Source organism: Leuresthes tenuis, unplaced genomic scaffold (genome assembly GCF_036924035.1).
Source record: "Leuresthes tenuis unplaced genomic scaffold, fLeuTen1.0.hap1 SCAF_5, whole genome shotgun sequence".
NCBI classification, from domain to species: domain Eukaryota; kingdom Metazoa; phylum Chordata; class Actinopteri; order Atheriniformes; family Atherinopsidae; genus Leuresthes; species Leuresthes tenuis.
The window spans coordinates 5,978,236-6,487,059 of NW_027325359.1; the positions used below are offsets into that span (position 1 = coordinate 5,978,236).

Here is a 508,824-nt window from a genome sequence, read left to right on the forward strand (position 1 = left end):
AATTCCTTATATTTCTAATCTGGCGCCCTCATCAGATCAAAATTTCCCTCCAGTAGTTTGGCTCACGACTGAAAAACTAATGTCAGAGAGAATATATCTCAGTTCGTCAGGTACTGTGTTCTCAAAGCTTCCATTTTCAGTATTTATGCATCCTGGTCCTCTTAGACCAGTTTGTTTTTGTCTTGTTTTGTTTTCTGGGATAAGTTATCTGGAGGCCTGGAAACATACAACCTCAGACCAAAAGACTTTTCAGGGTCTTTGGAACATAGGATCCAAAGAACCCAGGAGCTTGAGAACATGTGTCTCTGTGGGCATAAAACAGACTGCTCAGACAATTTAGCATTGTAACATTAGACCTGCTGGATATCAGCATGTTCGCCACCGTTTTTATGATATGACATTTGTCTAAGCATTCAGCAAGTGCAGCCCCATCAGAAATGACAGCAAATCTGCTGAACTTTAGCTTTTCTATAACAGAACAATTTGCAAATTGTGTCTACATCTTGATTAACTGCAGAACACAAGACCTGTCACTCAGTATTCAAGAGTCTTGAAGCTGTTTATGTGTTTTAAGTCTCTAAACAATCCCCACACTGTACAGAAATGTAGTTTATTGCATGTCTGGTCCGTTCACGTGCAAATCAAACAAATATTCTCTGAAACAACAAGATAATAATTTACTGTACAAAAATGTGCCTCTCTTCTGTAGCAGTAATAAGCAGTGAGTGTATATATATATATATATATATATCCCTGGTTCTTGAATGAATTATTTTAGGAAACCAAGAAGATGTTCATACATCAAATACCAAGAAAATGCAAAGAAGCCAAACACGTGATGAATGAGAGTTTCACTAAATGTATTAACATTGAGCTCACCATCCATTCAACCCCAGAGCTCTACATATGAAAGGCTGATATAGAAATGCGTCAGATAATGAGCAAAGACCGGTTCAGAAAAGGACAGCAAGCAAAATGATGACAGAGTGCAATCTTTCAGCAACAGCAAACACATACAGTATGGGCAACAAAACCAAGAGACTTACGACGCTAACACTGCGGTCTGCTGGAAGACCTGTGATTACATTCCAGTAGTTTGTCTCTTTTCACGTTGCAAAGCTGACACAAAACATTTCATAAACTGTTCACGTGGATTTAATAAAGACACAATCAGCACAGGTTGCAGGAAAAGAAAGCTGATAAGTGTTTATCATGTTTCTTTAACATGGTGCTGGTTGATCCACAAATGATGATCTGTGGCGTCCACTGCACTAAGCTTGCTGTGTATGTCAGCATTGGTTCATTTCATTCTTCACTTTCCTATCATTGTGTTTTTGCCGATGATTCATTCTTTCGGTTTAGTGGGATTCAGTAAAAATCATGTTTAGTTTTAGCAGTTGGACTTTTTCAGAACTTGAATTCTATTTTTGTGGACAATAAAGTACATCACAGTTAAAAAGCTGTATCGGTCAAAGCTGAAAAAAGGCCGTCTTGAGTTACTTATAATGACGCAGCTCCTGCGACTTCTCTTTCTCTTTTCCACAGGAGTGAAATCAGACCCTGTGCTTTGACCGTGTTTCAGTGTTTTGGAAGTCCTATGCCCCGCATGCCGTCTCACTGGTACCGGTCCTGGTAGTCCCCGTTCCCATAATGTTCCTCTTCCTCTTGCATGGTCACCCCCCTTTTCGTTTTCCAGCCCTGTTTTCGACCGGATGAATTGTCTGTTGTTCCGTAACTCATTTTGGGAGCCAGTGCATTCTCAGTGTTGAGCTCAGACTCTTCAGCCAGCTCGTCCTCATCAATAATGCCACATTTATCCTCACTTAAGCTCTCAGGGTTAGCCCAGTCCTGCTGCTCTCCCGAAGCAAAGATAGCGTAGAAGATGACCCCAGTGTAATGCACCATGGACGCAATAACAAACACATTCTGCCACTCAAGACGAGTCTGTGGAGAGATGAATACAGTCAAAGGATTTCCTGTCAGAGACAGACATACTGATATTTCACTGATGTGTCCACAGCCTTGTTCATGGCGGTGACAAAAACTACAGCTACTACGAGCATGATAAATTTTACAATGTGATAAATTATAAACAGCAGCCTTTGAATACTGCGAGGCAACATACAGCAATCAAAGGCTCCACAAAAACATATCAGTAATTATTTATACATACTATGTACAAAAACTTCAGAGGACGCTGTCAGAATTTCCTGTGATGTTTTCTGTATATATTTCAGAGCAGGACCTAGCAAAGAATATTCAGTTAAAGCCTAATTAATGATCTAAGATGAATTGCTTGTGAATTCTGATCTTGTTTCTAAAACAAGTCAGTGTATGAAGCTTGACACTGACCCATTAATTATTCAAGTAGAAAAAAGGCACCCGACAAAAAGGATAAAAGCGGGTTGTGTCTAAGCATGACAAAACCAGCGATGAACTCATTTCAAATTGTATATTCAGGCATTTTGTTAGCGGCAGCCTGTTGCAAAGACACTAATTTATTCTCATTTCTTTGCTTGCATTTAGTTGCACAGTATGACAGACATAAACTTTTCATTTTTGCTCTGACAAGATGATTCCCAAAGAGCACATCTCAACGTGGTTTGTGGGGTGTTCTTAAAAAATTGCAGGAAAAGAAGAAGAAGAATTGGCAGGTTTTAAAAACTATCTATAGCAGATGAGCAGTGTCTGAAAGTGATGTCATCAAGTATCTGAACCTTCAGTTGATCCATCTACAGTTGGCCCAAGCCTCATTAGAAATGGTCTCCATGGAAGGGTGGCTGCCAAGAAGCCGTTCTTAAGGAAGGGATACAGGGAGAAAAGGCTGAGCTATGCCAAATGACTCATGAAGTGGACAGAAAATCAGTGGCAACAGGTCTTATGGAGGGATGAATCCTCCCCAGAGCCCGGACCTCAACATTACTGAAGCAATGTGGGATCATCTTGACAGAGAATGGAACAAAAGGCAGCCAACATCCAAAGAAGAGCTTTGAAATGTCCTTCAAGAAGCCTGGAAAACTATTCCTGAAGATTACTTCAGGAAATTACAAAAAAGACTGTGTTGAAGAATAAACCAAATGTTAATTCTGAAGCTCATCACAACTGTACAAATTCTGTTTTTGCCTCAAAGACTGAATTTACATTTATGATTGCATGTCTCTCAATAGATTGTTCTTCCTATTCCCTGTCTCCCTGTTAAAAAAAGAAGAAGAAGAAGAAATGTGGGGTGTTACAAGACTTATTTTGCTGTACTGAATGTATACATTTTTTTATTCCTCAGATCACAGGATTTTCAGTTTTCCACTTTAACTTTGTCCATCTTAAATTAGTTCAAGTCCATAGAAAGCAGGCAAGGCAGGGCTCAAGGATCGGGATGTATCCTAGCGACAGGATGTCAACAAATGATGTTGAAAGGAAGCTCAAAGAAGGTCTTTACAGCACAAAGACAAAGCAAGGCAAGTCTGACATTTGGAGAAGTTTCTCAATCGTCCATGAATCTCTTTATTAAAAGCCTATAAAATGACGTGTTTTCTCCTGCGGGACGGGAGAAGACACAAAATCAATACATTTCTATTATTGTGCGTGCATAAATTCTCAAAGTTTTTCGGGTGCGGGCGGGAGTGAACATACACGTTGCGGGAGCGGGCGGTAATGGTCAGAAATTCAGCGGGAGCGGGATGAAGGGCTCTGCTGTGTATTTTAAAAGAACTTAACAAAGCGCCTCAAGTGTCATATGAGTATGTTCATTCAATTCTGTATAAATAATGTAGAGCTATGCAAATTTCTTTGACATTAAAATTGTGTTTTGTTACAGTCAAAGTTATACTGCAGTGATGCTTGAAACATTATTTTATGTATTATAAGTATGTATTCCCAGTGGCGGTGGCGTGGAGGGCCTTGAGAAAGCGGTTAGCCCCGGGGCCCATGATGCTTTAATGCGGGCCTGATCTCAGGGTCTTGTTTCTTTTAAAATCCAGAGACAATGTTTCTCTGTGTTTTCTCTTTGTATTTTTCTATTTTTCAGAGGCGACCATGAAGCAAAGCAATGATTTCTGCTACAGAATCCTGTTTGTTTTTAATGCAGTGCAAGGTGTGAAGACATCAAGCCATTAAGAGCTGGAGACTTGTCCTTTGTGTTTCTCTTGAATTTTCTTCATGCTTTAGGGATGTTAACTGATGAAAAGTAATTTCATACCCGGTCTTTTCTTTATCACCAATACAAAATACTAAACACAGGTTTATTGTGCTGTTTTTGCTCTCTGTTAAACACAGGGTCATTATAAACAGTGACCCATTCTTTCTGGAAACAGGGTTTTAAAATAAAACCTGTATATATGTGTGTATGTATATATATATATATATATATATATATACTGTATACATTTGATATATGGTGTACCTTGTGTTTAGTCAAAGCTCCAACAATCAAGGGACACACCATTCCAGACAGCGTTCCCACTCCATTAGAGATGCCCATCAGGATGCTGGCATAGCGAGGAGCAATATCCAGATGATTGACATTAAAACCTAATGACACAGTACACACAGGAACATATTATGAGTGTAACATAAACCTGACACCATGGACCACTGTATTTGAATAATTTTACATGAAAATGGTTTAGATTCACGTGGACACTTTGATATTTTGTTTGCTTCACACCAGTCGGTGAAATACTCAGCGAAAGCACCTCTGTGAAAACCACGTGCATGTATACTCCATCACACATAGAGGGAAACACAATAAACTACATCAAAAAGTCTTATATAATCCAAAACAAACACAATAGAAAAGACACTAATGAAAAAAAAGCCCAGTCTTTATGTAGTTGTCAAAGGATTGTCGTCTAGCTGTGCCTACACCGCGCTCAAGACAATCCAGACTTTTTTCACCCCTGTCACCTCTGACAGAGTCTGACTAGTGGTTTCCTTCTATGTAGCTTATTATGAGCTTTGATGTTGGCTGTAATGTTATATCCTAATTTGTAAGTCGCTTTGGATAAAAGCATCTGATAAATGCATAAACATAACATAAACATATTAAATCTCCACACTTTATGCAGTCAAGTTCAAAATCTTGAATCTGACAAATAAACAAATGTTTCTGTGGGAATACCTGATATGGCAAATCCACTGAAGCCTACAGCCAGCACAAGGAAGGAAATGGCGACCCCTCGAGTGTGAGAAAATCCAACCACCAGCAGTAGAGTAGCCTCCATACCAAACCCTAATGCAAAATATCACAATAAGTAATCAGTAATTATCCAGTTAAAATGTGCTTCAAGTGATGATGAAAAATTTACCTCCAAAACTAGAGACTAAGCAGACAAATTTAAATATTTTTAGGTGTGAATGTTAGACATGTTCTACAAAATGACATCTAAAAACACATTCAGAATGAGGCAGTATCTGTATAAACTGTTATAAAATTAGGTTAGTTAAGGTTAACAACGAGCATACCTCCACAGTTCATGACTTTCCTCACATTTGTGGTAGACATGATTTTGTTACTGCGTAGGAAGTCGGCCAGCTGTCCTCCAATAGGAACAACGATCGTCATCACCATGTGGGGGACGGCAGACAGGATCCCCACCTGTAAGGAGTTCACTCATCAAGTACAATGTCTAAAAAAAGTAAGGTCGCTTAATCCAATAAAATCAGATGCAGAGATTTTTTACATCATGTACATTTGACTAGAAACAGTACAAGAACAATCTATAAAAAGCTGAAACTAATTTGGCAATATTTCTTTAAAAAAAAGGTTAATACGTCAGTCACAGGGTGAGTATAAATGGAGCTTCCCGCAGACACTGGCTGTGTTTGAAATAACTAACTCCCTATGTAGTGGCCCACATAAATTTGTTATTTGTGCTGTCCAAATGTATTTTATATACCAAACATAGTGTAGTCAAAGCATGTGACAATGCATCATCAAACGTACAGTAGAATCAGTGGTCACTAACTGAGCAATTATAAACCATAATATATACCATAATGCAATGCGATTCGTGAGACAGTGAGAGTGTGATTTCAGACACAGCCGACCAAGTCTTTGAAAAGTAAAGATCGTGAAGGAATTACCAATGAGGATGTTAAGTAGATGATATCACAGAAGAGAGAGAAAATCAGGAGAAATGTATGCACATAAGGGCCCTGAGGAAACACTGTACAAAATCCTTGCATTGGGTCAGAACCCCTTTGGAAAACTTTAGGTGGTCACAAACACTGCATCTACCAACAAAAAGTCATTTACGAATGAGATCCAGAAACCATCCAGAAACCACCTCGTCTTAAAGTGAACTGACGTTCAGTGTAAAACTCTCCTGTTGTCATGACCACCGCATACTCAAGGCCAAAGCAACCCGAAATGATAACACAATACAAAACAGGCTGCCTACATTGGTCCAGAGTGCAAAATGTTGCAGCCTCACATTAAAGGCTAAAAAAGATTGCTGGTCTGAGTCCTACACGCATGCTTTACTGTTCATGGTTTGTGACAACAATCTACATGATTACAGCTTACTCAGTTTACATTTCATCTCATCATGTCATGTGAATGCTGCCTGATAAAAAACAACAGCCTGGAAATTAGTTGACCCAATTCCTAACCACGAAATGAGATTAGTCCTGCTACATACTGGACAAGTGGACAAACGTATGTATTACACGTTTTCTGGTTAGATTGGGCAGGCTAAAGAGAACACAGTTGCTCTAAGCGCACAGCTTAAAAGCAAACATCTGTGTTTGTGTCATACGTTAGTGCACATAGAACGGGTAACTGCCACATCTGTGCAGGCCCCAGTAATCCTGAACTAAACTGTATATACAGGTTCTGAGGTTATGTGTGCTGTCATCCTGATTACAGATTTTACACATAAGGCCTTGCTTGTTCCAGCAAGATAATGCCAAACAGGATTCTGTAAAGAAAGAGTTCAGGTACTAAAGTAACTGTCTGAAACCATTTATGAAACAAAAAAAATACAACAAAGCAAAACAAAATTGCCCTTTCAAAAACTGCAGCAGCTGGTCCCTGAAATGCTTACAGAGTCTGGTTTAGAGGAAGGAAAAGAAGAGGTACAACACAAATGCAGTGGTAAACATGCCCCTGTTCCACCTTTCTAGCCATGCGATTTTGACCTAAAATGCTTTGATTCAAATATTTTTAACATTTAATGTTTTAGTGTTGTTGCTGACCTTGCTGATGGGAAAACCAAACACTTCCTCAAAATACGCCGGCTGGCTGATGAGAAGCAGGTAGAAGGTCCAGCTGCGGCAGAAGTTTGCCACAATGATGGCATAGACGGGCATGGAGGTAAAGAAACGACGCCACGGAGTCTTGAATTTCTGTGATTGAGGGAGAGATTGTGTCAGATTTTCACTGGAACCATAACAAACTTCAGAGGTGTACTCTTAAAAACCCACAGGTTGTTGCACATGCACACCTCCGTTACACTTAGCTGGTTGACTGTTTCACCAATGCTGGACTCGATGTACATCCTCTCCTCGTCTGTGATCGTGGGATGTTCAGCAGGACTTCCGTAAGCCAGCAGGAGCCACAGGATGTACCACAAGATCCCAAAAACTCCTTTTATTAAAAAAAGAACAGAAAAACTCATTTGTAGATGAGCGCCTCAATATCTTTGTAGTGAAGGGTTTGTAAAGTATAGAGGAGTAAATTGAGTGCTGGACGGATTAATTAAACCAAGCAGAGACCTTCTCTGGACCACAAGAATTTTCATTATTAAAAAATGTAACCAGCATGAGTCACAGAGGCGAGACAGGAAAATACTAATTCACATCAATAAATCATGAGATCCTATCACAGCAAAAGCAGAGAAGGGTTTTATTAAAACATGTTGCCAAGGTATGAATTTTATGTGACTGATAATAATTTTAATCAAATGAAACAGCAATTCAGATAACACTTATAGTACAAAAGCGTACAAAGTATAACTACCAGAGAGCAACGTGTCGGTCAAATATTATGAAAGCCACTTTTCATGGCACCAAACTGTATTCTTAATAACTCTACAGCTGATAAAAATCATACACAGTTCCCTCAACAAACAAATATTTGATTTATCATTCCAACTAATAGGTTTGTTAACCGTTTGCTGATGCTTACTTTTTGTATTTGCCAGTAATGTTATTATAAATGTTGGCAAATGATAAAGAAGAAGTTATCCTAACATTGAAGTATTTCTCTACCAAACAATCAGGTCTGTAGTTGAGTAATTATTAATGAACAGATATTAGTGCAGACTCCCTGCAGATAGTTAAGTGGTCCATTTGAGGGTCTCCCTGAATATTCAATCAGTATAAAAGACGAGTAAATCTTCAACTATGTTTTCACCACCTGGAAGCTCGTAAAGTGTTTCATTAATGTAGGATCTTTATTAAAAAAGGTTAATTAACACTTTGAAAAAAACAACAGCTGTTAAGGGAGCTGAGACCTTACCAAAATAATTAGTTAAAGTTGTTTGATTGTTAGGTCTATTTCTTTTTATTGACGCAACAAGACAAAAAAGGTAAAGTGATACTCTACCATATTTTCTCATTGTGAAAATGAAGGGTTTAATTGGGTTTTAGGTCTGAGGTGTTCATTCATACATCAGCCTTACCATAGATATAGAAGACTGATGACCAGCCAACGTACTGAACGAGCACTCCTGCTAAAGGCATGGCGATCACTGCTCCTGCGTAGGATCCTGGGATGAACAGAACTCTTTGTCAGTGCATTTCTCCATCAGTAACAATGGATCTCAGTGACATTTAATCATCATGAAATATGTTTTCTCTCATCAATGCATTTACAGTGCCTTGCAAAAGCATTTACCCCCCTTTGGCATTTTTCATGTTTTGCTGCCTCACAACCTGGAATTAAAATGGATTGTTTGAGAGTTTGCAACATTTCATTTACAGAACATGCCTAAAACTGTGAAGATGTTTTTTATTATTATTATTGTGAAGCAAACAACAAATAGGACAAAATAACAGGAAACTTAAGCATGCATAACTGTTCACCCCCCCTCCCTAAAGTCAGTACTTTGTAGAGCCACCTTTTGTGGCAAATACAGCTGTAAGTCTCTTTGGATATATCTCCATGAGCTTGCCACATCTTGCCCCTGGGACCAATTTTGCCCATTCCTCAAGGCAAAGCTGCTCCATCTCCTTCATGTTGGATGGTTTTTGCTTGTGAACAGCAATCTTCAAGAATTGCTCAAGAATATCCCTGTAATTGGCACCAGCCATCTTTTCCTCGACTCAGACCAGTTTTCCAGTCCCTGCTGCTGAAAAAATCCCCACAGCATGATGCTGCCACCACCATGTTTCACTGTGGGGATGGTGTTTTTGGGGTGATGGGATGTGCTGGGTTTGCGGCAGACATAGCGTTTTCCTTGATGGCCCAAAAGTTCCATTTTAGTCTCATCTGACCAGAACACCTTCCTGGCCCACATGCCTCTTGGCAAACTCAAAACATGCCTTCTTATTTTTAACACTAAGTAATGGCTTTTTCTTGGCCACTCTTCCATAAAACCCAGCTCTATGGAGTGTAAGGCTTATTGTGGTCCCATGGACAGATACTCCAGTCTCTGCTGTGGAACTCCTTCAGGGTTACCTTTGGTCTCTGTGCTGCCTCTCTGATTAATGTCCGGTCTGTGAGATTTGGTGGGTGGCCCTGTCTTGGTAGTTTTGTTGTGGTACAATGTTCTTTCCATTTGAAGATGATGGATTTTATGGTGCTCTGAGGGATCATCAAAGATGTGGATGTTTTTGGGTTTTTTTATAACCCAACCCTGACTTTGTCCCTGACTTGTTTGGAGAGCTCCTTGGTCTTCATGGTGGGGCCTTTTAGAAAAGGTGTGTTTATACCGACAGATCACTTAGATTGCACACAGGTGGACTTCATTTCACTAATTATGTGACTTTTGAAGGTAATTGGTTGCACCAGAACTTTTTTAGGGGCTTCATAGGAAAGGGGGTAGATACATGTGCACATGGCAATTTTCAGTTTTTTAATTATATTTTTATATATATTTTTCTCATTTCACTTCACCAACTTAGACTATTTTGTGCAGATCCATCACATAAAATAAAACCTTTAAATTACAGGTTGGAATGTAACAAAATACGTAAAAAGCCAAGGGGGGTGAATACTTTTGCAAGGCACTGTACCTTTCAGTATGGTGAAAATGTGTCTTAACAAATACAAAGAATCAAAGAAATGCATTATGTACACTGGGTTATGGTTAGACACTGTCAAAATGAGGCATTAGCACTGCCATTACAGAGGGGGTGTTTCAGTGTGTTTTCTACTATCTGACAGTGTCACGAGCACTGTTGTTTTCAATAGAGAAGAGAGCATACAAGTGCTTTTGGACAGTAAGCAATGTGAGACTTCATTTAGGTGAATGGAGGGAGAAGCTCTTTCAGATCACGCAGGTGAGCTGCGCTCATTTACAGACAATGTCAAGAGGGTTTTCATGCAGGGGTTGCCATGGTACCAATTAAAGTGCAACACCGTCATTTTAATTTCAGCAGAGACAGCAGAGGTCAGGATCTGCAAAGCAAAATAAGCTCTTTCAAATCCATTTATTGACCAGCCCCATTCTGACTTGTGAGGTTGTGTAAAATATGCTCGTATCTGTTGTCTCTGGATTGTGTTTTGCTCCTTGATTGTGTTTTCAGTTACTGATTGCCACACACCTGCATTGTGTTAATCAACGCCATCGGTTTTCCTCAGGTCCACAATGTTGTAGTATTTGTCAGTGTGTGCTTACATTTCTCCCTTCACAGGTCTCCTCCAGATTTAGTTTTGATAGTTAAATGACAGTTTGTTAGATAAAAGAAAGCATAGGTGCAGCTCACCACAGAATGATGTGGTGGCCAGTCGACTCCGTTCGAGAGGTGGTGCCCATTTGGACCACATCCCGTGACAGGCTGGGTAAGTGACACCCTAACAGGGTAAATGGAAGAAGGTCAAAGACTGACTTGTGGGGAAACCAGGGATTCAACTGGCAGAGCATTGACTTGATGTTGACTGGTTAGCTTAGCTCCCAACTTGTCACATATTCAAGATCCCTTTGCATCCCATTTCAATGCAGTGGGTATCCCCTCAGACATGTAATCTTAGAACATGCCATCTACCAACAGTTATTTTGGGTGTCACTCATTGATCCAAGTTGCTGCCCAATGTGAGTGGAGCATGCTCAGAATATGAGTTGTGCAGGCATAATAGTAAACTAATCCTCCCTGCAAATTGTTGTGCTGAATGATACTAATAAAAAACTTGGTCTCTAATATTGAAATATAACGTCTTACTGCATAGATATGAAATTCAGAGAATTGTAGCATCATTTGTAAGTTATTAAAAAAAGATGAATGTCTTACCCTGACCTCAATGTGCTTATGTATGCACCACTAACATTGGGCAGTGATTCATATGGGGAAATAGCATCGGGTCTGCTTCCTTGCAGTCTGCCATGTTGTACTAACAGGTTTCAGCAGTACAAACAAACTAATGGCTCTTGCATTTTTGTGTAGACACTATAGCTCCCCTGTGTTTTCAGAAGGGCAGAGTGAGGAGGAAAATGCTGAGATGGCTGCAATCTTTAACTTTGCCACAAGACATCTAAAGTCCCACAAATATCTTCTTTAACCCGAAGCATGCTTTCCTAAACCTAATCAAGTAGTTTTGGTACCTAAACCTGGCCGCACAGCTGTTGTAGATCTAATTTGCATTATTGTTTTGTTTTTTTTTGTTTAGCAGAAAAGGGCTAGAGCCTATCCAAGCGTATCATCACCAAACAACAATATGTAGATTACAACCCTGCATATTCAGGACAATGCTAGTACCTCAGAGCATTAAAATGTGACCCAAAGGCCCCGGCCCATGTATGACGAGCTGGGAAATACAGTGTGTCACTTCAACGTTTCAACTTTTTTATTTTTTTGGCAGTTGTTTAGCTTCTGATGTGCTGATAGATGGTAAACTGTTTTATCATTTATCTGGCTTACAGAGAAAAAACAAACATACGCAGTTTCCAAGATGTCAAACTGTCAAATAAAAATCTCCGTACCTCCACTAAGCCCTGCAGGATGCGGACAAACATGACGCAGCCGTAGTGCACCCTCGCCGCAGATGGGATGAACATATTCAGCACTGATGTTAGGAAAATGGCAGCCCCAAAAACTCTGTAGAAAAACTGAAATGTCATCATTTTGTACAAAAGTGGGGCCATCTGAATTACTTATGTTATTAAACATTTATGCATTTTTGGCAAAAACACTTCTCAATAGCCACTAAGCCTCTGGCTAAGCTTAGCTTAAGGACATGAAACAAGGGAGAGAAAAGTTAATGCATTTAGTACAGGAAAAAAAAATATTAATAAAATTTTAGTATTGATAGGTGAATTATTTTATCTGCTAATGGAGTCAGCTAGCTGTTCCCTCCACTTCCAAATCTTTATGCAAAGCTAATGGGCGTCTTCTTCCAGCTGTCATTTTCATACAGACCATCAATCAATCAATCAATAGAATGGAAATTAGCCAACATTTGTCTCCTAAAACATTAACTAATCATTTAAAAAAACATTTTAGGGATCATGTAAAACACTATTTGATAAATCTAAAATAATATAAAACATTTGCTAGCTAAATTCACTCATATTTTATCAGTTTGTCTGAATATGTAGAAATTCAAACTTTTTCTGTATCACACGTTTATATTTCAGGAAAGCTAATTATATACCAGTGAAATAATGCTTTTAATAACTTGCATCTTGTGATACTGTCCAAGTCTGTCTACACACGTAAAAGCCCAACAAACAGGTACTACTCAGTGTCTGAAAGCTACTATAGATGTCTAATATTGGGAGCCAGGCGCTATCTGTAAATATCTGACAGTCAAAATATCTCAGTCATTCCTATAATGAGACAGATCTCGCTCCTCTGCCATTCACTGACTGAGATAAAGACATTCCCTTCCATTCACAAGTTTCTGCTTCATCACCACAACGCCGCTGGGCTCCCCTCTCTTCTCTCCTACACTTCAAACCCCCTTCGTTCTCTTTTTCCAAAACAGTGTGTAAGTGACACTTGTAATATTCCAGTGGCTGATGTTTCAGAAAGCAATCAGAGGCAGGATCTTTCATTATTAACTCTGTCAGTGGCGTGTCCTCTTTTCCTGTGAAGCTTTTATTACAGGACTGCTATCTGCTCCATCAGTACTGCTCACCACACCAAACAGCTTTAACCCTTTAACCACATGGACTGAAGAAGCGCCACCCCCAAACCTTCTATCTGCAGGTTAGTCTTTCTGCTGATCCTAACCCTAACATACACAGTCAGGGCTGAAACAAGTTCATCCTCAACTCATGACAGAAAGATCGCAAAGCTTGAGATCCATCATGTGGGAGCTCATATCAAGCATACTGTAATGTAAGCGTCTCTGTCTTTACTGCAGCAACCAGCAATCATTTTCAGACCCGATCAGCATTTTAACCTACAAACTTCCTTGCTCGTTTTTTACCAAACTGCCCAGAACTGAGCTGGTGATGATTATAAAGACGACATTTTCAGAGTTGCAAGAAAATTCAAACACAATGTCATGAAGTGCATGTAACCTGTTGGCAAATAGCTTGTTGGAGATAAATCCGCCAGGGATTTGAGTGACGATGTAGCCCCAGAAGAAGGAGCCATGGATCAAGCCCACTGTTTCTGGGTCCCAGTTGAACTGAGCTTTCTGGAGAAGGAGAAAAGGCAACATGTGGATTACAAAAATTAAATGTGTTACATTTATTGAAGGAAATGACATTTTCATTCTCCAAAGAAGCAATACTGAAGCGATGAGCAAAAAAAATACACTATTGTTCACTTCAATATACATAATATTTTTGCTATTACAATTTAACTTGGTCAGGCAGAGGCGGAAAATACGTTATGCACTGGAGGAACACCTCTCATGCTGTTGTAAACGAAATGGTTGAATTTCAAATATTATCCATCAAAACAATTTGTGCTATTAATAGATGCCAAACAAGTCTTCACAAGTTTTTAGAAAGGAGCCTTCCTGCATGTATGCATCACAATGGTTGGTGCTCTGTCTGCTGCTTCTCCCAACAGCCCATAGTTCAGAAGTGTCCAGCCTGGTTTCACAGAAAAATGAAAAAGTAATCTAACACAAAATTCTTTGTATTCATGCTGATGTAGATTAAATCTATATATGTATATTTTTTGTGCCATCCAGCACAACTTTCCAAGTATAATATTTCAATTGGACGAAATGCATCTAATGGCTTGTGTGTCCAGCACACTTAGCGTGTTTTTTAAAATCAAAAAACGTAGATATGCGTCTAATCTCCTGGAAAAAAAAGGATATCTTGATGCCAGATATTGTTACAAGGTCAGTTTAACCTTAGCCACCTCATTTTACATACCTAACAGAAACATCACATCTTTAATACCCATTTATAACCAAGTATTTTGTTATTTGTAAAACACCAACAGAACAACAACTGAAAGTGTAAGGATACACCGACTGAATACAAAAACATCTGTTTGAAATACAGTTACATGAAGTCGCCAGTGGTAAGGAAAGGACTTGATCTAGTCTCTTCCAATTGCAGCCGAGCATGACCCCTCAGACCAAAAAATATTAACTTTTCCACCTTTAATTCACAAGTCAAGACGTGACTATTTCACTAATGCTGTGACAGTGTTTCTCTGTGGAGTATTTTCTGTGTTGTAACACGAAAACACAGCAAAAACCATCTATGTTAGTAGATTAACTTTACGTGATGGGGTCACTTTTAGTTTATTAGAGGTTGCTGCACTCCAAGAAATAGTTCCTTAGTGAATGTGATAAACCCAAAAACCAAAGCGTGTCTCCCACAGTTGGTCTATGAAAGCAGGATATGTTTCCACAATTAAAATCATTCTAATTCGTAATTCATGTGTGTGGTGATGTCAAGTTTCTGTGGTTGTGGAAGCACCATTACTGATTCCTCAACGTTATAGCAGTCACCCATCCCCAACGTGCCCGTGCCAAAAAGGGTAAAATCAGTAACTCAGGGTTCTTGGTTGATAGCTCCATCTACCTGAAGCACTGGAGTCCCATTTATATAGACAGTGTTGTTGTTCACCATCTCCACAATCGCGACACCAAGATTGCATCGAATCCCGAAGGAGATGCAGAACCCCAGGCCGCTGAGGATGGCGATGATGTAGCGCTTAGGCAGGCCGCCACAGCTGCAGTCCAGCAAGGGGGCAGGACGCGGTGTTGGAGCCACTGGTCGACCATCCTCCGTCAGTTCAATGTTATCCTCGTCCTCAACATTACTACCGTCTATTTTCCTAAGGTGCAAAAAGGAAGTTATCTGCTCAGCTTTATCTGAATTCACATGTCTCCTTGACTCTAAGTGTCCCGTGTAAAAGCACATACTGACTGTGAATTTATGTGTTCACATTATGATGATCAACCGCTTTTGTGTTTGACTGCATCAAATTCTGTCGACAAAAACATATCATACTTCATGGGAAAAAGGAGGAAAATGGTCACTTGAACTGCTCTTATAAGGTTTATGTCAGGTGCACCAATATCTACACCTGATCTAGAATCCACCTTTCGTGTTTGTATGTTCATTCGCATGTTGTAGTCTGACAAGAAAATCATGTGATCATATTTTTGCACAGAAGGGAAAATAGTTCTGTGTCACATTTATACTTGTCTGTCAGAAAAGAAGAATTCCCATTTCCCTCTTGTTCGTAATGTAAGTACACTTTGCATGACACAAAATTAATTTTCCAGGAAATTACATACTTTGTACTTTATCTCCAAAAATGATACTCCTCTCTATGTATGGAGGCTTCCCCACCATAAACACACACTCCTCTTTGAATTGTGTATCAGATATGAAATATGTATTAATAAAATCTGATTGCCTCACTGGCGTTGCGTGGTGAGCACAAGAATCAAATATTTATTTATCATCAGGATCTTGGAGAACATGGCGATCTTTCTGTGCTCTCTCTCAGGGTCTCCTCTTCCCTCTGGCAGCAGTTTGAGCCCTCTTACTTTAGTATGCCTACAAGTTGCTATGAAAATGGATATTGATAACGAGACTACTTACAGTCCAGAAAAATCAGACAGTCTTCATGCCATCTTTCAACAACTGTCCATACAAATAAAAGCTCTCACCTTTGTAGTTTTCCCAGAGAGTCCCCCATGGTATTCTTTACCTCCTCCTTCCCAGGTTTGAGCACCTGCTCTTTCAGTCCTGCTAAACTAAAGGGCATTTTTCTTTGTTTGCTTACCCTCTTTATCCCAAAACAATCTTAATAATTCACAAGTGCACCTTGTTCTCAGAAAAGGAACAAAAATCCACTAGAAGCTGTTCCTCATCCTCTCAGAGTTTGTGGCACTGGGGCTTGGCTCCACCTTTCAGCGGTACCAGGGATCCCTCAGAGGTGACAAGGACCACCTTTTGGATCAGTGAAGAAGTGGAGTGGAGGATAATGTTCAAAAGTATCACTCAATGGCCAAAAAACCAGCTAGTCAGAACTTGTGTCATCTCTGAAAGGTCCATCCAAGACTGACGGAAAACAGAAAAAAAAAAAGCAGATGCAGAATCTGGTTTTCAGTCTCGAGGCATTGGGATCTACTTCTTGTCTGCAGCTGGACTGAATGAGCTGCTCAGATCTCCATCTCATAACTCATCCACTCCTGTTGAGGAGGGGCAGGTGTTGTTGGTTCAACAAAACCCTGCCCCTCGCTTTTACACATCATCATCCTCATCAGCTGCCCAGCTCCACCCCTTTCATTTAGTTGGTTTCATTCGATAGCAGCGTAGAAGACGAAATGTGTTGAAAAATGCATGAACGTGACATGTTGCACTGAGGAGAGACAGGAGTAACTGGACGGCTGGAGAGTAAAATGGGAGTAGGTGAAACCTAAGATAGAGCCATCAAGTTCCAGGTTTACAACCTGTGCTCTGTCAGTTTTTCCTTGTGAACTCTTTATGTTTTTAATTAAGAAAAAGTAATATAAATTATAGCTGCTCCCCTCCCATAAAGGTGTGTGTTCTAAAGACCTGCAAATAAAGATCTGATCTTATTTCACTCTGGGCATTTCCCTGAAATACTTATTTTGTCGGTGGATTAAGAACTTGCCTCCTCACAGATCACTGAATATGCAGCATTTTTCAAACATTGAAACTAATATTTCAAAAATTTAATCACCGGCTCGGCTGGAGACCCCAGAGTTCCAAATGAGCTCTCAATCACTGCAAGATATATGACAGCTCCATTTCTCGAGGCACGCATTAACTGGTTTCGTGTATGTTCTTGAGCAATATATACTGATTTACTTTCTATTTTAACATGGTTTTATATGATGGCATTCGGTTAATGGGGCATACTTTACGCACACGTTCCAAATCTCTCTGATGATTATCTAAATTATAAAAACATGAAAATTGTGTGAAAACTCACTTTTGTAACTTTGATCTCTTTTGAAAATCCAAAAGACAAATTCTTGACACAAAACTACATTTTCAAATGTAACTCTCATCTGAGCTGCATATGCAGTGGAAAAACTGATGTCTTCATGTAAAAGATGCTTCTGTATAAGCCACGCCTGCCATCTAGTGTTTGGAATGAGGAACTTCATGCAGCTCTTTGGAGAAACAACCAACAAACTGTACAGTTGATGACATCTACTTCCTACAGTTGTTTATGTGAAACTAAAACTTAGCAGAAATAAAAGAAAGGATTTTTATGAAAATGCTGCGGATCTTTGCATGTGCGTTTTATAACATGAACAAATATTCAGTTCATGAACACACAAGAGAAGGGTGGTGAATTAAATGGTTGCTTAACTGATGTTTTTGTAGATGCCTTCTATGAAAACCTTAGACAAAGAGTTCATGCACATGACATTAAATGATGTTACATGAGAATAATATAATTTAATGTCATCAGTTGGACAGACAACACAAATCAGTCTGCATAAAATGAAGTAATATTACATTAAACTTGAGTCACTCAACAACCTAATGTATCATATGCCTGCATAGAGAAAATTATCAAGTTGGTTAATTAGTTCATCTAATGAGAGCAATGTACTTAAAATATCCATTTAGTCTACACCAACATTACAGAGAAGTTTGTAAATCTGGGCAGACAATGTGTTTTTTGTACAGGTATTTTTACTTTATGTTGCAACTTCTCACTGTGGCCAGAATCTGCTGCCTTTATTTCCCTGCTGGTAAAAATGAACTCAAACTACCCCCCTCATCTGTCTCGTTTTAGTCAGTCCAATATAAAAATCAACATTGGCTGACTGTTTCACATCTGCCACATCTGGATGAAAGGTTGCTTCCCTCCCCACGTCTTATCTTACAGGCCTAATGAGCCACCTGAGGGCCTTGATTGGGTTCTTGATTCGTATGGATTGCTTGCCTTCTGCATCCTCACTAATCTTGCAGTGGCAGTGAAAGAGTCGTTGGGTGGTGTATGGGCTTCATTATTCTAATAGGCTTCTCCTGCCTGCACCTGTGAAGGTGTTAATAAAACATGACAGTACTTTCTGTTGATTTAAAAGCGGAGACTGAGGGAGGGAGTCAGCAAGTGCTGAGCTCAAATGTTTTCCGCTATGTTACGTTATATTATTAATAAGTATCCATTTGTTGCTTTTACAGCTGCTCAGAAACACAGAATGAGTCACTCAAGCAACCACAGTTTGCGTTTACCACTCCCCATGCACTTCACAGATTGTGTACAAGGAAAAGCCATCAACAACTTAGCTTCAGGTGACACTCGAGGAGTTTGTAAGCAACATTATCTTTTCCAGTTCTTGAAGCAGATGTTTTCAGCCTCTGATGGCACTTCCCACATCTGCACCTATTAACACAGGAATATACAAAGTTTTCTCCAATTTAAGAGTTTCGGGAGCATCCTGACTGGCTACTGGAATAGTGTGCCTTCACAAGTCAACATCATCCTCTCCCCCATCCCCTTGGCAAGCCTGCAAGAACTTGACTAATCAGGAGACACTTAAGTCAAATCCACTTGTTCTCAGGAGGACATTTCAGCCAGGAGAAAACTCTCCTTTGTTCTGAGATAATTGCAAAAACAGGTTAAACCAGGTTAAACAACCCAGAGTTGTGTTTTAAAGATCAGTTGGTGAGAAATTGAATATATAAAAGAGGACTCCTGATCACTGTTATTCATTTTTATTTGTTCAGTTAAAGAAAAAGACAACACTGGCTGACAGTTATGCATTTATCATGCGCATGATTTTTAATTTTTGGCCCTATTACTGCTACAGTAGAGCAGTGTTGATTTTTCTCTGTATAGGCACTGTGCTATTTGTTATTTTAATGCCCATATATGTGTGAGAAACCCTTTAGATAACATCACATTGCTGTTGAAGTGTTTTATTTTTCTTGCATCACAATGATTGACAGGGATCAATTAAACATTGCATAGCAGTTAAGTCATTAAATGAATCCATGTTATGACCAATGTAAGTTACAGCCAAGTACAAGAGTAAAAATATTGATTTAAACGTTCAGGAAAATGTTTTGCCGTGACAGACAGTGATTAAAGAATCAGAGTGTGAATGAGGTTCAGTGTAATGTAATGCAATGTAAGTAAATACTCTAACAATCATAACATCGGTGATGTGGAAACTAGACAAGGTTTTTGCGTGATTTGATCAAATTTCAAAATATCACTGAGACACGCTTGTGATTTGTATTTTCTGTGAATTTTTATTTATTCGTCAGCAAAAACAATCTTAAGAACTTTACAGATTTACACAAATCGCCTAATCGAAAAAAACAAAAACATTTGGAACATTAACTGATTTTGAAAAATGCCAGATGCAGCATTGCATTTTTATTCAATTCGAATTATGAAATGAAATTTACATGATGACATCAAACCAACATAAATTAGTTTTTCTTTTTATTCAGCAAATTAAACAACTGCCATAGATGACTGAGTTTAGATAAGAGAACATGTTATATACATATATATATATATATACATGTTTCCAATTTAAATAAATGTACTTATTCGTTAAGCCTGCATAGATGGACTGGCGACCTGTCCAGGGTGTACCCTGCCCCAATGATAGCTGGTGATAGCTGGCATAGGCTCCAGTGCCTTCGCAACCCTAAGTTGGAATAAGTGGGTATAGAAAATGGATGGATGGATTAAGCTTGCATATCTCTGGGCTGTATTTAGAAGGGGACGGGTCCTTTGTGTTGGAAGTCGGTGTAGGATTCCAGCAGGTGGTATGCGACATCCCATACGGTGTAGTCCATACTGCAGTTTACAACCATTGACGATTTCAAGATAACTGTGGAAATTATACTACAAATAGTGGCCATGCCTATATGCAGAGTAAACCGTACTAGTTTTTTTGCAAAGGAATTCAATATTCTTCTTGTCTGACCCTCTGTTTCTAAATTCTCAGTGGTAGAGGTCTCCTGCTGTTGGCGGTCCATGGCAGGAGTCTCTGGTTCAGGTTGGTCCTCTAAAAGATCCAGAGGATTATTTCTTTGGCCTTCAGGTGCAATGAGGTTCTCGGGTTGAGTATCCGGAGTGTCAGGTTTTACTTCCTGCTGCTCAACCGCATCAAAAAATTCCTCTTCTTCCTCTGAATCTGTAGCTGTTTGCTCCTCGTGCACATTCAGGCCCTCAGATGTTATATCAAAGAATAAGTCGTGGGTTTGCTCGGGTTGTTCATCTTCACCATTAAAAGTGTCTTCCTTCTCTGACTCTGGAGCAGCACATTCCCTCAGTGGACTCGCTGTCTCCTGCTCAGATACACTCAGGTCCTCCGTGTCCAACTTGTAATGTCTCTGCTCATTTGGCTCGGCCTCAGTGCCAAAGTTCTCCTCTTTCTCAGATTCTTTAATCACAATTTCCACTCCGGCAGTCGGGTCTTCAAATTCTATATCCAAGAATGTGTCATGTCTTTGCTCGTATTGTTCAGCCTCTCTACCAAAGGTCCCTTCTTGCATATAAACTGTAGCCATCATTTCCAAGTTGGACGTAGTTTTATCTTGATCTGGTACGGTCAGGTCAGTCGGGTCAAATGATGCGTCTGGGCTTTGCTCATGTTGCTCAACCTCATCTGCAAAGTTATCTTCTTCCTTCAATTCTGGAGCCACAATTTCCAAGGGAGACCCTGATCTGTGCTCCTCAGATGCAACAAAGTAGTCAAATCTATTATCCAGGAGCATGCATTGTCTTTGCTCGTGCATCTCACCATCAGCAGCTGAAGTCTCTTCCTGCTTATGTTCTACTGTCTCAGTTCCCAAGGAGGTGGTAGCTCTCTGCTGCACTGGCACAGTTCGGTCTTCAGCTTTAATATCCCAGAATGTGCCTGGTGTTTCCTCGTGTTGCTCAGACTCATCAAAAAAATTATCTTCTTGTTCTGATTCTGAAGCCACAATTTCTGAGGGAGACTCAGATTTCTGTTGCTCAGACTCAGCAGCATCCTGAGTTTTGGTATCTGAGAGCATGTCGGGTTGCTGCTCGTGTTGCTCCACCTCAGTACCAAAGATCCCCACCTGCACAGAATCTGTAGCCATGATATCTAAGGTGGCAGTAGTTTTATCTTGATCCGGTACAGTCAGCTCTTCAAATTTTTCTTCAGATTTAACATCTAAACCTGTATCATGCAGCTGCTCATGTTGTTCAGCATCACCAGCGACAGTGTCTTCTTCCTCTGACTCTGGAGCAGCACATTCCCTCAGTGGACTCGCTGTCTCCTGCTCAGATACACTCAGGTCCTCAGATTCATTGTCCATGACCATGTGATGTCTCTGCTCATTTGGCTCGGCCTCAGTGCCAAAGTTCTCCTCTTTCTCAGATTCTTTAACCACAATTTCCACTCCGGCAGTCGGGTCTTCAAATTTCATATCCAAGAATGTGTCATGTCTTTGCTCGTATTGTTCAGCCTCTCTATCAAAGATCCCTTCTTGCATATAAACTGGAGCCATCATTTCCAAGTTGGACGTAGTTTTATCTTGATCTGGTACGGTCAGGTCAGTCGGGTCAAATGATGCATCTGGGCTTTGCTCATGTTGCTCAACCTCATCTGCAAAGTTATCTTCTTCCTTCAATTCTGGAGCCACAATTTCCAAGGGAGACCCTGATCTGTGCTCCTCAGATGCAACAAAGTAATCAAATCTATTATCCAGGAGCATGCATTGTCTTTGCTCGTGCATCTCACCATCAGCAGCTGAAGTCTCTTCCTGCTTATGTTCTACTGTCTCAGTTCCCAAGGAGGTGGTAGCTCTCTGCTGCACTGGCACAGTTCGGTCTTCAGCTTTAATATCCCAGAATGTGCCTGGTGTTTCCTCGTGTTGCTCAGACTCATCAAAAAAATTATCTTCTTGTTCCGATTCTGAAGCCACAATTTCTGAGGAAGACTCAGATTTCTGTTGCTCAGACTCAGCACCATCCTGAGTTTTGGTATCTGAGAGCATGTCGGGTTGCTGCTCGTGTTGCTCCACCTCAGTATCAAAGATCCCCACCTGCACAGAATCTGTAGCCTTGATTTCTAAGGTGGCAGTAGTTTTATCTTGATCCGGTACAGTCAGCTCTTCAAATTTTTCTTCAGATTTAACATCTAAACCTGTATCATGCGGCTGCTCATGTTGTTCAGCATCACCAGTGACAGTATCTTCTTCCTCTGACTCTGGAGCAGCACATTCCCTCAGTGGACTCGCTGTCTCCTGCTCAGATACACTCAGGTCCTCAGATCTGGTATATGTGAACATTTCTGGTCTATGAGGATGTGGCTCAGCCTCAGCAGCAAAGATCTCTTGTTGCTTTGAGTCTGTATCCATAATTTCCAAAGAGGCATTAAACTTATCTTTATCTGGCACAGTCAGGTCTTCAGTTTTAAAATCTAAAGCTGTATCATGTTGTTGCTCATGTTGTTCATTTTCTCTAGGAAAAGTGTCTTCTTCCTCTGACTCTGGAGCAGCACATTCCCTCAGTGGACTCGCTGTCTCCTGCTCAGATACACTCAGGTCCTCAGATTCATTGTCCATGACCATGTGATCTCTCTGCTCATTTGGCTCGGCCTCAGTTCCAAAGTTCTCCTCTTTCTCAGATTCTTTAACCACAATTTCCACTCCGGCAGTCGGGTCTTCAAATTTCATATCCAAGAATGTGTCATGTCTTTCCTCGTATTGTTCAGCCTCTCTACCAAAGATCCCTTCTTGCATATAAACTGGAGCCATCATTTCCAAGTTGGACGTAGTTTTATCTTGATCTGGTACGGTCAGGTCAGTCGGGTCAAATGATGCGTCTGGGCTTTGCTCATGTTGCTCAACCTCATCTGCAAAGTTATCTTCTTCCTTCAATTCTGGAGCCACAATTTCCAAGGGAGACCCTGATCTGTGCTCCTCAGATGCAACAAAGTAGTCAAATCTATTATCCAGGAGCATGCATTGTCTTTGCTCGTGCATCTCACCATCAGCAGCTGAAGTCTCTTCCTGCTTATGTTCTACTGTCTCAGTTCCCAAGGAGGTGGTAGCTCTCTGCTGCACTGGCACAGTTCGGTCTTCAGCTTTAATATCCCAGAATGTGCCTGGTGTTTCCTCGTGTTGCTCAGACTCATCAAAAATATTATCTTCTTGTTCCGATTCTGAAGCCACAATTTCTGAGGAAGACTCAGATTTCTGTTGCTCAGACTCAGCACCATCCTGAGTTTTGGTATCTGAGAGCATGTCGGGTTGCTGCTCGTGTTGCTCCACCTCAGTATCAAAGATCCCCACCTGCACAGAATCTGTAGCCTTGATATCTAAGGTGGCAGTAGTTTTATCTTGATCCGGTACAGTCAGCTCTTCAAATTTTTCTTCAGATTTAACATCTAAACCTGTATCATGCGGCTGCTCATATTGTTCAGCATCACCAGTGACAGTGTCTTCTTCCTCTGACTCTGGAGCAGCACATTCCCTCAGTGGACTCGCTGTCTCCTGCTCAGATACACTCAGGTCCTCAGATCTGGTATATGTGAACATTTCTGGTCTATGAGGATGTGGCTCAGCTTCAGCAGCACAGATCTCCTGTTGCTTTGAGTCTGTAGTCATAATTTCCAAAGAGGCATTAAACTTATCTTTATCTGGCACAGTCAGGTCTTCAGTTTTAAAATCTAAAGCTGTATCATGTTGTTGCTCGTGTTGTTCATTTTCTCTAGGAAAAGTGTCTTCTTCCTCTGACTCTGGAGCAGAACATTCCCTCAGTGGACTCGCTGTCTCCTGCTCAGATACACTCAGGTCCTCAGATTCATTGTCCATGACCATGTGATGTCTCTGCTCATTTGGCTCGGCCTCAGTGCCAAAGTTCTCCTCTTTCTCAGATTCTTTAACCACAATTTCCACTCCGGCAGTCGGGTCTTCAAATTCTATATCCAAGAATGTGTCATGTCTTTCCTCGTATTGTTCAGCCTCTCTACCAAAGGTCCCTTCTTGCATATAAACTGTAGCCATCATTTCCAAGTTGGACGTAGTTTTATCTTGATCTGGTACGGTCAGGTCAGTCGGGTCAAATGATGCGTCTGGGCTTTGCTCATGTTGCTCAACCTCATTTGCAAAGTTATCATCTTCCTTCAATTCTGGGGCCACAATTTCCAAGGGAGACCCTGATCTGTGCTCCTCAGATGCAACAAAGTAATCAAATCTATTATCCAGGAGCATGCATTGTCTTTGCTCGTGCATCTCACCATCAGCAGCTGAAGTCTCTTCCTGCTTATGTTCTACTGTCTCAGTTCCCAAGGAGGTGGTAGCTCTCTGCTGCACTGGCACAGTTCGGTCTTCAGCTTTGATATCCCAGAATGTGCCTGGTGTTTCCTCGTGTTGCTCAGACTCATCAAAAATATTATCTTCTTGTTCTGATTCTGAAGCCACAATTTCTGAGGAAGACTCAGATTTCTGTTGCTCAGACTCAGCACCATCCTGAGTTTTGGTATCTGAGAGCATGTCGGGTTGCTGCTCGTGTTGCTCCACCTCAGTATCCAAGATCCCACCCTGCACAGAATCTGTAGCCTTGATTTCTAAGGTGGCAGTAGTTTTATCTTGATCCGGTACAGTCAGCTCTTCAAATTTTTCTTCAGATTTAACATCTAAACCTGTATCACGCGGCTGCTCATGTTGTTCAGCATCACCAGCGACAGTGTCTTCTTCCTCTGACTCTGGAGCAGCACATTCCCTCAGTGGACTCGCTGTCTCCTGCTCAGATACACTCAGGTCCTCAGATTCATTGTCCATGACCATGTGATCTCTCTGCTCATTTGGCTCGGCCTCAGTGCCAAAGTTCTCCTCTTTCTCAGATTCTTTAACCACAATTTCCACTCCGGCAGTCGGGTCTTCAAATTTCATATCCAAGAATGTGTCATGTCTTTCCTCGTATTGTTCAGCCTCTCTACCAAAGGTCCCTTCTTGCATATAAACTGTAGCCATCATTTCCAAATTGGACGTAGTTTTATCTTGATCTGGTACGGTCAGGTCAGTCGGGTCAAATGATGCATCTGGGCTTTGCTCATGTTGCTCAACCTCATCTGCAAAGTTATCTTCTTCCTTCAATTCTGGAGCCACAATTTCCAAGGGAGACCCTGATCTGTGCTCCTCAGATGCAACAAAGTAGTCAAATCTATTATCCAGGAGTGCGCATTGTCTTTGCTCGTGCATCTCACCATCAGCAGCTGAAGTCTCTTCCTGCTTATGTTCTACTGTCTCAGTTCCCAAGGAGGTGGTAGCTCTCTGCTGCACTGGCACAGTTCGGTCTTCAGCTTTAATATCCCAGAATGTGCCTGGTGTTTCCTCGTGTTGCTCAGACTCATCAAAAATATTATCTTCTTGTTCTGATTCTGAAGCCACAATTTCTGAGGGAGACTCAGATTTCTGTTGCTCAGACTCAGCACCATCCTGAGTTTTGGTATCTGAGAGCATGTCGGGTTGCTGCTCGTGTTGCTCCACCTCAGTACCAAAGATCCCCACCTGCACAGAATCTGTAGCCATGATATCTAAGGTGGCAGTAGTTTTATCTTGATCCGGTACAGTCAGCTCTTCAAATTTTTCTTCAGATTTAACATCTAAACCTGTATCATGCGGCTGCTCATGTTGTTCAGCATCACCAGTGACAGTGTCTTCTTCCTCTGACTCTGGAGCAGCACATTCCCTCAGTGGACTCGCTGTCTCCTGCTCAGATACACTCAGGTCCTCAGATCTGGTATATGTGAACATTTCTGGTCTATGAGGATGTGGCTCAGCCTCAGCAGCAAAGATCTCTTGTTGCTTTGAATCTGTATCCATAATTTCCAAAGAGGCATTAAACTTATCTTTATCTGGCACAGTCAGGTCTTCAGTTTTAAAATCTAAAACTGTATCATGTTGTTGCTCGTGTTGTGGAGCAACACTTTCTCTGAGTGGACTCGCTGTCTCCTTCTCAGATACATTCAGGTCCTCAGATTCATTGTCCAAGAACTTGTGATGTCTGTGCTCATGTTTCTCATCCTCAGAAGAAAAAGTCTCTTTTGTACTAGCTTCATGGTTTCCAGATGTTGTCCTCACCAAGCTGCTGGTTTGATGAACTTCTTCTATTTTTACTAGAACATCATTCAGAGTTGGCGTCAAACTTGTTATCTCTTCTCTGATATCTGTGTAGTTTTCATCACTGTCTAAAGTCTCATTTACCCATCCCTGTATGTTTGTTGTTTCTGGCACAGAATCTAAGTGTTTCGTCTTTGAGAGCCGTTTATGGGGCCTATCCTTTGCATCTGTCGTTTTTTTGTAATGGACATCATTGCCTTCTTCGATAGTGATGCGATTGTGAAGATTACAAATTCTTTGAGGTTGGGCTATCTCCAGTGTTGGTGCCTCTGGCAAATACAACCTACAACATTCCCCCTGTATTTCCAAAGGGTTACCAGACCTTTGTTGCTCAGACAAAACACAGTCCTCAGATGTTATGTCCAAGAACATGTAATGTCTGTGTTCATGTTGCTCAACCTGAGAAGTCGATATCACCTCTTGTCCAGTCTCTGTAGCTGCAATGTCCAGGCGGGTGCTGAACATCTGCTGCTCAGACATAACATGGTCCTCAGATTTGGTTTCAACGAACATGTAGCATCTGTGCTCAGTTTGCTTAACTCCAGCAGCAAAGGACTCTTTGAAAATAGCTTTGTGTGTTTTACAGTAACAATTCAGCATGATGCTGGTTTGTGTGGTTTCTTCCACTTGAGCAAGAAAATAATTTGATATGTCTGTATCTATAAAATTACTAAATGAATTCTCATTTTTCAGGCTCCTTTTGTTCAGCGTGGGGGTTAAATTCTTCTTCTTTGAAGACATTTTACGAGGCTCATTTTGTGTGTTCATTGATAGTTTTTTGGATTGGGGCTTTTGGGCTTTTTTATAAACTAACTCATCAATTTGACGAATTCTCTGAGAAGGTTGGGCTGGCTCAGGCACGTCTTCTTCTGGCAAACACAGTCTCCGGGATTCATCTCGTATCTCTTCGTAGTCCCGCGTCGCCTTTAAGTTATCTTCAGCCATAGTCACTGTGTCTTGTATTAATGGTGTCACAGCGAAGGAAAAGTGCATCTAAGTCACTGAGTGAAATGTGATTATTTCAGCTCGGTTTTCCTTAAGTATTCTTGTCTCAAAAACTCCTCCGAAAAACAGCTGTCTGAGATAATACGCCAAGAAAGAGTAAGTAGCCTAAAACACACCGCGGAGTCATCCGCGACACAGTGACGTCACCGGCCGTTAGGATCAGGGTTCTCTGATAATTGTGACGTCATTGCGTTCCAATTCTACACATCCGCGTGCATAGTGCATGTTGCCTATCAACGCATTCATCAGGAATAGTGTGGGACAGCAGTCACGGTATGGATTAGTGAAATGCTCCTTTGCAGCTTCAAATCTCCTAATTTGCGAGCAGATCACTTAAATTTCGAACCATTTTGAATGCTAAGTTGTTCCATTTGAATATCATTAACCGTTCATAGTTTATTGACATTATCTAAGATAACATCGGACCACATTACATTGTTTTAGGCGAAGGGAGAAGTATATATACTTGGTTGACAACGCATACATACATGCTTCAGTCGTGGATCTTAACACATCCTCACCAACTTAACCCCCCACATCAGAACACACTGAGACCTTCTTTGCCTTCCTCTCCAGCCTGTCTGTCTCCAGCAGTCAGGTGAAGATGCAGCTGGAAACAAGGTCCAGATGGTGTCTGCCTCTTGGTCCTGAAAAGGACCTGTACAGAACAGCTATGTGATTCTACAGCCCCTCATCAACTTTAGCTTGAGTCGAGAGAAAGTTCCAGTGCTGTGGAAGACATCTTGTCTTTTTCCAGTTGCTAAAAATCTCTTCTGCCCTCAGTGACTACAGACCAGTTGCTCTAACATCTCACATCATGAAATTCCTGCAGTGACTATAATTGTCTCATCAGTGAGACCACTCTCATCTGGACACAGCAGGCAGCATGATGAGGTTCGTGTTCTTTGATTTCTCCTGTGCTTTTATTACACAGCAGTCTGCAATGTAATATGATAAAGCTATCTGAGCAAACTGATAAAGAAGGCTGGCTCTGTGCTGGGGACTGATCTTGGGCCCCTGCAGCTGATTGTGCAAAGATTGCAGTTGATGAACACCAAGAACGACCACTGCCCACCCTCTACTCAACACAGTGCTAAAACAGTAGGTGTGTTCAGTAAGAAGTTTCTTCAACTTCACTGTAAGAACAAAACGTACAGGAGGTCATTTCTACCTACAGCAGCAGCCATACGCAACTACTGCTTATGTGAAATATTTCTGAATTACTCAGTTACAAGTAAAAAAGAATGGTAACATTAGAATTTCCCTTCAAGTTTAGTGGACTTTGAAAAAAAAGTAATATTGTGTGAAAATGGCTGGTTTATCCAGATGTTCTGTTATTTTAGTCAAATGTTGAGACGTGACCTACAATTGATTGGTTTATATGCATAATAATTTGCGTAATAAGCTCATGTGATGCTTTTTTTCCCTCTCCCCTGCCCAGAGACAGATGTGCAACCAGTAGAGGCGCAGACCTGAGTGGACGGTAGGGAATCACAGACCAGGGTCTCCAAAGTGTGAATATAACTGCTTTGTTCATTCATTCACATCAGCCGAGGCTGCTGTTTTCAGTCAACACTATTTCCGTCCCTTGCACTGGTGGAAATGAATGAGGTAAACTAACTCAAGAGTTGTATTGTACAACGCCATTTGTTCCCTTTTGATCGAGCTGTAGTTGAAGCTGCAGCTGCCTCCTAACCTACGCAGTAGACAGCACAGAGATGACGGTGAGAACAGTGTTCCTGAGATGAAGTGAGTGATCATCCCAAGCTGACAGCAGCTACAATAATTTTGTGAAATACAGATTGTTGAAACACACAACAAATATAGCTTTAAAATCTTCACATAATAGCTTATTTCATCTGACACTATGTATGTTTTATACAACCGCAGGGTGCCAGACTTAGCATAAAAGAAAAACCTAATACCTTGATTTGCTGTTCAATCTCCCAAAGAATATTACTTGCACTGTACCTCTCTCTGTCACTGTTACCTGTTGTCTGATTGAAGGAGTGAGGAACATAAGTGGGATGTTTCTATTCGTGTACCTGGGAAACTTGATTCAAACGCTGAACTCATATGTCAGAAGGTGAATCAGCATCTGTTCTTTTAAAGGAAGCTGCATAGATTTAATGTGGACAGGACAATTTTTTATTGAGTCATACTTCTTTTCATGGGATTTGTTAGTTTGGAAATCTCAGTCTAATTATGGGGTGAAGGTATATGCAGCACCAACACTTACAGACTGACCTTTGTTCCATCATCTGTTGTTGCTCTCAACAAACACATGTCTTTACCGTTTTTATGACCAACAGCAACTGATACCTGATAACTGTAAAGCATGTGGTGTGTATTTTTGTATCTGAACACTGTCTGTATACTAAATTTCTCTCCAGGGACATTAAGATGTCACCACTTCACCAAATAGTGCTAATTTTGATGATGATTCCAGAAGTTAGCGTATCAGAGCTTTATCTGGTGTCCCTGTGTGCAACGCGGTATATAAAATCCCTCCATGAGGTAATTTGTAACTAAGTTTACTGTTTATACTTGTGTACACTAGTAGTATTTTAATGCAAAACATCTACATGTAATCTAGTATTTTACACAGCTGTTTAATTGCAGTAAAGGATCTGAACACTTCTTCCACCTGTGGTTAATTTGCTGTGGGTGAAAAAACACTATGTTGGACTCTCATGTGTGATATTGAATTACGTTTGGGAGAAAAAAAAGTCCATAAACTAGGATAAATGCTGCTAGGAAAATATATCATGATGATTTTTATCATGATTAATACTATTGAGTCATTGAGATCAAAGGTCTCTTTGCAAGAGTTTCCTGGCTAAGACAGCAGCAACAGCACAGTCACATTACACTACTCATACAGTCGTACACTATGCATTTTGACTACTTTAGTGATGTTTTGAGCTCAAACGCTCATCATCCAGACGTCTCCTTGGAAACTGCATGGCTCATTTAGGTCACATGACAATCCAGTGGTATACAGACCATATGAAATAAACATTTAACTATAATTCATGCTATTATCTTAAATAGTGCTAAGATATATACAATGTGGACAAAAATAACATGCAAAATTGCATGTCCTATGAAAATGTATGAAAGCCTCTATCTGTAGATATAAAGCCACAAACTGGCATTAGCAGCTTAACTATCATGTCATAACTGGAAGGAAAACCTGTACAGCTGATCCAGTGTGGGGACGATTTGCACTCAATATATGGATATGAGGTTGTAGTTCATTAAATATTCTGGGAGCATTTACCCTAGTGCGAGGACTTGTTTTCTTATGCCTTGTGGCATTTTATTTATTCAGCACCTGGAGCTCATATAGTGTAGGTGCATGATTATGTATTTTGTTTTTAATAGCAAAGTGTGACCCGTGTTTTCCCGTCTGATTGCAACACCAGATTCTGACGACAGTGGTAGCTGGCTTCTTAAAGGCTTTTAAAGATTGATGTGTTGCTGTATGTACTCTGTGATCTGGAAATGACTTTTTGTCTCACTCTGAAATACTACATGCATGATTGTGTGGCATTCATGATTTCTAAAAGGAAAATAAGGTTTTTATTAGTTTGACCACAGAGCAGTTGTCTACTTTATCCATTTTAAACGAGCTTTGGCCCAGAGAAAATGGCCGTGTTTGTGGATCATGTTCACATATGGTTTGTTCTCTGCATGACAGAGCTTTAACCTGCATGTGCGCGGCACAGCAAACTGTGCTTAGAGACAGGGATTTCTGGAAGTGTTCCTGAGCCCATGCAGAGATCTCCATGTTAGAAACATGTCTGCTTTTAATGCAGTGCCACTAGAGGGCCTCCAGTAGTGAGTATCGGTGCATCCCTTGTACACGGAGATGTCTCCAGATTCCTAAATCTTTTGATGGTAGTTTGTATTTAAGATGATGGAATATTCTTTCAGTCTTTCAGGTCCATGTTGAGGAACATTATTCTGAACCATCCCCAGAAATTACAGGCAGTTTTTTTTTGTTGCAGATTGTTGAGCTTCTGCCCATCTTTTTACTTTTGAGAGAGACATCCTCTCTGAGGTGTTCTTTTTATACCCATGTCGTGTTATTGGCCTGTTCTATTTTAACCCAGTTAGCTGCAACATGCTCCTTCATTTTTGCAGCTTTGTGTTGCCCTGTCCCAACTTTTTTGAGCATGTGATATGTTTTCTATGTTCAGTTTTAGTTCGAGCATTGCTCCGGGAGATTTGGAAATTAGTGCGGGTTTTGAATATTCATCTTAATCAATGTGTTTTAAATGTTAATATTTCCATGGTGCACTGTTAAAATGTTCTACTTAATATCACAGTATACTGCTAAGCCTGCCATTTGATCACAGGCATGTGCTAACATCGATCTGATGATTCATTTACATATTTTTTCAATTATGTCTTATTATAATTTATTCACCCGATTTTAAAGGTTATGGTAGATTAAATGCATTTCCCCAAATCTCTATATTCATGCCAAGTGTGTAGTAGATGGGATGAAAGGTATATTACACTTTCAGTCTGCTTATACAAAATAGTGTGGTATGTTCCTTGTTGAAAATAACTTTCCCGAAATAACCTTTTTAGTTTTCGAACATTGTGCAAGTTTTGACTGAATTTGACAGTTTTGACATTTTTCACTTTAATGAGGCGAATCCTTCCATTTTATGATGGAAAGGAAGTCTTCAAAATGAGATACACAAAGAGTCAGAAATAACCAGTCGTTTTTAAAGTTTCTCTCATCCGCACCGACACCCTTTCAACGCATTTATTTCTCTCTGATGCCACCTTATTCTTGACTGACTTGTAGTTTTGTAATGACAGCAACGCTCTTGGCAGCTTCAAAATACCAAACGTGTGCAGTGCCCACAATGTCGGGCATTTAAACAGCAGCTTTTCCGACTGACATCAGGGGAGCGGGAGCACCGAGAGACAGCAGCGGTGACTCCGGTGGGCCGGTAGGAGGAGACTGTCCTCTGTCTTCCGCGTCCCCCCCCCCCCCACCACCAACCACTTCTCCACACTGTCCTCACTGCACCGCACGCCGGTATCTCGGCACGTTTCTTTGCTCTCCCCTTCATTTTTGGCCTGCAGATTTACAGATAAACGGTTTCACAACATTTAAAGGCTCCCTCACAGCCTGTCACATATCTGGTAGAAGTCCACTCCCTCATCCATGTATTGGAGTCCTGGGCCCCAACGCACCGGCTCCGGCTCCAGCCATGTCGGCGAAGAATACAGCGGCTGGCGGCGGTGACAGAGTGGGAAGCGAACCGGCAGGTAATCAACACTACAGTTGTTTTAACAACCTTAAATGTTCGCATATTGAGACAGTGGGCCTATTAAGCGTAGACATTTATGGACAAAGAGGGAAGTGCAGCGGTGTTTATCGGCTGTTTCTTGCCCGGTTCACTGTAACTTTGCGCTATTCCAAAACTAGGTCAGTAGATCAGTAGAGCAAGCTCGCCCTCTAACGCTACGACATTTATGTAACATTGCACGACGTTGTTTGTCCACCGCCAACGTTTTGCAACGTAAACTTCTGTGTTGGATATTGCTTGTCATTCAGAATCACATTTTTTGAAATAGTTTAACTATATATTTAAAGCTGTTAATGTTAATCCATACGACTAAACCATATGAACGCTAGCTTAGCGGTGACAGTAAGGCCTGTTTGTCGGGGAAATACGTCCCCCGAAAATGAGTCTATTTGCTGTTGTGCTGAAGCCCAGGACAGTTTGTTACCCGTGATATTCATGGCGCTTTGTTTTGATATATCAGTGGTGTTAAACTGGGGTTAATGGTCGCTGCTGTTCGGGCTTTAATATGTTCGCGTGCACCAACGGTTGAATAAGCTCAGCCGTTTACTCTTCAAACGTTAGCTGTAAGTTAGCCACAGTGAATCTATCTGTACATCAAACTCAGCCGTCCTTTGAATGGACGCAGAACCAATTTAAAGATCCATTTAATTCCAAGTAAAAACGGGAGTCACACGGCAAAAGAAAAAGCGCCCTTTTGTTATTTCGAAACCTAATGGCTCAAATCCAAAGTGTCTGTTCAAGTCTAGAGAATGAGGACCTTAGTCAAGAAATGACTTTTTATGAAGGCGACATATAAGTGTAAAAAAAACATGTTTTTCCTGCAAGTACTGGTACATTTGAGAAGAAAAATTTCAAGATATGCACATCCTAGTTGTCCATGCATTTAATAAATTACACAGTTATGATGATCATTGCATATTTAATCAAATATTGTATCATTTGTATATTTAAACACGATGTTTTAGAAAGCCTGTAACAAAGAACTTCCCACATATATAGGCATATAGTAGTTTAACAATCTGTGTATTGCATGTTAAGGCCATATTCTTTTTCTCTAAGTCAGAAATCTCCAGTTTGGTAACGCATATATAAACCTAGCTTTTAGTCTTATCCCCGTCTCTGCAGATCATGAAGAACAAATTACCTTTTGCAATGGTAGCTTGACAAAACACAAATCCCTGAGAGGAAATAGATAAGAGGCTAAAAATAGACATGAAAGGTTGAAAGAACAGTCGAACACATGTTCAAAAATCTTTCTTAACAACCGCCTCTTATTTACGGTGAACAAGTACAGCACGATGGCAGCTTATACATTACAGGTAGTACATAAACAGTCTGACGCAACAATAAAAGTTGGGTATGCGCACGGATTAAACATGCAGGTAGAACTAAAACGTTGCAGTAAAAATGGAAGAGTGAAAATAAAGCGGAAGTCAGTGGGAACCTCCATAACAAAGCCACTGAAGGCTTTTTGTTAAACCACACTTCTACCAACGTTTAGATTTCTGTGCCCTAAGATGCTGAAAAACGTCATTGACTGTTAAATAAAAGCATTCTGTGTATTCAGTGAGATATTCTTGGTACGAAGGTTTGTACATGTAAAGGTTATGTCTCTTAAATCATCACCCGTCTGAGGCTTGCAACATGGGGCTGTATTACCTTCTAGTATTGCATTACACCACAGTCTCCCTGGGCTGTTGGTGCTTAAGTTGAATTATGGGTATTGACAAAGAGGAAGAATGTGTGGAATAAAAACAAGTGATAGCTCTGGCTCTACGGAGCTGAGTCCTCACTTTGATTTCAGCTATGGTGCATGTTAAACTTATGTGATAAAGTGTGCAGTTTTTTAATGACAACGAATATAATCCCCAAATCAATAGTGTGTCTGGTAAACAGAATACTTTAAAAGCATTTCAGGCCTTTATTTCTGTGAATAATACAGTATGACCTGACAATCGTGATGCATGCTGCTCTGTCACATAATCGCATAAATGTTTGAGGGCGAGTTGAGCGTTGTCGAAGTGAATAGATGGTAACAATTGAAGAATGTGGATTTACTGGGCAGATCCTAGGTGTATGTTAATGATTATTTTATGAATGCAGAGTAGCTCGTGACCTAGTTTGGTCATACAGTTTGCCAACTCTTCTTTTGTCGTGGACGTCTGTGTTTGTCGCAATTCCGCAAAAGGTGGGATGCTGTGTAAAGTGTAAAAAGGGTTAGAGTTGCATTTACAAAAACAATTATTTGCCAGTCACATAGAATATAGAAGAGGTATCAAATGTTGAAAGTGACACATTTCATTATCGCATGAAAAATATTTATATCTTGAATTTTATGGCAGCAACACATCTAAAAAAAAAAAAAAACGTTGGAATAGGTCCATGTTTACCACTGAGTTTCACCCCCCCTTCCTTTAACAAGAGTCTGTAAACACCTGAAAACTGAGGAGACCAGTTGCTGGACCTTTGGGAGAGTAAAGCTGTCCAACTATTGTCTAATAAAGAGTTCCAACAGCTCAAAAGTTCTTGGTCTCCTCATTTTGTAATTTGCCTTTCATGATGCACCAAAAGTTTTCAACTGATGTGAAATCTGGACTTTAGGTGAGCCAGTCCATCCACCAGGCTCTTCTTCTTGGAAGCCATGCTGTTGTAACAAATCCAGTGTGATGTTTAGCATTGTCTTGCTGAAATATGCAAAAAGAAGTAGTCTGAATGGGGGCATGTTGCTCTAAAACCTCTGAGCATTGATGGCACCTTTCCAGATGTGCAAGTTGTCATCTCCATAGGCACAAATGCACCACGATATCATCAGATTCAGCCTTTTGAACTGCTGATATGATATGGCAAACCAAAAAGTCCCTCTTCTCTTTGATCTGGAAGATCCAGTGGTAAAGATCAGATTTTTCTGACTGTAAACAGGTCTTTGTTGAATGAGCTGTGGCTCAGAAAAGATGGCCGTGGTTGGGGATCATGCTCACAAATGGCGTCTTTGCACAACAGAGCTCTAACCTGCATTTGTGGATGGCAGGGCGGACCTGTTTCCAGGCAATGATTTGTGGTTGAGTGTTGAGAAGTGGTCCTGAGCCCATGCAGTGATTTCAGTGACAGAATCTTTCCTTTTTTTTTTCTTTTTAATGCAGTGCTGCTTTTTGGGCCTGAATATCACAGACAACTGAGGCTGAATGTTGACGTCTCCCTTTCAGATTCTCTGAATTTATTTATGTTTGTAAGTACTATAGATGATGGAATATTTAAAGTCTTTCAATTTGATGTTGTGAAACATTATTCTGAAATTTCCCCACAATTTGTGGACATATTTTTGCAGATTATTGTTCCAGCTGTACATCTGAGAGAATCTGTCTCTCTAAGGTGTTTTTTTTTTTTTTTAAATACCAAATCATGATAATTTTGCTTTTTTTTTTTTTTTTAGCCCCATATGAGAAATTGGTTTATTGGTTTTGCATTGCATTCTATTTTTGTTAACATTTATTTAGCTTTACATAGTTTACAATATAACTTGCACTTTTATCAACTGGGGATTTCACATGATGCTATTACTGGCCAGTAGCGTGAGTCGGATATGTATGGTCAGAGGTTATTCAAATCCAGCAGCAGATGCTCATTCAGGCTTGGAGTGAATGAGCTTGGAAGTGAACACGTGAGCCTGAGTGACAGATTGTAGGAGTTTTTAGAAGGATGTACATATGGCCCGATGTCTCGTCAACCACTTGCCTTCTGTAGTTTAGCAGAACCTGGCAGGGAGAGCAGGATTTAAAGCCAGGTCACAGCTGATCTGTTAATGGCTATTTGGGTCACATGGTCAATAGAAGTCAGATAAAAATAGATGTCATAGATCTTAGGCATTCTCTTGAGTTTTTCTTCCTGTTGGGATATGTGTTTCTTTCTGACACGCTCGAACGTGCCTCGACCATGACTAATCAGTCACGGTCCTTACAGCTGATGTCATTCCAGAATAGATAACAGGCTGTTGAAATGGAGAGAGCAGGGCAGCACTATCTTATAGAGTCTCTAAATGGCTCCATCTGCAATTTGAGGTTTCTGTGATCTCTAATAATCCATTCAGTCCAAAGACTTGGTTTGAAAATGTCTTCACTGTCAACTAAAACCTTATATTTCTCAGCTATAGAATAAACTAGAAACACAAAAGTAAATTCAGCAATTAAACCTTAACTTTTGTTTTAAACAGCTCATTGGATTTGCACACGTTTCTCCATATCTTTTTTTTTTTTTTCTTCCAATTGATCGCTTGTCTGGAAATTGTTGGTGCAACGCTCGTGTTGCGTCAGGCTTTAGAGGTAAAAACATGCACATATTCCACACTGGCATTCGGGTTGTGCCATACATTCACTGAGGGTTGTTTGTAGCCTGTGACCTTTCAGGTGGTTTGGGGGGGTTCGGCCCACCCATTGTCTACACCTGCGTCATTGTGTTCAGGGTCACGAAGGTTGTGTGCTCATCATGGAAACCCCGCCCTAAAAATCCTGAACAGAAAAGCTGTTTCACAGCCTAACTCTGCATGTCCGTACAACATAGTTCTCAGGCTTTTGTTTAAAGAGGATATTTTCCATCACGTGTCATGCATTTCCATGCAAACCTCCTAAATTAGTTTTACTCTGGTTTTAATGTTGGCCTGCAGTATGCAACCAGCTTTGAGGGTCATTAGCCGGCTGGAACACACAATTCTGTCCAAATTCATCTGTATCACATGTTTTAAGGCTACTCTGAGGAAGTCCTCCTATTTCATTAATTCATTTACTATGTCTAATGTACTGTGGGTAAAAAAACAAAACAAATATTTGCTGAATGCCAAATGTGGGTAGATTTGAAGTTTGTGCCAGTATCAGTACATCGATATCATATGACCTATGTCACATGTCCTTTTTTCAAAGCTAAATGCCACATTATATCCCCCAAAACTCTCCTGTTTGTAGCTGCCATCCTGGTTTACACTGACTGGAGCATAGGCCATACCTCATAGTCGTCATGATTTGCATTCTGGGCTGTGGTCTGCCTTAAACAATTGTGTTTGACTTAAAGAAATACAAATAGGCCAGGGCTTGTTCCTGGACCAGAAATACTAATCAGAGCAGTTAGACCGTTCATCACAGCTAACAGGTGTGGTTTAATAAGTCTACTGAGGAGACATTCCTGACGGGTGGGAATCTATCTGCATCTTTCTTGGGTCTGAGTTGAGCTCCTTGGACTTCCCCTTATTTACTTTTTGTTGTTCAATCCAATCAGAGCTGTTAACCAGACCTTTTGTTACATCCTTGGTGTGGATTAGGCTGAAAAGATTACTTTATCCAGGGTTCTGGCCGTTTTCCTTCCAGCTGAGTTGACAGCAGGTGATTAACGCTCATTGAGTAAAATCACCTGCTCTGGTCTTATGGCCAGGACTCTGGTCTGCTTTAAACAAAAATAAGACCATTTTCGACAGAATCCCAGTTGAATTATAAACACGTTGGCAACAAAAGCTTGGTTAACTGGGAGGCTCTGATTTCAACACAAAGAGGGAGAGTGACTTTACTTCCAATAAGGCCACTTTCATGCTGCTATATTTATCTTCATATCATAGAGACTTATTTACTGTTTCAATAATGCTGAAAAATAGTGTCGATCTAACCTTTTCAAGAAAATGTACAGAGGTGGAAGTTTCCACAAGTCAAGTCAGGGCAGCTACGTTTTAGCCATCGCTAAGCTTCTCATGTGGCTGACTTGGTAATGTTATGCAAATTCAGTCCTTTGTGTTTTGAAGAAGGAAAGATGGCAATATAATCACTCAGGGATTAGAGCTATCGCTCTAAACATCTCTGGCTACAACATAAGTCAGATTCTCTGCTACAGCTGTACATTTCAAGGTTTAGTCATTATTTATTGTATGAAATGCACCAAGGTTTAAGTGATTTAAAAGATTACTTAGACGTGAAAGTGTGTTTGGCTCACTTTTTGAAGAACTCGCTTCATGTTTCTCAGACCTAAGCCGTTGACCTTCTAATCACATGCCAGCAAATTGACCTTTTGAAGAAGGACCTCACTCCAAATATTAATGGTGTTAAGTGAATTTAGTGGACATACAGCTACTAATAACAGCTGTACACACTGACAACAGAACGGATGTTCGTGTCGCATCTTTGGCCTTCAGGGTCCGTACAAAGATTTTAACCAAGGCAACATGATGGTGTAAAATGCTGACATTTCAATGTTTTTAATGTACTTGTTTCCATTAAAGTGGTGGGAACTGAACGTGTCTGTGTCATGTGTTAATTACGAACACACACCCACATTAGTTTAACATATGGTCAGCTGTTCAGAGAAGATGAAGAAGAGAGAAGTGTTCGAACTGCAGTTAAGGCTTCTGCTCTCCGTCCACCTCCGTTTTGTTGAACACCGCGCTCCGTGTCCGCTGGCTTGACCTGAATTCTTAATGAAAAACAAAAAGTAATTTAACTAATTTGTGGTGAAACAAACACCAAATTTTCCTTCTGTTGAATACAACTACACCGACTGCTCAGTTACATCTAGAAAAGTGATATTTCCAGCTGCTTCCATCCTCTGTCGTCATGTTTCACACTGCAGATAAATCGTCATGACAACATGACACGGTGCCATAAAACTGTGACTCTGTCAGGACTATTATACCGCACTTTGAGCACTCACAAATGCCAAATATTGCACGTAGACTGTTTCTTTCCGTCCCTTTCATAGGCACGTCTCAATCAAACCCTTTTAAAGGAAATATTAATGGAAAGTGACTCATGTCTGAATGGCGTCGCTTTAACAAAGTGATGAAGCCATTAATGTTCTGTTTGTCACGTGTGGAAAGGGCTGTGCAGATTTAAAAGGAAAAGAAAAAAAGACTTAATTGATCATATTTGGAAAGAATGGATCATTCTAGACTGATGGGGATGTTATTATTTTTTTTTTTTATGGAAGTCTTTCAGCTGGAAAAAAAACTCTTATTTATGACTTCAGTTTTACATTTAGCTTAAACACAAACATAGCAGAGGAAGCTCCTCCTTTCCCCGAATGGAGCAACCAACACGATTATTCCCTTGTTCAGGGGCAAGGCTATTTCAGGGCTCATCTCGGAACCTTCCTAAATGTCCTGTTTAATCGGAGGGGAAGAAAGCTGAAGTGATGCACCCGGTGTGGATAAGAAAAGGTGAAGGGAAATGGTAAAATGGGCAGACCCCAGTTAGGAGAATTACTTCTTCTACTGAATTACAACCACTACTAACATAGCCTATATCGCTTCCCTCTGGTGACACACAATAGTTTATATGCTTCGATCCAGTTGACGGAAACTTGTCGGGTTCACATTTGTTTTGGGAGTGAGTAAAACTCTGATAACCATCCAGGAAGTTCAGATGAACAAGTTAGCTTGCTTTCCATCAACCAGTGAAATGAATTTGTGGTAAAATTTTCCAACTATCTTGTAAATGCAGGTCAGGGTCGTTTCCATTCTCTGCTTCACAGTGAAGTAAGCGAGCTTTGTGGTGTCTTCAGTAATCGGCTGTGTAGACCATGTGAGAAGTGGCCGCAACGAACTGGGAAAAGACCCAAACGGAACAGGTCTTGGCCATAGATGAAATTGATGAAGAGAAGTCTTCGGGGATTTTCTTTTCTCAGCTGGAAATGTTTATATATTCTTTCAAGTCTGCAGTTTTTGCTGATCAGAACCTTCTGACCCCATCACAGTCCGCTGATCTGATGAATGCAGACCCATCCAATCACAGCAGTGGATCGCTGCTGGCTGTAGCGTGACAAGGATCAGACGTTTTCAACCCCACATACAGCAGAACAGGTGCCCGCCTTCTCTCCAGTGCTGAACTCAGACACTGAGATTTCCCCCACTCTCAAACAGAAACGGATGATAGCTCTGTGACCCGCTGTAACATTTCCCCTCTGACAGAACCCAATCACCTTTTTCCTTTAAACAGGCTGAAACTACCTCAAGCAAGAATATAAACTCTTTGCAAACCAGAGAAATGTTTGTTTTGTTTTTTCCTTTTTGATTTTTATTTTTTTTAATAATTTCAGTCCACTTTTTCCTTTGTGCCACATTAAAATGTACATCTGAAAACCACTGATGGAGAGCTAAGTCTGGTCTACATTTGCATTTCTTTTTTTTAAATCCTGAATCTGGCAAATCATATTCTGTGTTTGACAGATAAAGTTTAAAACCTTTTCTTTGGATTTGTCGTGTCAGTAACAACTGAATGAGTTCATCATGCTGCAAAATCAATGTAGAACGAGTTAATTCCCCTTTGCAAGTCCTGCACTGTGACTGTTGCAGACGTTCGCCTCAGAATCGCAACGTTGAAAAGCTTTTTCGTGCAGCTCTTCATTACGTTGCATGATCAGATCAAATCCTCTGCTGCCACCTTCTCAACACATTTCTTGGCATTGGTTAGGCTGGGTGTGAAGAGGTTTTTGGGAAGTGTTAACAGACCCAATCTAGAAACTAGTGCTCAGGGGTTACCTTACAAGAAAATTGCGTTCCCTTCCAGCAGCATTTATCAGTTATATGATAGTTATCTGATTTACAGTTTGAAAATGCCGTGTCTGGCATGTAATCATAATTGCAAATTAGAACAAGTCCCAGTGTTTATGACCAGCTGTGGTTTATAGTAAATTTCATCCATTTCAGATGATGTGCTGGTTGAAGAAGAACAAAGCAGCTCTCTGCCCAGCCTGATGACCGTCTCCTCAGCAGCTTCTATGTCCTTGAACATGGAGATGCCCAGGAAGCGTAAGGGCAGCACAGACAACCAGTGAGTATAACTCTTATTTGCGTTAATTTGCCCTGGTGAAAACCCAATCCGGAGACGCAAATTAATACTAGTTTATATTGATTTAATTTTCTTCTTAGGGATTCAAAATCAGCTTCGATCAATGATGCAGATATGGAAGATGACCAAGACAGGTGCTGTGTGCTTGTCAGATTTAAAGTTTTCACATTTTCTTCTCAAAAACTAGTTCTGTGAAACGGCCAAACCACAAAACGGCTCATTTTGTTACATCAGTAGTTTGGAGCATCAATTTATCTTCATGGTACAGAGGTAAAACTAAACCAGCCTCTGCACATCTGAATCATGAATTTACTTTTTCCTCTCCACAGGTCAGATGGAGAGGACCAACATGTTAAAATTAAATGCTTCAGGTAGATCCCATTTTTCCAGCACTTAAATTTATAAAACATAAATTATGCCACCCCCCCGTACCATAATCATTCATCTTGAAATCCTAGTGTTAAAGCTCCGTGTTTTTAAACATGCCACATTTCACAAAAGAGCTGCATAGATTCCTTGCAGGCTTTAATTCTTTATTCTTGTCTCCTCAGGGAACCGCATAGCCAAATAGAAAAGAGACGACGGGACAAAATGAACAATCTCATTGACAAGCTCTCAGCCATGATCCCTACATGTAACCCCGTGTCTCGTAAGCTGGACAAACTCACTGTACTCAGAATGGCGGTGCAGCACCTCAAATCTCTCAAAGGTACCAAGCCCATGACGTTATGACTTTATTACTCTTGGCAGGGAAGATTATGTAGGCTTTGATGTTATTAATTCTATTCTTAAGTCAACGGTTTAATCTGATTTTTCATTATAATTGTTTCAGCCGTCAGCTTAATGACTTGTTATTACCAATATAATCAACGAGTGAAGCTTTGAGAAGAAGATGGATTTTGAACTCTATGCACACTAATCGTTTTTAGAGCCACAGATATCTGTCTAAACTACCGCCGTCTGCATATTCAGGTTCAGCAAGCTCCTTTTCTGAAGCAAGCTACAAACCATCTTTCCTTCCTGATGACGAGCTTAAACACCTTGTCCTCAAGGTAAACGTTTGAGTGACAAAGTTATCAGCTGAATCCTCTTGTTATAAAGTCTATGCTTATGTCAGAGAGACTGTCATGCTTACTGTGTATAATATTCATTTTTTCAGTAAGGTCATATCACAGAGATCAGCAGTTCTGAGGAAAACTTTTCATTCTTATGTTTTTATACATTTTTGTGTTTTTACCTTTTTTTTTTTTTTTTTTTTTAATAAAAAAAAATTAAAGATTAAAGCAAGCTTTAAGAATCCCTTTTAGTCATAGCATTAGCTGATATATCACAGAGTAAGCCATTGAGTCATAGTAGTTGTATAATTATGCACTTGATTCAGTAAGATATATATATTATATGTATGTTCACACACATACAGTCGCTTTTGTCGTAAACCTGTCATCACATTGGCTTTCCTTATGTTTCTTTGTTGTGCAGGCTGCGGATGGGTTCCTGTTTGTAGTGGGCTGTGATCGTGGGAAAATAGTTTTTGTCTCAGAGTCCGTCACGAAGATATTAAATTATAGTCGGGTAACATTTTTCACATTTGTCACTGAATCGGGTGCGTGTTTGTTCATGTGAAAACCCTGGACACACCAGATGGGTTGTGTTACTTTGGCACGAATGTCATCAATAGGCTGGAAACCACAAGGCGTTATGTGGCTCTACAGGGATGTGTTCAGCATTGTGAGCACGTTTTTGTTTTCCTTTATGAACATTTATGATTCACAATTGATGTATTTTGCATTGTAGATATACTTGCTGTAGACACATATGACTGCTTTAATGTACGGGTACATGTTTATTGGCAGTTTGAGCACAGGGAAATGTAAATGTACCATATTTTATTAATTTTTTTATCACTGTAGGAAAAACACATCAATAAACCGTTCCTATAGTCTGAACGCTACTCAGTTTTTCTCCACAGAGCGTCTGGTGTGCTCCAGGGCAGCAGTCCCAAATGTATATATTTCTTTAGATTTGTTGTTAGCAAGACTTGCCTAGATGGTTTGAACACGTATTTTTATCCGCTGAGGAGCGCTGTGTATGTCGGCTTGATGAGCTGTTTGTTTTTCTCTAGGCGGAGCTGATTGGACAGAGCCTGTTTGATTACATTCACCCCAAGGATATGGGAAAAGTAAAGGAGCAGCTGTCGGCTTCTGAATTACACCCTCGTGAACGGCTAATCGATGCTAAAAGTAAAGCATTTATTTTTGTCTTTGCGAATGTGTCAGTGTGTGTGTGAGTCCATTTAACTCTTTGTGTTTTCAGCTGGTCTGCAGGTCCAGGCTGACCTTCCAGTCGGTGCAACTCGGTTGTGTTCAGGTGCGCGCCGCTCCTTCTTCTGCCGCATGAAGTACAACAAAATATCTGTCAAAGTGGAACAGAAGGAATCCCAGGCCAACGCCTCCAAAAAGAAAGGTAGGATTGACACAGCTACACTACGAACTACACAGTGAGTTGCTTTTTGTGCGTTTTCTAAATGAAAACTACTTAAATGAGCAAATCATTTTCATTTCGGTTGTGCACACATGCGATATGAAACGCATGTGATTGGTGTCTGCTTTTGATTAGAGTCCCAGAAGTACTGCACAGTGCATTGTACAGGCTACATGCGCAGCTGGCCTACCAGTCAGATGGGAGCTGAGGGGGAGGGCGAGGTGGACAAGCAGGATAGCTCCCACTTCAGCTGCCTGGTGGCGGTGGGACGCGTCCACTCCCACTTATCTCCCCAGGTCAACGGAGAAGTCCGAGTTAAACCCCCAGAGTTCATCACACGCTACGCCATGGATGGCAAATTCACCTTTGTTGATCAAAGGTAGCTTTGAGCTTCAGTTACAGGGTGGCAGAGGGTTGATGTTTGTCATTCGAAGTGTGGTAGTTGGTTTAGCTTTGAAAGTCATCATGAGTTTAATTTTGCCAAGAGTTCAGTTTACAGCCTGCTAACATTATGTTCTTAGATACATTTAAGGCTTTATAAAACTTCCCTTTTTAGAATAAAGGCAGGAAAGCTGTTTTCCTTATGGTCTTGATTTATATAATTGTGGATTTAATTAGCATTTTGGACTCTGATAAAGAGAAAAATACGCCATAAGAATATTCCACGTTAAACCTAATTTGTTTTGGGTTTTTTTTCTCCGCAGAGCGACGACCATTCTTGGTTATCTTCCCCAAGAGTTGCTTGGGACTTCATGCTATGAGTACTTCCATCAAGATGATTTGCCACATTTAGCAGAGAGCCATCGAAAAGGTAAAAACATGTTTTTATGAATTTTCAATTAGATTTTCTCTAATTATCTGTGATTCATTCAAAGCATTTTACAGCCTCAACCACGAGGATGCCTTTATGTTTTTAATAATGCGTGGTAATTATCCGTTGTTGAAGTGCAGATAAAACGCCTATAACGGATGTTATGTAGTGCTCTTTTTGTTTAATTTGCTCAAATAGCTTAGAATATTGCTCTACTGTAATGGCTTCCCGTGCACTTCTCCTTAAGTGTTTTATTTTTCTGTGCTTCCTCTAACCTCTTTTTTCCCTCTCACAGTCCTGCGGAGTAAAGACAAAATCGAGACGAACTGCTACAAGTTCAAAACAAAATACGGTTCTTTTGTCACTCTGCAAAGTCAGTGGTTTAGTTTTGTAAATCCCTGGACCAAAGACGTAGAATACATAGTGTCAACTAACACAGTCATATCGTGAGTATATGCTTAAATCTCTTTGTTTCTTAACTAAATATATGTATGTTTGTGCAGATCATAATCACAAATAAAGGATATACATTAATCAGAGCTTTAAATGTGTTCTCCTCCCATGAAAAGGTTCGATCACAGTCGATCAGGACGGTCAGGAAATAAGTCTGAACAGTCAAGTAATTCCAAGACTTCTGAAGGTGAGCAGATAGGAAGGAAATGTTTTAAGTAACTGAAGACGACACGAGTGCTTTTCAGACATCAGTTTGACTGCAGCTGAGGCCGTTTGTGTTATGTCTGAATGAGCAACTCTTCTCTTTTATCACCACAGCCGTCTGGCCTCCAGTCAGTCGCACTAACAGAAAGATGTGCAATGAATGGATACACTGTATAAGTAACAGCGCTGCCCATAACTTTGCAGTTCCTGGTTTTGCCTTTCATCATTTCCTGCAGTGCGTCATAGGTTTATCACATCACTACAGACAGCACAAGGATGATACTATTGGTGTCAAAATAACTTGAGCTTATGACTAAAGATGCAGCTTGTGAGATAATGGTATGCTTTTCCATAAAATATGTGACTTTTATTTTTCTTTCAGAAGATTGCAAGAAGTCACCTCCAATTATACCAGGCATCTCCACCACACCTGGAGCTATGATATTTGCTGGAAGCATAGGGACCCAGATTGCCAATGAGCTGCTGGATCTCAACAGGTCAGGAAGCAGAACAGCACAGCTTATAACAAACATGGCTGTCATGAATATGACATCTTCTTCTTTTTAGTCCGTCTACATGATTACATGCTGTGTTTTTCCAGCTGTATTTAACGTGTTTTGTTCATCACTCGTAGATGCAGCTCGATGCAGTGTAAAGTTTGATTATGTTGATTTCTTTAGGGTGAACTCTTCACCTTCCAGCGGTAACGTCAGCCCCTTCAGTCTCCCACAGGAGAAGTCCCCACTAACTCTCAGTCAAATCAGCAACAACGTAAGTCCTTCTATATGTGCCAGTTTACACTCCACAAAAATGGATTTAGGTGCCCAGTCCACATTAATAACATGGACAATATGCTCTCACTTGTATGTAGTTTTCCTTGACAGTGACCCTTTTATTTACTTGTATTTACTACGTACTGTTAGTGGCCTGTTTTTGGTTTTGAAGCCGATACATTGTTCATAGCATTTTGCATCAAGATGCACATGAGACTCTTATCAGATTTTGTTCATGAGTAACATTTCCTGTGTCTTTATATTGGAGAACACCCACTAATTAAGTCATGCTGCAGATCACCACGTGTAAAACTCAACATGTGCATTTCTCAGCTTTTTTCTGTTTATGATATAAGCCCGGTTCTAACTGCTGGCATGTAGATGCGTTCATGCTGGGATTTATAACGAGCATGAAGGCAGAGGGACAAACTGGTCAACAGACATTTTAGTTACTTCTTCCCGTTTCATGGTGGAGATCACTGGAATTTGCTTCTCTGTCATGGCAACTGTGATGAAAGTGTGAAGTATTTTCTTATCAGTGGACCAGATGCTTGTGTCTAAATTAGCATATCTAAGCAAAGCTGAATGTGATTTTTACAAAATGCACTTTTGTTTGTTGAGTGTGCCGAAGATTAAAGCTCTGTTCATACCATGCATCAAGATGAGAACACATTTGCATTCACGGTGCTTAACAAATGATCCGGAACTCTTCCAAATCTTGTCTGAATGGGATTCGAGGCTAGTTTAATAACTTGGCAAATATAGGAGCAGAAAACTGCTTTTCAGTTTCTTAAAGCGTGTCTGGAAAAAACATTTTTTAGCAGTCAAATAATGGACGTTTTTAATCTACACCCTCCTCATTAGTAAATTATTGCCGTGTTGCTTCACTCTACTTTGCTCCTATTTTGGACTGAAGGTGCCAAACGGAGAAACATCTGACATGGAGATTCCAGGAAAGTCCAGCTCAGAGAGTGAGCCCCAGGGAGCTTCATACTCAGGAGGAGAAACACTTATGGGTACCAGCATTTAAAAAAAAAAAAAACTAAAAAAAAACATCAACGTATATGTAACTAATTCATATTTTTACGTCTTCCCCATTCGAATGCATCATCCTGTGTTTTCTCTTGGTTTTTCTCTTTCGTGTTTCATCTCAGGGGAAAATTCCCAGCTGGATTTGGACAGTGTCGTTGGACCAGGCCTCGGTAGTCTTAGCAATGATGAAGCAGCCATGGCCGTAATCATGAGCCTCCTGGAGACCGACACAAACTTGGGAGAAGCCGTTGACTTTGAAGAGATGCATTGGTCCTTATAGAATCTGCATTACAATGTATGACGGCCGCTGGGAAACACTTTTTCCACCACTTTGATGGTGGCAGGAACTGCTAAATGCTAAGTCCATGAAGCAGCATTCATTTTTCTTTAAAGACTTTCTTTATTTATTAGATAAGACAACATAAGCTGTGTAGTGGATGGCTGCTCGAACAGGATCAGGACTGATGACATTAAGGGACACCTGCTTCTCCTCCCCAGAAGGAGGATGTGCCTTTAAAGCCTTTCAGCAGTCTGTCTGCCCTGAAACGCTGTTCCTCACTGCTTTTCCTCAGATCCGACAGCCTCACCAGATCCAAGAACCCACAAATCCAAATGATCATGATGGGGGATTCCTGCCTGTACTTTTCTCCTTAAACTACATTTGAATAAAGGTTGGGAGTGACGTTGCAAAAAAACCCAAAAAAAACTGCACTGAGTTGATAAAAGGTTTTAATTTCACTCTGTACAGTATGATTAATTAAAATGTGAGGAAGACAGCCCGGCCCATCTCTGTAACCCCTCAGGATCCAAGCCGTGGGCATCCACGGCAAGACCACACTTCCATAACCTCTAACTTTGAGAGTCAACTTTGGCGTGGCGCTCGGAGAGTTTCTCTTGTCAGTATCTGAACATTTTTCGTGGAACCAGTCTTGTAACCTCTTCTCGTACACTGACATAAACATACTGTATACGTGTTGAGTTGGTATGACTGCAAACACCATGTATTCAGGCCATATGTGTCTTAAAGGGATGGTTTGCATATGAAGCCCAGGATTTTCTTAACACTAGCTTCAAATGTAAGTCGCTTTTTTTTGCCCTTATAGATTTAGGGTTAAGCTATTCGTTAACTCCTCAGATTTGTGAGCAACACATTACAACTTCACACAAAAGCGAAATGGCACTTTAGAGGTGCTGAAAGTGAGCTTTGGTAGCAACGCGGAGCGGCAAACCACATCTGTGACATCAGTACACGTTTAACGCTGACTTGAATCTGATGGATAACTCGGGAAGTTATCCAGTTTAATGTTTTACATACTTCCCCACATACCGTACATTGGTATGTGTTTGTTCACCTGTGCATCTGTGTTCTCACTCACTGTCAGCTTTGCAGGTAAGCCATAGCTTTAGCTGGCTTTTCTTTTTTTTGTTCTTTTTGATATACTGTTTTGCACTGATGGTCTTTCAAAAGACACGGTCATGTTTTACAGCTTGTTGGGGACACAGCGTCGTCATTAAGGGACTGTGCTATGCAGAACTATCATTCCATAAATTCAGAATTTAAAGGTATGTTACTTTCCTTTTCTCTACGTGTAATGGTCATGTGCATGACTCCTGAATTTATAAGAACCTTTACTGACTTATGATCCAATGTTTGATAAGATGTTGAGTTCCTGAACTTTATGGATCCTGTTGCCATTTACCTCATGTAGAGTTTTGACTTGTCCTAATTTAGAATTGCACTTTTTAGCTTTTCCTATTAAAAACTAAAAGTATTGATAGCCATTCTAATGATGATCCGTTTGTTAGCGGCCTGTTAAAGTGCCACTCGGCCTCTGATTTATTTTTATTTTTTTATGGAGTCACTCAAGCATGTCAAAGTGTTGTCATGTAGTGGATCTTACAGAAAATTGATGCCAGATATTATAGAAATTGTGTTTTTACACACAGGTTCAGTTTGAAAAATGAAAAAAAAGAAGCTATTTGCTTTTGGATAAGTTTTAAGCACTTTGTACATTTCCCCCGTTTCAAATTATAAATGTAACTATTCTAATTTATTAATGCAGAGCTATAGATTGATCCAGCAAAATGATCATTTGGCACATTGATTTTAGTCGTACTTTATATCCCAGTGACTGTTGTGTGTGGGACATTTACCAGTGTATTTTTAGGTGTTGTACACTGTGGTAGGGAGTGTAATGGAAAGCAAAATCTGTGTTGTTATTTTTTTTTGGTTTGTTTTGTTTTAAACCCCCAGTTTTTGTCATAAAGGCTGTGTCTGTATTTTACATCGGTGATGAGTAACCACTCACCCTTTTAACATTTTATGGAACAGTCTAAGAGTTTGTCTGGGTATCGTGGGACACAGTTTAGTGATTTCTCAAGGACTGTTAAGGGTTTTTTCAAGAAGAACTCGTCTTTCAAGGACAGAAAAGGCTGTTGTGAATCATGAAGAATACTGTCTTCTCTCTGTAATGCTTGAATTGTGAGGAGCCAGTTGATGGAGCAGCTGAACTCACAAGGACCCTCCTGCCTGTGTCCGAAGTGCCTTTGGACATTTCTGCTCGGACACACAATGAACCTGTGTTTCCCCAGGAGGCCGCCTCCCACGAATGGAGGGCTGAAATGCATCATTGGATTAACTTGACGCACCGTGGCACACCATGCTCCTCGTGAATGAAGTGGATGCTTGTTCAGAGATGAAATGGGCGATACACGTTGGCTTTGGTTCTCTCTACCTAACCAAACATGCAGAGCTACGGATCCGTGCCATAGACACAGGCTGGTCCTTTTTAAAGGCAAAATGTCTATTTTGTATGTGCTTGTTGTTTCTGCTCTTCCTCCATTGTTGCACCTTTGTGGCTGTTATTTCCTCCAAAAGCTAAAATACTGCTCCCACATCAGCTTGTTTGTTGGTGCCAGAGTGATGGACCTTTTCAAGAGGTCACAGATTTTATGCTTTTGTCTCCATTTGAAATAAAACTGTAGTCTTTTTATTTTATTTTATTTTTTAAAGCCAAGGGGACTTTGTGTTGATTACACATCAGACTCTGTGTCTAGTTACATTTAACTTTAGTTGAATCAGTAGACTCTGGAAGCCTGTCCTGCATCAGAGGATGGATTTTCTTTAACTTTTGAGATTATATTGCCTCTGTTGTACCTCTTTCTTTTTAATAGGTTCATTTTTTTCCAGTATTACAGGTTATTGGAAGAAACACTTGATTTCTGTGTTTCATCATTTCTGATATGATCGGCATCACTGGACTGTCCTCCCAGGCTGTCGTGTTAATAAATATGAGTTTACCAAAACCTCAACAGGATTACATTTGCCTTGTAGTGCACGTAGTTATTCCCTTTTACCCGCCACTCTCTGAGAAGATTATTTCAGAGTAATTTGTAAAATGTGACCAGGTCCAATTAGGAGAGATGGCGTAAGCTGGGATTTGGTAAGTATAAAAAGTCAGCTGTGAGCGTGGAGCTGTTGCTCCTTCATTACAGAATGGGCCAAGCTGCTAACCTGCCACGTAGGAGAGGAGAGTCCTACATCACAGAGCTCTACGAATGGTACAGGTAAGATTTTAATTATTTAGCAGTTAAATATCCGCTGACAAGTGCTTCAATTCTAGCCTACTTGTTTATTCAGGTACAAGATCCCGGCCAGTAAAGTGGAGACGAGTGTACTATCAGCACAGATTTCATGGTTTGTAGAACTGGATATAAAACCTCTCAATAATCAGCAGCCACAGGTGTTTCAACATAGCCCCTTTTCAGCGGAAGCAGTTGAGAAGGCTATAAGAAGGTGGCAAAAAGTTTTCAGATGAGCATTTCCTCGGTTCATTACCTATGACGTGACATACAACAGGAGCTTTGTTGAGGTCTGAAGACAGAGAAAAAGCTCCTCATTGCATAAGTCGGTCTAATGAAATGGCCTTTTAGAAGATGTGGCAGATTGGTGCCACGTTCTGCTGTGCAGTAACACGACTACGGAGCAATGCTTCTCCAACTTTTAAACATTGGGGTGGAGGCGCTGCAGCAAATGGAGTGTGAGCTGTTTCACTTTTGGTGTTCACTTCAAGTGTCTTCCAAAACTGAGGTTGATAAGAAGTTCAATAATTGGAGGTGTCCACAGTCGGCCACCTCAAGGCCTTCACAGTCCATCAGGATCAGTAAATAGACTTTTTAAAGTGCTGCGCATGCAAGATAGTCCGGGAATCTCCGAGTTTAGAAGCAATTTGCTATAAGAAGGAATGAGAACTGAAAACTTATTCGGGAGGGAATTTCCTGGTTTTTTTTTAAGTAAATGGCCTTCAGAATGCTTTTTTTGTTATTAATCTGCTCTATATACATATATTTTATCAATCAAGAACTCAACTAATTTTATCTGCAACCAGAAAGTGTTGCCTTTCCAAGGAGTAAAATCTTCTTTAAAGAAGGTTCCCAAACTTTTGCTTCAGACCTTTTTGTTTTTGGTAAATTGAAACTTTTAATACTTTAGGATTTTAAAAGACTAATGAAGCCAAAAATATCGAAGTGTGTCATCTTTAACTTGATGCCTTTTGGAAATGAGGTGGCTCTCACTCAGCTGTGTGGTGCTGTTTGTACTTAGCTGTGGCAGCATTTGTATAGACAGTTCTCCATAATCCCCCTTTATTTCCATGACAACACATGGTTCATTAGCTTCACTCTGCAATGATGCTGTAAATTGGTCCAAAATCATTTGGCCTAATTACCTGAGCACTCCACTCGTAGGGTGTAAACAAGCTCTCCAACATGTGTAATCTCCACAGGTCGGGGATGGACTGACCTTAATTCTCTTAATTCTCATTTTAAAAGTCATGTCCTCAGAGCTGAATCTTCAGCTGAACTGCTTCAACGCTTTTTTATGTACTTCAACTGAAAATCTCCTTCCTGTTGTTTGTAGAAAGTTTATAAATGAGTGTCCAAGCGGCCTGATCACTCTTCATGAGTTTCAAAGGCATTTCTGTAATGGAACCGTGGGTGATGAATCAGCTGAGTATGCTGAACAGATTTTCCGCACATTGGACAATAATGGGGTAAGCAAGTACATGTGATCCTCTGAGGGCTGGAGTTCTTCTATTCATAGGCGTTAATAGATGGTTTCTATCATGATTTATGATGAATTGTCTCGGTTTCTCTGTCCAATCACGTCATCACTCCGGGTGGTTGCCAGTACAACGGGGAGGAACCTTGGAGTAATTTTTCATCACTACTTGTAGTTTAATTCCCATATCAAACAGGCCTTCTTTCATCTGTGGATTATTACCAAAATTAGAGGCATCCTATCCCAAAGCCTAGTTCATGCATTCGTTACATCTATGCTGGACTATTTATATACAATTTTACCAGAAGGCCTAAACAACTCAGAGTGCTGACTGGCACCATCTGGAGCTGTAACATTTCTCCTGTTTTAGCCTCCCTTCACTGAATTTTGGATAGAGTTTAAAAAGCTATAAAGCATTTAATGGCCAGGCACCATCTTATTTGGAAGATCTTATTAACATGATTAACCCCCCAAGAAATCTTTGTTCCTGGGGTCCTGGCATGAGTCTGATTCTCAGGATCTGTAAGACTGAAACTGGAGGTTGAGCTTTTAACTTTCAGGCTCCTCTCCTGTTGAGCTGGCTCCCAGCTTTGCTGTGAAATGCTAAAGCCCTCTCTGTTTTTAGGACAGTTTTTGAAATATAATATGCTAAATATCTTAACTTACTGGTTTGTTTGTGTCCTAGCTGTTTGAACGTGCCCCTTTTGTCTGTTTTTCTGTTTTTGTTACTGTTATGATTATTTTTTTCTTCTTTGCTCTTTTAAATGTTTGCTTTTATTGCTAATTTAACTGAATTATTGTTTTATGTATATTGGTTTTATGAGTGTTTTCAAATATTTCATAAAGCACATTGTATTACACTTGTGTTTCAAAGGTTGAGTTAAGTTAAAGTTGCAACAACAGCTTGTTAAACGGGGCACTTCTCTCTAGGATGGTGTGGTTGACTTCAGAGAGTATGTCATGGCCATCAGCATGCTTATTGAAGGCTCAGCTGTGGAGAAACTCAGCTGGTCATTCAAAGTCTATGACAAAGACAGAGACGGAGCCATTACAAAGGAGGAAATGCTGGAGATCATGCAGGTGCGTGTGCTTGTGCTCTGGTATCCCACACAAACGCTGTACAAAGCAAAACCAGAGCTTTTGTTCTGACGATTGTTGAGCGAGATGTCGTATCTTTGAGTTTGACTGGTGGGTGTTTCCTTGTGTTCGCAGGCCGTTTATAAAATGAACATCGCTGCTGCTCTAACCAAACCCAACACGCTCACAGCTGAAGAATGCACCAACAGGATATTTGTGAGATTAGATAAAGACAACAATAGTGAGGAGATGATTTTCCCTTTCTGCTTGAAATCACAGTGGGCACTTATTTCAACTTGGAATTGAACAGAGATTTAACACTTTCTGTCAGATGAATAAAGCAATTAGTGTAATAAGGGAACTGTAGAAAGTAAATATCCCAATCATATTGTCCCCCACTGTAACTATGCTTTGTTTTCTAATGTTCCCAGTGGACGTATGAGACCGCTATTAAAGAAAGAAGAGCTTAAAATCTGATTGTAGCGCATGAATCTCAACCCACTGAGTCCCGATGCAACATGTATGCCTGTGCTGATGTTTACAGGTCATGTCAGGTCTTAATAGGACTTTTGATCTCAAGTTAATTAAATCTGAAAATCCTCTAAAGAAGTTTGACAGTGATTGAAGTCTAATGAAACACATTTCTTCAACCACTTGAAATAAGATCATTATTCGATGAGAATATCTCAGAAGTGTACTTGCAGCTCAGTTGAAGTATTTAATGTGAGTGTGATGCTGAAGCTCAAGACATTATACATTTACATGTATATTATACATTTTGTCATAAGAGTATAAAAATGGTTTTCTTATCCCTGTATTCTGATTCATAAGAAGAAACATTTACATTTTGTCAAAGTCACTGAGTAACGGGGTAACCAGATCAAATGATGTTGATGGAGTCTATCCTCTGCTGTTTGTCTGAAATTGCTGCCTGTCCTTGTTCTGTCTGTAGCCATCATCAGTCTGGAGGAGTTCATAGAGGGAGCTCTGGATGACGATTGGATCAGAGAGATGCTGGAATGTGACCCCAGCACAGTGAAGGTGGAGAGGCCTCTGAGGAGGGACACAGCTTTGGGGACCCATGGATGACCTGACTTGTGGTGATGTGGAATTCTCCCGGGAGAGAGCAAGTTTAGCCTGAAATTTGTAGAGACAGAATGATATCATAGTCCGTTACATAACTTTAAAGTAGGTGCTTGAGAGTAGAAAATGCATGTCATTTTATGAAGTGTCCTCAACATAAATTGAAATGTTTATTCTATTGAAATGTTCTTTGTTGTATCAGTTGATGTAATTCTCATCATTTCTGTTTCTTTTTATCATCTTTAAACAAATGAAGGCTGTCATTGGTCAATATACCTACTTATCAGTGCATAGCGTCACTAGATATCCATGCAGCAGTTTTGGCCTGATGAATTACGATGAGGTGACACACCCTAAACCAATTTTTGAAAAAAAAAATCAAAATGGCATTTACAGCAATTATATTGTTGTCCTTTAATACTCAGCGTTGCACCTTTTAACTTAACAGTATATTTGTTTACTACTCTGCCACGGTTTTACTGTCGTTAGTCTCTTACTGTGCTTAACAAGTACACTACCAGCTTTGAGGTACTTTACTTGTACATCTCCGTTTATGTGACTTGATTTCAGATGGAAATGTACTTTTTTTTTTTTTTTAATCTGACATCTACATTTGAAAAATGACTTTTCAGGTTAATATGTTACCTTAAACCGTGCCATCACTTAAAATGACTGGTACAATCATCTGGAAGAAGAAGAATTAAAAAAAAAAATTGTATGAAGTTGGTATGATAAGCAGCTTCAACATTCCCATGCAGCGTAGATGTCAGTATCCGAATAATCCGCTGATAAATAAAAGGTGTAAAGGGCCTTTCTGCATGCTCACTTTTTAATTTAGCTGTTAATGTTTTCTGCATTGTTTCTTTAAATAAAACTTACAATTTTTAAGAAACGGAATAAGCGATTATTTTCTATTTTCTATTATCCTATTTAAAACTGATTATTGGCTGTTACTCATCACTAGATGTCGCTTGTGCTTGTTTAACTTTGATCCACCATGGATATGTAATGATCCACTAGACTTTTAGGAAAATGCTGCCTTCGTTTACAGAAAAAACATCGAAAAACAATAAGTAATATAAATGTGGAAATTATGAAAGTATAAATTGGGAAGCTCTATAATTCAACGGCGTTTATCAAAATAAACGCGTTTGACTAAGATGAATAATTATTTCAAGGAATGCTTTGTTCTTGTGAGCTGTTACTGTTTGACTGTAATTCTTAAAAAAACTCACATATCCCACCCCACCGTATTACAGTGAAAGCAACAGGACTCCTATGTTAGAAAGTGTTCCTGCTCCGGGGCCAATCCCGGTAGGAGCAGGGCGGGATTTTCCAGCCATGACGTCCCAACTTTTCCAACTGACTTGTCACATCTACATCATGGCGTAGCGATGTGGACGGACGCGGGGGTTGTACTGGTGGGCACTGAGAAGTTAAGAAACTACACTCTGTGGCGTCTTATGTACATGGTAGAGGAAACAAACCAACGGAAAATCTAATTTCTTCTTCGAGCTGACTCGCGGTAAGAAAGTCTGTGGATTTTTTTATTTTATTTTTCCGGGTCGTGATTTATTTTAACATTAACTTAGTTTGGACGAACTGCTTTGGCACGCGCCCGCGTTTGTTTAACGTTTTAACTTCCAACGGCCGATTTTTAACTTTGACCTGTTTTAACAATGTCCGACCAGTCCGAGGGGCTTCAGGGGATGGTTTTTATTAACCGGCTTCCTACTTTCAAGTCAACTGGTAGCTACTTAACGAGAAGTCTCACTTTTAATTAATGTGTTTTGGTATTAAAACTGTAAATATACATTAAAAAACAACAATTGCACCTTATGTATACGGAGTCCTAATTTGCTGCCCGTATGTAACGGTAATATTTTGTTTCGACAAATGGCCTATGTGGAACAAATATAGGTTTATGGCTGCCACATCTCCGGATTTGTGGTTAGCCTCTCCCACGCAGCTTTGAGGGCACCTATTTTGGAAAAGCTAAACTACATCAAGCGTGTCGTTTGCCTCAAGGTGGTGCTTAGATTCAGCCTGGATACCCGGTGGTGTTGAGCTGAAGTTGCCCAGACTGTAAAGTTTACTGTCTGGAGTCTTTTCCAGGGCGGTGAAACCTGATCAGTTTGTTTTATTGCCCTCACGTCGACCTCGAAAGCCTGTTTGGTCTTCGTTTTTCAAAAGCTTTCCAAAACAAGTAAATTGTCTGTAAAGCAAACGCAACATGTTCTCAACATAACCCAGCCACATAGAGCTTGGTTTTGGGCATCTATTGCTTTTTAACAGCAGCCTTAAGTATAGAATTAAAAAAGGAAAAAAAAAAGGAAATGAAAGAAATTCAACTCTTTATCAAAAGCTCACTTAATTTTTGGGAAACTCCCAAGGCTCTCATTGTAATTTCTTCCTTCCTACAGTGCAAGTGGGGGAAAAATGCAAGGAATTTATGGAGTAACATTAAAAAAATGTTTCACTATAAAGCCCAGCACTGCTTGATAATCAACAGCTGTATGGAAAACTGTGCCACATGTGCAGATAAAGTGTTGCATTTCACTGCTTTTGGCCGTAATGACAGAGATTTGTAACTTTTTAGTCAAATTAAGGAACAAGTTGTGAGTACAATGAAAGGAATGTGAGCTGCTGTCCAACTTTGGGGATCTCTACTGTAATCTCGTGCACACAGGCACAAGAGTTCTTGAAGTGGTGTCGCATTTAACCTCATTATTTCCACCTTTTCAAAGATATTTAACAAAAGAAAAGGCCTTTCCCCACTTTGCGCTCTCTTTTTACACGGGCCTTGTTGTTTGGTGGTATAAAATTAGAGATGATGTATTCTGCGGGCTCACCCACTTTGGAAATAGCTGCAGGTTATTCTGGAGCAACGTCCTGCAGGCGTCCTGTGAATCATTAGATGGAGCTTTCTACTATACCGCTTACATTTCATGCACCTTTACCAGGAGATCACTGGTACAGTTCAACAGAAAATAGGAAGTTTATTATTTAGACGTGCAGAATAGAGTGTGACTTCTCCCAGTTTGAGGTAAAACGGGCTGCGGTATTTTTTTTTCTCATGAAATTGATGTGCGAAGGTGAAAAATGAACCAAGGCCTGTGTGAGTCAAAGCATAGAAAGTGTGATTATGTGGAAAGGCATGGGTCTACTCCGTCCTGTCCGTGCTCAATCGTTCCGTTACCTGGATAAATATAGAAGAGGTTGTATGATTTATGCCTGGTTTGTAAATTCCTCTCTTACCAAGACTTTACCACCATGGCAACTGGATCTCAACACACGCTGGTAAAAGTCAGCTGCGCTGCGGTTGTAAACTCTTGTGTTCCCACAGACAGGAGACCCTGAGGCTTCTGTTTTGTTTTCTATTTCCTGTGCAGAAACTGAATTTACAAGGTTTTTTCTTTCCATACCAGGAATACTTGAGCTCTCCTTAGGTTGTCCAGTGAGAGTGAGTTATAATGGTTCTCTCTGCCTAAAGGGACCAGAGCTGAAGGATTTGAAAGCAATTATTATGGTCCAATCTCCCTCTTGTGTTCATTATCCTCTGGATGTCTCCATGAATTACATGGCTGTTTCACCAAAGGGCAAGACTGCCTTTTGAACACATTCTTTGTCCTTTTTGGTTTAGTTTTGGGGGTCTTTGCGTTTGAAAAGGCTATGAAGGCAGGTGTTGCTGTAAGCAGCATGCGTGCTGTAGCAATGCATGCCTCTCAGTCAAAATACCCTGCTATGATGAACAAAAGCCTTCTCTGTGTGTTTGCATGGTTGGTGAGAGTACTGCCTATAGAAAAGAAAGACAGTGAGACATTGTTTTTGTGAGCAGTACTTGGTTGATGAGATTTTGAGATGTCTCTTGTCGATGACAAACGTGCACAGACTGAACATACACTTTGACAGCAAAATGGGGTAAAATGTTCCTCCTCAATTTGCTTTAAGCACGAAATACAAAACTGAACCAAATGTGTTGTAAAAGTTGCATAATTCAGAAGAGAATTATAAAGGCACTGTTATGTCCTCATCTGCTTGTGAGACAACTCTCTTGTGTTTACATATGACTAACAAGCAAGCTTCCTGGGACGTGAGGACAGAGCACACTTCTCTGTAATTAGGCATTCATAGCCTTCAGCTCTACGTCCACCTCGAATACTGTATGGAAACGCTCAGGCAGGTACTTCACATGTGTTTCGCCCTGACTGACACATGGACAGCAGGTCTGAAAGCAACATGCCTGGACCTGGTCTGGTGTGTTTGAAGTTTGTTTGCTGAAAGTCATGTGTTAACTTTGCCCATATTTGCTCTTCAGCTGTGAGCGAAAACTTGACTCTGGTTCTTGTAGCAGATGCCCTCCAGGCCCTCAGTTTGAGTCATCACACAACAAACTAAGTAAACTCAGCTGCTGTTGAATACTGGATTCATGATATTGTTTTGCTGAAGCATCATGCGTGGCTGAAATCAGAGACTAACAAGCTGAGAGGAGGTGTATATCACCGCCTGGTGTAGCGTCATGGACAAAAAAAAACTACCAGAACATTGTGTTTTGCCCAGATTTAAACATCATGTTTACGTCCCACACGCACCCACCGAAGGTAACCTGAGAGAAGCATTTTAACTTGTATTGAGACTTTTGCTATTTGTCCACCGTGGGCACGCCGGCTCCTCTCATCCCCTCTCACCCTGCCGTGTGTTGTGTTTTTATGTTTTAGTGCGTGCTTATTTTACACATAATGAGCAAAGAAATGCTGAAATGACGGTGCTGGGTCTGTGGGTGGTTTCCATAAAGTTTGAAAACGGTGCTACGTCGCAGTGTTGGGCACTCCCAGGATCTTTCGTCTGAGCAGATTGAGAGCCTCTGAATGCATGTTTAAGCGTGCATCAAAATACAGCAGAGCCGTTTGATTAAACAGTCAGAGATGAAGGGGCTGCTGTGTTGTGTGGGCAAATGTCCAATACTGTGACACTAAATTTATCCCCACCCCACTCCAAATAAAGTGTCCAGTGTCCTATTGGCAGGACATTCTGTGTACCAATATTTTTTAGGTAAATGGCCTGATTGATATTCTAAAATGCATTATTCATCAGTCTTACTCGAACAAAATCTGCATACAGCCTCTCCAGTATCAAGCATGGAAAAGTAGCACAACTCAGCAGAGCAGGCATCATTTAATCTTTCAGTTGGGTTTGTCACAGTCATTTTAAACCCACCACAGTTCCCGGATTGTCGTATATCCGTTTTTAACATTCACAAGCATGGGATTTTACCGGCCAGAGTATTTTATTTTAGAGCTGAGAGCAGTGTAATTCCTGGGTGGGAACATTTCTGTGCCGATAAGTTCGATGCCAAGAATTACCGCTGTGGATTGCCGAGACGGCTGAGCAGCCATGTGACTGCTTTGCATGAATTTGTCCACTTCATACTCAAATATCAAGCACACTGAACTGCAGGAATTTTGTCAGATGGATAAACTAAGATGATCAAATTCATCATGCCGATTTGGTTTGGGAATTCTTTCACGGTGCATGTCAAATTCCTCAAGTCTTAGAGGCTTTTTTTTCTGTTTATCACAGAGGTATTTGATGACGTTACTATATTTATTTTTTTATTCCAAGGGATGCTTTTCACCGTGAGATAAAGGTGTCATTGCTCTTAAAGGTTCATCATCAGTGACCGAAGATGATGTCTGATGCCAGCGACATGTTGGCTGCCGCCCTGGAGCAGATGGATGGTATAATAGCAGGTAAAGTTCTTAAGCATCATCAAAACTTTTGTCTCAATGTTTACTAAATAAATCACTCGATGCAGTTATGTCGCTGATTCTATTTTCGGCTTAGTGAAAGCATAAAGCAAATAATTCCTTGAAGTCCCTCTTCCATGTTGAGTAAACATCGATAAGACTTTCTCTGACGTCTCGTCATGGTTTGTTGCACAGCTTGACATATCAGATGTCTGGAGCTCAGATGCTCGGAAGAGGTTTTAGCTTTTATTCTGTGCTTACATGGGCTGTTTTGGCATGTTCACGAATCTTACTTTTCGTACTTTATAGTTTATAAATAAACTATGTAACTTGTATAATTTTCCATATTCAACAGAGAATTTAAAGTCAAACCACTGCTTTTAATGTTCGACTCCAACTAACTTTATTGGTGGTATTCATTTTTTTTCACTTTGTGAAGCAGTCTAAAATTAAGTAAATGGAAGTCCACTTCTTACTATTTAAATGTCACAGTAAATTGTGACTCTATAAGCGTTCATCTCTGTGCGTGCTTTGGCTGCAGCTTGTTTCATTGCCCTCTCTGTACCATAAGGTTCAACATCTCTCTCCTGCTGCTTTTCCTTGCCTCAGGTTCAAAGGCCCTGGACTACTCTAATGGTTTGTTTGACTGTCAGTCGCCTACTTCCCCTTTCATGGGTAGTTTGCGGGCGCTTCACCTCTTGGAGGACCTCAGGAGTGTCCTGGAGTTGATGGACACAGAGGAAAGGGAAAGTCTCCGCTGCCAGATCCCTGACTCAACGGCTGACAGTCTGGTCGAGTGGCTTCATGGTCACCTGGTGAGAGCCCAACATCTACAAAGACACATTAGACTCTGAAATCTTTAATGTGACAGTGTTACATTGATTACATCTACTCCTAAAACCGACCCTAGTGTGAGAGGTTTGTCCACAGAAGATCACAGATTTGACACGCTAACTTCTCTCTACTGCTTATCAGAATAGTGTAGCCTCCAGGTATATCACTTTCACTTGTAATGTCACATAACTGGTTTATCTTGATGCTCACACAAAAGGTTTGAAATATAGAGGTTGCTGTTGCTTTTCTTTTATTTCTCCCTAAAGGCCTCGGCTTCCTTTGAGATTTATAATTTAAAGTTGTATAATCGTGGAGGAAGTTTGTCTGAGATGGACAGAAAGTACTTTGATACTGATTAATATTGTTGTGTGTGCTACACTGAAACTCTCTGAATGCTCCACCACATCGGCAAACAGTCCTGTGAGCGAGTACACAACTGATTTGTTTGCTAAGAGGAAACATGATTGTCTTGCTCTGCTGAGTTCCCCGGGAATGTGACATGAATTGCTGATGTTGTCAGTGTCTCTGCCAGAGAGCAGAAAGAAACACGCAGACTTCTTGGGAATCGGAGTGGTGTTTGTGCGAGTGATGGGCTGCAGGCCAGAGATAGTTTTTGTGTAGTGCTGTAACTTGCTCTCTGTGGAGCAGACTGACTCTGATCCTTCTTTTCAGCCATGTAATGCTTTGTTTTTGAAGGATAGAGCAGTGTAGACGGACTCACTTTTATGTGAAAAAAACTTGATTTAAGGTCATCGTTAGACAATTTAAACCCTTGAGGCATTTAAGACGAGCATTGCTGATTAACTGACCTGTGCCACTCTGCTTTTCAAAAGGTCTGATACACTTCCTTGAGCAGCTTTGTGTCTTATCCATCTTTCTCCTCTCCCTGCAGTCCAATGGGCACATCTCTCTGGGTGGAGGCGACCATTACCAGGAGAGGCTTTCCCGATTCGAGAGCGATAAGGAGTCCTTGGTTCTTCAGGTATCCACCTAACAGTACTTTTATAGCTTTAACATAAAGACTCACTTTTCACACTTGTAGTTCTGCTAAATGGACATAAAAACGTGCTCTTTCCCGTGCAGGTGAGTGTGCTGACCGACCAGGTGGAGGCTCAGGGAGAGAAGATTCGAGATTTGGACCTGTGTTTGGAAGAGCACAGGGAGAAACTTAACGCCACCGAGGAGATGTTGCAGCAGGTGTGTATATTTCATACATGATAAGGCCAGTTTTTGAGCTTCTGGTGACCATTTTATGTATTTATATACCGGCAGTCACTATAACGATGTGCATGCTGTTGTTCCTGTTTACTCTGCCGTTACGGTCTACCTGACAGCCACAAAACAATATTTTTTTGTTTTACAGATAAGATATTTTTTTATTATTATTATCTGCTTTTGCAGGAGCTTCTGTGCAGAACTTCTCTGGAGACTCAGAAGCTTGAACTGATGTCTGAAGTGTCCAACCTCAAGCTGAAGCTGAACTCTATGGACAAGGAAAGATTGAACTTCGATGACAGATTTAGGGACAGCGAGGTACACAAGCTACTTCTTTGGATTGGAATGCTCTCCCTTTTCAGTCTCACCCAACACATAAATGCACACCTCAAACAAACTCTCGATCATGTTCTCTGAGATATTATTTTGATATTTCAGTTGTTTTTTTTAGCTTCACAAAAAAATTCCCTCAAGGTAGCGTCAACATTTGCTGAATTAGTCATGGGAGATATGCCTGCAGTCTGTGTTGTGATAATGAATTAAGAACATCGTGGTGCAGACTGATTTATTTACTTTTTTTTAGGATTTGCTGCCTTCTGGTCAAATGATTTTTAAAGATTAAGACGTTGTTTATGAGAGATGGGAGGATATCTGATCCCAGATGAACCATGCAGAATACTGGGAATGCTTTCAAACACGTCGTGTTATTGTTATAGTAGTGCTGTCGTCTCTTCCACCCCACTGGAACAAAAAGCTGATTTTCCACGTTCCGCCTCACAGCTCCTAAATCAGAGCTTCCCCTCATTTTATCTCCGCTGCTGCTTTGGAGCTTTTACTCTCTAAGGAATCCCCCTTTAAACTTATCTCGTCTTATATTTAGTCTGTGCTGCATTACACCAGTTTTGGATATTTAATCTTCCTGATTTGCATGACAGGAATAGAATGAAAGTTTCTGCTACTTTTAGATATTTGCTATTTTACAAGCATCTTAAAATCACATTACTCTCTCTTCTGCAGGATTTGATTCTGGAAATTAATGAACTGCGGTACAGATTGACTGATCTGGAGGGTGAAAAACTACAGTACGAAAAGAAACTTAAATCCACAAAGGTGAGTTCTCACAGTGCACTTTGCTCCTTTTTCACATGTAATCTGTTTCAGTAAAACAATCAGTGCTTTTATGATATGACATCGCAGTCACAAAAAGAAAAATTCCCCACTTAAGCAGTTTATTGGAGCCATCTTTCTTACCCTCCAAAATCAAATCTGTGCTCTCCTTTTATGATCCGATGAAAGTCCTTGGTCTGGACTTTGCACATGTGCTTCACAGCAGGAGACTTTCTGTTGAAAGTTTGCTCTCACAGCTGGAAATGAGAGGAAATGTGATGCAGAAATAAGGCTTTGGAAACTGTTTTCCTTACAACATGTTGAAAATAGCAGATTTAGCCACGTGTTGTGTTGACATTGATACCGCATGTTTCTGAATAAATCCACGGTCACGATGTGGAAGGCTGAAAGGGGAATGATGCAGCAACTCTTGTCCACTGTGTCCACTCAGTCGTAAATGTTCTGGAGGAGTAGCTTCTCCTTTCGTACTTTGTCTTTAGGAGATTTCTCTCCTGACCTGGGTGACAAATCTCTTGGAGAAGTCGTGTGCTGCGAACATCTGCCCCAACATCTGCCCCAACATCACGCCTACTGTACTTTAGTGTCATTCAGGTCAAAGAAAACATGCAAACTCTTTGTCTTTTCACAACTCAAACTGATGCTTATTCATTTTAAATAGCAGATATTGTGAACTTGGGATTCTGGTGGTTTCAAGGCTCCAAGCTACTGCACTTTATCTCAACCCTTGTTCTTGGAGCATAACGGTACTGAATGTTAATTCTTATCTAGATTAAGACTTGAAGTGGAATTGCATTCCTTAAGTTTCTACCCATAAAGTTCAAAATGGTGACCACTTCTAATGTCCCCCTGCTTCACTTCGACTGTCTTCACATGTGCTTCCATTTCTATTTTCTTTTTTCCCCTTTGGTCTGTCTTTCTGCTGCTAGTCGCTAATGGCCAAGCTTTCTAGCCTGAAAATCAAAATGGGCCAGATGCAGTTTGAGAAACAGAGGAAAGAGCATAAACTCCAGGCTGTGAAGGTTGGCTTTCCTCAAGATGATTGTTGTGCTTGCAGTATGATTATGGTTTTTGACCTCTCCCTTTGGTTCCTTTTTGGTGTTTTTTTTTTTTTTTTTTAGTTTTATTTTTTGAGGAAAAAATAGATAAATCTGCAGGGTTCTTTTCTTCTTCTTCTTTTTTTTTTAAAGATAATTTTTATGTAATTTAATTAATTTAAGAGTGTGATGCAATAAAACGTATAAAGTGCAATTAGAAATGTTACTTCCTTTAAATCTACAAAGCACTAGTTTCAGCATTTTTCAGACCACAGGTATGCTTTAATTGTGGGCCTTTATCACGAGTTGGCAAATTTCTGTGCGCCCTCCCCCCATTTTACACTTTTTTTGGTCTTCTATCTACAGTTAACTGTTTCTGTCTGTTTGTTTGATTTCTGTTCTGGCCACTAAAACAGGTTTTTTTTTTTTGTTTGTTTTGTTTTTTCCCTCATAACGGAGTGCATAATTCTTCCTGCCTCGGTCCTCCAAGACATCCATGCATGCCACCCACCTCAAACACATTGTTACCCTTCCAGCAGGTGTGGCTTGTGTGCCTCTGTGCCACGTCAGCGTCTGTGAACCTTTGTGTTGTGGTGTGTTTGTAGTGCTGGGCTGGGGTGGGGGAGGTGATGCCGGTGTGGAGAAGATGTTCTCACTGTTGTCCTCTGTTGGACAGGAGGAGTTAGCCATACTGAGGAGGCAGCTGGAGGGCAAAGATGGAGAGATGAGGACCCTACAGGATGAGACAGGCTTCACAGCCATCGGCATGAGTGGTGCAGATTCCTCAGAGAGAGGTGGGACAGCCAGCCAATCGCATGCCCTGCTGAAAATGAGCATGCCTCAAGTTCTAATCTCTGATTTATTTAATATGAACGTGTGATGTCTTTGGGTAAATTACCATAGCTGAAGTTCTCTATAGTTTTTGTCATAATGTTTTTTGTCCTGTTTAGTCTCTCATCCAGATGAAACTCTTAGAAAGAGGCTGAAAGAAAAACGTAAGGGGGGTTTTTATGCTTGTATTTATTTCTCCACTTCATCATTGCACCCACTCCAACCCTCGTTTGCATGAACGAGCATGAGCCATCTGAACTCTGCTTGTCCATTGTAACCCACTGAAGTGCTCGTAGCGGAGTTCCACATCCCAGTTCAACTAGTCAACTTTGATTTACTTGGGTTTTTTTTCATTTTTGAATGGAATGAGGTCCTCCATGTCCAGCGTCTGTGTTTTTAATGTCCAACCTAAAACGACAACAAGAACCGTTTGCTTTATGTTTTCAGCAGGAATGAGGAATGAACTGTTGTTATAACCATTCAGGCTGCTCACTCATCCCTCTGACTCATGTCCTCCTACAATAATCACATCTTGTACCCCTCGATGTCTCTCCTCAAAGTCCCCTAAACCTTCCCCTGCTCACACCAGCAACCTGTGTGTGCCCTGCTAACCCGAACTGTCGTCCTGTTCATTGTTGTCTGACAGTATTTGTTGTGAGAGCTGTCTTCTTTTTTTATGCTTGTTCCCATCACCTGTGCTTAGAAGAGTCTATTAATTGTACAGAACAATTTCATTTTTCATTCTCTTCACACATTCCCTCAGCACATAGGAGCCCAGTTGAATAGAATTGCATTTCGAGTCCCTACTTTAATGTTTATATCATATTTTCAAAATGTCTGATTTTGGAAAAAAAATGTTAAGGAGCACATTGAAGCTCGTAACACAGCAATTTCTGTGTCTTTATTAAACAAATCCTTCCAACATTCGCTGTCTGATGTGCCTTTAGAGTCGTATTATCTGCACATCTAGAGGAGCCACGGCATTAAATCAACTCAATTCAAAGTCCCATTATGGACAGTTCGAGGTCTAAACCACCTGAAACTTTATGAAAATCATCAACCTTTAGCAGAGTGTTTTCGAAGATCACTTTTTTTATCAGGTATAATTCTGTTTGTGGTAAAAACCTCAAAGTGATTGTTAAGCAGCTCCGAGGTTTCTTAAGTCCTGACTGAATTGGCTTTTTGGCTGTTTTTAACACAGTGTTTTGCATTATCTGCTCAGCCCTGACGGTGACTGATGGTGTTTTCAATATAGACGAGAACCAGACAACGTGTGTGTCGCTTGTAAAACGGCCTTTATTTTAAGTCCGATTTACACAGAAATGCTGAGAATTCCAACTCTGTTGTTTTGGTCAACAGGGCGCAAGTTTAACAGCATTGAACTGTCGGGGTTAGTTTCTTATGAAAGAGCGCACTGAGGTGCCTTTTTGTTTTGGTTTACTTCCAGATGATGAAACTGAGGGAAAAGTTTACATAGTGAGAGGATTGCTGAGCTGAAAGGTTGACTGCCTCTTTAAGCAGCCTTTGTGGTGGAATGTGTGTCCTGAAAAGTGAAAATGTTCTTCTGTAATTAAGTGAATCGCTTCCTCACATTGTTTGTCAGCTGTGATAACTGTTATGTTGCAGCCTGTATGGACTGAATGTCATCTCCCTGCTGCCCTGTGTGTTCAGACTTTATATACGTCCCAGCATTTTTAACTCCAGAAAGTTTCACAATGTTACAGTTCAGTGTCTGAAATTATTTTCTGACCTCGTTAGATGTGGAAGTGCAAAGGATGAAAAGGGCAGTTGAGTCGTTGATGGCAGCAAATGAAGAAAAGGTACACATTGCATTTACTTTGCATCGCATCGGGCGATTCAACTCTCTTCCTTTCAACTTGGTCTGACTTTGTGTTTTGTCTTTTTTTTCCTCTGTAGGATCGTAAGATTGAGGAACTAAAGCAGTCGCTTCTGCGGTACAAGAAAGTTCAAGACATGGTGATGTCGGTACAAGGGAAGAAAGGTTAGACTTCGCTTCTACAGATTAGATTAACCTAATTAATGTTAACAGATACAAACGTACTAATGTGAGTCAATCTTGAAGGTATCTTTCAACACAAATGATGTAGTGTGGATGGTTGTAGGCTTATTATTTTCCACAGGGTACCTTCCAACTCATTCAACTCAACGGTTATATATTCATTGGTTACTTGTTATTGTCGTTGTTGTGAGCAGCATCGTTTTCATTGTCCACTTCAGAGAAAACAAAAGATGCTGAGCATGTTGAGAGTCCTGGTGATGGATCCAGCGCAGTCCTGTCTGACAACTTTGTGTTTGTGGAATCTGAAAAGCAAGAAGTTACAGATGCTGAACAACCCAAAAGGAATAGCCCAGATGAGGTTTGTACAGTAAAATATAATCTGATGTCCCAAATGCCTGCAATCATGGGTTTGCTCAAAGAATAAATTACTGCTAATGAGGGTTTCAAAGCACATTCTTTTTTTTTTTGTTGTTGCCTGAAGCAACTTCATATTTCATTAAACTCTGAAACTCTTAGTAAAGCGCCCACACTCACAAATACCTCACATTAATTTCACAATTTTGAAATGAGTGTTGAAGGCCTTGACATCCAATTAAGTGAATAAGCTTGTCCATCGGTTTTAGAAGCATGTTTTTCAGACTGCTCTCACGGCTTTAAAAGAATACGGGTCGCTGCTTTAATGCGGTGCATGCTCTATCTTTTGAAAACTCCGTCTTCTTTACTCATTCTCATCCTCGCTTAGATGGAGAGTCTGAATGGACAAAGTGAGGAGAACTCACCTTCTCCCAGCCCCTCTGATCCAGAGCGAGTATCAGAGTCCACACCTGCCGATGTAGAAAGGTAAAATACATCAAAGACTGCCTCTTAATTTTTTAAGCTTTACACCAAACACCTCAAATTTCTGCTTAGAGCTCCTTTTATTTCAGACCTGTTTTGTTCTGCTACTCATTTACATCAATTAATGAGCCAATTACAATACTTGATTTGGAAAATCTTAAGGGGTTTTCACTCGAACTGATGACACCGGCTGGCACATATTCATAGTGTGCAAACCATTGGTACATGTGGTGATGAGCCTCATGTTTGACTTACACATGTCATTGTCTTTTGTTAAATAGTTTCCTGTCACAGTCTAATTTATCATGAGCACAATGGCATCTTTTCATGAATATAAGGCATCGTATTGTGCGCCCAAGTGATGGGAAATTAGATCACTTGTGGCAGAGTATGGCTCATCGCTTATGCAGGACTGCACAGTCGCTGGAAAGAGGAAAAACAAATCTGCTCACCACTGCCATTATAGTTTAAATAAGTGAGACACAATCAGATTTTTCATCGTCAGACACGATAGCTGTTCTTAAAAACTGGAAGACTTTGTGAAATGGAACAAACAGAATGCACACTTATTAGACAACAATGAAGAAATCAGGACTACATTGCTCTAAGTGAAGCGTGGACTGTTGTGATTTGTCATTTTAGCAACCAAGAGACCACCAGAACTGAGGGCCAGGACCGTCTGGATGGGAGCAACAATGAGAAGGTAAATGTCAGTTGTTGTTTTTTTAAGGTATTTCTACCTCCAGAACAATATTTCTAAATATAAATTCTATGTATGAGTAATGTTGTTTTTTTCTCTCTCAGTGTACAAATGAAGAGGCCAGTAAGATGAGTGAAAAACCGCCCAAAGGTCCCTCAGCCACTCTAACCGCCACCACAGAAGACGACAGCTTTGGGTCAAGAAAGGCTCGCTCATCTTTTGGAAAGGGCTTCTTCAAGATCCGCGGAGGCAAAAAGACGACCAGCAATCCAAACCTCGGTAAGAGCAAACCACAAGATTTGACGTGATGTAGGTCGTGTTTGACGTGAAACAAGCAACAGAACCCGACACAGTCGGATTTTCTCAGAGGTTCGTCTTGCACCGTAGACCAATTTTTAGTTTTCAAAGCCACACCCATGGATTATACGACATGGACCAAGACCATAATTTGCAGCCCACACAAACTGTGGTCCCCATTTAATTATGGAAGTCTGTTTCTATGGTGCTGTATGCCCTTCGTTCTGTCTTTTTTTTTTTTTTTGTTGATGTCTCTGTTCCGCCTCTCCGATCCCGTTATTATTTCAATCATGATTTTTGTCCTCTTGTCTTGTATTTTATTTTTTTTCTGTGGGACCGTGTCGTGTGCTCTTTGTAACACATGAAGACCGCAGCAGGAGTGCAAGTGCGCCTATGTTAGGTACAGTATAGCCCACATGTTACTGTAGGGTTGTAGTGGTTTTCCAAAAAGCAAAGGAAACCACTTACAATGTCCTTGTACGTCTATTACTTTTCTAATCTCATTCATGGAGCTGACTCCTTTCTTAGTTTATATGCAACAATAGTTACATGTCTGAGTGCTTTACCGTTCACAGCCTCATCACTGCCCTTCTTTTCTGCTCAACATACAGTCCGTGTACACTATATGTTGATGTGCCTGCATGTATACGCGTGCACTTTTCAGAAATCTTCTTGTAGATCTAAACTATCACAGAAAGGCCCACTTAAGATCTAAAACAAAACTACTAATAAATGAAACCTTCTTTTCGCAGTATCAGTCAGACACCAGCGTCTGATGCATGCCTGACAGAAAGCCTTTTGCTTTTACTGCCCCCCTCTCATGACCTCTGTCTGCCCGTGTCTTGGAAGTCATCTATTGTCTTATTGCAATGTTTTCCGGGGCGCAGCACAGCCGCTGCTCCACCAATCTTCTCTCCCACGCTGATGCTCACGATGATGTTGTGTGGGCATTTGTTTTTGTAGCTGAAACAGAGCGACAGGGCACTGACCATCTGGATTTGGCTGGATTGCCACAGAGGTCCTCTAACGGTGACAGCACGCACACACTTCCTACTACGCCAGAGAGCAGGAAGAAATCCAAAGGAATAAAAAAACTATTTGGGAAGTGAGTAGAAACTAACATCAGAATTCTTTTATAACTCAGAGTAAAGGGATTACTGTAGGAAAGTTTCGATATGTAGGCTTGAATGTTTTCTGGGTTTTTTTGTTTTTTTTAAGGCTTAAAAGGAGCCAGTCTACCACGTTCAACCTGGATGAAAACCTGTCAGAGGGTGAGTTCAAACGAGGTGGAGTGCGCGCCACAGCAGGACCCCGACTGGGTTGGTCCCGTGACTTCCAACGAGTCAACAAGTGAGTGTTCGAACAATAAAAGCCAGAATGCCATGTCCTTGTTTTTCTTGGTTCTGAAAAACTTTAGATAAACAAAATAGATATGAAATGCTCTTGCTGCATATCACAGTCTTATGATCTCATGTCCTTTCATTGCCATCAGACCTGTGACGGGTTTTTTTTCGCTCCTTTTCTTCTCAGTGATGTGGATGCTCCCTTTGCACGCTGGTCGAAGGATCAGGTTTGTGACTGGCTGCAGGACCAGGGTCTCGGGCTTTATGTGAACATGGCCCGTGTTTGGGTCTCCTCCGGACAGACTCTGCTACAGGCCTCACAGCAAGACCTCGAGAGGGTGAGTCGAAGCGGAACAATTTAATAAGTTTGTGCAAAAGCTGGCAGACAGGCTAAATATTCTCCTGCTGATCTTGCTTTGTGGTGTCTGGGAGATGGTAGGTGTCACTTGACTCGTGTTTTTGTGGATGTTTAGGAGTTGGGCATCAAACATCCACTGCACAGGAAGAAGCTGCAGCTGGCTCTGCAGTCCCTCGGCTCAGAGGAGGAGGATAATAAGGGAAAGTTGGACTATAACTGGGTGACACGTGAGTACCAGCTGCCGGTCCAAGACATGAGCCAAGTTATCAATGCTCTGCGCTTCCAAGGACCGTTTTTATGTTTATTTAATTACTTTCAGCTTTACTTGGATTTATATTTCATTGTTGATTGTCATTTTGCTTTCCGTTTCCTCTCAGGATGGCTGGATGACATCGGCCTGCCTCAGTATAAGACCCAGTTTGATGAGGGCAGAGTGGATGGGCGCATGTTGCACTACATGACGGTGGTGAGTGTTTGCAGGAGGCAAATGTCTCTGTACAGATCCTGTAGACAAGTAGGTTTGATGACCGTCTCACTTTAGGACTGCTGCATTTATTAGTTCGAGTTAGTTAGCCTGGTCTGTGATGAACACTGATTTGTTTCATGTAATTTTATAATTCGAGCCTGAAAGCTTGTTACAGCTTTGTGTTAACGGTTTTGTCCCACAGGATGACCTGCTTTCTCTGAAGGTGGGAAGTGTCCTTCATCACCTCAGTATCAAGAGAGCTATTCAAGTTCTGCGACTCAACAGCTACGAGCCCAACTGTTTGCGTCGCAGACCTTCAGACGAGGTACGTTTGTTCTAACCTTCAGCATAGATGTTACTGTACAGGGTTTTCATTTTTTTATTCTAAAAAGCACGTGCTCTGAATTAAAAAAAAAAAAGTTTGAGCTTGAAAATGAAAGTTTACTGAATGTCCTGCTCTTATCTAATTAACGTGTATTAGGAGACATGAACCTGTTTAAGTTAATAGAAATACAAACTATGTTTTTACTGATTTCAGCTTCACACTGTTAAGCCTTCATATGCTAAACCCTGACTGCATAAGAACAATTTGAACACTTCAATAAAAAGAAATGATCTGATTATGAGTGGAGTTTTTGGAGGGCTCAGACATTGAGGTAGTGAAGCTGACGAAACTTTTTTCTCAGCTTGTAAAGAAACTAGAATTTCAGTCTGAATGTCTTCTTATGTTGATGTTTTCATCAGTAAATGAAAAGTGGTTCGTCCTGCCATTTGTCCCATCGGGTCTGAATGAGTTTATTTGCTGCTGCTCCACTTTGGTCCTCCACACTGACCGGAGGGAGCGGCTTAACGCCCCATCAGTGAATGCTTTTAAAAAGAAAGCTGGCAGTGCAGAATCAGCTGAGGGTCGTTGGTTAGAGCAGCCATGTTGGCTCTGCTGTGCATGTCGTGTTCACTGCTGACTCAGAGGCCGTTTAAGCCCCGTGTTTTTCAACACATCGAAGCTTGTTGAACTCATGCTTGGACAAAGTACTCGTATTGATATCTTACCCGTAAAGATTTATTGCAGCTATACTGACGGCCGCAGTTCGTGTTTGTGTTACCTTAATCTCACATCCCGTCCTTGTAGAGTTTTCACAGCTCTGACATGTAAATGGGATCATGAGTGGAATATGTCATATGCAGCTCATGTAAACACCGTCATCAAAATGTCGTCACTATTCAGAATGTTCCTGTCCGCAAACATGGTGTCAAACAGCAGCAGACTGCTAATGGTGTGCGATTTAAGAATGTAGAGCTTGGTTTAAACTCTCGTTGGATTGACTAACTTCTGATTTATTTCTCTTCTCTCTTTACGTTGTCTGTAGAACAATATCTCGCCTGCAGAGATTTCCCAGTGGACCAACCACAGGGTGATGGAGTGGCTACGATCTGTCGACCTCGCTGAATATGCTCCCAACCTCAGAGGCAGCGGCGTCCATGGAGGCCTAATGGTGAGAATGTGGGATTTTAAATTTCCCAGTGAGGCATTGAGCTCCTCAGACAGATCCACTCCTGACACACACACCTGCTTCCTGTTCAGGTTCTGGAGCCGCGGTTCAATGTGGAGACCATGGCCCTGCTGCTTAACATCCCCCCCAACAAGACTCTACTGCGGCGCCACCTCGCCACACACTTCAGCCTGCTCATTGGCTCAGAGGCCCAGCAGCTCAAACAGGAGTGTCTGGAGAACCCAGACTACATTTTGCTGACTGCCACAACTAAAGTGAAGGTAATGTGTTCACTGAGAGCAGACTGTCAGTTCTCAATTGGTGTTTGTTTAAAAAGATTATTAAGACAATGATTTACCAGGGTAAAGTAGATCTTTTAAAATCTTTATTAAATAAAGAGGCTAACCTAGGCCTATTTAAACGATCCTGTACTTGTGAAGTCGCTAAACAAAGTAGTTTTTAGTATATGAACCTTAGAACTTTTTGTAAAATGTGTGTGGATTTGAAAATATATTCTCTCCCGTGTGAGCAGATGTAATATTTCTTTCTTCTCTTCCTGTTTCCCTGCAGCCAAAGAAGATGTCATTTGGAAACTTTGGCAGTCTGAGGAAGAAAAAGCAGGAAGAGAGCGAGGAGTACGTCTGCCCGATGGATGTGGAGATGCCAAAGGGTCGAAGCTTCCAGAAAGGCTTCGAGCTCCAAATCTACGAAGACGACCTGGACAGGCTTGAACAGGTGAGCTTGTCCTAAAAACAATGTTTTGGCTTAGAACTGCCCTGTATCTGATAACTGTTTTTAAAAGCAGCGTCTATTGGATGGTGACTCAAACATATTGATTGGGTAAATGTGGTCAGCCTGTTTTGGGGGTTTTCTGGGTCTGGTTTTATTAAGTCGAGCCTGTTCCTCCACAGATGGAGGACTCTGAGGGAACAGTGAGACAGATTGGAGCTTTCTCTGAAGGAATTCAAAACCTCACAGTAAGAATATCAAGATTCAAGAACTCGTCAGTTGTTCAGAGATCAATTTCACGTGGCGTCAATCTTTCTCTTTTTGCATCTTCCACCAGAGCATGCTGAAAGACGATGAATTCTTTAAAGAGATTTCAAACTCGCCGAACCCCAGCGTGACCGACGAAGACTCCAATGCATGAGACAGTCAGCATATCAAACCTGGTCCTGCTGTGAATCCAACTCTGTGCCAACCAGACGTGGACGAGTCTCAGCAAACCCCAACAATGTTCCCACGTTTCCTCTTTAGTGTTACATCCAAAGAGCCAAAAGTATTACAGTGTCTTCTTCTCAGCTTGTGTTGTAAAAGCCTTCACAGCCGCCATTACCGTCATCTGATGTCAGAGGGAGCATTGAGGACAACACCACTGTTTGCCTGCCAGCTGGTTTCTGGAAATATTCTTATCCAACGGAAGTGTCAACCAGCAGGGAAAATGACATCAGAGAAATTACCAATATAGATTTTAATATATGTCTTTTAAATCGCCTTCTGGCAGCAGAGATGTCCGAAGTAAGACGTGGACTTCATAGAAGCAGAAAACTTGTGGGGGTTTTTTGGGGGGGGTGTTCTTTTTCCTTTTTTTAATGTAAAGTAATAACTCCAAAACAGCTGCTATGTTTTTCTACAGAAACTGAACCTTGCTAATTAAATGGTAATGGTCTTATATTTCACCCTTTTTCTGAAGATTTCCACTCGTACTCATGTATTTGCACATGTACACACGCCTAATGAATATCATTGCATGGTATTGAAACCCAGCGCAGTCTTTTTTCATCATAAAAGGATTTTGATACTTGTTGGCTCGTACGGAGTTATTTTTGGGGACTCTGATGAATGACGCGAGCTCATGGGAGTTGTTTTGTTTTTTTCTCAGAGTAAGAATGCTGTAATTACTACTCGACTGTGTCTCACGGTATACGTTTGCTTTTCAGACTCTTTCATTGTTAAAATCAATAAAACGCCAGTGGAAGCAGATTTTCTTCACAAACCACTCGTGTCATAAATCTGTGGCAGGTGGAGTTGTTGGAGTGTGTTGCTTTGACTCCTGCAGCACAGTGACGGGAAGGTGAAGCACCAAATGTTCTGTGTCTGTGTTGGCGTTCAGCTGCGATCGTGTGGCTGTTTGAACGCTGCACTGAGCGACCAGCAGCTGAAGGACGGCGTGTTGGGAGACAGAGGAAGACGGTGAGTCCACAGGAAACAGCACGGTGCTGAATGTATAGTTTTAATGCACAGTGGAGCAGAGAGCTGGGTATGCATACCGGTAAGAATATCTAATGTGAAGAGAAGACGCTGGTGAGGAGTCTGGCATCGGTTTACACCGTGTGACCTTTCAGTAAAAATGCAGACCAACAGAATTCCTTCCACAATCATTTATTTCTGTTCACGTGAAAATGGTTGCACAGGAAATCATTTTGATTTCCAACATCAGCTGCAGGTGAAAGCCTGAAAGTATAAGAGGCCAAACTGAGACTTGTTTTTACTTCCTGTTCATTAAATTAACTTTAGTCATTAGTTCATTATGTAACATGTTTAGACACATTTAAAAATCATTTGGTTATTTTCCTCCCCTTCTGTTTTCTATGAACATTTCCTGCTTTCACTTCTCATCTGTGAGGTTTTCTTCTCTTCTTGGCTCCTCTCGCCTTTGCTTTTGCGTCCCGTCTCCTCTGCCTTCATCGGTTTATTTCTCTTCGAGTTTGACCGCACATTCGTTCATTTTCCATAGCTCTTCTTGGGTTTCCCAGTCTGGCTGAAGGTTTGATAAAGTTTGCTGATACCATCCATTGTTTTTTGGAATCCTCTAAGAACCGAAATATTTAACCCTTCATGCTGGAATTAGCAAAGCAGTATATTTTCTCTTGTGACATTTGATTGAATGATTATATTAGGACGGTTTATCTTTCAGTGCAATATAACCAAATAAATCTTTAAATCTCTAAATTATTTTTAGGAGATCCATCCTCAGAATTAGTAAATGACAGATATGTGTCTCTGCTCATGAGTCAGCCAGCACAAATGAATTGGATGTAAAGGTGTGAGTGCTGACTTTATTCAATATACAGCAGCTGAATGGCACATGAACACACTGGTTGATGGATTTTGCCACCTAAAAGGGTTAAAAAGTGAGATGAATTCAAACTATTTCCCACAGATCCATACACCCGCCCCTCTTCAGGCCATAAACAAATGTCTGCAGATTTACATCACCTCACATTTGCACAGCCTCGTCTAAGAGTTTAGCTCTTTGCTATGAGTTGGCACAGCAGAAACTTTTCAGTGAGACATGATTGATATTGTTGTGGTGTTTCAGTGTGAGAAGAAGATTTATTCAGAGCACATGGAAACATTTTGCTTTCAGTGTATTCGGGGCTGTGGTTACAGTCTCTTTGTGGAAGTGGATGCAAATTCTTGCAGGAAAAACTGCATCCTGAAGCAAAGCGCCCTCTGGTGGCTAAATACAAACTCCAACTAAGTCCATGCCCACGTTATCAAGATGTTTAAGTTCTGGGTGGAGACTGAACTTAGAGCCAAACTCTGGAGTGAGAGCTTAGCTGTAGACTGAGCTGAAGGAGTGGAGACTCTCTGCTATCATGGCTGTAAGGTGTGTATGTTTGTTTCTGGCAAGTCGCTGGTTTCCTCCCTTTAAAGACCAGTTTGAGGCCATTGGTTTAGTTTAAAGGCATTTCTATGACTTATTTAGATTTAACTAAAGAAACTTACAGGCAATTTGTCAAACGTGTGACATGCAGGCTCTGTGGATTCCTCGTCCTCGCGGTGTTTCTCAGTGGACTGAATGCATCCAGGTACAGTCATCCATTTATAAAAATACTTCTGTATCTGTTTCAGTATTTGTCAAGTGTTTTTGTGCTTGTTCTGTCTGACTCTGTCAATAACAGACCAGCCATTAACCAGGAGCTGTCCAACATTTTCAATGAGCTGTGGAGGCTGGATGTGAATCGCATGAAGCCCGGGATAGACTACACCCTCTCTGTTCAGGTGAGGAACCTTTTCTCACTTGGGCAGCACTTCTCCTTTGCCTTTACAGAAGATACTGTGAATTCTGTGTTTCACCTGTCCAGGGAAGAGCAGGCTATGTGAGTCAGGGCAGCCATGTTGTGCACGACCACGCCTCACAGCCTCTGTTCTCCAACGTGGATGAGAACAAACTGAGGAACATTACCACCGTCTCCCGTGAGTGGATTGTCACGGTCTTTGCCTGAACATTCACTGTGATGAACGAGCTGTCTGTTCTGTGTAGGCCTCATGACGCTTCTGGACAACTACGAGCGGTCTACAGGCGTGACGGAGAGAGTCACACCGGAGGAGCTGGCAGAAATGAATCTCTTCCTGGATGCTGTTTTAGAAACACAAGTGATGAAGGTGCGGCCGAAATGTTGAAACTAACACAGTCAGACACCTGAACAACAGCTAAGACTCTCAGACCTCTTCAGTTACTAGCTTCTTCTGCCAACACCTTTTTGTTTTCAGCTCATCCCAAACTTCTCACAGAAAGAACAAAAAGCTCCAGCTGTTTTCCTGCGTTCTGGGCTTTTGAGTCTGCAGCTGAGGCTCCAGAGGGAGTTTAGTCTCTTCCTGCCTCCCTGAGGAAGCTGAAAACATTCATTCATGGTGTAGGAGAATTTAAAAAAAACACACAGCTGAAACATCTGTGTGCAGCTGTGGAATGTGGTGCTGGCTTCAGCGGCCTCCCTAAAGAGGGAAAAATGTGAACATTCAGTTCTGGTTTTGCACTGTAGCTGATATCAGGACAGAAGATACACATTTGTTTACCTAAGAAATAAGCTTGTTCCTCTTCTTTCACCACGTATTTAGCTACACTCTGTACTGTAGTTATGGAACGATTAGTTCTGATGAAATTCAAGGATTGAGCGTTGTTTATAAGGCACCATAAATATGTACATAATGAAAATAAAGTGAATGCTCACAGAGAGCATCAACTTCACTTATATTGCACCTTTCCTTTAGGCATGTAGATCAGATAAGTTTTTTGGGGCTCTAGTGGCCTTTATTCAAAGATGCTTAACAGGAAGTAGGGGGCCAGAGAGGGGATGACATGAGGCGAGGTGCCATTGCTTTGATGAATGTCATGAAATGCTTTCCCCGCAGCGAGCTCATCAGTATCTGGTGAGCAAAGGACAGTCCAGCTCTGCCGTGAGGCAGTTTAAGAATCAACTCAACCTGATCTGGTTCCACCTCTACCACCGGCAGAGAAACACAGGGTGAGCCTGCTGGACATCAGTTTGAAGTGTCTTTTCTTGAATTCGCCATTAAATACTGTTTGTGTTTAACAGTCAAGTTTTGTTTTGCGTGACAGCCTGGACTCCTCTGGATTTGAACACGTCTTTGTGGGAGAGATGAGGTCTGGGTCAGAAATAATTGGTTTCCACAACTGGATCCAGTTCTACCTGCAAGAAAAAAACAGGCAGTTGGACTATAAAGGTTACAAGGCCAGGGACCACGACATAGTAGGTTCATCAGACAAAAGATGGAAACCGTCTCTCTGCGACGTCATGTTCCGTAATGTTTTGCACTCTCACTTCTCCGCCTGCAGCCTGATCACGACGACCACGTTCTGAACCTCCAGTTCAGCTGGCACGGTGTGGTGAAGCCCGTCGGCAGCACCTTCATCGGGACCAGCCCTGAGTTTGAGATGGCCCTCTTCACCATCGTCTTCCTCATGAACACAGAGAGGAGCACCACGGTGCTGGTCAACATCGATCAGTGTCAGATGGAGCTGGTGGTCATCAGACACGGACGCTCCCTCGGGACGGCGTACCCCAAACTGCTCAGCAGCAACAGCAGACATGTCAGGCAGCACTCCAGCTGAGTCACAGAGGGAAGCACGTCTTTATGTCCAAGCAGCTGGTGTTTTTAAGACATCTTTGTTGTTTTTAACGCTTTTTAATGCCATTTAAGACACACTCACCGTAGAATCACTTAGTAGTGATGCACTGTGTTAGATTGTGAGAATGTAGAAGAAATCGTAGTTAAGTGTAAAATACGTAACGGTACTCCATAATACTGTTGTTGTGTATGAAAATAAAAGTTTTAATTTTATAAATTCATCTCTTTTAGAGTGAAACATCATTGATGCTGTTTCAGTAGAACAGTTCTTTGGCTGACATTTTTCACAGCAGAAACAAGTGGTTTCTGTGGATTGTTCAAAGCAGAGCTGTCACATCTGGACCAGCGTCTGTCAGCGTTCGCTGCGAACCAAACATTTTACTTTTACCCACTTAACATCTTTCTATCGAGGTAGATCAGGCGAATCAAATTTACTGTGTTGCTCTAAAATCAATGTTTTAAGAGAGTCGAGGTCTATGTGACGTCTTTTTCAGAAGTCGAGTGATGTAGTAATCACATTCAGTTTTTGCTTTTGAAGTGTGACTCGGGTTTAAAGTCTCAAATGTATAAATGTGTTACTTGAGACAAATGCCTGTCTTTGGAGAAGGTGGAAACCTGAGGAAATGGATTAACACTGGAGGTGAAAGAGCCTGTTCCTCTATCTAGAGACACAGTAAAAGACCGCATTCTCCACCTGGAACCAATATCAACGTTTCAAAATCACAGTTATCGATTAGATTACATTTCAGCTTCACAAATTTACTGCAAGTTGAAGGTGGAGGAGACGGCACAGAGCTGAGCCAGGTCATAGCTGGGTAGATTTTACTGAGGGGTTTTTAAAAAATTCCAGAGGAAGGATGAACTGTGGGTTGGAATTAAGGGTAAAGAAATGGCAGATAAAGTCAGTTTTAGCAGGGAGAAAGACTGGAGGCAGTCTGGATGAAAAAATGTCAAACGCTGCTGATTGATGGGGAGCTTCAAAAACTAAGCAATAGACTTCCTTAAACCCTCAGGGATATACTCCAGGAGTCACATTGTCTGTTTTTCTTTGGAACCTTCCAAGCTGAGTGAAATGACTCCAAAATGCCAAGGAAAGGAGCCCTGATGCTTCCTTAATGATCTCCTTTAGCAAAGGATACGCTGAAGGAGATGATTCTGACTCTTTCATAGCAGCTCTAGATTATTTTGATCTGGTGGTATTAACTTTGAATGTGAGTAGCCCGTTACAACACTAGATCGTTGATAATAAAGTAGTATTTCTATATTATCACGAATGTGATATACATACCTAGAATGACCTTTGTGGAACAATGTGATATGGTTGCATTAGAAAAAGTGTCTAAAGCGATTTTTAAGGAATATTTATTGAACATCTGCAGGTTCAGTGCCTCAGACACATATCACAGATTAGCGTAGGTGGGGTTTAATTCGCATTGACTGTCTTTTCCTAAGTCCTTGATAATATTTTCTACCACCTAAGGTCGGAGAAAAGCGCTTAGGAAATGACGATAAGATTTCCCTGGAGCAGCAGTGGCGTCTCTATAACTGTGGGGGGCAGCAATGTGCCACACCACGCCCAGGATGGAAAGAAAAGAAGAAGAACTAACTCATTGTGTGCGGAACGCTTTGTTTAGTTCCGCCCACCCACACGGAAGTGTTACAACGGAACACAGAAGTGGGACACATGCTGCAGAGACTTTTTTTTATCAACACTGACATTGTTGGTAGTTTTATGTGCTCACAGCTGAACAGCGGTGGAAACCATGGAGATGCTGGGAGGAGAGTTTGGAGACATGACGCCTCAGGAGCTGGCGGCTCCTGTCAACACGGTGGCGGTGAGTTTGGGGGAAAACGGACAGAAAGTTGCTCAGCACGAGTGCAGAGATGTCAGCATGGAGGCTCTGAGCTCAGTAACACAGCTCAGAGGTTCAGATGCAGCGTGAAGGAGAGGTCGAGACGAGTTTAAACAAGCTGTTAGCTGGTTGTTGTGGTTTAACTGATGCTTTCGATCATATTAGACTGAAGCTTTGAATAATTTTATACTTATTTTTGCGGCTATGATTTAACTGCTTTCTTTGTCTTTCTCTTTTTGTGACAGGAAAAATGGAAATTGTTACCAGCCTTTCTAAAGGTAACACAACAGCTGTGTATTACAAATCCCGTTTTCTTGCTTTTCCAAATGAACAACAGCCACATGCATAAAATAACCAAACTGGGAAGAGTTTTGTTGTTATTTCCACCATCCTGGCCACAGGAGACCACTGTTTGAGGCCTCCTTTGTCGCCAGATGTTGTTGATGCATGAAGGTGCAGACAGGACAGTTTAACGCCCTTTCTATTTTTAAGTCGGACTCCAAATCTTTAGAGTTCTGCATGAAAGAGGCCTTCGGACATGCGGGAGTTACGTTAATATACCCCCATAGCTGGCTGTTTTCTTGCTTCCAGTATGATTTGAAGCATGTTGTTTGCATCAAATTCAATAAAATAAAACCTCAGTCTCGACATGTGCTTGTAATGTTAAATATTGTGAATATATAACTGCAAATCAAAGCATTTTACTTTAGTATGTTACAGATTTTTACATTACCATTAGTTTATCTTATCAGTTTAATTGTTTCCTACATTTTGACCGTCATTAATCAGTTTGTCAGTTGTTTCCAAAATCTATTTTCTTTTTTTACATCAATTAATTTGTTGACTATAGATTCTTCTCTTTAGCACCCAGCCAAACATCGCATTGAATTGATTCGTGGACATCTCCTTCACTTGTCTTTGAGTTTTTGAGCTGTTGTTTGTTCTGCAGGTGAAAGGTTTGGTGAAGCAGCACATCGACTCGTTCAACTATTTCATCAATGTGGAGGTGAGGCTCGAACCCAACATCGGTGTGTATCCCAGCCGGTTAAGTTGCACTTTGAGTTCAGTGTGAACGTCGTTGTTTTTCAGATAAGGAAGATCATGAAAGCAAATGAGAAAATTACAAGCGATGCTGATCCGATGTGGTACCTGAAGTAAGTCTAAACTCTCTCCTGACGCAGAACGCAGCGACTTCTCGATTCAGATATGCGTTGATTAAAATAAACATTTTTCTGTGCAGATACCTCAATATCTACGTTGGCATTCCTGATGTGGAAGAAAGCTTCAATGTAACCAGACCGGTCTCTCCTCACGAGGTGAGCTCAATGTGGGGTAGGCCAGACGAGTTATCATCAGGTCTCTGGTGTTGGATATGAAGCATTTAATTTCATGTATTTCAACATAAGTGATATTAGATTGTTATTAAAAGGAACTAAATATTTAAACATACAGTCAGCTAACACAAGACTTCCCCACATGTGACTCAGTGTCGTCTCAGAGACATGACCTACTCTGCACCCATCACAGTGGACATAGAGTACACCCGTGGCAGTCAGAGGATCATTCGCAATGCACTTCCTATTGGAAGGTAACTTTTTTTTTTCCTGCAAAAGTGACTCGATGTGTAATTCTTATATTCATAATCTCAAATCTAAAACCCATTAGGCCATATTTGCCTTTTTTCTCTTGTTTTTGTACATCTTGGCACTCTCCTGATGCTGCAGCAGTCAATGAACTGACTTCCTGTCTTTCTTTTACAACGATAATTTAATTCATAGCAATAATCTTACTTTACAGAAGCTGAACCCACACGTTCTTGTGGTTTATATGTATAACTCTGCTTTTGCCAGGATGCCAATCATGCTGCGAAGTTCCAACTGTGTTCTCACAGGAAAGACGCCCATGGAGTTCTCCAAACTGAACGAGTGTCCTCTGGACCCAGGTACACCGTCATGATGCAGTCATTTAAAAATTCCATCTGTCCAACAGCGATTCTTAATCATTCTTCACTTTGATGGTACCGTGTCCCGTTCATCCACAGGTGGTTATTTCATTGTAAAAGGTCAAGAGAAAGTCATCCTCATCCAGGAACAGCTGTCCAAGAATCGAATCATTGTGGATCAGGACAGGAAGGGTACAGTCGGAGCCTCAGTTACCAGGTAAGATAATATCTTTCCAAAACAGTTGTTGAGTTCTGTGTCCAGAGATGAAGCTGCTCAGTTTTCAGGCCAGAAACAAAGGAAAAACCAGAGTTGTTAGACATCTGCTATGAAGGGCTTTCTCCTCTAGAGTCTCCTGAAGCAGACATTATTGCAAGATCCTCAGATGTTTCAGTTCAGTCGTGCCCTCTCGCTTCACCGGTGCATAAAGGTTGAGCTCACAAGAATGAGGCAAAAGCAGGGTTGATCCCAGAGTGCAAGCAAAATGTAACGAAGGATAACGAATGATAGTGTAAACGAATGTAAATGATACGTCCCGATCAGGAAATGGCTGATTCAGGAGAGTTCAATATTAAACGCAGGATAGTGTACTACTTAAACTAAATCCGTCACAGACTGTGTGTAACCACGATCTCTGTTTGTTGTAATAAACAAAACTTTTTTAAATTTGGTTATAGAATCCGATCATTCCTCCATCAGTTTTTTCCTCTGTTGTAACCTTCCAAGACTTTTATTGACAGGAATCAGTTTGCATTTAAATATTTACTGAAGAGTTGTATCAAGGGAGAGTAACTCTTAATATCTGAGATACTCTCCCGCTTCAATGTAAGGAATCACAAATTTGTCTCCTGCTCTTTTTGATTCCAGCTCCACTCACGAGAAGAAAAGCAGAACTAATATGATTGTGAAGCAAGGCCGGTTTTACCTGCGACACAACACACTGTCAGAAGACGCTCCCATCGCCATCATATTCAAGGTAGAGTTGTTTTGATGAGGTGACACCGTATGTCCAGCAGGTGGTGCTACAACATTATTGCATGATATCTGTGCGCTGCAGGGTGCAGCTAAAGCCGGAAAAACTCATTTGTTCAATGTTTAAACCTGTTTTGCTCCGTTTTTAATCCAGCTCGAAGACTTTGCTTGAATATCAGGAGGGTTTGATACTTGTTGGGTGGTTTTTAGTCAGTAGTTTAGCTGATTGAGTTTCACTCATCGCCCTTTGCTCACAATGAAAATGTCACTTGGACAGCTGGTATCATGAACTTCTGTCCCCTCTGAGGAAAAGCTCTTCAAACATGTTTCCTTATCAGAGTGAAGTGTCAGTATCCACAGTTTGCACGCTCGCTCTGTTTGCTGAGCACTTCTTCCCCGCCTCTCCCCCCGTTTGGCAGCGGCTGCAGAGACGACCTCGTATCCGCTGTGGGGCAGACGGTTCAGTTCCCACAGCTCCACATTTCCATAAGCAAATGTCAGACAACCTTATGACTGCCAGCTCACCTCTCCCTGCCTGTCTCTTCCTTGTATCTCATTGTCTCAACTCTTCTTCCAGTCACTAATTTTCAAAATGTCCGCCGTGTGTGGAGCCTTTTACATCGTTTCACAAATTGTTATGGTTCACGCATTCCAGCGTCATACTTTGTTATCTTTGTATCTGACTGCACGTCATGTGTGTGTGTGTGTGTGTGTGAACCACACAGGGTATGGGTGTGGAGAGTGACCAGGAGATTGTTCAGATGATCGGTACAGAGGAGCATGTCATGGCCAGCTTCGCCCCGAGCCTGGAGGAGTGCCAGAAAGCCCAGATCTTCACACAGACTCAGGTACCTCCAGCGATCAGTCTGGCGCTCAGTTTCAGGAGGGAGTTTCAACAATCAAGAAAAGTTCTAACAAAAAGAATTGAATGAGGAGGAACTCTGACGTCATCAAGGTTTTTTTTACAGGCAACAGAGATTTCCACTGTAGTGTTTTAATAATCTGTGCTCTCAAATAGCAGCAAGCCAGCATTTCGTTATCTACAGCAACATGTTCCTCTCCATCGCACACGCACACCCACGTCTCTTTACGGCTCCTCTGATCTGACTCGTACATTACAAACACACAGTTCCCCTTTATGTTTTCTTTTGTCTTTTTGTGTGTAGATCCAGAGTGTTTTGGAATTTGACCCATATAGATACACTGCTTTTTTTTAATTGAAGTTCTAGGTCGAAAGCTTTCTCAAACTACAGCTTTCTTTCACAGAATACAATAAGTACACAGATCTGTACCGCAACAATGAAGCTGCAGTCAGCTGCTGGTTTGCTGTGCATAGGACAAATGACTGAAAACAGGGAAACTGTTAGATTGTCTCCTTTGAGCTGTATGTCTGCTTGCTCCACCAAAGCTCACTAATTGGAGTCTCAGCTGGTTGCCGGACCACCTCATGGTGGCAGCAAGAATCAGGAAGTTAGAAAACCCCACGTGAAACTACAGCTTGTCACCTTTACATGTGTAACATGTGAAGCACTGAGCTTTAGAAATGTTTTCAGACATGACGGAGGCCTCGTTGCCATCGAACTCTCTTAATGTTACCATTAACGGTTAGTTAAAAACATTCAGTAATTCGCCCGTTCAGATAAACTCCCGCTGAACTTAATGATAACACGATGTGACCTCATCAGAGATTCAGCTGGCAGTTCATATCCAAACATGTTGAATGATCAGGCAGCTCTAACGGTGCCCATTAGCTTCGTCTGAAGATCAGGATGATGTTGTTTGAGGCACAAACGAGCGGCTGCCGTCTGTTGACAGAAGGTATTTTCTTTGTCTGTTTCTGATCAGATGAGGAAGGTTTTGTCTTTCCAGCTTGTTAAGTAATGTTTTGGTGGTCATTCAGAGGGCCCACGTGTTTTTCTTTGACATCTACCGATGAATGCAATCGACCAATTTGTTTTTCATAAAGATTACGTTGCTGGAGGATCCACTGATGAGGCCATTTTTGCGTCCTAGCAACCCATCACTGTTCTTCTGTCTGCCAGCCGCCGTGATGCCTTTTCGTGGTATTCATTGGGTCATTGTATTGTGCACAATGAGACCTAAATCTGTATAATTAAAGGCAGATAAGGCTAAAGACGCGCTGTTATCAGATTATGATAAGTAATCGGCCTAAACCAAATTTGACTGCCATCTTTTTTTTCTTTTTTTCTTTTTAGATTTCAGAATCTGAGGACGGTGATTTTATCAAGTCATTTTTATGACTCTGTATTTGGCAGATTATTTTACTGAGCTGCCTTTAAGCCGTTTTTGTGTTTGCATGTTGTGGAGGTCAGAGTGGGTGGTCTGGCAGAAAGTGGTCAAGCCTCTCTGACCTCTGACCTTCCTGTAGTTCAGTGGACGGCTGCAGCTGAACACACTCAGGTGCAAATTTGTGTGTGGCTGTATAAAGTCAGGTCTTAGTTCAGTTTTTCTGTGTCCAGCATAGTATTAGCTCAGTTGTGTGGGTTTAAAAACCTGCATTTTAGTTGCAAGTCATCTGGATTGTTTTGTACAGTTGTGTTGTAGAACACCTTCCCTGCACGGACCGTCCTTCGGTGATATCTCTTGCTTTCTAACCTGACACGTTCCTGGTGAAGACTAAAACAATCTAGGTGGTCTGACAGCTGATGGTTCAGTACACATAAAAAGACGAGAGAGACAGATTCTGCCGACAGCCAGTTTTAGTTGGTGTAAAATGACCTTAAGACCAACGTTCAGTTTTTAGGGTTGACATCTCTGCTGCGTGTTTCAGGCTCTGAGGTATCTTGGGAATAAAGTGCGACGACAACGTATGTGGGGAGGCCCCAAGAAGACCAAGATGGAGGAGGCCAGAGAGCTGCTGGCTTCCCTCATCCTCACTCACGTGCCCGTATGTTAACAGAATGTCAGACTCTGCTCATGATAATAAGGGATTTATCTCCAGTTTATTCCACATAAGAAAAAATCTTTTTACTTTTTGTCCTCAGGTCAAAGAGTTTAACTTTCGGGCGAAGTGTATTTACCTGGCTGTGATGGTTCGGAGGGTGATTCTGGCTCAAGGGGAGAACAAAGTGGACGACAGAGATTACTATGGCAACAAACGTCTTGAGTTGGCCGGACAGGTAAACTTTCATGCACTTGTTTGAAATCCAATGAGCTCCATAATGTTGTCTGTGTTTGTTCTGACATTAAAAGTACCCTGTTGAGGTGGCCAGTTACTCATTCATTCAGTTTTCTTCACTGAAAGGTGTTTGCTGCATAAAGCCACTAAAAACAAAACATGCTTATTAATAATGTGTCCACACATGCGGTCTCCCATGCTTCAGTGCGAATGGATCACAGCACTGCAGCAGAGTACGCCGGCTCTGATCTCTCACCTGCACCTTTGTTCCTGCCTCCTTCTTTTAATAAGACTCTCATTATTTTCCCCACAGCTTTGTTTTTCCCTGTTTTGTTTTGGTTCCCCCTCCCCCTGTATTACAGCCTGGCTTTGTCAGAAGGGAGATATGCGGTGGCACCAAAATCCCGAGGCCGTGGATGCATGGGGATTTTTCAGCGCCATGACAATAGAAATGCTGCCTTGACTGGAGCGATTGAGCTAATCCGCAGGCTCGGCTCTGATAATGTAATTACTGCTGTCTTAAGGCCTTTAATTTCCCCCCCAACCTGCTCTGTATAAGGAGCAGAAGATGGGAGGAGGAGAGTGGTGGGGGGGGGGCAACAGAGCCCTCTTTCAAAAAGGGGCTTACGCACTAACAACGCCAGCAATCTCCTCACTCTTCAATTATGGTTCCCTGACATTCAACTAATTGGCCTGGCTGCGCAATGGAAGCTTAATTTCTTTATTAATTTCAAGCAGTGCTGCCTGTTTGTTCTGATGTATGCTAATGCTCAGGGTGTGGTGGGTGTGTGGAGGACGGGGACCCGGGATGGTGGCCAGGTCAGGTTTACGTGTAAGCCGGCACACCTGGTTATTGAATCTGACAGTAAATGCACCTCCATGTTAATTTGAAACGCGCGCAGACACATTTTACCAGGAGAGCACTGAGATGACCCGGTTTTTTGGTGACTTGATAAGTGAACGATATCTAATCAGACGATGTTTTCTCCTCTTCTTCTTTTTTTTTTTTTTTTTTCTAGCTCCTGTCTCTGCTGTTTGAGGATCTTTTTAAGAAGTTTAACTCTGAACTGAAGAAGATTGCTGACCAGATCATCCCCAAGCAGAGAGCAGCTCAGTTTGATGTGGTCAAACACATGCGGCAGGACCAGATCACCAACGGCATGGTCAATGCCATATCTACAGTGAGTGTGTGCAAGTCACAGAGATGTAGAGCGATGAGGCCGTTATGCTTGTTTGAAGCCTAATTAGAATAATCATTTTTACATTTTGGATGTCGGTTTTTACTTTAAAGTCTCAAAAATGTATTCAAAGAAGATAATTGGTTCCTACAAGTTATGAACTCGGGTCTTGTTTTTGTCAACAGGGCAACTGGTCTCTGAAGAGGTTCAAGATGGACCGTCAGGGTGTCACGCAGGTTCTGTCTCGTCTCTCCTACATTTCAGGTCTTGGCATGATGACCAGGATCTCCTCCCAGTTTGAGAAGACCAGGAAGGTTAGCGGGCCGCGCTCCCTGCAGCCGTCGCAGTGGGGGATGCTGTGTCCATCCGACACTCCTGAAGGAGAGGTGAGCACGCTGCAGCAGCCACAGCTGGCCTGTCAGCTGTCCGTGGTTAATATCCGGGTCTAACCACACCAGCACACCTTACAGACCGCCTCTTTTTAAAAAAATGTTTACAGTAAAAGGATTTTTATGCAGAATTTAACCTATAAAAACATAAGAGGAAAAAGAATTAACTTTAGTAGCAAATATATTCCTCTGGTATGAATAAGTAAGTGATTGACTTTCAATTAAATCATTTGGAGGTTCACATTCGAATGATTTGATGCTCTGCTGCCACAATCGGGTAAACTGGGGAAATTCTAGAGAGGTAGGGTCGTACAGCTGAGCAACGCCACACGTCAAAAGACTGATGCTTGGGAATGTCATTTGACAGCCATTAGAGTGGTAGACTGTGTTTTTCACATCTAACATGTGGATTTGTAGGCCTGTGGTCTGGTGAAGAACTTGGCTCTGATGACGCACATCACCACCGACATGGAGGACGGACCTATCATCAAACTGGCCTTTAACCTCGGCGTGGAGGACGTCAACCTGCTGTGTGGAGAGGAGCTCTCCTACCCGAGCGTCTTCCTCGTCTTCCTCAACGGTAAAACTCCGAAAAGACAAACAAATAAAGACAAACGGAATTAAAAACTGCCTGCTGTTGCTTCAGATCTCTTGAAAAGAAAGTGAAAAGAAAGAAAGTAATCCTGCTATTTTTCTTTTTCTTTTCTTTTTTTTTAAATGCATTGCTTACAAACATGAAGGGAAAAATATTCTGTTTAGTTTGCATGAGGTCATTTTGTATGTTGCAGGGAAGCTGATAAGTCGTTAATTTCACAGCAGCTGTAGGTATTATTCTTGAGTCAAAACTTGGGCCTTTAATTACTGTATATGTTTGTCTCAGCACTGATAACTGTCAAATTATATTAGCTGCCATACTTTTTAATTAGTTGGTAGCAGCAGGTGTCAAAGCCCGTCGGTGTGTTCACTGCGACTCGGTGCCCTCACACAGAGGCAGAGCACAGAGTCTCCTCTGTTCTCCACTCATTTGTCTGTCAGACTTGATATGAACAAACCCCTGCAGGCACTTTAAGCTCTGCTTTGTCCAAGCATTGAGACTTTTTTTCTTTCTAGTTAATGTTTTGGAGTTGGAATTTATGCCAAAAAGTTGGTTTCCTGGTTTAAAAAAAAAAAAAAAAAGACATTAAAACGTGCTGCTGCTCCTCATACTGCCTTTTCACTCCCGATATACTGAATTGAGTTCCTAAATATCTGAGCTTTCCTTCCATCCATCCACCAACCCACCCACCCGCCTGTTTGCGTCCACAGGTAACATTCTGGGTGTGATCAGAGACCACAGCAAGCTGGTCAGCACCTTCAGACTCATGCGCAGGGCAGGTTTCATAAATGAGTTTGTTTCCATCTCCACCAACCTGACTGACCGCTGCGTCTACATTTCTTCTGACGGAGGACGACTCTGCAGGTGGGAAATCACGGAGAGGACAAAATAGATGTAAAAAAATGAATGATTATTTATTAAATACAATGCATTGAACACAATACAGTCTGATACACTAAGGTATTAGCCCTGCATGTTACTCAGTTCAGTTCAGAACTTTAAAGGAAACAAAGGTTAAATCAGGTTCTGGGTTTGTTTGTTTTTCCCATCCTGCAGGCCGTACATCATCGTGAAGAAGGGACAACCGATGGTGAAAAACAAACACATTGAGGATCTGTCTCAGGGCTACAGGTGAGTGAGAGTCTGGAGAGACATAAAGCTGTTTTTACACATGCACAGCAGTCTGGACGTGATCTGGAGATGTTCTGGTGAGATGGCGAAAGAGAACAGAAATGTCTGCAGGATTAGACTAGCTGCAAATGTTCCGAAGATTATTGGGTGAATGTAGGAGCTTATGTCCAGAGCATTTACAGTTAATAAGCGACTGAGTTCCTGCTTCGTGCTGTTTTCTGCTCATTCGTTGAGATGTAGCGGGTTTGTTTGGATTCTCAGCATGAGAACAACCTGCATCTAGCAGCCTCGCGCACCAATCTTGGTGTGTTGTAAACAAAACATGTTGTTTCGACTATTTCCACACATTTCTGCGTGACGTCCTGCCACCCGAGCGCTCTGACAGACCCCCCCTCATGCTTTCTGCTTTAAGAGTCCAGCAGAAAATCTCTCACCGTGGAGCTCGTGTGAACAGCAGCTGCAGAAAAAGTCTGGACCAAATTGTCGGCATGCTCTCCAGAACATCTGCGTTAATGTGTAAAAAAAACAAAACATTTCCAAACATTTTTTCTATATTCAGCATTACAGGGATGAGAGTAACTTTTTCATTTATTCTATGTTTTAGTCTGTGTCCGATGCTGACGAATAAAGGTTTAAATGTGTCTTTAGGGAATTTTATCAAACTGTTTGTTATGCTTGAAATTTGGGTTTCGTTTGATTGTAAAAATGTGTCTCATCCCCCAACCAAACTCATAATGGACAGCTGTAGAAAGGCTCTCCTTCACTTACAGGAAACCACTCCAGATTTGGATGAGAGTGTTGACTCGGTGCTAATATGACACACTCTAACCAGCTGCATGAAACAAGTTGTTTTATTCATTCTCAGCCTCAAACCTGGGGGAGTCGTTCAGTCCGGTTGAACATGTCTTTTAGCTGTGACGGACCTGACACAAGGAATGCAGAGCAGCAGATTTGATTATTTCTGAAACTTTTCTCAACTTCAGATCCTTTGAGGATTTCTTGCACGAAGGCCTGGTGGAATACCTGGATGTGAACGAGGAGAATGACTGTCAGATCGCCCTTTACGAACATATGATCAACAAGTGGGTGGCACGCGATGTTCAGCTGACGTTAAGAAAGACCCTCCTGCTTCATGTCAGTCATCACACTTTGTTTTTATTCCTTTTTCCAGAGACACGACGCACTTGGAGATCGAGCCCTTCACGCTGCTTGGGGTGTGTGCCGGCCTCATTCCCTACCCCCACCACAACCAGTCACCCAGGAACACATACCAGTGCGCTATGGGCAAGCAGGCCATGGGTAAGACTTGTCTGAGCAGGTAGCTTCACCTCCTTCACACAGCTGCACTGCTCCTATGCACAAACACTCTTGCAGTATTTTAATCTTACATGAACATTATTCTTAAACCTCACTAATCAGCAGAGTTTAGAGTTTTATTTACACACTTTAAAATCATCCAAAAAGTCATTATAATAACAAATGGTATGAATACAAGAAGCCTGCTGGGCCGTCTCCCCCAAAACTCTGCTCCTGTGCTACTTTTTGTCAGAACACATTTGTATGTTTGATTGAGTGCTTGTCTTATGTGTGTGTCAGTCGGTGTGTATACGCGCATGGACATCAAACATGGGGCGCTTGCGTAGGTTCTCTATTGTGCTGTGTGTGCGGAGGCCCTTTCCCTGCCAGTCACCCAGAGTGTCATTAGCAATTCATTGTGTCTGCTCTGGCTGTGCTCAGGGGGTCAGTGTGCTCAGCTGCAAAAGACCACAGAGTGTGCACCCGTAGCTCCTTGGTAACCAAAACTTCCCCAAACGGACCTGCTCACATTCGTAAGAGCTGCGGTCACCCCCCCTCCCCTCACCTCCGTTCGTCCCTTCCTCCCCTCCCCCCATCTTTACAAAAACACTGACTGGAACTATATTTGGCCCAATATCCTCTGTCTTGTCTGTTTTGTATGGACAGCCCTATACATGTGCAAATCTGGTTGTGTGGCCTGAGCCTATTATCACAGACTCTGTGCTTGTAGCCTGATTGTGAAGTAATAGCATCTGACAAATGTCAAGGCTTCCAGGGAGGCCAGGCTTTTCACCATAACTTGCCCCGTGCTCTCACTGAGCTGCTTTGGGTCGGTGCTAACGCCGACCAGCCAAACTGGATGACTTCACACCTGTAATCCACAAACAAATGACTCAGGAATTATCATATTAAAGGCAGTTTTATTGATCCGCACTTCATGTTCAATCTTTCCAGGAACTATCGGCTACAACCAGAGAAACCGCATCGACACGCTGATGTACCTGCTGGCGTATCCTCAGAGGCCGATGGTCAAAACAAAAACTATTGAGCTGATCGACTTTGAGAAGCTGCCAGCTGGTCAGAACGCCACCGTGGCTGTGATGAGCTACAGTGGCTACGACATAGAGGACGCTCTGGTCCTCAACAAAGCCTCACTTGACAGAGGTGAGAGTTGCTGCTCTCAAACTACTGTTGGTGTCGCTGCCTTGATTGATTTCTGCATGTGTGCATTTTAAATGCTTTTCAATAGATTTCACATGTTTAGTTAGTTTTTGTTTCAGTTAGTTTTTAAATGGGAGGTATTATGAAGAAAAATCTAACTTTTTTTCTGTGCATATATTTGGACATGTGAAGTCACTAACAACTCAAAGTGAAGAAACACAACCCTGGTGCTTTTTAGGGCTCAGATTTTGCAGGGGGAACGTCTCAACTCTTCTGTCAGTATGGAAGTGTGAGCTCACTCAGGCTAGGTTACATCTGTGTTCTCAAACTGTAACGATGTGCATCAAGTTATTGAGTGCAGTTTGTTGGGCCGTAGGGCAGATCTCAGTTTCGACACACCTGACTGCAGAGAGGGGTGGAGTCGAGTGGCTCATGTCACGCCCTAAAAGGAGATGCAAAGGAAAGCTGTAAAATCATCATTTTTAAAAGCAGTAACGCTGTCTCTTTGGTATAGTTTGACCAAATAATGTTCGACATTTTATCAAAACCGTGGGAAAGTGTGTTGACATAATAAAATATAATAATGCCTTTTTTTAAAACTTTGCTAGCAGCTGATTGACAGTTTGATCTCTGACATCAAATGTGCTATCCTGCAGGATTTGGTCGATGTCTTGTCTACAAAAATGCCAAATGCACGCTGCGACGTTACACCAACCAGACCTTTGATAAAGTAATGGGGCCCATGTTGGACGCCGCCACACGCAAACCCATCTGGAGACACAACATCCTGGATGCTGATGGAATCTGCTCCCCGGGTGAGTTCCAGCAGGGCTGGAGGACGCCCGGGTTGTTATGTGGTCCATCAATTTAAATAGATTCCTCAAACTTAATTTAAAAAAGAAATCAAAGGACTCACAAAAATGTCAGTATTCACATGAATTAAATAATGATAGTTTCACTGCTTTCAAAGGTTCTGAAACAGAATATATTTAATTAGTTTCTGGAGATGTGCTGTATTGGTTTTGGTCTGGACTGAACTGAACCAAGCAGAACCACATGTTCATAGACCAAAGAGTTGACCACTATTGAAAGAAAGTCCAGGAACAATGATGGCAGGACTTTTATACATAGGCTACAGTCAGATATGAGTGCATTCTGGACAGAGGAAACCAAAGTACAGCCCTTTGGGAGTGCTGCACATCTGTTTATTGATGATAAGATGAAGCCTTTAAGGAAACGCAGCTCTACCTACAGTAAAACATGGCAGAGGTGCTATCATGCTGCAAGCTTTAAATCTATCAGCAAAAAAATGTGGACCAAGTGTCAAAAACTAAGTTTGAGCAGAAGATCCCGGTGTTTTCCACAGGACGTGGTCCCAAAGCACCCACTCAACAGCAATATAACACAGAGTCCTGTCCTAATTCCCTCTGAACATCCGTAGAAAGAGCTGATGGCTGTGATTACTGAAAGGACTGCAAACGAAAGCAGTGGAAGAGAGGAAATGACCAGCAAGAAGCTACTAGATGCCTACAAACATTTAGAGGCTGTTGTTGCCAAAGATTATGCAACTAAGTATTTCTGGAGGATGCTAGTAATGATGTTGGTGGAACTTTTTGTGTTCGTATTGTATAACTAATACACACTTTTTTATTCTGCAGCCACAAAAGACTCTGAAATACTTGTTTTAAATTCAAGGTGTCAGAAAAATGTAGGAGATCGAATCTAAAGAATTATCACAATGCGCCAACATCTGGGTTTTTCCAGCTGTCTTTATCACAACTTAATTTTGTGTTGGCGCACATCTTGATTAGATCAGGGCTCTGCCATGATGCAGGAAGTCGCATTCATTAGACTTATTAGCATCCTGCTCTGAGGGCTTCAAACATCTCCTGTAGTTGGAGTATAATACTACTCATGGGCAAGTTTTGCAAAGCGGTTTCCATATCCAGCCCCGATGTGGAAAATTCTCGATTTCATAGAGACGGTGTTTTTGGCTGTGCATTTATTTAAAAAAAAAAAAAAGAAGCAGTTTAAAGACTTGGACTCAACTTTATTAAACAGCACGTGGAAAAGATTAGTGAGTAGCCTCTAAGTGTTTGAATAGGAAGGCCAGTCTGACACTGTTTGGTGTATGTTTTGTGACTTAGGTGAGAAGGTGGAGAACAAACAGGTGCTGGTGAACAAATCTATGCCAACTGTCACCCAGACGCCACTGGAGGGCAGTGCCCAGCCAGGCCAGCCCCAGTTCAGAGACGTGCCCATCAGGTGGGTGCATTTCACCACACCCACACACTGCCTCTCCTCAATGTGGAACATTTTCTGCAGCTTCTAAATGACTATTCCTGCTCCGAGAAAGAAAATAAAAACACTGTGATACACTCTGTTCCCAGCTATAAGGGCTCGACAGACTCGTACATCGAGAAGGTCATGATCTCGTCCAACGCCGAAGATGCGTCCCTGATCAAGATCCTCCTGAGGCAGACCAGGAGACCCGAGATAGGAGACAAATTCAGCAGTCGACACGGACAAAAAGGTGCTAACTTAATGGCAGTAGCACAGCTCTGAGTGGAGAGCTGCATATTGACCCCAAACCTGCCAGGAGAATACAAAGACTTGCATTAATATTCACCACTTTCAGGCCAAATTTGTTTGTAAAAGAGTGACTGGGCAAAACAAAAAAAGATCTCTGCACCGGAGCTCCTTTCAATTAATTGGCTCTTTGTCCTGTGCCAGACTATGCAAATTTATTACACCCCAGCAGTGTTCTGCTGCTACTGGGATGGGGAAAAAAAAGTGTTTACAACCTCCATTGTTTTGCAGCACCTCCCCTATAGAGGGCTTGTATGATGTTTTAATCAAAAAGCTAACTGGCGCCTTGCATAATTTACTCTCTTCATTAACGCAGTGGGCACTGGGCGGTCAACTCACGGTGGGACAATGTCTTCTGTCTCAGATAGGGACGAAGAGAGAGGGGTCGCAGTGGGGTTAGCTGGAGGAGAGCTGGATGGAAACACCCAGATGTGCAACAGGGGGACATCTGGATTTTAATCAGGGCTCTTTGCAGTTATGTTTCAGCTGCTTTGGAGAACAACAACAACAAAAAAAAAAACTTTTTAAGAAAAAAGCACATTTTTATACTTGACTTGATTTAATAGAATCTTTGAGTGACTTTTAAATTAACATAGATAATCATTAAATTTGGCTGCAGTGATGGATCTCCCAGCTTCTCTTTCCTACTCTCATAGGTCCCGGTCAGCAGAGCAGAATAAGTTAATTATTTACCGGTCACACACACACAGCTGTGGAGGTGGGGGAGGAGGTGTTGTCAGTATTAGGGGCCCATTGTGCGAGCCGTCAGTGTGGAGCTGTATGAGCTGTGATGGAGGGCTGTGGACCCTTGCTGTTGTCTTGCCTTTCTCTGCTGATTTCATGCCTCTTTTATCATTCACTTTCACACAAAACAAACAACACCAAGGATGTCTGCTGTTGGAACCTGTGTCTCTCTCTGGCTTTTTTTGTTCAACTCAACCATTTTCCACATCTTTCCTTCTTCCATCGTTCTTTTTTTCCACACTGCTTTTACTCTGATATTCAGCCTTTTTCTTGCTGCCTTTTCTTTCTTTTGGTGTTTCTTCTGGCCCTGCCTTACTAGCCTTTTTCTCTTTTCTTTCACCTTCTTCCTGCTGTTGGATGGCTTTCCACTAAATCGCTGCACTTGTTCCCAGTTAACATCCTGTTGCAACATCCTGTAAAGCATCAGCAGTCGGCTGTGGCGTTGACCGCTCGGCTAATTGCAAATTTTTCCACGTGCAACGATTCAGTTTCTCCTCTCCAGTTGATCCCCTCCACTTCCTCCGAGTTGAACTAAAAGTCATGGGTGTGTAATCCTGGTCTCCCTGTCCAGCTAAGCACCTTTCTCCACTTCCTGCTCTCCCTCTCTTCACTCCTCTTTTGCTTTTTTTCATTTGCAAATGGGTCTACAATCTGTTTACCCTGGCCAAGGAAGAGTGCTTCGGCCCCTCAGCAAACATTTGCACTCACACTTAAACTCCTGGGTACCAAGGAGCTCGTCCCCCCATCATGGGAGTCAAAAGAGGGCCCTGTCTGTCCACATGAGTATGGAAATGTCATGATCTGCAAGGTCCACAAACTGCCTCCCACCACAAACACGAACTACAAAACAGGCTGCGAAAAATACTTTTTTTTTTTTTTTTGCCGTTTAATTAACTTTAACCCTAAACACTTAGTGTGTGTAATGTAAGAAAAATGCACATCGCCTGTCCTGCATACAGTGGCCTGGAGGTGCAAAACAGCAAATTAAATTAAACAACATTTCAGAGGATGCAGCAGATCCCAATGAACAATGACAAAACTAAACACCTCTCTGAAAACCAAACCAGAAGCTCATTTCAACATCACAAATGATTGAAAAGCCAAGTTCTTTGAGCTTTTTGGGTTTCCTATTTTGTTGTCTTCTTCTCTGAAATGTCATTTTTGGGGTTTTCTCATCGTGTTTTGCACCTCAGAACACCACAGAGTTCTTCATGTTGGTCCGAACCGTCCAAAACTCCCCCAGGAGTTTCAGTTTTTCAGTTTCAGTTCACCGGGACAGGAGTCTGAGACCACCACCAGAGAAACACGTTCTCAAAGTGCTTTTCATGTGTTGCTTTTGTAGAAACGCACTTCTCTTGTATGCTGATTATTTTTGCTCTTGGGTTTGTTCCCAGATTTGAACAGTTTTCGTGTGTCTGTGCGTGTGCTAGGTGTTTGCGGGCTCATCGTGCCACAGGAGGACATGCCGTTTTGTGACACAGGCATCTGTCCAGATATCATCATGAACCCTCACGGATACCCCTCCAGAATGACGGTACGCCTCCTCACAGCTGCAACCTGCACAGCTTGTTGTTTTCTCAATAAAATGAAAAGCCAGACAAGAATTTCAAGGCTTGATATGCTGCACTGAATGAATCATTATGTCTCTGAATACAGTAGATGGTTTGATTGTTAATACCAAAGATGGATTTAAACATGAATTAAATCCAAACCTGTGCAGTTTTTGTCATTAAATAACGATTCAAAGGTTATCAGAGAGGTTGCAGATTGATTGTAAGTGACTGATAAATTGACTAATCCTGTTCAGCTCTCTGTGAAAAATGTAAAATTTTCTCTTGTTCGGATTAAAAAGCTGGTTATTTCACAGCTGATCCAGGACCTTCAGTCCGTTGTTACATGTGATTTTTGGCTCCGAGTTAATCCTGGATCACCTCAGTGGCTGTGTTGACTGTTGCTCTTCTTAAGTTTGTGTCGGCTCTTCTGAGACAAAACCCTCATTATCCGCGCTCCTCTTCTCTCTGGGTTATCGTTGGCTTCCAGAGCACACGTCCATTGACGCCGTTAAGCGGCAATCTTACTGTTCACAAACAGATATTTGTTGCTGCGGAGACGGCTGCCAACGAAGCCGCCGCCTGTAGCAGCGTGTGGAAGTTTTATCAAACGTGCCCAGAACATCTGAAATGTAGGGAGGAGCTGAATGTGGACGACATGAGATTTGGCCCCGTTTCTGGCTGCTTTTTGTCCCTCGCACTGTAAAAACCTGATGGATCTTCACTGCTGAAGTTGTCAGTGTGTTTGCTTGCTGTGGTTGCCATGGAAAAGACTCTGAAATGTTTGGCTCGGGAGGATGTCTCTGTGGCCGGAGAGTGATATGAGAGTAGGTGTTTCCTTTTATGTGACGGGGTCAGGGGTCCTCTGGGTGCAGCCTCGGCTGAATTGTTGAAATCAGTCATCCTTGGAGTTCTGTCCCCACACTGAGGGGGGATACACGTGTAATCTAATCTCATCCACAATATCAACATTTAGTGCCAAGAGAGGCTCTAAATCCCAAAAAGATTTCTGTTATAATCAGAGTTGCTGTTTTTCTGGATTTGATCAGGTGGGAAAGTTGATAGAGCTGCTGGCGGGGAAGGCGGGAGTCCTGGACGGACGCTTCCACTACGGTACGGCCTTCGGAGGCAGCAAGGTGAAGGATGTGTGTGAGGATCTGATCCGTTATGGATACAACTACCAGGGCAAGGACTACGTCACTTCAGGAATCACCGGGTAATAGTGAAAAATGAATAAGCAACTTTCATCCCAGTAACCAGAACTCACAAACTTGTCATATTTCCAAAAGATTTGTGTTTTAGTTGGATGTCAGCAATTTTTCTGCAACAGCAATTGTGTTGTTGGGGTGGGGAAACGCACACACTTAAAAGATCTGGCTGCAAGATCATCAAACGAGCAGTTTGATGCAAGGACTAAACTAACTCAGAGCTTCTAAGAAAAATAAAAAACAAAAACATGCTGCAGAAACACTTGGATGAACCTTCATTTAGAGCAGCTCTTACCTGCATTCCCACAAGACAAAAGACCTTTTTCACAGCAGACATTTTGACGTAAAACAGTTGGACAAACTCAGGAGTTTTTAATGTTGTTTGCATTCCACTTAGAGAAAGTTTTGCTATTGTGAATTTTCTACAACTGACACACATGCACAGGGGCAGAAGTGAATAAACCCGAGTTCGTCCGACTATTTCAAGCCAAAATGTCTGCCGTGAGCACAAAAAAAGATCCATAATTCACCGTTGATCAATAGAAGGGCCTCAGTGACTCAGACAGTCAAAATACTCACAAACGTTTGCGATGATCCCAGTTTATCACCCCCCTCACCCTTTTTGTTCAAATTTATGTCATAAATGAAAACATTCTGCATTGTGGGGTTGACTCTCTTAGTATTTTCTGTATTTTCCTCAGAGAACCTCTTGAGGCGTACATCTACTTTGGGCCGGTCTATTATCAGAAACTGAAGCATATGGTTCTTGATAAGATGCACGCCAGAGCTCGGGGGCCCAGAGCCGTTCTCACCAGGTAAAACCAACGGTTTCTAATCTCTGCTGATCTCTCCCTTCTGATCGGTGCGTTTTTGGGATTATTGATTGGAATGGGTTGATCAGCGATTAGATTTACGTCACCGAAGGAAGTCAGAGTGACGGTAACTTTTTCCGGGTTTGTTTTTCTGCATTTCCTGACGCCCCACGTCCTGCTAACAGGCAGCCCACAGAGGGGCGCTCCAGAGACGGAGGACTGCGTCTGGGCGAGATGGAGCGCGACTGTCTGATCGGCTATGGAGCGAGCATGTTACTGCTGGAGCGCCTCATGATCTCCAGTGACGCCTTCGAGGTGGACGTGTGTGGACAGTGCGGCCTGTTGGGATACTCTGGGTGGTAAGTTTAAAAATGCAAAAAAAAGGTATCTGAGGAGGCTCCTTTTTCCCTGAAACCAACACAAAGGTTAGCAAAAGTTACACCTCTGAAATAAGTCTGTGTTCGTGTCTGGTCTGTGTCTCCCAGGTGTCATTACTGTAAGTCGTCCTGCCACGTCTCCTCCCTGCGGATCCCCTACGCCTGCAAGCTACTTTTCCAGGAGCTGCAGTCCATGAACATCATCCCTCGACTCAAACTGTCGCGCTACAACGAGTGAGCAGGACAGGGACAGAAACGCAGCCTGTGTGAGGGAAAGGTCTGAGGTCAGAGAGATACATTTAAGGTTTAAGTTTAAAAGTTAGAGGAGAGATTAGGGCTACAGGCGGATTGTTTTTGAGTTTTCAAAAGCTACAACTATGTTAAGTTTAGATCTTATTTCTGTTTGTCTTTTTTGTAGATATTTCTCACCTTTACTCTCTTTGTGTACATAATAAATACAAAAGGATGATTTCACATTCAGCTGTGTGTTATTATTTTCTTTTCTTTTCTTACTTGGGTAAGAAATGTTAAAATGACTCTCAGGATGCCGAGCAGCTCTGAACAGGCTTTCTGTGTTCCATGCTGAAAGTCTTCATGTCGTCCTTTTTCTCTGCCAAATCGAACTAAAGGCCTGTAGTGTTTGAAACACCTTCATAAAAGAGTGAATCTAACTAGAACATATGTTAACATGTGGAAAACACGGTGCTGAACATTTATTAAAAGTGTTTTGGGTAGTTAAATGTGTTTGTTATCTTCAGGCAGCCAGTGGCTCTAATCCGAGACATTAAACTTAATTTCATTATCTGACCTTTAATGTTTCAAATGCATTCTCCTTTATATAATTAGAGCTATGCACATTTATGAGCTCCCTGACCCCCACCCCTTACACCTTCCCAAAATTCCTCACTTCTTCTCTAATATCTAAGAGAGCTAAAATGCCAAAAAGGTCATTATTTAAAGTAACTGCCCAGTTGTAATATAGCTGATCAAAAGGGTTCATTGCAACAGACTGTGGGGCGTATCTATGGTGCATTTAGGTGCTGGTTCAAAACCTCTGACATCCTAGATTTATCAAGCAGTTTTGTTGTTAGAAATCTAACACTGCACAAAAAACATGGATATCGTGGAAATGATTGTGTTGATATGTCAGATTTTTCACCTAAAAGCTGTTCTGTTAACTTTTGACTGTCGGTGCCGCAACAGCCTCACGGATATTTGATCTCCACGTCAATATAAATCAGAATAATTTAGCTCTTATCAAATTTAGTACCATATAATGTGAATTTGATCTAACTTGTAAATTGAAGATAAAAGTGAAACGTGAGTCGTGGTTGGAGTAAAATCATCACTTTATATTTGGATTTATTAAGTGTTTACATAATCAAATAGGAAGTAAGCTGAGTTCTACTTTTATGCTTATCATAAATGACATTTTCCTTCTTGACAGATTGATTCAAAATAAAACAAAAAGAATCCATTGAATGTTTACAAAGCTTTTAGATGCTTTTTAAAGTCATAGATGCTTCCTTAGTAAGATGCATCCTCCCTGAACGTATCCTCCTTAGTGTAGAAAGCACAGATCAGTCCTAATGAGAATGTTTATGGTCCCACCCTCAGTTACAACAGTTAAACACCAATTTTACTGGCAATTTATAATTTGCTGTCCCGTGATGTAGCACATTATGATGCCACACAGTGAAAACAAATGTACTTGCTTATTGAATTGATATTGTGCTGAAATTTCACAGAAACAAGTAAAAATGTTCGGAAGAAGATTTGATGGTTTTAAATCTGAGACACAACCGTCAAGGCTCCTTCCGCGACTCCGAGAAGCATCTCGTGTCTCAGCTCAGCTTTGACTAAATCCCAAAAGTATTCAGTCCAAGTTTTCAGCGAAATGAAAAACCATAAATCTTCACATTTCAGGAGCTGGAACCTGAAAAAGGTTTAGTTTTAATCGCAGACACCAAACCAAAAAAATTAGTTGAGATGACAAAATTATCCCTTAATTGACTCTAGGATCATACCTGAGGTGGAAAACATTTTCAGAAAACAGGACAATATTTAAGAAAAATACCAGAAGGTGAGTCCAAAAAGGTGAGAACCCCACCAAAGAATGATGATAATAAATGAGCACTTTTACGGGAGAAGATACCACGAAAGGGTAAAACTGGTTTTAAAGAAAGAACTATTACATTGAACAAAATGGGAAACGGGCAATGTGTTTTTATTTAGTAAAAACGTGTTTTTATTTAGTAATTTTTTTAAAGTTTTATTTAGTTTTCCTTCTGCGCTCCTAATTCTAAAAAATAGTTTTTCTACTTCTGTGTTTCTGTGTTTTGTTTAGCTGTGTTTTGCACCTCACTTGACATGAAGTGAGCCTGCAGTAACATTCATCTCTCAGGGTTTGTGTTGCCGTGACTGCATCTGTCATAAACTATGTGTTCGCTCTTAAAGCCATCACAAGGAGGTTTTTTTTGTTTGTTTTTTTAAAAATATATCTTTCTTTTAAATGTATCAACAAGCTGAGGAGATTTAAGTGTCTCAGCTGATTGAGGAGGATGTCTCTCGTTTGGTGGCCTGAATGCTCCGTGACACTGAGCTGCGTCTTGTTGAAGTCAATGGGAAGAGAAAGCCGCTTTGAGCCGTATGGTTTCCTCTTTAAACTGCAGCCTTGGTGCCACCAACAACGTCGTATGTAGCGTAATCATACCCCCCACTCGCATACACACACAGCTCATCTGGGGCCTTTTCACTGGACAAAAGCAGAACACATGCATTTGTGTTGTGGTGTGTGTGATAAAGGGAACGATGGAGGAGGCTCTTTTGGTGGCTGCACCTGTTCTGTTTTATGAGGCTCTAATAAGCAGATAACAGTGGCAGGACAGGAAAAAGAGGTGTCCCCTGAGGGATGTGTAGACTCTTAACACCATCTTCTTATTAGACAGAAATGAATGAGATCATCCTTTGAGGTCGTGACTCTGCATAAACCAACATCCAGACTGATAAATAATGAGTCATTAAGGTTGTTACTTTAGTGTTTTGTTCTGTATGTCTCGCAGTCTTGCAACCCGTCTCTCATTCCAGCAGCTTCTCTCTTGGCATCTGAGTGTAACCCTGTGTCTCCAGATGAAGCTGCCACCTGTTCGCTCAGGTGTTTGTGTCGGTGAGTATCAGCAGTGGTGCCCACGCCTGCGCACTAAAAGAGAAAGTCCTCCTTTGCTGTCCATGGTGTGGTGAGTAATTCAGCCATAATCCGGCTTTCTCCTCTCCCCTCTTCTTTCCCCTCTCCTCTCCCCCTCTCCTGCGGTTCCATTCATATTCTAATCACAGCTTTCCCTTCTCCAGCTCTCAGGCACTCCATCAGAGCCCTCCCAGCCTCGAGCTTTGCACTTTTACTTCCCCCCCTTTGTGACCGTTCCCTCTTCTCAGAGGCACACCAAAAATAAGGCAGCCACAGCGAAAGAGCGAGTAAAAAGAGGCGAGAGCTTCACTCAAAAATTCACAAGTGTGCAGTTTTAACCCGTTTGGTATGAGCACAACTGAGAAAGTTATCACCATAGATGGTTTAATGGCGGAGCAGCGCAAATGTGGCAACAAGTGGCTGTCAAATGTGAAAATGGAATTAAAAGTAAAGGGAAAGGAAGGAGCAGCAGTTGTGTATGGATGTATGTTTACTTGGAGCTCAGGGGTGTATAAAAACGTATTAAATGCCATAATGGAGGACGGGGAGGCCACAGTGTTAGGACTGCGTAGATCTAAGCCTCTTTTTCTTTTTTTTTTTTTTCTTTTTTTTGGTTGGGAGGGAGCTTTTCTTATTCAAAGCAGCCCCACAAAAGACTTCCAGTGAGCCTTGCCACATCCCCATCTGACTTGGGGCCATTCATCAGCCTTCCAAGCCTATCAATGACATGTCCCCATCAGGGCTCCTATAAAATCAGCCCCTTTCCCATGAAACATCAGCAAACATTTTGACGGGTCTGGCTTTCCCCCCGCTGGATTTCTGGAGTCTCTACTCCCTCTCCCCCCCACCCCTCACTTCTTTCCACCCTTATTCCCACCTCCCCCTCTCTCCTCCGCCAACACCACCCCTCTCTAGGCGAACCTCAGATCCTCAACATCTCCTGTGACGGGCAGTGGTCACAGAAACGCAGAGCGAGAAAAGAGGAGAGCTGCTGAGGAGGGGGAAACGTGCACCAAGCCATTTTCTTGGAGGAGCCAGTGTCGTTGATGGGAAGAGGATGCATTGCGGGCTGCTGGAGGAGCCTGATATGGATTCCACAGGTCAGTCCTGTTAAACTCTGCATGTGCTGAGAAACTCAGCTTCTGTTCAGAAACGTTGCTGCTGCACTTCTCAAACTTCCCCGTGGAGTCGTTCAGAGGGACTGTCTGGATGCTCCTCTGATGAGTTTAACCTTTTAAATTTCTGATCTTGTTCACAAAGGACTTCTTCTTCTTCTTCTTCTTCCTCTGTTTTTTCTTTTTTTTCGTTTGGGTCACACTCTTTCATGGTAAGTGCCGTTAGAGGACACAATTGATGAGCAGTTTCAGATTTCCAACACTGGCTCGTACAGGTGGCTTTTCAGTTTAGCTATTTATTTTAGAGAACCCAGAGACGGAAACAAGTGCACATATTGCTGCACCTGCTGCTCTCCAGAAGAGTAAGACCTTTATTTAACTTTTCTCAGAACTTAGAAATTAGGGTCAGAATCAAGCTGATTAAAAGATTGAAATGTACCAACGTTTGCAGTCATTTGACCTAATCAAGAGAAGTGTTTTTTAAATTTTTTGTTCTCTTATTTTTAGAAGGATGTTTGGATACTTAATTGGCATTCTCAAGATTTTTGTAGGCAATTGTAGTTTAGTCCTGAATCCGTGTTGGTGATGAGCGAACAGCCGTCTCACTTGTTGATCAAATTTAATCCAATTATTTAGATCCCCAACTTATCTCTTCTCGTGGCAAATGAAGCTTGTGATCTGAGCCTCTGAGGAGAATTAGCTCCACTTCACTGGATTCACTTTTTCATTTAAACCATTTTTCTTTCCTTTTTTTTTTACGTAAAAAAAAAGAAGGTAAAAGAAATGGTAAAGAATTGTGCGAGTCAGCAGCATTTATCCTGTTTAATTTAATGTTAAGATCCAAATGCACCTGCTGTACTTGAGAAAAAATTTAGAAAAAAATATGTAAATTCTGAGGAATATTGTTTTTGTGGGTATTATTATTGTAGAGTAATGATACTCAAGTTGACAAGACTGTTGAATATTGAATTATTTTTAAAAAAACAACCCTTCCTGTAGAGTTCAGACACCTTCTTGGTAGCACTTTGCAGTCTGACCTTTTCTGTCAGCACGTGCAGAGCAACGGCATTTCCCTCAATTTCAAACTTCACTTTCTCCTGAAAAAAGTTACTAAATCAATTGTATTATGTGGAGAGCTTCTCTTTGGTTGCGCTGGTTTTAAATAATAGGTCTTGTCAGCTTGTGACAGAGGGTTTTTTCCAGCTTTTCCTTCTTTTTATTTTTTATTTTTTCATTTAATGTTTGAAGTCCAGCACCAAAAAAAATCTGTTTAAAAAGGAACTTGTGGCTCATTAACTTAGAAAATGAAATGGAAAAGGTGGACTTGAATAAGTAAAACCAATATTAACACAGAAGGATTTTAATTTAACAGAAATTACTAAAAGGATACTACTGAATCCTCGTCTTGAAACAAGCAGAGGAATTTTGAATGAATTTCCTCTATCAGGCTGCTGTGTCTACATGAAAGCCTGGGTGTTTTGCTGCTGGTTGCACAGAGAAAGCACACCAGTCGAGCTATTTCTAAGTAGAAATTAAAACAGGACAATGGCCTCTATTCCAGCAGACTGCTTCAGTAATGCGCACAGGCTCTTTTAAGCTCGTGTGTGCGCTCGTAGTCTCGGGGGAACAATGCTGGATTCCTGCCGTCTTGCTGAAAACACCTCAAATAGAGCCGTGGCTGCACTGCTGACCATACAGTGGATTGTTGTCAGCACGCCATGTCACAGTAGTGACATTTTAAACGTTCTCTATGGTCACTGTTTGTGTAAATACAGCTTTGGCTCTGTTCTTCTGTGGGATGATGTTAGGTAATTGCTTCTAAAAGAAATAAACTGATGTTTCAGTCAAAAAAAACATTTAATCAGCTCAACTGTTTTAAAGTAACATTTTGAGAGGCTTCATCTCCTTTGTCCTGACAACAGAATACAGCATCTTTTATGAGATTAAGTTTGCTCCTGCGTGTCTTTTTCTAGAGAGCTGGATTGAAAGATGCCTCAATGAAAGTGAGAGCAAACGGTACTCCAGCCACACGTCTCTGGGAAACATGTCCAACGACGAACGTAAGCAGGAACGAACGCTCTTCACATCACTCAGGGAAACTGTGGATGAGCTGTTTAAAACACCTACTAGTTCATGTGTAGCACAGAAAATGTCGTTTAATCATGTTTCCACTGAAGTAAGACCATAGCAAAGATTTTTTCACACTCCTCCCATTTTGCACTACTAACTTCTTTTAGCCTGATGTGTGTTGCATGTTGCAGATGAAGAAAAAGAAAATAACAGAGCCTCTAAACCACATTCGACACCAGCTACTCTGGAATGGTAAGTTTTTTGGGTTTTTTTAAACGAATCCTGATGTTTTTCTGTCATTTTGATAGAAGTGGAAATACCACACACAAGTGAAAGGATGTAAATCAAATGTGTTATTAAATGTTGTACAAATAAGTGCTTAAATGATGTAACCAGCCACCTGAAACAGCCATGCGGAGCACCTGAATGTTGCATGTGAAGTCACTTTTACTTTACTTGCATCCCAGCACATTTTCAATGTCATAACCCTGCTCTGAAGTGCCAGCAAACGTGTCAGATATCAAATTTGCATGAACTTGAATGGCTCTACACGACGTACACAGACTGTACCGGCTTCTCTTCTGCAGCTCCTGCTTTTTTGCCACATTTTTGAATGCATCTTAAAACAAATCTCATTCGTCTGTTCTTCAGATGGTAATCCTGCATCTGATCCAAAAAGTCTGAGCAAATCTAGAATTACCTTTATTCTCCCAGATTTGGATATTAGTTCTAATCTTGACTCAACACAGACTTTAAGCACTTCAATCATTTTAAAAAAGAGCAGCTTTCATGCAACGTGTCTCTCAAATCCTCTGCATGCTTTAAATACAACTGTGCCTCGGTTTTATGTCCAATGACATTTAGTTACAGTGATTTCAAGTGCAGTGCGAAAAGCTAAACATGAACCGTGTCAATCTGTAATTACATGCCTTCTAAAGACTCAAATGTGGCTCAAATTAATGTTTATAGTGATTGTAATAATCTTTTCACTGTCTTCTTTTAAAAGAAACAGCTTAAACTATGAAAGCAGTGATGATAACAAACAAACAGACCAACAGAGAAACAAGATAATTTACTTGCATTTGATTGTATGTTGACAACCTTGACTGAGACACATGAGTAGTATCTAATTAATGCATTTACTATAAAACCACAGCTTTAGATTTCCAGCCAGAAAACACACATGGAAGAACTGAGCAGTTTGATATTAAGATGTACGTCAGGTAATAAAAGCCAAGACTCACAGAACTACTGGACTAAACCCTTATTCACTTAAGAATAAGATAAGATTTATTAGGCACTGATCAATATGATCGCTCAACATTTTTATGCAATATAAGTTTCAATATGTAAGTCATAATGCAGTCTGTGCAGATTTAAACTCTAAACTGACCTCATTGATCTGTTTTCCGTTTAAATGTCAGTTTCGTGTTTTGACCCTCAGAGAAATGATCTTGTCCAGACTGATTTTAACAAATTAAACGTTGTTGTTCCAAACGTTTGAAAAAAAAAAACTTCAGTTTGATATACGGTCGTAATTCCTAAAATGGAAGTCGTTTGACCCTTTTTGTATCCGGTTGTTACAAATTATTGTTGTATTTAACTCTTCTCTCCACTGACTGAGTGTCAACAGCCTCAAACATTTTTCTAATTAGTTAACAAAATTTTCCACCGGTTGGTTTGATTTCTGAGAAAACGTAATCTGCCTTCAGCTGTTAATTTGTTAATCTGTACAAACTTTAATCATAAAGTAACTAATAACTACAGCTGTCTGATGAATGCAGGTGCGATATTTCTCTTTCACGTCGGTGAATACTTTATTCTAAAAATAAAATACATACGTAGGCCCATATAAACTCCAGGCAGAGTAAAAAGATGAAGTGCACCGACACTCCAAATATCACTGTCAGGCAGTGATTTCATCAGTAATTTCATCAGTATTCACGGCATCATTTTCACTAATGTGCAAACTATATGTTTTTTATAATTTGTTGAATATGATTCAATCCACCACTGAAAGCTTTGCTAAGAGGTTTGTGTTAAGATAATTTATCAGATAATTAGAATCAAAATAAAACATTTTCTCGGTGTACCTCAAGTCTCAGTTTTGGGTCCATTCTTATTTAGCGCGTTCCTCTACGAAGAGGCTCAAAATCTGCATCGAGTCATTTCTTTGTCGAACCTTTAGGGGGCAGAAATACTCCAATACGCACATAAGGAAACTCTGAGGTGTTAACGCTCTATAAAGTGTCTGTGTTGTCAGCGGCTCTTCGACACATTGAATATATAATTCAGGAGGATGACACTAAAACTGCTGGAACTCTTAAAACAGACAAAAAGATGCATCGAGAGTTTGGAAAATCTGACAAATACGTGTCGATTTTCTGCTTTTTGGAAAGATTTTGCAAATGTTTTCCATATTCTCTACGACTGTTCCCAGGAAACTGTTGATGTTTGTGTTATTTAGAGATGTGCTGGATATTTACTGTCACTGACCAGTCGATGCTGGCCGTTTGTCTGGTGATGCGAGCGGTTTTCTACCAACTCTTTAAAGTCTGTGCCGATTCATTCTCAACGATCGGAGACGATTTGCTCTGCGTGTTGTTTTAATGTTGGTGTGTTTAACTGTTTTAATTAGTTTCCATCATTTTTGCTTTTTTTCTGAACACATTCAAGAACTACAAATGAAATATGACCTTAAAGGCTGAATGTGGCGCAGGTGTTTTTATTTTTTAGCTTCGATTCTTGCACATTTATTTACAGGGAGCTACTGCACGTATTGACCAGATTATGAAAGACGGGCTGTGATCCTCTCGCATGTGTTGTGTCGCAGGTTAGAAGAAAACTATGAGATAGCCGAAGGTGTGTGTATCCCCAGAAGTGCCCTCTACATGCATTACCTAGACTTCAGTGAGAAGCATGACACGCAGCCTGTGAACGCAGCCAGCTTTGGAAAAGTGAGTTTCGTACTTCACGAGTGATGAAGAATAAATAATCTCATCTTTCCCACCTACATAAAGTGTAAAAAGAATAATTTAAAAAGCTTTCTATATTATTCTGTTCTTTTTTTCTTTTGATGTTCTGTTTAATGAAATCTCAACAAAGTGACTCATCAGGTTTGATTAGAAAAAAAAACCCTGATATATGAGCTTGAGTCTCATCCACTCAACCAACCACAAGGCAGTCTGATGATTTTTGGCCTGGGTTGCTTTAGTGTTGCAGCTCTGGCTGCTGTGTTGACGCTACATCATCTCAGTGTGACACACATAATCTAAAGCCAAAGGAGATGTGCTTTCGTCTGTTCCCACAACCCCAAGAAGATCCTCAGCCTTCCTACCCCCAGCCATCCCCTGTACCCTGGACTCCGGCCCCAACCCCCAACCCCAGGCCCACCCCCGCCCCTCCACAGCTCCTGTCGGAAGATATTGAAAAAGAGAAGGGGCCTGGATTAATGTGTAATTAAAGGAAATTTGGAAGGGTGAGATGTTGCGGAATGTTAGATCAGTGGCTGAAGCAGTGTGGGGTGTCCTTTAGGAAGGCTTCATTGATTCGGGACAAAAAAACGAGAGAGGGCCCGGACTGCCTCCCTGTCTGCTCATTTATCAAGCGGGGCCTGACAGAAACTTCACAGCTTGGCCTCTTTTTTCATCCCCCACAATGGAGAGCTACACTGTTTGCTAAAGTTTCTGCACCAGGAGCCGGACTGAGGAGCCAATCTTTCCGGATAAAAAGAGGAGATGATTGGACGAAGGCGGGCTGCTGATGAAGAAAAACGTAATACCACTGGATGTCATAAATGGAAAGCTTTTTTAAATTTTTCTTTTTTAAAGGTTACAGACCTCACTGCGAATACAGCTGAGGCAAACTGTACAACTACAGGATTTTCTTTTATCTGACATGTACTGTATATATGATTATATGTTTAGTAAAAACAAATATCACCTTTTTCCTGCTATACGGAATTTTTCCCTTTAATCCTCATCACCTTCCTTTACCTCCTTTTCTTTTTTAAGGAATAAAATCAGCCCGTCTTACTTTACTTGCTGCATACTTACAGCCTTTATCTCCTACTATGAACAGATTATAAGGCAGCAGTTTCCAGCACTAACTACCAGAAGACTGGGGACAAGAGGGCAGTCCAAGTAAGTGCAGGCTTTATTCTTTCATAATCGGTTTACAATTGTTCTTTAAGAAGAAGCCTACCCTTAAACTATGTAGTAAAGAGCTATCAAACCATGCTTTGACAAGATGATTTAGCAAATTTTGTAGCAAAATCTGAGAGAAGCTTGTTTTGTATTAAACTAGCATGTCTGACTTGTAAAATACGTATAAATTGTTAATATTTTTGAACAAAGACTGTAGTAACCCTGACAGGTATTCATCTGTTTGTCGTCTCTGCCCCTCAGGTATCACTACTACGGCATTGCGGTGAAGGAGACCTCCCAGTACTATGATGTGATGTACTCCAAAAAGGGGGCGGCGTGGGTGAACGAGACGGGGAAGAAAGAGGTCACGAAGCAGACAGTGGCGTATTCACCGCGCTCCAAACTGGGGACGCTCCTGCCAGAGTTTCCAAATGTCAAAGACCTAAATTTGCCTGCCAGCCTGCCAGAAGAGAGGGTAAACAGGAGTTTTAAAAGTCCATCCTCGCAGCCCCCACCTCACCTTACCTCTCCCTGCCGTCTCACCATCTCTGCGCCCCCCTCTGGCTCTTTTATCTGGGTTTGCGTTTAGAGAAGGACCTTGAGGATTTATGTGCTGGCTCCTCACTAACTCTTAATCTTTTGGGGGAGATAATAAGATCGAGCAGTGGACAAAGGACAGGCACTAGCTGTCCGGCTTTTAAAGGGGGGCCATGATTTTAAATGGTTTGTGTTTTGCTGATCTCTAAAGCTCGTTTTATATCACTCCGCTCCAGCCTAGACCTGTAACATGTATTTATAGGTTCACATGCTTTGTCCAAGATTTATTTTCTTGTTTTTGCCACTCTTGTTTTTTTTTTTTTTTTAAGTTTCCCCCAGGAGAGAAGAAAGCTCTGAAGTTGTACTTCAATTAGATTAATTCTAAGTCTGTGCCCATAGGTGTCAACCTTCATTATGATGTACAGGACGCACTGTCAGCGGATACTGGACACTGTTATTCGCGCCAACTTTGACGAGGCAAGGCTTCCCCTGTTTTAAACTATGCATTGACTCATATTCTGCTGCAGCAGACTCACTTTCTCTCAGTGTCTTCCTGTAATAATGAGCCTCACTTCTACTGTGTCGTCTGCAGGTCCAAAGCTTCCTGCTGCACTTCTGGCAGGGCATGCCGCCCCACATGCTCCCTGTCCTCGGCTCCCCCACAGTGGTGAATATCGTCGGAGTTTGTGACTCCATCCTCTATAAGGCCATCTCTGGGGTGCTGATGCCCACTGTCCTGCAAGCACTGCCTGACAGGTACCAAAAAACACCTTTTCTACCACTTTTCAGTCTGCCAGCACTAAAACTCCATAAAGTTCACGACAAAACTGCAATTAAAGAGAACAAAGCTGTAGACACTGCACTTAAGAATCTTTCATCATCGGTTAAATCAATGTTTTGCTGTTGATCTGAATCTATTTGGGTGCGACCAACTCTGAAAGATCCCAAACGCTCATCTCTTTTGGCCGGTTTTGATCAGAGAGACAGCTTACTGACAATTTAACACCATTAAATATTGAATTGATATTGAATTGGCTTAATTTTTAAATGATTTTCTATGCATGAGGGGAAAAAAAACCTTTTATTTGGAAGAAGAACCACATGGATGGCATGAGAGAAAAGAACATGCGCGAATGAAATCAGTTTCATATTTTACCTCAACATTTTCTTTCCATGCATTTGCAACACCTCCATTTTTGTTTGTTTTATTTTTTGTTTCTACACCCCCTTGTAGTTGCTGAGTTGTCACTGTCACTCCAATTGAAACTGGTCAGAGACGAGGCTTTCACCACAAAACTCAGTTCTTTCAGATCCACAAACAAAACGTTTGGGTTAATGTCTTAATCCCAATGTATATTTTCCCTTCATGGGCTTATTTAGCTGTTTTTTGCTCTTGAAGCATCCAATCAGAAACATGCTGTTTTGATGGGATGATATAGATGCATGGTTGTGTATAAATGGAGGTTACTCTTCAGATTCCAGTGACTTAGAATCTGAATAAGTCACTAGAATTGAGTAAGTCAAAAAAAAAAAGGGGAAAAGATGAGTAGCATCTTGTATCAACTGAATACTGACACATAATGATCTAAAGGAGAGTTGGAAGAATGCTAAACCTACAAAACATGAGAATTAAAAGTCTGGTCTGGATTTCTGGTCTGGAATGTTGTTTGTTGCAAGGTGTACTTGCAAGAAGCCTTCAGATGAAACTATGATGAAAAGACCCTTAATCAGTCTACTCTGTTGTCCCTCTCCTGCACAGTTTGACTCAGGTTATCCGAAAATTTGCCAAACAGCTTGATGAGTGGCTAAAGATAGCACTTCACGACCTTCCTGAAAACCTGAGGAATATCAAATTTGAGCGTAAGTACGCGATCCCTCCACATGGTGGTCTCCCTCTTAAGAAAATATGGATTCTATGTCATAAAAGAAACTCTCAGGGTTAACGACAGCTTTTCTGTTGTCTTATTTCCAGTGTCGAGGAGATTCTCTCAGATTCTAAAACGACAAACATCATTAAACCATCTCTGTCAGGTGTGTGTCGGGTCGGAGTGTTTTTAATAAAATCCATATTAAAAATTAAGCCGATAAGGGATACACGTGTGCGTGGCTGAGTCATATTGTTGATTTATCTGTCCACAGGCATCAAGGACTGTGATAAACAGTGCCGACATCACCTTTCAAATGCTGGAAGACTGGAGGAATGTGGACCTGAACAGCATAACTAAGCAGACACTTTACACCATGGAGGACTCGCAGGAGGAGCACAGACAGCTTATTATCAACTGTAAGTCCATGCAGTTAAACTGATTTCCACACGGGAGGAGAGGTACTCTTTACTCCCACATAAACAACACACTGGGGTACAATCATTCCCACGACCAGCAGAGTCAAAGCATTGACGATGGAGACCAAAAGGTTAAACAAGTTCAGTCTCCTTTCAAACACCCTGCAGAGCTTCTTCAATTCACTCACTCCTGACGGGAGCAGAGGTCGCTGATATGTTGACGCTCCTGCATTAAGATGCTGTTTGCGTTCAGACCCTTGTTTTTTAACGTGACATGATGTAAAAGTGTGACCTGAAGTTCTTTCTCGCGTCACAGTGTATCAGGAGTTTGACCGTTTGTTGGAGGAACAGTCTCCGATCGAGGCGTACATCGAGTGGCTCGACTCCATGGTGGACCGCTGCGTCGTCAAGGTGAGACGGCACGAACATTTTTATTTTTTCACTTTTTCAGAAAAACTTTTTTTTAAATTCACCTCAACATATTTCTGTCTCACTCATCGATACTTTGCAAGTATTTTTATTGCGATGAAGATGCACCACTAATGACGACAGAGGAGTTATTTTTGTGAAGCAGAGTTCTGATAATCTTCCTTGCAAAGACACCTGTGGCTGAAAGCTGCTGGCCTCGGCATGGCTCTCTCACATAGAGGCACTTGCACCGCAGTCCTCCCAGTTAATGATGTCTTCAAGCTTCCCATTTGCGTCCATTATGTGCCAGATATGGGCTTGTAAAATTTGGTCACCCTGGCAACGTCTTGCACCGCCCAGACAATAGTTCAATAGGAAGGCGTGTCCCTGGGGGCAAATTAAATAGTTGACTTGTTGACATGTTTTTCGTTCCTGAGGTTTAAGCCCTAATACGAACCCAGGGGTTAATTCTACCCCGGCATCCCCACCCTTCCCCCTCTTTTCTCATGGAAATGTTCTCTCTAGGTGGCAGGGAAGAGGCCCGGGTGCCTGAAGAAGGTGGCCCAACAGTTCCTGCTGATGTGGTCATGTTTTGGTACCAGAGTCATCCGGGATATGACCCTCCACAGCGCGCCCAGCTTTGGTAAGCCACTAATGCTTCGTCATCACACTGTCACGCAGCAGAGGAAACCCACAAAGTTCACAGGGTGTTTTGTGCAATAAGAGTAGTTGTATATTGTAACATGCACATGTTGCTAACACAAGAGGACTAACATTAAAACTGAAATATCTGATTTTTTTTTATGTTTTGCTCATAAAAGCTTTCCTCAGTTAAAATATCACCCAGCCTGCATGAGACTCGGGTCTAAAATGAGGAGAAAGGAGGAGAAAGTAAAATGGCTGCTGCTTTAACAGCTTTATTGTGCACAGCCAAAGTTTGCAGTGAGTGAGGAGCAATAAAAACGGAAGGAAAGAAAATGGCTTCTCTCGCCTCCACTTGTGTCCTTTGGCTGCGTCTGTGAATATCAAAGACACAGCTGGTAGCAGTGTTTTGATAAAGCAGGTCTCTGTGCACAAACAGCTAATTAACAAAAGCCGCCCCTCCCCTCTCCCGATGTGTTTGCCTGTCTTTTCCATTTTATGACCTGCCAGTATTGCACCCCGCTCCCCTGAATAGCCGCAAGTGTTTATTATGCGCATGGCGGCAGCAGCGACCGGCACAATGACACAATTGTGATGACACTCCTTCACAGTTTCATCGTTCGCGTGACCCCGGGGTCAGCTGACATATTTCTGGCACTGAGTCGGTACACGGAAACAAGCGCATTCATTCCCATTTAATGACAGCGGCCCTCCTGTCACTCCACAGGACATGATGTCATCACACGGTTTTAGACGCTCTTTAAGGTCGTCATCATTTATGTCATAGATGGGTTTTGTGGCGTCCACCGCATTGGACCATGTCATTCAAACGCTGATTAAATCCTTCCTTTTGTAGTTTTTGATAGAAATAACAGCTGTGTGTGGTTTCTGTGTGTCTGCAGGGTCCTTCCACCTGATCCATCTCATGTTTGATGATTATGTTCTTTATCTGCTGGAGTCGCTGCACTGCCAGGAGAGGGCCAACGACCTCATGAGGGCCATGAAAGGCGAAGGCAGCACAGGTGAGGCCGCAACTGCGCGGATGTTTTATAAGCATCGGCCTGGATTTTTGTTTCTTTATTTTTTCTTACATTTTTCTACTCATAAAGTCCAAAATTTAAATAGATGCATTTTTAAATTAAAAGGAAAGTTAAGTTTCCTGACTCCTGGTGAGATGATTACATATATTTTTTATATTTTATTGGCCATTTAAGCCATTTTTCTTCAGTAAAATATATTCTCATCCCAGTACATCAGGGATGAGGATTTTTGATGAGGAGCTTTTCTTTGTTTTCCGTGACGATACACTGATGAGTTCGGGTTTAGGTTTGTTTTTGGATGCAGGGACTCGGTACATTTGGTTTACACTTACCAAATGGAAATGGGCTCATTGTGAAAAGAATCAGCAGACTGATTAATAATGAAATTATTATTACTTAGTTAGAATGCAGCAGTCGTAGTAATGACTGTAACATAAGCCTGTCTTAGTTTCTGTCTGTTACAAATGGTTAATTCCTTAGATACACAGTAAAGTGGTTGATTTTTGTCAATTTGCCATAAATTTGTAGCGACTTAAAAGATGTGAAGCTTTAGAACAGTTCAGAATCAGCCTGACTTTGTCATCAGTCGTGGTCAGCATCATACTTTAGTTTCTTACACACTGACAGATTTTTCCTTGGTATTTTTTTTTACATTCAGACATGATTAAGGGAGTTTGTAATAGTTGACACCAAACCTGGTATCTGGCTTGTCTTTAACGGTCTAAAAAAAAAAAACCTCCAGCAGAGCGAGAGGAGGAATTCACAATGACAGAAACCACTCCCACCTCCCCGTCTCCTGGATCTTACTCTCCTACCCGGTCAGTTCACTCTGTGGGCGTCTCCTCAGCCAGCTCCCCCACAGCCGCTGTGTCCCCAGAGTACCCCGGAGTCCCTGCCACCACAGGTGAGACAGCACTCACACATGAGAGACCTAAAGATGAGCAGAGTTTGATAGGTTTCACCGCACAAAGCGGCTCTGCGCCAAAACATTTGTTTCTGTGTCCACATATTTGTCTACCAGGCGCTGTTCAGTCATATACCTGGTCCCTTACGTACACAGTGACAACAGCCGGTGGCTCCTCCCCCGAGGCCGGACAGCAGCTGTCCTGTATGAGGAGCAGCGCCCCGGTCCCTTCTCCATCCTCCACCCACAGGATGCCGGTCTACACCCACAGAGAGGAGCACGGGTAACTATGACTGCACGATTAAGGCATTTTTTAAAGGTAGTCTTGAAGCTGTTTGAATTTGACTGATTTTTAACGGTGCTGTCGTAGGTATACCGGTAGCTACAACTACAGCGGTTACGCCAACCAGCATCCCCACTCCATCCAGAGCCAGTACCCGAATCTGGCCCATGAGCCGGCGATCCCAGCCCCCCTCCACTACTCCGCCTACCACCGCTCATCTGCACAGGTCAGTCACACTCAATCATGGATGGCATTCACAAGCATCTGTATTTAACATAAACCACCTCATCACTTCTGTCTGTAGGTGGGAAACACCTGAAAAGCCTGCTTTAATGTAATTCAAGGTACAGATGTCATGATAAATGTTAACTAAAACACTCCCAAGAATCTTATATAAAGCACAAATAAAACACTTTGCAAGACATTTGTTAGAATCCAAAGATAGCAAAAGAAGAAATGTTTTTAGATTTCCTGAACCTGTAGTTTTAAGTGTATTTTAATCTTTGACAGAAGAAAAGTCCTTTAAGTTTAATCTGCAGCGTCTGCCGTCAGCAAAAAGTGCAACATTTCTTTATGAATTATTGTGCAACACATTTAAAAAGCTGCTTAAAACTGAGGGTTAAAGTACCATAAAGAGTCATTTACGATAAACTGCTACTTATAGAGGGATGAAACTCAGAATCAGCTAACGTCATCACAGGTTTATCATGTTGTTTAGAAATGTCTCTAAACCAAAATGTCTAAACTGTATACAGAAAGTTAGCAGAAACGTGTGCATCGGCTCGAGTTTAGACATTTTTACGCTAAGATGTGCAGTTGTTCCAGAAATATGGAAACATGTCAGATACAGACCATAAAAAAACACGTTGAGCGTGCTAGGAGCTCTGCTTTGGCCAGTGTATACAACAGCAGCTTTGACACAATTGATTGAGAACATGAAAGTGGCCTCTCAATGTCTGGACTGTCCTTTTAAAATGAAAAAACAGGAGCTGAAGCTTTAAATGTGAGAGGGGGGGGGGCTTTTAGGATGCAGTTCAGTCCCTGATGTTATAGCTCATGTAGCGAATCGTGTGAATTCACTCTTTTGGTGCTAATTTGCTGTCGAGGGTCCTCCAGCCTGTGCTGCCTTTAAAGTGGGAGGAGATCAGCTGGGCCTCAGAGCTCGCAGTGTTTCTAAAAGTCCCTGAATCAGCCTCTCCACACAGCGGAAGCAGACAGTAAAAGGTGGCTCGGACGGGGCCAAGAGGGGCCCTACTCTGTTACTCCTCTTTCCAGCTTTCAATAGTCTCTTCATCTGTTTGAGCCAGTAGCCACGGAGCAGGGCAAAGGGGCGTTTATTAAAATATTGTTATTCAATGGTCTCTTTTCTGCTTGTGAACAAGAGGCAGCTGAGAAGTCTGTTCTGCACTGACTGTCTTTTTCCGAGCTGTGATCTCTCATAATGGAATCGACTGTTGTGTTTATATTTAGCGGGATAAAGAGGAAAGGGTCTTACTTCCACTTTTTTTTTTTAGATGCGTCTGAGCTTAAATGGGGCACAATGCCTGCACTTTGTCAGTGTGAGAGGTTGGACACGGAGCTGAAAACTCTGCCGGATTCCCAGCTGTACGAATTATTTTTGTCAGCCGGCAGATTGAGTCAGTGCTGTTTGTGAATGGTCACTACAGGCAACAAAATGAACACAGGAAGAGCACTTTTTTCATGAAAACCTTAATTTTCCTAAATGACTTCACTTTCAATTTTGACCACTGTGGCACAAGTTGTGAGGCAATATCCCCTGACAGGAAATTACCATCAGCAGGGTCAACTCTCACTTAAATGCAGCATGCTCCAAATATGAGACCAGCAGGGTCAGAGCTACCTTTGAGGACACTGATGTTATGTTCTCTGTGAGAGGGAATGTGTGTGTTTGCCTCAACTGAACTGTTTGGCAGCATTTAAGGCTTTTTAAAGAAATTATTTGAAAATTCAAAGTAATGATCACTTATCTGCGTCGGGCAGAGAAGTTAAAAGAGTACTTTTCTGGAACAAAAAGAAGGTAAAAAAAAAAAAAACTAATAAAACTTTATTGGTCGTTCAAAAATGAGTTAAGTTCTGGTAAAAACTAAATCTGGGGGTGAAAAAGGACCATTTTAACAGCAGGTTTGTTGTTAATATTATTATCATAGTCTTTTTGTTTTCTTCGCCACAGTACCAGCAGATGTCTCGAATGGAGCCTTGTTTAATGGGCAGCACTCCTCGGTTGCACCCCACACCTGTCGCCCCCCGGTGGCCAGATGTGTCCCCTGCTAACAGCTGTTACACCAGCCCACCTATGCATTCCTCCCGATATGCCACCTCTGGGGACATGTACTCTCCCCTTGGCCCTCGCAGGAACTCGGAGTACGAACACTCACAGCATTTTCCCGGCTTCGCCTACATCAACGGAGAGGCCACCACAGGCTGGGCCAAATAGTCCTGTTCAGATGTCTGTGTACAAGCTCCAGGCCTGACAAACCGGCGGGGACAAAAGTCTCCAGACACTTTGAGGAGCAGAGAGTAAGAAGAACCAGCATAAGGTCGCACTGACAATTTCAAGAGACTCGCCACATCAATCACTCTGATGATTGTGGCTGAACTTTGAGCAGAGGTTTATGAAACTTTCTTCAGCTGTTGATGGAAGGAAAAATATGAAATCCTAAAGATTGTCAAAACTTGCAGCAAAATCATTTTAAGAGTGCAATGCTGCTGCCAAGCTGTGCCTTTGTTTTAAGGAATGTACGCCTCTGCCGGAGTTTCCCTCGTCAGTCTCGCGCACACGTCGGTCACACCAACATTCAGCAGCGTGTGCGCCGCCATGACACCAGTACAATCCCAGTGACAGCGCCGTCTCCTCTGGTTGCTCAGCCCTGTGCAGCAGTGATGAGCTGCACTGCCTTAACCCTCTCCCAGGACACCTTTTACGTGTTTTAGGTGACCTCCACCGACGTGTTAAGGTGTTTTCATTTTGGTTAGTTTCTTTTTTTTTTATGATTAAATGCTGTGACTTAAAAACAAAAAAGTACTCTGTTGCAAGCTTTTCTGCTGTTTTTCCTGTGACTGTATATCTATATATATATCTTTATATAGATATATAGATATATATATATATATAATATGTATTTTCTGTAACTTTGTAACATGGTGTATCGTTTATTTTCTATGTTACAAATGGTACTTTGTCTCTGTTTTGTATGGTTAGTAAAGGACGCATTAACTTAGGGTTGTGTGTTTTATAATGCACTCAAAGCTACTGAGGACCTATTACCCTATGGGTATTTATAAAAAGGGAAAATATCAAAGTGTACAGTAACATGAAGTCTAGTCACTTTTCTGTAAATAAAAGCACTGGAAAGCATCTGTGGTGACTGTTAAACTATCACAGTTGAAACTGATGTCTGTGGGAAAATATGCTGCCACATAAATAATTCCACATTTTAAAACAGTCGCTCTTGTCACATGTCTTCTTTTTCTTCCCTTTCATTGTTTTGTCTGTGGAGAAATCCACAAAACCATGCACTAAATGTCCAAATATTAACAAAGTTAATAAATACATTATGGTATGAGGACCATAATGCCAGCACTGGAGCAAAGTCTTGAGTTACAGCCCTGCTCTTTCTGCACTTGATTTTTTTTTTTATGATAATGCCGTTCTAAACAGTTATTTATAATTAAAGTCAGTCATTTTCCTTTCATGTTCACGGTCTGACTTACGTGTTAAACTTTCCCCTCATACATTTAATTCACAAGTTGCTGATAAATGAGGAGAAATGCCTTCTGCCATCGTGTGAGCGGTTTTCTGCTCCCCTCTTCCTAAACCCAAGTGATGACACGGTGGAGGGGCTGGTCCAGAGGCAGAAGAGCCACATTGTAAAAAAAGAATTACATTTCTATGGGGAGAATGTCCTGCTGTGCTGGGGTCATTGCACCTCAATCTTCTAACCTTTAACCTCTGACCCCTGCCAGGGTTTTTATTTATTAGAGAGCGGATCCTGTGTTACATCTCCTGAAATCCTGCAGGACTCACAACTGAGACATTGAATGCAGAAGACTTTGTTTAAAGAATAAAAAATAAGAAAATGTCTGCCCTTCATTGTGATTTAATCACCTGACCTGAGTGTCAACATTAATATCCGCTGAAGATCTCGGGAAGATCAGTGATCCGGTCAGCTGTGAGAAACGTGCTGCCACCAGTTGGGTTCATCTTTGATGTCACCAAAACACCACAAACACACAGCGGTTACAGCTCAGCGCAACCCTTTTTATTTTCAGGACATATGTTTGCTTCCCGAAACTACTCTTTGATTTTCTTTAAAGAAACCAAAAGGAAAAAAGATGGTGCGTTTGATTTTAATAACAGAGATACCTTCTTAGAGTTTCAAACTTGTTTGCTGCTTGAAACATTAAAATCTACAGTTAGTGAAACAAATGAAGCGCATTACTTTACAAAGTCTTCTCAAACATGACTCTGGAGAGTGTTGACGTTAGTCAGAAGTTTCTCAAACCTTCACGCTGCTGTATTTGTCTGATATTGATCATATCTGACTTTGACTGGACATCTGTGAAAGTTTCAGTGACTTTCTTAAATGTGTTGGACGCTTTTGAAAATAGGAACAAAAACAATGTCGTGATTTGGAAGTCCTTCACGCTCTAACTGTTGGTGAAAACAATACAAATGTCTCAAATGATGGAACTGATCAATTCATTGTTTCTTTTTTGTATATATGCTTTGGATTTAATGGAAATAAACAGTTTTAGTCCAAGTGTCAGTCTTTCAGGAGTAAAAATATGGAACGTTTCTTCACTAATTTCAGCAAGACAATGCCAAACAACAATCTGCACAGACTACAAAAGCATAGCTCTCTGACCATTAACCACAGGATGCTTATGACACATTGTTAAACTAAAAGAAATGATAGATTCTTAATCTATTTTAAATGAGCTTCATGCCTTTTAATTTTCCTACATTTTAATCTAAAATGAACGAAAATGGACATTTGGAGGGAGTGTTGTGCAGTTTTCTAGTTTTCATTCTCTTTATGTTTAATAAAACGGATTTTTATTTTTTCATATTATATTTGATATAACTAATTCATTCTTAATTATTTTGATGTCGTATTCTACGGTCATCAGATTGTTTTTGTTTTTATTGTATTAAGGGGTTGTGTTCCTGTGTTGCACAGGGAAGTGCCTCAGAGGAGGAAACACACCTGCTGATGGAGACAAACAGGGGAGTTTCCTTCTTGACAGCAGCAAACTGTCACTAAGTTAGCCTACCAGCTAGTTAGCTAGCTGCACATCACTCACCGGTAACGTCCAAGCTAAGCTAACTAGCCGCGGTGTGAAAATATCCATCATGGATTTGAACAACATATTGTCACAGCTTGAAACGGCAAACGAAGTGGACATAGAGAAGCTTTTGCAGCAGTACAGTCAAGAGGTGAGTCGCGGCTTTGCTCGTATTTCCTCAACCAAAACAAACGGAGCTGCTAACGTTAGCTAGCTAACTGAACAGCTAGCTTTGATTTAGGTAAGCATCTTAGCAACTGAGCCGAGATTTTGGCTCTGTCGAATGATTTATTACAGTTTGTTGCCTTACATCGACTCAGTGGATGAATCCAATGGATACGACCGTCATTTGTTGTTCACAGCACCAACGCAGAGTTAATAATGCTAACACTGCCTGCTCCCACTCCACCACATAAGCTTAGCAACTTTATGTCTCAGGTCTTTTTGAAACCATGTATTCGTTTTAGAGATGATAGGGTTTGGATTTGAACGTGCGTCTTTTTGCTTTGTGTTTCTTTTACAGCTGAACTGTTTGTCTAATGAATATATTTCTTGTTTCAGAACACCCAGACCTTCACTTTTGATCAAAAGGAGGAAACCCTGCGGAGTGTATGTGGCAGTTAACTGAGCAGGTTGTTATTAGATGATGAAGGGGGTGCCTGGGCTGCCATAATGACAGTCTTCCTCACTGTGTGTCATTTCAGAAGCTGTGTCAGAGTGTGTTGACAGTCCTTGGGAAGCAGGCGCAGCCCAGCTGTCAGAAGACATGTCTGGAGACACTTCGCATCCTGTCCAGAGATAAGCGTGTTCTGGCACCTGTGGCCACCAGAGAGGGCATGTTGATCCTGGCACGGATGGCGAAGCTGCGTGTCGGACAGGAGGAGGCTGACCAGGAAAACGACCAGGAATGCACACTGTCAGAGGAGGAGGAGAGGGTGGTGGTAGAGGCCTTGAAGTGCCTATGCAATGTGGTGTACAACAGTCCTGCAGCTCAGCAGGTTAGTGTGGATGTTCAGCTGGCTCATGGTCTGTGTGCCAGCCTGCGAACCGCACACACATGGCAGCACGAGGTGGGCCTGTTCACCCTGCGCCTTCTCTTCCTGCTGTCTGCCCTCCGACCTGACGTGAGAGTTGTTTTGAGGAGAGAGGGCCACGCTGTGAGACAGCTGACAGAGGTCCTGGAGCACACCCTGGATGTTCACTGGGTCGGTCCCTATGAAGCTGCCCGTCCAGAGCCGCAGGCTCTGCCCATGCCTGCGGAGGATAACGAGCGAGCGATGGAAGCACTCAAAGCCTTGTTCAACCTCACACTTTCTGAACCTCGTGACGAGGTGAGCGTGTTGTGGTTATGGGATGTGATGTTCTGATGGGTTTGTATTGCATACTAGTCATTTGTGACTCATTGTTTTGAGTGCAGTGCCAAGCGAACGTTTGGGCCTCATAGAGTGAAGTGAAGTGCATGAAAAATGATGTCACTTTCAGGTTACTAAGCTAAAGAGGATACATTTCTTTATTTAAAAAAAAATCAGTGCCAGTTTTTAAGTATCTAAGCAAAAAATGAGCCTGAAGGAAAACTTTGGTCCTCAGAAACACACCTTTTCGCAAATTTTTAATTTTTTTTTACTCCCATTAGCCAGGAAGGACAAACACATTCCCTGTGTTATAGTTTTACACATCCCCTAGTTTTTCCTTCTAAGGAAATGTACCACACTGACTCCACCAGCTCTGGCACCTCATTGTGCCGCACCACTCCAGAGTCTCCTGAAGGTTTTTTTGCAGTAAAACTGGATTTAGAAAAGCACCAACAATCCAATTAGGGATTCTTATTCTTCCAGATCCCAACCGTCCCTTTTAACTGCCATTGAGCAAATGAATGCTCAAGAAGGCGTTGCTATCTTCTTACAGTCTTCTCCTGCTTTATGAGGGCTTTGCAGCTGGCTCGAGGAGATCATGGTTACTGATAGTTGAGAAAAGGTTTGGGAATCATTTATAAAGGTTTGAAATTTGCATTACCTGGCCTTTCCTTATGATCACTGAGAACAAGTCATAGCCTAACAAGCTAATTAAGGTCTGAGACCAGAGTTTAAGTTTTTTAGAGAGCAGGGTGCCCAAACTTTGGTATCATGCTACTTTTAATTTTAATTGTTTTAATAAAGGCCTTTTAAGCTGAGGCAGATAAATCAAAGTCGGTCGTCTCAGATTTAACTTTAATATTTCCTACTATAACTGTATAAATGAAAAAGGCCACTGCAAGCAGGACATCAATGCAGCATTTAGCCGCTTTCAGCTTACAAACAAAGGTTTGTACACCTGCCAAACATGATGTGTTGTCTTGACAAAGAATTACATCTGCTATACATGCCTTTGGATGAGACATCGAGCATATTTTGTGAAGCCTGTTATTTAAATAACTTTTTTTGTACTACAGTTGAGGTTAAAAATTGCTATCAAACTTAGCTGTCTTGTCTGAGAATATATTTCAAACATCCTTGTGGTGCTCCTTGCAATTTGGACTGAGGGGCCAGAGAACTGCAAAGGAAACCTCTAACACAAAGTAAGTCCAAACAACATCAAATTTAGCTCTTAGGATCACATTTGTCCCTCCTCCTCTTCTAGAAATCCAGACCTCCTCCTCAGTTTTCATCCGTCTCAGCTCATAGATAGATAGATAGATACTTTATTAATCCCCAGGGAAATTCAAAGTATTCAGCAGCTGCATAGATGCCCGAAGGCAGGTTAGTATCAACAGCAACAAAAACTCGGTTAGTGGCTATGTGGCTCTCATAGATTACTTGAATGCCTCGTTCACTTTCAGTGCTCCCGCACCCCATCCTTATAGTTGTCTTCTGTTCACCTTCTTGGTGTGAAACAAAAGTTCCTTTTAGAGTCAGTGTGTTTTTTTCTACGTGCTTGGACCGACAGGAGGATGACCACCAGTTCCGACTCATAGCTGCCATCCTGCGTCACCTGTTGATGCTGAAGACGGAGACAGAGGAGAAAACGGAGGAAGCACACAGGTGGGAATCTGTTTCCTCGCTGCTCCTCATACATCAGTGTGTTTTGGTGGACTCAGCGCTGACTTTGTGCACATTACACCTTAGGAAAAGCGTGACATGGCTTAGTCTCTAGCTGCTTCTCTGTTCTGTAGCTTAGGGAGTGTAAATACGTGTCTTCTCCTCAAATGTAAAGTGGAACTGATTTGCATAGAAAAACACACAGGCTAGAAACGCACCTGCAGTGGAATGAATGTCGGATGCTTTATAATCTCAAAGCTGTCATAGTGCAGCAGCAGCATCTTCTTTTCTATGGAAATTTTATGCAGGAATTCCAAGAATTTGTGTTCGTGGCCTGAAATTTAAAGTGTGTCGTGTAAAAGTGACTGATGATCCTCTTTCACTGCCGGGCTGAGGTGGTCACGGGCGTTTGACCCATCGGGTTGTAGCTTCTGGTTAGAGCACTGGATAAAACTGGATAAAGGTGCCTCAGACTGTTTTTATCTGGAAGAAAGCAAAGTTAGTTTAACCTGTTTGGCTAAATGAACTGAGAGTTAGTCTGATTCATCAGTAATATTTCCAAATGTGGTGCATTTTAAGGAGTTTGCAGACAGTAACACCTTCCCAGCTTAAACTGCAGACATAGACCACATCATAATACCAAAAAATGTTGATTATAATTGTTTTATCTCTCATAGGCTGCTACAGGCCTAATATATAAATGTGTTGACTTCATAAAACTGCAGGCAGAATTTAAAACACACACACACAGTATTACAGACCAACTGATCAACACCAGTGACATCTGAATCAGTCGCTTACAATCTTTACAGCAAATTCAGAACAAACTCTCTCAAAGCCTTTGTGATTGTTTAAAACCTGCTGTTGCATCTCCAGCCATTCGGTCAACTTGCTGAACAACCTGCCCGTGTCCTGCCTGGATGTGCTGATTGACGTGCCCGTTCAGGGAGGACTCCAGCAATACGGCGGGAAAAACATGGAAGTGGTGCAAGTGTTACTCGACTTCATGGAGAAGAGAATCGACAAGGTAAAGTTGATCCTCCACAGAAAATACAGACCTGATCTGGTTCGTGTGATATTGAGAGAATCTAAAGAATCTGGCCTTGGCTCCCCATAACGCTGTGGGATGTTACACCGCTGTTGTGAAAAGAAGTGCTTTAGATACTTGGTCTAATGCAATCTTATCAGGTTTTTACATGGAAATTATGTCTCTTATCATATTAGATTAAAGGTCATTATTTTTATCCACATGAATCTCAGTTTGTGCGACTGGATGAAAATAATCAAGCCTTGTAATATAAGTTGTGGATAAAAGTGGGATGGAAACTTCTCCTTTCTCTCATTAAGGATATCCTCTGCTAAAGGAGAAAACTAAGGAAGCATCATTTTCTTTTAGACATTTTATCTTGGCTGCTACTCTGACTTAGTAGAGTTGGGAAGGTTCCTGAGCAAAATAGGACGCTTTTATCTCTTTTCCTCACTTCCTTCTATTGTCTTGTGTTCTTTTCTTTTTCCCCGACTTTAATATTGTGAAGCCAGTCAGGGATCATGTTTGCTCTGGTATTTATTTGACTTTTGACAGAAGGAAGCCATGGGAGGTGTGGAGATAATTAGATGGCAGACGCAAACTCAGTTACATTATCATACGACATGTCTTAGAGAGCTTGCACACCTGTATGCTGCTCATGGCTTTAGTTACTTTGTTAGAGCTCATTTTGAGTGAAGACTTGTGGTTCTGGACCTGTTGGTGCTGCTTACCTCATCGTCCTGTCATCCTGACTGACGTATATTCAGCACTCCATCTTGTGCAGACTGTGAAATGTCTGTGGTTTTTTTTACTCCAAGCAGGGCTCCAACTACAAGGAGGGTTTGACTCCAGTGCTCAGCCTTCTGACTGAAGGATCCAGGTGCCACAGAGAGATCCGCCGGTATATCAAAGCTCAGGTAATACAGCCACTGCATGAATTCAGGTGAAGATCAAGCGTAAGGATTTTTATGACCTGGATAGAACATGCTGTGATTTGTGGATAAACCCCTGCTTTTTGTTCCAGGTGCTTCCCCCGCTGACAGATGTGAAGATCAGGCCAGAGGTTGGCACCGCCATCAGAAACAAGCTGGTTCGACTAATGACACATGTCGACATGGGTGTGAAGCAGACGGCTGCAGAGTTTCTCTTTGTCCTCTGCAAAGAAAGCGGTGAGCTGGAGATGGGTGTTGTGGTGGAGAAGTGTGAGATCAAGAGTGCGGTTAGGGATGTTTGTAAAAATGGTAAAAGCTTTTGCATTTGTGGTGTCATCTTTTAGTGGACAACCTGTTGAAGTACACTGGATATGGAAATGCAGCAGGACTCCTTGTGGCTCGAGGGCTTCTCGCAGGAGGGAGAGGAGAGACTCAGTACTCTGAAGATGAAGACTCGGACACAGAGGAATACAAATCTGCCAAACCTTTGTGAGTGACAAATGATTTCAACTTGTTTAATACCTTTTAGTGTGTAAAGCCAGTCAGTTTTCAGCTGTTCTTTAAGCTTTTTAATTAACATTTTTTCAGCATCAACCCTATCACTGGTCATGTGGAGGAGCCGATGCCGAATCCCATTGAAGAGATGACCGAGGAGCAGAAGGAGTATGAGGCCGAGAAGCTGGCCAATATGTTTGACAAGTTGTCGAGGTAAGACACTGAAGGGGAAGGAGGCAAGTAGCTCGTCAGGGTTTGTTGTACCTGCTGAAAACGCTGAGAAATGTACAATATGGAATAAAATGCAACACGTGTGACAGGACTCAGCTCTTCTCCTCTCTTTTAAAGATCAATCATTAATGTCCAGTTAGTTTATCTCTCATCTACTCTTTGCCCCCCCCACACACCAATAAAGGAACACTTCTCATACCTTTAAACCTTCTCAGATGGCCGCAGCAGGACAAGATTTGATCACACTTCCTTTTTTGTGGGTTTGTAAGTAGATAAGAAGGAAAACAAGGCCCTCATCAACATAATTTCGGCCATCCTGTCAACATGTCTGAGGTAGCCACGTCCAGGTCTTTGGGATAACAGAAAAGTTCAAAAGAAAGGAAAAACTGCAGATACGATTCAACTCGAATGATCAATTTGTTCTGTTTTGAACAACTGTGGCAAAACCTCCTCATATTCATAAACTTTTTCACCGGCAGAAGCTCCTGCTGCATCTGTGTTGACCTTTCCTTGCTGAGCAGAAGCTAGTGTTACCTGAACAAAGGTGACAGTGAGCTTTGCTCCCTGCCAACCACTTCATCTTGAGAAGAATCTGCCAGTAAGACGCGGCTTCAATTAGGCCTCGACTCCCAGCACGCCGCAGCATTCAGCTGGAGCAAATGGGAGCTCGCATTACCACCTCCACATTAATTATCACCTAATTGGCACGCGCTGTTGACTTGTCGGGCTCTGGTTCCTTTATGTGCCGCATTCAAGTTTTTAATAACACTCGTACCGACTTTATTCCTCTCGTGTTCGAGGAAGCAATCAGCGGCCAGACGAGGAGTGGACAGAGACGGAGGCACAACTAGACAAAACAATTTTGGTGGAACGTGGATGAAGAGGAAGAGACACGGGTGAATAAATGCACAGACATAAGAAAGCAGACATGGTCATTGTTGGGCCAAAGAGGGCGTTGAGCTGTAATGAGACACGTGCGCCCAGAATAAGAAGATTCCTCTCCAAGACTGCGCTCCCTTTCTTCTGCTCCCCAGTTAAGATGCAGTGATGACAGGGAGGCGCCTCCACCAGCACAGGTGCTAAGGAGATCACTCAGCACCCTGCAAGAATGTGCTCCCCGAACTGCGTAACTGGTCCTCCAATTAGCACATATTCTGCCCCCACCCCCCTCTACACCTGCCACACATCCTCCGTAGTTCCTGAGGAGCAGATTTTTCTTTTTGCCTTTTTTGGCTCTAATTGGGAGATTTGATGTGACACATTGTTTGTTTTGATATGCTGCTCCTCATTTTACCTGAGGCTGCCGGCGCCTCGCTGCAGCCGCCGTCTCCACACCCCACAGCCCTCCCACGCGCTTCGAGAACTTAACGTGTAGTTTTCCTCGACTAAGTCACGTTTAATTCCAGGAATCAGAGGGAATTACACGGCCATTTGTATTTGAATCTGTCAAATAATGTAAATGGATCCTTTTAGAATCTTTGATGGGTCATTTTCAGATAAATCATCTTGGAGGTAGCTGTGACACACAGGGCAGGTATAATTGGATTAGGATGAAGGCGCAGTGGTGGCTTTGAGGAGATTAGTCTGAGCACTGATCCTGTAATTAAACTGCCACAGGAAAGGCGAGCCGGGAGGGAGGTAGGATGGCTAGACAGTGCCGATTGTCCATGAAAGGGGGAGGGGGGTTGTGAGGGTCCTTGAGTTGTGTTTGAAAGAGAGAGAAAACCCATACAAGTGAAAGCCCCCATTAACATTGTCCATAGATACAAAGAAGCCTGAGCAGGGTTTTTTTTCCACCTTTTTTTTTAAAAATAACTTTGAAAAATAGACGAGGACAGTCGTGCATTTAAGTTTCCTTTACACCCCCCATGTACCAGGAGTGCATCTGACGGTTTTGGTTTTTGTCTCCACAGGCAGAACGTGATTCGACCGATGGGCGTCAGGCCGGATGGGACGTTGGCGCCTCTGGAAGAAACCCTCTGTGATCCACCTGAGGAAAACTCAGGATCAGACTCTGACTAGAGCACTTTGCATCTAGGCCACACTTTCCAAACTAAGCCCACTGGGGCCCCCCCCACACACACAACACGTCTAGATCTGTGTCCCATTTCAAGGGCTGGATCCTTCTGGGGGCTCTGAATCTGTGCCTCCATCCTAAATGAGACGAGTCATCTCAGTCAAACAAAGGTGACACGCTGCACTCAAAATACTTTATATTTAACATAGCCGGTTGTCAGAAGGTCGAACAAATGTTGGACAGGGACAAACTGAATGAAAGCCACATACTGTTGTTTGTTTTCAACACATTTATCGACCAATTTGGAAATGGTGCAGAAGGTCAATGGTATAAGTTCTGTTTATCAGGCCTCTGTTGTCTACACTTTGGGTAATGGACCGTACTTTGTGTTGCTGAATACGGATAGAGAGAAGGACAAAATATAGACGTAAAGAAAAAAAAATCATACTTTGTATGAGTTTACAAGGATGAAAAGTGTCCAATCAAGCGAGTGTGGGCTGGTAAGAACGTGCTAAATGGTTCTGAAAGAAAGTAGTGAAACAAAATCAACATTCAGAGCGTCTTTTGGAATTGGACAGGCCTTTTCTTTTTTTAGTTCAGATGAAATTAGACCTCTGATGATCCAGTCACGAAGTGGGACACAGCTGAGCATTTCACAGGAGTTTCTAGAAGCTCTGTGGTGGCTGAAAACCGTTCTCCACAGTGGGAGTGGACTGATGTGTGGCAGGAAAACTCTACCAAGACCGAGGGGGCCGTAATGCTTTGGAGGCCTTTACGGTTACTGTTGCGTCACTCGTTTATCAGCTTCTTAAGTTGCAAAAATAGAAGTAATATCATTTTTGCTGGATTATTTGTTTTTCACTGCGAACACTGTTGCCGTGGTTTGTTTGTCCTCTATAATGAATCATTCCTTCACCCGTGCTTTTTTCTTTTTCTTTTTTAAGTTTACGTGTTTATTGCTAGATGAAGTGCACATCACACATTTAAATATAGAATTACAGTAAACGTGAAAGGTGGAATTTTCTTTGTTCTTATTAAATCATGCAGCCTGTCCTGAGCAGGGAACAGGACTGATGTGTGATGAGAGAATCCGGCAGCGTCCGCAGGGATAAATGAAACGTGCAGCTCAGTGTGGGAGGACGTGTGATCAGGACTGTTGCTCACCGATGCGTCACCAAGGAAACTTTCAATTCAGGGCTTTATGGCGCTTTGAACAAAACCAAGTAACTTAAAATGTAGATATTTCCTGTGATGGATCACCGTTAACGCTTGTTGACAATGAAATGTGGAAACTGCAGTTGTTGTTTTCTAATTCATTATTTTTTGCCAAATCTATGATATAGTTTGAAGGGAGAGAAAAAAAAAAGTTTTGTTTTTTTTTTCTCTCTTTTTCTCCCATCAGATGGAAAATGTTGCTGATTTTATGTAGATTTAAGTCTCTGATGTTTATATAAACTGAAAGTGCTGTCGTTGGTTGTTTTTCTCCTCTTTTCCCGCGTCTTTAACAGCTGCCGGTTCTGAAGTCGGCTGCATGAACGCTCGTGATTTTACTACAGAATTGTCCTGCTTCGGGTGAACAAACGTGTCGTTTTCCTCTTCTTCAAAGTCAATTTGACGCCGGATACAATCCAAAAACTACGCATCGCTTTAACCAGAGAACACGTGTCATCGTTATAGAAAGAGGGGAAAGGTTTGTTCAGCAGCCAGTAATCATGAGCCTGTGAATCACCACGACTGCCTGCTCTCACAGTACAAGAACTTTTTACAAGGCTGTTAAACATGGAGTCTTTGACCCAAATTTCCGGTTCATAATCAAATGTTTTTGGGTTTTTCTTAATATTCATCATGTTTCTTTCCCTTTAGGTTCTCTGCGATTGTAACAACTTAACTGATTACAGACTTTTCGTTCCTGTAAATACTTCCATGTTCCTCCACAATCATCTTGTGACACTTTAAACTTGCATGCATCAGGGGAGTGTTTAATACCTTTGTTCTTCATACTGTAAGTAGCATCGTTTATTTTAAGTTTTATCCTTCCACTGAAAAGTGAATAAAGTGGAGAATTGAACGATCGCCTTCTTTGGACAACAAACCTCAGACAACACAAAAGGTGCCAAAAACACAATGTCTTTATTAAATAATGCTTAAAATACAGTGTTTTACTGATATAAAACATAACTTTACTGGGCTCCGACATATAAAAACACGAAACATTTACTAGTGTTCTGGATTGGAGCTCCTCTGATGCTTTCTGATCTTCATCAGCTGTTCAGTATGTACATAAGCGCTTTACACTTTTACTCTCAGAAAGGTGCAGTTTACAGAAAAAGTCAGTGTGAAGCAATGAGACGAGAGCTGCCCCCGAACCTTTGGAGTGTTAAGAAGCTGCTATTTAGTTGCTTGGGTTGGATGATGCAGAGCTTTTGCAGTCCGTGTCTGAGTCCGTCTCCTCGCCGCCGCTGCTGGCTGCTGTTTGAGCTCTTGGTCTGGACCTGGACGTCTGCACCGTGCCTTCAGGCGCTGATGCTGCTCTGCCCTGACATGACGTCTGACTGCTCTGTGACTGAAGGCTGCATGAGAACGCAGCGATGTCCTGTGGAAAGGAACGTGTGAAAATCTGAGCTTTTCTGCCGTTTCTTCTTTCACTTTATATCTAAAAACGGACGTGAATAATTGGAAAGATTTTTCAGAAGGCCTTAAAGGAGAACTCACCAATGTTTCCTGGCTCCTCATCAGCTCTTCAATCTCACTGCTCCAGCCGAGCATTTGGGCAAACCTCTGCACAGTATCAACCAGATCGCCCAGCTCCATGTGGTCTCCCCTCCGCAGTGGAACCCTCTCAAAGGGGCCCACAGCGTGTCGGTTCAGGAGAAGACGTGGCACCGTGGACCGCACCGTATTCACCAGGCTAGCAAATGGCTCAATCTAAAACCACAATCCCTTGTTCAGATCCAAATTCAAGAGAAAGCATGTTTCAGGTCGTATTCAAAAGGTCGATATCTACCTGTAGAGATGTGCCCATGATGATGAGCAGGTCTGCTTTTGGGAAGTCTTTCGTGTGGAGGAAATATTTCTGGGGCAGGTCCTCTCCAAAAAACACGACGTCTGGTTTTACGGTTGCGGCGCAGAATGAGCATGTGGGGATGTTTCCGTTTATTATAGCATCCTGTGGAAGAAACAAATGCAGGAAATCAGTGCGTTGTGTTCGAGTGCTTCAGGACCACAGAGCTGGACGTACTTTAGCCTCCTCAGCAGGATATGGAGTGTAGCACAGGTGACAGGAAGCTGTGGCAAAACTACCGTGGGCCTCCACAAGCTTGTCATCTGGGATGCCGCACACTGAAAATAAAAGAATGTTTTGACTTGACAAGAAAATCAAGCAATCAGTTCTGTACCTTCAGATTAAATATTTATAAGATAAGATGGATGAGGATCACATATTTATATCATAATAATTACTTTGTCTTTTCCAAATAAGAAAAGAATTTAAAAAGAAATCAAGTACATGTATTCATCGATTGTTGGGATGCATTTCCGTTCATTTGAAGCCGCATGTTGTTTCCTTTAGGTTCTCACTCACATTTCTCCAGTCCGTCTATGTTCTGCGTGTACATCCGGAGCAGCAGGCCTTTGTGATGAAGCATGCGGATGAAGTAGTGAATGTAATTGGGTCGGTGGCCGCCAGGATACAGAGCCTTGGCCAAGGAGAAGAAAGGCTGCGGGTCATTGGAGAAGAAGTCGATGTTGAAAATGGCTTCTGGGTAAGGGATGTTGTACTTCTCCAAGTTGGCGTAGAGACCCGTTCCTGGGGTCCTGAAAAAGTGGAAGTTTTGGAAATGTAAGATTCTGAAGAATAAAACTCGTAAACGTCTCGCAGCAGCGCCGCACAGACTGCTCTGAAAACATGTAGATTTGTACGTTAGAGGTGAAGCTTGAGGGAGCAGAAACCCACGGACGCCAACCTGAAGTCTGGGATGCCACTGGACGTGCTGATTCCTGCTCCGGCCACCACCACCACATTCTTACAGCGGCCCAGCTTCACGAGCCGAGCCACGGAGGCGAGACCGCCCCGCGAGGAGGACTTCGGACCGGATGAAGACGAACTGCCCCGATGAGATGTGGACTGAGAGGACTGCTCAGCATCGCTGCTTGCTTTGGAAAACTTTCCTTTACTACAGTAAAAAAAAGACACAAACACATCACTCTTTACTACTTTCCGTGTTCTCAACAGCCTGATGTTAAACAAATGGATAAATAAGGTGCTTTAACTAAGATGACAATGTTTTGTTTTGTTCATCTGTTATATTTTCTATAATATTTGCCGTACTTCCTCATGTTTGTGCTTATATTCTGCATTAATCATGTGTAACTAAGTGTGTATTTAAATGGAAAACGCTCCTGCCGTATTCAGGGACAGCACGAGGAGTCCTGAAACAGATAAATTAGCTCTGATCTGAGCTGACAGAAGCAGAATGGAGAAGAAAAACCAAACAAAGACCGTTTTAAAGTCACGAGAACTCTGGCAACTTCCCCAGGACGCTTTGAACGACCGTCAAGTACCTTAAAAGAAAAGTGAGCTTTTAAAGTAAACTCTGCTCTGAGTAAATGTTTTCTTCTCTGTTAAAGACTAGTTTTGATATATTTGAAAGCACACGACGGCTGCTTGTAGAGACACTTTTTCCATTGCTGTACCTTTCTGGTCCCGTTAGTCATTGATCTGCACAGGACAATGTTTTTCACATCACACGTTTAACAGCAGAGGCACGTAATCCTCCTGAGCCTTTCCAACGTCTGTCGGCGCCGCTGTGTCCTCTCACCTTGTGGGTAAAACGTTCTGTGCGCTCACACTCATCTGGCTGAGGTTTCTGGCCAGCGCTGAATGGGTCTGCTTCCTTCGTTGTTTTCCATACGGACCTGGCCTTGAATCCTGGGGCTCAGCGGGGCTGCTGTGCCTGGCCTGAGAGCTGGAGCTGCGGGTGATCCTGCTGACCGGAGGCTGCAGGACTCTTTTATCCCAGCTGACCCCGGACCTGTTCATCCCGACACCTGTTCTAAGCAATAACAGAAATCATTTTTAAAAAAGGAGAAAACAACAACACATCATTCAACCTTCAGGCTTCTTTTTTTCTTTATTTGTGCAGCCAATTTAAAGCAAGAGGTGGTTCTCTTAATGCACGGATTAGACAAGGACTATTTTCCAGGATTTCCTTTCCTGTTGCTCCTCCTCCTTCTTCTGTGTCCCATATTTAAAAAGTTGTTACACTGAAATCATCCCGGCACTCTTTTCTCCTCAGTCTCTTTGCACAGAGGGAAGCTGAAATGTTTTAAAACTGTCAACAGATGAACAAAAGGTAATGGCTACAATATATTTGCCCCCCCCGCCTGCCCTTCAGCAGCTATGCTAATACAGTCCACAGCTGTGGCAGCTTTACTGTTCAGGCAAAGCAGAGTGTCGAGCCGAGAGGTGGGGGAGTTAAAGAAGAGGTGAAAGAGAGCCGTAGATTGACTGTGAGTCAACAAACCCAGCTGGGAGAGAAAAGAGGATGCCCCCTAATGGCCCCCACAGACCTGGGAGGGGGTGAGGAGATAAATGATATGTAGGCGGGATTCAATAAAGACGGAGCAGAAGAAGAGGAGAGTGAGAGGGAGGGCTTCTCTTCCAAAGCTAATCTAAAGCCTTCAAACAACCTCCATGAGGAATGAGTGTGAGTGATCAGGCAAAGGCAGCAAACAAGGAAACAAAAGAGCTACAACCTATAAAACACGACCGTTTCAGGGGGCTGTATGGAGAGAAGCTTTCCTCCAGAAGCACCTCAGAGGAGGAGCGGCATCCCTGAGAGCTTACCGAGCAACAACACAGCCATTTTTCTTACAGAGGACCTGGGAAGGACAAAGATCACGCTTGAAAAGCTTTTTCTTTGCAACATGAACAGTTAGAGAAAAACAGCCAGTTACTACCACACATCTCATTTGATTTGAATTTGGGCTTTTCTGACACTGAACTTGTGGACAATCATCTACATTCTCTGCCTTCGTGTTAGCCACTCAATCTTATTTCACTTTGCCTCCTTAAAAGACTGAATCCCCCCCACATTACTACAGTTTTTTTCTTTCACATCCTACAGAACTATTAAAAACAGCGGGAGGACGGGGGTCTCTGCTTTTGTCTGGTCTCCTCTCAAAAAGACACTGCTGAGTACAGGCGATAAATCACAGGCCAACTTATTAAGGATTCTCACACAACTCCTCAACGTGATTGTAAACCCTGCAGAAGAGCAGTCGCAGCTGCATGAGCTGAACCTATCCAACTACATTAAAATGCGTCTTTTTTAAAACTCTGTTGCACAAAATCATTTCTATTAGATTAAACTGCCTTTCAGTGTTTTCAATGCCATCCTTTTGTCAGATAAAGCCCTAGATGTGCCACAGATGTTGTTATTATTCTTTAATGACAAATAAATCCCTGTATAAATGACAAAAGGCTTTAAAAGGATTTAAGACCCCCCCCCCCTCTCTGCTTGGCTTTTCACACTTCTTGCTCTTGCAGTTCTGCCTGATCGAAAATCTGTGTCCCATAACCGGACCACCAGGAGTGTGGCAGCTCATATGAGGGTTACAGTTATCTAATTACAGATGTCCAACAACACAAGGGACACCTCGGTGATCACCTTTAAATCCCCTGCACCCCACTCCCAGCCCCAAAAGTCAGGCTGATTGATAATCTTTTCAATATGCTTGAGGCTGAAGCCAAGAGCCGAACGTAAGACACGGACAAAAACTTTGTATAAAAGGGACAAAGACTCGGTTGAGTAAGTGTAAGCAGCATCACTTCAACACTTAAAGCCCAGGGGGGAAACAGAAGTTTGTGTGGGGATACTGCAAAGTCAGAGAGCAGTTTCCCTTCATTCAGATTTTATGTCTGCCAGACGTTCAAAATGGCTGCAGAAGGCCGTCATGCCCAGAGTCTGAAAATGTTACCTCTGCTCAGGCATGCTGCGTTTATTTCTTCACATTTTAGCATCCAGTGCGTGTAACTTGGTGTGTGCATTACGTTTGGCTCCTTAGACTCTACCTCATGCTAGACGTTACTGCAGTTCAGCTTCTCTCCGAAGAGCTGCGTGGTTAAAACATCGAGCTGGCGTCTCAGCTGTGTCTTAAAGGAGATTTGGTTAAGTTTAATGAGGGGCTTTTCCTCTGCAACCCCGGCATTTAACCCTCCACTCACAGCAAAGTTGAGGACAGCCGACTTTGATCTCTGCTGCCCCCCTGACGCTGGGATGGCAACTGGCAGCCTGGTCGCCATGGAAACCTCTTCATTACTTAGCTGGTGAGGCAACAGCTCTATGTTCTCCCTCCCCACCTGCTCGCTAATGACATATCACTCTGTGTCGCATCTTTGTTGGCCTCTCAATTGACACAAAGCAGCGAGTCCTAATTTGTGTTAGTATGTTGTTTGCTCACACAGAGAGAAAGGTGGGTGGTGGGGAGATACATTTGCCCAGCGGGTCGATGGCTAAGTAATGACTCTTGTCTTGCTGCTACTCTGAAGACGCACTAACACTAAATTAAAAATAAATCAACAATCAATATAACTCCTGTAACACACAATCAGAACATAAATAATTTAAACAAAGTACACACGGCTATTGCAATAAAGACGTCAAATATAAAGCAATCACTTACAGACTGGGCGGAATAACATTGAACAAGAGCAAAAGTACATTTAAGAGATCAGTAACATGGCAGAACACAGAAAAAAATACCCATCGGGTATCAACAAAGACGCCTTCATGGTTCCCATTTTGTCTCATCATCAGCCCAGAACTTAAGTCTGTCTACTACAAAGGCCTGAGAAAGAATCCTCACATTTCAGAGGCTACATGTGGCTGCTGATAAAGGACGTAAATTAACAAGGAAACGTATCTTTAGCTCAGGTTAGGAGTAGAAGAGTGTGCAGCTTTTTCTACTCACATTAAGCCTGAAAGAATAAAGGAGTTAAAAATAGAAGAAAAAAACCAAATCAACCGGAAGTGTTCCTTGTATCAGCGTTTGGCTTTACAGAGAAGCTCTGAGTGAGGCTGCGCTGCCACCTGCTGGAACTTGTGGCTCATTGCACATGAAAGCCGTCAACCCATTCAAGAAAACTGGTAAATTATGGAAGGATGTTCTTTCAGCTGTTTTATTCACTAAAAGCTTGGATAAACACAAAGGTTTGTCAAAACATGGCCCCAACATGAAACTCCTTTAAGAAGAAAGAAAATGTGATGGTTGTTCCCCGTCAGCCGTGTCTAAAAGTGTTTTTGACCCAACTGGAAGGAGGAAATGGGATCGACATCAAGAAAAGACTAATTTAAACCGTCACTCACACCTAAACAGAAGAAAGAAAGAGAAACCGTCATGAATGAACGGATGTAAGTGATACTCGGTGATGAATAACTACTGGAACAAAAAAACAAGCAAATTCACACAATCCTGGCTGTTATGGGGTTTGTGTGCGGCAAAGGACCAAAGAAGATGGCAGCCATTACCTCTACAGTAAATGTGCAGGTGAAGATTAAAAACATTTTTCTTATTTCATCATTCGAAAGAAGGTTCAGTGACGTTAAGGTATTGTTTCAGGATGATAACGTGTCACTAATCAGACAGCATTAGAACTTCTCTTCAGGTAAGGCTCAATGACGTGGCCAGCAGACAGTCTGGGTCTCAGTGCTGGTGGAAGGAAACCAGTGGTTCATGGGAAGGTTCCTTCCTGCTCAGCTCATCTGTCAGCTGGTAAGAGAGCAAGATGGAACCTGACTGATGAAGGATATCATCTTTCATTAGAGATGTCCATGCCTCAAAGGATTCAAGCTGTCATAGAGGCCAGAACAGACACAACAAAGCACTAAAGGGAGGGGAAAAAAGAGTAATAATTATGGATTAACTCAAATAATCTGAAGATGTTTTTTTTACAAAGCCAGAATGTTCAGCTATCAAACATTTCTGTTTTTCTCTTTACAAAATAAAATGTTGGACAGAGATCCTCCAAGTGTGGCGACTCCATGATTTTTGCTTTGCACAGGGAGTATCTGTTAGCTGTTGAAAGCATGTTACAAACTATTAGCAATGTTCAGTCAGAAAATCCTGCCATCGGTCTGTCGACAGGCGGGGATGAGGACAGATAGGGCCATGGTTCCAGTTACATGCCGTACGAGCGTCGTTCATCCTGCCACAAAGTTTTCTTTGCTGTGCGTCACTGAGAAGCAGTGCGGTGGATCATTTTTAACACATCTCAATAGGAAAAAAACACAATGAGTTTAAAAAGATCACACATTACAGTACAGATAGCAGTCACATGTTAGGTTTTCTGTCTCCAGTAAAGCAGAATCTACTATTCTGATGTTTTTACAGGTTTAGCAGCTCATAAACGTGTCTGAGCGATATATAGATCGTGTTGTCGCATATAATACAGTAAAGGTTTCTACATTACTGTATAGGTTTCAGACTTTTTCCAGAAGGACTTTCACAGAATCGTCCTCATGGCACTCCTGGGTTTCCTTGGCGACACGCTTTAAAGTCACTGCCTTTTTGCTACTGACTCAGATCCTGAGAACCTGAGTACTTTCTTTTTTCAGGGTTCGTGTTTCCTTTTCAATGGGGACTGGCTTCTGTCTGGTCACTCTACCACAAAGGCCAGACTGGTGAAGTTGTGCACCTATGGCTGTCCTGTCAGGTTCACTCATTTCCACAAAGCAACCCCAGGCCCTTTATTCCTGGTCTTTTTATTCCCCGTTAGACGCACTGTACAGGTTTCAAAGTGTGATTTAAGGAGCAGAAGAAAAGTCCTTTAGTGTCAAACTCTGTCCAGACATTTTGGAGGAGTGTAAAATAGCATGGTGTCCTTTAACAGAGCAGTATCATATGAATGAAACTGATTAAGTTGCATTTAAAAAAAAGAAAAAGGATATTAAATAGAGATAAAGTTAAAAGATGATAAAAATAGGAAACCGATTCAATCAGCTACATTATACGACAGATTCGAGCCACTATTAAGCCAACATGGAAACCCACTAGTAATACTTATAATTAAGCCATTTATGATGGGATTTTATTTCAGCTGTACAGTCAGGACCTACCTGTCTCTTTCCAGGCTGCGGAGCTTCTGAATGATGAACACACGACGACAGACGGCAGACTTTGCAGGGCCAGGTGGGATGTCTTATATCAATTCAGCGTCTTCAGGGGTAAAATCCAAGTTTATAGCACGTCGGGGTCAACAGCACTGAGTCCACTTGGGTTAAGTGTCTCCTTCCTCGGAAACAGGCACAGAATCAGCATGCAGCCCGAAGTCCGAGGTTTGACAAGCAAGAGGTATCACTCCGCTACTGTTTCCGGGTACTAAATAAGTCATTGCGCATACGGGCGGGAAACGGACGGAGTCACGTGACGCTGCGTTTCCGCTTTTCAAAAAGCGTTTTGGTGCCAACTGAGTAAACAGTCATGAAGATTCAAATGAGCAGTAGCCTGTCTGTGGAATACGTGTCTGATCAGTATTGCTGCAAAGTGCAGCGCAGCATATAGAGAGACTTAAAAAATGAAGCAGAATCGTGTCAGAGGAGAATAAACAACTTTAAGAATTAAACATAAAGCAAAACAAAACTGTGGTCCCTTTCTGATCATGTTGTGGTATATCTACAGTTTTACAGACAGAGAAACTTACTTACTAGATAACGTTGATGCATAAAAATCTACAACTGTCCCGTGTAGTTCATGAACAACAGCGTGCAGCTCATGAAACGAATATGGAAACAGACCAAAAGTAACGTAACATTTGGATTACTACACATACTACGTAAGTTGTGACAGTAAATATCTTGCAAACTGGTACACAAATGGCCTAATTGTATTACAAATCAGATTACACAAATGTATACACCTCTCAAACATTTTGTGGAATTTGGTCCCAGCGACACATGACAAACACGTGTAAGAAACTTTTACTAAAGCCTGGAAAGGAATGTTTAAAATACAGCCCCCATAAAAGGTATACCATTGAAGGTGAGCTGTTCAGATGGATTTACTCTGCCTCATGCCCTGCCGGTCGCTGGGATAGACTCTGGCCATGTAAGAGCCACTTCATAACTCGATAAACGTAACAAGTGTGTCTCTACATGAAGGCGCAGCGTCTTAACGACTCGAAGCAGAACTTAGTAACTTGACTAACTATTGACTGTATTTGCTGATACAGTCACTGCACATGCCTTGAAGGTTGATGCATGAGACAATATCTGAAATAAACTTCCTAGTTCTCCTAATGAAATCTACAGGAATCCATTGTGCCACAGTGACAACAAACAGACAGGAGAAGTCTCTGAAGCTGTTTTCAAAGGTGAAATCTGGGGACATTCAGGAGAATGAGCAAACTATTTGGTTCAGACTTTATTCAACAGTAGCTGTTCACACGTGTACTTCACAACGGGAGTTTGTGCTCTCATGATGCTACACATGAGGAAGGTGTGCAGGCTCCCGTTGGCAGGGCATTATGTAAAACAACTGGAGTGGAAATCTGTAAAGTACACTGGATGAGGCTGCTTGAGGACTGCTTTTGTGTTCCTATGAATACCACCATGCAGGTCAGCAGAAAAGACTATGAAATAACAACTCTTGCTAGCATGCTGCCACATTCATGCATCGCCTCGCCGGGTGATCTTGTGGAAAATTGATTTAGGAAGGAAGCTGGGTGGAAAATATTCTCAAGAGGTCTGGAGTGGGTGCAGGGAGTGGGCTGTGGTCTAACATGCCAGCCATCCAGAACATCTCTACAACATTTCAGTAACGAGTTCTTGTCTGAAAACAGCTTAAATGGGGTCAATTGTTGGACTTTTATAGCCTTGTTCTAATTATTCTGGCTGGCAAGGATGAGAAAGAGCTGAAGCACAGCAGAAGGAGGGGGGGCATAGACCTGCAACTTCTTGTCAATGTTAAGGCTTCTCCAAGTTGTACTTCAGTATTTAAAACGATTGAATGTGGTATTTAGCGATCGCATCCATTCAGTTTGTTTTAGCTGAGGTCGCAGGCCTTCAGGTTTATTCATTCACAAGTTAACCAGTTAAGGGGTCTTTCAGCCTTCCCGTGGCTGTACTTCAGTTAAACTAAACACAAATTAGAATTTTTTTTATATGAGCTATGTGTATTTTAACTCGGGTCTCATTTTAAAAACAAATAGAGTTGAAAGTTATTAATGAGGACTTTTCCTTACAATGTCTGCTGATGTGTGCTTTTGGGATGCATAGATCTAACAGACTTATATAATTCCATGTAATTAAAGATCTATTGCCACGACCCCTGAGACTATGGTTGATAATCAAGGCTGGACTCATTTTTGTTAGTTCTGCCAGCGCAAATTCATTCTAGTTTCTTTAGAATGAGTCGCGTCGACTTGTTTTTTTTTTAAAGCAGGTTGTAATACATCTGTTCAAGAAAGACGATCTTTGAGTTAGAAAAAACAAACCTCTACGTCACTTCCTCCTGGAGGTGTTTGGACCAGTTTGTACCCTCCCGCCAAAGATAATTGACAACTACGGGCTCTATATACCTTCATTTATTCTTTTTATGCCCTCTGAACACTGTATATAAACAACTAGAGCTATGCGCACTTAATTATGATCTAAATAAAATTTGATACACAGCCTATTTTATTGAATCTTAAAACAAATAAGTCTGCCGTCATGATCTCACAAAGCCTTTAAGGTAATTTTGATATAAAGTGAGACAACTTGTTTTGCGTTTTAAGGCCTCGTTTCATGGTTGCTTTTATCATTTAAATGCCAAAGAGTAAACTATAATATTGAACAGCTATACTTTAAATACAGGCGGTGCTCACATGCACGCGTGTGCTTTTTGGAGGCCCAGTCTGCGGACAGTGTGTACCTCCGTGTGCTTTATGGGTGGAGACTTAGTACCTCCTCCAAAAACAGTCAACACAAGCCAGTTTTAGCATCAGCAGCTTCGTTAACACAGGAATTGGGACCTGGAAATTGTCATAGTCGATTACTTTAAGTCCTTTGCACGTCCTGTGGTACATTGGATCGGTGTGTAAGCGAACAATAAAGCAAGGTACGTGTTAAATTAGCTCCTAAAGGTTTTGTTTGTATTACAAGAGTTAGCCATGAAAACTTCTTCAGAACCACGAGCGTCACTTTTGACAAAACTGAGCCATATTACCTTAAATTGACAGCTTAAAAGCAGATTTGTTCGTTGTTGTTTTTGTCGACAGAATACTCGGTGCGGGGGGAAATGCTGACGCTGGCGTTGGAAACCGTTAAAAGTGGCGTTTGTCGAGTGACGTGACGCTCGAGCTAGAAGATTCTATAAATTAACGTTAAAGCGCGTTCTGCTTCAACCGACGCTGAAACAGCCACACACAGACAGCCAAGCAGCAATGAATGCTTAAAGTCGTACAATTTTTGTTCATTTGCGTACGAGCTCTTCAAATGAAAATATGTACGACTGACTGGTCTGTATAATTTTTGCATAAATAGAAGTTAACGTCCTCCGAACAATGCTCTAGGTAGGCTACCTAGCATAAATTATTTTAGCTACGTTGTACTTTAAGCCACAATCTGACATTGTTTTAATTGAGTTACTTTCTACCACAGCTTCCATATTACACTTTTCTTTATATTACACTACACTAAAACGTTAAAGCAGAACAAGGCTTTAGTCTCGTCCTTTATTTGTTTATATTTTGCTTTTGAGTTGCCTGACTTTCCTATAAAAGTTGTAATTATAGTCTTGAGCAAAAGTTGTCCATGTTATCAGAGGGTTTTTTAATGTTTTTCTCGCGAGCTTTTTTCCCCTCATTTTTCAGTCCTTGTACCTGACCATTTTCAGATTAGTGCTTTTCTAAAAAAAAAAAGTATGCCATTTCACACCGATCTATGAATAATTCAAGCGTAAATAAGCCACCAAATCCAGTGGAGAGATGACAAATAGATTTTATGCAACATTATTATAGTGTCTGCTGAAGCCTCATCAGATATGGAGGAAAAAAATAGTTGAATGACACAAAAAGTGGACTGAAAATCAGTGGCAACAGGTCTTATGGAGGGATGAATCCTCCCCAGAGCCTGGATCTCAACATTACTGAAGCAGTGTGGGATCATCTTGACAGAGACAAGAAAAAAAGGCAGCCGACATCCAGAGAAGAGCTTTGAAATGTCCTTAAAGAAGCCTGGAGAAATATTCCTGAAGACTCCTTAAAGAACATTCAATAAATCACTGGAGCTTTTTCCAGTTTTCTGCGAAATGTATAAAGAAAGAAGGGGTTTCTCAAGAAGTACAATACATGATGCTGTATACAATGAGGATTTGAACTGACAAAGCACAAATGCCTACATTTGAAATAAACCCCTTAATTTCATATCAGCTGTTAAAAAATACTACATCTTTCCCTTTATCATACAGTGTTTGTCAGAAGTTACTAATTTTAGATGAATGGGTATGTGTGTCAATTACGTCAATTAATGATTAATTCAGGACCAAAAGCCACCTAGAATCAATCAGACATTTATTTCCAAGATACACACTTTTAGGATTAAGAACATGAATGATATCTTCAACTAGTGCTTTAAGGCCCTGTGAGGTTCTGTGATCTTAATAGAAGTTTGCACTATTTTCTTACCAAAGCAAATCCACAACATCAAAGAAATGGCACACCATGGGAGTGTTAGGGTTAGCTGGTATGGAATGGGTCCTATTCTTTTCTTTATTTTTTTTAACCTGTTGTGCTGCTTAGTTCAAGACCGTGAACAGGTCTGCCTTGTTTTTGTATCAGCAGCACACCCAAAGCAATCGCCCTCATTTTCCTCTCACACTGGGTCCCCACAGCAGCCTAATTTCTAACCCTGATGTTCAGCTAAAGTTATCTGTATAGGTTGTCCCGCATCAACTATTTTGTCCAATTCGATAGAAAGACTTTTGCTAACATATGCAGCACATAGCCTGTCACTGTCATAGTGTTGAGGTGAAATTTGTCTGTTCAGGTACTTTTGCTCAGTACATGACAACACTCAAGACTGAGTGTTTAAAAGGTATTCGGCACACAAAGGTTGCTAGTAAGAAAACCATAAACAACTGGACAGCAACACAAATGTTGATCTCTTTTCATGCAGTGTGTCAGCTTGGTAATTCTCTGATTTATTCTCTCAGATGAGTCAGGCGGAGCAGGTGCCTGAAGACATGCCTGCATACCATGAAGATGAGCCAGTAGCTTCAGGTAAGCTTAGTCACAAATAACCTCTGACGGTTTAAAGGACTCTGGGAGAGGTTTTCAGATAATGTACTTAACAATATTAACCTGATAAAGTAGATGAGTTTAATTGTTTTTTAAAGAAAGTTTTGTTTTTTATAACCCCAAAGGGAAATTATTCTCCTAAATGTTCTCCACTCCCTTTTTAAAACTGCTCCAGGGCCTCCAGAGCAGTCCCCAGCACAGAGCCAGCCTTCTTTATCAGATTGTTCAGTTTCTTTGAGTCTCTGGCTCTGATGCTGCTGCTCCAACAGATTGCTGCTAAGCAGACTGGACTCTCCACCACAGACTTACACAACATTTTGGTGCAGACACTGAAGGACCTCATTTTCTTCATGTAGTACAGTCTGTTCTGTCCCTTCTTATAAACGGCCTCAAAGTTTGCAGTTCCAGTCCAGTCTGCTGTTCGGTGAACCCCCGCGTATCTGTACTCCTCATCCATCTCTTCAACTAAGATGGAGACGGTGTTTGACCTACTCCTGAACCTCCTAATACCCACAATCATCTCATGTCTGATTTACATTTAAGATGAAGTGGTTGTTCTCACATAATGCCACAAAGTGTTCAACCAGGTCCCTGTGCTCGGCCTCTTCTCCATCACTGATGCGGCCAACAACTGCAGAGTCATGAGAGTATTCCTGGACTGGTTATACTGGAAGTCTGCGGTGTAGAGAGTGAAGAGAAGTGGTGAGAGCACAGTCCCCTGCGGTGCTCCTGTGCTGCCGACCACCTTCTCAGTGTAACACTTCGGTCTCTCAAAAAGGCGTCTGTTAGCCAATGATCTCCAAATCTCTAGAAATCACCATGAAATGCGTTGGGATGTTGTGTTTGCAGCCTGGCAACAACTGAGCTGATGATGTCACAAACTGTGTGGGTAATATATCAACCGTTACCAGAATAAAATGGGTGTTATCTCTTTGTAGACAGCATGGATGTACAGATCTTCTCCTTCAGTGACATTTCCAGGTTTGCACCATCTGTTGTTAACGAGCACTGCGATACCTTCGCTTTTGCCTTCTTCTTCTAATGTCTCAAATGTCAGGATTTTTGCAGTTGATCGCTGACGTATTTGAAGCCTTTGATTTATATTATTTATGGATTTTACATATGGATTTAGCAACATCCTATGATAAGTAATACATTAGTAGGTGCGAAGGGATCATAATTTCACAGCAGCTGATTTCTGATTGGGCAACACATGCATCATGTCTCTCTCTTAATCACAGCAGCATCTTCTTGGTTATTTATAACAACTTAAAGCTGTAAATATACAATGAGTTTATACCAGAAACACAGTGGATGGATAGATATCCAGAATGCTTTCGAGCTCGGAGGATGACGGTGTGTTCACTAATTGATTTGTTGTAAACAGGCTGCGTTTTAGTGGAACTTGGAGTGATAAACTGTATTGCTGAGGGTGCAGATTGACCTAAAACATGTCTCAGTTGATGGTTGAAATAAGCATGAAGCAGGAGAACGAAAGAAGAGTTGCCGCCCACTTTGAGTCTGGGTGATGAGGTGGAAAATATCATGCAAGTGTTCGAAGGGATATATTTCCATTTCTTCGTGCCTTAATGTCAATGTAAACGGGCCCGTCGCAGCATAGTTGTTTCCCGCCACCTTTGCCTAAGTACCCATAAGTACACTATTAAGATAACTGAGGTGTTAAAACATCCGTACAAAAAAAGGAATGATTTATTTTTATCACAGTTAATCGTGAGCTAAACTGTCATGACAGTGTCAGCTTTGGCTGTTGTGCTGCTGAGGCACTATATTATTGAACAATCAAAGTCTTTGGAGATATTACTGAACATCTTTCACTGCCATTGATTATTCAGCTCCTGAAGAAAAGGATCAAATTGTAGTATGTGTGCCTAAAATGCATGTGGAGATGTAGTATGTTTAGTGTAGAGCATAAACGGTAAGATTCATGATTTTGTTGCTCATAAATCTATTTAATTATATAAAATATGGCGACAGAAGCTGTAGGTCGTTATTTTTTGGTCTTTATGAATCAAACACTCAACTGTAGAACAAGCCAAAGCCTTTCAAACTTTTTTATTCCCACTGGTATTAATACTCTGAATCTGAAAACGTTGTGTTTTTGTTTTTAAATCAGACACCAACAAGGACCACCCGCAGGCACAGCCGGGAATGTTCGGAAGGCTGGCGGGGGGCTTGTACGGAGCCACTAAAGGAGCTTTAGGAGCGACGGTGGGCGGCGTGACCTGGATAGGAGGAAAAAGCCTGGACCTCACTAAGACTGCTGTCAGCTCTGTGGTCGCTGTGCCTGCAATGGGAGTGGGGCTGGTCAAAGGGGGGGTGTGTGCTGTCGCCGGGGGAGTGACTGCTGTCGGCTCTGCAGTGGTCAGCAAAGTTCCCATAGGAGGGGGCAAAAAAAAGGACAAGTCTGACTGAGGGGGGGGGCAGAGGAGAGAGAACACGCACACAGCTGAGCTCACACTGTGTGTAATTGTTTATGCATTCATGAGCTGGAAAAGAGCAACAGAGGACTCAGAGTTCAGGTGTTGGTTCTGTGCCCCCCCCCCAGTTTATCTTTTTATGTTAATGACTAGAAGTCCTTTTTCATACAGTTTTCTGTTAAAGATTAAGAAAGCAGCAATGTAGAAAAAGACTCTCATTAAAGCAAAAACACACCAGATCATTGCAAGACAATCAGTGGTGAACTATAACTCACAAACAAGTTAAGTTCAACTGGAAATACTTTAATTCTGATTTCTGTTCATTCTTACGCTTATTGCAGTTGTTCACAAATGAGCAGATATGTCACATCGAAGTAGTGGCATCGAAAGCAAAAGTCCAGCGTAACTTTCACATTACACATTGGTTTTTGTTTGTCTTTCTTTATTTCTCCAGTGTTCATTTTCTATTTGTTTTCTGATTTTTGTATCGTGGTTATGTTCTCAGCTAAGTGGAAGGCAACTCCTTGATAGTGTTTTTATTACAGCAAATAATGTGTCATATAACCTTATTTCCAGCTGAGGCTTCAACGCTTTTGGCAGTGTATAGAAAGAATGTTTTTGATCAATTTGGAAACGCGTCATTGTTGTATTCAGAACTTGTTTAAATAAAATACCTGAAATAATGTCAAAAAACAATCTGCATCTTTGTAGATCTGGAAATCAGTACTTTATGGAATTAAATTTAAATTCAATTCAATTCCCATACTTGCTTCATCCTATTCAGGGCAGCAGAGGGAGCTGTAGCCTGTCCCACCTGCCACTGGGTGAGAGGCAGGGTGCCCCCAGCACAAAGAGACAGTCAAGACAAACACACTCACGGTCACGCCTCGGGTCAATTTCAGATCTGACCTCCCTGTTTTTGGACTTGCTGGAGTACCAGGAAAGAACCCATGTCTGCATGGGGAGTTGATTTCTGGGAAAGCCTTTGAACACCGTTCACTTTGACAAAGACTGAAGATTAAATGTTGACAGGTGGAGACCTCCTGTGTGACTCCTGCTATTGACACCAGTTACTAAGTGAAATGCGTTTTAATCCAGTAATTGTGCTAAATCTTGTGTTTATGATGCATGCAAAAATAACTCTGATTTGATGTGAAAAACAAGATTTTATCCTTGGTTATTCAGATTGTGTTTATCTGTCTGATCATAAATCATTTATACTTGAAGGTCGCATCATAACATTATAAAATAGTGTAATTTACACTTTATATTTACAGGAAATGTAGAGAAGTCCATGTTTGGTTTGTTACTTTAAAGCAAATCATTTCAGCCATAGAAACGATTTGCAGAAAAATGTAATATTTACAGCGCATCCGCACGATACTTTAAAATAGGTCTGATGAAATGCTGATTAATAATCCTCCTGCAGCACACTTTAAGGCTCTATAAGTGTAATTTCATAGGCCTGTCATCTCTGTTTACTGCCAGGGGTGATCATGACCGCTTCTCCAGAGGGAGCCACAGCCTTTAATTCAACCTTCCTCAGGTCCGCAGCTCTGCATACAAGCTGGGTCACATTTTAGGACTTGTTGCTTCTGTATTTTACACGTTATAAATGCGTCTCTCACAACAATATTTTGGTGCAGCAGTTTCTGTGGAGTTGATTTGTTGTTTGAACCTCTTCCAGCAGTTCTGTTAAATTTGGGTCCACAGATGTAAACATTTTGAATGAATATGAAACATCTGTAGTGACCTTTGCACTGTAGACCAGAGAAGGGACCCTCAGGAACAGGTGAGGACAAGTAATGATCATCTGTGTGTGGACGTCTGCATGCAGAGCAGGTCAAACTGAGATAAAGTGATTCGGTCGTACATGACCTCCACATCCACAGGGTCCCTGAGTATTTTGGTCAAACGATAGTCTGTATCCACATAGAAAGAGGTGTAGACTGCATCCTCTGAGAGAGGAGACATTGGAAATGATCAACAAACACAGGCTGACACACACTGACCTTCATCACAACCCTTTGAGCTGCACTGGCCATTGGCCAGCCTCATGTGGACTCTGATGGGTGCAAGAGCAGCGATTGGTAGAGGAGAACTTTCTAATGGAAACACCTCAACAAGCAACGTTTCAACAGAGGTGTCAATGTATCTACACTGGAAGAGCAACCTGAAAAACAGGGTTTAAGTTATGTTGCTTACTCAGAATACTGTAACACTCACCCAGTTGTAGCTGCTGTCCCTGCTATTGGCTCACCTGTAAACATCCTAAAGATACAGAACTTTGTAAAAAGAGTGTTATCAGGCCTGTAGATTTTCTGTGCTTCATTGCAGTTTTGAGCACACACTTTATATAAGTGAGACAACCAAAATGCATTTTCTTTAAAGAAACAGGGCTGCTTTTTCCAAATCCTACCTGCATTTCCAAATGAGCACTGCAACAGCAGTGTTGGGCTTCACATCAAGCAGCAGAGATACCAGGAGCTCTGGAAGGGACTCTGATCTGTCTGTACTGCTCTTAGCAAAGCTTTGGCTTATGGAGAAACTGATCATAGGGACTTACCATACCTTGACAGAGTGACACGGTACTTGGGGACCTGACGGTCCTGAGGCCTCAGCTTTTGAGGCATTTTAAGAAATGGAGAATTCATCCATGGTGGTAAAATATGTGAAGACCGATCCACTGATCCACGAACTTCTACTTCTGACGCTACGTAGCATAGAAGAGCTAACCGCCAAATTCACTATTTCTGCCTGCTGCTGCACGTATTTTTCTCCATGAAAAATGTTTTAAAAACAACACATCTGAAGCAAAATACCTGCCAATTGAGGCCACTTAAAAGCTTCAGGGTTTTTTTTTGCATTTTCACTTCATTCTGGTGGATCATTTGGTTCTTAGGCACAAGTGGATGTGTCTTTTTGTTAGTGTGTTGGATGGCAGATGGCAGTTTGACAGTGAATCCTTTATTGACAAGTCCAACATTCAGGTCACAAAAACCTTTTAAAGAACTTTGTGACCCCAAGTTTTATTTGCCACCAAATTCTTATTTTGCTATTACACAACAAACAGCAAAATAAACATTTGCTCTGGCTGCATTAGCCACAAATACCCCACATTGGGTATGAACTCATCTTTAGATATGCAGTTTCTGGCTATCTGTGACCGTGCAGCTGCTTGGTCCTGATCAGCAGATGACGGCCACCTCGACCCTGCGTAGCATTGATTGTCCTCAGCTGCCCACTTCCTTTAAACTGACAACTATCACTATCAGCAATGAATGCTGGATTGTAACATTGTGCACTCTATTTCTAGTTCTATTATTACTGCTTTACTAAATTGATAATTTTTTTTTTCAATTTTAAAGGTCCACTGCTAAGGCAGGGCCTGTTCTGTCACATCTCATTTTTCTACATGTTCACTTTCATAATATGTGGAATCAACAACTATTATAGTTTAGAGGTAAAAGATGAAATGGGCGAATCCCTCTTATTGTTTTGTTTCGGATTGCTAAACCATTAACGATGAGTAAATGAATTAATGAAATTGAAACCAAGCTTTACAGTAGACCTTTTTTGTTGGTATCATGTCAGGGCTGATGGTCACATCCAAACTCTTATAATATCTAGCTTATAATCCAGCATTTTATCATTTGTTTTAATTTTTTAGAGCACCAACAATGTGTTTTTTTCCAAGCCTATGAATTTTTGTTTGTGTGTTTGTAAGACAAAAGACTCGACATGCATGAGACAAATAGGGAAAGTATCACAATGAATTCAGAGGATCAGTCGGAGCCCAGACAGGACACAAAAGTTTGAAGTTACATGAGCCGAATAACAGAGCTGACTCTCCCCCTCCACTGCCAAGTGATATGGAAACATGGATATACTCGATAACTCCTCTAAGCTGACTGCATCTGGAATGATTTTACCACAAAAATTCTTAAGAGTACCAACCCCTCAGGCTGGAGTTACTACACCAATATCCTGTGGCTTTGATCATCTAATAGATCTATCATTTAGATGAGTTGTTTCTGTAATTAGCTTGTCTTACAACAATGGCATTAAAAGTTGTTTTTTTGGGAATCTGACAGTGATATAATTTCACAGAATATAAGATAACCTTTGTTTTTCATGGGGATCACTTTCACATTTCAAATGCAACAGTTTTCCTTGTAATTTACTTGTTTCATATTGCATCACAGTTGCTCAAAAGTTCATTTTCTCAGCTTATTTCTCACTAGATCATGGGTTCTACCGCTGCTGGGGCCTTTAAGGAGACCCTTGCTCATATATCCCATGGGGAGTGCATCATTTCTGAACTTTAGCTTTGGTAACTACTTCCAATCTTGGATAAGTGCATGAAGTGTCTTCCTCCAATGCAGCTTCATCTGTCAGCCAGCCAACATGACACCTTGTGGTTTTGGTCTTCCCTTGGTGTATGTGCTGACGAATATTGTACGTTCAATCACATGAAAGAGGAGGTACACTCTCTTTCAGTTCTAAGGTTTGTGGCCCTATAAGAGCGCATCATGAACGCATGCCTGCAAGTCACAATAAACCAAAGCAACGCTGTAAAGAAGGATGGACAGAAATTAATTTCCAATGATGTGAGAGAATGTTAATATCAAAGAAAATAATTTAAGTAATTGAAGCTGCAGGTGGTTTGACAGCCAACTGGATCATGGAGTGTACTTAGTTTTTCCACATGAAGGATTAGTTTTTATCATGTGTTGATCATCTGAAGTTGCATTTACCTTTATCTTTTAGTTATGTACTGATAAGTAAAATTATTTTTACAGAAAACATCCAGATTTAGAGATTAAACACTCATAAGACATCACAATAGCTGAGAGGAAAAGAGATTCTTTATTCACATCTTTTGCTTCTTCATATCGGAAACATCCTTACAGACAAAGTTCAGAGAAAATACCAATATTCTAAATGATTTCACAAGTCAATGATTTCACATCATTAGCATCAATTATCTTCGGTTACAGTGACTGAGCTTATTTCTTTTGTGGATATGAAGCAAATGTACTTGTAACTTGAAATAACTTTAACTCCCAGATTAAGTTCTCCAGGACAGTCTAATCCATTCTTGTTGAGTATACTTTATTAGACATTCATAAACATTTTAAAGTCACATTTTTGTGTGACTATCACAAAATGACAGGATTGGTCTTAAATAATTAATCATTTTTTATGCTGTAGTTGTAGTTTTGTGCTGATATTTGAAACACTCTATTTTGCATTCTGTTTGATTTTTAATCTCCACTAAATATAGCCTCAATCATGCAGTTAAGTCAGCTCATTCATAACATAGTAGCATAGTAGAAATGATCATCTTGATATTGTATTACATCAGATACATCAGAAAGTGTACTTGAAGGATGTAGGCTCAGCATGTTCCATGAAATGAGCTTTTGAAGCTCATCAATCTTCTTGAGCACAAACATAACCACTATACTTTAGGAATCTTCCTGAACTTTTGGAAAACATTTCAATTAGGTACATTGTATATTTAATTTTACAACACTAATTGTCAAACCATGTTAATGTTTCACATTCTTGAGCTTGTATCGCTTTACTACTCAGGGGCGGTCATGATCACTTCTCTGGAAGAAACCACAATCTTTGGTTCAACCATCCTCTGGTCCGCAGACTCTGTATCTCTCTTAGCTTTCCTGAAGCATTGAGGTTCACAGCTGACAACCTGTCCTGCAACGCACACAGCTGTGCTACAATGGATGAACACCTGCACAGGAAAAATACTGTCAGATAGGAAATACAACCGTATTTTCTTGCAGCAGTTTGCATCAGGTTAATGTTATCATCACCTGCTCCCTGAGGGGTTCCATTGAATTTGGGTCCACAAAGGTAAACATCTTGAAGATGAAACGTCTGTAATGACTTGGAAACGCTAGACCAGACGAGGAATCGATTTGCACCAGTGAAGACAAGTAACGATCATCTGTGTATGGACAACTGCAAGGAGAACAGTTCAAAATGAGATAATGGCACTTAAAGGGAATTTGGAACCCAACCATACATAAACACGACAGACAGCATCATGCAGTATTAGCTGATCAAGAACATTCTTTCACATTTGTCAACTGTGGTTGTTTTAAATTTGCTTTCTGAATAGATTTGATTTAATTTTGTTTCAGCAAATGTTTGTGAATGGTTAACAAGCAACTGAGATAATTTATGTTACCAATACATTGTATATCCACCACAAAGAGGATTATTCATCAATTTAAAAATGTTCAGTTCACTATTTATCTGGGACTTTATATATCTTGAAGTCTTTATAATGTAAAGAATAGGAATATATTTCAAGAGCTTTTTACCCATCTATCAGAATATCCCACTGGGGCAGGCTGAAAGCGTTGGGACTTGTGGTGACCCAACAGCGATCGAGAGTCAGAACAAGAGACGGGTCTGTCTTTTCAAGGAGTTGAACCTCCACATACACGGGGTCCCTGAGTACTTTGGTCACAGGATAGTCTGCATCCATGTAGTAAGAGGTGTAGACTACATCCTCTGAGAGAGGAGACAAAGACGTTATTATGAAAGACAACATCCGGAAATGATCAACAAACAAAGCAGCTCTACGAGTCTGACACACTGACCTTCGTTACAACCCTTTGATCTGCACTCGCCATTGGCCAGCCTCATGTGGACTCTGATGGGTCCAAGAGCAGCGACCGGTAGAGGAGGATTGTCCAATGGTAACACCTCTACAACCAACGTTTCAACAGAGGTGCCAATGTATCTACACTGGAAGAGCAACCTGAAAAACAGAATTTAAGATATGCTGCTTACTCAGAATCTAAATTCCTATACTGTAACACTCCACAAATCACCTACTCAAAGCTGCTATCCCTGGTAATGGCTCCACGATGCCCGACGCCTACTTCGTAAGAGGAGGTCATCCTGTTCTCATAGATTATGACACCAGGCTCCTCCTATAAATTATTTAAAAGTAGCAAGTGGCAATATTGTTGAAAATAATGATTGATAATGAAATGAAAATTTACATTACTGGTTGAAAAAGAAAAGAAACAAGATTTCACCATAACAACAGAGCCGCAGGCAGTCACAGGAAAGAAGTAGATGGCAAAAGCGGAATTGTAGTCAATTTGTGAACAGCCTTCTCCCAGTAGTGAGATTGTGTCAAGATCAATGGTGGGTAAAGTGACATCTCTGGCCACTACAACAATGAAGTGTCCATCCTTGGTGCACTGGACCGTCACTGGTAAAACAAAAAGAGGTGGTGATGGGTTAAAAGAATACATACTCTTGATCAGTTGTAAAAGCATAAATAGATAGAATGCCATTCGTGTGCCTCACTGTGGTTTTGAGTGCACATTTGAATTAGTTAGTATATTATGTTAAGAAAAAAATGTGTCTTTAAAGACACTAGCAGCCGTTTCAAACACTTACCTGTTCTTCCAAAGAAGCATTGTTGGCCATCGTGGCAGCAATCTATAGCTTCACATGCAGTAGCAGAGATATCAGGAACTCCACATGGGACTCTCACATTTCTGTCCACTTCACAGATGTTTACAGGAATGATTATAGGGGTCTGCTGATACCGTTTCTGGGGAGAAATCTTTGGTGTCTGGTGAGAGTGAGAGTGATCATGATTCTGAGGGTTCTGAGGGTTCTGAGGATACTGAGGCTTCTGAGGGTTCTGAGGGTTCTGAGGATACTGAGGCTTCTGAGGGTTCTGAGGGTTTTGAGGCTTCTGAGGTTTCTGTGGGTTCTGAGGGTTTTGAGGGTTCTGAGGGTTCTGAGGATACTGAGGGTTCTGAGGGTTTTGAGGGTTCTGAGGGTTCTGAGGATACTGAGGGTTCTGAGGGTTTTGAGGGTTCTTCTTAGACTGATCATAATTCAACTGAGGGTTCTGAGGGTTCTGAGGATACTGAGGGTTCTGAGGGTTCTGAGGGTTCTTCTTAGACTGATCATAATTCAGCTGAGGGTTCTGAGGGTTCTGAGGGTTTTGAGGGTTCTTCTTAGACTGATCATAATTCAACTGAGGGTTCTGAGGGTTCTGAGGGTACTGAGGATTCTGAGGGTTCTGAGGATACTGAGGGTTCTGAGGGTACTGAGGATTCTGAGGGTTCTGAGGATACTGAGGGTTCTGGGGGTTCTGAGGATACTGAGGGTTCTGAGGATACTGAGGGTTCTGAGGATACTGAGGGTTCTTCTTAGACTGATCATAATTCAACTGAGGGTTCTGAGGGTTCTGAGGGTTCTGAGGATACTGAGGGTTCTGAGGATTCTTCTTAGAATGATCATAACTCAACTGAGGGTTCTGAGGGTTCTGGGGATACTGAGGGTTCTGAGGGTTCTGAGGATACTGAGGGTTCTGAGGATTCTTCTTAGACTGATCATAACTCAACTGAGGGTTCTGAGGGTTCTGAGGATACTGAGGGTTCTGAGGATACTGAGGGTTCTGGGGATACTGAGGGTTCTGAGGGTTCTGAGGATACTGAGGGTTCTGAGGATTCTTCTTAGACTGATCATAACTCAACTGAGGGTTCTGAGGGTTCTGGGGATACTGAGGGTTCTGAGGGTTCTGAGGATACTGAGGGTTCTGAGGGTTCTGAGGATACTGAGGGTTCTGAGGCTTCTGAGGCTTCTGAGGCTTTGGCGGTGAAACGTATGCAGGGTTCTGAGGCTTTGGCGGTGAAACGTATGCAGGGTTCTGAGGCTTGTACTGAGCCTCTACGTCTCTCCCAGCTAAGCAGCATATCAGCGCTATTGCTGCAAACGAGGTGGCACTCCATTGCTTCGCCATGGTCTCGCAGCTGTCTGACCCGGTCAGTCCCCAAGTGTACAATTTTGGTGTGCTGCTACATTTATGTGTTCGCAGGCTTGGTGGCTTACAAACCCCACCTCTGAAACTATCTAACCACCAATCAAAGCCACTTCATGTTTTTTAAAAAAACATCCTCAGGATGTGTTATGTAATGTAACTTCTACATCAGTTAGGGGGAGGATCTGGGCCTTTTGGCAGCTCCACAAGTTGAGGTGGAGTTGCCAAAAGTTGCTGCTGCTCGAGCGGTGAAATCTGTCTTATCAGATGAGGTCAGTGCACGGGATGACTGTGTGACATTAAGATAAGGGTCACAAAAACCTTTGTGGGGTGCTTGTAGCCTCAAATTTCTGTGTCACTAAATGTTTATTTTTCTAGCACACAGTGACAAACACGTTTATTTTTTATCTCAATTTGCAGCACTTTTTATAGTGGTATGCAACTCAGCCAAATCCAGAGCCCTCTATTCTGTTCCCTGGAGCTTTTACACAAAAACACGTTTAATTTCATAAGCCGATAGCTTGAAATAAAGTAATAGACGAGGATGATAAAGTCTTTCTTCAGAGAAAATACACCTGCAAGGCTTTTTCTAAGCAAGACTTTGACTCTATAGGACTGTAAACAGTATCGTATAACTGCTGCACACGAAGATGACTAAACTAAATTTGTTTTAGTATGTGGTGCAGACACAGCACTACAGTGTGACTAAGACAATAGCATGATATTTGGAAACACTTCTAATTCCCTGAATAGTTCTAAAAGCAAACTATTTTGATGAGACCAAGTAAATGCTTTTGCTGTTTTGTGTTTTTTAGTCAGTTAAACACGTCACAATACAGGGAGAATGTCAACAGTAAAGACAAGCCGATACACAGAGTAGTTTTATTTGTAATGTGTTGTGTCATAGATGTGTTTGGGTTTATGTTTGTGCTGGTCTATATGTGCATTCATGCATGCATATTCCTCCCAGTGTATCATCATGCCATCTTAAGAAGGAGGTTACAGACTCTCCTAATTCAGTTCAACTCTTCTTTATAAATCCTCAAAGGGAAATGATATTGCTGCAGTACAATTCACTATTACTGATATGTTATAAGATATAAGGTGAGAAAGGATGCATCTCTGGCAAAATAAAACAGCTGCTCTTATTATCATAACCATTATAACATTTGATAAGATGATTGTGTTTTGAAAGATGAGATGATTTACAGTGGTAAAGGAAAACTGGAGAACCTGTAAAGGTTTTCTTCATTTAATTTTAAACGTGACTAAAATGGAATCAGATTTTTATGCAGTTCTTAGAAGAAGAGAACCCAGGTGAACAAGGGAGCCCAAAACTATTCCTACTGTTTCTTTATTCTGGACAGTGTCAACAAGGGTTAGCTGTGGTTGCCGTGGTGTGGCTCGGAGGTGGAGGTAGGACCCAGATGCAGATATAACGTAAGAACTTGATTTAGTTGAATACAGACAAAAAAGCAAAAAAAGCAACACAACGCGCGACTGAGCTGGATTACAAAAACTTAACTATGAGTATGAAGAAAAAAACTTGACTGTGACAAAACTATTCAAGACCACAAACTTGACATGACCAATCTCAATGCAAGAATGACGGTGAGGATCTGGCAGAGTGCAAGGGGGAACCTGGAAACTAAATACTGAAGGGAGGTGATTAGTGATGGAGCGCAGCTGAGGGGGAAAGAACAGTTTAAGTGAGTGAAGCTGATGACCAAGAGTGACCGAGGGAAACATGGCAAAAACTAATGACTAAACACATAACCTAAAACATGAAAACAAAAACTATAATCATGACAGACAGAAACACAGTGTTACATATCAATGAGTGGCTAAAGAATTTCAGCCTCTGTTATAGCAAGGACACTAAGGCTGCCATAAGTAGCGTTGTCAGGGGGCATATAGGAGGCTCTCTGCAGATAACAGTGATCCAGAGATTTTTGCGACTGTGCAGACTTGATCCATACAGGGGCGTAAAGCCTGAGTGAAGGTGGCCTGAATGCATCAGTCTGCTTTAATAAAATACATTGACAATTGCTAACCTAGACAGTGTTCGTTATATTTAACAGTTACACTCCACCACTAAAGCATTTCTTTCCCAAGTAGAGTTATCTACGAGGGTATCCACAACTGAGTAAAGTCAGTACTCTGTAAAATCCATTAGGCTAACAGTACTAGTTCACCAAAAAAGCATGCAAACTGATTACCTTAGAAAAGAAAAACAAAACGCTACGGTTCACTGTATTTAATCTCTACTGATCATGCTTGGAATAACTCTTTCTGTAGGTGCCAGTCCAGGTCCGCTAACAGTCACTATAATAATAAAAAAATTGGATTATTGATCTGTGGCGCCCACTATGGTTCGGTTTAAAAACTAATGAAAAACTATCTGGTTGGATTCAATTCTTAGGTTTAATCATAGAGAACTGTTGGTGAAGTATGCTGAGAGTGGGGTTAGTAGGGTTTTTGGTGGTGATAGATATTTGAGGGACCTTAAGGTTTGTAGGTTCTCAGAGTCATTGAAAAGATTATGGGTGCTGAGGGCTTTGAGGGATCAGTAGGTTTGCGATGCATGTTGAAAGAATAGTTGATGATTTTTTTAAAGATTTTTAAGGTTACAGAGGGTCCTGAGGTTTCTGAAATTTCTTATTGTTCGTTGGTAAACGATGTTGAGGATACTCAGGGATCTAAAAATATTTGGTACTTAACCCTTTAATGACAAGGTTTCTAATTGGACTTTTTTCAGGTTCTTGGGGCAATAAGGACATTTTATTCAGTTATCAAAATTGGACAATGTAATGGCATAAAGCACACTCCCTTTTTGCAAGAAGTCTACATACTTAAACAGGTAGAGGTGCAGATGCCATTTTTTTGTCTACAAATTAGTAATAAGATATAGTTAATAGAAAGTACTCTAACAGACAAACAAGACAGCGAAAGGTTACAGAAGTTGAGGGTTTTGAATGTGTTGCAGCGAAGGACGTTTTAGGTTACCGAGGACAGTAGACAGACATATGAGACCAGGTTAACACGTTAACAGTTTGACATGAAAGTTATTTATTTACAAGTCAAACTGTAGGTCATAAAAAAAACATTTAAAAAGTCTCTGTGACCTCAAAATTAATTTGAAACCAAATGTTTATTTTCCTCGTTTCCCAATACTCCTTGAATTTTCAGATGCGTTTATGTCACTGACATGGAAGATGAGTCCACTAAACGGACATGTGGATCCCCAAGTCAGACTATGAACCCAACCAATCTCTTTCCCAAACTTGATTTTACTTCTTTCTTTAACAGATTTGCAATTCAACAATTCTGTTTTTTAGTTTTGTACTCTCAACGGTGAAACTTCATTTTTCCGAGTGCATATATATATATATATATAAGATATAATACCCATGACAGCATTTATATTTTAGCTGTATTTATTTCAGATCAATGTGATTGATTTGATCAAACTGTTGCTGTAAACTTACCCAAACTGAGAGAACAGAAGAGAGTCTATTAGAGGAGAATAATCTCATATAAATTCCTCAGCTGTGAAAATTATGGGATTGTTCCACCAGAGGGATAATCTAAATGCAGAAATCATTTGGTTAAACAAACAGTGCATACAAATAAGAAAAGTACAAAAGAGATATTGCGCAGTGACTACGGACTACTCCAAAAACAGCAACAAAAGTGTTTTGCAAGGGTTGCAAAAAAGAAACACTTGTTGCATAGACAACAAGAATTACACGGTGAAATAACAGATACTGTGCAGTTGGAATTCTTTTTGGTGTTTAGGTGGTCTGTCATGAGTAGTGCATTTATGACACCTTGTCTCCAAACTGCAGTTGGTCAGAGCACCCCCGGCCATGCTGGCCTTCATAATTAGTTAATCAGGTCTCTTCCTCTCCACAATCAAGAAGATGCTACCCCAACAGACCACACAATAAACATTGCTTATGATGTGCTGCTCTGGTCCCACTCGGGATGTTTTCCACAAAAACCATGGCCATGTTACTAAGCTGACATGTCTTTCTTGAAGGCACAACTTTTGATGTGATGGAGCTGAGATTTTAGCAGGAAAAAAAGCAAAAATATAGCCAACAAAAGACTGGTTGAAATAAAAGAAGAAGTATTGCTTTACAACTGGTTCGTAATTAGTCCTGACTAAATCTAAGTGAAAATCTGGGGAGAAAGCTCAGGTCTGCATTGTCTAACAGACTAAGACAAAGTGAACTTAAAAGACCTGTCTAATACCTGTCTGCACAGATGCAAGATGTTCTTGGATGGTTACAGGAAACACAGAAGTTGTCAATGTTGCCTTGAGGTTTTGCAAAAAAAAAATACGTGAGATTTTTACTAGTTTGATGTTGTTCTTTTGATTCATTTTAATTTCAAATCAGATTCCATGTCATACTATTATTTTGTGTCAATGGCGAAAAGACACCATCATTGCATCAACTGGAAGACAGACATTTCACATAGATTTATGCAACTGGCACTGGAAGCAAAATACAAAGAAATGAGGGTTGACTCAAGACTTTTGGACGTCAGGGGACTGTACAAATAACCTGAAACATAAGTGTATTATTCCATACAATTCTACAATAACTACTTTTACTTTAGTTTTGTAGTCTGTGAAGTACTGTGTTAATATATCTATAATAAATATCTACAATTCCATTTTTAATAAATGAGCGTTTGCATTCAATGAGCGTATTGAGACATTTCCCTTTTAAGAGCCCGTCCACGGTAGCCTACATTTCCCATAAGTCCGAGCGTAAACTCACTTCAGCAGCTGAGCGACAGAGACGTCCGATCCCGAGGACATGAACGTGTCGGACTGAACTGAGTTAACGGTGAAGGTGTTTTTACCGGCTGAGATGTCTCTGTCGTTCAAGCAGAGCCAAGAGACGACCAGCCGGAGGAGAAAGCTGCCTGAACTCGTGCAGGGTGAGCGGTTCGAGCTTATTTAGCTTGTTTTAATGAATACACTTTATTTGTAACTGCTGAATGTGCCCTTAATAGACCCGTTAGAAGCCTACATTCTCCATTTTAATTCTGTCTGCGTATTATGTAGTTGCGATTTACTGTCAAGAATAGAAACGGCCGCTCACGAATGGCAGCTGTGCAAATATGAGACGGTCACAATGTATTGATTAAGGGGTAGTCCCCTAAGTGTGGTGGCGTCTGTGCGTGCCCGCGTGACGTGAGGAGTTAAATCCGTTTACTCGCTTACAATAAGGGGTCTTGTCTTCCTTGTGACACCAAAAACGAGGTTCTTATAGTGTAAATGATTAAATCTTGAAATCAAATCATGTTTTAAGATTAGCATTAGGGTTAGACAACTAGTTACAATTTAGGTTAGAGTGTAGAAAATTAATGGAAGTCAATCCTATTCCCTCTGAAGTCGCGTAAACATGACTTTATATGTATGTGCCAGTGCTGTTCTGCCTAAATTAACATAAGCAATAGCTGTGCAGTTGAGTACTTCAGCTATTGCATATTTCTATAGTCAGGTGATGTATTTCTGGGAACAAAATAACTCATTGGCTGTGTTTCATGTAACCTATATGGGACAGTCAGGCTTGTTTTACGGACAGTTGTCTGCAAAACAGAATGCAGAGTCTTTGACACCCTTCTGATTTCTTTGTGTGTGCTTCAGGAAGCCAAGACAAAAATAGAAAAGAGGAATCAAAACAAGACGGTTTCTGTTCTGATCTTCTTTAAGGGGAAGTCTTTTTTGTACGTATGTTTGTTTCATGATGCAAGTTGTTTCTTCAGTTTTATTCAATATCTTGACTGTCTTCTCTCTTGAGATGAATGTGTGAATGAATGAATGAATGGGCTAAGGCGTGCTTTACCCTTTCCTTAATTGCAGTCATGCCTCTGGTTCCCATGCAGAACAAAGATGGCACCATAGATGGCACCATATTTATATATATATAAAAATATATACAGGTACATTGATTCAGAGTTTGGTGCAGAAGTTTTCATTTTTGCATTTTTTTTTTTAGATCAGCACAAGGTCAAAAATATAAATGTCTCTACTTAGATTATTAAGTCAGTAACTTACAAAAGTCTGTTAACTTGCTATTAGTAGTTCTAATCGATTGCAGCAGGTAGCTTATTCATGGATTTCTCTTGGACCCATTTTTGAATGAATGCTGATTCCAAGATCATCATTTCAAATGACTGAATGAACAAGTTATTGGTAAATGGACTTGTACTTGTATAGCGCTTTTCTAGTCTAGCTGACCACTCAAAGCGCTTCACTACATGCATTCTCCCCACTCACACACATTCATACAGCACGTCTTAAGATTCATAACTACGTGCTTTTTTAATCATTCATACACACATTCATACCCCCAATGATACACTGGGGGGGCAACGTGGGGTTCAGTGTCTTGCCCAAGGACGCTTCGACATGTAGCCCGGAAGCCAGAGTCGAACCACCGACCTTCCGATTGGTGGGCGACTGCTCTACCAGATTGATGGCCAAGAACAACCCAGGAAGCAACCAATCACCAAGGTGCAGATATTCCATGAACAGAGAGCTACCGGAACCCAAGTGTTAAGAGGGTTTTATATTGCCAAAGACCAAGAGGCTGCTTTTCAAGAAAGAAACCTGTGCTCTGTTGAGGAACTTGTTCAGATCATTCACTTATTTTTAGTTCCTTGTGGTCTGAGATGGTCCCCAGGCGTTTCCAGACTCCTCTGGCATTACTTCTGATGATTGTTTAGTGTTTTTTCCCCCCTGGTAATTATATGAACCCCCTGATCTTCCTCCTCAGCTTCATCTGCACAGCCTTCAGCTCTTCTGTGTTTCCTGACTTAAAATACTCTCCTTTTTATCCTTGAATAGAGCATTTATGTAAGTGTTAATCAGTGGCTTGTTGTTGGGGAAACACGGTACAGTTCTGGTTTCTGCAGCATTCTTCTCAAAGAAGTTTAAGTAATCCACTAGGCAATTTCCTCTTGCTGAGTGTCACATCATTTCTCCCATGATGCTGTGTCCAAACAGAGGCTCTTCAAACCTGGTACTTAAATGCGTCCTGGGTGATCTGATCATGAGTGGTCGGCGCTTAATGTAAGTGTGAATACATTCGGGATGCATTGATGATGCTTTTATATTCAATCTGTCTGGTCACATTTGAAGGTGATCACTTTTTTCCACATTTCTACAACAGTCTAAACCCTAATCGGTTCTCCGCAAACTTGAAGGACCATTTACTGACCCGACATGACTCCAAATGCTCCATTTGAATTGCCAAATTTGATCATAATACTGAGTCGAGTAACTCTTTTGATTTATATGATTTGCAGGAGGAACACAAGTGTGTAGCAATTACAGCCACTTTACGGCGTTTTGCTGTAGTGATCATACACCTCTTCATTCAAGCACCCTGAGTCTGGAACCTGTTTTCTGCTGCAGTTTTGTCTTGTGAGCAGATGGCGTTTTTCAGTCTTTAGTTCAGAGACTAGTTCCTAATGAAAACTGCAGAAATGAGTTAGTTTGTCTGCCTTCATCAGTGGTACTGCTCTGATAATTTGTCACTGACACTTGTGAACACACATTCACACTTGTCATTTGATCAGCCAGGACGCATGTTTGCACCAACATGCACCTAATGTAGGACCATGTCTTCACGCTGGGGATCACAGCTGGTTGTTTGTGTACCACAGCTGGTTGTTTGTGTACAAGGGGCTTGTCTTCAGGCTGGAGGTAAACCGGGATGTGATCTGATCCTCCCAGGGGAGGGAGAAGTGATGGCATATGATGATCAATCAAAAAAACATGCTTTGCAGTTAACTGCACCACATTTATGGACTCTAGCCCGAAACAGCTGGTTGTTTCAGTGTTGTATGGTGTTGTTTATAAATGTTCTTTCTGTGAAAATGTTATCCCAATCTTTTGATTTGTTTCGCTCTTGGTTTTTCAGATGCTTCTTGCGACCATGATCTTCAGGGAAGTTCCAGTCATGAAGAGGCCCATGATCGACTGTGTGGCGCAGAAGAACTTAATGCAAAGCACACATGCACTCCATCTTCACATCAGTCCTTATGTCCTGCAGCAAAATGCATAGCTGCACATGCGCGTGAGTACTATGGAACAGTTTAGATTTGAGATTTTTGAACAGCGGAGCTGACATGTTTTCACACATTTACTGGTCATGTTGCAGCTACAGGTGCGAACCATCATGCTTGTGAGGATAGCTGGGAGGAGATCCAAAGCAAGAGAACTATCAGAGCAGAGAATGAAGTGGAGGCCAATAAACTGGTCAACAACTACAGGGTAAGACATCTGAGGGTTTTCCATTGCCAATGAGACTTCAGAACATTGATTGAGTCCATTTTTGGTGTCAGTTTGGTTTCAGAAAATGGAAGAGCCACGTGACAGAGCGGCCCTTTGAAGACCGGTCAGATGTTGTGAAAGAGCTTTACTCTGAGCTAAACGTCATTAAACCACACTCAGGTACAGATGCAGTTTATTGGGCTTGTATTGTTTGTAAAGTTGGTCTCGGTTGGTCACTTCCTGGCGTCAGAGATATCTGAAGAACACCACAAAATAGACACCGAGGTGAGAAAAACAGTGTTGAGATGATCGTGTAAGATGGGAAGATGTCAACAGTTCAACCACAAAATTGAGCCAACATGTCAGTTCTTAAACTGAGACAAATGTTTGCAGCATTTTGGATATGTATTTTACTGTGCGTATTAGTTTCCAATGCCAGATAATTTGCACTTATTTGATCATTTCTTTATTATTATTTGACTTGTTTTAAACATCTCAGGCAATGATCTTGGCATTTATCTTGAGTGTAATGTTGTAACAGATAGAAACACTTTATCCAAGGTCTTGATTAATAAAGCAGTTTTACTGTGTCTGCTAAAGAACATGCCAGCCTCTCATTAATGGAGTTTGCCGTCTGACCTTCTGTTTTCAGGTCAGTTCATCACATGTGGAAATGTGGCGTATGTGCTCTTCTTTGGTTGGTGGGTGTCTCTGGCATATTTCCTGGTCGGCACTCTCATGTTCATCACTATTATCGGGGTACCCTATGGTAGGTGAGCCAGTCACTAGTGGACAATGGTAATTATTAACTGTCAACCTTTCCTCTTATTTCCTCTTTCTTTTTCTTTGTCTTCAGGTAAACTTTGCTGGAAGTTGTGCTGCTACTTCTTTTGGCCATTTGGGAACACAGTCCACGAGGTACACTGCTGAGTTCAGTTTGAGATGTTCCTATTCTTGTTTCTTTAATTTTCTGTTAAATATATAAAGCAATATTAATTTACAGTAAATTGTCTTGTTTTCTCATAGTCTGTAACTGAATTGTGGTCACGAAAGCAGAAGTCTGCAACTCTAGGACTTGCAGCAAGTCTTTAAGCAATATTGAAGACACTGCTTGAAGTTTGAACACATTTGCGTCCGATTCCTGTACATAGCGAAGAATTAACTTAAGAATTAACTACAAAATTGTGTTCTCGTGACCGGTGGTTTTGTGTATGCAGGTATATGTAGTTTACTCAGTTTTTTTTCTGTCAGCATTTTGAATATTCTCATTTGAATACACTCTGATTTGAATTGCTTTCAGCAGTGTTCTGGAGATACTGTAGGATGAAGACGTAGGTTTTGTGACTTGTATCACCGCACATGAGTGTATGAGATCAAGTATAAGTACAAATCAAATCTATGCATTCGCAAGTACGGATAAAATTTACATCTACATATCAAATACAAACACAAAGCTTTGTTTCTGCCTTTCATATGACTAACTGACTGATTAAATAAAGAATACAGATGCTCAGATTTATCTAATCACTAGCAAACTAGCAAGAGAGGAGCCCTCTGTGCCTGTGGCTATATACAGCCATGGATCAGACTGTGACTGGTTAGTGATTAGATATTTTATTGGTGAGTCAAACTGGGGGTCTACATCAGTTATTCAGTTTGTCCTGTAAAAAGTGGGACAAAAGCTTTGAATTAACAGAATTCACATATATTATTAGACCTAAAGAATTAATTTAACTGATTTACACAGGCAGATTTGACTTGTTCTTGTATATTTGGTCCAAACTTGTAGACATTTAGATCTGATTTGTACTTTCCACACATTCAGATATGGCGATACAAGTTACGAAACTCATGTCTCTACCATAGCTCCATACAGATGAGCATAGCTTTTTAACTTAACCCACTCTTCTCTGCCTTTGACGGGCTTAGAAATCGTTGCCTTCATTGGATAGGTTGGTTAGGTGGTGATGGGTAAGATTGAGGGTTAATCAGTCACAGGCAGGTCATGCTTTACTAAGGCCACTTCTCCTTGTAGTTTCACACTGATCATAACAAAATAAGATATCGTTTTTGGAATATTCATGACTGAAATGAAAAGAAAAGATTAAGTGAACTACCCAAACAAAAATATGTCTTCTTAAATTTTGCAAAGAAACTACTAGTTTATAATATTTCTTTCATGTCTGGATGGGCTATGAAATAAAGACTATTTGATTCAAAAGGCCTAATTATGTTCCTTGCTCAGCGTGTGACTTGTGGGTATACACTGTGAATTTCATAACAATCCTTTCTTTAGTTTAGTAACAATGTGCAAATACTACTGACCCATTTTCTGGGTTAGCTAAATATGACACAGTAGTGTTAAATATCACCGTTTATAATAATAGCAGTTATTAAGAGCATATTCACCTGCTCAGCCACTACTGCAACACAGTAAATGACCATGTAAAACTGAGCCATTTTGACCTACTTGCTGCTATTGAGATGCTCAGCGACAGAGCATGCAGATGACTGCTGTTGAGAACTACTTCTCTTTTTAGCCAGAAGAGCGTATTGTGCAATAGTATCAGTCGAGAAATATTTTACAGCAGAGCTTCTTTTGTTTTAGCTGTTTTTGTAATAAAATCGTGTATACATGATGCCAGACTCATAGTTTTTTAGGAAATTGTTTGTTACCTCCATAAACTTTGACTTTAACTACAAATCATTCAATGTTTAGATCTGAAATTTAAATTCATACCCTGTCCAAGTCATCTAAACTTTAAAAGGACAGTCATTACTTTGTTGTGCACTGATATTCCTTTGAAGTCACTTTTCTAACCACCATAATGTGTGTGTGATTTTGATTTTTGATTTAGTTTGGCGCCCTTTTAATATTATAAATAGCTGTAAAAAGAGAATTTGGCTATTATGATTATGTCTGAAAAGTAACATTTCCCCGTGGCTGTGTTTCTCCAGATAGGAAATACTTTGAGGAGGTGTTGTGAGCATGCACCAGACTGTGAGTGCTGCATAGAGACGGAGGACGATAACTCACCAGTTCTGCTGCCTTCACCCACTGAGGTGCCAGTTTCAGATGTGCCTGGACGACCTCTGCGCACCCCCTACTGGGTAAATGTCCACATTTAAGTCTTTTTAAACAGCATGTGTACACCAGGGACGCTTTTAAACAACATTCGGTCCCAGATCAAATGACCAAACAACACCTGGGTGCAATTTTTAGTTAAGATGCTACAGAAATATACATTTACCAACTGTTACGTCTCAATTGGAGGGTCTGAAACGGACAGCAACCACTTGTGGAGAAATAGAGATGAGGGTGCTTGATATTCCCATCTGCAGGACAGCTGGAAGCTAATTCTTAGTCCTGAGGCCCAGTAGAAATAGTTAATTAATCTGATTATCTCACAGAGTTGGGCTGCATGAAGGTTAGCATTGTTGCCTCACAGCAAGAGGGTTCCTGGTTCAAATCCGGGCAAACTTTGAATGTTCTCCTCGTGCATGCCTGGGTTTACTCCGGCTTCCTCCCACTGTCCAAAAACATGCATGTTAGGCTAATTGGTGATTGTAGATTGGCTTGCATGGTTGTTTGTCTTGTTTGTCTCTGTGTGGCCCTGAGATGGACTGGCAACCATCCAGCTCTTCCACGTCCCAGAATTGGATTAAGTGGGTATAGAAAATGGATGGTTGGACACTGTAATACATTTGCATCATGTTGCTGTAGTTGTAGTTCGTACTTTTGGAAACAGTGATAGTTAATGGGCCTGTTCTGAATACAAGAAAACCCCAGAACAGCCAGAGTCAACACGCTGCTACTGCCAGTGGGAAACGTTTTCAACTGCCTATCTTATTTGACTTACTTGTATTTAAAAACTGTTTAAACACTGCAGCTGGTGTAAAAATGGTATTACAGAAGTAGAGAATATACAAGCAACTTTTGAGTGTTTGTCATAGATCTGAGGACAGATGGTGTTGTATGCTGTGGTGATCACAAAGCCTTGTTAGTAATTTTTTTTCATATTGAGCAACATAAATGACTTTAACTTTACATTACAATAATGATTGACTCATTTCTCCTCAATGGAACAATTGTATGTTATATTTCCCCTAAAAGCTACTTTTTGCTTTGCAGCGTCGATTCTCCACCTATGTATGGCTGCTACTGGGATATCCTCTCCTTGTAATCATTCACTCCCTGGCCTGCTTCATCTCCTGGATCCTGGTCTTCACCATCCCAGTCTCGAAGATGAACGCACAGACTCTGGGGGTTATACTCCTTCTGGCTCCTGAGGATGTCTCCATCTCCACCAGCTCACAAAGGAAGGTAAAATCGGTATTTTAGTCTTTATCAGTCACAGCATAAAATCCTGGAGCAATACTAACTCAGAAGTGTATTTTCTACACTCAGCATCAAGGCTATGAGACCAGAGCACTGCTGTGCTGCTACCATGCTGCAAACTGGTACTACTACAAGTACACTGTTGATGGGATCAACGTGTTTGCTGTCAGTATCCTTTATTCATTGCTTCGTGTGTATGTGTGTGTCAGTGTTATATTAGGACCTGTTATGATCTTTGACCTCCACTTCAGACCTCCTTCCTCTAGTAATAGTTGCCCTGGTAATGGGATATGTCGACAGAGAGAACCAGTATGCCAGCTCTGATGTCAAGTTTGCCATCGCAATCGGCTCCATCATACCCCTCTCATATTACATCGGTATGGGCGTTGCCAGGTGAGCAGTTTTTATTACGCCGGCAGTACCAAAAAAGTTGAGCCCATTTTCTTTTAAAATGACTCTGAGGTTGATCTTTTTTGTGTCTGCAGTATCTCCGCTCAGAGTAACTTTGCTGTGGGCGCAGTGGTCAATGCCACCTTTGGTTCCATCACAGAGCTGACATTTTACATCACAGCCCTGCTCAGGGGCCACCGGGTAGCCAACCCGTGTCTGCAGGAGGTTGTTAAGGCGGCGCTGACTGGCACGCTGCTTGGATGCATCCTTTTCATCCCTGTGAGCCAGCCTGCATTTGCACAATTTTTACAGTTTAAAACTTAAATCAAAGACTTCTGAGGGAAAACTGCTAAAAGTCGACTTTTGGAAGTTGTTGACGTGGAATCCAGCCTATATTAAGCTAAAGTGGTTTAGCCACAAAAATAAAGCATTTAAAGGAAATTTATTGATTCTGTAAAACGCTTTACACTTCTTAAAGTTTGAACACCAAACTGTTTTTTACACTCTTTTTTTGCTTTTTTATCTGATCAATGTATGTGATTTTCTTTTGTCTTATTTTGGAAAATATGATAAATGTTGTATTTCTATCCTGAAGTTCTATAGATTGGCCATTTTCTATCAGATTAAACTAGACTGTAACTGCACAGATAACCAAAATGTGTTTAGCAAAGGAAGACAACAAATATTGGACTAAAACCCTCACATTTTTGGGTTTTGACTCATTTAAAGTTCCCTGTATATGACGATTATATAATGTATCACTGTAGTCCAGGTTCACAAGCCACCATAAGCACAATGATGGTACACCAGTATTAAAAAAGTAGCCTTTTTTAATACTGCTCATTCAATACTGCTCTTGCTCATTTAATTTAAATCTGACCTCTGGAAAGGTTGAATATCTGTGATTTCAATGGCAAAATGATAAATTTTTCGGTAAATGATTGAATGTGAATGTTGATATGTTTTGCTAAGAACCTGCGTTTGAACTGACATAGAAATGACCCAAAAAGTCTTTATTTTTAACATATTTTTCTTATTAGTGGACTACGAGTCTCATTTCCTCATGTAAATTCACCAGTGTATATGAATGAGACCTCAAATTTTGTCTTTTTCAGGGCATCTGCATGATAATTGGAGGCCTGAGACACAGCGAGCAAAGATTCAACAGTCGATCTACAGGCGTGAGCTCTGCGTTACTTTTCATCTCTGTAGGAGGCACGTATTTTTGAAGATCAATGCCTGCTGTACAACTGTATTCCAACAAAATGAATACCTGTATGGAACATTTTACATCACAGAAAATATATTCGAACTACCGTACATTTTTAGGGGCAAAACACGTCCTAAAACTGGCTGCTATCTTACACAACTTCATTCATTCACATTAGAGAAGGAACTCCTTGCGACTCCTTGCAAAATGAAGTCAGATTGAATAGAAGTCTGAGAAAATGACTCAACCTCTCAGTCAACTTTCTCCTAAACAGTTTATGGTTTATTTCAAAAGCCTTCAACAGTATGCTCAAAATTGGATGGAAATAGACAATGAAGCAGGGTATGCGTCGGCCTTCACTATCTTATTATTGACACAATCAAATGGTTATACATGATTATTGCCTATTCTCATTCATTTGTCATGTCTGAGGTTAACCCCCTTAGACCTGAATGTTGATTTGCTTGAGTTTATATGTATTTCTCCTGGTTATGTGGGATGAGTATAAAAGTATAAAACCTAAGTATTGTTTTTGAACCGGAAGTAGTTTCTGAGAAAAATGTATCCTCAAAATAGGAAAAATGTGTCTTTGGATGTTAGCCTGGTGCAGTATATGGATATATTGCTCCCCATGATTATAGAGTGCCTCGGCTCTCTAGGCAGTAGCTTTAAAACTAAGACGGTAAAGGACAAAATGCTAAACCTATGGCTTTTAAAACATTAGTTTGGTGGGTGATGTTATGTTGGATATATCCATCTTTACCCACTAATCTTCAGTAAATAACCAAACAAAAGTACAGCTCATCTTCTGACTATAGAATGCTAATGTAACTCTCTTGGTTAGCACTTTATACATAAATCAGGCCTGACGTGACACAGCTAAACTCACACAGTCCAAATTTTCAGCTCCAAATGTAGGATAACAGCACTTCCTGATAGTCAGCTGATGATGACAGCAGCAGACCTAAATGTACAAGTCGTGTGTTACACTTTGCTATATTTCTTCTCTCTGTCACTGGCAGGTGTGTTTGCCCCCACGCTGTTCTCCAAGGCTTACGGGAACCTGGTGTGTGACGCCTGCACAAACTCCACTGGAGGAAATGGCAGCGGACAGTTTGTGTGCCACAACTGCCACTACGATCTGGTCATTAACCTCGAAGAGCTCACAGACCTCTTAGAAATGCTCAGATTTACAAACACTGCTTTTGTACAATGATAATTTTTGTTTTCATCAACAGAACAATGGTACTCTGTTCCACAACCACGTTCAGTAAGTTTTGTTTGATTCTTTTACAGACTCAGAGTGAGGAATTAGAGTCATCCAGTTTGTTTTTTTGTTGTGAAACAAGTAAAACTACCACCATCACTGCTGTTTTAGGTTGAATGTTTGGTTGTGGAGTACAATATGAAAATAAAACTCTTCTTGTTGATGTATCTAAGGCATGGACCACCCCCTGTAATCTTCATGTTTTATGTCCAGAGAAAGATTTAAAAGAATATGGTCTTGAAAATGGAATCAAACTGGAACAAGTTTATGTTGCAGCAAGTGTAAAAGCAGTTAAGTCACTATGTGTTTGTTTGAGTATCGAATGGAATTAATGAGGTGTGTATTCTTGTTGTTAGGCCTCTGGTGTACACCGTGTCTGCCCTCCTGCCAGCTGCCTACATCATTGGCCTGATATTTACACTCAAGACACACTCCCACATTTACGACATCCACGTCGGAGAACAGGGTATGATTCACACATGAATCACCCTCAAGAACAGACTCAAAATTGCTTGTGGTATAGTAATGTAAACCCTGAGGACACTGTTGTCATTTTTACACCATAAACTCTGAACGTGTCTGTGCAGAGTCAGGCCACCAGGGAACAGTGGTCCACTGGTCACGGTGGCGGTCTCTTGTCATCCTCATTGTGGCCACGGCGCTCACGTCCGCATGCGCTGATCTCGCCACCGAGCACATTCAGCCCATTCTCAGCCAGCCTAACATCTCTCAGGTCAGTACGTGTATGTGAGCGCGCTCAGGCAGTGGTCACTCTCCCCCAGCTGTGTTAATACCTTTTTCTTCCTCCAGTATTTCATAGGGGTCACAGTTCTGGCTATGGTTCCAGAAATTCCAGAGATAGTCAACGGGATCCAATTTGCACTCCAGAACAACATCAGCCTTAGGTAATTTCCATCGCTTTAAAACAGTTTAAAAAGTGATGTCTGTATATAAAATATGCTTTTTCCTCAGCTTGGAGGTTGGAAGCTGCATTGCTGTGCAGGTGTGCATGATACAGATTCCAATACTGGTCCTTTTCAATGCCTTCTGTGTAAGTTTCCATCATTTATTACTTGTAAATCCAAATATTTTTTAAAAATGAATAAAATGTAATAGTTTTTGTAATCATCTCTGCTTTGTCCAGGATGTGGGGTTCGTGCTGTTGTTCAGTGATCAGCATATGTGGGCCAGCATCTTCAGTGTGATTCTAGTCAACTACATCTTCATGGATGGCAAGTCTGACTACTTTCAGGGTAAGTTTTTAGCATTTTGTGCTGTGCAACATGCATAATACAAATATCCCAACATTTCGACTTGAAATAACTGGATAAACACAGGTATTAATTGCAGTACATTTAGAGAGACGTCTGTTTTTGTGCATGTTCAACAATTTAAATTACCTGCACAGGTGAAGAAGTAGAATGCAGCCCTCTGTAACACACCCAAGCTTAACACCTGACATATTTGTTCATATATCCCAAGTCTTATCGTCATCCCAGTGTTCAACAATGACATTGCATGTTTTGTTAATATCGTATATCTCCAGAAAAGAGTAACACTTGCGACACACGAAGCATGAATGCTAGTTGAAATGTAAAAATAGGCTATTTACTGTGAGACTAACCTGATATCTTTAAACATGATGCTCAGTAGGTGCATTTTGCTTCTGACACTGTCAAATAATGACCGATAGTGGGAAGTCTTTTTAGTTTTTGGCCAAAGTGAAATTAAGTCTATAGATCCTCTGTGAGAATTTAATCAACTGTGATGTAACTGCATGGCTTTATTTGGTGGTGGAACATATGGTTTAACAGGTTTACATTCTGTATTCCCTCAGCTGAGGATCTCAATAACTCTACAAGATGTTATTTCAACCTGATTCTTGCTTAAAAACACAATACGTTATTCTATTATTTAGAGCAGTGTTCTCCGCCCTGCATGTCTGGTCTTTAAGCTCTGCAGAAGGCTGAGTTTGACCCATTCATTTGAATCAGGTGTGCTGAGGCAGGGAAACATGGAAAACATGCAGGGTGGTGTGCCTTGAGGACCAGGGTTGGGGAACACTGATTTAGAGGATTTAAAACCCATCACCGCTGTCTCCGACTGCTACTCACTGACTTATTTTAGATGATGGTTATGTTATAGTTGGAACATCTATTCCAAAATCAGTCATAACAAGCACATCAACAATATTAGATTAGATAATTTTGTCTGAGAGCATTTTCATTTTAATCTTAAATTTTTCTATGTGGGCTTGCCAACTCATTAATCTTGTGTCATAGTATCCCGTGAGGATTTTGTTTTATTAGTCGTCTCCTTTTCCTCAGGTACAGCCCTAGTGGTCGTCTACCTTATCCTACTGGCTCTGTATTACTTTGCTCCATCTCCAGCTGGCTGTTGAGAGCAGCGCCAACTTAAAACTCATTAAAAGTATTCATTTACAGGCCTGGAAGACATCAAACGAATACCACTCCTGGCTATCTTGGTAGAATTTATGATGGTGGATGTGGAAATCACAAGGGGAGCCTTTTAAGTGTATTTTTTTGTTTTCTAAACTGAAATGTTTAATCTCAGGTAGAAGCTTTTTAGTGTTATTACTCCTGACTACTGTTGTAAGATGTACAATACACATGCAAGCATACTTAATGTAACCTTAAACTAATAACTTATTTGTAAACTGTGAAGCAGAGAATAAGCAATATTTTTACAATTCAGATGGATATTTTGCATCTGCACTGATATTTTCAGGTATCATTGTGATAGTTTGTATGCTAAAGCCACAAAAAAAAAAAAAAAAAAAGTTCACATCTGTGATAAGAGACACATGTCTCTTATCACAGATGTGAACTGCAGTGTTGAAAAGAAACATCTCAATACAAGATTTTTGAAAAACCAGCTGCCTGTTTTTATTGTTTGAACAGACAAAAATTACAAAACAATGCAGCCTTCAAAACAGACATTCAGCTCTTCTCCCAAGAGCGTACATAAAGTGTCGACCATGCTGACATGATTGTTTAGCTTTCATTACCATCCAAAGTGATGCAAATACATGTTCATTTTAAGACTTTGTCAGAACAAAGATACAAATGAGGCCATGACATGTCGGATGAGAGATTGAGGAGGACGAAAAAGGAGACCGAGTGCGATAAGAACATGCACAGTTAGGTGAAACAAAACGCTTAAAGTAAGGCTGATGTAACAGGTGTCAAAGGCAAAAGTGTGGCATTTAATGCAACAATCCACAGTATCTGGAAGCGTGCCCAAAGTTGGCCTAAATTTGGTATACTGACATTTTGTCAGTGATGGGCGTCTGCGTGCTCTTCACACATCAGTCATTTACAGAGTTAGCACAGCGAGTACTCATTTTAGAAAGTTCCCATCAAGTACCAAAGCATGACGGCTCATTCTAGGAAAAAAAAAAAAAGAAAAAGAAAAAAAAAGTGGAAAATCATCATTGTACGTTGCAGAGTAAAAAGGTTAAAATGCAATAAAAAGACATATCATGACAATGAAATCACACTGAGAAAGTACAGCTACATGTTCAGGTACATTTCAAAAAGTTCATCATAAAATAAGCAGCAGTGTTTTAAATAAATAAAGAAAAAGGTCTGTGGGTTTGAGTAGATGTGACGTCTGTAGGAGTACCTTCTGAGAAGTTATGAGCGGAAAAGATCAGCATCTAAAGGCTCATATAGAGAGCACCAGATAAAACATGACCAAAGGCACCCGACGAAGGATCGAAAAGAGCTTGTGAATCACTGGAGCTTAAAGTTGGGAAATTCATAATCGCAGTAGATAAACAATCGCAGAGGGACAAGAAGTTTCACAGTGATGTCGAGTCACGAGTCTGAATGAGGATTCGGGGTTTTCATCCAATCCAAAGTTGTTGTTTTTTTCTTTCACCCCAAAAAAACCACCTAAACTATAGTAACACCTAAATCGAAACATCGTTAAAGCTGAAATGTGATTTAATATCTGATCTAATAAGTTTCATAGCAACGTGCTCAAGCGTCATGAGCATCAGAAGTTTTCTTTGAGCCTTTCTGCTTTCTAAACCATCAAAATTTACTTAGACTGACCCAGCCTGTCAGAGTGGATGCAGAAAAGGTGCAAATGTGTCGTTACTTTAGCAACAGTGAAACAAGCTAGAATTACACTTCCTGAGCACGTTTGGTTTGGCCCTTCAACAGGCGATCTTTGACTATTGTCCCCATGCTCCCCAGGTTTCTGTGACAAAGAAAACTGCCATTCACAATTTAAATAACAAATTAGAAAAAGTATCTAAGTGCACTGAGGCTGAAGTCTTTTGTCAACACAGGTGTCTTTTAAGGAAATCTGGTATACGGAAAAACTAAAAAACAACAAAGGTACATGAGAAGGCATTCAAAGTATTTTCCTATCTAACATCATCAATCTGTCTTTGACCCACTTACGACTTCTGCGTCCTTGCTGCTCCTTCACATACCACTTCAGTCTTTGTGTTCACTTCATTTTAGCCTCTGAATTAAAGTGTGCGTTAGTCCCAGGCTGAGCAGCTGAAGGGTGGACAGCTGCGATAAATGTGGGAATGCTTTCAGCAGTTTCTCCCAGGTCAGTTCCAGCAAACTGGGAACTACCAGCCACACTTTATACAAAGAGGCAGTCCTTCGGTTCCCAGACATGTTAACAACGCCGCCATGGACATACATGCAGCCAGCCTGAGGGAGAGGAGAGGAGCAGAAAAGTGAAGACATGACAGGCGTCTTTAGATTGGATGTGGATTCACGAATACAAGTACAGAAAATCTGCTTTACAAGTGAGATTTGGCTGTGGTCAAAACTTTTGTTTATTTGAACTTCATATCAGCCACAAATACATACTCGATACTCACAGATATACATTAGATCGTTTTCCCTTAATAAATAAATATGGAAAATATCTTGTCTTGTTTGTTGAATGCAGGTCTTTGTTCAGTATTTGAGGAGAAAGCACAGTGTTGGCTGTAATACTGTATAGACAAAGAGGTGCTGTACGAGTGTGTGAATGGGGGCTTGCAGTGCAAAAGCGCTCTACTCGACTCAAAAAGTGGAATTTTAAACACATTTTACCGTCATTAGGGTTATGTTTTAGGTGACCTTTATGCATAAATATAGAAAATAATTCTTAAATGTTTTACTGACCGGAGTGACAGCAGCACAGTGAAAGTAGGCTGGTTCTGGCATGACAGCAGGGAGCTTTGTCCACTGAAAAGTCTGCAGGTTAATCTTCCACAGGTCAGACAGGATCAGCTCACCGTTGTAGCCCCCACATATAAACACCTCTGGATGGAAAAACAGAGCGAGCCATGAGGGGTAAAATCCAACATTCCAGAAAGCAAATGCTGCGTGAAATACGTCTTACCATCTTTGACCTGCACACAACTGTGACATCGGCGAGCAGCAGGATATCCTGCGGTGATAAGAAAACAAGCCAAATTCAGCATGACATTTAGACAATTCTACGTAGCAAAATATGTCAGCATGAATTACATACCTATTTTCTTATGGGGTTTAGTAACCATTTGTTCCCAGTAATTGGTCTCCAAGTTATATGCGTGAATCTGATGAGCAGAAACAATATTAGATTTGGTAAAATGCAGCATTACCACTTGTTTTTGTGTCAAATCAAGTCTTTTTTTTTCTTTGGAGCTCCTCTCACTTTGTCCAGAGGATACGATGTCCAGGAAGTCCCTCCTCCTAAAATGTAAATTCTCTGTCCGTCGTGAGCTAGCTCATGCCTGTACCTGAAAAGTCATGAATTCATTTTCAATCTGTAGTAACGTGCGGAGCCTTTGTTTAAGCACGCGGTGGCAGATACTTGGATCTAAAATCGTCTCTTCAGACTGACCTCTCTTCAGGCAGATCCGACGGTGTGTTGTTGGGTTTGAGGTGTGCCCACTCTCTGGTGGTCAGGTCCAACCTGTGCAGGTCGGTGCTGTAAAAGTAGCCAGTTGTGCCTCCAAACACATAGAGGTAGCCATTTATGATGACCATCGCCTGGAAATGGAGAACGCTGATTAATGTTTGCAAGTGGAAAATGGAGTGAGACGGAACAACACTTCAGGTCTTCGGAGACAAATGTTACCTGCCCGTAGATCTTGTTGGGTTTCTTTCCTCGACAGTTGAGCAGGTTCCAACGTCTGTACTGGACATTGCAGACGTGCACGTCATTGCCGTTGTTTTCACCAAAAGGAATCCCAGTACCACCAAACACAAGTAGGTTGCGTCCATGTAAGACCGCTGAAAAACAGACACGACATCATTATAAAACTCGAGTGCAGTCTGACATCTTGCTTTATGCGCGGGTCCCAGCATAAAGTTTGCCCAAACTGTTACCCCGGGTCATGTTCTGAAGCTCTGGCTGCTTTTTCCAAAGTACATGAGATGAATGAAGTAGATATTTAGATTACATTTAGATCACTGCTGGCAGTATTTGATGAGCAGGTATTAATAGTGAACAATCAGCCCATGGAGGAGATAAAAAGGCCGGCAAGTGACTTCATTCTTTTAAATCAACTCTTAGAAGTACTATTAGAGATGATCAGATCTTTTTTTTTTTTTGGGGCGGGGGGTTCTCCTTAAAAATAAATAAATAAATAAAAGGTCTTGCCTGTGGAAGAGCTCGGGTTTATTTAAGGGGGAGCACAGCCCATCACTCGAGTCCTGAGTATCAGTCCTCACCTGACATGGATGCCAGCTCGGTGGGCATGTAGCCTTCAGTGCGGACCTGCTGCCAGGTGGCTGTGGCAAAGTGAAACCTCCAAAGCTCCCTGAAAAGAGGGTAGTCCTCATTCTCTGACCCGCCTGCCTCCTGAAAGTCTGGATTGTAACCTCCAAACACATACAGGTTGGTGCCGTCCGCGACACAGCGGTGACCACTGCGGGCAGGTGGGATACAGTGTCCTGCAGGAAGACCAAGTTACAGACAGACTGAAAATCCACCTTTGAATTTATGGTGAAATTAGTGAATCCGACACTGGTCCCCTTTGGGGTTTCAGCACCTTCTCTCAGAAACCTGTTGGGGATCCGCAGGTTGGGGCAGGTGGGGGAGAAGATGCGTCGAGCCTGAAGCCACCGTGCTCGCTTCTTGGCGCCTAAGAATACAAAGACACGCAGAGAAGACTTTCATTTTTACAGGTTACTCATTGTATGCATCTTGTTGATGTAAATTAAGTAATGACAACCCTGATCTGTAGGATTTCAATTTCTGAAAAAAATTAAATAATTAAAAAACAAACAATGATCTATATATTATCCACGAGAATCAGCGGTAAGGACCAGAAAGGTAAAATGAGCCAGATCTATTGACGCAAAAGGTTAAACACGTGTTTTGATAATCTGTGTTGACAGGATAGTTCTCCTAACAATGAGCACTGGAGAGTACACATGCAAAAATCAAGTTTTAAAAACGTCCCATGATATAAAGGCGCTCTGTTGTTTGCAGCTACGAGCCGACATGTTCCCTGTTTCCCATTACACGCCAACATGTTCATTTCTATTTAGAGACTATAAACAACAATAGCACTGATAAAACCTCCAGTGTGGCTTCCGTAGCACCGTTAGCTAACTGTGGCCTGTGTGTCCAGCTAAGCTCCCTGAAGCTCACAGCTAGCATTGCTAGTATCACACAAAACTCAAAACAAAAATTCATCACCCTTTGCACACACACACAAATCAACGCTACCAACAACAGTGGCTGTCAGCTTACTTTGCCGTTTGTAAGAACTTGCATACTCTTGCTGGCAGCTGCTTTTGTTTACAAACCTGAGTCGCGGATGGAGGGCCTCCATGAAAGTTTCTCAAACTTATTGAGCTGACTGAAGGTTCCGTCCCGTTCAGGCGATGACATCTTCACAAGGGACACACAGACGGAGGGTTCACACCCGGACCTGGACAAGAGCCCGCTTCAGTCTGACCAAACGTCGTGGCATGAGACCCCAAGCGAGCTACAGAGCCTTAGCAAAAAGAAAATAAATAGCTTCTGCTGCCTGCAACGTCTGAACCAGCTGGTCTGAAATAGCGAATCAGAGGAGGAGGGACTCGTGTGACGTTCAAGAGCAACATGTTAATGTTTTAGTCATAAACGCGTTTAAGGGGAACCAGTGTCAAGTATTTAGTTGAAAATCGGGTAAAATGATTACAGGAGAAATACCGTGTTATTTATTCGGTACAGATTATACACATATAAAAGTGTCAGTCTGCTCTGTTAATTTTAAGAAAGATCTCCCTGAATCCACAACAGTATCAAAATTAAAACACACACAAGAGTCTCGGGCATCTTTTTCGCTCTTTTAAATCTAATGTAATCACAGTTTTCACCAATATCACATTTGTTAAATACAGTAAATAAATATTGTTAAGAGTTTGATGGAGGGTGTTTTTTTATTATCTTATTTTATTGGAACCATTTCTATGCTAATTAACATTGATATGTTAATATTTTAAAATATATGCTAATTTTTTATTGAATATATCTGGAAATATCACATAGGTTCTTCGTTTTATAAGGCTTCTTGCGTGTTTGCCAAACTTTACTAATTACTTATTTGCAGAGTAGCTGATATAAAAAACTGTGAGATACTGAACGTGACTGCACCAAACAAGCAGGCATGAATTAAACTATGCTACAGTTAAATGTAAAGATCAAAGCTCTGTGGCAGCTCTAATGTTGTTGCAGGAGAAACCATGTTGTTAAGTTTAGTAATTCTCTGAACGTAAGTCTTCAACAATAGGCAGTAACTCAACACATACTGTATAATGTGCAAGAACCTTACAAAAAAGAGTCAGGATTTGCCAATTTCTTCCAACATATGTACAGTGTGAAGCATACATTTTGAACAAAGGGCTGAGGAGCCAGTCAAGTGGATTGGGCGACTCCTTTTAATGAAGGCTACCAAGACTCAACCTTTCCCCTAGATCTTCAGGCACTGCATAGCTGACATGTTGTAATCTGGATTTGAAGCTCACTGGGAGGAGCTGAAGGAGCCAAACAGAACAAACAGGTCAATTCCATGAAAAGCTGCTCTGTTTTTGACTGCAAAGACTGTGAAATGGTATGGTTAGCCACTGTGGTTCTCTGGCTCTCTGACTCACTGGCACAAAGCAGGTCAGCCAGATGAAATGTGACTAGTTTTTGTTGACACTGATGTTTCAACCCTTAAATCAGTTGCAAGAAATACTTCACAGCAGGATGCTTCTATCTATCTATATTCAAATCCACCTGTTCATTCAAAGATGTCTCACTGTAATGCTGCTCCATCATACCAGGTAGCTAAGGTTTCACAGGTCTGTCAGCAGAAAGAAACTCAGTCACTGCTGGTCTGCTTTAATGTAACACAACCTCTCCAAAAATAAAACAAATCCCCTGTAGACTGACACCAGGTTGAAAATTAAGCCAGACCTTGATATGTCACTGACAGCAAGAAACTCGTTAACCAGGAACTTTGAATATTTAATGTGATTAAACTGGAGAACAGTTAAATTTTTGTTCCATCCGGTGATCCACCCATAACCAAATGGATTGCAGAGCAATTGGCATGGCTGGTGGATGCACTACAATCATGTCCTCTATTTGTCCATGCATGCATGCGTTATAAGAGGGAAAACTGACAAAAATGTCTTTAAAAATGTTCTGGTCTTCCAAGTAATGGCTAAACAAAGTGCTGCTTTATCGTTTTAAACTAATCCACACAGAAAAAGGCTGATATTGGTGTTGCCTATGTGAACATACTCATTGTGTAATACATATGAAATTGTTATAAAATGAGGCTGTAGCCCATCTCAGTTTTATGGAGATGAATACATGTATGACAGCATCAGGCATCTGGTTATGGCAGGATGAGACTATATGGAGATCATCAAAGATTAAACCACTGAGATGATGAGATCAATTACTTTTATTTGAATGATTTATTATTCATTTATTTATATTTATTTGAATTTTCCAGTGGCTCCAGACAGATTAATCTTACTCGTGTCATCTCATTTACAGCTTTTTTAAAACTCTATCTTTCACAGAGGAAGGATTTTGTCTGTCTCAGCTGGCATACTGAGCTTCACAAAAAGCACACTGTACATTTGTCTATAAATGATCTCTAAGATCATATATTCAACCAATAGCACACAAAATAAATTCCTAATTACATCTCTGTATTGTGTTTTACACAAAACCTAAGTTGCGGCTTTGTTGTGTGCAGCTTCAAGATTTACGTTTGTGATACACTGACATGAGTTAAACTGAGACAGGAAACAAACAGTGCAGCATTAATGCAAGAGGCTCTCAGTGTCTTTAAATGTACATGAATGACTGAATATACTGTCGTGTTTAAGCAAGTCTGATAAAACAGAGAAGTTGCCGGTATCATGCATCACATGCATCACATCATCGAGTGACCTCTGGTAGGAGACGCCTCAGTTACATCTACCCAATGTACATATTGTGTTCATCTTTGAAAGTTATAGTCACATAAATAAATAAGTACAATGGGTCCATGGAAAAGAATTTGGTTTCATGATATATTTGTACAACCAAACATTTGATTATCTGTAAAGAAAATGCTTATCAACAAAGGTGACATATAAACTGGAGTGGTCTCTGTCATCTCTAACGAATTCTTTTCCCTGCTTTATTTTTTCATTTTGAGTATGTTTTGTGATGAAAGTTGAATTTAACAAAGGAATGTCAAACGTTGGAGCCATGATACATTCATGAGGAGCTTTGTCAGGTACAGGTACCGACAATGTAGGGTCAAAGCACCGTTCAAATGTAATGAAAAAGTAATGTTTTGGAGTCACTGACAATCAACTTTTCGAAAATCATCCAACACATGAAGCTAATATTTGTTCTCTTACTTTATAACCAACTTTATCTGTGCAAATTCAAGGCCAAATGTGCCTCAATCCTGCAGAAATAGGCCTGTGTTTCCATTGGGAACAAACAATTTGATGAAGTATCCAAAATGGAATCACAGGGTCTGCAAGTAACTTGTGACTGTTGGCATCTTAGGACGAATGTCAACAATCAGAGAGAGACTGAATAAATTTTACCTGCATGGGAGAAGACTGTTACTTCAATAAACAGTGTGCCAACAGGCAAAGATCAGAGGTTGGAATAACATCACTGCACACATATTAAAGCAGGATTTACTGGTTTCTGCTGCCAAGGGTGCATTTACACAAAGGAATATCACCTCTGTTGCATTTTGTAAGATTAAATTATACAAAAAGCTAATTTTCCACATGGTGTCATTTGTGCACATCCAGTGGTTTCCCGAGACATTGACTAAATGTTCGCTTGTCTAAATATATCAAACAAGCCAGTGATATCCATGGGATTCAGTGCAAATACGTGGTTTGACATTTAGTTGAAGTCACATCTTACCTCGGTGTCAGAGCTTTATGACATGATAACAAGAACATTAACATGTTGACTAATTATATGTCTCACGACATGAGGATCATCACAAGTCATGTGAGTTTAGCACTGACCCAAGGAAGACTCAGTGCATGGGCACATTTACATCCAGTGATGCAGACATGAAAACAGAGACTGAGCTTTGATTTTTCCTTTGACCTCACATGATTCCCACACAAGTTCCACAGATAAGTCCTTTGTTGGAAGCCTTCAATGCGGCTCATAAAACTGACCTCCACAAGTGGCAGAAGAGAAAGACGACTCATATAAGATGTTTTCACATCAAGCAGACGTCATTATTTAGTCTTCTGTTTGAGAAGCCACATAATCCAAGGAGGCAGGGTGAGTGGAGCAGCTGCTGTAAGTAAGTGTTTTCAGACGTGGGCCTTTACACGAGATTGAGACTGAAATACTTTTGTTCCCTCCTAATTGGGATTAGACATTAACATTACTTGGTACTTAACAATCATGGTTAGGGCTTTTAACAATGCAATCGCACTGCAGTGGATGCCATTTTTACCATTAACGGGCAGATGCTGTCACGACCACAAAAGATTGTGTATTCTTTAAACATAGTGCTGTGTCAGCCTGCATGAAAATAACCCAACATGGGCACGTTTTGAGGAGGAGAACAGTCTCTAGAGATCACGCGGACTAAATTAATTATTACAGAGACCAAACACGAGAATGCAGATTTGTTTTGTGGAAGTTTGAAAAATGTGAACGCATCCTTTAAAATTTCACCCGTGTCTATTTAAGATTTCCAATTACATTTAGTGGCACGGTATTATTGCAATCTAGAGTCAGAAATTTTCCAGAAATGGCATTAAAAAGAATGGTGCTGGCTGCGTTTAAACTCTCAGATTGATTGAAATAAGTCAGGTGAGTGGATGAACCTCAGAGCACTACAACCTGAGACACCTGCTGCTCTTTAAGAGGAGTTGTGTAATAACTAAAATTTGGATTTGCATTATTTAATTTTGATCACTTTCACATTATCTTATCACGGTCATGTTACTAATTTGATGTTCAGTCTTTCTGTGTGATGAAAACAATCAGCATACTTGTATATGCTTGTTCTCAGTGTTAGATAATAAGATGTTTTTCACATAAGCTCAGATTACATTTGGAAAAAATTTACAAAGTTGATTATGTTTACATGATTATAGCAAAACCAGATATGAGTCAACAGTCTGTTTTGACACTCGCTCACTGTCCTGCTACATTACAACACTGGAAATGGTTATGAAGGTGATAGTAAAAACGATGATCCTTTTCTCCAGACCATATATGAAGATCCAGTGTTCAGACTAGCACACAGACCCTTAATGCCAGGTATAGTTTTCTTTATTTGAGTGTTTTAGCTTTTCAATTATTCATAAGGTGGATGCAATATTTATCTTCCTATTATATCTTGCTATATTTGGTTTGATTTAATCAAATATTTCTTGATTACTTTTTTTCATCACATCTGCAAAATATTGGACCAACAACTCGAGCAAAAGAAAAGATACAGTACCCCTGTAGATGATTTTACTAGCATGTCTCTGTCATGTCTTTGGATCATTTCAAAGTAGGCTGGCTCAGTATGTTAATTTCTATGGAAGCCAAGAGTGGCCTTGTCTGCAATTATCATTTTGATGCGGTTATATTCAGATCGTGAGTTGACTACTATGTTATCTCAACATAACAAAGTCCACTTTCATGTGATAACAAGTCAAGGTAGTTTGTCTTGTTTTCTCAAGAAATTTAGAAACACATAGTCAACACCTAATTTCTCGTTCATGATCATGATAGTTCAGCAGGATCTGTAACAGTAGGTCAGGACATGACATCTGTGGGCAGATATAAAAGTTTACCAACTCCACTTTTCTTCAGCTTGTAGCTGCCCTTCAGACAATCTCACTGTATGCGATAAAGGGGAAGACTGACTTCTGTAGGATATACTCACTCCTACGGTCAACTTAGAATAACCAGTCAACCACACATGTATGTTTTTGGACTGTGGGACAAAGCCAGAGTACCTGGAGAGGACCACATATGCATGGGGTGCACATGCCAACTCCACCCAGAAAGGCTGCAGGTGGTATTCAGAGCAGGGACCCTCGTGCTGTGAGGGGGACAGTACTAACCACCACACTGCCCTACAAATGAAAAGAGCAGCAATGAAGACGTACACAAAACAAACAGCATCCCACATGTACAATCCTCACAGTTCAATCTGTACACACAAACAGCCAATTAATTTTATGTAAAGATAACTTAACCACGGTTAATGCTGAATATGAAACATTTTTTGTTTTATAGCTTTTTCCATATTTCAGTGTAGTTTCCATATTTTTTTTCTATTTTAATCTAATGGTGAGGAATGCACAAAATAACAATATAAACTTTTGGAAGTTAATAAGCTCTTCCCTGAATCTGCTAGTTTTCTTGCAGGACTACTTGTACTGGACAACAACACTAGGTGTTCCTCAACAAATGATCAAGCTGATCTTTCAGCTGTCTTAAAGTCTGAAGTGAACAAGATACATTACAAATTAGACAATAATCAAAACTAATGTTTGTGATGGGCACGGGAACTTATTCAGGAACTATTCTTGTTTTGATTCATGTCATTCACGTGACTTCACTTGTACCTGATGTGCTTATTGCGGGCTCTCAATAAGTCAATCTTAACATAGATATATGTCTGATAGATCAGCACACATTTGCTTTTTTTTAATCTCTAAGCATTTTAGACCAGCCTTTCAAAAACAAGGTAGACGTGTCTTCATATAGATGTACAGAACGACAATTATATATATATATATAATTGTCGCCTTGCTTCTTTGCAGAATGACTGCAGCTGTTTCAGTGGGGTTCATAGACTGCATGCTGATAAGCGTGGCTGCTTTCTTGGAGTGTATTTCTATGGCCGAGCCCCTCCTCTGATCGGTCTGGTCGCTGGAGGTTGATGTCACTGGCAGAGAGTCTTCAGGACAGGACACAACTAGGTAGAGCTGGTCAGGGAGACACTTCGCAGGGAGAGTAGGCGATGTTCCAGCGAGGATCTTGTTTATGGACATTGTGGGAAGGCTGCTGATACGGTCCAGTGGGCTTGGAGGTGTTTTCAAGCTGAAAGGTTGAAGTAGCCTCATAGCCGCAGTATTTTTAGATCACTTCTTAGAGGGATAGAAAAATGTCGTCTCCAAGTCCGGGCAAGAGGCGAATGGATACCGACGTCGTGAAACTGTATCCTTTCCAGCACATAAACAAGCCGAAACAATCAGATGAAGTCACCACGTCTTTTGATGGCAACATTTTATGTTATAATTTACTTCCAGTGTCTGTTGTATATTATGTGTAACTGTGTAATACTGGATACTTTGATGTAAATGGCCAGTCTAACGTCTAACGTTAGTCTGCGGGCTGGGGGACGTTAGCCAGTTAGCACAACGGCGAACAAGCTCTAAATGTATCGTTATTCGTCTGAAATAACTTAGCATTAGCTTGCTAATATGCTAGCAGTGGTTTATCTGTTTGTATCAACAGCAAATTAGCAACGGAAGCGGTCGAAATGCAACGCTGGCTGTTAACTCTGTTAGCTTTGTACATTGTTAGCCTTAGCCTGAAAACGAAGTCAACCTGTTAGCCAACAATATCAGATTCCACCGGACTGACAACACATTGTGAAGTATAAGTGGATATTTTTTTACATTTTGGACGCACTTTTTCAGGAAAAATACGCATATTAATCAGTAATTTGGCAACGTTAACACTAAGGGAGCTAGCTGTGTAGCATGCTATCATCAAGAGAGAACAATTAAGGTCGATGACGAGACGATCTTTGATAGAAACGACAGGTAAATGCAGTGCTTTCTTTGACGTTTAGGAACAGATCATCGATAACTTCACCATTTCTCTTTTATGAAGAAAACAAAACATAAACATCCTGGCAAATTGAAAATAAACAATTCTGAAATTTTGATGATTAAGTCACGGTTGTCGTGTGTACCTCGAATAATGTAATTTTAAAAAGCCTAATGCAACAATACTATTTTTTGCTCGGTTTAAAGACACGGCGAATGAGCATCACATTGTCCTTTTCATTATTACTTTTTTTTAATAACACAATTATTCTCTCATTATATCGTAATCTCTTGACAGCTGACCAGAGCGACTCTTTCTTACATTATGTGAAGTTATTAGCAGTTAATGTTGCTAACGACTGAAGTTTTTGCATGAAAGGTTTTCTGACAGCGTGAGCTGAATTGTTTTGTTTTTGTCCTGCAGCTACATGCTGCTTTCTGATTGGTCAGCTTGTTACCATCCGGAACATGGTAGAGGGCGGGCCTTCACACACAGCTGATCGAGGAACAACAAGCGTGCTGTAGGGGCACATGCAGGGATGGGGGCTGGGAGCATCCGTCCATGGCAGGGACAGGACTGGGTGCTGACGCTGAGTGGGTGAACAGCTTGTTTTCACCCAGGCAGACTAGTGTGAAACTATTGTTGCCTAAACACTCGACTAAAAATCTATTGGTTACTGATTTTTAAGTACTGATTCAAAAGAAAAGATGTAAAACAACACCAGAGAAGTTTGTATACCGTTAAACTACGTCCTTCGAGTGTCCTGACTTTTGTTATGCACATTTCCAGGCCTGAAACTGTCCTAAGGCCTCTGGGGGTGGGGCCTAGATCCCACATTTCACAGCTTTGGTTTGGTTTCCAGCCCAGCTCCACACTTTTGTAGGCTTTTGATTGTGTCTTTGTGGTCTCGCATAACAAAAAGTTGATGTGTAGGAGATATGTTTTATGGCAGCTGTGTTTCATCCTGTGATTGTAGTGGGAGCCAAAGAGCAAATAAGTATAACTTTAAGTTGTTTGAGTTAGATCTTTAGTTAAATCTTTTTTGACTTTGAATTCAAAACATTAATATTTTTTGGGTCTGCTGACATGTTTGTGGTGATTATTCCTTTATAAACTTGTATAATATTCCTGTTTATTCCCTGAATTTCAGAGAGTTGATGTCCAAGTTGCAACCAGATATTGAAATAGATTTCAAATGGCCCTGGCAAGTCTGTACTGGTCTGCAGTCTAGCGAGTGTATAAAGGCGGGGGCAACATTAGGGTTAGTCATGTGGGCGGGTTCAGTACCATTGTTACCATTGTTGCATGTATGAATCAACAAAAACAGGGAAATATTTCTACATGTAAAGAACTCCATGTGAAAGAAAACAATCCATTTACAGACCTTATAAGAGTGGGCCTATGATTTACATATTTGGACTGACACCCAAAAGTGCAGTATGGGTGGTTAACTGGTTCAGTTTAATCACAGAACAGATTGAAGAAGTGTTCACATCACTAAAAGGAAACGAGGGAATTTATTTTCTGATAGCAGAGTAAACTCTGGATAAGAAATCTTCAGATTATGAGGTATGAGTCACTGAGAGAAAACCTTTTTGCATCCATTCATTGGTTGTTGTAGGTCTTGTTTCACCAGTTCTCAACCAAAGCTTGAGGATGCCATTCATATTTTCTTTGTTCATGTTTTTGCTTAAATCAAATATCCGAGATTAAACATCCTCACGTCACAGTTGGTGCACGCAGCTGTGTTTCCTGCTCACAGATATTTTAGCTTGCACAGTCACTGTCCAGTACTTTTAATCTTTGACCCTCTCCTATGGTCTAATTGTTAAAAAGGGCAAAAATGTTTGGAGTCGTTTCAGTATTGGAGGTGAACAATATAACCAGCACCTGTAAAACTGCTGAATTAGGCAAGATATCCCACAGAAAAGCATGTGTCTAACGTTAATTAGAAGTTAATTAGAAGCGTTGCTCCTGGAGAGGTGGTCCGGTAATGAAAATGTGAGTGAGAGAAGAGAATTGTTCAAGAAGGCCGACCTGTTCGGTCCTTTGGTTAAGAGCTACAAAGAATATGTGTAGAACTTTTGCAGGAATGATCTTTCATGTTTGTCTAGGACGTCCATCAAAGCACGCTACATCCTGATGATTATGGTTCGTTTATAGAAATCCAACAACGTCCAACTTCATCCCTGAATGTCAAGGTTCTGCTTCCATACCCTCAGAGACGGGTCTGGCATTGTGAAACTGAGCTTATGGTCATGTTTAATGAGAGAGGGGCTTATTTTAAAGTTGAAGTGTACAAAAATGGAGATGGAATGAATCAGCAACAAACTCAACTATTTCAGTGCTGATAGTTAAAAGTGTTCTGTATCTTTTGTCTCTCCTGTGTGGTTACATTAGTCTGAGAGCTTTTCTAGCATTTCTATGGATAACCCTTGGGGGAAGAGCTCAAGTGAACACGTATAACAGGTTTTATTTATAGGGCCCTAAGCCTGACATCACATTCAGAGTCTTCTTGGTCAGTGGTTTGCAGCCATCTTCTGTTGAATGACTGAGCTTTATAGACCTTCTTCTCTGGTGGATGTTTTCTGTTTTCTGGCCTCTTGACAGTTCTGTAATAAAGCCACCCTGTGTCATGTGTGTTTTAACAGACTTGATCATCATCTGAATTTTACCTCGATGAGATTGTTGGAAAAGAGATGACGGAAGGATTAATGACCGGATGATGAAACAGGGTGCAACACTCACTCTTTTCTCTTTTTTTTTTTTTACCTTGTCCATCTGTTACATGTCAAACTCGCACAGAGTTTAAATTCCACCTCTCTGCTCTGCTGTCGACAGCTGATTGAACGTCTCGTGTCTCTCGCTGTCACCACATCCTGTGACTTTTTTACCCACCACAGCCCTGTCCTGATGTCTTGATGTTAAACGGGTCATGGTTGTGTCTCTTGTACGCTCTGATATACCGTGTTGAAGGAAACTTTGTTTTTCAGTCTGTCCAGTCACGCTGTGTGGACGTCTTGTGGTTGAGGAGACTTGTTTGTGTGTTTTTTGAGTTTTCTGACGACGTCACCTCGTTATTGATCTCATTTCCACGACTGATGTTATTGATCCCACGTTCGACCTCTGTCCCAGAAGTTCACTGAGAGAAAAAGAGGCCGTTTGTTCAAAGTAGATCTGATTCAGGTATTTCACCCTTTTCGAACACACCTTTTCCTTAATCAGGGGTCAGCATCGAGAGCAAGCACGAGGTCACCATCCTCAGTGGACTCAATGAGTTTGTGGTCAAGTTCCACGGACCGCCTGGAAGTAAGAGCTTTTAAGATTTAACGTTCATCATCTCCAGTGTTTTTTAAATTTTGTTTTCGACGCTGCGTCAATGATGGATTTTTTTATTTAAGATTCATTGAACATACTGGACGGCGTTCCCTTGATATGTGTTAGTCTAAAAGTGTGCTTGGTTTGAGTTTGACCTCTGTCAAAATACATGTTTATTCAAATGAATCCTTGATGATAACACGTTTTATCGTTTTAGCACCGTATGAAGGAGGCGTGTGGAAGGTTCGGGTGGACCTACCAGATAAATATCCCTTCAAATCACCATCAATAGGTATGAATAATTGGACATTTTTCAACATCCAACAGCACATTTGTGTAAATGTTGTCCTGTCGAATATGAGTTTTTGGAACAATTGCTTTCTCTTTTTTTTCAGGATTCATGAATAAAATCTTTCATCCCAACATTGATGAAGCGTAAGTAGGACAGCTTTAGACACCAGACTAACATGATAAAAGTCAGCTGAAGTTTTGTCTGGTTTTTACTTAAAACTGGAGCTTTACACCTTTGTCATTCCCTGTGTTGTCTCTCTTTTTTTGTTTTTCAGGTCAGGAACTGTCTGTTTAGATGTCATCAACCAGACATGGACGGCTCTGTACGGTGGGTTGCTATCACAGCTGTAATCGGGCTGCTCTTATAGACTCTCACCGGTCAGCTGCTTGAATTGATTGACAGTAATAGCCAATGAAACACGGACAAAGCGAGCGGCTTACACTGCGCCTCTACAGTGCAGCTTCACGCAGAGCTTGGTTTAATCAGCTTACACTGTGGTGATAAATGCTGCTTGTATTGAGGTCATGGACGAAACGCTGATAGATGAGGAAAACTCCTGGAACTGAGAGGTCATTTAAACAGTATGTGGCAAACAGATGAGACGGATTGTCTCATTTTGCTTTATCAAGTGTTTCAGTAATTGCAGTAAAAGCAGATATCAATTAAATAAATGTCTTATCTTGGACAAAGAACTAAGACGACAACCTTTTTTTTTTTTTTAGACACGTATGTGAGGACGACCTGATAAATATTTGTGTTTTAGATGTGTTGCGTGACACTGAAGTCATGAAACCTCCACGCAAATCACGTTAAACTGTGACACATGCCTAAATGAAAATTTGAACAAACTGGAGAATACAGACAGTAACCCGGCCTTGTGATTGTAAGCTCATAAACGTTTCAGTCAGCTGAAACTACAGCGTTAACGTTGAAGCATTTCACCGTTTAATTTAGTGGACTCTGATCCCAAAGAAAAAAACACTGATAGTTTAACGTTGTGTCTGGATGTTGTTTTGGTCTCTGAGACCAGAAGAGGGAACATTGTGGAAATGCATTCAATCTAAAACAGTGGCTCAGTCTTCTGAGTGCATTTTTAAAACTCACCGACTGTAAACAAACGTGTTAAAACTCCTCTGGGAGCTTCTCAATTATGACAAAATTACAGTTTACAGCCTGGTGGTTTTCACAAAATATACAAAAAGCTTTCATACAAATAAATTCGAGTTGTAAGTGATATGTCTTTGGTTTTTACATAACCCCATTTCCACATGTTCGGGATGCTCAGCTATGTAAATAACAACAGAATACATCGATTTGGAGGTTATTTAAACACTATATTGAGCTGAAAATGGTACAAACACAACGTATCAAATGTTTAAAGTGTTCAGGGCCTCCTTTGCTGTGTTTTATGTTTTCATAATGTCCCAAATGTTTTCATTGGCTGACAGATCTGGCCTGCCGGCAGGTCAGTTTAGCACCTGGTCGCTCCACTTCCATGCCGGTCGTTTTGTTGAAATAAGAAAGGCCTTCCCTGACAGATGTTGTCTGGATGGCAGCAGGTGTAGCTCTGAATACATTCATCCTTCAGCTCCACTCATGTGCCTGTTAGCCATGAACGTTCCCTCTATACCTGTACTCTGACAACAAATCAGGTGATCCCTCTGCTTTTTAGCTTGAGGATTCCAACAAGACTTACACATTTCTGGGGTAGAATTTCTAACTTTATCTTTGCAGTTGCAGCGATGAACTGTGTTCACTCACTAAGGGTTTCAAAATAGTTCCAGAGTTCACCACAGATCTGTATTTGTTTTACATGCAGCAATGCCAGACGGCCCGAAAATAACAGCCATTCAGTATTGATTTGTGCCTCGTTCCTGACAAACGGATTAAGAGAAGACTTTTCTAACACCATTATATAAGCGGGGGATCTGATCTGATCATTATCGGCTCCCCATCTGAAGGGAAGATTGTCATTTTTTATTTTTAAATGGAGAGGAGAGCGGCACTATCTCAAACAAAGCCTGTTACAAGGCTCAGAAACTGAGTTGCACCAAGTAAGTTATTTATTTTGAGCTTCTGGGGCTTCATATCCAGATCAAATCTCACGCACGCAAGTAGATGATATGAAGAAAAAACACTGCACTCACCTGATCAGGTCGACATCACAAGCAGCCGGTGCAGATCATTGATGTGCACATAAAGAAAACACCAGCAGCGTGTTCAGTGTCATTACAGAACAATTACAGCTTGTAATGATGTGCTTCTTTCAAGGCTTTATTTATTTATTTGTTTGTGTGCTGGACCACTTGTGCTGGTAACTAATGGTTACCATGTGGTCTGCGCTGGGAGATCCTTCCCCACACAACGAAAAAACTAAACAGGACGAAAGAGGAGCTTTGATTTAGTGCCTCAATATAATTAGTCAACTTGGTGTGCTGTTATCATTTCACTCCTATTCTAATTTATATTAGATCCAGCTGTTATAGCTGTTGTGTAGCTTGACGTGAACATACATCAACAACAGCACGTTTCATTACAAGAGAGACCTCTGGTGGGCGATGTTGCAGCTGCAGATGTTCAGAGTCCTCTGCCTCTTTGCTTTTCTGTTCTGACTACTCTTTGTCCCCTCGTCCGCCAGACCTCACCAACATCTTTGAGTCGTTCCTCCCGCAGCTGCTCGCCTACCCCAACCCTATCGATCCTCTTAATGGGGACGCTGCAGCCATGTACCTGCACCGGCCGGAGGACTACAAACACAAGATCAAAGGTAGCGCGTCAGCGTCTTGCACTGAAATGTGTCTGTGAATATACAAGCAGCTGCTGTAGGCCTTTTCATGAAGCCCTGTGTGTCTCTGAATAGATTCATTGTCTCTCTGTTTATCACAAGAAGAGTTGTGACTTTCATCATCTTTTAGCAGACGGATTTGTAGCACACAGACGTCATCGCCATCACATCACTGGAGTTATAGAACAGTACTTTACCAGTGTCTGATGGCGGTGTGGACACCTGGACTCAGTAATCCAACCTTCTCCTTCCTTGTGTGTCTCTTTCAGAGTACATCCAGAAGTACGCCACAGAGGAGGCTCTAAAGGAGCAGGAGGAGGGCGGGGGCGACTCCTCCTCCGAGAGCTCCATGTCAGACTTTTCGGAGGACGAGGCTCAGGACATGGAGTTGTAGTGAAGGCGAAGCTGCTTTCACCTCACAACAGACTGTCATTTCCTAAGAGCAAAAACTCAGTACTATATTCATATTTAAACGAGACAGTTTTTTACAGCAACACAAGGATTTTTATTGCTACATGGGGATTTGCATATGAAAAATAAACCCATGTTTAGGAATTCATCATCACATGCCCTCTCCGCCTCACCTTCTTCCCAAGAGCCTGTCTAGATCAGAGAGGAGTGCTTCGTTGTTTTCGGTGATCTTTCGTGGCCTCAGTCGAGGTTTTCACGCTGCTTGGCAGAGGCTGGACTGAACCAGGAGCCGGGACTCGACGCAGGAGGACAGTCATCGGCTCGTTTTACCACAGGCTCGGGTGTTTCCTTTAATCAGTGTTTTTACTGCATCATCAGGCGTCTTTCCCCTCGCTGTTAGGGATGACAATCCCCATTTCTGAACAGTGTCACGTTCGAAAGAGGGATTTTTTTGGGGGGGGGGTGTTTCCACGCTGTCACCATGACGAGCTGCCATCGCAATCATCTCTTTGAAGAACTGAAGACCACGGTGCGCCCGTGTGTTCGGTTCTGACTGCAGACGGCCTCTTCAGCGGGAATGTGCTCGACGCAAACACATGTCGCACATTATCAAACCCCATCAGCCACACAGATGCCACAGCGTGTGTGTGTGTGTGTGTGTGTGTGTGTGTGTGTGTGTGTGTGTGTGTGTGTGTGTGTGTGTGTGTGTGTGTGTGTGTGTGTGTGTGTGTGTGTGTGTGTGTGTGTGTGTGTGTGTGTGTGTGTGTGTGTGTGTGTGTGTGTGTGTGTGTGTGTGTGTGTGTGTGTGTGTGTGTGTGTGTGTGTGTGTGTGTGTGTGTGAATGTCGTCCATTGGTAAAAACCTGTGTTGTGCTCGCCCCTGATGCTCAGCAGAAATCAGGAGAGAGGTACATAATCCCTGTTCCTCTGCTCTTCAGCGCCCACCTCCTCCTCCTCCTCCTCCTCCTCTCCGTTTTAGGAAAGTTTTGCCATTCTCTGAGTATCTTTGTGTATTGTGGCATGACACAGAAGTAAAGTTTGTGCAGGCCTTTGTGGAGCTGTGTCGCTGTTGGCATGATGAGGACGCCTCTGTGTGTCAGGCTGGGTTTGGTGGGGATTGTTGTTGAACTTCTTAACTTTGCCTATTGCTTGTGTTGAACTATAATAGGTGTCTGACTTGTGTAGGGTTAGATAGTTTGTTTGCGGGTGGTGAATCCTATCATAATGTATGGTTTAATACTTATATAATACACAAGTTTGAAAAAAAGATGAGGGGAGTTACTCATCTTTGTCTGTGGGACAAAGTGACTCTTTCATCAAATCCTCCAAAGACATGTTGCACCCCTGCTCCTCTGCACCTCCTTAAGTGAACGTATCCATCAGAAACGACTACCTTCGTCCGAACGAAGCGCTCTTTCTTTCAGCCATTCAGCAGGGTCGCGTTTACTTTTTCATGCTTTTGATTGTTTGTTTTCCAAAATGGTGGGACCAAAATGGGACCGATATGTTGGTGTCATGTATCCCAGGCAGAGAGAACTTTCCTCACACTCTCCTTGATTTGTGGGCAGAGTTTACATCGAGGTTAAGGAGGTAAATCAATAATGTTTCCTAAAAGGGTCAAACTCCGAGGAGGCTGTTGCAGCGACGGTTCAGGCGCAGGTTTCTTGTTCTTCACAGGATGTCCTGGTTTGCGCCTGACAAGGTTTACGTGTCTGTAGGCGACATAGCGGTCGAGGTGGGGGCAGACCTGTGACAGTTTACTGTTAAATCTCACGAGGGGACACTGGTCTGCGTTTTAGTGCAGGCAGGAAGCCAGAAATATGTTTGCAACGTGGACCCGTTGCAGATCATTGTGTTTATTTCTATAAGAAACAACAAAAATAAAACTAGAACCTTCTCACCATCGAAAGGTCCATTTCTTCTTTCTCGTTTAAAGAGGAACCCAAAAACTGAATGAATCATCCCTTCATCGAAAGCGTCGGGCTGTATTTCACGGTGATCTGCAAGAACGCCTTCACTCTCATGCAGACTTTGTGACGATTGATAAAACCAGCATGTCATATTTTTTTGGCATGTTATGAAAACATGTACGTGAACAGCCTCAGCAAAACGGCCCTAATTAGCCTTTGTACCAAATACACTCTGCTGGTGTCAGTCTGAGGACAACATGATGTCACAGTGAGTTTTCACACGCTTAAAAAAAAAACAAAGCTTGTTTGTCACCATCTGGATTCATCTTTGTGTATTTTTATTAACGCGACACATATATTTGATGCCTGTTATTTGTTTGAATGTTTTTATTTTTATGTTTTAAGCCCTTTGTGCAGGATACAGATCAAGATGACCCTGATATTTTTTTTTGTTTGTTTTTTTTAAAGGCAAAAAAATCAATAAATGTGCTTCCCTTGTAACTTGAAGAAAGAAATAAACAACAACAAAAAACTTTCGTGAGTATTCTGTTTTTGGTTATGACACCGCGGTAAGAAGCAGGTTTTCACATTTAAGCTCAAGAAAATGATTAGTTTAATGGTAAATGGACCTTTGAGTCTTTATAACAACTTTGAAAATGTTCGCTTCAGTCTCTGTTGCTGAGAGAAATCTGGTGGGAGAGATGATAACTTCTGTCCACCAGATGGCAGTACATAGAGCTCTGTCTTCATAGGCCCATTATACATGCACCTTGAAGGTTAATTGTACTACTGTTTGATTTAAAAAAAAAAAAACGACTATTGATTGCATCCCTAAAAGGTTTCTCATCATCTACAAATAATAATTCACGTGGCTTTCTTGTCTTTTTGCTGTTTAAGCAGCCAAAGTGTCCTTTCAATAGAAAAACCGTGGCCTACCTTGCTGAGAGTAAGGGTTAATTAAAGCCTGAAAATCTTAGGGGTTACTAATCAAATGAATGATGGCTGGATTTATAAGCTGCTTCAGTTTCATAGATCTGATAATCACAAACACAGCTGACAGAGTGAGGTCAGATCTGACAATAAGACGGAGCCATTGTTATTAGTTAGCCCTTCTCCTATGAAAATATCTGTCACGCAGAAAAAAATAGAACTAACTAAAAGTGTGAGCAAATGGGGGAGCGCATTTAAAAACAAAATATGTTTCAATCTGAATGAAAGTGTTCATTCATTGCTCGAATGGTCTAAACTCAGTTTCAAAGAAAACTGGAAGATCATTTCCTTTTTATCAAGGCCAGTCTTGGCTCACAGGTGATGATTTTGATTAGAAAATTACAGGATTAATGTATGCTGCCATGACGCTCTGACAGACTCGGACCAAGACTATAATGATCTAATAAAATATTCATCGCTGTGTGGCCACGCTGCCTCTCACTGCGCATATTCTGGTGTCCACTTGCAGCATCGGTTTAATTTGTCTGGATGGCTTCTCTCAGCAACGCTTATTTAGTTTTTTTAGCCATAGTAATAATTTGCTTCAATCATTCTCTATTGACTAGATAAATACTTTAAAACAACAGTTGATAAACCTTTTTTCAAGCTCAGTTCTATTAGTTTCAGATCTGCTTCCAATCAAACCTAAATAAGAGAAAATTGATTTACAATAATTGTTTTAACTCTGATCATCTCTGTCATTTGGAGGTTATGAGAGGTTTAGTGTGTGATCGAACATTATATTATGAGAAAAGATCAAATACAAGTGAAGTTATTCCAGAGTAACTCGAGCAGCAGCAGGAGAAGCGGATGGGTATGAGACTCTGCTGGCCGGCTGCGCCTCCTTCATAATGTATAGGGAGGACAAAGGGAGCACGGGTGGATTTCAGCCTTGACTCCGAAAGAGTCGTAACCCTAACCTGTCCTATCTGACTCCGATGGATTCACATCAGCTGAAAGGATGATGCATCTTTTTCCACCTGCAATCTGTCTAATAATCACCGACAGCAGGTAAATGAGCTCCGCGGAGACCTTTGGATGTTGGTATAAAACGAAGAGCACAGGAGGCCTGCGCGCGGAGAAACTTTTAGACCTGCACAGGGATGAGAGTGGAGCTTCAGGACTGCGGGGTGCCGCAGCCGGTGGATGGTGCTGGTAAGTCTAATATGGTATGTAACCAGAAGCGTGAGGAATTTGAATGGGAATTGCTTTGGAAAATAAAGCTTTCACTGAGAATTTACTTGTTTCTCCAAGCTAAATTAAGTAACTTTAGTCAGTTTATGTATGTGAGTTAATCAGTTGTCTTTGTATATCCATAACGCCGAATTTGTTTGGGATAGCATTAAATGACCAATCCGGTGATCCTTGTCGTCTCCACTGTAGTGTGAGTTCTGTGCGCAAAAGGCGCACCGGAAATGTGGAGCAGGCCTGCGTATGGAGGCGGCAGAAGGAGAGGAAGGAGGGCGGCGTGGATTACTATACTGCCAGTGGGTTAAGATGCTTACCAACTAATTACCTATCCACTAGAAAATCCCCTGCTAAACAGACCAAACAAGCAGGGAGCCGCGAGAGATAGATAACTGGAGGTATGGAGAGGAAACCGCTTCACTGTGGATTGAAGAAAAACTCAGGCAGGTTCCTCAGCTTTTATCTGATTTAAAGAATCTGAATATATATTCTACAGCTGGAGGCTTTTGAATGTTTTGCTCTGTCAAGGAGGTTCATTTTATCTTTCTCTGTAAAGACTTGATGTGCGTGTGAAGATAATGGATTATCTTTCAAAGGTAGGAAACTCCCACCTATGAAATACATTTGAAATATCCTGCTTAACTTAAATAAACACAAAGAGAACGAACAGATTAATCAAGAAACATACAGTTATGTTCTTTAGTTGTGCTGCTTGTCATCACACAGAAAACCTCTTTGAAACGTATTAGTTAAGCATTTAAATTTATTTTTTAATTGAATAAATACAAGTCTACAAAAATGACATGATTGCTAAAGTGCTCACAGGCACAGTGGATTTAAGCTTTACTGCTGATGGATCAGAATATACTTTTGTTCTCTTAATCACAGGTTCCAGCCTACATCAGATATATTTGAAATGTGTGGCCCAGTAATGATCATATAAATTTCCATTATCAGTAATAAGAGCAGCCGAGATATTAGGAGAGACTACAAAACATCCAGCATCAACAGAGAACCTTCAGGAGTTTTTGATTGATGCTCTCCAACTCACACACACACAAGCTTTTTACTCTATTGATCCCTCCCGGAAACGGAAAGATGAGCCCTGCTTTGGGATCCATTTGGAGCATCTAAAAAATCACTTAGCGCATCATTCCCTACAGCCAGAATCAATCTGAGCTGCAAACCTGCTCCTTCACGGCATTCATGGTAGCTTTCAGAATATTCTAAATTCCCAATAACAGCTCAGCAGTGACGTTTGGAGTTGTGTCGAGAAGCCAATTCCTGGTGAAGATTTACTTAAAGAAAATGCGTGAACTGGGATAAGACGCAGAGCTACAGGCCTTTCCAGCCCCTCAGCAGATGGCAAAGGTGGATTTACTCCCCATCCTGTGAGGTAGAGATGAGGGAAGGACACCATCACTTCCTCTCAGGATAAAACTGCAAAGACTTCTGGCATTAAGACAAAAGAATTCCCAAATTTAAAAGAGGTCAACGGAGATTTGCCGTCTTCTCTAGTTCAGTTAGAATTCAAATGCTGGGAAAACAATGTTCAGGTTTTGCTCTGTTGCTGTAATGTTGGACTGCGCTTACATCTCCTTCTGTTCTGTGTATGGCACTGGTAGAATTCACTGTCACAGCACACTATCAGTGAATTACCAAAGGGCCATAAACAGAGTAGAGACAGAACCACACTGTCTGTGTGATCTGAGGCGTAAAACCAGCTGACGGATCCACTTTCAACTGTTTCTAAAACAAATCTGATCCTCTTTGCACATTTTGGCACTAGCACATTTTTGCTTTGTTCATCATTGTTTGAGCAATCATGTGTAGTGCCAATATGGGACAAGAGTGATACTCAGCCGTGTGTCAAGGAACCGAGACGTGAGCGTTTGCCCACTGCTGTCAACTATAGGAAACAAACAGAACAGAGAGTTGGACGGGGAGGATGAACTATGGACCCCATTGAATGTGCCACTGCTATCAGATGTCAGCAGTTGCCGTGGAGGCACGTGCTCCATCTCTCTGTGTAACCTGAACTTCTCTTGGCACACTGATCTAGTGACATTGACCGATGCACTCTCCCACAGTGTTTGGCAATGGTAGAACTCACTCTGGTGGGCTGGAAGGATCCGGTGGTTCTAGACTTGCCAACAACTGACTGAGAGCTTTTTCCCATCACCTCTAGCACAGGACCCGTCACCAGGAGAGGATCACTTTGTGCTCAGAAATGTGCGTTTGACATGTCCCAATCTTCCTTCTCTTCCTCAGGAGTGGTCAGGGTGTTACAGAAAGTTGTGACTGGGAGGTTTGGAAGGGTGTTGGCACAGGTCTGGGGTTTGTGTGAGTGATTGCAGGCGGAGCAGTGAGGGGTTAAAATTGACCTATTCCCCCCTGAGCGTTCTGCTGTCTCAAAACACGTAAGCGGTCTGGTTTACTATTTCTTCAAGGAATAACCATAGAAGAAGCCAAATGCACAAGTATATCACCAGTCCAGTGGGTGTGCTGCTCAGAAAAAGAGTCCTCCTGATGTATGAGTAGATGTATTTGTTTGCTGATCATGACTTTGTGTAATCTTGGAGCTCAAACACTGTCAAATGAGACTTTGATTTTTGGTCCACAACACATAAATCCATGTACAGACCATTAAGCACTAAGTTGATCTTCTCCGATCAATATATCAATGGTGCTTATATGTTATGTTGAAAGAGGAACAGCCAAAGGCCAATGTCAGTGTTAGCAGCAGCAGCTAGAAGGGCTCAGCTTAGAGTGCAACCTGATCTTGTTTAGCCAAGAATGGTGGGGATGGAAGAGAAATGATATCAGAGCTGTGCGCAACCTTTAAATCTCACAGACACTTCGGTAAATGGATCTCCTGTTTTTTTTTTCTTAAGGTTCATTAAACCTACAGGGTCATGCAACTATTCAGATCACTGAAGTAAAGTCCTCACTGCTTTCAGTAGGATTTAAGGTGGGGGTAACAGTGTTTAATACAGACTTTGATCATAGTTTATTGTTTTATTCCCATTTACCAAGTGAAAATAGACAAGGATTATATTCCTGACATTATGGAGAGGACTTTTAAGAACGACTTATTACAATATAGTCTAATAGTAAAATTAACATTGAAAAAAATCCAGAGGGGCGTTTTACTTATTTTCACTGACAACAGTGAGGCTGCACTTGCAGATTTTGGGCTCTTGACATTAAAGTGAGCATGTAAACATTTCAGATTTCTGAATGATTCATGGCACAGTTATGATAAATATGTCAAATTTGTCCTTGTATGCTGAATTTCACAATTCCCCTTATTAATTGTGACACTGAGATCACTTGAATATAATGTATATGTAGTTAAAGCATTGTGGTGTATGTAATGGATTTACCAAGTTTTGGTGAACTTTAAGGAGTCGTTATCAGGAGCAGAATCACAGGAAGGACACAGTTTAGAATAAGGTGGAGAAAAAAGGAAGATCATAATATAAAGAGCCTACTATGCTAATTTACAGGTTAATATTTTCATTTTGGGAACTACTTAGAATAGGTCTAGATGCTTTAATCTTAGAACTCAGCATCGAAAGCTGTCAGAACAATCAGCAGCTGATGCATGTTCATCGTGTTTCAGTGCAGACGTAAGAGTCCATTATGGCCGCCTGCAGATGATGTGAGGTTAAGTGGTGCCAGCAGAGAGAAGGAGGAGGGAGGCCGACAAGATGACAGCTGGTACGAGTGATTAGACCCTGTAGTGATGCAGGGAAGGCATCAAAGCTCTTTAGGGAGAATCCCTAACTGGGAGGAGGCACAGACAGGTACACGCACACACAAACCAAATCCTGATACTTCCTGGTTGCTAAAACTGCCCACAAACTAAGCTTACAGGTCCTGAAACATATAGGCTGCACAGACCATCTGTCTTCCTCAGATGCATCACCAACCAATGGATTATCAGCAGCTCTGCACTGTCTCTCTCTCTCATACACACATTTGTTTTTCTGTCTTTGTGGTGATGTACCATTGGCACAATGCATTCCCTAACTCCTTACTCTAACCATACACCTTAGCAGCTGAAAACTTAACCCCAACCCTACCATAATTTACTTCTAACCCTAACAATAAACCAAAGTTTTGATTGGTAAAATTGTTGTTATTTTGTTCCCCACAAAATACGCTGGACCCGACAAGTATAATGGGCTTCTAGATTTTGGATCTTATGAATATAGAAAAACAAGTACACACACGCACACCCTCTCTGGCTATGAGATACTGTTAACACAAGAGAATGAGCGGTGTCATTAGATTAGATTGGGTGTGGAAGTTAATGCATCTCCTCAACAATTTGAAACCCAAATGATGGTTTAATTGCTGTTGTCTGAGCTGTTCCTTTGTACTGTAAATGATTGTGTCTGTTACATTAAAGGTAAATTACTATAATCTGAACACGATTGTGTCTCTCAGTTCTTTTAGGAAATAAATGTTTGCAGAAAATTGAGGAAAAAAACAGTGTTTAGAGCTGAATTGGTCCATTTATTGTCACCGTATGGAACGATAAGAGTTGGCGAATGAGATGTTCGAGGTAGATTAGTAAAATAATTCACTGTCATAATCAGAAAAGAGAAAGAGAAGTATTCCTTCCACTGTCCAAAGACATGAATGTTAGAATAACTGGTAGATCCGCATTGACCGTTGGAGTGAGTATGCATAGCTGTTAGACTCTTTTGTCTCTGTGTGGCCCTGTGATGGACTGGCGACCTGTCCAGACAGCACCCAACCTCTCGCCCAATGGAAGCTGTGATAGGCTCCAGCCCTACCGCAAGCCTGAATTGGATTAAGTGGGTATAGGAAATGGATGGATGCATAGAAAGATGAAGAGGAGAAGCTGTTTTCATTGACGTGAACTCACTTGTTTTTCTCTGCTGCAGCATTAGTGACTCACCTTTAGTCTGCTATGGCTGAGAAACGCAATGCACATTGAATAAGAATCTGCAGTCGGGCCATGCCCTGGTGAACACACACACACACTCACTGAGTCTCTGGATTACAGTAATCCAGAGGGGTATTTTTAGGACTTCATGACCACGGATAGACAATCGTATTCTTGGAGCAGAGTTAATTATGTATTGTCTAACAGGAAACCAAAATAATGCTTCAGTAATTCGGAACATAGGACAGTGTAAGCAAAGTATCAAAGGGATTATATCTATAAAATGTGAAAAAGAACTGTGTTGTTAGCCTACATATCACATAAGATTTGTTGATTTATTCATTTATCTCATGTGGATTTATAAATCCATCTAACTCTCCTGTAGGTTGATTTCTTAATTTGATATTTTATTCATTCCTTTCAGTGAATCTGTGACAGGAAGTCACCGAAGACTCAAATGACACAAAAAAATGTGTCAAACTATTTTTTTTAGAAGTCAAGGACAGTGACATATTAGTCCAAGGTGGAGGAAGCCATGCATTTATAAAAGAACCTCCCTCCCCACACACAAACCATAAAAGGAGAAAAAACAAAAAACAGATTTAGTAAAATGTGTTGCAGATTATGTTGGCATCAGTGACAGTTGCAGAGACAATTATCCTGCTTCAGTCATTTTACTTAAATAATGAAGCTGAAGATGGAGAGAAGGGGTGAAAACCAAACTGACAGATAATCTGATTGTAGGTCCAGAGGAGAACAGGAACATCTTCAATCCTGACGGGATTAATTCTTCCTGCTCTGCCTTGCTTAGTCCAAGCATTCACCAAACAATTTATCTTGTTCTTCTAAAGCTAAATAGGATGTAACCTTTTGTGGTGCATCGTTCCTGTTCAAAGTTGGTAGATCTGCAGCCGAGGATTTTTTCAGCAAAGAATAAACAACATCAGTATCATCCACCCATTGTTATGAAATCACTATTTTTCCTCTAATTTACCATTTTGTGTAGGTGGAAGTCATTTTTCCATGTCTCCCACTGGGCTAGTGATAAAAAGAAGGAGACTTCCTGTATTTTAGAAACTTTCCTAGTGCTTCTGATGCATACAAGGTTGTTCACTTTAGCCTTATTGTTGTAGAGATATCATCTAATTCATCTGAGGATGTTTTGTAAACCAACAAACAAATAAAAAACAGGGCTCACATAAAACATCCTTAAATAAAGGCAACATATTAAGGATATTCAAACAGTTTAAATGGTTCATTGTTGAATGCATCCATAACCAAGCTCTTACAGCATATTTTAACCGTCTCAAGGACACAAAATAAAAACTGATCTCGAAACAGAGATTGTGTCGACATAAAGAGCCGGTATTTATTTTTTATTTTTTTAAAGAATGGCTTTATTCTGTCAATAACTCATTTTCATATTCTAAGAAACACTTATTTAGTCAGATTTCTCTGAGTTTGACGTAGGGAACAGCCACTGTACAATAAAACTATGTAATCTTTATTCAAGAAACATCTAAAAAAGGTGTTTGTTCTTTATTTTCAATTTTCAGTTGTTTTGCTGGGTGTTTGTTACCTTGATGTACTTGACTTCTTCCATTTTTGTTAAATAGATATTTGCCATGTTATACTGACACAAAGAAGACATATTTATAAGCTTTTCTTGGCTTCTTGCCTCTCCCATACAATGGTTTTAACTTTTTATGCTGTCTTATATTTGTAATTTGTTTGCTAATGATGATGATAATAATAATATCTGAACTCTTTACAAACCATTAAAGTAACATTCCTTACAAAGCTGTGAATCAATGTTATCATACATGAAGCATACAGTATCACATGCAATTTAGTCCCTGCATCCATGCTGCAAAATCTTGTATCAGCTAGCAATAGAAGCAATTTGACCTGCGCGCTAAACATTAATCAATCTATCATATCAGAGGGTATTATTTCTACTTATACTAACCATCTGGACAAATAATTCAACAGTAACTGGTAAAAGTATCATTACAACACTTAAAAATGTTATCACATAATGGGGACACAATGGTGTCCTCAAAGTATGACTTTGTGGTAACTATTAGAAATGCACACATACACATTCAATGATTCAAAATATTTTGTAGTCAGATGTTTACAGTCCAACTGAAGCACCAAGGCTTTTTTATCCATGAAGATTTAGTGGGCTCTAGTGGCCTTTATTCACATTAGCGAGGACAGTAAGTGGGCAGAGAGAAGATGGTGATATGCAGCAAATGGCCACAGACTGTGAGTTGAACCTGGGTCTCCTGCATCAAAGACTTTCTGACTCCATACATTTGACACTCAATAAAACAGCTGAGCAACTCAGGTCCCTAATGAGGCCTTAATCAGTGAGAAAGAAATCTGTTAGAACCGTTGTTTATATCTCCCAGAAACAATAGTAAACTGACGCCCCCTAGTGGGTGAAAGTTGGTCACAACATGATCGAGTCTTTATAGATTGTTCTGACTGAGCCGCTCCTTGTGCTTCGTTTCCTTTATTTTCAGATTAAATTCAGACTCGAGTTGAGATCACATTCTGTTTACTGCGGATATTCATAACCTATATAAACGTTAACACATGAAACAGACGCTACAGCACAAACAAAACAAACCAGAGACCAAAGAAAAACTGACATCTCTATTTTAGGGCATCCGAGCTCTGGCTGCAGGACTAATGGGCTTTCAGTTTGCTCATCCAATGAGCTTAGTACCTGTTTAAGATAAAACATATTTCTGTTAGATATATTTAAATCTGCATGTGATTGTTTTTCATATGTGTCTCATCTCACCTGTAATAATTGGCTTTGAAGGGTCCATATTTGCTGATGCCCAGGTACTTGGCCTGATCGTCAGTCATCTCCGTGAGGTGAGCCCCAAACGTTGGCAGATGAAGACTGGCAACATATTCATCTGAAAGTGCAAACACATATGTTTAATTTGCTTGTTGATGGTATTGAAAAGTTGTTCAATATATAGGATATTCAGGGTAATTAAGCAGAGAACTTGCCCATCTTCTTTGGCAGCAGGTAGACGTCCTTTTTATATCGTCCCTGTGGAGCGTTGTACAGCTCTATAAGAGCCAAGGCCTGAAATTCATCAGTGAAAATTAAACACTAACAGAGTCACTAACAATAAGTTAAAAATGAGTTTTCAAACCTGAGTAGTGGCTGTAATGGAGAGGACAAATGAAGGCACGGTGGAGCAGCTCAGATTCAGCAAACGACCCTGTAAGAAAAGTTAGGAAAATCAACGCTGTAAGACAATAACCTCAAAATACAACTGAAAGAATGTGCATTCTGCTCATTAATTATGTACAATGAAGTTGAGTGTTTGCAAGCTTCTTCCCGGATGCACACCGACTGGAATAATACTCAAAAATGTATTATCTGTTCCTGTAGTTCAACTTACTGACGGTAAGTCTCTGCAGCAGTGACAGCTGTTGTTTGTCGGTCTGATCTCTTTTCAAACAATCTCTCATAAACAACTTTAGCGAGTTTCTTCTAAACTTGGCACATTTTGACATCACAAAACATGTTTTAAGCCATAAATCAAGAATCACATTTACTAAATGTGACAAAATTTGACATAAATGTTTGACAGAATGATGAAATGATGTTTTATATCCAAAGAGTCAATCATCAACTTCGCTGTGACATTATGATAATCTGCAAAAATACTTTTCTGGACTGTATTCACAATGCCGTAGGACAGAGTTTCTGTTCACTGATGGTCACTCTGGCAACATGACTGACCACCCGATTTGTCCTAAACCGGTGACTCTAATCTTGGTGCCAACCTTGAAGCTGTTCTCTTTGAACAACTGTGCTGAAATTTAAGGTGTGTTTGAAATTTCCCCTTTTTCAGAATTTGTAGCTTCTTTGCAGCAACAATCATATATGAAATATTGTCTAACTGAGACTGGGACAGCTTTAAAAAAAAAAAAAAGATTTAACCGAATCAGCTTGATTAGCTAAACACTTAATATCTTCTTACTCTATATTTTAGTCTGGGTTGACATTCACTTGCAAACTGGCTACACGGCAGTCAAATACAACCCCACGCTGTTAATTCTTGTTACTTTTTGATCATTGGTAGAAATAGAGGACTGTACCAGAAACCTCTGAAAACAGTTTAAAAAACAGCTCTGTTCTGAAAGATAATAATTTTCAGCTTCACAGACATATGAGCAGGAGACCTGTAAGTATAACAGTGCTGCTGCTGTTTCAAAGAGGCCAGCATGTGTAATGATTTATCCTTTAAACACTGCTGCTTGATCCATTTTGGGTTGAAGATAAACATATATTGTCTTTGCACATGGCAGCATGGAGACCTCTGAATGATTCATGAGGAAGAGAAAAATTCAGACACAGAAAAACATTAAGGTGCATGTTTAAAGCATTAACTAAGGCACGGTTCAGTTAAATGTCCCAGTGAGTCTTTCAAGTTTTTAATTCCATCTGTGCTCTTCTGTTTTGACAACAGAAAGGTCCATTAAGTTCACCCATTTTACCTTCCCATGAAACCATGTGAATAGATGTCTCTGTAGCTGTGGTTTGTAAGCAGCTGTGTTAGAATGATGTGAAAGGAAAACCATTTGTGTGTGATCAAGCCCACATTGAGTACAATGATGTTCTCTCTATTGTTGTTAACGATGCTTAAGATCCATACCAGGTCATTATTATGTAATTTTACATCTATTATGTAATAAATCTGGTTTCTTTTCCTGCATCTCTCGCTGGTTACTTTCCCACTGTATGATCTGCATGGTCAGAACCAGTTACATTTAGCATTAGCATTCTGAGTTCACTTCTTTCCTCCTGTCGTTTCTGTGTTTTAGACTTTCATATTATTCTAAGAAAGCCTTGTCTTGCTGAGAAATCTGCTTCAATGTTCTGGTTGAAACCAGAGTTTCAAGTGCTAACAAGAACCTTGCAAACTCCCAAGGAGCCAGAGTCCAGTTACACGAACAGCAGCTCTGTTTACCATCTCACTATGGCAAAATCTGATCAAATTAGATCTAATCTGCCTGAGGAATGGTTACCTGTATATTCAAGGAAGCTCTAGGGATGTCTGTCAAATACAGAAACATGGTAGATTCATCGTGACACACAACTACCTACATGTTTCATCTTCAATTAACACTTAATTATCATCTGAATGACAGCGTAATCCATGTATGTGATAAAAAAGTATCATCACCTCAGCCAGTAGGACGACTCTCTTGCCATCAGGCCAGATGACCTGGTCCACGTGAGGCCTCACATGCTGCCACTCCAGCTCTGCAGTCCGCAGACTCGCCTGATAAGTAGGAGTCTGTGGCTGAATCATTTAAGTATACTCAAACAGAAAAGCGTGCATGAACATACACACACAGTCTTTACCAAATCCATCTCAGTGTTGGAGTGTCCCATGTTGCACACTATGCAGCCACTTTTCATTCTGTCAAAATGTTCCCTCCCCACCACGTTCTTATTGCCTGCAGAGAATCAGAGATCAGATAAAACAGATCCAAATAATCATTCGTATTTGTAATTCAATACATATCATTAGTAATAATGTCTTAGTCAGAGAACAGCAATTGTCGTACCTGTGCAGGTGATGACAATGTCTACCTGTCTGGCAACTTCACTCAGTGTAAGCACTCTGAAGCCATCCATGCTGAGAGGAGGAGGAGGAGGAGGAGGAGGAGGAGGAGGAGGAGGAGGAGGAGGAGGAGGAGGAGGAGGAGGAGGAGGAGGAGGAGGAGGAGAGAACAGTAATTCAGCATGTTTTGTTACAGTGCGGCTTTGAGAAGGGGTGAACACTTTAGATCTTTGCCGATAAAAGCTTCCTGTTTTCATACCAGGCCTGGAGGGCACAAATAGGATCCACTTCTGTGACGTACACGACAGCACCCAGTGCTTTCAGAGCAGCGCAGCAGCCTTTACCAACCTGCAAGGACAATGTAAAGAGGTTGGCCAAGTGGCTTGAATATGAGTTATTCTTAAGACGGACATGTTAGGCTTTTGTTACACTGACCTCTCCATATCCGCACACCACCACCTGTTTTCCTCCAAACATGACGTCAGTAGTTCGCTTTAGACTGGAAGAGGAGTTTAACACAGTCAGGTCACTGCTGTACAGGTTGTAATACATGTTTATGGTCACAACATGATTCACTACCCATCCAGTATGGACTCCTTGCAGCAGTAAAGGCTGTCAAATTTCTGCTTGGTCACAGAGTCGTTAACATTCATGGCAGGAACACACAGCTTTCCCATTTTGATCATCTGGTACAATCTGAAATAAGGGGGCACGTACACGTGAGGTGGAGAATGACTTCAAGTGACCTGATTCAAGCATTGGTACAAACTAACCGATAGACGCCTGTCACACTTTCCTCCACAATGCCTTTGATCGTCGGGAAAAGGCTCGGATACTTCTTATAGATCCAGTGGGTCAGGTCGCCACCGTCATCCAAAATCTGACAAGAGCAACGATAAGAAACTCAAGTTTTCATAAGTGCAGCTGAGTCTGAGATAAGAATGTTTAACAAGGTAAAGTCCTCTGTTGTAAGTTTGACAAATCAGTGCGTTAAATGTTAATCTAATGTCCTCAAAAGCCATCTGAATGAAACACAAGTCATGGAAAAGCAATGTGATATCCTCTGAAGTTAGCTAAATATGACTCTGTGTTGTTGTGTGTTCATATCAGGGCAGTTTGAAAATAGCTGCTGAATAACTGAATAAAATTGTGGTGTTTTAAAGTAATACTGTTTAACTGAAAATGTGCATGGTCAGGTTTTCATTTCTGCATTGTTTCCTTTGTTTTTGATGCCTTTCTTTAACATGGACTCATGTTTTCAATTTGCATTTTGCACTACTTAAATACAGACACTACACTTTTTTTTCAGAAACCCAAATGCTGCATTATGCTCTAAAAAAATTATTTTCTGTGAAAACTGTTTCAGTTCTTCAGGATGTCTTCAGTAGTTATTCTGGAAATAATAATAATAATGTGTTGCAGACGAAACAAAAATGTGTTGAGGTTGCCATGCTGATGCTGACAAGAGCATTATTTTGTGAATTAGGCTGATAAAAAAGTGAAACTCTTAAACAAAGTTTATAGAATTGCCTTGAGCACTCCAAGACTTTATTCAGTTTGTCTCAGAATAGTGGAAAAACTCTCCTGCTTCTGCTCGACTTGCATATCAAGTTCTTTAATCGCCTGCCTCTGGTGAATCTGCATCTGGGTCCTCTTCTCCGCTGCACACTAAACTACGACCAGTCTGGCTACTTTGCCTGCCTGAATTTGCCTGCTCTACCCTCTATCTTTGACCTCAGTGGAAATAAAAAACAAAAGACCAAAATTATTTTTCAGCTTCATAAAAGAAACACCAGGCTGTTTAAGTTCTGGGTGCTCTTGGTCAAAATACACCATTAGTGTGCAACTATGCCCTGTCCACCTAAATTTAAATTCTCATATCACATGAACTTATAAAATATTGTTCTTTCTGTGGTACACAAGAACAGCAGACCATGTTCACAAAACAAATCCTTACTTTTGGCACTTGTGGCTTGGTTTGACATTGGCAAATATTATGTAGGCCAAATTCTAAAGCTAACCAAACCTTGGATTACAGTAAGTATTGTAAGGGCCAAAAGATATTGTAAATGGAAGATTTAGATCATTTTGGCTGGGATCATTCCAGGCTAGATGTTGTTCAAAAGAAAACTGCACATAAGCCAATATACTTTGACACCTGAGATAACAATAACCTTCAGAAAGGAGATATAAAAGATCTAACAAACATTTTCAAATGTCAAATTTGCTTGAGCTGCAAAGCAACACCATCAAAGGCGTCACAGACATAGCTTAAATCCTATTTTGAGTGAACAGTTTCTGATTGATCTCCATGTCCAGAGAAGCTCTGTGACACATCGTTGTGCAGGAGATTTGATCAACATACCAAGTTTGGCTGCCAGGTGTCAGCTGCAACACATCGGTCAATGCACCACCAGAAGTCGTCCTCTGATTCTCCTTTCCATGCAAACACTGGGGTTCCTTAAAGAGAAAAGCATACAATATAAAGAGGGTGTGATGATCAAATGATAAAGAAAGGAAGAACACATCCTGACGGGTCAGGTGGAGGTACTGGTATAGAGCTGTACCTGCTTCAGCCAGAGCAGCAGCCACAGCGTTCTGCGTGGAGAAGATGTTACAGGAGGCCCAGCGACACTGTGCCCCCAAAGCAGCCAAAGTCTCAATCAACACCTGCAAGAGATCAGAAACACACAGACCCACATCTAATAAATTTATAGTTTTTCTGGTCTAAATCAGGGCTGCACCAGTTTATTGAAAAAATACCTTAAAATCATAAAATCAACAGGTGCAATATAAAAAACAAAGGTGTTTTCATGTGGGCTGCATTCCACTCAGATGAAGTTCTGCTTTTGTGCATGGTCTACAACTAATTAGCATGCACAGGGGTGGCACTCAGCCCCCTAATCAATGCACCCAAGCATAACACCATATATTAACTTTTTGGTTTATATATCACAAATATACAAACAATTCTTTTCACCCTCATTATTCTGTTTTATATTTTCCTCTAATTTCACTTCACCTGCTGTTGAAGGCACCTAACATGTTTATTAATGTTTAGGTATTGAAGGAGCACCAATTTGCAGCTCTTAAAAGTGTGTGTGTTGAACTGACCGCTGTCTGTGCAGTGATGTGTGTGCATCCCACCACATTGGCTCCAGCCAGAGGTTTTTCCTCACCCACTCTTTTCCTCAGAATCATCAGTGCTGGCATTTCTAGATATGGCAGATGTGGATGAAGACACATGAACAGGACATGTTACATATCTGTTGCATCTCATTCTATATTTTGCTTGTCTGTGTGTGTGTGTGTGTGTGTGTGCTACTTTCCCTCCACAAAGCTTTGATTTTTGATTGGTTGCTATTCTAATAATATTCTGTCATTAGTTTATTTCCTAAAGGACTAAACTCTGATTTGAATACCTTGCTGTGCGATCTGTATTTCCCTGCGTCCAAAATCAGCTTGTTTGATGTTTTTGATGCAGAAGTCAGAAAGGCCTTTGGAGTTCTTCTGCAGCTTGTCTCGGGGAGACGACTCACCACCCTCAGAGGTGTCGCTGTTCACTGCAGGAATAAGACAAAGTGTAAAAGAACAATCACCTGGCTTAAGTTTAATGTAGCAATAAAGACACAGATCATTTGTTTGGAAACTTTAGGTAATGATTTGACTACGGTTTACAGCCTTCATCGTAGATTACGAATGTGACCTCAGTGATGTGAAGACTTTGAAGTCCGTATGAGCTCTTGCAGTGATTAACATGTTTGAGAAAGGCGATTAGCACCAAATTAAATAGGCAGAATTCTTCAGAAGACTTTTCCTTTTAATAAGGTTTATCCAAAGAACAAAGCATAGGGGCTAATCCTCAGGGCCAGAATGTATATCAAAGATGTGTAATCAGATTAAACATCATGTGTTTTCTTTAGGCTTCAATACCTGAACTCAAGCTGTCTGTAGATGACTGTGACATGGATCGGGACAAAGAGCAAGGAACAGCCTTGGTGGGACGTTTGTTGAATTCTTGTTTCTGGTCATTCAGCTGTATTTGCTGAGAAAAAAAGAGAGAAGACACAAGCAGACAAAGCTAACTGAGTCACACAGAGTAAAGTGCCAAATATATCTGTTGCAACCTGTTTGCAAGCCATAAATAAAAACTTTCTTTGACTGTAAGAATCAACAAAATTGCACAAAAACAGCGTAATTCACGTAAGATTTTCTTTGACCGCTCTGCTTACAGCCTGTCAGTGTCTCATATTTCCCTCTTCTCTCTCATGTGTTGCTGGCTCACCATCCAGTGTGGCTGCTTGAAGGACGTGCTGCTGCCAGAGGAGTCCCACTTGGCCATGTTCGTCTTTGGCTGCTCAATCTGAATCTCAGGCTCTCTGAGGGCTGATTACTTTTGACTACTATTTCTCTCCTTTTAAACATTTTTCTTACCCACATGGGCAGACTTAAATCCACACCCCAACACGAACACACCCACGTTCTGACATCACCTCCAAAAACTAAAACCAGGGTTGAATGTTTGAGGATTATCGCAGAGCTGAGTTGGCAGCTCTGTAGTCAGAAAGGATAAAAATAGATTAGGGTTGTAAAAAAATATGAAGTCGGGCTTGCATAACAGAGAATATGATAACAGGGGGGTGTTGATCAAATATTAGAAGGCTGTGAATTAAATATCACCTGGAGTGTGAAATCATTTTGCTAGAGTAGCAGGTGACTGAGGCACAGATACTCTGATCAAACTCAAGAAAACACAACAACCTGACAGCCAGAACACTGATTTTTTTCCCCGTTGTATTTTGAATTATGTTGTACATCTTGTCTTTGTTTTCCTTCTAAACCTGTGTCCTGCTCACCAGCTCCCCACTCATCTTAAAAATGTACCTCCATTTTCCTCCAATGTACCTCCAATATACCTTATAAACGTACCTCCAAATGTACCAACCATTTTCTATACTCACTTAATCCAATTCTGGATTCATATTTAAACTCCTTTGTATTATTTGTTTCTTGTCAGGCTGTCTTTGTAGAATCTGTTCCATGTTTTCAAGAATTCTTTGTTATTTGTCTGTTTCTGGACTATGTTTTTAAACTTTACCATGTGCTTTCTCCCGGCTCGCTCGACTGGTTGCCTCCCAGTACTTGATTTTTGCCAGCTCAACTAATTGTAAACTATCTTGTTTTCAACAGATTTTCCACCAGTATAAAGGGGTCAAGCACGGTTCACTTTGAATGCTTTGAAAACTGAATCAAACATCTTTGCTGACCCGTGGGAATCTGTAAAACAGAATATTTGACAAGTCTATAAAACTGAAATATCAAATATCTGGAGCTTGAATCAAGCTGTATTGGTCCTTGTTCAAAGACACAATGCCGAGTTCTCATGAAAGATCACTTGAATGCAATCTTTTGAAAACAGTGGGCACGTACTCATGCAGCTGCTTAATCTTTTGCAAAGAAAGACATTAGAGCAGTGTGAGAGTTAACTTAATGATCTCCAACAGAACAAAGGGTCGAATCCACACCAGCTATTGTGAATACAGTGCAACGAAAGTTCATAGTTATTTGTGTGGCTGTCTGGTGTAAAACAAAGTCCTCTTTGAAAACTTTTTGTGCCCTGATTTGCCAGAAAAGTACTCATGCCCTTTTTACTCTTCTTCCACAAGTTTGCTGATTCAAAAATACACATTCAAACATCTTATTTCTCAATTCTAACTATAACACGTGAGGCTCTGACTTGCTGTCCTCTGTTAAACCAATACCTTGATGCAGATGGACTGCACCATCTTCTGGTCCTCGGATTTAGTTATATTCACCAGACTGTAGGCTTTCTTCATGCTGGCAGAGAGCTCCCACCGTGACACTGAACAATCCCGCAGAGCTGCAAGCTGATGCTGTTAAACCGCTCACAGAGTGATACTTTACGCCACGCCCTCACCCAACAGTCTTTGTGGGGCTTACAGCTGAGAATTTCCAACGTTATAGAAAGGAGACATGTGGAAAGGGTTAAACTCAGGCAAGGTTACACAAGGCCACAGATGGATAAGGGGCAAAAGCCTCTCTGCTCTCAGAATATAGATGAAAGACGCAGAAGAGTGATGTGCACGCATGAACGTACATTCATGACAGGACGTATTAGTGAGAAAGAAAGAGGAGCAACAGAAGAACCAGCCAAGTGAGAAAACACAAACCTACACTATCATTCAGGGACTCAGAGGGCAGTTTCTACCAGTGGATCTTTCACCATGAATTTATTGTTTTCTTTTCACCAAATGACTAACGCAGCTCTGCAGTTGTGTAATGTCATACATGGCTCTGAAGAGGCAATCGGGTTCATAGACATCTTTTTATACCAAGCAGGCAGGGTCACATAAATCATGTTGTGTTATGGAAACTGTAGGATTTGGGGATTTGGGGCTTATTGTGCACGGTTCTGAACTCCTCCACCCTCCTACCAGCAAAGTTTAAAGCAGTGCATCAGTAAAATATCCTCTTGAAAGCCTACTTCATTACTTTAGCATCACAGTCCTGCAACACTGTCCCCTCATGATGGTTAGATCCAGAGCAGAGAATCCTCTTCGTCAAAACCTTCGTCTACATCACTCACAATGCAACAAGGCCAGTCTTTTTGACACTTTTCACGATAATTGGGTAAACTAGAAAGTCTAAGAAAACATAATAAGCCAGCTTTCTTACTAAGTAATGTGTTTTTGGTTTCTTGACCCCAACTTCTAAACTTTATATAATTTCTTAGAAGGACCACTTTTGCAGTAAACACATACTCATAATTTTTTTAAAAAGTCAGACAAACTAGCCTTCTTGTTTTTGGATCACCTGTTTTGTTTGTATATGACTGCCAATGAACACGTATTGTTAATAGAAAAGGACAGGTATAATATGTCCTTTCCTTTCAAAGAAACAAGTGCAGCATAGGGTCAAACATTTATCGAGGCCTGCAGCTTGCAACTCAAATCATTAACAGCCTGAGTAGATGCACATTCACGCCTCCTGTGCATTACAGAAGGGTGTGCCATCTATAATCCTGTATACTAAACCATGTCTTTGCTTACCATGTTAGTCTTCAGAGCCTCAGTAATCAGCTCTTTGGTCCCAGCCTCAGATCCGTCTGCCTTGTCTCGACCTGGAGTCGACCGCCTTCTCTCTGCAGCCTTCAGCATCTGCAGCAAGTTTGGGCTGCATTTCACTGCCTTTTCTTTGGAGCTTTCCTCTCCTGCCCTCTCATTCAGCTCAGCTCCATCTTGCACATATGGTTCTGGTATCGTCAGGTCCTCCCAGGAGCCTCCTACCTGCCTATTTTCCTCTGCCATTACTCCTCTGATAGCCTGTCAATGAAGTGAATAAGATTCCTGCTTGGGTGTGTCTGCCCTCTGTCCTCTACCCACATGCATCCTCCTGTGACTCGTGTGTTAACTCCAAACAGCAGCAGTTCTGGGGTTACTTTGACTAAATGTAAAGCAGATAATTAGCTCTGGATGCTTTGTGTACAGGGTAAACACTGGTGGAAGAGCTGCTTTTTGTCAAAGAGAGAAGTGCAACTTATAAATGTATCATTGTTTTTTACCTCGAGTGAAGCAAAAAAAGAAGAACCAACATTCATGTTCTCTGGGCTTGAAAAGCTACTTTTAATTTTTGTGTTGCTGTTAATAACACCGACTCAAATCCCAATAAGAACACAGACACAAGAGCAACACAAATTGAGGGTTACATTGTAAACAAACAGGTGTGATGACTTGTTCACAATAAACCCCGCCAGCATCAATAGTGGCTCCATTGTGACCAACTGCTAAAACTAAAGCCAGGCTGAAAGATGACAAGGCTAGGATTTGCCAGACATTGATCTTAATACTAATAAATCAATACAACGCCATATATATGATGAGATTTCTCAGACAGATTCATCTAATTACCAAAAATCTGTGATGTTAAAGTTTGAAGTGTGATATACTTTCATAAGAAAAGTGAGCTGTCGGGTTTTGCTGTAAATTGTTTTCCTTTTGAGCTGCAATACAGGAATACTGACAGAAAAAGGAAGTTTTATATTAAAGTACCATTTGAGCAGTTATCAATCCCCTAAATATTTAGAAATTTTTGCCACGAGAAAAACTTTCATGGCCTGAAAATGGCTTTGTTATGGGTCTACACTAGGAGTCTTTAAAATCTATAATCTAAACTGAAGATTAGATTTAGAAAAAAATTCACCAAACTCACTCTGCCTTTTTGGTTTGTGATCATGATTATATTGTTTAATCCCATACACAATTAGCAAGCTAGGTAAGATAAACACATATTGCTGTTTGACTTATCTAGGCAACCAAATTAATAAATGGACTGTCAAATTGGATTTTATCAAAAACAAATTCATCTTTAATCTGGAGACTTTCCCTTTTGCCAGACTGACATTAAAAGGTTTTTAATGACGTGATTGGTTATATAAAGTTTTTTTTTTTAAAGTCCTTTAATCAAAATAAGTAGTTTATTCATACTCTTAAACATGATTCATAATTCATAATTTTCAAACAATTTAATTAATTAACACAACTCACATGAGCAGTTTCTACATCTTTCTACATTCTCATGTGTTTCCTTTAATGAGCTACAAAGTCCTCATAAGAAAGCGTGAAAAGGGGGAATGACGCAGTACTGTGCTGTGCTTTCAATCATTCACTCACTGTGAACACAGGACAAAAGTTTTCTTTACTTCTGAGCTTTCCTGGTTGGACTTTGGCAATAACCGCACCTGGTTAGAGTTAGAAATCATAACTACTTTATTAGGGTCAGAAGAAAGTCATGGTTAAGGTTACACTACCATTTTCCCCCTTTTTTAATTTACAACTTATGAGGCACCCATTTATAATTGTATACTTCATATGCAGATGCTCTCATGAACACGAGAGGTTGCATATTCCTTAAATGTCATTGTGGGAAGTTTTGGCATGCATAAGCAAATGATCCATGGGACAGTTCTCAGTAGGACAGTCTGCTCCATTGACTGAGACTCTCCTGAAACAGTTTGGATGCCTCCCGGAGAGGCCCATCTTATGCTTTAAGAACATTAAATTGACAACTTTTTCATAAAGTGAATCCTATATCAGTAGGGATCTATGAATATACTAATCTGGCCCCGCTCACATCTCTCACAGCCATTTGGGGCTTGTGGCTAACAGCAGCTCGCTCAGTCCAGACCAAGTCCCAGTTGGTGGTAGCTAGTGCAGGCAAGCTTGGCCAGAGCTGAGAGACATGTCCTAGCTGCCAACAGCTAGCAAATAGGCACATTGGGACTTGGCCAGAGTGAGTGAGAGGCCACTATTCTTCGGTGAAACTGTCCTTGTAGCTTGCACTAGCTTATCATATCATTGGTTCCTCACAGCACATGCAATTTAGCTGCAAAGCCCTTGCCTCTCAGGGACAATCCACAGATTATCAAGGTTAGAAATTATTAGACTCTTTCTTATGAAAATTGCCATTTACCTGCATCAAACATAGAAGTCATGCTGTATCTAACTGAGCTCACTGGTCATAATTAAGGCACACCGATCTCAAAGTCAATGAAGAGGTTAACAGAACCGTCCGTAATTTCGTCGTAAATATAAATCAGAGACAAAGAGTCTTTTGTCTCACAGGTAAGATGGTCATATAATCCAGTTCCTTTGTGGAGAACCTTACAGAGGGACAACCATCAGCTCCATACTCCTCCAATCAGGCCTTCATGGTTGGAATCAGACAGAAGAAATGTCTTAAGAGCACTTACAAAAAAATGCAGCACTATAACTCTTAAAGTATGAAAGGTCAAATCTGGTGATCTATGACACAAAAATCTAATCTGTTTGGCTAAATTCCTAACAGCATATCTGGAGGATGCATCATTCAGAGGAGATGTCTTCTGGAACAGGAGTCGGGGACTAGTCAGGATAGAGAGAAAGAGGAATGTAGGTTTACTTTCCAACGTGACATTAATGCCTCTGCATTAGACCAAGAAAACACAGGAGGGGATTTTGAAAAACTATTTGAAAACTCTTGGAGTGACCCAACTAGAAACCAATCAGAACCCAGATAAATACCCCTGCAGAGACTTCCCACCCAACCTGGAGGAGTTTACCCTTTTTTGACAGAAGAATGGGGGTTGTCTGGTGAAACAACGAAGTTGATTTAGACCTCTCTCACATAAATAACTTAAATGTTTTAGTTGTTTAGCTCTAGTAGCCTTTATCTGAAAGTAGCTTGACAGGAAAGAGGTCAGACAGAGAGGGGAAAGACATCTGGCATCCAACCACTTAAATGTTTAACAAATCCATGTTGCAACAGAGCAAAGTGTACAGCTAAAGTTTTCAGGTTTCCACAGCCAGCTTCCAGATTCAAGAGTATTGACATTGTGCTTTTTAAACCAACAGAGGGCGCAATGGTTGTGCAGCCAGAGAGCCATTTCCTTCCAGAGTGTCAGGGATGTTTGAGGCACCCAGTTAAAAAGGAAGGCAGGAAAACACGCTAATAATGCCAGTCATTAGTTTGACACCTACCTTTTATCATAATTCTAATTTAAAGAAATTTTCCACTAGAAGTCCACTGTAAGTGCTTTATTCGCCAGAAATATGTCATTAGCTCTGTTCCCCCCTCTAAGTAGCTCTTGCTCTCTATCCTAGACAACTTTGTTCTTACATGAGCAGTCTAATTTAGTAAAACCATTAACACAGTGACTCTCTATTATTAATTTTCACTTTGACCAAATAGGGATCTTTACCAGTACATTTTAAATAGAAATCAGGGAAACACATGACATGAAGGTTATATAAAGATTACTGAGGAATGACACAGTTGACATAACAATAATTATTCTCTTTCTTATTTACAAAAATATGTAGAAACAGGAGATGATATGGACAAATATCACATTTAGATTAATTTCACAAAATCACAGAATACTCATGACATCAAAGTCAGATGTCAGCTTAATACGACTGAGTAAATCCAGCTAGAGAAGAAACATGCACACACACAGACATTCCCTTAACACACATCAGTATACAGCTTCTAATTCAATTTTCTGTTAATTCATTTTAAAGACCAGGTCTCATTCAGACCGATATGGTGAATCCATCCTATTTTACAGCTTAGTGTTGACTCTAATGCTTCAGTTAATACAGCATTATCAACAGTATCCTTTCCTCTAGTATTAAAGTTACAGTTCTACACCACATTCACAACAATCTTTAACACAAGACTGCACAAATGCATGTTATGTATCAGGAGCAAAGAGGAAAAACACTTAATCAAAGCAAAATTTTGAACAAATCAATATACTTTTTCACAACAGTCAGTAAAGCTCAATGTATGAATTATTATACAGTGCAAGGTCTTTATTGAAATAATTAAAAGTTAAGATTGTGTTACAAATGCAAAACGCATGCTCTCTCAGTGGAAGTGAGAAAAAGTTCCTCCACTGTAAAAGAAAAATAATAGTGCGCAACAAGAACACATCTAACCTATTTTTCACATATGTTCAATATTTGCTTGTCTTTTTTTACAAGATCAATCACATTGTCTTTGATTCCATCACAAAATGAAGTGTGTATTTGCGCCCTCATCGTGCACGAATGTTCTTGTACTGGCACAGAAGCAGGTGCTTGAAGGTGTTTTTGAAGGTGGTGTTGCAGAGGGCGTAGCAGGCAGGGTTGACGGTGCTGTTGATGTAGCACAGCCAGTAGCCGATGGTCCAGAGGGTGTTGGGGATACAGGGGGAGCAGAAGGTGTTGATCAAGACCATCACGTTGTACGGCGTCCATGTGGCAACAAAAGCAACCAGGATTGCCATGATGGTGCGCGTCACTTTTCTCTCCCTGGACGAATTGCCTTTCCTTCTCCACTTCGCCACGACATTCTCACTGACAGCACGCTTTGTTACCTGGAAAATGAGAGAAGAGGGAGAGGAAGAATTAAGCTCTGTTAGTGTGTGATAAACTGCCTTGACTTTGTGGCAGTGGAACAGGCTGTCAAAAAACACATGTATGTAACATTCAGGCCCATATATCAGCAAAAATGCACTAATAATGCTGCTAATATGCTCTCATTACGACAAAAGAATGTGAATATAGCAACAGTTGTGTTTTCATCACCTTAGAATGAACAGTTACTATCCAATAACAGTCTGCATGTCCTGATGTTTGCCACTCTGCTATGTTGCACCTCCTTACTAAATGGATCCCTCTCATCTTTTGAAGAATCTGACACCTAACTGACTGAAAAATTCCTCATTCATTTTACAAATAAAGTGGAAAATATCAGGACTCAAATCTTATTCTTATTTCAATTTCTCTGGTTAATTCTGCCTCTTTTCAACAAATGCCTTCCTCAGAATTCAATTGTCTCCCGTATGACCTCCTCAGCCTATATTATAGATATTTTCTCATTACACTTCTTGAGGAAGTATCCCCCACTTATATAATTTTCATATGTCTCTGGCCTCTGCCTTATTTCCAGATGCTTATAAACATGCCATTGTTCATCTACTGCCAAAGAGTTTTGACCCCTTTTCTTTAAGCAGCAATGCATCGATCTCCAATTCAAGTTCTGGAGAAAGTCATCTCTTCAAAGTTGTTTTCATTTCTGAATGATGACAGTGTTTTAACTGTTTCTAGTTTGGTTTTAGAGCACTTCACGATACAGAGACAGCAAATGTTAAGGTGACAAATGACCAGCTGATGAGTGCGGACAGAGGACACTGCTCACTTTCAATCATTTTAGAATTAAGTGCTGCCTTTGATACTGTTGACTACAGCATCCCTCTGCATCACCATATCTCTCTTATCTCCCTTTTTGGTCACTCTTAATAACTTTACCTCCTTAACAGCACAGCTGATCTGTGGTGTACCACAGGGCTTAACACTTGCCCCCTTCTGTTTACTACTGATGTGATACCTCTTCACCATCTCATTCAAGACCATAATGTGCATTACTGTTTTAATGCCCACGACACTCAGCTGTATATGCCTGAAAAACCCAAAGATTCCAGAAACCTGGTTCATCTCTCAGCTTGTCTTTCTGACATAAAATCCTGGGTGAGCCAAACTTTCCTTCACTTAAATGATAATGAATCAAATGACATTCTGTTTGGTCCTTCAAAAACTTTCAGTCCTGTTCATTTTAATCTTGGCAGTCATTCAACCACCTAAGAGTAATAGCTTTGATGCTCAACTTAAAATATGTCATTCAGTCTAACCTTTCCAGCTTAAAACAATATCAAAGATCAGGACATTCCTTTCAACTACTGATTTACAAAAGGTTCTGCACACTTTTGTCTATTCTCGCCTTGACTACAGTTTTTCTCTATACTCAGACATCAGGTTTCTTCTGTCGTCTCCAGTTGATTCAAAATGCTGCAGCTGGACTCATTATTGGAACAAAAAGGCATGAATACGTCACCCTTGTGCTTGCCTCCCTGCCTGCTGAATTTATCACTTTTTTAAAATTCATCACACATTTTAGGCAAATAAAATGTAATCAAATCAACTGGGAAAACATGTATGGACCATGCAATGATCAAGCGCAAGAATAATTACTGAGGAAAGCTAAACAAGGAAGAAATGATCAGGCTAGATCTGTGCAGTCACTGATAGTGACAAGCTAAGTGCAACAACTTCACCCTGCACTCTTTGGATTAGTGAACAATTAGTTTGGGTTACTGTTATGAATTACTATTGACAAATAAAGGGAATCAGTTCATTTTGTTTGTTTATAACTACTTAGTTCAGAATATTCAAAGTCACGTCTGCAAGAGAGACTAAGAGAAGATGTAACACAGTTCTACATCCTTTGTTTAAGGAAATATTACATGATTATGGAACCATGCATATTTTACTTTATTATGTCTGTCCCCAGATGCTGGGAAACTAACTCAATCTCAGTTCTGGTGATCTAAACCCACTATGTCTCTTTTAAGCTGACGTCACAACCTTTATTGCAAAATATGTAACTAAAATATGTTGTGAAGTAGCATGATATCCTAAATCATGTTGGCCCACGTAACTTTGCAAAGTTCCAGTGGGCTTTAGGTGCAAATTGTGTAAAAAGGTATTCTGGTGAAAAAGCAGACAGATTACCATGGTTACCATGGTTGTAAGACGGTGGAAAAAAAATCAGAGGATGGCCACAGTTATCAAAGGGATATTTAATTTTTAAGTGGGGTTGGATGAGGTATGTATGGAGTAGTATCTTACCCTCAGTAGACATTCATGAGAACTCTCCCAGTTTAAAGAATCAGGAACTCTGACAGAGGAAGTCAACTTTAACAGATTCTCAAAACAGGGAAAGGAAAACCAAAGTAGCTTGAGTGGTTTGTTTATGTATTATATTGTGAATTTTTACACTGGTTAACTTCAGATGGTTGGACATAATTGCTAATGGTTATTTTCTTTGGCACTATTTTTTTCCACAACCAAAGAGCGATTGCTTGTAGAATGTCTGTGCACAAATATTTCTTTAACAGCAGATAGTTTCTTGATAATCCATGCAACACATGTTGAGACAGGTTGCTCATAAATACAGATGTTGATCTCATAGTGTTGACAAGGCAGGGCAGATCATCCAAATAATTGTGATTTGGTCTCAGACACCATAGATAATTGTACAAACCTTGGGACAGCTCTTCCCACAGTGAGTTACTTTTGGTTGGATTGAAGGTGTTGGCTGTGTAATGACATCCTTTCATCACTATGGCTTAGACTACTGTTAGCTACAAAACTAAGCTCTTATTTAGGAGACTTATTATTTTTAGTCATGTGACATAAACTACTGAAATTTATGATAATCAGACTTACCATCAGCAGAGTCCTCGCGACCATACTTTGTCTGTCAACTGCAGAGTTCTGCGGGGAAGGTGGCTGCGTTTGATTTTTCCCACCATTTGAGCTCTTCCGGGATGAAACGGGGCCTGCAGTCTCTTTAGATGTCGACGCATGGACAATGTCTGTTGTAGAATCTGCCTGCTCTACCTGTTCTTCTTTTTGTGGACCACATCCGTTTTGCTGCTGCAACATTTCCTTCTGCCTCCCGTCTCCAACCCCTTCCCGAGCTTGTTTTGTTGTGACGCAGTTGTTCTCACAGCCTTCCTCCTGGCTGTTAGAGTGAGCTTCTGCCAGACTGGTACCTGAGGTCTTCCTGCTGTCCTTCCTCACCCGGCTGCGGCTGGCCTTGGAGATGCGCCAGTAAAGGTGGATCATGATGGCCACTGGTAGGTAAAAAGCTGTGATAGCTGTGCCAAAGGTCACCGCTGGGTTGGAGAAGAACTGGATGTAGCACTCATCTGGAGGCACGGTTCTCCCACCCACAATGAACTGCCAAAACAGAATGGCGGGGGCCCACAGGATGAAGGATAAGACCCAGGCTGCTGCGATCATCAGGCCAGCCATCTTGGTGCTGCGGCGTGCTGGGTAGCTGAGCGGCTTGGTGACACAAAAGTAACGGTCGAAACTAATGATGAGCAGGTTCATGACTGAGGCGTTGCTGACAACATAATCAACAGCCAACCATAGATCACACACCACTGCTCCCAAGGGCCAGTAGCCAATCACAATATAGACAGTATAGAGGTTCATGGAGCAAATGCCAATAATGAGGTCAGCACAGGCGAGGCTGAACAGGAAGTAGTTGTTGACGGTCTGCAGGTTCCTGTTTACCTTTAGAGGAACAACACAGTAGAGCAGACTGTCAGATCCTAATCTTTTTTGTGCGATGTGATGTGTGTTCCCTCATTTCTATTAGATTACCTCTCTGCACAGACATGCACCTGTTTTTTATCTCTAAGTCTGGGTGTGCTTTTCAAGGTGTCCAGAGATGGATGCTTGAACTCATTAATCATGAATGATAAAAAGAAAAAAAAAAAAAAGAAAACCCAAACCTTTATTGAGAGCATGACCAGGATGTTTCCAACGACAGTGATCAGACTCAGCGATCCAGCCACCAGGATGATGAGCACTATCTCCACGGTAGTGTAGGGGCTTCCAGAGAAGAGGCTGATGTTACTGCCTCTGCTGATGTTGGTGCTGTGGGATGAATTCTGAGTATCCATGCTGTATGATGTCCCTCTCACACAGACTTCAGACTTGAGTCATGTCTGCGCAATCCCTGACAACAACAAAGATTTAGAAAGAATCAGGGTCTTTGTTTTTATTTCTTTCTCTGTGTTTGTGATCACAGATGCCAAATCATGTGTAGCTTTTAGCTCGTAAACCACTGGCAGGTGTTTGGGTGTTTCGTGCCAACAGCAAGGCCCCGATGAGCAGAACAGACCGGTGTGAGAAAAATAAAGGCTGCAGCTGGTGTGTTAACAGGAGCTTCTTACACACTCATGTCAAGAATAGCAAAACTGGTTCATCTTTATGCAGTGAAATCATCCTATCAAGTATGAGTGACTTATAGACACGATTAAACTGAGTCAGATGTCTCACAGATGTCTTTTGGTACTTCTTTCAACTTAAACGAAATGCTGTCTTTGCCAACTTGTTCGCTTCTTTATTGAGCAATATTTTAGGTGGTCATGAAAGGCGTATCTTGTAAAGTCTGACCTCACAGCATTGATAAAACCTTGTAATGAGGGCACCTGCACTTCAAGGATCCATTAAAATCTTCAGCCAGACTTTGAAAGTCACTAAATGTTCTTTCAAAGCATCCAATCTGTGCATGGATGCTGGTTAAAAAAAGGGGGAACTGTTGAATATGATGCCTTTGTGTTTGCTTTTGTGTTTTTTTTTTCAAATAAACCTTGATTGAATTGTGGTTTTGATGTCAGGTCAGGACACATTCTCTGAGGCTAAAGAAGAGTAATAATGTCTGTGACAAGAAAAAAGAAAGAGAGTATTTATTTTTTCTCTGACATTGGAATTGCATGTTCTGTGAGTTATGAAAGACTGCTTCACAGAGCGCACAAACAGATTTCCACAGGGGCCACCCACACTCAAAATCCAGGCACTCACAGTGCTGTTAGGTGCAATGGATAAAAGCATCTACTAAACAATATATGCTGCCCATATGGAGATACCTGCTCTTTTGAATTTCTAATGGGTTATCTATTTTAAAATTAACCCTGGCAGTCAGTCAACAGCAATCAGCTTTATTTACACTGTTAAGCATGATTACAGCCTCTGTTTTGTTGAAAACATCAGGATTGGAGTTGCAGCAAAACAACATGATTATCTGATGCATTTTGATCAGAAAATCAATATCAGTTGAGATTATGCGGGTTGGTGCTTACTGCTAAAACCCTGTAAGTGACTCCATTAGGCCACATGATAAGATCATACTGTACCTGAGAGACAGTTCCTTCCTGCTCTTACAGTCACATGAAACTTCATTACAGCATCTCTAACTCCATCACTTACTCATCTAAGATTAATTCTGGGCCTTCTCTGTCACAGATAAAAAAAGAGCTATGTCTCTGTGTGTTTGTGTGTGTAACACTTTAGTTTCGCTCTACATCTCAGGACACAGCCTGTAAAATCAGGTGAGATTATTGGTAAGACTGGTACAGGTGTAGTAATTTAAGGTTTACTTAAGGTTGGTGTAAGAGTGCATTTGCACTTGCACTTATTGGGTTTTAAGACAAAAGTCTGGTCACACAGAAACATTAATGGATCTCATTTTGGGGTATTGAATTAATTCGCACTAGATAGGCAAATACAATTTAGGTGAAGCCTTTATCTTTAGTTCAGGATCAGAGTCACAGTTAGGTATAAATCAGTGATAGTTATTCAAAGCTAATGCTCTAAGGGATTCATTTAAGTGTAAGTTAACTCCCACTCCCACTCATAAGTGAAAGAACAAAGTTGTACCTATGCCATGAAGTAGAAATACTTCTTTACAATAAAAAAAACATCACGAGAATGCACTTAAAAGATAAGGGGTGGTACTCACTCTGCAGTTTGGGCCTTTCCAGAGTGTATTAAGTTCAGCGTCGATGTAGATAGTAAAGGAAGATGTTTCGCTTTACTTTAAGTAAGTGAAGCATGTTAACAGTAAGTCTTCACATTTCATGGAATGCTGATTTGTAAAACTTAAAAAAAAAAACATGTCTGCAGACTTGAAGCATATGCGTAAAAAGTTTAGATCTACAGAGTTAGAGTTGGCTTGCATGAGATGAGTCAGCATGACTTCGGTCATGGTCGAATGGTCTTTTTCACTTTGGATGATTCCTAATGGGATGAAATGACCCAGATGTTCTGCATGTAAGTGGCAGCCATAATAAGAGATAATGAAATTCTCCAAATGCTTAGGAACAATGCTCCGATGCTTCCTTTCTTATCTCCTTCAGTCTAGGATCCTCCAGACTGTTCTTCAGGAAAGGAAGGGAGGTAATGCCTGCTTAAATTTTATTTTGGCGGCAACATTCGAAGCAGCTTATCTTAGTTTTGTAATAAGATTAGAATCAGCATGCTAGCAGTCTCTGTTTCTACATTATTGAAACATGAATACATCATATACAGCTGCATATGTAGAAAATGTAATATTTAGACTATCAAACTTTGGATAATTAGGATTTCTCACTATAAATGGTAGTGGGCAGGAATGTTGTCCAGCCTGATGTAACGATAATAAAAACACATGGGGTAAAATGTTAAAAGAGCACTTTTTATAGTTCAAATGTATAACATGGTAGTTTTAATACAGCAACCCATGTCTAGTTAAAAGTTCATTTGGCGTCTTTTCACACTGTTACTTTCTGTTTTTAAGTCTTCATGAATTTCCCCTTATGTCTTTTCCAACCTAATGGTGTTTGTTTTTGATGATGAGTGGAGTTAAATCCCATGTATCATTGTTTTACTATTGAACTGTCGTCTCTAAGTAAAAGAACCATGAGATATCCAATTTATGATTTACTGTACAACACACCCCTGTCCTGTAATTCCAACCTGACCCTACACTCACCCAGCTTGACCTGGGACAAATCTTATAATACTTTGAACTGTCAACTTTTAAGTTGCATTGAGGGTGATGCATGGCAGTAATGTGACTCTTATTTGTGAAATGAGAGAGCAAAAATATTCAATATCCACACCAACTCATTAATTTCAATAACTGCTGCCTTGGTGCTTTGCTGTTATCACTAAATCTATTCAGCTGCATCTTTTGACTTTACTTCATGTTCGTCAACAGCTAGTTCATAGAATCTGACAGGATGGTGATACTAATTCTGAAAGTCTGCTAATTTGAACCCTATACAGTATAATAAGAAGCTGTCAGACAGGCTTGTGTGACGTTTCCACGTGATGTAGCATATAGGCTGGAAACAGAGCAGGAGATTGATGCCTGCTCACAAGCTTCTCCTCACTTTTTCTCTCCATTCACACTAATAAGACCTACATTACTGGACCTCCCTAATTGGTATGCAGGGCTACTGGAGAGAGTCACACAGGCAAGCAGTATTTCTTTGACAGGCACAGAAACATAGTAATTAGATCCAGCAGATGCAGTCTGCAACAGCTGTACCGGTAATATGCCTCAAGGATATAGGGGCACACGCCTGGCTGGGTGAGCTCGCCTTTAAAAAGTCTGTATGACTTTAATATCATGAACAACACAACAGTCTGTGGTAACAGGCAGATGGGAAGATGGAGACAAGAGCAGGTGCGGACACACAACTGGGACTGCAGACTTTACACAAAGCACACAGTTGCATCAAAATGAGGATTTAACAACAACGTGGATCAAAGTGTTCAAGGGTCCAATTCAAAGATCTTTATCTCATAAAAGTATTTTATTATATATCCTCTCAGGACAAATATTCTGTGTTCAGATGTTTGAACAGATGTGTGTAAATACTCTTTAAACTGTTTAAATCTATTAAAAACAGCATTTGTCTGTTGGGAAATTATTAGGCACCTGGTGTTACTGCACAAGTTATTGGAAGCAGGTTTAATTTGATTTCCGTGATGTGTGTCCTGAATGTGAAGAGTGGGAAATTTCACAACAGCCTGAACTCTGGCCTCGCACAGGGGTGTAACAACCAGAGAAAAGAAAAAAGAAAAAAACTGAATGTGTTTGCAATGGAGCCACACAGAAAAAAGCTGAAGGAGTTAATAACAGCATTACCATAATGTAAGGAATGATAAGATACAGCGCCAAAGGACACGCGAACAAGCAGGAAGAATTTTTCAGTTGTAGAATCTTTCAGGATGGAGCTGAATGTTTGAAATTTCCCTCTTAGACACAAACTGTGTTAAGCATAATGAGGGGGATTCCTCAGGACCTGGGAAACTGGGGAATCCAGAGGCAGGATCTGGTGCTAATGGCTCACTGAAGCCATTCAGCTCAGAGCAGAAATGAAGATTTACATTTGTAGTCTCATGGGAACCTCATAATTAATCTAAACCTCTTCAGGAAGTTCAGCGAGTATGCGAAGGGTAAAGTTTCAGTCAGTGTATTGATGTTTCTCATTATGTTTCTTGATCTACTGTATGTCCCATAGATTATTTTTAATTTCATATTGTATCATATATCATTTTGACTCGTAAAGATTTTCTCGGTTGTTTTTTTTCTTCCAAGCAGGTTATAACAAATAACACCAATGTTATTCTCATGAGAAGTAAAATAAAGGGCAAAAAGTAAATATTCTTTTTGTGAATTGACATTTGATAGACAGACATTAAAATCTGTCAATACAGTTGTTCCATAAGTTAGGAAAAAGATCTTAAAAGTGCTCTTACCTGCTTTAGTTTGGCAAAAATCCAAAGAGAATTGGTATTTTACCTTGTCCTCAGGGAATGACTCAGACGTGCTGTTTTTGTTTTGTCCATGCTACTCTCACCTCTGCCGACACACTGGTGCGGAGAGAGAAGCAGAAAGTAACCAGACGTTGATGCTGCTCCTCCTCTGACAAGGACCAGTGTGTGTGTGTTTGTGTGTTACAGAGATTGACAGGCAGAGCAGGGAGGGGTTGTGGGGGCTGTTAGTGACTGTTGTGCCGAATCCCTAAAGCTAGGGTTGCAGGTTTGAATAAACAAGAGACAGGGAGACATGTTTGTCTCAGGACCCTGGAGAGCACTGGCTTCTGCAGCACAAACATGCCATATTCTCCTGCATTATCAAGCTGCGGGCAATCAAGTGTAAGGACGATGAATGGCTGTTGCATGAAAAAAGGATAAAGCTCTATTAAAATGAGGACAAAAGAAAACGGTCGCCCTGTTTCCATGTTGCTGCAGGACGTTAACCTTTAAGACTGTTTTGACCTTTTAACCAAACTGGTGACGCAGTCTGCCCCAGTTGGTAGATGACCTTACTTTGATGGAGTTACCTCTGAGGATATTGGTACCTCTCCATAAAACAATAATGCGAATGATGCCAAGAGCGTGCCAGCAAACAAGCCTGAAATGGGAATGTAGCAAGCATAATTGCAATGAGAAGTTCTTAAATGATCTTTTGACATGTCTTGGTGCAGATTGAAGCATACTAACTTAATCAACTCTGTTGTGTTAATTGGCTTAATTTTAAATTCAGTACAGGCACTGTGATATAACATCACATAAGTCTTACTTTTTTATCGGTCACTTATTTTGATGCAAAGTTCTTAGAAAACTACATATTTGCATCCATAGCCATGAGCTTCATGTCCGGTGTTTCATCATTTGTCATACACACAAATCAATACCATATTGATCTGTATATATCTGACGCTGTATCCCTGGGGGACAAAAAGGACTCAACATTGCCCAGATCATTGTCGAGTCTTTGTCAAGTCTAATCTATCAACATTACAGTTAATTGAATCAAATCCATGAAACACTGCAATGTACCGAGTAAGTATGAGAAAATGGAGACTTTATTGTGCAATAATACTGACAATAGAACTGAGGTTGGCTCCAAGAGCCGACTGAAAATAAAGTACATTCATATGTGGTCTCACAACTCCTCCCAATTGGAGTTTCCTCTTGTCATATTTCCTGTAGTCAGCATTTACAAGAATGAAAGCCATTGTTTCTCAATTCAAAGTAAAGATCAGTAACCCCTTTACCCTGTTTCCTCAATATATCATTATTTTTTTGTCTTTAGGCCAAGTTAAAAAGATCAAATTGATTGCACAGTTATCCACCTTTGTTTAATTCCTTAACTTTACTTTAATTCATTGAGTAAATTGTGGTTATAACATATTTCCATAATGTTCTATATTGTCAGGAGCAATTCTAGGTCTTTCAAAAACAAGCACACACTGCCTGGCCCAAAAGTCACCACCTGGTTTTAACAAGGAAAAGGGTACGAACCTCCCACTGAAACATACTGCAGAGACAAATGTTTCAGTCAACAAGTTCTTTAATCCGAACTGATGCAACTGTTGCAGTGAGTAGCTTCTCATTCCTAAACAGCCTTGTTGGAAGACCTGTGCTTTCAAACAGTCATATTATTGGTGAAAGCTGAAACTAAAATTGGGTTAACAACAGTCCAACACATTATTAAAACCTGGGTGAGTAGTGTTGAACCACCATTTCTGAGGAAGAATTGTGGTCCGAATAAAATCCTGAAAGATCATTTGGAAATTATTTAAAATATTTGGTTAAATCACATTGAAGAAAATCAACGGTAGAACTCACAGCCATGTTTAATAGTTAAAGTAAGAGCATTTTTTTACACACACATGCAGCGGTATGATCTAGGGTTATTAGAGATGGTCAGGTCCAGGTTCAGCAACATTCTGTGTGCAAAATATTAATCAAAACCAGCCCCACTGAGAATCTTTGGGATGTTAATGCTGGTGAATTATGGTAAAATAGTTCAAAGCATAATTTTTTTTGGACAGTGATCAGAACATTTTTGGAAAACATATCAAGTTGAATGTAAGATCAGAGGAGAGACTAATTCCACCTGTCAACAGTAAATATGGAGCTGCTATCCAGCTTTGTGACACATTAAGTGGTAAATCATAGTATGATGCTTTTTGTTTTATTTGCACATTTTAACATGATTGTTTCAGTTTCAAATTATCAAAACATGTCCTGCAATTGGAAAAAACCCTACTGGTTGAAAATCATCCATTTTGACTGACAAATGCCCACAATTTCAGCAGAAACCACCACTTATTGATCTCTGAGAGTTGTACAGAGCTCTACCTTGGTCTTTTTTTTCCATAGACTTTGTCTAAAAGTTGGGTATGGTGAAAATGTTTAAAGAAATGGTGAAAGATTTTTTGAAGGGAAACCGCTCTTTGTTCCAGAAAGTTTTAAGCTGTATAAACAAACAAGCTAGACTAAGAACCTATAGTTTGTGAGTCACATATATAGTATATATATAGTCACACACATTGACGTTGTATTTAGCCAACCTTCGTACTGAAATTATGTGTAAGATACAGAATTCATTCCTTGTGTTTCATACATCTCTCACAAAGCCGACTACACACCAGACAACTTGCTTGCCTCCCACCTTGTACTATTACTGCAAGCCACAGCAGAAAAAAGTCTAGCCCAGTTTTTACTTGTCAGGAGCTCTTTTATGTTTCATAGGACAAAATAATTAGTGAACTCTATTGATGTTGCTTGGAGTCTTTTATTACCGAGGACCAGCACTAAGTTAACGCCCTCTGTTTCTAGTGTTTGTACTAAACTAAGTTAAGTTCCGAAGGCTGTAGCCTCTACAAGCACTCATGTTATAAACAACAGAGCAGACAACTGTTGTTATGATACTTCCTCTGGCCAGTAGCTTGTGTAGTCTCAACTGCTCTCAGTGAATGCATAATTTATTAGGGTTGTGTCTGATCCAAGCCTTCCACTGGCGATTACTTTGCATAATAACATCATGCAAAGGATTCTGCCCACAAATGGTGCATATATATATATATATATAAACATTTGCTGGGTAAAGATCTTTATCATCTTCATTCTTTTGGTTTTGACGTGCCACATGGGAAATGTTACATATGGTATTCAAAAGCCCACAAGGCTGCCATACATTCATGAAAGTGTTCAGAGTTGAAAGGGGGACAGAAAGAATCCACAGTGGATGAACCGCTTTAGGGCGTATTGCGCAACACCATGTATGATAAAAGCTGTCGCATATACAAACATTCACTGCTCCCACATCTTTACTTTTTATCCATGAAAATGATCTTCCTGATCTCACCAGCCTCACCTTATCACTTCAGATATTTGTTGACATCTTAATTCTTCACATTAAGAGATAACTGTATTCAAGAGTTGCTCTCTGCCAGTTGTACAAGGAATGAAAAAACAGCAAACAATGAAGCTTTTACCTCTTCTCTATATGAGGAAAAGGCCCAATGGCTAGAAGAAAAATGGGTCATTTAGTTTGAGCCCCAGCAGCGGTTTGAGTAAAGAGGGTCATACTCACAAAGCCAACACTTCAGACAAGACAGCCATGCATTTTTTAAAAATTTATTTACTGATGCGTTCAGTTTATGACAAGGATGTCATTGTAAAACGAAGAGTAGGAGGATGAGAGAAGAAAACATTCAGGCTCTTCTTTTATTTGCTCTCTGTATAATTTTATATCACATCGTGTGCTAATGGTGTAATGTTGATTTTCCATAGACATTTACTGTAAGTCTCTCCCAAGCCTGAAGAAAATCTTGACTTTCTAATCTCCTCTGATGACAAAGACTGGTAATGATTCATTCTCGTATCCAGGTGCAGTTGGATTTTAGGGCCACTTGGACTGTGGTCAAGTTGTTGTACCTACAACGATTCTTCCCAGCTTATGTGTCTCGTGCACAAGTCACGACAATATGAACCCAAGATATTTAGTTTTCTCTAATCATCTTTAATGCTTTTGTAAATATACATCCATTTTTTCTTTTCAGCTCTTCAGCACATTTCCTAAACAAGTTGTGACCGTGAAGCTTTTACCCCTTTTTATAGTTTCTTAAAGATAGCAAGTGATGAAGTGTTTGAGGTGTTACATTATCCCACACTTACAGTAAACAGGCGCTGATGTGTGCAACAACACAACAGCTCTAAATTCTCCACACATTCTTTATTGGGTACTCGTATGTTTTTCACACACTTTCCCCTTTTGACTTCTCTTTTATCAAATAGATGATGACATATTATAACATGTCATGCGTTGCTGTTCACCTGAGTTTGTGTTTATTTAATTTTAAGACATGGTAAGAACCAGATTTTTTTTTTCTATTTCAAACGCTTGTATACTTGATTTATAGAACTGATCAACGGCTACCAGAAGACATTAAATAGCATGGGTCACAGCAAATGTTGACAGCAAGAAATAAATTTAATAGATAGATAGATAGATAGATAGATAGATAGATAGATAGATAGATAGATAGATAGATAGATAGATAGATAGATAGATAGATAGATAGATAGATAGATAGATAGATAGATAGATAGATAGATAGATAGATAGATAGATAGATAGATAGATAGAACCTTATTAAATCTGTCTTTATTGTCCTCTCCCTCAGTCAACATTTGCCTGCTCTCATATCTTCTTGTGACTGTTCGTTTCATGACTCTGCCGCCACCTGTAGGACAGATGTCTGTCTCGTCATCAGCTCATCATACTGTTTCTGCCTCACAGGCTCACAGATCACTATCATATACCAGCCAGAGTGTTTACCATTCACTGAGTTAGGAGCATCTGAGTGAGTTTTGTGTGTGGGAAATTTAAAGTCCATTGAAAACCAAACTAAATCATGAAAGGGGAAGTGATTCAAACAGCCTGCAGGTTTATGCCAAACAAATGATAAAGTATATGATATGTTCAAAGCAATCATATATCTATATCCTGTTATGTCTTTGTTTGTGTGATGATTAATTCCCTCTAACTCTTTTCTATTGTTTTAATCTGGGATTTATCTTTTGAATGTTGATCAGTGAAACTCAGGGATCACTTCTACACCTTTGTAATCAATGGAGCTGCGAAGTTGCTATGGAGATGATCCTGTTGTCATCATGTGATATGGGTAAGAGGCCTGATTAATGTAGTTGATGAGATTAGCGTAATGAATGCTTTTCTCCTGAGGGATTGTTCTTGGTTGTTAAGGAACTACTTGTGAATACTCTCCTTGATCTGTTTCTGATCAAGAGTTTGATGCCCTTTCAGCCCATACTGTGATGGCTTTGTGGCTTTCAGAGCTAACTGCTGCTGAGGTAATCATCTAAGTAATGGCAGCTAACTATTTAGTATTTAGAACACACGCATTTGTCCCTCTTACCAGGAGTAATAATCATAACCTTACTCAGATATCCATAAATGGGTTAGTGCTCCAGAAGAGGAGCACAATTTCATCACTGAGTTTTTCTTTACCTCCAGAATATTTTGATCATGAACCCAGAGGCCAACAGACTCTCACTTTTCTGAATCAGTTTCATGATCTTCCCCCCGGCACACAGGTAGGTTGAGAACCATGAATCCTCTGGCTGATCCAGTCTCACTCAGCAAGTAACCCTCCTGAGACCGATTGTCCTCATATTAGGACATCATTTTTTTTCTCAAAAACTATCTCCTCTTTAAAGGCAGTATTAAGGTTTTATTCTTATCAGGTCCTAATAGCTAGCAGAATTTTTTTTTAAAACTTAAAACTTGAAAATTTAAGCTCAGGTCTGGGTAATGTGATTCCAGGTCACATTTGGGCCTTTGTTGCCCACTGATCTTAATCCTTTAATACCTGCACAAAGAAAAGGAAAGAATTCTCAGATTAAACTGTCCACACCTAATGTTCAAATTAGACCTACATCTGGGAAACCTCTCAGGTCAGTGTCTTAGAATTGTTCTCACCTGATTATTTATTCATGGATCTTTATACATACTTTGATATTTGCTGTAATATTTATACTCGATCAAATAACAATAGAAAGTAACTGTTTTGCAGCTCGTTATGCAGCAAAGAGGTTTGCATGGCACATACACACTAACAAGTCCCCTGATCTCCGTGGAGCAAAGGGATAACCAGAGTGCTGACGAGCTGCTATGTCGCCTCACCGTTCATCTCGCACTCGTGAGGCTCCATCACTTAAAAGGGTCAAAACATATCCTGCTGCCGGGGGGTGCACTCAAGTGGTGGTGCCATAGCAACAATGATACACATCCCTCTTCTGTCAGAAAAAAGCTCGCCCTCCTTTGAACTCCTGACTTGTGTTTTTCTGATGATTATGAAAAAGGATTTTGTGCTGTTTACATTTGTGCCGAACATGCAAAGAAGCAAAGAGAAATCTTTCCATGTTCACTTAGTGTGGAAAAATGATGGCACTAGTTTGCATGATGCTTGGGCCATCTGCAAAGGAAATTGTATGTAAAGTGAGGAGATTAATTCCGACCACATGTCCACCCTTTCCCATCCCATGTACACATAAATATGAGAATATGATGGTTCACTTGAGGTCAAACTGATTCTGATTATGTGGAAAGAACCTTAAGATTTACTCTTATTTTCTCTGTATTTGAACAAAATCCAGGCATAATCACAAGTATTTAAATAACTGGCCCATAAAATAAACGTGCGCATGTTCATTCACATCATTTAAAAACAAAATTTTCATACCCTGTTTATTTTAGATGTGTGGATTTCAGGTGCTTTGGCCCCAGAGCTCATTTGAATTCATGGATGTGGTCACCGGCAAAGCTCAACCACAGGGTGTAACCCTCATTTGGGAGCCTCGACTTATCCTTCCACCACCCAACAGCAGCACAGCAGGCCTTTGCCATCAGAGCAATCACTCTTTGGATTTAGTGTTGTTCATAATTTTTCTAAATAATTCATTAATAATTACATGCCTTAATTCGGAGCTGTTTCATTTGTACTGCTGCTTGTCGTGGTCTTTTTAATGTGCAATGTTTGCTGTTGTAGGAGGCTCTCGCTTTGTAACCTTATAACCTTATAACAAGTGATTCACCTTTATGGGAAATAGTTCAACAATTTGGAAATATTTAGAGGGAAGTTGGGATTTTATGAAAGATTAACTTCTCTGATAGAGATATAAAAGATTCAAGGACGAGGCAGAAAACTAATATCAGTTGGGTGATCTTTGCATTCTTAGACAGTGCTGCAGTAAAAACGTTTGTGGAAATCACTGCATGGGTTCAAGAACACCTCTGAAACCCAGCGTAAGTGAACAAAGTTTATTGGTATATCCACAATGCAAGTTAAAACTCTACCATTACATAAAAAAGCATTTAAAACAGCCCTGCTGCTTTCTCTGGGCCTACGATCGATGTTTACTGTCTTTTGATTATTTGGAAATAATAGCTGCAGCTAGTTGTCAGCATAATTCAAAAGCCAGTATTTGGGTAACTTATATATCTGTGAGAGTACCTTTAATGCTAAAAATTGGAGCAAAATGTGATTACATATTTTGCAGTGAAAGTCTCATTTCTATCAGCAAGACATTATCAAACCACATTCTACATCTATTACAACAGCAAGCCTCTGTAGTAAAATAATCCTGGACCAAAACTGACCTGGATGTGGTTCAGACCTCGTCCCCATGATAAACATTTGGTGCATTATGAAACAAATAATATGATAATGGAGACCTGCTGTACAGCAGCAAAAATCTGATATCAAGTACGAATGGCAAAACATTTTACTTACAAAACCACAGCGGATGCTCTTTCATGTTCTCAAATACTTACACAGTGTTGTTAAAGGAGGAGGTGATGCCAATTTTTTTGCTCTTAACGGCAAAATGAGCATACATTTTTCAAGAAATATCTGATTGTCAACATTGTTTTTGTATTTTTCAATATTTTTTTTTATAAATGTTGCATATCTTTGTATCATTGCATTTTCATTTTTCATCCTTAAATCAGACGTTAGATAGATAATCATATACAGACGTAACTCAAGTTATTACATCAGATATTTGGTTTCCTATATTAAAATGATGAGATGTGACTATTTTTTTTCATTTGCAACTGTCTAATTTACAAAAAAGTAAGTAAACAATCTTGGTAGTGGCTTAATTTATTATTGAAAAATGTCAACTCAATTCAAAATTGTTATATATTATTGTATTATTTATATGTTTACTTTATATGGCATATAGTTAATATGCTCTTATTTTTTTAAGATAGCAAAATGGTTAAGTTGACTAAATCCATATTTTCTCATCCAAAAAATCTACAGTATGAGATTAATAGTTGAGGCTTATCGCCTCTGATCATTTTCTTCTCTTTAGCTATTATTTGCAATTGTTGCTCTGTCGCGCATGCGCAGCTCACAGGTATGTGAGAAGAACAGGAAGCGAACATTTTAAGACCCCGTCACAGATGTTAAAATTTCTGCTCCACCCGATTCTCAGTGTGTGACACCAGCCGCTCGACTTGTTGGAAGGTTATTACGCAGATAGAACAGATAGATATTGTTAAACCCGCGGTTTGTGGTTCACTAGTAATTGAGAGGTCCTCGCTTTCTAATCGACGGATTGAGTACGAGTTTAGGGCGTGTTTGAATCTCAAGTGCCGGAGACACAGACTGCCCCCTCCTCCTCCTCACTGGATGCTAGCTCGGTAGCCTTTGCATGTCGTTGCACTCTTAGTTAAAGTTGACTTGTAGTCTGCGGTTATTTTATTTATTCGGAGGTCAGGAGAGAAGAAGATGGGATGTACTCTGAGCACGGACGACAAGGCGGCGCAGGAGCGGAGCAAAATGATCGACAGGAACCTGCGGGACGACGGAGAAAAAGCTGCTCGGGAGGTCAAGCTGCTCCTGCTCGGTAAGAGAAAGATGGATGCACGGGGGGAGTGGGTCTCTCTGTGTTTGCTGGAGGGAGACTTTACAACTTCCTACTGTATGTTTTAGATGAACATAGGCCGTTGCATGTTAAACATGTGTCTTTAAATGCTGAAATTAAAGTTGTATGTAGCTGCGTGACGCTGATCAGAGAACCAGGCGGCAGAGTTGCAGACATTTCGGGCTTTATTTGAATGACAAGGTGGTGGTGCAGTTAGCCAAAAAGTTTGGGCTGCTGTTGTCCCAATCGTTTCCCCATCCGTAACAAATTAAAACAGGCACAGTCTATAAAAAAGCGTGAGTTATCGGTAATTATTATTACTCCTGCTCAGATCGCCTTTACCCTCCAGTAAGTCCGTAAGCTAATTTAAGGCAATTAGCTGCTTAGCTAGTTCAGCCTCTCGGTGCTAGCTTGGATTAGTTAGCTAGCATAAAGCTTAAAATGTCCGAGCTGTTCTCTCGGCAGGTCTGCCTGCGCTGTACGTCCGTGTTGTGGTCGTTAATGTGCCAGATTGCGTCCATTTATGTAACGGAAATGATAATCTCTAACTGGCGGCCCTCCTGCATCACAGAAATGAAACACAAAACTAACGCGCTTCAGGCCTCTTTCATTCAGCACGCCGACCTGCAGGGCAGATAACATCAACAAACATTTGATGCATGTTTTAACTGAATGCCTTCAACACGACGTAAAAAAAAAAGACATCTGACGGAAGATGTGTGAATTCAAAGGATGTCAGATATGCTGCTCAACAAGTCTGAAAGGCTTTACCACCTGGGGAGAGCTTCTATATGATGTACTTCTAGTCATCCAACAAGAATCTACTCGTTTTATCTCATGTATGATACATGATAACTGCATGCCCAAACTCCCTCTAAATTTGGTAATCTGATAAAAGCACGACGATAGTCATTTGGATTTGCTGACTAGTATGCAAATTTGTTCAGAAAATTCAGTTTTTCCCACAATCAATCATACCTTACACTTATGTGGGATTGTTTCAGAGAAAGGTGCCACACCTTCTCCTGTAGCTGGTGTGTATTGGCAGCTGTCTCATGGTTGCATGGTGGTAGAGGTTGCGTATCAACCTGGCTGCTGTGTTATGCTTCTGTGTCAACTTTACTCAAACATAAGATATCAAGTTGAAACCTGCTTGCTGTCTGTAAGTCTCCAATAATGCAGCAGTGTTGTGTATCTTTCCGCTGATCTCTGCTGGTGCACCACTTCTTCACACATGCAGCTTCACAAACACTGTCTTATGCTGATCAGATGTGGTCTGTTTGTACATATTTGCATCATTTGAGATGATGATTTGAACTTTTATGGCACATTTGTCTTTCCTGTCATGATACACAGTATCTGATACAACATTAGTTATCATCTGTGATATATATTGTATTTAGCATCCAGATTTATGGTTTTGGATGTCCATTACACATTATGCATTTCTTAGGCAGGCAGATACATGCTTTGTCACTTTTTTTAAGGCCTGCTGCCCTGGAGGTTTGGGGTAATACAGTAATCTGCAAATGGCATGCTCTTGCAAAGACTGTTTTGAGCTGTAAGGCGCAGACACAGCAGATGAAGACTAGTATTTGGTTTTCTGTAGCTGCATCTTTGCACAAATTGAAGCAGCATCAGAGGAGATGCATGCTTTGCTGCAGATGTGTCTGCGTTTCATATGGAGTACTGTGTCCATCCAGTGTAACGCTGTCAAACATCTTCGTTCACAGACAAACGTGAAACATTGATTTGCTTCTGTTCGGCCTTTCAAGTTTAGCTGCGGGTTTGTGATTGCAAATTGAATCTAAAGGATGTTGTCGGTAATATTGCCTCTGTTGTATGCCGCTGTTTATAGTATGGGACAATGAATTGATGAACATTGCTCCTCACCTGGGAGCTGAGAGTCCCTGTGGAAGCAATATAATTAAAATGTTCTGTGCTCAGCTCAACACACTCCTGGATCTCAGAGGGAGCTGCAGAGCTTGGTGCGAGACAGTTTACAAAACACAAATTCAAGTGGATGTCAGGGCTACGCAAGTGCATACCTCTCGTATGTTGATGCTTCCCATCCATGAGGCCGGGGTTGTGGCATCAGATTGTATTTTGGTACCGTGTAAATCAAAAGACTCCTATGGGATGCAGCTGAGTCCAATCAGCCCAATAAAACCTGAGGTTGTAACCTGGGGAAATGTAAGCTGTGTATAATCTCATTGACTAGAGGATCAAGTTGATTAATCCAATTGCTCTGAGTCTCCACTAAACCCGGCCTCAGACGCCTCTGCACAGCTCTCTGTGACATATTGGCTGTTAATAGATCTAAACTTTAAGAGAAATATGTGGAAAAGGGATATTTGGCAGAAATGGGTCATTTCTTTGAATGTTGGGGATTAAACTCCTTTTCAGCTATTGACTTAAATTTGTGTCTTGGCCAGTTTTGCGGGGGGGCAGCACACTTCCCTCTCAGTTATGGCACCTGTCATTCAGTGGGAAACAGGGCGATGAAGCAGAACCATTCACAAAGGCCTGATGAAACTTTATGTGTATATTTTTTCACTTAAGCTTGTTGGCAAATGACAGAAGCGATGCGGGTTACAGACACAAACCTGAATAATCTTTACACTGAAACTGACTAATGGAGCTTCTTTGTCACAGCAAACATTGTGAGAAATAATCTCTGCAAACATTCGTTTGGAGGGTAGATGTTCAGGTTGAAATTGTTAATTTAGGAATTTGTTGTTTGAAATGAGTAGTTTGAGTTTATACATCTGACTCTTCATCTCACTTTGGTCACTTTTACTTGCTTTGTACTTGTATTGTTTATTTTGCCTCCTTTGCCTCTAAAAATAATGCTCTCTCACATGGTCCGCTATAATTTGATCATCTCCTCCGTCTGTTTTCCAGGTGCTGGAGAGTCTGGGAAAAGCACAATTGTGAAACAGATGAAGTAAGTCTGAATTATCTGTGAAGCATTTGACAATGTATAAAGCACCACTCACTTCTTGTATTTTCTTGTTAAAGGGAATTAGCACACAACACGTTTTTTTTTTCCCATCCATTTGAACTTCCTCAAACTGCATAAAGGCAGTCTTTATGTGCAGCAGGTCACTTTAGAGATGTTACATCAGAGATTCAGCAGTTCACTGACAGCAGCAGTAACATGATGTCTCATACTTTGTCATCTTGTTTCGTCACAAGAGCTGTAATTTTCTGTCTTCTTTTAAAGGCGATAAGTTTATTGTTGCATTTGAATGTGCTCATTATGGGCGACTTGTGGAAACGTGTAAATGGAGTATTTAGGTGTTTATGGGGATTTTTGTCTGGATTTAGACACCTTTTATCTAAAAAAAAAAAAAAAAGTTTGACTCCAAAGTTATAATTCAACAGGGGGCAGCGCAGGTGCCATTTTGGGTTTTGGTGGATAAATTAAGATGGGTCATTATCCAGGTGGCTGTTAAATGATTTTAGACTGCATTGCTGTGTTATTAATATGCATGAACTGAGACCAGCGTTGACCTTAACTTCCACACACTTACTGTGACATCAGAGCACCTTTGGCAGCTTCTGCTCAACGGTGTCAAACAAGAGAACCACTGCAAGTCTGTGATTAATTTTAAATGTTCAGAATTAAGTAATAAATATGTTAACTTTTCAAAGTCACACTAGCAGCTACAAGTTGTTACTTTTAATGCTGTTTTGTAATTGGTTAAATATAGGTTTTGGTAAATTTCTGGTAAGTTTTCTCACTAATTGACAGATATCTTAATTTTGGATGTTTATCTTTATTGGCTTGCAAGTTCGTATGAAAATAATAGGCAACAAAACACGACAATGTTTTCTTCACAATTTGCTTTTGCTGCCCTCAGGTTGTCTGTAAAGTTTAAACTAAATACATTTACTGTAGTCATGAATAAAAACTCTTGATCTTCATTAATTTTATAGAATTCTCTCTTAAGAGTTCTGCTATCATCTCCCTTAATGGTCTGAGCTCACTTACAGTGCGCCTCAACTCAGTAACTGTACAGTTTGTATTTAATCAGAATGCATACAGAGAAGAGCAGAGAGTAGAACTACTTGGAGATAACTGATGATACCCCCACCCTTGTTTGCCAGAATCATCCATGAAGCCGGCTACTCAGAGGAGGAGTGTAAGCAGTACAAGGCCGTGGTCTACAGCAACACCATCCAGTCCATCATTGCCATCATCAGAGCTATGGGACGCCTCAAGATTGACTTTGCTGATCAAGCCAGAGCGGTGAGAGCAGGAAAACCAACTTGACCTTTGCACTTTACTTGGAACATGTGGTATACATTTTATGTGTGTAGCTCAGTACTCAAAGGTAATTGCTACATATACCATTTTACACCAAGAGGAGGGTTTTTAAATGGGTTTTTGAAGGCAGATGCACCCGTTAAAACAAACCCATTGAAGCCTTTCCCTTTGAGTGTAGTAGCAGGATAATTGTCACTGTCCCGTGGGCTCAGACTTATGGGTTCAGCGTGTGTCTCTACTATAGGCTGTGTTTCAGAAAGCCGTTACTCTGGGATGGTTAGGCTCGTTTGCTCGTTTTGATTGATAGGCTTCCAGCTGTCCTGGTGGCAGGTTTTTTTAAAAAAAAAAAAAGGATCTCATTGCTGTCAGTTTCAGAACCTCCATGTTAGACGTTGAAGTTGGTAGATGTGTATTTCCATAAAGAAAATGTGAGCCATGTCCCTTTTTGGGGCCATAACCACAGCATTCTCATTGAAAATGAGTTTGTACTTCCTTGTCTTGTGTTCCCATTAATCCTGAGCAAGACTAATAATAATAATAATCACGCCTCCACTGAGTCATCTGACGCTGATTAAATATTTTCGTAATGCACATAAATGGCAGATGATGTTTTTTGGTTGTTTTTTTTATTCTTGAATGGGGCTTTAGTATTTTGTTCCACACTTTTCGATGCGCTCCCTCCTTAAATTGTATCAGGTAACTGGTTTGGTTTGGTTTAATGTCGCATCCAAAACCTAAATTAAATCTGTTCAAACTAAACTGCGATAGCTGTTCACGCATCCTTCAGTTAATTGTACAGACAGAAGTTCAGTCCGTGACTCATGATGACTTTTGCAGTAATAGGCAGCAACACTCTTTTTTTGGATTTTGGAGACCTTGTGCTTTTATTCAGCATTCAATTCCAACTGGACTCCTGTTTCATTTTGTTCTGTTATATTTTTGGCGTCACAAAAGACTTATTCATTGCCACCGCATGACTACCTTGGCTCTGTCACTGTGACTGGAATCAGTGCGTCATTCATTTCTCTGTGTTTATCTCTTTATTTATCCAAGTCAGGAGGTTTGTAGGTGCAAGAAATCTTATTTTTACTTTATTAACGGTGACTCTACTTAAAATGGGTACAACTCATCAGGGTCTACACAGTCACACTGAAATCCAGTGGGATCTTGCAGCTGTAAATGAGATCAACAGATTTTTCTCACATTGTTCATATTGTTAATAAACTGTTAACTACTTTCACCTTTCTTGTAAAATTTGTATGAATTGAAGTGAAAAGGTGAGGTTTTTCTTACATGGATGTCTCTGTAGGATGATGCTCGGCAGCTGTTTGTTCTTGCCGGTTCGGCAGAGGAGGGCTTCATGACCGGCGAGCTTGCCGGAGTGATCCAGCGGCTGTGGAAGGACGGCGGCGTTCAAGCCTGCTTCAGCCGCTCCCGGGAGTACCAGCTCAACGACTCTGCTGCATAGTGAGAAAAACAAACGGGGGACAGTTAACTTGGCAGTTACGCTCATTCTGAACTCAACTGTTTTTAACCCGCTCTCAATCTTTTTGTCTCTTGTTTGACTTTTTCCTCGTAAAGTTACCTAAATGACCTGGACAGGATATCCCACGCTTCTTATGTTCCCACCCAGCAGGATGTGTTGAGGACCAGAGTCAAAACTACTGGTATTGTGGAAACACACTTCACTTTCAAAGACCTGCACTTCAAGTGAGTACAACTCCCACAAATGTCTTTACTTTTTTTTGTACATGATGCCCAGTGCTGGCATGTTGCATTCAGAATTTATCTCCGACATGTTCGGTGGTTGTTTGGCCAGTGAAATGAAGGGTTTTGTGACTGAATATGAGTTTCTGTTATCTTGTGGTCTTGTCTTGTGTCTCAGCACGTATTCGTGCGTCTGTGATAAGAGTTCAGCCCAGGCTGACACCGTTGCTTTAAATCCTCGTTGCTTTTGGCAGCAGCTGAAAATCACCATACCTGCACAGATGAACGTTTGCTGCGGTGCAGTTACTCAACAGCGAGTGTGTTTCTGTGCTCTCAGAATGTTTGATGTAGGTGGACAGAGGTCAGAGAGGAAGAAGTGGATCCATTGTTTTGAGGGGGTCACCGCCATCATCTTCTGTGTGGCTCTGAGCGACTACGACCTGGTGCTGGCCGAGGATGAGGAGATGGTAAGACCTTTCCTACTTCGCCACACTTCCTCCACCTCTGAGTCTGTGGTCGGTTACCATTGTGCATCTCTTCTCTCATTCAGAATCGAATGCATGAGAGCATGAAGCTGTTTGACTCCATCTGCAACAACAAGTGGTTCACAGACACTTCCATCATCCTCTTCCTCAACAAGAAAGACCTGTTCGAGGAGAAGATCAAAAAAAGCCCTCTTACAATCTGCTACCCTGAATTTGCCGGTGAGTCACAGACACTTAGATGCAGAGCAGATGCTGTATGTTGTGTTTGGCTGCTGCAGATAAACCTCTGACCAAGTTCATGCGGTGTTTGGAAGTGGGAGCACAGGGCTGGTTTGTATAATTGTTTGTCATTACTTTTGTTCAAATTAGAAAACAGAAATATCCAAACAAAACATAAAACCATTCTGCCTTACATTTAGTCCTTCAGTTAGTAAAATTCAGTCCGTCTTCCTTTTGTGGTCTCTGAGGTGTGACGGAGTAAACGGGACACAGAGACATTCTTTAATCCTCCTCTCTGCTATTGACCTGTGTGAGCTGCCTCATGTTTAACAATACATCTTTGTCAGGCCTACCAATGATTACTGAAACTCTAGGCTAGCTTTCGAGTTCCTAAAATGCACAGAGGATAGAGAAGCGAGCAGAGAGGGAGCTAACTGGAGGAGCTATAACTGAGGATGCTCTCGTTTATCCCTGACAGAGGTCTTGTCGACACTCATGGGATCTAAAGATGCAGCTGTGTCTCATACGTTAACGGTCCACACTAACATGGATCTAAAAACAGTTTAAATGACACCAGTTTAGAGTAACGATTCTAAAACAGGGATTTTTATTTTTTATTTTTATTTTTTGCCCTCACCTCCACGTGGAAGGGACTAAAGCAAAGTTTGTTTGATGGTTGTTTGGTCTACATTTCATGTCGTGCTTCTCGTGATTGGGAGTTCTGATGGGCTCACCCCCACATGGCTTATCTGCCACACGGGGTCACAAACTACAAGCACTGTCAGCTGTTTCTGTTGCCATTAATGTAACACGATGATACAAGCAGCTTCTGGTGATTACATGTGTTTTGCTTACCTGCTTGTTGGAGTTTCTCCTCACGCCTTCTCCGCTGAGTCTGTCACAATACTGCACACTGGAAACATCATGATGACGTGGCTGTTCTTGGCAACCTTGAACCAGATTCTGTTCAGTTTCCTGAGCGCTGTTTCTTCCCCATTTTCTCTGTGATGTTTGTATGTTTATTTTCCTCGTCCAAGCTTTGCTGCACTGTGACTCCGCTCCTTCTGCCCTCATTGGCTGTGATTTGCTGACTTCTCCAGGATAATTAAGCATTCTTGATTTTCTGTCATGGACTGTTACATCGTCACGAGTCTCTCACATCGCAAACTTTCCTTAAACTGTAAACGGAGGAGTAGAGAATAATCAAAAAGGCGCTTAAAGAAGTGGTAGAGTTGAAATTGATGCACCAAAAATTCCAGATTGAATAAATATTTAGCTGCTCAAGCTAGCTCCCACAGATTCAAAGTTCCTGTTTGTTCACCTGCAGCCAGTTCACCTTCATACAGGCAGTTAAAGAGTTTATTTAACAAGGAAAAGTTTATTTTAGCTTTACTGATTGTTGGGGCTACTTGGAAGGATAGTCTCTTAACTTAAAGTGCTGTACTGCTTGCTGATAACCCTGCAATTCAAAACGTTTTTATGGCATGTGCTGTTTACTGAATACACATATTATCAGAAAATGACTGACTAATGAGATGCTCAGATCATTTATGGTGTCATAATGGTATCGAGTGTGCAGCTAGACAGTAAAGAGATTACATTCTGGCTTCTTTTTGTTTTTTAAGGCTCTAACACCTATGAGGAGGCTGCAGCGTACATTCAGTGCCAGTTTGAGGACCTGAACAAGAGAAAGGACACCAAGGAGATCTACACCCATTTCACATGTGCCACCGACACCAAGAACGTGCAGTTTGTGTTCGATGCCGTCACAGACGTCATCATCAAGAACAACCTGAAGGACTGCGGCCTTTTCTAAAGGTACAGTCTGCTCCTGCACAGACGAGCTGAACCACTCGAGTGTCACGTCTCTATCTGACCGCGTCCTCTTCTTTTTGTTCAGGCAGCCAGGCGGTCGACTTACCGAGTGACTTTATTCAAGTGGAGTCCGAATGGAGGAAACTTCACGGAGCCTGCTGAGACCGTCACTTTTAACTTTTATTAACTTATGTTCATATCTGAAAGTTTTAAAAACGGTGTGTAGAGAAAACATTTTGTGTAAAATATTTGTACAACAGTTTATGGCCAGGGATTTTTTTCACAGTTTTTAAAATGTGCTTGTTTTACCTTCTTATTTAGATTTTTTTTCTTAATATAAAGGGGGCTTTTTCTTTTTTTGTCCATAAATGAACACTTTGTTTGTAGTTGCTCGTGCCTTGCATGCCTTAGTTCCAGTGTTTGCTTTTTTTCTTTTCTGTTTTGTGGATTAGGCCTCCGTAGTTGCCGCCATCCAGTTTTTCAAAAACCCAAAATCCATATGTTTATCTTTTTTTCTCGCTTCTTAATTGTCGCAGCATTTTTGCCTCCTTGTACAAAAAAAAACAAGCAAGACCAAGTCACTCTGCAGACCAGTTCACTCTGACGCTGACATACTGTGAGAGCTGTGTGGAAACTTGTCCGATGTGTGGTTTGCATGTGTGTCATGAGCGAGAGCTTTGTTTTGATTGAAGCCAAATGCCCGTGTGAGTGTTGGTATGTGTGTGTGTGTGTGTGTGTGGATGTTTGCACAATATAAAACAAAGGGACTTTTATTCCTCTACTTGTCATCCTCTTTCAAAGTTTTATTTTTCTAAGTGACCAAATAGAAGCTACTCGGACACAAATGAGCGCACGTTGTTGTGTGCTGCTTCAAACATTCCTGAGTGAAACATTAAGGAAAGAGAAGCTTTGAGAAGAGGATGGCAATGGTGGCCTTGTAGCAGACGGTAGGACCATACGTAGATCTGTTCAGTGCGTAGACAGACAGCGAACGGGTTACAGGCGCACTCTTATCGATTAGGATCTGTAATGGTTTCAAGTTGCATATCGCGCCCCCCCCCCCCCTCTCTCTCAACCCTCTGATTCCATTGGATGGGGACATTAGTGGACTAATCTCCATGATTTTGCTAATAAAAGAGTTGTTTTGGTGAAACCACGGCAACTTGTGCAACAGACGTGTTTTTGTCTTCTTTTTGTGGCTCTTTTTTTTCGCCTTTTACAAAGAGAAACACTGAACATCCAGAAATGGAGCCAAACCCATCAAGTTAATGCATTTTTATAAGATTACTTAGATTGTTTTTTTTTTTTTTTATAATCACCTTAACTCATTTATCAAGATAACTTTAAAACGTTACCCTTTGCTTATATATTTGTTTAAAAAAAAAGTTGCATCCATACAACACAAATCTGAGGCTTGTATGATTTATGCTTGTATATAAAGCTCATAAAAAGTTTTTTTTTTTTTAGTTCATCATCCACTGAAGCAGGTGGGAAGATGTCATCAAAAGCTTGAATTCATGTCAGTGGACTTCAGGTGGTCAGTCAGAAATGTTCAAGCTGAATATTAAATGCATTCAAAATGAGAAGGTGATAATAACCACTGATGCCGTTTTAACCTCTGATTAACTGAGCTGTTACGTTGTTTGTCAGCTCTGTCTTGTTGTAAATGTCTCCGCCTAGTGGATTAAATGAGGGGGGACAACTGAAGAGAATCTAATCAGAGGTTTTAATATAATTAACAGAGATTGCTTCATACAAAGATATAGGCCCTTTCATATGAAATCTTTTGGAAAAGGATCAAGATTAGAACTACTTAATATTGATTTAGAACGAGATAGTGAATCTCTACCAAGCTGTGTTGATTTAAAACGAGTCCTTTTCAGCATTCGCAAGCTGATCAAAGGAATTATCTAAGAGATAGTGATAGGATTATTATAACAACTGTCATACCCAGCCTTTATTAGTTTTTAAAAAAATTTATATAGATTTAAGACGCAGAGCTGATTGCAACTAACGGCCCACAAATGGGTCGCTGCAGTGCCAAAGATGACTTCTGTCTCAGACTTGGCTAAGCCATCACTGCTCAAGCACAATGATTAGGTTTGAGCTGAGAGGACACTATTTTTAGGAGGCATTGTGTGATTTTAAAAGCTAATTGCAGAGTGATTTAGTTAATCCGTAAAGCCCCTCCAGCGAGATCAAAAGTCTTAAAAGTCAAGGTGTGAGTTTCAGGAGAGAGAGAAAAAGGAGGAGAATGATGACATTTCTGATGACGATCACGCAGCACATCACTGCAGGCTGCAGCAGAGATTCAGTGCAAAAAGGAGACGAGAAAAGTTTATTTGTCTGGTAAGGAATCTTGCAATGTAATATAAATATTGAAGAAACACATTCATATTATCCGAACAGAGCAGAAATGAGTCATGACTGGTCCTCGATGACTGAATTCGACTCATGAACTGTGCACAACTCTGTGCCGTTATTAAGAAGCAAATAGTATTCCTCAATGTTAATTTCAATGTTCAAACAATATGTGTTCTCAGTAAATCAAAAATGTCACTGACAAATGTTACAAATCTTTAACAAGGGAAACGCACATTTAGTCTTTCTTGTGATGATCGTGTACGATCATTATTCAACGATTAGTGTGCAGGATAATTAAAATGTTTTTCCTGAACGTACACTTTTAAGTGTATGTGTAAGAAATGAGTAACGCTACATAAAATTAAATATCTGGCCTTTCAGAAATATTCTGTGACCAATGCAGCCATCCCACTTTTCAGTTTCCACGAGCCCTTTGTCCATAGTCTTATTTTGATGTGGTCATGAGTTGGCCAACGCTTTGCTAAATGAATAATGAAGTGATGTAACATGTTGTGTTGCTCATATGCAGTTTTATTTTATCTAATTTAAAGGCTTAGTAAGATTTAGTTATCCTGACACAAAATATTAGAAATAAAGAGTGCTTTCTTTTTCACATGAATGAATGAAAAATGGCAGAATAAGGGCTACTGGACTTCTTCTTGGATCTTGAAGATGTTTCACCTCTCATCTGAAAGGCTTCTTCAGCCTGAACTGAAATTGCCCTTTTAAAGCTCTTATGATTGCTATGACCTGGGTGACTGAGAAACTTCATCAATAGCATGAAAAGGCAAGTTTAAACTGAACTATAATGCTTTCTTAAAGCTTACCAAGTGCTCTAACTTAATCAAACAGTTACTGTAGACAAAAATGTCAACATTGTCAGTCATTCATCTGCACCAAAGAAGATTTTGATGAGGATCACCACATATGACTAAAGGGATACGCTGTGTGTTATGTAATGCCTACAGATCCCATCCTGCTCTACTGTCACTCACAGTGAAGAAGCTGCAGATTGAAGTTGTAATTCTCTGTGGGATCATCTTCATGAGCACATTGTCACATTGTTCTTACAGAAATATTCATTATTGCTGCTTCAGTATGAAAACGATGATTCATGCATCTTTAAATAGTTGTTAGGGGTGCTGCATTTTTGCACTGCAATGAATCATTCTGCACAATCTCACTCCTGAAAGTGTAATAGCTATTTTTGTGAGATGACTATGTTTTATATTTCCTGTTGCTTTGTTCACTTGACCTGATGGCAAGCCCCAACAATATATTAACAATTATTAAACCTACTCAACCACAAGTGACAGCAAAGCAGAAAAGTTTCCTCTCCCCTTATCTTTGGGGTTTTGTGGTTTTATTTAGTGACAATTTCCCATAATTCAGTATTTTGATATGGCTTTTAAAGGCAAATGTTGTTTTGGAGCCTTGAAATATTCTAATTTAGCAATATCTAAGCCTTTATTGTGAGAGAACTTTGTTTTTCTGATGTGGATCAACACAGTTTTCACATATTTTGGAGTGAGACTGCAATGAATTATCACTTAGCAGCTGACGACGATTCCACAACAGAACTGTGAAAGGTTATATCAGCTGAGCCGAGCTGGTTTTACTTCTTTTGTGTCCAACTGGTTTGGTTTGGAGTAAGTCTGGATCATGTACAGGTGTGCACGGCCATCCCGAGTTCCACTTTGTAATTAAATCTCATTGTGAGCTTTGAGAAAAAGCCAATGTGATTTACGTTTCAATTCCCTAAAGCCATTCAGTCTAATTAACTTATTCTCTGTGCGTGAGTGAAGCTGATTTTTAACTGCTGCACGCTCCTCGGTTTTTCACAGATGCCTCTCTGTTGTCTGTTCTTAAATATAAAATGACTTCCAAACATGGCTGCTGTCTCAGTAGAATTTAGACAGTAGCTTGATCTGTTTTTCCTTCTTCAGCTCTCACACATCTGTGGATGAAATAAAGGAGAAATATATAGGAGGAAGAGTGCGTTCCCCCGGTTGAGAGTATGTAAGTGTCTGAGTGAAGGTGACCCCCACTCCTCCTTCTCTTTGCTGGGCAAGAAAAACAACTCACTGAGCATTTCTTCCCTAACAACAAAACTAAGCAGAGAGTCAATGAAGAAGCTAAATCCATATAAGCTCTATTGAAATTCCCCCTCTGAGTGCACAGACTGTCTGGTGTTATTGTATTTTTGCCTTCTGTTGTTTGGCAATGTGCTTTAGGATGCTCATTACTTTCTGACTATAATGATGATATAAAGTAATAATATTATGTTTCCCCTTCCTGCCCCCGCCGGTGTGCACAAACACAGCCAGAAAAAGCATTTAGAGGCTCTCTCAGGAAGCCTCTGTGGATACTTTTGGTGTAAAAAAAAAAAAAAAAACTGTCAAAGTCTATTCTGATTTATGACATTTTGGCAGAAAGTGAAAGATTTAATGTTGCAGCTGATCAAAATACATTATTTTTCCAGAGATTTTTTTTACATCGTTAACAGGACAGTGAAGTCAAATGAGTTGATTTCACTGCTGTTTGGTGCTCCTCCACCTCACACTGAAGTGTTTGTGCACAGCCATCCACACACACACACGAAACTGTTCTCATCCTGTCAAGAGAAAATCTTAAAGAGGCAATGAGCTGCTTTAAGCGACTCTAAATTTAGACTTTCCAACTCAAAGCTCCGACAGCTGTTGGCGTTTCTCTTTGTTTTTTCTTATCACGCTTCCAAGAAAGGTCCAAAATAGTGAAACACTCTGATCCAAAAATAGATACATGAGTACAGGACAAAGCAACTTAGCATATGATTTGTCCTGTTTGCTCAAAAAAAAAACCCACAGCTGACGTAACAAAGAGCAAGAACTGTGTGCCAGATTGGTATTCTCTTTGAAAGTAGCTTGGGCTGCTGTAATAATTTATCAGAGCAGTAACTTTAAATGTTTGGGTATCAGAGTGAAAACCAGCCGTTTCCTAGGACGGCACGATGCCTGAACCCTGAGATACAGCATGCTCCAGTTCAGGCAACAAGACTCTAATGCTGCAGTTCTGACATTCACCAGCAGAGTAATAAATAAAGCAGGGATTCATTTCCCCTCAGGCTGTATAATCTCATAATCCAGCCAGTTTTCTGGATTATACAAAGCTTTTTCTGATTATTGTAGCTAAACTTTAATATTAATCTAGTCTACATAACAATCTTCTTAGAATAAGTGACACATGCATTTGCTGTGGCCCAAACATACACTATGACCTACATGCCAAGACACTTAAGTAAGTAAAGTGAATCCACAGTTTCTCATGGATTATTCACTTTCTGCAGATACTCAGGGGGCTGTGTACTATTAATACTAATATTGTTTTATAAAGAGGACACCAGCAAAACTAAAGCACACACATGCTCTTAAAACATTTACAAAAAAACAAACAAACCCAGAGGCTGAGAGTGGCAGTTAGACAGACTGACATCCCCAGTAGATCTGCATGAGCTGCTCTTGCCTTTTGCATAAAATATTGAATGAAACTTTACTTCAGAAAGCCACACAGTCATGAAAAAGTAACATCAACAGAAGGATTTCTCATTTTCCAATGGACTTCATAGTAATTATGTAACTGTAAGCAACTTAAACTGGGAGGATTTTAAAAGCCGGATCTGCAAATGTTGGGTGTGTCTTTCCATTTCAACAATAAATGAGTGATAAATTCATCTGACTTTCTCTCTTAACCTATACTTGAGTTATCTAATATATATATTCTACAAACATGTTTCTAAAAAGGTAGAAAGCCGTCCAATTCCTATTTCTATGAACATAATATTGTGATTTACAAATCACTCAAACCCTTTATTTAAAGAAATTTTAGAAACCCAGTGTTGAAGCCAGTATATTCTTAATCAGTTTTTCAAAAATATGTGATAACTTGATTTTCAAGTCAACAACAAATTATTTAAAAATCGAGGAACACCACCTAGTTTGAGATCTAACAACTATTTGTGATATTTGGCAACAGATCAGGAAGATGATTTGTATTTAAAGGAGCATCACAGACAGACTCTCAGAAGTGAATATGGCCTTTAGCATAAAAAATTTACTGTTTTAAGTTAGGGTTTAAATTATTTTCAGGTCACTCTGTTTTTAACTAGAAACACTGCTTAATGTTTTAGGAAACAGATAGTTTGATCAAATGTTGGCACTGCATGTAAACATGGGGTTTGTGGAGAGGGTTGTGTGTGTTCAGAGACTAAAACAACAAATATCTTTTAAACAGGTTCTTCTCACAAAACGGGGCTTCAGTATTACGATGTTGGTGTTGCCTTTAGGCTTATTCTATAAACAATTCAGTTGTATGCAGTATTACCAGAATATATTTAATTCACTGTAATTGCCTCACCCTGGTGAACCTGCAGTCTTCAGGGCCCCTGGGGATCCGGGCCCCAGGGCAGTTCGTTATTCAGCTATGGATAAAATATTTAGAGCATAGAGCTTTTTTTAAAGGGAATATTCTAACAAAGGCTGAATTGTTTCTTACACTACTCGTTTAATGTGGTTGAAAGTATGTTCTGCACACTCAGTCGCCAACATAAATCTGTTTAAAAAATCTTCTGAATCTCAGTGCTCCAAATAAACACAGGGTAAAGTTTCACGTCATGCACCGTCAACTGTTGCTCGTCCTTCATGTCATCTCCTGTGTGTGATCAGAGAAAGCCCGAGGAAGCGCCCCTGGCAGTGTAGTAAAAAAGAAGCGCCTCCCGTGTTATTTCCCCTCCTCTCCATCGCTTTACGCCGAACCAGAACCATTCATCTCTCCCCTCCTTCAGGCTTCACATCCGGGTCATCCGCCGGGATCTGTCTCTTGCGTCTCTGTGTGTGACAGAGTAATAATTATTTTATCCGCCGCCGTGCTGTACTGCAGCTCTCTACCCGACTGCGGTGCTCGCCGAGCGGACACTGCGCTTTAGCGTGCACCGGTGATGATGGAGCCACGAGCGCTGTGAAGCTGCAGCCGGTCGCACAAAGGCTGGGATGAGACGGTAGGAGGCTTCTTGTATGGGCTAGCCCGCGGTGATTAACTCGCCTTAACGATGTCGAAAAGCCTCAAGAAGAAAAACCACTGGACCAACAAAGTCCACGAAGCAGTGATAACGCGGGGGAAAGAAGGGGAGCTGGGGTTCGAGCTGAAGGGGGGTGCGGAAAACGGCCAGTTCCCCTACTTCGGTGAGGTGAAGCAGGGGAAGGGACTGATCCAGAGCGGAAAACTGGCCCAAGATGAGCTGCTGCTGGAGGTCAACGACATGCCAGTGGCCGGGCTCACCACCCGGGACGTACTGGCCGTGATTAAACACTGCAAAGACCCGGTCCGCTTCAAATGTGTTAAGCAAGGTGAGGTATTCTGAGCATGAGAGGGGGGCACGAGCGCACCGCCGCGCGGAGCGTGTGAACTGCGTTTGTGTGTTCGCTGGTTTGATTAAGATGTAAGCTAATTTGTGCACTCATCTGGCAGTCTGCACCAACTGGGGAAAGCGTGGACAAACACGGACCTCTGCTTAGGCCTGTTGGCTGGTAAGATGTTACAACGAGCTGCGATTACGGGTTCAATTCACCAGGATCAGCAACTGTAATGTTTTTTATCGCAGCCATTTGTTTACCACTGTGTCGCTGGTTCGATGCCACAGCCTGGAGGGGGTGTGTCCGCCAGGCTTGGTGCCACAGCCTGCGGGTTTCTCCTTATATAGGTGGAGGACTGGGCTCATCTCAGCAAACAGGCCTGCGCTGTGGATCAGATGTTTCCTATTTGCTGCTGTACTGTCTGATCAACATGGCATACTCAAAATCACTGCTGCCTGCCAGTCCACGCTACTGTTATTCCAATTGTGCACTGATGAGTAATTTCATATTGATCTTCTTTGAGACCAATTGGTTGATCTCAATAAGATTGCACAGCTCATTTGCACTTATTGTTTTGAGTGATTATTGTGGGCTGTAATGTGTCTGAGCACCAGCGTGGGTTTATGGCAACAGAGCTGACTGAGTGACCTGCTTCTGTCAGCCAGGGTGAGAGCCAGCAAGGTCTGTGCAGCACAAAAGTAGCAGCGGAGGAGGTATTCATCATTCAGCACACTCTGTGGGGCTCAGTTTAAAAGCCCAAATAAGTGGATAAAAAGGCTACATTCTTCATATAAGTCTTATAGTGGCTTGATTCTGGGACAGGGGTAAAGCAAGAGATCAAAAGAGTTTTTATTTTTCTGACGTTGCAGAGTTTGCTCACAGAGGAATCGCCTTCACACATCCTCGCTTGACTGCTGTCTCTCAATCTTTGTGTTTCCATGGGCTGCATCAGTGTGATTGATTACTGAGTTGGAGCTGCTGACAGAGTAGTATGGTCCTGGGAAGTGCAGGGGGATAGATGCTAATGTATATGTAGCAGGCAGGTCTGTTCTACTCCTCTCCTCCTCTCTTATCCATTTAAACATGAGTCTATCTGTGTATTGAACCACCCACATCACCGCTCTCCAGATGAGCGAGGTCTTTGCTAAGAACGTCCTTCGGCCCTCTGCTTTTTGTTCACAGCTTGCTGTCCCCTTCACTGTGTATTTTTCTCTTCTCTTTTCACCCTTTGCTCTCACTGTCATATTACTTTTTAACTTCCATCCAGTGGAGTATATTTATGGCAGACAGCTACTGACACAGTCACATCCTGCTGAGGGATCATCTAGAAGCAGTCCAGTCAAACGGCTCTGAGGCCACACATATAGCCAAAAACAAAACAAAAAAAAAAGTCACCAATGTCCGAGTCCACAACCCCCTGATACCATGCAAACACGTGCACACTTGCACATTTTTATGGGCCTTTTTTCAGTCTGGCAGAGTGTAGAAACTAAGTTTGTGTCCGTGAAGGAGCATAGCAGTCTGGTGGACCTTCAGAGGGAGGCCTCCTCTCACGTACTGTTTTAATTGTGCTCATCAGAGATTTTCAGAAATGCAATGCCACGTTTTCATTGTGCAGTTACCCAACTGGATAGAGCACAGTTCTGCTTTGAAAATATGCAGACCCCTGCGCACCTTTTCTCTGGTACAAATCTGTTTATCTGTGGTGCTGCTGCGTCCTTTCTAGTCGGAGCTCTGATCACAGACTGTATTGTTTTCACAAGTCCTGTGTTGGCAGGTTGTCTTTTTCCCAATGTGCAGGTGTGAGTTGCTGTAATAATGCATTAAGTCAACCGATAACAGTGTCTACATGCATCATGAGCTATATAACTAGCCATTAAATGAATTAGTCCATCAATCAGCCATGCACACTATTTTGTTTTTGCTGAGGATTATTTAAATGTGATCGTGGAATCGTGAGGGAAGACACAGAGTTCGAGTGAGCATCTCAAGAGGACTGTTATTTGTCCCCCTGCTGTGTGTGAGTGTGTGTGTCTAGCAGCTTCAAAGGTTTCGCTTCTCTGTCTTGTAAATGGATTTGCTCCAAACAGATCCCAACTAATGTCAGTAAAGTCACTAGATAATCAAAACAAAACAAAAACATGTCTTCATTTTAGTATTCACAACATTAACAGTTAGTTTACATGTTTTCAGGAGCTGTTAAAGGCCTTTTTTCACGAAAGATGCTCAGAGATGCCACAGTGAAGAAGAAAATTAGAGATTGCTGAAATCTGTTTAGCTGCTTCCATCTCAAGGTACTGGTCTTGTTCATGTGGGCTGTGAAGAAAGCCACAATTATTGCAATAAAAGGTTGTTGTCGATCCTATACCATGCAGTATATGCTTATACTAAAAAAACTCATATGAATACAGGTTTTTTTTTTAAATGCTGGTCTGAAAATGAGCTTATGTCAATCTATATGTAATATTTATTAGGCAGGAGGTCTCTGCAATGTTCACCTCTTCATCAGCAGCAAGTATGGGTGAAGTGCAAACGGCTGCTCGGCTCAGTGGAGCAGATTTATGGAAGTGCAATGAAGATCATAACTGCAGAGAGGTGTTAGAACAGTAAGGAGAGGAGGGAAGTGTGAATAAATGTGTGTGAATGTGTGCGTGTGAGTGACAAAGTGAGAAGGAGAGGTGGAGTTTTAAGAAAAGAGTATGGTGAAAGTGTGAGGAAAAAACACGATCCATCTTGGTGTTTTTTTTGTCCAGATTATCTCTGGTAGATTATTCCTTCTTAAAATCTAGTTGAACTGATTTCCAAAGTGTTTCTTTTTATCATGAATTTGAATAAAAAAAAAAGCTTTTCCTCTTTCTTTATAAAGCAAAAGAGATAAAGGCTTTGTTTTACTCCTTTTACTTATTATTTAAGCATTTCATTGCTTCTCATCAGTTCATTTTTCAGCCATTGATGACGTGATGTCCATATGTTGGCACATTTTAGCGGCTCTATGAGCCAAATTAATGCTTTGCATTAAGGTCCTTGAAATAAGGGTAAGTTAATGAGAAAATACGGCCCTTATTAGTCCTTTTTAAATTTACATTATTGTGCCAATAAGCCTTTTTGATATATTTATGAAAATACATAAACACATATCTTGTTATATCATAAAACATTCATGAGCACTTTTAACAAACTTGTTAACTCTTTATAGACTGCTATAAAACTCACGAGTTTCTTATAACTCCTCATAACTGCATTGCAAACCCATATAAGTATGAGTAACTTGCCTTGTATGTTATTCAGAAACGTGTGCTGTTTCAGCTTGATACATTATGATAAAGTGTGAAAAAAGAAGGCAAATGTGATGTTTTAGCTGAAATGCACAGTACAGATATTCTTCAATATTTGTTCTACCGCTTTCAAAACTCTGTTTTATATTATTTTTAGATTCTGAGGCTACATGGGGCTTCAAGTTATGTGTAAGGGATGGAATATAAAAAAAACAAGCCAACACTTTTTGCAGAATAACTAACTGTAAGCGTGTTTTCTTTGCTTTACAGTTAAAGTATTTTTGCCTGTGAACCAGATTGATCTGAAAGCTCGTTTGTTCTGGCAGATTGCGTCTAGCCCTCCCTTTGAAACCTGTAGTGGTTTACAGGCTTGTTTATCTTATAAGGAATGGGTCTGATAGTTGAAGACTGTATTAATGAACACTGTTGAGGCATGCAGCGCAACACTCTGTGACACTGTTCCCTGCTCTGATTGGTTGTTGGTCTGTCTGGTTACATCCAGAGGCATTTTGAATAAATTTAATTCATTTTAAAAAAGGCAACTGTCTTTGGACTGTAGGTTTCTACTATATAGTAAGCGAGTTAGCTGGCATGCTAATGTTTCCAGTTTAATTCATTTTGGTTTGCTTTGTTTCTGTTTTCTTTTTGTATTTGTAGTTTTGAAAAGACCAAAAGAAGCACAGTCACCCATAAACTTTTGAGACATTAAGCACTGAGTGTACAGTGGAGAAATCCAAAGCGTGGTATTACTTCCATGCACATTTATAGTTGCTAAGCTTAGACCGGATAATCACTGCTATGGAGGCGTTGTTCAGCGAATGGTCAAGCGCCAGTGTCAAAGCTATTGCCCAATTAATATAGCTTAGAAGATAGAGACGCAGCCACATTGCAGCAGTAATTGGTATAAATTTAACATTTACTGACTTAAAATCAAGACCTTCAGGAGGAATTGTTTGAAGATGGCCAGTTTTCTAACTTTGCTCTCCAAGTTCTGCCAATCTTCTTAATGTAGTTGCGGTATGTAGGGACAGATGGAGCAGAGGGAGAGAAGGCGACCTTCTCCTCCTCTCTTGTCGCTTTGTTGATGAGAGGCTTGAAGAATCAGTGCATAACATCCTGTCTGCTCTGTTGGTATTAATAACTCACCAAGAGATGAGTTGTGTCAGAGGCGGAGGAGGATTTTATTGAGGCTAGAAGCTGCTAGCGCTCGGCTCAGAGGATCAAACTCGAGCTCAGCCAGCCAATGACCAAATATCTAACTGGTCCAGTTAAGTGAATTAGGTCAATGTAATTTTCCTCACCATGGACACACTGCATGGGACAATCTGGGACTGTGTTGCAGCCTATGTTTGTGTGATGTAGATTGAAGGGGTGTTTCTGTATGTGAGACATGGCTGAAAGAAGGGTTTGTCTAATCGTTTTTGCCTAAACATCCCTGTCCTCCGGCTATAACAGGATCAGAGTTTCACCGGCCATTTTTAAGTACATTCAGTTATCCAAGTCCTGGTGACACATGACTGGTTGTCATGCACTGTGATGGGGAGTTGATTGATCTGGAGATTTTGACTCCAACAAGAGTTCAGTCGAGAGAAACTGCCTACCTTTTTAAGGATTTTTCAAGATTCGGTTATAGCACAGACCTGGCTTTGATGGATCACTGCAGCAATGTGACTCAATGCAGTGCGAGTGGTCATATTTTCAGAAAGAGGCTGAATTTTGTGTCCGGCTGAGATAAACACCATGTTTTTATAATTATTCATGATTTCTGTGAGTGCTGAATGAGGGCGTGTGTTTATGTGAAATATGCTGAGAAAGGAATTGAAAATAAATGTTTGTGTGCAAAGTGACTGCATGCACATCTTCATTATCGGAACAATAGAAAAATGTCTGTGTGCAACATTTCAGTGCTGAATCATCTAAAATAACATACAACAATGCTAAAAATAGGTTACAGCCTTATAGTGTAGAACATGTCTGTTCTTGCTGGCATCAGTTCAGTGTGGTACTCACATATGTGTACTCGTTTGTTTTGTTCATCTTTCTGTGTTTTCTGCAGAAATCTAGTCCTTTTTGGGGTTATTTCTTCTTTGACTTCAACCGTTTGGCACATATTGGAAAATATTCATATTTTATCTCTCTAACATCCCAATTCCTGTCAAATATTGCTGCATAGAAAGGTTCATTGTACCTCTGTCATTTTACAATTAACACATGAAAGAATTTATAAAAAGAATATGTATATGTATATATATTTACATGTTTCCTGTTAATACAGAAGCTAGGGTGGCAGGCCCCCCTCCCAAAAAATGTCCACCCTGCTCTGACTGCTCAGCTCCAGCGACTTGATCAGGATCACGTCAATAAATGAAAAAATAAATAATTAAATACAGAGAGAGAGAGAGAGAGTTATCAACATTCATTTACATTTATCAACATTTCCAAACATTTTCTAATAATTTTCCAGAAAATTACAAACAAAAAGTGCAACTTTATTAGGAACAGAATCTTTGAAGTTAATGTCACAGGTTTACATGCCATATTGTATTCCCACTTGCTCTTAGGATGTATTTTGTGTTCACAGACCCTGAATTTAAACTTCAGAATTGTGTTTCTAAGTTCAAACAGTAGGATCAGCCACTAAAATCCTTTCTCAGTCCATTTGTACTCTTCATAACCAAATGCTGTATATATTGATCCATTGCAAGTTATTTTCTCCTGGAGAGATCCCTCCGCTCTCTCTTTTTCCTTTATAAATTCCTTAGCTTGTCCAGCAAATTTGACCCTTTTTAGCCAAACAAAACAAAAACTAGCCAGACATAAATGGCAGTAGGTAATAGGAGAGCAGTCCCTGCGAGGTGATGCTCCTTGCCCAGCATGCAACCTTGTCTGATACACCTTCTTATTCTCTATACTTACAAAACTACATGTTACCATATTGTCATTGGAATGGCCATATATACTGATGTATTTGTGATGTATAATGAAATGCATGACTTCACTTTAAAACAATCCATCTATTGAGGAATCTCACTGTGGTTGATAACTCAGCTCTGATCCTTACTCATCATGCAGGGTATGTTTCTAATTATGTCCTTTACCTCCTCAAAAGCATCATGGAAGTGCAACTATTTCTCTCTGAGTGACATAAAATACTGATGCAAGCTTATATACCAAGCAGGCCGGACGACTATAATATTGTGCCATCTGTTTTAACCAAAACTATTATAAATCTACGCTGTAATGCTACGCTGAGTTTTAGGTAGGTGTGTTTGTTTATGTGCGCTAGTGTAAGGATCCCAGTAGCAACCATGCTGTCGTTTATATGCAAGGACCCTGTGTACTAACCTTTAGGTTATGTTTTTATGTTTTTATGAACACACTTTAAAACTAGCCTCTAAAATTATGTCTCATTCCATTTCCTCTCATAAGAGGAAACTCATAAGAAAACGATTAATATATCTGTCACTTGCAACTGGGTATGAACCTTCATCAGAAATGTTGTACGTGCGTCCCTCCGAACATAGGAAGTGCGTCAGGATCAGAATGGGCCAGCAAATGGATTTATGTTTTTTATCTAGTTCTTTTGTAACATAATTCAGGTTCTGTCTACCTGAGCAATTTTCTCAGTGTTTTCTGGTTTTCATTTCTCCTCTTCTCCATCAACTTCGACCATTTTGACCGGCTTTTAAGCCAAACTAAACCAAAGCTAGTCCAGCGAGAACATCTCTCTCATTACAGCGCTCTCATCCCAACACGCAGCCTGGCATGACATTCATTTGTATTTTCTATTCCTGGTTGAGAAAACTACATATGATTGCGTGAGGACTAGATAGATTTGAGGTTTTTCTTCAAACACTCCATGGTCCCACACCAGACTAAATATGCTCACAGTGTTTCAACCATCGCAGCCCCTCAGGTATTCTGTTGGTTGTTTCAAAGTGCAGGACTGAAAACATCAGTGAGGCAGCTTTTGGCTTTTATGTTCCCAGCAGCTGCACGCAGCTGGATGTATTACATATACATTTAATTGTAAAAACATTGTACATTTTGATTCTAATATATTCAGACATGTTTAGTCATTTAAATATTTTTGATTAGTTTAGTTAGCACTTTAAAACACTATCTGTACACTACATTGGCGTAAAATGACTCAGAAAATAGTTACTTTAGCTATAAACCTTTTCTTTAATATGCAATTTGATACATAAGCATCAGTTCAATTAGTTTTTTTTTTCACTTTGTTTAATCAACGCAGCTTACCATCATATGATCAGAACATAAATTCTCAATTGATGTAAATCCAGCCCTCAAACGGATTTCCTGAGTAGCACACAGTCAGAAATGTAAAACGGCATGAAATGGAAGCACTCAAGCACTTGAGTAAATGTACTTAGCTGAATTCTTCCACTGGCAAATATTCACTCTACTTCTTGTACTTAGTTTCTGCATGCAAGCTCCAGTCCCCATGCCTTAATCTCCCCCAAACCTCTGTCAGTATGCAGGTCAGAGGCTTCACTGATGCTGCTGTAGCTGAGTGACACCTCTAGAGGTGGAGTCATTCTGGAGATCTAGCTCATCACAGCCGTTCCGTTCTCTTTTGGTGAAAGCTTTTCAGTTTGGATATGTCCTGTCCTGTTTGTCTGTATATCTCCCTGCTGTGTTCACAGTGTTATTCACAAGGTCTGATTTCAAAAAGATATCTTCTGTTTTTATATATACTTTCTGAGTGTGACAGGAAGCCTGCTCTGTGCTAAAACAGAAACTTCCCTCCCACTTTCCTGGAATCATATCTTATTCAAGCAGGCATGGCACCACAGAAGGCAGTGGATGGTTTTCATTCATCGACACTGTGTAGATTAGCCACTAGCGCTAATCTGATAGCGTCACTGTGAGCTTAAGATGTGAATGAGAAGGATTATAAAAGCTGGTGTTAGAAGCTGCTCCAGCTGCTGCACTGAAACTGGTGGGTGGCTTTCAACAATGCTGTGAGATTTTTCTGACTTTCTAAAGAAGCTCATGTCATTGCACAGCTGAATATCTTCCACTGGAACAAACTCATACATATATTATCATATACAGTGAGTGCTTGAAACATGATACTGCATGGGTTTAAAGCCCTTTTCACAGAACCACGCCTGGTTAAAAATTCCCCTTGTTTGAATCAGTTCATATACATGTCAACCTTTGTTTTATATGAAATGAGAAGACTTCGTGGATCGCACACTATAATGGTACCTCTTATGTAGTCATACAGCAATTTAATGGTAATGAATCAATGCATATGAGGCTGGGAACTACAAGTTGCTCTGTTTTAATTCCACAGCTGAGTGAATCATATTCTTAGGAGCAGGAGGCAGTTTCCTATCATTTTGGAGGAAATCTCAGCTCAAGCGTTAAAAGCGCTTCATTTACATTCAGGATGGTTCCGTCACTGTAGCTGACGCTTCCTTCCAGTAGAGGACAGTAGCTGTCTAATCTGTTAGAGCTCAGACAAGCAGTTCTCTGTCAGCCTCTATCACTCTCATCTGTGTGGTCCTTCAGTTCACTTGAAATCTTCACTGCTCATTTTCTTTGAAACATTTACAGTAACTATGACAACTGTTAATCATGTCAGAAGTAGACTGCTGCTGTAATTATAGCCGCAGTGTCTCATTTGAGTTCAGCCTGTCTGGAAAAATGTTACCTGCTGGGATAGTTGAGATGACGCTATTGTGCTGCTTGAGGTGGAGGCACACTCATGTCTGTAATGACCAACCTTCTAATGTCCCCGAGCTCCCCATTAATGGCTTCAGTAATAACTGGAATGAATTTCAGTTTAGATTGTGTGTGTGTGTGTGTGTGTGTGTGTGTGTATATATATATATATATATATGTGTGTGTGTATTTTTTTCTGTTTGTTTTCTGAGCCTTAAATAATTAACATAATTTTACCTTTTATATGAAACATTTGTTTGATATTCTTCATCATCAATGATAATCTGTGCATCACTGAAAGTCTATTCTAAGTTTCTGCTCAAAGCCAGGTTCAAGTTTCCACATCAAACTAATGTGTATGTTGTATTGGAACAGGAATGGTTTTCCTGACAACTTGTGAAGAATTCTTAAGGATCCAACAGCTGATCCAGGATCTGCTGATACTGTTTTTTTTAATGGAAGTAAGTTAAGAAATAGGTGAATATAAATTCCCAAGGAGGAAAATAATCTTTGTAGCATAAAAGTCAATCACAGCTGTTAGTCATTAGTCACTGTTGTGAAAACAACAAAAAAGCTGTTGTGCAAAATTATTGCTGTGAGCAGGAATGACCTCAGAAAACAAATGTATATATAAATGTATACATGTATATAAATGTTTGACAGAAGGAATGACAAAAGAGATTGGTTCAAACTGTCACCCCAGCAATACAGGGTAAATTTAGGGCAAAATAATTCTCTTGTGTCCAAAGATGATCTAATCATCTGTATGGACTGATAATGTATTCCTCACTATTCAGAGAAAGTGCCGGTACATTAAGGAAGAGTGAACAGGTCTATGAAAGGAAATATTCTTCTACTAAGTGTGATTTATTTATTTTTTTCCTACTGACATGCTGTAGCTGAGGTTCAGGGAGCACAATGGTTGTTCTACAGTCGGAAGGTTGCCAGTTCAGTCATCAACTAGCCTGTATCACTTGTCAAATTGTCCTTGTGCGAGAAACTGAACTCCACATTACCTCCCAAAGTGTTCCTCACTTGTATGCTGCTTTGGATGAAAGCTCCTGCCAAATGAATGTAATGTGCTTTTTAAATCACAAGGCGATGAATGTTTTCTGTAATTTTAAAGCACAAAGGATAGAATGGTTTTAAAAAGGGGAGGGCGGAGGTCCCCATGGGTGGCGTGGCCTCTTTTCCTTCAATAATCATCATCAACAGATTTTAGAGGGTTGATTTCAGCTACTGGTTTCTTTTATTCAATGCACCAGTTTCAACGCTGGATTTTCTAGAATCATACACCAGGTTTGTTATCAAAGCTTGTTGGCACTGAACGAATCCGCTCCTGAGGAGGTTTGACCTTACACTACTAATATGCTGCTTTTCCAACCGGCCCAACAGCTGCGAAATTGAGGATCATGCCAAATCATCAACAATTTAATCCAACTAAAAACATTGATCCCCATGTAGAGGAAATCTTTTGGCTGTTTGAAACAGCACTCCAGTGTCTGAAGATGCATTTTCTGGACAATGGTGCCCACCCCACTGAAGAAACAGTCACACGTTTGAGGGGCAAATGGACTGAAATACTCAATTAAGAGATATCATCATTCACGCTGAAATAATTGTCTCTTTTGGAGCTGTGCTCAGGTTATCTTTGTTCTGAATTCTCCAGTTTCAACACAGACAGACAAATCTCCTTTAGGAGTGGTTGACTGGAGCAAGGACACATGTGCTGAAAAACTTTCCCTTCACAATTTCAGCTCTGTCTGAAGTTCCAAACAAATAATCTCCTCTGTGATGAGGTGGAGGTCGAGACCTCAGAGAACAGTGTGTTAAACCTTGTCAAATAAAACTGGCATGACTCAGTCTTTCAATCCTTTACTTTTTTATGTTGTGTAACTTTTTTTCTCAGCCTCAGATTCCCTCTACACAGAGCTGCCCACTCCATGTGATTACTGCCAGCCATTTAACAAAGTCATTGTTTGCTTGTTGAATGTCTCGAAACACAGTGGATTCAGAACTCATAATACACGTGGGCCACCTCAAGTATGTTTCAATGTTTCTACAGTTAGTGTTTTCATTGGTATTTTATCAGTGTGGTCACATGTCCACATCTTGTAGTTAGTTTAATTTCTAGGCTGTTCTTATATTAATGTACAGTTTAAGTGGTAGTCATTGAGTGTGTTTGAAGCATTTTAGTCTCCCAGTTTTGAGGTTGATCCAAGATTGAAGCATATTCTGGATCCAGTGTTTATGTGGAACATAACAAATCTAGTTATTCATATCCTGTGTCTGCAGTTTAGTCTAAGGGTGTATTCACACTTGATAGGTTTAATTTGATTCAATTGAACTGTGACTGATAGTTAGTCTGGTTGATTTGTTCAAGTGTAAACATTTTCTTGTGATCCTTGGTATGCACCAAACAACTGAACTCTGGTGCAGTTTGACTTAAATAGGAATGTAATGTGAACTAAAGACATCCAAACATACAGCACTTATTTCTTTGATCTGAAACTTACCCAGTTCTTCTTAAACAAGGAGTTATGTTGTTCATGACAGTTGGATGCAGGCTTCTGAACCACTATTTTCTGTGCACAGCTGGAAACTGGTGCTGTTTGGACTCAAGCACACAGCAATGCTTAGGAAATGTGCAAGTTTTGTCAAAATAAGTCGAAACAAAAGAGAAGTTGTACAAACAGAGTGTGACATTGTCCATTTATCTTTTATCAGGCAGTTGTCGTTTTAAATAGAAAATGCAAATGCGAACATACAAAGCAGAGCAGGATTCAATTTCTTCTTTGTTCCAGAGCAAAAAAAATGAACTAACCTACAAATTTGAGCACAACCTTGTATCTAAAATCTGCCATCATGAGCTTTACCAGCAGTGAATGATTAGAAATTTAGGAAAAGTTGTTAACATGCGACAGAATCCTAGTTTCCATCAGAGTAGCATATCCAAGTTTCTTAAATCCAGAATTCAAAGTAAGACTTTCACATGTGCGACACGTAACCAGGATCCTGGTCCACTCGTAGATGCAGTCGCTATCTGTTTTTCTAAGATTTGTTGTGTATTTTTCATCATTTCTTTCAAATTCATCGTTGGGATGTGACAGTGTAGAAAAAAAACAGGCAATCAGGTCAGTATAGCTGTGTTGAATACATTTTAATTTTAGTTTGGATATAACAGCAGGAAGGACCCTTTAATCACTACAGACTGGCTTTATTAGACTGTTAGACCGTAGCAGCCAAGTGATGCGTTGTAGAGGAGAATCATTACGATTCTCGGGAGGTCGCCTTCTATCAGCCGCAGCCCTAATTATTAATTTCTTTTATTGACTGGGAACACACCCACGCTGGTTTTAACCCCTCAGGTTATCGACCACTGCACCCCCAAAGTGATGAGTATCTGATTACTCTATATTGCCCTTAAGGCTCCCTCATATCCCACTCTTTCTGTCTGTTGTCTCCACATTATTGTTACTGAACTTCCTGCCTCTACCAGTGGATGGGCCCACACGTGCCTCTGCACTTTCTCCACCCTCTCGGATCTGCGCTTTTCTTTTCATTTAGATGCGTCCTGCTTGATGTTCCCGATAAAGCCTGAGGAGCGCTGCTTGAGCTGAAGAGCGCAATCAGGAGTGACAAACATCCCCATAGTCACATTTACAGAAGCTTCTACATACACAAGCACACACATACTGACAACCTTGCGTCCATCAGCTTTTATCTCATCATCCTAGATGTGTGATTTGAAGTGAGATGAGGAATTAATTTGGATGCTGCGGGAGGAGGAGCACAGGACAACGAATATGAGAGTGAGCAATAGCTACAACCTTCCACCTTTAATCTCGCAGGCTCATTTATTGTGCAGGGTTTTTTCTCTTTATAGGTACTTGGGTTGTAAATGTGCATCTGGTCTTGATTATGGCACTGTTGAAGAAGACATGGAGGAACATCATCATTAAGACTGGTCTGAGGATAGGGGGAAAATCAATATTAAGACCTTTAGGAGAGAGGCTCTGTCATTTACTATTAATAATAGGTCCTGCCGCCTGCTGTAATAACGCCATTAGGAGTACTAGAAACAGATACTTCATCCAGAGCTAAATAGCCTTAATGATACGCCCACGTGTACAAGAATACACAGTATAATTCACATACAACCCTGCCACTGGCCTTCAGGCTGACCAGCCTTCCTGTGCTTAATTGAGACTTTAAAACAAGAAAAAAAAAAAAAAAAGACCAGGTTAGACGAAGGTGGTTTTAAACCTGACAAGTGGAGAAAGAAAAAGAAACTCAGAAACTGAAATGTGAGACGGGATGAAGGAAAGACAGAGAAGACTAAAATAGAAAGAACCAAATTGGATGTTTGGAAATGAAAAGCAAAAATAGATGGAAAGAGGGTGAATAGGAAAAAAAAACATGTTCTTTAATTAAGAAGAATTGCTTCCCATGCTTTTTTTTTCCAGTCATAAAACTCATTTGACATAAAGCAGTGAAGATGAGCTCTGCCTCATTATGAAGGTTTGCATCTCATTTACTACATGTCCATATAGAATTGGCTGTGAAAATATTTGGCCAGTGACACGATTGTTACTATTTTAGCTGTTCACCAAAGTGTATTCATTAGCAATGTAATGAGTACTTGCTTGTGGTACAGGCTCTAATATTCAATTTGAGGTTATTCACATCCAAGCTGAAGTACAGCTTTAAGAATCTCAGCTTTTTCAGGAGATTTTTTTTAAAGGAACCATAAGTAGAGTTGAAACAGACTAATGGAAAAAAACAGAACAGAACAAATCCACAAGACACAGTGAGAACATTAGGAGTTGTCCAAACTGTTCACAGGTACATTCTGAGGAAGAAAAAGACCAGGTTAGTGAGGTCAGCGTAAGACACCACCAATCATAAAAGACCTGGAGGTTCACATAAGACACCAGTGGTGGATTATTATGTGATCTCTTCATAGTCACAGCATGAAGAACGCTCTCCAGGAGGTAGACGTATCATTATCCAAGACCAGCATAAAGAGAGAGTGAAAAACACTCACAAGCCTCTCTAACAGAAAAGCTGGATTTGACTTTAAAAAACATGAAAAGCTAGTTTTGGAACTGTATTTTTTTGACGGACAAGAAGAAGAAACGAGGAACTTGAGGGTAAACATTACAATGTAATTTTGTTCATCTGCAAGCTCCATGTTTTGGTGCAGAGAGACAGGTGGAGAAAGTCTGCAGAGGGTGTAAGGGTTTGATTACGAGCTTTTAGGAAATTAAAAGGACAACTCAGAGCTGTAAGTTTTTAACATGAACTGTTGGACGAACTGATGCATACTTCCTGGTTGGAGTATCATGGTCTTTTCTCTCTGTCTTTAGGAAAGAGTCTGACTGCTCAGTTACTGACTTGGTCAGTCAAGCATTTGACTTGTTTGGGCAAAACGATCTGGTGAAGCATCACAGAGCAGATGCCTATTTTTTGGTGGTATCAGTGGGTTCCAGTCTTATGGCAAACATTTCCTGCAAAACATTCACCACAACATATTATGAATTAGTATTTAATTTGTGGTTTTCTTTATTTGTTTAATTACATTTGAGCACATGAAAGAGCTGTAATTCATTCTCAAACTGAAGCTGAGAGCCTGATCTATATTCATGATGTAACTGTATGTTTCATTTGAATATTTTATTGTTAAATTTTAAAAAATGTAGTTGCTCAGGGAGTAGAGAGAGTCTACCAATTGAAATGTTGCTGGTTATATCTCCAGTTTACAAAGTCTATCTGTTGAAGTGTCTTTGGGAGAGATTCTGAACATCATTTTGCCCCTGATTGGTTCCTCAGTTCTTTTTATTCATGCCTGTGAGGGCGGATGTGTAAGTGTGCAGCTGTATATGCGCTTACTCCTGCGGTGTTGTACTCCCTTGTAACTAGGGTGACCTTTAGTGAGAATACAGGAAAGTTATTGATTACCAACTCTCTCAGAGTTTTGTTCTCCATGACAACCACTCAGGAACAAAACCACTTCTCCTTTTCTCTGTCCGGACATCCCCGACTAGCTGCTCAAATCTCGACCTTTACTTAAACTGGTCATCCCTTTACTGACTGTGAGTGTATGTTAGATGCGCCTTGTATCTGTGTGTGTACAGCAAGAGTCGGAGTTTGCATGATTGAATTTGTGAAGCATCACTGCAGGGTTGTTTGCGCGGTTAAATTTTGTGAGTTGAAAAACATCGATGTGGAAAGACTTCCCCGGCCTCCTGGTAGAGTGGGTATGTCAGACCTAATTATATCTTCCCGAATCAAACAAAATGGCTCCTCTTGGTTTCTCCATCTGTATTCTCCTCTTTCAAATCTCAATTTAGTATTCATACAAAGAGCTGCTTTGTAGAAATATGTGCTGCACATGAAAAAAAACTATCGAACTATTTACAATCTCTCAAACTTTTTGAGACATTTTCTGTCTTTGATTTTAAATGATTTGAATTACTATTTTAATTTAGTTTGGTTATTTATTTAATTTCCAAGTATAATATCCTAATATTTAGTAGTTTGTAGCCTCTTAGATAAGATATACCTTTTAGATATAATGATTATTTTGGGTTTTGGAATATGTGTTGGACACTCCATGTGAATAACTTTGAGAATAACTTTAAGTTTGACGTGATTGGCATTTTAATCAAGGATGTAATCCTCAAATTAATTGACAAGAAAATAATAATCTGTTTAACCATTAGAATAAATTGATATCTTACAGATACACATTAATCACAACAAACAATAATAAATACAAAGAAAAAAATATATTTTTAACTAAGGAGAGCAGCTCAAGTCAAGCATCAATCATTGCTATTTCAGAGTTGACAAATGAGACCGTGGCAAAATCTAAACCTAAATACAGTGCATAGGAAGGTAGAATAAATGCTGTTTTTGTTGACTTGTCTTACAATTAAACATATCCACCTGTGTCTTATGGAGTGTAATCAGCAGGCAGAAAACATGAAGGGGAAAAAATGGCCGAGCGTTGTGTTGGTGGTTTAATGAAGAATATTTCTTTCGCGTGTTTCTGAGCGACTGGTTTTCATGCTGCGTAGCTTGAGGTCAGGCTGGGTGCTGTTTTGAGAAAGAGTGCTTATCAAAATAAATTACAGGTGCCGGAGTGTGAACTTGACCTGCCGAGGGCACTGAGGGCAGGATTTACAATTCAGTTAACTGGCTCCTGGAAAAAGAGTTGTATGAGTTATCAGTCCTGCTGTGTTACAAATTTGATAAGGGGCTTGTTTTGTAGTTTCATCCACAGAAATGTCTTCACAAAGACGGAAAGATTACCAACACACAGTAAGGTGGGCTTTTTTTATTTTTTTTTTTAAACAAGGAAAAGAAAAATGAGTCGTAAAAATACCCAAAGTGAGGGAATGTGTTGTTGCTGTGGAACAGTAGAGGTGACGAGCAAATTTAAAAAGTGTCAGTCTGCAAGATTTTTAACTTTAATATAGCAGCAAACAACTTCTCTTGATGTAAATATATACTGAAATAACAAGAGAATGGAGTTTCTCAGTTCTGTGTAGTGGCAGCCAGTGCAGCTGCATGCGAGTCCCTCTTGTTCACTTAAGTGCTTTCAGCTGGAAGCAGCCCTCCAGATATTCTTCCCATGAAGATGTAACTTTGTTTGTTTAATAGACCTCCAACAAAGAGCGAGATAAGACCAAATGGTATGGTCCAACCTAATCCAGCATGCTTTGAATGGAGGCCCTATGAGTGGCTGAAAAGCTCCATATTGGGCTTTGGTTCTTTTGGCTCTAACGTACTGTGGCTCTTGAGCAACAGACAGTGGTTCTGAATGTTGCATATTACACCTTTTTAAAGAAAAGTTCATCGCATAGAGACTATGGGAAGAAAATCCAAATCCTCGGGGGAGATGAACCTAAGGTTGGCCTTGATGTTGTTAGTAAGCAGCAGCATGAGGCACTGATGGAGTTCATGTCAGATATACTTATTGCTCTGAACAATCAGAACTAAAATCAACCACGAGCTCTATACTGACGTAATGGCAGAACCAGCCTGAAGCTGTGTTTCTATTTAATTGTCAAGCAAATGTGAAGCATTTGAAGGGTCACTGAAATGAATGCATACCAGGCACATTTCCATTTACTGTTTTAGAGCAAATAAATCAGATTTGAAAGTGGGTCATGGGGACGGAGTAGAAGGTGTAGTGATCGTTAACTGGAAAAACACCTAGAGGAAGAAGACAAAAACAAATTGAAAAAAAATAAATAGCTTTTGTAAACTGGTACTGATCATTTCAATTATTTATTTGATGCGGCAGTTCATCAGTTGTGTGGTCAGTCATGTAAGTTAATTGCTCATTATGCCAATTCCATTTTCACCATTTCAGTCCTTTTTTGAAAAAAGGCAAAAATCACCTAAAATGAGACCACATTTTCTAATGCAATTCTACAAAATGTTTAGTGTAGTTGCACCACTTATTTTAGGGAGGGAACAGGACCTTACTTTTACCAGCAGACTGCTGAAAAACTGCATGAGTCACAATCACAGCAACGTCTTTATTGTCACGCTCCAAGTTTTCAGTTTTAGCACAAAACAAAGTTTGGACAGGTTAGCATCCTGTATTAGCAGCTACAGACAGATGTTAGAGGCCAGATGCATAGAACTGTATGTAGTTTCATGTGTAAAACTGGATCTATGCACAAAGGCAGACATGTGCTTGCACTGTTTTTCCCCAGATGTCTAAAGCTTTGTGTGTGTTTGCTTCTCTTTTATAAATATCATTCATCAGAAACTATACATACATGCACAAGCTTTTATTCCACTCCCACACATATAAAACATAACTTTTATGACCGCTAAACCTATGTAATAAAATAAACAGCCCAGTCTAAATGTGAAACTGAGACACTCATCAGTGAAGTAGACAAAATTAAATCTGTCCTTTTTTGATGATCTCACTTCTGGAGTCAGGAGCAGAACAAAAACTGACAAATAGAGAAAAAGTAGCATTAATCAAGCTTAAGTGGACCTGATAAAAGGAAACGGTTGGATTACGAACATGATTCAAAAAGTGTAACAACTTTTAAAAGAAAATCTGCTCAATCTCTAAATACATGTTCCCTTCTCATACACTGTACTCTTGGACTACAGGTGTTCACCTGGACAACAGACTGAACTGAAAATGCAACACTGAGACTGCCGACAGAAGGGACAGAGCAGACTGTTCCTCTTGAGCAAGCTTCAGTGTCTGCAGCAAGATGTTGCATGTTCTCTAATCTGTGGTGGAGAGCGCAGCCGCTTAGCAACCATCTGTTGGGGCAGCAGCATCAGAGCCAGCGACTCAAAGAAACTCAACAAACCAATAAACCTGCTCTGGAGTCCCTGGACCTTATTGTAAAAAGAATGTAGCTCAAGTTAATGAACGTAAAGTACAACCCTGTCCACCCTCTACTCAACATAGTGTTGAAACAATAAGGTGTGTTCAGTCAGAGTCTTCTTCAACTTGAGGCTTCTGCAACAAAGAACCTTACAAGACGTCATTCCTGCCAACAGCAGTAACTCTACACTACAACTGTTTTACAACCACTAATGACTACTTACTGTTTAGTCTTTATGCTGCAAAATAATTTTCCTCTTTTGGATTGATAGATTATTCTATAAATCCAATTAAATTCAATCCAAGTTAAGTCAATTCACGTTGGTTCTCCTACATGCTGAGCAGCCATTCTTACTCACAATCGGTAATGCACAGCTGCAGTTACTAAGAGCACTCACAGTTAATTAAGAATAGAGTTATAACTAAAGTTATTTTAGTTTCTGTTAATCGTTGTTTTCACTTCACCATTAAATTAAATTAAATGACTGTGTACATGGTTTTAAGAGTGCTTGCAGGAGGTGAGCACATTCTCACTGCAGATTCTTCCTTTGTCTCTGAGTAGGAAAAGGCTTCACAGTATTTTTGTGTGTTGGCATCGCTTGTGCATCTAAACCCAGGTGTGACAACAGTGGAATCTTCAACATACCGACTGGCTCAGCTTGTCATGCTTTGTTGATCGGATTGGTTGAGGCCATTGTTAGTCACAGACAAATACTTTTTTTTTTTTTTCATATTTTCTCACACAGGGCTTCTCAACTGGTTCTGTGTAACAAGCCATTTTCTACTTTGGGTTAAAACTGGAAGAAGATGAGTTACACCTGCACTCGGCCACTCTTCTCCTCTGCTCTTGTTGTGTTTATACTGCTGTCTAGCTGCAGCAATCCACCTCCTCCTAAATTATAGTGCCGGGTGTCTCCTTGAGCCAGATTTCTGTCATGTTAGACATACGTCTGTCACTGAGGGAATTCTTCCATAATGTTGCTGGACACTTTTAGGCTTTTCAGACTTTCACTTTGACTCGGATGGCTGTGCTTTGGATTACTTTTCAGCAGCTCAGTTATAGCATTTTTGCTCAGTATGGGACCAGCTCCAAAGATTTTTATTACCTTGAGTCATTTAAGCTATAAAGGATGGGAAGGTATGACCTGGGCTTAGAAATAATGGCACATTACTTTAAGTCAAGATTTTATAATTTGTAAGTAAACTAATTAACTATGCATTTGAGATTCAGTTTAAGTTTAATTTAAGTTTATGATATATTCCTGTGACGTATTTCTGCAAGAAGTTAGAAATATCTCAGTTTTCAGTTGTAGCTATAAAGTTAATTAACATTAACGGTAATGAACATCTCCTAATAAACTTTTACAACCTATTTAGCTCTGACTTGTAAATGTGATGAGCAGAGTGGCTGGATTCTTGACAATGTATTGAAATTGTTGTGACCAACTTAAATAACCTAAGATCTTCATATTGGAGCTCATTTATCAACAGAGTAGGGAGCTGGAGCTGCTACAGAGTAAACATCCATTGTCTGCAGGTGATTAAAAAATCCACCAGTGTTGATCTGGGTTAGGTGTATTAGGGTGTCCCAACTGCAAACTTTGTCCTCATAGGTCACTAATTAATGCTTTCTACTGCAGATTTTCTGGTTTTAAAAACTGTTTCCTATCCTGAACAAACAGCTGTTGTTAAAAACCAATATGTTTACATTTGGTTGTGTTCTTTATTTGGACTGATTTATACATATCATCTGCTTTTGTGCTGCTCATCTTACAACTAAAGAAACACTGTATTTTGATCCCCTGTAACCAATGGTAAAATATATCTTTCACTGTGAGCTTTCACTGCATCAGAAAAAAGATTAAAGAAATGTTATTTTAATTATCAGAGTTTTTTTCACTTGAATATACTCAAATCCGAGTAGATATTTAGTATAATTTCAAAAATACTGTGTTTACTTGGTCTCTATAAAGTGCCCTCAGAAGACCTTTGCTGTTAATTAGCACTATATCAGTAAGTTAATTAGATTTGAGATAAATGTCATTACTTTAAAACTCTGAACTACTGTTGCTACTCAGTATGAGTATGTGGTGTTAGGTATATGAAACGCTGTGTGGATAAATCTGCTTCTTTTGTGTTGCTAAGCAACAAAGACATTGGATTATGTTGCCTGTTTCACCATCCATCCACACATCTCTATCTGAGGAAATTATTTATATTTATTTAAATGTTTTTTTTTCTTCTATAATGAAAATCTGTCAGTATATACAGCACCTGGTTAAACATATGATCACCCCAATAGTTGTAATATAAATATTCTTCCCTCTCCATATTTGCATCCACGCAGCTTGCTTATCATTCAGCAGGAGCTCATTTAACTCACCTAGCAGTAAGAAGACAGACACATATCAGTGAAATAATTAGCATAAATTCAGCAGACAAACACATAGAGACCCAGGTTGTGACAATCATCTTCTGTTCATTCATTCATCAATTCTGATCTCTTTTCCACATTTTGTTGTTTCATTGTCATTTAGCGTCATCTCTGACTGTTGCTGAGTCATTTCACTGTCATTTTTGCATCCATGAATGAGACAAGTTAGGTTGGGGCTTGCTAAGATATGTACACACCATGGACACAACTGTTTTCATTTTCTTGGGTGAATATTTAAGGACAAAATAAACTGCCGAGCCCCAAAAAAACCCAAGAACAGTAAGTATGAAAATAGGAGATTTAGACCACTTAAAGTCTTCCCCTGTACATCTCAAATATTCTGGGGTTAAGATCTGGACTGTGTTTCAGGTGCTCCACTTGTACCTGCTCTTTGTGAGCACCAGAGAAAAATGTGGAGTTGATTGTCTAAATGGGATACCTTGTTGAAATTCCACATGATGGTGTTGACTATCTTTACGTTTTTGGTCAGCTGACTGCAGGCTGATGGGCTTCTGCATGCCTGTTTGAGCTGTACTAATTGCTGTCTGCCTTGACGGATCTGTGATTGATAGGCCTGTCATCTTTTTTTTTTTCATGTAGTAAAATAATTTGGGTAATTTATGAAAATATTTTTTTTTCATAAATTTTCTTTGCTGTGTTGAAGAAGCAGCCTGCCACAAAACAAGCCAACTGTGATGTTTACTGCATCAAGTTAGATTCTGAGGTCGTAAATTTGCTCTAAGTGAACAGTCACACCACTGAAGCTTCTTTAAGCAGAGCCCTCCTCCACACTCAGCTGTGCCCTGAGCTCAGTGCTCATATCACGAGCATGTGTTTCTGCACTGGTGTTTGTTTGTGTCTGGTATTTTTGACCAAGCCTTGCTCAAGATGATGCTCAAGGCATGCTCACTGGCATCTGCAGCTGTGAGCTCATCTGCCCTGCATGTGCGTACGAGTGTGTGTGTATGACATATGCTGCTGCTGCGTCTCTCAGTATTTTTCTAGTCTGTGACGTGAACACAAGGTCAGACTGGGAGAGCATCTGGTGGGTGAGACGAAGAGTGTTTGAGGAATGTCATGGAGCAGCTGCGAACGCTCATACAGACACACATCAACGAATGCTTTCACATGCATAAACATTTATTTGCTACTGTCAATCAGTTTTTCTCTCTCGGTCTCTTGCACACACAAATGCACAGACTCTCCAGTGCAGTTACAGCAGCAGCAGATAGGGGCTGCTGCAGGATTGTGGAAGCTGCCTGGCCAATCCGCTGGCAGGTTTTTTTGGAGCCCGGCTTCCCACTGGCACATCTCCTTTTCCTCTTTTTTCTCCCGACGGTCGTCGTCTCTCTCCATCTATCCGTGTTGCTCTGCATCTACCATCCCCCCGTTCTCATCTTCTGGGATTAAAATTGGCTGCAGCCGGTTGCTGTGTGCTGGAGGAGCAGTGGAGAAGCGGAGGCAGGAGGAAGACGGTGAGGTTTCACCGAGGTTACGGAAAATGTACGGTGGTGGGTTGCAAGGCTAGAGGACGCCTGGGAGGACAGGCTGACAGTGGATACATATACCTGTGGAGTAGGACTGCTTTTATCAACATCTGGGCCAGCTGCCGATGAGGTGTCTGAATTGCATTGCTTCTGTCTTGATTGTGTGTCTCTCCACCTTGCTCTGAACATCTTGTGTGCTCGTATAAATATGTGTTCGTTGGTGTCTGCATGTCAAATGGGTGGCCTGTGCCTGAACACAAAGCTGTGAGATTTGATGTTAACTCATCTTAAAATCCCACCAGTCCTGATGCTAATCAAGATTTCATCTCATCTTCCTTTTGTTTTCTTCTCCTCTCCCCTCCCCTCCCTCCTCTCCTCTCCTCTCCACTCCTCTGGCTTTGCTGAAAATGCTTGCTAAAATGTTAGTTTACATAAGAAACAAAAAACATTCCTTATTTCAGAATCACAGATTCACTTGTATCAGGGACCCACATGCATGTATTTGCACAGTTTGTCCAGTGGGCCCCAATGAGTTTCCTCTCCAATGTGTGCTCCATTTGACATGTAGGCCCTGCATTAATCTTAACTGCTAGGCCGAGAGCTGTCGACTCAGTTTGGCAGGAGGTCAATAGTGTATGCATGAGTGAGGAGACATGTTTGTCATTTGTAAATGCATGGCATGTAACCTCATCCCTCCCTGTGTCGGATGTGATAGTACTGCATACCAAATGTTGCGTGGAGAGAGTTCTCCTCCTCTTAACCTCCTGGGCTTCTCTGGATTGAGATGCAGGGAGGAGAACCTATTCATGGACATTGTCATGCAGTGTGTACTGCACAGATATGTTAGCCCACTCCTACTCCTCTGCCCTCGGTTGTGTTTGTCAATTATTTCATACTGTCTTTCAGTTGAGTGACTTAATGACAAGAAAGACAGCTTATACAGCAGATAATCTACAGAGACAGAGAGGCAGACACGAGGAGGTTGAGCTGTTGTAGCTTTTGTCACCCAACCTGCTGACGATGCACATAAAGCCCCAAGGGGCTCACTGGTTTACACAATTACCAAGATATGTGTGTGTTTATGTCAGGGTGAGTAGTAGCCTTTGCTGTTTTGCCTTTGTGTGAAAATTATTGCAAGCTTTAAACTTGATTAAGCCACAAGATTTAATTACTTGATTGCCCTTAATGTGCAATATTCTATTTTTATTGGTTATTAAGGAAACTTAATGTTTCTACATATTTTCTCCAAAATGTAGCTTTTCATTTTTTATCTTAGTTTGAGAAAAATTGAGCTGCTAAGCATGAGTGTGTCAGTCCCACTGATAAGACTGTTCTCTCAAGAAGTACAGTGTCACTTTCAGCTCATTTCAATATCTGGTAAGATCTCTGGAGGTCATTGCAGAAAATTGTCCCCTGGCAGAAGTATTTATCTCCCTTTTGCTGTGTTTGTGTTCAGGGGGGGTGGTCGACAAAGATTTGCGGCACTACCTCAACCTGCGCTTCTCCAAGGGCTCAGTGGACCACGACCACCAGCAGATCATCAGAGACAACCTCTATCTCCGCACTGTTCCCTGTGAGTACTAAGCAGCTTCTATCCTCCTTTAGTGTTTCTGTTTCACTTCTGTTGATTACTCCTCTGAGTTCCTCTTCTCCACTGCTTCACCATCTGTGTCTGTAATTGTTTTTTTCAGCATCTCCATCTTTTTTTATATTATCACCTTTCCCACATCCTCCCTCAGGCTTATTTGCCTTTCTTACTCCTTTTTAGGTTCCCCTCCTCACCCTCGGGATGTCGCCCTCACATACACGCTTTCTCTGTCTCTCGACCGTCTATCGCTCCTTCTTTTCCCTCAGTCGTCCAAGGTTTCCACGGCAACCAGCCTCTTGTCTGGAGGCTTGGGTTGTCATAATGCCCTACCCCTTTGAGCACACACTATAGACATGCACAGCACACACAGATGTACCCAGATGATAAGGTGTTTGTTGCTTGAAACATTTAATTTATCTGTGTGTGAGGTATTGTAGATGCTGGACAAACAAACCCTGATACTGACACTTTATGCCTGTGGGTTGCATATGTGGGTTGTGTTATGAGTGTGTGTGCCTTTTGCCTGTTGTGGGACGATGTCATTTCCATGATTGACATTTGAGGGCCATCCCCAGCAGGTCTGCCTTACGTTGCTGCATCGAGCAGCTTGTGAATCAGCTCTGAAGCTTCACCCTGCAGACGAGACGTCTCTCCTTTCACACAGCATGTGGATCAGTGCACTTTGAGCGGAGACTTTTTGAAGGGTTTTGAAATCGTCTGACATGTTTTATCGTTCTTTTGTTAGTATGCTGATTCATGTTGCTGAATCTACTACAGATCCAACAGTAAACAAGGCCAGTTTTGACGTCAGTGGTCGTTGTTATTGCATCGGCTAAACGATTCCACTACACTTGATGTCCTCTGCTGGTGTGTTGAGCCGCTGACACAGAAGTGATTGTTTATTACGATCCCACAGCTGCACAGTTCCTGAGCCCCTTTCTCTCTTCTTTTCCTCTCTTCTCTCATGTCCTCTTTATCTCTTTGCTTTTACTTTCTTTAATGATTTGGTTACCACCTCACTTTTTCACATTTTCTCACTCTTTCAGTTTTAATTCTACATGCCCTCTCCTTTATTCTGCCTTTGTCAGACTGTTGGCTGTATATTAGTGCAGCTTAGGCAGACTTGCAGAGTGACGCCTGAGGTGATGGGGAATGGCTAACCCTAACACCTCTGGCCTGTGAATGCTGAAGGACAGCAGGGGCCTGTTTTAGTTAAATGAAGCATAATTTTGTCACCTTGTTGCAGTTATAGTCCCCTTCTGGCCTTTTTTGAGAATGGAAAATCAGCTTTTCTGTGGGATGATTTAACAGTAATGACATCCACATAATTAACTGCCTATCATTTCACAAAGCTGATTCAGTATAATGGAGATTCAAGACCTACTGCCCAGCAGCTTTGAATCATGTCCTTATTGTTCAAATTTAAATCTAGTTGTAATATTACAGTGATTTGCCTTTCTTTTTTATCATCCTGCTTTGCTTTAGTTCAGTGGTTCAACTCTCCTTCACATGAGGACGGTTTATGTACATTCACTGCATGACTTCTTGGCAGTCCGACACTCACATTAGCGGGCGTTGCTCAACCATCAGAGTGACACAGCATCAGAGGGCTGAAAAATGGGGACAACAGTCCTGAGCGCTGCACTGCTCATGCCCAGCGGGCTGTTTGTTGTCGTGGTTTGGAGCATTGGAAAATCAGTGTTTTTCTCCCTGGTCTGCAGCGCTCTGACCGTGCTGTCAGCGCTGGTCTGTCAGCTTGATGAGCAGACTCCACTCTGCATCTCAACATGCTGTCAAGGACGTGGGAGGAGGTGTGTCTGTTATTGTGTGTCTGTGCGGTTGTGTATGTGTGTGTGTTCACACAGCTAGAAGGCTCACTTGCTGACATCAACCACTGCATCCTGTTACATCATTTAGCTCAAGGATTACCCGCTCTCAACCCAAAAATAATTAACTAAATGTGATAATTTGATGTCTGATATTAATAACTTCATTAAGACTTTGTATTGTGGCCTCCAGGCTGCCCCCTGCGTGTGTCTTTGTGCTCTTTTCTGTTTGGATGCGAATGTTAACTTATTTGAGCCTCTCTTTTGCACGTGCATTCAGATCTCAGCAAGCAATCATGATGAATGGTAGCAGGATTACCACTTCAAGGACATGCACACGCATATATTTACCCTACAATAGGAACCAAGTCTTTGACAACTGCTGCATGATATAAAAAAGAATAATTGTATTGCATTATACCAGATTTAGCCTCTGGCTAATTTCTGACTGTGGCAGATTAACCCAAAACTACGTTTAGAATACAAATACATAACAAGCAACTGAATACATATACATAGTAATATATAAATACAGATAACAATACCCGCCCTACTCCAATAACACATACTCCCCCTATTCAGTCTATTTAGTTTTCAAACTATCAAATGTTTAATAATAAATCTCTAAAGGAAGATGATATTATTACAAAATGAATTATTGAGGCAAAAACATCAAAATGAATATGTAACAAAACAGAATTAAATTGAATAGATAATAAATACATGCACAAAATATAGGCAGCAGTAAGAAAGACGTGGTTTATATATAAATCCATATATTTAAATCATTAAGCATGAATTATAGGGAGTTTGTGTACGTAGCCTGGCAACAACTGAGCTGATTATATCACATGCAGCATCAACAGGTAACACAGGAGAAATCTCTCAGTGGATGACATGGACAGAGACTGACAGCCAACAGTCCAACACTCAGGCTGCAGAGATGCGCCAGGATTAGACCACCTGTTGTTAACAGGTCCCTCCTCCTTTACTGTTGCCACTCTTTCTGGATTATCTGTCTTCCCATATTGACTGAGTCATGCAGAGAAGCTTCATAGGCAGGACTATGGTTCTGCATTACTTGGTGAAACACATGATAATTCCATTGTGACCCCAGCAGCTCTCTAAGCCCATCCATTATATCCACCAGGCATCCCAAATTCTTAATAATGATCAAGGGAAGAGAACCTTTATTATTTAAACTTCATCCTCCTTGCTCTCCATTTTGCCCTACATCCGTCTTCTCTTCAACTTGTCCTACCCAATATTGTCGTATACATTTTTTACTTATTCTACTTTGCTGTCAGACAAATTAGCGTTATGGGTTAAAGCAAGAAAAATATAACATGGTTTGACTTAATTATTAAAGATTTGCATCACATTGTGTGACTGCTCTCAGAAACTAGACAACCGGAAAAGTAGAACATTACAATCTCACAACTTTTACACTTCATTGTGACAAAGCTTTTGGACATGTACACAAATGCAACTATTACATGTTTTGATGTAAGACTGGACTGGTAGATAAGTCCTGGAACTGTTTGGTAGGGTAAGTCTGAGCTCCTGACAGACCATCTCATGTTGAAGAATCTGGAGAAGTGTTTTACATGGTTCTTTCAGCTTTTGAGCAATGTGGAGATGAGTGTTTAAGAATGTCAATCTGGGAAATCCAACTGAAAGAAAACAGAAGACGTGGGGTACAGTAAACAGCGTGGGGGTGAGGGGGAGAATGTGGTGATGAGCAAAGAGGTTCTGCAAGAAGATTGAAAAGGGGAACACGACAGGAGCAGAAGAGGTAAAGAGGAAGCAATCAGAAATGGACAGATGGGGAGGACAGAAAATAGTGGCTGGAAAGTGAGAAACAATAGTCGATACAAGAGGATGGGGGGGTGGGGCTGTAGGTATAAGGGCAGGCGTGTACTGAATGGGGGTAGAGGGAGTCTCGAAAGTAATCCCCAGGAGAACCATCTCCTCTCCTCCACTCTACTCAGAGGCATCGGTAAAAGGCTCTATAAATAGTCTAAACAGTGAGCAGCACATTTCTCTACTCAGATAGCCCATGAATACATGCAGCGTCTGTCAGTTCACATCTGCAGTTCTGGACGCAGGCTGCCCTGCAGCTTCTCTGCTTCTGACAGGGAATCCTCTTGTGGAGACTACAGAGGAGGAGCAGTTAAAGATGTTGATGAGGAACATGACCAAGATGCTTAGGATGGTGATGGGAATGGTGCACGCCTCAGATAATGATAGTGGTAATGAAGATGGCTATGGTTATGATGTGAGGAAATGATGTGTGGAAGCTGATTGACACCTTTTAACCATGATGCATGTATGGAATTTTAATGTACAGTCTTGTTAATGTTAACCAAACTCATACCATTTATACATTTATAAGAAAGGTCACGGTGCATTAAACTATCAGAAAATGAAGTGATGGAAACTTAACAGTTATAAATACCAGCAATATTTAATGATTTGTTGGAAAATTGAAGATCTACAAAAGTCATATATAGGAAGGTCACAGTAAGTGTACATTTTGTCCTCAGCTATTGAAATTTTTGTGTCTTTTTCTTGCCAGATCTATGGTTAAAAAACTTTCCCAGTTTTATTGATTTTTTTTTTGTGGAGAATGAAAAGTTCTTTTACACTTGGAAATGTAACTGGGCGGTTTAATATCAGCAGTTCGTCTCTGTGACCGACAGAGTCTTTTCGATTGATTATTTTCTCTTTCAAAAAGTGGTATTTGTGACTTCCTACACTTGCCTACTGGAACTAAAATGTTCTTAAAAGTAAGTGTGAATCATGTTTGAGTTTGCAAAAGTTTAAGCGGAAGAAGCAGCTAATGATGGCTGTTTCAGTAAAATGTGAATACAAGTGAGAGTACTTGTGTTGAAGGCACTGAAATAATAATTTATGATGTGGTCCGGTCCGTAGAGTACTGATGTGCTTCTGTGTGACAAGCTTTGAAAGATTTTCAAAAATGCTTTCAAGCCATTAAAAATCTTATGAACTATGTATTTCCTCTCTTTTATTTATTTTTTCTTTCTTTTCTCATTAGTGGGATGTGTATATCTCCCTTATAAGACAAATTCACGTGTATCTAGCTACTTTTCAGAGACAATATGTTTTTATAAAAATTATTAATTTTGTTGAGATTTGAATTGGTGCAGTTCTTATGTTTATGCATTTAGCAGACGCTTTTATCCAAAGCGACGTACAGGTAGGCAGGTAGGGTAAGGGGGTCTTGCCTAAGAACCCCTACTGGAGGTAGTACCCTCCATGCCACTACACTATCCAGTCCCCAGTTCTTAACATAGATGTTCATAGATAATGAATATTCAAATGAATGTATGTGATGAAAGAACAGAGAATCACAGAATTTATTTTTTTTATAACAAAAGAAAAAATCACTTCACAATTCATGTTTAACTTTGTTCTTACTTCACTTTAATGCACAGTATCGTTTCACAAAGGCAGTATTTCTCAGTCACACTATCCATCCATCCATCCATTTTCTATACCCGCTTAATCCAATTTAGGGTTGGGGGATGGGGGGGATCCATCACAGGTCCATGCAGAGAGAAACGAGACACACCACCCACCATGCACACTCACACTCACTCCTAGGAACAACCGGGGAGAGCCCACACAACTGTGCGGCCTCAATCACTCTATGAGATCATAAATCTTCAGCAATAAATCCATAGATGTTGAATTTTTGCCTTTCACGAGTTGTGGCTATCCGTTTTCTTTTCATGTGTGTTGCTGTTCTTGCTTGTGCTAGCTGTGTTAGCTGCCACACATATTCACCTTGACATCCTGCCAGTTTAGTATTGACATCCGTCATGCTACCACTGTACTTTTACTTTGACAGACTTTTGTACAATGTTTTTTCCTTTTTAGAAAATTCAGATGATTTCCAGAATTTACATTTGATGCTGTATTAAAAACAAAAATGATAAACATAGCCAGCTTTACACGTGTGCAGTTTACATTACAGGATTAGCTAAGTTTTTAGCACAAACATGGAAGCAAACGTTTTAACACTGGAGCCCTATGGGAACCTATGGGTTCTGCCTTATCGGCACAAAAAAGGACATCCTTGTCCTTCTGCTGCTGTTCCTCTTTTGTACTTTGTACTTTGTACACAAAAAACAAAGGAGGCTCAGCACACCATCACCTGCCGGCACGCAAGCAAGCATCGTGGAATCAGCTGATCAAACTTTTAATGTAAGCTGCATTCATAATATTAACAATGCATGCTGTTCAATCACCAGTCCAAAAGAAGAGTCTCACGTTCTGCATCACATCAGATTTCAGTCATTCACTTCCCAAAAACTGAGTTTTCAACAATCATGGAAATCATCAGGTGCTTAAAAGAAATTTTAAATGACTGGTTAATGGGTATCTGCCAGCTAAAGCCTCCTATTGTGGTTTTCTTTGCTTTCTTAAAGTCACCAATAAACTCACTTTTACGACCCGTTGCCTAAAAGATGAGCAGATGGACATCTACTATAAATATAAAGGGACAAAATCTGCACCTCCAAACAAACATTCAGTCAATTAAACCGTAATAATTTCCTCAGCAAAGGAAGCTGTCCCGGCACTGTGTGATCTACCATATTCTCCCACTTCCATCTGTGTTTTATTTTTAATTTGACTGGCTGAAGAAAAAATGTCCTCTGAAATCCAACCAAGAATAGATTGTGTTTTGCAGTTGGAACAAATTAATTTTACTTTTGGATAATTCATAAAACCCCTTCAGAATCTTTTTTATGTCTGCATGAAATATGACATTTTCAAAAAGTTATGAAATACAGAGAATATAGTCAATCAGAAACCTTGTTTTCATATATTGTTCACAGTAAATGCTATTCCTTATCTTAGAGTGGTCCATATATGTGAACAAGTCGGTGTGGGATCACACCTGCATCTAATCCCAATGACAGAAAACACCTGATTCTACTTGTACTGCTAATCGGTTCATCTTTCTCAGTAGATACAATTATAAAACATTTTTGTCTCACTTGCTGAATTAGGTTATCTTTACTTTTAAGATGTGTGACACATGCAGAAATACAGAAAGTGTTGACAAACTTTAAAACGTTGATTGCTGACTGTCTCATGGGTACAATTATATGGATATGAGTAACTCTTATTTCTAATAAGCGTGAGTGATGATGATGAAGCAAAGGGGGAGGAAGAGGAGTTCTGAGGTTGTTTTTTTTAGACTTTTTGTTATTATGTTAACAGTGATGTTCAATGAGGTGGTAAAGGTAAGATGCATTTCTTGTGTGTGTGGGTCTGTGGGAGAATGATTGTATGTGCACATAAACACACCATGTGAATGTGTGTCTCTATTTCTTTTTTTTTTACCCTGTTGCATTGATTATTCTGTTTGTGTGGTGAGATTAAACAGACTGAGCTGATAAATGAATCATGGGAGTGTTGCACGCCATTCTCTGTTAAGGTTGTGTGTGCTTGTGTCTGTATATATGTGCATGTGTGTATGTGTGTGTGAGAGGGAGAAATACATCATCCCGCAGGGACTCTCCTTAAAGGGGTGATTTGCCTGCTGGCTTGCTCTTGTTAAAGGGCTTGCTGACACACTTTGATGTGGTTCTGTGCTCCCTGCAGTTTGATTGGCAGACTGGATTAATGTTGTTCCACAAGATGAAAGAGAGCAAGAGGGAATTATATACATTTTATGAAATGAAAGTAGCAAATATTGAACATGATTAATGAATTTGTTATGTTTGGAAATTGCTTTCCATGTTAAGCTCTGGACAGGTGTCATCTTATCTCGATTTGCTCTCCTCAGTGTGATCCTCTCACTCAGTTGCTAATCACAAACTGAGGATCCTCTGAAGTCCTTTGTGTTTCTGTTTCCATCTGTAGTTTTTCATAACCTGTGTCCCTGTCTGTGGTGCCACTAAGATCAGAATAATGGGCCTGATGAGCCGGGCACTCAGTGAGCTGCTTGTCCTGTGATGGTCAGTGAGCAGTAACACTTCGCAGAACTCGATTGTTCATTCCAGTCAGTCTTTACTTTTCCACACAAACACACACAGAATAGCAAAGTGTACACAGTAGTTTGGTGTGTATGCACCATCTTGATCTCCGCTGTTCTGTCCTGCGTCAGTCAGCTCTGCAGACTAATGAAGCTGCTTTTCAGCCCATTGCGGCTGATTCCCATCGCCACAGGAAACACCTCAGTACAAGGGTAATTTCTCAATGTCATCCAGCTCAGCTAGATGCAGATGCGCTGAACTGCACAGTTGTCTCTGCAGTCCCTGCACAACCCAAAATAGACATACTTTGTGGAAGAAACTCTAATTCTCAATAAAATCTAATCTTTTGCTCTATTCTTATCATAGTATCCCTACTTTGATTAGAGCCATTGGCATGTCCATCAAAACAAACCCCCAAAGCAAGTGTAGAAATATTCATACTGCAGAAAACTTGAAAACCACCAGCAAAATTAATATTTCAGTGCTAACATCAAAGATCATTGCTTTTAATACAGTGATCAGCTTCCTACAGTCTTATTTTGATAAAGAAAGTAAGCCCAGTGCCACAGATTTGAGCGGCACCTTTAAAACAGCTTTACCAGTTTAACTGTAATGAACTGTAATGAATGGTTCCTGTTTGGTTAAACTCTCTAAAATGTAAGAAAATTATGAAAACTATCTATAAAAATCACTCCCATTTAAAAGAAAGGCATCTTATGTTTTTTTTTTGCTGTTGATTATTTCTTGTTTTTCCCATAATGTTAGCCATTTATCTAAACTACATGCCAAAAAGACATTCCAACATGTAATATTTTTGGCATCCATTCTTTCTCATAAAAAGTTAGATCTGATGTGATCTGACGATACTCTGACTCTATCCAAAACAAACATGGTCCAACTACCAGCACCTGCAGAACTCAGAAGTAAATTGGTTGGATCAGTTTAACTTGTGCAGGAATTAAAGTGTGAAAACAACAAAAAAGGGGTTGGAGGGTAGCGAGGCCTGCTATGTACTAAACTGTTTCTTAAAGTCTCTGCTGGTTGCCTAGCAACTGCTCTTTGCCAAGAAAGAGCCTGGCATATAACCCTCTGTAACACCATAATAAGGCTTTTTTGCATTTTATTAGTCATCGTTTCATAGATTAAACCAACAGGACAGCTACGATGGAGTGAGTTTTAGAGGTGGTGGCAGGTAGCTTTTTCATTCATGGATTTGTACAGACTTGAAAAAGCTTACAGTTATTTCTTTGGATGACAGAAAAACTTTCATTCAAAATGTTAATTTTAGCATGCAAGTATAAATTAATACAAATATTAGTGATAATAATGGTCTTTATTGTACTAAAAACAGGCACCTTAAGAACTAATACAACTAGAAGATTAAAACCTCATGTCAGCTCAGTGTTTAAAGCTCTGAAGCCCTCTGTGATTGCATGGGAAGTCAGTGTGGATTATAACAATCTGCCTTTAACTCCTAATGTTTAATGTGTGTCTAATTAGGCGAGCAGCCCAGCCTTACTGTCCCACACTGCCATTTATCTATAATCTGACTATGACTAGAGTGAATCTGTGAGCGTCCTTCAGCCAGAGAGGGATTTACACCACAGAGGTGTCATCCAAGTCACTGAGTCCTCCCAGCCAGCAACACCCATCAGAGTCAAACCTGTCTACTTGAACACGTGTTGAAATACTCCAAGGCAACCAGGTGCAAGCTCTCAGTGGCCAGGCTGGGACAGTAATTGATTGATTGTTCTGCACAGAAGCTACTTCCACAGACTTGCACCTCTGCAGAGCAAAAGTGCTCAAGCTGAGGACCTCTGAGACTCGTAGCAAATCGGCTGTGCATGCAAAACGGAGCATCATACCTGACTTAAACATTACTTTTGTACAGCAAATGTAGATACTGCTGCTTGTTACCTTGGCAAGTCTATGTTTCCAGGCGCTGACGTGTTGTCGTGGTAGCAGACGTTCCTGTCAGAATGTTGCCATGTTGTGTTGCTGCGTCTGTTGCCTGGGCTTTGTAGTGTAAATAAGGATGCCAGTGTGTGTGTGCTCGATCATACCTCTCCTATAGACCTGCTGTCACACTTCACATCTGCCAACTGGAGAGAAGGAAGATGGAGGACGATGGAGGAACAGTGATGTGAGTGAGACGCTAGACCAAGACAAGTGCAAGCCAGGGTTTGAAGGAGAGAGGATAGAAGAGAGGAGGATAATGACGGGAAGAGAGAGTGGAATAAAAAAGACAGAGAGAGGCAGTAATGGGGACAGAGAACAGTGGTTCAAACAGAGATTAGGTAAATTGGAAACAAGAGGAGAAAGACTAAGAATAATGGAGGAGGCCAATTTGAAACCATGAGACAGTAAGATAGATAGATAGATAGATAGATAGATAGATAGATAGATAGATAGATAGAACAAGAGGTAGCTTGTACCGATTCGGCTGGAAAGACGTCCATGCAAACATTTATTGAGTCTTTTTCTGCTTTGTGCAGTATTTTAACTTAGGGTCGACATTCATTATGCTCAGCAGACAGGTGTGCTATCACATCTGTGTGAATCCTTTTCTGAATCCGCTTGGGGATTATTGTGAATAAGTGTCACACCTGTTCACCTCCTAGAGAATATTTTTAGTTACTGTAAGAGTTTGTGTTACCGTAGTTGTTGTAACAAATCCACTCAACTCCCAGGACAGCCCGATGGCTGTGATGGATGAGGTGCTGTGAGACACCGAGCCACAAGCACAAGAGGGACCAGTTTTATTCATCTGGGTTTGTTGAATAACCCACTTACCGTACAACTGTTCCATGTATTGTATCTACAAATGTATTACCAAAACTTTTTTTTTCATGTATGACTCCCAGAACTCTAGAGGACATAATTATGTAGGTTGCTCTGTGTGTATACATTAAAGTCTTAAATATTAGAATGATTAAGAACCACTACCCCACCTACCCGTCCCCCTCTTTGTTCCCACACATACCCACGCTGTGACTGTATTATTGGACCACCTCCCCCACTCTTTATTATGATAATCAGCCCATCGCCGGTCTATTTTTAGCTCTGAATCTCCGCCGCTCTGCTTCTCCCTCTCGGTGACTTCCTGTCTAATTATACAAACATGCGTATGAATACACATGTTAATTCTAAAACACACTTGCAGGTTGTTGTGGATGAACTGCATGGTTAACCAATAAGCTTTTTATCCCCTTGCTGCCTCTGTCTCTGTTGTTCCCTCGTTTTCTTCTTGTTCTCCTCTTCCAATCTGTTCAGCAAAGGTCTTTGTCCCCTTATTGTCGGACACTCAGCTGAGTTATTTCAGGCTATCAGCTATTTTAGCTTTATCACCAAATGGACTTTCCTTGTTGTGCCTCTAAGTAATCTTCTTCTGACACACACCCACCAACCTCTCCAATGTGAAAATGTTCTCTAGTTCTCTAGTAGAAAGTTGTCATGTCCTCATCCCCTAAAGTAGCATTTCTGAATCTTTTCTATGTTATTATAGATTTAAGACTTTGAAAGCCATAAATCTCTGTGGCATTCATATATCTACTCGCAGCATTACCTCTCAGAGATTTTGTCACACTGGGCTGATTGCAGTGCAAAGACCATTTTTGGCCCACGGCCAACTTTATCCCTTATTAGCGAGAGCAAGACATCCAATTAATAGTTAACAGCAGAAGTGCTTTTGCCTTCAGGAGAGTGTCAGTGCCTCCATCTCTTTACAGTCTGCTGCCATTTTTTAATTTGAGTACCTGTGCAACTTGTCCCATGTTGATCAACTCATTAATTACTGCACTGTTTTGTGTGACTCTGCACCAGAACCATAATCACAAAGTTCCTGCAGCTAAACTGAGGACAATTCAGCTCTTACCCACAAGGATCCATCAGTTAGGGAAAGTATTTTTTTACTTTTGGCCTCTACCCGGGAATAAAGAAAGGACAATTTTGAGGATAAAGAAAGAAAGTTGCAAGTTTAAAGTTAGATGAAGACAGAGATAGGTGGTAGCATGGGCATAAGGAACACCATATCGATATTTTTTATTTTTTTGGGAGCAATGTTCTTTGTAATAAAAAGGTTTACTTTACAGGTATTTAGGATGAGGAAGAGCAAGCAGTGAAAGAAAACAGCAAAGCTGTGTGAAGAGAAAGGAAGGAAAAATTGAGGAATAGCCTGTCTGCCTATCCCAAGGCCAGATAATTGATCAATAATCTTGGTTCAGATCCAAAAAAGATGCTTTCCCTTCCTCCCTCAATTCTTCTGTGTGTGTGTGTGTGTGTGTGTGTGTGTGTGTGTGTGTGTGTGTGTGTGTGTGTGTGTGTGTGTGTGTGTGTGTGTGTGTGTGTGTGTGTGTGTGTGTGTGTGTGTGTGTGTGTGTGTGTGTGTGTGTGTGTGTGTGTGAGAGAGAGTGAGTGCGTGCGTGCGTGCGTGTGTGTGTAAAAGGAAGCTGTGGGAGAGGGCCATCAGCAGGTCATCAGTATTCCAGAAGGCTCTGCCTACTCTGGTGTGGGCAGCAGAATAATTTCATTCTGATCTTACAGATCAATAAATGTACCTAGTGGAAGGCGACCAACCCCGCCTGGGTGGCTAAGCTGCTGCTGTGTTCAAAGTTGCGCTATGCATGCAAAGGATTGCACAGATTTTTTTTGTTTGTTTCTTTAACCTGCAATACAGTTAGTAGAGTAGATTTCATTCTAAATGTCTTCACGCAGACCTTTCTCTCAGCTGATTTCAGAGCAGTATGTTGACATTTAAACTGTGGTCAAAATGATCACCTGATAGAACTTGACAGTATAGTTTGATAAAATGCTCTTTCATTATCCTCTCTCCTTGTAGAGCATGTACTGATGCATGTTTGTATCGACTGAGTCAGAGGACTCATGAGTCAACTCATAGAGAAGATATTTGTTATCCCTTATGATATGATGCAGTCCAACATGTAAAGATATAAACAAGCCTGAAGAATTACCATTAAGTTGAATCAATACTTCCGACACTGGGAAGAATGGAAAATGCATTATTATTAAGATGCTGTTGTTATGGGCTGCATTACATGAGAGATGAAAGGAAAAAAAACTTGCATCTTTTCAGGGCGTGGACACAATTCAACTTCTTATGAATAGTTTTTTATTGGAACAGTAAGTTTATAGTTTGTAGTTTTCCAGGCAGCATAATAAGAGTCAAACATATTACAGTTTGCTTTTTATTTACACATTAGATTGAATCTACATTTGTCGTCATGGTTACCGGTCAGCACAGTTTTGTGAATGCTTCCCAAGCTTAGATGATCTTTGTGTTAGGGCTTCTATAGCACACATGAAATGGTACCAGGATGTAGGTCAAATATGGAGATACAGTCATTTAAACAGCAATTTTCCAATGATTCCCTCTCATGCACCATCCAGCAGCTGACACTTTGTTTTCACTGCTCCCAGCTATTGACGTCAGTCTCCTCGGCCATCCAATCAGCCCCTGCTGCTTTCAAGCCCACAGCGCTAATGTTTTTGTCTGTGGTTTCTGGCCATTTAGTTGTATGAGGAAGACAATACTTGAGGCAAATAGTTCTTCTGAAGTATGGAGACTTCTGTACACAAACACTGACTTCTCACTGATTCCCCAAAAAAAGATGATTTCCCACCATTCACAGGATTCATCTTGATGTTTCCAGTTTAAACTTTAGCTCTTCGGCCTCAAAGCCAACAGTGACTTCAAAACCGCCTTTTTATTACGCGGCAGGTTCCTCTCGTGGCTTTAAAACAGCTCCTTTTTCACAATTAGTTAGTGTCTGTATGTGTAAAGATCAAACTTCTGTTCAACATGAATGCACAGAAACAACCACAGGAGTATTTGACATTCATATGTGAGGTAATGTCCAGATCATGGCAGATTATTTTTTTTCTAGTATCACAACTTCTCAGTATTATAGGAGAATGTTAGTGGAGTTTTACATATTTTGGTAATATGCCCCTGAGAGTGGCGTTACATGAGACAACAACATGTTTTTTTGTTTAGCAAAGAGCTCGTTTTAAGCATTATTAGCCATTCATAACATACTCACCTGATTGGGTGTGAATTAGAGTTTATAAAACAATGCGGAAGGTGGGCCACACTCACAGAGATGCACACACAAACTCTTACCCATATCAGTGAGGTTGTGGATTTATGACATTGATGATTGCAGATGGCACAGCGGGCACTTGAACGTCACTAAGATGCACAGTTATGTTCTTACATATAGACATGCTCAGACAGAGGTAAGTACTCACAATCAGATCTAATCAGTTCACAGCGTGGCAATGGTTGGCAATTATATGCAGCAGTCGCACTGTTGATGTCTGATGATCTGGGCATCCCTTCCTTTCTCATTAGGTGTTGACAGGCTGCCATCTTTTCTCTCAGTAGTGAAGTGAATACAGTCGAGAATGTTCAGTAGATGCTCTACAGGAGTTAAGTGGTGACAGACGATCAATAGAGATCTAATGATTAAGATATCACACTCTGGAGAGAGTTAGTGTGCCTGTGTGTGAGTGTGCCATATGTCCACAGCACATCCGTCACCTGCTGTTCTAATTTCTCTCAGCTCACACTTCTGCTATGATACCAGTAGCGTTTAAACCCTTCATTCATACCTCGATAAATTAAACTGTTTTTTTTCTCTCACTTTTCAGCTATCTTGTCTGAACTGCTGATCACTTATTCTGACTTTTTCCACGTAGACCATAGGGCCCACGGCCAGATCAATCCACCTTAGCTGTTAGCCAAAACCCGGAGAGTCCTCTCCTTCCCCACACTAGGTGAATGACTGCTTTCTGGCATGATCGATAGGGAACAGGGATCAACACGAGCAGGCTTCACGAAGCCTGAGTTGAAAGTCCACTTGGCAGAGACATAAACACTGAACCTCATTAATCTCCAAACTTCCATCGCTGCCATTATACAGCCGAGCCTCGACGTGGCTGCACTGATGAAAATCTCCTGAGCATTGATGCAGGAAGGCTCTAATTGCTGCTTGGTAATGTGGTGCCTCTGCACTCCCGCTGTTTCGACAATAATCCAATCGGTACAGTATTGTGTGCTATGTAAGCGGGTTTGACTTATGCTTGGTAAAACTGTCATATTGATTCAGTCATTACTAAAGCAGCATCAGATTGGCTTGTAGGGGCTGAACGATGATGTTTTGCTGCTTGAGCGCATTCTCTTTGCTTCTCTCTAGCTGTCTCTCACTGTCAGTCTGACAGAATTGTGTGAATGGATTTGGCTATCACAAGCAATGACTCCTCAGCCTCTTCTGTTCCACTTCCCTTTCCCTCCCACTTCCTCTCATACACTTTGTAGCCTCAAATCTGCAGTCTTATCCTGTCCAGCCCTCTTCTTTTGGCTCTTTCCCTGCCTTCCTGCCTTTTCTTCTCAAGTGTCCTATTTGGCTCTAATGACCTCTCCGTCTCACTTTTCTCTTCCTCTTGCGCTCCTACTCTGCAGGTACCACCAGGCAGCCTAAGGAGGGGGAGGTGCCAGGGGTGGACTACAATTTTGTGAGCGTGGAGCGTTTTATGGAACTGGAGCAAAGTGGAGCCCTGCTAGAGAGTGGAACCTATGAAGGTGAGCTGTGAGAACATCTGTTTTTCTATTTTTATATTCAGTCTGTCTGTGAATGTCTTTATTTGATTAATTAGGTGTGTCAGGTGATGCACTTGTGCGCAGGTCTGGTAAGCAAAGTGAGTCTCCTGCGCTGCTGTGTACAATATTATAGCTTCCTCTTGTGGTTGTTGATTATTTTAGTGTTTGTGTCAGCTGAACGAATGCCAGTTCCATGTCATGTCAAGTCTGTGCATCTCTTATTTTACTTTTTCACATTACAATGGTGTGTCTTTGTGTATCTGTGGAGTATGATTCCCTTAAAACAGAGTTTAGTTGTGTCCACTGGAGGAAATTGTCTCTTTCTGGGTGGCTGCACTGGAGGTGCTGCAACTCATTTTGTGGATCACATTAAATTCAAAGAAGGGAGAAGAAGGAAGGACAGATTGAAGGTAGGGACATAAAAACATGGTATTTAGTATTTAGACTGCGTTGAGTCTGGAGGATATATCAAAGAAATTGATTATATCATGATTTATAATTGTGTAAATTCTTCTCTCTTTTTGGTTTTGCATCATGTGAAAAAAATGATTGATTGTAACATTTAGATATGTGCTGCTTCTTCTGTCAAACATAAACAACGCTTACATTGGGGAAAAATAGAGCTGTCACCTTTTTCTTAAAGATGCTCTCTCCTGTGATCTTTGTCACTGTTTTGCAGAGTAAGATCCTAGAGCTCCATAAAGTTTCCTAATCTCAATTTAGACCAAAAGTGGCTAAATTACAACTATTCTAGCACCTGATTTAAAAGCATGTTGTAAAATGGGAGCTTGTTTGCTTGGAGGTTCATAGCTTCAGTCCCCAATTTCAATACCTGCCCCACATTCCAGTCACACTAATATTCCGACACAGGGCGCCTGTGGACGGCTGCTGGAGCACCCTTAGTGCCTTGTATTTGTACTGAAAATAATTGTCCTCAAGAACCAACTAATTGAAAACATTTTGTGGCAGAAAAACTGGCACTGTATGTACTGACCTTCTATGATGAATTATTTAAGTCCCATTATTTTCAAAAATTGTTTTTGAATCACAGGTTTTATTTAGTTTGTTTTTAAAAATAAATAAATAAATAAAAAGTTATTGAGATATTGTCCAGCTCTGGAAGGCAGTGAAATGCAGGGATATATCTGTATCTTTAATCAAGAGTGTGTACTTTCTATTTCAAAGCAGGATACTTGCTCACATGTCATCTGGTCTTGCTCAAAACTTTACACCTTCACACCCAAAAAGTTCTTGCTTGTATCCAAATATGCTGGGCCTAACCTGAAAACTGTATTTACAGCTGAATGAATGATCTTCTCTCCAGTTTGAGCCCTTCATCGAGCTCACGCACATCTTCTTAAGTCTTAAACCTTTTTAAGGTTACTGCATTGCATCAGGCTGTCCATATTAGTGTGTGTAAGTCTTACTGTAGTGTGTGCACATAAGAGCTTACATATCCAACGATGTGAGATGAGTCACAGCTGAAAGTGGATATAACTGTACAAAAGCTTAGATGCCTTCGGGCATATCAAGCAGTCAGCATCATGGGAACACTTTGCTTTGAAACCAGTTTGGTGCATGAGGAGAAACCTGGGCCTAAACTTATGTCAGTGTGCTTTGTGTTCTTCAAAGAATCTCATCAGGTTTGCTTTAAGCCTTCACAGGTGGGTGCTTGCTCCTTCATACTTGAGTCTTTGTTTAGCTGTTCCTGAATGCGCACATTTGAATGTTTGACAGGATGTGTTAATTCATTCCTGTGAGCTGCAGGGTAATCGCTCTTACTGTGGAAGTGGTGGCTGCATTAGAGCCACTGATGATGTATATACATGTCATGCTGTGTTTGTGGACTCTTCAACGCTGATCCTGCTCTTGTGCAGTGTTGCAGCCTCCTTCCTGCATCTTTCCTTTGCTGTTCCTCTTTTTCCTTTGTCCCTGACCTCTCATTGCATTTCTTATTGCCACCGTTTTCACACATGCACTGCAGCCCTGAACTTTTCAAGACATTCGCCCACAGAGAAGTATGTGGGAATGCAAATGTCCAAATCCCCTGTGCAAAGTACAGGAGTGTTAATAATGTTCAATTTTGCACACGTGAGAATAAAGCAGGTAACTGCTCTGAGAATGAGCAGCAAGTGAGGTGGGCTTCATGTCTTGTTTCCTGTATCCTCTGTTCAGGAATTATCTTTGAATAAACTGAATCTGTCCAAACTCTAAGGTTGCTTAAAAATAGAGATATTCTCCTGATACAGTAAATATGTTCATATTGAATGTATTTCCTGTAAGATGCATCGACAGTCTTTGTGTATCAAATCTTCTGTACAATACTTATCATGAGCCATTCTCAGTTTGTTTCTTTTGTTTGTTTTTTCTATCAGCAGTATTGTTAATGTCATGGTAATTTTTTAATTTTGGTTTTAATCTTGTGATTGTGCTTGTTTTTTAAGGTAATCCACACAGAAAGTACAACGGCCCAATCAATATCATATTGTCTGTTCTTTTTAAAGCTGCACGATGCAGGACATTTTATTTCATACACAAAGGAAAGTAATGATGCTTTAGAAAATAATAAAATAAAATACAAAAAGTGAAATGCAGAAAGAATTGATGGTTTGCAAGTGTTTAAGATTAATTTGCGGAATACAGATGTTTTTAGCAATTTTATTTATTTAAAAACGTTCAAAGTCAGAGTTAAATTTCCTGGAGGAGTTTGTTCGAGCTGTGGATAAATATCACTTGTCCGTCTTTTATTTCTACCTAAGAAACCGTTAACAGCCCTCTTTCTGATAACTAGAGTAGAAAAGAGGTTTTAGAATAAAAGACAGTAGTCACATATGTTTTGTTCCCCTCAGCCATTGAGAGATTTATAGATAAGCAGATGCTTTGTAACTTTTTGTCTGATGCACTGAGAGCTACTGCAAAGACTTGTGTGATGTGTTGATGTGTTTTCCTGAACATGTGATGACTTGGCAGCAGCACTTTGAATGAGCTGAAGTGGTCTGAGAGTGAAAGGCCCTTACAGTAATCTAACATGCTGGAAATAAAGCAAGGATTAGTTACTCTACATCCTGTTGTTAAGCTTGTCTTCTGGTCTCGATGGACCCTACTAAATTGCTTTATCGGAAGAAATACTCAAAAAGACAATCACGTTTCTTATAGTATTTAAAATTCTCTGGCAGTTTAAAAAAGGAAAGGTAACATTATAAAGCCTTTTACAAACGGATGTTACAATGTGCTTTATAAGAGTCATTACATGAAATCATAAGAACGGAATGCAGCGTTTTAACCCTTGAAAGCAGAATCGTAGAGAATGCAGGCATCATCCATCCATTTTCTATACCGACAGTCCGTTAATCTTGTAGCGGGTGGGCTGGAGCCTATCCCAGCAGTCATCGGGCGAAAGGCGGGGTACACCCTGGACAGGTCGCCAGTCCATCACAGGGCCACATAGAGACAAACGAGACAAACAACCATGCACGCTCACACTCTGCAGGCATCATTATGTAGAAAAAATGGTTTGAACTACAAATGTATTCATTCTTGAAAAGGGACATGTTCTCCTCTTGGAAACTTTGGTAACCGAGTCTGTGCCACCTTGGCCTTTCTGAGACAAGAAAAACTTTAGGATGGAACTCGTTGACAGCGACTGCAGAGCATTAAAACTCATTGTGTCAAGGAATCACAGAACTATAACTAATGAAATGACTACAGAGCTAAACCAACATTGTGGCAACCCAGTATCATTCAAAACTGCTGAATACCATGGAAGGCGCTGCTATTGCTAAACTTTTGAAACTTTTCCCCTTCAATGTTGAACAACTCAAAAAATGGAACAAAAACACAAAGTGTGAAAAGTGGAAGAATGTAATCCTGTCTGCCCCGACCATCGAGCATGCAAGCAGTTCTCAGATGGTGTTGCTGGCTACATCATTGAACTGTCTTGGCATTAATGATATACACTGACTGCAGCAGCTTGCAGACAATAAGAGAAGGAATCGATCAGTTTTACATGTCGGCAAGACAGCTGACAGCTTACTCTCAGCTTCAGGTGTGTGAGGCTGATGTCTGCAGTTCAATCAAAAATAATCAACTATTATAATTATCTCATAAAATCCTGATTATCAGTCTAATGCCCAGTCCTTCATGTTTTGTAGTTACAAGTTTGTCTTCAGGAGTTAGTGGTGGTTAACAGTTGATAACAAAATGAAAGGATTTAATTGGATTTCATTTTTAGTATTTAAGAGACACATTTAAACATGCTACTCGTGTTGTAAGAATAACATTTGATTCAACAAAGGACATTTTTTTCCGATGTGCTGCAGCCATTCATCTTCAATCTGTCAGAACTTTTGTGTTGAGGTTACACACCATCAATGAGCTAACACAAGGCAACATAATAAAAGACAAGTTGAGAGCAGAAAGTCAGGAACCTGAAAATACAGTAAAAGACTGTGTCATGTCCTGGAAATGTGTGAATAGGAGATTTGAATGTGCCACAAAGACAATTCAGGATGAGTCACTGTCATTGTGTGGCTGTCACAGGCTTGCAGTTTGTATCCTGTCTAAAAGATTATAATGCAGAAGAATGTTAGGTGTTGAGGAAATAATGACTGAACTGTAAATTAACTGAAAGACGCCCGGAGTGCCTTCTATTCAGGATTTGGTTGCTGAGGCTCCACGGTAGAAAAAGATTTATCATTATTATAAGCCAGAAATATAACTTACAAGCAAAATGGAAGTGAGATGGAAAAACACTGATAACTCTGGCTTCCAGAGGACGGTTTATGGACTCCTTCCCATTATTACAATACCGTGTTTAATTATTATTTTTTTCTATAATTTTGTTTGTGAAAGAATTTTTAATTGTAGTTGATGAAACAATAAGGAAATAAACTTTTTCTTTTATTGTTTTGCGCATCAATGTCATATTGTAAATCATGAAAAGTCTGAATTTAGGACTCAGTTGTACTCTCATGTTTATCAGAAATTCTCAACTAAATGTGACCTCCAATTTTTTACACAACCATCAGCCAGCAGGTGCACGACATCTGTTGGACTTACTGTATGAGAAATAATTAGTTACAAAGCAGTAACTCAGTCTAGTTATCTGCTACACTCTGTCCAGACGGCTTACATTCTGAAAGGTAATCATTTTGCCAAACCACAGCTGCCCACCAACAGCAGACTTCCACTCGGCCAACTAGACTGTGTTATATCACCTGAGGTCCCTCTCTGTTCATGTATGTGTCCCCTAACACAACGGTATCTGTGGCTGTCTCCCCTCAGATAACTTCTACGGCACACCAAAACCTCCAGCTGAGCCGTCCCCGGCAGCCCCTCCTCTGAATGTGAGTGAGGCCCTGCTTCCCGGAGCCCGGCCAAGCGCCCAGGGCAAGAGAAAGAGGAACCAGTCGGTCAGCAACATGGAGCAGCGCGCCAGCCTGGAGCCGCCTGAGGAGGAGGAGGAGGAGAGCCCAGTTGTCAATGGCAACGGAGTGGCTATCACACCAGGTACTGTAGGATAAGAGAGAAAAAGATACATTTTTCTTGTTTTGAAGTTTTTATGCCACAGTTTTATCTTCCAGCTGAAAGTGTGTTCTGTTTTACAAGAGCTGTGATCATGAAGACATTTTATAACATCACGTGTAAGCGAAAAGAATCCAGGGTTTGAAGTCCTTGACTGTGTTCATTGCCGTCCCCCTGGTATGATTGAGTCAAACCACAAAAACAAGCCAGTTGTTATCGATGTTGTTACTGATCATTCTTATTATACCCTAAAGTAAAAATCAAGTCTCTTCTTTTGCAGAATCTAGTTTCAAATCTTCAGCTCATTCAGCGGCTACAATAAACTGTACCCTGAGCAGTTATTACAAGATGAGTGTGAGCGAACAGGTTCGCAGTAACCTTATAGAACAGAATGTGCAAGGGCATCTTAATGTCTCCACTATTATTCACAGGCTAGAGTCTCATAAAGGCTTCATCTCCTGTCTTTCTGTTCTCTCATTTTTCTGTCTCTCCTGCTGTCTTTCTGCCACTGGCCTTTGTCCTTGTTGCTATTAATACCCTGACACTTCTCTTACTCTCTTCTGCCATCCTCTTCCTCCCGACCCCTTGATTTTTCCTCGTCCCTGTGGTCTTGTCTCCGATGCCGTCTCCTCTTCCTTTTCCTTCCTCCATCTGTCTTTGTGGTCTATCGTTGAAGCATGTCATATTGTTTCCGTTTTATTCTTTTACTGTCACGTGTTTGCGATTTTCATCTACTAAAACTGCAACTAACAACTACAGCACTCCCTCAGTCATTTAATTTACTCATAACTTAAAATCTGTTTGTGAATTGCAAATTTGCTTCCCTGTCTGATTTTTAATGTCCTGACAAAATTATCTCCTTGCTACATCTGGAGAGCTTTCTCTGTAGAACTAGCACTGGTGCTAAGTTCAGCAATATGTGGTGTCTGGATGAAGATATGAACTGTGAAAGAACCCAGACTTCCCTCAGTCCTTTTTCTGTAAGACCTGTGGCAGATGTAATTATGACTGGATGACTGCCTGATTATGTTTTGTGTTTGTTGCACCTCTTTTAAAAGAAGTCCAAACAGGAAAAATATAGAATCATGTAGTGTGGTATTTCTACCCTCCAACACATGCTCCTCATCCTCTGCCTTAGTTGCCACTAGATTTTTTTCCTCCTTCTGAAAGCATCTCCTCGTGTTTCTGATTCAGTGTCTGACCCCATAGTCTCTGTCTTTCCCGGTTTTTCCATTTCCGACTGTGTTGTTTTCTGCTCATGTTGATTGTCCTCAGACTCCATCTGCCCCCTCCCGCCCTCTCTCTCTGTCTCCAGGGGGTTCATAGCTCTGCAGTGGCTTGGCTCTGACTCATCATGCATGGCGTGTGTAGTGAGCATTCAGGACTAAATGTGTGTATGGGCATCATGAGAGAATAACTGTGTGTGTGTGTGGTCCACAGAGTCCAGTGAACACGAGGACAAGAGCACAGATGCCTCTGGGGAGGTTGCTGTTGAAGGGTCCAGCCAGGCCCTGGCATCTGCTGAGCCCCCCACTGAAGGGGAGGAGGCCCCAAAATCTCCCTCCAAATCCCCCACAAAAGTCCCTGACGTGGATGAGGAAGAGTTGGGTCCTCTGCCTGACAACTGGGAGATGGCCTACACTGAGAAGGGAGAAGTTTACTTCATAGAGTATGGGACAAATTTTACTCCAGATATAAGACATTTCACCCTCACAAAACAGTACATTTACATGATGTGAGAAAAAAGTCAGACTAAATCCAGACTTTTAAAACAAATATAAAAATGTTGACTGAAATTATTAAAGGAAAATTCTCAAAGTCAGACTCACACTCACTCAAATGCTCAGTTACATTCACAGATGCGTCAAGCTACAGTTAGAGCTCCATGTGGCCAGTAAATTGGACCCTTGGAAGTTGGAATTGTTCTGTCATACGTACGCTCAGTTGGGCTTAACTAGCCAAAGTGCTGTTTGCATGCGCCATATTCTGGGCTTTGAGAAAAAGCAGAAGCCGATAACAACAGAATAACCACAAGGGACAGCATGCATCTAATTTGTTAAAGAAAAAGAAAAAGTGAATCTACAGAACTTACAAATGTTCAGAGAAGTTTTCACTACTCTGTATGGTGCTAATTTACCATCGGGTACATTTTTAGTGCCTTTAGTTGTTACTGTAATTTGTCACCCAGACAAAGCCCAATAACGAGCAAAATGAAGCATTTAGCCACCTGTTATAGTGGAGTTGGACATGCTTTGGGTCAATAATTTCATTCCCCTCCTGTGCTTGAATTTTGAGACAAGGGCCTGAGTCCAGCATGATGACTCAGTCAAGTTATAGCATATATAAACCTGCTGAGTGTATTATTTTTACATCTTTACCTTTTAGGAGAGGTGAAGTATTTTAAATCCATTATGATTAACATAAAAATGTTTGAAAATACGTCATACATAACACACTCACTTCAGATTCATGGTTTATGTATGGCTGTATACTTTACAACTCTGGACTTTGTGTTGAATAATTGATGTGACTCAGTACTGCTAATCAGACACACACACCAGTGCAAACTTTTGCCCTCTCCTGTCACCCTCACTAATTAGTGGCTAAGGGCTAATTAGTGGATTAATGGCCATTTAGTTTACCTCAGAAATCCCCTCATTTTTTGTTGCCCCCCTGCACACATGCAGAAACACACATACTGGTCATTAGTGTTATTTTGCACTGTTTCTTTCTTTCATTCTCTTTGTCATTCTCTCTCTCTCTCTCTCTCTTTCTGACCTCTCCTCCTTCATCTACACATCTTCTTCTCCTTTTCTAGTCACAACACCAAAACTACATCATGGCTCGATCCTCGGCTAGCAAAGAAAGCAAAGCCACCGGAGGAATGCAGGGAAGACGGTGAGTCTAAACAGTCTGTTTGTTCTCTTTAAAGCTTAAGCTTGTGTTCATCTGAGTCAAATTCATCTTTGGGCATTTGTAGAAGTCTGCCTTCTCTGCTGCTCCTGCTGTTTCTGCACCTGCTATCTGATCCAAACTTGAGTTTTTCTTTCCTCGAGGAAAAGATTGCAAAATTGCTCACCCATTTGATATGTTTGTTCCTGGTCTCACAGTTCATCACAGGTTTTGGAAGGTTGCTCAGATTTAAAGTTGACAAATAAAATCAAATCTTTCCAGTCTAGTCTTTCCAGTCTTCCATAATTTTGACAAATGCACAGGGAGGAATGTCGCTCAAATATTGTTTTATAAACTGTACAATAGTTGAAAAATATCTCATATATATATCCTGAACATATCTGAAGAGTGCGCAGGTTGTTCAGTCTGGATGTGATTCAGAACTTGTAGGTTGTCCTAAGCTATGTACCTGGGCCCTAATTGAACCCATCTTCAATTTAGGTATAAATTATTTATAGGCACAAAAGTTTTTGCAGTTAGACTGCAATGTTATGTGGGGTAACTGCTAAAAAGCTGCAGTGTAACACTGCACAGATGTCCACAGCAGGGAAGTGCTTTGAAACTGACATGCTCATGTTTTAATTATTAGTATCTAACCATGTTAATATGGGTCAGAGTGAACAGATTTTGTGTCTATCCATTTATTTATAACCAATTACAAGAAATAACTGGGCTCAGATTAAAGAATACCAGAAGTTCTCTTTGATCCCTCCTGACGTAGTTTAAAAGAGGGACATCCTCTCACTTTTTAGTGACCTGCTTTGGGCCGACGAACAAGGCAGGGCGCATAGTGTTCTGAGCTAGTCTGTGAGGAATGGGGCAAAGTACTAAAGTGAGAATAGCCCCTCTATGATACAACTTTTTATACCTCCATAGTAAAACAAAGCCTTAACCAGACACAAACAATGCCCAAATCTTGTTAATCTCTTAGGAGACAGCTGTGAGGTGCCTGTAGGCCGTTGGCTTTTGGCCACTGGCAAAATAAATTTCTGCAAAACAGAAGACTTTTTTTCATGAACAAGAGTAAAAATTTTATTTGTTTGGGACTGTTTCAGCTGTGGATTGAAGCATGTTTGTCTGCTCTAGCTCAGCCGTTTGCAAACCTTTTATCATGTTACTCCCTGATAACCCAAGGGATGAAACATTCAAAAGCCAGCACTCAAGTGCCAAAAATAGCAGTTTCTCAATTGGCCACTTGATGCTTCCTTCAAAACGGAAGTTAATCCTCATCAACTCATCAAGACAACTGAATGGATGAGAATTTTCATATAACTGACCCACCAGAACCACATCAGAGCCAGCATTGTGCATTATTAAGAGTGGAAAGCTTTGAGTCGGAAGCAAGCATCACTGACACTTCTTAATGCATCTCCATATTGTTCTCAGATTCTCACTCACAAGCATCACTTCACATCACTCCTGACTCCAAAAAAAACCAAAAAGATCACAAATAAATGGACGACATTACCATGGCAACATCCATATCATGTTGACAGTCTATGTTTACAACCCGCTGACAACAGTAAGATGATGAACTAAACAGTAAATTTACTCTTGCGCACTTGTAATTGAGTAATTTGAGAAGCAGATTTATCCAGAAATAGAAACAGTTGCCTGAAAATGTTTAGTGAAGATGAGCATATTTGTGATTTTATGGCGCCTCGGGTTCATCTGTTGTTCCTGTACAATTGGGACCTGAACGGTTATGGTCTTGTCTTTAGAGCAGCAGTATAATGTATGTGGTTCATGTGGATTTTTGGAGTTTTTGGATAAAAAAGAGAATCTACGGGATGTAAAATGTGGGATACATAGTATAGGATCAGTTTATTATTGACTTTGGTGGCTCAACATCATTGCCTTCTGAGTTCTGTTTCAGGGAAATCAAAAAAGAAAATAAAAGATCCAAACTGGACGCACTGAACGTTTTGTGATAATTTTAAGAAAAGTGGTGACCTGTGCAGATGTAGTAACATGGTGCCTTCATGTGATCAGGTATATAACTATATAAGGTGAACCTCTCTTCTCTGTGATGTGATTCACCAGAGCATGATCATAATCAATACTTTATTTACCTCTCCTGTTCTCCATCTCTTCAATCTTCTCCTCTCTGCATTTCCTTACCCGCCATTTTCTTCTCTCTCAACATTCAATCTCCCTCTTCTCAATTTTCTCCTCTCTTTTTCTCCTCCACCTTCATTCTCCATCTTTCTCTCTTCTCTCTTGCCCAGTAAAGGGCCAGACTGTGACAGGAATTCTAATAACACAGCTCAGGTCTGCACCAACTGGCTCGTACACACAAACAAACACACACACACACGCACTGAACTCTTCACAGTCCTCAAGAATGGCTGACATATTTCAGGTTTGTCTTGGCAGATATCGGTTGTTTTTAGTGTCTCCTGTGATCAACAACAAAGTTTAGTCTTTGTGATTTAATGCAACAACTTTAAAAACATACGTTTTTTTGTGTGTTAATTTTTCTTTAAGACATCGATGTGAGAAAGAGCTGGTTAGCTAGTCTCTATCACCTTATGCAGTTTCGTCCCTGTTTCTGTCGAAATCCTGCAATAAAGTACTGCCTGTTTTCTAAGATGAGTGTCTGCTGCAATGTGAGAAACCTTTTTTTAAATTTAAGAATGAACAGTTATTCTGTGTACAATCAGGATTAGTTTGACACTGTTATTCGCTCTGTAATTGGGCATAATGCAGGAAGAAAAAATTCAAGAATTACATAAAAACACAGGAATGAGAATGATTCCCTGTTTTCTTTGGATCGCATTCAGAGCAGACTCATCACACAGAGCTTTGTGGTCCAGATTTAGGAAAGTAGTGAGTATCTATTTTTCTTTAACATGCAAATATTTGCATCCACATCTCCCCTTTCATAACTTTCCCCCTTCTCTTCACTCTTTTCACTGTTCACACACAGCCTGCATGTTGCTCACTGGAAACAAATTAAAATAAACAAAATCACTTTTCAGAAGTAGCCAATATCCTGTATGCAAGTAAATAAACTTATCACATTCAGTAGTCATTGAAAGTTAAAGCAGGTTAAGTTTGTCTTTTGCATTAAGCAGGAATAAAGTTGCCTTACTTGACATCACAGGAGCTAAAACAATTAGGATTACAATTACATTGCAAGGAAAACATTTACCATGTTTAACATATTAGCCTGTTAACATGCACACCTTGTATCACCAGCAGCTGACGTGTGTGTTATGCAAAACACAAGGTGCAGTTGAAGCTCTTCATCTTAACCAGCTGTGACCTGATGCAACATGTGTGCTTTAAGTGACACTCGCATCACATCAACATTTTCAAGACATACCAACTGTCATATTGGTTTAAAAAATATGTAGATGGACACAAGATCAAAGTGAATAATTTACCACACTAAAAGAAAATGCTGAAGGTTCAACCCTTTCAAGTGTTTTTTTATTTGATATTTCTTGTTTCTTCAGAAGCTGAGAAACAAAAGGTTTTAGTGGACAGCTCTACGTTTTCTAGAAACCCCCGAGGTTTTAGAGAGCTTCTTTAAACAAATGCTTAAACCACCTTAAATTCATATTACCAGTTATACAGTGACGATAAACGGTCGAGTTTTAGGCTGAAAGAAATGTACTGGACAGAATGTGAGGATGATTTGTCTTTCCTCTCTTTTAATGCCTGCATCTTCAGGGATGCAGTCGATAGAGGAACTCAATGCTCTGAGCAGCCGCTGCTGGCAGAGGATTTTGAATCAAAGGCTTTACGCAGATTGTTTGTGAAGGCCCTGGATGACACATCACATCCTCTCACCGCACCTTTGAATTCACATCCTCCAGAAAACAGTTTAAAAGAGATGGAAATAAATTAAATAGCTCTGTAGCCACAAGGATGACCGAGGAATTTTTAGTAGTTTAATCTAGCATGACATTCTTTTTACATTCCTCTCGCTGTTTTTATGTTTTATTCCTCTAGCTGTGGTTTTAGATTTTTTTCTAATGATGACGTGTGCATGGAAGAAAATATGTCAGATTATGCAAGAATATCTGATAACATAATAAAAGTGGGCAGGGACCATCAGGAAATGATGGTACTGTTTTAAACTGCCCCTCTGGCTGAATTCTCAGAGTCTTACAGCCTCAGGCAGACAGGGAGCAGACAAATGTTCAGACATACTTTCATCATTGCTGGTTTTCTTCTTCCCTCTTGTTAGCGCTTTCCATTGCTTCCATCTCATGCATGTCTGGTCTCTTTGCTTCACTTTTCCTTTGGCATTTCATATCCTCATTCACTATTCCCTTTCCCCTAGCTCAGCCTCTTTTGCTCTCATGCCGCATTTCGGGTGACTTTAAGAAGCTGCTTGTCTGTGCTGATGTGTTGGTACAACCGTTGATTGCATGTGATGTACTGTATCTATATGCTTAGGCCGACTCAGAGTTCAAAGGGCTGTCACCACAGATATGGTTTCACTTTCAGTCTTTTTGTTTGTCAGTGTTGCATAAAACAACTCCATATCTCCTTTCTTGCACAGAGAAGGCAAGAATAGAGCAGGACAAACTTCAAAAGGATGGCAAGAGCTTGTTTCATATCTGCCTTATATGCACTCAACTTCCACCACAGTTCTGAAGTAACCCCCCGGTGCTGTTGATGGAAAATATGCTGTTTGTGGTCATTTACGAGCAGGCACCCAGCTGACTTCACAGTGTCAGAATACTGTCTGCAACCGCTGGAGAAAGAAATGGAGAGGATACGGAAATAGGAAGTGAGATTAGAGAGGAGAGAAATATGAGAAATTGTGGAATTATAGGAGCAAAAAGATGCCAAGCCAGTGTTTCTTCTTAAAGAGATTGATGTGGAGACAAATGGAGATTGGGACAGGTTTGCATTTGAGGCATCCACAGACAGGACATGAATACTGAGAAATGTTACCTCTGAGTTACATCACTGTTGGTAAACTCCTTCATTTCTGGATCAAGATCATTTTCTTTCTATTTATTTTTCTTTGTTTTGGTTTAATCTTTTATCTACGCTCAATAGTTTTTGACTCAAGGCAATACTGTTTATGTTAAAGAGTACGTTTTTGCTCATTTTAAGATGGATTTTATATTTCTAAAAACACATTATTTCTCTCAATTTATATGCTTAAATGTTCAAATGGGAGTTGTTTTTATCATACTGTACTTGGCTGCAGTTTATCATTTTGCCTTCTCCCTGTAACACTTTGTTTTAGCCCTTATCTCTTTAAGGCTTTCGTCCTGCAAAGGTCCTTCTGCTCAGGTTGGTCAGTTGCCCTGGCAAAAAACAAGATATCATTGATCACATACAGTGACCCCACTTTCTATTGGTATGGATGTAACCCCGTCAAACCATGACTGGTCAGTGTAATGAATCAAAACTGTCCAGGTGGCCCTTTTATTCTTTTAGTGGAGGTGAGTGAAAGTCACAAATTAGCCATAAATCAACTAAACTGCAAATTTGTCATGCAGATTTGTATATTTTAAAACAGATAACAGATAAGTCTACATTAATAGATTTGAGGATCATTACAACAGTAACTGAGGAAAAAAGGAGTTTTATAATTAATTTATCTATTTATCTAACTATTGCTACAAGAGTCATGCTCAAGTCAACGTTTTAATTGTTATACACAAATCAGCCATGGTATTAAAGGAAAGATACTGTTTAATGTCCATTTCTTATTCAAATTGACTGCATTTCTTGAGGTCTTAATACCATGTCTGTAACATGTTTTGGTCAAAACAACTAAAAAAAAAAATTAGAAAAAAATGCTCCTTTTCCACTCATGAATTTATACATTTATACAGACAGGCCAGTTTTAATGTATAACTTTTGGACTATGTTATTACGGTATGAGAGAGCTTATATATATATATTTATAATTACTTTATCCCTTATCTGCAGCTTGACTATAGACATTTAGTACTGACTTCTTTTAGGCGCAGTCACGCTGTAAGTGGCCCTGGCTGGTGAAACACCACACCACAGATTGAAAACTGTAACAGCCCACACAGCTGGGCAAAACACCAGTCAAAACTCGCATAATAGAATTTAAAACACTACACTAGGAAAAATTAAAGCGTGCCAATGAGAGGCCATATTTCCTAGTTAAGATAGAAAATATGAAAACAAAGCACTGGTGGAGCATTATTATCTCATTCATATCTTAACTTTATATCTGCTGATGTGAACATGATGTTTATTGGCAAAGTAAAAAGCGACAGCAAAATGGCTTCAACTTCCCACTTCTGAGATACGGTGACTGCCGCTTGATTTGTTGTTTAAGTCGAGTGGAGATGAAGTTGGGGAGGCTGGATAATTCTACTCTGACCTGCGAGTGTGGCGCATAAATCCACTGCAGATCTGAACACCTCACTGAATGAGATATTCCTCAGCATATGCTGCCCCAAACAAAGTTCCAGGGTTGTGGCTTTTCTGAGTTTTTTTTTTTTTAATTGAAAAGAAAGGGACTTCAGAAACCCAAATATATGCTCTGAAAAAATCATGCCACTGAGAGGTAAAATGAGTGACACTTTTGTGGCTGAGGCAGCCTCCTCCAGCAGGACAGAAGTGGGTCTCGCAAAAACTCCTGAGGAAGTGTAGCCCTATCCACAAAGACCTCACCGCATAACCCATTGGGTTCAAAGGATCTTTTGCTAAAATATCGGTACTAGACGCTCCAGGACACCCTCAGATGTTCTCTGTCCATGACCAAGGCCATTTGGAGAGATGAGGAGGACCTCATTAAGTGGATGGTTTTGGTTGATGCTAATGCAGAAGTGATGTTAGACTGGTAAACTGTTATGTGAACATAATAGCATGTATACCACTTGAATTGGTACTGTGAGCATAGTAGCATGTAGCACAACTAGCAAGTTGCTAATATTGCGTTAGATTCGCAGTGTTCCTTAACCTAAGTGCAAAAATCCATGTTTTTTTCTTTTTTAAACAAATTTTTTCCTCATTGTAGACCAAGAAATAATCAAGTTATTGTAACGATAGGTGATCAAAAAAATTTAAATCATCTTCATTTGCAGTGCCACATAGAAGTATTTTTGAGTATTTTTTGGTGTAATTTCATTCTTGACTTCACTTTTAATTAGATTTTTTTTTTTTTAGGTTTTCTGAGTGACTCTGGCTCATTATATCTGCTCATGGCCTAATGTTGGTCACGGAGACGTGTGAAAGGGAATATGAGTCATCTAATGCAGAGGAATCACAATTAGACTTCATGTCAAGAGAGACTCTAATCACATAAACAAGCACGCAAACACACAAGTGAGCCCCTTAATGCTGAAACAATATTCCAACACATAATGAGGACTTTGATTTAGTGTAGAGAAAATATTTTGCCTTCTCTTATTCTGACAAGCTAACACCTGACAGCCTTTTAATACACAGCTCATGCACACTCTTCAAATTTACTCATATTAATGCATAAACACACACGCACACATACACAAACACACTCTCTCTGTGTATTTCAGTGGCAGGAAATAGAGACAAGACAGAGCTCTCAGCTCAGGCAAGAAAAAAAAAGACTTTCACTGCTGGTTCCCATGGAAACTGTCTCCCTTTCACTTAAGGGGGAGGGCAGGCGGATGAGTTAGGCCAACATTTAAGGTGGCTCTAGGACAAGGTGGAAGGGAATTTAAGGTGGTTTGAAGAATGAATCCATCTGGCTTTAAGAAGGGTCGTGTGAGGTGGGGCTGTGCAGTGCAAGCGGTTTGAGCAAATGATAATGTAGACCGGAGGTAATTGAGGCGTGCACCCCTTTCACCTTGGACTGCACAGTCAGCATGCTGAGCAGCCGGGACACTTAGTAACATATGCATCTGGATAATTGATATTAAGATCACAGATCTGTCCTGTCTGTACTACATTACAGGATGCAGGTTGATGCCACAGTACAAGTGCAATCCAGATGATCCTTTAGTTCCTTTGAACATGTATTCAGAAGTAATACAGCATGTCAACTCAAAACATAAAGTTATTTATTGGCTGTATAAAAAAAAAGCAGCACTTTGCGGTTTAGCCTGAGATTAGTACCAATTTACAAGGTTTTCTAGATGATACTTAAAATTTGCAAACGCAATAAAGTTCTCACATAAGAAATTTCAGAATCATGTAAACACAAGCAGATTTTGTCTAAACTTGTCCTGTTTCTGTGTTTTAACCCATTTAGATATAATGTGACAAATTAGTCATTTCAGACCTGGAAATATGTTTGTGTCCTTTTTACTTGATAGAAACACAAATAATTAATATTTATAATATTTTTTTTTAAACTGATTTGCGAAGATATTGGTGAATTTAATTAATTCTACAATAAGAGCCAAAGCTTTGAACTCCATTTGAATAGTTTCTTTGGAGGCTGAGGAATAATGAATTTTGTGTTCTCCTTGGGTTTTAGGGGCTGTTTTCAAACACTACTCGAATCTCATGTCTGAAGTAGTTCATTCATTTCTGTCCTCATCAAAAAAGGAAATAAAACAACTCATATATTTGATATAAACTTGCTGTTTTTCAGTGCTAGAAACAGATTTTGGTTGGAAAAAAGCTTGAATCCAAAGTCTTGCATGTGTGGCCGCTGTTTGAAGGGCTGACCTGAGACGTCCTGTGCAAGGTCACGAGCCACAGATCATAAGGGTTGTACTCCGAAGCAAGGTCAACACAACCAGGCTTTCTTTGTGTCAAAATTAAATTATTACAGAAACACGTATCAATTTTGCAGAAACTAAGACAAGAGAGGATGACAATCAGAAAATTGTTAGCTGTGCAAAGTAAGTTAAGTGAGGTAGTACTTCTCCTGTTTATATCTTGCTTTTAAACTTTTAATTTTATACTCATGACACTCCTATAACAAGAGGGAATTATCTAAGACTCTGTCTTATCTAATTATCTGAAATCAAATCAAAGTCAAACACATTTGATTGTTATATTCCTAATATACATTGTAGGCTAACACATTTTCTAATCAGTGTCAGACCCAATATTGGCTAAGAAAATCCAAACTGAATCCATGGTTTCCTTGGTAACGTGACACACAGCCTGCAGTTTGTTTTACAGTAATTGCACAGCCTCTGGTGGCATAACATACAGATCAACAGGTTTCAGATATCACGTATTCCCTCAGCTGAGAATCATTACAGATTTCTGATTAAACTCAGAGTTTAGGTCAAAAGGACAGACTCTTAGTTAAGTGGATTAAACGCTGAAAATATGTCATTTAATCATGGTTCAATTTGACGATGGAAATGCCAATATATGACAGTTAAATTACAGATTTACTCTGTTATTTAACAGTCCGACTTCTATTCAATGTGCTATAAGGGATTTTAATGTCAGGCATCAGATTGACAACTATTAAATGTTATTTCAGTTTAATTTTGCTGTCTAAGATTTTATCAGGAAAAGATTCAGTGAAAGAGTGGAGCATCGATTTTCAGATGATTTAACTGAAACTCAGCATAAACTGTGTGTATGTGTTCAGCCTATGTTGCCATGGTGATGGAGTCAGGTCAAAGTAGAGCTACCTTTATGACAACTCTGACTGTCAGCTCAATAAAGCTCACAGAGTCTTTAATCTCGCTTCATAATACACCCTTCAGAAACATTACACTAATTAAACTTCATACCCCAGCTTCCTACACCACACACGTTTCCATAGAAATGCAACAGCCAGCACGTCCGCAAACACACCATATTCCCACTTTGTCTCACTCACTTCCCCAGGGCTGCTTCTCTCACCAACAAGGTTGCCAATTCTTGTCCGCCTTTATGTATTTAAGTGCATTTTTGTGAGTGTAACTATGTTTCAGTAATAAGCTGAGGGTCAAACTGTGTCTTTGATGACTCATTGTTATTGTGTTTGTCCTCTTTTCAATCTGTATGACACATCAGATTTGATTAATTGTTTGTCCATCTACAGCTATAGTCATTTATTTCAGGAATTAGACTGTTAAATGCAAGACATGGGGATGAATTGATTTGCCGGTATGAGGAAGGAGATCTGAGCCACATGAACACTTGCTGATGAATGCTAATCAGAAGCACTTCATTTCTGATATATTTCAAAGTGGGCGTAAAACATCTTGGACAGATGAAATGAGCTGTTGGTGTGTGTGTGTATTCCAACGTGTTACTGCAGCCTTTGAGTGTAAAGTCAATCATCTTGTGATGGACTACATTTAGGTGGGGATACCTTTGAGTAGGCTGAGTGCGACAACCAAAACATCCTGAATGTTGGAACTGGTAGGAGGACTCTATACAACACTGTGTTTATTTTGCGTTTGTGTAGGTCACTTGAATTTTTTAAGTGAATTAAGAGTACAGGACAGAAAATTCAGACATTTTAGCTGTGGCTTGACCAGTTTCCTTTACAATGAAATGAGGAGAAATAGATCCACAAAGGGATGGATGGAGTGAGGAGGAAACAGACCAGAAGTGGGAGAGGAGGAGACAATTAACACAGCTGGAAGTCATCCAAGGTAAAGAAAAAAAAAAGTGGGTGTGTAAACGACAGAGACCAACAAGAAGTATTATGATGAAGGAATTTGGCTTTCAAGAGTTCGTGTCCACTGTAAAAGGAGGACAAAGAAAGAAAGAGAAGGCAGAATTTTCTTTTTCTCCTTTCCAGCTTAGTATCGATGTCTTTGCTGTGTTTGTGTCTCCATGGAGAAGCTGCAGATCGAAGTGTTGTCTGTCCATTAAAAGGCTGCATTGGGAGCGTCTGGCTGCGAGCCCTGAGATTCATGTTGTCTACCATCAGTGGTTCAATTTAGCATCTTCCTTCCATCTTCTGCTCTCAGCATAAACTGACTTTATTTCCTTTGTCTGGGTTCTTCTTCCTGTCAGAGCTGCCCTATGGCTGGGAGAAGATAGATGACCCCATTTACGGCAGCTACTACGTGGAGTAAGTTTACCTTTTGATTTTATATCTGTTCTGTGATGCAACACAAAAAACGTAAATAATTTGTGTTTGTGTGTCTTCATCATAGGAGAAAGAGGGGGAATTATGAAAGCTTTTTAGTAATATAGGAAAAGACATGTTGGAAGTCATTATTAGAAACTCTTTTAAGTCTCATTAAGTACTCGTATTAGAAAGCATCCTGCAATTACAAATGGCAATATTCTCATTTCAGTTATGGATTTCTTTTCTTTTAGTAAACTTTTGCAGTTAATGAATTTGTACCTACATTTGTAAAGATTTTTTTATCTCCAGCTAAATAGTTTATGTTTGTGCATTTTTATAGAATTAATGATAATTCAAGCTGCAGCTTAAAGAAATGGACTTTACGTTACTGTGCTTGACTTTTTTTTTTAGTAACACAGCTGGCGTTGTTGGGACTAGCACAAAATTTACCTGCATCACTTCCATATTTTCCATGCAAAATGTAGAGCAAGAAAACAGTATGTGCAGTTACATCCAACCCAGTCAGAGTCCGCTACAACTTTAAAATCCTGCTGTTATGTTGAAGCTGCTTTCAGGTTTAACGGGAGAATATTCAAAGCTTTAGGTCCTTTGCCATAATTTCTAATGTTGTACTGTATTACTAGTCACATTAATCGAAGGACTCAGTTCGAGAATCCAGTCCTGGAAGCGAAGAGACGCCAGGAGCAACAAAGACAGATGCAGAGCCAGGGACTCTCTGCTCTGCCTTTACCTGCAATATACAGAGGTATGGTTCTCTGCTGTGTGCTGTATGAAAATGTGTTTTATATTTCAGATAACCACAGTTGATCAAAGTGTTTTACAAGCTGAACAAATAATTTGAAAATAAAACTGTAAAGCAGAGGAATGAGTACTATTTACAAAAAACAAATGAGAAACATATTTACGCCATAAAAGCCAAGACGTGCCACTGAACCAGGTCTAAAAGCTGGTGAGAAGAGCAGAGTTTTAAAATGATCGAGACGCTCTTTCGTGAAAAGGCGGGCTGTTCCAAAGTCGAAGAGCCACAAACAAAAAAGCTCCATCACCTCTGCCATTTGGCCTGGATCTGGGAGCAGCTGATTTTCAGACCCAGGTGTTTTAGATGGAGTATATGGCTGTAGGAGTTCAGAAAGGTGAGGTGGCATCATGTCTTTGAGACTCTGACATATAATAATGAATTTTTAGACTGGATCCTGTAGAGGACAGGAAGCCGGTGTATGGAGGTCAGCACGTATGTGATCACACCATGTCCTTCCAGTTAGAAGGTGTAAACTGGCACTTTATTATAAAAATGCCATGACTGCTGAAAGAATATGCTTTTGTAATGATAAATGATTCAGTTAATTGGTCATTTTGGATATTCTTTGTTTAAGAATATCTTTTTCTGAAGCATCTCATTGAGTGGGCAGTTTTATGGGCATTGGATTGCGCAGATGTCACATAGTGCTGTACAGGCTCGAATGGAGACTGCTGGGAGTTCAGGCAACAGAGAACATGCTCACCCTGAGGCCCCTAGTGGGCTAATCCAGGCATGCGAATGATGACATAGGAGCCCAGCACATTGTCCACTGCTTCCTCTGAATGACACATCCTATGAGTCAGCTTATCAGAGGAATGCTTCATGTGTGCCTCTGCATTCAGAAAATCTGGTGTAGGAACATTCAGCATGTTAAACTAATGTAAAAATCCAAATGTCAGATTAAATCAAAAACCTTTTCTCAATGCAGAGAAGCCGTTGTTTACGAGGGATCCAACCCAGCTGAAGGGCACCTTCTTGTCGACAGCCCTTCAGAAGAGCAACATGGGATTTGGCTTCACAATTATAGGAGGCGACGAGCCCGATGAGTTCCTGCAAGTGAAGAGTGTTATACCAGATGGACCTGCTGCTCAGGATGGCAAAATGGACACAGGTAATTATGTTTACCCATCCAATTTTGACAACTGGTTTAGAAACAAATAGAGGTTTAAACAAACTGCACACTGTCTCTGCTGTCACTGCTGATAGTGTAATTGTGTTCACAGAAATGTTTAAGTACAGTGTCATTATTCTGACATCTGAGCATTATGGACCTCAATTTCCTGCTGTGGCAGTCCAAATAAAGAGAAATGTCCCTGGCTGGGTTTCAGTTTCAGTAAAACAGGATTTTACCAGCTGTTTAAGCACAGAGTGTAAGTATCAAATTAAGTTGGTGCTGTGTAGTCAGAACATTTTTATCAGACATTTCTTTTGCAATAATGCCTTAATGTGACAGAGGTCACAGAAAAAAAGGCCGCTGGCACACCATCAATCTATTTAATGTTTCGTATTGTTTCTATTGATTAAGAGATCGTCTGAACTGAAGACCCCGTCCAGTATTTTCAATAAAGTTAGTGTGTCATCAGGGAATGTGTGTCTCTGTGGGAGCATCATTGTTTCATCAGGAGATATTAGGATATGAAGACATCAAGTTTGTTTTCAGGCTTGCTTTACTGACTGGTGTTTCAACCATTGTTTGTCAGCGTTGTACCTCTGTTTGTGCATCCCAACTGAATCAGATTTGGATTTTGTTGTTGCACACTAAGTGGTCACAAATCATCTGATGTTTTATGGTGCAGTGATAAATCATTTTTGTCCATTTCAAGAACAGTAGCAGCCCTCCTTCCCTTCAACCTTTACCAAAAAAAAAGAATACACCTTGCTGTCTTTACTCATCAAATGTTTGGGCTATGGGTGTACCTCATTACAACTAACACCTCCTTTCTCCTTTCTTTTGAATTCTTCTTTGCTTCAGTTTTCTGAAGCAATTCACATTCTTAACTTAAGTGCAGTTGATTGGACTTTTCTTTATATTGGCTGGAAAATAGGAAATAGATGCAGTCATTTCTTAAAACATTTACAAACATAAATGTAAATAGAATATAAAAGGAAAAAAAACAGAGTTTGAACAACTCTAATGAGCTTGAAAATCAGTATTTGGTATGACCACCTTTATTCTTCAGCCTGAACCCTCTTAGAGAAGCTTTATTGTAGTTTCTTTAAGTAGTCTTCAGGAATAGTTCTCCAGGCTTCTTGAAAGACATTTCAAAGCTCTTGTTTGGATGTTGGCTGCCTTTTGTTCCGTTCTCGTTCAAGATGATCCCACACTGCTTCAGTAAAGTTGAGATCCAGGCTCTGGGGAGGATTCATCTCTTGATTAGACCTGTTGCCACTGATTTGCAGTCCAGTTCTTGTGTCATTTGGCATAGCTCAGCCTTTTCTCCATGTTTCCCTTCCTTAATAATGGCTTCTTGACAGTCACCCTTCCATGGAGACCATTTCTGATGAGGCTTCAGCTAACAGTAGATGGATAATTTGAAGGGCCAAATGCATCTTTTATGCATCTTTTTTTTTTTTTTTAGCTTATAGCTCTTTGTGAACACCCTTGTTAGTGTAAAAATACAGTTTTATGTGTGTTAAACTGCAAGTAACAAAGGGCCTAAAGATATAATTTAAAATGGGTTCTTCGTAAAAATGTCTGTTTTACGATACAATGCTGGTTCATCCCTTCAGTTAGGTGCCTTTTTGTATGCTCACATGATTCAAGGTCAGGTATAAGGACTGGAAAAGATTGCAAGACAAGCTTGTTGGAAGGTAAGTATAAAAAGCTAAGTGGTGACACAAGACTTTTGCACAGTGGTATATATTATGTGTTGCTTCTACTGTGAACAACATTGCAATAAAACCCCAGGAATCCTTGAGAATGTTAAACTTGTTGGTAAAGATTTCATATCTCCAGACATATTGATAGTGGCATATTTGGGGTGCCCTACATTTGTGCCTTTGCCACTGAGTTTCCCTTTACTTTCCTCACACATTCTCTTTCCTCTTCACTGCACTATAACATCCTTCTTTCCATGAGACTGAGACAAAAAATATTTCATTTTCTGTTACGGGTGCCATTTTAACACAAAAACTACTTTATTAGGAGATCTATTTCTGTTTTTATAGTGTCACTGCAGGTGCAGTATTCAAGGTGATTTAAAAAAAAAAAAAAAAAAAGTCATACACAGTTACACCTGCATCGCAAAATTGCCCACTTGTGTTTGTGCCTTTATTCTACAAAACGTGAACTTTAACAGCCACACAAGCGGCTGTCTCTTCTCATAAGACTTAGTTTGTGGTAAGACAGACCTTGCATTACTTGGTGTTGAGAGTTAAGACTGAAACCTATTAACAGCCAGTGTGTTTTTATTTGCAGTGTCCTTGAGTAAGGCTTCAAATCCTCATCTGTTTGTTAACTGTTTGCTGTGTTATCCAAAGATTTAAACTCAAGCTCCTTATGAAGATCATTTTAATAAAAAATTTTGGTTTATGTCTGACCTAAATAAACTGAAAACTATAGAGGTCAGAGAGGGCTGCAGGCACATGTTTGCTCTCCTCTGAACCTGTGAGCTGGCCTGGCCTCATGCCTGGCATGGCTGGTACCTAAACAGCTCATTTAGAGCTCATTTCTGATCAGGGGATCCTTGTTCTTCCTTTCAGCTCCCACTCTCTGCTTTTATGTCTCACCCTCTGATTATCAGCTTCCCTTTAATCTGGATTCTATCTTTTGCTATTTTATCTCTATCTCTCATTGTCTCTTCAGCTTACCCTTTATTACACTTCCTTATCTAACCATGTCATCTGAACCTCTCCCCTGTTTTCTGCCTCACTATGTTTTGATCTGTTTTCTCTTTCTCCCTATTTGAGTTTTCTTTCTTCATACCTCTCTTCATGTCTGTCAGCTTTTTCCTTGCTCTCTTTTATGATTTCTCTCTCCGCTTTGCTTCTCTCCGCTCTGTGACCCTGCCCTGGCTGAAACACATGACAAGCACGCACATTCACAGACACTCCCTGGCTGAGATCAGCTGGCCTATTTGAGCTGTGCCGCATTGCACTGGGATCGTGAATGATTGTGTGTTTGACATGTACTGTGTACATTCACATGTGGACACACACTCATAAAAGTGTGTGACAGATTGTCTTCAGATGTGTGAAATAAAGTATTTGAGGCTCATGCATTTGTCACTGAGCCGTGACTTTAAAACTGAAATTCCATAACTTTCTGCATGTTCAAACTACAGCAGAGCATCTGGTATTGCATTTATGAAGTTGTTCCACCACATTGTACCATATAATATGATATGCAGTGAATGTTGAAATTAAATTTATAAAGCTTGAAAGTCTGAGCACTTGTAGCTTTTAAGAAGATAGAAAATCATTGAAATGATTCCCAGCTGCTTTTTGAGGGAGGTGAAACATCATAATGCATCACACATGAGCCAATGAACAATTTTGTTGAGATTGTGTTGATCCATTTGAATCTGTCAGATTTCCATGATTTAAAAGCCTCTGTGGAGGTTAAACTTTGACTGTGACATCCCTCCCCACCTCTCACATGTTCTTAGATCGCCGGCAGTGGTAGAAAGCCTGTGCAATATTCCCCTGTGGCACTTGAGAGGGAAAGTGCACTTCCTCCATTTTGCTGCTGCTTGCAATGATACCACATCAGACTGTGACAAGTTGTAATTTTGAGGCAAACTCTATTTTACTTAACTGCTGACACCAGATCACGAAACAAGCTCCAGTGTGACTAAAACTGCCTTTTCTTCTTTTTCAGGTGATGTAATTGTCTACATTAATGACATCTGTGTGCTGGGCACCACACACGCCGACGTTGTCAAGCTTTTCCAGTCTGTCCCGATTGGGCAGAGCGTGACCCTTGTGCTCTGCCGAGGATATCCTTTGCCCTTCGATCCTGAAGACCCAAGTGGTGCAGCAAGTACCTCCCTGACACCCATTGGCCTGGAGCACCGTCCACTGGTGGTGAACGGACGCGGCAGCTATGACCCATACCTGGAATACCTGTCCTTGAGCTCTCAGCTTCCTGGCCAAGCTCTTGCCCAGGCTGGAGCCTCTCATCCCGGGGACACACATCTGGACGGCTCCTCGCTGCCGCCCACCACACCTGGTTCAGCATCAGCACTCACGCCTCACAACGATAACGTGTCAATAGCCTCCTCTGGGACTGCAGGGGTTCCAGGGGCAACAGCACAAGCGGCAGAGCTGCTAACAGTTACCATGGTGAAGGGTGCAGAAGGATTTGGGTTCACAATTGCTGACAGTCCCACCGGTCAGCGAGTTAAACAGGTGATGTGTCAAACCTTTAGTCGCTCAGTAGACTGTCAATCAGCCCTAAATGAGTTCAGACATGCTCAATGGTATGATTTTATTCCACTCTCTGTGTGTCAGGAACAAAATGTGCTCTTTCAAGTGTGAAATCTCAGCAGTCAGCTAAACTCAGCAGCTGAGTTAATTTATAAATTAAACTTGAGGCAGAGTTAAAACAGCGGGTCAAGGAAAATTTAATTTGGTCAACGCAACTAGAGAGAGATTGAGGTAATAAGAGCAAACTGAGCTAAGCCCGGGTTGGATTTTCTATCTAATAATGAATGAAGAGAATCCTAAAAGTGCAGAGTAAAAAACCCTGACATGCATACTTTTAAAATGTAAATATTAACAAGGATGCTTGTTTTTGTGCTGTTAAACATCTCCACATCCAAATGAACAAGAACAACATCCCATCAGTTCTTTGTGTGTGATGATTAAGACTTAATTCATTAGTGTTGCAGTGTGTAACTTTTAGGGTGATCTATTGGCAGAAATGAAATGGTAAATTCATATTTAAGTTTTTCTTTGTGCTGTGTCATTGTGTTTTTATTAGCCTAGAATGACAGTTTTTTTTTAATGCTTCTATGCAATGGGTCGTCCTCCTCACCATTCACCCACTGGACACACAGGATATTTAAACAAATGAAAATATTCTGCCTGTGGAGTAAAATTATCACACCTTCCACAAAAATGTCATTATCTTAAATTAATTCCAAGTAGTTCAGATGGCCTGTAACCCTTTGACTGTTAAATTGGGAATATTTTGAACCTGAATATATAACTATTTGCCATTTTGAATAATTACAGTGTTATAATGGCAACTCTTCTGTGTGCGTTGTAGTTACAGCTTCTCTGCTGGTCAGTTTGGCCACATGTGCATGTTGCCCATGTCTGTGCCTTCAGAATAGGGCAAATTTAGAGACTTTTCTATAACCATAATGTTATCACGGTCAAAGACAAGGTTCAGTTTTAGTTTGGCGTGAGATGGTAAGACACCCAATGGTTGTTCAAGTTTTTTTATTCCACCTTTGATTTCAACATTAAATGATTCATTCAAGGAACATTTTTACGACAAGAATTGATTGTTTAGGTTTGAGATAAAGGGAGATGACTGAGGTGTCATGTTAATGAGACAGCAGCCTATCAAACGACACGATGGTGGATTTGTTGCTGTGCTGCAGGTGCTAGAGCCAGGCTCACAGGGAGCATCAGGGCTGATAGAGGGAGACCTGATCCTGGAGGTGAACCAGCAGCCAGTGGCTGCAGCTGGGCATGGACGAGTGGTGGAGATGCTCAAAGAGTGTCCTGTGGGAGCAGAAGCAACACTCCTCATACAGAGACCAGGAACAGGTGAGAGAAATAATATATTCTAGTTAATTTTCCCATCGACTCTTTGTCTGCTTGGTATTTAGTTCATATGCTTACAATATATTAAGACTCTTTTTGTTGTTCATTTATAAGTGCAACTTAGGAGCTTGTTGATAGCACCTAATAAAACTAGTCCTGTTTATAAAAGATTTGTAGCACAGATTCATAATAATTAAGAGCTTTTTGTTAATGTACGTTTTATTTACAAAAATGTGTAGTTTTTTGTTGTGTTGGAATTTGTTGTGTGTGTGTGTGTGTTTGTGTGTTCATTAACTTTCACATAATATTGAAAGTATGATCATCTTTGACTCTTAAACAGTCTCTGGTCTCTATATGGCTACTGCTGTAAGTTATAACAAAACAATTAATAACAAATCACAAGTGACATTTTGCTACCTTTCAAATACCAAGATAATTTTAGCTATATTAAAGAAGGGTCTAGTGCAAGAGCTAATTCCTGCTAAACATATGTTAGTAACTCATGACGACACACAAGTATCATCATACAGAACATCTTCAGGCCCAGCTGCAGCTTCTGGAGAGCGGAGTGGAGCAGGGCTGGCAGTGAGAACTGAGAGAGCAAAATAGATTTTGATTAGGATCATTTTGAAAAATGTTTATTTTTGGACAAATTCAAATCTCCGCAACTCTTTATTCTGAGTTTATTCAGGTCTCTCGACGAGAATAAATTTTTTTAATTGTAAATATCTCAGAAAATTGAATAATGATTTTGTCTGCTGCAAAACTTGGTAAATTGCAACATATTGTCTGTTGAAAAAATATCAAAATAAAGAAAGCAGTGTGGCGATTCAGGCCAATTTCAGAAAAATGTAACGTTAGTTTTTACCTCTGGGAAAGAAAATAAGAACAGAAATGCAATGAACAATAAATTTATGAACTTCATGTGTGCTGCCTCATTGAGAGAGTACAGAGAAATGTTACAGAGTGTAAGCAGATGTCACGCTAAGTGTTTTTGTGCGTCACACCATGTGTTCTTCTCAGTGTTTTCCAAATGCAGCTCTGTTGCCAACATGTTATGATGTCTTCCAGTAAAACGAACTGGAGCTGGTTTGGGCTTGTGTTTAAAAATGCAAAACATCAAATCCCAAATTAAGTAGAGTTGTGATGAGAGGTAGAATTAGAGTCACAGTAAGGTGTAGCGCAGCTAAGAGAGCAGTTTTAATCCCACAGGGGCTGCTCATCTTAAAAATAAATGCTGTTATTTTACTGAAATGGGCTTTAGACTGAATTTACTGAAGAGTGTCACATGGCTGGCAAAGAAGCTGAACTGAATGGTTTGATGCTGTTTGCCTACCAATAAAGACTGAGCTGAAACACTCTGACAAGCAGCCTTTCGCTGTTTCTGCATCCACTATGATGTGTTGATACTGTAGGAATTATTGTAATAAAACAAGAATAGAAATTTTAAAAATCTTCTCATAATGAACAAATCTGGTTGTACTGTCTTAGTTTGTGTGGGACAGCATCTCCTCCTACCCTCAACTTTTGAACAAACATTTAAATCTGATGTTACTGTTGGCTTTGTTTGTAGTTAGACAAAGAATTCAGGTCTGAGTAGCAGCCTCAGGTTGATTAACAAGGTCAGCACTGCAATCAGCCACTTCATTGCCACGATTATTTCTTCTGATCATGTTCAACATTGTCTGTTCAACTAGATTGTATGTATCAACACAGAGGAGAGAAAACCATTCAAATAAAGTTACTGGAAAAAAAACTGATTGAATTTCGTGGAGGGAAGGTTTGAGGGTGCAGACTTTTGCATTATTGCCAGAACAAATGTGGCCATTTCCCCTCTTCTTCCATTTCCTGCACAATTGGCCACCTGCAAGGAAATTAAGTTGCACAATGTGAGCTTTATCTGTTTGACATGTGTATTTGCACTGATTCTCTAAAAGGTGTTCTGGTCACAGGTCAGAATTTGACTTAATCATTTCCTCAGGCTGCCTCTACCATAAAATCATCTGATAAATTCACATTCCTAACCACACAATGATTCACTGTACAGCGAAGTTCAAGCTTCTGGATGAAAGTTAAATGACCCTTAGCTACTTATAGACACATAGCTCAAAATCTGATTCTCCATTTTTGATCCGGCATGTAGCAACTTTGTATTTCCATGTTTACTGTTGTGGTTTAGACTCTGGTTTCTCTAGAGTTAATTGCCTGGAGTGAAGTGTTAATTTGCATCGTTTCTGACATGATATCAGAACAATAAAGATGAATTATGGATATGCTCTCGTTTGCATTTCTCTTCTCATGAATTATATTTAATTAGGGATGAAAGTAATCAGTCTCATATATATATCAGTATCAATTAATTCACGTGTGACAGGAATTATTATTGAGACCCGGGAACCCATCGAAGACATTAGTGCTTTGTGAGACTACCTAATGTGAATAGTGCTGGGTGGTTTGCTGATTCTGCGTCAGTCCCAAAGTCTTTGTATGGTTTGTGGTATGCAGATGTTTGACAAATTTCAGCAGGGCCAAGAGAACTGAATGTGTGCTGTTTGTTCGCTCACAGTCAGTAACTTGATCATGTTAGAGCTGATTGAAGCTCTGGAGTTGATGACGAGCACAGATAACTGCAGCATTTCCAGTAGGAATAGAAAATAAAGCAGCTGCATGTGCGGATGTGTATGTGAGATCTAATGTGTTGCCACATGAGCCTCATTTGGCCATGCAGAGCCACCATCTGCCCCCTGGTGGATAATCACAGACACACACTGATGTTTTTTCTGAGAAACATTTAAAAAGCATACCCAAATTCAAAAAACAAATTGAGCTGCCTTGCACTCATAATACAGCACCACTTGCACCTACACAGATGTGTATTTGAGTTTAGTCATAAATGCACACAGCTACCCTCTTTTCTACATAGATGCCATTTCCTTCTTCAACCTCACCCATTTCTTTCAAACAGCTCAAGACAACAGCCCCACAGGGGCCATCATCCTGACACACCAGACACTGTGCTGACTTTTTGTTTGTCTGTCTCCATTCTGCAGGGTGAGAGAAAGGACAAGGTCCTTTACAATGGTTCTGAAGTGCAAAATGTCAGAAATATTTACGCATGTTTAAAGTGTAGGATTCATGTCCATTGCAGAGTATCAATGGAGTGTATGTTGACCCTGTGATTTCAGACGTGTGACTGAGAGCATTGTTGCTATCTGTAACACAGACATGGTGCCAGACTTGCGCCGCATGTGTGACTGTGTGTGTGTTCATGTGTGCGTGCGTGTTTGTGTCTGACTCCTTCACTGTGGCGTGGGCACTCTGCCAGAGTTCCACTGAGCTCTGGTCGTGTTCACAGCTCCATCCCCTGACACCCCAGCTCAAAGCAGAGCCAACCACAGACCAGAGACATTCTGCAGCACCAATGAGGATGCAGACTGGGGCTGTGAAGAAGAGTCTGTCGAGCTACACAAACCAATCAGGCGAATCTGAAGGCAATCCAGAACTCAGCAGGCTAGTCTGTGAGGCTGGACTGCCAGACGGTTTGACCACTGACTCGTGTGAGAGGCCACGTGAAGACTCTGTAAAAGTCATTTATTTGTTATTCATCAGCATGCAAAGGAGCACACCACACATCCGGAGCATATGCCAGTGAATTTTATTAGCATTTAAATTAAGCTGACATGCATCTATGAGGATGACGGTCCTCTTAAATATCAGTGGACAATTGCCTTGTAGCTCATACTTATTTCGTTCAGTGGGTCATTAAGGAAAGTTTTCTGAGAATGACTTATGAGATTTCCTTAAACACCTCCCCTAAGACCTGTATTCCCTGCAGAATGTGGTTATGAGTCCCATCCTCCCACAGAGGCCTCCCTCTGCTGCTGCCACTGTGCTGAATAATTTCAGCACCATGGATAGCGCTTTTTAAACTCCTATTGATGTTTATGGATTCAAGGATGGCAGTCCTTTTTGATTCCATTTTCAGCTCTTTTCGTTTCCCTCCACGCTCACAGATATCGCATCGATGGACGACATTTGGTCTCTGAATGGGAAAAATTCCCAGGCAGCAAAGTTGCTTTAATTGAGCAAATGGAGGAGGTCTGTGTGTCAAATGTGGGGAAAATAAAAGTGAGGGAAATTAATTTCAGCTTTCATTTTGGGTTCACATTGGCATGCAGTAATCTATTGTATTTAATTTTCTCCACTCTCCTCTTGCTTGATGATTGTGATATCATCCTGCTCTGTTGCTAAGTGCCCAGACCTTCATCTCACACATCTAAAGAGCAAGTGGATGCTATTGGAGAATATTTCCATAGTAATATTCTTCTCAGTGCCCTTTGACATTTCTCAGGAAATCTCATAAACTGAATAAATATTAATAGCTAAAGAAATCTTTAAAGAAGTTTTAGCTGGTACCCACATCTGTTAAAGGATTCGTGCAAGATATATATATGTGTTTATATGTTTCTATTGATATGTGTAAAAATTCAACTTTCTGCCTTGTAAAAATGTGTGTATGTGGGTTTTAGCAATGCAAATGTCCTGTATAAGGAGTCCCACAGGAGCTGTGTTGATGGGTGTTGTTGTGATATAGTGCTCGCTGCTTCATCATGCAGATAATATATGACTTACAGAGACACGTTTGTGTTTGATGGGGGTGGGGGTCTGTGCTTTTCTCTAGAGATAATGATGTAATTATGCTGAAAACAAATGCAACAACCAAAACCGTTAAGGAAGAGTTACCCAAAGTCAAAAGAGAAGAAAATTAAATCAGCAACCTGAGAACTTCTGTCGCCCATTAAAGGAAGAAGATTTTAGTTTTTTTTCATCTCAGTAGTAGACACCTTTGTCCCTGCAGCTGTTTTCGTTTGTATATTTTAGGGGTTTTTTTCTCCTGAAATTGTAACAGTTAATTTCAGTTTATTATCTGTTAACTGTGTTTTTCCTCTCTCCTCAGGCCACATCTCTCCGTGGAAGGCGTCCAAACAGGTGATGTTTCCATGTTCGTCTGTAAAGATCCTTGCCTGTCAAAGAGCTTTGGTTACCTCAGAGGTTTTTGTCCTGTACATCAACGTCAATTTTGACTTGGAGTACTTGTCAGTTTGATCAACTTAGATTTCACGTCTCAGCAGTTGGGAAAACGCTTCTCAGATTTAATGTGCACCTGTTGCTTCTTGTACAATCAGCTCACATTCATGTTAGACAGAAGATCTGACGCATTGGATCTCACCTCCTTTAAGTTTGTGAATATTGATTTGAATTCGTATTCACATCTGTCCTCTCTTAGATAGTAATTTTTTATTGCATAATTGAGTCACTGAAGCACAACATTTAACTAAATTTAGCTCACAACACACATGATGATCTGATTATTATTTATTGTTATTGTATTGTTACCCATCACTTAACATGTTATTTTGCTGTTTCTGTGCGCACTTAAGCTTGTAGTTGTTTCAATTTCCCTGACATTGTTTCCTTGACAAAAGGTTTAGGGAGGAGAGTGTGGCAACATAATTGAATTGAATATATATGTGTAAAAAAAAGAGAATGTGGACTGTCAATCTAAATGACACCAAATCAAATTACACATCCCTTTTTGTTCTTCTAGTTGCCTGACCAGTGGGACCCGCACGGCAGCCCTCAGGCGAACTTATCTGGTCCAGTCTTACCCCCTGGGATGCCTTTCCCAAACCAGCCACAACACCGCACATCTGTGCCGGATTCCACAGAAGGCTTCGACCTTAACAAACCTGACCCTTATGATCTTTATGAGAAGTCGAGGGCTATCTATGAGAGCAGACGTGAGTGCAGAAAACTTCAGTTTTTCTGTTGTTTGTAGCACATAACACAAGAACAACAGAATTAACCTTCATTGTCTGACTCAGGTCCTGAATACGAGGAGGTAGAGGTGCACCTGCTGAGGGAGAAGACGGGGTTCGGCTTTCGCATCCTTGGGGGAGACGAGGCCGTGCAGGCTGTGAGTCCGGACGCCCGTGACAAGGCTCGTATGGGACGGGCTGGACTACACACATATTTAACCCCATACACACCAGCTTCATCTGACATGCATCTACTCTCATCTCACACTCTGCATTCTGTATACCCATCGACCAGCATATCCTCCAGACTCCACACGCTGACTTGCACTCAAGCACCCTGACCCTCTAACTGCTCAGTACCTCCCATACTGAATAACGCCTTGATAACTTGTTCACGTTGTAAAACAGCATGCAAACTTTGATTCAGAGAGAATTCGACTGCTGAATGTTATGAAGGTTACGATGATCCAAAAGTATCTTACTAGCTAGATAATGCAATTATTCTGTGATTCCATTGTGTGTCTCATCATCTTCACCTTCATCTATGCTGCTAATATCAATTGTCTTTGAACAGATTGTTATTGGCGCTATAATAGAGAACACTCCTGCTGAGCGCGATGGGCGACTTCGACCAGGGGATGAGCTAATTTCCGTGGATAAAAATGTGGTTGCTGGGAAACCGCACAAATATGTTATAGACTTGATGCACGCAGCTGCTCGAAATGGTCAAGTCAGCTTGACTGTGAGAAGGAGAGTGCAAATGCCGGGTGAGGACCTGTTTTTTCTTTTTCTTTTTTTGCTCTTTTTTGTTGCATCTTTTCACACTTTACCAAGATTGCAGAACAAGCTGCACATTTCACTGGCATTAGATAAAAAATCACAGTTTGGACAGGACACACATGCTGACAGTCTGTGCGCAGGATCACTATGTACTTCTCACCCACTCAGTTTTTCTTTGGTAGCAGATCATACATACATCTATCCTTTGTTCATTGTGAGCACCGCAGTGGGCTGTGTGTTTTGTGTCTATCTTTGTATTTACATGGCCTGCAAGGGCTTGTGGTTACACAAGAGTCTTAACTGTCAACAGTTGAGCTGACTTTGACTGTGACAGAGATAGGGGTTTGAAAAGTGCAAGCATGATAACTGGAGACTGCATCTTTTGCTGCGTTCACCTTTTGAGCAGTTTTCACAACAAACAGACATGGTGTTTAAACTGGTCTGTTTTACAATAACAGAGGCGCCGCTTTGAATTACAATGTCTGCTCTCTTCAGGTGAACTTTGCCCAGTGAATGGTCGCAGCCCAGGTTCAGTGTCGACACAGCACAGCTCTCCGCGGAGCGATGCGGCCTCGGCTTCAGGACCTGCAGCAGTCATTGTCCCCATTGCCACCTCACACGCCGAGGGATCCGCCCTGCAAACCAGCGATGTGGTTATTCACCGCAAGGAGAACGAGGGCTTCGGCTTTGTCATCATCAGCTCCCTAAACAGGCCGGAGAATGCCACTGTCATCAGTGAGTTGCAGAGGGATTAATGTCTATCCTGAGCCCTAAAGGTTGTTTCAAAAAAAGAAATCCTAATTAGACAGCCTGATGACCAATAATGACGGAGACTGCAAAACAAGGAACTGGTTTTGCTAATTATACCAAGTGCTAAATGGAGAAAAAAGTTTTAAAAATACACAATTATACTGCAATGAATAATTTTAGAATATATTGGATAGATTTAAAAGATTTTCCATAACAGAGCACAAGTGTTACTAATTACCTGTGAGCGTCATGCCCCTCAACAGCAACTTAACGTCAGCTGTATGTCTCACTCCATCACAACCTCCGTTAACTGGGGTCAAGCTAAAACTTTAAAGATTGCCTTATTATTTAGTTCTTAATTCCATCTTAATTTCATACATATGTAGTGCATTAAACAGTGCTAAATGTGGCTTTTTCGGAAAATATGGTAACATTTTACTTGAGTGAGCTGATATCTTCTAACAGAATGCAGTAGTGTTCGGTAGACTTGGACTGAGGATGCACAAAACATCCTTTGTTTTATAAGTCCTGCGCTTAAACTTGTGTCGACCCCTCTATATTATAGAAGTCAACACATTATCACACATCATTGAGGATGCAATGTTGCATTTTAAACAGGTCCACAGGTTCAGAATTGTCTTATATTGAGACTTTTTAGTTTGCTCCTCAAGTGTCCATAAAATTCTAAACTCAAAATTGTTGTTTGGATGTTCGTGTTATAGACATTTGATATATGGGTATTCAAAAGTCAAATTTCTTAACAACTTTGAATAAACAAACCAATGAAGCGATCCAGTCACAAGTTATCACAATAATTGAAGTTGAAAAAAATGGCTGCACTGTTCACAATTATTACTGATGATTATTAGATTGGTTTTAATTGGGATTGGGATTACTTACTACAAGAACATATGTGTTATTAGGCCATTTTGACATCTCCATCTCAAAACTGTCAGCAACAATTACGTTGTTATTGTCCGTCTCCAGCTGTGCCCCATAAAATTGGACGCATTATTGAGGGTAGCCCTGCAGACAGGTGTGGGAAGCTGAAGGTGGGCGACCGGATCCTGGCTGTAAATGGACAGTCTATCATCAGCATGCCACATGCAGACATTGTCAAGCTCATTAAAGACGCTGGACTAACAGTCACACTGCACATCATACCAGAAGAGGGTAAGTATTTATACATGTGAGTTTAAATTAGATGTTGTTCCATTATTATTGTTCCGTTTGTATTCAAAGAAGACTAAAGGTCAACTTTGTCTTTCTCTTAATCTAAGATTGGCTTACAAGCGAAAGCTATAAAGATTATTTAACCTAAAAAGTCAAAGTAGTGTAATCTAAAGAGTTTGCAAAAGTGGTGTTCTCTGTAACTTAAAGGCTACAACGTCTCTCCAAGCAATATTTCCATACCAGTACCGCAGTCCTTGACATCCTGAACATGCTTAATTTTTTAGTCCATTTTAACCCCATTCCCTCAGAGCTAAATTTGCTTTTAAACAAGGTGAAATCCCCTTCTTTTCATTGCAGGTTCCCATTCTGGGCCCAGCTCAGAGAAACAGAGCCCTATGACCCATAAACACAGCCCGCAGACCCAGCCTAGTCCTGTAGCCCAGTCAAGCCAAGGAGGCCCCCAGACGGGCCAAATGGCCCCTCAGCCAGGCCAAACGGCCACTCAGCCTGGTCAAGCACCGGCTCAACCTGGCCAGACACCAGCTCAGACAAACCAAACAGTGACTGGCCCTCCTGCACCAGCAGCCTCCCAGCCTACACCAGCTGGAACTCAGCAGAGCCCGGTCACTCAGCCCTCTGGACTCCCTCCACAGCTCTACCTCCATGACGGCAGGTGAGATGGTGCTCAAAAGATTTTTCTGTACAACAGATAAGCTGTGTGTGTATAGGAGAGTGTGCCTCTTCCTCTCCTTGCGTACCAGTAGGTTCACGAGGAAACCTGTGACTGCAGACAGCTTTGGTCCCAGTCAGATTCAGGCTGGCCTTGTTGCATAACATCACTTAGCGCCTACAGTGTCTGTGAATAATTTACCATACGGTATCTCTTCTATAATTCAGAGGCCCAGCAATCAGACCCAGTTACGTGTCAAAACTATGAAAGTGTGATAGATATGAGTCTCAGATCAAGACAATAGACAAGCACTCCCAGAGCTGTAGATGTATACTTATTTTCAAAGTGGGACTTTGATAGAAGTTTCAACACTGAAGCTGATGTTTCCGTCCTTCCTCTGACGGTTCTCTTCATCTGCACACAGGCAGTAATTCTTGTTCAGCAGTCTATTTTCTCATATTGCATGCTAAGCCCAAGTTGCTGCTTCACTGATCTCCACTGTTAGGGACACTGTCCACTTTCTGAGAAAAACACCTGGATGTGAGGTTGTTTCTGGAGAACCTATGGATCTTTTACTCGTCTTAAAAACGGTGCCCTCTCCATCCTTACACAAACCAAACCTCTCAATCTCTTGACATTTTTAATCCTTTCAGGTCAGAGGTAAAAGCAAGACAGGATGTCAAACCTGACTTCCGCCATCCTCCTTTCACTGACTATCGGCAACCTCCCGTTGACTATCGTCACCCTCCAGTAACTGATTATCGTCAGCCGCCAACGCTGGACTACCGACACCCACCTGGCCTGCTGGACTTCAGACAGCACCCTGCAGCCGCACAGTTCCCTTTGGGGATTCCTGCTGACTTCAGACTACAGGTAGAGCTAAATCAAGAGCTGTCAGCTTATGCTTGGCATACATCCTTCATTCGTCTACAGGTTTAGGTATTTATTTATTAAAGTCATTGTGAGTCTTAATTTTGTCCTGCAGGACTATGATTACTTCACAGTGGAGCTGGAGAAAAGCACAAAGGGCTTCGGCTTCAGTATCCGCGGGGGCAGAGAGTACAGCATGGACCTATTTGTTTTGCGCCTTGCAGAGGATGGTCCCGCTATAAGAAATGGAAGGATGAGGGTGAGATTTAGGAAACTATTGAATGAAAAAATTAAAAATTGAGATATTTTCTTTGGAATAAAGAACATTTTAATGAATTGTATTCCCATTTCTTTTCATACATTCCATTTTTATATTTTCAAGTACTGTGTAAAATTATTTTATCTTATCTTTTCTTATCTTTAAAAAGTTGCTGTTCTGTTGAAGAAATGTTGGAAGAATGAGATTAATCCCATCTCAAATGTAGACGAGTGTCCTTTGTAAAGCCCATCTCTCCTAGCATGCTCTTTAGATTAAGATACGATGTCACACTATGTACCAAAGGCATACATCCATTCTTGGATACATTTGAAATTAAACAGAGCATCGATTTGCCATCTGCTGGAGTAAGTATAAATACTTACTTCTCAATGACTGATTCAGCCCCCACTTACCCTTAGCATTCGATATAACCCCAATTCCAGAAAATGTTGGGACACTATAAAATATAAATAAAAACTTAAAGTAATGATTTGCAAATTTCATAAACCAATATTTTATTCCCAAAAGAACAGAAATCGTTTTACCATTTAACAGAAAAATATTTGGTCATCTTGAATTTAATGGCAGTAACATTCTTCCAAAAAGTTGGGACAGGGGCATGGTTACCACTGTGTAGCATCTCCTCTTCTTTTTCTGATATAGGATTTTAACTGCTAAAATGTTCTGGCTCTTCTGTGTCGTATTTTAAATTTCATGACTAGCCGAATGCCCTGTGATGGACTGGCAGCCACTTCAGGGTTTACTTGCCTCTCGCCCAATGACAGCTGGGATAGGCTCCAGCCCCCCCGCGACCCTGAGTTGGATTAAGCGGTTATAGAAAATGGATGAATGGATGACGAGCCAAATTTTTCTAGTTGGTAAAAAAAATCTGGACTGCAGGCAGACCAGTCCAGCACCCCTGGACTCCTGTACAACAAAGCAATGCTGTTATAATAGCTGCACTATGCAGTTTAGCATTGTCTTTCTGAAATATGCAAGGCCTTCCCTGTAAAAGGAATCTGGAGCATATTTTGTTATAAAACCTGTATACATCTTTCACAGACTTCCAACATAACAGCTTTCCACTCTGCCTCAGTCCATAAAACAGCAGCATTTCTGGATCATGTTCACATATGGCTGCTTTTTTGCATGAGCTCTAACTTGCATTTATGGATGGCACAGTGAACTGTGTTCACAGACAATGATTTCTGAGAGTGTTCCTTAACCCATGCAGTGATTTCCATGACAGCGATGCAGTGCCATGTGAGGGCCCAAATATCACAGGCATCCAAAACTGATCTCAGAAGTTCTGTTGTGAATAATTTATAAGATTTGCAAATAATTCTATTCAGTTTTTGTTTGCATTCTATACAGTGTCCCAACTTTTTGGAACTTGGGTTATAGGACTTATTGTTGTGTTGCTCAGTAGAGAAAAGAAAAGTTAACCTCCTGCAGATAAACAGAGGTTGACAGAAACTGACCCGGTTCTGTGTATGTCTTCTCCAGGTAGGAGATCAGATTATAGAGATTAACGGGGACAGCACTCGGGACATGACTCATGCTCGCGCCATTGAACTCATCAAAGCAGGTGGCAGACGGGTCAGGCTACTGCTGAAGAGAGGCACAGGACAAGTGCCAGAATATGGTGGGTTTTCCTGGCAGAAATGGAAGTTACTAAATGTACCATTATTTCCACTCTATTTCCTGTTTTAGTCCTTGACCTGACTTCTCTCTCACCAAAGAGTTATTGTTTATCATTCAGCATTACTGTTTTGTAACCAAGCTGTTTTTTTCCACAAGTTGTTCATGTTTTACTTAGGAACATATTAACATACATCAATATCTTTCTGCACTATCCTCCTTGCCTTTCTGTTCTGACTCCTCAAGCGTCTCTTGATGTGAAAAGCTTTTTTTGGTCAATCAGTAGATACTATACAGAAACAACCTGCTCTACAGCCCTCATGAATTGTAACAGCTCTGCTTTAAGTCTAATGATTGGTATAGGCTTTTACTTGCCTTCCCTCAGGAATGGTACCTTCCAACCTCTCCATGTGCATGAAAGGTGACACACTAAGCTCCCCCTATTTCTTCCTAATGGGCCACTCTAAAGACACGGTTTGTGAAAAATTGCATGTCTCTCTCTCCATACTGATTAATCTGTGTGGTCTGTAGATATGCTCTCTGCATGCATTCGTGTGTATGTGTGCGTGATCATTTCTGCATGGGGGAAAATTGCAGCCAAGTTTGAATCTATGAGTTTGTGCGCTGTAGTAGGAGAGCAATATGGTTTGAAGAGACCCTTTAGATGAACTTGTGTCATGTTGATGAGAGCTGTGAAGTAGTCGGTGTGAAATCTATGTGCTCAAAGCTCCCCTGGATCAGTCCATCACACAACTATAAACATGTGAATTATCCTCAAGTACTGAATGAATCCTGGCTAATCATGCATATTTGCATGCAGCTTTGTCTGATATTAAATGAAAAGATAATATATCTCTCTTCCTGTCTGATTTATTTTCTCCTCAGCTTTCGTTCTGTTGGTTTGCATGTGCATGTTGGATGTTCATTTATTTAATTTTAGTCATCTTAAAATTGTTTTCTTCCCATCCTGACAGACAGTGCCAGCCCCTGGGATTCCTTTTCTACAGCCCACTCTGCCCTGCAGGAAGTGACCATGGAGCCTCGCCTGAATCCATCGCTGTCCTCCCATCCAGTCTCAGCCCCAGACCCTCTTCATCAGCTCCCTCTAGAGGCCACAGTGTGCATGGCAGACAAAGCTCCAACCCTGACAGACCACAGCTCCATTAGAGGGGCGACAGGTGGCAGGTCCACCGAGCAAAAATGCATCATCAGGGGGCAGGCAACCCCGCAGGGGTCTGGACAGTTGGACTGTGGACCTGGTGACAGGCAGCCTCGGGCTTTGCCTCCCAAAGCTGTTGTGGGAAGGTCCATTGAGAGAAGGGAGACTTGCTCCCCCTGCTGTGAGAGAAAGGGCTTGCAAACACAGGCGGTGAGCACTGTTTGGCCCTGGGACCCGTATGTGAGTGTGAATTTGAATGGAGCATCTCTGGGCAGTGGAGATGGACACGTCAGCCTCCAGGAGAGGCTGGTGTCCAGAGGCCTGTTTTCCAGAGAAGATGAGAGGGCCAGAGGCCACAGTGGACTCTGCTGTCCCTCTAAAACAATTGATGGTCCTTCAGCAAGAAGTGCAGCTGCATCCCCAGGGCCCTGGAACATCCCTGGGTCTGACAAACTGCCTGGCACCCTGAGATCATGGACCTCCACAGTAAGCAGGTAGAATGGATCCTTAGGGGCTGGATCACACTGTATGGCTCCACACTCCGAGAGAAAAGCATCTCCCTTGGCATCTCTGTCCTGTTTTCTTCTCCATCTGCTCGTGAAGTCTTGTTTTTATGTTTTATTTGTTCTTACAAGATAATTCTTACACCCATTACCTTAAAGAACAGAAAAAAGTTCACAGTATAAACCTGATGAAGACCCTCACATGTGAACGCTGACATTCTGATCACAGAAGGAGCAACAGTGTCTCACTCTGAGTGGAGCTGCGCACCTTTGACTGCTCATCTCCATCTGGCTTTGACTGGTTAGTCCAGTATGGCCTGATCCAAGAGATCTTTACTTCTACTCCATTTCTGCGGGGAGTGGGAAGATTAAGACTATCCGTCTGTCAGATGGAGGCAGTGACACTAAAACTCTGTCTCAAATGACAGCCTGCTTAACCCGACATATGTTACATGCAAACAATATATAACATAATGTAAATGTAAAGATGTGAAAAATATGTACATTTGGTAAACTCAAAAACAGACCTGTTGGTGTTTTGAGGTAGTGTTGTAGTTGGGTACATCATACAAAATAAAAAAAAAGAGAGAGACAAATAACCCGGGACAGTATTTTAGAATCACTGTTTCCATGGCCTCGTCTATAACTACATATCAAAGACTGCGAAAGTCACCAAACCCGGACCGCTGAGGGAGGCAGTGTTTGTGTGCATGGATATGAAACACTATGTCATTAGAGAGACTCACAAGTCTTTTAAAGGAAGAACATGGTGAGAGCATCATCTGTGGAGCAGACAAGTTGGTATTTATGAGACAAAAGGAATCTTCTTTTTCATCACGTTTGAATGACTGGGAACAGTCGGCTTAGTAAGAACTCGTACTACTCCTCTGAGTCATGTACACGATCTGATTGTCGGTCATCGTGCAGAAAATTAAGCTGTGTTGTATTCATTTAATATCCAACAGGAAAACTTTGTCCATTCTCCCATTTCTATGCCTTTTACTGTGCTTAGTTTACCACATCACTGTGGGAGAGGGGAAGAGGAGGCCGATTGTCATGAAGTGGGGCGGAGTGCCTTACTCAAACTATTGCAGAGCTGTTGCTTTTGTGACTTGTGTTGGGAACTTGGTGATCATGCACACGTCAGCAAACTGCTGAATTGTGGAACCAGTTTGTTTTTTTCTTACATAACGCCAAGCAGTATATATCTTGATGCACTCTCAGCTGTAAAGCTTATCAGTGTCAATGATCGCCCTTGTCCCCGAGCGCTTTTGAAAGGAGAGAAACGTAGCCTGTAGTATCACATCCTCCTCTCGGTCATGTAGGTGTGAAGAGCCGTTTATCAGCGTGGACCATGGTTCCTGTATTTCAACTTTGCTCTGTAAGAAGACATTAAATGTGCATTATTGCTGGCAGAACCAGTGCCCACTGTATTTACATCCAAGATTTTTGATGATCCGCAAAAGTCAAAAGCATTCAAAATTTTGTTTATTCACAAGATCTTGTGTCTGGCAGAGGTTGAGGCATGCTGCTGTTTAACGGAGACACTCAAGATGAAGTCACACTCCTGCATTTCTCCATTTGAAAATCATCTCTCAGCAAGTTGTTTGTCCTTTCTTAAAAAATGAACCATCAGAGCTTTTGAGTACCGGAACGACAGATGACACGTTGTGACAGTTTGACTGAACGCAGCATGATGGCACACTCATGCTTTTAGCAAAGCAACGCACCTGCATACTGGGAGATCACCGGGACTGATCTTGATCCGCAGTAAAATATGATCTGGATGTTTCTGATCTGACTGAACTATGGTTTATGTGAAAAACTGGTTAACATGTTAGCGAGGAGCATGACAACATGCCATTAGGCTGTAGAAATGTGTTTACTGTGTGTACAAATGTCAGTTTAGAACCACTGAGAGAACACATCATCTCCATCCAGGCCGTCCCCCTGCCTGCTGTGACTGGATTTGTACACAGAAACAAAAAACTGCTTATCGGAGCCTGTGAAGGACGGCACGTTCATAAATCCCCATTGAGATCAAGTATAACTGTGTAGTGTTAATTGTGTACTATTCACCTTGTACAGCTGTATTCCTACAAATATGGTTTACTGTATCATTGATACTGTAGTTTCAAAGACGTGAACAACTATTTTTATGAAATGCGACAGTACTGATATATTACATTTTGCTAAAAAACAAAAAACTTGTTTACTAAAAGATATTCTGAAATACTGTCAAATAAACTCTTGACATGGTGTAAAATATTCTCAAGAGATTTTTACTAAAACTGACACCAGAGGCTGAAACGATGCTAATTTGCAAGCTTCATCGATTGCACACACAAAGAAAGGTAGATGATCGCAGTTTTCAGCTTCTCAAACGTGTTCTTTTATTATACGTTTAACTTATAAATGTGTTTCTCTAGGATTTAAACTGATCGGAAAAATAATAATAAACTGCAACATTTTGGGCAGTGGGACTCTGAGCAATGCTATCGTCGAACAATCAGAAAATAAACTCATCTTTGCAGATGAAGGTGAGCCTGTGCAGCAGAGATAGAGCAACTTTAAGATCTGTTCACTCTATTCTCCTTTAAAGGCCTTAGACAAACACACACAGGTTTAACCTTTATTGGACCTAATGGGAACTTGTAGTGTGAGGAAGATTTCAAGAAGGCAAACTGCACAAAGAGGTCGAATTAGCCAGAATAAGTGAAGATATGTCGGCCTATGTCAGGCCTGTAGGCGACCATCATATTCTATATTCTCTGACGTTTTCCAGTGATAGTGATAGAAAATTAGTGAATGTATGGACTACAATCCTTCTCACGCGGATGGACAGTCGCATCTGAATTTGTCATCCACGTAATTAAAAAAGAAGTTTTAAAAAAAATATACACCACAAAGCAGAGCCACTTTTTAAAAAAAGACGACTTGTAAACATTTCCCCAGAATCTTGTTGCTATCAGTGTGTCGGGTTGGGTGAGTCCTGTGAGCTGCCGAGTTGTTTTCTCAATGCTCAGCGTAACCGTCTGTAGGAACCTCAGTTTGACCGTCCTCCTGTATATTCAGGGGAGCCTGAAGAGAGAGGAGAAAAGAACAAAAACATCAAGACAGGGCCGTATTTCATTTGTAGAGTTACTCTGGAGAGTTATTTCAAAGTGACTCCACCCGTGAGGCTCTTTCTTACATTCAGATGTCTGTAGACTCCCATTTGGAAACGGCAGCAGATCACATCAACCAAGAATCCCACCATCCCATGGATCATCCCTGCAAAAGAAGAACGATCCGACTGAAACACTGGTGACCATGTGGGGGGGGCGCGGTTAGAGGGGGTTGCTCCTTTTTACATGTTGGAGGACATTAAATTAAGATGGCAGTCTGCATTTCAAAGTCCACGAATAACACATTCAGCGTGATTTTTTTGTCATGCCACTTTATGAACCACTGACATTAGAATCTACTATTTAAACATTATTTATTGCCAGTAATTCCATCATTCTCAGGAAAACAAATGAGAACACCTAATGAATATTTGGGTTGGAAGATTTTAAGTCTGAAGTCCTCTTTCAAGTGGTATATGAATGGAGATGGAGATCAAATCCCTGGTTATGAATAAGTTTGCTCAAAAGTGTATGATCTACATTACAGGTGATCTTTTTCACATGAAATATGCTTTAATACAAAAGGTTTTCACAGTGTAGCACAGGCTCCAAAGCTGTTTCAGAGGAGGCTCGGTGAACAGGTGAGGATACGTTTTACTGCTCTGTGACAGAAGCTCAGATACATCAGCCAACAGAGGAATTGACTGTTTTTCCAAAAGCCAGAAACTAGGACTAATACCTGATGCGCAGATGTTTGATATGTCAGAGAGCAGCATGTGATTACCTTGGCCCAGCTGCCGAGGTTTCCTGACCTCAGATAGGTTATTTATGGTGATGCAGTTGTGCTAAAACAGACTCACTTTGCTGGGTTTCTTTTTTTCTTCTTGTGCTTGAAAGAAGCACAGAAACACAGCTTTGGATGTCCCGAAATCTGCAAAGTGCAATTCCCCATCACAACTGCACTCCTGTGCAAGAACACTGTGATTTTACCTTAAAAATATGGATAGATATCTGGGCTTAAATACCTCTGCTTCAACCTCCTTTTTGAAATGAATAAAATATACAAAGGTGGCTGCTACAAATGCAGAAAACCCAGCTCTACTTCCTGCGTTTGGCTGTTCTTGGCTCCCACTTGGCTGTGAAATGTGAAAGACTCAGCAGAACAGCTCGTTCTGAGGTCACGAAAGCACAAGGATTTTTATTTTCATGTGATTCAACGCTAATGAAAGCATGGCTACGAATATCATTTTAACTTTTTGCTGAGGCTGCATCTTCAAGATGATTATGTCGTGAGTTCAGTTTTCAAAGAGTGGATTTATCTACCTGTGGTGGAGAAGATTCCCCCGACGATGCCGCAGAGTCTGACGAGAAACTGCCAGAGAGGCATGTGCTGCTCAGTGACTTTGACCATTAGTGAGCTGATATCGTATTTCATAAAGATCCCTGAGACGCCATGGCTGCCTGCAGCATGGTTTATCGCTCGTTCCTGCAGGAAGAGAGGAATACAGACCTTCACCACAGTGACACGGAGTCAACCACAATGCTGCACAAATGTACAACCAATAAACCTACCCTCTCTGTGACAGAGAACTGATGCGTTTCAGCAGAAACTTTATAGGTGTTCAGCTTAGTGGGCACGATGGTGATGAAGTACTGAAACATGTGGTTAGCTAGAGAGAAGCATCAATAAACTGTTAATACTAAAACAAACATACTAAGAGCATTAATAAAGATAAAACAGAACAATGGAGTAAAAGCTGGCTTTCCACTGCAAGAACTAAGAGGAAGATTGTGCCTCTGAGCCTTTCTGTCAGACTCCCAAAGTTCTGTGAAGGGAACTGAGATGTTTGGTGTTTGTCGCATCATTCTGCAGCTGATGTTTGAGAGGGCAGCAATTTAGTTCTGACAGGCTGCTAGTTTGTGCTTTTTCTGAGTTTAACCACTGAATGTCAAGCCCCTCAGTCAACTATTTTTCAGGACCACTCAGAAGTACCACCCTAGATTATTTTTTCTCTGACAACCAGCATTGCCTGCATTATGAACATGAAAAAAGTTACTGTAAAATTGCCTGCTAGTTCCTGTAGTGGAAATCTCCTGATGTTTAACAATACAGACTCACAGTCGGGAGAGATTTTCTCCGTGCCGTCCAGAGGGCTGATAATACCAGGGATCGCTTCTCCGAAGGACAGGTGATCAATCCGATGGGAGAAGTTGTAAGCTACGACACCATCAAGATCAGGTGAATACCAGTGCTTTATCCTATGTGTGTAAGGAACCACAACTATACTGTACAGTGCGAGTTTAATAAATACATATAGTTGAGAAGAAAAAAAACTCACAGTCATGGCTGACGAGGGCAGCCAGATGTGCGTGGCCTCTGGGGTGCGGGATGGACCTGCGTAGGGATCAAAGGGTCAAAGTCGGCCTCTGAAAAGTTTCTGCTCTGTGATAGTGATAATCTGCATGTTGCACACCATCTACAGCTCAACAAGGTAAAGTGAGCCATAAGAGTCAATATATCGACAGGACTGTCTTATAGGCGCAGGTACATACTTGCCAACAGTAATGTGGAAATTTCCTGCCACTTTGTTGACGTACAGATGTCCATGTATCCTGCAGGCACTGTGAGAACTGGAGCCGTCCGCACTGAGGGAGGAAGGTTAACAACAACATGGCTGAAAACTTCCAGGTTCATCAGCGTGAACACATTTACTGCAGATCATCTTGAAGGTTCAGTACCTTCGAATCTGACCAGGAGGGGCTCCTTTTATCGCAGCCTTAAAGAGCACATCCTGCAGAGAGTGTTCAACTCTCAGACGCTCCTGGATGTGCAGAAGAGTCCTGACAGAGAAGGATGAAAAACAGCAAAGATGAAGTCGGGATGAGATTCAATCAGGTAAATTCTTTGTCAAACATCACATCATATGATCATGGGTGCAAAATGGATTATTTATAAAATACACCGTTGGATGAGTAGCAGTTTTTTCCTTTTCAGTGTAACGGACATCGTGTAATATTGTTCAAACTTTACAAGATATCACATGTAAGGAAAGGTTCATTCTTATCTTACATGTGCCATAATCTTTGATCTGATGAAAGCTCAAAGTCGACCTGAAATGTAAAAAAAAAATTAAAATAAATCAACTGTCAGAAAAGAATACAGAAGTTATAGGAAATTAAAATATCATGCGTTTCTATTGGTAAATCAGTAAGAAAAGCTTAGACTCACTGGTTCATACTTCAAACCATCTGATGCGACCATGGTCTCTGCCAGATCCAAGACATCCGCTCCTATATCTGCATCCAACCACGCAGGACAGTTGTCACATCGGTGACCACACAGTCAGATTTTTATCACTTTGCTCAAGGGACGATATTTTAGCACCGCCATAACATGCCTTCCTCAATACTATTTAAAGTAACAAATTCATCTGGTAAAATAGTGTTTATTCAGTCTATCTTAATGGACTAATGAATACTAATGGCAATGTAATTAAATAATAAATAAATGGCGTATTTAATCCTAAAAAATCCTAAGAAATACAAGAACATGTAATGGTGTTAAGGTTAAAAGTGAACGGTTTAATGTTACATTTTTCACTAGCATTATCAATTTAGCTAATTATGTTTTCCTCCATGTCCTCCAGCGCTACAGCACAGCCATTTTAAAACGTTCGTTTTCAGATGAGCATTTACTTCTGCCTCGTTTTTGTGCCAGACCAGCCCGTAGTAAACAGGACACTCTGCAAAAATGTGTGCTTAGAGCTCAAGAGTTAAATCTTCTGAGAAAATAAAGGCTCAAATAAAAATAAAAATAAAAAACATATTGTTTTAGAAGCAAAAATTCAAATTATTCCAGCAATTTCATTACTTCATCATACTGAAAATATAGACTTCACACATATTGCAATATGAGTGTTTTTTACTGGAATTTGTTTTGTTTTGTTTTGCTTTCAGTTCTACTCAGTAATAGATCTTTGAAAATAAGAAAAAAAAAGGCCAATTTCTTATGAAAATCCATCTTAAATGTTCTATGATGACATACATATCTGTCCATTCAACCAAAATGATACGTACACACAGTGGCACAAAAAGTGGGTATGCACTATATGCGGCGCATTGGGGAACTGCACTAGAAAGAGTGCCAGAGCAATCGTGGAAAAGTAATTTCGAGTAGGCATTTTCTTAATTTAACAGCTTTTCTGCATGTGTAAATGATAAGATCAATAACAAAGGCACATTACTGATTGGGTGCCCCATCCCTCTTCACACCCCCTTGCCACACAAAACACTGGCACTACATGACTACATAATCGAAAGTCATTGTAACCTTATTACTGTAATCTGATTACAGTAATCTGATCAATCTGATTACAGCAATATGAGTAATCTGACTACAATAATCTGAGTACTCTGATTACAGTTATCCAACTATGATAATGAGTAATCTGGTTACTTTACTCCAATTACAGTAACTTTTTACTGTAATCCGATTACTGTAACCTTATTACAGTATTTTGATTACTCTAACCTTATTACTGTAATCTGATACTGTAAATTTATCATTGAATTGTTATGAATGGGGGGCGCCAGTCATATGCCTGCATAACCCTCAGAAAGTAGGTAGATGCACCCCTGCGTGCACAACATTTTTAAGGACAGTAGCCTTTTTGAACCCTCAGCTTGCTCTAACACTCAAGAATTAAATGAAAATTTGATCGGTTAATGGAGTCGGTCAATATAATCGATATATGTACTTACATTGGCATCTCATCGCCACTGTGATGTCCACATTTATCCTCAGTTTGCTGTAAATGAAGGACAGCTGCAGTTAGGTGACATCAGTACTTTAAAATGAGAACGTGCAGCTTCTACCTGCTGAAGTCTTTGTCCACCTCATACTCGTACTTCATCCATGTGTTTCTGTACACAAAGAATTCCAGGAAGGCAAGGACAGCCATGAGGGTGAAAGCTATCAGAGACACTGGAGAGAGTTTCAGAGTGAGACTTGTGTGAATGGCTCATAGCAGCTGTGTTTGCAGCAACTTGGGTGTCTGTACCTGTTCCGCCGCTGGCTGTGGACTCCACGTAGCTCTCGGGCACTTTAGGAAAGGCGTCCAACTCCTTCACCAGGGTCAGAGCCTTCTTCCTCGTCAGTCTCCTCATCTTGGGACCAGCAGCAGAGGTGTAACACCGTCATAAAGCGCCGGCTAGTGTGTTGTGGTAAAGTAACGTTTAGTAACACGTCTGTTTTCTGTCGTCCACCATGACAGCTACCGAGACAACCGTGTTAGCTAGTTAGCCTGCTAGCCGGTTTAACCGCAACACAAACGGCTGATCTTTTAGGGTTACAATAAATTGCGTAAAATTGCATAAAACGTTATTTTTTTTGCGATTGAGGGTCTTCTGTCCACTGCAGGTCAAGAAATCAGCAACACCAAGGAAGTAACAGGGGTGTTGATGACGTGCTGCTGTCGCTTTTAACCCTGTTTGTCTGGAAAGAAAATTCTGCTGTTTCGTGTCAGCGCCCTCTAGCGGTGATCAGTGTCCGCGATGTGTGCAGGTTCTGAGTATGAATTTTTGGTTTCCGATAAATAAAAGAGAAAATAAATCTTGAACCATGCAAGTTTGGCTCTGAGTCACTCATTGTTTTGACTGCGTGCAAAAAAAGAATTGAATCACTTATTTTGGAGCCCGTGCAGACTCTTTATGATCTGTAGAGACAGTTTAGTTCTTGTGCTTGCATCTTCTTTGCTTTCTACGCTTATAAATATGCATTTATGAACCCTTCCCAAACGTACTGCTGAGCATGAGGATATTATTGTTAACACATCCTAATCTTGTCAGTTATTCACAGTGAATTAGTGTCTTCTTGTCAGAACTCATACAATGTCTCATCACAACACACCTTTGATGTGAACATACAATTGTAGTTTTTGATTAATATACCATTTGCATCTCACAGAGAAATGAAAAACTAAGCTATAACATTATAAAATAGCTTTTTTTAAACAAAGAAAATATTCCTTTTCAAATGCAAAGAGCATCCTTATCAAGCTGCATGGGACATTCATGAAGGCTTTAAGAAAAATAGAGTTAAGAGCCTGTAAAATAATAATACTGGTGCACAACCTTTCAAAAGTGAGATAACAGTGTAGTAAATGTTCACAAACTTCAACTGCATCCAATTTAATTATGACATCATGAGAAACTCCTTTCCTCAGTCAGTCGTGCATCTTTCCAAGCAAAAACAACAAAAAAAATACAGTCACAATTATATAATTGATATAGGCTTTTGCTAAGATACACTGTAAGGACTAGAGTTTTATTTACATTTAAAAACATGTACAGCTTCAAGTATTTTTGGCATTACTTAGGTGCTAAGCAGGCATAAGACAAACAAACATGCCAACAAAAGTTCATTATTCTCTGTGACAGATCAGAGATACGTCTGATATTGAGGTTGTGGTCTCCGACAAAAAGATGAATCAGTGAAAAAGCTAATATTACTGAGGCTAACACTCACGCAAATATACAACATGACCTGCTGCTAAGAGGTGTAGGGTGAGGCTCCGTTTCATGTGAAAGAAATCCATGTATGTATTTGCAAATTGTCCTCTCTACTCTGCAGGTACAGAGTCAGGACCCTCATCCTGCAGAACAGCTGTCTCTAGGAAGTCAGAGGTGGGCGTGTCAGGTGGCTCCTGAGAGAGATCTTCAGAGCATCTGCTCACAGTGGGTGAGATCACATCAGGACTTGTGTCACAGGACTCTGTGCTGTGCTCCGAGGTGGCTGTTGTGATTGTTGTCGCAAAGCTTGGAGGAATTGGGTCAAATTCATCATCGTCATCCTCCAAGATGGGCGACTCATGGACATCTGTCAGGGGGTTAAAAAAAAAAAAAGAGTTATGGAGAATGTTTTGAGCAAAGATAGTTTGGAGGAAGTTAATAGCAGCTGTGAAGTGACAAATGAAAACAAACTCACTACTGAAGGCCTCAGGGTACTGCTTAGCAATCTTCCCTTTTAATGTCCTTGAGAAGCAGAAGAGACCAATCAGGGGTTGTGTATGAACATGTGTGCTTAAACTGGGGCACCAATGACTTACCTGATCCTTCGGAAGATGCTATCCAGATCTTTCTTCATCTCCACCAGAGTGCGGGTGTGTAGCAGGAAGCGCTCATTCATCTGCTGCAGTCGCACATTTGACAGTCCATTAAAGTTGATCAGCATTTCGTTGGTTTTCTCAAAACGGTCGAGCCTGGTTACACAGAAATCAGGTAGAAAAACAACAACAATCACCTTCTATACAGAACAGGACAGGAACATCACAAATTAGATGACACGCACAAAACAGTGCACATTTTATATTTACAGGAAAGCCACATCAGGATGATCACAGACACTCACATGTGTCTCTGAGCCTGGATGATGGCATTCACATCCTCAGAGTTAACCATGCTCAGCATCCTGTTACAGAACACGGCAGATGCTGTAGGCTCCACCATGATGAAGATAAAAGCTGCAAATACAAATCTTGATCAAAAAGTGTGTGAGAAGAACAGTGTTCAGAAAGCCCAACAAAGTGCACTGTATCCTCGAGAAGCCTGTTAGCAATGCTTAACCACAGAAAAAGACGGCGCTGATAGTTAGATTTATTGACTGCGATTAAAACAGATCTTCGTCTGCAGACTGTTCATATTATCAGCGGCATTTCATATACACATACAGCTCACGGTTCGCAGGATGCACGATGTTTACATTGACTTTACAGTTAGCTCGCAAGCTAAAAAAAAAACACAAAAAACGCTGCAACAAAATTCAAATCACATACCTCAGGCCTCACGGCGGTAATTTTTCAATATTTAGTTAGAATAAATAGAATACTGGCATTAAGTCAGAAAGCTGACTGTAAAACAAAATTAAAAACAATCCTGTATTTTTAACACTTCCTGTCATAGGACCTCCATTTCCGGTATGCGATCCTTTTTCTTCTTCGTTGCTTCTATTAACCGATCACGAACTAAGGCAAATTATCTTTATCGCTCTCTTTAATTTTCATATTGCAACGCTACAAATGATTTCAGTATTCGTAACGTAACTGTACGTGCAAAGATCATTTTTTTAATGCTTGAAGAGGAGGTCTGGGACATGAGAAAGAAAGAACAGACTTACAGAGGTTAAATACCATTTTGTCCAGAATTCTGGACAAAAATTCTGGACAAAATGGAAAAGCATAATGTTTCAAAACATCCAATTATATTGGTGCCTTTTTAGTTTCAGCATCCTTCTAATCATGACTTAAAAAAAGGTAAAATATTCAGAAATTTAGCAAATTCAGTAAGACCCAGACAGCATTACTACCACAAATCATGATTTACACATCTCTGTTCTCACTATGAACTTTTATGTGTTGCTACACAAGGCAAAAAAACAAAAAAAAATAAACTACAGGACTTTCACTGGTGTTAAAAAATAATCACTGCTGGGTACTTTCTTTATCCTGGTTAGTGTTGGAAAATTTAACTACTCACATGTCAAAGAAGAATAAGAGTCGGATAAAAATTTATAATTTACATTTTTTTTAAACTGTGAAAAAAAGAATTTCTGAAAGTCCTGTATTACAAAATCTTATGAAGCCCTTTAGTATTTTTAAACGGCAACAGTGAAATTAGGGTGCTGGGATGATTTCAACAGAGATGTTTGTCGTCTTTTTTCTAGTGTCATCTACAATCAAACTCTTTACACACTATGTTTTAACGTACAATCTTTTGTGTTGCTTGCCCCCTCTCCTTTCTTTCCACTGACACGAATCATCCTGTTGTGGTCTTTACATACACTAACAAACTCACACCTTAATACTGCCATAAAACTCACAAAATTACTTTTATTAAGGGACATGTAAAAAAAGTACATGATGTATAAAAAATACAAAACCGCTTTGTCTAACTTGAAAGCTAAGTAAATGCATAGCAACAGTACATGCAAGTCTAGAGTTAGGCATCCTACTATAGTATCCTACTACTCTAACATTAGTAAGCTATATGGTAAAAAGGGAGGAGTACAATTTGGTTGCAATCTATCAGTTGTTACAGTCTAAATGATACAGATGGGAAGTGATGATATAGAATAAGTTAGGTTGCACGCAACTCAAACGATGAGTAAATAAATACTTAACATTTCACAAATATCGACAACAAGTAATTCGGTACAACGCAGCAGTACAGGAAATCTGCGTGGGAATTACATTTGTTTTCTAAAGATGAAAAGCTAAAGGTGAGAAGAATTCATAGTTCAACACTTCTAAGGCGGGATACAAATAAATATGAAATAAATAAATAATGAAACCTTTATGAGAGCCACGTGACTCAGCCAACCCTTTATGTACATAACACACCCGCAGCTCCAAAACTACAACATAACATGTATGAAATTTCATTTTAGTGTTCTTCTCAAAATACCATAAACATACATACAAATGACCCCGGACAAGCACAAGTGTCCATAGAAAACCTGCATTGATTTGACATTGGGTGAATTTCAATGTGCTTTGGCTTTCGTTTGATAAATAAAGTAATATCAGGCTATACCTCACAACACAATTGTTGTATATTAGAGGCAATGGCATAGAATTTCAGCTTATATAAAGACTTTTACCATAAACTGACCCAGAAATGACGGAAATCACTGATGTTGATATTGCGGAATGACAATAGACCGATTTTGTGTTTTGCTGCTGTGTTGTGTGGTATTATTATGCAAAGACACTTTTATTTCTCCTTTTTCCTTTTCTTCTTTACATACAAAAATAAGTTAAAACTTCGGAGAAACGGATCCAAAAAAATAAAAGTAAGATTTACAGTTTCTATAAGGCCATGCAATTTTAGAAGACTCATGCATCAGATCATTTCAGGTCTTTTGGATGAGTGGACTTGCCATTCATGCAAAATGCACTATGTGTTGCTGAGGCCACAATAGACACATCTACTGTCCCTTTTTTCCCTTAATACCAATCCAGAAATAACACTAGCACTGTCTGTAACACACATTTAAGGCTGGTGTATTTGCTGTTGAAGCTGTGAATAGGCCTTATATAAATGGGATCCACATACATATTTGCACACAGAAACTCTAATCCAGTCTACAAACACAAATCTTTTGATAGGAGTGGACGTCATTGTGAAAGGACAGAAAAACACAAGGGCTACTGTACATATCTGTGCTCCGTCAGTGTAAAGTGTCATTCATTCCAAAACGGGATACCCACCATTTAAAAAAAAACCCAAAAGAGTTGTCTACTATAGAAAAAAAGAAAGCAACACTACTCTCATTATAGTATTCATCCTAACACGTATGCTTACAAGTTATCCACAGTGAGAACGGGTTCATCTGTGTGTTTCAAGCAGCTCCTTTTTCTGTAAATAAGTGGATGTATTGCGTTTTGGAATAAAGTCTGTTGAATGTACCAGAGCTCCAGCATTTCATCTAAAGAAGATCAATAACACCGCGGATGATGGTCCATCATCAGGATGGTAAAAGTCTTAAATACAAATAAAGAGACAAAATTAAACACAATAAGTCAATAAGTTACAGTTTAAAAATAAGAAACAGACCTCCAACATTATCGCAAAGAAAGAAACAAAAAAACAAAGGATTCCAGCTGCTTTATGATTGAAGGCAATCTGAGGCAACTTCCTTCTGCAAGTCCTGAAAAAAAAAACAAAAAAAAAAAAAAACAGAACAGTACCCCAACATTTCTTCAGCGGTGTCAGCAAAGTGGGGGTCTCGACTTCACCAGCCTTCCGCCGCCACCTCCCCACTCCTGGCTGGGGGTGTTGTCACGGTGACGCATAGCTTAGCAGGTTCTGCATTTTCCTCACACATAGGCGTCTCCTTCACTTCCCCCTCCGTCTGGGGTTTTTCCACCCCCACTTGGCCCTCCTCCACTTCCACCTCTTCCTCCTCCTCATCCTCCTCCTCCTCCTCTTCTTCTTCTTCTTGTTGCTGCTGCTGCTCTCGCTGCTTTTTGCGGCAGCATGGTTTGAACAAATGGGGGTCGATGAGCACCTCCCCAAAGCGCCCCTTGTAGATTATTCCACAGCAGACCTTTTGCCTACACAAAACATTGACACTTAATCAGAAGAATGAAACCACGACCATTTAAAGCTTTTTTGTGTTTTACAAACTATACACAATTCATAAAACCTTCGTAAAATATAGTTAAAAGTGTAATCACAACAAAAAATGTATGTTTTTTAATTAGCATGAAAGCAGGCCAGCAACTATGTCAACCCTAAAATTTATGTTGATTTTTACATTTTAGGAAATAGATTTGTCTTATTTAATTATGGAGCCATATATTTCAGGCTTTGCTCTCAGTGATTACTTATCTCAAGCAAGTCTCCACCATCCTTTTACATAATAATGATTGGAAATTAATGGCTGCCTATAGGGCAGGAAAATGCCCCACGGACCTCATTGGTATTAGTAGTGGAGCAAGTATTCAGGTCCTTTATTTAAATCATTTCAATTAAAGTACCAGTACAGTAAAAGTCCTGCATAGAAAAATTCAACTTAAATAAAAGTACATAGATATTAAAAGCAGAAAGTAATTTATTTGTGATGGTAAAAGCACTCGTTTGGTCCCTTTGAAGGTGTAAACAGCATGTTGCTGCTGCAGCTGCTGGGGTTTCAGGAGCTTTGCATGCAGCTTCAGAAACAGACAAATCGCAGGAGAGAAAATAAAAACAAGGGTTTTTTTTACTTTTACTCTAACCTTATGATTACTAGTTTGATAAAGGGTCATTCCAATGTTTATTGACAGGAAACCATGTGAGACGTTTAAAGAAAAGAAAATATGTATTAAATAAAGATGTTTGACGCTCAGTTAAACACAGATTTTGTGAAATTCTAGAAGCCAAAATGGCTCGAAACTGCTGATATTAATTCAATTAACTAATTTTTTGCACGTATTATACCGGTAAAATCATCGTCTTTAAAGTGACCGTTAACTGAACCTGGAAAATAAATGCACTTAGTTGCTTTCCACAAACAATAACAACAAAACTGAGTGTTTTTTTTTGTTTTTTCTACTCAATATTGCCTGTAGTAGTAAAAAAAAAAAAAACAGCGTACGAGAGAGCAGTCTCTTGAATTATATTAAAACCCACCTGCTTCAAAATTAGAAATGCATCAGCATGTTTTTGTTCTTGTTAAACCCCTCGAGCTATGTCACTGCTAAGATATGTTTTTATTTTCAAATCTCTAAATAAAATTGCAGGGCATACATATATATTATTATGATTTTTTTGATAGTTAATTCTTTCTTGTTTCTAAACTTAAACTCTCTGAGATGGTTAACCTGCGAGCTGCACTTTAAACTTTTGAGCAAGAAGTTGGTAACGTGTGAGATGAAAGGCTCTACACAACCACAGATGTGTTTAAGTGATCTGCATAAGTCTAATCATGCAGAAAGTCTCTGATTCATGGTAACAGCGGGAGCTATCACACCCTTAAAAGACGAAAAGGTGGAACAGGACCGTGAATCATAATAATAAAAGTGTGGGTGGACTGTTGGTAAGAAGTGGCTTTCAGAAACATCCAAAGAATGAGAAACATCACAATTTTTAATGTGATGTACAGTATGATAAAGCACATTTGTGCTCCACCATCTCATGTACCTCTTCCAATAAGTCAGGTCCAGAAATGAGAAAACGGGAGAGCGGCTGGATCCTGGGCTCAGCTCGGCATCAGAACCGTCATCTGAGAGGTTGCTGTAGCTGGGAGACTGAGCGGGAGAGGCACTGGAGGTTGTGCTGTGGGCATCTGAATCTGGTGAGCAGGACAAAGCATTGAAATTGACCCCTTGGTAAGCGGTGGCAAGAAATCTAAGCTCAAACAGACAGAACATACTGTTTCTTTTAAGCTCTTTCTGCAGCCTGCTGATCTGGGTTGGTCGAGCTTTCTTGGAGACGGACTTTATTTTCTTGGGTCTGGAGGTGATCTTCAGGCTCGGGCCTCCTCTGGCATCAACAACCTGTGTGAGGGACAAGACACAAGAGGAATGAGCTTTAAAAATTCATGTGTTTGTCACGACCAAGAGCTTAGCCATGAAGTGAGCTACAACCCAAACTCACATGGTTCCAGTTCTTCTTGGTTCCCACAGGAAGTTTTTTCCATCTCTTGACTAGGAGAACACAGGCATTGCAGATCTCTCCAGATCGGGTTTCACTTAACCTGCAAAACAGTCGCAGTTTGTGAGGCGACACACAGAAACTTCTCAAAGCAACAAGGTGTGCTGTACAGGCTGCAGCTCAGCTCTTCAAACCGCGCTCGCTCAGGTGCGTCTTACCCAAAACAGCTCCTGAAGTCCTTCTCATAGCGCTTGCTGTCTGTGAAACGAGAGCTGGACGACTTTGCACGACAGATGCAGCAGCCGTCCAAACTCCTGTACATTTTGGGCTTGTGAAAGCCGAACATCTGCAAACAGAAATGAACATTTAAATATTAACACCTCGGGCTCTCATCAGAGTGCATAGTGAGTTAAACTGCAGCACCTCCCTGCTGCACGTCTGCTTTAGAGCAGAGGAGGTAAAAAAAAAAAAAGTGGATATATCCACACCTGCTATATTTATTCAAAACGGGTTCAGTTATTAACAATCATACACGGGATGTGATTTTGTTATTACATCTCTGTTCTCTGACCCACATGGTGGAAGTAGGTCAGCAGTCAGACAGCGTGTCAGACAGATAATGTCACCATGCTGCGCTCACAGGATTCACGCTTCGTTTTGGGAACTCCTAGCACGCACTTCGTCCGAGCCCCCAGGCTGCTCAGCATGCATTGCTGTCCTCAAATACGAACCACAAACATAACATATTACCAGAAAGAAAAATGCTAAATCGAAGTGTGTCTAAGTGGGGGACTGACTCGTATTCTACTCATGTATCACGCTTGCATTCTGCAAAAAAAAAAAAAAAGAGATTTATGTTGCTAGGCAAAATGTAATCTCCAGAGCACATGTGGACCCAAACTGCGGCAAAACTGTGAGCCGCGCCCCCCCAGACAGCGTTTTTTTTTCCTCCTTTGCCATCAGTCCTCGGGGTCTTCTGACAGTGCGGTGCCACGGAGAGCAGGCAGAGATCAGGGAAACTACAGACATCTCACTCCGATGCTTACATCAGATACTGATCGAAGTTGCATGATTTAAATTAATTAAATTAAATTAAATTAAATCAAATTGTACTGTGTCTAAACAAATCCGTGGGTATGAGATACAAATACCGTTCTTGTTGGCTTTGGGAAATAAATTGTAATCCCTTTGTATGCAATTTTATGAAACCATAAATATACTGTATTTGGCCAATGTGTTCAACTTTACTCCTAAAAAGAGGCATAATGTAAAACGTCACTGATGCACAGCCTACAAACATAACAGGATATGTCAGTGTAAGAAGAGACAGATTTCCAGAAGCAAAATCCACATAGCAATAAGTGGATATGTCTCTGAAAGCTGTGAGATTAAAATAGAGATCCCCGGGAAAGTGGAAACTGGAGACAAAAACAGTTTCAGTCTTTTTACTTAGATTTACAAGTTAGTTGCAAAATATTTCATACACAGCTATGATGAATTGCAAAGAAAAATAGGCTAATAAGGCTACAAAAATAAAGGGTGGGTAAAGCAGTAACGTAAGGGACTTCTTTTTTTTCCATATCTGCGCCACAAAATCAGCCCCGCATCGATCTACGTCAGGTCGATTCGCTTTTTCGGCTTCGCGTGTATCGTCTGTAGCTTGGAGAAGATCTCTGCAGCAGAATACAGTAGGCTACGTGACGTAACTCAACATGGCAACACACTTCAAAGGCGGAGGCAATGTGGAGAAGGGGGTGTGAAGCGATTTTCCGCAAAAACTGCACATTTTAAAGGAAACCGTAAAAATATACCACCGAAAGCGACTAAGCCTGCGTGAAAATCCCCTTTAGCTTTTAGTAAATTAAAAGGGGCGCAAGTTTCTATCGAAAATAAAAGTGCAAATCCCTCATTTCACCGCCCACAACAGCGAGGAAGCATGGCATGCCACACGACCTGCTTCTTGCGCACCCATTTTATGATGACCGTCCTCTGCTCGACGGTGTCCGACTCCCACTCTTTCCATCAAGTTTACGCGTAAATACAAACTGAGACTAACACGTTTAGAAAGCAAATGGTCTTAAAGGCGGCGTCCAAAAAAGCTGTTCTGTTGAAATCGTGTAATTTCATCTTTACTCTTTGTTATTCCTCAGCCGAGGCACTGCAACAGTCCACATTCAACTACATGTGCGCGAAGTTCAAAGCGACTTTTTTTCTTTTTTTACGCAATTGTCTCGTACCAAACAGACATTTTCACCCAGTTGGAGTTTCATAAGGCGTTCGTAAATACTTGTGCTTGCAGAAGCTGTTTTGTTGACAGCAGCACCCGCGTGCTGAGACGCATCTCCTGTCCGGGTGGGCGTGAGAGATTCAACTTGGCTTATGTCGCTCGCGTAAATTTCTATAAGACTGCGGACACACTCCGAAAGCCCACATACGACATGTTATCGCATTTTCGGAGAAGCGTGTTTCCGAGCCAAACAACTACAAAACCCGACTTTGGTCAAATTAGGTTCGCGATAAAAAATTTAAAAAAAAATAGTGATTTCTTCCTGCAGCCAAACGCACCCAGCGGACCAATAACAACACCAGCCATCCTCCTCGAGTGTCTGCATGGGAACCTTTTTCTGACACCGTTTTAACTCCTCTTCGCGTTTATCCTGCTTTTCTTCCACTTTGTCCCATTACTTAAATCTTATACAATGTGGCCCAGGCGCGGAGCTGACCACCACGTCGGTCCCGCAGCAGGCCTAAACAGAGCAATTGTTCAACTCGAAGCTCGTCTTTAATTAGACGTTTGAAAGCGCAGTTAGGACTTAAAAACATTCTTAAGACGCGACAAAGCACACAGAAAGCGGCTGGTATCCTTACCTTGTTGCAAGTTGAGCAGAGCAGATACAAAATAGTAGTATTGGAGCGCGTCGTAACGATGTGACTATTAAGAAAACGAACCCGCATCAGTAAACCCGCTCTCTTGTTGATGTCTGCGTTTTAGGACAGGACTGGATAGTTGTGGACGTAGCGCGCATGCGCAAAAATCCACACCTCCATTTCAGAGTGGAGCAGAGGGCTTTTTTTCTTTTTCTTCAATCAAAGCATTTACATAAACGGCGTATGACGTAGGCGTGCGTCTGCATTCTGCTGGCCTTATAAGGATGGGAACATTGCGCGGGAACAGGGGGCTCGGCCCCAGTTGCTATGGCAGATTGGAGAATGTAAGCAAAGGGGCGGGGTCTGTCGATTTTACTACAGAACGCCAGATGGCTCGTCTGGAGGCCTAAGGTTTTTAGGAGGTTCGGCGTCTCGCACGTAGATGGGCTTTGTTGATTTGAATTGCGAGACAACAGACCAGTTTAGTGGGAAGTAAAAGGTGCTTTAAGCTTTGATTTTTCACCCAGTGGTCAGTTAAAGACAAACATCCGCTTGTGTAAGAAAAAATAGATACATCATCAAAAAATCAATACATCCTCAAGTAAGATTGATCATTTTGATGATGCAAAAACAATTGTTCATGCTCTTGAGTAGCTTGATGAAAAGATTTGATTTTGTGTGATTTATTTGAACACGTTGAAACAATGCAACATTAATATAACAATAATCATAACAAATAACATGCTCAAAAAGAGAAGGAAGAAGCTCAAGCTTAAGAAAAAGGTTATGAGTGTGGACAAACTATGTTACTGCAAAGCATCCCTTCAATCATTACTCGCTTTGTTGCCATAGAGAGCTGTTTCAAGACACCTAAGTCTGTCGTCAGAATATATGTTTACTCTTGATTTGAAAAAAGTCTTCTACAACTTCACAAAGGCAGATTTTACTCAAGTGTTACTTAAATGACTTAAATGAATGACGTTACAGAGTCATCCATTGCAAGAAGCAGTGATGAGACTGTGATGGCTGAGACTCCAATGACACTGCCAGCAGTGTCAATGTTACACTCAATGACCCAGTGATAAAGAGAAATGTATAACACACTTTTTAGTTGGTCAATAAGAGTTCAATTCTTAAATTGACCCTTTCGCAGTTAGATAATTTTGATTAGCAAAGAATTGTATCTAATCCCACGTTTGATGAAGTAACACACACAAATACCAAGACGTGTCACTTATGTCAATAACTTTAATTTTCAACAGCACACTTCATAAATAATTCATTATTGCTTTCTCTAATCTGTATTTTAACAACAGAAACTTGGTCATAGTGGGTTACATAGTGCTTGCGGGATAGTGCAGAAGACAGCATTTTCATAGATGTTCAACTGTTAAATTAAAAGCTAAATCAACGAAACAGCTAACAATTTTTTTTACAAACCTGTGCTCTATTAATTGGACTAGCTTTGTAAAGACAATTAAACAGATTAGAAACAAACAGCATGTCTATCACCCACACAAAGTGTGTCAGTAGATGCCTTTATACAGAAAAATATGCCACAAATTTATTACACCATCATAACAAATTGGAACAATTCAAAGAGAATGGATGGAGCAATTCAATGAAAGACCCGATGGAGCAAAAATATTTACAAACAGCGAAGGGGGAAAAGGCTTTTTGACAAAATGACAAACACTATTTAAACTGACACAACTGGGACACCAGTTTAGATCCAGTGTTATACCAACTGAGGATTTCATGAAATAAATAATGAGAAACAGGCCAGACATTACACAGTATAACAAGGCATAATGTAACTTTTTTTAATCATTCAATGAGGATACAATTTTTTTCTTCAGAATATTTTTTAAGATACCAACTGAAACGAGGCTAATAAGGCCTGACTCATGACACTTCAGCTCACAACACCCAAAGACACGAAACAAAGATTCTGGCCATGCATGTTTGAAATTTAAGTGCAAGCAATACAGCTGTAGAAGGACAGTTATAGTTGTTCTAGGGTCAGATACAGTACATAATGTAAGCAGGTAAAATATCTATTGTAGGTGTGTGTTTATCAATGACTCCATTTCTCCTTGAGGAATCAGAATTTCACAGTGTAAACAAGCATAGGACTATTTCCTGAAGCAAATACGGTATATCAGACATTTACATCAGTGAACAAGGCAATATGTTTGGTGCTTGGGTAGCCATCTTCATCTGGTCCACTCGCTGTTTTGATAATGAAGTTACATTTCACAGGTGGCTGAACGTACCTCCTCCTTCCACAGATAGAAGGATGAATATTTTAAATTCTCAGTGTGCCTGCGTCGTGTTTCAGAGAAGGAGCTTGTCTGGGTCAGAGGTCAACCCCTTTGACCAGTGCTGCCTCAAGGTTGAAGCTGAACTCATTTAATGTTTGCAGAATACGACAGAGGGAGTGCACAGTGGCACGGTCCCGCAGCAGAGATCCCTCCTCGTACGTCCGGGCTGTCAGAGGACACTCTGCCAGTAGAGGGAGCCACTGGGACAGAAGCCGGTCCCTGCAGAGAGAAATCACTGATGATCAGTAACTGTGTGAAAAATACCTGAAGTTTGGAATTGAACAGATGAGAGTGGGCCAATGGCAGAGTGCTTTCATGGTTAATTAACCTGGAAATCTGGTCTGTTTAATATCAGTTAAGCCGGGTGAAAGAAGTTATATTTTTGAAAAATAAAACACTTTGCAGGAACTGGTTACAATATATCAAAGATATAGTGTCAAAGCCAATCATCACTCTCGCTTAACATACAGTCAGAGGCATCTTCAGCTCCACTGTAACAAAGATCGTTACAGGAGGTCGTTCCTGCCCACATTAAAAACTCTTCACAATAACTTTTATCTTTACAAAGACTAATGGCTAACAGCTGTTTAGATTATTTATGCTGCAAAAATAATTTAGTATTATTCCAAATGTATTATTATTCAATCCTATTTCATTTCTTACTCTTGAATAGCTTTTTTTTCTTTTATTTGAGAGAATACAGCAAGAAAAAAAAAGAAAACAGCAGTTGGCCAACAACTCTCTTTTTGCTGTTTAAATAATCATATTGCTTCTACAACACCATCTGCAAGCAAACTAAGGTGGCTGTGTAAAATTCAATCTCAAACAGAGTTCAGTAATTTGCAAATCATGTAAACTTCTCATTTTACTGTAAACTAAACTAAAGACAACAAATCAAATGTTGAAAGACTTTTGAAAGTTTTGGAGCAATATGTACATCTCACAAATAAGTAGGTCAGTATCATATAAAATGAGCATCCCAAAGAGGTTGAGTCCTTTAAAGGTAATGGTGGGGAGGAAGTTCACCACTCTTTGAAAGTCTTTGCAAGCAAATAGTGCAACAATTTAAGAATGAAGGTTCTAAACATGTGATTGTAAAGCATTTGGGGACATTGTTATTGAAGTATGTTTTTGTCTTGTAGGTACAGTATCAAATTAAAAGATTAAGGGGATCAGGTTTCTGTACACAAGGGACAATGAACAAGATCCAGAAATGCTGCCACTGTACTACAGCAGCATGGCTGACCAGTTCTGTCAAATTGTGAAAGCATTTGGAGCATTGTGAAATACGCCAAATTAGACCTGTGCTCTTCAGCCACAGAAACCTAACATCGAGGAGGATTATAAAAACATTTCACCTTCAAAACAGCTGGTCTCCTTCGCCCCCAAAACACTTTGTGTTGTAACCAACACAGTGGTAAACATGCCCCTGTCCCAACTTTGCCAGCTTCAAATAAGAAAAATGTGCATCATAATCTTATATCTAAAATATATCTATTTTTTTAAACTAGTCTTTCTGAACTATTTGGTTCTCTTGCTTGAATTTTAACTGTCCATTTAAACATGAAGTCTGGTCACCTGATTCCCAGGCAGACGAACAGCTGGAACTTTCCCTCTTTTCCGATGTTTCGGGATGAGGCATTGATAGCACTGATATAGTGACACAGCGAGTCGCACGGTGGGCCCTTTGGTAGTGTTGATCCACGCAGGTCACCCATCTGATCAGCCGTCTCCATGGAAACCACTGATTTCTCTGTGGGAAACGGTTGGTGATACATTCAGTTTAGGGAAAACTGTCACACTTTGTCGCATGCTGCTTGGGACGCAACATTCATACTGACCACCACTAGATGGAGACAGGGAATAAACGGCACTGCACCAACTTACATTCGCAGTACTCACCCACAAAATCCCAAACAAACACGTTCCTCTGGAAAAGACGGTTGGATTTGAACCCATGGAGAAGGAATTTCTCCAAAGCAAGCACCAGTCCTCCTTCACCACATAACAAGACGGTCAGATTTCCCCGCTGGGGTGACAAATTTGAGAAAGAAAATTTTACAATCCCCTCATGTGTGGTAGATGGAACTGCAGTTTACCTTTACTCAAGGGAGCATGACAGAACCCGTCCTTGTACATTAAAGCCTGTGTACTAAAGATGTTATTAAAATTAATCTTAAGACCAAAATAGCTTCCATCAAGTCTTTACAGTTCTTTGAGCTGGGTTGATTCACAAGAGAAACAAACAAGGCTTGTGCTGGAAGAGCCATGGTAATGAACCATGTTAGATACAAAAATAACAAAGATTCCCCACTGTGTATTAACCATTTTGTAACTCTTTAATCTTAACTGAGCCAACAGGTTAAAGGATTATAGAAACTGTGCACACACTGTCACAGTAACACACCTCTTGTTCAGGTTTGTGGAAATGTTTAACAAGATTATTCGCTGCCTCCCTCATGTCCTCTTGTACTTCAACAGAGTGCATTCCTGAAAAGAAGAATGAGAAACAGTTACAAACAAAGAAATGGGGATGTGTAATGAAAAATAGAACAGGAGCTTGACAGAAAGGTAATACAGAGGCACAATCTGCTACTGGGATGAGCTCACAAACAAGTAGGTCAGCTGTTGTACTAAAGAATGCACTCTTTGTCAGCACGTACTGCTTCGGCTGCCAAGTGATCCCAACACTGCCCGCACGCTCTGAGATGGAGAGGCCAGCTCTGGAGGTGTCCCTGTCCACCTTCCAGCATCCTCCTCTGTACCAGGTGACACCAGCTGACCAATAAGGACTCTTTCCAAGCTGCCGTCACCCACGCCTTTTCCAAGCCATCGGCCACACGGGAACCTGAGGCGAAAGAGGCATGATAGACACAGATAGGCACAGTAGAGTGATAAATGTGCATATTTTATCTTTTTCTGTAATATCAGGAGCTACTGGTGGTATTGCACGTTTTAGTCTATTATATAAAAGACTTTCTTTTTGCTTCAGACTTATTTTCTTATTTGCCTTTGACTTGCAAAGACCCAGTTTGTGCTACAGATGAGGCACTTATTTTTCTCTGTTTGCTTTATGTTATCATGGGATGAAGCAGATCCTCATCGTAAGTTTTTCAGACATCCGCTATCTTTAACACATTATCAAACGAGAAGCAGCTGCCCACAATCTCATTCTTTCAGACTCAGCTGCGAGGTCACGATCTGTGTTAACTTAATGAGAGAAGGTCAAAGGGCGACTCTTACTTGTAGATGTGTCCTGTGATCTCATTGTATACCATCACACAGTCGATCAGACACTTGGCGAGCAGGCCCGAGTTCTCCTGCACTCCCAGCTGCAGGGTGCTCAGCCTGCCCAGGTTCTTGCACTGAAATGGGAAGCAGAACCATAATTAGAGGAGCTCTGCATGCGTCTGTTGGGCTTGTTATGGATTTATACAGTAGCATGGAAACGTTTGTTTATGTTAACAGTTAAATGAGAGGAAGCACTGATCACAAAAAGTTTAAAGCGATAAAACATTTTTTAACTAAAGTTTATCGAGGTTGTCACTGGATGTGAGGCAGCGTACATCCTGGACAGGTTGCCAGTTCATCACAGAGCCAACATGAACACAAATGAGACAATCAACCGCTCACACACACACACACTCCTACAGTCAATTTAGAATCAGCAGTTAACCTAACATGCATGTTTTTCGATTGTGGGAGGAAGCCAGAGTACCAGTGGAGAACCCACAATGCCATAGGGAGAACACACAAACTCCACGCAGAAAGGCCCCAGCCAGCATTTTTATTGCACACTATTGCACTTTAATACAATTAATCATTTATCTTTTTTTATACATTTTTTATTTATAATTTTTTCTATTTCAGTTTCTGTTTTTTTCTTGTAGTATTCTTACTACCCTTTGGCTTTACCGTTCTACTGTTGTATTGTTTATCTGTTACATTTGGAACGGAAGAACTGTGTTCTCAACTCTCTCTCTTTGACTTAATGCCCTTCAGGACATGGAGAAAGATTTAATCTTGAACTTGTGTATCAGGTCACATCCAAGTGTCTTTGTTTGCACGTCACAGTGTAACTTTAGTTCATTTTCCAGAGGGGGTGAGTACAAACCTGAAAAAAGATCTCTTGTGTATTCTTTGGGATCTGTCTAACTCCTGAATCACCCAGTTCTCCTGACACACACACCCAGGGGTTAACTGTTGCCATTGCAATGCTCAGCTTCTTCATGGGTATTATAACAACACGGTATGGTAAACCTGGAAAGACAGAGGAGAGCAACAGGCAAGTTATATGTATTCATACATTTTCTTTCACTCTTAAATCTGTCCAACAGGAGACAGTAGTGAGTTGGACAATATTTTTACAACATTAGAGGAAGTTCAATGTATGTTGTCTGTATCCAAAGGACACTGGATGTAAAACTTGGTAATGAGGTCAACTGTGTGGGGATGGGTGTTATAAAACACATTCAAAAGCAAAGTTTTGGTTTCTTTCAGTGTCCTTGAAAGCTACAAAACTTCCAGTAAATTCTGCCATTTTGCTGTTGGGCTTTACAGGACTTACAGACAGAGGTGAAGACGCGTGTAAAACAGAGGTAGTCCACAGTGTTGAGAGACAGCAGGTGGAACAAAAACTGTTCCCTTTCTTCCTCACAGAGCAGGAATGCATGAGATTTATACAGCTGCCTGTTAGTGGAGGACAAGGGTACAAAAGCTCTGTCAAACAAGCTATAAATAAAATCAAACACATTTAAAGAAACAGTATTTGTGCCTACTTGTCAACGACTTAATGATTAGTGGATTCAGACCTGAGTAGCTCCTGGTTTGTCAGCAGTTCTTTGAGATGTTGGGACAGCATTTTCTTCTCCAGAGCCAGATGGATCCATGCTCTGGCTTGACCCACCTCAGACAGACTGTCACTCATGGTCTGGATAAACCTGGAAGAACAACACACAGTCCGGCAAAATTAAACCTTTGAAACTTTGCCCACACATGTACAACAAGGATTTTTATTTTTCTCATTACCTCACGTCTTGTATTAACGACCCTCTCATGACCAAAGCGCCTTCATCAAACGTCCTCTGATCAGAGCAGTTAGATCCTGAACAAGCAGAGAGATCAGCACCTGCCATCAGTCGACATTTATCTGAATGAATCACACAAAAAAAAAAAAAAACTAAACAGTTGAGCTGTGCTCTGACCTGGAGACTCAGCTGGTGCCTCCAACTTCCCCTGGGCGGCCTGGTAGTGAAGCAGATGGGACCAAAGAGCAGACTTTCCCTGTTCAAAATAAACACATTTGTTAACATCCAAGCTCAATGTACTGTCATCTCTTTGAGTAGGACACACACTGGCAGACTTTATAGAGGACATCTCATCAGATACAGGCATGCAGGGTTTGATAGGCATGTTGAATTATGTGTGACCTGTTTTATCTGCAGACCGTGACCCCAGGTTCTCTCCAGCAGATCACACAGACCAAGGATGAGTGTGTTTTCCTGCAGGCCTGTGATGCTGGCCTCCCCCTGACCCAGTTCTGCACACTCCTTCCCCATCCTTTCCATCAACATCCGCTTGGTCTGAAAAGCAGGAGAAGAATTTGAAGCATTCCTTTGAATTGTAACGTCAAAATAATCAATGACAGCTGTGCCTCTGCCCTGTTCAGAACAGGATCGCTCACCTTCAGACGACACTCGCTCAGCAGCTCATCAACAAACTCTTTGTGCGTCTGAGTCACCGCTTGAAGAGATGGGTCAAGTATTTTAGACTGGCGAAGGGCTCTCTTTATAAATGTGTGTTTCTGTTAAAAAAAAAAAAAAAACAAGATGTACATCAGAGATAGACTTCCTAAAGACTGAGTGTTTATCTGTGTGTGTCTCTGAGCACATGAGGGTACCTGTCTGTGTTCACTGTCTACTCCAGAGTGATCGTTGACTGTCGATCTCTTGGGTTCAGACCTACGTGATGGTGTGACACGACTGGACCACCTAGAAAACAGTAAAATAATGCTCACAATTTAAAATGTTTGCAACTGTACCAGTGATTCTTCACACTGTGATTTTCGCACACAAAACCTGTGAAGAAATATTTAGTTTAAGTGATGAAATATGAAGTTTTGCTATAGGTAAACTGGGCAAAAGTGTACTCAAGTACAGCTGAAAGATTGGTCAGTTAATCAGTTAACCAATAGGCGCCTATTTTGGTAATCAAGTGTACGACAACTGTTATTCTCACCCCTTCCAGGATTTTTAGCAAAAGAAACAAGATGGAAAAATTTATTGGCAGATTAATTGGTGATTAAACTAATAATCAAATACAAAGTATGTCAAATTGCGCTCCAATTCAACCAAATGCACATGTCAAATCCTTTTATCTTTTTTCATAAGTTTATTGATAATAAAGTATATCAAAACACTGTAAGTAACCCTGTGCCCCTGTTTATAAGTATCCGTCTGGGAATCAACATTTTTTCTCACTGACTAAGAACAGAAATTAAAAGCTCACTTGTTGGTGTTCTGTGCCTGTCCAAGCACATCGGCCTGCAGCTTAGGGAAGTAGCCCGGATAGTGACGACCCTGGCCAATCTTCATGTCCAGCAGGTGGGGGTGTATGGCCGTGTGGTCAGCCTTCATCAGCCTGCGCTCAGTGGCCTGAGCTGTAGAGGCAAGCACAGACACAGTGGTTCAAGTAAGGGAGCCTTCTGTGGATAGTAAAAAGTCATTTCAGGAAGGACTTGGCAGTCATGTTAAATGTTACCACTTTAAGTTTTAAATTGCTGTGAAGTTGGTTTAGCTCTGGAGAGACACATTCATTTCAATAATGTGACTGCCAGTTTTGACAGAAAAGAAATAAAGCAGCATCTGCAAGGCGGGGATATGAACGACAGACTGAGATGTGAGGAGTGCAGCGAGGCTGGCGCAACTTCAAAGCAGGAGGTTTGAAACAGTTTCCACTGGACAGAAAGCTCTGCGCTCGGCTTAATCCTTCAGTTCATCCCTCTACAGTTCCCTAATTCTACGTCCCCCTCATATCCAATTCTACCCCATCCCCTCTGTGTTGCACCATTAGTCTGTTTTTTTGGTTCTAAATGAAATTTGTTCTTGTATAAAATGCGCATGTGGATGATCGTTTAGGAGGGGTTTAAGTAAAAAGCCTCAGTGCTTATTAGGAAGAGCGAAGAGAAAATGGTGACAGCAGAAAGGCCTAGCAACGTTATCAACATATGAACTCGAACAGACAGGCAGATGGTGGCATGCTGAACATGTCTTTAAATGTCTGGATGTGCTAATCAAAACGAAAGTCCTTTCAATTTTACAGGACTATCTATGTATAAAAGAAAGAGGTTATTCTGAGACAGTTACATTTAAGCTGCAAATGTTTTTGTGTAATTAAACATGAATGTGTAGCACTTCATCTTATTTTCATGATAAGCAGCCTCACATTACCTGATTCAAAGAACGAGGAACACTTCCTGAAAGGATGGTTGTAGGAATCCTCGTCACCCGTGTCATACAGTCGCTCTCGCTCCAAACGACTGTCAAACAGCTGCTGTAGTGGCTCTCTGTCTGCCCAGCGAGATATAACTTTTCCATCCACAAAAGAAGAAAACATGGATGTCTCCAGGAATCGCGACAAGAAGTGCAAGTGGGTTGCTGGCTGAACTGAGAGAAAGGAGCCCTGAAACAATAGGTTATGGTATATTCTGAACGTTATTCATCTGTTTGTGAAAGACATAAATTGATCATTTTCATTAGATCCATCAGTCAGTCATCTGTTGATGTACCTTGTCAAAGCTGATGGTTCCCTCTCGGTTACTCAACCAAGAGTCCAAATCCAGAGCGCTGTGGATAACAAACTCCTCATATCTGCCAAACATAGCAGCAAAACGAACAGCAAACACCTCCCTCAGTTGAATATTCAGCTTTGCTGCCTTCAGCCCTTCTTCCTCCTCAAACATGTGTCCAAGTGTCTTTCCTCCTTCTGATATTTTTCCTCCGCCACATCTCCTCGCCAGAGCCTGCAGCCTCTCCAGGACCGCCAGCTCCTCGCCTCCGAGGTTCCCGTTCCTCCTGTCCTCCATCAGGTCCTCCAGCACCAGGCTGCTCAGGTGAGTGGCAGAGGATGTGGTACTTGTGGTGGGCTTAGTGCTCATCCCTCCCTGTGGTGGGAGCCCAAAATGCAACAATACCTCACTCAGTTCCTGTATTAACTCAGTCTGATCTGGAAACAAGGGAAGGTCCTCTGGGGCTTCAACACAGTGGTTGTCAATGTCCACAAAACACAGGTTGGCCTTTGGAGAAGACAAACGAGAGAGCAAAAGTATATGAACACATTTCACTTTGCTCCTCAGTCAGATGATCATTATAGGTTTAACCAGTCATGTCTCTCATGTGGATAAAGTGGCATTTTATTAACACAAAATTGGTATTTCCTTATTAAAAGCACTCGTGGGATTTTAGCATGTCGGGGATTATCTAATGATTACAGTTATCACTGCAACAGGAGACTTTGAGGGAACTTGCAGTGTCAGCCTCCAACAACAAGAAACCTGTGTAAACCTGCTGAGCAATAAACCACAGGAAGATCTCTAGAAGAACGATAGGCACCGATTTGAAAAAAAAACTGCCTCTGCAAGCAGCAGTCAGCAGCCACGCAACCTTCAGCAGCGACCTCTGGCTGGCAGTTTAAAGCCTTGGGGGGAAAGGGGAGATGTACTATAGAGTGGACAGTTGCAGCCAACATTGTGCAGCCTCATCCTCCAAGTCTTTAGTTTTCATCATTCATTTGGTCCCACAGGGAAATGAGGAAAGGAAGATTGAGGAAGTTTCCAGTTCAGACATAACACTAAGATCTATTTTAACTATTTTCTCTTATAAATTTCAAACAATCCTGATTGATATATTTTACACTTCCTTCAAAATACACAGCTGAAAAATTAGCACAATATCCAATTCTTTAATTATTCAGTGAGTCCCTTTATTCTGAATTTGTCAAGCTCTGCGTTTTTGCTTTCATCCCCCTGGGGCTATCTTGCTGTTGCCTCTTTTCTGGGGCAGAGCGACTTCAAAGAGTATAGCAGTATATGCAGTATAGGGTAATCATGGATGCAGTTTTGGATTTGAAGCGAGGGCAGCTCTGTGGAAAATGATTGTGCCAATTGGACTAGCCATAGGCAGAGGGAGATCTGCAGAATGCACAGAGATGATCTGCAAAAGACTGCAAGAATGCCTCCCTTGCCCATTTACAAATCCCTTTGTATGAATGTTAACTGAAATATCTGCACGAGGAAATTACAAATGCATTCACAGATCATTTCTTCATTAATAGCTGTACCTCGTGCGGGAGGTGGAGGGAAGATCGCTCAGCTCCGTGTCTGCGCTGGATACCCATCAGGAAAGGCACGGGGGCATCCAGAAGGTGATGCAGTGGAGTAGAAATGATGGGCAGGTAGATGTGCTGCCACTGAAATGGGAATAGCAAAGTGGTGATGCCCTCTGCCACTGTCATCAAATGCTGGTAGTCTGAAGAGATAAGAGACAAAAAGGTTGAGACATTAGCAGGAATTAATCAACTTATAGTACCCAGAGAGGTTATCTAATGATTACTGTGGTTTATCCGCTACAGTTAATTACTTGATCAAGTTATAACATCACATTTTCTATTAAATTACTATTAAATACATCTTTGTTATGGTTGGTTTACCTAACTCTGACAATGATCTTGTGTTGCTGTAATCAAAAATGAACATCTTGACAGGACTAATGTCTAATTGACCAACCTCCTTCACAACAGCCTTCTAATACCCAAGGAGTTTCAGGAAACCTTAAAATTGTCCGTTAAAACTACTAATTTCTCAGCCTCTGAAAAAAATATAAACAAGAAATGGAAACCATTTGGAGTTAACCCCTCAACTATTATTGTAAATGACTGCATTTGACCTGATGTTTTTTGTCTTTTCCAAAATCAAAATAATGAGTAAAAAAATGTTGATGCAATGGGTGTGCTGCTCCAGGCTTGAAAGACACAATGATGAAAACATATCATTTTTTTTCTCCCTGTATATTGCAGCATCAGCACGTCACCCTCCGTCTGAAACACAGTTTGAGCTGGACATGGGCTGTGTAGTGGTAAGATTGCTGCCTTTCAAGTAGGGGTCCAGTAGGGATCCTTAGGCAAAAACCCTACCTGCCTACCAGTGTAAGTTGCTTTGGTCTGCCAAAAAAAAACAAAAACCAAAATACTCTACTTGGGTTCTCCTCTCATTGGTGCAAGCCAGATGCTTATCCTTTGTTCGAGGCATGTCAAAGTAGCCATCAAGCAGGCACTGTGTACATTTATTTCATGGTGATGTAGGTTTGTAACAGATCGAAGCTCTGTGTTAAAATAAGGTGTTTCAAGCAGTTCAGGAGCAATCTCTTCTGTGGGAGAGAACAACTCATTTTAGAAAGCATCTTATATGTGAGAAACAGTGGCTTTTTTCTAGTTCTATGTCCCAGTCAGCCTTGATTGCTGCTAAATGAAAACATTTTTTTTCCTGAAGTGTCAAAACATTATGAAAAATGAAAGTTTGCAAAACTGCTAACTGAGCCATGTGCTTACCTTGAGAGTAGAGCAGAACTTGTGTCTCCAGAAGTGCACAGGTAAGCAGCTTCACCATATTATCAACACCCAGCAAAGAGAAAGCCTCTCCAAGAGGATAGTCCCCCAAAGGAAGTTCTTCCGGCCCGGGTCGTTGGCACATGATAGGTCCCTGCACCCCGTGGAACCTAAGTGACCGTCCTGGTGGAGGCAACGGCACCTCATACAGGATGTTATGGATATAGCTCTCCAGAGGGAGGGGCGGGGGTGTCTGTGATGTCACAGCTTGGTGTAACTGTGCCAGAAACTGTCGCGAAGCTTGCAGAAAAGGGAGAGGCGTGACCAGGCAGAGGGCTTTGGATACGTACAGGGTGTCGCGTGCTGGATCAAAGGAACCAGCGCATCCGAGGCAGCCAGAAACCCCAGCCAAAGACTCAGCATCTGACTCCTCCAAGCTGCTCGCAAGTGAGTCCATGCTGGAGGTGGAGGGCGAAGAAGCAGAAGAAGATGAGGAAGAGGGAGAGGAGGCTGAGGAGGAGGAGGAGTGGTGCTCTACATGGTGCATCTGATAGAGTGTCTGCATGGCAGTGATAATCTGAGGACTGGTCACCTCCTCGTAGAAGGTATGAACAAAACCGTAGGAACGTGTTCCTTCATCAGAAGCAAGTGTAAATGAGTGAAACTGAGGGTCAAGTATGTCTGCTTGGGTACGGAAGGATAGACCTCTAGGCATACAGAGCTGAAAGCAAGAAAAGCAGGAAGGAGCGAAAGTTAACACCAAAAATTCATTAAAAGGCCAAATAGTTCATCTAACTGCAGTTGCACTAAACTGAAGCTATTCGTGAGATATAAATGCATTAAAAGTACTCATTATAGAACTTGCTGTTTACAATATCTGTGCGGTAATTTATTTACAAGGAAGAAACTTACAAGAAACGTAAGAAGCTTGGTATTCTTCTGGAAAATGTAAATACAAATATACTTATTCTCTGAGAAGTTAAACATTTGTTTTATATTAAATGGGGAAACAGAGGAATATTTACATCAAATTAGATGCCAACAAAGAAAAAACAAGTATTATATAGATGTGGAGTAACCCTCCCCCCCAAAAAAAATTAATTAAGACAAAGAAGCTGTTATTTCTATGAAACTCTGTCCTCTGGGGTGTTTTTAACAAGAAGTTAGGAAAAAGAAAGCTAAGAGCAAGATTCCAGCTCCATCTGACTGTTCTCTAAAGCTGTTACTTTCATCATCCTGACCTGATTTTCCACCAGTGAACAACGAGCATGCTCTGCATATTCAGGCATGAAAAGAAAAATACAAAAAAAGAGGCACCAAAAGTTAACACCTCCCACCACACTTCTCTTCTCCCCATTGTGCATTTTCTAGAAAGGATTTTCAAATCATAAAAACCTGATATTTAACTGAAAATAGTAAGTTATAGTAAGAAAGTTGGCACAGGAGCAACACAAAAGTGGGTAACTGGCCAAGAAGAAAAATGGCCGAGAATTTGGGGATGACATCATTATAAAACATACAGAGATAATATAAAAATATTTCATTTTATTCAGAAAACAATCATTTTTCTCAGTTTCAACATGTGATAAACTATATCTTATGAATATGGCCAAATATCTCAGATACTTGCAAATCACTGGGTTCTATCTCAGTTTAAACAACGTCTCAACTGTTTTGGGAAATGAGGCTGAATGACATCACTACTTCTCAGAAGCAACAAACATTTGCCTTCGAACAAGAACAACTTGTTCTTCAATATCTGTGACAGTTCTTCAAAGTCACAACATGTACAATAAATCAATATCTAACCATGTTGACAGCATCTTTGTTGAAGGGGTTCCTGTCTGTGTTCTCGGGGTAGTGCACCAGAACCTTTGACTTGAAGGACCGGCGAATGGGGCTCTGCTCGAAGCTCTCCCCTGAAAGTCAGACACAAGCAAAGGGAGGTGCAGGGGTTATTGAATCAGTGCACGTGGATAGTTCACCTTGATTTAGTGCTGAATCTGAATTTATAAATAGGAACAACAGAGGACATCTCAACATGACAACAGCTTTGAATTATGACAGCTTGCGGACAAGACATCCTTGTTGGGTACAGACTAGAAACCAAAAATGAATGTCTTGTTAACAGCAAGTAAAATTCTGCTGCTAAAGAAGGAAAAACCCTTGCAAAGGTTACATAACTCATCTCATTACCATAAAGACAGATTGGGGAAGCAAACACTGCTCATCACTGACTCTCTGCAGCAGGAAACTCTGTATGCATACAGCTCCGTGGATGAAAATATTCTGATTTTTAATTAACTTCATTTGCACTGAAAGCAACAGAACCCTTCTTTTTATTCATCATAAATTCATGCATGTATTGCCCCTGCAAAATTAACCTTGTGCCTGCTTCTAAGTTACAAAGTGTTGTCTGCGTGAGCATGAATGGCTGAAAAGCATTGGTCAAAAGTGGGAGGAGGTGACAGATCTAAGCTGTCTGTATGATTCAGACTGTATCATCAGCTGACTTCAGTTGATGATGTGCTTTCGATATTTATCCACTTTCCCAGGGGAATCACTTGAACAGTGCTCATCTCTCTATTCCCTGTTTCACCAATACACCATAAAAACTCAGACATATTCACAAACATCACTACAAAAGAAGAATGAAAACAGCTGCAAATGGCAAACTGACAGCCTTCTCTCAGCTGCCAGCTCTGACGCACTCTTTCAGCTTTCAGGAAGGTCCACCTCACCTGCCTTCAAGATGACACACAGGCCCCCGAGACAGGAAACTGCAGCAAGCACCACTTCAAGTTGGATTGAGTGAAACAGGTAAGTGAGAGGCAGTTATGATAGGGGGAGTCTGTGCTCTTTGCTAAGGACACAGATTGGAGCTGGCCCTGACTGAGAGGGAGAATCAAGCCTTATACCGAGTTGCCATGGCATCCATTTCCGCTCTGGTCTCGAAGACAGCGATCAAGACAAAGCTTGTGTGCTTGTCATCGTTTACGTCAGCCTGGGTTTCGTCAGCTGACACAATTAAAACCCACTCTGCTCCTGGCACGAGTTCCCACCAAAGTGTTGGTACAAAAAAAACACTTTTAAATGTCTTTTACAGAGCGACAGAGAAGAGGGCAGTAGAGGGAGGTTTGTTTTGTGTTTGAATGGAAGCTTAAACGCCTGGTTCAGTTGGGCTGTAATTAGCATGTTTCCTGCTCTTAACTTGTTAACAGATACATACACAAACTCTACACAAGGTATGTAAGATACCTGTTGAATGCTTTGCATCATGAGTAATAATTTTCCCCGTTGTGAAATTTGGCATTTAGTTTAAAAATTCAACATTTGAGTGCTTTTTAATTCACTTTTGACTTAAAAGCTCCCCAGCTTTCACCCAGAGTACATGACAGTCCTCCGAGCTGGTCTTTTTAATATCAAATATTGAGTTTCATCTTCACTCAACAGTTTAGAAATGTATAACCATGAGTGGTTTATGTCCCTAAATCAGGCACACATAGCCATTATGGTAGGCATCACACATCTTCACCAGCTGAACTGACCCATTCATCACGTAGTCACAGGAGTTGAAGAGGACAGATATAAAAAGAGGAGGGAGATTAAAAATGACAGTAAGCTGGCACTCACTGAATTCATTACTGAATTACACACTTGTCCTTCCACTGAAGGGGAAATATATGACACAAAAGAAAAGGGACACATTTTGTTTTTTGCCTCAGTCAGAGACACAGATGCAGCATCAAGCAGCATCGGGTTCCTGAAAAACTATCTAACTCAAGATGGATTTTCAGCGAACGAGCAGTACATCTATTAATAGACAAGTGTATGCATCCCTCTGCAGTCAGCTCTATATTATAAAGCATCGCTCTTTGGTCAGGGAGTTCTCACCCTGCACTGATGTCATCCCCTTGTGACTGCCATCGGGCCCAAAGCCTCAGCCATTCAGCATTCCAACAGGCAGCGTCATGTGAAATTTGATTAGGCTGCAGAAAACAGAGGCATCTATTGAGAAGCCAACAAGAGCAGATAGTCTGTTGGTGGGCATTCACTAATTACACCCTCACACCAAAAAGATACCATGTCACTTCATGTTAGACTGTATAAGGCCAGCGCAAGCAATTATTTAATTCTGGATGTCTTGTTTGCTGAAGAATACGTGTGTAAAGAGACAAAACACATTCCCACAGAGGAGGAAATCCCTTCAAAGAAGCAAAGCCCCCGGCCCCGGACTGAAGTGACCTGCTGTTATATAAGCAGATTGGGGGAGCTCATATATACAATCCACTTGCATGGTCACTCACAGCAGGGGGTCAGCTGTCAACCAACTGGTTAGCTAGAGTTCTACAGAGCCAGTACCATACAGAGCTTGACCTAAATGTAGAGTTTTCTTATCTGATTTGGTGCGTTAGTTTTAAGCAAAGCAGTCTAGTTACAGCCACCTTTCCCCGAGGAGCCGCTCTAAATGGAGAATACAGGGTGTGACTATTGTCTGCTGCTCCAGAATTTAAACCTGGAAGTGACGTTCAGGGCATTCAGCACACTAGTGTGGTTCTGCTTCCTTACAAAGCTGCTCCACTAAAAACACACACACAGCGAGACACGTGCCAACATCACACACAGCCCCTCGGGCGAATATCGGTTTTAACATCCAGAAGAAACCAACGCCACCTGATATTTCTTGTTCTAAGTGTGCTACACACCACAAATAAACCCTTTACAGTTGTTTTCATTACTGTAGCAACCGTCACATCCTAGAACTCAAAATCATTTCCTGTCACCTCCTTCACAATCTTTGGCTTCTGGTGGGAAAAGGGAATGATGTGTTTTAGATCACAGATGTACAAGCTATGTCTACTTGAGACCAAGAAGCTATCACATAGATTAATCACTGCTTTGTGATTCTCAGAACAGTGTGTTCTGGGAGTTTATCCTCACACACACTCACGAACACACAGCCCTGCCTTAACCCTGAATCTCTGCCTCGATTCTCCAGCTGTGTTCCAGCTTCAATGTCCAGGACAGGATGCTGTTGTTCTCTTTCAGTTCAGCCCGTTCTCTGCTGTGTTTCTGATCAAGGTGTAACAGCGGATGACTTGCAGAAACCCACATATATTCCCTACAGATTGACAATGCTATCTTCAAGATATGATAAAATCACAATGAGCTGGACTGCAATGTGTTTTCTCCAGTCAGAGCACAGACAAAAAAAGGTTGTGGGGTTCAAAATTGTGGAACGGTGATTTTGAATCTAACCACAATGCTTTGGATTAATAGGAAATGGCAGTTCTCTTGAAATCTGTATTTTATGTCATCCAAATATGTAGAGAAGGATTTTTCTTTTTGTTACATAAATATTGGCAATTGGCATATTTTTCAGTCAAAATGTAGGGCATCCATTCAGCGGGCTACACACAGATAATAATGTCAACAGCGCTGACAGAAAATAGAAAAAATATTTCAAATGACTGGCATCCCATCACAAATGGTCCCTAATGAAACTGGTGCGTGTCTGACATGACAAACACAATCTCGGCAGTTAATATGTTTTCTTTTAAATCATTTTTACTGAGCATCTACCTGCTCCATCATCCGGCTCCAGGCCCGTCTCCGAGTCCAGTCCACACACAACAAAATAGTGGGCGAAACGGCAAGAACCCGATCCACCCGCGGCCGCTGCAGTCCTGTTCATCCTCGACGCGTTAATGGTGTGAGAGCTCCGTTTACTTGTAGGTTAGTCAGTGTTTTGGGTGATCATAGCGGATGAGGCTCATAATCTGAAATGTCCCTTCTGATCGGTGCAGTGGGTTGTGTTGAGTCGCTCGCCTGAACTCGCTGATCCACGGTCTGACTGTGATGGACTCCGGAGGATCCAACGATGGTCATCCCGTTTGTTCAGAAGGGGAGGAGGCTGGATGGAGGGAGGAGGGAGGAGGGAGGAGGGAGACAAAGACCTAAACGTAACATCGTCACAGCTAAATCAGCCTCGTTTTGAAAGGCTGTTGTCGAAATGTATTTTCTAACAAATATCAGGAAATTTTGCAAATTGTGCACATTTTCTTAGCCTCAGATAACTATGAATTCCTCAGAGATTGATATTTTCGTCCAGCTTAAATGTAATGTTACTTAATTGGAATTCATGAATCAGAATTAGAAACAATTAGAAAAAGAAAACGAATACAAGTGGGAGGTCAGAATTTGAAATAATTTTCAGTCTCCATGCATTTTATGAGTAACATTAGGAAATATGGGTGCCTCCAGCTTTGTTTTACCTTTAGCTTTATTTATTATTACATGATCTACAACAGATAAACTAACACTTAGAAAATAAGAAAAACACTGACCCATACTGCCTATGGCGTTTGTACCTAAATCAAAATCTTTCAATCAAATATATGAAAAGAAATATTTTGCTGTTCAATCTATGTAAGATAGCTATTGTGTATTATGTAAAGTGAGATTATTTTCCGTGTAACAAAGTTGAGAATCCGACTATTGCTGGTGTTCGATTAGTTTATCTCTAGAGATAGGTGAATTCCCTAATTTGCAGTTGCATTTGAATGCAACACTAGATGTGGTCTATGCGTTTGACTCAACAGCTGCGTTAAAAGAGCTGGACGCAGCCAGTATGATGTTACTCACTGGTTTGTGAATGCTGGCATTGAAGTGTCGGGTTCTGCATTCAGCTGTTGCCATTTTGCTACTTTTGAATCCAGAAGTGACCCTATTTGGACAAGAAGGTGGAGCTGGGCAGTGATACTTGAAGATATATTTTAGGCATAACATATATTCAAAAGGATAACAATCTCCAAAATAACTGCTAAAAGGATTAAAAGTGGCTGATGACATAATATCTTGGGAGAAGTTGATGGTTTTTGAATGGGAGAGCGCCTAGTGGCCATTCGTGGTACTGCTTTCTGAAGTCACCGACTGCATTTCTGACTGCAGATGGTGACGTCCATCTTGTATATATTTATCTGTATAGTTTTATCCATCAGCTTTTCGAGCTTTATGCCCTCTGAAAACACAGGATTCAAGTCTTCTCACTATGTCAGTTCTTTTACAGCCACACACTGGGGAGACTTTTTTTTAAAAAAAACATGCATAGTAAAAACCTTTTCTATAACCTGCCTGAAATTTCTACACAGAAAGCTTCTTATACTTCACTTGAACACAAGCAATCTGAATTTACTATATTTGTTTATAAAATACTGAAATATTCCATTATGATTCAGAAATACCTAATATTAGTGTTGTTGAGCTATTAATTATGTTTTATGCATCTCTTTTACCACTTTTGAAAAGTGCATCATTATCAAACAAGTTTAAGGGTTTGTAAAGGCTATCAATCATACCGCACACTAATCATTGTGCTTATTATGGGAACACACGTGTACTTTGGGTATTGGATTCTTGTTAGTTTGGCACTTCTGATTTGGATTATTGTCACATACTGACGGGGAAAATATGAACCACGAGAGATTAACAAAAAAACTAAGATATCCAGCTAATATTTGTTCTCTTACTCTACTTCCTATCCAAATGTTTGTGGGTTTCTGTAGTTTCAAGGTAGGAGATGGTTTATCATGTCAGATATTGGCCTATTTAGATGTCTCCAGAGCATTTACAAAAGTAAAGACTCATTTGGATCATTCAAAAATTGAGGTTTAAATTTTGTTTCAGATAATAAACTTAACTTCCCAACATGTTCTATTGTTGCAGTTTTCTCGATAATATTTTCCAAGTCACTTTTCACCTTCACTGCAATTTTTTTTCCATGGAAAAAAGGAAAGAAAAATATTCAGTTAAAGGGGAAACATTAGTTAGGGAAAATTCTTGGCTAACAGCTTTCACAATTAAGAAAATCATGCTTTGTATTTCAATTGCTCTTAAATATCTAAAACAAAGGACAAAACAGGTGGACGTCAGTGTTTCTTACTGGGTATTTACTGAACAAGTCAAACAAACATTTTCCATTTTACAAGAAAATGCTGAACTATTTCAATTAATAAATATGATAAACTAGGTCACAAATAATATCAGCATTCTGCTGTATACAGATTTCTGTAAACCATAATCGCCTGAGAGATATTTAGAGGTGGGCTCAGTTAAACATGTGTCCAAACATAAAAAAGTGCAGCATTTCTCTACACCTGGAAAGACCTGTGCCATAAAAATCATGCATTCAACGTCATCTTCTGAGAATAATCGCATCTATCAAGCACTCCCTGCAACTGTCCCCTTTCTAAATACTGTCACACATGGATCCACAGCTCCAATCCAACAGCTACACAACAGGTGGCTCTGACATTTGCTCTTACTATTGCATAGCTTAATATGGCAACGAGGCTTGTATTTCACATTCATCTCTTCTTCAGTTACAAAACCGTTTTTAATAGATAAACATCCAATACAGTTATCATGGCTATCTCAGTTATGCTACTTTATCAGTCCTAAATTCATTTTCCAGCTGCATCTCGGCTTGATATTTGTGTTGAAAAACAATCGCAGCATTCCAGACATCCTCTTCCCTTGTAATTTCCTCCAACTTCTCCCCAGAGGCTTCACAACAGTCTGTTGACCAGCTGAGGCATTCAAAGTTAGGAGCACATCCTGGACCGACCCTTTCAGGCAGATGTGGTTGCTCAAGCCTCACCCAGGCTGAATACTTATCAGGTGTCTCACACAACTCAGCTCGCTCTTCAAAACAATGCAGCTGAAGCAAAGTCTGAACTGGGCCCCTCACTCTCAGAGTCACAGGATGAGAGGCAAGACATCCTGTTTGGTCCACCTCATATTAAAAATAGAGATCAAAATTTGGATATATATATTTTTTTTTTGCAGGGGTAAAAGCTTCTTTAAAAATCAACATTTTGACACATCAGTGAGGACTGGAGCTGTAGTACACCCATTCAATGGCGTCTTCAAGGCCTGCCTAGGTGTGCAGTGAAAAACATCTTGAGCCACAGAGGAAGAGCGCATACAGGCTCAGGTTGTACGGGTCATACTGAAACTTTCTGTAGAAAACTTCTGGCAGTGGGGTTAGATTCAGAAAACACACCTGCAACAAGTCTTCAGAGATTTGAGGTGACGTTCTCAGAAGAGAGGGCACTGTGGGATCTTCAAAGGAAAATTGTGTGCGGATGAAAAAGCAGGAAAAACGGACAAGGTGGTCTGTTTTAACATCTTACTAAACAAGAAGGTTTAACCTTTTTTCCTGCTCAATCATTGCTTATTATTTCATAGCAGTGCAAGAATCAGGAATGAGTGGACCGTGAGGAAGAATAGACTATTTGGTTTTGATCCAGGGAGGGAATAGAAAGGCCCCACTGCCTGCTCTTCAATAATATTAATGTCAACAGATGTATAATTCAGAACTTGAAGGGTGACAGGTTGGAGCCTTTGGCAAACTAGGTGGAAGCAAAAAACAGCATGTAGATCATGAGTTTAGAGAGGAGGGTCTACGTCAAGATACGCGCCACCTGGGTCTGAATCTCCCCATCAGGGTGGGAAAGCAGCTGGACGAGTCTGCTGTGGAGCTGGGAGGATTCATCCAGCATGACCCGGAAGAGGGAATCCTGTTTCCGCCTTAGTTCATCAGCCACCTGTGCAGAGGGCCTCCAGGCCTTCAAGTTGCCTACAAACGTCAGCAGCCGCAGAAGCACTGCAGGGGCTGTTCGTTCGTCAAACAGAAGCATTACAGAAGCTGGTGCCTGAGGCAGAAAGCACAAGGTTAGATTCAGGGAAATGAGGAAGTTTGTTTTGAGAACTTCTTAACACACAGCGGTGCTACCTTACTTTCTGTTTGTTAAATAAAACATGCAAACATACCCAGTGGATTTGCATGAAGAATGATGAGATAAAGAATACATTTTCCTCCCCTTAATCTTACCTGAGCTTGAACTATATCATCCATCATATCAGGATTGGATGATAAATTCACAAGGACTTTCAGTGTCTGAACCTGAAACAGAAACGTGACAAGCGCTTCACATACAGATCATGACTGGTTAGTACCAGGTTTTCTTTTTTCATATCATGATTTAAAGAATCATTTGTTGTTTCAAGTTTAATCATCTGTTCTTAAATCTGAAATATGTCAGCCTCATAAGATGCAAACCTGCAGTGCTTCATTGCTCACAACCAATAGAGACAATAAAAGTTTAACCGACTCCTTCAGCAAATGTTGATGTTTGTCTGTGACTGACAGGTTCGTCAGCAGCCGCATCGCACCAAGCTGAAGGTCTGAATTCACTGGTGACATTTCAATTAGTTCCAGCACTTGTGGCACATAAACCTGCAGTAACACAACGCAAGTTCTTTTACTGAAACATGTATTTTCTGAAAAACAATGACATCAATACACTAACAACAAGACAAAGCAGCAAAAGACTGCATGCCAACAGCGGAGTAAGATAATGTTTACGGCAACGTACCTTTATTTGTTCCTGGTTTTGGATGTTCATGCACAGATTATTTAAAGCATTCAGGGTCTGCACTCTAACCTCTGCAGCAGGATCAGAAAGGAAACCGGCAATAATATGAATCCCTTCCAATTCCCGAATTAGATTCTGAGGAATCAAAACAGCATAAAAGAAAAAAAAAGTACAAGGACAGTTAAGTCACAAGTTACATACAGAACTTTAAGATTATTCAAATTCTTCTTTAGTTACACATATAATCAAGGGACTGTTACACAAAATAGGCTTAATAAATTGACTGTAATCCTAAACTGCGAGTTGCTTAATGATGACATTGGAAAGTCAAGTTTTTGATTACAGAACACATCGTCAAGGTTAGTTCAATTGTTCACTCCAAGTTAATTTGGGTGCAGGAGAAAAAAAAACAAAAAAAAAACAATCGTAAATGGAGGACTGATACTATGAGTCACAATGGCAAGAGATAAGATAAATAAAGACCAGAGCCCACATTTCAATCCAAAAGAGCAAAAATGTATTTATTTATTCAAAAAACAAACAAACATGCAAAGAGCTTTTGAACTTACAAAAAAATTAAAACAAGTGTGAAATAAGGAGTTGATAAGTTATTCAGCATGGTTCAATCACTTACCTGACTAGATTTTTCCTTAAAGACAATAAGGCTGTAATCTGACTATATTAAATCTGATTTTTACATATCTGTCCCAGTCTGACAAGACAAAATGCAGGAAACCCCTGAAGATGAAAATGTGCGTCAAACCGATAAGATATGGTTTTATCTATGCAACCAATTCTAACCATATTCATGATTTGCACTTGGAAAGGTGTCAAAACAGACTAGAAACTTAAAAAGGATTTTTTTACAAATCACAAATGGCGCTCAAATATGTTTAATGACTAAATTTCAAATTTATAGACATTTCAGCATGCCGTGCTGTCAAAATTACATTTAGCCCCATTTCAGAGTCTTCCTCACATCATCATTTGGAATCTTTCTGTGACCAATCACAAGAATACGAATGATTGATCATTTTTTCATTACTTATAAGTATAAAGCTCCATTAGCACATTTATTTTAACAGTAATGCGGGGTAAATGTCTCGGTTTTTGTCCCCCTGTAACAGAGTTATAGTCATTACAACAACAACAATACTTTGATTAGAGGATGAACCCAGATTACACAGATGGTAGACTGACCAGACACTTTAGAAATAACTCTTAATCTGCTTCTAAAGAGGTACGTTTCTGTGAATTATAGCGTTCCTTTATGTGTTTGATACCAGCTGCACGAGTGAAGAAATAAAGTTGCGTTTAGTAGAATAGTAAAACGATTCAGGCTAAAATGAGTCAGCTCCTTCTGAAAATGAGAAGGCAGTTTCAGCTCATCCCAAGCGTTAAAAAGTCAGAACTCCAAGGAAAAGATATACACTGATAGTTTATAGTGGATGTGTTTTTGTGTACCTGATTCACGGTAAAGGCGGCAGCATTTCCTAATGTACAGAGAATCCGACACCTCTGAGTTAGATCATCGCCATTCTGCAGACATGACAGCAGCATCTTGAAGTGCTGTGGCCCCAGATTGTTGGGGGACTGATGGATGATGTCGCCTTTTGGAGCACAATAAGACCATGTCAATGTTTATTAAAGACCTTATATTAAAAAGGTGCGATTATTTGGTAGATAACTTTTAGAAATTGCCCGGAGAGGCATTCACTATGCTAAAAAAAGAAAAGAAAAAAAAAGTCCGATAAATTCAGCTATAAGCTCTTTGTAAGTACAGTCAAGCTTTAAGGGTGCATTCATATTCACCTGATGCAAAATCTTCTGGCCGAGGGCAAACAACATCTAGTCCGGACACTTTAGCCAGCAGGCTCCCCGGCTGCAGCTTAACTTCGCCCTGCGGGGTGTTCTTGAAACCAGGACTTTCACTGGCAGCGCTCTTCTTGTTTTTCTTGAAACTTTCCCCACTGATAAGTTTGTACAACCCATAAGAAGCCCCAGCCCCAGCAATTATTCCGAGCAAAGCCTTCATATTGCCGAGCTTTGGAACAACACTGCCGTCACCCATGCTGCTACTGTCTTGTTTAGCTAATCTCTGCTAGCTTTACGTTTAGCCACAAATGCTCTAAAACGTTTCAAAACCAATCTGTCACGTTACAACAAACAGACCCAAATCTTTAGTAAGCTACACTGACCACAACCCACACCCATACACGGTTTGGGATTTTCATTGTTATAAAACTCGAGAACTTTGCTGACAAGCCACAGTTGTCAACAATGATGATCTTCGTTAGTCCGGGCAGCTTTCAGTGGCCGACCAAATCTTTCGATGAGTACTGAGTATGTATTTCAATACGTTGTAGTTATGTCGTGGTATACAATCTTCCCCATTCATAACATTTTTTAGAATCCAATTAAACATTTAAAATTACTTATTTTTATGAAAGCTGTGTAAACTTAGAGGCTATACCGTTTACGTTACAACCTACATTTAGGACCGCTACCTCCCACTTTAGCTGTCCAACATTTAACCTTGCTCAAGTGAAATTGATCCGTTACCTAGCAACGCTGAATTGAAAAGAGATGTCAGCACAGTCTTAAAGACGCCAGTACAGAAATTGGCACGCTTTATGACAACTAGTTGGTTTTAGAGAGGCGTCAGACACTAAACATGGCAGTGGCAAACACAGAGCCCACTCTGAAAATGTGTGAACTCAAACACTGCCTTCCACAAATATACAAGGTAAGTTATATTGTCTGGAAATGCTGGTTATCCAACAAGCCACGTGTATACAGGTAAAATTAGCTCAGATAATCCTCACATGGACACAGTTAACCTTATTTTCACTAACATCTTCCTGAATTATTCTCTTTTTTGTTTGTTTTAAAACAGGCCTTGTTGACAGCGTCGTGTCTGTCATGTCCCAATGACCCAATACAGTTTCTGAAAAACGCTCTTATGGCCTTTCAGGGACACGATAATCTTCAGGCTGTCGACTGGTATGTAGACTTCTTTCTTATAACTTAAAACAAACGCATGGTGGCTCTCTTTCCCCAAATATATTCACATCTGGACCAGTGAAGGAGCTTAACCCCCATTCACAATTTTGAAGTTACAGTGGGTTTATAAGCATGCTCCTTGGGTAAATTTCTCCTAATTGTTTGTGTACCATGGATTCACCTTGGCTGAATTACAATTATACTTGAGGTGAAATTAAAATCAGTTATTCTGTGCCTTGTGTCCCCATCTTCTCATATTGCAGGAAAAAATCATTTTAACTGGTTGCAATATAAATCTTGTGAAATATTGCTAGAGAAAATATTACCTCAGCTGCCCTTTTAAAGATGTACAAAACACAATCCTGTTAATAGTTACATTTCGTTTAAAACTCACCAAAATCAGATCCCTCTGAAACACAGATTCTGAAGTAATCTCTTTTTTTGAGGTACAAGGTTCTCACTGATGCAGAGCAGCTCTCTGCACCAACCGATCTCACACAAAGGGCAGCGGACGCCGACTTTGTGAACCCAGAAGACGACATGGTATGGTAGAACAATACTGATGTCACTTACAATGTTACAATGAATCCCAGATTTGCAAGGCAAGATATACTTTGACTCAAAATACTTTGCTTTTATTGCAACTTTTGGCCTCGTTCCTGTCTAGGTGTCATTTTGTCTGTTTGAGAAGGCCCTCTCCTTTTACAGGAAAAATCTAACAAGCTCATGCTTCAGGTAGGTCTGCATTATTGAAATGAAGACATCAACTCAACAACTTCGGTCTACTCAAATATGGACGTTGACTGCATTTGGTATTTGCATTACAAAATATTCATCTACAGAAACAGTGGGAATTGTTCAAATAGAATATGCTGTGAGCTAAACAAGACAAAAACTAAAACATTTCAGAGTTCTACTAGTCTTGGCTAAGCAAGTGGTCCATTTGATGTCATTTGAAACCATTTCTGTGGGTACCAAATTATTGTATGGGTTGAGATCAGATTGTGGGTTCAACACTTGGTTGCCATAAGTACTGAAGGTGTTTAGGTTTGCAGGAGAGTCAGCAGGATCAGGGAAAGTGCGGCTTTCATTGAAGTTCTGGTGATTGGCACCCGGTCTACTCCAAACTTCATCTTCACTGTTGTCAGTAAGAGTCAGTGAAAACTTGTTTGCCTTGAGTACGGAGTCTGGTTGACTTTGCATCCACTCTTCTCTGAGACTCCCAACAGAGCCAACATGGTTTCTGTTTTCAGAGGATTCTGGTTCTCTGTGGTGTGAAGCAAAGCTTTGTTGTGTCATAGTCTTTGTCTCATCCTCATAGCTATTCTTTAAAGAGTCTTCATGATTAAACTGGCTAGAGAGTTGTGGGCTGCTGTATCCACGAACCTACCAGAGCATGAACATTGTATTAATCTCATGGGTCTTTTAAATGCATTTAGAAACTACTGAAGCACTTACCCCTTTGAGGCAGAAAACAAATGCAACTCCAGAACAGCAAGCAAAGCCAAGATACCCTGAAAAACAAGAAATGTTTGAAAGACATTTAAAAACATGTTTTTGTAAATTTGTGTGTTGGATAGATCTGTCTCTTAAGTGTTCACAGGCTTGGGCACTTTCTCTGGATCAGTGTTGGCATATTTGTGAGGGTATTCTATTTCACAGGTTGCCTGCCACCTGTCCACTGTAAAAGCGGTCATCAGCTATATCAATCATTAGCCTGTTGCCCTGTCAGTCCCTATTTTCTCTGAATATTCTTTCATACTTCAGATTAAATAATAATAAAAATGAACAGATTTTGGGACAATATTGAATAAAATTAATTCACAATTGTTATTTAGATGTTACTGACTCTTATCCTGTTGAATGAAAGCAGACCCCCACAGCCTCCCTGTGTATCTGTTCACTGAATTAATGATAAGCTGTGTCCACTGTTGGGTGACAGTAAGTGGAAGAGGTTCATCACGCAGAGCAGGAGAGAAACCATAGAGCTGGCTCTGAAGATGGACATGACAAAGAGGCACTTTGAGAGGAGATGCCAGCGCACTGCACTCACCAAATGGTTTAAGTGGGTCAAATTATACAAGACAGCTAAGGCTGGTAGGTGATAAGTCATGTGATAGTTGCTAAATTATTATTATTATTATTTTATAAACTGTTTTTCTGAAAAAAACACTGTGTCCAAGCTGAAAGACTTTCCTGACAATCATCTCTACCTCACTGAGTGCTCCACGTCCTGTGACTCATTTTGTCCCCGTCCACCTTCTGTCAGTCTTTACTTTGCCTTTATGAGCCAGAATTATCTTGGAAACTGCTCGAGCTAACTTCATTTGTGGTTGTGACTCAGCTCATGTCTTTTTTTTTGTGGAAAAGAGATGTAGATAGGAATGTACATGAGATGTGAACTTATCCTGTTGCTGAAGTTTCTTTTTCAACTTAGCTGCCATTGACAAACTTGAGACGCTGGTAAACAATGGACGCCTCAAACGCATCTTGGCTGCTTGGCATATCATTGCTAAGGACTCGAAGAGGACAAAAGAGTACTTTAAGGTATGGAGTCATTAGGAATTGTAATGAAAATTATAATGACTTTATGAGCTTTGGTTTGCACTAGTTTTTGTTTATGAATCTTGCAGAGGTTGGAAATGGGTTTAGCTGAAATTGGCAGTAAGGAGCTCCAGATGGGGGAGGGATATGATGGACTCTCAGTGCTCCCCAGCAGCCTTTCTCTGAAGGTAGTTTCTCTTCTGCCCTCACCATTCACCAGCTTCTTTTCTTTTCTTCATAGTTAATTAACTTGAATAGCTTATACAGCCCAGTCAAAGATGAGATCATTTCTGTTACATAAGTCTTAAAGTGGACTCTACTATAAACACAAGTCCAGTCTCTTTGAGGAAAGTTAATTAAAGTCAGCTGTTGCTCTTTATGGTTTTCATAAAACTCGATTTATCACAAATTTACTTTATCTATATACACTGTATATAGTGGATATGTGTTTAGGAGTACTTTCAACTTGTACCATTACCGACTCTGCTTGCACTTACCTGTTGTCGCTTTTGTTTTTGTGAATCAAGTTGGCTGGCGAGTGAGATCATTTTTAGCATTCTCTGCCCTCTTGTTACTGTAAAACACCCCTCCTGATGAAGTCCTTCAGCATGACTATGTTAGGAGACAGGCAGCAGCTGCTCGTTCACATCACTGCCTTAAAAAGTGGCAGAGGCAACAGTTAACCCTACCTGGGTGCCAGCAGCTTGTTATGTAAAATGAAAACCCTGAGAACAAAACAACAACTCCAGACAAAATTTATTTGCTTATGTCTGGATTTCTGTCTCGCCATCTTTTTCCTGACACCATTGCAAATGATTTACTGTGACTGACTTGTGTTTTTTTTCCACAGATCTTTCAGTATTTGGAATTAAGAGACTGGCTAAACTGTGCTGAGGTGTGTTGCATGTGGAATTCTATCATCCAGTCGGGCACATTGTGGAGTCAGGTCTGTACTGAGAAAATCATGCTTGGGTAGAATTTGTACTAACATTAGATGTTATAGCTGATACGTTTTTGTCCTTCTTAGATTAACTTTTCAATAGGGAAAGATTGGATAACAGACAGTATGATGAAGCAAGTTCTGCAGAACTACCGCCCATTCGTGATCCATCTCAACCTTCGTGGCTGTACATCTTTAAAGTGGCCCAGTCTAAAATGTATCAGTGAGTTTTTCCTGATCAAATTCCTTGTTATGATTGCTTAAAATTTTTGTTGTATCCGTGATGTTGCCCAATACAAGTAATGTTCTTTAGCAAAAAACAGTCAAAATGTTATTTGTTATATTTTTAATTAAGAGACAATACAAAATATGCAGCAAGAAGAGAAAAAGCTTAATCTGATACAGATTGTTTTACAATACTGGAAAGAGGTTACAGAAGATAAAAAAACACACACCCTTATTTGAAGCCGTATATTATATTTCACGTGAGCTATGACAACCTTATAATCTGGTATTTCTGCGGTGCTCTCAAGTGGCTCGGCTCCAGCTCCTCCAGCTCTCCTTGTACTTCCATCAGCGTGTCCCAAAGCTCAGCGTCCGTTTGGTCTTGATCTGTTCTGTCGAGCTGTCTGTCACTGGGACAATCTCTGTTGTAGGAATGCACATACTCCTCCACACTTTCACCTGTATGTTCAGGGGGAGAGTGACACAGCAGGCCGGAGTGCCTCACTCCTGGATGCAGACGCAGCCAGTACGCCATGTAGTGGATGCTGAGGGGAGAAAAAAAAAAGAAATATTCAGTTATTATATGTTCTAATGTAAACATGGTCTTGTAAGAGTTAAGGCAGAAGAACTGTAGTCACCTGTAGTCACACACCCAGGGATTCCCTTCCAAGTTTAGCTGTGACAAGAAGTAGAGGTCGGCCAGTACCCCGTACTGAACAGAATGTAGGCTGTTGTCAGACAAGTCCAGCTCATTAAGGTGCAAGAGCCCAAAAAATGCACCTGGTAGAGGGAAAGTAGAGATGCATGTTTATAGCACCCATTTGTCTCCTCTCCCTGCGAGATTAGTATGTGACAGACCTGTTGCTGCTTTTTGTCAAAACAGTCAAATTCACGAAGGATTGCGACTTTTCTCAAGCCTGAACTGATGTGTCTAAAATCACTTGAGCACAGTGTTTACTTTCAATCTGCAGTCCAGTTTGCAGCCCCCTTCATGAATAAAGCTAGAATTGTAAACACATAGATGGAAGAACGCCAGCTTTCTCTTAAATGGAAACAGAAGCTGTATTAGTTGCATAACTGCTGTCAACTCCCCATACGTTGTCTGTCACATGAAGATAAACTCAACTGTATGTGTGTAGGTTTTCATTCTTGATATTACAGTTACGTAATACACATACTGTTATACACACCGACTGTGATTAATAGGTATGAAGAAAATATTGACACCCACCTGTGTCAATATGCCCCATGTTGTTATTTTTGAGCTTGAGGATTCTGAGGCTTCTTGCACTGTGGAAATCTCGGGGTTTAAGATGACGGATTGAATTATGGGACAGATCAATCTGAAAAACATCCTCTGGAATACTTGAGGGCACCTCAGTTAGACCTGAAGGTATAGAAGACGGGGTTATTAAAGGTCCCAAACAATTACATTTGGTTGCTTTTTTTATCTGCTAAAATAAACAGTTACCTCAAGCAAGTTCAGTTTGTGATTTTGTTTTGTCATTACGATGAAGAATTTTTCGTGTAAATTTGTTAAACTGAAGACTGCTCTAATACATCAGCTTAGGTTCAACCCTTCGGGCAAAAGCAGAAATACTGGCACAGGTACAGACTGCAAGCTCCATAAATCCAGGCCTCCTGCCAGTAGAAGCGATAGTTGTGACTCATAATTTAATTTAGTTTATTCTGAGGCACAATCTAAATGTTTTTATTCTGACTCATAAACCAAAATGTTAGCTTTTCCCCCCCAATTTTATTGGGTGACAAATTACCATAAAGTGATGTCAGTGAAGTAAGCAAGCAGCATGATGCTGAATAAAAACACATCCCAAACCAGATATGCATTGGCTGGCTCTGCTCTATGCTTTGAGAAAAGAAAGTTTGGTCATTCAACTGTCAACTGTCATGCAACTGTAAACATGAATTATCCCCTCCCTGGCAGTCAGTTATCTTCCCTAACCCCTCTATTGCATAAGAAACATGTGTGAGCTCAGAGTAGGGAGCACACAGATTTTTTACATTAAAATCCAGTTGGGAACTTGCCTCGGTTACTGCAGTCCATCCGTATTTCAGGGATATGGTAGGTGTGGCAGACTGTGACAGCATTTGGTTTGCTGCGTATTGAACTGGGCTCTACTGGGTCTGTAAGATCTGTTAGGTTGCCGTTTGGGTCACCGGTCAAGTCTGATTCCTTACAGAGTAACTCAGGATCAACACGGTTTAACTTCCTGTTTTTTAGCCTGACTGGCTCTGCACACCTAGCAGAGGAGATATTTGTTTATTTAAAGCCTCAGTAGTGATTTGTGTACCTGTCAAATTGCTGGAATCACTCACCTTGCATGGTTTCCTAGATTACGATTGCTTGGGACTTGAAGAGTACGTATGAGACTTTCCATTCCACAGTGACAATTCCAGGGATTATCATATAAAGACAGGTAGCGAAGGTTTGACATGGGGATGAGCGCCTCCTCACTAAGTGTTCTCAGGTGGTTGTGCTGCAGCAGGAGCCTTGAAAGGCGTGTCAGGCCCTGGAAAGCACCTTCCTCCACAAGAGCGATCTGGTTCTGCTGAAGGTCCAAAATTTTTAAACTCTCATATCCAAAAAAATCTCCATCACGGAGAACTTTAATTTGGTTCTGGGCTAGAAGAAGATGCTTGGGCGTTCTGGACCAGGTCTTTGAGGCAGGAATGTAGGTGAGACCTCGGCCTTGACAATCCACAAAGACTTTTCCAGATTCTGTTGACTCTGAGCACTGATGTGACACTATCAACAAGGGTCTGGATCTGCTGTGACGCCCAGTACCTCTCACCCTGACTCTTTTAAGACACAATAAATTACAGTTTGTCCCAGTTCTATACTTGGAGTCTCTGAGAGATTTATTTTTAGAAATTATAAACAAAAGTAAATCCTTACCTCTGGCGTGCAAGTTTGTGTCTTGCTCCTTTAAGGCCTCTGCCCTCCCTAAGTGTTTTCATCTCAGTTGATGGGAACTGCAGCAGGAGCACAGAGGCTAACAAGAGGAAAGGGATCGCACGCATCCTGAGCCACAAGAGTTCCCAACAAGAACTTGAGCCAAAACAAGAATCTGTGATAAAAGTTCTCAGGCTCAGAAACAGAACTAACGGATCAAGGGGACGCAGTGTATTGTTGATGGAACACAGCTGCTATATACCCTGTGGAAAAAAAATGGAGAGTCATTATATCAAAGTAAACACAAGAAACTTGCTACAAAAAGGACCAGACTCAGTGAACCTTCTAATACTGGCTCAGTACCTAATGAAGAACCTCCTGATCCCTATAATCCTTATATAGACCAGTGAGCAGTGCTGACCAACATGTCATTGGGGTCATCAGATGGGAACCTCCTTTCATCAGTGTTTCATCTAGTTGGGCCCACGACACCCCCAGGAGGCTACAGTGATCACTGGTATCCCAGAGTTACTCCCCTAATGCCAGCCATCACTGCTCCTCACACAACAACCATCTTTTTTTCCACAACCACAAGCTACCCAAGCCTCTCACCAACTGCACACCAGTCATAGCGGGGTGGGGATACAAACCCTGGTTCGGGTAGGGGGTAATGAAAGGATAGTGGTGCCAGAGGTGGAGGCAGGACAAGGCACACTAGCAGATTCAGCAGTCAAACTCACCTAAACAGTCCTACAGTCACTAAAAATGCCAGCAAAAACAAGGCCATACAGGTCAACTCGCCTGAAAAGGTGTTGAGAATGCAGTCAGCACCCTGCTGAACTTAGTTTTAACTTGAGGGAGTCAGGACCTTTGCTTGTCTTTTATTCATTGATTTTTCATCTGCTTTTAACTGCAGTCAGCCACATATTTTAGCAGAAAGATTAAGGGACTCGCATAGCATTGATCCTGGTCTTGTAGCCTGGCTGACTGACATTTTAACTGAGAGTAAATGGTGTTCTGTCAGACTCTCATCTCTTCCACTGGATCACCCCAGGGCTGTGTCCTTTCACCCTTTTAATTTGTTTTATATACAAATGAGTGCTGCAGCCAACACGTCGGTCGTAACATTTTGAAACTCGCGGATGACTCAGTTACCGTGTCCTTGCTGAGCAGTGATGATCCTGATCCCGGTCTTCCTTTTTAAATATCAACACAAACAAAACAAAGGAATTGTTTATTGACTTTCAGAATAATCCTCCAGACATCTCTCCTGTCAGCATAGAGAACCAAACCATGGAGATAGTTGACAGCTATAAATACCTTGGCATAAACATTCTCTCGTCCTTGCTGCCATTGCTCTGCTAAATAAGTAGCTTTACTTTACTTTCGTCATTGTGCCTTTGCTGCTATTAAGACTGAATGACCGCTTGCTGCAAAACAAATGACCCCACGGGCATAATAAAGACACCTTGAACCTTGAAAAGGCCGCCTGGTTTCAAAAGGCTCACGCAGGCCACACCCTCCACTTAAATACATTTTTTATTTATTCCTTGCTTCTTCCAAGAGTCTGTTTACCCTAAGTGCTCCCACTGCTAGGCCCCAGCTACTATTGCTTCTTCTTATCCAAATCCACTGACTGGACTTAACTGCCTCATCTGACATTTCTGTCACTATTTTCCTCACACTCTGTCCACTTACACCCAACTCCCTCAACTATGAGACAACAGACTTTGCAACAAATCTTCTACATCCTACTTCCACTGGACATATCCCAACTTTCCATCCTCACTGCTCTGCTTCTGCCCCTAACTCTACAAACCTAAGCTTTTTCCTTTCATATGCTTCTGCTACTCATTGCTCCCAAGGAACAGTCAGCTCTATGAAATAGACTCTAATTCTACTCCTTGACCACAAGACTATATCAGGCCTTAGACTTGTAGAGGCTATTTCGTGGGGAACAGCAAGCTTTCCTCCTAAGTCTACCTGCATCTCACAATCACAAGCATCCTCTTAAGCTGCCTTGCCTCCTTATTGTCTTATTAACTTTCTCCTCCTCTTGAACAAACTGAATTGGCACACTCTCTTCACCTTAGACCCTCCTAAATTCACCTGCCTTCGTTTATCTTCAATACCTGCAGCTAAGCTTCTTAATACTTGGTGACCTTGTGACAGACTAACTTTACAGCCTGACAAAATATGCTTTAGAATTGCAGTACCTGAACAAAATGGACGTAGCGGGTCTCCATTTCGGGGGTCGAGACAGGAGCCATCTGAGAATGTATTCTTGTGACTTGTGTTAATTTTTATGTCGTATCACAACTAACTTGAAAAATGTATTCAAGTCTTTGCAAAAGTTGTCAGCAGTCTTTTTCTGTGCCTTCTGCTTTGTTAGGTGAATGCAAAAACCTGCAGGAACTCAACGTGTCAGAGTGCTTTAATATTACAGTGAGTAAACATTATCAAGAGGGTGTGGGATTGAGATAGAAATCCTTAATCTAAAGGAAAATGTGCCATTTTATATCATATGATATTATAATTCTCTAACATTTGAGACCTAAAGGTAATGATTATGTTAATTTACCCCTGTCCCATGATAAATTACAGGTTATTTGAATGCTTTTTTTTTTTCAAAGGAACGACTGGAAATCTTTGTTGACAGTGACTTTGTTATACATACAATGTGGTAACGAATACCTTCCTGAGAGAACTTACAACTTTTAAATGTGCTCCTTTACAGGATACAATGGTACAGAGAATCGTTGAGGGCTGTCCCTGCCTGCTCTACCTGAATCTTTCTTGCACATTCGTAACAAACAAAACTCTAAAAGAATTGTCCAGGTAAACCTCCACTTATGGTAAAAACCATCAGAGTTTAGACTTTGGCACTGGAATAGATTTGTGCTCTCAACTGGAGTCCAAGTCACTTGTTTATCAAAGAGATAAAAAAAATTCCCCTTCTCTGGCTTCCTGCCCTCAGTTCCACATTATCTACATTTCTGTTCGTCCAGCTGCAGCCTCACTGTTAGCTCCAATTTCATGTTTGAAATCAGTGTGTTCAGTGCCAACTTAATGATTTAGAGGAACAGATGCTGCTTGATTGCCATGTTGATAGAATTACAGGTTCAGAAATGTTCTGTGATCGAGTTTTGTAAAAATAAGAAATTACCATTTTACTCCACAAGACAAGGTTTGAAAATAACATCTTCTTATAGTTTGACTTGTGCAGAGGATTGTGTACAGAATATACTCAAATGTAACAACAACAAAACAACCATCTTCTGCACAAAGTAACAGATTTCTTTGTAGGAACTGTCTCAACCTTCAGTACCTGAGTCTGGCATACTGCAGCAGATTCACAGATAAAGGCTTTCTGTACCTGACCACGGGAAAGGGTTGCCATGGTCTCATCCACCTCAATCTGTCCGGCTGCACTCAGGTCAGTTGTTATGCTTCTCTCAGTGTGGTATAAAATCACTCCACTCAACTTCTCCAGTGGACAGGACACCGCTTTTTCTCTCAAGTGTGTCTTGGACAAAAGTAGTCACTCCTCTCCGTTTGCGTGTGTCCACTCTCGTCCGACTCTGCACTGGTGAATGTTTGCACTCAGTTAGAGCTCAGAGCAACCGAAGAAATGTCTCAAGGTCTGGGATAGTAAAAGGCAGCTGTGACCAAGCAGAGGGGTTGAGTTTAAACAGTCACTTCTGGCCCACCCACCCACCATATGTACACTCCTTAACATAGCACACCCACTGCAACGTGAAACACTGTCCTCTGTGGGTGTGCATCACTTCCAGATGTATGGCCTGACTTCATGGGGCCCTGAAAATGTGAGGAATGAAAAAAATAAAACTGCATCCAAGGGAATGATGCAAGGTTCAACACAGACTAAGATCTTTATTTCTATCCTCACAGATGACAGTAAATGGGTTCAAATACATTTCTGTTGGATGCCCATCACTCAAAGAAGTTGTGATCAACGACATGCCCACGCTGTCAGATAGCTGTGTGTTGGTAAGTAAAACATTTCAGATGCCATATGTTAGCATGGCATGGGCTGAAATGTGAAGTTACTAAAAAGAATAAATTAATTAGAAAGATGTGTTGTGCATGTGTATATTTGTCACAGATTTAGATAAAATATTGTTTTACATCTGCCATCTCTGGTACAGGCTCTACTGGCCAGATGTCGCCGTCTTTCCTCTGTCTCTCTGTTGGATGCGCCTCATATTTCCGACATCGCCCTTACAGCCATTGCCGAAGCTGCCAAACTAAAAACTTTAAGTATAGCGGGTGAGATCATTTTAGATCCTGCACTTTCGTTTCTAAAAGTAAGGAGACGGAACATTGATCAAATGTCTGTTCATGGTGGCTCTAGGCAACAACCAAGTAACTGATATCAGCTGGAAGGCCCTTTGCAGCAGCTCACAAGGCCTCCGCAGGCTCCACGCTGCAGAATGCCCAAGAACAACTGACGACTCCTTGAGATCTGTGGCCACCCTCAAAAATCTGCAGTATCTAGACATCTCACTTTGCAACAGGTGTGTGCCCTTGTGGCAGCTGAAGACTTGGATTCCATGCCTTTTCATTAAGTTGTCTGATATGCTGTGTTTCAGGGTGAGTGATGTTGGGATTCAGTACTTGACTGAAGGCTCCTCAGCCAATAAACTGCAGGAGCTGAACATCAGTCAGTGCAGTCGCATCACTGATATCTCTGTCATGAGGATTGCACAAAGGTATTTAGTACGACTTCAGTCCTTTATGAACGTTTAATACCTGTAGCCTTACCCTAATAACTGCTTCATCCGTATCTGTCCGTAAGAACAAACAAAACGTCACCTGAAAAAATTTGTCTCCACAACAGGACTCGTACAAGTACACGCTCTCATGTCATTTCCATAAAACTGCTTTTCTGTGTCATGTGTGCACAATTCATCAGGTGGCGTGCACTGTACCATCTCAATTTGAGTTACTGTGAGAGACTGACTGACTTGGCTGTCAAGGGCTTGAGTGGTAGCTCTATCTGCTCTCTTGACATCACTGGGTGCCACATCCAGGATCAGGTACTGCTTGCACGTTAGCTGTCATCACACACTCCTGGGAGTAGAAAACATTTCTTTGAGAACAATCAAATACAATCTATAATGTTTTTGTGTTTTAAGGGACTGGCCAAACTCGAGAGAATTCACTTGAAGAAGATAGTACTTGCTGAGTGCATCTACATCACAGACATTGGCATAGAGGTACAAATATTTCACCCCAGCTGTTAAGAGCTTTTAGCAGGAACAAGTTTACTTCCTTTTCCACTGTTTTCCAACATCAAAAGCTGACGGAGAGTAGTTTCCCAGAGAAGTTATTCCAAGAAAGGATTTTTTTCACTTTCTCTTAATTTTAAAATTTGAACATGGTATCCATGTGTTCTTGCATTTGTTTTCCTCCATGTTTACGTGTTATTTATTTTCTTCTTAGGTAAATTTCATCACACATATTGCTCTAATTTCCTTTCCTCCTCATGTTGGGCAGAAGCTGTGCAAGAATGTGAGAGACCTGGAAGTTGTAGATGTTTCTCACTGTGTAGCCCTGTCTGATGCGGCCATCAGAGCCTTTTCATTTTACTGCAGAGGTCTGATTGCACTGCAGATGTCATGGTGTCCCAAGGTCCAGAATACACACAGACACACTCCTTTAGCTGTTTATAGTTATTTCACTTGAGGAATAATTTCATTCAAGTTGCAATTTTTTTCTGTTTTCTTCTACTCCGCTTCAGATGACAGATATGGCAGTGCAGTATCTGACAAGTGGATCTCCGTATCTGCGTGAGCTTGATGTGAGTGGCTGTGATCTTCTCACGGATCGCACACTTAGACATTTGGAAAGGATTTGTCCTCCACTTGTCTCCATCAAGATGAACTGTTGCAGCGGCATTTCCAGGTACAATAACGGCACAGATTTGGAAAAGTTCTGCAAAGTTAGAGCCCTCTACAAGAACTTTGACTGTTTGTCCTCAGGGCGGCTGCCTTAAAGCTGCAGCCACGAGCCTCATACTGGGAGTACAGCAGCGATGACCCTGCATACTGGTTTGTCTACAACATGAACAAAACAGGGCCTCCAATCACAAGATCCGCCAAGACTGTTGATACTTGGGAGGAGGTAACGAAGCACTCATTGATAACAAGTACATCCAAACGGATTTTAAAAAATTTAAATGGACCCTATTATTGGGTACAATATGTTTTATACACTTTATGTGAAGCACAAGACTTTTGACATGATCCGCACGTAAAATGAATCCCTTCAAAAATCAATCAGACTCACTTTTCTTTCAGTTCATGCAGCGTTGGTCTCTGGCAAATTTCAAAGAGGCATTTACTATAAAAGTTTCTCAGTTTCAACCCCCTCAAGTTTAAATTCAATATGGGGGTTGAATGATTTGGGAACTTTTACAGCAGCGTTGTATGCTAATGGTATGGTATTGTTTCCTTGCTTTGATAACATAGTTCACTGAATTGTTAGTTTGTTTTGGAATACCAGCCCAGTTTTGGTGGATTTACACTATATTCCTCCTTTGTCAGTCAGCACTGGAGTTTACATAAGCAGCGAATCACAAGTTTAAAGATGCAAGATAGGGTTTCTTTCTCATCTTTTGAGAGGAAATGCTATATAGTGTTCACCACTCAGCATGAATTATTTACCACAAACAATAATATTAACACACATTGCTGAATTAAGTTGTTGGCTTTCCACCACTGGGATCTATTTATATTTCAGTCCATATAAAGAAAACAAATAAATACTAGTATGAATTAAACCATGACCGTGACATAAAATGTAACAATAGAATAAATCCTGAAATAAATTAATTATAAATGTGCAGATGAGGTGATATAGTTCAATAAATATTTTTATTATTTAGGACAACTTTAATTCTATTCACTTCTATTATCTTCTTATATGTATTTCATAATAAGAATATGCATGTAAAATTAAGAAATGCCCTGTAATATAGAGAAGTTTAATATATATATATATATATATATATATATATATTCAAAAAATTATGTGATTTCTTGTTTGGGATTCATTTAACAGGCATAAGTATTCCAGTATTTAGTATTCATTTATTTAGCATGTCTGTCTAAGCTCTAAGACTTTCAAACACTATAACTGTGCAAAAAATATCAGAAAGCTGTTTCCACTTACTGACGCTGACACTTGAGCTCTGTTGAGAACACCTCCCAAACTCAGTGGGATACAGCTGCACTGTACCTTCAATTCAGTGATTTGTTACACATGCAGAACATTCAAAAAACCCTTTGGATCGATTGAATGTACATGTCTTAATAATATATACAGTATATTCCGAGCACAGAGATTTACATAACTCATCATATAACATTCGGCCGTGGGGGCTCCAGCAAAATCTGGCTCTTGATTTAGATTTAAAGTCCCGTGCGGTGACTCAGTGTCACGGCCTAAGGAATCCTGTTCCTCAGCTGCCAAGTTTCAGAGAGTCGAACCAGCTTTGTGTCCTCAGTCTGACAGAACCTCTGTCTGCCTGAGCTTTAACCGACTGCTCAACGGGAGACTCTCCGTTCATAAAGCCTGAGAGAAACAAGCAGGGCAGAGGAACAGAAGAGTGTTTTGTGTTCAGTTACTCTTTGCAGGACTAAGTTCATTAACTTTCACATTATGAGGGGATGTATATTGACTTACCAGTAAGTGTCGTACAACCATCAGTGGTGTTGCTCTCTACTTCATGCAGGACAACTTCTGAGCTGATATCCACCGATGCTCCACAGAGCTCCACGCCAGCTCTTAACGAGGACGGGACCCGTACACTCACCACTCCTACTAAGACAGAGAATGAGGGTTAATCAAAGAAAGACATCATGACCCAAGATACAGAGTGGTGAATATTATATATATATATATATCTGTATACTGTACGCTTGCCTTCCTGACTGTGGAGTTCAGCAGCGCCACCATCTCCCACGTAGACATCAATGCTTCCGCTGTTAGAGGAAACCTTCAGAAAACTATTTGAACCATCTGCAAAAGCAAAGCAAGATGTTTTTTCCCTCCCTTATCAGCCTCTGATCGATACCATACACGGGTCACTGTGCAGTCAGGCGGCTTACCGATTACTGTATCTCCAGACACGTTCTTCACTGTAGTGTTACCTTCAAAGAATAAAAGCACACAGTTCAAATTAACTATTGCTCTTACTGTACCATTATTTTCTGCTGCTGGTAGGTAAACCGTATTATTTCAAATGTGACCTGTGACAACTTCTGTGACAGATGGTGTGAATCATGAAGCTGCACAACTGAAGTTTACAAGCCAGTTGTTTCCATGTATTCTATGATGAGAGGCTCCTCGGTAACAGGAAGAAATTTAATTCCTAATGGATGATGCACTTTCTTTGCTTCACATCAAATGGCTGTTTGCCTTTGTGATATACCTTTGTGGGTATTTTTGAAACTGAATTGTTTTCACAGCTATCCCCACACAAAACAGTTTGGAAATTTGCGCTAAATTGAGGCCACATTGCATTTAAAATGAACTCCTTTTGGACCACAGCCCGGGATTCCTTACAGACCACGGTACTTCTTTACCAAGCAACCTAACGTAAAGCAGCTGTGTACCGCAGTGTACTTCTGTACTAAAGGTATCAGCTCCTGCTATCACGAAGACACTCGTTCAACATTCCTTTAAATTTCCACATGATAAAACTGACTCTTAATTTAATCAGTCATAGGTCCAACTTTAAGGTCAGCTTAAGACTTTCTGGATCAGTTTTGAAAAGTCATTATAACTAGGACAGAGAGAGCTAATTAAAATGGTCAATTATGAAGCAAGTTATGGAGCATCCGCATTTACTGACACCCTGTATTTCACATGCATAATGTAAAATGCCCTCAGATTTTACAAATGAATAAATTTAGCTCTAAACAAACAGAATGAAAATTTTAGATGTACCAGGTATATCTAGCATAACAAATATATTAAATATATACCTGCTTAATTAGTCAAATGCACCCATGATTGAAATACACAAAAAAAACCTGTTGCTGTTGGCGACTTGAGCTTATTGCTCCTGCCTGCTGGTATTTACTGACTCTCTTCCGCTGCGATGCATTAGGGCTCTTTAAAGTTTCCAGGAATCCATTTAGCATTGGCAGATTTCAGTTCTCTTCAAAAGCTTTCAGTGGGATTCAGGTTAAGATTCATTGCTGATCAGTTTAAAACTTTAAAACCATCTTTTCCAATTGAACTATTCTGATCTTAAACGTGTGCTTTGGGTCACCGTCCTACTGAAAAACTCAAGTCCCGCACCTTGGGCCTCGCCATTTTCACACATACACGAGCGTCCTGAAATGTTCTGGGAGGTGACATGTGGGAAAACAACTGTCGACAACATTCACCCCCTGACCTCTTGAGCCCTCTCGTAAAATCTCTGCAACATCAGCAGGTGAAATGACGTGTGAACATATGGGCGAATATTTCGGAACATATGCAGGTAATTCTCCTTCCTGCTGACCTGTTTGCTGCTTTTTTGTTTGCTGCACTATTATTGTGGACGTGTTTGGAGACGTGTGGAGCCTCACACACGCTATTTTCAACTGTTAGATAGAAAACAATGATTTCCAAAGTGTACTTTTTGCATCACATTTTACCTCCTCTGCTCTCCAGACTCGCCAGCTGCCCCTCCCTCTCATTTCCAGCTGGGGAAGCGCTTCTCCAGTAGCAGCTCTCCCTCTGTTAAGTGCTTTTGTGAAAAGCGAACTTTGGAAAAAGACCCAACCAAACTGTCTGCACTTTCTCCAAGTTGTCCCAGGTGTCAGTGTATGAAAACGACTAGTTTTCTCGTTGGTCTTATCTTTCGTGATTATCTCGCTGGCTTTGAAGATGTTTTGTTAAATCGGTGTTTCTGAAGCCCTCAAACAGCCACGTTGTCTTTAACACTGAAAACAAACACTGGAAACAATCAGCTCTTTTTTGTAATTCAGAAAAAACATCACCCATCTCTTAACTCGGGTCATGTGGACACTGCATATGCGTTTATTAAGAGGGAAACAATAACTGTGTCCATGTGACATCATATTTGATGCTTTCGTGTTGTTGCTGTTCTATAACTTTTGGCATCTTATGAGAATATTCTGATATTTTAAAAGTGTTCGATTTTTATTTATCTCTGAAGATTTAGTAGAGTCTATACTTAGATTTTAATGTAGTGATAATTAACATCCAGAACTTTGTACTTCATACTAGAGATGAGCTGGTTGACGGTATTTCCTCACCGTGTACATGCCCCAGTTCGACTCTCCCAGAGTAGGACGACACACAGCTAGACTCAGCATAGATGGCTTTGACCTTAAGGAGGCCTCTCTCGGTCGAAACATTCATCCTGGTGCCCTGGAGCTTCTTGACATTCACCTCCTGTAAAAACACAACTGATCACTGCACAGGTCTGCAGACTGTTGATATATATATATATATATATATATATATATATATATATATATGTTTCAGTTACATGTCCAGATCAAAACTAACACAACCTATAACTCAGGACTGCTGACACTTTCATCAGACTGCTGCTGCCCCCTAATGACTGCTGAGAATAAGACCAATGAGCTGTAAGAACATTATCCTGCTTACACTGTCTCCTTTGGTGCTGATGTCCACGTTGCCGTGGATCGTGCCCATGCCGGTAACATGCCCCCCGTTGGACTGCACCTCAACCTGATGACCCTGAAAGACAACAAAATAGTAGAAGTAGAAGCAGGCAGCACCGATTTCTGATCCGCCTAAAACGCCCCACATAAAGTCTACAGACCTCTCTTAAACACCGGGTTTTGGTATGTTAAAATAAAATTCAAAACTATGTCAGCAACCTTTCCACATTACTTGTGTGACTGCAGCCAACACAAAGAAGGTGAAAACCAATTAAAAAACTGTTCAGGGGAAGAAATCACCCCCATTCCCTCAATTTAAATAGGTTAAAGAGGTTTAATATGCAGGAATATTTCTAACAATATTTCTACCCTCACAGGAATCAGCCAAAATGCCCTAAAACATATTTGACAGATTTTTAGCAGTTTGACTGTAGATGTGACTGGGAAGAAGTTGGGATTTGAACCAATATCATACCAGAATGCCATCAAAGTGCATCTACAGCTTTATGTTTTCCACAGTAAGTCTGAGAGCATGGTGACAGCGCCCACCTTCACAGAGTGCAGTAAACAGTTGCCCTCTTCAGTTTGCACTTTGCAGATATCGCACTCCATCTTCTTCACTTGCACGCTGCCTTTTCCTCGAGCAGCGATGAAGATATCTGACAAGAGCAAACACGGTTACTATTCAAGGACACCGAAGGAGGATCCACTCCACGGGAGCAGAGACAGGTTATGTAGCGATGCAGTAGCTGCTTGTTATCAATGGAGTGGGGATATTTCTTATTTATCCGACGTGGGAGTTATTATTTCACACTCACTAGTTTTGATGGGTGCATCCACCTCAATCGACACGTCGCTGTTCACCTTCTCAGCTGATATCAGCAGGTCTTTGCTCTGCTCATCATAGTGGACGTGTAAGTGGTCCAGACAGACCTCCTGCCTGGTGTCTGCACCGTGGACTGTGATGAAGGCTCGGTTCGCCTCGGGGTAGATGTGCGGGTCAAGCGGGCGGATGGAGATGTTACAGCCAAGCTGGGCCCGCACCGAGGTGAAGGGGCTGACGGCAAGAGCCCATTGCCGCAGAGGCGATGGCTTCACCTCCTCGTGTGTTGAAGACACGGGAGCAGAGCTGAAGAAAGACCGTAAATGAAGCTGAGGGCACCTGGAGGTTGTGAGACCCCTGGGACTGACTGTCAGGGACCAGCAGCGGAGGAGTCCGACAGATCCTCGCTGAGCAGATGATATCCAAAACATCTCTATGACCACACTACTGCTAATACAACACAAACTGTTCTGATAAAAGCGGAAACATTCAGTCAACATGCACCGTCACAGATACAGCCATGGTCACCGCTGCCAAGCGCGTGCTAAAGTCATAAAAACACCACCTTCAACTTCCGGCAAGGGTTTTCAGACTAGAAGCTGCGTCGTAAAAATCACAAACCGACTAATTTTAAAGCGTGTTCCTCTAAATGTTGAGATGAAATGCTCCACCGATACAAAAATGGCTGTGTCTGGATATCAGTTAAATTATTCTTTATTATAAAGTTAGTTCATAGATTTCCTTTCGATCTTTGTGCAATGCGAAAAGTTGTTACTGATGAGCTTCATTTGGCCCAGGAAGGTTAAGTAAGTCACAGAAAAGGCCCCAGACAAAAGAAATCTTTATTATACAAGCTGTCAACAGTTTTATTATACAGTCGGTGTAGTGTCGATGTGTTGTCACTACTTTGAAGACTGGCAACTTTAAGCAAAAACAAACCTCACTCAAAGACTCAATATTTCATTGTTGTTCACTGGAAAGATTGGAGGCATAATAAAGCAATGCAATGTAAAACATATAACATTTTCCAATTATTACTGACAAAAGCTTGGTCTTAAAAAAATCTTACAGTTCATTCTCATCAAGTTTTTACGTAGTAATTTAATTCTACAAAAACTTAATTTAGACAGTAACATAAGAAGTATCTAACACAAGTAACAACGATTTATTAGACCTTATCACGTGAAAGTTCTGTACCCTGACACCCCCTCCCATCACATTATTTGATTGATGTAATGTTCTTTTTTTCGCTTTTACGTTGATGGGAAAATCACTCACTTCCGGATACGATTGATGTTGTGTTAAACTTGATAGACCGGATGTACATTCTTGTGTAAACTTGGAGCCGCGCCTCTTCGGGTCTTGTCCAATCATGAGGCACTTGATGTGTACGTCATTAATGACGCAAAGCTCACCGCAAAGGCTGATGGGAATTTGAGTCCGCAGCCTGTGCTTGTCCAAAGCTGCTAAAAAGAATCTCTATAGTTGTTTATTTAACAGTATTTGCTGTTATATTAGGTCATTTTATATACTTTGATATATGGTGAATAAAAACAAATACAAAGTTCGTGTAAATTTAATCTATTTATCTTAATAAAACAAACATTATCATGAAATATCCCAAATGGCCCTATAATTAAAAAAAAAGGTCTGTTGCTGCATACCCGTTTGATTCATACCGCACATCCTCTCTGATAGCTGGAAAAGTAGCTTGATGTAAATAACACTGCTGTCAAAAATACACTTATATATTTTTTTACCGTTTGTAATTATGTACATCCTTTAGTAGGGTCATCGCGTAAATACAACAATATTGTGGAATTTGCCACCACAAGGGGGAAGCATTGCGTTAGAGACACTTTAAAACTGCGTGGAGAGTCCAATGTGTCATTAAAACTTGTCGGGAGAGTCTTGAACCCTAAACTTTAACGTTTGTTTTCTTTTTAAACACGCCCTGGAAAAGGGTCACGGCTCATGGTGCAAAGCCTTTTGGTCTGATCATCATTCTGACTGTTTTAAAAGACTGTCTTTCATTGGTGGGGTAATACTCTGTAGAGATGTTATGCCACGTGCCCCAGAAAATTCCATCCCGGACTCCTTTGTACTTCCCAATGTAATATCTCCCGTTGAGGTTTGCAGCCATACAGGCATCAAACCACCAGCCGGAGCTGTAGTAGGCCCCGCAGTTCCCGGATGGATAGCGGTCGTGGTCCCTGTCCGGGGTGGTGAACGCCCTGTTGTTGTGGTCGTACGTTTTGCTGAAGCGCAAAGCATCACCTGCGGTACCGGAGTATCCGCCTACAGTCAGTCTGTAGCGCAGCCGCTCACTTGCCACCCTGAATTGTTCGTACTGCGCATACTCTGCTACTCCGTTAAAATCCTCCAGCTCCACCCGCAGCACCATGTCCCTGTCGCGGGTCAGCAGGTGGATCATATTGTTTCCCAACCAGAATTCTCCTCCGCCCAGCTCTCCGAAGCCGGATTGGTACTCCGCCCAGGTGCGGTTGAAGCTCACGCTGCCGTCCTGGCGGAGCTGCAGGAGGGTCCATCCTCCACCGTCCCGCTCCATGTCGCAGACCACCGGGAAGCTTCTGCTGCGGAGGTCGGGGGTCACCAGGTAAACTCCGCTTTTTGTTTTTCCTCTGCGGAGGTGGTCTGAACAGTCTCTCCTCACTATGGAATAAGCGCAAAAAGACATTCAAAAAACAAAAAGTATCCCCTAAAGCACTAAAACCCACACTCTGTCTAAGAAATGAACTGAGGTCCCGCTTCTACCTTGCAGGTGAAACCATCATTTTGCAGCTGGAACGTGGCTGTAAAATGTGGAAGATGAGGTCACACGTGCTAAAGGTCAGAGGACTATCCTCACTATAAAAGTTTTTGATGGCTTTCACAGTGGACCTCCACGGTAGGTTTCGGTGTACAAATGTTAAAATAAAACAAAGAATAGCAAATAGACAATTGACATCCACGTATGACACGAAGCAGTAGCATTAATTAAGTTTTAATTAATTAGAACTTAAAAAAACATCTTACTGCACAATGAGAACGATGAAAGCTGTCGGTTTAACTCATATTTACTTTCTGACGTCAACTGAGCTTTTCATGCACGCAAATAATAACTTTAAATGAATAATTTAGCCACATTATCTGCTCTCAAGAGAGTGATGTTTTAAAGCTGTTGGCCCCTGCATTGTTGAGGTTTTAACTTCACAGACAGTCGTCCAGAGGCACATATTATGTGCGCACACATGCAGATTCCTCCTCTGACAAATGATAGCCATGATGTATGATACAAAGACCACAAAATAGTTTTTTAATTAATCACGTGAGGATCGTCAGAGGTTATTGTTTTCCCTTCATACTTAAAACCCTTTCATTGGTTTGCTGTTTGGAGTGTGTCACAAACACAACTCTTTTTTTTTTTTAGTTGATGTAATATCAATAAAAGATAATTGATTTTCAGTTTTCCTAATGAAGTTGCAAAAAAGGGCATAAATTAAAGTGGGCATAATCTTACTTATGTGCCGAGTGTAATTGCATAGTTTTTACAGAAACTGCAAGCATTTCTTCTAGTTGACCAAGAGAAACAAGAGTACAAAAATGACAGATTCACACATGCTGATGCAAATAAGTATTGATATGTGATATTCATGTTAAAACATACACAATCTTGATCATACAGACAATATAAAGGTAAACTCTTGCCTTTGGATGATACAGATGTTGGCACTTTGCTGTTTGTCCCGTCAGGCCTGGTGCCTCCCAGGGTCCCCTCGGGCTGCTCTTTCTTTCTCCCATTTGGACTCAGGCTGTTATTGAGGAAAGCAGGCACCTGGTTGATTTTGACACGCAGCTCTCGTGAACTTGGAGTGGACAGCTCGGCAGCCGGGGGCTCTGGGCGAGAGGTGGCAGGGGTTGCTGACCTGAAGTCAGGGCTGAGTGTGGAGGTAGTTTGGGAGCTGGGGGAAGGGACTGGTCTTGCAGATGGGGTTTCTTTCACATTATGAAGTATCTTAGCCTGTGTGCTGAAGTCTGACTTGGGAACTAGGCTTGGCTGTGTGGATCCTGGACTTGTGCTAGTAATAACACTTTGGAGGTTGATTTTGTTTGGTCTTGTTGTCATTGGGATCAATGGTGGCTGACTGGTTGTTTGTGGCCTCAGGTCAGACATTATCCTGCTGTTAGGGCTCAATGTGACGTCTTCAGACAGTGTGTGAAGGCGAGGGAAGGGTCCACTTTCCAGGCTGTTGGAGGTCTTTGGACCAAGAGTTATGGTTTTCCTCATGCCTGCACTGAACTCTGTGTTCCTTGGGGAATGCGTCACTTCGGCTATCTGTTTTACGAGGCCAGATGTAGGTGGCATGTTGGTTTGAGAGTGTTGGATGGTGTCTGAAGTCGCCCATCTGATTTGAGGTTGACTTAAATGGGTTTTGGTCTTTTGACTTGGTTTTGGTTGCTCTGCTAGTTTTGGCTTCTGAACAGGTTTTGTTCCTGGCTCTATCGTAGGTCTGGTTGGTGGTCTGTATTGAGAGGGAGGCTTCCGTATTGATGTTTTGTTGGACTCTGCTTTAGGGATTTTGTCAGGTACAGATATAGGTTTAAGAAGATGCACTTGGCCAGGCTTGGATGTTTTAAGACTCGGGTTGGATTGTGGTGCGCGTTCAGTTTTAGGATTTGAATTGGGTTTAGTCTTTAAGCCTGTCTCAGGCTTTGTATATTTTTTATTAGGCTTAGACACTTGACTAGTTTTAGGTTTTTGGTTAACTTTTGGTATAATGCGACTCTGTTTAGGCTTTTGATTAAGAGTTGTGTCGGTTCGATCAAGTGCATGTGTCTTACCAGGTGTTGAGTCTGGATTGGATTTCGACTCATGTGAAGGATTTTCATGAGATTTATCCACTAACTCTGTTAAAGGCTTTTGATTAGGTTTGCCTGCAGCAGTTTTGTTTCTCTCAGACTCCTGCCCTTGATTAGATTTAGGTCTCTGATCAATTTTAGGTATTTCCTGGACAAATGTAGGCCTCTGATCAGGAGCTTCATAAAATGGATCAGACTTCTCATCAGGTGTTGAGTCTGGATTAGATATTGACTCATGTGAGGGATTTTCATGAGATTTATCCACTAATTCTTTTAAAGGCTTTTGATTAGGTTTAGATGTAGCTGTTTTATTTATCTCAGATTCTTGCACTTGGCCAGGTTTAGGTTTTTGGTTAGTTTTAGGTATTTCTCGGCCAGACTTAGACTTGGAATCAGGGCCTTCATCAGATGTGTCAGATTTCTTACCAGGTGTTGAGTCTGGATTAGATATTGACTCATGTGAGGGATTTTCATGAGATTTATCCTGTAACTCTGTTAAAGACTTTTGGTTAGGTTTGGGTGTAACTGTGTTATTTCTCTCAGATTCCTGCACTTGGCCAGGTTTAGGTTTTTGGTTAGTCTTAGGTATTTCCTGGACAGATTTAGGCCTCTGATCTGGAGCTTCATAAAATGGATCAGACTTCTCACCAGGTGTTGAGTCTTGATTGGATTTTGACTCATGTGAGGGATTTTCATGAGATTTATCCACAAACTCCAATAAAGACTTTTGATCAGGTTTGGATGTAATTGTGTTATTTCTCTCAGATTCTGGCTCCTGGAAACGTTTTGGTTTTTCATCAATCTTAGGGATTTTCTGGCCAGATTTAGGCCTCTGATTAGGGGCTTTATGAGCTTGATCATTTTTAATTTTCTGTCCAGGTGTTGGTTTTGATTTCGACTCATGTGAAGGATTTTCATGAGATTTATCCACTAACTCTTTTAAAGGCTTTTGGTTTGGTTTAGATGTAACTGATTTATTTCTCTCAGATTCCTGCACTTGGCCAGGTTTAGGTTTTTGGTTGGTCTTGGGTATTTCTGGGCCAGACTTAGACTTGGAATCAGGGCCTTCATCAGATGTGTCAGATTTCTTACCAGGTGTTGAGTCTGGATTAGATATTGACTCATGTGAGGGATTTTCATGAGATTTATCCTGTAACTCTGTTAAAGACTTTTGATCAGGTTTGGATGTAATTGTGTTATTTCTCTCAGATTCTGGCTCCTGGCCAGGTTTAGGTTTCTGGTCAATTTGAGGTGTTTCCTGGCCAGATTTAGGCCTCTGGTCAGGAGCTTCATAAGATGGATCAGACTTCTGTCCAATTATTGAGTCTGTTTTGAATTTAGGCTCTTGTGAAGGATTTTTATTAGATTTATCCTCTGACTCTTTTAGGTGCTTTAAGTTAAGTTGTGGTATAGAAGTTGTTGTTTCATTTCTTTTAGAGTCTGACTCCTGCACAGGTGGAGGATTTGGGTTAAGTTCAAACTTTTCGTCAGGTTTAGTTTTTTCTTCACTTTGTGTCTTATTTCCAGGCTTTTGCTTTTGTTCAGGTTTGTCAGTTTTAAGAACATGAACCATTTTTTCCCCACTGATTGGAACATCGTCAGACTCATCATCATCTCTGTTAATTAAAGAATATCTGTCAGATTGTGTCATGTTAACAGTTTTAGGTCTTCGTGTTACAGGTCTCTGACCGTGGGTCGGAGACTTTTCATGAGAGTCCTTTTTTTTAACTGGTATCTGATTTTGATCAGGTGTGTTGTCTTGGTTATGTTTAGGTGTTGAATTGTTTTTCAGATTTGTATCAGTTTTTAAAATATCAGGTGGAGTTTTTTGGTCAGGTTTTGAAATTTGGATTTGTTTTGAGTCTTTGCCAGGCTTGGATTTGTTAGTTGTTGGTTTGTGTTGAGAAGGCTTCTGCTTTGGGTTGTATTTAGTTTTTTTGTCAGGAGAAGGAGCTCGATCAGGGTTACGGTCATTCTTGGGATCTTTTATCTTTTGCTCTGCTTCAGGCTTAATTCCAGGTTTATGCTTTCCATCAGACTTTGGTTGTTTGCCTGGCAGAGGTTTCACGCCAGTTTTGGTGTTTGAGCTGGAGTTCTTTTTAGGTGTCCAGCGGGTGGAATCTGTGGCTTTAGGAAACGCAGTTATGTATAGTTTCTGGTGAGGAGTTGTGGTTGTTGGAGTTGTTGTAGTTGAACTAATGTGACCCTGTGACCCTGGTCCATGTTTCACTTTGGATAAAGATTTAGATCTTGCAGTGGTGCTCATTATCTGGTCTGCAAGGCCACCCACTGTTGCCAACTCTGCATCAAAGCTTTTGGGCTCAGAAAAACCAGCTGCTCTAAGACCTGCGCTTTGGGTTGGTCCATAAACACCTATTGTGTCATGACTGACATCTGTGATTGAGCTTAAAGTGGGACTGAGCAAAGAAGGCGATGGAACAAATGATGTAAAGATCGTAGCTTTGTCTGAATCCAGCCTTGAAGCAGGTCTCGTTGTTGAGTGTGGAGTTGGGCTGATTGGGAAAGAGTCTGTCCTTTCAGTTGTTTTGCTGGATGATAATTCTCCATCTCTGTCTCTCTGCTCACTCTCTGTTTTGATCTCCTTTCCCTTCTCCCTGCCCTCTTCATTTGGCTCCCCCTCTTTTATGGTGCTTTCTTTTTCTGTCTGCTCAGTGCTCTCAGTCTGTTTTGGTTTCTCATTATTTCGGTCCACTTTTATTCCCTTTTCCATTTCCTCCCTCGTCTCCTCCCTGTGCTGCTTTTGCTCCTTATTTGTATGCTCTCCATGGTTCTCAAACATCTTTTTTCTATCACTGGACTCAGGTTGAGACATTTTCTCAGTATTCTTTGTCTTATCTCTCCACACATGATGGTCACTTTCTTCAGTTTTCTCCTTTTTTTTCACTCTAGTGGACACCTTATCTTCTTGGTATCTGTTTGAATTCTCCTTCCCTGCATCATTTTCATTTCTGTTTGAGTCGGTCTCTCTGTTAGTTTCCTCAGCAATTTTTTCTCTCATCACATCAACGATTCTCTCATTTGCACCAGCACTTGGCACTTTTGTCTGCTCCAAAGCGCCCTTTTCTCTTTCACCCTCTGTCTTTGTTTTTTCATCTTTTGTAGTCACAGTCCAAGATTCTTCTTTCTCATTTTTCCTTTTGTCGCTTTTTCTGTCTGCTTCCCATTTAACATCTTTAATGTCTTTTTCCTCCCAGCTCAACCTTTCTCCTGCACCATTATCTCTGTCCACATTGTCCACCTTAACACCATCTTTCTCACACTCCTTTTTAAAATCTTTGTTATTTTCTTCAAGTCTCACATTCATCCAGTTCCTCTCATCCTCACGTGTTCCCTTACCGCTGAGTTTCTCATGCTCCCTTTCTTTTTGCCTCCCACATTCTCTCTCAGTTTGACTTACTGTACAGTCTGCACACATCTCCCTCAGTTCATCCACACTTTCCTTCAGCTTCTGCAGGTCCTGCATGACCTTCTCCAGCTCTCTGAGCTGTTGTGGCAAATGAAGCGTCAGCGGTGGCAGACTGAATAGGTAAGGACACGAGCTCTCATGATGCCCCGGTCTGCACGCTCCCTCGGGTCTCAGAGTTGCAACGCAGGGCCCTAATTCTCCATTATCCAGGAGGACTTCTTCATCTGCTGTTATCTGGGAGAGACTCAAGAAGGCCAGCACGGTCCCACATACGCAGAGCACTGTTAACCTCATCGCGTCTTGAGAAGAAAGAGTGAAGCGACAAGAGGGAGAGAGTAAAAACACCCTACTCAGTTTATGAAGCGCAGTGACAGTGAGAGGAGGTGGTGAGGTGGGAGGGAGAAGAGGAGGGAGGGGGACCTGTTGGAGCTGTGCAGCAAAAAGAGAAGCTGTGAGATGCTTTGAGAGGAAAATGGGTGAAAAAGAAAATAATAATGCAGGAGGACTGCTTTGATTTAATGCTCTGAAGATGTGGTCTTTAAGATTGTGGATGATAAGCGTGGAGTGTGAGAAAATTATGAAATATTTCTGCTTCGTAATATAATCAGAATTAACTGCAGCAGTTAGAAATCAGTCATGAAATACAGTTTTTTTTTAGAAAGCATGTGTCTTACTGTATTGCTATTGTTACATTCTCATTCATCTTCATTGTAGTCACGTCACTTAATGAAGACCATTTGTCACATTCTCACTCCATGCTGTAATGATAAATGTATCACAGGCATGAATATCCATGTGTGTCACAGTTGTTTTGGCAGGCGCTCCTTAAGCTTCCTGTTAGTATGTCGACAAGACATGTGAATGACAGATGTGATAGGTCAAAATGTGCATTTAAAGCAAAAATATTGGCTGCTGGGCCGTAGCCAAGAGGTTGTTACTCAAATTTGTACGAACATATTTCACTTTACTGTCAGCTGAATGGTGTAGTTCGGCTTCTGCGTAATGAAAGTCAGGAACATCAGATTTATCCAGGAGAGCTGCTGGAATCTGATTTAGTGCTAGATTAGAGAAATATTTATGTACTGCGGACTTTGTTCGGATAGTACTAATTCCCAACAAGTTTCTGGAATTGGTGAAGCAGTCTCTGGGTGGAAAAGCTAATTTCACTGTGCAGACTGTCCTTTCATCTAAGAGTTGGGCTGTTGGCTAATTCGTTTTGTCTACATCCAGTCAGGAAAAAAGAGAAAGAAACACGCTCACATGAGCTAAATGAAGCATCTGCTTGGCAGAGAGTTTAGATAATAGATAGAGGCTCTAGTTACTTGGACCCTGAGCGTAGATATAATTCCCACCACACGCTACTAAACACAAGTGAAGGTATGCAATGCCAGTTTTTAAGATCCATTTGTAATACTTATTAAACAACTTAAACTGTCTTATTTTTAGAATGAAACCTGATCAGTGAGCGGCTTTGGTCCGTCTCTGTGACAGGCTGAGAGATTTCTCAGCTGTCCTTTTAACAATGACAAAGGAAACCGTTTGTTTAGCAAGAGGACGGGAATGGGAAGCAGAAATGAAAAACAAGTCAAGCTGGAAAAAAAGACTCACTATAAAACATCACAAGCATCTGCATCTCGCAATTAGACTATTTATTGTCACTATTTAATATGGTAGACAAGGCAGGCAAAAGTTTTATAACTGAATACTTAAATGAAGATGAAATTTAGCATTATTTGGAAACTCCAGGAGATTTGCATCCTTTTGCCAAGTGTTGTTGAAGTTGCTTTTGTTTTACAGACATAATAAGGAGCCCAAGATATAGCATTTTAAATATCATGACTCCGAAAACCTTGCCCCAAAAAGCAGCAGTTATTGGCTCCTCTAAGCAGCAGTCTAGCACTATGAAAATTGAAATGATTGGTGCCAACAAAGCAACAGAGATCTAAGATGGCTCAATGTTTTCATACAGATTTCCCAGGTTCATGCTGTAAATGAGAAGTGGCAGTTAACTGCAACAATGGAATATAAGTTATTGTCTGTAAGACCAAGAAAGCTTTGAACAAGCCAGAGGGATTTTGGCACTAAGCCCTGTGGACAGATAAAATTCAAAAAGAAACTTTTTTAAACTAAAGAATAGATGAAAACTCCCAGCGCTGAAAGAGTCTTAGCTGGCTATAAAAATCTTTTACGAGCCATGTACTTTCCTAAGGGTGTGTTACTAGATATTTTGGCCCCATTTTTTCCTTTTAATTGTTTATTTTGAATAAGTAACTATGACTTGCATATAAAAAAAACACCTTTAAGTAAAAAAAATGAATCACATCTCTCTGAAATTGAGTAATTTAGGCTCAATAAGTTGAGACGGGGTGCCAAAACCTTTGCAAAGTATGCTGTTGAGCTCTACTCAATCTGACTTTATACCTCAAATTGAACCCTACCTCCTCATCCTCCTCTGGTGATAATGCTGTTATGAGCTCATTTGATATTTGACAACTGTTTAAAGGATAAAAGCCAGATTTAAGTGTCCTTTCCCCTTTCGTAGTCACTTAAGTACTCCAACACTAAACTTAAAAAATGGTATGAGAGAATTGTTTACATTCTCGAGGGACTTCAGTCTGAACACTCGGGTGAATTGATTTATCATCGCAGGCCCACATCTTTGTCAGCACAGTCCAACATAAAACACTGACAATTGTTGCTTTGCTTCCACAAACTAACCTGACCCACAGGCTGCGTGGAGACAGAACATGATTACAAGTTACAGTGTCACTGATCGAGATAAAAATGTAAGAGTTGATTGATTGTAGCAAGTCTACCATATTTTCCTTACAGCAACTTCAGAGCGAATTATTCCCGATGACCCCCCCTTCACTCCTGGCTTTACCCATTTTCAGGCATCAGTTTTCTTTCCTCTCGGTGCCCTCTTGGGAAGTAGTGTTTTGAATTCCCCCAGTGAGCTGGCTGGCCTCACTCTCTGTCCTGAATCATGTAAACACCGTTTTTTTTTCTTTCCACACAGGCTAGAACAAACATCTGACCATCAGTCAAGCCTCGCTGCCTGGGCTTCCAGGCAGAGCACTTGATCTCCATCCAGTTTGGGCAGAGGAACCAGTTTAGTCACTTTTGTCTGTTATGTGCATAAGTGTCCCATTTCCATCTGAACTGGAGTGAACCCAAATACTGAAGTGCAGCACCAGCTTCTTGTAATACCACACTCTGCCTGGCTGAAAGTATAAACCGGCCTGGACAATATTATTTTACAGACTCAGCGTTTACATGCCAAGAACAAATTAACAGTCATTTATTTAGCAGCACTGTCACATGATACAACACCTGCCCTAATCCTGTGGATCAGCGAGTATTAGTTAAAAAATGAAAGCATCCCTCCTCATCACTCCTCTCTGTCGCTCCGTCTTTCCACTCTCTAATAGAGACCCACGCGCAGTCATATGCACATGACCCGCCTGTGGCCAGGTCTTTAATTCTGCAGTAACCGATACATTCCATTGCCATGTGTGAGAGTGTTTTTCATCCGTCAACTGACTGATAGTGATATTTAAACGTTTAACAATTATGTGTCCCTCACATCTGGGCTGAATTTCCTTCAGCTAGCAACACTAGATAACGTCAGGTCAATTTGTTTTTAATCCAAAAGCCTGGACCGCATTAATATGTTGTTTGAATTTTATATTCAAGTATTCTCGCACTGATAAAGGATTTTGGGAGCGGGTGTGACATGGTAAGAGAAACAATCTTTTTCGAGCACTGTCTGTACAAAGGGGTGGACTCTGAGGTGAGAGTGCACACATTTGGAGTAGTGGCTCAGGAAAAGAACAGGTATTCTTCCATCAGAGGAGAGATTAGTTTATATTTGGATACATTTTGTTGTAAATGTGGTACAGTGATGTAGCTGTTTGGCTTTGCATTGTATGATATCCTGATGCTCATACTGAAAAGATTTGTGCTCTGTTTAAATTTCCAGCTGTGCTTAATAGAAACCATGCAAATGCAAAGAATGTTGTCCTTAAACGCTCCATACCTGCTGACCTCTCCTCCTCCTGTACCTGCTCTACGGTGATATTTCTATGGAACTATGAACATAATTGAACACAAGTCTGTTTTTTAATTTATAATAGTGACAAATGGTTGTTCAAAATGTAATCAGATCCTTTACTGTATGAAAAATATTAACACCACCCCGTCAAAATGCTTCATTACATGTAAAAGCATTAAGTCTTGCGCTGAAAATGTAACATTTTAATGCTGTACAAGTATAAGTGTTACTGGTAAACTTGCCTGGTAAAGGTATGTATTTGGTCTACTTTTTGAGTATAAATAATGATGTAATAATTTTAATGCTAAGACTTGGTTGTTTTTTTTTTTTAATCGGTTTATGTACTATTTCATGTTGAAACATGTGAACATGTCCTATGTTTTTATGTAAACCTCCAGTTGTCAATTGTAGTGGTGATGTACAGTGTTTTTCTTTAAACTGCATAAAGTAGCATTAAATTCAGTAATTCCTGAATGTGAGTACCTCAAAGTCGTATTGCGTACACTGTAAGGGTTGTGTCTGCACTATCTTGTGTTGTGGGAACCAGGAATGACCTTTACTTTATTATGCTGCACACTGTCTTTGTCTCTACGGCAACTGTTCAAGTGTCAGCATTTGCAAAATGAACAATTTGAATCCAAAGAAGTAAACAAATCCTTTCTCAGAGTGAGCCAGTGCCAGCACTGATGAACACTGCGTACACTCCTTTTTGCTATCTCTTTGGCAGTTTAAGACTTCTTCGTTCCTGGCTGCAGATATGGATGAGTAATGCATGAATGAAAAAGAGTGTGATTAAGATGCAGAGGAATGGCGTGGCGCAATTTTCCACATCTTGTCTGGATTTCTTTTTGTTTTATGTTGTAACATTAAAATAACTTAAATTAAGAACTGTCTTATTTAGATATTGGGTGTAATGAACTAGTAACTAACCAGGTTATGTTGTGCAATAGTTACAATTGTACAATAGTACAATTCAAATACGTATTCAAGTCCCACCCTCCTACACATAAGCCTAAATGACACAATGGTGAGGGTCAGGGAACGTGATTGTTTCCACAGAGAACAATGCGTCTTAATTTCCAACATTTTACTGCCACCTAGTGGCATAAACTAAAACTACATCTCCTCATATTGGTACCTGAAATCGGTTAATAGAAACTGATCCTGTGAGAGAGATTATTTTGTCACAGTGGCAGCATATAAAAACAAAGTAACAATGGAAATGAGACCGCAAGAACACGTGTGAAAAGGCGTGTGGTAAGAAGCACATTATGCATGATTATGGTAAAATTAGAAGGAAAATATTGAGAAAAGAAATAGAAAACGGAAACGGGAGACTATGTTTACAGAGGAAAAACAAAACAACAGCAAAACATGGACGCCCTTGACAAAAACGTGCTTTCGCTGTCAGAGTGTGCGGAGCTCACGGCCAAAATTAAACGCTCTGTCAAAGTTACTGCTTCATCTGTTGATTTCAGTCCTGTAGATAAATGGGACGACTTTAGAGGTTAATTGCTAGGTTGATGTTTAGTTATTGTTAAAGTATTGGGAAAAAAGACCAAAACAAAGAACTAACTGCTGGTACATCATTGGTATGTCAGCATCTCTAAACAGGTTCACGGAAGAATTAAACCTGTCTTCTGCAGCTTGTGTGAAACAGAAAACTCACTGTTTGGTGAATATTTCTAACAGTGCAATTTGACCATCTCTTATTTTTTTCTGTTTAATTTGGTCACATGCTGCTCAAATCTTGTAAAGTTAACTCGGACAAACGTGTAATGAGTGATTTTTGTACTATATCGATAAAACTGACGCGAATCCCAAACTAAACGGAATAAAAAATGAGCCATTTATTAAACTTGTCTTCTCACGATCCAAACCTAAACTAGTCCTTTCTGCTAATATCTCTCTTCAAAGATCCTGTATTTTAAATTTTGAAAACCTCACTTGAGATGTCTGGTGTGAATAATTGTAAATGTGCTGTTTGACGCTATCAGAACATTCTCGTTTTTTCTTGTGCATTTGTGACGAAAAACTGGTCCCGGTGTTTGAAAACCGAAAAGCGGGGATGAAGCACATAAAGGCCCCTCTGTGTCAGCAGCCCTCCTTTGCTGTTTTGATGGTAATACTGCAGCAGTGTCGCCGCACAGTTCCGCCTCTGGTCCTGCAGGCTGTAAACAGTCTGTCTGGGCCCCATCCTCCGTGCGTCATACGTAACACACCAAGCCCCGCCTCCGGCCTGGCTGTCACGCACCAGTTACGTCTGACCGTAAAAAATAGAAACTTCCAAGATGGCCGAGTCCGTGGACTCCATGCATTTCGCAGCGAACAGCAAAACAAATTCCCCCAAACCCCTGATAGCGAAACGGCCGCCCGAGAGCCGTCCGCAGTCTTCCAGCGACATTTTCCCACCGCCTCCCAAGAAGGTCCGGGTGGAGGAGAAGGGCCTGAAGCACAGGAAACTGAACGGAGAGGTGTGCGCAGGGGAAAAACACAACGGGAAGCAGAGTTGTGGAAGCCCAGCGAAATGGAGTTTCGGCCCGGCCAAGGCGAGCCACTCCACCGCCGCCGCGATGCCAGCTGCGCCTGTCCGGAAAATCTTCAAAATCAGCAACTTCCTCGCTTCGCCCCTCAAAGTGAAAAAGGCGAAAGAGAAGCGACACAAGGAGAAGGAGAAGAGCAGCGAGGCGCCGCGCAGCTCCGCCGCGGCTGTGGAGAAAGTGAGCCCCGCTAGCTGCCATACAAAGACCGAGAACGGCGACGTGAAAATGCTACAGAGAGGTAGGACAGCTCGCCCGGGCGGCTCTCCGCTGCACCCTGCTTCACCGTGTTTGTGGTCAAATGTTAACCTTGTGTGAATTAAGGATGCCATAACATGATTAATCAATTAATCTCACAATTTACCGTATTACAGGCCTCAGTATTTACTGGGCCCATATGGTGGTTTTACACGTGGAAATGTTTGTTCTTCAGTTTTGAGGCTTGGTGTGGATGAAAAAGCATTTCAGCTCACTGTGTCGCCTCCGTTGCCTTCCTCAGATCACCGTGCGAAGGAGAAGGACAGGCTGAAGAAGAAGGAACAGAGTAAAGAGTGGAAAAATCACAAGCTGCCACCTGTACATGACATCGCAAGAGAAAACGGAGAAGTGACCTCTCCTCAGAAAGGTAGAGCGTGAAATAAGCAAAGATGGGACGAAGTGGGACTTTTCTCCTCTTTTGGAATAACTGTCAGCATTCAGAGTTAGTTGTGGGAATTTTCTCTGTTCTGCTGTCAATAGTTGTGGTCAAAGAGAGCATTATATTTCATGTTAATTGATGTTAGAATTTAAGATGAAATGTTACTGATGAGAAGGATTAATTCTAAAGTTATTCACATTTTAAGAAGTTCACATAACCAGCTTAATGTATTGACATCTAAAGCTGCACAGCCATGTATTTGCTCTGTAAACCGTTTTCCTTTTGTGTCACAGAGTCTAAAGAAAAGCTTAAGGCTTCCTCAGAGGAAGATCTGCTGCTGAAGAAACTCAAGAAGAAGAAGAAAAAGAAGCACAAAGATGGCGAGCGCGTGAAGGAGCGGCACAGCCGACCCAAGATGTTCCACCGCTCGTGCCAGACTGTGTGCTCCGGCGTCGCTCTGGGTCTGCCCGAGTTCCTCAGTCGAATCAACGGGAACAGCAGCAGCAGCAGTCTGGTCCACAGCACCACCTCGCCCCAACAACACCTCCACCAGGATCCCACTTTTACTGCCGCGACCCCCACCTCCATCTCCTCCATGGTCAGGCTGGGCTACAGCTCCCCTCTCCACTGCACCCCGTCGCCGGGCCTGCCCGGACTGGAGTTCGGCAGCCTGGTCCACATCGAGCAGCAGGCCAACGGCGGTGCGTCTGTGGTGCACGCCTACAGCGAGCAGCTCTCCTGTCTGTCTCCAGCCGAGATGGAGCGCTTCGCAGAGGAGTTTGTGACCCTGTCTTTCAGCGAGGACGAGGCCCAGGCTGCACGCTACGTGATGGGAATCATCCACGGAGCGGCGTCTTACCTCCCAGACTTCCTGGAATACTTCTCCTACAAGTTCCCCAACGCACCCGTGAAGATGGAGGTGCTCGGGAAGAAGGACATAGAGACCACGACCATGGCCAACTTCCACTCTCAGGTGAGGATGTGTTCTTTTCTCCTCTCTGGTGGGCGGTATTAAAAGAGGAGGATGCCGGACTGTCTGCCTTGATGCTGCGAAGCGTCACTGAGTTGTCCGACAGCCTCGGCTGTCACAGGATGAAGGCGACACATCTGCAGTTTTTGTCCAGACTGTGACTGGATACAGCCGCCGCCGCCGCTGTGCTGCGCTGAGGCATCTTTAATCTCCCTGCGTGCGTTCGAAGCGTGTCACTGTTCAGGTTGTCGTGTGGAGCTGTAAGCTCTGATGATGTGTAGCTTAAAAAAAAACAACTCATCTCTCCTCACTCTGTGGCACTTTCTTTGGATTTGGTCTTTCATGTCAGATGCCGCCAAGAAAGTGTGACTTGAATAAGCTGAAGGTGGCAGGATAAGTATGGAGGACTGTTTGTGTTCTATAATCAGATAAATTTATGAAGGAACATCAGTCTGGCTCCCGTCAGTTTAAACCTGAGCAGTGCAAACACGGGCAGTTGGTGCTGTTTGCTTGTTTCTGTTTTATTTTTGTCTGAGCAGATCTGAAATATGTCTTTGGTTCTTAATCTGTAGCTTTCCTTCCTTATCTGAAGCCCTGTGATGAGGTCCATACGATCAGGCCATCGATGAACCATCGCATCACACAATTAACCTGAATCCACACATTTTATTTCTGATCAGCAGTTCCTTACAGATGTGTTTGAATTCAGTTATTACATCTTCTAGTTGTCAGAGGAAGCCCCAACAGTTAAATGTTGGGAAACCAGATGTGGCTTTTGGTTCTTTATTTTCTTTTTTCTTAGTCAGCGTTTACTAAAAGTTGGTGCCTAATTGGATCAGAGATTTAGACCAAATGGGAGGGACGCTCTGCAGTGATTGGTGGTTGGAGGTGGGGTCGAGCAGCACAGCTGATACAATCTAGCATGTTCTATCCTCATTTAAACAGCTTTCTTGAAGCCTGGGGAGTCAGTTTAGGGATACCAGGATCCTGCATTTCGTCTCGTTGCTGATCCCATTGAAACCAAACAAGGTGCAACTTTCAGTATATTTTCTTGCTCGACCTTTTTTTCGGACTAAGATGATTTGAACTGTAGACTCGCAGCTTTCTGCATTAGTAGATTTAAGTGGGTGAACTCTTTCATGACCACGTGTGCTTTCAGTCGAATTAAACCTCGTCTTTTTACTGTTTTTCTCTCCTTTTGCTCTCAAAACAAAGTCCCTCGTCACACAGCAACACTTGCATGCAGACGTACGTGTGCAGGATGGAAGCAGTGCACACCTTTCCAAAGCAGTTGTGTTCGCTGTCCAAAGGAATTTTTTTTTAAAAGTTCAGGTGATGTTATTATAGCTGTCATCCCCAAAATGTGCAGGCAAAGCGGCCCAAACACAACAGAGAAAACTCTCCATTCTGCAGCAACAACAGCTTAATTCTCAAAGTTGTCCCACCGACCGGAGGTCCGGGAGTCAGCTGGTCCTGAGTTATGGAGCAGTCCTCCGCCTCTGTGTAGTCTGACAGGAACTACGTTTATGTGCAACTGAACTAAATCTGTGCCTGCACTGGTGTGGTTTGACTTCACAGACTGAAGTCCCCGGGCAAAAACTCCACATGTTCACATTACTGTCGGAGGAAATCTTTACACATGAAGGCTTTTTTTTTTTTTTTTTCCAAAAGTTTGTTTCTGGTTTCCTGCCCAAAAGATTAAAACGAGTCTGTATGTGTGTCGGGACGCCCATGTGTGAGTGGACAAGGCCTGTGTTTACATGCTGTAGTTCTGGATTTAGCTGGCATGGCCTCACAGACGATGCTGTTGTTTGAACTATTTCTCACAGCAATAAATGAATAGAGATTTGTTTTGGTATTAAGGATAAAGAAAGCACTCACGGCTGCTAATGACACCTTCTGGGCCAACTTTTACTGTTCATATGTCGAGGTCGGCCGCGTCATTGTTCATTGTTCTCCTTCTCAGACCGGAGTGGTTTTACTGTCTCGTCAGTCATTTTTCTGCAGGAAATGAAGTCTCCGTGCAAAATTAAATCGGAGGGTGACGGCGTCGAATGTTGCCAAGGACAACCAACAAAATGCTTTAAGTTTCAGGTGCAGTTCTCGTCTGAGATTGTTTTCTGTGCTTCTCCAGTCTTCATCGTTTGGTCCTTCGTCTTCTTTCCGGCCAAAGTTAACTTCAAGCCATCGACCCACTGAGTCCGTGTTGGTTGAATTTCCACGATTATGGGCGCCGCGACACAGACATGCGCTTCCCATGAATCTGCCTCCTCCCTTTAGTTGGCAATTATCACGTCTTTTAAGAGCTTTTTAAAGAATTTGATTTAAATGTAACTTTATTCTTTTTAAAGCAGGAGTCGTTCGGTTCTTGTTGGGAGATTTTCTAACAGTGAAAATCCTTCTTAGTCCTTAGTTTGGTGAGATTTGAGGGCCATCGTACACGCCGTGCACTTAGTTTACAGCTTATTTTGGGGTATATTTAAGAATTCTGTTGTTGAAGTCCATGTTTAGCTTTTTTCGCTTCCAAGAGCTGGTCCAACCTTAATATGAAATTTGTTTCATATTTCTGGTTTCCTCTGAAGATGGAATACGTTGAACCCCTTCAGCCAAAGCATTAAATATTAAGTATTATAGAAGCTACCTCATCATAAGGGCTGGTGATGGGCTGCATGCTAACACCTGCATAGATAACATATGGTGGCTGTATTTTCCAGTCCTAATTCTCTGAATTATCTATGAAATGTTCCTCCAGCTCTCTGGCTGCAGCAGTCCAGAGCATGATGAGTCCACTCTTCCCAAAGTCCAGCATCTCCAATACTCGAGCGAGTGTTTTTAACTCTTGGTTTTAGGCTTCAAGACTTCATTGTTCCTGTTAACCCGCTGCTCCCAAATAACATCCTGAACAGTGGAAACGGTTGCTTTGTTCCCTTCTTTTAATCCTCTCTTTCTTGTTGGGTTTCAGGTGCTAGGCAGCATCTTACAGGGGCCTACGGCAGTCATTGGGATGCTTAAGGCGTTTCTATAAAGCTTTTAGAACTCCTTATATTGTTCTTCTATCCAGTCAAACTCAAAAACATTAGTGGACAAACGAGAAGTAAAAGTTATCTGAGAGCACCAACCTGCTTCTGTACTTAGACGGCTCTCGTACAGCTCCGACAAACATTAAAGGCTAAAGTGAAACTGGTAAATTACTTGAGGCCAAAATATGTTTAATTTAAGATATTTTCACGGGTTTTCAGATCTTAATCCTTGTTTCTGATGTTGTCTGTCATCTAGACAAAGGAGGGTGATTTTGTACGTTATTTTGACTCCTGCACGTCGCGTACAGCTCGGTCAGCTGCTGATGACACTGCGCAGCGTAGCTTATCCACGCGTGGTCAGTTGATGGAAGTAATCCTTGTGTCTGAGCTTGTGTGTGTGTCTGTTTGGCTCCGTGTCTCTCTGGGTATTTATGGGGGTGGGAGGGTTTAAAGCATAAAAGGTGCCATATAAATAAAATTTGATTTGATTTGATAAAGTTTTCTGCTACACAAGGACAAAATGACGTGTTTAAAGAGCCTGTTGATAGATAAAAAACAATAAGTCCTTGATTCGTACACGGTAAAGATTTTTTGAGCTGCATCATCTCTGCTTCCTTCTGTTAAAGCGAGAACCTCAGTCTGTCACAGCTGGACATTTATTCACAGATAAGCAAGTTTTTTTATTTTTATTTTACAGTCGGGCTTGTTTCTCTAGACTTGAACGCGTCGTATTTCTTTTTTTCTTTGATTCCTTAGAGTGTGGGGAGTTTCCTTTCTGTCGATGAGCCCTAAATGCGTTGAGTTTTTCAGTGAAAGGAAAGGTCACGCCACTTATTTGAAGAACACTCTTGAATCCTGTGCATGTCAGAATCAGATGTAGCACCTGCAGGGTCTGATCTGTGGTGTCTCCTGCAGGTGAAGCGGACGTACTCCCAGGGAACCTACCGTGCCGGGGCCATGCGGCAGGTCAGTCTGGTCGGGGCTGTGGATGAAGAGGTCGGAGACTACTTCCCTGAGTTCATCAGCCTGTTGGAGGAATCTCCTTTCCTGGTGGTTAGTGCACTCATGTCTGCGCACACGCACCCTGCTACAGACAGACAGTGACGTGTCAACATCTGTTTAACCTCTCCCTTTGTGTTGCTGTCACGTTATGTAAGCTCAAGTTTCTCTTCCTGCGTCTGTGCAGCGGACTCTGCCCTGGGGAACGTTTTCCAGTCTGCGGCTGCAGAGCCCCACCGAGAGCGACGACGGCCCCATCATGTGGGTCAGACCTGGAGAACAGATGATCCCGGTGGCAGACATGCCAAAATCGCCATTTAAACGGAAAAGGTGGGGGAATTATTATGGACGCTGGGACTGAAGCTCTACACAGTCACACCACATACTTGAGATGTGTACTATTATACAAATACAGCACTTTTGAGTGAGCCGTAATATGTTTAACAGATGCACGTGATAGTCTGTGTTGGTAAGTCACATCTTTAGAGCTTAGTTGTATTTGGAGGTATGTTACCATGGTAACTCGACAACGATGTATGTCCATACACTGTGACGATTACAATTAAGTTGTTTCTTTTTATACTTTCTCTCGATTTTCCACTTTGGTAAAACGGTGATATTGCTACTTAATGTTAATACTGTGGAATATGAGTCACAGACTGAGTCTTTAACCGTGACCTCTCAGTTCATCTTCATTTTCAAAAGAGTTGTTAGAAGAAAATGTCTGTTCAGTACTTTTCACTCGTCTCTCAGTCACATGTAAATCCTCACAGTGGCGAACACGCGTGTTTCAGGTCCACCAACGAGATAAAGAACCTGCAGTATCTACCCAGAGCCAGTGAGCCCAGAGAGATGCTGTTCGAGGACCGCACGAGAGCCCACGCCGACCACATCGGTCAAGGCTTTGAGAGGCAAACGACAGCTGCTGTAGGTGTACTGAAGGCAGTGCGCTGTGGAGAGGAGTAAGTGCAAATGACTGTACTTTAATTTGAATGATCAACCCCAAGAAATGAGAAGGAAAAAAAAAGGATACGGTTTCTAATTGAGCAGTGGAGATGGCCAGTGTAAAAACTATTACTATGTTGTGTGTTACATATACAGAAGATGGATGCTGTATGGTGACTTTTAAGCTGTTTTAAAGTTGATCTTTACTTGTGACCGGATGTGACCTCAGATCAGTAAACGGGACTTGATGTGTTGTCTTACAGCAGCGACACTCCTGCCCGGATCACCAAAGACGTTGTGTGTTTCCACGCGGGAGATTTCCCAGATGTGGTCATGAGGCTTCAGCTGGACCTCCACGAGCCCCCGCTGTCCCAGGTGGGTCCGTTTCCCTGATCGGGTCAAGCAGGGCATCGACAGTTCGTCCTTTAAAGCTGAACTAATTACTTTTCTTTCTGGCTGTAGATGTGATATTGATGAACTAAGTTATTTGTTAGTGAACACAGAGGAATATTTAGCAACTTAAAAGCAAAAAAAAAAAAAAAAAAAACAAAGTTAAAGGTAATAAAATATTTGTTTTACATGTATTTATTAGAGAGGTGTGCATACCGATTGACCAAAATCGTCCTGTTTGATTATCGGGTCAGTCTTACGTATTTAACTCTGTGCTGGTCAGCTTCACACACACGACCTGCACAGTTGTTCCTGCCACGTCCGGGCCTTTGTGCACACATCACAGCCCCACGCATGAGTGGACGTTTTTCTCTTTTCTTGCAAAGAAGACACAAAGTTTGATTTGTTCAGACTTGTTTGAGATTGTGAGTGTACAAGATGAGCTTTTTACTGCACCTGCTTTAAGACAGACTGAGTTATTAACTCATTAATGTTTCATAAGAAGAATGTCCTTAAAACACAAAGAGCCATAATCCTGTTTCCATTAAATCAAAAATGTCCTGTAAGCTGCTCAAATGTAGTCTGTAAGTGCACCCGACTGTGAGAACAATATGCAGGGCTCATCAACACACTGCGACAGCCTCTGCTACTTGTTATGAGGTGCAAATAATTTCAGGTCCTGTATTCTGATGTCATTTTTAGGACTTATTTAATAGTCATTGTGAATTTAAAGTTGAATTTACTTGTGTTTGCATTGTTGATGTTTGCTGACGTAAAACTTTGAATCAAAAGTGGATCGGCTACATAAGTGGTCACTGGTAATCAAAAACACAGCAGCTGCACTGACAGGAACTTCTGCACTGCAGATGTTTGCATTCATTATTTTTTCTTTTCCAGCCTGAAAGAAAAAGAGCCGCCATTTGAGTCTGACGTGATAGAAAAGAATCAGTTTTATACTATGAAGAGAAAAGGCTACAAAAGTATTAGTGTGCCAGCGTTGTGTTAACAGCCTGTTTTTAAATAATGAAGCGTGAAAATCTCCAGCCTGTAAACTGCTAACATGTCACACTTTGTTGATTATCACTGGAGATCATTGGAGAATTGTTTTTCCCAGTAAGACACCGTAAGCTTGTAGATCTCCAGTTTGCCAGCCTTTCTAAAATGTACAAATGTGATGAAGAAATGCAAGTCTTTGCACTAGTTTGATTTCTTAAATCCACGTGCTCTTGTCCCTGCCTCCACAGTGCGTCCAGTGGATTGACGATGCCAAGCTGAACCAGCTGAGGAGGGAGGGGATCCGATACGCCCGTATTCAGCTGTACCACAATGACATCTACTTCATCCCCAGAGGAGTTGTCCACCAGTTCAAGACTGTGTCTGCGGTCTGCAGTCTGGCCTGGCATATCCGCCTCAAACAGTATCACCAACAAGAAGAAGGGGAGAATCCGGAGGATAAGTGCTCACCGAGCGATGCAACACATGACATCAAAGAGGAGGAAGATGAGGAGGAAGAGGGGAAAGAGTGTGACCTCGATGAGCAGAATGTATCAAAGCTGGAGGAGGAGGAGGAGGACGTGGAGGGAGGGGAGGGCCCAGCCCCACAAACTCCAACACCAATCTTCAAGGAGCGAGAGGACAGAGCCGAGCTGAAGGAGTCGTCAGAAACACAGTCGCTACCTCCAGTTAAAAATGAAAGAGATGAGGTTGTAGTCTGTCCCACATTAATGGAACCTAAAGGTGAGGAAGACGTGAATGAGGACAGTAAAGGAGGCACCGACGCATATCAAACACTGCAGAGGGGCCACGAGGAGGGTGGAGTGGAGGCTGCATCAATAAAATCTTTACAGCAAATTAGGAAGGAAAGTGATGTGGAGGAGGAGCGGCAGCACAAGACAGCTGTGCCCGGTCAAGGTCTGAAAGAGAGAAGTAAAGAGAGTACAGCGAGCACTAACAACACACCACAGATGAGAAAGGAAAAGGATAAAGGAAAAAGAGAGAAAGACGAAAAGGAGAGGGTTAAAGAGAAGAAGGACAAGGATAGGAGCAAGGACAGGGATAAAAAAGACAGGGCGAGAGAGCGAGAGAAGGAGAAAGTAAAAGCTGAGGGAGGCAGAGAAGGTAGCACACTGCCGCAGATGAAGAAAAAGGAGGACGAGGAGCGGACAAGAGAGGTCAGTAAAGCCTCCCAAACTATCGCGCCTGCTCAGAGAGACGAGAAGTGGGCCAAGGAGTGGGACTCAAAAACACAACCCCACGTCAAGAGAGAGAAGGAGCACGAAAAAGAGCGGGGAGGCTCACAGGCAGCGACTCACCAACGGCCTGAGAAAGAGGAGGCTCGAGACTCCTGTACGCATAAACACAAGACTTCACACGGCAAGAAGGAGAAGAGCGGCCACAGAGAGGGCAAGGACAGCAACACGCCGAGCGCACAGGGGACACCGGCCAAGCCCGGGAGGGAAGACGGGAAGATGCACAAACCTGCAAACCTTCAGCTAAAGAAAGAAGGTAAAAGGGACAAAGATTTCAGCAGCAAAGAGGAGAAGAAGAAGCCGGCTTCAGTTTCTGCTCAGCCAGAACACAAACCAGCACGGACTCTTGTCACCTTTGACCTCTTTAAACCGATGGAGGCTCAGCAAACTTTGGCCCTTTCCTTCACAGACAGTAGACCTAAACTGCACCATCACAGTGACTCTCGAGGCTCTTCCTCCAAGTCTGGATCAGACAGTCGGACAGTTGTGCCCTCTAAAGGACCAAAAGTAAAAGACTGTGCGCAGGGGAAACCCGCCTCAGCGCTACAGGACACTGGGCCGCTGCCGCAGCAGCACTCATTAAAACAGCCCCTGAAAACACACACGCCCCAAACAAAAGACTTATTGATATGAATGTCTAGTCTCCTCTTTTTTACTGTACAACTTACGCCAAGGTTTTGTTAAAATATTTGAGAGTTCATCCCTCCTTCGGACATCGCCGGTCTTTGACGAAAGTGCTCAGTTACTGTGACACAGCCACTTTATTTCTGTGACGCAGCGAAGCCAGGATGCACTCTGGGAGTATTTTAACAGCGCCTAAGAATGTAAGCTAAGTAGCTCACTTCACGTTTGTTAGCAGATGTATGTAGGCTTAATATAAAATGTTATGTGACCCGTGTGTCGGTGCCTGTGCACTACTTAGCTTCGCTCTTAAAGCACCTATTTTAGGTACTGGACTAGCCAATCTGAAAACAACCATCCTTACTCTCTTCTATAGGAAACATCTACATTCACCGTTTGGGACATGAGGGGGAAATCGCAGAGCTCCTCAGAGCTGAAAAATAAAAATCCTCTTTTTATTCTTGCTTTAGTTGACAGGCTTCATTGTTTCTAACACTCCAAAATCAGAGCAAGTAGTTGTTTTCAGACTGGACTGTTTGACTCACACAGGGCTGTAAATGATACTGTATGTACCAAAACTGTACAGTATAGATGTTATTAGCACCAATGTGAGAAAATGTATACAGAAATTGCATATATTTTTTGTAAGACAAGTTTTATTTTCCATAGAACTTATTTATATCATTTACTGTCCGTTTTTATTTGAAACCAATGTATGTGAAGATTTTGTTGTAAATACATTTTATTTCCTAAGATAAGACTTGGTAGTGTGATTTATACTCTGATCAGAACCTCTCAATAAATGGTTCAAAATGTTGACTAAGTCAAATTAATGTCTCCTGGTTTTGGATCGGCAGGGTGTGGATTCGTTGGGCGTGATGTGCACCTTTAATTAACGTCGATACAGAATGATGACAAGAAATGGAATAAACAGTCTCAGTTTTGCCTTTAGTCGTGACACAATAACACCTTTGCATCGGAGAAGCAGTGTTTGACAGCGTTATAATTTGAGCAACAAAGACGTTACAATGTGCAAACTTCAGTGAAGGATTCTTGATAGAGGATTATACAGTAAGTGAACATTGTTTTTAGGGTAATGACATGTCAGCCTCTGATAACGAGGACAACATATGACACCATCGATGTAAACAGTCTGAACTTTAAGCCCATTTCCATTATTCTATATAAATGGACCTGTTTTGGCTAACAGTTAAAATATGAAAACTATAAAGTCCGAAGCGTGCATGCACTGTACTCACAGGGGTGACGACCACAGTTGGGTACAAATGACATTTAATCCATGCAGCTAAATAAATTCTGAGTTTACATTCAAACAGTGTTGCTGACGGAGGACTATTTTTGGAGATATTTGTCGTAAACGGTGATTGATTAATCTCACATTTCCAAAAGAAAAATCTAAAAAAAGATAAAAAGGCTCAAAGTCAACCAGCACAGCAAGACAGAAAGGTGTAGAGGTGAATTTCAGAGCATCGTTCTGTGTAGCTGGTGCTCATGGCGGGTCAGGTTGTTCGTGGTCTGGACCAAAGTCCCATCTGGAAGAGATCCGGTCCACTTCTTTCTCTTTTGGTACTTAAAGAGTCCAAAAGCTTATCAAAGCTTGCATTTTTTTTTAAAAAGCGGACTTGTGTGTAAAATGTTCATTTCGAAATGAGGACTTCTGGCATCAGATAACGCAGTTAGCTCCTACTGTAGAGAGAAAAAGATATAGAGATGCAGTGTTTTGTCTCCATTGGTGGGACCCCAACCCACTGATTCCACAACCCTGTAGTGACTTCATCAGCCGATACAGAGAAACAGATGCTTTATAGTGTCTGCTTCAGCGGTGCGTCCTTTTATATCAAAAGTATTCATCCCATTCAGACGATTTCAATACAAGAGGTTCAGTCCCTCCTGTAGTGGAGAACACTGTGTCCCAGCTCCACCAGAGCTCCACCCAGCAGCACCCACAGAGGGACGCACACCACACTGACCAGCACGTCTATGAGCCTCTCCAAGCGGGAGCACAGTGTCAGACAGAAGGCCAGCTTCAGCAGTAGGGCTGTCATGTACCACAACCTCCTCTTCACGCTCTGCTCACCATCCCTGGGGTCAAAGTCCGGCTTGCAGCGGCCTGCCATCTTCACGATCAGCATGAGGATGAGGATGGTGTCAAAGGTCCACACAGGAAGGAAGATGAGAAACCAGTTCCACTGGATTTTGGAGTCCAGCTTGAGGACCAGCATGATGAGGAAGATCAGGGCAAAGATCCAGGAGAGGAGCACTCGCTGAGCCAGGGACATCTTCATTTATGAAGGACTGGCACGAGCCAGTGTCCCCCGCTCACAGAGACTGGAGAGGAGGCTGAAGACCACAGCGAAGGTGGCAGCGGACCAACACAACAGCAGAGCTGCCTCTCTCACGGATGAAACGCTACATTTGTGACCGCATGGTGTAACACAACAGTTAACAGTTAGTTTGACATAAAACATAAAAAAAACACCAGCACAGCAGTTCAAACTTTCATAAAAGAAGAATCAGTTCGTTGTCACTTCCTTTTAGCATTAGCACAAACCTGAAGCTACTGTATGTCCCACAGCTGCAGCTAACTTTTGACAACATTGTTCAAAGATGTCTTACCGAATTCCGTTAGAGCGTCAGTTTGTTTTCTCAAAACCGGAGTCTGAAAGACGAACTCTTCAACGAAAGAACGAACGTCTTCACATTTGAATTTGAACGGTTTTACAGCAACGTAACCACGTAATTGACATTAGCTTTCAGCTACTTCCAGCCGGCATTAACGTCAAGACTTCCGGTTAGTCCTTTCAGAATTGGGGCTGTTTGTTTAATCGACACATGGCTTCCGGGTGTTCTTTCAAAACAAAGGCACAATGTTAGCAACTGATGTGATGCTTCTGCATAAAACTAAGACATCATGAGATTGTCTCACAAGTTCTAAAAGCATATCATAAGAAACTAGCCAAACAAATGAGATATGACTGCTCTACGTGGTCATCGTTTATACATCGTGTAGAAAAAATTACCCAAAAATCACCTATTATCTATTGGCTAAGACATTTAAAGGAATGAAAATGCATCTACAGTCAGATGTTTTCAGTCAATGGGGTGACAATCAGGGGAGAATATGCTGCTTGATAGTCATAAAATTATCTGTTAAAGACTGATCTTCACATATGATTGCAGAAGGGTATGTTGGTTCAAACAAATATGACCTTAAAGGACTTCAGAAAAAAAAAGAGTAAATGATGCCAGTGAAGCCTCGAAAAAGAAATCAGGTTAATGTATAATCGGCTAAGCCCTTTATTGGGAAAGCATGAATAACAACATTGTGCTTGGCAGGACTGCAAGGTGAAAGCTGTTTCTCTTTACAAAGGGTGCTGCTGCCTGTCAGCATTTTGCTAAGATCATGAACTTGAAGTTAGAAGTTTAAATGTGAAGCGTTATTTTAGGAAAGGAAAACACCGCATTCCAGCGAAAATACCAACCCCCCTGTGAAACACATGGTCGTGGTAGTATCATGGTTTTAGCCTGTTTGGTAGCATTTGGGCCCAATCAGTTTGTCATGTTTGATGAAACTATCAATTCTTAATACCAAAAAATCCTAAAAGAAACTGTCAGGATTTGTCTATCCTCCAACTGAATCTCAAAGAAAAAGCGCATGACCAGTAAGCAAATGTTCAGACTTTACAGCTCACATATAAGGAAATATTTGGCCATTTTCCTCAAGTAAATGACCAGCTTTATTACATTTGTATAATTTGTTTAATTAGGTTTCTCTTCATCTACTCGTGTTAAAACCTGCTTATGCTTTAGGTTTTATTTATGCTCACATTTTTCCATTTCTAAGGGGTTCACAGACTCTTGACTATCCTATACATTTTTTATGGAACATCTGCTGAAAAAAATACAACAACAAAAAAAACTGTTTGCATCTTTGGTTCTTTTTCTGGAAATTGTGAAAGTTTCAACAACTTTGTTGTGACCCCCCTCACTAATAAATTAGTTTAAAGGTCACTTATCTCCGCCATGACCACTAAACAAACAACAATCTGCTGATAAAGATCCTAAGATCTAGCTGAAATCTTGGTTGAGAATGTGTCAGTGAACCTTGGGTTAAGAACCAAGGGATAAATAGTGAAATGAACACAGGCTCACTGAGATTGTTTTGGTGGTGAAGATACTTTAAAAACTTACATTTCTTTATGTTACTAAATCTAAGAAAAACACCAATTCTTTATGTCAAAATTTCTGAGGTGATTCTGGACTATGAATCTTGAGTCATCCGAGGTTAACGGGTCCGTTGGACTTTATTAAACCCAATAAATAAATAATTAAATAAATCCAGCTGCAGCTGTAGATCCCCCCTCCAGGTGCTGCAATGACCTCTGTGACCACTTACACGTGGCAATTTTGATTTTATTTCTTATAAAACAGTTGAAAATAGGAAATACCCAAACGTTTTAAATATTACCCAAGTGTATTTTCTTTGTTTTTTGTTGTTTTTTTTACAGGGCGAGTATAAGAAATTAATACAAAGCACAACTCTGTAGACATCATGGATTGTCAAAAAAGTACAAAACGCTTGAGGTAAAACATCATTGAAAAAGATTCAGTTAAAAAGCCCTTATTAAAATTCAAATTCCGATTCATGATAAATGCTCACTTTACAATATTTAGCTGTCCTGAAAAACAACAACGCACGTTTATTTACACGTTAGTGGTGGTGCAAAATACAGTGTGAGACAACATTCAGTCGAAAATGTTCATGTCTTTGTCAAATGTAAACAATCCTTAAAACTCCGAAGCCAATGCAGAGATGAAAAGGATGGACGAGAATTTTGCCTTGAACACTCCAACAAGTGAGAGCTGAGAATCTCTTCCCGACAACAGAGTGAATTCACAGCTGTTGTAAAGTCAAATTGTACAAATACAAACCAAAACCATGACATTTTAAAACACGATGGGTGTGAAAAGCTTGTGGCTTTTTTATGAGCATCCCCTCAGCAGAGGGAGAAAATCTTCTGCTGTGCGAAAACATTGTAATTTAAAATTTTAATCCTCAGTGGAGGAATTATTTCCTTTTTCGCTGGGATAAAGGAAAGGCGGTGACAATATTCTACATTTATAGTGTTTTCCTAATTGTCACCAAATCACATGAAATAACCAAAACCAACAATGTGTCAGTTTGTCTCTCAATACTTTGTTTTCCGAAGCAAATTAATTGATAATGAAGACAGTTCTCATAGATATCGATGCAATTATGAAGATAAACAACTTCCTAATACCTACTAAACATATTTGGGCCAATCGCACATTATTAGCTGGGGACCACTTCCAGCTGCGTATTAATACACATTTGATTCCCGTTAAAAATGAACCAAGTCGATGTTCAAGAAAAAAAGAGCGATGACGATGCAACTGAGATCTGTGACAAAAATGATTAATCAGGCTTTGGATACAGAAGAAATACTAGTCAATAGTATAAATTCATTGTTGATTTTGGTCTTTTCAGTAATCAAAATATCGGACCATTCTGAAATAGCATCACATCTTCACTCCTGTAACATCAGTACCACTTCATGTCTTGTCGGACATGCAAGTTTCTTTTCTTAGCTGCTTAAAATATTTTTATGCACCACTGAAAGCACTTGGAAGAAATGGAAACTCATCGTACTAAAGTAAAAACGAAAAAAAAGAAAATAGGAAGATGGTACCCATTTACCGAGATGTAGTCAGAAGATTTCTTTCCATTTTCTCCCAAAATATTCCCGTACACGCTTGGGTGCGTCCCTAACAGCAACCACAGTTACACAGTGCTCTGCCTGCTGTCACAGCTAAGCCCCTTTGCCTCTGAAGAGTGAGGTGGGAAATCGATAAATATCCCGTCTGAGCTCGAGTCGGCAGACTCTAGCACTTGTCCAATTATGGTTTCCGGGCTGGATGATTCACTGGGCGGCGTGGAGGATGCACCCCTACTGAGATCAGTCATTGTTGTCGTGGCCTCGGTGCCATGGAGAGCTCCTGAGGAATGAAGGATGGAGGGAGACGAGAGAGGCAGATCCATGGCACCGGCTCCTGCTTGCACAATGCAGATGAATGATAGAGCAATGGGTTATTATGGATTCTTACCTCATTATTCTCTCATAATAACTGATATAATGATGGATGCAGACATCTTAAAATCTGTCATACCATTGAACTGTGAGCCCACACACAGCCTGTTGGAGGAAGAGCCAGACAGTTCAGACCCCGGAGCCATGTCAACGTAGGCCAGTCCTTGTTCCTCGAGGCATGATATGATCTCACAGGCTGAGTGGCGCCGAATTCCTCCGCTGCCAACCGAGCTGGCATCTGGGTCATACTCAGCCACTGGAGTCAGCAGCAGAGGAATATTATAACTTTTTGATCGTACCACAGGGTTTTTAGATGGCTGGTCAGCAGATTTGGGCAAGCCCCACGGTAAACACTTGTCTAAAGGACGAGAAAAACAAAGGATAGTTTTGTTAGGATACGTCTCTCCTCAAATACAAAGACCTGTTATTATTACTCTGCTTCGGACTCACCCAGAACATAGCAATCATCTTCAGTGTCATCTCCAGAGTAAAGCCCATGGGTGCCGAGGTACGGCGAGACCACTTTTTGAACCAGAGACTCTAACCTTAAGTAGTCCTCACTCACACCACGTGACTCGTGGACTCCCTAAACAAAGAATGAGACATCTATATAAGAATTTAATGTTGTGATCATAGATTTTTTGATTCCGATATACATTAGTTCTTAAGGAAAAACCCAAAGCTATATAGAGTTATGTGTCTTTACTGTATTTACTTCAGTCGACGTAAGCTGCTTGAAGCTATGAATTATGCTTAAAAATCATGATGTGGAGCTAATTTTCTGCAGAGATAACCAAATGAGTGAGGGAACAATATAAGCACCTGTAGAATGAGCAGCATCTGTGTCACAGAGGGGGGCACGCGAGCCCGCGGCCGGGACAGGGCGTCCTCCAGCTTTACGCTCAGGACTATGGTGTTCCTGAAGTGAAGAAGGGCCAGCTGTCTGACAGAGGGCTCCTTACCCTGCAGGACACAGAGAGCAGCAGCTACAGTGAGCATCACCCAGCTGCAAAAACAAAAAGAGGCTGACTCTTCAGATGGTTGTGCACCTGAACTGGGTGAAAGATGGCCTGCAGCATGGACAGAACATCGCAGAAGAAGAAGTCCCAGGTCTCTGCCAGAGAGTCGAGTAACTTCTGACCTGCATGAATCCCAGAGATTAAAGCTTGATTCAACAGTGCCATCCACGGGAATTTAACCCCAAGACTACACTATCAATCCAGTCCTACCTTCATAGAACCTTATTTTGTCCCGGAGGATGACCATGCCTTTTGTCAGCAGCTGGTTCTGTGAAAAGACGGCAATAATTATGATCTCATGAGGTGGTACCAGTGTGGATCTGTTCAATGTGCTGGTCTTGAGTGAACATTCCTGTCTCATAAATAAAAAAAAGACAAAAGAATTAAAGGTGCCTTACCTGAAGATATTCTGTGAAGAAGGACCCCAGCTCGGTCTTCAACAAATGTCTGAATAAATAGTTATTTGACATTATTTTCTTTTCTGAATCTCCAACTGAATATGAATAGATTTAATAACTAATATATAACAGTATTCAATATTAAGTTGTTTATGGCGTAAAAACGACTTCTTTAAGCTGGAATCTAAAACTAAACTCGATTTAATAACATGTGACTGTGTGGCTTTACAGTAAACACAGGATGTGAGACAGTCTACCAAACACTGTGTTTCATTCAGATCTTTCTATGTTGTTAGAAAAATATGGGTCAGCCACACTGTGGCTTTTCTGCACATGGAAATATGTTAACTGGGCTAAAATTGAGGCCGATAGAAGTGATGGGTCTGGTTTGGAAAGATAATGAGGTATCTGCCCTGACCGCATGACTCCTCAGGCCCACATACACTTCACACACAAACAACATCATTCACAAGAAAACATTCAGTCAGCAGCAGGACAGACAGTAATTATACAGATTATGGTGCAAAATTACATCAACGGTCTAAAATAAGGAGGCTGGCTCTTCACAGTGTGTGTGATCTGTGGCTGTTTGAACCTACCGGACGCCTTCGTTGAGGATGTAAAGCTCGTTATCAGCCAGGCCCTTCTTCTGGAAGACTGCGATGACAGCATTGTGGATGCTGCAACACAAAACACAAACTAGTCTTCATTACTTTCCCAAACATGAAATGTTTTGCACCGTGACTGTATCAGCTGTACCTGTTCCAGGTGGCGTTGGCTCCTGCTCTCTTCTGCTTCTCCCCTCTGTCCTCTGGTGAACTTTTCTCACTCCTCCCGAGCTCGCTCAGGCTTGGAGAGCTCATCAACTTCAGCCGGTGCAGAGTCCTCATGAGGTAAATATAAAGGGAGGACAGGGGAAAGGAGAGAAACAAGGTCAGGCAGTGAGCTGACATATACAAGGAGGAAACACGAGGAGATGGCTGGAGGGGAGCATAGGCAGCAGAGAATGACAACACAAAGAGCAGCCGGTGACAGAGAGGCGAGAGAAGTGGGACAGAGTGGTGCACAGTGAGAAAAAGCTCTGCGTAAAGAGCAGGATGGGCGGAGCCCAGAAAGGAGGTAGACCACAGTGTCACTGCACCGCCCGAGATCTTAGAACAGCAGGAAACAATAGAGCATGCACTGCTGGGGGCACAATCTTCCTCCTTCTCTGTCTCCCTGTCAGTACAATACAGCCATTGATGCAAACAAATATTTATGCAGAGCACAGATACCAGAGTAACTGCAGGGTAAGCAAGGCCGGAGGGGCTGTTGTGCTTGTGACTGTACTGAGAAGAGGAGGAAGTCATCTGGTTTACTGACAACAGAAACAGGGAGAGGAAGCAGTGACACAGCATGAGACAATGAAGAAGGCTTTCCTGCTCTTTGATAGCTGGATATAAGTAGCTGTGGAAGAGCAGGAAACAAAAGTAGCACAATGAGTGAGACAGGAAGTTGGCAAATACCATATTTTTTACACTGAAGTATCTGTATTCATGTTATTTCTTAATTAGAAGATTTTTCACATTTATAAGTCTTTTTTACAAGGATAATAAGTCCTAATTACAAGGTGACATCTTCTTTTCTTTTGGGGATGCAGTGCACATCTGTACCTACCACAAACATGACTTTGCCATTTTTGTTGTCACTTCATTTATTCCAACTCATATCAATAATGATCTAATATGTTAAATACAACCACGTTGCCAAAAAAGCAGGAACCCAGTGTAAAGCTTTGATCCCAAAAGGGCTGAGAAAATGGGAACGAGAGGGTGGGCAAATACTCCAACGTCTCTCAACATAAAATGTCAAAGAAATGGGATATTTTATCATCTGAGGTTTGTAATATTAAAGTAACATGGGAGCTCTTTAATTCCCCCCACAGCTGTGAGATGTAACACCATTGTCATGAATACCGATTTCTGAGTAAGCCTCGCCCATGTACTGTCACCATCAAACGCTTACAAAAATGTCAAGCCACCATAAGCAAAACAGTGTGGTGCAGGGCTGGAAACCAAAGCAGTGAACTGTGGTATCTCCATGGCAGTTTAAGGCCTGGGAATGTAAGAAAACACAACAAAAAGCCTTGTACTTCAAAATGAGTCAGAAGCACATAGTTTTCTGGTTCTGAAACTTATCTAGTGTTGCTTTAAAAACAACGAATCCAGAAAAATCTTTGTTTATAGGGAACAAGGCTGAACATTTATATTTATGCCCCCAGGCAGCAGTGGATCAAGGACTACTTTTCTGGTTCTGAACCAAGGTTTTAAGTTGAAAATGTACTTGCCCGGCTGATTTATTGCTCTACCTATATGGGACACCCCCTTTAAGAGACGTGATTCTCCAGATCCTAATTTATTATAGGGAGCTCAGACTCGGTCTTATTGTAATTTGTAGTGCACACTTTGGTGCAGTCATAAAAATGTCCTGAATTGAAGGCAGACTTAGAAAATAAAAGAGAAAACACTGTTTGCACAGTCTCACGAGGGACTGGTGAAAACGAGCTCTCTGAAAAAGAAGACATGGTGAGTTCAAACCCACGCAGTCCTGAATCTCTCTGCTGACAGCACAGCAGTAAACAACAGCCACCCCCCCACCCCCACCCCACAAACATGGGAAACATGAAGAAGCAAGGGTACAAAGTGATGAGGCCAACACACATAAAGAAATGAGTCAATCAAACATCCCAGCAGGACATCATTATCATGAGGCCAGCGTGTGTTGGCAGGCAGAGCTCAGCCGGTTAATGAAATCACCTGGGACAAGAGATGGTGTGATATTTGTGAATGCTTATTAATACCGCATGCATTTCCCAGGATGCCGCATGTTGTGAAATGTTAATCCCAGGAACTGAGGTTTACCTCCTGATTGGGTGCTCGCTGCTCTCCATGTCGGGGCTCGGGGGAGGGGCCGAGAAGGTGCTGAAGTTGAGGGAGAGGGGTCTGGGGGAGGCCCGGGAGGCGTGCCTCCGCCGGAGTCCATCGAGCATCTGAGCACAGGAGGGAGAATGACGGCAAAATGGTTAATCAGGCAGCTGTGTGGTACAGTTCTCCGGCAGACACAGAAAAAAAATGACCGAAAGAAGGGGGCCATAACAGCAACGAAATCAGGTGAAACTTACTGTCAGAACGGAGCAGGAGAGAGTTAAACCACACATTTGTGACCTCCTCACAGCAGCGGTGCTTTCTGTTTCTTTATGCTGTCTGCGATTGTTATTTCAACTCCACAAAAAAGTGTTTTGCAATCACACCTCAGCCTTTTCGCAATCTCACACCCATTACATCAGAAGAAAAGAAAAGGGAAATGCATGTGTGTACATGCATCAGTGTGTGAGTGGAGTGTTCTTGTAAGAGCTTTACAGTTACAGTGTATTTGGGTGTCTCCCATTACTGAAACATACAGTCCATAGTGAAGCACCATCCCCTGGTCAGAGGGGAGAACAACAGTCTGGGTTGTCACTTCAAACAAAGACGAGCCTCGTCACTGCCACCCTGAATCTTTTTTAGTGGTAAAAAGGTCGTCCTGTGTGTATTCAGGCGGACTGCCCGGTGTTCTTTTTCTGAGATCAAATCTCAGTGTTAAACACAGACTGTACACATTGTCTGCTAGAAATGCCATGCCACGCCAGTCTGCTTTTGTTCTCCCCTCCTCCTTGTCTGTTAGGGGCGATTACAGCCAGATCAGATCGATGCCACTTTTATTTTTAATTTGGCTCATTTCCCCCCCTCCCTCCTAGCCAGTGGATTTATAACTGTGCCGTTTATTCGACATTACATGACCAATCAATCGGACCACACATGCAATCAACAGTCCACGTTTGTCCTACAGGGAGGAACGCACAGTCAGTCGTGCGTACGTGGAGCTTTTCTATTTATCTGTACCTGTGTCAACGAGCAAATGAAGCAGACTGCCCGAGTAAACAAAACCGCTGCCAGATGAATACACACACGGTAGCACAGATGCAACATCGAGGGATATAATCTGTATCATCAGGGCCACAAAGTTGCCGTGTGTCATGCGCCTCAGCCCGCCCACAGTAGCCGCCAGCACTCACCGTTCCTGGTCTTGTCGTGTTGCTCCCGGTGGGATGAAATGGTCATGCAATGCTGAGAGGAAGCGTTTGCTGTCCGAACTCATCAGCGGGCGGTTTCTCTTCTGTTCCCCGCCGGTGTGCGGACCCTCACGGGCATCAGGCGGATGGAGGGTCCGACCTGCGGTGCAGCGGAGAGGGACTCATTCATGAGGGAAGAAGAAACACCGCTCGCTCGCTCCCTGTCTTTGGCTCGCCCCCGCTTTGTTTTGACGAGATGCAGAAGCGGACCTGGACTCGGACACGAGCGAGCACGTGCACGCGCGCCACGGTTATAGCTGTATGCAAAAGAGGGGAATCACTGGGATTCCAGAAAATACAACGTAGTTTTTTTTCTACCCTCTTTTCTTTTCATTTTTAGGACAGTTTCACTCTTGAAAGCAAACGTTAAGAGGCTCAGCACAGTAACTGTGGAGTCATACTGTAGGACTGCAGTAACCTGTAACACAACATGCAGGCGTGCAGTCTGTGGTGCAGGAGAAAGGCCTGCACGTGCCACGTTGCCTTGGCATTGCCAAGGCAATATATATATGTAAATGCTAAACAGAGGTGTTTTCAAAATTACCATAAAAGATGTGAAATGTGACCAAAAAAATCAACCAAGGTCTATCCCTACATAGTAATACATAATAAAAGACTAAATTACTATATATTAGCACAGAATGAGTGGAAAAATTATGCAAAAGGACTATAAAAACACAAACAGTTATACATAAATTACTACAAAAAGGTGCGATGTAACAAAAAAAAATGATCAAATCATGCCGCAAAGCACCCGGAAAGATCTGCAAAAGGACACTATATATCTAAAATCAGACAAAAAGTGCGACATACAATGAGGTGAAATTCAAAATAAATATTATTTGGCCACAAATCGACCTCAAAGAGATGGAATGGGCACAAAAAGACCCAAAAATATGGTAAAAGAAAACAAAATGTATCATGCATGAATGGAAATACAGTCAATCCATTAAGTCTGAGTGGTTTGTTCTCCTTCAGTCTGGGTCCCTTTGCACTGGCAAAACAAGTGGGCGTCTTTTACTCGTTTGCAACAGGGGGGCAATTGTTCCATAATGTGTCCCGTTAGAGAATGGAGAAGAAAATTATAGCTCAAATTAATACGTGAATGTCTTTGTTGACGTGTTACTTCAGGTTCACCTCGTCATTCTTACGATCACAAATAATAACCTTCACTGCGATTTACTGTTATTTTATTTCAGTTTATGTGTGTCTGCAAATAAACATATTCACATTGAAATAGAAACACACAATCTGCGAATAAAACATGTCTAAAATTTAAATTTCCTTCCAAGCTCATCGACTTCTTTAGGTACGCTACTTATTTTCCCGATAACTCTGAAGGCAGCACAGGCTCCTCCCCCTCCGGTAGTCCGAGCGGGAAGTTCAGATGGTCCCATTTCCGTTTGTTAGTGAAAACACGAAAAAGAATTCTGGCGTCCATTTCAATAAAAAAAAAGTCACTTTCTATGCGTGCAATCGAGAGAATTTATACTTACAACATTGGACTAGTTTATTACGCAATTTGGACCTGGTTCGTGTAACTTCAGCGAGCAAAGTGAGGCCTCTTTGACCTGTTTAACGAGCAGGTATCAGTCGTTAGCTTCTCTAATTTGTCACTTCTAGGGTAATTCTAGCTATAAGTGCTTAATTCTGACTTGTTGCAAGTAGTCTTTGAGTTTTTAGTGATTAAAGGACATCTTAGCAAACCATGGCCAGCGAGGAGAGGAGCATCCCCGCATCCAGGTGCTTCGGACAGGTAGGTAGAAATCAGGAGCGCAGAGACGCATCGTCCCTTGGACTTCTTTCAAACTTCTGTCACAGAGTCGTTGGTCAAGCGAGACTCGGGTGAGCAGAAATTAAACGACTGACAAAAATGTCTAAAGAGAGCTGAAGGATCAGTGGGAGAAAGGTTGAAATCATACATGCACACAAAGTTTCCTGCACTTCGAAATGATTAAAGCAGACTATAAACATGGATAACACGCATCATCTTCCAGTGCGGTTTTTTGCTTTGTTTTGTCTAACTGATTGTGCTCTGTGGACAGTGTACCTACACAGCTGAAGAGTACCAGGCTGTGCACAATGCCCTGCGACAGAAGCTGGGACCAGAATACATCAGCACCAGAATGGCTGGAGGAGGACAAAAGGCAAGTCTTTGTTTTTCTCTCGAGCTGTCAAGTCTATTAAAGCCCCCCTGCACCGTGAAATGTGTTTCATCATTGTTGTTTGTCTTTGACGGCACACAGAAGCCATATCAGGCTGAAGTAACTGTTCAAACCCAAGTATCCTAATGTAACTGTAGTCCAAAGCAATGAAGAACACCTTGTTTCAACAGGTGTGTTATATCGAAGGGCATCGTGTCATCAGCCTGGCCAACGAGATGTTTGGATACAACGGATGGTCTCACTCTATTTCCCAGCAGAACGTTGGTATGACTCACCCGACTCTACAGGATTCGATTTTAACACCACAGAGTCACACAAACGGGTTACGTTTGGTTTTCAGACTTCGTAGACCTCGTCAACGGGAAGTTTTACGTCGGGGTCAGTGCGTTTGTCAAAGTGCAGCTCAAGGTTGGATGAACGCTTTTTTTCTTTCTTCTTTAAACATCTTTCTTCAGTTTGGTCCACAGCCAATCATCTCTGCTGCTCATTTAGTCCGAATGAACTTGTGTTGACGAGTGTTCTTCATCCAGGATGGGTCGTACCATGAGGATGTCGGGTATGGAGTCAGCGAGGGGCTGAAGTCTAAAGCACTGTCTCTGGAAAAGGCGAGAAAGGAAGCTGTCACAGATGGCACCAAGAGAGCGCTGAAGTAAAGCAGCTTGCATGTTCTGAGTTCTTTGCTGAGATAGTTCAGGAAAATGAGCGGAAATGTTTAAAACGCTTCTTCTTTTTCTCACGTTGAGATGTTTTGGTAATGCTCTGGGAAACTGCATCCTCAATAAAGAATACCTTCTTGCTATTAACAAGATCCCCAAACAGGTCAGAAACGCCATGTAAAGTAAAACTTTGTCTACTTTTTAATTTTTTTACTCCACTAATTCCTGTGAAACTTTCTTCTTCTACACAAAGCCTCCTCCTGCTCTGGACCCAGCTCACACTAAGCGGTCAGAGGGTGAGCCTTCTGTAGAGAAGGCCCGGTTCAGCAGTCTGGTCCGAGAAGAAAAGCTTAAATATTCAGCAGGTCCTGCCAGGATGCCTCTGGAGCCCAGAGTGCTCAACCAGAACCTTTCAGAGGTTCACACTCCCGGTGCTGCTGACTCAGCCCCCCGCAGAAACAGCGAGAACATCAGCTCCAGGTAAAAAAAAAACCCCCGGCTTTAGTCGGACTTAAATCTCCTCGTCCCCTTTGCTGAAGCGCATCACCTAAAATTCGCTTTCCTCCTCTGAAGATCTGCCGTGGACTCGGTGGATGTTGTTGACTCTGAGGAGCACACGGACCCCAAACAGCTGAGGAAACTCCGACAGCAGCAGCTTCAGCAGAAGTTCAGGAGAGAGATGGAGGCCAAGAAGCTGCAGCAGGACCTGGCTCAAGCCAAGTCCGAGGAGGCAGAGGTCGCTATTGGCCCAAGATCCCCAGGAGGAAAAGGTGTCTTCATTCAGAGTCACTGGTGGAAGCAGTGGCCCCGACTCCTTTACACAGCTCGCAACATTGTACAGAAGAAGAAGAATGTTCAGAAAGTAAAACTTAAAGAAATAAAGATGTTTCTGTTTGTGCTCATTTAGGTCCTGACTGTGCTGCTCCTGCGATCAGTGACGGCGCCACAGCTGAAAACAAGTTCAGCAGCAGGGACGAGTGTTTAACAGGTGCTGGACACCACCATCAGAAGGCTCTGAGCACTTGGTGTGATGCAAAGGGCCTCTTACTTCTTTTTTCATCCGCAGATGATCCGGAGCTGTGGGATTTCACTCTGGACGGAATCGAAGAGCTGGATGTTCCCAGCGCCGGTCCTGCTCCCAGAGGCTTCCGGCCCAGCACTCCTGGGAATCACCAGATGCAGACACGCAGTAAGACTCCACAGAGGGCTCCAAGCAGACCCGCAGAGGCCCCGTCAAGCAGCAGCAGCGCACATGTCCAGTCTCAGTACAGACCCCAACAGCACGCCCACTGTCAGGGGAGAGCAGGTGAGGTTTCAAAAGCACTCACCAAGGGAGCTGGCCTGCGTTAAATCTATGCTTTTAAATTCTTTTTCTTCTTTCCAACCGTCAGGTGAAGCCTTCAGCCCGTACAGACAAGGACAGCACATGAAGAAACGCAGGCTGGACACTTGAGCTGTTCACTCAACTCTCCACGATCCAACTGCAAGGTTTCACTTATTTATTTAGTGTTCACAGGAAGTTCAAACTGCACCGAACTGCTGCTTCGTTTGATATTTAGAGAAATGTTTCTCCTGGTTTTGTAAGAAAAAAAACAACGTTCGCTGTGGTTTTACAGCTTGTATTGAAAAGATAACACAGCATGGATCGAAGAAAAAACGATGCAAGGGGAACTCACTTTTCTTTGTTGCTAATTTAGACCAAAAGATGTTTTTTTGGTTTCTTTTATAAATTTTAAATGAATTTGAAGCAGTTTAAATAAAATCTTCATATAAAAACACATCCAGGAACGTGCTAAGAGGAGAAAGTGTTGTGACAGAAAGGACATGAAGCGCGACCTGTAATTGATATTTTTATTTGTTTTTACATTTTGTACAATGTGAAAAAACATACACAAAACAGACACTGAATCACAGGAAGTCAGTAAGGAGGGATCAGAAGTAAGAGTATAACTGTGCATCAGTGGCCTCAAACGGGTCTGACAGTGACTGATAAACGCGTCGGAGCACATGGATCTTACATGTGTGAGCTTGTGCTGTACAGGGGCCCGTTGGTTGTCATTAGCAGGATTTAACACCAGTGAAGCTGGCATGCAGAACTCATACGCTGATAAATTAATGCTGAAGTTGTGCCTGTGATATTCAGTTGATACCCTCAGAAAAGCAAAATAAAGTCTATTTTTCTAATATCAAAAACATTGAAGTTGGTAACGACCCTCATCAGCATGCAGACGTTCCCGACACCCCTCAGTTCCTAGAAAACGTTACATTTTGCATATTCTGCATTGCAGCAACTTTATTTTTTTTTCCTTTTTCCTCTTTCTTTCCTTCTTACCCCCCAGACAAGTTTAACAATCTATGAGCAGGCGAAAGAGTCACAACAACAGCGTGGCACTCCTGTGAGGCGGTGACACAACAGCCGAGTCAGCATGCCAACTTTTAAACCTTTGTACAGCTCACTCGCTGCCTGAACAAGTGCTGCCATGAAACTTGTTTAATAAGAAATCCACTAAAACAAATGTCAGCAAAAATCCATGTTCACATGAGCCAAAGAGAAATACACAGCTGGTTACACAACCACACAGATGTAAGTGTAGAGAGAAAATAAACTGTTTCCACTTTACTAAGTGTGCTATTTGTTCTGCGTGTGGCGTCCGTTTTTACTGCAACATGCTCTGAAATGACCGTGTGTGGTGGCGTTTACGTCGTGCACTAGTTCAGTTTCTGGTTTACTGCAGCACAGTCACAGCTGCAGGACTAGATCAATCTGAAACTTGTTATTAGTGAGGATGCAAGGCACTAAAGTGTTTGTTGAGTTTACAGGTTAGATTGCATGTGCATGTGGAGGGGCGGGGGGGTCACCACAAGCATGCTCTAGTGACTGAGAATTATGCGAAAGCATTTACCTCACTTTAGCATATGTACAATAAAATAGAAAACGGGGGCAGGGAAGTCAGAAAGAAGAACTCAATGAAGTGCAGGATTAATCCTGCACGGCGAGGAGGAGACCAAGAACAACAACCCTGCAATTGCACTTCTTATATTTCTTTAACTACATGTTGTTTAACAACCTTTTATAATAATTACAGTGAAACAACATCAAAATCTGATGGCTGAATACAGGTCCATTAAGAACATCGTTGTATTAAATATACGCATACAAAAACAGACCACAGACAGAGACGACCCCGGACACTTAAGATGTGAGGTCACAGTTAAATGATACGAGTGACACGACTTTTCCAACAATCGGTTTCCTCTTTGTACTGAGCACACGCCGTCTGCACAACCGGCAGAAGTAGGAACACTTCCTACACACTGAAACCTTTAAATACTACCCCAATAATAATAATAATGATAATTAAAAAAAATTCATAGTTTTGTAGGATATGATGAGCATATTCAGGACAAAGTAAAGTGGTTTCATGTGTTTCAGAGGGGGGGACTGAACACTGTCCACTCATATCAGGACTTCCAGCAGCAGCATCACCTTGTCAGTTTCAAACTCTGAACGGTGGTCAACACCTGGTCAACACCTGGACGATGCTTTTACTTGTGGCAGATCCAGTGGCTTTAGGTCAGTTGTGAAGAATAAATCGAAATAAGAAATTTGTATGAAATAAAACTCAAATCACATCGGATACCAGACACACGGAGACAGAAAAATGTTGAACAAGGAATCATAACCCAGAGAGGGAATCTCTATGTACAAAGCCAATGTTTTCATGCATCTGGGAATTAAGGCCACAGTTACAAGGGTCAGTTCATCTACTTCATTATTGCATTGTACTTAATAGTTGGGGGATGTACTGATACTTCAGCCCTATCCGTTATCCTGCCTTAACTTACCAAGTCTTTCTTCTCCTAAATCTACGAGCAACTTTACTTTCCCCTCGGGGACAAACTACCCGTCGTCCCACTGTTATTTCACACTTTCACTACGCTCTCTCTCTCTTCTCTTATTGACACAACCTTCCAGCCAAAGTCATTCAACCAGGTTAAAGATAAATCAGGTGTGTATGCACACGTGTGTCTGTGGCCTGTCAGTTGAAACGGTTTTCAGTCCCAGCCTGGTTTAGAAGTAAGGATATGAACAGCAATCCCTCCTTACCTTCTCCCCTTCAAAGGAATGACAATATTGCAACATCTACTCTCAGAAGACACATTTGGCTGCTGTTGATTATGCCATTGAGTCAATGCATCAGACACAACCACCTGACTCGTCACAGCTCATTTCCACAGCTAATGGCAGGCTAAATGTGAGACGTTTGTGCTGTGGATGTGTATTGCACTCTCCCGCCAACTGCCAGACAGACGTTATTCTGTCCGAGAGGACGCGAACCACACAGGTCAACTCTTCACAGAAATAATACATAATGTTAAAAGTTGAAATAAAAATGACAAAACAAAGCCAGCTAACCAGCAAACTGTAAAAAGAGGCTGTGGTTCTCGATCAACGACTGCCTGTCCCCTCTGCCCTGTTTGGCCCTTCCTCTCAGCCTGGAGCAGAGCTCTATCTGGGCTACGTAGGCCTCGAGTTGGACCCTCCTGGGACTGACTTCTGGTTGGCCGGTGTTGTTCCCATGTGGTAGCCTTGGTGCATGGATACTGAAGTTGTTGTAGGCGGCTGGAACTGTTTTAGTGGCTGTGCTGGGTTATGCATGCTGACCTGGGATGTACCTGTGGGTCCTGCCCACTGGGGAGCACTGTAAGGGGCCGAGGCATATCCAAACCCCGGGACAACAGGGCCCAAAGAGCCTTTACGAGGCCCCACAGAGGCCGAGGGATTGGCTGGGTTGGGAAGGTGAGCGGAGGATGTCGATGTATTATTGGACGGCGTGGGAAGTGCTGGGCAGAGGTAGCCTGGAGCTGAAAACTTTCGGCCCATGTTCGTTGGAGGGATTATCTGTATAAAATTAAGAAAAACCATTTACTATTAAATATGCAATTGTTACAAAAGCATACATATAAAATATAGACGCACAGTCATAGTCTCAATATATAAAGTACAATGAAAGCCTACATCGTGTCCAAGAGTTGCCTGCGCTCCAGTTTTCGGCCCCCTCTTACACTGGGAGAGGTTGATGGCATCTCTGGCCCAGTTATCCACCAGCTGGTGCAGATCGTCTGTGAAGGTGCCCTTGCCCTTCTGGGAAGGAGCGGATCCAGTGGCCTGGGACAAGGAAGTAGAGGCATTCTGGCAGTTCCCTGAACCATTTGTGGAGCTGGTCCCACTTGGTACTGGAAATACAGGTAAGACGGGTGAGACGTGCACTAGAAAATCATTTCATGTGCACATAGAGAGCCACAAACGCACATTTTAATTAAAAGTCATGCAAAACGGGAAAGGAAGAATAAGAAAACCCCACAGGATTTACAGAATAAATCTCACCTCATCATACAATAAAAGCAATTTAAAAATAAAAAATCCTCTCTGTTTAATGAATTATGAAAAGATGTACTTGCACATACCAGTGGAACAGCTATCGAGGTTCGGCATAGATGGGGAGAATGTGAGCTGCTGTGTTGATGTCCTGCTAACAGCAGTTCCTACAGCTTCTGTTGCAGAGAGTGAACTTTGCTTTGGGGGAGACTTGGATCCATGACTCTGAGCTGAGGATTGAAGGTATGAGCAGAATATACCATGGAGTTAATATTTCAACTGTGTAATCTTTAGATGTTTGGAAAAACACACACATGACATAAAGTTTCTATAAGTGAGTGAATTGTCACTACCTGAGTGAATGGGACTGGGCTGTCCACTACCGCGGGATTTTTGGCTTTTGCTTTTAAGCCTACGTCGACCTCCAGCCATGGCCACAGCGGGGGAGAAGACAGAGGGAGGGACAGGTTTTCCCATTCGTGTGTACAGGGCTTCTATTTCCTCTTTCTGACGACTCTGCAAAGTCTGAATCTCCATCATGTGTCTGTAAGCGGAAAGGTAGGAAACTCAGTAATCGTGTTTGTTTTGAGCTGTGAAATAACATTTGCAAAAACATGTGCGAGAACAGGTGTGATCTAAAACGAGGCCGTCGAGGTCTGCCGTACTTTTCTCTCAAACGATGTATCTCCTTCTGTAAAGCTTCATTCTCAGTCTCTGAGTCATCGTCGTTGTCACTACTGTAATGATAATGAGTGTTTTGGGGGTCGGAGGTCGAGGATGAGGGTCCATTCTGCATACCGCTTTCATTTGATGGTGTGGGGCTTACTGCTGGTGCTGGAGTCACTGCAGGAAATTAAAATATAATGCAATTACTGTATTAGACAGGTTTTATCTCAATACTTGAAAATGTACCCTGAATATCTGTGTTCTCTGGGTCTTGCATAGTCCAAACTTTATCTTGTGACATAAGGGAAAAAAACTGTTCTGTTCTGATGTTGCATTCAATGACAAATGGGAAATTAGGATTTCAAACTTCTGACTGGTAAAAAAAATAGAACACCAATTAGAAGCCAGGGTTCTTTATTGGGATATTAAACATAAAACAAACTCAAGAGGATTATCAAACGTATATCTTCAGTTAAGTAAACTATAACTAATGATGAAGTTTGACATCAACAGCAAAGAAAAAAGCAAGAGAGCTTCAACTCCCCACTTCTGCTGACTTTAGGTGGAGATACACATGGAGGAGGCTGGATAACCTTGTAGAATGACCTAAGTTCAAATCTGAAAGGCTCGCTGAATGCCATGTTTACAAAGAGGGGGCCTAAAACAAGCACATTAATATGCAACTTTCCAATGATGTCTCCTTTGAAATCACATTACAAGCCATATTGCTGTAATTGCGCTCATTAATTCGTACAGAGGCCTTTGCAACAGGATACATCTATAAAGACCTCTTAGACTGCATTATCCTCTAAATACATAGCCACTTAGCTTGGCTACAGTAAATGCTGCAAAATAACTGACAAGACAGTTTTAGGTATCAGATTTAAGTGTGACTGGTTGTGGTGGGCAGCCGAAGCTTCTTGTGTAACATCACTACACTGGGAGGAGGTGCTTCACACACTAGTTGATTACAACCAGCATATCCTGTTAATGTGTTTTGAGCCCGCTGCTTACCTGTGACTGAAAATCGTCCCACTCGAGAGCTGGCAGCTGGCTCAGATGAGGTGCTGCTCTTCAACACTTGGAAGCGTCCAATAGTTGTGGCTCCACCGGCAGGACCAGCAGATGAGGTTCCATCATTTTCACAAACTCCTTTAGACAGAGTGGAGGACCGGTGGAGGGTATTTTCTGGACTTGAGGGTGAGGAAGAGGATGAGGATGAAGAGGAGGAGGAGGAAGTAGAGGACGGAGTGAGGGAAGCAGAAGAAACAACACTGGATGGATCTGGAACACTGCTGGATGCACCTTCAGTTGCAACAGAGACCTTCAGAAATAGAAAAAGACCATTAAAAGAGGTTGAACTATTAAAGACTACATTACCAACATTCAAATTAAGGTGCGACCTAAACTCACCTGGAAACGTCCTAGAGTAAAACCTGCAGCGGGAGTCTGAGCTTCGTCACCCCCATGAACAGTCTCTGGACTTGGAGCTCTGTTCAACTGGGCCTCCAAATTCCCCCAGGGTTGCTGCGACTGTGGAGTCACACAAACAGGATATAAAGACCTTAGACAATCGAAACCGACCATAGCACATGAACCATACATCCACTGATCATGACAAACCCAAACAACGAAAATGAATGAAGCCCTTGGTTCCTGTAGCCCTTTCAGTCACTTCCTGTAGCAGTTCCCTATAAAGACTTCAGTGAACTGTGTATCATTATCATTAACAAAGGACCCTACAACTACCGAGATCTTAAACATTTAGCGCTATTTCACTGCTGGCCAGCTTAGACCGATTATATACTGGTGAAATCCGCACTAATCAGCCAACACTGGCATCTTAAAAAGATAATCATCAAAACAAGAATTCATCTGAACCAATCTAGCAAATGCATGAAGGTTACTGTAAAAGATTTGTCTTGAGAAACAAGAAGTGGCCGCATATAATCTAGAGTTCAGTCTGGTCTCGATACCAGCGTATTAAGGCTAAACAGCCGTCTACACAACGTTTAACAGTAAGAGGCTTGAAGTCCAACTTGCCTTCTGAATTCAGATCACCTTTAAGAAAAAGAGATTTCTGAATGTTGGGACAAAGTGTAGTAAATCAGTGATCAGTTCCATATATTAGCTTGACTCTAAAGGACAAGCAAAAAAATATATGGAAAGGTAATGCTCGATTGGATGAGGGACAACACTGGAATAGAAGCCGATTGCTCCTTTTTCACATGACACAATCGTAGAAAAGGTGGTGGGCTGGATATTGTACTGCAATGACGATGTAATCTCACCTGATTTGGTCCAGGAAAAGGGGGAACAACTTCAGAAGGAGGTGTAGCAGCTTGATCAAAACCAGTAGGTAAAGTCTGGAAAGTAAAAGAACAATGTTAACATATATTATGATAAACAGCATGCCAGATTCATTTTTAGGGGCTGCATTCTTCACAGACCTGTGCCCTGGGCTTAGAAGGAGGGGTCTGGGCATGTCCTCCAGGTGTAGTTGTGGAGCCCAGAACACCTTGTACTCCAGAAGTCAGGGGAAGATTAGATGGGGGAACCAGGATGGTGCCAGGCGGAGGGGAGGATGTTCCAGTGGGAGGAGAGGAGGTTCCTGTGTTCTGACTGGGATCCACTGATGCTGAGGAGGTGGAGCTCATGTCTTTAAAGAGGGATCGTAGCTTCATATCGAGGGTTTGAATGTCATCTCTGCCAGCTGTCTTAGACTGGAGCTCAGCCCCCTCTGACTCCACGGGCTGTGAATGACCCTGGGTCTGACCAGGCAATGACGTGGGAGGTGGGGGCTGAGCATGGACGGATGAATTTATAGGCTGAGAAGCCGCAACAGCACTAAAGGGCTGTGGCTCTGAAGTGGGAACATTTCCAGCACTAATGGATGTCCCAGCAACAGAGGAGATGGGGGTAGTGTTTGGCTGAGAACCAGTCACCACAGGGACAGAGGTCAGTGTTGAAGGAGGTGAAACAGTGGATGATGAAGGGGGGGCACTAGCAGCTGGTGGAGACTGTGAGTGCGCCATTTCATGGGTAGACTGGGATGGTGAACTTTGGTCACCGACTACAGTTTGGGACTGAACTGATATTGGTGGAGGTGAAACCCTTCCAACTGGATGAGGTGGTGAGGAAGCTGCAGTAGATGTGACAGCTGGAAAAGCAGTGCTCGTGGAGGAAGTCACAACTTCTGGAGTAGAATGGATATTCTTAGAGTTTAGGCCAGCCTCAATGGGTGGGACAGCGCCTGGTTCATAATCGGCAGAGGGGAGATCGAGTGTGTTGCTTCTGTCAACGCGAGCCTGCCTGACTTTATTAAAAGCCTGCTGGAGAATCCCAGATGGAGCAGAGAGAGAAAGGCCCAAGGGTGCTAAAAAAACATACAAAAACAGATGAACATACCTACATAAAAAACTGTACCTTAATGATAAAGGGTGCTAAACAAAATCTTTATCTCACCAGCAGCAGACTCATCTCCAAAGGATTTATTAGAAGATGAGTCTCCGAAGAACTGGTCTTTAAGACGAGACTCTGGCACTGGGCTCACTATAAATCTTCGCCCCGCTGAATGAACCACCTGAGCAGTAGTGCTGGGGGAAATGCCTAAACAAAAGAAAATTCAAATGTGACTCAAAAGGGACTAACTGGAACCTAAACACTGCCATCTCCTAAATAATATTTACCCGGCACCATGGGAACAGTTAGCTCAGGCTGCTGTTGGAGATCACCAATCTGCAACATAAGTAGATAAAAACATCCTCAGGTTTAGCAGGTAAGGCTGAAAACTGCTGCAATGGGTATTTGATAAGGTGCAGTAAAGCCATACCTGGGGGAAGCCTTCCTTCATGCCCTCTCCTTTCTCATCAGCCATTTCTATGACCTCACGGACCTGCTCGATGAAGGACTCGCGCTCACTCTCCAGGATGAACTCACTTTCAACCTTAAAAGAAAAAGAGATATAATTATTGGGACCAACATTTGATGAAGTGCGCTACACTGAACAGATTCTTAATGTACTTTGTTGTTAAACTGAATGAACACGTAATGCACAAATATAAATATCAAAATATAAATATTGACATTTACTGTCAATCAAATGTTAAAAGTGAAAACAAAAGAGCAAGCACTACCATAATCTGTGCAATCTCCTCAGGGTTATCACCATCAAGATCAAATTTGAATGTCACCATCTTCCTGTTGTGCGTTTCCAGCTGGCACTCAGCTACTCTATCTCCCACGTTAGAGATCTGCAAAAGATTCATTTCTGTTAAAGGTGTTCAGCCACAAACAGCTTAAGGAGTATCAGTGGAAACATCAGGTTCGACGCATACATTGAGGACATTTAGCTTCGCCTTCGTAGTCTTCTCATGGCGTGAACGGCTGCGTACAGATCGCCGTTGGTGACGTTTAAGTGAGCGCCCCTCGTGGCGGCCACCTGATGTAGAACTTCCATCATTACCATCACTAAGCCCTGAAGCTGCATCTGACAGACAGCTAGAAAAGACACAAATTAATAATAAAAGAAGAAAACCTGGTGATGGAAACCGTCTTTATTCATTCCTCTAAAGAAAATAATAACAACCATCTTACCTCTCTGCAGTTGGAGGCACCAAGGAGGAGGATCCCGCTGGCTGCTCACATGGCGTTGTTTGAGGAAGAGTCACAGGACCCTGAAACACAGAAAACTTTTTTTATTTTTATTTACATGTTACCATTATGAAATTCTATGATGATTTGCACAGTAAGCTGTTTTTAACCAGTTAAAGCATGTGGAAATGGTGTAGTCATGATCAGCTGTTAACAGATCAATGAACCATGTCAATCAGACCCTCCACCAGGTGGAGCTGTTTAATATGGTGAAACATAACTGCGTACTTCAAGAAACGCCATTATTCAGCTGTGAGGCGGTGTGTAAATACTGTCTACAATGAAGTTCTGATTTCCTTCATTCTCAAAGAAATTAAACACATCTGCAGTGCTTATCATGGAAATTAGTTCACTCTATACAGGTTACTGTTCTATAAATGTCACTTCTGTCCTTATATGTGGTTATAATGCTGATATTTAGAACTGCAAAAAAATGTCTCATTCAAAATTTACATATATATAGTTTAAATCTACAGGTGTCCCTTTTTTCATGGAGGGTTCAGGGTTAGAGGAAATTTAAATTGTTTTATAAGTTTTTAGTCAAAATCTAAGACCCATAGGAACAAACATGATTCAATACTTGGTTCCAATCACTGCTCCAACTAAGTTAATAATGTTGACTCGGACTTTAGAACATATTACATTAATATTTGATAATATGTCAACTGTACACCCTGAAATACTTTTTCCCTAAGCTATGACCATACACATACTTTGAGATGCAGGAACTATACAAAGAGGAAATAACCTAATCATGCTACATGCTACCACCCACACGTATTTGTTTTGAGCTCTGTAAAGTACCTGCAGAGCAGAGAGGCATGAAGCCTGATAGAGGAAGTACAGATGCTCTATGTTGATTGGTGGAGACATGATAGGAGGACTTGGATCATTGGCCCAAGACTAGGTCATGCAAGAATAAGCAGCGTGCAGGGGAAAAGAAAAAAAAAAAAGAAAGAAAAAAAAAGGGACATACAAGGTAAAAAAAAGTTGTTATGTTCAGGGAAAACAAAGAGAAATGACTCAGAAGAAATTGAAACATAAAAATGGACAGTATCACATTCACACTGTAGTATGGTGGAGCAAATTGGGGGAATTCCCAAGTTCAACACTTGCATATGTCAGTGTATGTGTTAAAGCAAGATAAAAATAAATATCCATGAAGAGCATAGGCAGGAGGGGTTCGTGTGTCACCTGTAGCTGCAGAGCTCCAGTCTGTGCTTGTGGCAGCGCACTGCTGCTCTCTGGCTGTTGCGGTGGGAGAGAGGACTGAGAAGATGGGGGTATCGTGATTTGCTGGGAGTATAAATAAGAGAGATGAAGAAAGCAAAGCAGAGACAAAAATACAATTGGACAGGTGAGATTTTTAAAATACCAACGAAGAACACAATCACTTTGGTATTTAGGTAATTTCCTGAAAGCAAAGTTTTCTTCTGATCTAAATCTCAGAATTTTACTTTGATGCAAAACCTCATGCACTTACCTGAAGGATAACTAACACATACATCAGATTTTTCTGTGCGACTCAGTAAAGGGTCAAAGCTTTGCTCAATGAATGCCTAATGCCAACTCTGAAATGCATTCTGCAGACATGTAAACTGCAGGATAATCCCTGAACTTGCCAGGCTTGTTTTCAGGATACTTTAAACCCTTTCTAAGCCAACAACAATTAATCAGGAAGTAAGGAGAGCCTGCCATACAGATCAATATAGATAATCAGTTCATTTTGTTTATCCCCTAGACTGGGTGCATTTAAAAACTGTAGTGGGAAAATGGGGAATTTTATCTACCTGAGGGGGAGGCGATGGTTGGTAGTAAACTCCGTACTATGGGAAACAAAACATAGCACAGGGTAAGAGTAGCAAGCTATGGAAAGAAACTAAATTATCCAAGGGGGGGGGGGGCAAGCAAACAAAAAACTAAGGATAACTGGGGAGGAACAGTCCTGAGCACTGCTGTCAACACAGCAACCAGAAAACAGTGAATGTGGCCTTTAAAGATTAAACATGGTTTGAAAGTCAGATTCATACTTTAAGGGGTTGAGGTTTAGACTTGGCGTGGTGACACAAAAGTGTTTATAGAGTGGATTCAGTAGATTATTAAAACAGTTTATTTCAGATGGTCCAAAATCACTGTTCAAGCACAATATGAGACACTGTGAGATATACCTGTGGAGGTGCCACTGAAACCGACTGGTTGGTGGGTGCACTGGGAACAGCCTCGGACTGGACGACCTGCAGTTGGGTGGCACATGAATTTTGTGGTAAAAATTAGATAAAGAAAAAAGCAAACTGATTTAATTCTATGAGCAGAGACGCAAAGAATGGCACATGTCATGACCACAGATCAATCTGAACCGTTCTGTGGAGATTCTCTCAACAATTAACTTCTACTAGTAAATCAGCTGTTTCAGCATAGGGAGGATTTGCCGAGAACACTGTCACACAGCCAAAGTATTTTTAATAGAAACAAGGACAGAAATAAAACAGATTGGGGGCCTAAATTCAAATTGAACAGATGTTTATCTGAATATATGTCAGAAAAGATGTTTTATTTTTATCTTTTAAAAGGAGTATTAGAGGTGGAATCCTAACACATAGGACTGCACTGTATTTCTCTTACCAGTGACAACTGGTGCTGCACTGGGTCATTCTGCGTCTGTGGACAGGACACTTGGGGCTGAAGGTGCTGACTGGGAGGAGAATTGTAGGATACCCCTGACTGAGGAGGCAAGGCCTCAGGAATGATAGAAGAGGCAGGTGGTCTGTCTCCCATATCCCGAGCTGCAACAGGGGGACAAAAAGGTTAATCTGTGTGAAACACCTGCAACCCACAAGGCTTTGGAATCTATGAGAGTACCATTGTACTATTTAGCTATAAATGTTTGATACATACCTCCTCCAGCATGTTGCAGCTGTTGGTCTGTCTCCGGTTCCTCGGTCTCAGTTTGGATGCCAGTTACACTTTGAACCTGAACTGGGACTTTCCCAGTTGACTGTGGAACATAAGGGACGCCCTGTGATATGCCACTCAGTTGGGTGGCTTGAGGATTGCTGTAGTTGGAGTTCTGGAGGCTCTGCTGAGATGCTGGTTGGGCAGTCATTTGTGTGCCGTGTTGGTTGGGCTGTGGAGCAACAAAAGAGGCAGGCTGCGGCACTGGTTGTGAATGAGAAATCTCCACACTAGACTGTTGGCCCGGTTGCTGTGCTGGCAGTGGCTGGCCCTGCACCTCCTCTTCAATCCTTCTCTTTTCCTGATCCTCTCTAACCTATAAGACAACCAGCAACAACAGATTAAAATCCCCAACTGGTCAGACATGTTAACATCTACACGCACGTACATAAATCCAATGGCTGAAACAGAAAAACAAATATTGACTGAATTTAGTTACAAATGAAATACGTTATGTTGAGCATGGACACACCTGCTGCCGCTGCGCCCTCTTGCGACTGATTAGAGACACCCTGTCCTTTACGGCCTTCGCAATGGTCTTGTGGTCACCTTCACACACATAACCAGATTCAACCTGCAGCACAAAGATATGACATACAAGTCAGCAATGGGCAAGTCAACCAAGATTACAAAGTCCTTTGTCAATTAGTCAGCACTGTTACATGTACAAGCTGAGTAGCGCTAAGGCTACAGCTTAACTGGGCCATTTCACTGGACTGCCACCCTTGTACCAGTATACATCCATAATAGCTGCAGCGCTGTGGACTGTGTAAGGAAACATTTGAGACAATCTGTCGCTTCCAACTTTCTCTGTGAGAGACCATCGTACATGTAATCATAGCTAAATACACCTCACAGACGCTTTCTTTAAGTTACCTGAATGGCCATTTTGTCAGGTGTAAATTCAGATTTTTTTATTGGAGCAGCGCGACGGTCCGGAAATGCTTTGAGCAAGTCAAAATGTATTCTTAATGGACTGATTCTTTGACAAACAAAAAAATGTGAATGAGAACAGCTTTATAGGGAGTTCAGTTGTATCAATTTACTTGTACACTTTACAAAAAGAAACCGAGAGATTAAACCTAAACCCATTTAAGCCGAGGTGAACATTATAAATGCAGAGCCATTCGAGCAACAACGACAACACGCAGGTGTTTTAGCCCGGTTTTAAGAAGCTCGATTTGGTGACACTAAATGTTTACATGAATTTTTTTGATTTTTAGGTTGTACTGATACAATTCATTAGTTTTGCTCGTGTCATGTAAATGTGCTGACTGACAGCGTTAACCAGTTCAATTCACCATTTCTTGAGCCACGTCTTCTGGGACGTCTTTGTTGAGGTCAAAAGAAAACTCAATGGCTTCGTTGTCTTTGTACTTCCCCTTAAGTTTTTTTACATCCTCTATTCTTAGCCACAACTTGATCGCCACCATCTCTCCATCATCCTCTTCTGCCAACTCTACACGCACACCAGTGTCCTCCTGGAAGAAGGCATGGTTCAGAAGGTCTTTGATTGAGTACCTAAAAGATGAAAAGATGCAGTGAGCAAACAAAGATGTTTTCATAAAGAAATTACTGCCCTAAACTTGTTAAATGTAAATTTCTAAAGTTATAGACCTCTCGTCCTTGTTCTGGCGAATACATCCCTCGATGATCTCCTTCACTTCAGGAATGGCCACCTTGTCGAAGCTGCCCGGCTTCACCCCCTATGAGAAACACAGAACTCTAAATGATTCTCCAAATCCAAACTTTTCTTAGTCCGGACAATACCTTGTAGCTTGCTGTCTTTTTCTAGATTAATCACAAAATAAGCTCAGATAAATGGCACGACTAACACCTTAAACTAACTTCCTCTTTCAAATGTTGGCCAAAAAATGATGTAAATAAAAAGAGTTCTTTCAGGCTGCTGTAATTCAATGATCCACCCCTAACAAGCTATTAAACTAAACTTGTTTTTCTTATTAGATTTTTCACTCTTAACAATCCAATTATGAAAGTTTTATAAATATCTACACATATTTGATTTTGCTCAGTGACGGTCAAACATGCAAAAGAAGAAGCATTGACCTAAACACAATTCTGAGAAGAGAAAGACTTTAAAGATAGAAAAATATCAAGTTGTGTGAAACGGAGGGCATCAGACAGTGAAGGACAGCTACTGAGAAGTGATGAATAGAGCAAATGGCAGAAAGGAAAGTGCCCAGCGCTACAGGAAAATATAAGACTGCCTGACAAGTAAACATTTGAGCTAAATACCAGAAAAGGAATAACAGCCCATCTCCCCAAGGAATACGACAATAAAAACATTATGTGTAGCAGGTGACACTAACATTGTGTGGCAAATACTTAAGAGTTTGCATTTAGCAGTTAATGATTAACTAAAACATTTGGTATAGACTAGGAGACACATTTTGTAGATGGCACACGTTAAAACAGGTTCAACTTCTTTATCTTTAACACACATATGCCTGAAAGAGTATGAATCATAAGTGACCAAGTATTACAGTGCGTCACCATGCATGAATAACACAAACTATGAAATTCCTATACTGACTTTACTTCCGTTTAGATGAGATTAAATCACTGTTAAAATAGCAGGACTGTGCATGTTACGCCTTCTATCAGCCATCCACACCCCAGGGCTACATTGCTAACATACCCACAGTGTGATTAAGAAGAGGGGGGAAAAGAAAAAGAGAACAAAAAATTAAGGATGAAGTAAAGCAAGGGGGGTGTAAATAACATGTTTTCTCTTGGAAGATAGCAGTGAACTTAAATGCAGTTAAAGCTGAAGAGATGTCAGCAGGAATAAAACAATGATTCCAGGGACACTAGCCTTCTTGACACATAGGAGGAGGTGAAGGCATGGCAGAGGCGTGACATGGAGAGTTGACAAGAAGACTTACGCTGGTTACTCTGCGGTAGATCTGTGCAGCATTCTGGCACTCTGAGTACGGGTACTCTGAGGTGGCCATCTCCAGCATGCACATTCCAAAGGCATATACATCCACTGACTCGTCGTACTTCTCCTCATACATCTCAGGCGCCATGAACTCAGGGGTACCTTAAATCAAAACAACTATTCAGAACTCTCGAACTCCCTTACTGATTGAGTGGGCTTCTTATAACCCATTGCCCCTCTGCCCCTCTAACCCATGGGGGGGTAGAGGAAGAGGAGGATGAGAAGAGTGACCAGCCTGATGACATCTCCTGGAGTAGCACCTGTGAGGTGAAAGGTGGAAGAGAGAGAGAGGAAAAAAAAAAAAAAAAAGAAAGGTGGGGGGAAGGAAAGCAAAAAAGAGACAGAAAACAAAAAAAGGAGGGGGAATGTGGGCTCAGTTAGATTGTAGAGAAGAAAGCACGTGTTTGTCTGTGTAAGACCCTCACATGTTGGGATATAAGAGTGTGACTGAGGTAACCAATGTGCAGAACACAATTTGCTGGCAGGAATTATCATTTGCAATCCTCAAAGATTAGCTCTAACGTGAGGCATTTACGAGTAATCCCCGAAACTGGACTACGATAAAACGCACCCAAGGCAATGCCAATTAGCTCTGTGAGGAAAATACAACTAGCTATGGAAGTAACTTTTGTCAAAACCTTGTTATAAAACCACAGTAACATTACACTAATATTACACTCACCTTTCGCAGTCTGACTTACCATCTCCTCCTGACCTGCAGGAGGAAAGTGTTATGGGCAAGGCTGAGAGAAGCAGATCCCATAGCTAGTTACAGTGCTGAACAGTGTGTCTCTGCACATCAGCCTGGTTCTATCAACTGATTATTTCAGATTCAATCTCAGGTCTTACACAGAAAAACTCACTTGGTTATTTGATTGTAATTGTTTTTGATATTGATGTGTATTACAGCACACTGTCAGACTTACCAGGCCCATAAAAGATACTTACTCAATGACCAGCAGTACCCTATTCATTCCAAACAGCAGAATGGGGCACAGCTGAGGCTAGAGCCTACATTTTAAAAACATACCCAAGAATGTGAAAAGAAAATGAAAATAAAAAAGGAAACAAAGGCAAAATGCTGACAGAGAGAAAGTGGGGAGAGCTCCCTGGACACAAAGACGGAGCAAAAAGAGTCTGCAGTCCTGCAATATTTTAAAAGACAGCAAGAGACGAACACTAGAGAAAAAATAAAAAATAAAAATAAATAACCTGTTGAGGCAAACCCATAGAAAGAGATGTTAAACATTATTTGTACAACTGGCAAACAGACCACATATTTCCAAACCACAGAACAAAGACCAGTCTAAGACAGAAACAAAGGCCAGACCTATAGCTTTGGCCTAGTTAGCCTGAAATAAGGCATAACAACCGTTACAGTGATGATATTAATAATTACAGGTAGGAGAAACATTAGGCGCTACTTACATTCAGTAGATGCCTGGAAAAAAAAGCCTCTCTTTTTGGTGAAACAAACAGAAATGCTCTGTACGTGGACCAAAACTGATTTAAAAAAGTGAGTTTGAAAGGAGGGAAAGCCTTGTGGTTATCTGCCTAAGATCGTCACAGTATTTGGCCTCCATTTGAGCTGTGGTTTGAGAGACAGCTGAAACGCTGTGGTCTGTTTTTGAACCACATCGTCAGAAATACACTTTTTTTCCTTATGAAGACATGATATTCATAACCATAGAAAACGGTAATCTCCCACAAGGATCAGGAGGCAGAAGTGACTTATGATTCATACCTATAACACTCTTGGCAAAAGATGCACGCTTAAGTGTAGCCAGTCCAAGGTCTCCAATCTTGACGGAGCCTGTTGGGCCTGTGATGAAAATGTTGTCACATTTGAGGTCCCTGTGGATGATTGGAGGAGCCCGAGTATGAAGGAAGTGGAGTCCTTTAAGGATTTGTCTACACCAGCTTCGCAGCACTTTGATTTTCATCACCTTGAACCGCTTTAGGTATCTACAAAAGAAAAGAGAACGTGGTTTTTACACACACTTTCTAAAACATGAGACAAATATTGAACAAAATAACAACAGACTGTCCTTCATATAAAGTAAGCGGTCTCTGTGTATCCTGTTTGTGACTCTTATATTAGTATATATGATAAATCTGTCTAGTCTGAGACTTACGTTTTGAGTGTACCAGAGGTCATGAGCTCTGTGACCAATACAATGCATTTCTTTCCTTTCGAGGGTCCCTCCCAGGAGTCGTAAAAGCGAACAATGTTGGGATGCTGCAGTCCCTTTAACATCCCTGCTTCCTCCTTAAAACGTTGCCGCTCTGTCTTGGACAGTTTACGATCCTGTAGGGGACAAAAAGAAAGCATTTTAAGAGTTTATAAAACTTAAAGTCCATGCAGGATTGATGACACAGCATTATGAAGATTAACATTATTTTCCCAATTCAGCATCTAAATTAGTTAAAGTTCAAGTATTTTTCTATTCTATCAAAAAATATGACTGAAATAAAAATGTTTTAAAGGAGAATACAGTTAGGATCTGAATATGAGGCTGTTTTTCAATATATATCAAAACTACTGCACTCTGTAGAATACATTTATTCAGCTTTGTTGTCCAAAGAGATATTACAGCACTTTCATTATGCACCGCAATGAGAGACAATAAAATATATCAATATAATACACAATTGAGGCGAAAAGAACATCCTCCAGTCCTGAGCAAAGCAGTAAATCAGAGTCAACAAATGGCTGCGGGCTGATGGGTTATAAATGAATTATAAATAAATGTAAACATGATAGCAAGGTCTTCCCAGAGGTATTTTACACTCAGGCTAAGGCATAAATAAGCTCTAATATTATTGGCTTTTCTTGAGTTATGTGCATAAACAAAAAAATCTGGAACATGTGCAGCCACCCCTCTCAAGTTTCCTGAGCAATCCCTAGCATGACCCACATTTAGATCAAGCATGACTACATGGCAGCCTACCCCACTGCACTCGGACAAGCCCAAAGAAAGCCAAAGACCTGGCCACAAGCCAAGCTGTCCAGGAAATTCAGCCCATTTGAGTGGAAAATCAGCCTCTGACTTTGTCCACTTTAGCAAGAGATAGGAGTGACTGAGTTAAAGAAAAGTTCAAGTCAGATTACTGCTTAAGTCGTGGAGAACATGAAACAAGTTAAAGGGCAAGAGTAAGTTTGGGGGCGGTGGGGGGGTACTGAAAGAGGCTCCACTGTGCAACTGGATAAGTGACCTCCTCTGTGAAGTATTTATCTATTTATCTCGTGGGCCTGTGATTGTGCTGTCTTTTTCTGTGCACCGTGTCAAAACGGGCATGCAAAATATCCAGAGCAGCACATTCACACAGCCTCCGGGCCAGTGGCCCTGAATATTGTAACCAAATCCACTTGAGGAACACTGCCACTTGCTTTGATAGCCGATTTGAAAACCAATCTTTTCCTTACCATGTCTGATATTGTGACTATCCACATTTCCTGTAAGGGTACTTCTGGAATGTAGTTATAGACGAATCGAAGACTACGTGTCATATTAGGATAATCGCATCAGTTGTGTGTTATTTGACTCGACCATGAAACAAAAAGTAGTGCAGAAATTTCTGCATTTCAAACCGTCGGATATAGCTCTGATCAACTCTGGGCATGTGTTTCATACATACAGAAAAGACCTACTCAAGCAGAAGGTGCTTAGAGAAGCTGAGAGATATTTGCAAGTGCCCATAAAGAAAAAATATGATGAGGTGTGGAAACATTGAGACAAACTCTGAGCAGTGGTTCCAGCTGATTGAGAGGCAGCTTCTGATAAAGTGGGTATAAATCAGCTAACCAAAGTGCTGTGCTGCCTCCTCAATCCCATCGCAATCTAAATCTCAGCTGTGCAAAACTGCCCTTATAGCCTAAAAGTGATAAACCGGAAACAGCATGCATGTAAATAAGTAAATAAAACTCTGTGATGTGCGTTTATAAGTAATATATTTACAGACAGAAATGCTGATGAAAGTGACGCACAAAGTAAAACGCTGTCCCAAATGTTTCTTACAAAGACTAATCTTTTTAAGTCAAAACCTTTTTCCTTTTTCTCGTTGGGTCAGTGCTATGTAAGCTCTTTGCAGCAGTATTTTTACAGACATTTCAGTCACAATACAAACCGTGACTGGACGTGAAAGCAAAGAACCAAAGACGGCATCGCCGTGAGAGATAAATGCTGATAAAGCTTTACGAATCAACAGGAAAATGCTTTTATTAAAAAGACTGATCTGTTTTAGAACTGAATGCATTGTAATCAAAATTACTTGCATAGATTAAGGAATTTTGTCTTATTTTTGCATCTGAATGAATAAGAGAACACAGCTGATATTATATTGTGGTTTTTTTGTAAAAATTAAACCACTGACGTTATTAATACAAGTAATATTTGTTTAAACAATAATTAGCAGATCCTAGTTGTAACGGAACATGTTTTTAACCTCAGGCGTTTGAATAATCCACCATTAAATACAAACTAGAATGGAAAGTTCTGCTTCTAGGCAAAGGCCATCATAAATAACCTAACAACCCAAAAATAGAAAGGGGGGGGGGAAGCCTGTGATCAAGCCAAAGGCTGGCTCTGTCAGCCTTTGGCTGAAGAACAGGTTACTGCAGCCTTTGGACTTATATTTTTGTTTGATTAACAAGTAGAAGCCAAGACGTCATGTTTAACAGTTTCACCCTTATTTAGTATGTTCAATGCCACGTCTATCCTTGGGAATAGATCTTTGTTGTCACCATCAGTGTGACGCGTGACAACGAGATCAAAGATCACTGTGACGGCACGGCAAATGTCAGCAAAGCAGAAGATAACAAACACAGCCCATTTCAAATCTGCCAGTTTAAGTACAGGTTTTTGTGAGGTGAAAGAGCTGCTAAGAAGGTAATACAGAATCCACACTTAAATCTAACGTGTTCCTCCTTTGCTCATTCATAAGATGCAGAATTCGTCTTGTTTCTGCATAATCTTGCAAATAAACTGACAAATGTCCACGTTGAGTTGCCTCAGCAAAATAAATAGACGAAACAACACAATGGACACACTGCTTGAAGAAAGCTGCTGCTCAGCATAGATGAAATACACATTTCTTACAAGAAAGGTCTTAATACCCTAGTTCACAAGTATGTAATGTAAAGTAAAAATGGGGATAATGTAAAATATATATATATATATATATATATATATATATATATAGCACATACAGTTCAGCAATTAGAGACTACTTTGCAGTACAGACAAAATACTAAGAGAACACTGTTAGTTGGACAAAACTGTATTTCTGAAACACATGTAAAGTGTTATTTGAATTTCTCCTGTATATATGAATACACTGAGCTAGATTTAAACTGACTTGGGTTCTGTGTACTTGCGCCACAGTTCTCGTCCCAATTATTGACCTGGAAGTAACAGGTTTGCAGTGTTACACAGAAGAAGTTGGTAACAAACAACGAAAAACCACAAGGATTAATGTGCATCTTCTTATAAAAACAGTACAACATATAGCACAAGAAAAGCACAGAGTTATACAGCTGTCCTGTTCAGTAGCAATTTGTCATTTTTTAAAGGTCTGTGATGTTAATAGGTCAACCAGAAGCAGCCGGCTACAGACAAGCTAAAAGGGGATACAATGTTACCTAGTGTTCAAATTAAATGGTGAGGATCACCTCCAATTGTAGCTCAACTGAACAGCGCATGTATACCTGCTGACTGTGAAAAACAAGATTACTAATGAAAACCAATGAGGGCCCATAAAGTGCACAGAGTGGGACGGGGCCCGCCCCCCTTCTGGGGCCTTTTACTCAATAATCACAGGTCCTACCACACTATTTCCAAGGTGGACAACCATTTTAATCTCAACTACTAACGAGTAAAAGTCAGAGTCTGACACTGTGGGTTTCACCATTTTTTCCCTTTACAAATGACCCACACAGACACCAAAAACAAAACTGATTTTGCTCATGCAGCCGTCTCACAACCTGAGTTAGTCATTTAGGACATCCAGGTTTAAAAGGTTACAACTCTCCACACAGTTTAGTCAGAGCGAGAACCAGCACCATGATGAGCACCAACCCTTTCAGTTAAGCTTTCTGCCTTGGACTGAATATGCCATTTTCCTTAAACTGGTCTAATATTTTACTACATTTGTTAATAATGTTACTATAAAACCGCTGAATGTCATCAGAGATTTTTACAGCATGTTTCCCCCCCTATATGAAGAATGCACATTATAAATTAGACAATCCTCTCCAAATTTTTACATTACACAAATTTCAAGCTTATACGGTGAGCCTTCAGATGAGCAATTGTGAAGATTAATGACAGGCAAGTCACAGTGTTATTCTACTTGGATATAATGTGCCACTCCCAGTGAACGCCTTCGGCCAGTTGGTCAGGACTCCAACAGCTTCAGGACGCAGCCTGGGGTCTTCTAAGTATGGCCTCAGCCACTACTGTAAAGGATTTGGGGAGTGGAAGATGACGCACAAGAAAATGGCTGAGTGAGGAAGAAAAGGGAGGTTCCTAAATTTATTCCCCTATTCTACCTCGACTTCCTCTCTGTGGTGACCTACTTATTGTTCAGACATGCCTGCTACATGAGATACACAACAAATGAGTGTGGTCAGGAGTGGGTGTTTAAGGGCATCCGCCTGGAAATTCTTAAGATTGTGAGCAAATGGCTTTCTAGATGTAAAAAGCCTGAGCAATTTAAACCACAAAGTTTTTTTGGGTACTTTACAGGTTAGATGGAGGGCACGTAAAGTGCTTTTGATTTTTATGACTCTTGTCACGTGTGAAATTCCTTGAGCCGCGGTCCCTTAAAGTCAAAGACAATGTCTACATAAAAAAGGACCAAAGGAAAAACAGATTTTTGGTTTTGTCGCACTGTTGACACAGAACTGCTAATTTAGCTCCATCGTTTAAGCTCTGTTTAAGGTAAATTGGGGGATCTTGAAAGAGAAAACCCGTCAGACTTGTTTTATTACCAAACAGGCGTCACAGTTGCTAAAGAGGAAACCCAATTTCCAGTAAGAACCACTGAATAATTTAGTGGTTATGCCCTGACCTAACATTAGTTTCTTTAGCTTGAAGCTAAATGTTTGCATATTTCATGTAATAAACGTAAATGCAGAAATTGCTAACAGGCTTTAAACTAGTTTAGTGAAATCTCACTTCTACACTGTAAGTGATCGTAATGTGGGTCCTGACTACAGAACTTTCTCATAAAGATCTCATAAAATCTGCTTTTACTGACATTCACATTCACTCACTCACTGTTAAATGTAAAATAAACGTGTGAAGATTAACCAGGAAACGAAAGCTACAATGGCACAAAGACTAAAACATTAGTTAATGTCATATTCCAGCAAATATACTTTCAGGATACATGGGTAGTAAAACAGCATTGCTTGGGTAATCAGTGAACTGCTTTCACAACCTGCCACATGTGACAGGGCACGTCAGCTTCTGTGTCACTTGAGCTTAGAGCGAGGCAGATGAACGACTTCTTAAAAAAAAACAACTATAGACGTAATATGATTCATGTCTGAGCTCAAAATCCTCTATTGCAATATTAACCCAACTGCATACAACACAAAGGCACGTGAGCCAGTCTATTGGCAAATTCGTGTGATCAATCATAGTACGTAATTACATTTCAGGTTGCATATAGCTTACTTGGGGGTGGACTTTGGTTTAAAAAAAGGATAAAAGTGAAGATCAGTGGAAGTGAAAAGGGTGGGAGGTGGACTGATGATTTAGAAGCAGGCCTTGGCAGGTCAGCCTTCTGTGCTTCACACAGGAGATTCGTCTGCGAGGAATGTGACCCATTTTACATTCACACGAGCATTCACAGCAGGAATGCACTGAGCATGCGTGAGATTTGGTCTGTGAGAAGGGGGGGAGGGGCACGAGTCTGTAATCTCCACATTGTTCTGAAACCAGCTCGCATTTGTGGCTGTGGTTCGATCTGTTGCTGCGTGAGCCCTCATGACGGGGTGAAAAAGCACAATGGTAAAGCACAAACATTGGTATGGTGAATGAGGTCAAACTTTGGGTCCTGCTGGTGTCACAGCAGGACAAACAACAAAGAGACCACAAATATATCTAAGAAAAGTAGAAATTCTAAAAGCAGTGAAGAAAGGCAAAAATAAAACTACGTCAAAGGTCAGATTTGTAAAGGTGATCTGTTTGGGAAAAAGTCTAAAAGCATTAATAATCATAAGTGTGACTATTATTACCACATTTAGACATTTTCTATATTCTACGTTTTTTTCAAGGTGTGCATTTGCTTGGAAGCAACCTCTGCTTTTAATGACAGGAATTTACGTAGTTACAGTTTAAATGCTTAAAAAATAAAACACTTTTATAAATGATTCAGCACAGAATATCAGTTCTGCACACTAACAATAAGAAAAATTAAACCTCAAGTCTGTAATAGTGATATAAATTAGAACGATCCATTAAACAAGCCTAAACAGTTGCTCATAATTCAACAGTTCATCTGTTGATTTTGCTCGACTTTCATGATCGATGCAATTTAAAAACAATCAAAAGGGAAACGCTGGCCTCGTCTCTAAGAGCGGAGATGACAGAGCTGTTGGCTCAGGTGACTGTGTGGAAGGAAATCATTCTGGCTCTAATCAACCCAAAGGATGGGAAACTGGCAAGAGGATGCGATACTACACAAAAAAAAGCCCCGTACACATAGTGAGTTTCTTGTCTGCCCCGCATATTTGTTTACGACTAAAAAAACACTACTTCTGCACCTGGCAGCAAGAGAGGTTCAAGACTACCATTTGCATAGTCTTGGCACCAAAGACAATCAGATACAAATTTCTGAAGTTGCCAAGACAATTCAGATGGTCATTCAAGCTGTGTGACTGCCGATAAAAATCTACATCCCCTCACCAGCCAAAAGGAACCAAGCAGGGACATAGACATGGTGATGAATTAATAGTGACCTGAACAGCACAGGTGAAAGCAAAACTACCTCAACATAATATGTGGAGTTTTATATATTTGTTTTAGTCCTTTAAGTCATAAGATTTTAAGTTTCTGTGTCTGTGCTGCACGTAAGTTTTTTGGCCTACTGTAACAAAGTAGCTATGCTGACTTTACAGTATGCTCACATCAAACATGATGTCATAGCCAAGATGCCTTTTGTACAGTGTCACTTCCAGTGTTAAGACAACTGTTAAGACGGCTCACATTGCACAATGTGTAGCTGTCTTAAGGATGACTCATTAAAAGAACATTTATAACTGATATGCTCTCAATGGTCAAGGCGTCGAGTCAGTTTCAACCTACAATCCCCTCTGAGCAAGCACACAGTAAAAGAAACTGACTCTACTGATGACTCTACTCCTATTCCCTCACTGACTGTACTCATGTCAGTGAGGGAATATAATAAATTAGAATGATAGAAATGTTCGTACCTGCAGCTCACACCATGCCACCTCCACTGTGGTCTCAGTATCCAAGCCCTTGTAGACGGTTTTGAAGGAACCACGTCCAATTTCTATGTCAAACTTCAGGAATCGGCCATCAGGTGATGTTCCAACAGCTTTGGTTTCCGCCTCTTCGATGTCATCTTGAACTCTTCTCTCTGCTTCTCTTTGCTCTGCCTCTGCTCGAGCCTTAGCAGAGTCCTTATCTTCCTCCTCCCCCTCATCCCCCTGGCGCACCTTCACTTCAGTAGCGCTTCCAGGTTCTGTTTGACTTGGCAATTCAGTTCCAAGGCATGGTGCAGAGTGGGCTGCTTCCACCCCAACTCCATCATGGATATCTTGTACAATAGCAGGCTCCTGCACTGAAGGCACAACATCCACCTTGGCTATCTCTATGTCTTTTCCTTGTTCTCCTGCACTTTCACTCCCCGCAGCCACCTCATTTTGAGCTATCCTTAGTTCAGCTGTCGGTAAATGAGTAGCAGCAGCCTTTTGCCGCTGAAGAACAGGTTCCTGCAGCTGACCCCGCTGAGGTGCAGGTATGGGGATCTTACTGGGTAGAGGAAGGGCTAATGCTGTAGCATTGGAATCACTGATGACACTTCGGCGTAAAAAGCGGTGTTCAGGGTTAACTCGGTCTCGCTCCATGGTGTGATGCCGACGTCTCACCTCTGCAGGCCGGCACTCACTCACCATAGAATCCGAACCAGTACTGGGGCCATTTCCACTTTTATGTGGGGGAGCCAGAAATTTCACCATTTTGTCGTCTGGCTTTTCCGACATCCCACCACCCAGGGTAAGAATAAGGAGGTACAATAACTGGAAAATTAAAATAAGAGTACTTCCATGTCTGCCAAATAGGCCTGTATAAACAGTATTAGTGACTGCGTCAAAAAGGAAAAACACTCAGAACTTCTATCTTACACTGCCCTTTTTATTGCTCAAAGACTGTCTCTATAAATATAGTTCAGGGACTGGTGATGTAAGATGGGAGGTGTCCTCTTGAAAATGGAAAAAGATAGAACACTGCAACTAAATGCAGAGTGCTGCTGTTGATACACAAATCTCTTTAAGTCCACACCATCCATCCTGTAAGACACAGGGTGCAGCTTCTTTCAAGCATAAGGAATCACTGTCGAGAATCAAACACGCACAGCCTACAACAGGCACAGGCACCAATCACCCCACTGTGGGCAAAGGCAGGATGGGCAGGCAGTCTGAATGTGCACCGGTCCACTTTTCCTGTAACAGAAAACAGAAAACAAAAGCTGCCTGATACATTTCAAAAGTAACCGACATTATGTCAACAAGGTTTGTATAGACCTTCACAGACAGCATTTACAGTATACATAAAGTTTAAGAATACTACTTTAGCCAGAGGCATAATGTTGATGGGCCCGCTTTAAGGCTTCAGTGATTTTCCAAGTCAACTGTTCGTCCAATGTAATGCACATGACGAGATTATTTGATTGTGTGGTGTTGAGAGTTCGCTGTTTCTGGAAAAAAAATTAGCTGTTTATTCCACAGACATGCTAAGTACTTGCCTTCAAAGTGGTATTTTTCATCAGTGTCCAATGTATATAAACATTTACTTATTCCATGAAGCAGTAAGTGCCATCTACATAAAGTATACAGTTATAAGCTTTTTTTAAAAAAAAAAAACTTTGTGCTGTGATACAAAACATTTCACAGAAATAAATATAAACCACTGGGTTCACAACTGTCAGCTGTTTACTATGATCACCAGTAAAACTGAAAAATAAACTATAATTTCTTTTAAAAGACTGAATATAGCCTGCTATAGTGAGATTTAAACCATTGTTGAATTTGCTTTGTGCGTCATAAAGCATGAACTACATCTGCCTCATTCAGCATTTCCGTAATAACAGTAACAGTTTTACATCCTGTCCTCTGCTATGGCTGTGCAAACCTGCAGTGACAATGTTAAATATTATTCTTATCTGTCCTGTCAGGGTTGCAGCCACGACCAACCTCGGGAACCATGTCAGAACTACACCAGATAATGTCAGCTGCAGTAACGCTTAAACACAGAAAATGAACGCTTCTAAACAAACTAATAAAATTATTATAATAGTTGAGGGAAACCTCTAATTTCATACTTGCTTTTATCGTCGTATAAAGACGCCACAGATATATTTGAAATGGCAACATCGAGTTCAACATTACGAAGCAAGGGGGAGCAACGGCTCTTTGTTAGCAAGCTAACAAGCACAGCTAGCCCACTGCTAGTTGGCTAGCTAGCTGGCGTTGGCTAATCTTTCAACAGGGAAACGATAACCAACGATGACTAATTTCCGCGTCACGTATTTTTTTAAATTCTCTCAATTATCCAGTTTACAGTTTTCGTACAAGTAAACGCTACGTTTTCTGTTAACGCCACTGAAACCATCAACAAACACACATAGTTCACAATTTTACCGTATCCAAGTCCAGTTTCCATCCCGGAGCGATTAACATCACACCGGATACATTCGCCCGGTGTAACGCCGGTTGGAGGAGCGGTGACAAATAGCGCCACTGCTACCCAGCAAGCTAACGGTAGCTAGGCGGGTCTTGCTAATGGCCTAAAAAAAACTTGACCCACCTCCTTGTAGTCCATTCAATGTAACGCTATCAGAGGCTTTAATGACACCTACGTTCGTTTGCTGTTATTACGCAGATAACAATTATTTTTCAGTCGCTCCTTTAACATGATTATGTGTAACCATTTGCTGACCTTCATTCATTATATAAGATATATGTTTGTCTTATAACGAAGCTTTGGGTCGAGGAGTCTGATTTTGCTGTAGCAAGTAGCAATATAGCTCCTCAAAACCAGGCTGATGCTGGCGGTGACGGGTGGCAGATATGGACCTACCTCGTAACCAGTATCCACAACACAAATCAGGGTCAGTGTCATTTAAATTATCCTCACAGCGTAGAACCGTCTTCACATATTTAAAACTGAACGAATATAAGTTACACATACATAAGTGTCAGACAGATATACATCCCAGTTACTGAACAATTAAATTGAGTTTTCTGGGCTCGTTTTCTAACAAGCAGCGCAGTTGCTACAGACTGACCAAGGAAGAACGGTCGTATTAAGAGCGCATGCGCAAAGTAAGAACGACATCACACAACATATAACCCATAACTAACACACACACACTGCACTTTGTGAAACACTTCATGTTGTCAGTCGTTCATCTTGCTGTATTAAGGCAGTGGACTTCTGTGTATGATCAGAAACCACAAGGCATTTCTAATTATAGCAAATAGAATTGCTTTAATAAGCATACTTGATATGATCAAAGACAAGACCTCCGCAATCTTTAAAATACTGTTTATTTAAGACATTATTGAACTCAAAAAGAAGAAGAAGACGACTGTCACAAAGCTGCACTAAATTATTTCTTGGAAAAATAGTGAATGGGGAAACTGTTCTACAACATGAGCATATATTTAATGAGATTATTAAATGATTAACAGACCCTGTCTTGTGGAAAAGCACAGTAAATAGATATAGCATTATAACAGATTTATCCCTTTTATTTGATAATAGATATGTATGGACTATATTCTTTAATGAAGGTAAATGTAATCAGATTAGAGCAAATTGAGGCAAATAAAGGTCTTGTTACAGCAGAGGTAGTCTTGTTTAACAAGGCTTCAGAGAACTTGATGTTTGTGTTTCTGACAGGTTCAGCAGTTTCCCCCTCAGGCATAACATATCGTAACAGGTTAACCTGACCTTGATTTTTAAAGGAGATTATGATGTTAAAGGAGGTTTTTATCATTCACAAAAGAAAATAAACTTTTTCATGCAGTATTTAACATATTTATAACAGTGTAGTCTCAGATTGCATAAAGTATATTATACATAATAAGATGTTATGTTTGAATTATTTGTCATTTCTAACATGGTTTTATTTATAGTTTTAATTATTACTGTTTATTATTCCTTTAGATTTTGTTTTGTGGTATGCGTTTGAGTTTTATACATGAAAGAGTAAAACAAAAGAAGTAAGAATTTTCTGAGACTGACAAGAAAAAGTCAGGAAAACACTTTTTTTGTAAAGTAACAATTTTATAATATGCAACTCTCACTAAAAGTAAACACTGCCCCCTGGTGGTATTTATCACACTATGCTGAAAGCAGCCCACATTCAAATCACAATGTCTACATTTTTTATGCTAATATCAAGGAGAGAGATTGTAAATCAAATTGTGATAAACTAGATGTTCATTAACGTCCTTGTTATATTTACTTTTGGAAATCTACCACTTTTTTTTAACCAAAATTTGGACTTTTACCATTGTGTATATGTATTTGTCAGCATGTTGGGAGGAAATTATCACCCAAATGGGCCTGTCGGTCACAAGCTCAGGGGTCCGCGGAGTATAAAGGGCCCTTGTTTGGAGTCTATTTTAAAAGTGTCTTGTTAGAGTTCGTGTTAGTTAATCAGAACACCAAAAGGGGCACAACACAACAACATTTTTACGAGTCTGAGCCTTGAAGCTTTTTGGCTTATAACACCGTGTACCCATAAGTTTCTTCCACACTCCCTGGTAATAGGGCTCGTGCCCGCACGACTGAAAAATTCAAGCGTGGCGAGAAAGGCTGTCGTGAACGCGCACAGGGGGCTTGACGTCACTGAGGCGCCCTGGCTCTCCTGAGCCGCTGGTACTGCTGGCAAAAAGATGGGAAAATCAGATAGACCTTTATCGAAAATTTGACATTAAATGACCATTTTTGTCGCCCATATCCGTTTGACAAAGGACTGAGTTCTGACATCGACTTGGGCTCTACTAGACAACGAGAAAGGTAGTTTGTTTGAAGAGGTTTTTACCACCAGCTATTGTGTTAGCGACAGAAAATAGAGATTCTGCTTGAACACATAAATTGGGATGGACTAGCCTCCATATGTCACGGCGAGCTAACGACAAGCGTGTGCATTTGTTACTTAACCCATTTTTCTTTAGATATTTACCAGACTCGCAGTTATGTGGGTGAATCTGTGCATGGAGGAAAGGGTAGCTGAAAGATAAAAAGCGGATCAGAAGAAGAGAAAAATGGATATGGTTTGATGGGTGTCTCCAAAGCAAACGCTGCACGGAGACGTTAGGATTGAGCTAAATGCTTTAATTCTGTGTTTTTCATCAAGACACCGCACACAATTAACTCGTCACGTTGAGTATCTGGCTAGCTATTCGATGAGCTACATATATATATTTATATTTGTATATGACAATTTCCAAGCTGGGAGATTTTTTTTCTCCTCACAACGTCCACCATGGACAACCCCCTTTTCCCTCCCTCACTAGTTTTAATCTATAGCGTCAGCACATTGGAAAAATTACCCTGAGAGCCGATTTATTTCTCAAGCAAAAAATACAAGAACCGATTCAAACGCGTCCTAAGCGAACTACTGTAATTTACAGTTTGAAGTTAAAGGCAGAAACGTCGGGCTTGTGCTGTTAGCCCCAATGTGTTAACGTGACACTAGCTAGCAGCGGCCACGCAGAAGTTAAAGGGTAAACTAAATGTAAAACGGAGTATTTTCTTCTCTATACTCAGAAACCCGATGGCTCGTATCAGTCTCACCATAGCAACAGTCGATAGTAGAATTCTGACCACAACAGCTGTAACGGTCGTTAAACTTAAGCGTTTTTTTTCCAAGATAAAAATGTCCCTTTACAAATATCCGTGTTCCGATAAAGTTTTCAAATCCTTTACTTCAGCAAAATGATCCATAAAACATTGAAAAAATTATTGTAATTAAGTCATGGTTGAAGAAATCCTACTAATATATGGATACACATAAGTATTGGCAATAAAAGTGGTTGAAGTATTGAAGTTAGTACTGATTTGGCCTGTCTGACGGATATTATGTAAGACGCAATCAGATGATTAATAATGAAGCATCATTGTATTAGCACCATATGACCTGTTATTGTTGTAGCTTCTGGAGGAGGAGCCTTGTTGAAGCTACTTTATATCCATTTTATAGTAAGGGACATAAGATAAAGTGCTGATACACTTGTGTTTTGGGACTTTTCCTAAAGGAAGATATATTTGATTAGACATGGATACATTTAAATGCTTATCAAAATTAAACTATGAGGAAAAACTAACATTTTGGTTGCGACCCTTGCATAATACCGCTTTTTCTAACACTTAAGAGGCCAAAAATGTCGACAGCATCTTTATTCATGTGTTGTAATGTGATAGCTTGTTATTTTAGCACGTGTCCTTCATTTTGAGAATTAATTACGATGTGACTTGAAAATAGTCCCGTCTGAAAGTACAATATAGTGTGAAAGTATGAAGTAGCATTAGTTGGTAGAAAGTGCCCCAGCAGTTATATAACTGTCTGTACTGCTGGAGGGAACGCTGTTAACTCTAACCTACACAGTCCCTCCTAGTCTGATGCTGAGTTTTGATATACCCTTTTAAATTTTTCATATATTCAGGTGTGATGTTAATTTAGTATATTAACTCTTACTTGCTGTAAATGTGCAGTTTACAAGGAGCAACTGTATTTTGTTTGCAGATCAGTGTTATTTGTAACACCGGGAAGCTGAGTTGACGTCATCAGTTTCTAAAGCGGAGAGCAAGAGACTTCTTATATCATGAACATTGTGGCCACCTTTTCCAGTTGAAGCAGGGACAACCAGCACAAATTCACCCTACTGTTGGAAGACAGATCCAGGAAATTTGCAAGGATATACCCACAGATACTCTGAGTCGCACTTGTTCCACAGTTAGATCCCTTTTTCTATTTAGCACAAGATGTACGGTAGTGCCCGCTCTGTTGGCAGAGGGGATGCCAACCATGGTGGAGGAAGGGATGGAAGCGGTGCTAGTAATCAGGGATCTGGTCGATCACCTCGCCTTCCCCGCTCTCCTCGGATGGGACATCGCCGTACCAACAGCACTGGGGGAAGTGGAGGAGGTCCTGGAGGACCCGGAGGCAAAACGCTTTCCATGGAGAACATCCAGTCCCTCAATGCTGCATATGCCACCTCCGGACCAATGTACCTGAGTGATAATGAGGTCGCCATGGCAGGTGACCACATTCCCAAAAGTGGTGGGACAGTGACCACCATGGGAAGACATAGGGTGACATATGGATCAAGAGGTAGCAGTGGTGGAGTCGTGGCTGCTAGCACTCCCAATATCTCCACCTCGACGCCTGCTAATGCCGTGCTGCCAGCAGGCATGATGGCAGGTGATGCTCTAGCTTTTGGGGACCACCACATGGCTTCAACCGTGCCCCATTCTCTAAGGCAGGCCAGAGACAACACCATACTTGACCTGCAGGCCCAGCTTAAAGAGGTATTTTGCAAATAATTCTCCTAGTTTGAATTTTCCATGATTAAGAATGTGGAAATTTGAGCAAACGGGCAAAATGTATCACATAATATACGCTGTTCCCACAGGTTCTGCGTGAAAATGAGATGCTGCGACGAGATGTGGAAGTGAAAGAGAGTAAGCTCAGTTCATCCATGAATTCTATTAAGACTTTCTGGAGCCCAGAGTTGAAGAAGGAGCGCGCTCTCAGGAAAGATGAAGCTTCTAAGATTTCTGTTTGGAAGGAACAGTATCGTGTTATTCAGGATGAAGCTCAGGTGAGGGTTTCTTGACTGGAAAAAAAAAAAAAAACTATTTATCTTAAAGGGAAATTCTATGATAATTGATATAGTTATTAAATAATTGATAAAGATTTATAATTATTATTTAATAAGAATAAAATGGATGTCTCAATATTCTCTGATCTCGTCAGCTTGTTTTCCTCAGGTTGAATAGAATCATCGAACTGACTGTGTCCAACATGTTGGAGCAGAAAAACGTTCATCACCCAGTGTGTCAGCTTTAGAGCAAGTGTGCTACTCTCTCGTTCTTCTCTGCATAGGTTAGAGGCGGTTTCTGAACGTCAAGCTAATCCTCTTATATGCAGCTATATGCTTGTGCTTTATAGATGAAAGAGGGGTAAAGTCTAATGGCTGCATTAGCATTTCTGTATATTACAGGAATCGGTGAAAGCGTTGAGCTCAATTGAAACGTGACAGTGAGGCGGATTTTGTGATGGGTTGTAAATCAACTACAGCGGAACAAAATAAAATCTCTGTAACGTGTAGCAGAAGTTAAATTAGATTATTCTATTATTAAGTTCTCACAACTTTATGTGTACCTTTTTTTTTAAATATTTTTTTAGATAAGGTATGCATCAGTGAACCATGCATCCCAATGAGTTATTCTTTTTTCTGCATTTTCTACACTTTGCCTATTATTGAAAGACAAAATATTAATTTTGATTTCAAGTTACAAATGAGAAATGACCAAACGTCCAAAATGGTTGCAGGGATTGGAGAGAACGAGTGGAAGGCAGAGTGTTTGAGTGTGTGTTGTTGTCCATTATGCGTCGTGGTAGAGAAGTCTAATTGCTTGTGGGAAAAAACCCAAAAAACCTCTCCTGAAGCGCTCTGTTTTTTGTTTTATTCTGTGCCAGATTTCTATTTTTTGGTCTTGCTTGCTTCTTTCTGAATAGTGACACAAATTTCACTAAATTTAAGTGCGGGTGTGTTACTACACAGGTACCTTTTCTAAGTAAAAAGTGTGTATTTATTAACTGTACCTGGATAAATGTGTTAAACTCCTCACTGTGTTGTAATACTTGTGCAAATTAGGTTTCTTTAATGAAGAGAAATGGTCTTTGTTTAGCTGTAATTCTTAATGGATGGGCAGGCCTCCTGTGTAATTTGCTGCCTTCACCCTGCTGACTCACAGAATCACACTCTGGACTAATTCCCAGTAATGCCCGACCAGCGCAGGGCTAATCAGCGGGTGCTTTAATTTAAAGATGTCTGCTTTCATATGTCTGCTCCACCTCCCATGCTGGCCCACATGCACAGGAAGCATGGGCACACACACACAATCTCACACACACACACACACACATGCTCTCTCGAAGGCATCTGGCTGATTATGGCTTCAGTTAAACTGCGTGCCCCCATTGGATGGAGGCGCAGCTAAATGTGCATGTTTGCAATTGTATGTTTACATGTGTATAATTTGATTCTGGCCACAGCCTTTTGGAATCCCTACCACACAGCAGTTATCTGTGGCTTCTCCTCCCATTGAAAGAGGTCACACGGTTAAAGAATAATCATCTGTTATTTTGTGCTAATTGCTCTTTTCCCTATTAATAGGACACCGCATTTACAAAGATTAGTTTAATTTTTGCATCATATCCCTTATGTGTTGTGTTCTCAGACACCTGACAGTTGTCTCTCCGAGGCAGTGAAGATGAGAATATGGGGGCTGAGGAAGGGAGATGGTGGATGTGTTTCTGTGCTTGTCTGTGCATGTATCTGCTTATGGGTGTATTGGTGAGAAGGGGGGGTGGATCGGTGCAGTCACAGCAGTGAGTCAGCCTTAGTCACGGGGTGGAGAGGGTGATGGAAAGGGACGGTTGGTGAGAGGAGAGGTGAGGTGAGAGTATAAGAAGGAGGAGATGGAGCGAGAGCAGGGAAGGTAAATGAATAGTGAATCAGGAGGAGAATGGTGTGTGCTGGTGGAGGGGGGAGGAAAGAACGACACAGGAAGAAAAGGGAGGGGGCTGGAGAGAAATGAAGGCTGATACTGACTTCTTTCTTTGTTCTGTCTTTTGAAAACGCTCACAGCTGGTTCAGACCAGTGTAACACAGCCTTGTGTTACTGTCTCGCAGCAGCTCTGCCCAGTGTCCGTGGCATCAGATGCCACAAACCATGCAACACTACACTGGGCTGATTGTGTTTCACCACTTGTATTTCACTGTCTGCAAAGCCTGCTGTTGTGGGCGCATCAGTCAGAACATTGCAAAATTTCTCAGTTATGATTAGATACAGATTTTCAACAGCCTGTAAAACAATATTCTGTCAGGAGCCATTCTTGTAAAGTGTGGTGGTTGCACACCATGAATCATTCAAATAATCTATACATTTGACCTCATGTACCTCTGTATAAATCACATACTTATGAAGGCACAGAAGAAGAAATAAAAGTGCGTCCTCTCTGTAGCATCTCCAGATGACAGTCCAGGCCCTTCAGGATGAGCTGAGGATCCAGAGGGACCTGAACCAGCTCCTCCAGCAAGACCCTGCCAGCCAAGGAAGGGACCTGGCCCTGACATCTGAACCTACAGAGGAGAACTACCGGCGCCTACATGGCGAGCACGAGAGACAAGCTAAGGAGCTCTTCCTGCTCAGGAAGACGCTGGAGGAGATGGAGCTGAGGATTGACACACAGAAGCAAACTCTGGGAGCCAGAGATGAGTCCATCAAGAAACTTCTGGAGATGCTGCAGAGTAAAGGTAGGTCAAGAGAAAGTAAGTTCCCACCGAGTTGATCTGTATGAACTCTCACTGGAAACTAGGGTGTCCAACATGGTAGAAAGAGTTTAGGATCATCATGTCAATGCAATATCCACAGAATGACAAGGATGATGCTATTAGTCAAATGCCTCTTTAATTTAGCTTTATCTTTTTTTCTAAAGGGGAATGACTTGCACTCAAACACATGTAGGGACTGTACAAAAGCATACAAAATAAACAGTTATGCTCTATGAACTGTGAAAAGTAAATTATAGGTAATGATAAACAAAATATCCATAAGGTCTAAAAATATTTACAGTTCTGATATGATTAGCAACACATTCTGATTCTTTATAGCAAACTGTGCGAAATGTTAAGCCACTGAGCATCTTGCATTAACATTTTAGGTCCCAGTCGAGCTCTTTTCAGACATGTTCTGGTTTCCATAATCTGACAGCCACTGAAAGTGTTGCTGTGATATTTAAATGAGCACTCTGCTACTTTTCTGTCACATTTTGTAGCAGCAATCTCACCAGCCCAGACCTAGTAACATTTATGAATCACTTTAAACATAAGCTGAACAGAAATCTGCTCTCACGTTAATGGAAAGGTACGTGCAGTCGCGACAGGTCATAGTTCGACATATTAAGACAGACGACGTTATTAGATAGATAGCAAACGGCAGTGTCCAGACTTTCCTTCTACATGGTTTCCCTTATCATGTTTTGGTGTAGCGCCCATGTTAGTTTTCACAGTGTTAAAGGCAGATAAACAGGAAATCGCTCTGCCCAATATTTGTTAGCGTTCTGATCTCCGACAGACTGCAACTCCTCCCAAACACACACATCAGACCAGTGACGGCAGAGTCAACCCCCCTCAGGTGAAGTGAAGGTTTTTACTCGAGCTGAACACTGCGAGGGCAGTAAGAAACGCAAGAATCCAAACAAAGTTTTTCCCAAATGTTCCATAAGCTTAAATGTGTGGCTGACACTACAGCATAGACCTCACTATGACTGGTTGGATGTGTCGTCAAATCTTACGTGAAAGGGAAATATTGCTGGCTTACATTAACGTCCAAGTGAACGATAACTGAATGAAAGCTTTAACAGCCACTAAAGTTATGTATCACCTGTCTGTAAAGGCTTTAGATGTCAGCAACATATAATCACTTCAAGCTTCTATTCCTCAGCTTCTGCTCGGCAGGTCAAATAAAACATTATTTGCTTCTTAAATCTATTCCTAATTCACCCTTTAGTAGACACATGACAACCAGAGGCCTTTGCATCAGTATCTCTCAAATGATTCTGAGATGTTAAATTTCAACTGAAACATTCGAGAAACGCAGAAGAAAGCTAAAAAACACTCGTGTTGGATATGGATCTGCAAACCCAGTGTTTAGATATTCATGTTTGCTAAATAGATCGGCTTTCATGTGAAGCATCTGTGCTGGCTGTTGCTAGTTAATTAGTGGTTATGTTGCCTAATCCTCTTGACAACATTAACATTCTTCTCATCATGTCAACAAAGCTAACGTGTTTGTTGTGTCAGGGCCTTCTGCCAAGGCATCGGAGGAGGACCAGGAGAGGACCAGGAGGCTGGCGGATGCAGAGATGCACAGGCATCACCTTGAGAGTTTGCTGGACCAGAGAGACAGAGAGATTACTGCACTGAGAGAGGTAATGTACAGTTCAACTACTGAGATCTTTCCTGTGTATTGATAGTTTTCCACCATCCTGTTTGTCATAAAAACAGATATTTTATACATGTTCGACATCTGACCCAACAGGAGCTTCACCGTCGATACGAAGGAACCCCCGAGTCAACCAAAACAAAGGCTTTGCAGACTGTTATCGACATGAAGGTGGGAGTTTAAATAGTGTGCTTTTTAGCTTGTTTTCTTGAACCATGCTCTTGACTGCCAGCCTTTCTCCATTGATACCAGGATGCAAAAATCAACTCAATGGATCGGAGCCTGAGGGACATGGAGGAGGAGCTGCTAATGCTGAAATCCAATGGACTTCTGAGCTGTGAGGAGCGTCAAGAGGAGATGAAGCAGATGGAGGTGTACCGCAGTCACACCAAGTTCATGAAGAACAAGGTCAGCAAGACGAGAGATGACCTGACTCTGCTGCTATGATACTTGCCTGTTGTCTGCCCTGTGATCATATGAGGTGCATCTTTTTCAGATGGAGCAGGTGAAGCAGGACCTCTCCAGGAAGGACACGGAGCTGCTTGGTTTGCAAACTAAACTGGAAACACTAACCAACCAGTTCTCAGACAGCAAGCAACACATTGAAGTCCTGAAGGAATCCCTCACTGCCAAGGAGCAGCGAGCTGCCATCTTACAGACAGAGGTACACCAAACAGAAGCACAAGAATTACCAAGGAAAGGAAAAGTTTTTCCTCTTTGGTTTGGTTTTAGCCACACTGATTCTAAACTCTTCTTTTTTCCTTTTACTATCCAGGTTGACGCCTTACGTCTGCGCTTGGAAGAAAAGGAGGCAACTCTGAATAAGAAGAGCAAGCAGATTCAAGAAATGTCAGAGGAGAAGGGAACCCTCAATGGTGAAATCCACGATCTAAAGGACATGCTGGAGGTTAAAGAGCGCAAAATCAATGTGCTACAGAAAAAGGTGATGATGACAAAGAACCATTTATGGGATTTTCTGGGAAGTTTGTGACATGGTGGATGCATCTTTGTATTAGTTTCACAATGTGTGGCATTGTGACATGACGGCAGATTTTGCCTGATGGCTTTTTGTGTTTGAACTGCAGATTGAGAACCTGCAGGAGCAACTGAGGGACAAGGAGAAGCAGCTGAGCAGCCTGAAGGAGAGAGTGAAGTCCTTGCAGGCGGACACTTCCAATACTGACACTGCTCTCACAACACTGGAGGAGTCGCTTGCAGAAAAGGTAAATTCTGGCCAAGTTGCCGGTACCTTTGCAAACCCAAGTTGTTATTGACTTGCATTCCTGTTTATTTGTGGCAATACGCATTAGTTTTTGGGAACATATCGTGTGACTGTTTCGTGTAGGAGCGTATCATTGAGCGTCTAAAGGAGCAGCGAGATAGAGACGATCGGGAGAAGACAGAGGAGCTCGACTGCACAAAGAAGGAACTGAAAGAGTTGAAGGAGAGACTGAGCTTACTGCAGGGAGACCTGTCAGACAGAGAGGTGAGAAATAGATCCAGAAGCACATTCTTGTTCTTGTCACTGTTGTTCTATTTATACTGTGAAACGTTGCTGGTGGAAATGAGCATCGGGTTGGGTTTTTTCCCCATGAATGCCTTTGAGTTTCCTCACTCTCATGTTGTGTTGGTTTGATAATCCCAAACATCTATATTTTGTGTATATACGCAGACCTCTCTGTTGGACCTTAAGGAGCATGCATCATCCCTGGCCTCCTCAGGACTGAAAAAAGATTCCAAACTCAAGAGTATGGAGATTGCCTTGGAGCAGAAGAGGGAGGAGTGCCTAAAAGTGGAGAACCAACTAAAGAGAGTAAGACTACAAAGATTAAAACTAGAAAAGCAGCTGCTTTTCTGTTCTCTCCACTGCATTGATTTCTAACCACTGTTGTCCTCCGTCAGGCTCAGAATGCAGCTCTGGAAGCTCAAGCCAACACTGAGCTGGCTGAGCGCATTAAAAACCTGGAGCAGGAAGTGGCCCGCCACAAAGAGGATTCTGGGAAGGCGCAGGCTGAGGTGGACCGCCTCCTTGAAATACTTAGAGAAATGGAGAACGAAAAGAATGACAAGGACAAAAAGATCTGTGAGCTGGAGAGGTGGGTTTTTAACTCGGATACCGTCAGTGTGCATGAATAATGACGTTTTATTTTAATGGAGGTGAACCTGGTTTGTTTAAGTGCTGAAAGATGAGCCGGTTTCTAACTGTTTGGTGTGAAGGAAGTTTTGAATGATTGAGAAGTGTTTCTGCTAAAATCAGATTATCCTTGTGGGGCCCCAGGGTGAGGGAAGGGGGTGAGATGATGACACCTATATATTTTAGATTTACATAACACTTGATTATATAAGGAGCGTCATAATGAATGAATTTCTCTCTCACTCACATTCATGTCCATATCAGATGTTGTGCTGCTCCTCGTTCGTTCTGCCACTCACCGGTTGGAGGGGAGGGGTGGGGTGGTTTTGTGTGTGCGTGTGTGTGTGTGTGTATGTGGAAGAGGGATAAAACAGGGTAAAACTGATAAGTTGCATGCAGCTCCACAGTAAAAGAAGAGTTTACTAAAACGGCTGCGGTCACATTAACGCGAGCACATTAGCAGTGGGTTGATTTGACATGCGATCAGGGGTTCAGAGCAATCAGACAGATTGCGTTTTTGATTAGATAGACGACAGCGCTGTCCAAACTTTGCCACTCCATTGTTTTTCCTGCGATGATTGGCTGCAGTGTCTGGTCTTAATCTGAACCAAATAAACAGGAGAGCTGAACCTGAAAAGCCTCCTCCTAAAAATATTTTCGACTGTATAACACAACACAGCCCTTGTGAGGCTGGTATGAATGTTTTGGGCAAAATGAGATATGAGAAAACTGTAAACCTATGAGGGCTTGCAGAGTTTTGACAGGTGTTTCAGTTTTTCATCGGCGGGGAGGGTTTCTTCAATTCAAAAGTTCCTGTTTTTCTCGAGTTGATAATGCTGTTGCTGTAATACATATAAACCCTCACAGGTATATCAGGCTAAAATATGTTGTAAAAAGGGAAATTTTCAACTGCATCCAACCACTGATGCTATGTTTTGCACAACCACAAGCGCTCAGCATGCTAATATGAATTGTTATGGAGATGAAACCTAATAATTTGCACCCTGGCTTTCTTTGTAATTTTCACAGCCATGGCTGAATGAAGCCTTGAAGAACATTAATATTTAATAAGGGACCAACGACTGAATGCTGTCACTTTAGCAGAGTGACGATGCCATGAAAAGCCAACATTTCTTTTGTGTGAAAAGGCTGTACAAGGCCCCACCTTCTCTCTTGCTCTTCACATTTGCTCATTTTCTTAGCCTGAGTCTGTTTTCTCTTCCCTGCTTTCTTGTCTTTGCACTGGAAATTTCACACCCCACCAGTTTGACCTCGAGGTTAGTATTTGCTCTTTTCTTTCCTCTGACACCTTTTCCCACTTTGTACTCATCTCACATTCACCTCCCTCTTCTTTCTGTCCACCTTTTGATTCTCCAAAGTTATGTTAGCTGCAAGCAGTTGTCTTTTCCTGACACTCTTTGTCTTTCCTCTTACTCCTGTGTAGGTTCATGTTGCCCTTTTCCACCTCCTTATTGTTCTGTCTTCCCCCCCCGAACTAAATCCAAAATTGTCTCTGTAGAGTTATCAAAAACCTTACCAAAGCAAGTCTGTAAGACTGTATTTGTAACCGTCATTTCATGCGTTTCAGAAACTGTGATCAGTCCACTGAGTGTATTAAGAATTATAGAGCTTTTCCTCACATCTGTTCATAGCTTGAGATGTAAATGTTACATTTCCTATAACATTATCTGTATGCCCTATCCAAGTAGAATATATAACGTCTCAAACGGTGCTCCTGTAGGCAAACGAAAGACCAGTCGAAAAAGGTGGCGTCACTTAAGCACAAGGAGCAGGTGGAGAAGAGCAGGAACGCTCGTTTAATGGAGGAGGCCAGGAAGAGGGAGGACAACCTGTCTGAAAACTCCCAGCAGGTGAAGGTGAGGCTTGTGTGCGTCCAGCCTGTGTTGTGTGTTGCGTCAGCTTCTAACAAAGCACGTTTCTGCTGTTCTGAAGGACACTCTGCGTCAGAAGACCGAGCGCATAGAGGAGCTGGAGGAGGCTCTGAGAGAGAGTGTTCAAATCACGGCCGAGCGAGAGATGGTGCTGGCACAGGAGGAGGCTGCCCGGTCCCTGCAGGAGAAACAGGTACACGGCACACGCATGCATGACGAGACAATATGAAACAGTCAACAAGACCACGGCATATCTTAACATGTGTATGTACAGAAAAAAGAAACTGCAATTCTGTCTCTACCACCTGTTGCTGCCATTGTGGTGCTGCTCATCCTTTCTTTTCCTGCCCCCTCCTTCTCTTTGGCCTCCTCTTCTGTCTCAGTTCTTTTATCGTTGCTTGACATTTTCTCTTGTTTTCTTTCTGCTACACAACTGCCTCTCAGAAGCACTCACTCAAACCAATGCATGAGTCCAACCTCGCCCACTTTAAGTGGTCTAAGGTATGAGCCCCAGTGTGTGTGACCTCCGTCACTTAAAGAGGGTGGACACAATAAAAGCCAAACGTCTACAACTCATGCAGTCTCATGCAACAAACCTCCACAATCTACGTGTTTGTAAAGTTCATTCATTCCAGATTGATGTTGTTCAGGCTGCATGTTTTTGTAAAGTGTTTGTGTTGTTTCCAGCCCACATGAATTTTCTTTACCTGCTGTTTGCTTGTAAAATATTATTCGTAAAATGGTTCGCTCATACATCAAGTAGCCAGTGAGAATGAATTATTCGTTCATTCATTTAAACATCTATTGGTACGAAACAAAGATTTGTCTTGTTTCCTGGCTACAACCCTACCTGAGTGCTCATCTGTTAAGTGCTCTGGCAGAATGTGTCTGGCACCCCTCTCCTTAAAACAGGGTTCGCACCCGGCTTTGCCCAGACCTGCCCAATCAGGACTGTTGATCCAATAAGAGGCAGGTTTGATACATGACCACAGTCTGCTGAGGCACTTCTGTAAACAAACAAGATGAGCTGCTGGTGTGGATGGGGTATTTTAATCTGTTATCATGTCTGTATTAATGTCTGTTCTTCTGTCACTCTGTGCTACATCACATTTAGTTGTCTGTTCACTTGTGTCCCAAAACTAATGGTCTGAAACTGAAAATGAGAGGTTCCAGACTAATTTGCGCTGCTTGAGTATTTTTCTGTCAATGCTAGTGATCCAGTACATTTGAAAGTAAATGGCAGGTAAATTAAATCTGGTTCTACAGGCACCTGTGTTATAGTTGATCACGTGAATTCTGCCGCCCCTCTCTTTCATTACAGCAGTACATATTAACAAGTCCTTTCTTAAAAAAGTCCCGACGCTGTCACGGATGGATTTCATCCACCTTACTCTATTCATCCCTGAATTGTTGTATGTGTGTTTTCCCAGATGGAGGAGCTGCTGGGTGCCATGGAGAAGGTGAAACAGGAGCTCGAGTCCATGAGGGCCAAGCTGGCCTCCACCCAACAGTCTCTGTGTGAGAAAGAGGCGCACCTCACAACCCTGCGAGCTGAGCGCAGGAAACACCTGGAGGAGGTGCTAGAGATGAAGTAAGACACGTGTACACACACACACACACATCCACAGACGGCAGGGTGGCATAGACTGGGATCATTGATCGCTACCTTAATCTTGTAAAATGTCATCCAATTCTGGCTCTCCCCAGCTGGCATGCTGGTGTTGTGCGATAAATAATAGATTATATCCAAGCTATTTACTTGTGTGGGTAAAAGTCATGTTGTATCATCTCCTCCCAACAGGCAGGAGGCACTGTTGGCTGCCATCAGTGAGAAGGATGCAAACATTGCACTGCTGGAGTTGTCCTCCTCTAAAAAGAAGAAGACCCAGGATGAGGTGGCTTTGCTGAAGCGGGAGAAGGACAGACTGGTGCAACAGCTCAAGCAGCAGGTGGGGAAGAGGCGCCTGGTATCCATGTCGGGGAATAATCCGACCATGAGTACATGCGTTCATGTTTCTTCCTACACATTGAAGTATGAAAACTTGGTGTGTTGTCCATCTGGAAGTAATGGACACTGGTAAAAGTTTTTGTTGAATTAGTTCCGCCGCTGAAACGTAACCTGCTGCTGAGTCGGTCAAATAACAGTAGAATAAGGCCTCCATGTGGAGCAGCTGACTGGCTTTCTGTATCTTGGTCACACAAAAACGTTTAAGGCTATAAATTAGTTTTTACTATTACTTTTTTGACCAGTGCGAGAAGGACTTAATGAATACTTCTGGGAGCATTGGGTCAAATGTGGACTTTTTCTGTCATCTACGGGGGTGTTTTTGTCCAACAGCTAAAGCAGATAAACTCGGAAAGACAAAAATCAATTCTCTCTTTGGTTTCTCTCCGTCTTTAGACCCAGAACAGGATGAAACTGATGGCAGACAACTATGAAGATGAGCATCTGAAGACTGCACCCGACCAGACGAATCACAAACCCTCTCCAGATCAGGTAGTTTTAACTGATCACCATCCACCAGACTGCTTTGTTAACTTCTACATGTTATTATAAAGAGCTTCTCTAAAATGTTTGTAAAGACAGTTTACCTGATGGAAGCTACATAAAGGGAACTACAATTCTATAAGAGCTCTGAAGTTTTCTTCTGTCTGGTTTTACACTAACCAAATGTTCCTTTCTAATGCTGCGACTGGCTTACCTTGTGGCTAACAGGATGATGAGGAGGGTATTTGGGCGTAGCCAGCCATTTGCCCTCCCCCTCTCTCTAACAGCCATTTTGTTCAGAAGGGTGAGCTCGTATGAGAAGCCAAACCTCTTTCACCCATCACTGGCATGTTTATTTGATTTGTTTGTGCCTGTCTTCATGTCATCTAACTCCTCTCTTCTTAAGTTGGACGATCGTTGTCTTTGTTGCCTGTTCTTACAAACTCGTCCTGTGGTTTAACATTGTTATTTTGGAAAATCAGTGTTTCAATTGTGTGTGTGTGTGTGTTTGCATGTGCAAGCCAAGAGTCTTGTGACCTCAAACTAAAGCATCTTAGCTTTGCATGCCGCTGCTCTGAGGCTAATCATTAGCTGTGCTGAAAAAGATGTTGAATAACGCTTTTTCAACCAATCAGTGGCTGAATAAGTTACCTTGCAACACACTTTTGTTGAGCTGCACAAGCTTGAACAGACGATGTTAATCTCCCCACAAAAGCTGACTCTAATGTGACATTGACATGACTTCATAAGCATGCATGCAGACATTGATGCTTTTTCCCTCTGTTTTTTTTTTTTTAAATCCAAGTGTTGTATTGAGCCTGGAACTCTTATTATATTTAGGCGTTCAAACTCGACCACACCTCTTCCTTTGTTTAACCTCTTGTGTGTAATCCAGATCCTTCATTTCTACCCCACTTTCTCCCACCCTACAGATGATACCCCCTCTTCTAGCCTTGTCCCAGAACCGCAGCAAGCTCAAACTCTACATCGCCCACCTGACAGACCTTTGCCACGACCGAGACCCCAGCATCCTCAGCCAGCTCACGCCGCCCTCTCACTATCACCACAGCGACCCTGAAGACTGGGAGGAGGAGCTCCAGAAGATGAGTGTCGAACAGGTATTCTGATCATCTTCTATGATTTACATTTAGATGGAGTAAAGGCGATTTCGTGACGGAGCATAAGAGCCACTAGTTTATGTGATTAAGATTCTTGAATTATTTCAATTAATCAGCATGTTTGAGACAAGGTAAGTATATTTTGTGGAGCAATTACAGCATTTGACATAATTTAACCCTTAAACAGCAGGCCTTCGGCTGTTTAATGCAGTTTTGTGACGTACACATGTGGGCAGGGTTCGTACCGGTGCTGGAGGTTCCCAATGGTTTAATGTTTTCTATTTTGACCATAACACATCACCAAACAACTCTTTGCTATGAGTCTTAGTGCAGAGCACAATCACTCTCCTCTGTGTGGCATCTTGCCTGGACGTGTTTATCTCTGCCTTAGTTTCCTGTGTGCATGAAGGAGCAGGTAGACTCTTGATAACCTGTGTTCTTTGGCTAAAGAGCCTGCCACAAGCAGAAGGATGAGAAAAGTCCGCATCACTCTGGTTTTCATGAAAACGATCTATGCGCCGCTCTAGTGATCTAGTTTGGCATCACTTTTGGCTCGATGATTTAAACCGAGATGCTGCTTCACAACGGTTGGATTTTGGAAAAGGGCTTTAAAGTATGATTGTATTTCTGAATATTAAATGAGTATTTATGACTGAATATTTTGCTTTGTAAGGAAATAAAGATGGATTTTTGCCTTTAGTGTAAAATGTAGACGACTGTGGTCGAGCCTCGCTTGCTACTCACATTTCAATGTGTGATAGAACAGTGAGTGAATGGCACCAAATCATCATCTGATTGTATGAAAATCAGCTTCATCACGACACCCTACTGCAGTAAAATCTAACATGCACACGAAAATATCAGTAGCAATCCAGTAATGCCACGCATAAGGAGCATTTTAAACTCTGGGAGCGTGTCAATACATTTAAACTCTTTGCATTTAAGAATGAGTTTAGAATGAGTCTTTACTCCTGTGTTGTAGTGGTGGGTTCAAGGCTTTAAGTGACACTTTTCAATCACGGCTAGCTGTTGATAGATTGTAAATGCTACCACAAACACATCTGATAGAATACATCTATTTAAAAATATCTGATTTTCCACAGTGCTTGAAAGGCTTGAAAACACTTGAAAAGATGTATGAACCATGGCCCGGACTAATGGAAGATAAGCTGGGGTTCTTCCCTTAAAAGAGACAGAACAGACTGAAACTAATTTCAAAGGAAACTAACCCCTCAATTTTTCTCCTCCAGCTGGAGCGGGAGCTGGAGGTGTGTGAGAAGGAGAGCGGGGAGCTGCAGGAATACGCCAACTCTGTTCTCCAGCAGATCGCAGACTACTGCCCCGATATCCTGGAACAGGTTGTCAATGCGCTGGAGGAGTCGTGCTGACGACTCCGACCTCAGACCGTAACAGGCTGAGCCCAGGAGCCCCTACCTCCACCCAAAAAAAAAGAAAGGGAGACAGTTGGGGCATTATTACTGACATTGTTGGACTCTTCCTCTGTGTACCCCTCACTGACCTCGCAACAAACTCGCAGGACTCATGAGTGCTTTCCTGTCTTCCACACAGCTCTGAGGTCAGACCGGAGAAACCAATTAGCAATGCTCACGAAACAAACACGGCACTTTGGAAACAACAAATCTCAGACCCTGTGCAAAGAACTGAAGGACTTGTATGTAAATCGATCACATATCAGGCAGACGGCGGGTTACTTTAAAGAACATTATTTCATGCAGGTGCATTGGGAGACAGACGCTAGATGAAAGCAGCAAACCTCTGCACACAGTCCTGAAGTATACTGCCAACCTTCCTCTGCCTCTACAAAGCCCCACTCAGAGCAGGAATTGCCAGATGAGGCACTCCTTTCACAAACCTTTTAAAGTTTAAAGGCACATTCATCCGGGGACAGGAAAGCACTTTAAGTCTTGGAGAACTGGGGAGCTGCTACATCTAGAGGGGGGCAGGGAGGAGCCGAGCTCCGACAGTAAAGCGTGGAGCCGTGTAGATGCTTGTTTTGTATTTAAGTCAGTGCTGCCTGATGTCGTAACGCTGTCCAAATGCCACTTTTTAACCAAATGAGCACACGCTCCCAACGTGTTTCAGTGTCGCCAGGATTAGGTCGCAGGTACGTTACTGTGGGGTCAGTGGCTGGGTCGCTGGCATTAGAGGGGGGGTCGGGGTCAAGGTTTCGAACTTTGATCAAAGATCAGATTTTAGTTACTACGTTCTCAGTGAGAGAGGGGGTTAAAAAAAGAAAAGAAAAAACTATAATTGACGTATTGATTTCTAAATGTTTTGCACACGGCGTCCACTTCTTTATGAGGTATGCAATGTTTCTGTTGAGAACGTTCTCGTGGCCTTGGAGCATGCACAGAGATCAGTACTGGACCTAGTGCAGGGATATTTATTCCTCTGTAATACTGGTGCTAAGGCATGATGTAAGTCTTCTTTTCAACTGATCCTCATCCAGTCTCATCCAAAGTTTCTATAGATGTTAATTAAAGCCCGCCCAACCTTTAGTTTGTTGACTAAAGAATACAAGTAAAGACCCTTTATTTCTCGTACTTTATCACTCGCGAGTAATGCCTCCGTCGGTGTGTTTTTTTTTAAATCTTCAGGGCTTAGACTTTTAACTACCGAGTGCATCTACATTCACAGGAACTGAAAGTCACTTTTCAGCAGATTTAGACTTTTTAGATCAGTTTGTAAGTGACTGAATAAAGGTAATTAAGTGGAAGGTGTCGTGCATTCTTTAAAAAACAAACAACGAAAAAATACAGCAGATAAAAGCAGTGCGGTCGTCTTTTGTGTCTAATTTTGTCTCCAGGACAAGATGTGTGTGTGTGTGTGTGTGACAGTACTGCCATAACTTGCGGAAAGTAATGTTCTATAGAGATATATAAATATATATAAATATGATATAAAATGTTTACTGTATCGATATGCATTGAATGTTTGCACAGAATCTCGAAGAGCAAGCGTCTCTGAACAAAGTTCATGTTCTCAGCAGAAACCGGAAACAAGTGTCAAAAAAAAAGAAAAGAATCGTGTCAAGATAGTGTGAACTGCAAACGTTTCCGAACCGTGTGATGGGAGAACATTTCTCTTGCATTTATTTCTAATGGTCTTTTTTTTTTTAAATAAATATATCGTCACCAAACGGTGATGTCACGTGTTATCCTGAGGGTCCCGTGTCGTCTTTACTTTCCCTTCGTCAGTGGTTTTGTTTGTGGGACTGAAGGATGGAAACAAGCCTCCAACCATCACGACCCTCCTGTTTAAAGACAAAAACAGCATTTCTCTGGAGACTGAGACACAAACACACTGCTGGTGTTGGAGGATGATAGTTGGATGGTTGTTTTTGTGCTTTTCTGTCGAGTGGGGACTCGTTTGTGGTTTCAGAGAAGTGTTTGATTCTCCTTACTTTGGCCTGTGTCCCTGCCTTTGCCTTAATGTGAGGTCATCTGTTTCCGAACTCTTCACAGTGGAGCACAGCTGACTAAGGGGCTTCAGTCAAGTTCATGGTATGTTTCCATTTTTGCATTCATGTAAGAAGTGTACTGCCTTCTGTCTGTTAATGTTACAAATTAAGCTGTTTAAAGATTACAGCGTTTAGTCATTTGGATTTTGTATGTATGTAAATAAATTATAAGCCTTGTTTTCTTGTTGAGATCTTTTTTTTTTCCTTCCCTCAAACATGCCAGAGTGATGACACCATTTAGTTTAACTGCTTGTGGGCAAAAGTAACTCTAGATTGAGCTCAGTTCAGTCAATTTTATGCAAGCTTTATAAAACAAATCGGTTGGCTTTTCCTTCCTAAGCAGTTTTATTAACTCCAGGACAGCTCAGCTGCTACAGGACCACCGTGTACGTGGCAGTAGATCCTCAAGTCCTCGCAGGCTAACTGAGACTCACTTTCTGCCCCTGACGCAAAGCGATGAGGCTGCGACTCCAGCATCAAACCGGGCAGGATGGAGACTCTGGGTACAACTAAATATTGTATTACTGTACTTCTGGCATACAAGCTTCCCATCATGCCAGTAGGACTCAGAATATCAAAACGCTTAGAATTAGCACTTAAACCAAGATGCGTGTTTTTGGACTGTGGGAGAACACGGGAACTCCACGTTGCCTAAAATCCTCTATTCTGAAAAATAAGTTGCCCCAATGTGACACAAACCTTAAAAGATATGAGAAACAGTTCCTACAAATTCTTATTCAAATAAAAGACAAAACTGGAACATATTTAGAATCTTTAATCATAAATATCACTACTGTATGAATATAAAACATCTTAAATTACTGTTTCTTCTTTTTTTAATTTTTTTTAGACAAATACTCTGGCATTATCGCTGGAAGCTCTTTGGGTGCAAAAACACCCACTAACGAACAATTTTAAGTATTGCATATAGTCGTCGTAGCTGTTAATTACCACACCTTACTGTAGCCATGTTGATGAACCTTTTGACAATTTGAGCACTAACTGATACATAAATTACTTCCTCAGGAATATAAAACGAAGCCAACTGTACATACGTAAATAAAGACAGACAGGAGTGATCCACCCACTTCAATTTGAAGTACAATTTTGTCAGCAACAGTCATTCAATACAAAACAAATACAGGTTACACAAGTATAAAAATATTCACAAAGAAAGAAAACCGAAAACTAAACTTAAACCCAAGAATTTCCTGCCTCTGATGAATTAAAACGCTTAGTTATTATCACGAAATGCAACTTGTCTTAAATGTAAAATCTCTATTGGTACGCGAGTTACAAAAATATACAATCTACTCTAGTATTCAGCGACTGTAGGCACTCCTGTGTTTGACGGGTGAGGTAGCTAGACAGTAAGAACTGAACACAGGCTGCGATTTAACAAAAAAAACGGAGCAAAAGACTGAAACTAAGTGGAAATGAGAAGGAAGTATTGCAGCAGAAGTGAAAAATATTCCAGTGAGTCCCTCCTCTGGCTCGCAGTCGCAGGAGAGAAGGTAAAATCAAGAATGAATACAGGCGGTCCCTCTCTTCGTACAACTGGGCACTTCACACGAGGAAGTGTCACCTCACTCTTTCACTCTCAGTCATCTGCCACAGTCCCAGGTTCAACACTTTAAGGCACGGGAGCTGCGTTATCCTCTCCAGACCCCTCTTTGTGATCTTTGTACAACCGTACAGATCAATCCCTGTCAGCTGTGTCAAGTGGTCGGCTATCAGCTCCAGACCCTTGTCTGTGATTCGTACACACTGCCCTATGTTTAGAGTCTTAAGTTCATGCATCTGGCGCACCATCCTGTTGATGCCATCGTCGCTGATATGACAGGAGCACAGAGAGAGGGACTTGAGCTGATACAACCCCTGGGCGATGTAAGCCAGGCTCTGGTCTCCAATCTTATCGCAGAAGGACACATCAAGCCCAGTCAGCCGGAGGGAGCCCATGGCCAGGTGCATTATCCCTGTGTCACTGATGTTGTCACAGGACCGCAGGTTGAGGCTGCACAGGTGTGTCATGTGTGACAGGTGGATCATCCCTGCGTCCGATATCCCCCCGCAGAAGCTGAGGTTGAGCACTTTGAGCTTGTTTAGGCCCTTTGAGACATGTTTGAGAGAAAGGTCAGTCAGCTTCTGGCAGTCCTGTAAGGTCAACTTCTCCAGGGACAGGCAGCCCTCTGCAGCGCTGCGGGTCATTCCTGACAGGTGACCGATGCCCACGTCAGACACATGCCGGCAGCTACGCAGATTGAGGCTCTTGAGTCTGTGCAAGCCCCAGGCAATGAGCAACAGGCCCGTGTTAGTGATATTGCTGCACCCCCCGAGTTCAAGCACCTCCAGGTTTTTGAGGTACTGAGCGATCCTTCCCAGGCTGGAGTCAGTGATCTGTTTACACAGGCTGAGGTTGAGCACTCGCAGGGATGGGATGTCCTGCACAAAGGCATGTCCCAGACCATTGTCTGTGAGGTTGAAGCATCCACACAGGTTAAGGCTTTCGATGTGCGGCATCCCCTGAATCACGTAACTCAGACTTCGCCTCAGGCTGAGAATCTGGACTTTTTTGATCCCCCTAGCTTGCAGACTGGGGAACAGAGACGGGTTGGCTCGCCGCAGATGGAGCTTGGCTTCCACCCCCCTCCACACAGACTTGTGGTAGGACGCGTCTCTCCAGGCCGCGCACACTTGGGCTACCCTTCCTTTGTCTTTCACGTCCAAGTAGCTGAAAATAATGGCCAATATTTCCGGGAAAAGGCACGAGATGTGTGTTTCCATTTCAAACATAATGACTCCGTTTCGCAGCAGAGGTTGCCTATGAGCGACAATACCGTCCTGTTAGCTCCCCACAAACTGCTACTGAAGTTGCTGTCTGGCCCGGCAACGTTAGCTAGCGTAAGCTAGCATACGTACAAAGCTAACTGTAGCTAATTAGCTTTGTGAATAACGTAACAAAAATCCATCCATCTCCTTGGACCGAAGTGTACGGTTTAATTAAATAAAGAAAATGTTACAAAACGACAAACGACTGTGCCGGTTTTTATGTTGTAAGCTGGACGCAGTTCAGCAAACTAAAGTCGGAATATTTACCTAGCAAGCTAGGCTAACAGTAGCAAACCGCGATCTTAGCCTCTACTAGCTGTCCAAAGTTGAGAGCTTCAAAGCCGCTGAACCTCCTAGTCCAGAACTTATTCTTCACCCTTGGCCATCTGAAGTTTATGCAAAACGCTTTAGTTTCTAAAAAACTTTATATCAAGAGGTGTTTTTCCGCATAAATATAGTTCTTTTATCTTCTGTGGCATTTCCAGCGGCGTCTGAGCATCTCGGTTCCTCTATAATGAATGCTGTGCTCGCTGAAAGCTACTTCAGTCCCCGGCCCAGGCAGCGGCTCCTAGTGGAAGATGTAAACATTGTTTACTACTACAGGCTCAAAAACACAAGTTAATAAATCTATGTAATTCATTGCTGTTTTATAAATGCAGGATTAAACGTTTCCGTTGCAAATAGGACCATAACTTCTGGACAAGAGTATATAAAGTTATATGCTACCAAACTGTCCATCTACATACATATATTGTTTGTGGTACATCGAATTTAGATAGTAACAAAGTAATAAAACCTCAAGCCTGTTTAGTTCACAAAGTGCTCCTCTATAATTATCAATCATTACAAATTAAATACAAGCAAAAACAGAGTTATAGTTCTGTAAGAGCCAACAGTTTCTTGTACATAAAACAAGAAACATTGTAAAACCTCTGGAATTACAGTTAATTTTGCTTCGACAACTGAAAATGTGGTCCGATATTTATAAGTCACAACTATAATCAAACTAATCACACCTAACTTATGGCACAGTTGTACTTTTGTTGTGGCTGGAAGAGCTCCATGGACTAGAGATGAGTTTGGAGGGGTTTGTACTATAAGGGTCCCTCCCACTGAAACAAAGCACACAACGTATATTGTCCTCAAGAGCAGCCAGTGAGAACCAAACATTGATTACTTAAATAGTGGCAGAAGGGTTCAAACATCTGGAACAGGCTACATCAATCCACAATAAGACAACGTCAGGACTCTTGGCTTCTACTCTCTCCGGAAGATTGCGTCTTGCAAGATAACATCAAGTGCACAATGTGACATCCTAAAAGACAAAAAAAAGAGAGAGAAGACTCTGAATGCAACACCATTAGAAAATCTCTATATCTCTCTATTAGAAAAAGACTATAAAGAAATCAAACTGATAAACTGGGGAACTGACTGACTGGGAAAACCTATTGAAACATTGCAAAAATAGTTCTGGGACAATGTTCTGTTGACATTTTAGACAAATATTAAAAATCCTGGCAAAACTGGAGGAAAAACTTGATCAGCTATGAGGAATGATGAAGGGAGCACCATTGCTCAGGCTGTTTTTAGGGAAAATGAAAAAAAACAGGAGTCATTTGGAAAGAGACCTCACAGATAGAGCTGAGGAGAGTGGGTGATGCAACAAGACAACGCAAAGCACATTGGTTAAAGAGGTTAAAGATGATTCATGTTTTGAGACTATGACATGAAGAGGACAGTTCAGAACATCCCAAGAAACGCTGATTAACTGGGACAGTTTTGAACGGGAGACTGGTCCAAAATGCCTCTTTTTATTGTCACGTAAATCTCATAAGCAGCCACTGATGGGAGTAACTCTGTAGTTTTACTGCAAACCAGCCACTGCTGTTTATGAAGATCAAAGTAAGTTTGACTTACTGTAAATCGTTTAAGATATAATACAATATACTCATAGTACAACGGTAGCTAATTGTTAAAAAGATTTAAGGCAGATTTACCGGGAAAGTTGTGGAACCTAGCAGTAAAAAATAAAGCAAATGTTTGAATAAAGACGTGAAAAACACAATCAGGCCAAATTTCAAGGATGTTTGATTACTTTTCGGGAGCCTTGAAAAACATTCTCAAAGTCACAATGAGATCTTAAATAAAGTATAGTATAACATGAATTAATTTAGAAAACTCTTCTGTGTACCTTCTTCAGTCTTGAGTGCTGCTCGGTGTAAATGGCTCCGACCTGGCAGGAAGCTGCAGTTACTGTGGTGAGGTGTTCACTGACCTGGTCACCTCCGGCAGCCAGAAGGACACGCAGCAGGTGCATCACAGTTATTGTTCGGTATGAAAGGGACAAGGCTAGACGTGTCAGACTGGCACGAGGCCTGAATGGTCACACAAAACACTCAACTGGTGTGCACAGGGACAGTTACACCACATCTATTCTGGTTCTCCGTCACATTGTCTATCATGTACTCTCGTTTGCAAAACTGTCAGTCGGGTCAAAAGTCAACAGCAAAGAGGTGTAGTTTGTTTTTTTCTAAATTATGTTTTGTGAAAACAAATCACAAATTATATATGATGAAATTATATATGATATATATCACTTGAAAACTTAAGGTACAACTAGAATACAAATCCTAATTGGTTACATGATGAGATGCACTATAAAGTGTGTTTCTAACAAAAGCAGAACAAATAAACTTTGATGTATTGTTTATCAGCTTGAGATGACAAATATGTGAACATTTTATGTCATTTGTCTGAAGAAATAAACTATATTTTGGTCAAGATTTCACAACAGTTGAAACTCAGTCTTGTTTGTGTTGCGTGTCTAAGCTTCCATGTTATGTGTCTGTCCTGTAGATGTTTTTTATTCGATTTTCTATGATCCCTGTAATTAGCCACGCTCGTCCCTTTGAGATACACGATCTCTTCTTCAAGGAGGTCCAAGTAAAGTTTGTCAGCATAAAAACAACAAACAGTTTCACTAAAAAAGACAATCTAAGACATTGCGTGGGGGAAGGAATGACTAGGAAAGATATACAGGCCATACCAACTCAATCCAGTTGTAAAACTCTGTACCATAACAAGTTTCCCTCAGGGCAGTTTGTAAAAAGACCCTTAAAGGTGTATAAAGAGGGGAGCCTCTATAAATTGGTGGTAATTTGAAACTCAATTTATGCAAAGGGAGCATTGAAGGAGAAAATAGTTTTACCAAGCTTAGGAACTGTAGGTAATGAGAGAAACGAAGTTGGAGCCTCACCTTTAACCCTCATGGTTAGAAGTGCTGGGCCCCCTCACAGCAGTTCACTCGTGGCCCTGAAACAATAAATATCTACAATTCCTGGCATATTTCAAGGCTCCTGTCTGTCTCTGGGCCTCTGAATTACTCCGCAGCTTTTCCAGAAGCTGTTGGAAGGCAAAGCACACACTCAGAAGCTGTGGTGCATCATTTGTTTTAGGGCAGCCCAACTTCCACTAAATAAGCGTTAGCGCCAATTCCAACAACGCGTAATGATGCCAGGTCGAGCATCATTTACTTCTCTCTGGCGGCGAAGCAAATGACCTGTTTATTTCCATTATGAACCTCTGTCGATGCCTTACAGCAAAGTTTTAGAACCACAACACTACTGTGGAGGCACAGATGCCAAGCCAATGGGAGTAAAAAAATGCCAAATATGAGTGCATGAATAATGCAAAGGGTGTTCTTTAAGCTGTGGGACTCTGTGGTCTGTAGTGAAAATAAGAAATCACAATCAGCACCGATTATTATGATGAAGTGCCAATAAGGTGGATACAGTATATAACAGCATCTTTACAGTTATTCATGGTCTGAGCAGTTCTTATATAAAAAATTAAGTTTTTTCAAAGATTGGGAGCAGCTTCTGAAAAAGCATGATCACCTCTTTTTGTCTCTGGATCTTGGGTCATCTCAGAGCATCTTGCTGGTCGACCTTACATGTTCCAGCAGCAGTGTAAATTATGTAAATCCTTCTCTATATAAACTGGGGCGAACCCATTTAGAGTCTTAAAAACCAGCTATAAAATTCTACAATCGATCATTTGATGAACAGGAAGCCAGTGGAGCGAGGCCAACACCGCTTTTCATATGATCGTGCTTTTTTGATCCAGTTAAAAGACGAGCTGCAGGCAACAAAGAGACGACTGGTCTACACCCACATGCAAGAAATAACAATCTGTTGTTGATTAATCATTTTTACCTCCAGCGAGTTTTGTCTTTCGTTGGTGGGGCATGTAAACACTGCAGCTGACAGGGTGAGTATGTCAAGAGGTTTCTTTTTGGGGAAACTGTTGTTTGAAGAAGACGGGGAGCCCAGACTGCTCTGGTCACTATGTGCTCTGTGAGATCTGAAGTCAAATTCACCTCTCTGAAAGAACAATCTGTTTAGCAGTGATTAAGGGGGAAAAATCAGCTAATTTACAAACAAATTGAATACATTTTTAAAAAATGTCATCCAAATTTGCAGATCCCGGCTCTGTCCTCAGAATTCTCTTTGTTTTCAAACACTATTAGTGTGTCTCTCCAAATGGCACAAAGAGAACCTGTCCTGCTGGTGCTGTGGTCCTTGTCAGTAAGTTACCAAGAACCTCAACCGTAACACTTAGCTTTGACTCTCAGTTGTACTCCTTCCTCCCAGAAACCTGAGGCATTCTTGTAAGAGTAAGGCCATATTTTTAGAGGACACACTGAATATGCCCTCCGTGTTCATTATTCAATAAAATTGCACTTAAGAAACCAGAGGGGATATGATGATATGGTCACCAGATGCAGGCTAATTAACTGCTCCCTTAAAAAAAAAAAAAAAAGAATCTGTTGAGGGTGCTTCACTTCCTGTGGTCCAGATCTCTGGAACAAACCACCTGCTGACCTGAGGTCCATCACCGCTGTGTCTACAGTCAAAATTAAACTCAAAACACAAGCCTACACTTAAAGGCGCTGCTTTTGTTTTTATGGGAGCTTGTCCTGCACTTTCCTGTGTAATTGTGTCATGCATGTTGCTATCGGGCTTCGTTAGGTGTTAATGGATCCTCACTTGATATTTTTCACTTTCTTTACTTGCGTGTGTGTATGTATGCATGAATGCCTATGTCTGTGCCGATGTACATATGCTTATATTTAATTATATGTTGCTGTCATACGTTGTCTTTCTATGTTCAGCACATTGTGTTTTCATGCAATGAAAGATACTGTGTAAACAAAATTGCTATTGTCAAGTGCTCAAATATGGACAAATGGGGCAAGAATGGAGTTTACTGAGTTTCAACACAGTTTGAAATGCAAGCAGCATTTGCACATCCAAAATCAATCACATGGCCATTTTCTCAACTCCAGACTGATAAATATAACACTGGAAAATGCACTTCCTGTCATGAACGTTTTTAAGCACTTTTGTCCACACAGAGTTTTATAGCCTGGACACAGAGAGCCTGGGCCAGTCAACAGTACCTCACAAACACACCTACACACCTACATTTAATTTACACCTACATTAATTTAATATAACAGAAAACCTATTGAGACCCACAGAGACAGAAAGAGAACACCCAGACAGAAATGACCAGCTTCCAGCAGGCTGAAACCCAGGTCCTGTAATCAGCACTGTAACTGTTAAAATGTAATCATCTTTCATAGTGAAGGTGATTTTAAATTGGTAAATGATCAATTTAGTCAAGCTGAAGATTATTTGTCACATTTATTATCACTGGTACACAAACTTTTCTCACTGGGGTGTACTCAGCTCAGCTCTGAGATCTGGAGTCCAGCAGAGGGCAGCGCTGCTCTGGTAGAGCAATAAAAAAACAAAAAAACAAAGCTCACTGATCAATCATCACACCCTCAAAACAGTATTTTGCCTATATGTTGAATAAGTACAAGTCAAACAAAGAATTTAGAAATTTCTCTTCACTTTGTGCATTGCTGCTTGGAGAAATTTAGACATTCGGGGTGTAATAGGGTGGGGTCAAACCATTACGAGCACAGAGAGATGAGAGGATTTGGTTGAAATGAAGGAAATGAAAACTAAAGACAGAAGGAAAGATAGAGAATGATGGTGATTCCCCTCTCAGCCTCCCCTGTGGCTGGACTTGTCTCTGCTAATGACCCTGTCTGCTGGCTCACGCAGACAGATGGTGAATTAACTCCAATTAGCCCACCCTCAGCAGATCTTCTCTGACAGCTCACCACACACACTCACACACACAGTTGTGTTTCCGTCACTTCAGAGGACATTTCAGTCTTTTAAAAAGGAATTTCTAGCAATAAACAATTACGTCAAACTTACCCTAACCTAATATAAACCAATTCTTTATCCTAAAATTGCATCAGTTAAGTCAAGTGGACGTTTGCCTTTTGTCCACGTCTGTACAAATAGATTTACATCCTCACTTCACAACAAACACAAAAACACAAAAGAAGCCAGTTAGAAATCTCCCAGCCTTTTCTATGTCATTATTTCAGAGTTTGATGTTTTTTTTAGAAAGACTTTTAATATTCAAATCATATTTAAAATGCCCAGTTGAACCTCTGAACTCACTTTTGGTGTGATCATTGTGCAATTTGACCATAAAGAACAGCTGTGTTGTCAAAACTCACTTCACAAGGGAAGTCTGGGTGCAGATATTTGTTAAAGCTGTTCACTGAACAATAGAAACTGATGAGTCACATATTGTCATCGTGGTCAACATATGCACTGTTTCACACACTCTCTCGAACGCACACAAAAAACATGCACACACCCCCACCCACCACAAACACAGACAGTTACTACTGTGTGACCTCCTGTCATTGTGTTCAGCGTTAGCGAGGTGTGACCCGTCGTCATCCATACTGTGCACATTCTCTGAGTGACTGAACTCACATTGCATGTCAAACAGACCGTAATGTGTGTGTGTGTGTGTGTGTCCCTCAGAGGACATGTAAGCTGTGCAGTCAGTCACAAAGAGGAGAATATCAGCTGTTACAGGCAGCGAGGCTGCACGGTGTCAGTGCGTTTAACAGGTGTCGTCCCTGCTGCTAAAAGGGCTCCATCTGGGAGGAAAACCGGCCGTTGACCTCTGACCTCTCCTGTAAACAGGGTCCACAGGTGCCGAGGGGAGGGCAGAGGTGAGGAGGTCAGTTTGTCTGCTGCCAAAAACAATGACAGTATCGAACACGGTAACATGCCAGTCAAAAAGGCTTTGTGTAGAATGTGTCAGTGTGTTTGTGTACATGTGAGAGACAGTGAAGTAATCCCTTTAAATCTCTTCAGCTGCTCTGATCTATGGTTCAGAGCATTAAGGCGGGATGGACAGCAGCTGTCTGTGAGAGATGTTTGACCCCAGGAGTGCAAAGAGGCCGTAACACCCCCTGACCTCTGACCTCAGCTCAGACGGTGTCACAAACGCTGTTCATTGTAGCGCTAGGATTGAAGATTAAAGAAGACTTCTCAATACTTCGTACATCCCTCCATGTCTCCCCTGTGAGTGTGTGCTTGTGTTTTTGGCATGACACTGAAGTGAAAAGACAAGTGTCACTGAATCATTATGTTGAGAGAAAGAGACAGGGCGAGAGGAGATAGCTGGCGAGGAAAACTGCGACAAACGAGGAGCGATAAGTGAGATGTGGGCTGTAGTGTCGAGGTGTTGATGTTTGTGTCCATGAGTGACAGAGAGCAAAAAAAGGGAAGATTAAGAAGGCCCGATGGATGGAGAGATAGAGAAGGGATGAAAGAAAGAAATCTCAGTCAAACCCTGAGCTCATCATCCCCTGCGACTCTGTGGATCATGCTAACTTTATCACTTTCGTTTTGGCCAATTAGGAAAACATGTAGCTGTAACTATGAAAACAACAAACTTAAACAGCCTGCAGCTTAAAAATGTAAAAGAATCTACTCGTCATCTTGATTAATCGTACATCATATTTACCCACGATTGTGATTTTATTGTTGTTTTTTCTTAATTGATTTGTGACAAGCTTTCATCACACTCGCTTTGAGTATAATAAAGCAGTTGCCAACATCTGAAATCGTGGTGACATAACCCGACCATCTAATGCTTTGGATTTTCTTGAAAAAGATTTACGTAAAACTCTTCTTTCAGTACACGGAGAGGTACATTTGCGACCTTTGCAATTTTTTCTGAGCTTCAAACAACTACTGATCATTCGTGAAACTGTGCGATAATTGTTGCAGCCAAACATTTGTTGTTCAGGGTTTGCAATAATCACACTGATAACAATACATAATTTACTACCAAAGTGAATAATCTTCAGTTTTCAAAAATGTAAATGTCGACTTGTTTTCACGTTGTTGAAACCAAATCTCGGTCCTGGTACTGAAATAATTGTATTCTGTCCCAAAAGAAAAACAGGCTGCCACAGACCTGATTATAGCTTCTGAGCTGTTCTTTTGACAGTATTTTGCAATAAGGCTTATTCAAAGTTCCTTAGCACCATTCAATACAGTTAAATAGAAAAAAAGATAACTTTAACAATCACCTGTTAATTTTCTTTTGAGATAGCCATTTTTGCACTTTTTACTGGCTGTGATATTACATTCAGTGGTTTTAAGTCACAGGTAATTATAAGAAAAGTATTTATATATTATTATTCATATTTGCTGACTTTCTGTGTCTACTTTCAGTCTCTGTCATTAAGTACAACTGTGAAGTCTCATGTGACACAGTACAACTCTGATATAAACTATACTTTTGCAAAGATTCTATATTTCAGAGGTCTATTTCAGTTGTGGTTTAACGTTATTAAAATGGTGATGATTACACTTTGTCTTTGTTTATCTTATTTTAGATGAATATTATGCTTACAAAAGAGGGCAGAATCTAAATCCAGGGGAATGTTAATGTTGCTCAGTATTGGTCCTTATGGTACTTGACTTTGGACAAATTTGAGGGAAAAGACACAGAGGAAATATGGGAAATGGAAATTCAAAACATTGACACAAAAACACTGTATTCTGAGAAAGGTTCACCTCTGGTGTCAACATTTCTCACAATGTACAAAGCCAGAGGTGAAGAGAGTGGAGAATAAAACAAAACTCTAACAACTAAAGAGAACCAAACAGGAATGAATCCCTCTGAATCCCCTTGAGGAATATCCTGGTTTTCCTTGGCCCTTACCGTCACCAGCTGGCCATCAGTGGGCCTGTCTCAAGTCAATACGAGTCACCTTTATTTATATAAAACATTTAATATGGGAAACTGCGATTTGTTGTCTCTGTACTTGTACTTGTACTCTGTGCAATGACAGTAAAGTTGAATCTAATCTAATCTAATCTAATAACAACTGAGCTTCTACCAAAGTGCTTCACGGAATAAAAGTTCAACAACAATGAAAAAAATATTATTCAAATTACAGTAAAAAAAATCTGCTGGGATGATAAAAGATAAGGCTGAGAAAAAGAGATTTTAGTAATGATCTGAACTGCTCAACGGTGAGAGCAGATCTGAAATAGAGAGGTACGTTGTCCCACAATTTAGGGGCAGCTTGATCACCTTTTGCTTTAAGAATGGCCCTCGGCACATCAAGGAGCAGTTGGTTTAGTTGACGCAGGTCTCTAGCTGGGGTATGTACATTCAAAAGATCAAGTAAGTAATCTGGAGCCTGTGCATGAAGACATTTATAGCTTAACAATAAAACTGCTAAATCAATCCTCTGACAAACAGGGAACCAGTTGTCACCGCAGAGTAGTTCAGCTGTAACTGCCACTCTCAGTGGTTATGCTTGATACACCTGCCAGTTGTATATACCCACATGGTAAAGTGAGATTTGTGATGTGTGGCTGTCTGTGGTTTCAATTTTTCATATGAATGCACATGTGTGTTCACATGCAACCCCCATGTTCTGTTTAAAGACTGCAGAGGGTTGCTGTGTAAAGTGTTTACAGAACCTTTATAGCTGGGAATTTGACAGCTAGTGTCTCCATATAGGCTCTGTGGATACTACTTGTCACAACATGTAAGCCTATTACTGATGGTGAATATTGTGGAGTTAGTGACTCCTGATGACTTGGTGAAAGAGGTGACAACCCTGAGCTTTCTGTAAATCCAAAATAGCCTTACTGCTAGAAAAGTGTTTGCTTTGTTCACCTGATGCTAACTTGTTTGCAGACTTGTATTGAACATTTTGTGTTGAGGGTCCACACATTCAGTCAGTTCAAAACAATGGCAACTAGACAGTTCCTTGTTGCATGGGGAGAACTTCTAATCCTCCTTCTTTAATGTGAAAATATGTTGTCCTTTCTATTTTCTGTGCATCGTGAGCATTTCTCCCTACTGACAGAAGTCAATCGGTTCATTCAAAAACCAAAGGAAGTGTGAAGAATTTTCAAGTGGTTTTTTATTTGCCATCAGTCTGCTTTAAGTTTTAGATGGTTACATGCAGATAAATTAAATATAGTAGCAAACATGGTTCCCCAAAGTGTCACAGGCTTTCACCAGTTAACAGATACACAGTGTGGAAGATTATTTTACCACGAAGAGTGACTAAATCCAGTGTTTCAAACTGTCTGACTGGCCTCATTTCCAGTGGAATTGACTAGAAAAACTAGTGAAAGTGAAATAACACTTGGTCAGCAATATTATGGTCTTGATCTTACATCACACAAAGGCACAGGGTCAAGACACTGCACAAATGCCATCCGCCTCCACCGTGGCTCCGTGGGCTTCGTGGGCTTCTTAAACAGAATACTTAAGAATGAAAATCGTTCTGACGTTTCCCACCAGCTGCTTGAAGGATAACACTTTACAGGATGTCATTATGGGTCGTATTTAATGAGCAAACGACCTACATGCCTGTATGGATCAGAGGACTTGTTGGTTTCCCAGTGTGCTCTGGATCATGTATGCCAGTGGGATGTGGCGCATCATTAAGAGCTTCATCATGTTGTACACAGCAGCTCAGTAATGTGCTGCTGTCGTGCAAACAAACAAACAAAAAAATGGAGTTTGATGACAAGCAGTGACACGTGTTAATACACGCACACAAACACACACACCCAGTCATCATGTCTCCTTTTCACTCCTCCATCACTGTGTTGCTCGGTGTGGGAACTCTCACTTAAAACACCAAGTCTTGTTTTTGTGCTGCATAAATTGACGTGTTCTTGTAATTTTGTGTGCATCTTACCAACTCTGCGGCGTTGTTGCTGTTGTCATGTGTCTTGTAAGTGCTAAGCTTCTCCTGTCTCCATCTCTCTCTTCATTTGCCCCCCACCCCCAGCCACCCCGGCTGATGTGATTTCTGGCTGGCTTGAAGACTGAGGACTGGGCTGTTATCTGTGTGATATTGATGCGAGCTGTGGGCCTCACTGTCCACACCCCACAGGAAGACAGAAAGAAAGACATCACGATGAATGGCTGCAGAGGATGGAAGGAAAAGAAGCAGATATTGCCAGCAGACTAATGGCTTTTCCCTGTAATGTTTAGAATTTAGACAGCTTGGCGTTTTTCATGGATTTGTGTTATAAGAAAATAAATGGTTTGGTTTTCTCAGTATTTCCTCCACCCTGCAGCTTCTCCCTCACTCTTTCCCCCCTTTTATCTTTGCATTCACCTCCTTCTGTCTGTACATTATGTTGATGTCAATAATTTAGTGCAAGATTCAAGAATTCAGCACTTAACAACAGGTTACAATCTTTGCCATAAAAGCTATAAAATATGCGTTTGTGAATAAAATATGATTCTGTCTCTTTCAAAGCAGCTGAAACCTGTCAGGACTGCCATTTGTTTTCTGACAGTATCGCAGTGAAGTGACAGTTCAAACGTGGGGGTTTGTCTTTATCTTGGCAGGTTTTCAATCTTTGCTCTATTTCTGCACGCTGAGGAGCATTATTTTGTTTCCATTGTTTTTCAGACCGTCTTTCATCTCCAGGGCTTTGTTGTTTTCTCGCTCTCTCTCCGTCTCTCCCTCTAACATCGTGACTTCTCCTTCTTTTCTTCCCTTCTCTGTTGCAGTTTCATCTTGTGTTGTACAGTAACAGTATAGCTGGGCTTGAAGCACATAAACAGAACATAACACTTCCCACTCTTACTGGCCCTGCAACCTTCGATCACCTGCCTCAAACAAACCACTGAGCTGGAAAGACACTTGCTTCTGCTTCCTGTTTCTTTGGCTATCCCTCCTCCCACTGCTCATCCACCCCTCCACCTCCTCTTTTTACCCCACAGGCCTGGAGATCGTTCCTTTGTTCTTGACATCTGTTTTGTTGGTTGATTAATTGAGATGAGCATGTGGGGTGAAGGCCCATGGAGGGGGAGCTCAGACCCCCAGGTAATGTGTGTGTGTGTGTGGACATGAGTAAAATGCGTCTCTGTGTGTGTGTGTTGGCAGTACAATTATTCTTGATGTGGTTTGTTAGAGCAGACTGCCAGGGTGCCCCTCGAGAGCCATGGAATATGAAACATTTGAATATCTGTTATCTTGGTAAAATCGCTTAAAAATCTCTCCACTATTTCCACAGTGTTTGAATTCGGCAGCATAAGATGTTAAGTGACAGCTGACTGACAAGTGACAACACCCACTGCAGCATGCCAGAAATCCCAGAAGGCAGAGCTAGAGAATAGGATACAGTATAAGTGCCATAATGTCTAACACATCTGTCTGAAGTTTAGTGAGAGAGAGATATACTCTTGGCTTCTAAAATGAGGGGATCTGGTGGCTCTGTAATGCTGCAGGAGGACTTTGTTGGTATTATTTGGGTTCATTTGTCTCCCTCAGAGGCACCCCTCACTGCAAATCAATACAAAGTTGTTTTGAGTGATTACTGTTATCCTTTAATGTAACCCGTCTACCTCATAGTTGTCTCTTTTAGGATGACAATACCCCCATCCACAGAGTACGAGGGGTCACTGAATGTTGTGATAAACATGACGGATGCTATGGCTTCTGCAGTCACCATATCTCAATAAAAGTGAACACGTGCGGCAGGTTTTGATGTGTTCTCCACCACTATTGTTGGGCTGTATTAAAGCTGTTGATGATGTTGATTAAAGCTGTGATGTGATGCAGCCATTTATTCAAATATGTGCAACAAATGTGGAAATAGAGTATATAGGACAAAAATGTGAGTTTGTACAATTCCAATGAGCTTGGAAATATTTTATTTAAAAAAATAAATGTATTATGTTTTTCTTCCACACAGAGTCAACCATCTTACTGATTTTCAGTCCAGTTGTTGAGTCATTTGGCATACCTCAGCCTCATTCCCCCATTTTCCATTCTCAAGAATGGCTTCTTGACAGCCACCCTTCCATGGAGCCATTTCTGATGAACAGTAGATGCTTTGGTGAACAGTAGATTAATCAAATCAAGAGCCAGAGAAATCTTTTCTGTTTTTTTCCCCTGCTATTTCAAGGACATTGCTTTCAGATACTGTTCATTTGTTGTGGACAGGTTTTTTTTAGGTCTGCCATCTCTTCTTTTGTCCACCACTTGTCCAGCTTCTTCACATTTCCCAAGGACACACTGTACACCATGTTCATATGTGCCAAGTTTGCTTCTAAAAACTCTTTGGGCGTTTCTTTGCCTGTCAAACTGTGTTATCGTTGGCATTTTAATAGATGCAACAACAGAAGTGGGAACAAATTACACTTGTCTTTGTGTCAGGTAGAAGGTAAGTATGAATGTGTTTCTCAAAAACCTTCACAGAGCATGAGACAGATGACTGTCCTGCTGTGTACCACATGGGCAAACTGATGAACTGGTGAAGAGCAGAGAGAAAACTAGAATTTATACCTGCTGTGAGGATGATGAGTCACAGGTGAGTCCAGTGAGTAATCAGCACGCCACACAACCAGCCCAGCTGAGGAGGAAGCACAGACAGACAGACAGACAGACAGGGGAAAACAAACAGGAGACAAAAGGAAAAAGGAAAAAGACATAGAAGGAGTGGAAAATACTACCAGACCCCAGCACATCCGTTGAGTTGAATTATTCAAGGGTCAGTGTTAAGCGGCTTCATAAAGAAAAAAATGTATTCCTCTGAAAATGGTTGGGTACAATGACTGGGCTGAAAATGAACGAATGAACAGCAAACGTCCAAAGAAAAACTCTGAAAGCCTTTCAGAAAGCCTAAAGAACTATCGCTCAAATCCATTTTAAAAGAATACAAGAAGATCTGGCTCCTTGGAAAGAAAACCTAAAGAAATTAGAGGATGGCTCAAGACTGTGTATTGTTGAGACCTTTGAAATCCTTTACCTCAAAAGCTGTTGACACTGGGTGACATTTTGTTATAAAATGCCATTAAAACATTTTGATTTTATCAGTCTTTTGATTCTTGAATTTGTTGTATTCCAGAGGTGATAAAGAGGCCACACAGCATGTTAGAAACTCCACCGTGTTTTCTGTGAGTAGCACCTTCTTTTCTTTAAAGGTTTCATCTTGTAACTCGACAACAAACTGCTCTCTCAATTGGGTCCACTTTCCTTCATAGCAATAGTGATGCCGGTCCCACTTTATTCCGGAAAGGCTGTGGCTTTTCTACTTTTTTCCTAACAAACATTACTTCTGCTTTTTTGTGCTTTTCTTTTGTTGCCGTGTCCTTTGTGGCCTTCTCTTCAACTTTGGGGCATTTGGTTCCACCTGAAGCTTCAAATTCATAAATATCTGTTCTATGATCTTCAGATTTATTCGTATTTTCAAAAACCTTGCGCCGCTTTCAAAAAACACTCTCAGCCTCTTTTTAGTGAACAAAACCATAACCTGTTCTGAAAATGATGCACAGGCAAGTATTTAATTTTGTTTAATCAATCTATCTCTCTATCTCTCTATCTCTCTATCTATCTATCTATCTATCTATCTATCTATCTATCTATCTATCTATCTATCTATCTATCTATCTATCTATCTATCTATCTATCTATCTATCTATCTATCTATCTATCTATCTATCTATCTATCTATCTACCTATCTATCTATCTATCTATCTATCTATCTATCTATCTATCTATCTATCTATCTATCTATCTATCTATCTATCTATCTATCTATCTATCTATCTATCTATCTATCTATCTATCTATCTACCTATCTATCTATCTAAAAAAAGAAAATACAATGAATAACTGATTAATTGTGCTTACTTCTGTTTTCTGTTATATAAAGCAGTTGTTAGATTTAGTTTTACTTTTAGCTAAGGTACGTTTACAGTACAACTGAAATAACACATATTTGTGTATTTACTCTTCCACCGTCTTCATTATTTATAGTACAATCTCATGTGTTATGATTCATGAATTTTCATTCATATACTGTATTTGGCTACGATGTATAAAATATTAAGTTCATTGAACATAAATAATGCATGTTTTGCAACAAGAGCGTGTTACTCCCTGTTGTCGACAGCATCACAAGTCTTCTTCGATGCCTGATGCATCGCCTCCTCAGGCAGATTACTGACTTTCACACAGAAAAAAATTCTAGGTACAAGGGATCAAGGGATAAAGAGTCAGTTTGTGTTTTCAGAAATGATTTATGAGCCTTTGAGGCCAGAAAGCATCAGAAAGAACAGGCATAAATTTAGAGTTCAGTGAGCCAGGTCAGAGGTCACAGGTCACCTCCCAGCAGGCAGGTCAGGACAGGGAAATGTGCTGAGAGGAGCTCACACTCTCCTGGGGAGGTGTACATGTGTGTTTCCAGGGGGGGGGGGGCATAATCGACGTGACACGGCGGATGGTGGCATAGCGAGGGTGGGGCTCTGCCGACCCAGAGGGGCTGCAAGATGGAGGAGATTCATACGGAGATAATCATGAGATGTCACCATCTGGGTATACAGAGCAGGGTAAAAAAAAAGCATGCAAGGCAAAACATATCTGCAACCACACGCACTTAAGATGTACTGTCTGTACAACCATTGCCAGGCATACATAAACACTGCTTTATATACATGTGCAAGAACACAAACAGAAGCACAGCCACACACACAGAATCAGAGAACCGAATGTCACAGCAGCAGGCTAATTTTCCACTCAGTATGTGTCGCTGTCCTCGGCCCATACTTGCATACGGACAGATGGACGGGGGGAGAGAGGGAGAGAAGTACAGTGAAGCCCTGTGGCTCAGGCCCATTAACAGTCTTGATTTATGCTGCTCTGCATGCTGTGGTGGGACACTGTCAGTCGAGCTTGTGTGTGTGCTGATTCAGGGCTTCAGCAGGCCACACTCTGATGTCTATGTAAGCAAGCATGAATGGCATGTTTAGGATAGTTTCGTGGCCAGACAGGCACCAGAAAGCCTGAGTCCCAGAGTTTAACTTGAGGGGTTGAAATGATGGGCCAGGGAAAAACTGAAACTCTTCCATTTAATGCAAGTATCATGCAAACCAAACCAAACTAAAGTACCAAACCTAAACAAAAGAGCAGTTTAGAGCATATTGCAGAAGCTAAAGAAAGGAGAAGGAACAGTCCTATAATTGGGCTGCTTTCATTTGTAAACTTTGGGTGAAATTGAATAGTCCTTTTTCGATTGGAATGAATAACTCAGCTAAATAACCTGGAGATGTAAAACAATCCTGTGTTGAAAGGAAAGGAGATGATTCTGTCCTTCAGTTCTTTGTGGCTGCAGCTCTGAATGAGATGCTTGGTTATATTCATACAAGCTGGGATTCATAAAAAAGTAAAGATGAGAACAGGAGGGTAGTCTGTAACAACAAATTATTTCCTTTTTGTGGGCTAACCTTGGTAATGAAGTAATAATTCACATTACATCTTATTATACTAATGGGAAATGGGATCAAATTTTATTAGAAGTAGTGTCTAATGATTTTTTTTACTCAGTATTCTTTAAAAATCTGTAGTTTCACAAGTTCAGACCCTTAAACGCAGCTTAGTTTAAGTGTGGTGAGACTTTCATATTTTGCACTGTTGTCTATCCTTTTTCCCAAGTCATTATGAGTTCCTCCACCATTTTCCTTAACCCTTAAGAAACAGTGCTCAGAAAAAGACTGTAGGAGGTAACTGTTTTGACTATGTGATTGTAACCTTAGATTAATTGTTATATGGATTCAGTTTCATGTCACCAGGGTTCTTTTCCCAGCAATATAAACTTGTTTTTATCCCCTTGAGGTCACAATGAACCCATCGGTGTCCAATTAAATCCCTGAAGGTATAGGAGACACTCAGAAGCTGATTAAGGGGACAGGAGAAGTGATGAGGAGGATTGCCTGAAAGAGGTGGGTTTCTTTTTGCAATATGTGCATAATGACTCCCACTGACAATTATCTTTGATCCAACGCAAGCCGCCCCCTCCACCTCCTATCTCCCACCATCCATCCCCATCATTTCATCCTCTACCCTACTCATCCTCAAGTCACTATCTTTTAATCTTTTCGCTCTTCTCTCCAAGAGTGTGTCTTCAAATGCCTTTCCTGAAACTGCCTGAGTGACTTTAGAAATGACAAATATATTATAGCTCCTCCATTCAACACTCGCTCATGTACACACAGATACTCTCCCTTCCCTTGCTACGTGAGTAGATACAGAGTGACTGGGTAATGAGGCTCACTCACTCAGGGTCAGTGACCTCACCGTGGTTTAGATGAGGACGGGGGGAGGAGAGAAAACAAGAGGGGAAAGGACAGCGGGAATAATAGTAAGAAGGAATAGGGAGTTTTTCCTTTTTTCATAATTTTTCTGCCTTTATTTGTCATCTTCTCTGTGCTCCTTGTCAGCAGTTGGAGTGCTGCATGGACACAGGGGAGCGAAGGGTAGAAGGAGCAGAGAGAGAAGATGTTTGAGTGCTGATTGTAGCCCCTCGTTGCTGCTGGGACCGAGGTGTCAGCTCTTATTCTGCCACAGCGTGAGTCTGACAGGCAAATGATAGAGAAAGAGCCAGTGAGGATAAGGGGGGGGGTTGGCTTCTGCTTGTGTGTGTGTCTCTTTTGAAGGTACAACAAGAGCTCCAGTAAGAAGACAGAGGGATTTGAGATGGGTGAGGCTGGACCACATCTCTCCACATCCTTTTATTTTTTTTTTACTGCTCTCCTTCTTCCTCTTTCATGGTTTGGTGATTGATTGAGTTATACTGCTCCCTGGGTGACAGGCATTCCCTCACGTTTCCATGGCAATAAGGTCAGAGGTGGACACTCGTTATTGGCTTTTGTCTGTAATCATCACAGATTGTGCTGTGTGTTTACTGCCCCCCCTCCCCCTTTTCCTCCTCCTCTCTTGACCTCACCAACCCTGCTCCGTGCAGCAGAGCGTGACCCCCGGGAGCCAAAGGTTCCGCACTGTCTCGACCCAGAAGTCACGAGTGTTTACACTGCGTGCTGTGTGTCTGGTTATGTGTAGCAGTGCGAAAGGGATAATGCACAGGAAAAACAGAAATATGATCTGATTAAAAGCCAATCGCAAGAACATTTGAAAATAAAATCCTCTCCTATCACACTTACAACACACTCTGGTCCTCTGTTTTTACTCCCTTCCTCCCACCACCACCTCTCCGTCCCCTTTGCTCTTTCTTAAGTATTCTTTATCTCTTCTCTCCAGTCTGCCCCCCTTGTCAGTTTGCGGTTGGCTGATGTTTCACAACTGTTCTCACAGCTGTGCATCAGTATCTGTGTGTGTGTGTTGTGTGTGTGCGCGTATCTGTTTGTGCACGAGTGAGGGCTCTCATGTCCAATGTGCGTCCTCGTGCATGTTTACACACACGTGCTTGCGAATGTTTATATGTGTGCGCTGTATACAGTGTGTCGGACGGCAGTCTCTCTTCATTGATTCAGCAGTGACAGACGGGGTTATAGATAGCTCTTTGAGACCCTCACGATCAATCTTATCACAAGCAGACTTCCTCCTCACAACTCACAGGAAAGAGGCAGATAGGCAAAGGAAAAAAGAAAAGAGAGAAACAGAAACAGGGAGCAAATGGGAAGAGAGGGGCAAAATATCTGAGATGGGCAAATAAAGCGTTAAATTTGCACATTCACGCCTGTGTTGTGAGTGTGTGTGTACGTGCGCTGAGGCAAAGATAGTGTGACTACATGTCTTTGCGTGCACCATATGTGTGAGAGAGGAAGTGACAGAGAAAAACGAAGGCTACTCTGTGGAGATGGAGCTAGTGATAGAGCGGCCAGGTTCCTCCAGGCTGCCATGGACACACAGACAGAAGCCACAAGAGGCAAAACGACTCTCCAAAGCTGACATTATACCGTTACCACAGAACCACCACATATAACGGCTCCCAATCAGCGCCCTGTGATGAAGCTCGGTTTGATGCGGCGTGTGTGATAGAATCAGGTCTCAGTGACAGTAGATGGGGCTTTTGCTCGCCAAGAGTGGACAGTAATTGATGGAAAGATGGGCTAACAGGATGTGTCAGACATATGAGGCCTGTCTAATCAATGAGAGCATGTGACCGGTTTGAGGGGGCTGTGTATATGTGTGTGTGTCTGTGTGTGTGAGAATGATACAGTTATGCTGGTCACATCACAGTGTGTGCCAGTGTGTCTGAGATCCAGAGCAGCAGACTGTTGATTTTCAGGACTGGAGGCTGAAAAAGAGAAGAGGAGAAGAAGAGGAGATCTGAATGAAGCAGATGCTTAAGGGCAGGTTTTAACCCCCCCCCCTCCCTCTACACACTTACACACACTCACTTTTCCTCCCCTTCACTCTCCCTCCTTCTATCTCCCATGATGAATCAGCTGTCACTCAGGCACCAGTCCAATCTACTGATAATGAGAACTGCATCAACACCCTCTCGCCTCTCTTCCTCCCTCTTTCTTTCTCTCTCTCAGTCTCTTTTTACTCACACCAACTAAATCATCCATCCTCTTCTCCTCACATTGCACAAATGCACACACACACACACACACACAGTCATGTGTGCACATTGCACTAACATAAAGTCATTCATCTCTCCCTCACTCATCTG

The 508,824-nt window shown here is 41.1% G+C and overlaps 34 protein-coding genes and 1 pseudogene across 66 annotated transcripts; 16 read left to right on the forward strand and 19 right to left on the reverse strand.

Moving 5' to 3' along the window:
- Window positions 1–699: 699 nt before the first annotated feature.
- On the reverse strand, window positions 700–16,428 carry slc17a8 (solute carrier family 17 member 8). 3 transcript variants are annotated; one of them, XM_072385192.1, is made up of 12 exons: window positions 16,199–16,428; window positions 15,099–15,354; window positions 13,626–13,744; window positions 12,081–12,195; window positions 10,870–10,957; window positions 8,622–8,708; window positions 7,452–7,585; window positions 7,195–7,344; window positions 5,461–5,593; window positions 5,117–5,227; window positions 4,400–4,527; window positions 700–1,944 (listed from the first exon to the last, which is right to left on the reverse strand). In XM_072385192.1, exons 1-12 carry the CDS (start codon window positions 16,294–16,296, stop codon window positions 1,615–1,617), a joined length of 1,749 nt encoding a protein of 582 aa, XP_072241293.1. In that variant the 5' UTR covers window positions 16,297–16,428; the 3' UTR covers window positions 700–1,614. The 3 variants fall into 3 exon arrangements, with proteins under 3 accessions (XP_072241293.1, XP_072241292.1, XP_072241294.1); XM_072385191.1 differs by having other exon boundaries at window positions 7,443–7,585; XM_072385193.1 differs by lacking the exon at window positions 7,195–7,344.
- A 16,237-nt stretch (window positions 16,429–32,665) lies between these two features.
- Window positions 32,666–50,856, forward strand: bmal2 (basic helix-loop-helix ARNT like 2). Of its 6 annotated transcripts, XM_072385592.1 has the most exons (18): window positions 32,666–32,936; window positions 40,697–40,802; window positions 41,649–41,772; window positions 41,871–41,924; window positions 42,120–42,161; window positions 42,342–42,499; window positions 42,763–42,842; window positions 43,270–43,362; window positions 43,913–44,030; window positions 44,104–44,253; window positions 44,407–44,650; window positions 44,976–45,082; window positions 45,378–45,528; window positions 45,652–45,722; window positions 46,122–46,236; window positions 46,420–46,510; window positions 47,429–47,528; window positions 47,667–50,856. In XM_072385592.1, the coding sequence occupies exons 3-18, from the start codon at window positions 41,696–41,698 to the stop codon at window positions 47,822–47,824; spliced, it is 1,809 nt and encodes a 602-aa protein (XP_072241693.1). In that variant the 5' UTR covers window positions 32,666–32,936; window positions 40,697–40,802; window positions 41,649–41,695; the 3' UTR covers window positions 47,825–50,856. The 6 variants fall into 6 exon arrangements, with proteins under 6 accessions (XP_072241693.1, XP_072241688.1, XP_072241689.1 ...); XM_072385587.1 differs by lacking the exon at window positions 40,697–40,802; XM_072385588.1 differs by lacking the exon at window positions 40,697–40,802 and having other exon boundaries at window positions 46,125–46,236.
- A 130-nt stretch (window positions 50,857–50,986) lies between these two features.
- LOC140306586 (guanylyl cyclase inhibitory protein) lies at window positions 50,987–54,866 on the forward strand. Its single transcript, XM_072385194.1, has 5 exons — window positions 50,987–51,111; window positions 52,463–52,595; window positions 53,534–53,683; window positions 53,816–53,921; window positions 54,633–54,866. Exons 1-5 carry the CDS (start codon window positions 51,041–51,043, stop codon window positions 54,767–54,769), a joined length of 597 nt encoding a protein of 198 aa, XP_072241295.1. The 5' UTR covers window positions 50,987–51,040; the 3' UTR covers window positions 54,770–54,866.
- A 1,275-nt stretch (window positions 54,867–56,141) lies between these two features.
- Window positions 56,142–75,046, forward strand: ppfibp1b (PPFIA binding protein 1b). 4 transcript variants are annotated; one of them, XM_072385593.1, is made up of 27 exons: window positions 56,142–56,288; window positions 60,429–60,513; window positions 61,120–61,325; window positions 62,237–62,326; window positions 62,428–62,541; window positions 62,746–62,877; window positions 63,577–63,669; window positions 65,398–65,515; window positions 65,672–65,716; window positions 67,311–67,372; window positions 67,470–67,554; window positions 67,791–67,930; window positions 68,315–68,412; window positions 69,052–69,112; window positions 69,214–69,388; window positions 69,774–69,806; window positions 70,370–70,511; window positions 70,625–70,756; window positions 70,937–71,087; window positions 71,223–71,334; window positions 71,485–71,573; window positions 71,776–71,898; window positions 72,941–73,066; window positions 73,156–73,344; window positions 73,634–73,798; window positions 73,975–74,040; window positions 74,130–75,046. In XM_072385593.1, exons 2-27 carry the CDS (start codon window positions 60,450–60,452, stop codon window positions 74,211–74,213), a joined length of 2,895 nt encoding a protein of 964 aa, XP_072241694.1. In that variant the 5' UTR covers window positions 56,142–56,288; window positions 60,429–60,449; the 3' UTR covers window positions 74,214–75,046. The 4 variants fall into 4 exon arrangements, with proteins under 4 accessions (XP_072241694.1, XP_072241695.1, XP_072241696.1 ...); XM_072385594.1 differs by lacking the exon at window positions 69,774–69,806; XM_072385595.1 differs by lacking the exon at window positions 65,672–65,716.
- Window positions 75,047–76,569: 1,523 nt separating this feature from the next.
- On the forward strand, window positions 76,570–79,161 carry endouc (endonuclease, polyU-specific C). Its single transcript, XM_072385597.1, has 8 exons — window positions 76,570–76,676; window positions 76,825–76,878; window positions 76,972–77,071; window positions 77,155–77,266; window positions 77,334–77,455; window positions 78,203–78,315; window positions 78,411–78,561; window positions 78,648–79,161. The coding sequence occupies exons 1-8, from the start codon at window positions 76,666–76,668 to the stop codon at window positions 78,921–78,923; spliced, it is 939 nt and encodes a 312-aa protein (XP_072241698.1). The 5' UTR covers window positions 76,570–76,665; the 3' UTR covers window positions 78,924–79,161.
- Window positions 79,162–80,642: 1,481 nt separating this feature from the next.
- polr3b (polymerase (RNA) III (DNA directed) polypeptide B) lies at window positions 80,643–100,333 on the forward strand. Its single transcript, XM_072385598.1, has 28 exons — window positions 80,643–80,775; window positions 81,039–81,071; window positions 81,743–81,799; window positions 81,883–81,947; window positions 82,034–82,109; window positions 82,281–82,381; window positions 82,644–82,735; window positions 82,835–82,952; window positions 83,601–83,709; window positions 84,431–84,553; window positions 86,497–86,613; window positions 86,711–86,845; window positions 87,864–88,025; window positions 88,208–88,408; window positions 88,829–88,991; window positions 89,717–89,870; window positions 90,063–90,137; window positions 91,121–91,219; window positions 91,309–91,436; window positions 92,388–92,597; window positions 93,251–93,409; window positions 94,742–94,859; window positions 94,985–95,127; window positions 97,358–97,461; window positions 98,527–98,693; window positions 99,387–99,500; window positions 99,683–99,856; window positions 99,983–100,333. Exons 1-28 carry the CDS (start codon window positions 80,704–80,706, stop codon window positions 100,110–100,112), a joined length of 3,399 nt encoding a protein of 1,132 aa, XP_072241699.1. The 5' UTR covers window positions 80,643–80,703; the 3' UTR covers window positions 100,113–100,333.
- Window positions 100,334–103,857: 3,524 nt separating this feature from the next.
- Window positions 103,858–120,068, forward strand: rfx4 (regulatory factor X, 4). Of its 3 annotated transcripts, none has more exons than XM_072385600.1 (18): window positions 103,858–104,158; window positions 106,147–106,233; window positions 106,435–106,495; window positions 109,077–109,200; window positions 110,324–110,385; window positions 110,650–110,863; window positions 111,325–111,402; window positions 111,518–111,681; window positions 112,685–112,785; window positions 112,898–112,956; window positions 113,065–113,209; window positions 113,526–113,620; window positions 114,143–114,260; window positions 115,162–115,281; window positions 116,045–116,203; window positions 116,321–116,486; window positions 116,574–116,712; window positions 118,678–120,068. In XM_072385600.1, exons 1-18 carry the CDS (start codon window positions 104,116–104,118, stop codon window positions 118,939–118,941), a joined length of 2,199 nt encoding a protein of 732 aa, XP_072241701.1. In that variant the 5' UTR covers window positions 103,858–104,115; the 3' UTR covers window positions 118,942–120,068. The 3 variants fall into 3 exon arrangements, with proteins under 3 accessions (XP_072241701.1, XP_072241700.1, XP_072241702.1); XM_072385599.1 differs by having other exon boundaries at window positions 116,042–116,203; window positions 118,678–120,067; XM_072385601.1 differs by having other exon boundaries at window positions 116,042–116,203; window positions 116,360–116,486; window positions 118,678–120,067.
- A 1,633-nt stretch (window positions 120,069–121,701) lies between these two features.
- On the forward strand, window positions 121,702–131,577 carry ric8b (RIC8 guanine nucleotide exchange factor B). 2 transcript variants are annotated; one of them, XM_072385602.1, is made up of 10 exons: window positions 121,702–121,944; window positions 122,355–122,402; window positions 122,498–123,124; window positions 124,716–124,810; window positions 125,684–125,834; window positions 126,653–126,751; window positions 126,859–127,003; window positions 127,111–127,255; window positions 127,355–127,474; window positions 129,406–131,577. In XM_072385602.1, the coding sequence occupies exons 1-10, from the start codon at window positions 121,861–121,863 to the stop codon at window positions 129,512–129,514; spliced, it is 1,623 nt and encodes a 540-aa protein (XP_072241703.1). In that variant the 5' UTR covers window positions 121,702–121,860; the 3' UTR covers window positions 129,515–131,577. The 2 variants fall into 2 exon arrangements, with proteins under 2 accessions (XP_072241703.1, XP_072241704.1); XM_072385603.1 differs by having other exon boundaries at window positions 126,656–126,751.
- Window positions 131,578–131,627: 50 nt separating this feature from the next.
- Window positions 131,628–139,859, reverse strand: LOC140306951 (NAD-dependent protein deacetylase sirtuin-3). Of its 3 annotated transcripts, none has more exons than XM_072385604.1 (8): window positions 139,625–139,859; window positions 134,327–134,555; window positions 133,472–133,681; window positions 133,090–133,322; window positions 132,748–132,848; window positions 132,514–132,675; window positions 132,222–132,434; window positions 131,628–132,102 (listed from the first exon to the last, which is right to left on the reverse strand). In XM_072385604.1, exons 2-8 carry the CDS (start codon window positions 134,545–134,547, stop codon window positions 131,902–131,904), a joined length of 1,341 nt encoding a protein of 446 aa, XP_072241705.1. In that variant the 5' UTR covers window positions 134,548–134,555; window positions 139,625–139,859; the 3' UTR covers window positions 131,628–131,901. The 3 variants fall into 3 exon arrangements, with proteins under 3 accessions (XP_072241705.1, XP_072241707.1, XP_072241706.1); XM_072385606.1 differs by having other exon boundaries at window positions 134,327–134,560; XM_072385605.1 differs by lacking the exon at window positions 139,625–139,859 and adding an exon at window positions 136,582–137,318.
- A 2,565-nt stretch (window positions 139,860–142,424) lies between these two features.
- tmem263 (transmembrane protein 263) lies at window positions 142,425–147,919 on the forward strand. The gene is made up of 3 exons (XM_072385607.1): window positions 142,425–142,604; window positions 144,699–144,765; window positions 146,918–147,919. The coding sequence occupies exons 2-3, from the start codon at window positions 144,699–144,701 to the stop codon at window positions 147,214–147,216; spliced, it is 366 nt and encodes a 121-aa protein (XP_072241708.1). The 5' UTR covers window positions 142,425–142,604; the 3' UTR covers window positions 147,217–147,919.
- A 4,396-nt stretch (window positions 147,920–152,315) lies between these two features.
- On the reverse strand, window positions 152,316–156,093 carry LOC140306954 (uncharacterized). Its single transcript, XM_072385608.1, has 8 exons — window positions 155,926–156,093; window positions 154,671–155,868; window positions 154,301–154,479; window positions 154,095–154,192; window positions 153,857–154,017; window positions 153,575–153,767; window positions 153,062–153,209; window positions 152,316–152,979 (listed from the first exon to the last, which is right to left on the reverse strand). The coding sequence occupies exons 1-8, from the start codon at window positions 156,028–156,030 to the stop codon at window positions 152,812–152,814; spliced, it is 2,250 nt and encodes a 749-aa protein (XP_072241709.1). The 5' UTR covers window positions 156,031–156,093; the 3' UTR covers window positions 152,316–152,811.
- A 4,758-nt stretch (window positions 156,094–160,851) lies between these two features.
- cax2 (cation/H+ exchanger protein 2) lies at window positions 160,852–174,655 on the forward strand. 2 transcript variants are annotated; one of them, XM_072385609.1, is made up of 20 exons: window positions 160,852–161,001; window positions 163,995–164,150; window positions 164,235–164,347; window positions 164,419–164,527; window positions 165,000–165,116; window positions 165,204–165,265; window positions 167,306–167,458; window positions 168,480–168,671; window positions 168,756–168,855; window positions 168,938–169,079; window positions 169,172–169,355; window positions 170,192–170,291; window positions 171,309–171,430; window positions 171,525–171,556; window positions 171,910–172,019; window positions 172,141–172,286; window positions 172,364–172,458; window positions 172,526–172,604; window positions 172,698–172,806; window positions 173,881–174,655. In XM_072385609.1, exons 1-20 carry the CDS (start codon window positions 160,932–160,934, stop codon window positions 173,952–173,954), a joined length of 2,265 nt encoding a protein of 754 aa, XP_072241710.1. In that variant the 5' UTR covers window positions 160,852–160,931; the 3' UTR covers window positions 173,955–174,655. The 2 variants fall into 2 exon arrangements, with proteins under 2 accessions (XP_072241710.1, XP_072241711.1); XM_072385610.1 differs by having other exon boundaries at window positions 164,241–164,347.
- On the reverse strand, window positions 174,435–179,567 carry LOC140306956 (kelch domain-containing protein 10-like). Its single transcript, XM_072385611.1, has 10 exons — window positions 179,335–179,567; window positions 178,572–178,664; window positions 178,252–178,473; window positions 177,656–177,810; window positions 177,419–177,567; window positions 177,230–177,314; window positions 177,065–177,131; window positions 176,933–176,980; window positions 176,713–176,852; window positions 174,435–176,250 (listed from the first exon to the last, which is right to left on the reverse strand). Exons 1-10 carry the CDS (start codon window positions 179,417–179,419, stop codon window positions 176,041–176,043), a joined length of 1,254 nt encoding a protein of 417 aa, XP_072241712.1. The 5' UTR covers window positions 179,420–179,567; the 3' UTR covers window positions 174,435–176,040.
- Window positions 179,568–185,928: 6,361 nt separating this feature from the next.
- Window positions 185,929–194,370, forward strand: LOC140306957 (ubiquitin-conjugating enzyme E2 H-like). Its single transcript, XM_072385612.1, has 7 exons — window positions 185,929–186,217; window positions 190,068–190,144; window positions 190,371–190,445; window positions 190,549–190,588; window positions 190,720–190,772; window positions 193,084–193,212; window positions 193,500–194,370. The coding sequence occupies exons 1-7, from the start codon at window positions 186,165–186,167 to the stop codon at window positions 193,622–193,624; spliced, it is 552 nt and encodes a 183-aa protein (XP_072241713.1). The 5' UTR covers window positions 185,929–186,164; the 3' UTR covers window positions 193,625–194,370.
- An 11,090-nt stretch (window positions 194,371–205,460) lies between these two features.
- On the reverse strand, window positions 205,461–215,707 carry LOC140306959 (S-adenosylhomocysteine hydrolase-like protein 1). Of its 4 annotated transcripts, XM_072385616.1 has the most exons (16): window positions 214,021–214,197; window positions 212,192–212,303; window positions 211,681–211,821; window positions 211,373–211,473; window positions 210,826–210,928; window positions 210,624–210,718; window positions 209,032–209,138; window positions 208,838–208,954; window positions 208,694–208,757; window positions 208,518–208,606; window positions 208,263–208,333; window positions 208,057–208,151; window positions 207,875–207,973; window positions 205,832–205,900; window positions 205,683–205,761; window positions 205,461–205,585 (listed from the first exon to the last, which is right to left on the reverse strand). In XM_072385616.1, the coding sequence occupies exons 1-16, from the start codon at window positions 214,093–214,095 to the stop codon at window positions 205,461–205,463; spliced, it is 1,542 nt and encodes a 513-aa protein (XP_072241717.1). In that variant the 5' UTR covers window positions 214,096–214,197. The 4 variants fall into 4 exon arrangements, with proteins under 4 accessions (XP_072241717.1, XP_072241715.1, XP_072241716.1 ...); XM_072385614.1 differs by lacking the exon at window positions 205,461–205,585 and having other exon boundaries at window positions 205,617–205,761; XM_072385615.1 differs by lacking the exons at window positions 205,461–205,585; window positions 214,021–214,197 and adding an exon at window positions 212,544–212,953 and having other exon boundaries at window positions 205,618–205,761.
- Window positions 215,708–219,055: 3,348 nt separating this feature from the next.
- LOC140306588 (muscarinic acetylcholine receptor M2-like) lies at window positions 219,056–229,067 on the reverse strand. Its single transcript, XM_072385195.1, has 4 exons — window positions 228,967–229,067; window positions 224,166–224,392; window positions 223,087–223,944; window positions 219,056–220,175 (listed from the first exon to the last, which is right to left on the reverse strand). Exons 2-4 carry the CDS (start codon window positions 224,334–224,336, stop codon window positions 219,855–219,857), a joined length of 1,350 nt encoding a protein of 449 aa, XP_072241296.1. The 5' UTR covers window positions 224,337–224,392; window positions 228,967–229,067; the 3' UTR covers window positions 219,056–219,854.
- Window positions 229,068–237,445: 8,378 nt separating this feature from the next.
- Window positions 237,446–247,634, forward strand: LOC140306960 (guanine nucleotide-binding protein G(i) subunit alpha-1). Of its 2 annotated transcripts, none has more exons than XM_072385617.1 (9): window positions 237,446–237,942; window positions 240,865–240,907; window positions 242,074–242,215; window positions 243,543–243,700; window positions 243,815–243,943; window positions 244,278–244,407; window positions 244,491–244,644; window positions 246,270–246,462; window positions 246,545–247,634. In XM_072385617.1, the coding sequence occupies exons 1-8, from the start codon at window positions 237,825–237,827 to the stop codon at window positions 246,458–246,460; spliced, it is 1,065 nt and encodes a 354-aa protein (XP_072241718.1). In that variant the 5' UTR covers window positions 237,446–237,824; the 3' UTR covers window positions 246,461–246,462; window positions 246,545–247,634. The 2 variants fall into 2 exon arrangements, with proteins under 2 accessions (XP_072241718.1, XP_072241719.1); XM_072385618.1 differs by having other exon boundaries at window positions 246,549–247,634.
- A 5,932-nt stretch (window positions 247,635–253,566) lies between these two features.
- Window positions 253,567–335,890, forward strand: magi2b (membrane associated guanylate kinase, WW and PDZ domain containing 2b). 5 transcript variants are annotated; one of them, XM_072385623.1, is made up of 23 exons: window positions 253,567–254,204; window positions 277,930–278,046; window positions 293,379–293,498; window positions 298,800–299,024; window positions 300,480–300,708; window positions 301,858–301,937; window positions 312,852–312,909; window positions 313,554–313,675; window positions 314,658–314,840; window positions 318,549–319,078; window positions 320,281–320,449; window positions 325,404–325,435; window positions 326,055–326,247; window positions 326,332–326,423; window positions 326,840–327,032; window positions 327,541–327,780; window positions 328,783–328,968; window positions 329,326–329,641; window positions 330,292–330,511; window positions 330,624–330,767; window positions 332,274–332,412; window positions 332,794–332,882; window positions 333,383–333,538. In XM_072385623.1, exons 1-23 carry the CDS (start codon window positions 253,907–253,909, stop codon window positions 333,437–333,439), a joined length of 4,032 nt encoding a protein of 1,343 aa, XP_072241724.1. In that variant the 5' UTR covers window positions 253,567–253,906; the 3' UTR covers window positions 333,440–333,538. The 5 variants fall into 5 exon arrangements, with proteins under 5 accessions (XP_072241724.1, XP_072241720.1, XP_072241721.1 ...); XM_072385619.1 differs by lacking the exon at window positions 332,794–332,882 and having other exon boundaries at window positions 253,571–254,204; window positions 326,332–326,447; window positions 333,383–335,890; XM_072385620.1 differs by lacking the exon at window positions 332,794–332,882 and having other exon boundaries at window positions 253,571–254,204; window positions 333,383–335,890.
- Window positions 335,891–336,438: 548 nt separating this feature from the next.
- LOC140306963 (endoplasmic reticulum-Golgi intermediate compartment protein 2-like) lies at window positions 336,439–342,683 on the reverse strand. The gene is made up of 13 exons (XM_072385625.1): window positions 342,238–342,683; window positions 342,053–342,161; window positions 341,939–341,985; window positions 340,407–340,474; window positions 340,248–340,288; window positions 339,917–340,018; window positions 339,731–339,823; window positions 339,517–339,572; window positions 339,297–339,395; window positions 338,750–338,847; window positions 338,501–338,663; window positions 337,264–337,343; window positions 336,439–337,151 (listed from the first exon to the last, which is right to left on the reverse strand). The coding sequence occupies exons 1-13, from the start codon at window positions 342,341–342,343 to the stop codon at window positions 337,086–337,088; spliced, it is 1,128 nt and encodes a 375-aa protein (XP_072241726.1). The 5' UTR covers window positions 342,344–342,683; the 3' UTR covers window positions 336,439–337,085.
- Window positions 342,684–343,350: 667 nt separating this feature from the next.
- Window positions 343,351–345,172, reverse strand: kxd1 (KxDL motif containing 1). Its single transcript, XM_072385196.1, has 5 exons — window positions 345,010–345,172; window positions 344,586–344,697; window positions 344,284–344,436; window positions 344,163–344,209; window positions 343,351–344,054 (listed from the first exon to the last, which is right to left on the reverse strand). Exons 2-5 carry the CDS (start codon window positions 344,681–344,683, stop codon window positions 343,798–343,800), a joined length of 555 nt encoding a protein of 184 aa, XP_072241297.1. The 5' UTR covers window positions 344,684–344,697; window positions 345,010–345,172; the 3' UTR covers window positions 343,351–343,797.
- An 870-nt stretch (window positions 345,173–346,042) lies between these two features.
- sinhcaf (SIN3-HDAC complex associated factor) lies at window positions 346,043–353,330 on the reverse strand. Its single transcript, XM_072385626.1, has 6 exons — window positions 353,177–353,330; window positions 350,527–350,654; window positions 350,312–350,411; window positions 350,088–350,211; window positions 349,856–350,006; window positions 346,043–348,288 (listed from the first exon to the last, which is right to left on the reverse strand). The coding sequence occupies exons 1-6, from the start codon at window positions 353,261–353,263 to the stop codon at window positions 347,967–347,969; spliced, it is 912 nt and encodes a 303-aa protein (XP_072241727.1). The 5' UTR covers window positions 353,264–353,330; the 3' UTR covers window positions 346,043–347,966.
- Window positions 353,331–354,389: 1,059 nt separating this feature from the next.
- LOC140306965 (DENN domain-containing protein 5B-like) lies at window positions 354,390–371,988 on the reverse strand. Its single transcript, XM_072385627.1, has 21 exons — window positions 371,683–371,988; window positions 367,909–368,018; window positions 366,103–366,820; window positions 364,837–365,024; window positions 363,287–363,793; window positions 362,949–363,180; window positions 362,008–362,158; window positions 361,400–361,490; window positions 361,184–361,303; window positions 360,930–361,082; window positions 360,705–360,783; window positions 360,529–360,604; window positions 360,312–360,440; window positions 360,068–360,189; window positions 359,615–359,760; window positions 358,744–358,865; window positions 358,164–358,348; window positions 357,908–357,990; window positions 357,403–357,529; window positions 357,079–357,253; window positions 354,390–355,719 (listed from the first exon to the last, which is right to left on the reverse strand). The coding sequence occupies exons 1-21, from the start codon at window positions 371,792–371,794 to the stop codon at window positions 355,536–355,538; spliced, it is 3,810 nt and encodes a 1,269-aa protein (XP_072241728.1). The 5' UTR covers window positions 371,795–371,988; the 3' UTR covers window positions 354,390–355,535.
- A 2,058-nt stretch (window positions 371,989–374,046) lies between these two features.
- armc10 (armadillo repeat containing 10) lies at window positions 374,047–378,849 on the reverse strand. Its single transcript, XM_072385628.1, has 6 exons — window positions 378,351–378,849; window positions 378,003–378,148; window positions 376,539–376,673; window positions 376,223–376,399; window positions 375,995–376,066; window positions 374,047–375,815 (listed from the first exon to the last, which is right to left on the reverse strand). Exons 1-6 carry the CDS (start codon window positions 378,607–378,609, stop codon window positions 375,564–375,566), a joined length of 1,041 nt encoding a protein of 346 aa, XP_072241729.1. The 5' UTR covers window positions 378,610–378,849; the 3' UTR covers window positions 374,047–375,563.
- Window positions 378,819–392,430, forward strand: fbxl13 (F-box and leucine-rich repeat protein 13). Its single transcript, XM_072385125.1, has 22 exons — window positions 378,819–378,830; window positions 379,183–379,284; window positions 379,435–379,541; window positions 379,988–380,084; window positions 380,209–380,276; window positions 381,484–381,638; window positions 381,979–382,088; window positions 382,175–382,273; window positions 382,936–383,031; window positions 383,113–383,248; window positions 388,557–388,609; window positions 388,902–389,002; window positions 389,471–389,600; window positions 390,077–390,175; window positions 390,334–390,454; window positions 390,540–390,702; window positions 390,778–390,897; window positions 391,101–391,224; window positions 391,324–391,404; window positions 391,685–391,819; window positions 391,929–392,092; window positions 392,170–392,430. Exons 1-22 carry the CDS (start codon window positions 378,819–378,821, stop codon window positions 392,426–392,428), a joined length of 2,532 nt encoding a protein of 843 aa, XP_072241226.1. The 3' UTR covers window positions 392,429–392,430.
- Window positions 383,491–386,346, reverse strand: LOC140306590 (leucine-rich repeat-containing protein 17-like). The gene is made up of 6 exons (XM_072385197.1): window positions 386,168–386,346; window positions 385,588–386,070; window positions 385,297–385,511; window positions 384,482–384,637; window positions 383,889–384,030; window positions 383,491–383,795 (listed from the first exon to the last, which is right to left on the reverse strand). The coding sequence occupies exons 1-6, from the start codon at window positions 386,290–386,292 to the stop codon at window positions 383,516–383,518; spliced, it is 1,401 nt and encodes a 466-aa protein (XP_072241298.1). The 5' UTR covers window positions 386,293–386,346; the 3' UTR covers window positions 383,491–383,515.
- A 756-nt stretch (window positions 392,431–393,186) lies between the features above and the next one.
- On the reverse strand, window positions 393,187–398,207 carry fam185a (family with sequence similarity 185 member A). The gene is made up of 8 exons (XM_072385629.1): window positions 397,659–398,207; window positions 397,390–397,499; window positions 396,824–396,916; window positions 396,463–396,601; window positions 394,300–394,341; window positions 394,115–394,210; window positions 393,875–394,009; window positions 393,187–393,763 (listed from the first exon to the last, which is right to left on the reverse strand). Exons 1-8 carry the CDS (start codon window positions 398,161–398,163, stop codon window positions 393,651–393,653), a joined length of 1,233 nt encoding a protein of 410 aa, XP_072241730.1. The 5' UTR covers window positions 398,164–398,207; the 3' UTR covers window positions 393,187–393,650.
- A 1,083-nt stretch (window positions 398,208–399,290) lies between these two features.
- LOC140306515 (fibroleukin pseudogene) lies at window positions 399,291–402,029 on the reverse strand (annotated as a pseudogene).
- An 806-nt stretch (window positions 402,030–402,835) lies between these two features.
- LOC140306516 (uncharacterized) lies at window positions 402,836–406,244 on the reverse strand. Its single transcript, XM_072385126.1, has 2 exons — window positions 403,077–406,244; window positions 402,836–402,961 (listed from the first exon to the last, which is right to left on the reverse strand). Exons 1-2 carry the CDS (start codon window positions 406,242–406,244, stop codon window positions 402,836–402,838), a joined length of 3,294 nt encoding a protein of 1,097 aa, XP_072241227.1.
- A 5,749-nt stretch (window positions 406,245–411,993) lies between these two features.
- LOC140306969 (lysine-specific demethylase RSBN1L-like) lies at window positions 411,994–423,194 on the forward strand. The gene is made up of 8 exons (XM_072385630.1): window positions 411,994–412,785; window positions 413,044–413,169; window positions 413,475–414,154; window positions 418,087–418,224; window positions 418,358–418,500; window positions 418,965–419,132; window positions 419,379–419,490; window positions 420,750–423,194. The coding sequence occupies exons 1-8, from the start codon at window positions 412,296–412,298 to the stop codon at window positions 422,385–422,387; spliced, it is 3,495 nt and encodes a 1,164-aa protein (XP_072241731.1). The 5' UTR covers window positions 411,994–412,295; the 3' UTR covers window positions 422,388–423,194.
- Window positions 423,195–423,304: 110 nt separating this feature from the next.
- Window positions 423,305–425,223, reverse strand: tmem60 (transmembrane protein 60). Its single transcript, XM_072385631.1, has 2 exons — window positions 425,013–425,223; window positions 423,305–424,805 (listed from the first exon to the last, which is right to left on the reverse strand). The coding sequence occupies exon 2, from the start codon at window positions 424,679–424,681 to the stop codon at window positions 424,277–424,279; it is 405 nt and encodes a 134-aa protein (XP_072241732.1). The 5' UTR covers window positions 424,682–424,805; window positions 425,013–425,223; the 3' UTR covers window positions 423,305–424,276.
- A 1,565-nt stretch (window positions 425,224–426,788) lies between these two features.
- On the reverse strand, window positions 426,789–434,108 carry prr5a (proline rich 5a (renal)). 3 transcript variants are annotated; one of them, XM_072385634.1, is made up of 11 exons: window positions 434,017–434,108; window positions 432,824–432,951; window positions 430,683–430,808; window positions 430,523–430,603; window positions 429,924–429,972; window positions 429,736–429,793; window positions 429,556–429,647; window positions 429,329–429,469; window positions 428,957–429,092; window positions 428,586–428,864; window positions 426,789–428,471 (listed from the first exon to the last, which is right to left on the reverse strand). In XM_072385634.1, the coding sequence occupies exons 2-11, from the start codon at window positions 432,949–432,951 to the stop codon at window positions 428,200–428,202; spliced, it is 1,362 nt and encodes a 453-aa protein (XP_072241735.1). In that variant the 5' UTR covers window positions 434,017–434,108; the 3' UTR covers window positions 426,789–428,199. The 3 variants fall into 3 exon arrangements, with proteins under 3 accessions (XP_072241735.1, XP_072241733.1, XP_072241734.1); XM_072385632.1 differs by lacking the exons at window positions 432,824–432,951; window positions 434,017–434,108 and having other exon boundaries at window positions 430,683–431,437; XM_072385633.1 differs by lacking the exons at window positions 432,824–432,951; window positions 434,017–434,108 and having other exon boundaries at window positions 426,789–428,468; window positions 430,683–431,422.
- Window positions 434,109–435,316: 1,208 nt separating this feature from the next.
- On the forward strand, window positions 435,317–438,490 carry rad52 (RAD52 homolog, DNA repair protein). The gene is made up of 11 exons (XM_072385639.1): window positions 435,317–435,829; window positions 436,119–436,220; window positions 436,409–436,502; window positions 436,579–436,646; window positions 436,769–436,887; window positions 436,982–437,057; window positions 437,148–437,374; window positions 437,468–437,664; window positions 437,802–437,882; window positions 437,961–438,200; window positions 438,286–438,490. The coding sequence occupies exons 1-11, from the start codon at window positions 435,782–435,784 to the stop codon at window positions 438,345–438,347; spliced, it is 1,314 nt and encodes a 437-aa protein (XP_072241740.1). The 5' UTR covers window positions 435,317–435,781; the 3' UTR covers window positions 438,348–438,490.
- A 732-nt stretch (window positions 438,491–439,222) lies between these two features.
- wnk1a (WNK lysine deficient protein kinase 1a) lies at window positions 439,223–466,060 on the reverse strand. Of its 4 annotated transcripts, none has more exons than XM_072385636.1 (28): window positions 465,840–466,060; window positions 462,950–464,203; window positions 455,643–455,815; window positions 455,252–455,472; window positions 453,452–453,609; window positions 452,163–452,251; window positions 451,847–452,066; window positions 451,018–451,119; window positions 450,489–450,861; window positions 450,216–450,376; window positions 449,762–449,827; window positions 449,384–449,419; window positions 448,788–448,889; window positions 447,537–447,616; window positions 447,278–447,440; window positions 447,077–447,193; window positions 446,773–446,886; window positions 446,630–446,678; window positions 446,406–446,549; window positions 445,391–446,316; window positions 445,232–445,306; window positions 444,354–444,473; window positions 443,955–444,264; window positions 442,940–443,117; window positions 442,628–442,818; window positions 442,364–442,504; window positions 441,915–442,132; window positions 439,223–441,797 (listed from the first exon to the last, which is right to left on the reverse strand). In XM_072385636.1, exons 2-28 carry the CDS (start codon window positions 463,742–463,744, stop codon window positions 441,414–441,416), a joined length of 5,706 nt encoding a protein of 1,901 aa, XP_072241737.1. In that variant the 5' UTR covers window positions 463,745–464,203; window positions 465,840–466,060; the 3' UTR covers window positions 439,223–441,413. The 4 variants fall into 4 exon arrangements, with proteins under 4 accessions (XP_072241737.1, XP_072241736.1, XP_072241738.1 ...); XM_072385635.1 differs by lacking the exon at window positions 465,840–466,060 and adding an exon at window positions 465,401–465,579; XM_072385637.1 differs by lacking the exon at window positions 465,840–466,060 and adding an exon at window positions 465,082–465,245.
- Window positions 466,061–467,602: 1,542 nt separating this feature from the next.
- On the forward strand, window positions 467,603–485,350 carry LOC140306975 (ELKS/Rab6-interacting/CAST family member 1-like). Of its 4 annotated transcripts, none has more exons than XM_072385640.1 (21): window positions 467,603–467,789; window positions 469,519–470,303; window positions 470,408–470,596; window positions 473,029–473,320; window positions 474,869–474,996; window positions 475,107–475,181; window positions 475,263–475,418; window positions 475,507–475,674; window positions 475,786–475,953; window positions 476,096–476,233; window positions 476,356–476,496; window positions 476,683–476,823; window positions 476,913–477,106; window positions 478,410–478,421; window positions 478,886–479,021; window positions 479,098–479,229; window positions 480,467–480,627; window positions 480,838–480,985; window positions 481,438–481,533; window positions 482,457–482,642; window positions 483,893–485,350. In XM_072385640.1, exons 2-21 carry the CDS (start codon window positions 469,758–469,760, stop codon window positions 484,028–484,030), a joined length of 3,345 nt encoding a protein of 1,114 aa, XP_072241741.1. In that variant the 5' UTR covers window positions 467,603–467,789; window positions 469,519–469,757; the 3' UTR covers window positions 484,031–485,350. The 4 variants fall into 4 exon arrangements, with proteins under 4 accessions (XP_072241741.1, XP_072241742.1, XP_072241744.1 ...); XM_072385641.1 differs by having other exon boundaries at window positions 478,886–479,015; XM_072385643.1 differs by lacking the exon at window positions 483,893–485,350 and adding an exon at window positions 481,753–481,828 and having other exon boundaries at window positions 482,457–482,546.
- Window positions 485,351–486,878: 1,528 nt separating this feature from the next.
- On the reverse strand, window positions 486,879–489,490 carry LOC140306976 (F-box/LRR-repeat protein 14-like). Its single transcript, XM_072385644.1, has one exon. The coding sequence runs from the start codon at window positions 488,914–488,916 to the stop codon at window positions 487,705–487,707; it is 1,212 nt and encodes a 403-aa protein (XP_072241745.1). The 5' UTR covers window positions 488,917–489,490; the 3' UTR covers window positions 486,879–487,704.
- Window positions 489,491–508,824: the final 19,334 nt, after the last annotated feature.

Bases quoted from the DNA above. Each gene is read 5' to 3' on its own strand.
- slc17a8 (XM_072385191.1), bottom strand. From the start codon at position 16,296: ATGCCCTTTAGTTTAGCAGGACTGAAAGAGCAGGTGCTCAAACCTGGG. The intron at 4,528-5,116 runs GTATTCCCACAG...CTGTGTCATTAG, and splicing joins CAGTGGATTTGCCATATCAG to GTTTTAATGTCAATCATCTG. The intron at 1,945-4,399 runs GTACACCATATA...ATCTCTCCACAG, and splicing joins GAGCTTTGACTAAACACAAG to ACTCGTCTTGAGTGGCAGAA.
- bmal2 (XM_072385587.1), top strand. From the start codon at position 32,879: ATGTCGGCGAAGAATACAGCGGCTGGCGGCGGTGACAGAGTGGGAAGC. The intron at 44,031-44,103 runs GTAAAGCATTTA...TTGTGTTTTCAG, and splicing joins ACGGCTAATCGATGCTAAAA to CTGGTCTGCAGGTCCAGGCT. The intron at 46,511-47,428 runs GTAAGTCCTTCT...TTTGGACTGAAG, and splicing joins TCAGTCAAATCAGCAACAAC to GTGCCAAACGGAGAAACATC.
- LOC140306586 (XM_072385194.1), top strand. From the start codon at position 51,041: ATGGGCCAAGCTGCTAACCTGCCACGTAGGAGAGGAGAGTCCTACATC. The intron at 53,684-53,815 runs GTGCGTGTGCTT...TTGTGTTCGCAG, and splicing joins AAATGCTGGAGATCATGCAG to GCCGTTTATAAAATGAACAT. The intron at 53,922-54,632 runs GTGAGGAGATGA...TTCTGTCTGTAG, and splicing joins ATTAGATAAAGACAACAATA to CCATCATCAGTCTGGAGGAG.
- ppfibp1b (XM_072385593.1), top strand. From the start codon at position 60,450: ATGATGTCTGATGCCAGCGACATGTTGGCTGCCGCCCTGGAGCAGATG. The intron at 71,574-71,775 runs GTGAGTGTTTGC...TTTGTCCCACAG, and splicing joins TGTTGCACTACATGACGGTG to GATGACCTGCTTTCTCTGAA. The intron at 73,345-73,633 runs GTAATGTGTTCA...GTTTCCCTGCAG, and splicing joins CTGCCACAACTAAAGTGAAG to CCAAAGAAGATGTCATTTGG.
- endouc (XM_072385597.1), top strand. The intron at 77,456-78,202 runs GTGCGGCCGAAA...CTTTCCCCGCAG, and splicing joins TAGAAACACAAGTGATGAAG to CGAGCTCATCAGTATCTGGT. The intron at 78,316-78,410 runs GTGAGCCTGCTG...TTTGCGTGACAG, and splicing joins CACCGGCAGAGAAACACAGG to CCTGGACTCCTCTGGATTTG.
- polr3b (XM_072385598.1), top strand. From the start codon at position 80,704: ATGGAGATGCTGGGAGGAGAGTTTGGAGACATGACGCCTCAGGAGCTG. The intron at 88,026-88,207 runs GTGAGTGTGTGC...TTTTGTCAACAG, and splicing joins TGGTCAATGCCATATCTACA to GGCAACTGGTCTCTGAAGAG. The intron at 88,992-89,716 runs GTAAAACTCCGA...TTGCGTCCACAG, and splicing joins CTTCCTCGTCTTCCTCAACG to GTAACATTCTGGGTGTGATC.
- rfx4 (XM_072385599.1), top strand. From the start codon at position 104,116: ATGCATTGCGGGCTGCTGGAGGAGCCTGATATGGATTCCACAG. The intron at 106,496-109,076 runs GTAAGTTTTTTG...GTTGTGTCGCAG, and splicing joins ACACCAGCTACTCTGGAATG to GTTAGAAGAAAACTATGAGA. The intron at 111,403-111,517 runs GCAAGGCTTCCC...TGTCGTCTGCAG, and splicing joins TTCGCGCCAACTTTGACGAG to GTCCAAAGCTTCCTGCTGCA.
- ric8b (XM_072385602.1), top strand. From the start codon at position 121,861: ATGGATTTGAACAACATATTGTCACAGCTTGAAACGGCAAACGAAGTG. The intron at 124,811-125,683 runs GTGGGAATCTGT...TTGCATCTCCAG, and splicing joins AAAACGGAGGAAGCACACAG to CCATTCGGTCAACTTGCTGA. The intron at 125,835-126,652 runs GTAAAGTTGATC...TTTTACTCCAAG, and splicing joins TGGAGAAGAGAATCGACAAG to CAGGGCTCCAACTACAAGGA.
- LOC140306951 (XM_072385604.1), bottom strand. From the start codon at position 134,547: ATGAACAGGTCCGGGGTCAGCTGGGATAAAAGAGTCCTGCAGCCTCCG. The intron at 133,682-134,326 runs GTGAGAGGACAC...TTTTTACTGTAG, and splicing joins CAGAACGTTTTACCCACAAG to TAAAGGAAAGTTTTCCAAAG. The intron at 132,676-132,747 runs GTACGTCCAGCT...TTTCTTCCACAG, and splicing joins ATCCTGCTGAGGAGGCTAAA to GATGCTATAATAAACGGAAA.
- tmem263 (XM_072385607.1), top strand. From the start codon at position 144,699: ATGAGTCAGGCGGAGCAGGTGCCTGAAGACATGCCTGCATACCATGAA. The intron at 144,766-146,917 runs GTAAGCTTAGTC...TTTTTAAATCAG, and splicing joins AGATGAGCCAGTAGCTTCAG to ACACCAACAAGGACCACCCG.
- LOC140306954 (XM_072385608.1), bottom strand. From the start codon at position 156,030: ATGGCGAAGCAATGGAGTGCCACCTCGTTTGCAGCAATAGCGCTGATA. The intron at 154,018-154,094 runs GTAGGTGATTTG...TCTGTTTTTCAG, and splicing joins ACCAGGGATAGCAGCTTTGA to GTTGCTCTTCCAGTGTAGAT. The intron at 152,980-153,061 runs GTGATGATAACA...TTTCCTGTGCAG, and splicing joins TGGAACCCCTCAGGGAGCAG to GTGTTCATCCATTGTAGCAC.
- cax2 (XM_072385609.1), top strand. From the start codon at position 160,932: ATGTCTCTGTCGTTCAAGCAGAGCCAAGAGACGACCAGCCGGAGGAGA. The intron at 172,020-172,140 runs GTATGATTCACA...GTGTCTGTGCAG, and splicing joins CATCCACGTCGGAGAACAGG to AGTCAGGCCACCAGGGAACA. The intron at 172,605-172,697 runs GTAAGTTTCCAT...TGCTTTGTCCAG, and splicing joins TCCTTTTCAATGCCTTCTGT to GATGTGGGGTTCGTGCTGTT.
- LOC140306956 (XM_072385611.1), bottom strand. From the start codon at position 179,419: ATGTCATCGCCTGAACGGGACGGAACCTTCAGTCAGCTCAATAAGTTT. The intron at 176,853-176,932 runs GTAAGACGTATT...TTTTCCATCCAG, and splicing joins TTGTGTGCAGGTCAAAGATG to AGGTGTTTATATGTGGGGGC. The intron at 176,251-176,712 runs GTCAGTAAAACA...CCTCTCCCTCAG, and splicing joins ACTGTGCTGCTGTCACTCCG to GCTGGCTGCATGTATGTCCA.
- LOC140306957 (XM_072385612.1), top strand. From the start codon at position 186,165: ATGTCGTCTCCAAGTCCGGGCAAGAGGCGAATGGATACCGACGTCGTG. The intron at 190,773-193,083 runs GTGGGTTGCTAT...CTCGTCCGCCAG, and splicing joins GACATGGACGGCTCTGTACG to ACCTCACCAACATCTTTGAG. The intron at 193,213-193,499 runs GTAGCGCGTCAG...TGTCTCTTTCAG, and splicing joins CTACAAACACAAGATCAAAG to AGTACATCCAGAAGTACGCC.
- LOC140306959 (XM_072385613.1), bottom strand. From the start codon at position 215,586: ATGGCAGAGGAAAATAGGCAGGTAGGAGGCTCCTGGGAGGACCTGACG. The intron at 210,929-211,372 runs GTCAGTTCAACA...GATCTCTTGCAG, and splicing joins ACATCACTGCACAGACAGCG to GTGTTGATTGAGACTTTGGC. The intron at 207,974-208,056 runs GTAAAGACTGTG...CCTACTTATCAG, and splicing joins CCAACACTGAGATGGATTTG to GCGAGTCTGCGGACTGCAGA.
- LOC140306588 (XM_072385195.1), bottom strand. From the start codon at position 224,336: ATGGATACTCAGAATTCATCCCACAGCACCAACATCAGCAGAGGCAGT. The intron at 223,945-224,165 runs GTTTGGGTTTTC...GTTCCTCTAAAG, and splicing joins TGGTCATGCTCTCAATAAAG to GTAAACAGGAACCTGCAGAC. The intron at 220,176-223,086 runs GTAAGTCTGATT...CTCATTTTCCAG, and splicing joins TCGCGAGGACTCTGCTGATG to GTAACAAAGCGTGCTGTCAG.
- LOC140306960 (XM_072385617.1), top strand. From the start codon at position 237,825: ATGGGATGTACTCTGAGCACGGACGACAAGGCGGCGCAGGAGCGGAGC. The intron at 243,701-243,814 runs GTGAGAAAAACA...TTCCTCGTAAAG, and splicing joins CTCAACGACTCTGCTGCATA to TTACCTAAATGACCTGGACA. The intron at 243,944-244,277 runs GTGAGTACAACT...CTGTGCTCTCAG, and splicing joins TTCAAAGACCTGCACTTCAA to AATGTTTGATGTAGGTGGAC.
- magi2b (XM_072385619.1), top strand. From the start codon at position 253,907: ATGTCGAAAAGCCTCAAGAAGAAAAACCACTGGACCAACAAAGTCCAC. The intron at 320,450-325,403 runs GTGAGAGAAATA...CTCTCTCCTCAG, and splicing joins CATACAGAGACCAGGAACAG to GCCACATCTCTCCGTGGAAG. The intron at 329,642-330,291 runs GTGAGATGGTGC...TAATCCTTTCAG, and splicing joins CTCTACCTCCATGACGGCAG to GTCAGAGGTAAAAGCAAGAC.
- LOC140306963 (XM_072385625.1), bottom strand. From the start codon at position 342,343: ATGAGGAGACTGACGAGGAAGAAGGCTCTGACCCTGGTGAAGGAGTTG. The intron at 340,475-341,938 runs GTAAGTACATAT...GGTTGGATGCAG, and splicing joins AGTGGCGATGAGATGCCAAT to ATATAGGAGCGGATGTCTTG. The intron at 339,824-339,916 runs GTACTGAACCTT...TTCCTCCCTCAG, and splicing joins CCTCCTGGTCAGATTCGAAG to TGCGGACGGCTCCAGTTCTC.
- kxd1 (XM_072385196.1), bottom strand. From the start codon at position 344,683: ATGGTGGAGCCTACAGCATCTGCCGTGTTCTGTAACAGGATGCTGAGC. The intron at 344,437-344,585 runs GTGAGTGTCTGT...CTGTGTAACCAG, and splicing joins ATCCAGGCTCAGAGACACAT to GCTCGACCGTTTTGAGAAAA. The intron at 344,210-344,283 runs GTAAGTCATTGG...CTGCTTCTCAAG, and splicing joins AGCATCTTCCGAAGGATCAG to GACATTAAAAGGGAAGATTG.
- sinhcaf (XM_072385626.1), bottom strand. From the start codon at position 353,263: ATGCGGGTTCGTTTTCTTAATAGTCACATCGTTACGACGCGCTCCAAT. The intron at 350,655-353,176 runs GTAAGGATACCA...TTCTGTTTGCAG, and splicing joins TCTGCTCAACTTGCAACAAG to ATGTTCGGCTTTCACAAGCC. The intron at 350,007-350,087 runs GTATGTTCTGTC...CCTGCTCACCAG, and splicing joins GAAAGAGCTTAAAAGAAACA to ATTCAGATGCCCACAGCACA.
- LOC140306965 (XM_072385627.1), bottom strand. From the start codon at position 371,794: ATGAACAGGACTGCAGCGGCCGCGGGTGGATCGGGTTCTTGCCGTTTC. The intron at 358,349-358,743 runs GTAAGAGTCGCC...CTTTCGCCTCAG, and splicing joins ATCACAGGACACATCTACAA to GTTCCCGTGTGGCCGATGGC. The intron at 357,530-357,907 runs GTGTGTTACTGT...TTGTCACCCCAG, and splicing joins TCCACAAACCTGAACAAGAG to CGGGGAAATCTGACCGTCTT.
- armc10 (XM_072385628.1), bottom strand. From the start codon at position 378,609: ATGGGTGACGGCAGTGTTGTTCCAAAGCTCGGCAATATGAAGGCTTTG. The intron at 376,400-376,538 runs GTACGTTGCCGT...GTGTTACTGCAG, and splicing joins AAAACCAGGAACAAATAAAG to GTTTATGTGCCACAAGTGCT. The intron at 375,816-375,994 runs GTAAGATTAAGG...TTTCTGCCTCAG, and splicing joins ATGATATAGTTCAAGCTCAG to GCACCAGCTTCTGTAATGCT.
- fbxl13 (XM_072385125.1), top strand. The intron at 383,249-388,556 runs GTGAGTTTTTCC...CTGCTTTGTTAG, and splicing joins GCCCAGTCTAAAATGTATCA to GTGAATGCAAAAACCTGCAG. The intron at 391,405-391,684 runs GTACAAATATTT...CATGTTGGGCAG, and splicing joins TCACAGACATTGGCATAGAG to AAGCTGTGCAAGAATGTGAG.
- LOC140306590 (XM_072385197.1), bottom strand. From the start codon at position 386,292: ATGCGTGCGATCCCTTTCCTCTTGTTAGCCTCTGTGCTCCTGCTGCAG. The intron at 385,512-385,587 runs GTGAGTGATTCC...CTCCTCTGCTAG, and splicing joins AATCTAGGAAACCATGCAAG to GTGTGCAGAGCCAGTCAGGC. The intron at 384,638-385,296 runs GCAAGTTCCCAA...CTATACCTTCAG, and splicing joins GATGGACTGCAGTAACCGAG to GTCTAACTGAGGTGCCCTCA.
- fam185a (XM_072385629.1), bottom strand. From the start codon at position 398,163: ATGTTGACTGAATGTTTCCGCTTTTATCAGAACAGTTTGTGTTGTATT. The intron at 396,917-397,389 runs GTGGGCGCTGTC...GTTGTCTTTCAG, and splicing joins GTTTACTGCACTCTGTGAAG to GGTCATCAGGTTGAGGTGCA. The intron at 396,602-396,823 runs GTAAGCAGGATA...GTGTTTTTACAG, and splicing joins TCAGCACCAAAGGAGACAGT to GAGGTGAATGTCAAGAAGCT.
- LOC140306516 (XM_072385126.1), bottom strand. From the start codon at position 406,244: ATGAGGTTAACAGTGCTCTGCGTATGTGGGACCGTGCTGGCCTTCTTG. The intron at 402,962-403,076 runs GTGCAGGAATCT...TATCTAATCCAG, and splicing joins AAAAACCTAAACCTGGCCAA to ACTCAACACCTGGTAAGAAA.
- LOC140306969 (XM_072385630.1), top strand. From the start codon at position 412,296: ATGGCCGAGTCCGTGGACTCCATGCATTTCGCAGCGAACAGCAAAACA. The intron at 418,225-418,357 runs GTTAGTGCACTC...GCGTCTGTGCAG, and splicing joins AGGAATCTCCTTTCCTGGTG to CGGACTCTGCCCTGGGGAAC. The intron at 418,501-418,964 runs GTGGGGGAATTA...CGCGTGTTTCAG, and splicing joins TCGCCATTTAAACGGAAAAG to GTCCACCAACGAGATAAAGA.
- tmem60 (XM_072385631.1), bottom strand. From the start codon at position 424,681: ATGAAGATGTCCCTGGCTCAGCGAGTGCTCCTCTCCTGGATCTTTGCC.
- prr5a (XM_072385632.1), bottom strand. From the start codon at position 431,431: ATGGTATTTGCCAACTTCCTGTCTCACTCATTGTGCTACTTTTGTTTC. The intron at 429,794-429,923 runs GTAAGGCACCTT...GTCTTTTCACAG, and splicing joins TCTTCACAGAATATCTTCAG to AACCAGCTGCTGACAAAAGG. The intron at 428,865-428,956 runs GTGAGTCCGAAG...CTCGTCCTTTAG, and splicing joins AGATGATTGCTATGTTCTGG to ACAAGTGTTTACCGTGGGGC.
- rad52 (XM_072385639.1), top strand. From the start codon at position 435,782: ATGGCCAGCGAGGAGAGGAGCATCCCCGCATCCAGGTGCTTCGGACAG. The intron at 436,647-436,768 runs GTTGGATGAACG...TTCTTCATCCAG, and splicing joins TTGTCAAAGTGCAGCTCAAG to GATGGGTCGTACCATGAGGA. The intron at 436,888-436,981 runs GTAAAGCAGCTT...TCTCACGTTGAG, and splicing joins GGCACCAAGAGAGCGCTGAA to ATGTTTTGGTAATGCTCTGG.
- wnk1a (XM_072385636.1), bottom strand. From the start codon at position 463,744: ATGTCGGAAAAGCCAGACGACAAAATGGTGAAATTTCTGGCTCCCCCA. The intron at 447,194-447,277 runs GTATGCGTCGAA...AATCTTTTGCAG, and splicing joins CGAAGCTAAATGTCCTCAAT to ATCTCTAACGTGGGAGATAG. The intron at 444,265-444,353 runs GTGAGTTTAGGT...CTATTTCTGAAG, and splicing joins TTACTCTAGGACGTTTCCAG to GTCTCTGTTGCAACTGAAGG.
- LOC140306975 (XM_072385640.1), top strand. From the start codon at position 469,758: ATGTACGGTAGTGCCCGCTCTGTTGGCAGAGGGGATGCCAACCATGGT. The intron at 475,182-475,262 runs GTGGGAGTTTAA...CATTGATACCAG, and splicing joins AGACTGTTATCGACATGAAG to GATGCAAAAATCAACTCAAT. The intron at 475,954-476,095 runs GTGATGATGACA...TTTGAACTGCAG, and splicing joins TCAATGTGCTACAGAAAAAG to ATTGAGAACCTGCAGGAGCA.
- LOC140306976 (XM_072385644.1), bottom strand. From the start codon at position 488,916: ATGTTTGAAATGGAAACACACATCTCGTGCCTTTTCCCGGAAATATTG.